This window comes from Osmerus eperlanus, chromosome 2 (assembly GCF_963692335.1).
Source record: "Osmerus eperlanus chromosome 2, fOsmEpe2.1, whole genome shotgun sequence".
Taxonomy (NCBI): Eukaryota; Metazoa; Chordata; class Actinopteri; order Osmeriformes; family Osmeridae; genus Osmerus; species Osmerus eperlanus.
This window is the reverse complement of record NC_085019.1, coordinates 15,451,643-16,028,358: the sequence shown is the minus strand read 5'-3', so window position 1 is coordinate 16,028,358 and position 576,716 is coordinate 15,451,643. Positions and strand designations below refer to the sequence as shown.

Below are 576,716 nucleotides of genomic sequence, written 5' to 3'. Positions count from 1 at the left end.
TGGCTGAATCTGAGCAGATAATATTGCCAGAAACACTTCAGAATTCATCCTACTGCTTTTGTCAGCAGTCACATCATCGATAAATACAAGGGAACCAGTTCCATTGGCAGCCACACATGCCCACGCCATAACACTACCTCCACCATGCTTCACTGATGAGGTGGTATGCTTTAGATCATGAGCAGTTCCTTCCCTTCTCCATACTCTTCTCTTCCCATCATTCAGGTACAAGTTGATCTTGGTCTCATCTGTCCATAGGATGTTGTTCCAGAACTGTACAGGGTCTTTTAGATGTTTTTTGGCAAACTCTAATCTGGTCTTCCTGTTTTTGAGACTCACCAATGGTTTACATCTTGTGGTGAACCCTCTGTATTTACTCTGGTGAAGTCTTCTCTTAATTTTTGACTTTGACACAGATACGCCTACCTCCTGGAGAGTGTTCTTGATCTGGCCAACTGTTGTGAAGGGGTTTTTCTTCACCAGGGAAAGAATTCTTCTGTCATCCACCACAGTTGTTTTCCGTGGTCTTCCGGGTCTTTTGGTGTTGCTGAGCTCACCAGTGCGTTCTTTCTTTTTAAGAATGTACCAAACAGTTGATTTGGCCACACCTAATGTTTTTGCTATCTCTCTGATAGGTTTGTTTTGATTTTTCAGCCTAACGATGGCTTGCTTCACTGATGGTGACAGCTCTTTGGACTTCATATTGAGAGTTGACAGCAACAGATTCCAAACACAAATACCATACTTGAAATGAACTCTAGACCTTTTATCTGCTCCTTGTCAATGAAATAACGAACTCCCTTTATGAGGGAATAACATACATGGCCATGGAACAGCTGAGCAGCCAATTGTCCAATTACTTTTGGTCCCTTAAAAAAGGGGGGGCCACATATAAAATGTGTTGTAATTCCTACACCGTTCACCTGATTTGGATGTAAATACCCTGAAATTAAAGCTGAAAGTCTGCACTTAAAGCACATCTTGATTGTTTCATTTCAAATCCATTGTGGTGGTATACAGAGCCAAAATGATGAAAATTGTGTCAATGTCCAAATATTTATGGACCTAACTGTAAATGATAGTGTGATAATAAATGACCAAATCATACAAACTGTCATGATACATTATTTTAATGCAGGAATTTCTTTTAAAATAGTATCTGCTGATGCACATGTCATGCACTAACCTACATGAGAATATGATGCGTGTTTGCAGTGGACGGATACTATTATTATCATTATTTTTCATTTTTATTTTGATCCCCGGACAATACAAAGAAACCATTTTTTTCTTATCAGGAAGAGAACCAATATGACTTTGTTGCTCAAGGGAAAAGGAACTTTGCTTCTAGCGAAGAGGGAGCCCCTACAGGATGTAGGGCTATTACTCCATGACTACTTGATTGAACAATATGAGAGGTTGATAGGGTATAGTAACACCCTGAGGTTGGAAGTCAACGTTGCACTTGTTCTAGAGGTGCCTTTTGGTTATATCTGTTGTTATTGTTATTATTGTTGTTATTGTTTTGTCGGCATATTCGATCTTAATTGTGATGATGGGCTATAGCAGCTTTAGAGCAGCCTCTTGGAATGTGAATGGTTTAAATAACCCAGTTAAGAGGAGTAAAGTAATGGCTAAGATAAAGAAGGGGAAAAATCAAATAATTTTTTTACAGGAAACTCATTTATCTCAAAGTGAGCATTAAAAACTAAGGAAGTTTGGGTACAGGAACATGTTTTATAGTTCGTTTAAAAAAAGCCACAGAAGAGGTGTTGCGATATTATTACATAACTCCATACATTTTGAATTAATCAAAGAAATAAGGGACAGCGAAGGCAGATATATTCTAGTGCAAGGTAAAATAGAAGGTCAAATGACTACCCTTTTTTTCAGTTTATCTTCCTCCACAGAGTGACCCAAAACTTTTCAAGAAAGTTCTGGAGCTCATCGCTTCAGAATCACAAGGTACATTAATCTGTGCAGGAGATTTTAACACGGTAATAAATAGATTGGATACATCAAACAATAAGAGGATGATATCACCTCAAACTAAAATACTAAGAAGGGGTCGAGATTGGCTTACTGGACGTGTGGAGAGACCTACACCCAACGGAGAAAACCTACACGTACTTTTCTGCGCCCCACACAGTGTACTCGAGACATAGGGTTCAGTCCTGCGATATTGGAACTAGGGATATATCGGATCATTCTCCAATATACCTGACATTGTGTTTAGACGGTAGACCCAAGAAAACAAACTGGAGACTCAATACAAGCCTTCTTAATAACGAGACGGTGGTACAGCAGGTAAAAGCTGAAATCCAGGACTTTCTCAGAATAAATGATAATGGGGAAGTAAACCCAAATATTCTCTGGGACACTTTACATTTACATTTAGTAATTTAGCAGACGCTCTTATCCAGAGCGACTTACAGTAAGTACAGGGACATTCCCCCGAGGCAAGTAGGGTGAAGTGCCTTGCCCAAGGACACAACGTCAGTTGGCATGACCGGGAATCTAACTGGCAACCTTCGGATTACTAGCCCAACTCCCTCACCGCTCAGCCACCTGACTTGTCAGGGGCAAACTGATATCTCTTAGCGCAGCTATGAAGAAGGCAAAAGAAAATAAACTTAATCAACTTGAAAAAAAACTGGGTGAACTAGAAAAAATGCACAGTGAGAATCAGAACGAACAGACAATGTGTGAAATTAAAGAAATCAGAAATCATATATCAAATTGCTATAAAGACAAGTTAGACAAAAAACATAAATACTTAAAACAGTCATATAATGAAGTAGGTCCCAGAGCTACAAAGTTATTGGCAAAGAGAATACGGAAAAAAACAGATTTCACAATCAGTTTATAAAATTTTGGACACAGGAACAGGACAAACATATAACAATTTGGATGAAATTGATGCTGCATTCCAAACATACTACAGGAAGCTGTACTCCCAAACAAAACAAGATTGTAAAGAGAATATAAAAAAAATGTTTAACTCATTGGAACTGCCCTCAATCGGTGACTATCAAAATGGCTGTTTAACCTCAGTGATCTCAAGGAAAGAACTAGAGGATGCGCTGCATAAATTAAAAAATAATAAAAGCCCAGGGACGGACGGTCTACCCACGGAATGGTACAAAACATTTGGAGAACACCTGATTCCAGTTCTCTTAAGATCTTTCAACTGGACTCTTGAGGAAGGCTTGATCCCCCCTTCATGGAATGAGGCAATTATTTCTGTCATCCCAAAAGAGGGAAAGGATAAAATGTTGTGTAGCTCCTACAGACCAATCTCAATTCGAAATCAGGATTATAAACTTTATTAATCTATTATATCGAAGAGATTAGATTCCTTTATTCCTGATCTGATTGACAATGACCAAACAGGATTTGTTAGGGGGCGCCAAACGCAAGATAATATCAGGCGATCACTTCATATAATACACAATATTAGAGAAAGTAAAGTGGGTGCAGCTTTAACGAGTCTTGATGCCGAGAAAGCTTTTGATTGTGTCAGTTGGGAATATCTGTTTTTGGTCCTGGAAAGGTTTGGCTTCACTAAAAATTCAATTGATAATTTTAGAACTTTATATTCTGCCCCAACAGCAAGAGTTAAAATAAACGGTCGATTAACCAATCGCATCAATCTGGAAAGGTCTACACGTCAGGGATGCCCTCTTTCCCCAACCCTTTTTGCGCTTTACACTACATTGAATTGATGTAAACGGGAAAGAGCATAAAATAGCATTATATGCCGATGATATTTTGTTGTATGTGGCGGGTCCAGATGGGTCTCTCCACGCACTTTTGGATCTCCTTGAGACCTTTGGCAATCTTTCAGGCTATAAACTTAACATACAAAAAACACAAATATTAGTATTTAACTACAGACCATCAGTAGATCTTGAACAGAGGCTTACCATTGATTGGTCCCAAAAAGCAATTAAATATTTGGGGGTTTGGTTAACCCATTGCCCTAAAGACCTGTATAAAAGAAACTATGAAGAAGTGAGCAAGAAAATTAAGGATGATCTTAACCACTGGTCAACATTTTTGATAAGCTTCAGTTCAAGAATTGAGACCATCAAAATGGTTGTTATGCCTAAATTGTTATACTTATTCATGTCACTGCCAGTTAAAATTCCAACCTGTCAATTTAATGAATGGAACAAGCAAATATCTAGATTTATATGGAACGTAAAGAAACCAAGGATTAGATTTAATACATTAACCATTGATAAGGCTAGAGGTGGAATGTCACTGCCAAATCTCAGGGATTATTACTTGGCGGCACAGATAAAACCTGTCATTCTTTGGTGTGACAGTGGATATGACGCAGGATGGAAGGAGATGGAGAGGAAGTGTGGTGATATCCCAATACAAGCAATGATTGGTGACCGAAAATTAGCAACAACTCATCAGGAGGACTTGAACCCTTTAGTCTCCTTTACCCTGTCCATATGGTTTGATGTTATCAAACAATTAAATCTATCCACACAGATAAAAAAAACTGAGATGGGTCGCATATGACACAGATTTTGTTCCAAACAGTATGGACTCCAGGTTGAAATTTTGGATGAATAGAGGAATCACAGCTTTTTGCAGGTTGATACAGGACAATAGACTACACAGTTTTCAGACAATAAGAGAAAAATACAATTTAGAAAAACAAGATTTTTTCAGATATTTACAGCTACGCCAATACTTTTTAAAAGAAATGGGTAAAAAATAAGCAAATACTATGCCGAATGACATAATACAGTTGATCACACAGACTTACACCATTGGCTCTAAGTCAGTGATTTCAAGACTCTACCAGGGAATAGTTAAGGGAAGAGGCAGTTCCACAAATTACATAAGAGAGAAATGGGAAAAAGAAATAAAGGAAAGAATATCCCCCCAACAATGGGAAAATATATGTGAAAATATGTCTTCAACTACCTGCTCATCTTATTGGCGTGAATTTTGTTGGAAAAACCTTGTCCGTTTTTTTATCACACCTAAACTAAAATCACATCAAACATCATGACACATACATGTTGGAGGGGTTGCGGGGAAGTGGATGCAAATCACTACCACATTTTTTGGGCCTGCCCGAAGATTGATAAGTTCTGGGAGAGGGTTTGGGAAACTATACAACATATTTTAGATTGACCAATTCCAGGATTGTGTCTATCACTTTATTTGGGCGATATGCCAGAAGAACTTACTAGAAATTATAAATACCTGTTGAGAATATTTACGGCAGCAGCAAAGAAAGCAATCACACGTAAATGGTTACAGACCGACTCACCTACTGTGGATAATTGGTTGGATATTATTAGGGAGATCCATGAGATCGAAATACTAACCTTTCTACTGCGTTTGAGAAATGACTTGTATATCGGAAGATGGACAAAATGGAATCTGTATAAGTTTAAGTAGGGTTGTGATTATTGATTGACTTTTGATGTGCCATTTCATTTTCCTTTCTGCTGCTGTATATTATGTCAATATATGTATGGGAATGCTGTAGTGCATGTCACAATAATATGATGTACAAAATGAATGTTGTCGTGCCGACACTTAACCTTGTACTTGTCTGGTTGTTCAGTACCATTGTCTTTCACAGAAAAACTCAATAAAATCTAAGTAACAAATCTAAATATGTAAATAAATAAAATGTTATTTGAAGTGTACTCAGTGTATTACATATAGTGCTGTTATATTGTTGTTATGAATATATACTGCTGTTATGTGAGTTAAGAATTGTATGAATATGTGAATTATATATTGCTGCAATGTGATTTATGAAAAGAAAAAAAAAGGAATACTACTTGTGTCTCAGGTAATGTTTACCTAAGTTCACCCTTACAATGTTGAGGTAAATCTTTTATTGTAATGGACTATTCAAGTAATTTGTTCCAGAAAATTACAATGATAGGATAATAATATTTTTATAATAATAAAATGTGAGGGGACATTTTTGTGATCTGCACACGCCCTATTGAAAAAAAAAATTGAAGGGAGATGTAATGTTGAGTACTGATAGAATCAGGACTCCTATTTTGAAATGATCTGTAAACCGGAAACCAGTGGAAATGTACCTGACGGTTGATGAAAGTTGAATAAAAAACTCAAGAACTCGCGGACGTTGTATATATCGGGTAATACTTGATAGGATAAAGTACAAGACAGTACAGTAGACGCGTTTATTGAGTAATCGCATAACTAATTACACATGTAAACGGAGTAATCGTATTATTGGCATAAACCGACAATTGCTAGTAATCGGGTTTCTCATGGTCAAGTAAACACACTCAGTGGCGTAAATAATAGAATAAAACAGTTCCATTAGCAATAGTAGTAAAAGAGATATTAGCAGCACTTTGCAGAGTCACCTCTTGTAAATTGTATTAGGTTGAAATACTATCAAACTCTGTCTTGTGACTCCACTAATCAGCTAATACCAATAACCTGTGTGAGAGACTGAGTGGTGCGTGTCTGTCGTTGCCACGGTGATGGTGCAGCTATGATTGCTAACGCGCTGAGGGCAGAGAATAACAGAAATGTAGCTAGAATCCACACCTCAAACAAGTTGACCTAGACGCAAAACTATACGTCCAATCCCAAAAATAAGGATATTTTCCGAGACCCAAGACTCTGCCGAAACCAGCGATGTCCTTTATATGTCTGTGCGGTCAGAAATACGATTCTACCGGCAGTTTCAAAATCTTGTTCTTTTTGCTTTCTCTGACGATTTTGTCACCAGATTTGCATTGGTCTCTATGGGGCGAGAGTTGGACTTTGTCTCGCTTTCGTGGGGCTCTGAACAAATGTGTACGTCTGTTGGATTCAACAGACAACTGTCTACGACCAGCACAAAATTAGCTATCTATTGATCCAAAAACAAAGCATGAAGAGCGAAAATTGTGGCAATGCTGGCAAACTAGAAATATTTTTTCAACGACATCCGAAGCTCAGGCCTCCACTCTAAGCGTTTCAGTCTGCACTCTAGGGTTTCACGTACACACCCATGTAAATCTGAGAAACGGCTTGAAAAAGTCATGAAACATAATCAGTGATATTGAAAAAAGTTGAATAGATATCAAAAAGCTGAATTATTTAAAAATAGTTTAGGGTTTTGTCAACATTTTAAAGTTTAAATGGTGGCTCTAGCTGAAATATTGAGGAAGAAGAAGGATTTGGAAGTTGAAGAAGTTTAAAGAAGTTTGAGAGGATTTGAAAGAAAACTCCATTGGAAACCCATGTAAAAAATATTATGAATATTGATTTATTGGGTGTGCTCAAGCCTTCGGCGAGAGCACAACCTTTGTTCTCTCACATATATATTATTATTATTTCTTTTTGCCCCCCTAAAACTCAGTCAATATTTGGCCTACATAGACAACGTAGGTGTCAAAAGTTTCGTCTTGGTAGCGATTGAGTTGCTTCTATTGGAATTTACGTTCCGTTGCATGGTTTAGGCTGAAGTTAAGTTTTTGTGGCGAAAAGTGAAGCTAACGGTGGCTAATTTGCTAGCCACAGTCACTGACGTTACTAACGTCACTACGTCACTAACGTCACGAAAACACGCGTGACTACCTTTGGCAGAACATTCGTTTCGCATCTGTTAACTTGGGGGATAGCTAGGCTAACTATAGCTTTACTGCAAGGCAGCTGCAGAAACGCCACAAGCAAAGAGGCCAGGGTGATAACTATTTACTCATTTTACTTTGTGATATGACACACAATTGTGATGTGTAATGTACAGTATAAGCTGATATTATTAAGGAAGTACATCTACTTTCGGAAACAGTAGTCTACTATTTCACTGAAGTATTAGCATCATGACATTAGCCTGTGTTGCCCGGGCAACACATACTACAGTGGTCTATGATGTAGCGTTATCTGTTTTCAATCGTTAAAATAAACATTCCTCACATATACATTTTCGTTGTAGGATTTATTCTGACATTAGTAAACGATTTGTTGGTGAAATTACCATTACCTGTGGTTTCAAACCAGTGTAGCTCACTGCAACGCTGTAGCTTACGCGAGACACACGACAAAAACATCTAACTTACACAGCTGTTTAGGAAGTCAAACGGCGACAGAACATGTTCGGCACTCCCCTTACTTAAATCAAAAGTCTATCTAACTACTAACCTGAACTTCATTGCCACAGCCTAAACGTTGTCAATCTGTTCATGAAAATAATTAATTTCAGCTTAAACCGTACAACGGAACGTTAAATCCAATTCAACCAACGCAATCGCTACCAAGACGAACACAGCAGTAGTCTAGTACTGTACCGTAGTAGTACAATTTACCAGGGCAGCTTCTCCACACAGGGCTATATCGCATTTTGCGTTGTTACTGACAATGATCGCTACCAGTGAGCTTTTTATGAATGAGCGATTTTCCACTAAATGAATGTCAAGCTTATTTACGTTTTGGGGGGCATATTTTCAGTTAGAAGATGGTACTGTTTGAATTGCGATTCCATCTTCTACTGCCGGGTAACGTCGTAGAATAATCTTCAAAGGGGGTTCTTTATTAATGAATGAATGCAATGAGTAGGCTAAATGCCTGAAAATATCATGAGAAGGGAAAAACTTAAAATGACGTTTAAGTCATAGAGATTAGGTCAATTTTACACCGGTCTGCCAAATGTATTCGTTTTGATTCAACGTTGAGGCTGCCTCTTGCAGGGGAAATGAGAAGACATCTATTTCATTCTACACTTCACTCGTATTTTCAGTTGTAAATGAGCAGCAAAAAAAAATGCTTTTAAATCTATGTAATCTTTATAAATAATAAGTATGCATTTTTATATAAAATATACAGAAATATCAGTTGTAAAAATGTCATTCAAAAACGGACCCCTGTGCAACCGACGCAAGCAAGCACACCCTACAATTTCCCCAGAAATTGTACCCTCTCTAGTATTAATGCTATGTTATATTATATTAATGCTGAAGCAGCATTCCAACAATAAAGAGAAACAGGAAAACAATAGTGAGAATGCTAAACAGCATTCTCACAATAAGTTGAATAAAGATTCAAAGAACAATACTTGGAATGCTGAAGCAGCATTCCGACAATAAAGAGAAACAGGAAAACAATAGTGAGAATGCTTAACGGCATTCTCACAATAAGTATGCAGAATAACAATAGTGTTTTTGCTTGCAGCAAACACACTAAAAATAATAAGTATGCAGAATAACAATAGTGTTTTTGCTTGCAGCAAACACACAAAAAAATAATAAGTATGCAGAATAACAATAGTGTTTTTGCTTGCAGCAAACACACTAATAAATATATATGTGAGAGAACAATGGTTGTGCTCGTCGAAGGCGTGAGCACACCCAATAATACATATTTTTGATGCATTTACCCACCCGTAGTGAAGTCCACGTTCTCTTAGCGTCACGTGTCGTTGCCGGTATCAAAGCATGCAAGACAACAATGGCTTCGCATGAAGGTGATGTCCAACGAGTTTTACCTGCTTCGCCAAATTTACTTCAACGATTTGATTTGTGACTTTGCCTTCAAAAAAGTAGACGAGTGGACTTAAACTAGTCCCACACTGATTATCTAGCCTATGTTCTTTTCAATAGGCGGCCACAGCCTGATAATTAAATTGTTCAATCGAGTTGTTTGTATATATGTGTTCGCTGGGCTGTGTGTGTGCACGCTAGACCGCATGTTCCAATTTATTTGACATGGCTGGCGAGGGGTGCGTGTTACAATGTATTACAATCAGTGTCGATTTCTTTAAGACTGCAAGGGAAGCTCAGCGTCCCCTAAAATTTCAAAAAATTGATGGTCAAATATTTACTATTGTGTTAACATTTTAAATGCGTTAGAACACGTTCATATCGATGACGATAGTGATGTGTCATTCGTGAACGATTTGTTCATTTTGAACGAATCCTTACAAGGACTCGGGAGTAACGAGTCCTCTCAAAGAGTGATTCGTTCATTTACTCGTGGCCGCGCATCGGGACTGTTGCATAGGCTCGTCCAAGTAAACAGAAATGATTTGTTCATTTCCCGACTCGGTCTTCGGGTACGAGTATTTGGATCATTTTTCACGTGACCTGCATAGGCTCTGTAGTGGTAGCTAGAGGAAACGCTAGAGGGAACGATTCGTTCATTTCCCGACTCGGTCTTTCTACAAGTCTTTGGATCATTTTTCACGTGACCTGCATAGGCTCTGTAGTGGTAGCTAGAGGAAACGAACGATTCGTTCATTTCCCGACTCGGTCTTTCTACGAGTCTTTGGATCATTTTTCACGTGACCTGCATAGGCTCTGTAGTGGTAGCTAGAGGAAATGAACGATTCGTTCATTTCCCGACTCGGTCTTTCTGAGAGTCTTTGGATCATTTTTCATGTGACCCGCATTGTATTTTTTAGTAGAGGAAACAGTTTCCTCATTCCCTTTCGCGTGGCCGCTGTTTTAGTAAGACGTGAATGATATTCGCTCCAGTCATCATACTGACTGGTTTTGTTATTTTCACTTTACATTTACACTTACAGTTTAGTGCAGTGTAATTGTTTGCCGTGATAATTAAATGCTAGTGTGATAATAAATGACCAAATCGTACAAACTGTCATGATACATTATTTTAATGCAGGAATTTTTTTTTAAATAGTATCTGCTGGTGCACTTGTCATGCACTAACCTACATGAGAATATGATACGTGTTTGCAGTGGACGGATACCCCCCCCCCCCCCCCCCCGTTGAAATGAACGAATGACTCAAAAAAAGATTAGTGCATTTTACTGAACGAGAATCAAAGAACCGAATCAGTAAAATGATCCGAACTTCCCATCACTAGAAGACGAGTTCTTTCAGAATCAGTTACATATATTAGCAGGTCGACTGACTGATTTCCTTCTCATACATTCCCGTAGCGTCACAGTGCATTTCCCTGTTGAAGCTCAGCTTCCATGGACTTCAATGGGGCTGCTTTTAACAGTTTTTTTCAGTGCTTCGATACGGTCATTGGATGAATGCTGAGATTATGTCCTGCCTCGGACGCTCAGCGTCTCTGGGGGTGAATGGAGGAGTGGACTGGCCTGGACACTGAGCGTGATGATTGGAGGGTCTGTCGAAAGACTGCATCTACTTTTGATTGACAGTAATTTTGTACTACAAAAAGTCACCGAAGCTGCAGCAACCTATTTCTTGGTATTTGCTTGGCAAAATTGCTAACCAATTTTCATCATACAATTATACACCACGTTCCTTGTTTCAGTTGAACCTAATTTCCACATTTCCTCCTTGATTAATATTGTTTTGTTAGATCGTTCGTTCATTCATTCAGTAGGCTAGTGTCGTAGGGGTGAACTAGCCAGTGAATAGCCAAATAAAAACATTTTAGGATGTAGGCCGAAAATGAGCTTCCCCTCTTTGAAAGACCAGCAGCTGCCACTGATTACAATGTATCACATACTGATATTTTTGTCTGTCATAATTTAATTACCAATCCCTCTCTCTCTCTAATAATATATATTGATAAAAATCATAGTAATAATAATATATATATATTTAGAAATATTTTGCATGGGGGGGGGCCTCGGGGAGGCTTCTGCCACGGGCCCCAGATGACCTTAACCTGGCCCTGAGTGTAAGGGAAAGTCATCCTGCAGGTTCAGTGCAGGTTCAAAAGAAACAGGTTCCTGTTTGTTAAAATTTTCTATTTCTAAAGTTTCTATCATATCATTGCTGTGAATTGGATACAGATAAACACCATCATTGCACTATATGAATCATTATGGTACCTGAGATATCATGTGAAATATGAATACAGGGTGTGCCAGAAAGAATGTAAAATGAGTGGCTCCCACAGAAGCAAGATTTTGTTAAGAGTTCTTATAATAAGTTCACAAATTTAGTGTGTGAAAGGCTGTCTCTCTTTAATTGCAGTTGTAGCCGGTACATTTTCTCTAACAAATATTTGGTGTTGTAAGAGATTGTCAGAATCAGAATCAGAATGGGATTTATTCGCCATGAAAGTTTGCACAGACAAGGAAATGTGCTAAGGGATTCAAAGCCGGTGGTGTTACAGGGATGCCAGTGTACCTGTGTGGCAGGTACAGCCTTGTGCAGTCATGTGGCAGCGCTACTGTACCAGACGGCACACTACTCCCAGCTGAGGCTTGCATCAGTTCCCCCAGTGTTCAGCTGCACAGAAACTGAACAAAAGTGGCACAAACCAAGGACCATGGTAGCAAGCCTTTTAATTACTCTTTCATTTTATGTATGGATATCTCTTGAATGTTTCTCAAACATGTTTTGATTATGATTTTATTTAGATGCAGGGTATTAAACCTGGTCCAGTTAATGACATGGTAATCATATCAGCCAGACCAAGAGAGAGGAGACTTGCAGAAGGAATCAGGTATATTTTGTTGTCTATACTACACACACACACAAACACACCAAATCCATTTGCACACATAAATTTACCCACACTCTAACCCTAACCCACCAACAGGGCTATGTTTGGAAGTACACTGGAGTATCACTTTCACCCTTGTGCTGCCTTCGGGTCACATGACCCAAAGGTTCATAACGAACCATTGTGTGTTTACCCAATTTTACCCAATACAAAAACAAATAACAATTATTTTCTTTTAACCTTTGCAATGTGGGGGGTCTGAGACAGCCCAACGGTTAAAAGAAAATGCTTCACTTTGTTTTTGTATGCGGTAAATTTGTTGCAATACGACGGTGGGTCACAATGACTGATGGGTCAGTGGATGTACGCACACACACTCCCTCCTTCATACAAGCAACCCACGAGTGTGCGCACACACTGTCACACGCACAAAACTCATTTAGTTACATTCAGTACATACACTATGCACATGCCTTTGCACATGTACTTCTTAATTATAACACATCTGTTTGTCTTTTTTTCACAGAAGCAACTTGTATAAAGGAGTTAGCTGCCCTCTGCCAGACATTTCCACTCTGAAAGTCCAGGAGGCGTACCATGGACTTAGTGCAGCCGAAGCTCCAATGATCACAGCAATGGCTATCTCCAGTGATGTACCTCTGGTTGAGTCCATGTTTGGTTCGGTGCAGAAGGGAAGTGTGCTGTCCTATCAGCTACCAGTAAGGACAGTCCCCAGTACCCGTCCACACACAGATGCCCCTTCTCCCCCACAGCTGCCACTCTCTTATTACAGACTGGGACCCTCTACCTGTGCATTTGTCTTGTCTGAACATCAGCACCATCATCTGGCATCCCTTGCAACATCTTTTGAGACAGCACACAAAATCAAAAACAGCACACGAGAGCAGAGTTCCTGCGTTGAGTGGCACCAACTAAGAAGGTGCCGCATTACTTCTACCAAATTCAAAGAAGTTTGCCACACCAGGGGGGAAAGCTCTGCTGAAAACCTTGCAAAAAGGCTTCTGGGACCTTGCCATCAGACTGCTGACATGCGGCGGGGTCTTGCCTTGGAGCCTATAGCAGTAGAGGAGTACTGCAAGGTAAAGGAGGTCAACCACTACCCATGTGGGTTCCTGATCCACCCTGAGGCACCACGGATGGGGTCAACACCTGATGGGATTGTGTACGATCCTGAGGGGCAGCCAGTGTTTGGCCTGTTAGAAATTAAATTCCCAAATGTAAGTAGCAATGTTGACTGCCCTTACGTTATGATAAAGGAGGGTACACATACACTGAGGCAATCCCATCCTTATTACTGGCAGGTCCAGGGACAAATGTTTATGTCTGGGTGTGACTGGTGTGACTTTGTCATTTACACAGAAGATGACATGTTCATTCAGAGAATTCCCCGTGACATGGAAGTCATACAAACCATTCAAGAAAAAGTTGACTATTTCTTCTTTTATTTCTATCTCAATGCCTTCTTGGCCAATTAATGACTTGATTGCAGTGTAAATATTTGAAGTTACTGTGTAGGAAATACATTACAACCTCATCAGTGAAATGTTGCTGCATTTGTGTTTTTGATAGTGATGTAATGTTTAGGGAAGTAATAAATGTAAGTAATAAGTAATAAATGACTTGGATCTAAGTATTTCGGTGTTTTGTACGGCTTAAGTTTAGTTTTAAAAGGTAAGAGACAGGAATTTAAAATGAGAGACCAAATAAGGCCAATTAATGACTTGATTGCAGTGTAAATGTTTTTGAAGTTACTGTGTAGGAAATAAATTACAACCTCATCAGTGAAATGTTGCTGCATTGTGTTTTTGATTGTGATGTCATGTTTAGGGTAAATAAGTAATAAATGACTTGGATCTAAGCATTTCGGTGTTTTGTACGGCTTAAGTTTAGTTTAAAAGGTAAGAGACAGAAATAAAAAATTAGACCAAACAAAAGCAGATTACTACTTGAATTGACCAAAAAAGTATTTTAACAAGGTAGCATTCAAAGGCCTAAACTGTATACAAACATATTTCAAACAAATATAAACTAAACTAACCCTAACCAAAGCGAATAAAAAAAACTGTAACTGTTGTGCAAATGTAAATAGTGATGTGAGAAATGCACCAAAGCGACTGAGAAAAACGGTATTATGTAAATGTGAGTAATGTAAGTGTATTGCCTAATGTGAAACTGTGTAATCTGTCTTTTACATAGTACTGGAACATATTAATTTCAGCACTTCTAAGGCCGATTTGAAACATGTATCTTGCATTGTTTGCTGTTGGATGAACTGATTGTTAAAAGTACTAAACTGAAAGAAGATCATACTGTTGTGTTTCGGTGATTAAACCAAATGTTCCCATTACATATTACAATAATCTTGTGTTTGAAACAATGATTATGTGGACTGGAAACATGTGCAACTGACTGAAAGCATTCCATCAGGTTTTGAAAGAATGACTAGCTGCGTTACAAGTGTGATCAGTTTGGATTTTTGTACTAAGAGTTTTGAAAATGTACACCTTACTTGTGAAAATAGTACCAAAGCGAATAAAAAAAACTGTAATGCAGTTCTCAAAACAATTAGTACAAACTGCAAAACCTAGTTGATAACCTGCAAAAGCGTGTCACTTGCTCAAAATGGATAGCTCATTCCTCAAAAGCAAGTATTCATGTCAATGAAAGTGTCAGTGTCATCAAGATGAAAAGTCCTGACACCATTGTTTATGAACAAGATAGTCAAATGGCTTTGTCATGTTTTCATTATGACAGTTTACTCTGTAAATGTTTTCCAATGCAAAAAAGTCAGATCTTGGTGACACTACCTGAAAATGCTCAAGACAGCACTATATACTATTTGCACAGCCATTTGAAAAATACAGTAAAGTTACACATTACTGTATTTAGGGAGGTAAATGAGTACAAGACACTGAATATGTATGTTTCACATTTTTACTGCATATGCTCTTTGCAATTCTAATTTGTTCACAGCATTGTGCAAACGAAAAAATACACCCTTATTTATAAGAAACATAAACTCCCTTTGGGTACAGCTGTGCACAACGGTAAACAATATTGCAGTAAAACATGCAACATCAGGGATCCGCCTATGTACTTGGCCTCTTCTTCCTCTTCCCCTGTTTTGTCCCCTTCCTCCCCGCACCCTCACCCCTCTTCCTCGAGGCTGACCTTCCATTTCTGTGTCACAGTATTGTAGAAATGGTACACACCATGTCCTGCTTGGTTCATATGTGCTTGTAAAGTGGGGGTTTATGGGACTCAGCTCTGACAGTGATTGTAGAGAAGTGGCTTATCATTGGCTGCAACTGATGCTTCACACACCTTCTCATCAGTGAAAGCTGAGATTCACCTGAGAGAAATTGTTCAATTTAGGAGACATTTTCAGGAAAAAATTTGTTTAATTTTTTTTTTAACTTTGTAAAATTTGCTTGACAGATTTTGACAACTAGTTCAACATTTTTGTATATAATGACTCAAACAATGAAATGAGGACTATTCGTTTTATATAGAATGACTATTCAGCATTCACAAGTATAGTTAATTTTGACTGACATGACATGAGCAAATGATAATGTTATAAAACAGCAGAGAGTTGTATGAAAGCAATTGATGCATGTCCAAACGCATTTGCAATTTGTTGGAAGGAATGAGAAACTGCTACTATAATGTGCACAAATTACTAAATGTTGTGGAGGTTGAACCAACTGTTGTGCAAATGTAAATAGTGATGTGAGAAATGCACCAAAGCGACTGAGAACAACTGTAAATAATAATTTCCAAAATATCCATCCTATGTGTAATCAAGTGAAGGATCAATGAAGACATCGTCTACAATCATTTGGGCAAATTACGTAGTTTTTACAATTTTTCAGATATAATTGTAACATAGGTATACTTTCTATTATGTAACTAAATGAGAACAAACCATAACATTTAGAGGCCCCATGCCCACCTCTCTGTTGGTGCCCATGTCTACCTCTCTGACCTCTCTGTTGGTGCCCATGCCCACCTCTCAGACTTCTCTTTTGGTGCCCATGCCCACCTCTCTGACCTCTCTGTTGGTGCCCATGCCCACCTCTCGGTTGGTGCCCATGCCCACCTCTCTGACGGATCGCTTGTCCACGAGCTCTTCCTATTCCTTGCTGTCTATCCTGCTATGTTGAAAGAAATTGCCAGGGTTTACGCCCCCACTTTTACGTATGTCTAATGATCAATTGTGGTTACCCCAATCTGAAATCAAAGAGCAATAACGAGTATTCTTCATGTGTGGTTAATTTATATGTTCGTACAAAAACACATTTTATTTCTGTAGTTCTCAAAATCAATATAATGTTTATTGCTGAAATGAAAATATATAGGTTTACCAAACGGTTAAGTGATTAACCATTAAGATCAGTTGGATTAAGTGTTGGTCAAATGTATTTACGCAAATTAGATGAGAAGCATATCAAAAGTATTGTGAGCATTGCATTGTGAAAGACAATTACTTCATATGAAAGGTATTTCTTTGATGACACACTGATTAGGTGTCGTGAAAGAGTGATTGTGTATTTTGTGCATTGTACTTTGTCAAATGAACATGTGATTACATGTTTTAAAAAACAGACTTTTTAATGATCTGCTTTGAGTTTTGTACTAACAGTTGTGAGGTTTTACCACATACTTGTGAAAATAGTACCAAAGCAAATAAAAAAAACTGTAAGAGGACAAAAGATAATGAAGTACTTAGCTCCGCCCATGACACAAACAGTAATTGCCAGGGCCAACTTTATTTATCAGGACCATAGCCATACACATACACAAACGTGAAGTTTCTGTGTATTAAAAAGGCCAAACATGGATAAATGGAATATGACTAAACAGAAAGAAGTAGACTGGATTTTACAGCGCCTTCAGTAAGTATCAGAGCAACAGAATCCTATTTGTGAACAGAAAGGAAAATGTATAAATGGCTAAATGAAATTATGCACGTCTACTGTTAAATCAACAGACATATTAAACAAACAAATTGAGTGAACAAGATGAACTTACCCATCGTCTCACAGTAGAAATAAAACGGAATGTTTTTGTATGAAAAGTACAGTAACCGATCCACACCAAACAATATATACTGTAAAAATGTCAGCATGTTTATATATTCTGTTGAACAGCCAGTTTGCCATTATAACTGGAACACTGTCAGCCCTCCTCCTGCCTCCACAAGATGAAATATTTAAATTGTCCACCAGTGATATCATCAGAACACAGAGATAACTTCTGGTCTCACCCTTAATATCCCATGTGTCCTGATGATATCACTGATGGACAATTCATCACATTCCCATATTCTATCCAGGATTTTCTTTTCAAAGTTACGCCCCGATTCCTTACAAAATCTCTTATGTTTTGGATAGAGCGACCAGCCAGAGCAAGATCTTCAGCCTTCTTGCATTGCTGGCATTCAATCATAGTGGCCAGTTTCCCTTTTTTGATGTGTTCGCCAAAATGTCTCATGACTGCGGCAACCTCCATGGGAGACCATAGATGCTTTTTTGCTCTCCTGGCACTTTCCAGAGATACTAGAAAAAAGACAAATAAATCATTAATGAAAACCAACTCCACTTTAAACATTTTTTAAATAAGGAAATTTATGTTTGGTTTATCATTTGTTGTAACAATGTTTCTTGGCTATAAATTATGTACTGATGTAATGCCGGTTTATTCCCCTTTTAAAATGTGCATTCATAAAGAACATACATTAGTGGGACAAGCTACAGAAATGAGCATGTGGGTTGCACAGATGAAAATTAATTTCTGCCAATGCCAAACAGCTTATTCTGCCGTTGATTATATGATTGAATTCTGAAGAAAAGACATTTTCGTAATTTAAAAATTGTATTTGTTTGACAAACAGGCTTTAGCAGCCAAAATCCTTCTCCCCTCCTTCTCATGCTGGTCCCGAGTCTTGTTTCCCAGTGAAAGAGATCCCACTCAGTACCATCTTACTGACTTCACCAAGTCATTTCTCTACAGGTGCAGCATCGGCCCAATGGTTGAGAACCCTGGTTTACTAAATCTAACTTAATAACCAAATTAGAAAATATATATTCCCATTGCTTTGCTTATTACAGTTTTTTGGTGCTTTGCTATTTTGAAAAAATATAACTGAGAATGCATTACGGATTAAAATTGGCATAGAGAAAGTAGTATACACAGTATCCTGCAGAAAGAAGAGTGGTCATCATATTTCCTTTGGGTGGTATGGATAATTTCTTTTTACCATTCTTCAGTTGTACTTAAGTAACTTGGTGTTTAGTGACTTGAGTATGTGTTTTCGCATTTACAAGGATGTTTCTTTGTGTTCTTTTTTCTGCTGGGCTCTTTGTCCTTATTTTCTGTTGGGTTCTTCCCCCTTAGCATCTGTGTGTTTACTTTGTGCTGAAAGACAGAAAGAAATACAGAAAGAAAAGATTAAACAACAACAAAATAACAATGGATGAGCATTTATTTGTTGTAGGTAGGTTTCTTAAATACGGTGAAGTCCAAGATGCTCCTTTATGGGGTTAAGCAACTGATGGATAAATAATAAATAAATAAATAAATTCACTGTAGAGCACTTAGGCTGGAACAACTTTTTGGAATTGCTGGAACATTATTTGCTTATAAGTTGATTTGTCATTGTGAATGATATGATAAGTGCTTTTATTTTGAAGTGCAAGCCAAGGCTCTGTAGTTGCTGTCGTGCGTACTGAAAAGCAGCAGCCAGGCCTATATGTTCATTGTTGCAGTGTAACGTATTCAATGAGTAAATTGTTAGATTGAAAAGAATGTCCTGGTCATCAGTTAAAGCTACTACTTCTGTAATCTACATTCACATCACTTGAAATTTAGCTTACATGCCTCCCATTTATCTGAACTGTTGCCGAGACAACAAAATTGAAAAGAGTGAAGGTCTGAATCCACAATGCATTATTTCATAGCCTAAAAGCAATCAAAGAAGGTGACATGTTCGTAGACTGAGGATAAGGGCTAACCTTGTGATAATGGCGCAGACATGCCTGGAGGTTCTTCGACAGGTTGCCCGGCCATCAACAGTCCTGCACAACCTGTAATAAAATATAATATACTTCATTACATACAGTCAGGTCCATAAATATTTGGACATTGACACAACATTTTGGCTCTGTATACCACCACAATGGATTTGAAATGAATCAAGATGTGCTTTAAGTGCAGACTTTCAGCTTTAATTTCAGGGTATTTACATCCAAATCAGGTGAACGGTGTAGGAATTACAACACATTTTATATGTGCCCCCCCCCCCCTTTTTAAGGGACCAAAAATAATTGGACAAACTAACATAATCATAAATCTAATTGTCACTTTTAATACTTGGTTGCAAATCCTTTGCAGTCAATGACAGCCTGAAGTCTGGAACCCATAGACATCAGACGCTGGGTTTCGTCCCTGGTGATGCTCTGCCAGGCCTCTACTGCAACTGTCTTCAGTTCCTGCTTGTTCTTGGAGCATTTTCCCTTCAGTTTTGTCTTTAGCAAGTGAAATGCATGCTCAATTGGATTTAGGTCAGGTGATTGACTTGGCCATTGCAGAACATTCCACTTCTTTGCCTTAAAAAACTCTTTGGTTGCTTTCGCAGTATGCTTCGGGTCATTGTCCATCTGCACTGTGAAGCGCCGTCCTATGAGTTCTGAAGCATTTGGCTGAATCTGAGCAGATAATATTGCCCGAAACACTTCAGAATTCATCCTACTGCTTTTGTCAGCAGTCACATCATCGATAAATACAAGGGAACCAGTTCCATTGGCAGCCATACATGCCCACGCCATAACACTACCTCCACCATGCTTCACTGATGAGGTGGTATGCTTTGGATCATGAGCAGTTCCTTCCCTTCTCCATACCCTTCTCTTCCCATCATTCTGGTACAAGTTGATCTTGGTCTCATCTGTCCATAGGATGTTGTTCCAGAACTGTACAGGCTCTTTTAGATGTTTTTTGGCAAACTCTAATCTGGTCTTCCTGTTTTTGAGACTCACCAATGGTTTACATCTTGTGGTGAACCCTCTGTATTTACTCTGGTGAAGTCTTCTCTTAATTGTTGACTTTGACACAGATATGCCTACCTCCTGGAGAGTGTTCTTGATCTGGCCAACTGTTGTGAAGGGGTTTTTCTTCACCAGGGAAATAATTCTTCTGTCATCCACCACAGTTGTTTTCCGTGGTCTTCCGGGTCTTTTGGTGTTGCTGAGTTCACCAGTGCGTTCTTTCTTTTTAAGAATGTACCAAACAGTTGATTTGGCCACACCTAATGTTTTTGCTATCTCTCTGATAGGTTTGTTTTGATTTTTCAGCCTAACGATGGCTTGCTTCACTGATGGTGACAGCTCTTTGGACTTCATATTGAGAGTTGACAGCAACAGATTCCAAACACAAATACCATACTTGAAATGAACTCTAGACCTTTTATCTGCTCCTTGTCAATGAAATAACGAACTCCCTTTATGAGGGAATAACATACACCTGGCCATGGAACAGCTGAGCAGCCAATTGTCCAATTACTTTTGGTCCCTTAAAAAGGGGGGGGCCACATATCAAATGTGTTGTAATTCCTACACCGTTCACCTGATTTGGATGTAAATACCATGAAATTAAAGCTGAAAGTCTGCACTTAAAGCACATCTTGATTGTTTCATTTCAAATCCATTGTGGTGGTATACAGAGCCAAAATGATGAAAATTGTGTCAATGTACAAATATTTATGGACCTGACTGTACATAGAAATAACAAAGATGAGTATTACAGAGAAAGTTTGGTTAACTTGCCATGTGCAAAGGTAATGTTTACTCTTCTAATAATAATAATGAGATATCTTATCGTTATATGCCTTTTCCACTGACATTTTAATTCCTTGGGACTGAATTTCATTTGGCACATGCAGTCAAGTTTGGACAAAAGCAGACTTTCACAGAATAAACCAGGAAACGTTTAACAATCTAATTGGCATACGGCACCCTTTGCCATCTTTGTATGTGACTTCATAGAGGCCCACGAGTAGAACGCAAACCAACTGTGGATGTCTGTTTGCATGAGCACTCAATTGCTATCTGGGACATAAGTCATTCATGCCCTTACCATTTCCTAGTATTTCAGATACAAATTAACGCCCCCTTAATATATGTCTGAAATACTAGACAACAGTAAGAAATTTTGGTTACTGACTTGACAGTGAAATTAAAATTGGTTAGGAATACAACATAACATGTAGTTACACTGTTAAAAGTCTAACCATCTGGTGACAATAAATACATGCTAGGTTCCTCAACAGATTCCTTTGCTCTTTTAATTTCTGCAGAATCTGTAGTAAAGTTGAACATTATCATCACCATAAATAAAACAAATTAAAGAAAAAAAAAAAAAATATATATATATATCACACTGTCCTTACCAGTCTGTGGATATGTGAGATTTCCTTCATCGACCTCACCCTCAGCATCGACCTCACCCTCAGCATCGACCTCACTCTCAGCATCGACCTCACTCTCAGCATCGACCTCACTCTCAGCATCTGAATTGGTCAACTGTAGGTTGTCTAATAAAATAAATGATATTGCCTGAATGAATTATGAGGTTAAAGTGCTATAAATTGTCTACACACAATGTGTGTTACATTTTGCTACCATACATTTGCTAGAAACAGGTCAAATTTTTTATGTAAACAACTTTAAATGGCATTACCTTCAATTTCAATCTCGTCAAGTGTTTTGCCTTGAAGGTTTCTGAGAGACCCTTTCTCCATGGCAAGCAGCAGTTTGGATATTTTGGCAAGCTGGGTAGTAGCCTTTGTAATATTCACGATGAACGTGAATATCGTGGCCAAGGAAGTTAGCAACTTGGTCCAACTCGTGATTCTTGAGGTTCAAGATCTGAGACAAAGTTGCAACATGTTTGCGTAATTGTGTTGATCTGAGGAGCTCAGGGTTTTCGGCCCCACATTCACTGGCATAAAGCCTCAAACAGTCCTGTCCTCTGTAGGGAGTCAGACAATGATGTCTGGCAAAAAGGAACAGGTTTTCTGCCAGAACACCACAGTCTTTTCTTTTTTCTATTAGGCGTGTTATGGCATTCACCATGTCTGGTGAAAGTAACACTGCAACCTTGCGTCCTTTTTTACCTCTTAATTCAACACGACTGAAGTGTCGACAAAGGTGAAGTTCAAATTCTGTCAGTCCAAATGCGACGTCCTTATGCAGGGCACTTGTGTCTCTCTCCAGAAAGCCATTCATCGGCATCTTTGAAATTTCTCCCCCTCTTCTCCTGTTAAAAAGTATTACATTTGCCATGGTGGCTTTACACAGTTCACTATATGATTTTGATGAACTATGGTCTTCCAAGTCTTTCAATGCTTGTTCTGTAGTCGTTGAACATCTTCTGTTAAAGGAAGAGTGGAAGGCTTGTTAAACTTCCGCTCGTTCAGCGTAGTTAAAGCGGTGTGAGAGATGAGTTCAGACCACTTTGTAGCATAGAGAGTTTTCAAAACTCTGGGTTGACTTTATCAGCGTACTGTCTTCTGCCATGAGTGCTCTGCAATGTAAAATATCACTGACTTTCTGTAGTGAGTGACCTAACTTTAGAGCAAGGCTTGGAGTATGGTATTGGACTCATTCATAGAGGCCAAAGACAAAACTTTTTTTCTTCCAATGTCTGAAGTAGCTTCTACTGGTTTTGAATAACATTTTCGAACATGTCGCCACAGATCTCGCCGGAGATATAATGCCTGGCAGTACATGCAGTGAATGTAGTCTTTTGCATTGTACTTTTTCTTTGATGTGCATCTTAGTTTTAGTGATCCAACTCCACTCACCAAGACCTCTGAGTTATGACTGTGGTTTCCCTTGTTGCGAAGCTTTATAGGCATTTTCGTACGTCGTTTGGACCTCTTGGGAAGACTTAAAACTTGAGCAACATCTGCATGTGTTTTCTCATGAGTTTTTAAGAGACGTGTAAACTTTGTCTGCATCTTTCCACAAATGTAGCAATAAGTTCTATTTCTGAGCAAGGATGATGTGTTTGAGACATTTTCCGCTCTAGCATCAGCACCATCATCAACAATAATGCCTTTGGCATCAGCGTTTCCTACTTTGGCAGTAACTCTTGATACTTCAAGCTGAGTTGTGCTGATCATATCTTCAGGTAATGATTCTGCAGCTTTAGAAATGGACTCTCTGGGCCTCATGTACGTACATTCGCAAACATAGCGTTATTAGCGCCATGGCCAACCCGCAGATTGCGCACGCTGTGATACTTCGGTCAACACATTAGGCCATCGGGTAATCAGCGCCTTTTTCCGCCCACTATACCGTACATTGCGAGCATTTAAACGTGCAATTGAATGGGCCCCCTTCTCTCTTTCTATCATGGATCAGCCACCAAAGTCAAAACAGCGATGACTGTTTGAAATGATCCCGATGCCAATATTTGTAATGTAGTGAGGAGTTAAACAACTGCTAGAATGGAATGTGAACGCTGAGTCGGAGATTCGATGTAATCTTTGATTTCTTCCAGTAACTGTAATATTGCATGGCTGCTTAATCTGTAACACGTAATGATTTCGTGTTCACTCAACTCAATGTGAGATCCTTGTGGCAAAAAATACTTTGGCCTATGTCTCCTTCGTCTTGCTCGGGTTACGGTTGCCATTTCAACAGGAGGCATATGCGCATCCTGGTTTACGCCTGCTTTTATCAGGCGGAGAATTTTCACCGCAAAATAGAGGTGCGCTTTCACAGGCGGTTTTTGCACATACCGCGGAATACATAATTAGGCGCACTTTAGCATCCCTTCCCATCTCTTTATGGGAAACTCCCACTTTCCCATTGACCCTCCCGTGAATGCATATGCATGACACGGAAAAGCGCAATTTGCCATTTTCAGTTCCCGCGACAGGCAGTCTGCGCTTTTCCCTCAGTGCCGAATGTTTGTACATACCTCGCCATGCTTTTACGCGCAAATTGCGAAACAAATACGCCTGAAGTGGGCGCAAAAGCGTTAGTACATGAGGCCCTCTGTCTTTCTCTACAAAACTTCCTTGGTGGTGTCTTTTCTTTTTGGAAGCAGACTTGCTGGTGGAGACCTCACAATTCTGTACTTGTTTGTGACTGATTTCTAAAGGCTCTGATCTGTCATCCCACAAGCTGTTTGAATCATCTATGGAATCAGGAACATACTCCTCTTCTGATGATGCCACCTCACTTGAACTTTGTTCTGTACAGACCTGATAATGATTAAAAAACATTTATATTATGTATACTTGGAAAGCATTTCACCGAGAATAATTCTACTAAAAAGCTTACCACTTGCAGAAGTTCAGTGATTTTGTGACCTTGTGTTTCACATAACACTATTTATGCCAGGACTGATTGCAAACTAGACAGAGAAAATTAAGAATTTATAAAGGAAGGCAGCATGGGTAAGTACTTTAAGTCAGTGCAGCAGCAAATGGCTAATTTTGAACATATAGCACAGCTACACATGGAATAGTTTTTTGGAAAAGTGTTCCTGTGGAATCACGTTCAAAAGATACAAATGAATATCCCCTCTATTCTCAAAAAATTACCTTTACATCTCACACCACTCCATTTCAGAGGCGAAAAAGGTCCTCCACATGTAACACATTTTTCTAAACTTGACATTTCGACAGGGATGACATCATGATCACAGTCCTGTTGACAAAAAAAAGAAAAAAGTGTAATCGTAAGACGGGAATTTGCTCCTAACGAACACTTGTGTAGTGTAGAATATCAGAACCAATTAATCCTTTGTACTATTTTCCTATTTTAACATGAATTAAGGATGAAAGTGACATGATTTGTATGTGTTATTATCCCTGTTGTGAATGAAATTGTTTAGAAATGAATGTAACCAGGTGGAAAGTGGGGTAATATTCAAATAGTAAGACCGCCTATCAAAGGCTTACTTATAGCGATCCAATGTCACGCTGGCCCTTTAAGATACAGGCTTGCAAGTTACCGTTCTACCCAGGAGCGCCGCGAGAGGTCAGATGCCGTCAATGTACAGTGCAAGAAAGGTGGTGCTTAGGCAGAGTTGAAATACGATCATAAAAGTTTATAGAACTAAGAAATAATAGGAAATATAGCTTTGTAACGACATACAAAGCTGTGTATATCAGGTTGGTGACACGGATGACTCTGGGTATCAGAGGATAGCTCAGATTAGAGTGGAGGTACTTCTCCTCGTGGAGAGCTAATCATCACTGTTTCGCGAAGAGCGTAAGTCTTGTGAAAAGATAAATAACTAAAAGGATTAAACTCCTGTTTGTGCAAAATATTGAACTCCTGTTTGTGCAACATGATATATGTTATGATGTTAAAGTATATTTCTTTTTGTTGAATTAAGAGGGGAGAGAACGTGCTTGATAGGCCCTCCGTGTGTATTGTCGAGTTACGAGTAACAGTGGAACATCATCGTAAGTAATTTACTTTCATTTGTCATAAAAGGAGATTTGTTAATTTAAAAGGATTAATGTTCAGGTAACTTTTATGGTTGTGAAATGTTAAGGCAGGTTTTCTACTGAACACAATGGGTTCAACAAGTGCTTTGTGTAAATTGGTATCTGTGATGTGGAGCAGCAAGAGTAACTTGTTTCATTACTTTTGCATGTTTGTTCATTATGGTGAATGTTTAAGTTACAATGTGAATAGTGCTCAGGATGCATTAATCCGAACAGGACTGTGTTAATTGTGAAGAGAGATTTATCATTTATATTTGTGATTGAAATGAAGCAGCTGTGTTGTATGCTGAATATAAATGTTATATTTGTGTATGTTTCCTGTAGGAGGCTGCTACCGTTGTCTATGCTGCCATAGAAACTAATTTGTTGAATGTTTAAAGCCATCTCCGTAGACCCCGGATGTGGCACAATTAATGCAGCACAATTACGCAGTCTGGAATAAAACAACCCACATTTAATAATTTCAACCTGTGCCCCGTCGCAATTATTCATTCACTTTACCGGGCCACATTAACTTAAAACCTTAAATCTACATTAACTTTGTTAAAATTATACACCTGTAATAAAAAAAAATGATAAAAAAAACTCAACACAGCTTGTTCTTCAACAGAACAAACTAACTAACAAACTAAAACAGAACAAAAACATACTCACTGAGGAAAAGTTTGGACCCAACTTCTCATCCTCATTAAACTGAGAAGGTGGATCTAAACTTTTGACTGGTAGTGTACATCCTAATATACAGAGCTTTAGAAGATTGAAGTGGATTTATAGTCTTCATAATGTATTAACTTGTCAAATTTAAAATTACACAAAACCTGTGAATCTATACGCAGCTGAATGCAATTCTTATGAATTCATATTTAAAAAAAGTAAAAGTTAAAAAGTCTTAAAAGATGAAAATTACCTCTGGTGTGTTGCCTGACAAGGATCCGCATGCGTCCACATCCTCAGCCTGAGATGGCATCTCTTTGGAGATCTGAAATGTAAAGAACAATCACTGAATGCAAGTTTGTTTCTCATGTACAAAACTCAGTCCTCCTTATTCCTGCACCTTACATGTTGAGTATTACACAGGACCTGTGTGTCTGCACACTTCTAAATGTACTTTCATTCCTTTGTACGTGTAATTTCAAAATTCAGTCCTCCAAATTCCTGCACCTTACATATTAAGGTTACATCGTACCTGTGTGTCTGAATACTGCTGAATATCATTCTCATGACTTTATTTTAGACAATGAATATGCCTTAAAAGATAAAAATTACCTCTGGTGTGTTGCCTGAAAAGGATCCGCATGCATCCACATCCTCAGCCTGACATGGCATCTCTTTGGAGATCTGAAATGTAAAGAACAATCACTGAATGGGAGTTTGTTTCTCATGTACAAAACTCTGTCCTCCTTATTCCTGCACCTTACATGTTGAGTATTACACAGGACCTGTGTGTCTGCGCACTTCTAAATGTACTTTCATTCCTTTGTACGTGTAATTTCAAAACTCAGTCCTCCAAATTCCTGCACGTTACATGTTGAGTATTACACAGGACCTGTGTGTCTAGACACTCAAATATATCACATACCAGTTAATATTTATAAATATAAGATCAGCATAAATCTATCTACATGTGACAGTTTGTAACATTATAGTACTGAACAAGTTGAAATAGTGTAGTCTGATTAAGTCTTTCTGCAAAATTTGCTTTTTTAGGCACTATGCTCATCACTTCTTATATTTTTGACTATATTGACACTGTGTACTACAACTTGATATACCCTTCAAAATTGTGTTCAAAGCTGGTATAAGTATTTTAGACAGTATTGTTACAATTCTATATACCTTGCTTCTCCATGGCCAGTCAGAATCACAATAATTATAAGTGATTTCTTCCCCTGGACCAATATCTTTGAGTGCAAATAAAAAGAGATAGGGTCTTCCATCCACTCTTGTAACTTTCATTTTGCTGTTTGGATTCGCCTCATCATCATTTACCAGTCTCCCTAATGATCCATCCTCTCTGGCAGCATCAACACTGAAATATCAAGTATGCAATAAGAATAATTACACCACGTAAGGAAAATGATTTAGCATATTTAGTGTTAGCATGTCTGAAAAATATTCCTCCACCAACTCAAAATATTCATCTGGCACTGTATTTCATAACAGAAACTACTTTTACTGATGATGAGGCAGAAAATGTTGACATCACTGTGTTAAGATAAAAATTTAGAAAAAAAAAACACTTTAAAACAGTCACATACCATAACTGTTGTCCATTGAACTGGAAATGAAACATAAAAACCTTGAGTGCATCATGATAAACTTTCAATCGGTTTTCTTGTTCCTTTCTACTTATGACTTCCCCTCTGTACTCAATAAGGAAATCTCTGTTTTGAAAGCACCGGCAGCTGAACACACCCTGACCTGGAGGTACATATAATAAACAAAGTAGAATAATAAACTTTAAACAATGCAGAGATGTCAAATAGTAGCAATTGAGATTATTCACTTTTTCAAAATCAGTTAATTGATTTATTTGATGTCTTTCTGTGATTAGTTAAACTTTTTAAAATGTTAAAACTTTTCTAAAATGTTTCTGTGGATTAATCCATAAACAATTATTAAATAATAAAGTATCTATCTAGATATACAATTATCTTCCCAAGAAAAAACTAAATAACAGCTTCTATTTTGAGCAGTTGCTTGTCTCCTTTGAAATAAGAAAGATGTTCTGATCATAATGATCATAAAACAAGATCTATTCTCCTAATGTGCAGTTAAAAAATAGATTATAAGTGAAAAATTAAAAAAATCTTTGTGTAATAAACTCTGGAAACCTTTTCTAAATAAACTCACCTTTAAATGAATTAATATATTTTACATCAAACCCTTCCTTATCTTCATCTAAGGAGCAATAATAACTGGTATCATGTTTGGGATTTCTTTTTGCTCTCTGTGGCCTTGTTCCTGCCATCTCCTGCAAAGATCAGATGTTGTTAACTTGAGCAACAACACATTACTGTATACAATATGATTTAATGTTATTGTATGTGAAAAGTATGAATTAATAATGGTTAGTAATATTAGTAGTAATTAGTAATATCAGTAATCTTAGTAATATTTAGAACTCACGCATCTAAGGTCCTTTAGATGCGTGAATTCTAAATATTACCGACGCTTCCACCAGAGTTATTTTTCCAAAACGGAAGCTAGCTAGCTTTAGTTAGCTTCCTTCCGTTACCTAGCAACCTAGCATAATACTCGTAGCAATGCTACTACCTGCTAGAGTTACTTGTTAGGGATATGAAACATAACCATTAATCAATGTGCAAGCAGCTGCTCTGTTGAATTCATATATTTGTAAATCTGATTTCGAAAGAGTCAGTAGGCCTACGTGCCTCCCCAGCCACAAACCTCACCGCACGTCACTGGCCGCTTGCTAATAACTAGCTAAACTGTCGTAGATCAGATGCTTTGGTGCATCCAAACATCAAGTAACCTACACCATTCTGCATAATTACATAACAATATGTACCTAAATGTGTAAGGTATATTAAATGGGTCTTACCTCGTCCTCCACGCAAAGGAATGAAAGGTGTTCAATTAAAGAGTAATGGTTCGCGGCAGAACTCGACGGATTGTACCACGTTGATAGAAGAGGTGACAAAAGAAGAATTCCTTTTTTGTTTCTAAAGAGCATAATGTTTGATTTATTCAGGAGTAAGAAAACAAATTTACTTACATAATGTTTTGTTAATTTCATTCAATATTTCAAGATAAATGGTTTATTATACATTTTTCTTTTATCATATTGCCAACTCATCCCCTGTGTAAATAGCGACGTGAATTAGAAGGATAGTGTAGTAACTATCAGGACCTTCCTGCAGACAACCAATCAGCATAAGACACTGTGTGAATATTTATGAGGTCTTGCTAGTACACAACCTGCCATAGGGGGCGCTGTGGTGATACACAGATTGTCCCGCTTTGTGTTGTGTCGCACAGCATTTTCACCCCTTGTCCCGCACGTCCCATATTGAAAATGCTGTGCGATACAGCCCAAAGCGGGACAGGTGGTCACCAGGGATGGAAATTAGCACCCGCCACCAGCCAAATGCGGGTGATTTTGTGTTGTGGCGGGTAAACTTGCTTCACCTACGGGCCACCGTGGCGGGTAAATAAAAATAGCATACTGTTTCACCACGACGCTTTAGAGGCGGCGCACCTTCCAAAAAATGTGGCGTTACATCGCAGGCGTTAAGAGGTCCGCTGACAAAACATCTCAGGAGGAGCCAGTGGACAAAGACGCGAAAGTCCAAAAACATTTTTTTAAAGAACGATTGAGAAAAGCAGACAATGGGGAGTCCCGCGATTGGTTAGTTTACGACGAGACAAATCTGATAATGTACTGCTCTGTATTAGGCCGCAAGGTGAACCACAATAAGTCTTTTAGAAAATGATTCCCGCTCCACAGTCTGGCATCTACACAATCTTTAGCTCATAAAAAAGAACAAGTCGTGCTAAGCTACCAAAAAAAGTTTGTCGCTAAAATTCCCGTCGATTGTCATGCTTCTATCTTTTATGCAGAACTAGTTTCTTTAGAGCGTAATAGAATTTTGGTGGCACGGTTCGACACGTGATCGTTCTACACCAATAAGGTAGCTGCTTTTTGTCCACATGGATGGATATGGTAGGCAAATAGAGGATGGGACCTTGCACGTCACCTGGATGACCAGAAATTCGGCCCCTGACAGTGTTTTGCATGTGATACACTGCGGCTGCAAAAGTGCATGTGAGACAGGCAGATGTTCCTGTTTTTCGCTAGGACTGTTGCACAGACTTAAGTCGTTGTAGTAATTGTGCCAACACAGAAGAAACTGAGGAACTGGAAGATAACTGTCCTGACACTGACAGTGAGGACTGTGTGTCCTTAATCTGTTATTCCTTATTCTGTTTTGTATAGTTTTATATATCATATTTCATACTTTTCATAAAGATTGTTTTTATGGTTGATCAGTGTTGTTTTCATTCGTGGAAGAATTAATGAATTACATTTACATTTATGCATTTAGCAGACGCTTTTATCCAAAGCGACTTCCAAGAGAGAGTTTTACAAAAGTGCTTATAGGTCACTGATCATAACAATGAGATAGCCCCAAACATTGCGGGTAGCCAAACATGAAGCATACATTGTGAAACCAAATAAGTCCCAAAGGGAAGAACAATAAGAGCATGTAGTTAGACAAGTTACAATTGAGCAGCAAGAACCTCAAAAGTGCAAGAGTGTACCTGTGGAAAAAGCAAGCAACAATAATATGTTTCAGAGCGAGTAAAATAATTTTAAGACAGTTACAACAAACCAACAGGAGCAACAAGTCTCTCAATAAGAGTCATTGTGATCCTGGAGGAAACTAACATCAGGTCCAGCCAATCATTCCTAAGTGCCTTTGTACTCCCAAGTGAATTGAATGTTACAATAAGTCTGTGCGAGACAATCCTAGCGAAAAACAGGAACATCTGCCTGTCTCACAGGCACTTTTGCAGCCGCAGTGTATCACATGCAAAACACTGTCAGGGGCCGAATTTATGGTCATCCAGGTGACGTGCAAGGTCCCATCCTCTATTTACCAACCATATCCATCCATGTGGACTAAAAGCAGCTACCTTGTTGGTGTAGAACAATCATGTGTCGAACCGTGCCACCAAAATCCTATTACGCTCTGAACAAACTAGTTCTGCACATAGACATATATATATGTCTATGGTTCTGCATAAAACATAGACGCATCGACAATCGACTGGAATGTTAGCGACAAACTTTTTTTTGGTAGTTAAGCACAACTCGTTCTTTTTTATGAGCTAAAGATTGTGTAGATGCCAGACTGTGGAGCGGGATGAAACGATAATGGGGTTCACCTTACCATGCCAAAACTAATAGTTTCATTCATCACTCATTTAATGAAATGTATATCAGTTCGTGGTTTGTGTATGTATAAGAGAGAAAGAGAAAGTGTCAGTGTTTCATTGAGACTTGAGATTAAATAAACTGCTTTAGTATTGTAGATCTTGTAGTATACATTTTTACATGCAGTTACACATTATCGGTTAAAAACAAGAAAGTGGCTGGTAAAAACATTGAGTGGCTGGTAGATTTTGAAATCCACCAGCCACAGTGGCGGGTGGACAAAAAATGTCATTTCCATCCCTGGTGGTCACCCTACTTGACACACGCGCGAGCTTGGCGAGACACACACATCCTTTCTGGAAATTGTGTGCTGACCAACCCCCCACCCTCGGTTTTTAGCTCCTTTTTCATTTTGCTTCCAATCGCAGCTCGCCGTTACGAATATAAATTATTTTTCGGCGGCCATTGTTGTTTTAAACTGGAATAAGTCATATCACCTATTTTTACACATTTTAAGCTAGATTCAATGATTGGGTTCGTGAAAGTACACTACTCTTGAATTATGGTGAAGGTTTTCGCACTTTTAGACCTTTAGTTCGTGAGTCTGAAGTGACGGAAAACCGAACTCGAAAAGTAGCTACTGTAGCTCTAGCTTTTTTCCTCTGTGTTTTTAATTAGTGAATCATTTTGCATCTCCGCGATTCATCAAAAAGGTCGAGGAGGGCAGCCTACAGGAGAAAAAGCAATTCCCCACAGACCTGTCGGCTCAGAATTTTGATTTAGGGCGTGAAAGTCTTTGTAATAAGCCTATGCACCAGGGAGACCGAATCCCAGGTAGCCAAAATGGTTTGGCCCGATCATGACCCAGATCCGGTGTTGTAGCCCAACTGGTTTCCACGCTAACTGGTTCCCCCAGCTGTGCGTTCACATCTCTTCTCATATATGTCTTCCTCTATCACCTGATTCGTCACAAATTCACAAACATATTAATGGCAATTTTCAAGTCGCTGCGGCGAATATGAAAGTATGAAAGTATAGACCAATTATCACCCTACGTCAAGCATGCTCAACTGCACATGTCGGCTGCAAAAGACGAACTTCTCCCAGGTATAATACACTTGGAGTGTCAATCAGGTCATCATATATCTCTGGCCACTGGATTTCAGAGCTTGACATTAACTTTTTGAGGCACTTGTCCTTTGGACAAGTACATTAACGTTTCATTTGTCCATGCACAAAAGTCACTTGACCCCCGATACCTTTAAATAGCCTGACCAAGTGATAGGGCAAAACTAGCTTGGCTAACGGAGGTCACTTTCTCAGGCAAATGACGAATGAAACAGGCTCGGTTAAAGAAATCCGAGATGCAGGCTATCTTCAGCAGGCTTGTATCTACAAAAGGCAGTCCTCCCCGACGTTTATAGTGGAGAATGGAGTGAAATACAACATTGTGCACAGTGCCAGTGAGCAACCCGAGTCTGACTGAGGCTAACAACGTCAAAACAGTGTAACGGGGACGCAGTCTCACTCAGATTGCCAGTTTTACACAAATCACAAAAATAATCGGACCAGCTGGTTAAAGCAGAATTCCCATATCTCTTTAAAGCTGCCCTGCTTGACTTTTAAGGTGTATCATTGACTGTAAAACTGTAAAATTATGAACTTTGTGACGTGAAGACATAGCTGCCGCATAAGATGAGGTCTACCGGGCGACATTCTCACTCAAATTTCAAGACTTTCGTAACCCAAATAAAAATTCTGATGTGATAAATCAATGGGGAATCAACTTTTCTCTTAAAGGCTGTCGACCTTTTTGGTCTTTTTAAATCGAACTATTTGTATAATCCGTGTACTTCTCTAGCCATTATAAAGGCTATCCTTTCCCGGTTTTCTGCAGCCACATTGCGCGCGCATCCCAATGTTTACAAACAAATAATTGGTCTATAGACACAGCATGTGTTGCCTTCATTATAAGGCTAATATAAGGCTTTTAATTTTTTGCGGCTCCAGACAGATTTGTTTTTTGTTTTTTTTGGTCCAATATGGCTCTTTCAACATTTTGGGTTGCCGACCCCTGGCTTAGTAGGATGAGACGCAGGGTTGCGATGTGAAGGGTTGTGGGTTCTAATATAGTCAGAGCCCTAAACTTTTTCTTTTTTTTCTGACAGAAATTAGTTTCAAGTCTTCGGGTTAATCCCAGTGTAACTGTCAATTTTGCCATCTTGAAGGAGGAATCCGCCATTGCTGCTTGCAGCTATATTTAGGGTTCCTCCGGTAGGAGAACCCTATTGTTATTGGTGGTATTATTAGGATTCCTCCGTAAGGAGGAAACCTATTGTTATTGTTAGTTTTATTATTATTATTATTAGGGTTCCTCCGGTAGGAGGAAACCTATTGTTATTGGTGGTATTATTAGGATTCCTCCGTAAGGAGGAAACCTATTGTTATTGTTAGTTTTATTGGAGGAATCCGCCATTGCTGCTTGCAGCTATATTTAGGGTTCCTCCGGTAGGAGAACCCTATTGTTATTGGTGGTATTATTAGGATTCCTCCGTAAGGAGGAAACCTATTGTTATTGTTAGTTTTATTATTATTATTATTAGGGTTCCTCCGGTAGGAGGAAACCTATTGTTATTGGTGGTATTATTAGGATTCCTCCGTAAGGAGGAAACCTATTGTTATTGTTAGTTTTATTGGGTGTGCTCAAGCCTTCGGCGAGAGCACAACCTTTGTTCTCTCACATATATATTTATTTATTATTTATTTTCGCCCCCCTAAAACTCAGTCAATATTTGGCCTACATACACAACGGCGGTGTCAAAAGGTTCGTCTTGGTAGCGATTGCGTTGCTTCTATTGGAATTTACGTTCCGTTGCATGGTTTGGGCTTAAGTTAAGTTTTTGTGGCGAAAAGTGAAGCTAATGGTGGCTAATTTGCTAGCCACAGTCACTGACGTTACTAACGTCACTAACGTCACGAAAACACGTGTGACTACCTGTAGCAGAACATTTGTTTTGCATCTGTTAACTTGGGGGATAGCTAGGCTAACTATAGCTTTACTGCAAGGCAGCTGCAGGAACGCCACAAGCAAAGAGGCCAGGGTGATAACTATTTACTCATTTTACTTTGTGATATGACACACAATTGTGATGTGTAATGTACAATATTAGCTGATATCATTAAGGAAGTAAGCCCACATCTACTTTCGGAAACGGTAGTCTACTATTTCACTGAAATATTAGCATCATGACATTAGCCTCTGTTGCCCGGGCAACACATACTACAGTGGTCTATGATGTAGCGTTATCTGTTTTCAATCGTTAAAATAAACATTCCTCACATATACATTTTCGTTGTAGGATTTATTATGACATTAGATTACAAGTAAACGATTTGTGGGTGAAATTATCATTACCTGTGGTTTCAATCCAGTGTATCACTGCAACGCTGTAGCCTACGCGAGACACCCGACAAAAACATCTAACATACACAGCTGTTTAGGAAGACAAACGGCGACAGAACATGTTCGGCACTCCCCTTACTTAAATCAACAGTCTATCTAACTACTAACCTGAACTTCATTGCCACAGCCTAAACGTTGTCAATCTGTTCATGAAAATAATTAATTTCAGCTTAAACCGTACAACGGAACGTTAAATCCAATTCAACCAACGCAATCGCTACTGAGACGAACACAGCAGTAGTCTAGTACTGTACCGTAGTAGAATTTACCGGGGCAGCTTCTCCACACAGGGCTATATCGAATTTTGCGTTGTTACTGATAATGATCGCTACCAGTGAGCTTTTTATCAATGAGCGATTTTCCACTAAATAAATGTCAAGGTTATTTACGTTTTTGGGGGCATATTTTCAGTTAGCAGATGGTACTGTTTGAATCGCGATTCCATCTTCTACTGCCGGTAACGTCGTAGAATAATCTTCAAAGGGGGTTCTTTATTAATGAATGAATGCAATGAGTAGGCTAAATGCCTGAAAATATCACGAGAAGGGAAAACTTAAAAGGATGTTTAAATCATAGAGATTAGGTACATTTTTACATCGCTCTGCCAAATTTATTCGTTTTGATTCAGCTATGAGGCTGCCTCTTGCAGGGGAAATGAGAAGACATCTATTTCATTCTACACTTCACTCGTATTTTGAGTTGTAAATGAGCAGCAACAAATATATGCTTTTAAATCTATGTAATATTTATAAATAATAAGTATGCATTTTTATATAAAATATACAGAAATACGGGAGTCAGGTGGCAGAGCGGTTAGGGAAGCGGGCTTGTAATCAGAAGGTTGCCAGTTCGATTCCCGGCCGTGCCAGATGACGTTGTGTCCTTGGGCAAGGCACTTCACCCTACTTGCCTCGGGGGAATGTCCCTGTACTTACTGTAAGTCGCTCTGGATAAGAGCGTCTGCTAAATGACTAAATGTAAATGTAAATACGGACCCCTGTGCAACCGATGCAAGCAAGCACACCCTACAATTTCCCCAGAAATTGTACCCTCTCTAGTCTAGTTGGGTGTGCTCAAGCCTTCGGCGAGAGCACAACCTTTGTTCTCGCACATATATATTATTATTTTTTTTTTTATTTTTTTTTGCCCCCCTAAAACTCAGTCAATATTTGGCCTACATAGACAACGTAGGTGTCAAAAGTTTCGTCTTGGTAGCGATTGAGTTGCTTCTATTGGAATTTACGTTCCGTTGCATGGTTTAGGCTGAAGTTAAGTTTTTGTGGCGAAAAGTGAAGCTAACGGTGGCTAATTTGCTAGCCACAGTCACTGACGTTACTAAGGTCACTACGTCACTAACGTCACGAAAACACGCGTGACTACCTTTGGCAGAACATTCGTTTCGCATCTGTTAACTTGGGGGATAGCTAGGCTAACTATAGCTTTACTGCAAGGCAGCTGCAGAAACGCCACAAGCAAAGAGGCCAGGGTGATAACTATTTACTCATTTTACTTTGTGATATGACACACAATTGTGATGTGTAATGTACAGTATAAGCTGATATTATTAAGGAAGTACATCTACTTTCGGAAACAGTAGTCTACTATTTCACTGAAGTATTAGCATCATGACATTAGCCTGTGTTGCCCGGGCAACACATACTACAGTGGTCTATGATGTAGCGTTATCTGTTTTCAATCGTTAAAATAAACATTCCTCACATATACATTTTCGTTGTAGGATTTATTCTGACATTAGTAAACGATTTGTTGGTGAAATTACCATTACCTGTGGTTTCAAACCAGTGTAGCTCACTGCAACGCTGTAGCTTACGCGAGACACACGACAAAAACATCTAACTTACACAGCTGTTTAGGAAGTCAAACGGCGACAGAACATGTTCGGCACTCCCCTTACTTAAATCAAAAGTCTATCTAACTACTAACCTGAACTTCATTGCCACAGCCTAAACGTTGTCAATCTGTTCATGAAAATAATTAATTTCAGCTTAAACCGTACAACGGAACGTTAAATCCAATTCAACCAACGCAATCGCTACCAAGACGAACACAGCAGTAGTCTAGTACTGTACCGTAGTAGTACAATTTACCGGGGCAGCTTCTCCACACAGGGCTATATCGCATTTTGCGTTGTTACTGACAATGATCGCTACCAGTGAGCTTTTTATAAATGAGCGATTTTCCACTAAATAAATGTCAAGCTTATTTACGTTTTGGGGGGCATATTTTCAGTTAGCAGATGGTACTGTTTGAATCGCGATTCCATCTTCTACTGCCGGGTAACGTCGTAGAATAATCTTCAAAGGGGGTTCTTTATTAATGAATGAATGCAATGAGTAGGCTAAATGCCTGAAAATATCATGAGAAGGGAAAAACTTAAAATTACGTTTAAATCATAGAGATTAGGTCAATTTTTACACCGGTCTGCCAAATTTATTAGTTTTGATTCAACGATGAGGCTGCCTCTTGCAGGGGAAATGAGAAGACATCTATTTCATTCTACACTTCACTCGTATTTTCAGTTGTAAATGAGCAGCAAAAAAAATATGCTTTTAAATCTATGTAATCTTTATAAATAATAAGTATGCATTTTTATATAACATATACAGAAATATCAGTTGTAAAAATGTCATTCAAAAACGGACCCCTGTGCAACCGACGCAAGCAAGCACACCCTCCAATTTCCCCAGAAATTGTACCCTCTCTAGTTAGGATTCCTCCGTAAGGAGGAAACCTATTGTTATTGTTAGTTTTATTATTATTATTGGTGGCCAAGCCGCGAAGCGGCGAAGCCACTTAAGTGTTTCTACCTTTTCTTATTGGTGGCCAAGCCGCGAAGCGGCGAAGCCACTTAAGTGTTTCTACCTTTTCTTATTAGACTACACACGTAACTTTTGAACCGTATGACCGATTTTCAAAAATGAGGTACCATTGGATTCCCTGGGTCAAGTCGAGTTCAACACACCCTATGACGTCAATTTCCGGTTATATAGATTTTCCGCCATTTCCGGTTTTATCGAAAACCTTTGAAAGCCTACTCCTCCTACAATTTTTCTTTAATCTTCCCCAGAATTGGCACACATCATCGTCAGAGCAACCCTCACAGAAGTTATCCAAAGATTTTTGATTTTCAAAACCGTTTGTCCGGTACAGCCAATCAAAATCGGCAGCAAAGACACCAAACAGGAAGTTGGGTCATATCTCAGCCAATCCTTGAGAAATCAACACCAAACTTGGTATGATGACTCGGAACCCTCATCTGAGGATGTCCAAACAATTTGGTGTCATGTGATCACTGGGCGTGGCCGCAGGATGCAAAAATGTGTTTTGGCCAATAACTGTTGATTCGTTTGCCTTTATTAAGTGATTCCTTTGTCTCATGATATCTTGGGACATCCCGTGTGTGACACATGATAACTTGTGATAACAGCCGAATTGATGCGGCCGCCATTTTGAATTACTGAAAAAACGTTTTTTCTGTACTCCTCCTACAAATGTTATCCAATCTTCACCAAATTTGGCAGAGATCATCTTCAGACCAAGCCTCACAAAAGCCATCATATGTTTTTTGGATTTTCAAAACCGTTTGCCCGTTACGGCCAATCAAAATGTGCCGTTAAGCCAGCAAACAGGAAGTTGGGTCGTATCTCAGCAAATCTTTGATGGATTCGCACCAAACTTGTTGCGTGTACTCTTAACCCTCTTCTGAGGATGTAAAACATGTTTTATGGGTCATTCTATTGCTTGGCCACCTCATTGCTGCTTGCAGCTATATTTATTATTATTATTATACTTCTTAAGACTGGGTGTCTATGGCAGGCCCTAGAAGCGCTTGGTCGAAAGTTGTGAAATTTGGCACACTCATTAGGGACAGTCCCCTGGTCCAATTCACAAAGTTTCATGTCCCATACTTGGGCACTCTAGCGCCACCAATGGGTCAAAGTTGGACTTGTGTTTACACACGCAACTTTTGAACCGTATGACCCATTTTCAAAAATGAGGTACCATTGGATTCCCTGGACCAAGACGAGTTCAACGCACCCTATGGGGTCAATTTCCGGTTATATAGATTTTCCGCTATTTCCGGTTTTATCAAAAACCTTTGAAAGCCTACTCCTCCTACAATCTTTGTCAAATCTTCTTCAAAATTACCAGATATGCTCTTCAGACCAAGCCGCACAAAAGTTATGGTAGAGCATTTTGATACCCACAAACGTTTGTCCGTGACAGCCAATCAAAATCAGCAGAAAAGCCACCAAACAGGAAGTGAAGTCATATCTCAGCAGTTGTTTGAGGCAGTGAAACTAAATTTGGTACGCCGCCTCGGAACCTTATTCTGAGGATGTCCTCCAAAGATTGTGTCATGTGACTAAAAGGGGGCGTGGCCTGAAGCATAAACGTGTTTACGCTAATAACTGTTGAAGTGTTTACCTTAATAAAGTAATTTCTTTGTCTGTTGATGTCTTGTGAGATATCAAGCCTGACTATTAATAACTTTTCATAAAATTCGAACGGACGTGGCCGCCATTTTGGATTTCATGGAAAAGTGTAAAAACCTTTTGCACGCCACAATTTTTGTCCAATGTTTACCAAATTTGGCAAAGATGATCTTTAGACCCAGTTTCACAAAAGCAATCAGATGAATTTTCAATTTTCAAAAACGTTTGTTCGGTAGAGACGATCAAAAGCGGTGGCGAAGCCGCCAAACGAGGCGCAAGAGCATATCTCAGCAACCATTTGCGCGATTGTCACCAAACTTGGGTTTCATCGTTCCCATGAGGAGCAGAGGAGGCCTGCAGTGTTATACCAGAAAAATAACTTTGAACTCTCAGTACTCTTGAACACAAACATATATTTCAACCAAACTTGGTGTGTTGCATGAGTGCAACAGGTTGTTGTGACTTAATTGTTGCACAAGTGCTATGGAGGCCATGTCCTGCTCTGGACTGCTTGGCCCCTCCATTGCTGCTTGCAGCTATATTTAGGGGCCAAGCAGCGAAGCTGCGAGGCACCTATTGTTATTGTTAGTATTATTATTATTATTATTATTATTATACTTCTTAAGACTGGGTGTCTATGGCAGGCCTTAGAAGCGCTTGGTCGAAAGTTGTGAAATTTGGCACACTCATTGGGGACAGTCCCCTGGTCCAATTCACAAAGTTTCATGTCCCATACTCGGGCACTCTAGCGCCACCAATGGGTCAAAGTTGGACTTGTGTTTACACACGCAACTTTTGAACCGTATGACCCATTTTCAAAAATGAGGTACCATTGGATTCCCTGGACCAAGACGAGTTCAACGCACACTATGGGGTCAATTTCCGGTTATATAGATTTTCCGCTATTTCCGGTTTTATCAAAAACCTTTGAAAGCCTACTCCTCCTACAATCTTTGTCAAATCTTCTTCAAAATTACCAGATATGCTCTTCAGACCAAGCCGCACAAAAGTTATGGTAGAGCATTTTGATACCCACAAACGTTTGTCCGTGACAGCCAATCAAAATCAGCAGAAAAGCCACCAAACAGGAAGTGAAGTCATATCTCAGCAGTTGTTTGAGGCAGTGAAACTAAATTTGGTACGCCGCCTCGGAACCTTATTCTGAGGATGTCCTCCAAAGATTGTGTCATGTGACTAAAAGGGGGCGTGGCCTGAAGCATAAACGTGTTTACGCTAATAACTGTTGAAGTGTTTACCTTAATAAAGTAATTTCTTTGTCTGTTGATGTCTTGTGAGATATCAAGCCTGACTATTAATAACTTTTCATAAAATTCGAACGGACGTGGCCGCCATTTTGGATTTCATGGAAAAGTGTAAAAACCTTTTGCACGCCACAATTTTTGTCCAATGTTTACCAAATTTGGCAAAGATGATCTTTAGACCCAGTTTCACAAAAGCAATCAGATGAATTTTCAATTTTCAAAAACGTTTGTTCGGTAGAGACGATCAAAAGCGGTGGCGAAGCCGCCAAACGAGGCGCAAGAGCATATCTCAGCAACCATTTGCGCGATTGTCACCAAACTTGGGTTTCATCGTTCCCATGAGGAGCAGAGGAGGCCTGCAGTGTTATACCAGAAAAATAACTTTGAACTCTCAGTACTCTTGAACACAAACATATATTTCAACCAAACTTGGTGTGTTGCATGAGTGCAACAGGTTGTTGTGACTTAATTGTTGCACAAGTGCTATGGAGGCCATGTCCTGCTCTGGACTGCTTGGCCCCTCCATTGCTGCTTGCAGCTATATTTAGGGGCCAAGCAGCGAAGCTGCGAGGCACCTATTGTTATTGTTAGTATTATTATTATTATTATTATACTTCTTAAGACTGGGTGTCTATGGCAGGCCCTAGAAGCGCTTGGTCGAAAGTTGTGAAATTTGGCACACTCATTGGGGACAGTCCCCTGGTCCAATTCACAAAGTTTCATGTCCCATACTCGGGCACTCTAGCGCCACCAATGGGTCAAAGTTGGACTTGTGTTTACACACGCAACTTTTGAACCGTATGACCCATTTTCAAAAATGAGGTACCATTGGATTCCCTGGACCAAGACGAGTTCAACGCACACTATGGGGTCAATTTCCGGTTATATAGATTTTCCGCTATTTCCGGTTTTATCAAAAACCTTTGAAAGCCTACTCCTCCTACAATCTTTGTCAAATCTTCTTCAAAATTACCAGATATGCTCTTCAGACCAAGCCGCACAAAAGTTATGGTAGAGCATTTTGATACCCACAAACGTTTGTCCGTGACAGCCAATCAAAATCAGCAGAAAAGCCACCAAACAGGAAGTGAAGTCATATCTCAGCAGTTGTTTGAGGCAGTGAAACTAAATTTGGTACGCCGCCTCGGAACCTTATTCTGAGGATGTCCTCCAAAGATTGTGTCATGTGACTAAAAGGGGGCGTGGCCTGAAGCATAAACGTGTTTACGCTAATAACTGTTGAAGTGTTTACCTTAATAAAGTAGTTTCTTTGTCTGTTGATGTCTTGTGAGATATCAAGCCTGACTATTAATAACTTTTCATAAAATTCGAACGGACGTGGCCGCCATTTTGGATTTCATGGAAAAGTGTAAAAACCTTTTGCACGCCACAATTTTTGTCCAATGTTTACCAAATTTGGCAAAGATGATCTTTAGACCCAGTTTCACAAAAGCAATCAGATTAATTTTCAATTTTCAAAAACGTTTGTTCGGTAGAGACGATCAAAAGCGGTGGCGAAGCCGCCAAACGAGGCGCAAGAGCATATCTCAGCAACCATTTGCGCGATTGTCACCAAACTTGGGTTTCATCGTTCCCATGAGGAGCAGAGGAGGCCTGCAGTGTTATACCAGAAAAATAACTTTGAACTCTCAGTACTCTTGAACACAAACATATATTTCAACCAAACTTGGTGTGTTGCATGAGTGCAACAGGTTGTTGTGACTTAATTGTTGCACAAGTGCTATGGAGGCCATGTCCTGCTCTGGACTGCTTGGCCCCTCCATTGCTGCTTGCAGCTATATTTAGGGGCCAAGCAGCGAAGCTGCGAGGCACCTATTGTTATTGTTAGTATTATTATTATTATTATTATTATTATACTTCTTAAGACTGGGTGTCTATGGCAGGCCCTAGAAGCGCTTGGTCGAAAGTTGTGAAATTTGGCACACTCATTGGGGACAGTCCCCTGGTCCAATTCACAAAGTTTCATGTCCCATACTCGGGCACTCTAGCGCCACCAATGGGTCAAAGTTGGACTTGTGTTTACACACGCAACTTTTGAACCGTATGACCCATTTTCAAAAATGAGGTACCATTGGATTCCCTGGACCAAGACGAGTTCAACGCACCCTATGGGGTCAATTTCCGGTTATATAGATTTTCCGCTATTTCCGGTTTTATCAAAAACCTTTGAAAGCCTACTCCTCCTACAATCTTTGTCAAATCTTCTTCAAAATTACCAGATATGCTCTTCAGACCAAGCCGCACAAAAGTTATGGTAGAGCATTTTGATACCCACAAACGTTTGTCCGTGACAGCCAATCAAAATCAGCAGAAAAGCCACCAAACAGGAAGTGAAGTCATATCTCAGCAGTTGTTTGAGGCAGTGAAACTAAATTTGGTACGCCGCCTCGGAACCTTATTCTGAGGATGTCCTCCAAAGATTGTGTCATGTGACTAAAAGGGGGCGTGGCCTGAAGCATAAACGTGTTTACGCTAATAACTGTTGAAGTGTTTACCTTAATAAAGTAATTTCTTTGTCTGTTGATGTCTTGTGAGATATCAAGCCTGACTATTAATAACTTTTCATAAAATTCGAACGGACGTGGCCGCCATTTTGGATTTCATGGAAAAGTGTAAAAACCTTTTGCACGCCACAATTTTTGTCCAATGTTTACCAAATTTGGCAAAGATGATCTTTAGACCCAGTTTCACAAAAGCAATCAGATGAATTTTCAATTTTCAAAAACGTTTGTTCGGTAGAGACGATCAAAAGCGGTGGCGAAGCCGCCAAACGAGGCGCAAGAGCATATCTCAGCAACCATTTGCGCGATTGTCACCAAACTTGGGTTTCATCGTTCCCATGAGGAGCAGAGGAGGCCTGCAGTGTTATACCAGAAAAATAACTTTGAACTCTCAGTACTCTTGAACACAAACATATATTTCAACCAAACTTGGTGTGTTGCATGAGTGCAACAGGTTGTTGTGACTTAATTGTTGCACAAGTGCTATGGAGGCCATGTCCTGCTCTGGACTGCTTGGCCCCTCCATTGCTGCTTGCAGCTATATTTAGGGGCCAAGCAGCGAAGCTGCGAGGCACCTATTGTTATTGTTAGTATTATTATTATTATTATTATTATTATACTTCTTAAGACTGGGTGTCTATGGCAGGCCCTAGAAGCGCTTGGTCGAAAGTTGTGAAATTTGGCACACTCATTGGGGACAGTCCCCTGGTCCAATTCACAAAGTTTCATGTCCCATACTCGGGCACTCTAGCGCCACCAATGGGTCAAAGTTGGACTTGTGTTTACACACGCAACTTTTGAACCGTATGACCCATTTTCAAAAATGAGGTACCATTGGATTCCCTGGACCAAGACGAGTTCAACGCACCCTATGGGGTCAATTTCCGGTTATATAGATTTTCCGCTATTTCCGGTTTTATCAAAAACCTTTGAAAGCCTACTCCTCCTACAATCTTTGTCAAATCTTCTTCAAAATTACCAGATATGCTCTTCAGACCAAGCCGCACAAAAGTTATGGTAGAGCATTTTGATACCCACAAACGTTTGTCCGTGACAGCCAATCAAAATCAGCAGAAAAGCCACCAAACAGGAAGTGAAGTCATATCTCAGCAGTTGTTTGAGGCAGTGAAACTAAATTTGGTACGCCGCCTCGGAACCTTATTCTGAGGATGTCCTCCAAAGATTGTGTCATGTGACTAAAAGGGGGCGTGGCCTGAAGCATAAACGTGTTTACGCTAATAACTGTTGAAGTGTTTACCTTAATAAAGTAATTTCTTTGTCTGTTGATGTCTTGTGAGATATCAAGCCTGACTATTAATAACTTTTCATAAAATTCGAACGGACGTGGCCGCCATTTTGGATTTCATGGAAAAGTGTAAAAACCTTTTGCACGCCACAATTTTTGTCCAATGTTTACCAAATTTGGCAAAGATGATCTTTAGACCCAGTTTCACAAAAGCAATCAGATGAATTTTCAATTTTCAAAAACGTTTGTTCGGTAGAGACGATCAAAAGCGGTGGCGAAGCCGCCAAACGAGGCGCAAGAGCATATCTCAGCAACCATTTGCGCGATTGTCACCAAACTTGGGTTTCATCGTTCCCATGAGGAGCAGAGGAGGCCTGCAGTGTTATACCAGAAAAATAACTTTGAACTCTCAGTACTCTTGAACACAAACATATATTTCAACCAAACTTGGTGTGTTGCATGAGTGCAACAGGTTGTTGTGACTTAATTGTTGCACAAGTGCTATGGAGGCCATGTCCTGCTCTGGACTGCTTGGCCCCTCCATTGCTGCTTGCAGCTATATTTAGGGGCCAAGCAGCGAAGCTGCGAGGCACCTATTGTTATTGTTAGTATTATTATTATTATTATTATTATTATACTTCTTAAGACTGGGTGTCTATGGCAGGCCCTAGAAGCGCTTGGTCGAAAGTTGTGAAATTTGGCACACTCATTGGGGACAGTCCCCTGGTCCAATTCACAAAGTTTCATGTCCCATACTCGGGCACTCTAGCGCCACCAATGGGTCAAAGTTGGACTTGTGTTTACACACGCAACTTTTGAACCGTATGACCCATTTTCAAAAATGAGGTACCATTGGATTCCCTGGACCAAGACGAGTTCAACGCACCCTATGGGGTCAATTTCCGGTTATATAGATTTTCCGCTATTTCCGGTTTTATCAAAAACCTTTGAAAGCCTACTCCTCCTACAATCTTTGTCAAATCTTCTTCAAAATTACCAGATATGCTCTTCAGACCAAGCCGCACAAAAGTTATGGTAGAGCATTTTGATACCCACAAACGTTTGTCCGTGACAGCCAATCAAAATCAGCAGAAAAGCCACCAAACAGGAAGTGAAGTCATATCTCAGCAGTTGTTTGAGGCAGTGAAACTAAATTTGGTACGCCGCCTCGGAACCTTATTCTGAGGATGTCCTCCAAAGATTGTGTCATGTGACTAAAAGGGGGCGTGGCCTGAAGCATAAACGTGTTTACGCTAATAACTGTTGAAGTGTTTACCTTAATAAAGTAATTTCTTTGTCTGTTGATGTCTTGTGAGATATCAAGCCTGACTATTAATAACTTTTCATAAAATTCGAACGGACGTGGCCGCCATTTTGGATTTCATGGAAAAGTGTAAAAACCTTTTGCACGCCACAATTTTTGTCCAATGTTTACCAAATTTGGCAAAGATGATCTTTAGACCCAGTTTCACAAAAGCAATCAGATGAATTTTCAATTTTCAAAAACGTTTGTTCGGTAGAGACGATCAAAAGCGGTGGCGAAGCCGCCAAACGAGGCGCAAGAGCATATCTCAGCAACCATTTGCGCGATTGTCACCAAACTTGGGTTTCATCGTTCCCATGAGGAGCAGAGGAGGCCTGCAGTGTTATACCAGAAAAATAACTTTGAACTCTCAGTACTCTTGAACACAAACATATATTTCAACCAAACTTGGTGTGTTGCATGAGTGCAACAGGTTGTTGTGACTTAATTGTTGCACAAGTGCTATGGAGGCCATGTCCTGCTCTGGACTGCTTGGCCCCTCCATTGCTGCTTGCAGCTATATTTAGGGGCCAAGCAGCGAAGCTGCGAGGCACCTATTGTTATTGTTAGTATTATTATTATTATTATTATTATACTTCTTAAGACTGGGTGTCTATGGCAGGCCCTAGAAGCGCTTGGTCGAAAGTTGTGAAATTTGGCACACTCATTAGGGACAGTCCCCTGGTCCAATTCACAAAGTTTCATGTCCCATACTTGGGCACTCTAGCGCCACCAATGGGTCAAAGTTGGACTTGTGTTTACACACGCAACTTTTGAACCGTATGACCCATTTTCAAAAATGAGGTACCATTGGATTCCCTGGACCAAGACGAGTTCAACGCACCCTATGGGGTCAATTTCCGGTTATATAGATTTTCCGCTATTTCCGGTTTTATCAAAAACCTTTGAAAGCCTACTCCTCCTACAATCTTTGTCAAATCTTCTTCAAAATTACCAGATATGCTCTTCAGACCAAGCCGCACAAAAGTTATGGTAGAGCATTTTGATACCCACAAACGTTTGTCCGTGACAGCCAATCAAAATCAGCAGAAAAGCCACCAAACAGGAAGTGAAGTCATATCTCAGCAGTTGTTTGAGGCAGTGAAACTAAATTTGGTACGCCGCCTCGGAACCTTATTCTGAGGATGTCCTCCAAAGATTGTGTCATGTGACTAAAAGGGGGCGTGGCCTGAAGCATAAACGTGTTTACGCTAATAACTGTTGAAGTGTTTACCTTAATAAAGTAATTTCTTTGTCTGTTGATGTCTTGTGAGATATCAAGCCTGACTATTAATAACTTTTCATAAAATTCGAACGGACGTGGCCGCCATTTTGGATTTCATGGAAAAGTGTAAAAACCTTTTGCACGCCACAATTTTTGTCCAATGTTTACCAAATTTGGCAAAGATGATCTTTAGACCCAGTTTCACAAAAGCAATCAGATGAATTTTCAATTTTCAAAAACGTTTGTTCGGTAGAGACGATCAAAAGCGGTGGCGAAGCCGCCAAACGAGGCGCAAGAGCATATCTCAGCAACCATTTGCGCGATTGTCACCAAACTTGGGTTTCATCGTTCCCATGAGGAGCAGAGGAGGCCTGCAGTGTTATACCAGAAAAATAACTTTGAACTCTCAGTACTCTTGAACACAAACATATATTTCAACCAAACTTGGTGTGTTGCATGAGTGCAACAGGTTGTTGTGACTTAATTGTTGCACAAGTGCTATGGAGGCCATGTCCTGCTCTGGACTGCTTGGCCCCTCCATTGCTGCTTGCAGCTATATTTAGGGGCCAAGCAGCGAAGCTGCGAGGCACCTATTGTTATTGTTAGTATTATTATTATTATTATTATTATTATACTTCTTAAGACTGGGTGTCTATGGCAGGCCCTAGAAGCGCTTGGTCGAAAGTTGTGAAATTTGGCACACTCATTGGGGACAGTCCCCTGGTCCAATTCACAAAGTTTCATGTCCCATACTCGGGCACTCTAGCGCCACCAATGGGTCAAAGTTGGACTTGTGTTTACACACGCAACTTTTGAACCGTATGACCCATTTTCAAAAATGAGGTACCATTGGATTCCCTGGACCAAGACGAGTTCAACGCACCCTATGGGGTCAATTTCCGGTTATATAGATTTTCCGCTATTTCCGGTTTTATCAAAAACCTTTGAAAGCCTACTCCTCCTACAATCTTTGTCAAATCTTCTTCAAAATTACCAGATATGCTCTTCAGACCAAGCCGCACAAAAGTTATGGTAGAGCATTTTGATACCCACAAACGTTTGTCCGTGACAGCCAATCAAAATCAGCAGAAAAGCCACCAAACAGGAAGTGAAGTCATATCTCAGCAGTTGTTTGAGGCAGTGAAACTAAATTTGGTACGCCGCCTCGGAACCTTATTCTGAGGATGTCCTCCAAAGATTGTGTCATGTGACTAAAAGGGGGCGTGGCCTGAAGCATAAACGTGTTTACGCTAATAACTGTTGAAGTGTTTACCTTAATAAAGTAATTTCTTTGTCTGTTGATGTCTTGTGAGATATCAAGCCTGACTATTAATAACTTTTCATAAAATTCGAACGGACGTGGCCGCCATTTTGGATTTCATGGAAAAGTGTAAAAACCTTTTGCACGCCACAATTTTTGTCCAATGTTTACCAAATTTGGCAAAGATGATCTTTAGACCCAGTTTCACAAAAGCAATCAGATGAATTTTCAATTTTCAAAAACGTTTGTTCGGTAGAGACGATCAAAAGCGGTGGCGAAGCCGCCAAACGAGGCGCAAGAGCATATCTCAGCAACCATTTGCGCGATTGTCACCAAACTTGGGTTTCATCGTTCCCATGAGGAGCAGAGGAGGCCTGCAGTGTTATACCAGAAAAATAACTTTGAACTCTCAGTACTCTTGAACACAAACATATATTTCAACCAAACTTGGTGTGTTGCATGAGTGCAACAGGTTGTTGTGACTTAATTGTTGCACAAGTGCTATGGAGGCCATGTCCTGCTCTGGACTGCTTGGCCCCTCCATTGCTGCTTGCAGCTATATTTAGGGGCCAAGCAGCGAAGCTGCGAGGCACCTATTGTTATTGTTAGTATTATTATTATTATTATTATTATTATACTTCTTAAGACTGGGTGTCTATGGCAGGCCCTAGAAGCGCTTGGTCGAAAGTTGTGAAATTTGGCACACTCATTGGGGACAGTCCCCTGGTCCAATTCACAAAGTTTCATGTCCCATACTCGGGCACTCTAGCGCCACCAATGGGTCAAAGTTGGACTTGTGTTTACACACGCAACTTTTGAACCGTATGACCCATTTTCAAAAATGAGGTACCATTGGATTCCCTGGACCAAGACGAGTTCAACGCACACTATGGGGTCAATTTCCGGTTATATAGATTTTCCGCTATTTCCGGTTTTATCAAAAACCTTTGAAAGCCTACTCCTCCTACAATCTTTGTCAAATCTTCTTCAAAATTACCAGATATGCTCTTCAGACCAAGCCGCACAAAAGTTATGGTAGAGCATTTTGATACCCACAAACGTTTGTCCGTGACAGCCAATCAAAATCAGCAGAAAAGCCACCAAACAGGAAGTGAAGTCATATCTCAGCAGTTGTTTGAGGCAGTGAAACTAAATTTGGTACGCCGCCTCGGAACCTTATTCTGAGGATGTCCTCCAAAGATTGTGTCATGTGACTAAAAGGGGGCGTGGCCTGAAGCATAAACGTGTTTACGCTAATAACTGTTGAAGTGTTTACCTTAATAAAGTAATTTCTTTGTCTGTTGATGTCTTGTGAGATATCAAGCCTGACTATTAATAACTTTTCATAAAATTCGAACGGACGTGGCCGCCATTTTGGATTTCATGGAAAAGTGTAAAAACCTTTTGCACGCCACAATTTTTGTCCAATGTTTACCAAATTTGGCAAAGATGATCTTTAGACCCAGTTTCACAAAAGCAATCAGATGAATTTTCAATTTTCAAAAACGTTTGTTCGGTAGAGACGATCAAAAGCGGTGGCGAAGCCGCCAAACGAGGCGCAAGAGCATATCTCAGCAACCATTTGCGCGATTGTCACCAAACTTGGGTTTCATCGTTCCCATGAGGAGCAGAGGAGGCCTGCAGTGTTATACCAGAAAAATAACTTTGAACTCTCAGTACTCTTGAACACAAACATATATTTCAACCAAACTTGGTGTGTTGCATGAGTGCAACAGGTTGTTGTGACTTAATTGTTGCACAAGTGCTATGGAGGCCATGTCCTGCTCTGGACTGCTTGGCCCCTCCATTGCTGCTTGCAGCTATATTTAGGGGCCAAGCAGCGAAGCTGCGAGGCACCTATTGTTATTGTTAGTATTATTATTATTATTATTATTATACTTCTTAAGACTGGGTGTCTATGGCAGGCCCTAGAAGCGCTTGGTCGAAAGTTGTGAAATTTGGCACACTCATTAGGGACAGTCCCCTGGTCCAATTCACAAAGTTTCATGTCCCATACTTGGGCACTCTAGCGCCACCAATGGGTCAAAGTTGGACTTGTGTTTACACACGCAACTTTTGAACCGTATGACCCATTTTCAAAAATGAGGTACCATTGGATTCCCTGGACCAAGACGAGTTCAACGCACCCTATGGGGTCAATTTCCGGTTATATAGATTTTCCGCTATTTCCGGTTTTATCAAAAACCTTTGAAAGCCTACTCCTCCTACAATCTTTGTCAAATCTTCTTCAAAATTACCAGATATGCTCTTCAGACCAAGCCGCACAAAAGTTATGGTAGAGCATTTTGATACCCACAAACGTTTGTCCGTGACAGCCAATCAAAATCAGCAGAAAAGCCACCAAACAGGAAGTGAAGTCATATCTCAGCAGTTGTTTGAGGCAGTGAAACTAAATTTGGTACGCCGCCTCGGAACCTTATTCTGAGGATGTCCTCCAAAGATTGTGTCATGTGACTAAAAGGGGGCGTGGCCTGAAGCATAAACGTGTTTACGCTAATAACTGTTGAAGTGTTTACCTTAATAAAGTAATTTCTTTGTCTGTTGATGTCTTGTGAGATATCAAGCCTGACTATTAATAACTTTTCATAAAATTCGAACGGACGTGGCCGCCATTTTGGATTTCATGGAAAAGTGTAAAAACCTTTTGCACGCCACAATTTTTGTCCAATGTTTACCAAATTTGGCAAAGATGATCTTTAGACCCAGTTTCACAAAAGCAATCAGATGAATTTTCAATTTTCAAAAACGTTTGTTCGGTAGAGACGATCAAAAGCGGTGGCGAAGCCGCCAAACGAGGCGCAAGAGCATATCTCAGCAACCATTTGCGCGATTGTCACCAAACTTGGGTTTCATCGTTCCCATGAGGAGCAGAGGAGGCCTGCAGTGTTATACCAGAAAAATAACTTTGAACTCTCAGTACTCTTGAACACAAACATATATTTCAACCAAACTTGGTGTGTTGCATGAGTGCAACAGGTTGTTGTGACTTAATTGTTGCACAAGTGCTATGGAGGCCATGTCCTGCTCTGGACTGCTTGGCCCCTCCATTGCTGCTTGCAGCTATATTTAGGGGCCAAGCAGCGAAGCTGCGAGGCACCTATTGTTATTGTTAGTATTATTATTATTATTATTATTATTATACTTCTTAAGACTGGGTGTCTATGGCAGGCCCTAGAAGCGCTTGGTCGAAAGTTGTGAAATTTGGCACACTCATTGGGGACAGTCCCCTGGTCCAATTCACAAAGTTTCATGTCCCATACTCGGGCACTCTAGCGCCACCAATGGGTCAAAGTTGGACTTGTGTTTACACACGCAACTTTTGAACCGTATGACCCATTTTCAAAAATGAGGTACCATTGGATTCCCTGGACCAAGACGAGTTCAACGCACCCTATGGGGTCAATTTCCGGTTATATAGATTTTCCGCTATTTCCGGTTTTATCAAAAACCTTTGAAAGCCTACTCCTCCTACAATCTTTGTCAAATCTTCTTCAAAATTACCAGATATGCTCTTCAGACCAAGCCGCACAAAAGTTATGGTAGAGCATTTTGATACCCACAAACGTTTGTCCGTGACAGCCAATCAAAATCAGCAGAAAAGCCACCAAACAGGAAGTGAAGTCATATCTCAGCAGTTGTTTGAGGCAGTGAAACTAAATTTGGTACGCCGCCTCGGAACCTTATTCTGAGGATGTCCTCCAAAGATTGTGTCATGTGACTAAAAGGGGGCGTGGCCTGAAGCATAAACGTGTTTACGCTAATAACTGTTGAAGTGTTTACCTTAATAAAGTAATTTCTTTGTCTGTTGATGTCTTGTGAGATATCAAGCCTGACTATTAATAACTTTTCATAAAATTCGAACGGACGTGGCCGCCATTTTGGATTTCATGGAAAAGTGTAAAAACCTTTTGCACGCCACAATTTTTGTCCAATGTTTACCAAATTTGGCAAAGATGATCTTTAGACCCAGTTTCACAAAAGCAATCAGATGAATTTTCAATTTTCAAAAACGTTTGTTCGGTAGAGACGATCAAAAGCGGTGGCGAAGCCGCCAAACGAGGCGCAAGAGCATATCTCAGCAACCATTTGCGCGATTGTCACCAAACTTGGGTTTCATCGTTCCCATGAGGAGCAGAGGAGGCCTGCAGTGTTATACCAGAAAAATAACTTTGAACTCTCAGTACTCTTGAACACAAACATATATTTCAACCAAACTTGGTGTGTTGCATGAGTGCAACAGGTTGTTGTGACTTAATTGTTGCACAAGTGCTATGGAGGCCATGTCCTGCTCTGGACTGCTTGGCCCCTCCATTGCTGCTTGCAGCTATATTTAGGGGCCAAGCAGCGAAGCTGCGAGGCACCTATTGTTATTGTTAGTATTATTATTATTATTATTATTATACTTCTTAAGACTGGGTGTCTATGGCAGGCCCTAGAAGCGCTTGGTCGAAAGTTGTGAAATTTGGCACACTCATTAGGGACAGTCCCCTGGTCCAATTCACAAAGTTTCATGTCCCATACTTGGGCACTCTAGCGCCACCAATGGGTCAAAGTTGGACTTGTGTTTACACACGCAACTTTTGAACCGTATGACCCATTTTCAAAAATGAGGTACCATTGGATTCCCTGGACCAAGACGAGTTCAACGCACCCTATGGGGTCAATTTCCGGTTATATAGATTTTCCGCTATTTCCGGTTTTATCAAAAACCTTTGAAAGCCTACTCCTCCTACAATCTTTGTCAAATCTTCTTCAAAATTACCAGATATGCTCTTCAGACCAAGCCGCACAAAAGTTATGGTAGAGCATTTTGATACCCACAAACGTTTGTCCGTGACAGCCAATCAAAATCAGCAGAAAAGCCACCAAACAGGAAGTGAAGTCATATCTCAGCAGTTGTTTGAGGCAGTGAAACTAAATTTGGTACGCCGCCTCGGAACCTTATTCTGAGGATGTCCTCCAAAGATTGTGTCATGTGACTAAAAGGGGGCGTGGCCTGAAGCATAAACGTGTTTACGCTAATAACTGTTGAAGTGTTTACCTTAATAAAGTAATTTCTTTGTCTGTTGATGTCTTGTGAGATATCAAGCCTGACTATTAATAACTTTTCATAAAATTCGAACGGACGTGGCCGCCATTTTGGATTTCATGGAAAAGTGTAAAAACCTTTTGCACGCCACAATTTTTGTCCAATGTTTACCAAATTTGGCAAAGATGATCTTTAGACCCAGTTTCACAAAAGCAATCAGATGAATTTTCAATTTTCAAAAACGTTTGTTCGGTAGAGACGATCAAAAGCGGTGGCGAAGCCGCCAAACGAGGCGCAAGAGCATATCTCAGCAACCATTTGCGCGATTGTCACCAAACTTGGGTTTCATCGTTCCCATGAGGAGCAGAGGAGGCCTGCAGTGTTATACCAGAAAAATAACTTTGAACTCTCAGTACTCTTGAACACAAACATATATTTCAACCAAACTTGGTGTGTTGCATGAGTGCAACAGGTTGTTGTGACTTAATTGTTGCACAAGTGCTATGGAGGCCATGTCCTGCTCTGGACTGCTTGGCCCCTCCATTGCTGCTTGCAGCTATATTTAGGGGCCAAGCAGCGAAGCTGCGAGGAACTATTGTTATTGTTAGTATTATTATTATTATTATTATTATTATACTTCTTAAGACTGGGTGTCTATGGCAAGCCCTAGAAGCGCTTGGTCGAAAGTTGTGAAATTTGGCACACTCATTGGGGACAGTCCCCTGGTCCAATTCACAAAGTTTCATGTCCCATACTCGGGCACTCTAGCGCCACCAATGGGTCAAAGTTGGACTTGTGTTTACACACGCAACTTTTGAACCGTATGACCCATTTTCAAAAATGAGGTACCATTGGATTCCCTGGACCAAGACGAGTTCAACGCACACTATGGGGTCAATTTCCGGTTATATAGATTTTCCGCTATTTCCGGTTTTATCAAAAACCTTTGAAAGCCTACTCCTCCTACAATCTTTGTCAAATCTTCTTCAAAATTACCAGATATGCTCTTCAGACCAAGCCGCACAAAAGTTATGGTAGAGCATTTTGATACCCACAAACGTTTGTCCGTGACAGCCAATCAAAATCAGCAGAAAAGCCACCAAACAGGAAGTGAAGTCATATCTCAGCAGTTGTTTGAGGCAGTGAAACTAAATTTGGTACGCCGCCTCGGAACCTTATTCTGAGGATGTCCTCCAAAGATTGTGTCATGTGACTAAAAGGGGGCGTGGCCTGAAGCATAAACGTGTTTACGCTAATAACTGTTGAAGTGTTTACCTTAATAAAGTAATTTCTTTGTCTGTTGATGTCTTGTGAGATATCAAGCCTGACTATTAATAACTTTTCATAAAATTCGAACGGACGTGGCCGCCATTTTGGATTTCATGGAAAAGTGTAAAAACCTTTTGCACGCCACAATTTTTGTCCAATGTTTACCAAATTTGGCAAAGATGATCTTTAGACCCAGTTTCACAAAAGCAATCAGATGAATTTTCAATTTTCAAAAACGTTTGTTCGGTAGAGACGATCAAAAGCGGTGGCGAAGCCGCCAAACGAGGCGCAAGAGCATATCTCAGCAACCATTTGCGCGATTGTCACCAAACTTGGGTTTCATCGTTCCCATGAGGAGCAGAGGAGGCCTGCAGTGTTATACCAGAAAAATAACTTTGAACTCTCAGTACTCTTGAACACAAACATATATTTCAACCAAACTTGGTGTGTTGCATGAGTGCAACAGGTTGTTGTGACTTAATTGTTGCACAAGTGCTATGGAGGCCATGTCCTGCTCTGGACTGCTTGGCCCCTCCATTGCTGCTTGCAGCTATATTTAGGGGCCAAGCAGCGAAGCTGCGAGGCACCTATTGTTATTGTTAGTATTATTATTATTATTATTATTATTATACTTCTTAAGACTGGGTGTCTATGGCAGGCCCTAGAAGCGCTTGGTCGAAAGTTGTGAAATTTGGCACACTCATTGGGGACAGTCCCCTGGTCCAATTCACAAAGTTTCATGTCCCATACTCGGGCACTCTAGCGCCACCAATGGGTCAAAGTTGGACTTGTGTTTACACACGCAACTTTTGAACCGTATGACCCATTTTCAAAAATGAGGTACCATTGGATTCCCTGGACCAAGACGAGTTCAACGCACCCTATGGGGTCAATTTCCGGTTATATAGATTTTCCGCTATTTCCGGTTTTATCAAAAACCTTTGAAAGCCTACTCCTCCTACAATCTTTGTCAAATCTTCTTCAAAATTACCAGATATGCTCTTCAGACCAAGCCGCACAAAAGTTATGGTAGAGCATTTTGATACCCACAAACGTTTGTCCGTGACAGCCAATCAAAATCAGCAGAAAAGCCACCAAACAGGAAGTGAAGTCATATCTCAGCAGTTGTTTGAGGCAGTGAAACTAAATTTGGTACGCCGCCTCGGAACCTTATTCTGAGGATGTCCTCCAAAGATTGTGTCATGTGACTAAAAGGGGGCGTGGCCTGAAGCATAAACGTGTTTACGCTAATAACTGTTGAAGTGTTTACCTTAATAAAGTAATTTCTTTGTCTGTTGATGTCTTGTGAGATATCAAGCCTGACTATTAATAACTTTTCATAAAATTCGAACGGACGTGGCCGCCATTTTGGATTTCATGGAAAAGTGTAAAAACCTTTTGCACGCCACAATTTTTGTCCAATGTTTACCAAATTTGGCAAAGATGATCTTTAGACCCAGTTTCACAAAAGCAATCAGATGAATTTTCAATTTTCAAAAACGTTTGTTCGGTAGAGACGATCAAAAGCGGTGGCGAAGCCGCCAAACGAGGCGCAAGAGCATATCTCAGCAACCATTTGCGCGATTGTCACCAAACTTGGGTTTCATCGTTCCCATGAGGAGCAGAGGAGGCCTGCAGTGTTATACCAGAAAAATAACTTTGAACTCTCAGTACTCTTGAACACAAACATATATTTCAACCAAACTTGGTGTGTTGCATGAGTGCAACAGGTTGTTGTGACTTAATTGTTGCACAAGTGCTATGGAGGCCATGTCCTGCTCTGGACTGCTTGGCCCCTCCATTGCTGCTTGCAGCTATATTTAGGGGCCAAGCAGCGAAGCTGCGAGGCACCTATTGTTATTGTTAGTATTATTATTATTATTATTATTATACTTCTTAAGACTGGGTGTCTATGGCAGGCCCTAGAAGCGCTTGGTCGAAAGTTGTGAAATTTGGCACACTCATTAGGGACAGTCCCCTGGTCCAATTCACAAAGTTTCATGTCCCATACTTGGGCACTCTAGCGCCACCAATGGGTCAAAGTTGGACTTGTGTTTACACACGCAACTTTTGAACCGTATGACCCATTTTCAAAAATGAGGTACCATTGGATTCCCTGGACCAAGACGAGTTCAACGCACCCTATGGGGTCAATTTCCGGTTATATAGATTTTCCGCTATTTCCGGTTTTATCAAAAACCTTTGAAAGCCTACTCCTCCTACAATCTTTGTCAAATCTTCTTCAAAATTACCAGATATGCTCTTCAGACCAAGCCGCACAAAAGTTATGGTAGAGCATTTTGATACCCACAAACGTTTGTCCGTGACAGCCAATCAAAATCAGCAGAAAAGCCACCAAACAGGAAGTGAAGTCATATCTCAGCAGTTGTTTGAGGCAGTGAAACTAAATTTGGTACGCCGCCTCGGAACCTTATTCTGAGGATGTCCTCCAAAGATTGTGTCATGTGACTAAAAGGGGGCGTGGCCTGAAGCATAAACGTGTTTACGCTAATAACTGTTGAAGTGTTTACCTTAATAAAGTAATTTCTTTGTCTGTTGATGTCTTGTGAGATATCAAGCCTGACTATTAATAACTTTTCATAAAATTCGAACGGACGTGGCCGCCATTTTGGATTTCATGGAAAAGTGTAAAAACCTTTTGCACGCCACAATTTTTGTCCAATGTTTACCAAATTTGGCAAAGATGATCTTTAGACCCAGTTTCACAAAAGCAATCAGATGAATTTTCAATTTTCAAAAACGTTTGTTCGGTAGAGACGATCAAAAGCGGTGGCGAAGCCGCCAAACGAGGCGCAAGAGCATATCTCAGCAACCATTTGCGCGATTGTCACCAAACTTGGGTTTCATCGTTCCCATGAGGAGCAGAGGAGGCCTGCAGTGTTATACCAGAAAAATAACTTTGAACTCTCAGTACTCTTGAACACAAACATATATTTCAACCAAACTTGGTGTGTTGCATGAGTGCAACAGGTTGTTGTGACTTAATTGTTGCACAAGTGCTATGGAGGCCATGTCCTGCTCTGGACTGCTTGGCCCCTCCATTGCTGCTTGCAGCTATATTTAGGGGCCAAGCAGCGAAGCTGCGAGGCACCTATTGTTATTGTTAGTATTATTATTATTATTATTATTATTATACTTCTTAAGACTGGGTGTCTATGGCAGGCCCTAGAAGCGCTTGGTCGAAAGTTGTGAAATTTGGCACACTCATTAGGGACAGTCCCCTGGTCCAATTCACAAAGTTTCATGTCCCATACTTGGGCACTCTAGCGCCACCAATGGGTCAAAGTTGGACTTGTGTTTACACACGCAACTTTTGAACCGTATGACCCATTTTCAAAAATGAGGTACCATTGGATTCCCTGGACCAAGACGAGTTCAACGCACCCTATGGGGTCAATTTCCGGTTATATAGATTTTCCGCTATTTCCGGTTTTATCAAAAACCTTTGAAAGCCTACTCCTCCTACAATCTTTGTCAAATCTTCTTCAAAATTACCAGATATGCTCTTCAGACCAAGCCGCACAAAAGTTATGGTAGAGCATTTTGATACCCACAAACGTTTGTCCGTGACAGCCAATCAAAATCAGCAGAAAAGCCACCAAACAGGAAGTGAAGTCATATCTCAGCAGTTGTTTGAGGCAGTGAAACTAAATTTGGTACGCCGCCTCGGAACCTTATTCTGAGGATGTCCTCCAAATATTGTGTCATGTGACTAAAAGGGGGCGTGGCCGGAAGCATAAACGTGTTTACGCTAATAACTGTTGAAGTGTTTACCTTAATAAAGTAGTTTCTTTGTCTGTTGATGTCTGGTGAGATATCAAGCCTGACTATTAATAACTTTTCATAAAATTCGAACGGACGTGGCCGCCATTTTGGATTTCATGGAAAAGTGTAAAAACCTTTTGCACGCCACAATTTTTGTCCAATGTTTACCAAATTTGGCAAAGATGATCTTTAGACCCAGTTTCACAAAAGCAATCAGATGAATTTTCAAAAACGTTTGTTCGGTAGAGACGATCAAAAGCGGTGGCGAAGCCGCCAAACGAGGCGCAAGAGCATATCTCAGCAACCATTTGCGCGATTGTCACCAAACTTGGGTTCCATCGTTCCCATGAGGAGCAGAGGAGGCCTGCAGTGTTATACCAGAAAAATAACTTTGAGCTATCAGTACTCTTGAACACAAACATATATTTCAACCAAACTTGGTGTGTTGCATGAGTGCAACAGGTTGTTGTGACTTAATTGTTGCACAAGTGCTATGGAGGCCATGTCCTGCTCTGGACTGCTTGGCCCCTCCATTGCTGCTTGCAGCTATATTTAGGGGCCAAGCAGCGAAGCTGCGAGGCACCTATTGTTATTGTTAGTATTATTATTATTATTATTATTATTATACTTCTTAAGACTGGGTGTCTATGGCAGGCCCTAGAAGCGCTTGGTCGAAAGTTGTGAAATTTGGCACACTCATTGGGGACAGTCCCCTGGTCCAATTCACAAAGTTTCATGTCCCATACTCGGGCACTCTAGCGCCACCAATGGGTCAAAGTTGGACTTGTGTTTACACACGCAACTTTTGAACCGTATGACCCATTTTCAAAAATGAGGTACCATTGGATTCCCTGGACCAAGACGAGTTCAACGCACACTATGGGGTCAATTTCCGGTTATATAGATTTTCCGCTATTTCCGGTTTTATCAAAAACCTTTGAAAGCCTACTCCTCCTACAATCTTTGTCAAATCTTCTTCAAAATTACCAGATATGCTCTTCAGACCAAGCCGCACAAAAGTTATGGTAGAGCATTTTGATACCCACAAACGTTTGTCCGTGACAGCCAATCAAAATCAGCAGAAAAGCCACCAAACAGGAAGTGAAGTCATATCTCAGCAGTTGTTTGAGGCAGTGAAACTAAATTTGGTAGGCCGCCTCGGAACCTTATTCTGAGGATGTCCTCCAAAGATTGTGTCATGTGACTAAAAGGGGGCGTGGCCTGAAGCATAAACGTGTTTACGCTAATAACTGTTGAAGTGTTTACCTTAATAAAGTAATTTCTTTGTCTGTTGATGTCTTGTGAGATATCAAGCCTGACTATTAATAACTTTTCATAAAATTCGAACGGACGTGGCCGCCATTTTGGATTTCATGGAAAAGTGTAAAAACCTTTTGCACGCCACAATTTTTGTCCAATGTTTACCAAATTTGGCAAAGATGATCTTTAGACCCAGTTTCACAAAAGCAATCAGATGAATTTTCAAAAACGTTTGTTCGGTAGAGACGATCAAAAGCGGTGGCGAAGCCGCCAAACGAGGCGCAAGAGCATATCTCAGCAACCATTTGCGCGATTGTCACCAAACTTGGGTTCCATCGTTCCCATGAGGAGCAGAGGAGGCCTGCAGTGTTATACCAGAAAAATAACTTTGAGCTATCAGTACTCTTGAACACAAACATATATTTCAACCAAACTTGGTGTGTTGCATGAGTGCAACAGGTTGTTGTGACTTAATTGTTGCACAAGTGCTATGGAGGCCATGTCCTGCTCTGGACTGCTTGGCCCCTCCATTGCTGCTTGCAGCTATATTTAGGGGCCAAGCAGCGAAGCTGCGAGGCACCTATTATTATTGTTAGTATTATTATTATTATTATTATTATACTTCTTAAGACTGGGTGTCTATGGCAGGCCCTAGAAGCGCTTGGTCGAAAGTTGTGAAATTTGGCACACTCATTGGGGACAGTCCCCTGGTCCAATTCACAAAGTTTCATGTCCCATACTCGGGCACTCTAGCGCCACCAATGGGTCAAAGTTGGACTTGTGTTTACACACGCAACTTTTGAACCGTATGACCCATTTTCAAAAATGAGGTACCATTGGATTCCCTGGACCAAGACGAGTTCAACGCACACTATGGGGTCAATTTCCGGTTATATAGATTTTCCGCTATTTCCGGTTTTATCAAAAACCTTTGAAAGCCTACTCCTCCTACAATCTTTGTCAAATCTTCTTCAAAATTACCAGATATGCTCTTCAGACCAAGCCGCACAAAAGTTATGGTAGAGCATTTTGATACCCACAAACGTTTGTCCGTGACAGCCAATCAAAATCAGCAGAAAAGCCACCAAACAGGAAGTGAAGTCATATCTCAGCAGTTGTTTGAGGCAGTGAAACTAAATTTGGTACGCCGCCTCGGAACCTTATTCTGAGGATGTCCTCCAAAGATTGTGTCATGTGACTAAAAGGGGGCGTGGCCTGAAGCATAAACGTGTTTACGCTAATAACTGTTGAAGTGTTTACCTTAATAAAGTAGTTTCTTTGTCTGTTGATGTCTTGTGAGATATCAAGCCTGACTATTAATAACTTTTCATAAAATTCGAACGGACGTGGCCGCCATTTTGGATTTCATGGAAAAGTGTAAAAACCTTTTGCACGCCACAATTTTTGTCCAATGTTTACCAAATTTGGCAAAGATGATCTTTAGACCCAGTTTCACAAAAGCAATCAGATTAATTTTCAATTTTCAAAAACGTTTGTTCGGTAGAGACGATCAAAAGCGGTGGCGAAGCCGCCAAACGAGGCGCAAGAGCATATCTCAGCAACCATTTGCGCGATTGTCACCAAACTTGGGTTTCATCGTTCCCATGAGGAGCAGAGGAGGCCTGCAGTGTTATACCAGAAAAATAACTTTGAACTCTCAGTACTCTTGAACACAAACATATATTTCAACCAAACTTGGTGTGTTGCATGAGTGCAACAGGTTGTTGTGACTTAATTGTTGCACAAGTGCTATGGAGGCCATGTCCTGCTCTGGACTGCTTGGCCCCTCCATTGCTGCTTGCAGCTATATTTAGGGGCCAAGCAGCGAAGCTGCGAGGCACCTATTGTTATTGTTAGTATTATTATTATTATTATTATTATACTTCTTAAGACTGGGTGTCTATGGCAGGCCCTAGAAGCGCTTGGTCGAAAGTTGTGAAATTTGGCACACTCATTAGGGACAGTCCCCTGGTCCAATTCACAAAGTTTCATGTCCCATACTTGGGCACTCTAGCGCCACCAATGGGTCAAAGTTGGACTTGTGTTTACACACGCAACTTTTGAACCGTATGACCCATTTTCAAAAATGAGGTACCATTGGATTCCCTGGACCAAGACGAGTTCAACGCACCCTATGGGGTCAATTTCCGGTTATATAGATTTTCCGCTATTTCCGGTTTTATCAAAAACCTTTGAAAGCCTACTCCTCCTACAATCTTTGTCAAATCTTCTTCAAAATTACCAGATATGCTCTTCAGACCAAGCCGCACAAAAGTTATGGTAGAGCATTTTGATACCCACAAACGTTTGTCCGTGACAGCCAATCAAAATCAGCAGAAAAGCCACCAAACAGGAAGTGAAGTCATATCTCAGCAGTTGTTTGAGGCAGTGAAACTAAATTTGGTACGCCGCCTCGGAACCTTATTCTGAGGATGTCCTCCAAAGATTGTGTCATGTGACTAAAAGGGGGCGTGGCCTGAAGCATAAACGTGTTTACGCTAATAACTGTTGAAGTGTTTACCTTAATAAAGTAATTTCTTTGTCTGTTGATGTCTTGTGAGATATCAAGCCTGACTATTAATAACTTTTCATAAAATTCGAACGGACGTGGCCGCCATTTTGGATTTCATGGAAAAGTGTAAAAACCTTTTGCACGCCACAATTTTTGTCCAATGTTTACCAAATTTGGCAAAGATGATCTTTAGACCCAGTTTCACAAAAGCAATCAGATGAATTTTCAATTTTCAAAAACGTTTGTTCGGTAGAGACGATCAAAAGCGGTGGCGAAGCCGCCAAACGAGGCGCAAGAGCATATCTCAGCAACCATTTGCGCGATTGTCACCAAACTTGGGTTTCATCGTTCCCATGAGGAGCAGAGGAGGCCTGCAGTGTTATACCAGAAAAATAACTTTGAACTCTCAGTACTCTTGAACACAAACATATATTTCAACCAAACTTGGTGTGTTGCATGAGTGCAACAGGTTGTTGTGACTTAATTGTTGCACAAGTGCTATGGAGGCCATGTCCTGCTCTGGACTGCTTGGCCCCTCCATTGCTGCTTGCAGCTATATTTAGGGGCCAAGCAGCGAAGCTGCGAGGCACCTATTGTTATTGTTAGTATTATTATTATTATTATTATTATTATACTTCTTAAGACTGGGTGTCTATGGCAGGCCCTAGAAGCGCTTGGTCGAAAGTTGTGAAATTTGGCACACTCATTAGGGACAGTCCCCTGGTCCAATTCACAAAGTTTCATGTCCCATACTTGGGCACTCTAGCGCCACCAATGGGTCAAAGTTGGACTTGTGTTTACACACGCAACTTTTGAACCGTATGACCCATTTTCAAAAATGAGGTACCATTGGATTCCCTGGACCAAGACGAGTTCAACGCACCCTATGGGGTCAATTTCCGGTTATATAGATTTTCCGCTATTTCCGGTTTTATCAAAAACCTTTGAAAGCCTACTCCTCCTACAATCTTTGTTAAATCTTCTTCAAAATTACCAGATATGCTCTTCAGACCAAGCCGCACAAAAGTTATGGTAGAGCATTTTGATACCCACAAACGTTTGTCCGTGACAGCCAATCAAAATCAGCAGAAAAGCCACCAAACAGGAAGTGAAGTCATATCTCAGCAGTTGTTTGAGGCAGTGAAACTAAATTTGGTACGCCGCCTCGGAACCTTATTCTGAGGATGTCCTCCAAATATTGTGTCATGTGACTAAAAGGGGGCGTGGCCGGAAGCATAAACGTGTTTACGCTAATAACTGTTGAAGTGTTTACCTTAATAAAGTAGTTTCTTTGTCTGTTGATGTCTGGTGAGATATCAAGCCTGACTATTAATAACTTTTCATAAAATTCGAACGGACGTGGCCGCCATTTTGGATTTCATGGAAAAGTGTAAAAACCTTTTGCACGCCACAATTTTTGTCCAATGTTTACCAAATTTGGCAAAGATGATCTTTAGACCCAGTTTCACAAAAGCAATCAGATGAATTTTCAAAAACGTTTGTTCGGTAGAGACGATCAAAAGCGGTGGCGAAGCCGCCAAACGAGGCGCAAGAGCATATCTCAGCAACCATTTGCGCGATTGTCACCAAACTTGGGTTCCATCGTTCCCATGAGGAGCAGAGGAGGCCTGCGGTGTTATACCAGAAAAATAACTTTAAACTCTCAGTACTCTTGAACGCAAACATATATTTCAACCAAACTTGGTGTGTTGCATGAGTGCAACAGGTTGTTGTGACTTAATTGTTGCGCAAGTGCTATGGAGGCCATGTCCTGCTCTGGACTGCTTGGCCCCTCCATTGCTGCTTGCAGCTATATTTATTGTGAGAATGCTGTTAAGCATTCTCACTATTGTTTTCCTGTTTCTCTTTATTATTATTATTATTGTGAGAATGCTGTTAAGCATTCTCACTATTGTTTTCCTGTTTCTCTTTATTATTATTATTATTATATCAACTTCTTAGTTCTTCCGCCGTTTTTTGGCCTTTAACTCGTTCTGCATACTTTAACCGATTCCTACAACTTTTGTATCAAAACGTTCAGCTCCTTCAGGAGATGATGGCTATGACTTTTGGTATTTCTCACTTTTATACTTTTTAAGACATTAAGGTTTTTGTGCAAATTATTCTCCCATTAAAAGTAATGGTAAATCCTTTCAAATCATTAAAAAGCTTCCTCCTCTTTCAAACGTAACTACTTCAGCTTACTTTCAGATAGAGACACCATTCAACCTTTAAAATGTTCACAAGACATTCAGCTATTCCCAAATGATTCAGCTTTTTCAAATGTTCAGCCAATTTTGAATTATGACAGTTTGCTCCTTCTTGATTTTTATGAATGAGCAGCAAGCAGAGTGGCACACTGCTTTCTGGCTGCTCTTTTTCTGATATTCAACTAATTTGTCAAACAAATTCCTCTAACGTTCATATAGTTTAACTTACAGAACGTACCTTAAAATGTAGGAAAAATTGTCCTCTTTCAGCCAATGTAACTACTAAAGAGCTCACATTTACAGATTTTTAGCTATGAGCCTTGAAGCGAGAGCAGCCTTTCAAATTCTCTCACTAACTTCAATGGAGAGGTGAGTAAAATCAGTCAGAGAAAGCAAGAAGGAACAAGATTTTGAAACTGCCGATAGAGTCGTATTTCTGACCGCACAGACATATAAAGGACATCTCTGGTTTCGGCAGAGTCTTGGGTCTCGGAAAATATCCTTATATTTTGGATTGGATGTATAGTTTTGCGTCTAGGTCAACTTGTTTGAGGTGTGGATGCTAGGTAAATGTTCGTTTTTCTCTCTGCCTAGCTCGTTAGCTATCACAGCTGCGCCATCACCGTGGCAACCAAACAAACAAGCACCAGGAAAGCAAAAGGAACACGTTTTTGAAACTGCAGGTAGAGTCGTATTTCTGACTGCACAGACATATAAAGAATATCTCTGGTTTCGGCAGAGTCTTGGGTCTCGGAAAATATCCTTATATTTTGGATTGGACGTACAGTTTTGCGTCTAGGTTATCTTGTTTGAGGTGTGGATTCTAGCTACATTTCTCTTATTCTCTGCCCTCAGCGCGTTAGCAATCATAGCTGCTCCATCGCCGTGGCAACCAAACAAACACGCACCAGGAAAGCAGAAGGAACACGTTTTTGAAACTGCAGGTAGAGTCGTATTTCTGACTACACATACATATAAAGAATATCTCTGGTTTCGGCAGAGTCTTGGGTCTCGGAAAATATCATTAGATTTTGGATTGGACGTACAGTTTTGCGTCTAGGTTATCTTGTTTGAGGTGTGGATTCTAGCTACATTTCTCTTATTCTGTGCCCTCACCGCGTTAGCAATCATAGCTGCACCATCACCGTAACGACAGACACGCACCACTCAGTCTCTCACACAGGTGATTGGTACATTTACTTGACCATGAGAAACACGATTACTAGCAATTGTCGGTTTATACCAATAATACGATTACTCCGTTTACATGTGTAATTAGTTATGCGATTACTCAATAAACGCGTCTACATGATTCTTTTTTATTAATCGTTGTATGCTCCACGGACAAAACTTGCACCATCATCCTTCTGCAACAAAGTGTCACCGTGTCTTCCTGTATCGGCCCTACTGCTGTATGTTTCATTCCATCAACACATTGAATCCTACTAAGAAAGCCGAGTAAACGCACTCAATGGTAGGCTACATCTGCTACTGCTATTACTATCCCAACTATAATTTAATCTGTTATAACGATAATATTCTTGTTACGACTAGCTAGCCTACTTCTTCTTCTGTTTAACAGTTCAGCTTTCAGCTTCTCCCACATTGTAGGCTATTTTAGCTCTTAGCTTTGTTAAGATGATGCTTTTGTTAAGTTCAGCTTCCACACTGCCTCTTTTGTGTGACTCACACATTTTTGAAATTCATTTCAGCTTGCGGGTATTTTATCATTTCTCACTTTTATACTTTTTAAAATATTAAGGTTTTTGTGCAAATTATTCTCCCTTTAAAAGTAATGGTAAATCCTTTCAAATCATTGTTGGAATGCTGCTCCAGTCCCTTTCAAAAATACCTTTCGGTTGCTTTGAAGCTTCAGCTTATAACTTTCTACTAAATTTTCACTATTTTCAGCTTTTTTAGCATGGTCAGCTATCCCCATTCAGGTTTTCAGCATTCTCACTGCTGTTTCGCAGGAACAGCCGTTTCTAGTTATTATTCTAGTTCCATGGGAGTCAATGGCAGCCCCTAGAACCCTTGGATAACTTTTTGAGAAATTTGGCACACTCATTAAGGACAGTTCCTTCTATACCTACACCAAGTTTCATGTATCCCATTAGACCACTCTAGCGCCACCAATGGGTCAAAGTTGGACTTGTGTTTACACACGCAACTTTTGAACCGTATGACTGATTTTCAAAAATGAGGTACCAATGGATTCCCTGGATCAAGACGAGTTCAACGCACCCTATGACGTCAATTTCCGGTTATATAGATTTTCCGCCATTTCCGGTTTTAGCAAAAACCTTTGAAAGCCTACTCCTCCTACAATTTTTGTCATATCTTCTTCAAAATGACCAGAAATGATCTTCAGACCAAGCCTCACAAAAGTTATCCCATGGCGTTTTGATTTTCTAAACCGTTTGTCCGGCACAGCCAATCAAAATCAGCAAAAAAGCAACCAAACAGGAAGTTGGGTCGAGTTGAGATATCAACACGTAACTTGGTATGTCACAAGGAAGACACTACAACATGTTACCATGTGCAAAGGCTTTTTCATATCTCCAAAAATGGTTGATATAAAGCAAATCGAATTTATCGCTAACGCTAAAATAATGCTTTACACATCCACCGGTCAAAAACTGATACTTTGATTCAATCACAAGTTCATATGAAGACTCTTGAGAATGTTTAGTACACAAATCTGAGGAAAAGTTTACTGTAACATGAAAAGTCGATTTGTGGTGAATATTTGAAACATGCATGCTTGGCTAATTGCTAATGAAATTTCCAATGTAATATCTACCCCTGCTCCTCAGCGCGCGCGCTCCACATTCTCACACACTCAGCCTTTCCCTTGACACACGCGGAAGCTTGGCGAGACGCATACACAACATTTCAGGCAATTGTGGGCTGACTAAGCCCCCACTCATTCCTTGGCTTGAAGTGAAGGCCCTTGTGGATCTTGATGGTATTGCATTTCCGATTTTGTGTGCAATGGTAAAAAGTCTCAAAATCCTGAAACATTGATAGTATAGGCCAAGAGTAACTACCACACCACAAATGGCCCAATATCACCCATAGGTGACGCTACAGGCCACGCCCTGATACACAAAGATACAAGGCTTTCTGGAATGGGTAGGCTCACCAAGCCCCCTCCTTTCATTCCTTGGCTTGAGATAAAAGCCCTTGTGGATCTTGATGGTATTGCATTTCAGATTTGGTATCCCATTGGTAAGTATACAGCATGGATTTTTCTATACAGTGACAATTTGTGAAGAATATACATTTTTCAATGGTTCACAATGTTAGGAGGAATCCGCCATTGCTGCTTGCAGCTATATTTATTATTATTATTCTAGTTCCATGGGAGTCAATGGCAGCCCCTAGAACCCTTGGATATCTTTATGTGAAATTTGGCACACTCATTAAGGACAGTTCCATCTATACCTACACCAAGTTTCATGTATCCCATTAGACCACTCTAGCGCCACCAATGGGTCAAAGTTGGACTTGTGTTTACACACGCAACTTTTGAACCGTATGACTGATTTTCAAAAATGAGGTACCATTGGATTCCCTGGATCAAGACGAGTTCAACGCACCCTATGACGTCAATTTCCGGTTATATAGATTTTCCGCCATTTCCGGTTTTATCAAAAACCTTTGAAAGCCTACTCCTCCTACAATTTTTGTCATATCTTCTTCAAAATGACCAGAAATGATCTTCAGACCTAGCCTCACAAGTTATCCCATGGCGTTTTGATTTTCTAAACCGTTTGTCCGGCACAGCCAATCAAAATCAGCAAAAAAGCAACCAAACAGGAAGTTGGGTCGAGTTGAGATATCAACACGTAACTTGGTATGTCACAAGGAAGACACTACAACATGTTACCATGTGCAAAGGCTTTTTCATATCTCCAAAAATGGTTGATATAAAGCAAATCGAATTTATCGCTAACGCTAAAATAATGCTTTACACATCCACCGGTCAAAAACTGATACTTTGATTCAATCACAAGTTCATATGAAGACTCTTGAGAATGTTTAGTACACAAATCTGAGGAAAAGTTTACTGTAACATGAAAAGTCGATTTGTGGTGAATATTTGAAACATGCATGCTTGGCTAATTGCTAATGAAATTTCCAATGTAATATCTACCCCTGCTCCTCAGCGCGCGCGCTCCACATTCTCACACACTCAGCCTTTCCCTTGACACACGCGGAAGCTTGGCGAGACGCATACACAACATTTCAGGCAATTGTGGGCTGACTAAGCCCCCACTCATTCCTTGGCTTGAAGTGAAGGCCCTTGTGGATCTTGATGGTATTGCATTTCCGATTTTGTGTGCAATGGTAAAAAGTCTCAAAATCCTGAAACATTGATAGTATAGGCCAAGAGTAACTACCACACCACAAATGGCCCAATATCACCCATAGGTGACGCTACAGGCCACGCCCTGATACACAAAGATACAAGGCTTTCTGGAATGGGTAGGCTCACCAAGCCCCCTCCTTTCATTCCTTGGCTTGAGATAAAAGCCCTTGTGGATCTTGATGGTATTGCATTTCAGATTTGGTATCCCATTGGTAAGTATACAGCATGGATTTTTCTATACAGTGACAATTTGTGAAGAATATACATTTTTCAATGGTTCACAATGTTAGGAGGAATCCGCCATTGCTGCTTGCAGCTATATTTATTATTATTATTCTAGTTCCATGGGAGTCAATGGCAGCCCCTAGAACCCTTGGATATCTTTATGTGAAATTTGGCACACTCATTAAGGACAGTTCCATCTATACCTACACCAAGTTTCATGTATCCCATTATACCACTCTAGCGCCACCAATGGGTCAAAGTTGGACTTGTGTTTACACACGCAACTTTTGAACCGTATGACTGATTTTCAAAAATGAGGTACCATTGGATTCCCTGGATCAAGACGAGTTCAACGCACCCTATGACGTCAATTTCCGGTTATATAGATTTTCCGCCATTTCCGGTTTTATCAAAAACCTTTGAAAGCCTACTCCTCCTACAATTTTTGTCATATCTTCTTCAAAATGACCAGAAATGATCTTCAGACCTAGCCTCACAAGTTATCCCATGGCGTTTTGATTTTCTAAACCGTTTGTCCGGCACAGCCAATCAAAATCAGCAAAAAAGCAACCAAACAGGAAGTTGGGTCGAGTTGAGATATCAACACGTAACTTGGTATGTCACAAGGAAGACACTACAACATGTTACCATGTGCAAAGGCTTTTTCATATCTCCAAAAATGGTTGATATAAAGCAAATCGAATTTATCGCTAACGCTAAAATAATGCTTTACACATCCACCGGTCAAAAACTGATACTTTGATTCAATCACAAGTTCATATGAAGACTCTTGAGAATGTTTAGTACACAAATCTGAGGAAAAGTTTACTGTAACATGAAAAGTCGATTTGTGGTGAATATTTGAAACATGCATGCTTGGCTATTTGCTTACGAAATTTCCAATGAAATGTCTCCCCTGCTCTTCAGCGCGCGCATGCTCCACATTCTCACACACTCAGCCTTTCCCTTGACACACGCGCGGGCTTGGCGAGACGCATACACAACATTTCAGGCAATTGTGGGCTGACCAAGCCCCCACTCATTCCTTGGCTTGAAGTGAAGGCCCTTGTGGATCTTGATGGCAATGCATTTTAGAAAAAGTTCTCAAAATCCTGAAACATTGATAGTATAGGCCAGGAGTAACTACCACACCACAAATCACGCACCATTATCCATAGGTGGCGCTACGGCCAAGCCCCAATTGTCCATTTACAAAGTGATGCCATTCGCATCCCATTTGTCCCAAAATTCTGAAATTCATTAGATATGCCTTATTTCTCATGAGGAACAAAAAAGCCTCAATAACCTATAACGGCCGCCATATTGGATTTTTTTGTACAATAAAGATTTAGGAAACACGTTTTTTCGCTACTTCTCCTACAATTTTTGTCCAATCTTCCCCAGAATTGGCAGGTATCATCGTCAGAGCAACCCTCACTGAATTCTTCAACAGATTTTTGAATTTCAAAACCGGTTGTCCGGTACAGCCAATCAAAATCGTCAACAAAGCAACCAAACAGGAAGTTGGATCAAATCTCAGCAAATCTTTGAAATATCAACACCAAACTTGGTGTGTCACGTAAAAGACACTACATCATGTTCCCATGTGAGAAGGCAAATTAATATCTTCAAAATTGATTGAAATAAAGGAAATCTAATTTATTTTTTACGCTAAAATAATGCTTTACACATCCGCCAGTCAAAAAACTCTGATTCAATCAGAATTTCATGAAGACTCTTGAGAATGTTTAGTACACAAATCTCAGAAAAAGTTGACTGTAAGATGAAAAGTTGAATTTTGGTGAATATTTGAAAAATGCATGCTTGGCTAATTGTTAAGGACATTTCCAATGAAATGTCTCCCCTGCTCCTCAGCGCGCGCGCTCCACATTCTCACACACTCAGCCTTTCCCTTGACACACGCGCAAGCTTGGCGAGACGCATACACAACATTTCAGGCAATTGTGGGCTGACCAAGCCCCCACTCATTGCTTGGTCTGTAGCAAAGGCCCATGTGGATATTGATGGTATTGCATTTCCGATTTTGTATGCAATGGTAAAAAGTTCTCAAAATCCTGAAACATTGATAGTATAGGCCAAGAGTAACTACCCACCACAAATGGCCCAATATCACCCATAAGTGACGCTACAGGCCACGCCCTGATACACAAAGATACAAGGCTTTCTGGAATGGGTAGGCTCACCAAGCCCCCTCCCTTCACTCCTTGGCTTGAAATAAAAGCCCTTGTGGATCTTGATGGTATTGCATTTCAGATTTGTTATCCCATTGGTAAGTCTACAGCATGGATGTTTCTAGGCAGTGACAATTTGTGAAGAATATACATTTTTCAATGGTTCGCAATGTTAGGAGGAATCCGCCATTGCTGCTTGCAGCTATATTTGTTAGTTTTATTGGGTGTGCTCAAGCCTTTGGCGAGAGCACAACCTTTGTTCTCTCACATATATTTATTATTTCTATTATTATTTATTTTTGCCCCCCTAAAACTCAGTCAATATTTGGCCTACATAGACAACCTAGGTGTCAAAAGTTTCGTCTTGGTAGCAATTGAGTTGCTTTATTTTTATTTACACTCCTTTGCACAGTTTAGGAGGTTACAACGTTTTTGTGGCAAAAAGTGTCTTCTGTCAACGAAGGGTAGCAGTGCTAACCTACGTCACTACGTCAGCACACGTTAGCAACGACGCATGGATACAACGTGATAGAGACGCTCTAGCACGCAAATTGGAGCTTGGATTCTGAGTGAAAAATGCCAACCCCCAAAATTACCAACCATTGGGTTTTGTTGAGAAAGCAATTTCGAGTGGAACTGCCATCTCGGATTTTTTATTTAGGTCGTGAAAGTCTTTGTAATTTGAGCGAGTGCGGGTCACCCGTGAGACTGCCTAGGCGGCAGCCATGCAAGCGTCATTTTTATTTTTATTTTCGTAATTTTATAGTTCGGTCAATTCTACACCAAAAAACAGAAGGAGGGCAATGTTATGACGATATGACTATTGCGAAGACAGCCAGGTGGTGAGATTTTAATGTAGGTTGCTGTAAAAACTTTGGTTTGCTACGTGAGAGCCCCGTCAGCCTCCTTTGACGATTGCGTCAGCTGTTGTCGATGTCTGATTAGTATTTTCTTAATTTTGTACCAGGGTCAATTCTACATAAAAAATCAGAAGGAGGGCAGTGTTTTAAAGATATGGCGATTGCGAAGATAGCCTGAGCATATTTTTGTGATTTGTGTAAAACTTGGAATTTGAGTGACACCACGGCTTGTTTTGACATTAGCCTCAGTCAGACTCGGCTCGCCCACTGGCAGTGTGTCGTACTGTCTTCAAAGCCACAGCTAAACTTTATGTCAAAAGAAACATTCTCATTTCCGGCGCTTTCAAACAATCAGTGAAATGTGGAGCAACAGCAGCTAGCTTGCCTCTAGCAAATTTATTTTGAATTAGCCATTTCCCCCTACATTAATGTCAAACTTATTTACGTTTTGGGGGGCATATTTTCAGTTCAGTCAAGACACTCACGTGATTGATTTCACCATTTATTCATACACATGACAAATGGTTTAACATTGGCGGAATGGATGTACATGGGGAAGCGCTCCCTGCCTTCACTGCAGCATGCATGACATGAGGCAGGGAGCAACAAGTTAAATCCCCAAAACACAGACACTCCGCCAGTCTATACTATGTGTAGAGCGGAGCGTCGCGCCTCCTGAGCCTCAGGAGGACCACATGACATCCCACTGTTACTAGCAACAAAACTATGTGTGAGACAAATCAGCGGTGCATCCGCTGTTCCCAGGGCATCTGGACGGACGTAGCGCATCAGAGGACGTCTGCGGATCACCACGGCTGCATGGAGATCCGAAGAAACATACTACCATTGCAATGTATGAAGCCACCCAACCACAGGATACATGCGGACCACATTGGTCACCGGAGGTCTCAGACCCGCTCAGCTTGAGCGACCTGCTCAGCTTGAGCAACCTGCTCAGCCCGAGCGCCTTGCTCGGCTTCATCTTGAGCTCCTGCTCGGCTTCTTCTTGAGCTCCTGCTCGGCTGCTTCTTGAGCTCCTGCTCGGCTGCTTCTTGAGCTCCTGCTCGGCTGCTTCTTGAGCTCCTGCTCGGCTGCTTCTTGAGCTCCTGCTCGGCTGCTTCTTGAGCTCCTGCTCGGCTGCTTCTTGGGCTCCTGCTCGGCTTCTGCTTGGGCGCCTGCTCGGCTTCTGCTTGGGCGCCTGCTCGGTTTCCTGGGCGCCTGCTCAAGCCCCTGCTCGAGCGCCTGCTCGAGCGCCTGCTCGGTTTCCTGAGCGCCTGCTCGGTTTCCTGAGCGCCTGCTCGGTTTCCTGAGCGCCTGCTCGGCTTCCTGAGCTCCTGCTCAGCTTGGAGGCCTGCTCGGCTTCTTCTAGAGCGCCTGCTCGGCTTCTTCTAGAGCGCCTGCTCGAGCGCCTGCTCGGTTTCCTGAGCGCCTGCTCAGCTTGGAGGCCTGCTCAGCTTGAGCGCCTTCTCGAGCGCCTGCTCGGTTTCCTGAGCGCCTGCTCGGTTTCCTGAGCGCCTGCTCGGCTTCCTGAGCGCCTGCTCGGCTTCCTGAGCTCCTGCTCAGCTTGGAGGCCTGCTCGGCTTCTTCTAGAGCGCCTGCTCGGCTTCTTCTAGAGCGCCTGCTCAAGCGCCTGCTCGGTTTCCTGAGCGCCTGCTCAGCTTGGAGGCCTGCTCAGCTTGAGCGCCTTCTCGAGCGCCTGCTCGGTTTCCTGAGCGCCTGCTCGGTTTCCTGAGCGCCTGCTCGGCTTCCTGAGCGCCTGCTCGGCTTTCTGAGCGCCTGCTCGGCTTCCTGAGCTCCTGCTCATCTTGGAGGCCTGCTCGGCTTCTTCTAGAGCGCCTGCTCGGCTTCTTCTAGAGCGCCTGCTCGGCTTCTTCTAGAGCGCCTGCTCGGCTTCTTCTGGAGCGCCTGCTGGGCTTCTTCTTGAGCGCCTGCTGGGCTTCTTCTTGAGTGCCTGCTCGGCTTCTTCTTGAGCGCCTGCTCGGCTTCTTCCTGAGCGCCTGCTCGGCATCTTCTTGAGCGCCTGCTCAGCTGCTCGGCCTAGAGTAGATAGTCGCAGAGCATTATCCAATGCAAGCCTCTATTGTGCACCGGCTGCAAGCATCGCCCGACACAGTCCCGGTCTCTGTTCTCAAGCGCTCATGAGTTCTGCGCTTCCACGACGTCCAGCGCGGACGTGGACACCAGAAGCAGCCGCCCTGATCCGGAAGGAATACGCCGTATACGGCTCCGGGGACAGGCCATAGCACTCGCACAGAACTTAGTGGAGTTGCGTGAGCCACGATCTGGTCGTGGCCTTGCCGGCTGCGTCACTGGTAAACAGGGGCTTATCAGGTGTCGCCCGGGGCGGTACAGCAGGTACCGGCGCATGAAGGAGAGGGGACAAAAGGTAGTTAGTGTGGACCATCACAGTGGGGGTACCTTCACACCGCAGAACCCGAGAAACACTGTATCGAGCAGGGTGTCGACTTAGCACGAAGCACCCCTGTCTCAGTGGTAGTTTGTGCAGTAAAGGTGGAGTGTTAGGAAGACGTTTGTCTGCTTTCAGCCCGCTGCTTCCGTGCACCGCTCATTACAAGACGGAGAGACGGGCTCCCCAGAAGGCTGCATGATGAAGGATCCGCACACCGAACGTACAACCGGACACCTGCCACCAATGCTTTGATGGACACGGTTGCAGCTTGCGGGACTCGAAACGGTGCACCCTGCAAAGGGCACAGCACAGACATGTTTACAGGCAGAGGGCTCGCGGAGAACGCATCAAGGTATGTATAAGAATATCGAAGCTAGGCAGGGGTTGACGGTATTCACTTGCTCTTTGACGAGGGCACAGATCGGGGAAGCGTCCCTGCAGGCTACCTGCAGCATGCAGATACCTATTGCAATCAGTATAGCTGGCTTCATGCGGACCGTCTCACAAGCTTCTCGGTTCATCATTATCGTTACTAATTTTCTGACACATTGATTACATCAGACACACGTTCAGCATTGTCAGCACACATTGGTATATCTACAGGTGTAACCGGGCCAGGGTATTCTTCTCTGCCTCGAGAAAACAAAGCTCAATGCTCCAATTGAACATGTTCCTCTTATGATGTCGCAAGACAACATGCAGATAGGCTACAATATTAGGGGACCGCTACGGCCTGTATAAAGCATCCAAAACAGCATGTCATGGGACCATATATGTATCTCTAATAAGCAAGAGACATAACTAGTAGTATATGGAATTGCAGCAGGATTAGCATTGTGTATTCATTCCTTTACAGGACTCATCCTAGTAAACTATTCCTGCTATTAACCGACAACGTTTGCCGTCTCCATTGTTAGGCTACTTAAAATGTCACTAGGACGATGTACTCCAGTGCTTCCGCTGTATTCATAATACCGCTGCTCAGAATTGAAAGAACGTCATCAAACGCGAGCGAGTAGATTGGATCTGCTCCACGATTCTAACAACCAATTTAAATGGCGCGAATACAGCAAGCACTTCTGTTTCCGGCTCGGTCAAGCAGTGACAAACAGGGCAGCTTAGTAACAGTAACACTACTAATGGCCAGCAGCTACCTAGCGAACTCTGGCTGCTTCTTCGAATGCGGGCTTGTGCAGCAAAGCATTAATGCTCCTACTATTGTAGACTGAGAAGCGTGCACATTGCATTGTCCTTGCACGATACGCACTCGATCAGACGCCTGTCCAACAGGTCAGTGCACCGAGAAAACCTGAAGGTGATTCACGATGGTACCTGCAAATGTCGCTCCTCAGATATGCCGCGAGTGCTTGTGGTCGGCTCCTGAACGCGAGCCCCCTTTTGGACAGCACAACAGCAGCACGGGAAACGGAGCCGCCCTTCGCCGGAGCCTTCCCCGGGCAGCATGCAGGGGAGCGGATGGAACGGCCTCGCCGCACTCGAGGAACAAACAGCTAGTGGCCGAACCCCATGTTGTACAACGGACAGTCCTTTGTTGGCCGACAAGGCCAAACGGGAACTGCGCCTGACTCGGCGCCCCGAATTCCACTGACCCCATCGGTGCAGGGCTCCTCAGATGGAGAATCATCGGGAAGCAGCTCGAAACCTTCGTTCAGATCCCCAAAACACGCACACGCCGTCCGGGACCGAAGAGACGGACAGGGAAACGCGAACGACAGACAGGCCAACACAACACAGAGAATGGGGAGCGACCAGCAATGGCAGCAGCGCAGAACACAAGGGTAATCGAGGACGCGTGTGCGTGCGACTTTATAGCGCCGCCTATCAAGCTAAGCCTATGGGCTGAGAACACGGCGATGGGTGATATGGCGCGCGCTGCCCGAGTTCCATGCCTGAACTAGCTCCGCCCATTTAGCAGACAGTACTGTTTGAATCGCGATTCCACACTGCCAGTGACAACGTTGTTACAGTAGCTTGTTTCAAAGGGGGTTCGCAGCTGTTTCAAAGGGTGTTCTTAATGAAATATGCAATATGCAATATGAGTAGGCTAAATGCTTGAAAATATCACTACAGTAGAAGGGAAAAACTTAGAGGACGGACCCACCTGCAACCGACGCAAGCAAGCACACCCTACAATTTCCCCAGAAATTGTACCCTTTCTAGTTATTGGGTGTGCTTTGCCTTTGGCAAGGGCACAACCTTTGTTCTCTCACATATATATTATTATTCTTTTTGCCTCCCTAAAACTCAGTCAATATTTGGCCTACATAGACAACCTAGGTGTCAAAAGTTTCGTCTTGGTAGCGATTGAGTTGCTTCTATTGGGATTTACGTTCCGTTGCATGGGTTAATTAGAAATTAAGTTTTTGTGGCGAAAAGTGAAGCTAACGGTGGCTAACTTGCTAGCCACAGTCAATGACGCTACTTACGTCACTAACATCACGAAAACTCGCGTGACTACCTGTAGCAGAACATTCGTTTAGCAGCTCATTAACTTCTGGGAGATAGCTAAGCTAACTGCTTTACTGCAAGGCAGCTGCAGAAACGCCACAAGCAAAGAGGCCAGGGTGATAACTATTTACTAATTTTACTTTGTGATATGACACACAATTGCGATGTGTAATGTACAATATAAGCTGATATTATTAAGGAAGTACATCTACTTTCGGAAACAGTAGTCTACTATTTCACTGAAGTATTAGCATCATGACATTAACCTCTGTTGCCCGGGCAACACATAACAGTGATGCATCTGTTTTCAATCGTTAAAATAAACATTCCTCACAAATACGTTTTCGTTGTAGGATTTATTATGACATTAGATTACAAGTAAACGATTTGTGGGTGAAATTATCATTACCTGTGGTTTCAAACCAGTGTAGTTCACTGCAACGCTGTAACCTACGCGAGACACTACAAAAACATCTACACAGCTGTTTAGGAAGTCAAACGGCGACAGAACATGTTCGGCACTCCCCTTACTTAAATCAAAAGTCTATCTAACTACTAACCTGAACTTCATTGCCACAGCCTAAACTTTGTCAATCTGTTCATGAAAATAATTAATTTCAGCCTAAACCGACAACGGAACGTTAAATCCAATTCAACCAACGCAATCGCTACCAAGACGAACACAGCAGTAGTCTAGTACTGTACCGTAGTAGTATAATTTACCGGGGCAGCTTCTCGCATTTTGCGTTGTTACTGATGATGATCGCTACCAGTGAGCTTATTATGAATGAGCGATTTTCCACTAAATAAATGTCAAGCTTATTTACGTTTTGGGGGGCATATTTTCAGTTAGCAGATGGTACTGTTTGAATCGCGATTCTATCTTCTAATCTACACTACTGCCGGTAACGTCGTAGAATAATCTTCAAAGGGGGTTTTTTATTAATGAATGAATGCAATGAGTAGGCTAAATGCCTGAAAATATCACGAGAAGGGAAAAACTTGAAAGGACGTTTAAGTCATAGAGATTAGGTCAATTTTTATGTTCCCATATGAGAAGGCAACTTCATATCTCCAAAAATGATTGATATAAAGCAAATCGAATTTATCGCTGACGCTAAAATAATGCTTTACACATCCGCCAGTCAAAAACTGATACTCTGATTCAATCACAAGTTCATATGAAGACTCTGGAGAATTTTTAGTACACAAATCTGAGAAAAAGTTGACTGTGAGATGAAAAGTAGATTTTTGGTGAATATTTGAAACATGCATGCTTGGCTAATTGCTAAGGAAATTTCCAATGTTATGTCTCCCTCTGCTCCTCAGCGCGCGTGCTCCACATTCTCACACACTCAGCCTTTCCCTTGACACACGCGCAAGCTCGGCGAGACGCATACACAACATTTCAGGAGAGTGTGGGCTGACCAAGCCACGCAAGTTTTGAACCGTATGACTGATTTTCAAAAATGAAGGACCATTGGATTCCCTGGATCAACACGAGTTCAACACACCCTATGACGTCAGTTTCCGGTTATATAGATTTTCTGCCATTTCCGGTTTTATCAAAAACCTTTGAAAGCCTACTCCTCCTACAATCTTTTTCCAATCTTCCCCAGAATTGGAAACCATCATCGTCAGAGCAACCCTCACTCAGGTATTACTTTTATATTGGATTTTCAAAACCGTTTGTCCCGTACAGCCAATCAAAATTGGCAACAAAGCAACCAAAGAGGAATTTGGGTAATATCTCGGCAAATCTTTGAGATATCAACACTAAACTTGGTATATCGGTGGAAGACCCTACAACATGTTACCATGTGCAAAGGCAACTTCATATCTCCAAAAATGATTGCTATGAAGCAAATTGAATTTACCGCTAACGCTAAAATAATGCTTTACATATCCGCCAGCCAAAAACTGATACTCTGATTCAATCACAAGTTCATATGAAGACTCTTGAGAATGTTGAGTACACAAATCTGAGAAAAAGTTGACTGTAACATGAAAAGTCGATTTTTTGTGAATATTTGAAACATGCATGCTTGGCTAATTGCTAACGAAATTTCCAATGAAATGTCTCCCCTGCTCCTCAGCGCGCGCGCTCCACATTCTCACATACTCAGCCTTTCCCTTGCTTGGCAAGACGCATACACAATATTTCAGGAGAGTGTGGGCTGACCAAGCCCCCACTCATTCCTTGGCTTGAAGTGAAGGCCCTTGTGGATCTTGATGGTAATGCATTTTAGAAAAAGTTCTCAAAATCCTAAAACATTGATAGTATAGGCCAGGAGTAACTACCACACCACAAATGACGCACCATTATCCATAGGTGGCGCTACGGCCACGCCCCAATTGTCCATTTACCAAGTGATGCCATTTGCATCCCATTTGTCCCAAAATTCTGAAATTCTTTAGATATGCCTTATTTCTCATGAGGAACAAAAAAGCCTCAAGAACCTATAACAGCCGCCATATTGGATTTTTTTGTACAATAAAGATTTACGAAACACGTTTTTTCGCTACTTCTCCTACAATTTTTGTCCAATCTTCCCCAGAATTGGCAGGTATAATCGTCAGAGCAACCCTCACTGAATTCTTCAACAGATTTTTGAATTTCAAAACCGTTTGTCCCGTACAGCCAATCAAAATCGTCAACAAAGCAACCAAACAGGAAGTTTGATCAAATCTCAGCAAATCTTTGAAATATCAACACCAAACTTGGTGTGTCACGTGGAAGACACTACATCATGTTCCCATATGAGAAGGCAACTTCATATCTCCAAAAATGATTGATATAAAGCAAATCGAATTTATCGCTGACGCTAAAATAATGCTTTACACATCCGCCAGTCAAAAACTGATACTCTGATTCAATCACAAGTTCATATGAAGACTCTGGAGAATTTTTAGTACACAAATCTGAGAAAAAGTTGACTGTGAGATGAAAAGTAGATTTTTGGTGAATATTTGAAACATGCATGCTTGGCTAATTGCTAAGGAAATTTCCAATGTTATGTCTCCCTCTGCTCCTCAGCGCGCGTGCTCCACATTCTCACACACTCAGCCTTTCCCTTGACACACGCGCAAGCTCGGCGAGACGCATACACAACATTTCAGGAGAGTGTGGGCTGACCAAGCCACGCAAGTTTTGAACCGTATGACTGATTTTCAAAAATGAAGGACCATTGGATTCCCTGGATCAACACGAGTTCAACACACCCTATGACGTCAGTTTCCGGTTATATAGATTTTCTGCCATTTCCGGTTTTATCAAAAACCTTTGAAAGCCTACTCCTCCTACAATCTTTTTCCAATCTTCCCCAGAATTGGAAACCATCATCGTCAGAGCAACCCTCACTCAGGTATTACTTTTATATTGGATTTTCAAAACCGTTTGTCCCGTACAGCCAATCAAAATTGGCAACAAAGCAACCAAAGAGGAATTTGGGTAATATCTCGGCAAATCTTTGAGATATCAACACTAAACTTGGTATATCGGTGGAAGACCCTACAACATGTTACCATGTGCAAAGGCAACTTCATATCTCCAAAAATGATTGCTATGAAGCAAATTGAATTTACCGCTAACGCTAAAATAATGCTTTACATATCCGCCAGCCAAAAACTGATACTCTGATTCAATCACAAGTTCATATGAAGACTCTTGAGAATGTTGAGTACACAAATCTGAGAAAAAGTTGACTGTAACATGAAAAGTCGATTTTTTGTGAATATTTGAAACATGCATGCTTGGCTAATTGCTAACGAAATTTCCAATGAAATGTCTCCCCTGCTCCTCAGCGCGCGCGCTCCACATTCTCACATACTCAGCCTTTCCCTTGCTTGGCAAGACGCATACACAATATTTCAGGAGAGTGTGGGCTGACCAAGCCCCCACTCATTCCTTGGCTTGAAGTGAAGGCCCTTGTGGATCTTGATGGTAATGCATTTTAGAAAAAGTTCTCAAAATCCTAAAACATTGATAGTATAGGCCAGGAGTAACTACCACACCACAAATGACGCACCATTATCCATAGGTGGCGCTACGGCCACGCCCCAATTGTCCATTTACCAAGTGATGCCATTTGCATCCCATTTGTCCCAAAATTCTGAAATTCTTTAGATATGCCTTATTTCTCATGAGGAACAAAAAAGCCTCAAGAACCTATAACAGCCGCCATATTGGATTTTTTTGTACAATAAAGATTTACGAAACACGTTTTTTCGCTACTTCTCCTACAATTTTTGTCCAATCTTCCCCAGAATTGGCAGGTATAATCGTCAGAGCAACCCTCACTGAATTCTTCAACAGATTTTTGAATTTCAAAACCGTTTGTCCCGTACAGCCAATCAAAATCGTCAACAAAGCAACCAAACAGGAAGTTTGATCAAATCTCAGCAAATCTTTGAAATATCAACACCAAACTTGGTGTGTCACGTGGAAGACACTACATCATGTTCCCATATGAGAAGGCAACTTCATATCTCCAAAAATGATTGATATAAAGCAAATCGAATTTATCGCTGATGCTAAAATAATGCTTTACACATCCGCCAGTCAAAAAATGATACTCTGATTCAATCACAAGTTCATATGACGACTCTGGAGAATTTTTAGTACACAAATCTGAGAAAAAGTTGACTGTGAGATGAAAAGTAGATTTTTGGTGAATATTTGAAACATGCATGCTTGGCTAATTGCTAAGGAAATTTCCAATGTTATGTCTCCCTCTGCTCCTCAGCGCGCGTGCTCCACATTCTCACACACTCAGCCTTTCCCTTGACACACGCGCAAGCTCGGCGAGACGCATACACAACATTTCAGGAGAGTGTGGGCTGACCAAGCCCCCACTCATTCCTTGGCTTGATGTGAAGGCCCTTGTGGATCTTGATGGTAATGCATTTTAGAAAAAGTTCTCAAAATCCTGAAACATTGATAGTATAGGCCTTGAGAAACTACCACACCACAAATGACCCACCATAACCCATAGGTGGCGCTATGGCCACGCCCCAATTGTCCATTTTCAAAGTGATGGCATTCCACACCATCAGTCTAAAACGTCGGAAACTATACATACCTTATTTATAATGGGAAACTATACAGTGGTGACCCATACAGTCCACCATGTACGGTGAACATTTTGAAAACGTACAAATATCTTCTTATGAACCATGACTCCAATTGACTAGAAATATGGTTTGATGTGTAGGCCACACATAATTATGCTTGTTTGCGACCACAATAGCTATGGGAATAAGAGTGAATGCAATGAGGAGGATTTTGAAACGCAATACTCTGAGTTGGTGCATGTCAGTTTAGGCAGAGGTAGCCTTTTAAACCTCTACAGCCATGCCCCAATTTGCCTATATTCAAAGTGATTCCATTTGCATCCCATTTGTCCCAAAATTCTGAAATTCATTAGCTATGCCTTATTTCTCATGAGGAACAAAAAAGCCTCAAGAACCTATAACGGGCGCCATATTGGATTTTTCTGTACAATAAAGATTAAGGAAACACGTTTTTTCGCTACTCCTCCTTCAATTCTGGTGCAATCTTCCCCAGAATTGGCACACATCATCGTCAGAGCAACCCTCACTCATGTATTCAACAGATTTTTGATTTTCACAACCGTTTGTCTGGTACAGCTCCTCAGCGCGCGCTCCACATTCTCACACACTCAGCCTTTCCCTTGACACACGCGCAAGCTTGGCGAGACGCAAACACAACATTTCAGGAGAGTGTGGGCTGACCAAGCCCCCACTCATTGCTTGGTCTTTAGCAAAGGCCCATGTGGATCTTGATGGTATTGCATTTCCGATTTTTTATGCAATGGTAAAAAGTTCTCAAAACCCTAAAACATTGATAGTATAGGCCAAGAGTAACTACCACACCACAAATGGCCCAATATCACCAATAGTTGACGCTACAGGCCACACCCTGATGCACAAAGATACAAGGCTTTCTGGAATGGGTAGGCTCACCATAGACCCTGAAGCCGACGCCAAGTGCCACCAAGCGGTGCCATTTGAGTTTCAGCCAAAGCCAGCTAATATTTTGTAAGCCAAATTGAGCCACCATCTGATATTTTTGGGCTCAGCCAGCTGAAATTATTTGCGTCAAACAATAATTATATCTATCACATAGAGACATACACACACGAAAAATAAATGATAAACTAAATCAATTTTGCACACCGGATTCGCCACAGTCTTGTGCTCGTTGCTATGATACACAGGACTCACAGTGAATTGATGACCAATTAAAATTGTGCGTTTTCCGATAGTGATGATCATAGACATAGACAGTAAAAGAAGCAATGCGTTTTTCTCTCACGCTGAGCTGAAATGGCGGAAACAACTAGAAAAGTTAATTGTGTTGTTCTCACATACTTTCTTAATTTCTATGTTGCATACTCAGACGTTTGTTAGATCTTCAGTTTTTGGAAGTAAGAATGCCGTTTTTTCAGGACTAGTGTTTTATCGATATTTTTGTACTCTTTTAGAACTTGGAAATATTGAGATCTAGTAAATCAGTATAACATACACATCTGTAGACATGAAGTGGCAGCTTCAGGCATTTGTAACTATTAACATTTTGGCGGCTGCAGCAGCCATTTAGGTTTTGGCTGAGCTGGCTAGCCAGCCAATAACTTCATCAGCCAGCCATTATTCTCAAAACAAATGGCTTCGGGGTCTAGCTCACCAAGCCCCCTCCCTTCACTCCTTGGCTTGAAATAAAAGCCCTTGTGGATCTTGATGGTATTGCATTTCAGATTTGGTATCCCATTGGTAAGTCTACAGCATGGATTTTTCTATACAGTGACAATTTGTGAAGAATATACATTTTTCAATGGTTCGCAATCTTAGGAGGAATCCGCCATTGCTGCTTGCAGCTATATTTATTAGATGCCAAGCAGCAGCGAAGCTGCTGTGGCACCTATTGCTTTTGTTAGTTTTATTATTATTATTATCATGTGTCGTGAATTCAGAACAGCAGACAGATTTAAGATAGACTATTTTGTTTAAAAGTTATGACCACTGAAGTGATGAGTGCGATAACGCTATTCTAATCTAGCGCGATGGCTCTCCATAACTAAAAACGGTTCTACTTTTTTCCACAATCGACCAAATTGGCCAAACAAGGTATGTACATTGAACTTAAAGTGTACATAATCTAGCTAGATTATTTTTCTTTAAGAAAGTTTCACAGAAATCTGCAAAAATCGAGGCTCAACACTGTCGGAGCAGACTGTCACAAACAGCCAAACCGGGGTCACGAAAGGTTTACTGCAGCTGGCGTTACTACGAACAAAAGCTTTGTAACTGAAAAGTTTTTACTTTTAGTTGACGATATTGAACACAGACGTTAAGAAACTTGTCTTTACTCCGTTTTCAATTTGAAGCAGTAAATCTAACACAGTAGGAATTCTCCCACGACATCCGCTCGCTCCGCTTTGACAAATATGTTTTCTCAGTCCACCATACATTAGACAAGCTAATTTTCGAGCACTTTCAATACAAGATACAGGCCATGTTAGAGTTGATATATATACATAATTGTGTGGGCAATGTAGAACAGCAGACAGATTTGAAATATGATCTTTGTTTTAAAGTTATGGCCATTCTAGTGACGAGTGCTTACAACGCTAGCTACGACTGTCATCATACAGTACTGTAGCTGCCATAGAACGGCGAAACTAGCTTGTTTTTTGTTTGTAGGTAACGAACGATAGACGTCTATCGTTCCTTACCTACAAACAATGCTTCGTAACAGTATTTACTTTTTATCGGCGATATTGACAACAGAGGTTAAGGAACTTCAAAAAATCAAAATATCGTCTCCGTTTTCAATTTGAAGCAGTAGATCTAGCTTACGGTAGGAAATCTCCCATTGAATCCTCTCTCTAGCTTCGCCTCGGCCAAAGATGGACGACGATGATGACCATGCATGCATTATTCACGCCTACAGTACGGTGTTCTGTACAAATACCACTTTGACATACATGATCCGCTGGCTAGATGTAACATGATCTTATCTACTACCCACAATAGTTCAGCCTTTTTGCAGCAGCATTTGATCAGAGTTAGAGTAGCTTTTGCAGTTGCACAACAAAGTCACGTAATGTGACGAGATTGAATTTAAAAATATTTAAAAAACTCACCAGGGACAACGACAACATCGGCAAACCTGCACCATGGATTATTATATTTATGTCATCTTTAAATTCAGTGTCTGAACAGGACTGGGTGTGCAGGCACACATGATTAATTTCTCCTCCATCTTGATACTGAAACCTAGATTCTAGGTTCTAGGTTTGCTGACAATGACAACCGTTGCTACGTTACAAGAAACAAGGAACCAATCTGATTGGTCAACGCTCTTCATCACTACATTTAAGAGCTAGAAAAACTGTTCCACTGTTCAAACTGTATTTCTGTTTTTACATCTTTCAATGATTAATACTTTTCAGAATCAGAATGGCTTTTATTCGCCAAGAAACTTCAAACAGACGTGGAAGTAGAAGTGCACCATCATTGTCTTTGGCAGGTTGAATTTCTTCAGCTGTCGTAGGAAGTACATCCTCTGTTGTGCTTTCTTGGTGTGGGAGCTGATGTTCAGTTCCCAATCGCGGAAGGACTCCACAGTGTTGACAGGGGTTGCACAGGGTAATGGGGGTGACTGTCTTAAGAGCATTGAGCTCTAACATAACGCTTTAACATTTATGAAATTAAGATACCCTTTTCATTTCACTCTTTTTACTCCTTTGTCAACCGTAAGAAAATATTGCAATGCATAACAATGACAGATATACCTTTAACACTGTCTCACCATTCTGGTTTCAAAGCAACACTTTTTTCACCTTCATACTGCTGACATACTTTTGTCTGCTATGATATCGATAGAGCTACTAGTAACTGTTGTTATTTATGCAATATGGCAGCACAAAGCACTTAAAACATTAATAGGTTTAAATGTCACAAATGTACTTCCTTGCTGCTCACTACATGTTTAAGCTACCTACTCCATTCAAAAATCAATGTGTTGACCAGCTGTTTACAGCTGTAAACTAGTGATGGGCATTCCGGCTCTTTTTCGTGAGCCGGCTCGTATGGCTCAGCTCACTAAAAAGAGCCGGCTCTTTTGGCTCCCGAACGGCTCTTTAAAAAATACATGTTTTAACTATGAATTTGACTATGATAGGTGTGAAAACAATTTGAATTAAATTATTAAATGAAATTATACTCGACCGTAACCACATATCTTTAAAAATGCATTGATTTGTCACGACTCTCCTCCGAGTTTTGACTACTCTCTGACTGTGTGAGTTGGCTCGGCCCTCCCTCATGCAGGATTGACAGGAACAGAATGTGAGGATGATCGTGTGCGCCTTTAAGCCTACAAGTATTTTTTTGATGTTCTTTGAATTAGTCAATTATTTTAAATACAATCAAAATTCATTATTTATTAATCATTTAGTTTTTATAGGCTGTATTAATCTATTAAAAATAGTCGGCTCTTCAGATATGCGAGCCAGCTCCCGACGTTCACCTTCAAGAGCCGGCTCTTAGAGCCGGATCGTTCGCTCACGACCCATCACTACTTTAAACCCCTCATCTAATTTAGGGCACTAAATGAAGCGGACGTGACATGCACGCCTTCCAGTACCAAGCCGAATGAACGAGCAGCGAGCAAACGTCCCTCCCTACACCTCGTCAGGCCAAAGCAATCAAATCACATCTTTCCAGCTACCGAAACAATGGATTGTAGATATCTCCCGTACAGTCTATGATATCAACCAATAACTAAACTTGCAGAAACAATGAAATACAATGAAAAACTATTAACATTGTAAGTTCAGTGCACATTGTTTTTTTCATTATATCTACAGAGATAAAAATGTTTGATTATGCATTTAAATATCAGTCTTCTGGACACAGCTTGTGATAAGTATGATATGCTCTTGTGTGCTATGACATTGATTTTTACGATATGTGCCCAAAAATGCTTAAACAATTTATAGGTTTATTTTGCACAAACATATCCCTCCTGCACCCAACATTTTTACGCAATAAACTCTGTTCAAACATCAACCTGTTCAAGCTGACCATCTGTTTACAAACCCATTTATACTTCCAGTAGCATGCCGAATGAACGAGCAGCGAGCAAAACACCCCTCACTACACAATTTAAGTAAAGGAACAGTTTGAAAGTACCACAATGCAAAACAATGTCACTTTCCTACTGCATTCTCATTGTGTTGAAAAATATATTCTTAACCTTTTTTTATTTATTTTTTTACCTTCATCACTATTCAAAGCAAAATCGTGTTAACACACTTAAGCTAAAAACACTAATTGATAGAGACTTGTTTTAACTGTTATCACTACTCAGTTTTAAAATATGAAAGGCTGGGAAATCATTTTCTATTGTGATGTAATAAAAAAACTCAGAACTTTTTCTCACAATACTGTTTACATACTTTCACACTGTTTTTAAGCTATAAACACATTTTTTACAGTTTTTGCATACTTTTTCATCTGTAAAAACTATCGCAATGCATAACAAAGACTGCTTTCAGCAAACACATACATTTTCTTCAGGAAATGTACCTTTCTAGTTTTTTTTAGCACTTTAAACTTTAATACCTTAAAAACGTTAAAAGTTATCAATGAGAAAAGTAATAGCACACTAGAGCAGTTCAGACTTTATCAAATTAAGTTTGAATTGAATTGAACGGTGTTTCTATCTTAAACGGTGTGAAAGGAGTAGGCGACGGAAAAAAGTGGGAGGAAAAAAATAAATAACTAGAAAGGTACATTTCCTGAAGAAAATGTGTGTGTTTGCTGAAAGCAGTTGAAACGATTGTTTTGATGGCTTGAATAGTGAAGGTTTTACAAACATTTTAAAAGAGGTATGTGCTTTAAAAACAAAATGGTGAGAAAAAGTGTTAAAAGTATATCTGTCATTGTTAAGCATTGCAATATTTTCTTACTGTTGAAAATGGAGAAAAAACAGTGATGAAAAGAGTATCTTATTGACTTTAATACATTTTTAAGCATTAAAAGTATTAAAGAATGAAAGATTGAGAAACAGAAAAAAGTTTGAAGTTAGAAAAATGAGCAAATATAGTGATGAAGAGTATATTGCATAACAGTTATCAATATAGCAGACAAAAGTATGTCAGCAGTATGAAGGTGAAAATAAGTGTTGCTTTGAAACCAAAATGGTGAGACAGTGTTAAAAGTATATCTGTCATTGTTATGCATTGCAATATTTTCTCACGGTTGAAAAAGGAGAAAAAAGAGTGATGAAAAGGGTATCTTATTTAATTTCATAAATGTTAAAGCGTTATGTTAGAGCCATTTTATATTTTATTTCATTCTAAACCTTTTACATTTTTAAACCCTTAGTATTAGTTAGACTTGTACACTTCTTATTTAAGATTCTTATATGTTTAATGTGTGCACCTTCCTGCCACAGTAAATTCCTTGTCTGTGTGATGTTTCTTGGCGAATAAAACCCATTCTGAAAAGTATTAATAATTGAAAGATGTAGAAACAGAAAAAAGTTTTAACAGTGGAACAGTGAAGAGCGTTGGCCAATCGGATTGGTTCCTTGTTTCTTGTAACGTAGCAACTGTTGGTCATTGTCAACATTTCTAACCTAGAATCTAGGTTTTAGGTTCAAGATGAAGGAGAAACTAATCATGTGTGCCTGCACAACCAGTCCTGTTCAGACACTTAATTTAATAATAATCCATAGTGCAGGGTTGCCGATGTTGTTGTTGTCCCTGGTGAGTTTTTTAAATTCAATCTCGTCACATTATGTGACTTTGTTGTGCAACTGGAAAAGCTAGCTACTCTAACTCAGAATGCTGCTGCAAAAAAAGCAGAACTATTGTGGGTGGTAAATAAGATCATGCTACATCTAGCCAGCGGATCATTTCTTGCAAGTGTGTCAAAGTGGTATTTTTACAAACTGTATTAACACCGTAGGCGTGAATAATGCATGCATCGTCATTGTCGTCCATCTTTAGCCGAAGAAGCTCTAGAGAGGATGCAATGGGAGATTTCCTACAGTAAGCTAGATACTGCTTCAAATTGAAAAAAAATCTTTTGATTAAAGACAAGTTCCTTAACCTCTGTTGTCAATATCGCCGATAAAAAGTAAATACTGTTACGAAGCATTTGTTTGTAGGTAACGAACGATAGATGTAGCTAGTTTCGCCGTTCTATGGCAGCTACAGTACTGTATGATGACAGTCGTAGCTAGCGTTGTAAGCACTCGTCACTAGAATGGCCATAACTTTAAAACAAAGATCATATTTCAAATCTGTCTGCTGTTCTACATTGCCCACACAATTATGTATATATATCAACTCTAACATGGCCTGTATCTTGTATTGAAAGTGCTCGAAAATTAACTAGCTTGTCTAATGTATGGTGGACTGAGAAAACATATTTGTCAAAGCGGAGCGAGCGGATGTCGTGGGAGAATTCCTAATGTGTTAGATTTACTGCTTCAAATTCAAAACGGAGAATATATTTAGAGTAAAGACAAGTTTCTTAACGTCTGTGTTCAATATCGTCAACTAAAAGTAAAAACCTTTCAGTTACGAAGCTTTTGTTCGTAGTAACGCCAGCTGCAGTAAACCTTTCGTGACCCCGGTTTGGCTGTTCGTGACAGTCGGATATGACAGTGTTGAGCCTCGATTTTTGCAGATTTCTGTGAAACTTTCTTAAAGAAAACTAATCTAGCTAGATTATGTACACTTTAAATTCAATGTACATACCTTGTTTGGCCAATTTGGTCGATTGTGGAAAAAAGTAGAACCGTTTTTAGTTATGGAGAGCCATCGCGCTAGCTTGGAATTGCGTTATCCCACTCATCACTTCAGTGGTCATAACTTTTAAACAAAATAGTCTATCTTAAATCTGTCTGCTGTTCTGAATTCACGACAAAAGTACGCACGTTTCATACGCTAACTTATCCTCTATCTTGTAGTGAAAGTGGTTAAAAATTAGGTTTTCTAAAAAAGTAATGCAGACGGAGAAGATTTGTCAGAATGGCTCCGTGAAATCGTCTTGATAAAGGATGATTTGCCTAACATGATCATATAAATATTTACATCATTAGAAAGGCCTAAATCTTGTCTTCAAAATGGTATAAACAGTTCAGGTATATTATTTGAAAAAGTCTGCATATTCAGGCAGGAAAGTGTTAAACAGTGTCAAAAATTGACGCGGTGAGAAACAGTTCTGTCAGTGCATGACGTCACAATTGAATTTGACTTGAACATTCTGAACCATTGAAACCCATTCATTTTTTTTAGCACTTTAAACTTTAATACCTTAAAAACTTTAAAAGTTATCAATGAGAAACGTAATAGCACACTAGAGCAGTTCAGACTTTATCAAATGAAGTTTGAACAGTGTTTCTAGCTTAAACGGTGTGAAAGGAGTAGGCGACGGAAAAAAGTGGGAGGAAAAATAAAAAAAACTAGAGAGGGTACAATTTCTGGGGAAATTGTAGGTAAATGGACTGCATTTATATAGCGCTTTTCTACCTTAGCGGCACTCAAAGCGCTTTACAATGTTTGCCTCTCATTCACCCATTCATACTCTCACTCACACATACCGACGGCAGCGAGCTACCATGCAAGGCGCCGGCCTGCCAATCGGGAGCAACTTGGGGTTCAGAGTCTTGCTCAAGGATACTTCGGCAAATGACCTAGGAGGAGTCGGGGATCGAACCGCCAACCTTGCGATTAACAGACAACCCCTCTACCCCCTGAGCCACAGCCGCCCCAAGGGTGTAGGGTGTGCTTGCTTGCGTCGGTTGCACAGGGGTCCGTTTTTTAATGACATTTTTACAACTGATATTTCTGTATATTTTATATAAAAATGCATAGGGCCTACTTATTATTTATAAAGATTACATAGATTTAAAAGCATCTTTTTTTTGCTGCTCATTTACAACTCAAAATACGAGTTAAGTGTAGAATGAAATATGATGTCTTCTCATTTCCCCTGCAAGAGGCAGCCTCATAGCTGAATCAAAACGAATAAATTTGGCAGACCGGTGTAAAAATTGACCTAATCTCTATGACTTAAACGTTTCCTTCTCGTGATATTTTCAGGCATTTAGCCTACTCATATTGCATTCATTCATTAATAAAGAACCCCCTTTGAAGATTATTCTACGACGTTACCGGCAGTAGAAGATGGAATCGCGATTCACATTACCATCTGCTAACTGAAAAAATGCCCCCAAAAACGTAAATAAGCTTGACATTTATTTAGTGGAAAATCGCTCATTCATAAAAAGCTCACTGGTAGCGATCATTGTCAGTAACAACGCAAAATGCGATATAGCCCTGTGTGGAGAAGCTGCCCCGGTAAATTCTACTACTACAGTACAGTACTAGACTACTGCTGTGTTCGTCTTGGTAGCGATTGCGTTGGTTGAATTCGATTAAACGTTCCGTTGTACGGTTTAGGCTGAAATAATTATTTTCATGAACAGATTGACAACGTTTAGGCTGTGGCAATGAAGTTCAGGTTAGTAGTCAGATAGTTTCACCTATTGAAAGACTTTTGATTTAAGTAAGGGGAGTGCCGAACATGTTCTGTCGCCGTTTGACTTCCTAAACAGCTGTGTAAGTTAGATGTTTTTGTCGTGTCTCGCGTAGGCTACAGCGTTGCAATGAGCAACACTGGTTTGAAACCACAGGTAATGATAATTTCACCAACAAATCGTTTACTTGTAATGTAATGTCATAATAAATCCTACAACGAAAATGTATTTGTGAGGAATGTTTATTTTAACGATTGAAAACAGATGCATCATAGACCACTGTAGTAGCTATGTGTTGCCCGGGCAACAGAGGCTAATGTCATGCTAATGCTTCAGTGAAATAGTAGACTACCGTTTCCGAAAGTAGATGTGGGCCTACTTCCTTAATAATATCAGCTAATATTGTACATTACATTTCACAATTGTGTTTCACATCACAAAGTAAAATGAGTAAATAGTCAGCTGGCCTCTTTGCTTGTGGCGTTTCTGCAGCTGCCTTGCAGTAAAGCTATAGTTAGCCTAGCTATCCCCCAAGTTAACAGATGCGAAACGAATGTTCTGCTACAGGTAGTCACGCGTGTTTTCGTGACGTTAGTGATGTAGTGACGTTAGTAACGTCAGTGACTGTGGCTAGCAAATTAGCCACCGTTAGCTTCACTTTTCGCCACAAAAACTTAACTTGAGCCTAAACCATGCAACGGAACGTAAATAAAAATACAAGCAACTCAATCGCTACCAAGACGAAACTTTTGACACCTAGGTTGTCTATGTAGGCCAAATATTGACAAAGATTTAGGGGGGCAAAAATAAATAATTATTAAATAATAATTAAAAGTATGCAGAATAACAATAGTGTTTTTGCTTGCAGCAAAACACACTAATAATAATATATATGTGAGAGAACAAAGGTTGTGCCCTTGCCGAAGGCAAAGCACACCCAACTAGACTAGGGTATGCTTGCTTGCGTCGGTTGCACAGGGGTCCGTTTTTTAATGACATTTTTACAACTGATATTTCAGTATATTTTATATAAAAATGCATACTTATTATTTATAAAGATTACATAGATTTAAAAGCATATTTTTTTGCTGCTCATTTACAACTCAAAATATGAGTGAAGTATAGAATGAAGTCTTCTCATTTCCCCTGCAAGAGGCAGACTCATAGCTGAATCAAAACAAATAAATTTGTCAGACCGGTGTAAAAATTGACCTAATCTCTATGACTAATGACCAGGGTTCTAAATTAACACCCGCCAACCCGCCAAATGCGGGTTAAAATTCATTTTGGCAGGTTGATAAAAACTCACTAGCCAGTTTGGCCGGTGATGAGGCATTACATGAATGATACATAATGCTCTGTTCTCGACATGGTCTCGGTCATTTATCCCCTGGCAGTACTTCCTGCGTTTCCCATGAACACTGTGCCGTAATGCTACGTGATAACGTTTTATACGCCCATTGGCTGCGCGCAGTTTGAAGTGAAACCAACGCGAGAAACCATGGAAACGAACGGAGCGTCCACCAGAAAACTTAGGAGTTAATAAGAGCTAACTAGAGTAGTAGAGGAAAGTAAATAAGTTAACTAAATGCGTCGGTGGTTAGAACAATCTTCTGGGGGCGAGAAGAGGAAAGAGGCAGGGGATGAGGATATTGAAAGCACTAGCTCTAGAGAAACGAAGAAAAGAAAATGTAATGCCAAATGGCTGACGGGTCGGGAATGGCTTGTGTTTGACAATGAACATTTCGTCATGTTTTGTAAGGATTGCCGCATGTACGCTAAAGAAAAAAACAAAACGAACAATTTCGTGGTGGGAACAAATAATTTTAAAGTTGAGGCAGTAAAGGACCATGAGAGTGCCCAAAGTCATCAGGAGAGCCTAAGGATTAAAACTGCCAAGACAGGTCGTGTTGAAGAGAGCCTTGATGGAAAAAGCCTCGCTTTATTGAAGACTTCTGAGTTGGAGAAGATGCAGCTACTTTTTCGAAATGCCCACGCCATCGGAAAAAAGGGCAGACTCACAGACTTCGCATGGATGTGTGAGTAAGTAAATTAACGTTACTATTTACATGTTTCAGAAACAGTGCATTTAATATGATTCAGAGTGCTTCCATAGACCCAGATGAAACTTTAATTAACAAAAATTAATTTCAGAGTGGACAGGAAGAAAGGTGTGAAGATAGGAGAGACATATACAAATGACTACCAGGCAAAAGAGTTCATACACTACATAGCAGAGGATGAGAGAAGAAAGATGAGGGCAAGACTATCAGATGGCAAGTTCATCTCGGTCATGTCAGATGGATCCCTGGACAGTGCAGTGATGGAAGAAATGGTCTACGTCAGGAGTGCCAGTAAGGGGAAGGTCAAAGTTGATTTTGTCGGGGTAAAAGCTGTCTCAAAGCCAGATGCTACAAATATAGCTGAAGCAGTATGCAGTATAATGGAAAGTGGAGAAAAATAGGCAAGGATGGTGGAGTTCTCAGATTTTGCTGCCTTCTCCATGACACCATCTATCAACTGAGCAGCCTCTCCAAGTCACTGCAGAGGTCAGTGTCAACCCTGGCTTAAGCTCAGAGCTGCCTTTCCTCCACTCAGGCTGTCATAGAAAAGTACAAGTCAAGGTATGTATGATATGTCCTACAATTTAGGATTTGATTTTAGGTTGTGTTGGTGTGGTTTCACCTCAGTATAAACAAAAAGACGCCCATCCATCTATCTCTGCACAACTGTAGACCTGGGCCTAAGCTGAGAGCAGTGCTGGACACAGACACCTATGAGGGAGTCCTCCTGAAGCCTACTGATGCCGACCAACATGACAAGGCAAAGAATGAGCTAATCGATTCTCTGTGCCGGTGCATCACTGCTAGATTTAGTGATGTGAACAGTGGTGTCCTGCAGGCTATGCGGCTGACCAGTTTCCAGTGCTGGCCAGAGGCAGACACAAGTTCAGGTTGGCAATTTAAATGTAATGAACAAATCTTTACGCATTTTATGTTTTAAGACAACTGCTCAACCTTTTATTGTTTTCCCTTTTGTTTTCAGAATTTGGTGATGAAGAGGTAAACAAACTCATTAGTCACTTCCAACCTATTTTACTGTCTGCTGGAGTGGATGTGGAGTTGATCCCTGATCAATGGACAATTCTCAAGACTGAACTGTACACAGCAGGATTCAGCCAAGGTACTTGGAGAATGAAGTCTGAGAAAAAAAATATCATACTGATATAGTTTTTCAACAGCATTTTGTTTATCAAGAATCAGAGTAAATGTCATTTGTTAAAGGAACAATCCAAATTTGATGCCATCTTTTAATAACTTAAGACGCATTTGAAAATGTATAATGGTTTGCCAGTGCATAATGCATATTGTCTGCCTCACCCTGCTACAGGAACCTTTGAGAAGACTTGGCCTACTGTAAACAGAATGCTGCGCCATCGGTGTCCGGATGTCCTTGATCTTTTTGATGCTCTCCTCACCATCCCTGCAACTACAGCTGACTGTGAAAGAGGGTTCAGTGTAATGAAGCAGGTAAAGAGTGACTGGCGCTCACGCCTAAAAGGTGAGACCCTCTCTGACCTCCTTAAAACCCAGTTGTGCTCACCTGACATCAAAGACTTTGATCCAACCAAAGCCATTGACATCTGGCATGCTGACAGTTTGCGCTAACGCAGGCCTGACTTTCTGCGCAAACATGAAACAAAAGCAACAGAGAGTGGCTCAGGTTTTGATAGCACCTCTGAAGAAGAAGAGCTCTGAAGATTCAAATGATAGAAAGATCCCCAATGTTTGCACTTTCTGTGTATATTTTGTTGTATAACACTTTTGATTCTTTTCCTTCTTTTTGTTTGTTTGTTTTTACCTGCTAGTGACTTTACCCATTTCAGTACAAGCTCAAAATAACATTGAACCATCCACACAGGAAATGCAGGATTGTTGCATCCTGCATGTTGTATGATGACGTTAACGTGATCACTTTCAGGAGATTGATACCATGGATCATCAGTGGTAAACAGGACACGTCATAGAAATTATTGTTGTGATGGAATGTCAGCAGAAACGGTTGAGACGTTTGTTGGGACAAGCTAATGATTGTTGCCTAAATGGCATATTGTTGTTATTAGCCATTTACAATAAATCGTGTCCTTACTTAGTCACGTGTTGGTGATTTCACATACCCTTGCATCATACTTCTGTGCTTCATTTTATATGTGTTTTTCATGCCAACAATGTGAATACAATGATCAAATGCATCGAGTGAAACTCATAATTATTCGTATTTTTACAGGAACAAATTTGGCTAGTAGAAATTCTGATTGGCTGGTGATCAAAAAAGTTAATTTAGAACCCTGCTTATGACCGCAGTAGGCAGCTACTCAGTGCCAGCGAGACCCTACGAATAACACTACAAGCTGTAGATTTATGCACGCCGATCATGTCCCCCATGGTGTTTTTAAATGCACCGTTTGCATAAAACCTCAGTGCGATTAAAAGCTGTAACGTTGGCGTCAGGGCAGCATTTCGGTCTGACTGAAATTGCAAATCGTCGGACAGTTCGTCGACTAGAGAAAAAATCTCAACCCTACTGAAACGAAACCTTTGAATTAACTCCTCATCATTGTATATATCCAGCGGGTTAGTTCTGTCTCGCACTACTCTCTCACGCCTTAAAGCACGTTCATTATACAGTCTATAAATTAGACGCGCCATCGTTATACGTTATACATCGCCGTTTTAGCTGCACTCAACGGTTTTGTGAAAATTACTATAGAAACCATCCATCCATCATCTTCCGCTTATCCGGGGGTCGGGTCGCGGGGCAGCAACCTAATCAGGGAGGCCCAGACTTTCCTCTCCCCGGCCACTTCCACCAGCTCTTCCTGGGGGACCCGAGGCATTCCCAGGCCAGCCGAGAGACATTTGATTCAGCTATGAGTCTGCCTCTTGCAGGGGAAATGAGAAGACTTCATTCTACACTTCACTCATATTTTGAGTTGTAAATGAGCAGCAAAAAAATATGCTTTTAAATCTATGTAATCTTTATAAATAATAAGTATGCATTTTTATATAAAATATACTGAAATATCAGTTGTAAAAATGTCATTAAAAAACGGACCCCTGTGCAACCGAAGCAAGCAAGCATACCCTAGTCTAGTTGGGTGTGCTTTGCCTTCGGCAGGGGCACAACCTTTGTTCTCTCACATATATATTATTATTAGTGTGTTTTGCTGCAAGCAAAAACACTATTGTTATTCTGCATACTTTTAATTATTATTTAATAATTATTTATTTTTGCCCCCCTAAATCTTTGTCAATATTTGGCCTACATAGACAACCTAGGTGTCAAAAGTTTCGTCTTGGTAGCGATTGAGTTGCTTGTATTTTTATTTACGTTCCGTTGCATGGTTTAGGCTCAAGTTAAGTTTTTGTGGCGAAAAGTGAAGCTAACGGTGGCTAATTTTCTAGCCACAGTCACTGACGTTACTAACGTCACTACATCACTAACGTCACGAAAACACGCGTGACTACCTGTAGCAGAACATTCGTTTCGCATCTGTTAACTTGGGGGATAGCTAGGCTAACTATAGCTTTACTGCAAGGCAGCTGCAGAAACGCCACAAGCAAAGAGGCCAGCTGACTATTTACTCATTTTACTTTGTGATGTGAAACACAATTGTGAAATGTAATGTACAATATTAGCTGATATTATTAAGGAAGTAGGCCCACATCTACTTTCGGAAACGGTAGTCTACTATTTCACTGAAGCATTAGCATGACATTAGCCTCTGTTGCCCGGGCAACACATAGCTACTACAGTGGTCTATGATGCATCTGTTTTCAATCGTTAAAATAAACATTCCTCACAAATACATTTTCGTTGTAGGATTTATTATGACATTACATTACAAGTAAACGATTTGTTGGTGAAATTATCATTACCTGTGGTTTCAAACCAGTGTTGCTCATTGCAACGCTGTAGCCTACGCGAGACACGACAAAAACATCTAACTTACACAGCTGTTTAGGAAGTCAAACGGCGACAGAACATGTTCGGCACTCCCCTTACTTAAATCAAAAGTCTTTCAATAGGTGAAACTATCTGACTACTAACCTGAACTTCATTGCCACAGCCTAAACTTTGTCAATCTGTTCATGAAAATAATTATTTCAGCCTAAACCGTACAACGGAACGTTTAATCGAATTCAACCAACGCAATCGCTACCAAGACGAACACAGCAGTAGTCTAGTACTGTACTGTAGTAGTAGAATTTACCGGGGCAGCTTCTCCACACAGGGCTATATCGCATTTTGCGTTGTTACTGACAATGATCGCTACCAGTGAGCTTTTTATGAATGAGCGATTTTCCACTAAATAAATGTCAAGCTTATTTACGTTTTTGGGGGCATTTTTTCAGTTAGCAGATGGTAATGTGAATCGCGATTCCATCTTCTACTGCCGGTAACGTCGTAGAATAATCTTCAAAGGGGGTTCTTTATTAATGAATGAATGCAATATGAGTAGGCTAAATGCCTGAAAATATCACGAGAAGGAAACGTTTAAGTCATAGAGATTAGGTCAATTTTTACACCGGTCTGCCAAATTTATTCGTTTTGATTCAGCTATGAGGCTGCCTCTTGCAGGGGAAATGAGAAGACATCATATTTCATTCTACACTTAACTCGTATTTTGAGTTGTAAATGAGCAGCAAAAAAAAGATGCTTTTAAATCTATGTAATCTTTATAAATAATAAGTAGGCCCTATGCATTTTTATATAAAATATACAGAAATATCAGTTGTAAAAATGTCATTAAAAAACGGACCCCTGTGCAACCGACGCAAGCAAGCACACCCTACAATTTCCCCAGAAATTGTACCCTCTCTAGTTGGGTGTGCTCAAGCCTTCGGCGAGAGCACAACCTTTGTTCTCTCACATATATATTATTTATTATTGTTTATTTTCGCCCCCCTAAAACTCAGTCAATATTTGGCCTACATACACAACGGCGGTGTCAAAAGGTTCGTCTTGGTAGCGATTGCGTTGCTTCTATTGGAATTTACGTTCCGTTGCATGGTTTGGGCTTAAGTTAAGTTTTTGTGGCGAAAAGTGAAGCTAACGGTGGCTAATTTGCTAGCCACAGTCACTGACGTTACTAACGTCACTACGTCACTAACGTCACGAAAACACGCGTGACTACCTGTAGCAGAACATTCGTTTCGCATCTGTTAACTTGGGGGATAGCTAGGCTAACTATAGCTTTACTGCAAGGCAGCTGCAGAAACGCCACAAGCAAAGAGGCCAGGGTGATAACTATTTACTCATTTTACTTTGTGATATGACACACAATTGTGATGTGTAATGTACAATATAAGCTGATATTATTAAGGAAGTACATCTACTTTCGGAAACAGTAGTCTACTATTTCACTGAAATATTAGCATCATGACATTAGCCTGTGTTGCCCAGGCAACACATACTACAGTGGTCTATGATGTATCTGTTTTCAATCGTTAAAATAAACATTCCTCACATATACATTTTCGTTGTAGGATTTATTATGACATTAGATTACAAGTAAACGATTTGTGGGTGAAATTATCATTACCTGTGGTTTCAATCCAGTGTATCACTGCAACGCTGTAGCCTACGCGAGACACTACAAAAACATTTACACAGCTGTAGGAAGTCAAACGGCGACAGAACATGTTCGGCACTCCCCTTACTTAAATCAAAAGTCTATCTAACTACTAACCTGAACTTCATTGCCACAGCCTAAACTTTGTCAATCTGTTCATGAAAATAATTAATTTCAGCCTAAACCGTACAACGGAACGTTAAATCCAATTCAACCAACGCAATCGCTACCAAGACGAACACAGCAGTAGTCTAGTCTGTACTACTACTGTACCGTAGTAGTACAATTTACCGGGGCAGCTTCTCCACACAGGGCTATATCGCATTTTGCGTTGTTACTGACAATGATCGCTACCAGTGAGCTTTTTATGAATGAGCGATTTTCCACTAAATAAATGTCAAGCTTATTTACGTTTTGGGGGGCATATTTTCAGTTAGCAGATGGTACTGTTTGAATCGCGATTCCATCTTCTACTGCCGGGTAACGTCGTAGAATAATCTTCAAAGGGGGTTCTTTATTAATGAATGAATGCAATATGAGTAGGCTAAATGCCTGAAAATATCACGAGAAGGAAACGTTTAAGTCATAGAGATTAGGTCAATTTTTACACCGGTCTGCCAAATTTATTCGTTTTGATTCAGCTATGAGGCTGCCTCTTGCAGGGGAAATGAGAAGACATCATATTTCATTCTACACTTAACTCGTATTTTGAGTTGTAAATGAGCAGCAAAAAAAAGATGCTTTTAAATCTATGTAATCTTTATAAATAATAAGTAGGCCCTATGCATTTTTATATAAAATATACAGAAATATCAGTTGTAAAAATGTCATTAAAAAACGGACCCCTGTGCAACCGACGCAAGCAAGCACACCCTACAATTTCCCCAGAAATTGTACCCTCTCTAGTTGGGTGTGCTCAAGCCTTCGGCGAGAGCACAACCTTTGTTCTCTCACATATATATTATTTATTATTATTGTTTATTTTCGCCCCCCTTAAACTCAGTCAATATTTGGCCTACATACACAACGGCGGTGTCAAAAGGTTCGTCTTGGTAGCGATTGCGTTGCTTCTATTGGAATTTACGTTCCGTTGCATGGTTTGGGCTTAAGTTAAGTTTTTGTGGCGAAAAGTGAAGCTAACGGTGGCTAATTTGCTAGCCACAGTCACTGACGTTACTAACGTCACTACGTCACTAACGTCACGAAAACACGCGTGACTACCTGTAGCAGAACATTCGTTTCGCATCTGTTAACTTGGGGGATAGCTAGGCTAACTATAGCTTTACTGCAAGGCAGCTGCAGAAACGCCACAAGCAAAGAGGCCAGGGTGATAACTATTTACTCATTTTACTTTGTGATATGACACACAATTGTGATGTGTAATGTACAATATAAGCTGATATTATTAAGGAAGTACATCTACTTTCGGAAACAGTAGTCTACTATTTCACTGAAATATTAGCATCATGACATTAGCCTGTGTTGCCCAGGCAACACATACTACAGTGGTCTATGATGTATCTGTTTTCAATCGTTAAAATAAACATTCCTCACATATACATTTTCGTTGTAGGATTTATTATGACATTAGATTACAAGTAAACGATTTGTGGGTGAAATTATCATTACCTGTGGTTTCAATCCAGTGTATCACTGCAACGCTGTAGCCTACGCGAGACACTACAAAAACATTTACACAGCTGTAGGAAGTCAAACGGCGACAGAACATGTTCGGCACTCCCCTTACTTAAATCAAAAGTCTATCTAACTACTAACCTGAACTTCATTGCCACAGCCTAAACTTTGTCAATCTGTTCATGAAAATAATTAATTTCAGCCTAAACCGTACAACGGAACGTTAAATCCAATTCAACCAACGCAATCGCTACCAAGACGAACACAGCAGTAGTCTAGTCTGTACTACTACTGTACCGTAGTAGTACAATTTACCGGGGCAGCTTCTCCACACGGCTATATCGCATTTTGCGTTGTTACTGACAATGATCGCTACCAGTGAGCTTTTTATGAATGAGCGATTTTCCACTAAATAAATGTCAAGCTTATTTACGTTTTGGGGGGCATATTTTCAGTTAGCAGATGGTACTGTTTGAATCGCGATTCCATCTTCTACTGCCGGGTAACGTCGTAGAATAATCTTCAAAGGGGGTTCTTTATTAATGAATGAATGCAATGAGTAGGCTAAACGCATCATCTTTATAAATAATAAGTATGCATTTTTATATAAAATACAGAAATATCAGTTGTAAAAATGTCATTAAAAAACGGACCCCTGTCCAACCGACGCAAGCAAGCACACCCTACAATTTCCCCAGAAATTGTACCCTCTCTAGTTTTTTTTATTTTTCCTCCCACTTTTTTCCGTCGCCTACTCCTTTCACACCGTTTAAGCTAGAAACACCGTTCAAACTTCATTTGATAAAGTCTGAACTGCTCTAGTGTGCTGTTACTTTTCTTATTGAAGTCTGCATATTCAGCCAGGAAAGTGTTAAAGTGTCAAAAATTGACGCGGTGAGAAACAGTTCTGTCAGTGCATGACGTCACAATTGAATTTGACTTGAACATTCTGAACCATTGAAACCCATTCATTTTTTTTAGCACTTTAAACTTTAATACCTTAAAAACTTTAAAAGTTATAAACAAATACATTTGTCAGACCGGTGTAAAAGTTGACCTAATCTCTATGACTAATGACCAGGGTTCTAAATTAACACCCGCCAACCCGCCAAATGCGGGTTAAAATTCGTTTTGGCAGGTTGATAAAAACTCAATCAATTGGATAGGCCCTGTCAGAAAGGAAGGGGGGGGGTGAGACAGGTTGCAGGTGGGATCAAATCATCTATGAACTCAGTCTTAAGGGATTATAGTCATTGTACCAATAGTGATAGGTTGTTGCTGATCAAGGCCAGAATTAAGAGTGATAAGAGAGAAGGAAAGTCCTGTTATGTTGAGCTCCAAGGACATTAGCCCAGGACATCGGAGGGGGAGTAAGTAGAAGATGGGCTTTTCAGCTGTAGAGAAGTTCATCAACAACCTTATCAGCCAATACAATGTGCACGCAGGGTGGAGTGTGAGGAAGTCAGGTTAAGGGACAGAATACAACTTTCCGATATGATGCCGTCATTATATTGTACAGGGCGGGGGGATTATTCTCATTTAGTCTATAAAACATGAATGTTGGGGCAGCAAGAGTGGTCTTTTCCTGTATGTCTTTGTGAACGCACATCTGCCTTGCCGAAATAAACCATCAAGCTGCCTTTAGCCGTTGAAAGATATTTTGCCTTTGACTACTTTTTTCTACTACCTTCTACGGACGTCTGTTTTCTACAACACAGAGTCCATATCAGTAAATGTCTAGGGAGGTTCTGATAGTTGCTTTGACTTCTCTCATGCACTTGTATAGTTTAGGTAGGCCTACTTGTTAGTTTAATTGGGATAGTTTTGGCAAACAGTTATTTAAAACAACATGTTCAAACTGGTAATAATACGTACCATTGTTGTTGTTTTATTTTTATTTCTGTCAGAAATATTAATCTATCAAGCATTGCACAGTCAGTCGGTGAACAAGTTTAAGAAAGCTTTATTGCTTGTGGCCGGCCCACAAGGAGACAAAAACATCACACGCCATTGTGCTACAAAGTTTGTCTGGTTCACAAGTCTTCAGGTAAGACCATTTATTGGTGAGAAGTCTCCTCCCCTGCATATCAGCTGTCAATATGATCGATCCCAGAGACAGAGTGCGCGTGCACGTGGAAACTTACAGAGTTCTCCGACCCTAGGCTTGACCATATGATTCACTCCACACAGATAAGGTTTATTGCACCTCTAGTATGATAATGGTCAACCTAGGTCAGTTTGTTTACGTAAGCCTAGTGTCATCTATAGGTCATGTGGGGAGAGGGTTCTCTGCTGGCAAGGAATGCTAGCACCAGTATTTTCAGAATATAATGTTCCATTCTAAATTTCTCCGACAATTTCTACAGAATAAAAAATGTATTATACGATAGTCTTAATCTATCAAATAGTATTCAGGTATTGCTTTTTAGTAGTCCAAGTTACTGAAATGTGAGAGGGTTGCAGTAGGTGCAAATGTGAAAACAACACATGCTACATGACAAATTCTGTAACCTTTTTTTGCTGAACATTTTCTGATTATCAACCTTTCAACTAGAAAATAACTACCGGTAGTTAATTTTACGCTAATTAACATTTCCAACAACGACATGTTGAGTAGAACAGTCTTGTTTCTAAGACGTGCAGTGTATTGATCAGCATTCGGGTCGTCTTTGTTACCTCTATACATTTCATCTGCAACAGTCTACTGTTTACCCTTCTATATACTCTGCGCTCAGCTCATCACACCTGGGCAAAGTAACAATCACACAATGACTTTGATCTGGATTTTGTATTGCTTTCCATTGCCCAGGCATGACAACTAAATCAGTGAAGTAGTCAAGCTCATTTAAACTCTACTTTGGCCAGGTGTGGTGTGGCGTCTGAAGTTCAACTGAGTGGTCTCTTCGTGATGTCCTGCTCCGTCAGGTAGAAGTTGAGGTACCCTCCCAGTGCACCCACCGCCACGCCAGTCATGTGACTCGAGCAGCCGTCTGCAGGGGGATAGAGGAGGCCTCAAATAACTGTTACTCTGAATACTGATAAGTAGTAGTGTGGAGGTAACTGGGATTTCCTGTGCATTCATGAATTTCACTAATCAATCGAACTAGTCATTGGATACTAGTTACTATGTTCTCATGTGAGTTTGCTATTGATAAGAGTAGATTGTATATATTTGTCAGGTTGAATAGATGTTCAGGGTCAGAAGAAAGTACTGGGTAAACGTCTCTTGTGATGACAACGGGGAGAGCTCCACCTATGATTTCTTTCTGCTCTGAGTGGTCATGGGCTGGGAGCTGTGAAACTCTTTCTCTGTGACTCTTGTAACACCATTACTGCCTGACTGTCACTATCTATGTTTACTTTCTTGTGCCCTATAATAGATGGTCCTCCGGCCTTTAGAGCAGAGAGAGACATGATTGACACCTAAGCCTGTTGTTGTGTTGCCATTTATTGTCAGAGGTCTGTTTTATCTCCAAATCTGCAGATTGATAATAATTATAAACATCCAGAACTCAACTGAACTTTGTCACTCTGTTAATAAAGAGATGGACAAAACACTTTATTCATCAGTAGTTTTTATGTTAAAGTTTTAAGATCTTCATTCAACACGCACCTCTCAGTGTTTTCTCTCTCCTCTTCACTCTTCGTTGTGGTTGCAATGCCACCAGCAACTCCTCTCCAATTGTCTGGGAGGTCACTCTTTCTGGAGAGCAAGCCAGAGGAACACTTAATAAAACACACACACATCTGAAACCTATGCAATATTTGTATTTTGCTTGAACACTGTTATTTAAGATGTCTGTTGGATATTATGTAAAAGTATATGGCTTTTGACACATTTCCCCTACCACACGCACCAATATGATACTATGGCACAAGGACTGTTGATGGCTGTTAATTATGAAGGCAATATGGTCCCCTAACCCAGTGGTTCTCAAAGTGGGGGTCCCCCGGGGGGTCGCGAGACAACAAGGGGGGGTCGCGAGATGATGTCCAGAAATCAAGGAACATCGTAAAACAATTGGAAATAGCATGTTTGAGCCAAAAATTTTACAAGTTAAAAACAGTAGTTAAATTAATGCATGCAAATAAAAAAGCCATCAGCCTTTTGATTTTCCATTCACTGTAAGTACAGCAAACCATCGGACATCCAAGCAGGAGGACACATTAGTTGAACTGTCAAGCGACCGAACGTTAAAGACAGCGTTCTCAGCCAAGACACTGGCTGAGTTTTGGATTTCAGTGGAGAGGGAATACCCATGGCCGTGGGAACTAGGGGCGATGAGGGTACTGCAGCACCCCTTGATAGCACGAGAATTTAAAATAATATGACTTGAAAATCCACCACCACGGCACAGCCCTGCAGTTGCGGACTGGCCATCGGGAGCACCGGGAGAAGAATAACGATGGAAAACCAGGCTAAGAAACGTATGGGTGGGGCTGAAAAATTAAGACACAAAAATACACCACTTTCACTAGATAAGGTTTTACCAATTGAAAAACGTATATGGTGGGCCCTGGATCTGATCCAGACCGGCCCACCATATACGCCACCACCACAGCTAACCTGTTAATGCATGCAATGCTTGATGTGATGCTAGTTCAGGAGTTTGATAGTAAAGTCACTGGCACCATTATTTTAGGGGTCGTGGGCTGAAAAGTTTGAGAACCACTGCCCTAACCCAATCAGAAGGCAAGCTAAAGTCTACGTACAATATTGTGCTAAATACATCAGTCAAATCTATACAAAGCCGAACTAACATACTAACGTATGTCCTAAAAATTACAATTAAATTTCACATTTGTCAAGCTGCATTTACCATCTTTCCCAAAGCATCCCATTTCCTGGTCTTGGAAACTCAAAATATGCTTCAGCCAATCAGGTTTGTAGAAGTCAGAGAAGCCAGCCAATCCACACAGAAGTACTGGGAATAAAGATAAAAGAGAACACACTTTTAAGCATGGGAAATACACATGCAACACAACTATTTCCGCAGAATAGAATAGAATCTTCCTGAAAAGAAGTAGAACCACAGTTTTTCCTTCACTGCAAATTGTTCTGCTTGCCAAGATTTAAAATCTTAGTTCTGGAAATATAATATTTATTATTTTGTTAAAAAAAGTATTTACTAGTTTTCCATCTTTTAATTTGTGGTATATTCTTAAGCCTACTTATTTCTAGACTGGAACCAACTTATTTTAAGATATCTTGTCGATTAAAATGATCTGTCCATGCAGCAAGATAATTTCACTAGTATTAAGTCATTTTCTCTTACATTTAGTCATTTAGCAGACGCTCTTATCCAGAGCGACTTACAGTAAGTACAGGGACATTCCCCTGAGGCAAGTAGGGTGAAGTGCCTTGCCCAAAGACACGTCCTTCTGATTACCAGCCCGAATCCCTAACCGCTCAGCCATCTGACTCCTGACCTCCTCTTCAAATTTAGTGTTAATTTCTTGTATTTTAGCAGACCTTTTTGGCAGTGTTGGCATTTAACCCTTGTGTTATCTTCGGGTCATTCTGACCCATCAGTCATTGTGACCCACCGTCGTATTGCGACAACTTTACCGCATACAAAAACAAAGTGAAGCATTTTCTTTTAACCGTTGGGCTTTCTCAGACCCCCCACATTGCGAAGGTTAAAAGAAAATTATTTTTATTTGTTTTTGTATTGGGTAAAATTGGGTAAACACAACGATGGTTCGTTATGAACCTTTGGGTCATGTGACCCGAAGGCAGCACGAGGGTTAAACACAAACTATTCTCTTGCCTTTTTAGCATTTTCAAAACACTCACTGTTTTCGATAAAGATGTCCTGGCTTTGGCCGGTGAAGCCATTCTTGATAATGTCCTGATTGCTCTTCATCATGTTGGAGCAGAAGATCCTCTGGTAGTCTTGCTCTGTCAGGTTGGCACGTGACGCCCGCATATCTCCCTTCAACATGTTTGAGCAGCCTTTCTGAGGGAGCGAGAGGACTGTGAGTTCAAATAAAACATGTAGCTGGAACAAGTCCTTCAGCAGGACTACTGAAGCTGAATAACTTGATATGGGCTGGGCAAAATGTATCATCTTAACACATCATCATGAATCTCAACCACACAGTCTGTCTGACATTCTACTGTGTGTCTGAGACGTTAATGTGGGAAATTATAATTTGGAACAAATTCTAAAGTTTGCAAGATTCTAGTAGATTCAAGATTTTAGTGTGTGCATCTCACCATGGACCCAATCATGAAATAGAGGAGCTGGTGGGAGAGGGAGTAGTGAGGGCAACCAAAGCGTGTCATTGTATCTCGGCAAGACTTTGTCACAATGCAGGGAGTCCCGTTGTTTTTCCTGTCCACAAAAAACAAGATGCAAATCAGTCTGAGATAAGTCTTCTTGGGATAATGTTCCACTCTTTCTTGGCCCTTGTGAAAGTGGATGGCATTCGATGACATAGCTGTCTGAAGCTCCATTTGTACAATGTTCTTGGCATGAAGCAACATGTCGAACTTAGTCAGTTGATGCTATGTGTGTACAGGCTTGTGTGTGTAAGTGTGTTTGTAAATGTGTAGGAGAGAAGTGTTTAAATGTAAAAGAGACATATATGGGAGTGCTGTGTGTGTGTTTACCATGTGCCAAGGAGCAGTGTCATGCATTTGTCGCTGAGCTGCTCATTATAACACTCCATGGCCCTGGTGGAGTAGTAGGCCAAGGAGGCATCTGTGGAGCTCCACTCATGTGGCACTCCCCAGAAGGTCCAGGTCAGCAAGGGCTGAAACTCTGCATGGGGAACCAAGAGAATGGACAACTATAACCTAGCCCAGTGTTTCTCAACTGGTCTAACCTCAGGACCCACTTTTGAGAAACACTCCTAGCCAAATGAAATAACTATTGAATATTCAGTGTGAGAGAAATTACGTAGTTTATGATACATTTATCTGAAAAGTTATTTTAAGAGATTGACAAAAACAGTTCCAGCTCCCTGATGTAAAAGTCAAAACCTATTTCAGCATAATCGAAGAAGAAGGTTGTCATGTGTAGGCCTATTATTACCTCGGTAGTATTTTGGATCGTTTTCTGCTAGTGCCGAGACTGCCTTCTCGAGAGACTGATCCAGCCGCCTAACCAGTGCTACCGCTGAGGTGCGCTGAGCCCAGCTGACCGGGTCTGTGTGCGGCCATGTCCGGATTGCCTCCTTAAATTCAGCTACAGCGGGACGAGACAACATGGATTTACCGTAAAAGAGAAGGGAGTATTACCAAAATATGCAACACTGTTAAAAATAGACTGCGAATTTCATATAATAATAGGGCATAGCCTATATTGATATAATGTATATCATACAAATTATTTAATATTACCCTTAATTTTTTTTTTCTGCATATTTTTTTTATGCGGACAAGTTGACGCAACATTAAAATAAACAAAACTGTTCCTTCTAATTAATTAACATAGCCATTAAGGTAAACATCTGTAAATCGGACAGGATACAAGCAAATATGCGTCGTTGGCTAGCGCAGAGCCAACAATAGTCAAGCAATCCCATAATGAAATGAGAGAGATAGGCGTATGTTATAATACGATTGAGTAAGCATTGAAATATACCTTCTCAACAATATTTAACTTACCCTGTAATATCAAATAACCAACCACTCCGTCGAGATTTATATTTTGGTGCTCAATCTCCAGGAACAATGCGCCCTTGGCTAGATTGCTGAGGATGTCATCAATGACCTCTTCATGCGACACAGTGACTGAAAGAATAGCAAATACTGCGAAAAACCTAGTCGCAGTAACAAAATTCATCTTTTAACAAAATTCGATCATCGATATGGGAGTCTTGCCACTTCGAAAAATGGAATTTAAAATCAGACTTCTACAAGCCAAGTGTATGTCTGTGTGGGTTGGAATAAACCGTAGCCTGTCACGTGTGCTCGCATACACTGAGGGATGAATAACATTTAGCAGGTTTTAGAAATTAAAAATATCTTTGTAGGCTATATTGTAAATTTACTGTCAATTAGGATTGATTCATTCAGTGACTTCACACACTCGGTTCATGAAATTCGTGATGGTTGACAATAGTTTTAGGTAATATATACATTTAGCCAAATATTAGTTTCAAAATAACGTTAATTAGCTAGCTAAATTGCTCCATTTTAAAGGGGTATTACTGTCTTGCGTCAAGGCTCAGCCACTACAGTTTCTGACAAAAGTACCAAGCACCTTATTCTCGTGAGCTGGTCAAGTACCCAGGACATAAGTACTCGTTCATTCAACTTTCGACCTGTAATCCATGTTGAACATGCAAAAACTACAATAAAATCTGAGATTTCTCAACGACAATCAGGTGAAAGAGACTAATTTAGCCATTTAACTCCATAGACTCCCATTCATTCTGCACTCGACCACGATCACTCCCAGTGGAACTCTGGTGGAACTGCAACAAAATTCGGTACAATGGGGCTTAATGGGGAGTGGCCAGGCTCTCCTTAAACAGGCTCTGATTAACTCTAGGCTGTACACATATACTTTGCGACAACCAGTCGCTGGCATAGGTTTTATACCGAGGTGAAATCAGTTTCATATTCGAGATTCAACAGACATTCATATTCGTACCTCCGTTCAGGCTCCGCGTCATATTTAGGGACCGGGGTAAAAGAGTAGACAGTCAGAATGTTTCTTCAATATCTTTGTCAAAATCGACCATACAAACTTCAAACTTGTTGCACATTCTTCTACTACTGACTGACCAATTTGTACAACCTTTGGTTTGGTGATAAAGTTGATTATTGATTAACACATAGACGATAAATCAACAAAAACACCAATATTTCAGTATTTCCTCAATAACTTTGTCAAAAATGAACATAGAAACTTCAGACCAGTTTCACATTATTCTACTCCTAGCTGACCAAGTTGTACAAGATTTGGTTTGGTGATAGAGTTGATTATTGATTAATCCATAGCCAATAAATCAATAAAAACACCAATATTTCAGTATTTCCTCAATATCTTTGTCAAAAATGAACATAGAAACTTCAAACTTGTTGCACATTCTTCTAATACTAGCAGACCAAGTTGTCCAAGCTTTGGTTTGGTGATAAAGTTGATTATTGATTAACCTATAGCCAATAAATCAAGAAAAACACATTTTCCAATATTTCATCAATATCTTTGTCAACAATGATCACAGAAACTTCAAACTTGTTTCACATTCTTCTACTCATAGCTGACCAGCTTGTCCAAGCTTTGGTTTGGTGATAAAGTTGATTATTGGATAACCTATATTGCCAATAAATCAAGAAAAACACCAATATTTCAGTATTTCCTCAATAACTTTGTCAAAAATGACCATAGAAACTTCAGACCTGTTTCACATTCTTCTACTCCTAGCTGACCAAGTTGTCCAAGATTTGGTTTGGTGATAGAGTTGATTATTGATTAATCCATAGCCAATAAATCAATAAAAACACCAATATTTCAGTATTTCCTCAATATCTTTGTCAAAAATGAACAAAGTTTGAAGTTTCTGTGATCATTGTTGACAAAGATATTGATGAAATATTGGAAAATGTGTTTTTCTTGATTTATTGGCTATAGGTTAATCAATAATCAACTTTATCACCAAACCAAAGCTTGGACAACTTGGTCAGCTAGGAGTAGAAGAATGTGAAACAGGTCTGAAGTTTCTATGTTCATTTTTGACAAAGTTAATGAGGAAATACTGAAATATTGGTGTTTTTGTTGATTTATTGGCTATGTGTTAATCAATAATCAACTTTATCACCAAACCAAAGCTTGGACAACTTGGTCAGCTAGGAGTAGAAGAATGTGAAACAGGTCTGAAGTTTCTATGTTCATTTTTGACAAAGTTAATGAGGAAATACTGAAATATTGGTGTTTTTGTTGATTTATCGGCTATGTGTTAATCAATAATCAACTTTATCACCAAACCAAAGCTTGGACAACTTGGTCAGCTAGGAGTAAAAGAATGTGAAACAGGTCTGAAGTTTCTATGTTCATTTTTGACAAAGATATTGAGGAAATACTGAAATATTAGTGTTTTTGTTGATTTATTGGCTATGGGTTAATCAATAATAAACTTTATCACAAAACCAAAGCTTGGACAACTTGGTCAGCTAGGAGTAGAAGAATGTGAAACAGGTCTGAAGTTTCTATGTTCATTTTTGACAAAGATATTGAGGAAACACTGAAATATTGGTGTTTTTATTGATTTATTGGCTATGGGTTAATCAATAATAAACTTTATCACCAAACCAAAGCTTGGACAACTTGGTCAGCTAGGAGTAGAAGAATGTGAAACAGGTCTGAAGTTTCTATGTTCATTTTTGACAAAGATATTGAGGAAACACTGAAATATTGGTGTTTTTATTGATTTATTGGCTATGGGTTAATCAATAATCAACTTTATCACCAAACCAAAGCTTGGACAACTTGGTCAGCTAGTAGTAGAAGAATGTGCAACAAGTTTTAATTTTCTATGTTCATTTTTTACAAAGATATTGAGAAAATACAGAAATATTTGTGTTTTTATTGATTTATTGGCAATATAGGTTATCCAATAATCAACATTATCACCAAACCAAAGGTTGTACAAATTGGTCAGTCAGTAGTAGAAGAATGTGCAACAAGTTTGAAGTTTGTATGGTCGATTTTGACAAAGATATTGAAGAAACATTCTGACTGTCTACTCTTTTACCCCGGTCCCTAAATATGACGCGGAGCCTGAACGGAGGTACGAATATGAATGTCTGTTGAATCTCGAATATGAAATTGATTTCACCTCGGTTAGATACATATAGTTGCGAGCGTGTGAGCTAAGGCATTGCAGTGGCAGAATGGGGTACAAGTCCGATAAGAATCAGAGACATGATGCAAACTTTACGGAAATGTATGCTGTCACTGTATAGTATTCCTTTCACTTGGTTTTTAGAAATAGGCTAGGGCTAAATAGGCTATAGGGCTATTCTAGATGGAACTCATGACATATGTTGCTTTTTTTCTTTGTGATATGAGTATGATTTCCAACGCATTGTATCGGATTAAATAAACTGTTAACATGAACACTTAGCTCCGTTGTTGTTCTCGCCAGGCAAAGAAAGCTTAATAGTTATTTTTGTAACAGAAATCTTCCATAATGCAGACTTACCATAGCTTACTGTCAACTTTATATTCAAACGAAATGCCACGAAATTCACACTGCCTTCAATTTAACATCAGTGTAGAAATGTGGCCTGTGTTTATATGTTCAACCTACAAAACCAAACGCCTATTAATGGATATAACGTGATCTAACAAGACTTGGTAATAATGTAAGAAATTGAGAAGTGTGTCTAAAATATAGTCTACTTTTTTGAACATGTGCCTTTGAAAGGGGCATATTAACAGAACTATATACAAGACGTTTACATCAGATATAAGTGGGGGTGAAACAGTCACTGAGGACCTTCATTGTCCCACAAAAGCAGTCTGGCTTGATGACACGATCAAAAAAAGAATAATGAGTGTGTTTAACAAAAGCTTCTGAAGGCAAGACTAATATTATTTAAATATATATCATTTCCTATTGTGGTTATCAGTTAAAGTATTAATCTTCGTCTTTGCTCCAGATAGACATGTCAACAACCTATGCTCACGCTTAACATAATATAATATTTGCCATCATGTCATGAACGTTTTTACGAAAAATCAAATCTGTTTTAAAATAACGGGAATAAACTATATGAACAACAACAACAACAACAACAACATTTCATGTATGTGTGACAACCATTTGCTAAACTTGCTACAACAGGGCAGGCAACTCAAGCCATTTCTTTCAGCTCCAGGTAAATCGGCTATCGGCCAATGTGAACTTTTGTGCTCGTGCCCTGTTAGTATCCGCGAGCACATTTGCAGGCAACTTTTATTGAAGTAAGCAAATACATGGGGTGCTAGTTTACCCATTTCGGATTGGTTTCAAACTTAGCATAAATCAGGAAAAATTCTTATATGAAAAAGCTAGTAGTATGAGCCAGGTTCGAGAATCGAACAAAAATTATTGGGGGAGATAGTTTTGTAAATGTTGACTGGAGTTAATAGAATAAAAACGACCGGAAGAGCCGGAAGTCTAACAAGAAATGCAATACCACCTACATCCACCGGGGCCGTTGCTTCAAGCCGAGGGGCGAGGGCTTGGGTGGAGTGTGTATGATCGCGGAAACATGAGACGATTTCAAAGTGGCAGTGAAAAAATAAATAAGAAAAGGAGGGAGAAGTTAAGGGAGAAATTACCTAAACTAACGCAGTTTTTCCAATCAAAGAATGCGTCCGTGGAAGATGAAGACATTTCTGATAATATTTCAAGTGCTGCTGGGCCAAGTTTAGCTATTGCTAGCAGCAGTAGACAAACAGCCACTTCAACACCAACTACCGTATTTGAGGAAAATAAGCTGCGGCTTGTACTTCGGCTTTTTTACAGTTTCTTGTGCGGCTTATATTTCGAAGCGGCTTATAGTCCGGTTTTAGAACAAAAAAGTGGCTTTGTCACCGTCTCAAGACCGTACAGCTAATTTCATGCTCAACACTTGAACGGGGGCTAATTACTTGAAAGAGGAATTATTTACGGCTAGTAGAACATAACATTTCTTAATAATTTCGTTAATCAGCTGCAACAGCTGCAAGACCCAGTGAAATGTTATAGGCTAGCTAGCAAAATAACGCTAGCATCGCTAACAACATTACTAATTCAACTTTGGTAGTGTAACCAAGCTCTTTGTAATTTCGTTTTAGATATAATTGTATATGATCGTGTGGACAATAAGACACGGTCTCTTTTCATAACTTGTATTTTACCACTGCTCTTGACATCGCCATTCGAACAGCCCTCACTGATTTCACGTAATGCTTTCAGCATCAAGCCTACGGCTACTCCCGAGGGACAACACACCCATGTCCGTTGTCACATAGAAAGGTCTGCTACAGTAGGCCCGGATGCAGCCTGCTTTGACTGGGGGGGCAGTGAATATTTCTGGGGGGGCATCATTATTACGGACGGGGTCGTATCATTTTTTATATAACCATTATGTTATAATTTTTGAGTGTGCTTAACGATCCAAGTGTTAATCAGGCACGGAGCCAGCCGTTATACACATTCGGGGCTTAACCCAAACCCATGACATATCCTGGGTTTGATGTGATGCTGGATAGGATCCTCCACAGTGCGAGCGTGCGAGCGAAATTTTTGGGCATTCATCAGAATCAGAATGGGATTTATTCGCCATGAAAGTTTGCACAGACAAGGAATTTGCTTTGGAAGGAAGGTGCATACAATAAACATATAGGGACCTAAAATTTAAATATGTGGACTATCTATACTAAGGGTACATAAATTAGCAGTACTAAGTGGAATTAGAATTAAATAAAATATACAATAAAATAAAATATAAGTTGCCGTAATTTACAATATAAAAATACAAATATTACAAAAAATACAAATGTACAAGATACAATTTTGTAATACAATGCAAAAAGCAGTGTGTTTTAAGCAGGAAGTCATTAGAGTCAGTGTGGTCCCTTGGCCTTGTTGAAGAGGCCAACAGCAGAAGGGAAGAAACGGTTTTTGTGGCGTGAGGTATTGGTCCTGATGGACCGCAGCCTTCTGCCGGAGGGGAGTGACTGAAACAGGGAGTGTCCAGGGTGGGAGGAGTCGGCCACAATCTTCCTCGCTCGCCTCAGGGTCCTCGAGGTGTACAGGTCCTCGAGGGTAGGAAGATTGCAGCCAATCACCTTCTCAGCAGTGCGGATGATACGCTGCAGCCTGCTCTTTTCCTTGGCAGTGGCAGCAGCGTACCAGACGGTGATGGAGGAGGTGAGGATGGACTCAATGATGGCTGAGTAGAAGTGCACCATCATTGTCTTTGGCAGGTTGAACTTCTTCAGCTGCTGAAGGAAGTACATCCTTTGTTGTGCTTTCTTGATGAGGGAGCTGATGTTCAGTTCCCACTTGAGGTCCTGGGAGAGGATAGTGCCCAGGAAGCGGAAAGACTCCACAGTGTTGACTGGGGAGTCACACAGGGTGATGGGGGTGAGTGGGGCTGTGTTCTTCCTGAAGTCCACAACCATCTCCACTGTCTTAAGAGCATTGAGCTCTAAGTTGTTCTGGCTGCACCAGGTCACCAGGTTGGCCGCTTCCCACCTATAATCAGACTCGTCTCCACCAGAGATGAGCCCAATAAGGGTGGTGTCGTCCGCAAACTTCAGAAGTTTGACGGACGGATGACTGGAGGTGCAGCTGTTGGTGTACAGGGAGAAGAGCAGAGGAGAAAGGACGCAGCCCTGAGGTGATCCGGTGCTGATGGACTGGGATTCAGAGACTTGTGTTCCCAGCTTAACGCGCTGCTTCCTGTCAGACAGGAAGTCTGTGATCCACCTGCAGGTGGAATCAGGCACGTTCAGCTGGGAGAGCTTGTCCTGAAGCAGCGCGGGGATGATGGTATTGAAGGCAGAGCTGAAGTCCACAAACAGGATCCTGGCATAGGATGCTGGGGAGTCCAGGTGATGTAGGGTGAAGTGGAGGGCCATGTTAACTGCATTGTCCACAGACCTGTTGGCTCTGTAGGCAAACTGCAGGGGGTCCAGTAGAGGGTCTGTGATGGATTTAAGGTGTGCCAGCATCAGGCGCTGGAAAGACTTCATTACCACAGAGGTCAGGGCGACGGGTCTGTAGTCATTATGTCTTGTTGGCCTTGGCTTTTTGGGCACAGGGATTATGGTGGAGGACTTGAGACAGGCTGGCACATGGCATGTCTCAAGGGAGGTGTTAAAGATGTAGGTAAACACCGGAGACAGCTGGTCAGCGCAGTGCTTGAGGGTGGCTGGAGAGACAGAGTCCGGCCCAGCTGCTTTGCGGGGATTCTGCCTCTTGAAAATTCTGTTAACTTCACCCTCCTGAATGGAGAGAGTCGTCACTGTAGAGGGGGGGATGTGGGAGGCCTCCTGGGTGGGAAGGGGTAGTTCAGGACTGTCCAATTGTCTTTCAAATCTGCAGTAGAACTCATTCAGGTCGTTGGCCAGGCGGGAGTCGTTAGTGGAGTGGGGGGCTCTGGGTTTGTAGTTGGTAATCTGCCTGAGCCCTCTCCAGACAGAAGCAGAGTCGTTAGCAGAGAATTGGTGTTTAAAGGCCGAATTATACTTCTCCGACTCTGTTACGGAAGGACGGAGTCGGACGGATTGGTTGAATTTATAGTACTCCGAAGGCTGTGGGTGCTGAAAACAATTCACCGCCAGAAGAGTAGGTGGCGCAACGGTTTTTTGTAAGTTGTCGTCGAGTGTTTATTTACCTAGGTTATCGAGAAGTCGGAGCAAATGTACAAATGAGCCATTTCATCAATAAAATACGCACATTTTCAGCAACTACACTGCCCATTTCTCGTCACATTTTAATTCAGATGCTGATTTACATGTACTGTTTAGCTGAAATATTAATTGTAAAAACTTACAGCAACGGCGGTCAAAGGATTCTGTTCGTCCTGTTTATCACGGCAACCCCGCCCCTGACGCAAGCGGTTCTTAATACGGACCAATCACAGCCAAGGGGTATCCGTAAAATGACGGACGGACGGACAGACGGATAGTCAGGAAAATCAGGAGGTGCACGTAGAGCTCTCTGAGGGGCTCGGAGAGGGCACGGAGAGGGAATTCCTCGTCGGAGAGAGCGTTCCCTGTGTCCGTCTCCATAAAAACGGAGAAGTATAAATCGGCCTTTAGTCTCTCCGAGTACAGTCGTTTAGCCTCCCTCACCGCCTTGCTAAACCTGTTCTTCGACTCCTTGAAACTGTCTTTGTCCCCACTCCTGAACGCGGCCTCTTTCGCTGACCTCAACCTTCTGAGTTTAGTATACAGCAGTCCTCACATAAGCTGATGTATGATGTCACAGCCTCTGTGAGCTCATCCAGACTATTGGTAGCAGTCGTGAACATGTCCCAGTCAGTGCAGTCCAAGCACGCCCGCAGATCCTCCATAGCTTCACTGGTCCACTGTTTTGATGTCCTCACAGCAGGCTTACAGCGCTTTAGCTTCTGCCTGTATGCAGGAATCAGGTGGACCATGGCGTGGTCAGAGTGACCCAGTGCTGCTCGGGGGACCGCATGGTATGCTTTGCTGATTGTAGAGTAGCAGTGATCCAAGGTGTTTCCTTCTCTGGTAGGGCATTTGATGAATTGTCTATATTTTGGGAGTTCTTGAGTGAGATTGCCTTTGTTAAAGTCGCCTAGCACAATAACCAAGGAATCCGGATTTTCATGCTCCACACTCAGTATCTGGCTGGCGAGCACACGTTGAGCCTCGTTGACGCTAGCCTGCGGAGGCATGTAGACGCCAACCAGAATGAATGATGCAAACTCTCGTGGCGAGTAAAAAGATCTACAGTTAATAAAAAATGACTCCAGATCAGGAGAACAGTGCTGCAGAATCACTGTCACATCTTCACACCAGCCACTGTTAATGTAAAAACAAATACCATCGCCTTTCGTTTTGCCAGAGAGCACAGGGTCACGATCCGCTCTCAGCAGTTTGAAACCTGCTAGCTGTAGCGCAGTCTGGGATCAGTTCACTCAGCCATGTCTCCGTAAAGCACAAAACGGAAGATGAATGAAAGTCTCTGTTTTTCCACACCAGAAGCTGAAGTTCATCCAGTTTGTTGCTCAGTGAACGCACGTTGGAGAGAAATATCCCCGGTAACACTGTGCGTGCCCCACGCCGACGGAGTCGCACCAGAGCACCGGCTCGTTTGCTTCTCCTATGACGCTCCGCTGCTAGGACAAAGCCGAGGGTGGCTTTGACTATAATTCCCACTAATTCTGCCGCTGGAAGCAGAAAAGTAGGAAATAAATCCACAGGAGTTGTAGTCCTGATGTTTAGAAGTACTTCTCTTGTTAGAGAACCTCGGAAATCTTGGCAGAACACTGAATTAACAGACAAAACAAGACAAAAAAGAGCGCACCTAACGACCGAGGCAGCCTTCATCGGCGCCATCTTGAAACTCACAGAAAAGACAAAAAAACATCGAGCGCAAAATAGTTTTTTGAGCTCTATGTAAAATAAACCGCCGCCGTTTTCCAATTGGTAAAAACCTTGTCTATGAAGGTGATGGCTTTATCATTTCTGGCTCCAAATTGTCGACAGGGGAAGCAGAAACATGCATGTAGCTTGGCTGAGTTCTCTAACCAAGTTTGAGAGCGATGCCTAGGACCTTGGCTGAAAATGCGCATGGGGTACGTTTGCAGAACAGGCTGCATTGGATTGCTGTCATTCAAACCATGCTCGCCTTCACACACAGCAGCGGTAATGTTGGTACCGAGAGACAGGGAAGTGCTTCCACTAGAACCAGCACGCTCTGCCTGCTCTGGAGTATGAGTTTAATATCCCTTGTCGCATGGGCAGTAGTAGATGGTTTGGGAATCAGAAATGGATGCATGATAAAAGGTTTTTCTTTGTAGGTACAAACACGCACGCAAAGAACAATCGATGGCTAACAAAGCTAAAAGACTACTGTTAACGTCTTTAACCCGTGTATCTTCTATGAAAACAAACAAAGATTACAATTGAAACAGAAGAATGAAATTCCAGGGTCTAACATTAAACACCAATGCTACACTTTACTATTCGTCAAAAGCCCTCCACAAAAGACCGATATACAATAACTTCGAGAACAAGTGAGTGAGTGGCAAGAGATTTGAGGTTGATTTCACTTTTATCGGTAAACGTGGATGCGGAGCTCTAACCTACGTTGCCCATTATCAACCAGGCAATCACTGGGGAATCTTTTAAAAAGATTGGTTGAAAAAAAAGCATGTTACTGAAGGCACTAACAGACTTTTTCATAGCTTCAACATGTAACCATTTTGGCTGAAGTCAGAAGGATCTTGGGGGGGGGGGGGGGGCGCGGCATAAATCTGGGGGGGGCTGCCCCCCAGCCCCCCCCTAGATCCTGCCCTGAGGCTATTCTCAGGATTTGCAAGTTAGCTAAACTTATACTATATCTAAAATAATTTTGTAGACATAACAATGGATTCTGCCACTAAATGAGTGACTTGGCTTTATTTCTGGACATACTATCCACAACCGAAGTGTGTTACACAATGTGCATTGCTCTTGGTACCCAGAATGCCCTGCGGCAAGCTGAAAATCTACTAAGTTAAGGGCATTAGCTTAGTTAAATAAGCGTTGTTTGGAGTTCTATTGTTGTGTTCGTTCTGTTTTGATATGTGTAATGCTATGGTCTATAGTTTAGATAATTTGAGTGTTCACCTTGATTGGGAATGTTGTCTACTTAGATCGGTATCCAAGCTGTCCGCTACGACAGTGTGCCTGGGTAAGTAATCAATCGTGAGTATTGGTCTGCTCAACGTTAGCCGGCGCAACGGTGACGTTGTTTGCTTGAAAGTGCGATTTATACTCCGATTTACAAACAGAAAGTGCTTATTCTAGGGGGTGTGGCTTATGGGGGGCCTTAAAATTGTTCTTTGCCCAGGGCCTCCAATTAGCTAAAACCGCCCCTGCCTACCTCCTGGAGAGTGTTCTTCCTTGGCTGGATTTTGTGAAGGGTTTTTTCTTTACAATGGAAAGGATCCTGCGATCATCCACCACTGTTGTCTTCCTTGGATGTCCAGGCCTTTTTTTGTTGCCAAGCTCACCAGTTTGTTCTTTTTTTCACAGAATGTACCAAACCTTTGAGTTGGCCACTCCTAATGTCCCTGCTATCTGATGTTTTTTTTTTTCAGTCTAATGATGGCCTGTTTCACTTGCATTGACAGTTCCTTCGACTGAATGTTTTGAGTTCACAGAAACAGCTTCCAAATGCAAATGCCACATCTGGAACCATCTCCAGACCTTTTACCTGCTTAATGATGAAGAAATAACAAATAGCCCACACCTGTCCATGAAACAGCTTTTGAGTCAATTGTCATAACTTTTGGTCCCTTGAAAAAAAGTGGGCTACATATTATAGAGCTGTAGTCCCTAAACACTCCCTGCAATTTGGATTGCCTCAGATTGAAGCTGAGAGACTGTACTTTAACCCATATTTATTATTTAACTGTAACTTGAATGTTTTGGTAAACAGCCAAAATAACGAAACTTGTGTCAGTGTCCAATTATTTATGGACCTAACTGTATGTGACACCATAAAATTATTCCATTGTAAGATAGACAGCTTTTGAAAGGAGACAGAAGGAACTAAGGAACAATCTACCACCCGTTGATAATCGTTCGTAGATGCATAAGACATTTTTAGTCCATTAGGAATTATTATTATTATTAGGGTTCCTCCGGTAGGAGAACCCTATTGTTATTGGTGGTATTATTATTTATTTTTTTTACCCATGGGAGTCAATGGCAGCCCCTAGACCAGTACCGTAAAAAGTTGTGAAATTTGGCATGTTGAAACTGCAGACCATTAGTAACTACCATACCAAACATGGGCCATGTGAGACAATAGGTGGTGCTACAGGCCACGCCCCAATATGTCAATTTTCAAATTGATGTCATTTGCAGGCCAAAAGTCCCAAAATTCTGAAATTCATTACATATGCCTTATTTCTCATTAGGAACAAAAAAGCCTCTAGAAGCTATAACGGCCGCCTTATTGGATTTTTCTGTACGTAAAGATTAAGGAAACGCGTTTTTTCGCTACTCCTCCTACATTTTTTGTCTAATTTTCTTCAAAATTGCCATAGATGATCTCCGGACTGAGCCTCACAAAAGTTATCATAGGGATATCTGATTTTCAAAACCGTTTGTCCGGTAGAGCCAATCAAAATCTGCAACAAAGCAACCAAACAGGACGTTTGGTCAAATCTCAGCAAATCTTTGAGATATCAACACCAAAATTGGTATGTCACGTGGAAGACACTACAACATGTTACCATGTGCAAAGGCAACTTCATACCTCTAAAAATGATTGATATAAAGCAAATCGAATTTATCGCTAACGCTAAAATAATGCTTTACACATCCGCCGGCCAAAAACTGATACTCTGATCCAATCACAAGTTCATATGAAGACTCTTGAAAATGTTTAGTATACAAATCTGAGAAAAAGTTGACTGTAAGATGAAAAGTCGATTTTTAGTGAATATTTGAAACATGCATGCTTGGCTAATTGCTCCCCGCGCGTGCTCCAAATTCTCACACACTCCCCAGCTAACACACAACGTAACGGCAACGTTGTATGTTCGTACTTTTTGGTCGGTTTCTGACTTACCAGCTAGAGACGTTGTGGTTACGTCATTTGACGGTCATTTCATTACCAGGAGTTTTAAACCAGATCTTACCAATCCATGACGTTGTGGTTACGTCTCCCAATGGTAACTTTGTGACCAATTATCCGTTGGTCACAAAGTCACCACCTGGCAACTATAGCTAATACAGTTACGTTGCCCATACGTAACTAGGACGTAATTTGATGACCAAACCTTTGTCACCACAACATTACACACATATAACCCAATTCCTCTGAAATATTTTGTATGGAGAATGAAGATTAATAAAATGATCAATGTTTAAAACAGTTGTATGATTTTAATAAGTAGGCCTAGCTATATACAAGCACATTATAGCTTAAATGAATAATAGCCTGCATTATTACCTTTAAATAACTGTGAAATAGCCTACCATCTAAAACATTGGTGGCATCAAGGGTAAGACTGAGCATAACCATATTACCTATCAAGTCACAGATTAAAAACAGTGTCATCAGTTTCATTGTTTTACTCTGGCGTATTATGGTATTATTATTCTGAGAATTACATTTATTGAGTATGATTAGTCTATTTGTATTCACAGTAACTTCAAGCTGGAAGCTCAATTATCAATATGTCGGAGTCCTTTTGTGTCAATAAATCTGGAGGAGCATTATAGTATTGAAGCAGTATTTTTGTTCATACCAAACCCAACTACACTATGTTCGGCTACAATCAGTATTCTGGCTACAATCAGTGGACTGGCAAAAGTAAATGTATTAAAGGTTGTGGACACACTGCTGACAGCTGATGAGGGAAAGGCGAGGATGGCAGACGTGGAACTGTTGAGGTTGTGGCGTGGTTGGACAACAGGAGCGGTAGGCAGTCTGGTGTGACGTTCCTGAGGCAGAGGGAAAAATGACTGGCATAGGTGATCATTGACAGACACGCACATGCCACAGATGGTTTGAGTCAGAAAACATAATTTTGTATTGCAAACCAAAACTTTCAATGTAGAATAAGATGCAAATGTATACTTTTTGAAAGTGGTAAATGGCCTCAAGAGGTGAGTGTTCTTGGAGTTACATTTCAGGAGATGCAGCTCTTCCTTAGTGATCCTATTGCCATATGATGGGAAGTAATGTTATAATATATATCTCTTGGGTAATGTTATAATATAAATGTCTTAGTTAAGACAACTACTGAAGTGTAACACATTTCATTACCAATGTTTCACCTTTCTTGCACTGAGGTTTAAGGGACCAGGAGACGTCTTCAGAAATGTGGACACCGGGGAAATTGAAACGGGAGACAAAGATACGTTCTATGAGGGTAATATTCGTTTTACAGTAGTATCAAGTAGATCAACATCAATATATTAAAGATGATTGGTCACAAAGTTACTTTGACAGAATGCATGTCAGTTACATCAACAGTCCATGAGTGGAAAACATACTTGTACAAGTTTGTAACATGTTCCCAGTACTACTAACACAGTACTGGATTATACAACACGTATGGGACAAAATTCTGTATTACTTCAAGCTGGCTAAATAGAGCTAGACTGAGCTTGCGGGTCGGCACCTGCCTATGGTCGGAACGTCTCGTGGATGGTTCAGCAACATTCAAATTCTGCTAACGTTATTCTTCGCAGTTGTTGGTGGATTACAGAGAAACAAGACGTACAGTATAGACCTAGAGATAAGAGTTGGAGTTTAGCTAGTATTTATATAAGTTTTATTACAGTCGTTATTTAATCTTTTATATAGAGTAGCCTAATCGTTTTTGATAGTTGTTATTAGCGTTAGAGTGTATAGATTAGCTTTTTGTATTTTTTAGCGTAAGAATAGTTTAATATTATATGTAGTTTAATCCTTCGTTTTCGATTAGTGTTTTTAGTGTAATTTATTGTAGATATTTTGCTGTATATTGTAGTTAAATTAGTTTTAGCGTTAGAGATAGATAGCTACAGTAGCTACAGTTAGAGCTACAGTAGCTAGAGCTAAGTTTGTACGGTACGGTAGCTGACCAAGACCAACAATCAGGTGAGACTACACTGGTGTATGTAGTTGTACATGTAAATGTAAAGTATTTACGCGTTGATGGGGATGTGAAAGATTTAGTTATTAATCGGATTTTTCTTACGAATGAACAAGCTAGAGCTAGCGAGCTGGGTGTCAACGTTAGAGCTAACGTACTGATCAGCCTTACGTTACTGGCGGTAACCTTCAAATACACGACATCATGATATCTGATAAACGAATATTTATGTGACAATGGCACCATTAATCTACACCAAGCATATCCTTTTGTATGAAACAACTTACCTCTTAAAGAATGTATAATACATTATAACACATATTCTAGAACTGTAATCACCAGCTGCATATCAGGCACGGCACTAACTATAATCCCTGTTATTAATATGTGTGGCATTTTAATCACTGAATGCATCACGGGCACTGTGCACGAGTGAATATAACAACAGGATTTATGAAGGATGCATGTCTTAAAGTTATGTATTGTGCTTATTAAAGTTATGTCTTATGAAACTTAGAAGTGTGCTCAGGCTTAAACATAGGGTCTCACACTGAGTGTGGGAAGCAGGCTGTTCTTTGTGTCTCTATCTTTTCATTTTCAGAAACAACCTTGAATCTGGGTGGAGACGGCACCCGAGCAGGTGGGACGCGGAGGCAAGAACAACTCCCTGATGCACGAGAGAACAAGCTCAACCCTTTTTTGATACTTGTGTTTTCTATTGCATTGTATAATATATGCTGGGGCAGGGAAAGATAGCCAGTTGGACTTCGTGAACCAGCCCAAACTCTGTTGAGGGTAGGGAAACGTAGACAACCCCAGAGCTCTGTACTTGTTGATTTCCAACTGCTGCATTAAAGCTGATATTATCGGACCTCTGCGACTCCAGACCACTCTTTCTAGAACACAGATTTGTGTCATTGAATACCATCATTACATATTGGAATAGACACAAAGATTTTCAATCCTTCACTCTCCCGAGTGTTGTGGATGATTCCCCTCGTTCAAGTTCGTTCCTCAACTTGTTTGACGCCAAGTGGCCGGAACTTCTTTAAAGAGTGCCGTAAATAATTGTAAATTATAATTGTAAATGATTTACTGCATATTTAATAAATGATTTGTCTCTGCCAACACATACAACACATCGCAGCTCGCCGTTACGAATATAAATTCTTTTTCGGCGGCCATTGTTGTTTTCAACTGGAATCGCGTGATAGCCGTGTTGGAGGCAGCCACTTTCGGTAAGTCTTATTTTTACACATTTTAAGCTAGACTTAATGGTTGGGTTTGTGAAAGTACACTACTCTTGAATTATGGTGACGGTTTTAGCACTTTTAGACCTTTTAGATCGTGAGTCTGAAGTGACGGAAAACCAAACTCGTAAAAAGTAGCCAGCTCTAGCTTTTTTCCTCTGTGTTTTTAATGAGTGAATCATTTTGCATCTCGGCGAATTGTTCATCAAAAAGGTCGAGGGCAGCCTTTAGGAGAAAAAGCAATTCCCCACAGACCTGTCGGCTCAGAATTTTGATTTGGGGCGTGAAAGTCTTTGTAATAAGCCTATGCGCCAGGGAGACCGCATAGGAGCTTGCTTAGGCGGCAGCCATGTTTTGGTCGCGTCATGTTCATGAGTTCACCATTTTACAGTTAGGTCTACACGAAAAAGGTCGAGGAGGGCAGCCTTTAGGAGATGTGGGAATTGTGCTTTTAGCCAGATGCTCCGATTATTTTTGTCATTTGTGGACTTGCAATTGGAGTGATACTGCGTCCCGGGGGTACATTGTTTTGACGTTAGCCTCAGAGTCAGGCTCGGCTCGCCCACTGGCAGTGTGTAAACAATTTTGTATTTCACTCAATTCTACTCCAAAAACGTGAGGGAGGACTGCTTTTTGTAGACAAGGGCCTGCTAAAGATAGCCAGTGTATCTGATTTTCAAGGCGAGCCTGTTTCATTCGTCATATGCCCTGAGAAAGCGACCTACGTTAGCCAGGCTAGTTTTGCCAATTTCAGTAAGTCAGGCTATTTAAAGGTCTCTGACAGTCAGAATCACTGTTTACAGGCAAAGGTCGAGCTGGTCTTTTGTCAGATGTGTATATATTGACCAGTTTAGAGGTAAATACTCTTGCCAGAGCCTGGAATCGAACCCGTGTTTTGAGTGACTTTGCATGGGACATTTGACAACCTCAAGAAAAGGCTCTTGTCTTCATTTGCAATGCACCTAGACCATAAGGGGCAATGCTGGGGCCACTTGTAATGTTAGAAAGGCCAGTTACATTAAACATTATTGCTGTCATATACCATGTTCCTTTGATTAAACGCTGCAGCGTTTATTACACAATGATCATTTGTGGTGCAGCGTTTATTCGAGGGTGGCGTTTATTCAAGGGCAACGTTTAATTAGTAAGAGAGATTCAGTGAATTGTAGCTGCAGTGTGGCCATAGACAAACACAGAATAGACAAGGAGGTCAAACAAAAGCCCAGTGTAAAATGTATGCCGCGCGTGTGTCTACTTTGTGTACAAATCTGACGCAGCATGCCGAAACATTCTTACACTTTAGCTTTTAAACAGAAAGCTGTGCAGAAAGCACTCACCACCAGCAACAGATCTGTAGCATGCAAACTTGGTGTTGATGAAATGCACATTCAGGAATGGTTAAGTCAGCTACCTCGCTATATTGAACACAATATGTTTAACTATATCTATAGGCCTGAATGCAATTGTCGCAATTGCATTACAATAATGTATAATTTTTTTTCAAGTAATGTCTTAATTTTGAATTATATAATTGTATTCAGTATTATTACGTGACTTTATTTTGAAGGCCTTTTGGGACGCTCATGAGTGAGAGAGTCGACAACCTAACAGCAAGCGAAGCACAGACAATTTAATGCTCTGATAAAAGTTTCAAGTTTATTATCATAAACTCATAAACATAATTTATAAGTAATGAAATTATTTGTGCTCAATGTCCGTTCAACTTAGATAATAAAGAAATTAAATACTGGAGAATGGAGAAAAAGGGTAGAAAAAATAAGAAAAATTGTAGTGCAAAAAGATATTTCAAGGACAGTTCAGCATCCAGATGGCATGTGGGTAAAAACGATCCCTGTATCTGCTGGTACAAGTCCTTATGCTCTTCTATCGCCTTCCAGAAGGCAGGAGGGAGAAAAGACTGTGGCAGGGATGACTAGGGTCAAAAAATGATTCACTTGGCCTTTCTCCTGCAGTGCTGGCTGTAAAGGTCCTGAATGCAGTCCTTGTAATACGCTGTGCAGATTTGACCACTCTTGTATTGTCTTCCTGTCCTAGGCAGTGCTGTTGCCAAACCATGTTGTAATGCCACCAGTCAATATGCTCTCAATGGTCCAGTGGTAAAAATTGGTCAGTATAGTGCAGTCCGTGCCAAATTTCCGCTGTCACCGCTGAAAAAAGAGCCTCTGTTTCGCTGTCCTTGTAACCACACCAATATGGTGGTCCAGCTCAGGTCCTCGCTGAAGTTGATACCAAAAAATCTGAAACTTTTGACTCTCTCCACAGCTGTGCCCTCGATGTGAATGGGTGCATGTTCTCCCTGCAGCCGCCTGTAGTCCACTATCAACTCCTTGGTTTTTGCTACATTAAGCAACAGGCTGTTATGCTGACACCAGGATGTCATTGTTGCCACCTCTGCTCTGTAGGCAGACTCATCACCATTCTTGATGCAGCCGATAATGGTGGTGTCATCAACAAACTTAATGATGGTGTTGGAGCTGTTAGTGGCTGCACAATCATAGGTGAACAGAGAGTACAACAGTGGGCTTAACACACAACCCTGTGGGGCACCAGTGCTGAGTGTTAGACTGGTTGAGGTGATGTTACCTAGCCGTACTGCCTGTGCCCTGTCTGTTCAATATCCAGCTGCACATGGAAGGACTGATGTTCAGGTCCTGTAGTTTCATGATGAGCCTGGATGGTACTATGGTGTTGAAGGCGGAGCTGAAGTCGATGAAGAGCATCCGCACGTATATGTTGTTCTGATCCAGGTGAAAGAGAGCAGTGTTCAAGGCCAAAGCTACAGCATCATCTGTAGACCTGTTCGGCCTATATGCAAACTGGAGTAGGTCTAATGCAGGTGACAGGCAGGATGTAATGTGGTCTTTGACTAACCTCTCAAAGCATTGACAACAGAAGTGAGTACAACAGGGCGGTAATCATTGAGACAGCTCACTGATGGTTTCTTAGGGACTGGGATGATGGTGGCCCCCTTGAAGCTATTGGGGACGACATACTGCGACAGGGAGAGGTTAAAGATGTCAGTGAACACCCCTGCCAGATCAGGAGCACAGGCCTTGAGAACACAGCCAGGGATGTTGTCAGGTCCTGGAGCTTTATGCACATTCACTCTAAGTGATAAGTTTAAGGTTGTTATAGAGGTTGTTAGCAATCTAAGGAAACCTCTATTCCCTTGTGTACACTACAGCATCCAGCAAACAAAGTATGTTGTTTTGTGTCTGTATTTTACTTTGGTGAACGTTATTTACGTGCTGCACATGTCATTGTATGTTCATATTAAGCTAATGTGGTCTTTATTTTCTCATTACAGCGTGAGTTTAGTTTTAACGTTGGATTTGGAGAAGAAGCTTCAAATAAACCTGTAGCAAGTAAGACACTTGTGCCTGCCAGTGCTTCATGGGAATTATAGTACACTACACTTGTGAATTACTTGTGTAATAAATACTGTGTTTTAATTTAAACCAATTAAATAACCGTTTTCTGATTTTTGGGGGGAGGCGTTTAATCGAGGGTGCCATTTATTACATAATGTTCATTTTTGGTGCAGCGTTTATTCCAGGGCAACGTATAATCAAATAAAAACTGTAGTTTTCTTCCCAGCATTGCAAACACTAGCAGGCAAAAGCAGTGGTGCCCAGATATGTTTCATAGGACTGGCAAAAAAGAGAAGCACAAAGGTACAACATCCTCCCACTACCATTATCTCAAATTCACTCTCCTGAGTTTCCTCTATGTATATCCGTAACTGCTATAGTATGGGCCTATATGAAAGTTTCAAAGAAAAAGTGTAATAATGCAGAATACAGGAAAGGAACAGTGTGCTGGTGTGGAAAGTCCCCTCAAACTGCAGAATGGCCAGAAAATATTAGATTTTACATTAGATAGTATCAAGGCCCAATTGCAAAAGAGGTCCAAAGGATATTTACAATTGTAGTAGGCCATTAATATGTTCAGGGGTGTAATTTGTTGGATAAGAAGCCCCACCCCCAACTCCAGAGTTGATGTTATCTTTACATATAGATAGACATTAGCTCTACCGTGGTCCAGTTGCCCGCATGACTCTTGTCAGTTATCGAAGCCCATTACATGGTTTTTTAATTTTCAAAACCCTTTGCCCGGTACAGACAATCAAAATGTGCCGTTAAGCCAGCAAACAGGAAGTTGGGTCGTATCTCAGCAAATCTTTGATGGATTCACACCAAACTTGCTGCGTGTACTCGTTGCTCTCTTCTGAGGATGTCTAAAATGTTTTCTGGGTCATTTGACTGCTTGGCCACCTCATTGCTGCTTGCAGCTATATTTGGATTTGGTCAGATTTGGTATCCCATTGGTAAGTCTGCAGCATGGATTTTTCTATACAGTGACAATTTGTGAAGAATATACATTTTTCAATGGTTCGCAATGTTTTGGAGGAATCCGCCATTGCTGCTTGCAGCTATATTTAGGATTCCTCCGTAAGGAGGAAACCTATTGTTATTGTTAGTTTTATTAGGGGCCAAGCAGCGAAGCTGCGAGGCACCTATTGTAATTGGTAGTATTATTATTGGTGGCCAAGCCGCGAAGCGGCGAAGCCACTTAAGTGTTTCTACCTTTTCTTATTATTATTACACTTCTTCTGCCATTGGAGTCTATGGCAGCCCCTAGAACCGTATGGTAAAAAGTTGTGAAATTTGGCACACTTATTAAGCACAGTCCCCTCTTTATATTCACCAAGTTTCATGTCTCCCATTGGAGCACTCTAGCGCCACCAACGGGTCAAAGTTGGACTTGTGTTTACACACGTAACTTTTGAACCGTATGACCGATTTTCAAAAATGAGGTACCATTGGATTCCCTGGGTCAAGACGAGTTCAACACACCATATGACGACAATTTCCGGTTATATAGATTTTCCGCCATTTCCGGTTTTATCGAAAACCTTTGAAAGCCTACTCCTCCTACAATTTTTCTTTAATCTTCCCCAGAATTGGCACACATCATCGTCAGAGCAACCCTCACAGAAGTTATCCAAAGATTTTTGATTTTCAAAACCGTTTGTCCGGTACAGCCAATCAAAATCGGCAGCAAAGACACCAAACAGGAAGTTGGGTCATATCTCAGCCAATCCTTGAGAAATCAACACCAAACTTGGTATGATGACTCGGAACCCTCATCTGAGGATGTCCAAACAATTTGGTGTCATGTGATCACTGGGCGTGGCCGCAGGATGCAAAAATGTGTTTTGGCCAATAACTGTTGATTCGTTTGCCTTTATTAAGTGATTCCTTTGTCTCATGATATCTTAGGACATCCCGTGTGTGACACATGATAACTTGTGATAACAGCCGAATTGATGCGGCCGCCATTTTGAATTACTGAAAAAACTTTTTTCTGTACTCCTCCTACAATTGTTTTCCAATCTTCACCAAATTTGGCAGAGATCATTTTCAGACCAAGCCTCACAAAAGCCATCATATGTTTTTTGGATTTTCAAACCCGTTTGCCCGGTACGGCCAATCAAAATGTGCCGTTAAGCCAGCAAACAGGAAGTTGGGTCGTATCTCAGCAAATCTTTGATGGATTCGCACCAAACTTGTTGCGTGTACTCGTAACCCTCTTCTGAGGATGTACAACATGTTTTATGGGTCATTCGATTGCTTGGCCACCTCATTGCTGCTTGCAGCTATATTTTCAGTTAACTTTGTGATGTTTATGGATCAACAACATTATCAATGAAAAATGTATTGATGCAATTCCCTGCTAATATTAAGTAAACAATACATTTGAGTTGATGACATCGTTAACACTTTTATTTTGAAAAAGACTTTCATACCGTAGCCTAGAAACTGTACAATCAATAATTTAAAAACAAATGTTCATCTTATTTTCAGAACACATGCTTACTCCTCAATTAAGTTACTCAGCAGCATCAACCAAAGGAAAATTAGTGTTTACACCATCACATTTGCTTATAACACTTGTCCCTTATACAACTGAAAAGTTCTGTGGCCAGCCCGAAGGAGCCCTGACATAACATTGAGGTCACATAGCACATTCTTCAATCTGCATTAAATAAAAAATGTAATCCATAAAAGTCCCTTCGGGAAACAAAGCAATGTCAGACAGTATAATAAGTTCAACATCAAGAAAGGTGCTTTGGAAAAAAAACACGATAAATTATAAAAGTTTTAAATTAAAGGAAAAAATTGTTAAAAAAAGGTCGATCCAGAAGGCGTGTACTACACCTTATGATGTGCAACACCACAAATGGCACCTTCACCACCCCCTCCGCTTCACAGACTAAAATGGCTGACTGGGTGGCTCCCATCCAGGCAAAAGACAACACAACAACCTTTCCTATTAACACAGAAAAGTAGGCTTCTGGAGAGCAAAAGCTTATTTCAAAGGAAAAATAAGTGTCAGGCATTGTGAAAGTTATTTTCAGTTCATTCATACATTACAATACTGGAGGCAGTCAAGCAATCAAATGAGCACAAGCAGGCCAGTTGGCTATATATAGTAGCCTCTTAACCCTCGTGCTGCCTTCGGGTCACATGACCCAAAGGTTCACAACGAACCATCGTTGTGTTTACCCAATTTCACCCAATACAAAAACAAATAAAAATAATTTTCTTTTAACCATTGCAATGTGGGGGGTCTGAGACAGCCCGACAGTTAAAAGAAAATGCTTCACTTTGTTTTTGTATGAGGTAAATTTGTCGCAATACGACAGTGGGTCACAATGACTGATGGGTCAGAATGACCCGAAGATAACACAAGGGTTAAGACAAGTAAGAAAGTTAACTAAAATACAAGTTAAAACTAGTTCATCATCACACACGTACAGTATAGCGGGAAAGGGGTACACTTGCAGCCCTTGTAAGAGATAAAACAAAATGGCCTTTGTGTCAGAATCACCACTCGGCCTTATGGCCCAGATTATACAGGTTAAGATCCCCACCAACATAAGATTCAAAGTCACAAAGTGTAATCAGACATTGAAATCAATGGTTGGTAAATGGAAACGTGTTTCCTGGAGCCTGCAGGCTTCATTGGGTGATTCTGGAGTTTGAGGCAAGGGCCACTCCCTGAGATAACAGAGTGGGGGTTAACCTAGCAGAAGCCCAGGGTTCAGGCCCAACACAACACTCTGGACAATCTGTGGTTTACTGAACGGGGTATGACGTCACAGGGCACATGGGTTGGAGGTAGGAATCAAGAGAAGGAAGACGGGAAGGAGTAAACAACAAAGGACGAAGAAAAAAACACAAATATATTAGAGGACCGGCGGTTCCTGTGGTTGATGGAGGGGGAAACGAGCAGTCTGAGTGATCCAGTAGACAAATGCAGGATGGCGAGAAAGTAGCAGAAGGCTAGTTCGCTGATGCTGGAACAGAGGGGGAGGGAAGAGTGAGAGGGGGAGGGAAGAGTGAGAAAGAGAAGGGGGGAGTGGGTCTGACTGTATAAAAATATATATATAAAAGTAACTCCAGAGATCTATGAGAGAAACAAAAAAATGTATTACTCAGGAGCAATTAATAATGGGACAGTAGGGGAGTCAGTGCACAGATCTGAAGCAGAGGAGGAAAGAGAAAGAGTGCATAGGGAGAACAAAGTGACAAGGATGGAACGGAGGAGGCAAGAGGGGGAGGAAACCAGAGGTGAAGAAGGAAGGAGCAAAATGGATGGAGCAGAATAAGATGTAAAAGACTGTGCTTTGTTTATGCTAAATAGTACCTCAACATACCCTTCACTTGGGCACTCTCTCATTCCATATCACTGAAACAGAGCCTGTGCCATGGTTTAATCAAAGTTGAAGAAGCAGCCTCAAATATGACTTATTAAAATAAAAAAAACTTCCTCCACATGCTGTATATCTAACACTGGGTACATGTTTTGACCAGAGAGAAAGAACTAAAGAACAAACATTTGGAAATCTCATTAACTGTGGGGGATAATAAAAGCAAACCAAGAAAATAGTTTGGGGGATACTCAGAACTATAAACTAGACATGGCAATAGGAAACAAATAGGAATCCATGTTTACCTTCTAATTGTAAATCCAAACGATTTGCATTGTTGTGGTTGTCCATTGGCCAGGTTTGGCACAAGGAGGATATAGCCAGCAGTGATGTGGATATAGCTCATGTATGACTTGTGTATGTAAAGGTCTCTGAGGCTGTGGTGGTCCTAAGACATCCTGGGGAAAGAGCATTCTTGAGGGGTGGGATTCAACAACACACGTATGGCAGAGTGTAACAAGCAGGAACTGTGAGACATGAAATGTGAAATTCATCAAGTGCTCTGAGCAGGATTTCCCCAGAACGACATCCAGAGGAACGAGAGGAGGAAGAAGGAGAGAGAAAGAGAGGGAAGCAAGAGGGGAAGAAACTGAGTCAAATTAATCTCTGTCTGTGCCCAAATGCCTCCCTTTGGTGGCTGTGGGGAACGTGATGCGAATGGAAAGCTGGCTTGAACCCGTCTCTTACTACATCTCCCAGAGGCCTTCAGTCCAATACAGAAACTTACAGATGATTCCCCAGTGGTAGGTCTAAGAAGGTGTGAGAGAGCTCAAGCACCATACAATACAAGCCAGGATGGATTCCTACAGACTTGGAGTGAAAGGTGCTTGCTACTGAATCTACCAATTGGTCGAGTCAGAACACAGGGACACAGCCCATTAGACTCTGGGGGTCATGCCAAAGAGCCCTTATTTTGAAAAGCGCAATGGTTAGTGGAGTGGGCACCAGATGGTGCTAATGGACGTCTTCACAAGGGTTGTTATGTCATTAGTTCTATCATTGATATTATAGGTAGTGATTGTTGAATAATCAACTGTGTTACACAGGGGTTACACAATGCAACTAGCAACACAGGAAGAAGGGAAGACTTTGGAACTTGAATAAACGACAGTGGATGAGCAGAAAAAAAGCAACACTTTTTTTTACATCCTGACCCAACCGATTCCGTTTCCAAACTCACATAAAAAATACAGGACGATGTCAAGAGCTCCAAAAAAGACTCATAGATACACAGTGATGTACAGAGTGTCTGGTAAAGTTACATTCAAATTTAACTGAGAATGACACAGTGTTTTGATGCATTGGTTACATTTCTTTACAGGCAGGCAGCATGTGTCTTTCATTATATATATATTTTAATATATCTTGTTATTGTGTGTGTGTGTGTATGTGTAAGGGGGGGAGGGGGCTCTTTTTCAGGGTTCACAAGAAGGTCCATCGTTCAAAAAGTCTCCACATTTTCAAAGTTTTCCTAATGGTTGGGGGCGGTGTGGTGGGTTGGATCGGAGTAGATGTGGGGTCTTCAGGTAGGGTGGGGTTCCATTCTACTGGGAAGAGTGGCAGGGTGGGCAGCTGTTCCCAAGAGGCCCCCTTCATCTCTGACTCACCACCACCCCCTCCTCCCCCAGGGCTAAGACTATGAAATCTTGCAGTTGCTGCGTGTGCAGTTCTGGGGCGGGCTCTGGGGCGGTCGGATGGACTTGGAACGCTTCAGACTGTTGCCCTTGGAGCCACCAGCTGCGCTGGCCAGGGAGTAGGAGCGTCCGTGCATCATGACGGCGTTCATGCCATTGGCCATAGAGAAGGACTTGAGGTGGGACTTGATGGCCACGGGCAGCGGCAGCTTGTCGATGAGGTGGACGGGCGTGCAGGACACGATCGCCCGGCAACACAGATCCTGCAGGCTGAACACTAAGGATGGAGAGAGAGAGAGAGAGAGAGAGAGTGGGAGATGAGGATTAGCCATGAAAGAGTTGCTACAAAATGCTACAGAACATCGCACCACATCCTATGAGTTAGAACCCAACACTTGACCAGGCCCGGGAGTCTAATATTATTTTAATGTTGGTCGTCTTTCATCTAATAAATCACTAATTTCACAGGAAACGTTTTTTACCATACATTTCCAATCATAGTAAAGAGGAACAGGGAAGGATAGAAAGAGGTGTTTATAAACACTCTAGACCCGGAAATTTATGACGAATGGAACTCCAACAAGACTTAGAAATCCAACTTGACCAGTCAACAATCACGGCTTTGAACAAGCATCTGGGGAAACCGGTGCTAATTCTGTCAAGTCCACTAAATACGATAAATGTTGGTTAAAAGCATTATCTTTCCCCTCACACCAGAGGGGAACGTTCCATGCACGTTCTTGGCAAATTTTAAGTGATTTACTCACTTAAGCGAGCCTGGAATTAATTTGCTCAGGGCAAGCTGGGACATAGATAATGCAAGCAACTCTCCATCTGCCTCTCTTTTTCTTTCCCATTATAGATGGTTTGAACAAAGAAGTGATGACGGAGTAGGAGGAGAGCGGAAAATGAGCTGAACGCCGTCTGGACACCGTGGCTGCCATCTTGAAAGATGGCGGTGGTGTATTACTGCCTATTGGCGTGCTTTGGATCTTGCTGGCGGAATGGGCAGCATCACAAGAGAGGCAGCTGGTGCACTTGAGACACTGCTCCCAAACCCTCTTCCCTCAAAACAGGACAAGCCATTAAGGTTTGGAGAAGGGGGTGGGAGGGACCAGAGGGCAAAGGAGGAAAGGAAAGGTGGGTGGATGAAAGGAAAGGTGGGTGGATGAAAGAGCGGGAGGGAGGAGGAGAGGGCCAGGAGAAAGCAGGATGGAGTGTGTCAGCGGAAGACACTGCAGAGCCAAAAGGCAGGGAAGAGCAGCTGTGTGGACAAAGTCTTTAGCATAGACGACTTTGCCTCCATGCACACATACACACAGACACAAACAGATTATTCTGCAGCCATCCACACCTCGGTTGGGCTTCCAGAACTTTTCCATGCCGTGCCTCATGAGCACGATGCGTGACAGCTCCGTGAACGACTCAATGACGTTGAAGTTGCACAGGGGGCTGACCTCGAAGAAGGTCATGCCGTTCTTTTCGGCGTACGCCCTTGCCTGCTCGGTGGGCACCTGCCGTTTGAACGCCAGATGGAGCCGGTTGCCCACTAGGATCCTGGGTACGCCTGGTGCATGCTGGGAAATAGGGGGAGATTCTAAGATTAAGGTTTCAAAAATGTTATGGTTTTGTTACTTGTCCAGAGCACATACAGTGCTCAGCGTAAATGAGTACACCCCCTTTGAAAAGAAACATTTTAAACAATATCTCAATGAATACTAAAACAATTGTCCAAAATGTTGACAAGACTAAGTTTAATATAACATCTGTTTCACTTATAACATGAAAGTAAAGTTAAAGGGGTCATTGACTGCAAAACCGAGTTTACCTTGTCATAGTTGAATAACGACAGTTCGGTGGGTAAAATTGACATACAGTGAACCTCAACGTCCATTGACAACCTCCTATGCCGTCACAAAGTTGTCTCCACCTTTTTTGGCTCTGGTCTGTACCTTTGTCACGCCCCAAAATGTACATACAGACCAGCCCACTGGTGTTCTGGCCCAGGAACATAAATGGAGGTTGCGTAGATCTCAGACACTAGTTTAGCTGCGCACTGCTTTGTGTACTTCCACGGGAATTACAAAGAAGAAAGTTTGGAAGTTTTTTAAGGATATTGAAAATGGACCAAGGTCGTAATTGCAGTGTTCCAGGCTGTACAGGGAATGATGACACTTTTCATAATCTTCCCAAGGAAGATTATGCCAACGGGCATGGCTGATGTTTGTCTATGAGATGATCCCTGTGAAGTTAGACACTCAATTATTCATTTGCACGGACCATTTCACCAAAGACAGTTTTAAAAACCTTAGACAATTTAAAGAAGGATTTGCTAAGAAGCTGTTGCTGAAAAGAGGTACTGTTGACCGTATGCTCATCACAACAGCAAGCTGTAAGTATGATTTTGTCACTAACAGTTATTAGCAATGCTAACGTCTCCTGTATCTAGCATAGGTAGAATGTGTGATGATTTAGTTTATTGGCAATGGACGTTATTTCATTTTCATGACTGTGTTTCATTCGAATAAATAACCTGTGTTGTCATGTAAATCTACAATTCATGATGCATGTTTGGCTATGTTGCGTCTTTGCTCCGCAGCTTCGCTCGTTGTAAACCAACCAATCAGTGTGCAGCTCATCTAAGTATTCATGAGCATACCATAAAAGGGAGAAAACCTCTCGTTTGATTCTAGGGCTATTTCACAGGGTTGCATTAGGGCGCATAGAACAGCGCCCGGGCCATTTTCTGAATCAGAATCAGAATTCGGTTTATTCGCCATGTATGATATACAAACACGGAATTTACTGTGCCAGGGAGGTGCAAACACTAAACATATACAAATCTTAAATTAAGTAAAGGTACAGAAGTTTAACTATTCCTAAGAACTAAACAATCTAAGAATAAAACAATTTAAATATAAAATAAAATATATATAAAACTAAGAATAAGAATGAGCAGCATGAGTGGTGCAATAATGCAATCAGATACTGGGTTAAATAATGAATGAATGTCAATGGGAGTCCTTGGCCTTGTTGAAGAGGCCAGTAGCAGATGGAAAGAAACTGTTCTTATGGCGTGAGGTTTTGGTCCTGATGGACCGCAGCCTTCTGCTGGAGGGGAGTAGCTGGAACAGGGAGTGGCCAGGGTGGGAGGGGTCGGCCACAATCTTCCTCGGTCGCCTCAGTGTCCTCGAGGTGTGCATGTCTTCGAGGGTAGGCAGCTTGCAGCCGATCACCTTCTCAGAAGTGCGGATGATACGCTGCAGTCTGCTCTTGTCCTTGGCAGTGGCAGCAGCGTACCAGATGGTGATGGAAGAGGTGAGGCTGGACTCAATGATGGCTGTGTAGAAGTTCACCATCATTGTCTTTGGCAGGTTGAATTTCTTCAGCTGCCGTAGGAAGTACATCCTCTGTTGTGCTTTCTTGGTGAGGGAGCTGATGTTCAGTTCCCACTTGAGGTCCTGGGAGAGGATGGTGCCCAGGAAGCGGAAAGACTCCACAGTGTTGACTGGGGAGTTGCACAGGGTGATGGGGGTGAGTGGGGCTGTATTCTTCCTGAAGTCCACAACCATCTCCACTGTCTTAAGAGCATTGAGCTCTAAGTTGTTCTGGCTGCACCAAGTCACCAGGTTGTCAGCTTCCCACCTATAATCAGACTTGTCCCCGTCACAGATGAGCCCAATGAGGGTGGTGTCGTCCGCAAACTTCAGAAGTTTGACAGACGGATGACTGGGGGTGCAACTGTTGGTGTACAGGGAGAAGAGCAGAGGGGAAAGGACACAGCCCTGAGGAGATCCGGTGCTGATGGAGATCCGGTGCTGATGGACCGGGAGTCAGAGACTTGTGTTCCCAGCTTAACACACTGCTTCCTGTCAGACAGGAAGTCTGTGATCCACCTGCAGGTGGAGTCGGGCACATTCGGCTGGGAGAGCTTGTCCTGAAGCAGGGCGGGGATGATGGTGTTGAAGGCAGAGCTGAAATCCACAAACAGGATCCTGGCGTAGGATGTTGGGGAGTCCAGGTGCTGTAGGGTGAAGTGGAGGGCCATGTTAACGGCGTCATCCACCGACCTGTTGGCTCTGTAGGCAAACTGCAGTGGGTCCAGGAAAGGGTCGGTGATGGATTTGAGGTGTGCCAGCACAAGGTGCTCAAAAGACTTCATAACCACAGAGGTCAGGGCGACGGGTCTGTAGTCATTGAGTCCTGTTGGCCTTGGCTTTTTGGGCACAGGGATGATGGTGGAGGACTTGAGACAGGTTGGCACATGGCATGTCTCTAGGGAGGTGTTAAAGATGTTGGTAAACACCGGAGACAGCTGGTCAGCGGAGTGCTTGAGGGTGGCAGGAGAGACAGAGTACGGCCCAGCTGCTTTGCGGGGGTTTTGCCTCTTGAAAAGTCTGTTAACTTCACTCTCCTGAATGGAGAGTTGTCACTGTAGAGGGGGGGAGGGGGAGGCCTCTTGGGTTGGAGGGGGTAGATCAGGACAGTCCAATTGTCTTTCAAATCTACAGTAGAACTCGTTCAGGTCGTTGGCCAGGCGGGAGTCGTTAGTGGAGTGGGGGGCTCTGGGCTTGTAGTTGGTAATCTGCCTGAGCCCTCTCCAGACAGAAGCAGAGCCGTTAGCAGAGAACTGGTGCTTCAGTCTCTCTGAGTACAGTCGTTTAGCCTCTCTCACCGCCTTGCTAAACCTGTTCTTCGACTCCTTGAATCTGTCTCTATCCCCACTCCTAAATGCTTCCTCCTTCTCTGACCTCAACTTTCTGAGCTCTGCTGAGAACCAGGGCTTGTCGTTGTTGAAGTTCACCCTGGTGCGTGTTGGAATACAGCAGTCCTCACAGAAGCTGATGTATGATGTCACAGCCTCTGTGAGTTCATCCAGACCATTGGTAGCAGTCGTGAACATATCCCAGTCAGTACAGTCCAAGCACGCCCGCAGATCCTCCATAGCCTCACTGGTCCACTGTTTTGATGTCCTCACAACAGGTTTACAGAGCTTTAATTTCTGCCTGTATGCAGGAATCAGATGGACCATGGCATGGTCAGAGTGACCCAGTGCTGCACGAGGGACGGCGTGGTAGGCTCTACTGACTGTAGTGTAGCAGTGATCCAGAGTGTTCTCTTCTCTGGTTGGGCATTTGATGAATTGTCTGTATTTAGGGAGTTTGTGGCTGAGATTACCTTTGTTAAAGTCGCTGAGTACGATAACAAGGGAACCTGGGTTTGCTCGCTCCAAACTCAGAATCTGGTCGGCGAGCATGCGTTGGGCCTCTTTAACCTGTGGACCCGGCGCCATGTAGACTCCGACCAAAATGAGGGACGCAAATTCTCTTGGCAAGTAAAAAGGTTTGAAGTTTATAAAAAATGATTCCAGATCCGGAGAACAATGTTGCAGAATCACTGTCACATCTACACACCAGCCACTGTTGATGTAGAAACAAATACCACCGCCTTTGGTTTTGCCGGAGAGTGCAGTGTCCCGGTCAGCTCTCACGAGTTGAAAGCCTGCCATATGTAATGCGGTGTCCGGGATCAAATTGCACAGCCATATCTCCGTGAAGCACAAAACCGAAGATGAAAGAAAGTCTCTGTTTTTCACCATCAGTAGCTTAAGTTCGTCCATTTTATTGCACAGTGAATGTACGTTGGAGAGGAAAAAACTTGGAAGCACTGTTCGGATTCCACGTCTGCATAGCCGAACTAGCGCTCCCGCTCGCTTTCCCCTTCTTCGGCGTTTCACTGCATGGGCAAAGCCTAGCGCGGCACTGGCTAGAATTCCCACTAAATCTGCCACTGGAAGGGAAATAACTCACAGGACTTGTAGTCCTGATGTTTAGAAGTACTTCTCTTGTTAGAGAACCCCGGAAATCTTGGCAGAACACTGAATTAACAGACAAAACAAGACAATACAGAGCGCACCTAGCAACCGAGGCAGCCATCATCGGCGCCATCTTGGATCAGCCCTTCTCTGACCAACCAATGTTACATACCCTATTCGGAGACCTTAAGGAACAGTGTGAAATACCCTATAAAATCAGTCAATGACCCCTTTAATAATATAATTTAGGATACAAATGTTTTTTAGTTTAACTCAAATTAGGGTGATGCAAAAATGAGTACATCCAACCGAAAGTGTTTGGAGCAAAGCAACATTTTAGACTACAAATGTCTAATTTAACAGGAATTCAACAACAGGTGAGTCTAATTATTCATTACACAGGTGTCCAGCAGACAGTTGACTATAAAAGGGTGTTGGGCTACTTCCCATTTCATGCTATCAGCAATGGCACCGCATGGAAGAGAAATGTCACAAGACCTGAGAAAGAAAATAATTTCTCTACACCAGAAAGGTGAAGGCTACAAGAAGATCAGCAAAGCTTTACTTATCAGTCAGAATACTGTAGCAAAAGTGGTACAACAATTTAAAAAAGCTGGAACTGCAACCATCTCACAGAGACGTCCAGGTCGTCCACGGAAGTTACCACCTCTTCTGATGAGAAGGGTTGAAGAAAATCGGCATGCAAGTTCACTGCAGTTATCTAAAGAAGTAGCAAGCCAAACTGGGGTGACTATTTCCCGTGACACAATACGGCGTACACTGCAGAGGAATGGCATGCAAGGGTGCCGTCCATGAAAGAAGCCTCTCCTAAAGGCCAGGCACAAAAAAGCACGCCTACAGTTTGCCAGGGCCCATGCTGACAAAGATGAAGACTACTGGGACTCTATACTCTGGAGTGATGAGACAAAGATCAATGTTTTTGGAACTGATGGCTTCAAAACTGTATGGCGTCGCAAAGGTGAGGAATACAAAGAAAAATGCATGGTGCCTACAGTGAAACATGGTGGTGGCAGTATCCTTATGTGGGGCTGCATGAGTGCTGTTGGTGTCTGGGAGCTGCATTTCATTGATGGAATCATGAATTCACAGATGTACTGCTCTATACTGAAAGAGAAGATGCTACCATCACTCCGTGCCCTTGGTCGTCGTGCACTTTTCCAACTTCTCCATCCAGCATCCAATCTCTAAAATAGGTCATTCTTGAAGAATGGAAAAGATGGATGTTGCAAAATGTCGCATAATAAAAACAAGTTGTTGGGCACCCATGTTAGTTATTGAAGAGGGGTCCATTGCTCCCATTTCACATAAATTTGTGTCTTCAAACATGTGTTCCGACAGCCCTAAAGAACACTCTGTTAACATCCCATAGTCTAATATATCCTCTCCAGCTCCTTCTCTTTCTCCCTCCTTTCTCTCCTTCATTTTCCACACCTCCTCCATCGAACCCTACTTATTTCTTCCCTTAACCAGTCTTTTTTTTTTTGGTCTCTCTGCCTCTCTCTTTACCCGTCTGTCTGCCTGTGTTTGGCTCTCTCATATTCCAGCCTTCTCTCCCTCTCTTTAGGGTTTAGATCCAGCCGCAGACTGCTGTAGGGGTGGAGAAGGAAAGAAAAGTCTCCACCATATATACTTTAGCCAAAAATACTACCCCGACTCCTGTTTCACATGGCACACACACAGAGGACATCCTCTCTGCTTCTACAGAGCCAGCAGGAAGGACATGATGTAAGCAGAGAGTAAGGGCCAGAAACAAACCCCTAAAGTACCCATTAAGTGTCTCTGAGCCCTGTTAGTCAATATAGCCCATCTACTATGAAATAAGCTGTTGGGCAGTGGCTTGTTGCTAATGCTAAGGGCTAATGTTTGTCTGCCATGGGAGTCTGTGGAATTCTAGGAAGCATCTAGGAATGAGGCTCCAATACCGTGAGTCACTCCAAACTTAGTTGTACTTGGTACATTCAATGGCCTTGTCTCTTTCTTCATGGGTGTTACTGGAAAGTGGAGAACTTTTTAGATGCAGAATGTATTCCAAATTTTTTTGTTTTTAGGGTGTTTTGGTCAGTGCTATGACAGCATTGGTAATGCTTGGATTCTGCTTCCAGGCACTGTTAATGGTCACTGTTGTATATTATTGTGTGTGTTTCAGGATAGTCTGTGCTTGTGTGCACCAGGGGCATGTTCTGTTCCGCTGTTGTGTGCATTGAGGCGCGCGTCAGGCACAGAATGCCAAAGACAATCCTAGAGGGATGCTTCTTGTAAATCTCTCCGATGTTCAACCACCAGTCAGGGTGGTGCAGACCACAAACCACCTGGTACCAACGAATCTGGTTTCACTTCCAGGGGAATTCTTGAATTGGATTAGTAAGGCAGATATGGTAATCTACCTCTTAACAATTCACAGTAAATTACATTTACAAATATTACATTTACATTTAGTCATTTAGCAGACGCTCTTATCCAGAGCGACTTACAGTAAGTACAGGGACATTCCCCCGAGGCAAGTAGGGTGAAGTGCCTTTCCCAGGGACACAACATAATTTGGTACGGCCAGGGCAACCATCTGATTGGTAGCCCGATTCCCTAAGCCACATATGTCAGAGTCAAGGCCCGCGGGCCACATCCGGCCCGCGAGAAGGTTTTTTACGGCCCCTGGGATGATCTTGATTTATTATTAGAACCGGCCCGCAGACCGCAGCAAGCCGGCAGCCCGCAGATCTTTTACACGCACCAATACTACATTTCCCACAATGCAACGGTGACGCACCGAGCAGTAGGCTGCTTCATTTCAATATTTATTGGCACAGCAGTCGTCAGCATCACAGTAAAATTAACTTTCAGATACCCATCAAAAATGGCAAAACGGAAGGTGGACACTGAGAACCGGGGGTTTCAAACAAGGTGGGAGTCGGAGTATATGTTCACGGAGGTAGCTGGAAAACCTGTGTGTCTTCTGTGTGGAGAAAGTGTGGCGGTACTGAAAGAGTATAATCTGAGACGACATTATGAAACGAAACACGCGGACAAAAACAAGAATATGGACATGGAACAAAGGCTACAAAAGGCAGAGGAATTAAAACGAGGCCTCAAATCTCGACAGGCTCTGTTCAAAAAAGCCAAATCACAAGGCCAGGCTGCTGTCAAGGCCAGTTTTATTTTGGCAGAAGAGATCGCTAAATCAGCCCGGCCATTTACGGAGGGGGATTTCATCAAAAACTGCATGATTAAAGTTTGTGACGAAGTTTGCCCAGAAAAAAGGCAACTCTTTTTAAATGTGAGTCTGAGCAGAAACACCATTGCCGAGAGAGTAGACCAGTTGTCCATCAATCTAAAAGAGCAGCTTGTGAAAAAGGGAAAAGATTTCATTGCATATTCCTTGGCTGTGGATGAGAGCACCGACATTTCTGACATTGCCCAGTTGTCAATTTTCATCCGCGGAGTGGACTCCAGCCTAAGCGTGACAGAGGAGTTTTTGGCTTTACGTCCTATGCATGGCACAACTACGGGGCATGATTTGTATGAAGAGGTGTCAAGATGTGTAAATGAGATGGAGCTGCCTTGGGAAAAACTTGTGGGTTTGACAACCGACGGAGCACCTGCGATGTGTGGACACAGGAGCGGACTGGTGGCGAAGATACGGGAAAAGATGCAAGAGGAAAACGCGACAGGTGAGCTGACAGCTTATCATTGTATCATACACCAGGAAGCGTTGTGCGGTAAAGCCTTGAAAATGGAGCATGTAATGAGCATCATCACGCGCACAGTTAACTTTATCAGAGCCAAAGGTTTGAATCACCGCCAGTTCAAGGCATTTCTGACGGAGTTAGAAACGGAGCATGGTGATTTGCCTTATCACACAGAGGTGCGATGGCTAAGCCAGGGAAAGGTGCTTCAAAGATGTTTCGAGCTTCGTGAGGAGATTTGTCTGTTCTTGGACAGCAAAGGGAAAGACACAACACAACTCCGAGACGAAATGTTTCTGTGTGAAATGGCTTTTCTGTGTGACATTACGAGTCATCTGAATGCAATGAACTTGCAGCTGCAGGGTCGGGATCATGTCATCTCTGATATGTACAGTACAGTGAAGGCATTTAAAACCAAACTGACTCTGTGGGAGACGCAGATGCGGAAAGAAAATTTGAGCCACTTTCCCAGCTGCCAGACCATGAAAGAGAAGCTCTCTACCAGTGCGTTCCCGAGCGCACAGTTGGCTGATAAAATAGGTATGCTTGCCGCTGACTTTCGACGCCGATTTGCTGACTTTGAAGCACAAAAAAGCAGGTTGGAACTGCTCGGTAACCCATTTGCTGTTGACGTGGAAAGCTCACCACCAAACCTCCAAATGGAGTTGATTGACCTCCAATGCAATGATGCACTGAGGGCAAAATATGCGGCAGTGGGTGCTGCGGAGTTCGCCCGTTTCCTCCCCGACACAATGCCCCAGCTGCGCATCCAGGCTGCTCAAACGTTGTCTATGTTTGGCAGCACATACCTGTGTGAACAACTGTTTTCTTTGATGAACCTGAACAAAACATCACACAGAAGTCGACTTACTGCTGAACACCTCCACTCAATTCTGAGGATTTCCTCAGCTCACAGCCTTACCCCGAACATTGATGAACTTGTGGAAAAGATGGGACACCACCAAGTATCACCCTCAACCTCAAACAAGTGAACATTACTGTGCAATCACATATTTAGAGTTTTTACTCAGTTCAAGTTTAAAAGTTAAAGTTTAATATTTGTTTTCACTGCATGTTACTTCTCCTTAAACAAAGTGTTGTTTTTGATTAATAGATTTTTGCACTTTATTTTATTGTATTTCAATCCAATTATATTTAAAAAATATTTCAGTTGAGTGGATGATAGAAAATTGCTATTATTGTTTTTTTCTTTGAAGTAAATTTAGCCCACTTTTGCTAAAATAGAAAATATAGGCTACTGATGGTGCCTTGAATACCGGTTTCTTTCATTTAATGTTCATGTTATGGGGATTTTTATATAAAGGAAATTTGTCTTTTGTGTCTGTTGAAAATTAAAGATTACTGACAGAGCCATAAGAAAATATTGCTTTATTTATCTGATCATATTGGAATATATTTGTTAGGTTTTCAGTAGGTTCAATTAGGTTCACTAGACTATATGCGTCATTTAAAAAATTTTCAATGAACATTCGAACAGTCCGGCCCTCGGCTTGTAGCTAAATTTTTTATTTGGCCCTCCGTCCATTTGACTTTGACACCCCTGCCCTAAGCCATCTGACCACCATTACCATTAGACTCCAGTCTGTGCACATAGAGTGCACCAACCCGGTCCCAACACGAGCTCTTCTCCTGTCTGGCCCCCCAATGGTGGAATCAACTCCCCACCTCCATCAGGGACACTGACTATCTCTCCACCTTCAAGAAAAGGCTCAAGACGCACAAGACGTTCATTTGGAATAGACCAACCGGCCTGGGGGAAAGGGGGGCAGGACAACCTTGTTGCTCAATATTCTGGCGACATTTTTATTAGTAGTAAAAAAAAAGTATAGGGCCAGCGGCCCCGCGGCCCAAAAGTGCTTTGGCCCACGGGGAATTCTCCCGGTGCTCCCGATGCCCAGTCCGCTACTCAAAAGAATCAGAATGGGATTTATTTGAGCGAATAGTGTCTTACTGAGTGTACTTCGTGACTGCCATCTGACTGTAAGTAACCAGAGTTTGTTTCATTCATTTGTGTTTTGCTAAAACTTTGCCTCAAGGACAGAGGGTAAGGGTATAGCAGCTAAATTGGTCAATAAGTAGCTAGCTAGAGATCGAGTTTCAGGGTACTTGCCGCCGAGTGAGACCCTGGCTTTGTTTACATAATTAACCAACTGTCTAACTTTCTCTCTCAGAACAACCTGCTTGACCCCAACCAATCGGGCTTCAAGACTGGCCACTCCACAGAGACTGCCCTCCTTTCAGTCACCACTGCCCTCCAGTCTGCCAGAGCAGCTTCCAGGTCATCCGTCATCATTCTGCTGGACCTTTCTGCAGCGTTTGATACGGTTAACCACCAGATCCTGCTCGCCAGACTTTCTGAGATGGGCATCACTGGCACTGCACTCCAGTGGATCTCATCCTACCTGTCGGGAAGATCCTACCAGGTTTCCTGGGGAGGCAAACTGTCAGGCCCTCGCCAGCTCACCACTGGTGTCCCACAGGGCTCCGTCCTTGGACCCCTCCTCTTCTCTCTGTACACCACCTCACTTGGACCAATCATCACTTCCCATGGCTTCTCCTACCACTGCTACGCTGACGACACGCAGCTGTACCTGTCGTTCCCCCCGACCGATCCGGGGATCTCAGCTAGGATTGAGGCCTGCCTCACAGACATCTCCGCCTGGATGACCGAGCACCACCTCCTGCTGAACCTCGCCAAAACAGAACTCCTCATCATCCCGGCTAAACCCTCCATCTCCCACGATCTCTCAATCACCCTGGGATCTGCCAGGATCCCAGGAACCTTGGGGTTACCATGGACGACGAGCTCTCCCTCACGGCCCACATTGCTGCGGTCTCCCGGTCGTGTAGATTCACCCTCTACAACATCCGGAAGATCAGGAGATACCTGTCTGAGCACTCCACCCAGCTGCTAGTCCAAGCACTTGTCCTCTCCAAGTTGGACTATTGCAACCCGCCCTCTTCAGAGGATTCAGAACGCAGCGGCCTGCCTGGTCTACAATCTACCCAGACGCTCCCATGTTACCCCGCTCCTCATCTCTCTCCACTGGCTACCTATCATGGCCCGTATCAGATTCAAGACCCTGGTATTGACCTTCCGAGCAGTGAACGGGACTGCACCTGTCTACATCAAGTCTCTCCTGCAGCCTTACACCCCCACCCGTCACCTACGGTCTTCTTCAGACAACCGCCTGGTGGTCCCACCGCTCAAGACCGCCCGGTCCCAACACAAGCTCTTCTCCTGTCTGGCCCCTCAGTGGTGGAATCAACTCCCCACCTCCATCAGAGACACTGATTGTCTCTCCACCTTCAAGAAAAGGCTCAAGACGCACTTGTTCCGGGAGTACAACGGTATTTAGGAATGGTTCGCTTGACCCGATGTTAGTTTCCTCAAGGATCACAATGACTCTTGCTCAGAGACTTGTTGCTCTTGTGGTTAGTGGTAACTGATTTAAAATTGTTTGTACTCACTGTGATATATTGTTGTTTTTTATTATTGTTGCTTGTACACAAGGTACACTTGCACTTATAGCAGTTCATGTTGTTTAATTGTAACTTGTTTAACTACATGCTCTTATGGTTCTTCCCTTTGGGCACTTACTTTGGTTGTTCACAATGTGTGCTTCATGTTTTGGCTACTCACAATGTTTTGTGGCTATCTCGTTGTTATGATCAGTGACCTATGCACTTTGTAAAGCTCTCTCTTGGAAGTCGCTTTGGATAAAAGCGTCTGCTAAATGAATAAATGTAAAATGTAAATTTGCCATGAAAGTTTGCACAGACAAGGAATTTGCTTTGGCAGGAAGGTGCATACAATAAACATATAGGGACCTCAAATTTAAATATGTGGACTATCTGTACTAAGGGTACATAAACTAGCAGTACTAAGTGGAATTAGAATTCAATAAAATATACAATAAAATAAAATATAAGTTGCCGTAATTTACAATATAAAATTACAAAAATACAAATATTACAAAAAATACAAATGTACAAGATACAATTTTGTAATGCAGTGCAAAAAGCAGTGTGTTTTATTGCCCCTAGCCCAGCTCTGAAAAGGAGAGGGGCTGGCACAGAAACCTGGAGGAGGTACACCATTTCACAAACCTGCATTTTATGACCTGTTACGTCCCCCCCTCTCTGTCTGTTTCAGTGTGCCTTGAGCGTGTTGGTGTTCTCTGTGTTGTGTTCCTGTGTGTGTTCTGTTCTGTGTGTTCCGCAGGTGGTGCTGGTTCGCCCCTGGTTTTCCGCTCATCCATGCCTCCCTCCCTTCCGTGATGCCGTTCACCTGGGTCCAATCAGCAATCATCCCATCATGCACTCCTGTATAAATTGTGTTTGTTCTGTGTTTTGGGGGTCTTCTCTTGGTACAGAGTAGGCATCCACTCTGCGTTCTGGTCCGTGTGTTTGTGTTTTGGTGAGCATTACTGTTTCTGTGTTTGGCCAGGTTTGTTTTCCCTGGGGGAAGGGGACGCACTTGGGGAGTGTGTAGGCTAGAGCCGCCCGCGGGGCATACATCACCCGTAGGGAAAAGGTCTGTCTATACACACTAGGCTAGTTCTGGGCGGACCCCCCTTGTACTTTGGTTAGGGCACCTGATTAGTGTGCCAGGTTAGTTCTGTTTTGTGTGTGGTAGATTAGGACAGGTTAGGGGTGGGTACTTTGTGTTTGTTTCTTCGCTTTGGTACCGTCCAGCCCCTTTCCCCAAACATACCACCGCGTAGTAATGTTTGCTTACGCAGGCGAATAAAGCCCTGTTTGACCGTGGTTGCTGTTTGGCATTGTTATTGGTGTTTTGCTCACACACACATCTGGGGGTTCTTGGGCTGTGGGGTGTCGGGTCCCCCTCTTACGGGAGGTAGAATATAACATGACCCATCTGAGGACCCCAAGGGTATCACATTGAGTCTTGGTGAGAATAAGTGCACAACTTGCCTCTAAGTCAGGCCAGGGACCAATCCATCTAGACATGCCCCCTATCTCTGGCTCCAGTGCAGCTACTGCTTGTGGAGTACCCCACTACCAAGCCCAGTCTGCAAGTCTAGTCCTCTTCCCCCTCCCCCCACCTCACCTCGTCGATCTCCCGGATCCAGCGGTCGATGCCGTCAAAGGACCACCGGTTGGTGATGTCATACACCAGCAGGATGCCCTAAAGTCCAGAAAGTGCAGACAAATTAAACACTGTAGAGTAGATTAGATGCAGGTAGGGTGATCACCATCAAACAAACCAAATGTGGGACGATTACTAAGTTTGTGTGGGACAATGTGGGACATTGACATTACCAACACTAAAACATGAACCTGAAACCTGAAACTGTTATATAATGTCTATCTAACTTCATAAAAACATTTGTATTATGCTTTGTTATTTAGTACCTTCCAGAAAAGACCATTATATCACTATGTAACATAACATGACTTTATTTTACATGTCATTTAAATTCAACATCACCGAGCCCAAAGGCAGCAGGCATTATGTAGATGACTAGACTGCAAAACACTCTTTCGGTATCCCCTTCTATCGGCCTCACCCAGGTATATGTCCTAGCCCAGTCTTGATTGAGAGCCGTCACAACCTATAGTGACCGTGTTTACTCCTTTCTTTTCAACCATTGGATATAAAAAAACGGCTGTTGTATTTGTACTTCTGACGAAGTGCTGTTAAATATAGGTGAAAAAACGATGCCGCAAAAAGATTAAATATAATGCTTTCTTAAAAAGGCAAAAGAACGCATGTATGTTTTCTTAATATGATCATTACAAACCAACAAACTGATGAAAATGCGGGACATTTTCTCAATATGCGACGTGCGGGACAAGGGGTGAAAATGCTGTGCAGTACAACGCAAAGTGGGACGGGTGGTCACCCTAGATGCAGGTCCACATACAGGTGAGCGCACAACACATTATGTATATCACAACACACGCAGATATCACACACACACACTAGTAATTTTTCTCTCCACTTCCTGTTCAGAGGGCTAACCAGTGGACACTCTGTTGAGGGCTTACTTACTAATGTATACAGCTCTAAGAAGACAAGCAGCTAGATAACACAAGCATTATCTAGCATCCATTAGAATTGGCTTTCAGAAGTGTATTCAATTCAATGAACTTTATTCTTCCATAAGGAAACACAATTAGTCATAGAAAAAGTACTAAAAGGGGCATTAGCTAACCAAGCATCCATAATGAAGGTAGTTGTCATACCAAAAAGCCTGTTCATAATAGGTCAACTAGTAGTAGTAGTAGTAGATTCATAGGCTTGTATTAATTCCAGAAGCAGCTGTCCCTTGTACTATGTCTTTAGAGATGCCTTCCTGGTGGTTTTCCTCAAGAGGACAGGTGTTGGTGTGTGTGTAGTTATTTATGCATGTCTTCAAGTGTTCATCACCTGAGCACCTCTGGAGTACGACCTGAAGATGGTGCAGAAGCGGCCCTGGCCTGACGTGTCCCTGAGAGAGAGAGAGAGAGAGATAAAGTTAAAGACCATAAAAGCTCATCAACTTAACCACAACCAAAACCCTTTGAACAGAGAGAGATATGCGAAATGATAGAGAGGATTGTAGGGTTAACGCTACGGCTACACCAAGCGCGGAAATTCTGCTGTGCGGAAATAGAACGTTCACAGAGCGGATATTTTATTTAACCGGCTACACTGGACGCATTGAAAATAAATCCATTTTGCTGTCTTTGTTTATTTATTTTATAAACACTGTCAACTATCTTACTTACTATTTAACACTTGAATCTATCTATTTACTATCACTGTCGTATCTTCAAATAGAAAAGCAACGTTAAAATCGTGAGAAACGTTAAATCTCCATGGAATCGAGGGTTTGGGAAATAATCAGATTTATTGCTTCCTTCATTATTTACAGCTAAATATATAATAATTTTCATTACATTTCATATATTTATTACCAGACTATGTAAAAAGGGCCACGCAAACCTGGTGGTAAATAATAAAAATAGAAGCCAGTCTATTTCTCAATTTTCCACATGGAAATTGTCGGCGCGTACATTCAGTTTCCGCGTCTGGTGTAGACACACTCATTGCTTACAATGGATTAGAACTCCACACCGCGTCCGCAAGGCAGAATTTCCGCGCTTGCTGTAGCCACGGCATAAGAGAGAGGGGTTGAGTGCATTATATTGACCACTGAGTGAGAGGCAAAATTTATCCATCTGTCCCTAGTAGCCAGGTCTTGTCCAGCTCTACTTAGACCATTTCCGATAGCAGAGTAGTGCTCTCATGGTTGAGAGTGCAGATGCATTCTTCCTGTTCTATATTTAAACAAGACAGCCTTTTAACAGCACCATGTTAGAAGATCAGGTGATTTACTTCTGGGAATGGGAGGCTTTCTGTGTTTTGTAGGTTAAAGCTTGGTAATTCAATTGGATGAGTCTTTAGTCTACCTGTAATATCTTCTCTCTCCCTGTCTCTATTTTCATCCTTTTACCATCATATTTATCTATGCAGGTTTTCAAATAGTGCTTATGTTGACAGCAGAACCTTTATTTTTCATGAAACTGAAATAATTTTGGGCAAAACGTGTGTTTATTACAAAAACATCTCTATCTAATACTCGTCATAAGTTTTAGAGCATGAAGATTTATCCAATTTTCATTTAAATGGAGATCAGGTCCTGTGAATTACAAAAGGGGAAAATTGTTGTTTTGACTTTTTAGTTGTTACTAGGTACATCTCACAGTACTTGTTACACCTCTCCCTATAAGCTTGGCATTTATTTCAATACTGAAACTCTGTACAGTTTGCTGGTTTATGCTTAACATTAACAGTATGCATGGGAACAGCATTGCATACGGTACTTGTTGTTAAGTTACTGTATTGTGTTGGCAAGGCACAACCGATCTCATATATATTTTTTTATTATTATTTATTTTCCCACCCTTAAAACTCCGTACATTTTTGCACTACATAGACAATGTCGGTGTCAACATTTTCTTTTGTACACAATTGTGTTGCTTGTATCGGCTGGATGGTTGCCCAGTTTAGGCATCATTTACATTTTTGTGGAGAAAAGTGAAGCTAAAGAATTATACTTCTCCGACTCCGTTACGGACAGACGGACGGACGGAGTCGGACGGATTGGTTGAATTTATAGTACTCCGAAGGCTGTGGGTGCTGAAAACAATTCACCGCCAGAAGAGTAGGTGGCGCAACGTTTTTTTGTAAGTCGTCGTCGAGTGTTTATTTACCTAGGTTATCGAGAAGTCGGAGCGAATGTACAAATTAGCCCTTTCATCAATAAAATATGCACATTTTCAGAAACTACACTGCCCATTTCTCGTCACATTTTAATTCAGATGCTGATTTACGTGTACTGTTTAGCTGAAATATGAATTGTAAAAACTTACAGCAATGGTGGTCAAAGGATTCTGTTTGTCCTGTTTATCACGGCAACCCCGCCCCCGCCCCTGACGCAAGCGGTTCTTAATACGGACCAATCACAGCCAAGGAGTATCCGTAAAATGACGGACGGACAGACGGATAGTCAGGAAAATCAGGAGGTGCACGTAGACCTCTCCGAAGGGCTCGGAGAGGGCATGGAGAGGGAAATCCTCGTCGGAGAGGGCGTTCCCTGTGTCCGTCTCCATAAAAACGGAGAAGTATAAATCGGCCTTAACGGTGGATGACTAGCTAGCCAGTCACAAATGTCACAAACCCGCGCGTGATTACCTATAGTACACCATCAGTTTAGTAGCTCATTAACTTCTACTAAAAATGCAAGACATCTGCAGAAACGCCACTGGCAAAGGCCAGGGTGATAACATGTAACTAGCTATGTTTCCAGGCTGTGATATCAACAACCTGTATTTTGTACATCCTTCGTACTGGTTAGTACTGGTGCCCTGAGGTTGGTTGAGGGGCAGTTCTATGGGTGTATGTGAATCCCTCTGTGATATGCGTGTAAAAAGGGCTATACAAATAAATGTTGATTTGATTTCAATTCAATATATGTATTTGTCATTGTCATAGAAAAAAACGAAATTCTGTTTATAGCATTCAAACACTGCATAGTTTGACATAAAAAGTGCAATACAAAGTGCAATATCCCTCCAATAAACTTCCCATAAATAACCCCTGTGTAAACCTTAGCACAATCAATACACGTAACAGTAACAATATTCAGTATTAGCAGCATCGTGAAGGGCTTTTAACAACATGGACGACCTAACAGAAACATAACGAGGGCGGAACAGTCAAGATATGTGGAGTATTTTGTTATATGTGCAACAATGCAAAGTCCAGTTCATTGTTATTGTAATTGGTGGGTGTGGTTACTGTCCATGAGAGGGAGGCAGAAAGGGGGGATTTGGTTAGCTCCTGCAATCCCAAACAGTGGTAGTCTAGTTATATCAGCTGTACAACTTACTTACTGGTCCGGGGGTCAGGTCTGAATCTAGGAACAAAACGGAGCACAACCGGCTTCTCTGAGTGAGGAAAATTTGACATTATTCCTGCTTGGATGTGCTGTTCTGTAGCAGATAATCCAGTTCTCCAAAGCACTGGATGTAACCAGCTACAGTACTAGCTACCAACCAATTAGCTAATACTTCGTCAGCTTTGTTTTTGTATTTGTTTCTGTATTTGTACTGTTCAGCTAGTATTGTGGTGGGACTGATAGATTATTGTAGCAATTAACTACGAGAGGAGTATCAAATGATGCTCATAAGTAGTGTAGATCAGTGATTCTCAACTCTGGTCATCAGGGACCCCGTTCTGCATGTTTTAGATGTTTCCCTGTTCCAACACAACTGATTAAAATGAGTGGTCGTTACTAGGCTACTGCATAGCTAGATAATGACCCATTCATTTGAATCAGGTGTGTTGAAGCAGGGAAATATTTCAACTTTGTGAGACTGCCACATAGCCTATCACCATTCCCTCTGCACTAAGGGAAATGAGAAGTAAACCCTGTTTCATTCTACTCTTCACACTTTGTATTTTGAAGTGTAAATGAGCAGCAACAAATGTATGCTTTTTAATCAATGCAATCTTCATAAAAATATGATTTCAAATATACAGAAATATCCGTTTCTTAACACTAGAAGCGCAGAGAGGGGTCATTTGGGCGCAGTGGAAAATAAATAAATAGGTATCTTCACCTTCTATCAAATTCCAGGACCCTGCTTTCTTGACTTTTCTTAGATATGTGTGTTTTAGGGGTGGAACGGTACACTGAAGTCATGGTTCGGTCCATACCTCAGTTCAGACATCACGGTTCGGTACGAGTTTGGTACAACGGAGGGAAAAGCAAAACAAACCAGGTTCCTCTACGAGTGAATACGGCGCATTGAAGATGACATGTAAATTCCGATAGCGTCAGTCATTTTTTTGGCCCTATTTGTATGTGTATCTAATGGCTGGTTAAGCACTGTAGGGAGAAGTTGGAAAAACATTTTTTGTATCGTTCCAGTGATTGGCACACCTGGGTGATGGTGTCGGATATTTTTAGTTGTATACGTTAGCATGTTAACGTCACTGTGTCCAATCCCGACCGCCGTAAACTCCTATTGTCCAAACCTGAATGGGGTTTGGAAACTCAGTTGCTGGTCTTTTTGCCAGCATTTTCTTTTGCGATCGCCAGCAAAGTGTAAGTAGTATTATTTTAGGCATACCAAACTATCTACGTGTCAAATTTCATGAACATATATGGACGTTTACATGTCTAAATAATATAGGAAAGTTACTTTGGCTGAAAGACCACTCGGCAACACTCGGGCGATGCTTGGGCGACGATCTTTACTCTGACAAGTGTGTCTGTGTTGTCATCGTACTGCTACTATATGGGTTAGCATATGAGTGTATTTCAACGCTAGCTTAACACTACTTTGTCTAGCCAATGAAAATACACAATCATGTGTGACGTGATCTGTAGTCGAGGGGAGGAAGGGATGGGGGCTAGCAAACTTTGAGAAGAGTTCAACAAAACATCCAGCAGGTGGTGGTATACAGTCAAATTGAGATTTTATCGCATAGTTTGGAGATGTTGAAGCGTGATATCTTATTGTGGAGGACAAAACTACGTCCCCGGATATGTTGACAGCATTGATGGTCAGTTTGGTGACGCTGGATCAAGTTAATATCTCCGTAAAAACAGCAGCGGCGAGTGTTTACTACAAGGATAGAAGTGCGGTCGGGTTTGGACAAGTGTAGCGCACGGCTAATTTACCGGCGCCAGCGTCTTTTTACCGGCTCTAGTAAAGGCTAAGCTAACTGTAATTTTTTTTAACAATATTTAGCTCGAAAGGTAAGAAGTTAAAGGTTAACGTGAAATCAGTAAATCAGCTGAAAACGTGATACGATACATTTTTATCAATATTTGAAGTGGCATTTTATCTGAATGTTAGCTAAAAACCGGTCGGGATTGGACACAGTGACGTTAGATGTATTTCCACTCACATATCCAACTGCTGAACAACGCCGACACACAGTGCTTGTCTTATCCACCACTCTCTCGTCTGTACTACTGTAACTGAATGGGAAACCGAAGTTTTCCCAAACTTGCAATCTTAAAAAGGCCGGCGGGTCCTCTATCTCTCATGGGTCGCCACCACTCGCCATACTCGTCCTTAGTGCTGCTAGCTAGCCTATCTCTGACTCACGGAGGCGACAATCAGAGCTACAGATTAGATGTCCCTAAAGAACAGGAGTATCTCACAGTAGTTCCGCATTACATTAATTAATTTGCACGCGAGTTTGATTTATTTTTATACCGTGTATTCTCCGTGTAATTTCATGCACCGAACCGTGATGCCCGTACCGTACGGTTCGTACGGTACGGGCATAATACATGTACATGTACCGTTACGCCCCTAGTGTGTTTTATCACCCAGTATTTTTTTACTTTCAAAATCACATTGGGAAAAGCTCATTTGAGGCTATTTCACTCCTGTTTACTGTTAAATTGCAGAGGTCGCAAGGGCTCTCGTATATGAGTCTTCTGTTATTCAGACAAAGTTAATGTATAAAATATAGCTGCAAGCAGCAATGGGGTGGCCAAGCAGTCGAATGACCCATAAAACATGTTAGACATCCTCAGAAGAGGGTTAAGAGTACACAAGTTTGGTGCGAATCCATCAAAGATTTGCTGATATACGACCCAACTTCCTGTTTGCTGGCTTAACGGCACATTTTGATTGGCCGTAACGGGCAAACGGTTTTGAAAATCCAAAAATCATATCGTGGCTTTTGTGAGGCTTGGTCTGAAGATGATCTCTGCCAAATTTGGTGAAGATTGGAAAACATTTGTAGGAGGAGTACAGAAAAAACTTTTTTCAGTAATTCAAAATGGCGGCCGCATCAATTCGGTTGTTATCACAAGTTATCATGTGTCACACACGGGATGTCCCAAGATATCATGAGACAAAGGAATCACTTAATAAAGGCAAACGAATCAACAGTTATTGGCCAAAACACATTTTTGCATCCTGCGGCCACGCCCAGTGATCACATGACACCAAATTGTTTGGACATCCTCAGATGAGGGTTCCGAGTCATCATACCAAGTTTGGTGTTGATTTCTCAAGGATTGGCTGAGATATGACCCAACTTCCTGTTTGGCGTCTTTGCTGCCGATTTTGATTGGGTGTACCGGACAAACGGTTTTGAAAATCAAAAATCTTTGGATAAATTCTGTGAGGGTTGCTCTGGCGATGATGTGTTCCAATTCTGGGGAAGATTGAAGAAAAATTGTAGGAGGAGTAGGCTTTCAAAGGTTTTTGCTAAAACCGGATATGGCGGAAAATCTATATAACCGGAAATTGACGTCATAGGGTGTGTTGAATTCGTCTCGATCCAGGGAATCCAACGGTACCTCATTTTTGAAAATCGGTCATACGGTTCAAAAGTTACGTGTGTAAACACAAGTCCAACTTTGACCCGTTGGTGGCGCTAGAGTGCTCCAATGGGAGACATGAAACTTGGTGAATATAAAGAGGGGACTGTGCTTAATGAGTGTGCCAAATTTCACAACTTTTTACCATACGGTTCTAGGGGCTGCCATAGACTCCAATGGCAGAAGAAGTGTAATAATAATAAGAAAAGGTAGAAACACTTAAGTGGCTTCGCCGCTTCGCGGCTTGGCCACCAATAAGAAAAGGTAGAAACACTTAAGTGGCTTCGCCGCTTCGCGGCTTGGCCACCAAATATAGCTGCAAGCAGCAATGAGGTGGCCAAGCAATCAAATGACCCATAAAACATGTTGTACATCCTCAGAAAAGGGTTACGAGTACACGCAACAAGTTTGGTGCGAATCCATCAAAGATTTGCTGAGATACGACCCAACTTCCTGTTTGCTGGCTTAACGGCACATTTTGATTGGCCGTACCGGGCAAACGGTTTTGAAAATCCAAAAAACATATGATGGCTTTTGTGAGGCTTGGTCTGAAGATGATCTCTGCCAAATTTGGTGAAGATTGGAAAACATTTGTAGGAGGAGTACAGAAAAAACGTTTTTCAATTAATTCAAAATGGCAGCCGCATCAATTCGGCTTTTATCACAAGTTATCATGTGTCACACATGGGATGTCCCAAGATATCATGAGACAAAGGAATCACTTAATAAAGGCAAACAAATCAATAGTTATTGGCCAAAACACATTTTTGCTTCCTGCGGCCACGCCCAGTAATCACATGACACCAAATTGTGTAGACATCCTCAGAAGAGGGTTCCGAGTCATCATACCAAGTTTGGCGTTGATATCTCAAAGATTTGCTGAGATATGACTTCACTTCTTGTTTGGCGGCTTTTCTGCTGAATTTGATTGGCTGTACCGAACAAACGGTTGTGAGAATCAAAAATCTTTGGATAACTTCTGTGAGGGTTGCTCTGACGATGATGTGTGCCAATTCTGGGGAAGATTAAAGAAAAATTGTAGAAGGAGTAGGCTTTCAAAGGTTTTGGAAATTGACGTCATAGGGTGTGTTGAACTCGTCTTGACCCAGGGAATCCAATGGTACCTCATTTTTGAAAATCGGTCATACGGTTCAAAAGTTACGTGTGTAAACACAAGTCCAACTTTGACCCGTTGGTGGCGCTAGAGTGCTCCAATGGGAGACATGAAACTTGGTGTAGGTATAGAAGGAACTGTCCTTAATGAGTGTGCCAAATTTCTCAAAAAGTTATCCAAGGGTTCTAGGGGCTGCCATTGACTCCCATGGAACTAGAATAATAATAACTAGAGAGGGTACAATTTCTGGGGAAATTGTAGGGTGTGCTTGCTTTCGTCGGTTGCACAGGGGTCCGTTTTTGAATGACATTTTTACAACTGATATTTCTGTATATTTTATATAAAAATGCATACTTATTATTTATAAAGATTACATAGATTTAAAATCTTCTTTTTTGCTGCTCATTTACAACTGAAAATACGAGTGAAGTGTAGAATGAAATAGATGTCTTCTCATTTCCCCTGCAAGAGGCAGCCTCATCGTTGAATCAAAACGAATAAATATGGCAGACCGGTCTAAAAATTGACCTAATCTCTATGACTTAAACGTCATTTTAAGTTTATCCCTTCTCATGATATTTTCAGGCATTTAGCCTACTCATTGCATTCATTCATTAATAAAGAACCCCCTTTGAAGATTATTCTACGACGTTAACCGTCAGTATAAGATGGAATCGCGATTCAAACAGTACCATCTGCTAACTGAAAATATGCCCCCCAAAACGTAAATAAGCTTGACATTTATTTAGTGGAAAATCGCTCATTCATAAAAAGCTCACTGGTAGCGATCATTGTCAGTAACAACGCCAAGTGCGATATAGCCCTGTGTGGAGAAGCTGCCCCGGTAAATTGTACTACTACAGTACAGTACTAGACTACTGCTGTGTTCGTCTTGGTAGCGATTGCGTTGGTTGAATTGGATTTAACGTTCCGTTGTACGGTTTAGGCTGAAATTAATTATTTTCATGAACAGATGGACAACGTTTACAGTGCGTTCACACTGCAGCGTTTTTTAACGCTCTGCATCGCTTGCCTTCCCACAGTACACCACGCTCGGGGGCGTGTTAGACAAGTTAATACAGAGTTGTAGTTCTCTAAGGTCACTGTTGTAGTCATGGCCAAGCGTGCAGATTTGGGTTCATGTACTCACAATATCGATCAAAATACCACTTTTACACAACATTTATGTAAGTGCAAGATTTTACTAGTGCAAGATTACAGTAGAATACATGTTATGCCACCGGTCACTCAACCAGTCGTTTGTAGGCTGGGCTAGCGAGCTAGCAGTGGCACAGAACAGTCACGTAATGTGACGACTACATTTAAAAGTAGGCTATAAAAACACACTAGGAACAATGACGACATCGGCAACCATGCACCATGCATTATTAGTTTAATGTAATCTTTAAATTCAGGCTCGTCACATTAGTAACTTTGTTCTGAACAGAACTGGGTGTGCAGACACATACGAAAAGTTTCTCCTCCATCTTGAAATTGTCAAACCTAGAAATGTTTACCATGACGAACAGTTGCTACGTTACAAGAAACAAGAAACCAATCCGATTGGCCAACGCTAGCGTTTTCACGCTCCTCATTTACATAAAGTTGAGAAAATCCAACTTGCAACGCTCCGCTCCGCTCCGCTCGCCTTCCCACAATGCCCTACGCGAGCGTCAACGCCTGGTTTCATTGAAAATGAATTGGAAGCCGACGCCACGCGCCGCCCGCTCCGCTGCAGTGTGAACGCACTGTTAGGCTGTGGCAATGAAGTTCAGGTTAGTAGTTAGATAGACTTTTGATTTAAGTAAGGGGAGTGCCGAACATGTTCTGTTGCCGTTTGACTTTCTAAACAGCTGTGTAGATGTTTTTGTAGTGTCTCGCGTAGGCTACAGCGTTGCAGTGAGCTACACTGGTTTGAAACGACAGGTAATGATAATTTAACCCACAAATCGTTTACTTGTAATCTAATGTCATAATAAATTCTACAACGAAAACGTATTTGTGAGGAATGTTTATTTTAACGATTGAAAACAGATGCATCATAGACCACTGTTATGTGTTGCCCGGGCAACAGAGGCTAATGTCATGATGCTAATACTTCAGTGAAATAGTAAACTACTGTTTCCGAAAGTAGATGTACTTCCTTAATAATATCAGCTTATATTGTACATTACACATCACAATTGTGTGTCATATCACAAAGTAAAATTAGTAAATAGTTATCACCCTGGCCTCTTTGCTTGTGGCGTTTCTGCAGCTGCCTTGCAGTAAAGTAGTTAGCTTAGCTATCTCCCAGAAGTTAACGAGCTGCTAAACTAATGTTCTGCTAGAGGTAGTCACGCGAGTTTTCGTGACGTTAGTGACGTAGTGACGTTAGTAACGTCAGTGACTGTGGCTAGCAAATTAGCAATGGAGGGGCCAAGCAGTCCAGAGCAGGACATGGCCTCCATAGCACTTGTGCAACAATTAAGTCACAACAACCTGTTGCACTCATGCAACACACCAAGTTTGGTTGAAATATATGTTTGCGTTCAAGAGTACTGAGAGTTCAAAGTTATTTTTCTGGTATAACACTGCAGGCCTCCTCTGCTCCTCATGGGAACGATGAAACCCAAGTCTGGTGACAATCGCGCAAATGGTTGCTGAGATATGCTCTTGCGCCTCGTTTGGCGGCTTTGCCACCGCTTTTGATCGTCTCTACCGAACAAACGTTTTTGAAAATTGAAAATTCATCTGATTCCTTTTGTGAAACTAGGTCTAAAGATCATCTTTGCCAAATTTGGTAAACATTGGACAAAAATTGGGGCGTGCAAAAGGTTTTTACACTTTTCCATCAAATCCAAAATGGCGGCCACGTCCATTCGAAGTTTATGAAAAGTTATTAATAGTCAGGCTTGATATCTCACAAGACATCAACAGACAAAGAAATTACTTTATTAAGGTAAAAACTTAAACAGTTATTAGCCAAAACACGTTCTTGGAGGACATCCTCAGAATAAGGTTCCGAGGCAGTGTACCAAATTTAGTTTCACTGCCTCAAACAACTGCTGAGATATGACTTCACTTCCTGTTTGGTGGCTTTTGCTGTCACGGACAAACGTTTGTGGGTATCAAAATGCTCTACCATAACTTTTGTGCGGCTTGGTCTGAAGAGCATATCTGGTAATTTTGAAGAAGATTTGACAAAGATTGTAGGAGGAGTAGGCTTTCAAAGGTTTTTGATAAAACCGGAAATAGCGGAAAATCTATATAACCGGAAATTGACCCCATAGGGTGCGTTGAACTCGTCTTGGTCCAGGGAATCCATTGGTACCTCATTTTTGAAAATGGGTCATACGGTTCAAAAGTTGCGTGTGTAAACACAAGTCCAACTTTGACCCATTGGTGGCGCTAGAGTGCCCAAGTATGGGACATGAAACTTTGTGAATTGGACCAGGGGACTGTCCCTAATGAGTGTGCCAAATTTCACAACTTTCGACCAAGTACTTCTAGGGCCTGCCATAGACACCCAGTCTTAACCCTTTCACACGTAGGTTCTAAATTCCTTGACTGGTCCCCCAGAGTGAGTTTTTTATGCGCGTGAGTTTGGATCAATCTCAACGTTCCAGAAATTGATTATGACGCATTAAAATCGAATTGCTATACAATTTAAGTATTTATCGGTTCGCATTTTCCATTGACCTAGTTTGCACCCCGTATTAGTGACGAATACTCCATTCATTGGTTGTTTTGTTTATCCACCTTCTCGTTACGTATTTCTTCCGCTTCAGGGGACTGGCGGAAGCCTTCAAAGTAGATATTTTGGCTATTATTCTGGTGACTGAAGTATTTGTATAACTCAAATTATACCACCCATATAGTTTGCACGATACTGAGATGAAAGCATGAACTGTTGTATTTCACGAGGTGATGTTTTTACCAAACTAGCTAGCTCGTAATGTAGTAAAGAGTCAATCAACAAGTTAGCTGTTGCTAATTTACTAGGCTATGTTATGTTGTTTGTGTGGTCGGATTATAACGAATACAAAATAATTTGGATACATCCAGTCAGTCTAATTTGATTTCTATTCATCGTTTTGTTTTCTCTAGCTGGCTTCCATCTCGTAAACCTTCTGAGTTGGCAACGCAGCCAGTGTTCACAAAATAAGTTACTGGATGGAAGCCAGCTAAACGAAAACAAAACGATACATTACAATCCTAGTAATACGCTAGACTGACTAGATGCACTTGCATTACTTTGTTATAATCCTACTACACAAACTACGTAACATAGCCAAGTAAATTAGCAGCAACTGTTGATCGTCAACCAAATTGAGCTATACTGTAGGCGAGACTGGAACATGACTCCCAGACACCTTGGCGAAAGGCGATCAAGCTCATGCTGCTTGGATACCTTCAAACCTTTTTGGTTGGCTTCAATTTATCTGGGAAACTTTTCTGGTGAGTAGATTATTTATACCCACAAAATATACACATACCTGTGGCATGATATTGAGACGAAAGCATGACCTGTGGTTGTTTTCCACTATCTGATGTTTTTGCTAGCTAGCTCGTAGTAAAGGGTATTATTCAGGTAACTAGCGATTACTAACTTGCCATGTTTAGTCAAATTAAAGCAAACACAATAATTCAGACATCCATTCTATATTGATGGCTATGTTTTGTGATCTCTTGCTACCATCTACTGTCATTAATTTCCGTGGTGATAGAAAATGTATTCCTCATTTATTGTCAGGCCACAGTTCAAGCAAAAATGAGAGCCAAGTGTAATTTGTTTGGAAAATCTGGGCTAGGGCTAGTTGATGGACGACATGTAGAATAAACCAGACTTTATGCTTATTCAATCTAACAACCTATTGAAATGACAAGACGGCAATGTATGACTGTAATGTTTCATAGGGTAATGAAACGCACCACTTGTCATACCACTTGATTGCCTGCTGTTGACCGTTTTCTATATCTTGAACATCTCCCTATAATTTTACAGGTGAATGTTGGCCCGCACAGGCCCCGTTCCAAGAAACAGAACATGACAGCACTGCTGTACAAATTGTCCATGTATAGTACATGGCCTTCTCTCAGGTGTCGAGCAAGTACGGTCAGCACAAAGTGACCATTCCTTGCTGAACATCAACGAGACCGTCAAACACCTAATTCCTTGATGTACCAGCAGCATGTTTATTTTTTTGCAAAGGCTGAAAGCCCATCTCCCATCCCACACCCTCACCACATTGCATAGAGGGACTGTAGAGAGCATCCCAAGGAGCTGCATCACGGCCTGCAGAGGACAGTGAGGACAGCTGAGAAGATAGTCAGGATCTCTCTGCCCTCCCTCACAAACATCTATACCAAATGCTGCATCCCCAAACCCACACGCATTGTGGACAAACCCATGCACCCCACACGCTCCTGTACATCATCAAACTCAATATTTTTGCATATTGCTGCTACCTCAATAACTGATGTCCATGTATTATGGTATTAGTATGTTATGTTTACATTCAGTTTCCCTTGCACTAGCTTACTTGTTTACATTCACAGTATCCCCACTTCTTGGTGTTTTGAGGCATTTGTCACAAATTTCATCTTGTCTTATTGGACCAATTTTATTGACCTAATTCCACACAGTTGTTGTAGTTGTCTAGGTTATGTCTAGGTCCTGGAAGAACGTTGTTTTGTTTCATTGTGTACTGTAAGTATATGATGACAATAAATACCAGTTGACATGTCATGACAACAGATCCAGAAATCCCAAGCCCTTCATGATCCTGGATGTCCATAGTGGATCCTGTGTAAAGGATCATGTCCTAAACATAGCCAGTACATCACACAACTCAAACATGCTGTACCTTTTTGCCGATATGTTGACGGAAGCTTTGCCTACCCCTACACAGTGTCAAGGTTTTAAATAATTTTGATGTGATATTTTTTATAGCTGTGTGCTAATGATATCTATTGATATGTAACGTGACAATGACGAGATTGTACCCTTTCCTGGACATGTAATTAGCTACCTGAAATGAGTAAAAGGATACGTGTTAAAAATTAAGAAACGTGTTGGTGTGGGCTTTTTAACTTATTAAAATATTTATTAAAATAACTTAGTACTGTCATTACTGTTCCGATTTTTAAATATTCACACAGGTGAATCCACAGTGAATTGATATGATATATTATCGTAGTGTAGCTTTCGAGAAGCTAACTTGGCTAATGACGATAATGTAGGCTGACATGTTTTTTGTTTTGATCAGTACTCTGCATTGTGGGTGTCAAATGGTCAACGAGATGACCTACTCTTCTCACGAGAAAATACTGAGGTGTACGGGGTCAAGGGGTACATCATCAAGGGTCATATTTGTTGCCGGAAGACAAAAAAATCAAAGATGGCCTCTAGTAGCTTAAAACGAGACGAAAGACAGACGAATGTCAGATGTTTTAGATGCATATTTGTGAACGTATATCTATTATTTCGATCTCTGGTTGGTTGTACAATAGTAAAATCTGTTGAAAGCGATAGCCAAGTCAAGGAAAACGGATAATATTATGGTTTACTAGGTGGCGTGAGTAAAGCGTGAGTTATTTTTGGTTAGCTGTTAGCTAACATTAGCTAAACTAAATTGTTTGAACGTTTTCTTATGGATAATAAAGGTAAACTTTCTCAAAATATACAGTAAATTGAGATTCATGTTTATAACATACGCGTAGGCTAATGCTGAAGAGTTTATTGTTACGTAATAAGCCAAACCTCGCAGCTTCGCTGCTTGGCCCCTAATAAATATAGCTGCAAGCAGCAATGGCGGATTCCTCCAAACATTGCAAACCATTGAAAAATGTATATTCTTCACAAATTGTCACTGTATAGAAAAATTCATGCTGCAGACTTACCAATGGGATACCAAATCTGAAATGCAATACCATCAAGATCCACAAGGGCCTTCGCTTCAAGCCAAGGAATGAGTGGGGGCTTGGTCAGCCCACACTCTCCTGAAATGTTGTGTTTGCGTCTCGCCAAGCTTGCACGTGTGTCAAGGGAAAGGCTGAGTGTGTGAGAATGTGGAGAGCGCGTGCTGAGGAGCAAAGGGAGACTTTTCATTGGAAATATCCATAGCAATTAGCCAAGCATGCATGTTTCAAATATTCACAATAAATCTATATTTCATCTTACAGTCAACTTTTTCTGAGATTTGTGTACTAAACATTCTCAAGAGTCTTCATGAACTTGTGATTGAATCAGAGTTTTTTGACTGGCAGATGTGTAAAGCATTATTTTAGCGTTGGAAATAAATTAGATTTCCTTTATGATAAGATGTAAATTCTGGAGAAGGCAGGCCGGAAGGAGTCACGACAAAGGAAAGGAGTGGACTTGGGTTTATTAGTCGAGCGGCCCGGATCAAACAATCAGTTCAAGACGAGCTGATGGCATGAGTGAGAACTCTGTCTCTCAGTCGTGCTTAAATACATGAGTTGGACAGTACAGATATAGAATGCACAGAATTGCTTCCTTAACGGGTCTTCAGTGGTCAGTACACTGATACACTAGAACGTTCAGCAGGTGAAGTGGTCGTTAATCACATAAGCCCTATTTGTACATGATTTTCCTTACTGTCTCCCCACTGTCTGGACTGCATGCTATATTCTGCTCAGAGGGGGCCTCACTGCATGACCTCTTGACCTTACCGAGACACAAGCTGTACATGTACCCAGAAACTCTGCCTTACACTTTATTTCAATCATTTTTTAAGATATTAATTTGCCTTCTCACATGGGAACATGATGTAGTGTCTTTCACGTGACACACCAAGTTTGGTGTTGATATTTCAAAGATTTGCTGAGATTTGATCCAACTTTCTGTTTGGTTGCTTTGTTGACGATTTTGATTGGCTGTACCGGACAAACGGTTTTGAAATTCAAAAATCTGTTGAAGAATTCAGTGAGGGTTGCTCTGACGATGATACCTGCCAATTCTGGGGAAGATTGGACAACAATTGTAGGAGAAGTAGCGAAAAAACGTGTTTCCTAAATCTTTATTGTACAAAAAAATCCAATATGGCGGCCGTTATAGGTTATTGAGGCTTTTTTGTTCCTCATGAGAAATAAGGCATATCTAATGAATTTCAGAATTTTGGGACAAATGGGATGCGAATGGCATCACTTTGTAAATGGACAATTGGGGCTTGGCCGTAGCGCCACCAATGGATAATGGTGCGTCATTTGTGGTGTGGTAGTTACTCCTGGCCTATACTATCAATGTTTCAGGATTTTGAGAACTTTTTCTAAAATGCATTACCATCAAGATCCACAAGGGCCTTCACTTCAAGCCAAGGAATGAGTGGGGGCTTGGTCAGCCCACAATTGCCTGAAATGTTGTGTATGCGTCTCGCCAAGCCTGCGCGTGTGTCAAGGGAAAGGCTGAGTGTGTGAGAGTGTGGAGCACGCGCGCGCTGAAGAGCAGGGGAGACATTTCATTGGAAATTTCGTTAGCAATTAGCCAAGCATGCATGTTTCAAATATTCACCACAAATCGACTTTTCATGTTACAGTCAACTATTCCTCAGATTTGTGTACTAAAAATTCTCAAGAGTCTTCATATGAACTTGTGATTGAATCAAAGTATCAATTTTTGACCGGCGGATGTGTAAAGCATTATTTTAGCGTTAGCGATAAATTTGATTTGCTTTATATCAACCATTTTTGGAGATATGAAATAGCCTTTGCACATGGTAACATGTTGTAGTGTCTTCCTTGTGACATACCAAGTTACGTGTTGATATCTCAAAGATTTGCTGAGATTTGACCCAACTTCCTGTTTGGTTGCTTTTTTGCTGATTTTGATTGGCTGTGCCGGACAAACGGTTTAGAAAATCAAAACGCCATGGGATAACTTTTGTGAGGCTTGGTCTGAAGATCATCTCTGGTCATTTTGAAGAAGATTTGACAAAAATTGTAGGAGGAGTAGAGAAAAAACGTTTTTCAATTAATTCAAAATGGCGGCCGCATCAATTCGGCTTTTATCACAAGTTATCATGTGTCACACACGGGATGTCCCAAGATATCATGAGACAAAGGAATCACTTAATAAAGGCAAACAAATCAATAGTTATTGGCCAAAACACATTTTTGCTTCCTGCGGCCACGCCCAGTAATCACATGACACCAAATTGTGTAGACATCCTCAGAAGAGGGTTCCGAGTCATCATACCAAGTTTGGCGTTGATATCTCAAAGATTTGCTGAGATATGACTTCACTTCTTGTTTGGCGGCTTTTCTGCTGAATTTGATTGGCTGTACCGAACAAACGGTTGTGAGAATCAAAATTCTTTTCGATAACTTTTGTGAGGCTTGGTCTGAAGATCATCATTGGTAATTTTAAAGAAGATCTGACCAAAATTGTAGGAGGAGTAGGCTTTCAAAGGTTTTCGATAAAACCGGAAATGGAGGAAAATCTATATAACCGGAAATTGACGTTGACGTTGAACTCGTCTTGATCCAGGGAATCCAATGGTACCTCATTTTTGAAAATCAGTCATACGGTTCAAAAGTTGCGTGTGTAAACACAAGTCCAACTTTGACCCATTGGTGGCGCTAGAGTGGTCTAATAGGATACATGAAACTTGGTGTAGGTATAGAAGGAACTGTCCTTAATGAGTGTGCCAAATTTCTCAAAAAGTTATCCAAGGGTTCTAGGGGATGCCATTGACTCCCATGGAACTAGAATAATAATAATAATAATAAAACTAACAATAACAATAGGTTTCCTCCTTACGGAGGAATCCTAAATATAGCTGCAAGCAGCAATGGCGGATTCCTCCAAAACATTGCGAACCATTGAAAAATGTATATTCTTCACAAATTGTCACTGTATAGAAAAATCCATGCTGCAGACTTACCAATGGGATACCAAATCTGACCAAATCCAAATATAGCTGCAAGCAGCAATGAGGTGGCCAAGCAGTCAAATGACCCAGAAAACATTTTAGACATCCTCAGAAGAGAGCAACGAGTACACGCAGCAAGTTTGGTGTGAATCCATCAAAGATTTGCTGAGATACGACCCAACTTCCTGTTTGCTGGCTTAACGGCACATTTTGATTGTCTGTACCGGGCAAACGGTTTTGAAAATTAAAAAACCATGTAATGGGCTTCGATAACTGACAAGAGTCATGCGGGCAACTGGACCACGGTAGAGCTAATGTCTATCTATATGTAAAGATAACATCAACTCTGGAGTTGGGGGTGGGGCTTCTTATCCAACAAATTACACCCCTGAACATATTAATGGCCTACTACAATTGTAAATATCCTTTGGACCTCTTTTGCAAGTGGGCCTTGATACAATCTAATGTAAAATCTAATATTTTCTGGCCATTCTGCAGTTTGTGGGGACTTTCCACACCAGCACACTGTTCCCATTTCATATAGGCCCATACTATAGCAGTTACGGATATACATAGAGGAAACTCAGGAGAGTGAATTTGAGATAATGGTAGTGGGAGGATGTTGTACCTTTGTGCTTCTCTTTTTTGCCAGTCCTATGAAACATATCTGGGCACCACTGCTTTTGCCTGCTAGTGTTTGCAATGCTGGGAAGAAAACTACAGTTTTTATTTGATTATACGTTGCCCTGGAATAAACGCTGCACCAAAAATGATCATTATGTAATAAATGGCACCCTCGATTAAACGCCTCCCCCCAAAAATCAGAAAACGGTTATTTAATTGGTTTAAATTAAAACACAGTATTTATTACACAAGTAATTCACAAGTGTAGTGTACTATAATTCCCATGAAGCACTGGCAGGCACAAGTGTCTTACTTGCTACAGGTTTATTTGAAGCTTCTTCTCCAAATCCAACGTTAAAACTAAACTCACGCTGTAATGAGAAAATAAAGACCACATTAGCTTAATATGAACATACAATGACATGTGCAGCATGTAAATAACGTTCACCAAAGTAAAATACAGACACAAAACAACATACTTTGTTTGCTGGATGCTGTAGTGTACACAAGGGAATAGAGGTTTCCTTAGATTGCTAACAACCTCTATAACAACCTTAAACTTATCACTTAGAGTGAATGTGCATAAAGCTCCAGGACCTGACAACATCCCTGGCTGTGCTCTCAAGGCCTGTGCTCCTGATCTGGCAGGGGTGTTCACTGACATCTTTAACCTCTCCCTGTCGCAGTATGTCGTCCCCAATAGCTTCAAGGGGGCCACCATCATCCCAGTCCCTAAGAAACCATCAGTGAGCTGTCTCAATGATTACCACCCTGTTGTACTCACTTCTGTTGTCAATGCTTTGAGAGGTTAGTCAAAGACCACATTACATCCTGCCTGTCACCTGCATTAGACCTACTCCAGTTTGCATATAGGCCGAACAGGTCTACAGATGATGCTGTAGCTTTGGCCTTGAACACTGCTCTCTTTCACCTGGATCAGAACAACATATACGTGCGGATGCTCTTCATTGACTTCAGCTCCGCCTTCAACACCATAGTACCATCCAGGCTCATCGTGAAACTACAGGACCTGAACATCAGTCCTTCCATGTGCAGCTGGATATTGAACTTCCTGACAGACAGGCCACAGGCAGTACAGCTAGGTAACATCACCTCAACCAGTCTAACACTCAGCACTGGTGCCCCACAGGGTTGTGTGTTAAGCCCACTGTTGTACTCTCTGTTCACCTATGATTGTGCAGCCACTAACAGCTCCAACACCATCATTAAGTTTGCTGATGACACCACCATTATCGGCTGCATCAAGAATGGTGATGAGTCTGCCTACAGAGCAGAGGTGGCAACAATGACATCCTGGCGTCAGCATAACAGCCTGTTGCTCAATGTAGCAAAAACCAAGGAGTTGATAGTGGACTACAGGCGGCTGCAGGGAGAACATGCACCCATTCACATCGAGGGCACAGCTGTGGAGAGAGTCAAAAGTTTCTGATTTTTTGGTATCAACTTCAGCGAGGACCTGAGTTGGTCCACCATATTGGTGTGGTTACAAGGACAGCGAAACAGAGGCTCTTTTTTCTGCGGTGACAGCGGAAACTTGGCACGGATTGCACTATACTGACCAATTTTTACCACTGGACCATTGAGAGCATACTGACTGGTGGCATTACAACATGGTTTGGCAACAGCACTGCCTAGGACAGGAAGACACTACAAGAGTGGTCAAATCTGCACGGCGTATTACAAGGACTGCATTCAGGACCTTTACAGCCAGCACTGCAGGAGAAAGGCCAAGTGAATCCTTTTTTGACCCTAGTCATCCCTGCCACAGTCTTTTCTCCCTCCTGCCTTCTGGATGGCGATAGAAGAGCATAAGGACTTGTACCAGCAGATACAGGGATCGTTTTTACCCACATGCCATCTGGATGCTGAACTGTCCTTGAAATATCTTTTTGCACTACAATTTTTCTTATTTTTTTATTATCAAACGCTGCACCACAAATGATAATTGTGTAATAAACGCTGCAGCGTTTAATCAAAGGAACATGGTATATGACAGCAATAATGTTTAATGTAACTGGCCTTTCTAACGTTACAAGTGGCCCCAGCATTGCCCCTTATGGTCTAGGTGCATAGCAAATGAAGACAAGAGCCTTTTCTTGAGGTTGTCAAATGTCCCATGCAAAGTCACTCAAAACACGGGTTCGATTCCAGGCTCTGGCAAGAGTTTTTACCTCTAAACTGGTCAATATATACACATCTGACAAAAGACCAGCTCGACCTTTGCCTGTAAACAGTGATTCTGACTGTCAGAGACCTTTAAATAGCCTGACTTACTGAAATTGGCAAAACTAGCCTGGCTAACGTAGGTCGCTTTCTCAGGGCATATGACGAATGAAACAGGCTCGCCTTGAAAAATCAGATGTACTGGCTATCTTTAGCAGGCCCTCGTCTACAAAAAGATGTCCTCCCTGAGGTTTTTGGAGTAGAATTGAGTGAAATACAAAATTGTTTACACACTGCCAGTGGGCGAGCCGATCCTGACTCTGAGGCTAACGTCAAAACAATGTACAGTACCCCCGGTCCACAAATCACAAAAATAATCGGAGCATCTGGCTAAAAGCACAATTCCCACATCTCCTAACGGCTTCCCTCCTCGACCTTTTACGTGTACACGTAACTGTAAAAAGGTTGAACTTATGAACATGACGCGCCCAAGGAATGGCTGCCGCCTATGCGGTCTCCCTGCCGCATAGGCTTATTACAAAGACTTTCACGCCCCAAATCAAAATTATGAGCCGACAGGTCTGTGGGGAATTACTTTTTCTCCTAAAGGCTGCTCTCCTCGACCTTTTTGATGAACAATTCGCCGAGATTCAAAATGACTCACTAATTAAAAACACAGAGGAAAAAAGCTAGAGCTACAGTAGCTACTTTTCTAGTTCGGTTTTCTGTCACTTCAGAATCACGATCTAAAAGGTCTAAAAGTGCTAAACCTTCACCATAATTCAAGAGTAGTGTACTTTCACAAACCCAATCATTAATTCTAGCTTAAAATGTGTAAAAACAGGACTTACCGAAAGTGGCTGCCTCCAACACGGCTTTCACGGGACCCAGTTGAAAACAACAATGGCCGCCGAAAAAGAATTTATATTCGTAACAGCGAGCTGCGATTGGAAGCGAAATGAAACAGGGGCTAAAAAACGAGGGTGGGGGCTTGGTCAGCACACAATTTCAATAAAGCATGCGTGTGTCAAGGGGCTCTGGCCCATTGTGTGTGTGAGAATGTGGAGCACGCGCGCACAGGAGCAAAGGGAGAGAGGATTTGGGGAAACAGCCCTAGAAATTAGCCAAGCATGCATGTTTCAAATATTCACTAAAAATCGAGTTTTCATGTTACAGTCAACTTTTTCTCAGATTTGTGTACTCAACATTCTCAAGAGTCTTCATATGAACTAGTGATTGAATCAGAGTATCAGTTTTTGGCCGGCGGATGTGTAAAGCATTATTTTAGCATTAGCAATAAATTCAATTTGCTTTATATCAATCATTTTTAGAGGTATGAAGTTGCCTTTGTACATGGTAACATGTTGTAGTGTCTTCCACGTGACATACCAAGTTTGGTGTTGATATCTCAAAGATTTGCTGAGATTTGACCAAACGTCCTGTTTGGTTGCTTTGTTGCCGATTTTGATTGGCTGTGCCGGACAAACGGTTTAGAAAATCAAAACGCCATGGGATAACTTTTGTGAGGCTTGGTCTGAAGATCATCTGGCTAGAGTGCTCCAATGAGAGACATGAAACTTGGTGAATATAAAGAGGGGACTGTGCTTAATGAGTGTGCCAAAATTCACAACTTTTTACCATATGGTTCTAGGGGCTGCCATAGACTCCAATGGCAGAAGAAGTGTAATAATAATAAGAAAAGGTAGAAACACTTAAGTGGCTTCGCCGCTTCGCGGCTTGGCCACCAATAATCATAATAATAAAACTACCAATAACAATAGGTTTCCTCCTTACGGAGGAATCCTAATAAAACTAACAATAACAATAGGTTTCCTCCTTACGGAGGAATCCTAAATATAGCTGCAAGCAGCAATGGAGGGGCCAAGCAGTCCAGAGCAGGAAATGGCCTCCATAGCACTTGTGCACCAATTAAGTCACAACAACCTGTTGCACTCATGCAACACACCAAGTTTGGTTGAAATATATGTTTGCGTTCAAGAGTACTGAGAGTTCAAAGTTATTTTTCTGGTATAACACTGCAGGCCTCCTCTGCTCCTCATGGGAACGATGGAACCCAAGTCTGGTGACAATCGCGCAAATGGTTGCTGAGATATGCTCTTGCGCCTCGTTTGGCGGCTTTGCCACCGCTTTTGATCGTCTCTACCGAACAAACGTTTTTGAAAATTGAAAATTCATCTGATTGCTTTTGTGAAACTAGGTCTAAAGATCATCTTTGCCAAATTTGGTAAACATTGGACAAAAATTGGGGCGTGCAAAAGGTTTTTACACTTTTCCATAAAATCCAAAATGGCGGCCACGTCCATTCGAAGTTTATGAAAAGTTATTAATAGTCAGGCTTGATATCTCACAAGACATCAACAGACAAAGAAATTACTTTATTAAGGTAAAAACTTAAACAGTTATTAGCCAAAACACATTTATGCTTCCGGCCACTCCCCCTTTTAGTCACATGACACAATTCTTGGTGGACATCCTTAGAATATAGTTCAGAGTAGGCGTACCAACTTTGGTGTCACTGCCTCAAAGAACTGCTGAGATATGGTTTCACTTCCTGTTTGGCGGCTTTTCTGCAGAATTTGATTGGCTGTACCGGAAAAACGGTTGTGAGGATCAAAATTCTTTTCGATAACTTTTGTGAGGCTTGGTCTGAAGATCATATCTGGTAATTTTGAAGAAGATTTGACAACATTTCTAGGAGGAGTAGGCTTTCAAAGGTTTTTGATACAACCGGAAATAGCGGAAAATCTATATAACCGGAAATTGACGTCATAGGGTGAGTTAAACTCGGCTTGATCCAGGGAATCCAATGGTACCTCATTTTTGAAAATGGGTCATACGGTTCAAAAGTTGCGTGTGTAAACACAACTCCAACTGTGACCCATTGGTGGCGCTAGAGTGCCAAAGTATGGGACATACAGCTTCGCTGCTTGGCCCCTAATAATACTAACAATAACAATAGGTGCCTCGCAGCTTCGCTGCTTGGCCCCTAATAATAATAATAATAAGAAAAGGTAGAAACACTTAAGTGGCTTCGCGGCTTGGCCACCAAATATACCCAATATGTACAGTTCATATACAATTGTGTTCAAAATGATAAAATAATTTAACTGCATTTGTGTCACAAACATTTGTGTGTGGACAATGGTATAAGAGCAATTCTTATGTTGTTGACACACAAGCCATAGTCCAATTTATTGTTCAGGGAGCAAACACTTGAGAGCAGGATAAACGTCAGCAAGCAGAGATCGTAGCTTCTAGCTTAGAAGTTCCAAACTAATACACTTCTCTCATTTTTTGCAATACATGGACCGTACCCTGTCAATAAATGAAGAACAATAACTGGATCTATCAGACCCTTGAATGTTTATGATGTCACTGTGTGTAAATATATGCTACTGATCCGCTAACGCAAAACTCCCTTTGCTGGGTCCCTACACTACTTTTTACTGGAGACAACAAAGTGATCATTGTCAGCCAACAATATGTTGATATTGTCGGGCTACGCTTTTACAGACCAACTGCAGTCTAACCCGCAACTTGTGTAACATCCTTTATAATAAATTTAATTTTGCTAAAGGATTGAAGAGCTAGACAACAAACGTTCTAATGAAATAATCACAGACTAACAACACGAAAATTAAGGACAGAAAAGCGAAGGCAAATTGATTTTTCGACCTTGCCTTTAGCTCAGTGCTCAGTGAAGCGCCATCTGGTGACCATTACGTGTCAGTAACAACGTCCCTGTCTGTAGACTCTTTTTTAAGTTAAAAAAACTGACCCATCTGCAACCGATGCAAGCACACCTCACAATTTCCCCAGAAATTGTACCCTCTCTAGTTGTTTTGTACATTCCCTGTGTATTACCTGTGTCACCTGGGTGTCACCTGTGTTAACAGAGATGGGCACAAATACATAAAGTTTGTAAGTATCTTGTTACAAATTCCTCCCAATGTTTGCAAACCATTTTAAAATTGACATGGTAGAGACATGTACACAACATGTTTCCTTGCTAAATAACAAATAGGAAAACATGTATCCTACACATCTGTACAGAGTTTGAAGTCAATTTGAGCTACGGTTCATGAGAAGAATGTGCCAAAATGTGAAAGTGTTTTGTCACACTGTTGTTTACCTTGCATGTCTTTACAATTTGTTATCTTAACTGCACTGTTTTGTCAAACTGTTGCTTATCTTTTTTTTCTTCTTTTTGTTGTTGTTTACTATTATTTATTTTAATTATATAATTTTTCATTATTATTTCTTTCTTTTATTTCCGTATCTCTCTGTCATGCCCTGCCAAGGGACAACGGATGAAAACTAGCTAACCTAGCTAATTCCGGTGCATTTAAATGTTTATCAATGTACACTGTCCCTTTTCAAATAAACGCATATATATAAAAAAAAAATACCATTGGGATACCAAATTGGAAATGCAATACCACCTAGATCCTTCGGGGCCTTTGCTTCAAGCCAAGGAGCGCATGGTGTGGGCTTGGGAAAATGTGTCCAAACTTTTGACTGGTACTGTATGTGCGTGGCCCCAAGCTTGCGCATATGTCAAGGGCCTGGATGTGTCAGTGAGATGTTGGAGCATGAGCGCGGAAGGGAAGAGGGGAAGACTGCCATTTGCAGATAGATTTTTGTAGGTTTTCCCAAATTTTCACTGTACAGGAAACTTTTGGCTATGAGAATAAATAAATCAATAAAGGAAGAAAATGACTTTCCAGGATAACTGGATCTATCAGACCCTTGAAGCTCTTGCAACATCTGCTGAACGCGTTATTTTGAACGCGTTCATTGAACACGTTCATTTTTATGAGAACGATGAACTGAACGCAACTTATTGACAAATAATTAATTTGAACGGTGAACACGTTCATATTATTTGAGGTCTAGCTAAAACGTTACGGAATGTTTTCATTCTCCTGAGGAGAGACTTTGTCTAAATCGAATGCTTGCACCATGTCGTTGCTCAGTGCCCGTAACATTTTCGCTATGTAGCCTAACCTAAACCAACTCCACTTCGCACTACGTTACCCATGATTCATCGCACACACGTAGACCAAACAAGCAACATATTCCAAGACAACAGCTCTTGGCAAGTGAAAGCAGAGACGCCGACTCAGCGACAACATCTGATCTGATGCACCTTATTATTTTTGGCGGGATTTTTACACACAGTAAACACAAACCTTAAAACTATTAAATGAACTAAACTATGAACTAGTTCAGAATTTAAATGGTGAATTATGAACGTGAACGATTCATATTTACTTGTATGAACTGAACTTTGAACTAGTTCATGAGAGGTATGAAAATGCACAACACTGTACAAAACCAATTAAAATTCATCTTTAGATTCTTAACTTTTATGCAGATTTTAGATTTAGGTTAAAATTAGCCGTCAATTACTCCCTTTGCAAGACACCTGAGTGTAGACAACGTTACCCATGCAGTTGAATAATCACTCACGGACCCTCCCCCCTCACACACGTTGGCCAACTCTGGCAGACTCGCTCCCTCCTAGTCAACATGAGGAGAAAAATAAATTAAAAGTCAAATTTGCAGGTTGCACATGTGCAAGTAGTACTCGCACAGTCAAAAAAAAAATAATATCTTGTGTTAAGGGAGATAAGCATACTAAGAACACCAACAAAACCAATAGGTTTCCTCCTAACGGAGTAATCCTAATGATCTGTAACGCTATTTTAGGCATGTGGCACCAAAGTAGCTGCTTGGTGTCCCAGTTTTTATACTGGTCAGTCATGAGGAAAACAAAAAGTTTACAAGCACGCTGAACCCAACAGGATGTTTCATGTAATTTACTTGAATCTAGCCAAAAACGGTTATTGGCTATATTTAGTAATCCTATTAGGCCTGGTGATGACAGTTCTTGTCTTATTTTAAAATACAATTTTAATATTTGATTAATTATTTTAAATACACAAAATACAATCTCAAAGTACTTTGTTACAAATCACATTTGATTAGGCTATTTTTTGTCCCACAAAATACAAAAAAGTAATTAAATGCATATTTTCAATACATTTAATTAAAATACTGCTGATTGGTCAACGCGGCAGTCAGATACCAGGTGCATTGGGAAATTAGCTAAAAGTGATGGAGGCCCTCTATTAGGCATGACGTCTTTTAAATATGTGCAATTTCCCTCTTCTGACTCTGGGAAAAGTTGGATTAGGTGACTGGGAATGAAGGAAGAAAAGAGCAGGTGGGTGAAAATGAATGGAGATGAGGAGTTGGCAAAAGACAAAAAGAAGAAAACTAGGGAGAAGAAATAGGGTATTGTGCCGACGCCATACTCACCACAGCTCCAGCTTCACTCTCCTCCCATCTAGTAGAATGGTGGTGGTCTTGTAGTCAATTCCTAGATGGTGAGAAATAATGAGGAAGGGGAAACACTGAGTTCAAGGAGCCTGATTTGGTTCAAAGGAACACTCCTGGAAAAAAAACTTACTGCATGCTGCCATCTATTCCCCACAGAAAATTGCAACCTATTCTTTGTCTTCAACTCAGACTTCCTCAACCACACGTCTATAAACAGGCTTCTCGTGTATGTGAGTGTGGTGTGTCCCAGCTCTGTTGACTGTTCTTATTGTGACAGAGGCAGTTTCTTGATCATCAAGAGTTTGGCTTCAGGCACACCAATCTATGTTTCACCACAGTGTACTGACATATCTATTTAATCTGATTTGTGGCTAGGGCTTGTCATGACACGTATACACATGGCCTCTTAACAGTTAGTAGTTGTTCCGTAGTTTTCACACAGGTGTTAGGTTTAAGTCTTTCAACACACTATACGTGATATACGATTCTTCACCAATAAAGGTGGACCGACCTTTGGATACAGGCCTACAACCTGGTACTGCCATGGGCATCCTTAAGTTGTCACATGTTAAACACACAGCATTACAAAATTCCACAGAGGTGCTGAGCTCAGATGTAGCATAATATCTATATATTTTAGTTTAAGTTTATTTAAGTGTTTCAGTGAGTTAGAAGCCAAGCTTGGGTGTCCGGAGGAACCCTAAATATAGGAGCAAGCAGCGATGCGGGTTCCTCCGCAAAATGGCAAAATATTATAAACATGTACACTGTAGAAGATCAAGACTTGGACAACAAGAGAGCAAAACTACTTCATGTTTGGCCAACAACAATAGGCTGAATGGGGATTTGAACTCATCAGCGTAAGGTTACAAGTCAGTCTCTCTATCCTCTCTGCTACACACCAACTGTTGAGATTCTATGAATAGAAATGGCAAAATATTACCTTTGGTCAGCTTTGGGACAAAGGTTAAGAAACGGTTGACATTTCAATGTCAAATTGCATGAAAATGCACATGGTACTACTTCCGAATGATGTCATCTCGAAGCCAATAAGGTTTGAAAAACCATCAGTCAAAAGGATATTTGATTTATTGACACAAACATATTGAGGCAATGTGTACATTTACATAAATACACCCCTTTCAGCCATTTTGTATTGCATTTCTTATTCCATTTCACCCTATATAAAGACACATCTGCCCACACACAACTTCCATCCATGCCGTTTCCGTATCTCCCAGCGCAGGTCATGCCAAGGCAGAAATGCTGCGGCGGCCGCATGAGGTTTAGAGGTAGTTCAAAAACATGCCTCCCACAATTGACACATTTTAACCACAGTACTCTTTTCAAACTATCCCCAAGATGGCTGATTAACCACATATATTGTAACTCTTCTTGAGTTGATCTCTTTCAGTCAATGCACAATTAACAATAGTCATGTGGGCAACTGGGCTAGGGCAGAGCTCATGTTCAGCTCCTTGCGAGAATAGGCTATGGCAGTACAGCAGCCAACTCTCTGGTCCCATTAAAATACACAACATGCACAATCAGGGTGACCAACAAGATTATATTAACTGATAAACAATAACATTACAAACATCTAATTGAACAAACACAACAACTGAAATCCCTCGCAAGGCTGTTGTAACCGCACTATTTTCCACAAGTCTTTGCCTATTTGACATACCGCACTGCATGCTGGGTACCCAAGGGGCACTGACGCTGATTATCTAGCTGTGCTCCGACTGTGTGATTTGAGTATTAGCTTTGGTCAGCTTTGGGACAAAGGTTAAGAAACGGTTGACATTTCAAGGTGAAATTGCACATGGTATTTCAGAATGATGTCATCCTGTTTAACTAAACAGATAATCAAAATTATGACAGGCCAAAAGACTGTGGCTGGATTTAAAACCTGTGACCTTGCTCCTTGCAGTGCACTGTCTTAGCCTACTGAGCTATTCTCAGTGTTGAGAACCATTATGGTCAGTTACTGTATAGAAAAGTAAGCTATTTGTCCTGTGGTAAGCATTATAAGATGTGGATGAAGTTTAAACAGCTGTAATTCAGTGATCTTTTGAGATATCAAGGCAGGGGCAGGCAGGCAGGGCAGGCCAGCTGGATGAAGCTGTCTTGGGGGCAGGGCTGAAGAGAAGCTGTCCAGGTAGAGAGGGGTAGTCCAGCAAGGGGTCTGTGTTGCTCTCAGCATCCTCTGTCGCATCCTCTGTTACACTGAGCGTCCTCTGTTGTTGCTCTCAGCAAGCTCTGTTGCACTCTGTTGAGCAGCCCTCTGCATGACCTGTAAACGTGAAGAAAGGGTCCATGTCAGTAGTGAAATGAAGCTTTTTCCATCTACACTTGATACAGTCTTCAGTTATGACTGTGAAATGCAGTGGCACTACTTGAACTTGAATCCAAATGTGTTGGAGACCCATGCAAAGTCACTCAAAACACTGGTTCGATTCCAGGCTCTAGCAAGAGTATTTAGCTCTAAACTGGTCAATATACACATCTGACCAAAGACCAGTTCGACCTTTGCCTGTAAACAGTGATTCTGACTGTAAGAGACCTTTAAATAGCTTGACCTAGTGAAATTAGCAAAACTAGCTTAGCTAACGTAGGTCGTTTTCTCAGGGCACATGACGAATGAAACAGGCTCTTTAGCAGGCTCTTGTCTACAAAAAACAGTCCTCCCTGACGTTTTTGGAGTAGAATTGAGTGAAATACAAAATTGTTTACACACTGCCAGTGGGCGAGCTGAGTCTGACTCTGAGGCTAACGTCAAAACAATGTACAGTATCCCCGGGACGCAGTCTCACTCAACTTGCACGTTTTGCACAAATCACAAAAAAAACATCTGGCTAAAAGCACAATTCCCACATCTCTTGAAGGCTGCCCTGCTCGTCTTTTTTGGTGTAGACCGAACTGTAAAATGGTGAATTTATGAACATGACGCGACCAAAGCATGGCTGCCGCCTAAGCCTATGCAGTCTCCCTGGCATCCGAACTCACTCCAATTACAAAGACTTTCACGACCCAAATCACAATTCTGAGCCTGCAGGTCTGTGGGGAATCGCTTGTTCTCCTAAAAGCTGCCCTCCTCTACCTTTTTGATGAAGAATTCGCCGAGATGCTAAATGATTCACTAATTATAAACACAGAGGGAAAAGGCTATCTACTTTTCGAGTTCGGTTTTCCCTCACTTCAAACTCACGATCTAAAGGTCTCAAAGTGCCCAAACCTTCACCATAATTCAAGAGTAGTGTACTTTCACGAACCCAATCATTGATTCTAGCTTAAAATGTGTAAAAATAGGACTTACCAAACGTGGCTTCCTCCAACACGCTATCAGGCAATTCCAGTTGACAACAATGGCCGCCGAAAAATAATTTATCCTCCTACCGGAGGAACCCCAAATATAGGAGCAAGCAGCGATGCGGGTTCCTCCGCAAAATGGCAAAATATTATAAACATGTACACTGTTGAAGATGGAGAATTGGACAACAAGAGAGCAAAACTACTTCATGTTTGGCCAACAACAATAGGCTGAATGGGGATTTGAACTAATGAGCATAAGGTCACAAGTCAGTCTCTCTATCCTCTCTGCTACACACCAACTGTTGAGATTGTATGAGTAGAAAGGGCAGAGTATGAGCTTTGGTCAGCTTTGGGACAAAGGTTAAGAAACGGTTTACATTTCAAGGTAAAATTGCATAAATTTGCGCATGGTACATCAGAATGATGTCACCTTGAAGCCAATAAGGTTTGAAAAACCATCAGTCAAAATTATATTTGATTTATTGACACAAACATATTGAGGCAATGTGGACACTTACATAAATACACCCCTTTCAGCCTTTTTGTATTGCATTTCTCATTCCATTTCACCCTATATAAAGACACATCTGCCCGCACACTATCCCCATTCATGCTGTTTCCCTCTCTCCCAGCGCAGGTCATGCCAAAGCAGAAATGCTGCAGCAGCCGCATGAGGTTTAGATGTAGTCCAAAAATTACCTCCCACAATCAATACATATCAACCGCAACATTGTTTTCAAACAATGGGACGCAGTGGGATGCAGTCTCACTCCACTTGCACGTTTTGCACAAATCACAAAAAAAACATCTGGCTAAAAGCACAATTCCCACATCTCTTGAAGGCTGCCCTGCTCGTCTTTTTTGGTGTAGACCGAACTGTAAAATGGTGAATTTATGAACATGACGCGACCAAAGCATGGCTGCCGCCTAAGCCTATGCAGTCTCCCTGGCATCCGAACTCACTCCAATTACAAAGACTTTCACGACCCAAATCACAATTCTGAGCCTGCAGGTCTGTGGGGAACCGCTTGTTCTCCTAAAAGCTTCCCTCCTCTACCTTTTTGATGAAGAATTCGCCGAGATGCTAAATGATTCACTAATTATAAACACAGAGGGAAAAGGCTATCTACTTTTCGAGTTCGGTTTTCCCTCACTTCAAACTCACGATCTAAAGGTCTCAAAGTGCCCAAACCTTCACTATAATTCAAGAGTAGTGTACTTTCACGAACCCAATCATTGATTCTAGCTTAAAATGTGTAAAAATAGGACTTACCAAATGTGGCTTCCTCCAACACGCTATCAGGCAATTCCAGTTGACAACAATGGCCGCCGAAAAATAATTTATCCTCCTACCGGAGGAACCCTAAATATAGGAGCAAGCAGCGATGCGGGTTCCTCCGCAAAATGGCAAAATATTATAAACATGTACACTGTTGAAGATGGAGAATTGGACAACCAGAGAGCAAAACTACTTCATGTTTGGCCAACAACAATAGGCTGAATGGGGATTTGAACTAATGAGCATAAGGTCACAAGTCAGTCTCTCTATCCTCTCTGCTACACACCAACTGTTGAGATTGTATGAGTAGAAAGGGCAGAGTATGAGCTTTGGTCAGCTTTGGGACAAAGGTTAAGAAACGGTTGACATTTCAAGGTAAAATTGCATAAAATTGCGCATGGTACATCAGAATGATGTCACCTTGAAGCCAATAAGGTTTGAAAAACCATCAGTAAAAATTATATTTGATTTATTGACACAAACATATTGAGGCAATGTGGACACTTACATAAATACACCCCTTTCAGCCTTTTTGTATTGCATTTCTCATTCCATTTCACCCTATATAAAGACACATCTGCCCGCACACTATCCCCATTCATGCTGTTTTCCTCTCTCCCAGCGCAGGTCATGCCAAAGCAGAAATGCTGCAGCAGCCGCATGAGGTTTAGACGTAGTCCAAAAATTACCTCCCACAATCAATACATATCAACCGCAACATTGTTTTCAAACTTTCTCAAAGATCGCTTAAAAACCACGTATATTCACTTTCTCCTTGAGTAGATCACAAGAATAGCCTCATAGGCAATTGGCTAGGGTACAGCCCACATCCAGCTCCTTGCGAGTGTAGCCTCTGATAAAAAGTGGCCGACTCTTTGTTCCCATTAAACTACACGACATGCACACTCAGGGTGACCAACAAGATTATATTAACTAACAAACAATAACATTACAAACATCTAACTGAACGAACACAACAACTGAAATCCCTCGCATGGCCGTTGTAACCGAACTGTTTTCCACAAGTCTTTGCGTTTTTTTGACATGCCGCACTGCATGCTGGGTACTCAAGAGCGCTGACAGCTGATTATCTAGCTGTGCGCCGACTGCGTGATATGACGAGATGCTACTGACGTGCTAAGGTCTCTGAGTCTCCTGCATTAACAAGTTCTGCTCAATTAGCAAGCTATTTGTACTAATGTTTTGTTAGCTATTGAATGGTAATGCAAGCTAGCTAAAAACAATGTTAGTTAGCTTTGCTAAACTGGTTTTCATAGCAACAGAAATCAACAAATCAGATCAGTCGAACTTTATTCAGAAAGGGGGGGATCTGTATTTTTTACTCTACTCTTAACTCATGACTATGTTTAACCTGTTTACGCTCCTGTTTCGCCCGCGAGACAAAAATGCTGCCTCCCCCTTCCTCAGTTACGACGCACTAAATTCTAAAAAATATATTTTTTAGACGCTACACATGTTATACATCGTTGGAAAGCTACGATTCTTGTGCTTCCATTGAAATAAACCAATTCAAGATCAAGTCGCAATAGCAAGCAAAGTCAACGTCTTTTTCCGGTGAACATTCCTTCAACAATGCCAAAGAAAAAAGTTGTACTCACCCTAAGTTGTTCAAATAGGTCCAGGTGTGCAAATCATGCCATCAAAACTTGATCTGCGTAAGTCCCAAGGGTTCAAAGTATCTAACCATGTAAAGTAATTCGTCCAAATACAATGTTTTACGTTCATGAATAGCCATTATCCTTTGTTTCATTATGCAAGTTAGCCGACGGAAGAAACAACTTGTTCACATAAAAGTGTTATTTTCTCCGATTTATCAACGGAGTATTTACAAAATGAAGGTCTCAAAATGTCCGTTGAACCCTCCCCTTTTGATTGACACCTTGTTCGACCCAATAGGAGCTTCCATGCCCCGTTGACAGCCCTCTAAAGCCAACTAGGTCTGTGCGTCCTGCCCCCCCCCGCCCCCCCCCCCCACACTCGTTCTAAACAAATTTCTCGAACTGGCTTCGACTGGCTCTGAAATTAGCTCGTTAGCCTTGTAGCTGACAGCTAGCTGAAAATGCCAATACCTCATTTGTATGCGTCTGTGGAGCCTTCAAAATAACAGTCGATTGCGCAATATGGTTGACAGAATCAGTGTTCTTTGTGCGCCAATCCTTGGAATCAGATAAAGCACTCCAATGTGTTCATGCTTCAGTTTTTGTGTTTCAGTATTACTAATTAGGGATTTAGCTATTATATATGATATTTCTAAGTACCAGAGATGGGCCAGAGATAACAATTATGAAAAATAATACCTTTTTATTTGACCTTGACCTTGGTTACAAAGGGTCATTTTGGAGTCTCCAAAAGACCCTTTTAGAAAATTCCTGGATGTACTCTTATAAAAACATGTGTCAAATATGAATATATTGTGGTATTATGTTTGACTTTTGATTTGAATTGGGTAAGGCTTCAACCTGTGGTCCAATTTAGTCTTCCAGATAATACCTACCACCTCTAGGCCTCTTCAGGCCTCTGTTTTCAAAACAAAATCTAGGCGGAAATAGAAATTTTCACTTTCCTTGTGTTCAAGCTTCTATTACTCAACACTAGAAGGACTGACAGGGGTCCTGACAACAGGGGACATAACTTCAGAGTGTCAGCTTTCAAAAGAGATCATTTACATGCATGTACTCCAAATGGTTCAAGAACAGCTTCCAATTTACTTTGGGTATGCTGTTTAGGCGTTTTCAGGCAAATTTAACAGGAACATGAAAAGGTTAATGTCTGCACCTCTCTGTCACCAACTGTCTCTGGAGTGGAGGGTGGGGGCTTCATATCCAACCAATTACACCCCTGAACTTTTAAAACAGATCTAATGGCCTACTAGAATTGTAAATATCCTATGGCTTCTTCTCCAATTGGGCCTCGATACAATGTCATCTAATATTTTCTGCCCATTCTGTTTTTGGGGACTTTCCACACCAGCACCCTTTGCCCAGTCCCTCTATTCTGCCCTACTACATGTGTTTTCCAACACCAGTTACAATCAACCCTGGGCAGGGACGGCGCCAGAGAATTTTTAATACAGGTGCTGAGGAGATGCTAGATCATTGACAGGGGGAGCTGCGCAATTATATATACATAAATACTATTAATAAAGAAGCAGTACTTCTCTTGAGTGGTTTTTATTCAGATGAATAATCATTGGATTCAGGTCAAAAGTCTATCACTTGAACTGGTTTAATCACTTAAGACACTAAAAGTCAGCAGCTTGGCATACTGGGACATGGAAAGGATTAAACATTTAGACTTTAATCAAAGTAAAAAAATCTGTTTTTTCCTTTTTCATCAATGTCCTCAAAAAAGCAGTCTGCAGAGCTACTGTGTCTGTGGGATGACTGTCTGTCTCTGGAGGGCTGGCAGGCAGGGCTTTTTCCATCTACACTTGACATAAACTACAGTTTTGACTGTGAAATGCAGTGGCATTACTTGAACTTGAATCCAAATGTGTTGACCTGATGGAGACCCATGCAAAGTCACTCAAAACACGGGTTCGATTCCAGGCTCTGGCAAGAGTATTTAGCTCTAAACTGGTCAATATATACACATCTGACAAAAGACCAGCTCGACCTTTGCCTGTAAACAGTGATGCTGACTGTCGGAGACCTTTAAATAGCCTGACTTACTGAAATTGGCAAAACTAGCCTGGCTAACGTAGGTCGCTTTCTCAGGGCATATGACGAATGAAACAGGCTCGCCTTGAAAAATCAGATATACTGGCTATCTTTAGCAGGCCCTTGTCTACAAAAAGCAGTCCTCCCTGACGTTTTTGAAATAGAATTGAGTGAATTACAAAATTGTTTACACACTGCAAGTAGGCGAGCCGAGTCTGACTCTGAGGCTAATGTCAAAACAATGTACCCCTGGGACGCAGTATCACTCCAATTGCAAGTCCACAAATCACAAAAATAATCGGAGCATCTGGCTAAAAGCACAATTCCCACATCTCCTAAAGGCTGCCCTCCTCAACCTTTTTCGTGTAGACCTAACTGCAAAATGGTGAACTTATGAACATGACGCGACCAAAACATGGCTGCCGCCTAAGCCTATGCGGTCTCCCTGGCGCATAGACTTATTACAAAGACTTTCACGCCCCAAATCAAAATTCTGAGCCGACAAGTCTGTGGGGAATTGCTTTTTCTCTTAAAGGCTGCCCTCCTCGACCTTTTTGATGAATAATTCGCTGAGATGCAAAATGATTCACTAATTAAAAACACAGAGGAAAAAAGCTAGAGCTCACAATCTAAAGGTCTAAAAGTGCTCAAACCTTCACCATAATTCAAGAGTAGTGTACTTTCACAAACCCAATCATTGATTCTATCTTAAAATGTGTAAATAGGACTTACCGAACGTGGTTGCCTCCAACACGGCTATCAGGCGTCTCCAGTTGAAAACAACAAAGGCCGCCGAAAAATAATTTATATTCGTAATGGCGAGCTGCGATTGGAAGCAAAATGAAACAGGAGCTAAAAACCGAGGGTGGGGGCTTGGTCAGCACACAATTATCAGAAAGCATGTGTGTGTGTATAGCCATGCTCGCTCGTGTGTCAAGGGGCAGGATGAGTGTGCGCACGCTGTGGAGCCATTCAATTGAATTCAATCATATATTGACATATCAAGGTGAAATTGCGTATGGTACTTCAGAATGATGTCACCTTGAAGGCACAAAGGTTTGAAAAACCATCAGTCAAAATTATATTTGATTTATTAACACAAAGATATTGTGGCAATTTGGACATTTACATAAATACACTTCTTTCAGCCATTTTGTATTGCATTCCTTATTCAATTTCACCCTATAGAAAGACATGTATTCCACAAATCTGTAACAAATTTCAAGTCGATTGGATCTATGGTTCATGAGGAGAAGGGTTTTGAAGGTTGTACCAAATTGGGACAGTACAGCAAAATCTATCATGGCGGACCTTATGGGTCCTTGAGGCTTTTTTGTTCCCCATGAGAAATAAGGCAAGTATACCAATTTTCAGCCATTTTGGAGAAAGGGGGCGCTGGGGAAATCACGTAGACTTTTGGCGTGGCTTATAGCGCCACCTATGGGCGTAAATGGGCCACTAGCCGTCTGGGAGTAGTGAGTGACCTGTTGTATCATTGGGCCAAATTGGAAAAAATCGGGTCGAGGACTTTTTGAGCTATTGAGCCATTTAGCGGAGAAAAGGAAAAATAATAATGATAGGAATACTAACAAAAACAATAGGTTCTCTCCTACCAGAGGAACCCTAATAATAAGAATACTAACAAAAACAATATGTTTCCTCCAACCGGAGGAACCCTAATAAGAAGAATACTACCAAAAACAATAGGTTTCCTCCTACTGGAGGAACCCTAATAATAATAATACTAACAAAAACAATAGGTTTCCTCCTACCGGAGGAACCCTAAATATAGTTGCAGGCAGCAATGGCGGGTTCCTCATCAACATTGCAAACCATTTCAAAATTGACTTGACACAGACATGTATTTCCATAGCTCTTGTGGTTCCAAACTAGCATAACTGCATATGTGGCCTACACATACATACCGAATTTTTAGTCAATTGGAGTAATGGTTCATGAGAAGATATTAGTACGTTTTTCAAAATGTTCACCGTACATGCCGACTGTATGGGTCACCACTGTATGGTTTGCCCTGATAAATAAGCATGTATAGCAAGTTTTAGACATTTTAGACTGATGGGGTGGAAAAACCATCACTTTGAAAATGGACAATTGGGGCGTGGCCTGTAGCACCACATATGGGCAATGGTGGGCCATTTGTGGTATGGTAGTTACTCATGGCCTATACTATTAGAGTTTTAGGCTTTTTAGAACTTTTTACCATTGCATTCAAAATCGGAAATGCAATTACACCAAGGTCCACAAGGGTCTATGCTAGAAACCAAGGAGTCTGAGTGGGGGCATGGTCAGCCCATCCTTTTTCAGAAAAGCTTGGGTGTGTGCATCTTACCAAGCTTGCGCGTGTGTCAAGGGGCTCTGGCCCCTTGTGTGTGTGTGTGAATGTGGAGCGGGCGTGGAGGAGCAGAGGGAGAGAGGATTTGGGGAAACAGACCTAGCAAATAGCTAATATATCTACTTTTCATCTTACATTCAACTTTTTCTCAGATTTGTGTACTAAACATTCTCAAGAGTCTTCATATGAACTTGTGATTGTATCAGAGTATCAGTTTTGCACCGGCGAATGTGTAAAGCATTATTTTAACGTAGCAATAAAGAATATATTGTGCTTATTAAAGTTATGCATTGTGCTTATTAAAGTTATGAACTTAGAAGTGTGCTCAGGCTTAAACATTGGGTCTCACACTGGGTGTGGGAAGCAGGCTGTTCTTTGTGTCTCTATCTCTTCATTTTCAGAAACAACCTTGAATCTGGGTGGAGATGGCACCCGAGCAGGTGGGACGTGTAGGCAAGAACAACTCCCTGATGCACGAGAGAACAAGCTCAACCCTTTTTTAATACTTGTGTTTCAATTGCACTGTATAAATATATGCTGGGGAGGGAAAGATAGCCAGTTGGACTTCGTGAACCAGCCCAAACTCTGTTGCGGGTAGGGAAACTTAGACAACCCCAGAGCTCTGTACTTGTTGATTTCCAACTGCTGCATTAAAGCTGATATTATCGGACCTCTGCGACTCCAGACCACTCTTTCTAGAACACAGATTTGTGTCATTGAATTACCATCATTACATATTGGAATAGACACATAGAAAAAGAATCCTTCAACTGGTGACCCCGACGCTGAAAAGAGGGAGTCCAGAGGGTTCCGGCCCGACCGACGGATCGGGGGAGAGACCCATACACCGGTGCGAGGAGACAGACGTAATCGTCAGAGGCCTCAACATAAAAAAAGGTAAGCAGACACCTGTTAATTCAAAGTACTGCTATTCGGAACTGAGAACCAAATTTAGACGATTACTATGTTTCATCGTACCTAGTCAAACCAACAGTGGTGGGAAATCAACCGTTTTTGTGTTTTGTCCTTGTCCAAGGGGAGGTTCGAGTCCTTTCCAGGGGTTAGAGTCCCTAAACTCGTTGTCCTTGTCCAAGGGGAGGTTAGAGTCCTTTCCAGGGGTTAGAGTCCCTAAACTCGTTGTCCTTGTCCAAGGGGAGGTTCGAGTCCTTTCCAGGGGTTAGAGTCCCTAAACTCGTTGTCTTTGTCTTTTTCACTGTCTATTTGTGTGGAGTCAGATTGAGTTTAATAAAAATAGAGAGGAGTGTGGTGTGTCCTTTCTTTGTCCTCTCCGGTACAAGAGGGTTACAGAATTGAATTGATGTGAAAAAGTAATATTTGTGTGGAGTCGGGTTGAGCTGAACGGTATTTTAAACAGATCTGTTGTTCTTTAAAAAATAAAATAAAAAATAAAAAGATCCACTAGGTGTCCTCCAAGGACCATAATTGCCTTCGGTGCAAAGTCTAACAAGTTTTTAAATTGTGAAATCACTCACTTTTATCAATCTCGTGCTTTTTTCTTTGACCAAGAAGTTACAGAAATCCCGAGGAGAGTTGGAGAAAGGTGGGGGCTAAAAGAGTCCTGTTACTTGAGATCTTACAAAGGTGATCCCAGAGGGTATAGTTCTGCATAATTATGTGAGTATTAATGCTGATAGATGTGTTCGTTTAGATGAATCCCAAGTTTGGTGGTTAACAAATGCGTGATCAACATTTGTTATAATTCCTAGCCAAACAGGGAGGGTTTTTTTTTTTTAAGCCTTTCCGACCAGAACTTGGATTTATAGGCGGAAAATCTGTGATGTGTGACGGTATTCAGTAAAAATGCAGAAATTGAACCCCTGGTTTATAAATTGGTTCTAATACAATTGGAAGAGTTATACTAGAGCAAACCAGCTGTGTTGGTCAAAGAATGGTTTGAGGAAATGTATGTGAAAAATTATGAGGAAGCAATTGGAAAGTTACATAAAGGATTGGTTTAGAGAGGAACATGGAAGGTTATGAAATAAAACAAGAACGTTTTGTGGATGTGAAGAGATGATTGGTTTAAACACGATGTTTTGAAGAGGAAACTATGAATATACTTTGATGGTATATGGGATAACATTTTAAGTCAAAATAGTAAAATCTAGGGTTTTTAAGAGTTTTGATAAAGGTATTAGATGTAATTTGGTTGAAAATGAGAAAGAGAAAATAACTAAATGTACTTTTATTTGGAGTTTAATTGTAATTTGGTTTTAAGTTTTATTTGAGAGTTTTATCAAAGCCTGGCATACTGTTTGGGATAAACAGTTAGGCTGTGACAATGTTGTATTAATAAATGGTATTAGTGCATGAAGAGGATTATTATAACATTCAGTTCTGAAATAATTTGGGAACACTCATCAAGTCTGATAAATTGTGGTTATGATGGTTTGAGCTAATTGGCTCGTTTTGAACTGCAGCAAAACGAGTTATGAAGTTCTACCTATCTGACCTTTATAGAAAATATATTTGGGAAAAATGTTTCGTTAATAGCTACATTAAGAACATTATTTGGTCTATATTTCATTTAAGACGCATACAGATTCTGGTTTGGCATAAGGAAAATTGCTTTTATCATATCTTTGATAAAAAGAGCTGTGATTTGGTAAAATAGAGAATCTAAAACAATATTGGTCTTAAACTTAACTGTTTTAAAAGACAGAAAAGGTTTTTTGGAGTGAAAGAAATTAAACTAACAGTTGATTTTCTAAAGAAGGGAACAAAGAAACAGATTGTCATTTCTAGGCATGACTAATAGGAGTTGAATATGGGGGCTCGTTATTAGATGCTGTTACATGTGTTTGCTCAACAATAAGAAAACTGAAGGGAAAATACTGCCTGGTAATTATAGATACAGTATGTTTACTATGTGAATTGAAGTCTTTCCCAGTCCTATACCAGATGCATAACACCATTTGAATTGATTTATTGGAGATCATATGTAATACCACAACTTAAACCTTTCACATAGCATGATGAAGAGGCGAATCAAATGGTTAACCAATTTTATAAAAAATGCTAACTAGAAAAGAGATGTCTTCTGCTAAATTCTGTTCCAGGTGAAGCAGTAAACCAAAGAGTGGAGGAGTCAAACGAGGAGATTGGGTATTGATTAAAGTTATCAATGAAAGGAGGGATCTTATGAGAACTTTAAAATATCCTGTCTAATTTCTGGTTTTTCTATTTGTTTCGAATTTAGTTTATTTTACTACAATTCTAAAAGCTTGGCTAAAGTTGTATGTATGTGGTGAAGGGGGCCTGTGAGCATGTCCAGGTCTGCCGTGGATACATGGATGTCGAATGTCCACTCTGGAGTGACGGTGGGTTTTCCCCTATAACATCATTAGGGTTTTCCCACTGTGTCCACACCACTTGGCTATAACGCTGCATAGTCTCATCATTATTGTATGTCAACATTGTGTAATCGGTAACGGGATATTTTTTGAATTTGGGTTTGTTGTCACACCCTATAAGGGTGTGAAAGGAGGGATTTATTTGAACTTTAAAAATATCCACTTTAAATCCTGAAATGGGTTCTTGATTTCAATATCTGTGTTTAATCATTGGTGTTCGACTGTTCGCATCTCATTTGACTCAGTTACTGCTTGATCATGGGAGATAAGGTGATGCTGGGACTGTAACTCTTTTCTGCTTCAGGACGAGTCAGACCGGCGGGTCTACCTAACCCCTGTTCTAAGGCCCCATTCCCCTGGAGACCCTGCCCCATCTGCACCTATGCCCCATCAGACCTAGGAGTGGTCTGCCCCCCCCCCCCCTTCCCCTTGAAGACCCTGCCCCACCTGACCCACCTGCCCCAATACGTCATCAGATGTTCGGGGAAGCCTGTTGTACATTTATGGACAGGACCATTCAAGGTCATCGAGAGAACCTTGCACGCCCTAAGGGTGCTGGGGAAAGGAAGTACGTGGTACCACTGCAGCATGTGTTGTGCTGCTCCAGAATCCAGTCGTACGTTGCAGGAGTTGGTGGAGAAGGGCCAGTGAACCGTTTGCTATTGCTACGAATGTGAGAGTCCAGAAAAGAGGGTTACGACTAGGTCAAGAGTGATACTGCTTGACCACACTAGAATTGTACTGGACTAAGTAGGTTTCCGCTATTTTACTTAAGAGTGTGCTATATCAATATCAACATGATTGTTGCTGTATCCCATGTATCAGGTCCCTGTGTAACAGGATCATTGTCTCGGCTGAGGAGAACCAGACGAAGGGGTTCCAAATGCCGTTGCTGGGGCTGGCTGACCAGGACAAGGAGGCGGTGGTTGGTCCGGGCTATGTTGATTGATCTCTGGTGTTTTCAGAGATCAAAAGAGGGATTAAAGAATATATTGTGCTTATTAAAGTTATGCATTGTGCTTATTAAAGTTATGAACTTAGAAGTGTGCTCAGGCTTAAACATTGGGTCTCACACTGGGTGTGGGAAGCAGGCTGTTCTTTGTGTCTCTATCTCTTCATTTTCAGAAACAACCTTGAATCTGGGTGGAGATGGCACCCGAGCAGGTGGGACGCGTAGGCAAGAACAACTCCCTGATGCACGAGAGAACAAGCTCAACCCTTTTTTAATACTTGTGTTTCAATTGCACTGTATAAATATATGCTGGGGAGGGAAAGATAGCCAGTTGGACTTCGTGAACCAGCCCAAACTCTGTTGCGGGTAGGGAAACTTAGACAACCCCAGAGCTCTGTACTTGTTGATTTCCAACTGCTGCATTAAAGCTGATATTATCGGACCTCTGCGACTCCAGACCACTCTTTCTAGAACACAGATTTGTGTCATTGAATTACCATCATTACATATTGGAATAGACACATAGAAAAAGAATCCTTCAGCAATAAATTAGATTTTCCTTTATTTCAATCATTTTTGAAGATATGAAGTTGCCTTAGCACATGGGAACATGTTGTAGTGTCTTCTACGTGACATACCAAGTTTGGTGTTGATATCACAAAGATTTGCTGAGATTTGACCCAACTTCCTGTTTGGTTGCTTTGTTGCTGATTTTGATTGGCTGTACTGGACAAACGGTTTTGAAAAGCAAATCTGTTGAAGAATTGAGTGAGGGTTGCACTGACGATGATGTGTGCCAATTCTGGGGAAGATTGGACAAAAATGTAGGAGGAGTAGCGAAAAAACATGTTTCCTTAATCTTTATTGTACAGAAAAATCCAATATGGCAGCTGTTATAGGTTCTTGAGGCTTTTTTGTTCCTCATGAGAAATAAGGCACATGTAAAGAATTTCAGAATTTTGGGACTTATGGCCTGCAAATGGCATCACTTTGAAAATGGACATATTGGGGGGTGGCCTGTAGCCGCACCTACTGTCTCACATGGCCCATGTTTGGTATGGTAGTTACTAATGGTCTGCAGTTTCAACATGCCAAATTTCACAACTTTTTACGGTACTGGTCTAGGGGCTGCCATTGACTCCCATGGGTAAAAAATAATAATAATTAGAAAGGATACAATTTCCCCAGAAATTGTAGGGTGTGCTTGCTTGTGTCGGTTGCAGATGGGTCCATTTAATAAACAAGCTGAACCCCCCTTGAAACAAGCTATTCTAACCACGTTGTCACCGGCACTATTTTTTGGTCTCAGTCTAGAGCCCCGCCTGGAGAAGCTGAATTGTGCTACGAGCAAGCTACTGTAGCCTAGTGCTAGCTGCTGTTGCTTGCCAAACTACACTGAGGGGATTGTTTGAATGCGACGGAAATTAAAAACTTTCTTTTGACATAAAGTTTAGGCTGTGGCATTGAAGACAGCGACGCACCACACAAGCTTGAGTTTAAATACATTCTTTAATGTGACATTACTTACTGTACATGCAAGTCTTGAATTGCTTAAATGTATAATGCTGCTAGTACACCACGGCACGATACGATACTTGCTGTGCAACAGTCTATGCACGTCGTATCTAATGCATCGTTGCTAACGTGTGCCGACGTTGTGACGTAGGCTAGCACTGAGTACCCTTCGTTGACATAAGGCACTTTTTTGCCACAAAAACATAATTTAAACTTAAACCATGCAACGGAACGTAAATTAAAATACAAGCAACTCAAGACGAATCTTTTGACACCTACGCTGTCTATGTAGTCCAAATATTGACTGAGGCTTAGGGGTGGGAAAAGAAAGAATAAGAATATGTGAGAGAAAAAAGGTTGTGCCCTTGCCGAAGGCAAAGCACACCCAACTAGAGAGGGTACAATTTCTGGGGAAATTGTAGGGTGTGTTTGCTTGCATCGGTTGCAGATGGGTCCGTTTATTAACTGTAATTTTTACAACTGATATTTCTGTATATTTTATATAAAAATGCCTACTTATTATTTATGAAGATTGCATAGATTTAAAAGCATAGACTACATTTGTTGCTGCTCATGTACAATTCAAAATACAAAAAGTGAAGTGTAGCATGTTCCTGTACTTACTGTATGTCGCTCTGGATAAGGGCGTCTGCTAAATGACTAAATGTAGAATGAACCTAACCTATATGACTTAAACGTCACCTTAAGTTTTTCCCTTGTACAGTAGTGATATTCATTCATTAAGAACAACCTTTGAAACAAGCTATTCTAAGTAACAACGTTGTCACCGGCAGTATTAAATGGAATCGCGATTGAAACAGTACCATCTGCTAACTGAAAATATGCCCCCAAAAAACGTAAATAAGCTTGACATTTATTTAGGGGGAAATTGCTAATTCAAAAGAAGTTTGCTGGAAGCGATCATTGTCAGTAACAATGCCAAATACGACCATTTGATCTTAGACTAGAGTCCTGCACGGTGGAGAAGCTGACCTCGGTAAATTGTGCTACGAGCAAGCTAGCCTAGCTGCTGTTGCTAACCAAACTTAAGGGGATTGTTTGAATGCACCGGAAATGAAAAACGTTGACATAAGTTTAGGCTGTGGCATTGAAGACAGCGACACACCACACAGGCTTGAGTTTAAATACATGATTTAATGTGAAATTACTTACTGTACATGCAAGTCTTGAATTACTTAAACGTATGATGCAGTACTGTGCGCAACAGTCTTACTACATCTATGCACGTCGTAGTTATGCGTCGTTGCTAACGTGTGCTGACGTTGTGACGTTGGGCTTGCACTGATTCCCTTTGGCGACAAAAGGCACTTTTCGCCACAAAAACTTAATTTCAACTTAAACCGTGCAACGGAACTTAAATACAAATACAAGCAACGCAATCGCAAACAACACAAACCTTTTGACACTGACGTTGTCTATGTAGCGCAAATATTGAGGGATCGTTAGGGGTGGGAAAAAAATAAAAATAATAATAATATATATGTGAGAGAACAATGGTTGTGCTCGCCTAAGGCGTGAGCACACCCAATTACAACAATGAGTGACTTCAATAGCCTATTTCTTGCAACGTAACCTATATTTGGAAAATGTTACTTTTCAGAATTTACTTTGTCAATAAGCCCATGAAGAGTTATTTAATAGCTATCGCTATTTTTATAGCATAAAGTAGGCTATCGGACACCGTTAGCTCGCAATGTAGGCTACAATGTACATGATGCTGCTTTTAATGACACGCTTCAAAAATGATAGGTAGGTACAATGATGATGATAGACGCGTGAGTTCTAAATATTTCCGACGCTCCCACCACTCTTTTTCGAAACGGAAGCTAGAGCTTTAGTTAGCTTCCGTTACCTAGCAACCTAGCATAATACTCGTAGCACTGCTACTACCTGCTCGTGTTATTTGTTAGCTTCCTCATTGTACATTAGATCTAATATCAGCGTACACTTTTCACAATTGTGTTTCATGTTTACTTGTTATGTAATGTCATAATAAATCCAAAAACAAACATTTATTTGTGAGGAATGTTTATTTCATAGACCGTTGTAGTATGTGTTGCCCGGGCGGCTAATGTCATGATGCTAATGCTTCAGTGAAATAGTAGACTAACGCTACCGTTTCGGAAAGTAGATGTTGGCCTTCGTTAATAATATCAGCTAATATTGTACGTTACATTTCACAATTTTGTTTCATATCACAAAGTAAAATGAGTAAATAGTTATCACCCTGGCCTCTTTGCTTGTGGCGTTTCTGCAGCTTCCTTGCAGTAAGGCTATAGTTAGCCTAGCTATCCCCCAAGTTAATGAGATGCGAAACGAATGTTCTGCTACAGGTAGTCCCGCGTGTTTTCGTGACGTTCGTAATGTCAGTGACTGTGGCTAGCAAATTAGCCACCGTTAGCTTCACTTTTCGCCACAAAAACGTAATTTCAACCTAAACCAACCAACGGAACAAAATAAAAAAACAACCAACGCAATCGCTACCAAGACGAACCTTTTGACACCGACGTTGTCTATGTAGTCCAAATATTGAGGGATCCTTAGGGGTGCGAAAATAAACAATAAATAAATATATATGTGAGAGAACAAAGGTTGTGCCCTTGCCGAAGGCAAGCACTCCCAATAATGATACCACCAATAATAGGTTCCCTCCTACCGGAGGAACCCTAAATCGTTCATTTTTATGATTTCATACAACCTTCGCCAAGTAAACAAAACCTTAAATCATCATCTGTTAGGTTTTCATTGTAATTTGTCTCAGCAATTTAAGAAATACCCTACTTAAATAGTATTTGTTGAAAAGCTTATTCTCTCAATTATATGGCTAGCTAAATCATGTATTGCTATTTACTGTCATCGCAGTGAGGGGGGAACACAAAGCCAGAGAAAACCCGTTCTAACACTTCTAAATGTTTAACAGCAATTTTATCAAAATGACATCCAGCATGCATGCCAAGATACTCTTGGCTCATAATAGGTCAAGCCATAGAATTTAGCTAGCCATTTTCAGAGGGATTTTGTAATATCTTTTGTTATTTTCATTTTATGTGGTATTCTATTCAAATACATAGCCAAATAAAAATCTGGATTTTTGGGGGACTATTCACCTGTAGTCTCCCCTTAAAACTAAAAGTGCCAAGCCATTTTCCCCTACTTATAGCGCTTATACCCCTCATTTTACTCAAATTGCCCCGTGAGTCTACAGACAGGTACTTTCTTACTGACACGTAATGGTCGCTAGACGGCGCTTCTTGGACAGAGCTAAAGGGAAGGTCAAAAAACGAACTTGCCTTCGCTAATCTGTCCTTAATTTTCGTGTTGTTAGTCTGTAATTATTTCATTAGAACGTTTGTTCTAATGAAATAATAATTTGAATAAATAACAAATATTTAATAATTTGTTCCTCCAGTAGGAGGAAACCTATTGTTTTTGGTAGTATTCTTCTTATTAGGGTTCCTCCGGTTGGAGGAAACATATTGTTTTTGTTAGTATTCTTATTATTAGGGTTCCTCTGGTAGGAAAAGTAGTGTAGGGACCCGGCAAAGGGAGTTTTGGGTTAGTGGGTCAGCCTGTCAGTAGCATATATTTACATACAGGGACATCATAAACATTCAAGGGTCTGATAGATCCAGTTATCCTGGCAAAACCATTATTGTTCTTTATTTATTGACAAGTCACGGTCCAAGTATTGGGGGGGGGGGCAGATTGAACAATTCGCTGATGACCCTATAGTTCACAGAGTGCCTCCTTAGCGTTTGCACTGGGGAAATGTAGCCTCACAGAACAGTTGTAAATTCCAGAGGTACATAAAATAGTCTGAATCTAAGGGTGTGTTCACACTTGGCAGTTTGGTTTGATGAAAACAAACTTGCTGCGATTGCTCTGTTTGCGAACCAGGACTAAATGTAGGATATCATAAAATGAATTGATCCGGACCAAGCGATCCAAGAGAACCGAACTACAAGTGTGAACACGACAGTCATAAGCTCCACCAGCGACGAGCAGTAGCCTAATTAGAAAGTAGCTTAGAGTTTTGGCACCATTTCGTGTTGATGTAAACTCACAAGCCACAGTTCAATTTATTGTTCAGGGAGCAAACATTTGAGAGCAGGATAAACGGGAGAGCAAGCAGAGATAGTAGCTCTTAGAAGTACCAAACTAATACACATCATTTTTTAAATGCTTGGACCGTGCCCTGTCAATAAAAAAAGAACAATAACTATCAGTCCCTTGAATGTTTGAGATTTCAATTTCAAATTTCAATGGCTCCTTCAATAGACCTACTGATTGCAAACTATAGTTTGAGCATCCACTAATTCACCTGACACACATATCAGTTTGGTGACTTTATCGGCTAATGATTCAAGGTCACAATATTACCAAAGTGTATAATGCCATGCTACTTTGAACAAGGAAAATAGGAGGAGGGTCAAGGCCATTTCTAAGAGCCCTATCTTAACCCTTGTGTTCTCTTCGGGTCATTCTGACCCATCAGTCATTGTTACCCACCGTCGTATTGTGACAACTTTATCGCATACAAAAACAAAGTGAAGCATTTTCTTTTAACCGTCGGGCTGTCTCAGACCCTCCACATTGCGAAGGTTAAAAGAAAATGATTTTTATTTGTTTTTGTATTGGGTAAAATTGGGTAAACACAACGATGGTTCGTTATGAACCTTTGGGTCATGTGACCCGAAGGCAGCACAAGGGTTAAGACCTAAACAAAAGCTATCTAGCATGCAGTGCCCTTTTTCTGAGCTTGCGAAGGCTATGCTAATTGTCCCGTATCCTCCCATATTGTGATACTATTTAACTCCCTTGAGTTCCTATATTCATTGTCCAGTGTTCTGAGATGCTCAACGTGTAACAGACACCTGCACCTTATAGATCTATAATAAATACATTGATTTTGTCTTGAACTTGTACGTAGCTATTCACTTAATTGACTTGGTACTTTCACAGCAATTGGGTACTATCTAATACGTCTTCACAGGGAAACATCTAAAACATGCAGGATGGGGACGGTCAAGAAAGCAGAAATTCCTGAAATGTGATCGGGTGCGATTTTTTTTTCTCTTCACTAGGCCCAAATGACCCCTGCTTGGCGCTTCTAATGTTAAAGAGACGAGGAGCTGACAACAATAAATGGAAGGAGGAGAGGAAGGAACAAAACAGAGCCAGGAAAGAGAAGGAGAAAAAGAAAGATGGAGAGACAAAAGCCACGGTCCGCAGGCGGGCTGTAGGATTATTGGGTACTAAACTACGCAATGCACAAAACTGCTGTGCATATATTGTTGGAAAGCTAAGATTCTGTCACATGACAGAATCTTTCTGTCAAAGCTTTCTGTAACATGACAGAGCGCAGTGATTGTCGGCTAATATTAACTAAAATATTATTCGCTCAGCCCCTTCTTGTCCCGCTCGCGTTTTCTCTCTCTCACTACAACAGACCCGTCTGTGAACAGCCCCCTCTCTCCGTGCACACTCTGAATTATGAACGATTAATTGCATTGCATGTGACAAAACAAGATTTTGTAATCGCAAAGGCTGCGATTTTACTTTGGTGTACGTTACACTTTACCTTGACCTGTACGATGGCCTCAGGCTCGACATAACCTGACACTACAGACACTTTGCCAATTTTGCCTTTGAAAAAGTATGGTGCAAAACCTGCCTGGCTAACGTTGCTACCTCAATATGGAGGACCAAACCTGCCATATTTACAAATGAATGAATGAATAAATAAATGTCCACATACATGCATTTAGACAGAAATCAACGAATATATGTATTCATTAATGCACAATTGTCATTCAATAGTTACATATATTTTACAGTTATGTATGTATTTATTTTTGTATTCATTTATTTATTCATTTATTAATTGATTTATTGATTGATTTATATATTCATTTATTCATTTATTCATTTAATCATTTATTCATTCATTCATTGTTCCCAATATGATAATGAGAGGAGGCCAGTAGGCGTGGAAACTGACGTTCAGACATTGCAATCAATCCAGAGCCATAGATTCAATCTAGCTAACGCCTGGGACACACTGGCTGCGAAGCGCCCTGAAGCGCCACAATCTGCTCCGAATGGCGCGATGCTGTTCACACTAGACGCGCATTTCTCCACGCCGGTCACCAAGCCTTTCACCTTGTCTGAGCTTTCCTTTTATACATGTAAAGCTGACATGGTACATAAACATGGCATAGGCTACAGGCTAATTAGGCAACTTGTTGCTCCAACAACCGTCGCAACAGCATCCCATTCCCAACATAACGTGGCAACGTTTGGCTTTTGTTGCCGTAGTCTTTGTAAAATACGTGCTGTGGGGCATATCTCCCTGTAGGACTAAGCTACATTTCATCTTCGATGATTAACTTTGTGTCATCAATCTTCACAAATTTCTCTTCTGCTTGATTGGGGGCTATGACAGATCGTCTATCTTGCTCTTACACACAGGACAAAAATGTTGGTTTGACAATCAACAATCAGCATTTTTTATTTTTTAATGTTTACATTTTGAGAATTGATCGGATATCGTCAGTGTGTCCCAGGCGTTAGCTAGATTGAATCTATGGCTCTGGATTGATTGCAATGTCTGAATGTCAGTTTCCACGCCTACTGGCCTCCTCTCATTATCATATTGGGAACAATGAATAAATAAATGAATAAATAAATGAATAAATAAATGAATAAATAAATGAATAAATAAATGAATAAATAAATGAATAAATAAATGAATAAATAAATGAATATATAAATTAATCAATAAATCAATAAATCAATCAATCAATAAATGAATAAATAAATGAATACAAAAATAAATACATACATAAATGTAAAATATGGATGTGGACATTTATTTATTCATTCATTTGTAAATATGGCAGGTTTGGTCCTCCATACCTCAAGGGGCAACACCACCAACCTAATTCGGCCCTAAAAAAACACCACAAAGCTGATGCATAGCTAAAATGCTGAACACCAGTGTGTCAAATAAGCCAAATAACAGCCGACAGGATCACTGATCGAAATGTTTCAAAGCCTAACTCCATTCATGTACGAAATTACTCAAGCAGTAACAGCGTTCTTCACAAAATATATGATGCCCCTCGGTGATACACATACAGTAGGATCACTATGGCTGTCAGTACCATACTGTTGCTGTTAGGCTACTGACTGGATCAGAAATGTTCAGACAGTGTTTATTTTTCTTTTAAGATTTAACATTTAGATGCGTGAGTTCTAAATATTTCCGACGGCTCCCACAGCGCAAGTTTTTTCCCCAAAACAGTAGCTAGCTAGCTTTAGTTAAAAAAGTGCAACGCACATGTTATTAGCCTACGTTTAGCTTTGATTTACCAAAATATTTTCGAAGAGGTACAGGCGGTATGTTTTCCTGAACTTTGTGTTATGTTGCTGACTGGAGATCAGTAGTATATATCTATATTTATTAATAATAAATCATATAATAATCGCATGTAGCAGAGTCAAACCGCCAACACAGCCATTTCTGATCACCTCAGTAAGACACACCACTGACGACATCAGGACGACTGATTGCATTGTATGAGCCCCAAAGGAGCTGATACACCTTGCTATTAATTCTTCTTTTTTTTTACAAAAAACAAATCCTATGGTGTGACTGTCTCAAGCATGACAAAAAGAAAAGTATTCAAATGTTGATAAACACCCCAGGCATCATTATAAAGTGTCTATTTTAGTAAACGGCAATCGTTTTCTTCATCCACCTATTTGTTTTGGAACTTAATACAATTTGTCATTGAAAGCTATATGCCATATCCTGATTTTAAAATGGCCAATTCCACAGAATATTTTATTTAGTTGAAGGACCAGATTCAAGGTCATGTTACTGAAGAACCCTGTAAAGCCCCTGACATCTAACATTAAAAGTTTTTATTTCATAGTTGTTCAAATATGAACTTATGTCCACCTTTTTGACTGTCACACCGCAGGACGTGACGTTACACAAGAGGACAATGTCTCTTTAAGAAGCATTTTAAATCATTAATAAGGTTTTATTAACTACTTTATAAATAGACACATTAATAAAATGTAGGTTTTTGGTGATCAAAGTTTATTTTGCTGGTGAAAAGTGTTTTGGTTTTCTAAAAACATGGTATACATGATACTGTTTATTGTTAATACAAATTCAATATTCTTTATTATTCTGTAATAAGTTGTACTTCCTCTTAACCCTATAGTGTGACACACAAAAAAGGACAAAAAGGTGTTTTATCTCAGAATATAAAAATAAATAACAATGTTGAATGTTGCATTAGGTGAGATATAATTCAACTAATCTTAAATTGGTATAATTTTAAACAGTTTTGTAAGGATGACAGAAAAGTTTGACTTTTATTTTACATTTACATTACATTTATGTATTTAGCAGACGCTTTTATCCAAAGCGACTTCCAAGAGAGAGTTTTACAAACTTGCATAGGTCACTGATCATAACAACGAGATAGCCCCAAAAATTGCAGGTAGCCAAACATGAAGCATACATTGTGAAAACCAAATAAGTCCCAAAGGGAAGAACAATAAGAGCATGTAGTTAGACAAGTTACAATTAAACAGCAAGAACCTCAAAAGTGCAAGAGTGTACCTGTGGAAAAAAAGCAAGCAACAATAATATATTTCATGGCGAGTACAATCATTTTAAGACAGTTACAACAAACCAACAATTCATCCTGGAGGAAACTAACATCAGGTCCAGACAATCATTCCTAAGTGTCGTTGTACTCCCGGAACAAGTGCGTCTTGAGCCTTTTCTTGAAGGTGGGGAGACAGTCAGTGTCCCTGATGGAGGTGGGGAGTTGATTCCACCATTGGGGGGCCAGACAGGAGAAGAGGTTGTGTTGGGACCAGGTTTTATTTATTTATATTAGGGTTCTTCCGGTATGAGGAATTTTCAAAGTGATGGCATTTCCACCCCATTTCTCCAATTCTTCTGAAACTTGGTGTACATGCCTTATTTCTGATTAAGAACAAAAAAGCCTCAAGGACCCATTTGGTCCACTATGATAGATTTGGCTGTACAGTAAAAACTTGGGAAAACCTACACTCATGAACCATAGGTCAAATTGACTTAACTCAGGGTTTTTCATGTGTAGGGTACATGTCTTCATATAGGGTGATCAGGAATAAGGTATGAAATACAAAATGACTGCATAAAGTGTATTTATGTAAATGTCCACATTTCCTCAATATCTATGTGTCAATAAATCAAATGCTTTTGACTGATTATTTTACAAACCTAACAGACACTTTAACAGGACATTACTCTGAAGTACCATACGCAATTTCACTTTGGTATGTAAAAATATGATTGAACTAGAGAGGGTACAATTTCTGGGGAAATTATAGAGTGTGCTTGCTTGCGTCGGTTCCACTGGGGTCCGTTTTTTAATGAAATCTTTACAACTGATATTTCTGTATATTTTATATAAAAATGCATACTTACTATTTATAATGATTACATAGATTTAAAAGCATTTTTTTTTTGCTGCTCATTTACAACTCAAAATACGAGTGAAGTGTAGAATGAAATAGATGTCTTCTCATTTCCCCTGCAAGAGGCAGCATCATCGTTGAATCAAAACGAATAAATTTGGCAGACTGGTGTAAAAATTGACCTAATCTCTATGACTTAAACGTCCTTTTAAGTTTTCCCTTTTCGTGATATTTTCAGGCATTTAGCCTACTCACATTGCATTCATTCATTAATAAAGAACCCCCTTTGAAGATTATTCTACGACGTTACCGACAGTAGAAGATGGAATCGCGATTCAAACAGTACCAATCTGCTAACTGAAAATATGCCCCCAAAAACGTAAATAAGCTTTACATTTATTTAGTGGAAAATCGCTCATTCATAAAAAGCTCGCTGGTAGCGATCATTGTCAGTAACAATGCAAAATGCGATATAGCCTTGTGTGGAGAAGCTGCCCCGGTAAATTGTACTACTTACTGTACAGTACAGTACTAGACTACTGCTGTGTTCGTCTTGGTAGCGATTGCGTTGGTTGAATTCGATTTAACGTTCCTTTGTACGGTTTAGGCTGAAATTACTTATTTTCATGAACAGATTGACAAAGTTTAGGCTGTGGCAATGAAGTTCAGGTTAGTAGTCAGATAGACTTTTGAATTAAGTAAGGGGAGTGCCGAACATGTTCTGTCACCGTTTGACTTCCTAAACAGCTGTGTAGATGTTTTTGTAGTGTGTCTCGCGTAGGCTACAGCGTTGCAGTGAGCAACACTGATTTGAAACGTGATTATGTAATGATAATGATTATGTAATGATAATTTCACCAACAAATCGTTTACTTGTAATGTCATAATAAATTCTACAACGAAAATGTATTTGTGAGGAATGTTTATTTTAACGATTGAAAACAGATGCATCATAGACCAATGTAGTATGTGTTGCCCGGGCAACAGAGGCTAATGTCATGATGCTAATACTTCAGTGAAATAGTAGACTACTGTTTCCGAAAGTAGATGTACTTCCTTAATAATATCAGCTTATATTGTACATTACACATCACAATTGTGTGTCATATCACAAAGTAAAATTAGTAAATAGTTATCACCTTGGCCTCTTTGCTTGTGGCGTTTCTGCAGCTGCCTTGCAGTAAAGCAGTTAGCCTAGCTATCTCCCAGAAGTTAACGAGCTGATAAACTAATGTTCTGCTAGAGGTAGTCACGCAAGTTTTCGTGACGTTAGTGAAGTAAGTAGCGTCATTGACTGTGGCTAGCAAGTTAGCCACCGTTAGCTTCACTTTTCGCTACAAAAACTTAATTTCTACTTAAACCGTGCAACGGAACGTAAATAAAAATACAAGCAACTCAATCGCTACCAAGACGAACTTTTGACACCTAGGTTGTCTATGTAGTCCAAATATGGACTGAGGCTTAGGGGGGCAAAAAAAAAATATAATAACCCAGCTAACAAGGGACGTCCTGGGGACGTTCGGTGACGTTCCTATTTGGTCCCCTATAGGTTATACCGTGACGTTATCCTTCCTTAGGACGTTATTAAAGTTCCTAAAAGGTCACAATTTATTCAGTTATAGACATTTAATTTTAAATTTTCAGGGGACGTTCCAGGAACGTCCCTGGTTGGTTATGATACAACGTTATCTTAAAATTTTTCGGGGGACATTCGGGACGTTCCAGGAAGGTTATGATATGATAGGTTATGTTAATAACTTTCGAGGGACATTCGGGACGTTCCAGGAACGTCCCTGGTTGGTTATGATATGACATTATGTTAAAAACTTTCGGGGGTTCCACAAACGTCGATCGTTGGTCATAACGTAACAACCAAACGGATATTTTCGTTTGTGTCATTCTGTGATGTGACTTGCTCAATCTATCCTACTGTCACTATGGATACTGTACATTTGGCGGCATTATTACGTTGTGTTTATTAAATATACATTTAATTTGATTGTTTCATTCAAGCAATTGTGGTACCAATAACTTGCATTTGAGCGAGTAATAAAATCATTTTAGGGGGCTGCTGCCATTAGCTATTGGCTATGCATTCGCCTCTAACCCTAACGAGGTTGAGGGGGACGCGGAAGTAACGTTAAAAACAATGCCGCCGATCACTCCTGCGTTCCCAAATGTAATTCTTCAAAAAGAAACAAATCTTGTTGAGGTCAATCGTTTCCTTTAAGATCTTGTACTCTGCAGTGAATGCATTTGCGAAATAAGAGATCCTGGTCAACATTCTAAGGTAAGTAATTTGACGGCAAAGCTGTACTGACAGGCGGGCTTTAGCATAGAATATCTAGCCTAGCTAAAACGTACATAGTCTGAACGGCTTGATTAGTCCCGTAACCTGTTCTCTCGTTTTAACGTTAAAACGAAACTGATTCTGGGTTAACGTTAAACAAGTCGTACTGTAGCTCTTTAGACTAGCCTGGCTACAGTAGCTAATGTCCTGGCAGTAGCTAGCCTGGTCTAACAGAATGAAAAAGAGGGTTACCCGTTTGTGATTGACCCATCGCAACAGTAAGCAAGATAAGTTAATCACATAACTATAAAACTGTCAAATCTTTTATATCTAACGTTACAGATCACCCTGGACACAAGTGTGTTCAGAACACCTTAAAAAATTGTTTCTTAAGACCCAAGTTTGCATGCAAGAGTTGAAGGAGGGCCCTGTGCCAACTTGTCTGAATTGATATGCTGTGAGGCCTGGCAGAAGAGCTGTTGTTAGAGAAACTACAAGGTACTTTTCTGTGCAGTTAAAATCCAAGTCTGTAAAACATTTAGAATTGGCTGATTTTCATGTGAAGAGGAGTCTACTCTAATTCCCTACTCCTTTTACCATCAATATTATTTGAATGCTTTAGTTAAGTGTAATTCATTTGCTGGTACTTTTTAGTTCCTATTAATATTTTTTATTTTGTCTGCCATTCCTTCAGCCACTTCATGGAGGAGGACATCCAACCAGGCACATCATGAATGTTGGTGGTGGTCGGAGGGGCCGTAGGCACTTATTGGCAGCCACGTTTCTGTCAGTCTGCCCCAGGGCAGCTGTGGCTACAGTTGTAGCTTACCACCACCGGTGTGACTGTGTCTGAATGAATACTGGACTTTATAAAGCGACCTTGAGTACTTTGAGTTGTAGAAAGCACTATATAAGATCAATGATAATAACACATCAAGGTACCATATTTTCATGCATTGGAACCTATATTGACCACTATGGGGATTTATAGTCATCGCTCTTAAAAATAAATGAAATCATAAATCAGACCCAGGTTTAATTCTATACGGGGTTAGGGTTAAGATTAATCTTTTTTTTATTTATCTGAATGACCTCAGATTAGAGATCGACCACTAGTTTAAATTGTGCTCTCCTAAAAATGAGTCTCAATATTTTCTTTCCCCTTGCACTTCAGTGAAGAGATGGGAACTCCCAGATCATGCTGAACTGCCCCAGCCACTGAAGGATCAACTTGAGGAAGTCCACAAGACCATCAATGATCAATAATTAACAGAGCTTCAAGAGAACCAGTTCCTCCTTTCAAGATTGCAGGGTATCAATAAGAACATCATGTTTTACACAGGATTTCCAAAGCAGTGTTTACAGCCCACTGCAGAAAAGCTTTAGAGTAGAGTTAGGCACAGTAAAAAGGGGATGATGACATTATAAGGCAAGGGTTTCGCATCCTTAAACTGGCAACCATTGACCAATTTTTCCCTTTTCTTAATTGTTTGAAGCTGTACAAGACCTTACAGTTTGCTTCAATGTGTCAGTCAACTGTAAGCAGGGTCTGTATAACCTGGACAAACGTATTATTTTTCATGTTGGGTTCACTTTCAATTTTGATTTCAAGAGAAACTATAAACTAGCTTATGCCTCCTTGTTTCCAAAGTACTTTCCCACTTACACAAGTTTTATTGGGCTCACTGTATGGAGGCCTAGCTCAAAAGTTATTAACATTGAAATACTGACATGTATTCTCACCACAAAGGTAATAGCATACCACCTTTAAGGGCCTAATTGGCATCAGGCAAAGTAAAATTTGTCAGTGACCTGTATACAGGTCAGTCTGACAAAAGCTTTGTCATCAAGAACCGTCTATCTGAAATAAATGTTTCCCTTGTGATCACACTTTTTAGGCCTAAAATGTACATTTCAGCCCAGAAGAGGTGAGAGACACAAACTGACGACTGTGTGTGTCCTCTTAAGTAACTTCCAAGGGCCCCTTTTCAAAAAGAACAGGTCTTTGTAGACAGTTTTGAAGTTTAAAATGGGCAATTGCTTCCCCCCCTCCATGTTTTTACTTATGAATTTATATTGATTATAAATGTCACAAAACCTGTGAAAAATAAAGTTTTATTAATCAGTCCTGTTTCATTAATATATTATGTTTTTCATTTACCTTTGTTGCATAAGGCAGGCTGAAATTATGCATGTTTTGATTTAATGTTCTTCCAGGTAAAAGTAGAAACGCTCTTGGGCTGATACCTATGTCTTGGATGGAACATGCCAGGCTTGAGTTGGGGGGCCAGATGTGTACCCCATGTTAATATAGTGGGTGTTTATAGCAGTCCTATCAAGTGGTTGCACTGTCCCATGCCAGAGATGAAATGTTAGTTGCTTTGTTTTCGGGCTGTTCCTTAGATCACAGGGCACCCTGTCCTGCATATTTTAGATTCCCTGAGGACCCTGGTCTTCAGGGCACCCTGTCCTGCATGTTCTAGATGTTTCCCTGCTCCAACACACCTGATTCAAATTAAAGGGTCATTATCCAGCTCTGCAGAAGCCTGCTTATGAACATTCATTTGAATCAGGTGTGTTGGAGCAGGGAAACATCTATAACAGGCAGGGTGCCCTGAGGACCAGGGTTGGGAACCACTGCCATAGATGGTTTGTTGTCAAGTGAATGTCCTTATGTAAAAGATAATCCAATAAAAAAGTAATGTAGTATCACTGAAACTAAACATCTGCGCTGGATCCAGCCTATCCAAGCACCAGCTGCGTCTCTCAATGTTCCATACTAGCCTATTCCAGGACATCTCTCACGGACCTGCCTGGTTACTTGGTTGGGTCCCTGTCAACGCTCGTGAACCCTGTTGTTGAGTGAAGACGTCGTTGAGAGAGACAGCGAAACTTTTTGATCCCGCATCCTTCCTTTATATAATACCATTTCATAATCAATTTGTGTAAATATATCTAACTTAAGTTTTAGTGTTCATAGTATAGTTCTTTGTTATTGTGTTTTTAAAAGTGTTTTTTGTGTAGTTAGCTAGTTTAGACTGTAATTTAGCGCACTTCTGTGAAGGTGGGAAGGACAGACACCCGAAAGACAGAATTTGAGGTAAATATATTTTAATACAAACTTTAACTCTACTGTACCTGTATGTATGTAGAGCTATTTGTATGTTTATCCAACGTGAAAAAGCTAGGAATATCGAAAATGAATGTATATTAATTTCTGGCCAGTACTGGTACCAGGGTTTTTCCTGCATAGAGAAAATGTTGGCACGCGCCAAAGCCGTTTGGCCGAGCGCCAATGACAAGTCCTGAGCGCCAAAGGCAAAAAAAGGTCTGCGATGAAGAATAGAGAAAAAAAACGCGTGCATGCATGTCAGCGAATATGTTCTCAATAGTATGTTTCAAGTAGGCTACAGCCAAACCCTCTATCTGTTTTGATCAATAGTAGCTAAGTAATCGAGTTGATAAGCGTGTCTTCTTGTCTGATCAATACGCAACTGTGAGGTGCGCGAATGGACAGAGCGGCCAGTAAACTGTAATTCCGCTGCGAGGGCCATCCCGACATGCACGAATACACCTGTACAAATGCAAATTAAATTTCCACTCAAAATGCTGACAAAAGTTTGATTTACGATTTCCAACGCAGCCTCCATTGGTATTCTTAACCTGGAATGATAATATATAGTGCAGTGTTTCCTCTATGGCTACATTTCTGCCACCACGGTATCAGAAATCAGGCTGTACAAAATTTTAGGCCTTCTATCAGCAGTGATTGTTAGAGTGCATGTCGGAGAATTGCACGGACACGCGCTTCACACCGCAGTTGAGATTGCGTGTGTGCGTCCTTGAGAACTGTAAGTCGTATAACTTATGTTGTCAGTTCATTTAAGACTGTTATTGTATAAGTCTATAGTTCTTGCAAATTGAAATCAAGTTAACTGGTGATTTTCATTGTTTGTATTCTTCCCCTGCTAAATTGTGTGTTGATTCGATAGCGATTGCTGCCCTTGCTCAGGTTTGTATTTTAGGTGCATTATTATGCTGAAGTAGTTTTAATTAATAAAAAGTGGGTTTATTGTTATGATTTGCTACAGAATGCTTAGCCTATAAAGATCAAATGAAGCAGGCAGTGTACATGCTTCAGAGTGGCCTACCTTAATCGATAGGCTAGGCTGACCATTTACAATAAGTTGTTACGTCAATTATTAATTGGCAGCATTAATGCCATTTAGAACATACTTGATGAGTGTAAAGTGTCTTTAAGTAGCCTAACTTTATTGCTTTAGGGGAATATGTGCAATATTACATTAGCTATTAGACTATTACAATAACCTGTTCCGAAATATAGGTTTAGTTTCGGATGCAAAAATGTATTAGAAAAAAAAAAAAATATATATATATATATACAGTGAGGAAAATAAGTATTTGAACACCCTGCTATTTTGCAAGTTCTTCCACTTAGAAATCATGGAGGGGTCTGAAATTGTCATCGTAGGTGCATGTCCACTGTGAGAGACATAATCAAAAAAAAAATCCAGAAATCACAATGTATGATTTTTTAAACTATTTATTTGTATGATACAGCTGCAAATAAGTATTTGAACACCTGTCTATCAGCTAGAATTCTGACCCTCAAAGACCTGTTAGTCTGCCTTTAAAATGTCCATCTCCACTACATTTATTATCCTAAATTAGATGCACCTGTTTGAGGTCTTTAGCTGCATAAAGCCACCTGTCCACCCCATACAATCAGTAAGAATCCAACTACTAACATGGCCAAGACCAAAGAGCTGTCCAAAGACACTAGAGACAAAATTGTACACCTCCACAAGGCTGGAAAGGGCTACGGGGAAATTGCCAAGCAGCTTGGTGAGAAAAGGTCCACTGTTGGAGCAATCATTAGAAAATGGAAGAAGCTAAACATGACTGTCAATCTCCCTCGGACTGGGGCTCCATGCAAGATCTCACCTCGTGGGGTTTCAATGATCCTAAGGAAGGTGAGAAATCAGCCCAGAACTACACGGGAGGAGCTGGTCAATGACCTGAAAAGAGCTGGGACCACAGTTTCCAAGGTTACTGTTGGTAATACACTGAGACGTCATGGTTTGAAATCATGCATGGCACGGAAAGTTCCCCTGCTTAAACCAGCACATGTCCAGGCACGTCTTAAGTTTGCCAATGACCATTTGGATGATCCAGAGGAGTCATGGGAGAAAGTCATGTGGTCAGATGAGACCAAAATAGAACTTTGGGGTCATAATTCCACTAAACGTGTTTGGAGGAAGAAGAATGATGAGTACCATCCCAAGAACACCATCCCTACTGTGAAGCATGGGGGTGGTAGCATCATGCTTTGGGGGTGTTTTTCTGCACATGGGACAGGGCAACTGCACTGTATTAAGGAGAGGATGACCGGGGCCATGTATTGCGAGATTTTGGGGAACAACCTCCTTCCCTCAGTTAGAGCATTAAAGATGGGTCGAGGCTGGGTCTTCCAACATGACAATGACCCGAAGCACACAGCCAGGATAACCAAGGAGTGGCTCCGTAAGAAGCATATCAAGGTTCTGGCGTGGCCTAGCCAGTCTCCAGACCTAAACTCAATAGAGAATCTTTGGAGGGAGCTCAAACTCCGTGTTTCTCAGCGACAGGCCGGAAACCTGACTGATCTAGAGAAGATCTGTGTGGAGGAGTGGGCCAAAATCCCTCCTGCAGTGTGTGCAAACCTGGTAAAAAACTACAGGAAACGTTTGACCTCTGTAATTGCAAACAAAGGCTACTGTACCAAATATTAACATTGACTTTCTCAGGTGTTCAAATACTTATTTGCAGCTGTATCATACAAATAAATAGTAAAAAAAAATCATACATTGTGATTTCTGGATTTTTTTTTTTGATTATGTCTCTCACAGTGGACATGCACCTACGATGACAATTTCAGACCCCTCCATGATTTGTAAGTGGGAGAACTTGCAAAATAGCAGGGTGTTCAAATACTTATTTTCCTCACTGTATATATATATATATATATATATATATATATTTTTTTTTTGGAGCACCGAAGACCCATTTTGACGCAGGAAAAACCCTGGGTACTACTAGCTCCAACTGTGAAGGCGAAGTTGGCTAAATTGAGACGTCGTATCGTCTTAATTTGTATACAGTAACAATGTTATCAACAGCACTAAATAGGAATGCCTACACACTAGTGGTGTCGCCCCTTTAAGGATACAGAAAATACAAAACAGAAAAGTATCAGAATGACAGTTGCTGTCATTGCCATTTGACGTCATTGTTGTCCTGGTTACGGACGTGAGTATCCACGGATACGGACGCATAGACTGCGTTTATGGTTCTCCGTAGGCTGTGGGTGCTGAAAACAATTCACCGCCATTAGAGTAGGTGGCGCAACGGTTTTTTGTAAATCGTCGTGGAGTGTTTATTTACCTAGGTTATCGAGAAGTCGGAGCAAATTTACAAATTAGCCGTTTCATCAATAAAATACGCACATTTTCAGCAACTACACTGCCCATTTCTCGTCACATTTTAATTCAGATGCTGATTTACATGTACTGTTTAGCTGAAATATGAATTGTGAAAACTTACAGCAATGGCGGTCAAAGGATTCTGTTTGTCCCGTTTATCCCGGCAACCCCGCCCCCGCCCCTGACGCAAGCGATTCTTAATACTGACCAATCACAGCCAAGGGGGTCTCCGTAGCTCTCCGTCGCTCACGACGGATAGTTAGAAAATTCAGGAGGTGCACGTCGAGCTCTCCGGGGCTCTCCGAGGCTCTCCGAGGGCTGACGGAGACCTCGTAGAGGGCGTTCCTCGGAGAAGAGGGCGTTCCCATGTGTCCGTTTTTCGAAAAACGCAGAAGCATATATAAGCCTTTAGTTACTGTTGCTACGTTGTACAAATGGAGAGTGGAGCCGAGTGGAGAGCAGAGTGGAGCGCCAGTCGTTACGAGTTAGCTAGTTGCTCCTATTGTAATGCTGCCTGTAATAAAGATGTAATGGCATTTTTGTGATGAAAAGTGCACTGATATAATGTACGTTAGCCAAGTCATATGAATATTTTATACACTTATCCATACATACGTATGGATCAGTCAGCTGAAGGGGGTGAATTGGTGCAAATATATAGCAACATTGTAATGCATTTTGCTATTGCCATGCAACCGATTTTGTTTCGAATGTGTTAAAGTTAATGCAACAGTTGATGTTGATTAAGCAGAATATGGAAACCCCTTATTGCAAATTGGGTTATTTACAAAATTTAAGTAGGCTATAAGAGTCAATAAGATAACATTTATGTTATTATATTACAATTATACATTACATTATAATTCTCACTAGGTAAAAGCAGGTAAAATTGCTCTGTTGTCTAACTGTAGCTAATTTTTGCAGGTGTTGATTCCGGACGAACTGGTGGAGGACGAGGAAGAGGAGGATGGGGAGGAGGAGGGGGACGACAAAGTGGAGGAGGATGAGGGGGAGGAATAGGAGGAGAGGGAGGGGTAGGAGGAGGGGTTGACAATCAAAATATAAGAACTAATTCAGGCCTTAAAAATCAATTTAAATAAAGTGTTTGTTTATACTTTAAATTGTGTTTTTTCTTCTATAAGCATATACATAATAAGTTACAATACACAATACTTAGCAGCAGCCTGTTGTACTTTAAGTAGATTTATTTTAAATAAAGAGGTTAAATTACATTGTTGAGTTTAAGTGTACACATTCAGTTTAGTTTTTCACTATAGGCTACATTTTACTAGGTAATATGCATTTTACTTTGTATACAAAAAATATCCATTAAATGCATAAATGTGACTATAAATTAAGGTTGAGAAATTGATTCTGCATTTGGTATGCGAAAGTTGTCAGGACGTCGCAAGGGAACGTCCCCATGACGTCGCAGACAAACGTCCCCGGGACCTTCAGTGCACAATCATAATGGTAACATTGTTTCATTCTGAGGTAATTGGGTGTGCTTTGCCTACCTACAGTGGACGACATACTGCCACGGTTGGCAGAATCCTGTGTGTTCTCCCTGCTCAACGCTGAAAGCTGGTTTTGGCAGATCCCGCTGGAGCGCGATACAGCCAAATTGACCACATTCATCACCAGCACGGGGAGATACTTCTTTAAGCGACTCCCTTTTGGAATCTCCAGCGCACCGGAGATATTCCAGAGAGAAATGTCAACACTGTTCATAGGCTTGGAAGTCGTTGAAATGTACATGGATGACATCCTTGTTCATGGAAAGGATGAGAAGGAGCACGAGGAAAGGCTCCAAAACGTACTCCGGACCCTGGACAACGCAGGCTTAAAGCTAAACTACAAAAAGTGTCACATGCGTCAGAGGCAGTTAAACTACTTGGGTCATCTCATCGATAGAGACTGCGTCCGGCCCGACCCCGCAAAAGTAGGTGCCATCACAGACCTACAACCGCCAGAGGACGTGCCAGGTCTGAGAAGGTTGCTGGGCATGGTCCATTATCTGGGGAGATACCTGGCCAACCTGACAGATGCACTAAAACCCCTCAATGACCTACTAAAAGATGACACAACCTGGACCTGGGATGCTGCACAAGCAGACGGTTTAAAAGGGTAAAGCGACTTGTCACCACCGCACCAACTCTTGCTTTCTATGATGTACACAAGCCTACAATAGTGAGTTCAGACGCAAGTACCGTATTGTACGGTAAATAAGCCGCATTGTGTACAAGCCGCACCCCCCCAGGATGAGCATTTTGTGTTTGTAAATCAGAGTATAAGATGCACTGGAATACAAGCCGCACTTAATAAGCAAACAATGTTACCGTTGCGTGGACCAATGCTGACAAATGATCACTTGCACGTTCATGCTATGGCTGCAGACAGCTTGGATAGCGATCTAACTAGACAACATTCAGGGTGAACACAAATTATTTAAACTATAGACCATAGCATTACACATATAAAAATAGAACCAACACAAAAATAGAACTCCAAACAATGCTTATTTAACTAAGCTAATGCCCTTAACTTAGTAGCTTTTCAGCTTGCCGCAGGGCATTCTGGGTACCAAGAGCAATGCACGAGTATAGGCGATCTTACAGAATTGTGTAACACACTTTGTTTGTGGATAGTATGTCCAGAAATAAATCCAAGTCACTCATTTAGTGGCAGAATCCATTGTTATGTCTACAAAATTATTTAGATATATTATAAGTTTAGCTAGCTTGCAAATCCTGAGGATAGCCTACTGTAGCAGACCTTTCTATGTGACAACGGACAAGGGTGTTTTGTCCCTCGGGAGTTGCCGTAGGCTTGATGCTGAAAGCATTACGTGAAATCAGTGAGGGCTGTTCGAATGGCGATGTCAAGAAGAGCAGTGGTAAAATACAAGTTATGAAAAGAGACCGCGTCCGTGTCTTATTGTCCACACTCATATACAATTATATCTAAAACGAACTTACAAAGAGCTCGGTTAGACTACCAAAGTTGAATTAGTAATGTTGTTAGCGATGCTAGCGTTATTTTGCTAGCTAGCTTAGCCTATAACATTTCACTGGGTTTGCAGCTGTTTGATTAACTGAAATTATTATGAAATGTTATGTTCTACTAGCCATTTGCCTACTTTAGCAAGTCACTGTATTTCCAAGCCCTGATAGTGTAACTGAGAAAACAGTAAATAATTCCTCCATCAAGTAATAAGCCCCCGTTCAAGTGTTGAGCATAAAATTAGCTGCACGGTCAGTAGAGATCTTGAGAGAAGCCACTTTTTTGTTCTAAAACAAGACTATAAGCCGCTTGGAAATATAAGCCGCACAAGCACAAGAAAACTGTAAAATCGGAGTACAAGCCGCGGCTTATTTTCCGTAAAATACGGTAGCTATGGGCTGGGTAGTGTGCTACTGCAACGACACCGAGGGACTGAAACCAGTAACGTTCTGTTCTAGAGCACTGACTGATACAGAAAAGCACTACGCGCAGATAGAAAAAGAGACTCTGGCTGTAGTCTGGGCCTGTGAAAGGAGTCAGGAGTGTGGAGTCAGGTGGCTGAGCGGTTAGAGAATCGGGCTAGTAATCTCAAGGTTGCCAGTTCGATTCCCAGCCGTGTCAATTGACGTTGTGTCCTTGGGCAAGGCACTTCACCCTACTTGCCTCGGGGGGAATGTCCCTGTACTTACTGTAAGTCAGTCTGGATAAGAGCGTCTGCTAAATGTAATGAAAGATTTTCCACTTGGCCTAAATGAGTTCACAGTGCACACAGATCACAAACCGTTGGTTCCTCTAATAACAAAGACTTAGATGCAGTTCCCCTGAGGTGCCAATGCCTACTTATGTGCCTGATGAGGTACAACCCCACAGCAGAGTACCAGGGTTTTTCCTGCGTCAAAATGGGTCTTCGGTGCTCCAAATATATATATATGTACATATTATTTTTTTTATAATACATTTTGGCATCCGAAACTAAACCTATATTTCGGAAAAGGTTATTGTAATAGTCTAATAGCTAATGTAATATTGCACATATTCCCCTAAAGCAATAAAGTTAGGCTACTTAACCCTTGTGTTATCTTCGGGTCATTCTGACCCATAAGTCATTGTGACCCACCGTCGTATTGCGACAACTTTACCGCATACAAAAACAAAGTGAAGCATTTTCTTTTAACCGTGGGCTGTCTCAGACCCCCCACATTGCAAAGGTTAAAAGAAAATTATTTTTATTTGTTTTTGTATTGGGTGAAATTGGGTAAACACAACGATGGTTCGTTATGAACCTTTGGGTCATGTGACCCGAAGGCAGCACAAGGGTTAAAGACACTTTACACTCATAAAGTATGTTCTAAATGGCATAAATTCTGCCAATCAATAATTGACGTAACAACTTATTGTAAATGGTCAGCCTAGCCTATCGATTAAGGTAGGCCACTCTGAAGAATGTACACTGCCTGCTTCATTTGATCTTTATAGGCTAAGCATTCTGTAGCAAATAATAACAATAAACCCACTTTTTATTAATTAAAACTACTTCAGCATAATAATGCACCTAAAATACAAACCTGAGCAAGGGCAGCAATCGCTATCGAATCAACAGACAATTTAGCAGGGGAAGAATACAAACAATGAAAATCACCAGTTAACTTGATTTCAATTTGCAAGAACTATAGACTTGTACAATAACAGGCTTAAATGAACTGACAACATAAGTTATACGACTTACAGTTCTCAAGGACACACACACGCAATCTCAACTGCGGTGTGAAGCGCGTGTCCGTGCAATTCTCCGACATGCACTCTAACAATCACTGCTGATAGACGGCCTAAAATTTTGTACAGCCTGATTTCTGATACCGTGGTGGAAGAAATGTAGCCATAGAGGAAACACTGCACTATATATTATCATTCCAGGTTAAGAATACCAATGGAGGCTGCGTTGGAAATCGTAAATCAAACTTTTGTCAGCATTTTGAGTGGAAATTTCATTTGCATTTGTACAGGTGTATTCGTGCACGTCGGGCTTTAAAAAAAAGAGGCTGTCTAGTAACAAAAATACATGTACTAGTACTATCACTTTTCCTAAAACAGCTTACAGTCAACATGACAACCACTACCAAATAAAGCATTGCTAGGAAAATACTTCAATGCCTGTAGCTTGGAAATACATAGTTACAAAGCTGTCAAATAACAAACATGCCATGACTACTGGTATACCTCAACAAACTTATAGTAGACACGACTGCCGCGCAGCACAATTGCAGGTGCTGTGATATACCTGTAACCACGGAGTTGACACTGACACGACAGCAGAAGACTAAAGGTAAATTTCTTTTTTACTTTACTTGAGTTCGCAAATATAAAAAAGTAAATACCCTGGGGTTTTTATTTGACGATGAGAGGCTCGTTGTCTATAGGTTGTGACTGTCATGCTGGTGTGCTGAATGGGAACCGTTATGTGAGTGTACAGTAGCTAGAGCTAACATCAGAGCCATAATGAGGCTCTGGCTAACATTTACTAGCTTGCACTGACAACCTTCAGTTGGTAGCTAACGTCGTTAGCTAATGTAAGCTACTTGCCAGTAGCTAGCTAGCTAAGGTAGCTAAAGTTTTCACATCAAAGAGTTAAAATTTATCTTCCCTTCTGAAAAAAATGCATGGAATTTTCTAAAATTATGTCTCGATTTAAAATAAATAAACGTACCGTCCAAAATAAAAACGTACCGGGTGTATTTTTTGGGTAAAAAAAATAAACGTATCGGTACGTTTATTTGGGTGAAAAGAGTATGTTCCGGGGAAAACACTGACAGTAGCTGACACACTATCTAGACAGCCCCTACCCTTCATACACAGTGAAGTGTGTGAACTAATATGCAATGTCTCAGTATGAAGCATGTCCCGTGTCTCAGCTGAAGCTGGACAGGATCAAGCAGGAGACGAGCATGGACAGAGAACTGTGAGTGGTGAGCAGACAGGTGATCGAAGGTTGGCCAAAACATGTGAATAACATTCCAGCTCAAGCAAGAGCATACCACCAGTGGAGGAATAGACTGTCTGTGTCAGAAGGTCTTGTGCTTTATGGCGACTGTAGCGTCATCCCGCACAGCATGAGAAGTGACATATTGCAACGTTTGCACGATGGGCACCAGGGCATCACTAAATGTCACACATGAGCGTGTGGTGGCCTGGTCTGGAGAGCGAGATTCAGGACCTACTGACAACATGCCCAGAATGTATGGAGGTCAGACCAACACAGAGGAAGGAGCCTCTGATAACGACACCGCTGCAACAAAGGCCCTGGCAAAAGATTGGAGCGGACATCTGTGAGTATGCAAAGCAGAACTATCTGATCGTTATTGATTATTTCTCTCGCTATCTTGAAATAGCCCATCTGCCCAACATGACGAGTGACACCACCTGTGCTCGGCTGAAAAACATTTGCCAGGTGGGGGTGTCCAGATGAGCTACACACAGACAATGGAAGACAGTTTTCAAGTAAGGAGTTTAAACACTTTTCTGTGACTTATGACTTTAAACACATTACCTCCAGCCCCCACTACCTTCAGGCCAATGGGGAGGCTGAGAGGGCAGTGCAAACGGCGAAAAGGATTCTCTGGCAGGCTGACCTGTTCCTGGCTCTCATGAGCTAGAGCTACTCCGCTGCATGCCACGGGTTGCAGTCCTTCTCAGCTGATGATGGGCCGACAGATCAAAACAACAGTGCCTACAGTCAACAAAGTACTGTCTCCAAAATGGCCCGACGTCACAAAAGTGCGCCAAGCTGACTCCCAGCTACAGGCGTGCCTACAACAAACGCCACGGTGCCAAACAACTTCTACCTCTCAATCCGGGTGACAGTGAAACTTGATGGTGAGTCAGGCTGGACGACAACAGGGACAGTCCAAATGCCACACCCAACTCCGAGGTCCTACCTGATCCAAACGGACCATGGGACACTACATAGGGACAAGCGACACTTGCGCCTGACGTTCCTTCCTACACAAGACCCAGACACAACAGAGGACACGCAGGTGGCTGAACATTCCCCACCTTCACCTGTTAGACAGATTGTTCCACCGGGGCGGGGCCCGTGGTACAGACCACTGCTCAGGCTCCACGGGGGAGAATTATCCGTCCACCAGAGAGACTGAAAGACTTTGTGATTAACACATAGCTTGCCTATTGGAGCAGAATAATCTCCAGCAGCTATGGAGGTACATGAGTAGTCTACCTCATTACCTCAGGTTACCCCATTTCCTTAAGTACGAATTAGAAGAAAAAAAGGGAAGTGAAATGTGGAGAAACTAAAAGAAAAGACAGATGTTTATTGTTAACATTTTAAGGAGACATGTGGATGTTCATTGTTTAAAACACTTTTGATGTGGATATTGTTTAGTCATAGCATTTACAGAAGCTAATGTTAAGGCTTATAAAAGGTGTCTTATGAGTTATAACTTTCAACTCAACAGCTGAGAGCTTGAGTTTCAGTCACGTACTGTTAGATTTAATTTCCACTGTAAACTGTTCATTTTCTTAAAGATGCTGTAAAGCAAATTCCATGATTTGCTTCTCAGTACATTATATAAATGTGAAATTAGTTCCTGAAAGCATGTGCAAAGCGCGCAAACTTTGTCGCACTGAAATGTGGAGTTAGACCGTTGAACAGTTTCTCTCCCGTTTTCAGCTCAGGTTTTGTATAGGCGGGGCAAAAACCCGACGTTTTTTTTACGTCACAGCGACCCATCTACGTCAGATCACAGACGGTTGCATTGTTACTCAGCTGGTATCAGAATCAGAATGGGATTTATTCGCCATGAAAGTTTGCAAAGACAAGGAATTTGCTTTGGCAGGAAGGTGCATACAATAAACATATAGGGACCTAAAGTTTAAATATGTGGACTATCTATACTATGGGTACATAAACTAGCAGTACTAAGTGGAATTAGAATTAAATAAAATATACAATAAAATAAAATATATGCAAAGACAAAGTACGATTGTCAAACAATTGTCAAAGACAAAGTAATTAACACATAAAACACTCAGAGACTGCTTGTAGGTCTGTTCTGATATCTGCAATTGATTTAGCTAGTTGCTGTTGTTAACTTTAACTAGTTGCTGTTGTTGCTAAATTCAATAAATTCGAGGGGGCGGAGCTTCAGCTCCTTCAGGCAAAACGTCCCCCCAGTCTCAAGCAAAGAAGACGATTTCAAAGCCTAATTTAACATACTTCTCTGTGTTTTTTTCCCATTCGAATTTGGATGGGTAGTTCACAACACATTCTTCTGTGGTGTGATGAACTTAAAACTCATTTTCAATTCCACTTTACAGCATCTTTAAGAAGAGATGCTGCACTCCGTTAGCTCAATGCCGTTAATTAGCCTACAACTCAAAAGGAGGAAGATGTCATGTAACTGGATCTAGTTAATGGCGTAATGTTATGGGCATGGAGATGAGGCTACCACAAGGGGGCCGGAGAGCAAGGCAGTAGGATATAGCATGCGAGACCTTATATACCTGGCACACCACGAATAAAGAGAAGCCTCTCAAGTTATATCAAACGTGTCACAGAGCATTCATTCCGCAAGCAGAAGCTTGTACACCCCCATGTACAGGTCTTGTTCTGGGTCTGTGAAGTCAAAAACAGCTCTGCGCTGTAACGGCTTCTATATTGTTGAAATGTTGTATTATAGCCATCTACCACTCCAACTACAATGTCTAGTATTCATCAATAGCACAAACACAGACTCCTGTAGCTCCCAGTCATGAAAGATTCTCAGAATGTAAGTGTTTAACAGTGTTGAGTGCGCCTGGATTTAGTTGCAATTTGTCAGTAATGTGTTTGTATTAAAACAGCCTTAACATTCTGGAGAGGAGGAGCGCCAACTGTCAACATGCGGCCTACACGTGCAAATTGCTGGGGAGCAAAAAACATGTTTCTAAGTAGGGATGTGATTAGCTAGCTAGTGTATAGGCCTGGCTATGACAACATTGGAATGTTTAAGAAAATGTTGGTCTCACCACTACTGTAGGCATAGGGGGACTCCGCAGAGCCATCCTGCAGGCTGTCCAGTATCTCTCCTTTCCCGACATCACTGTCTCCCACCAGCAGAAACTTGAGAAGGTAGTCATAGCTCTTCACTGGGCTGCCCTGGGTGCCCATCTTCCCTCACCTCGGTGCCCCCCACAAAGTGGGAGGAGAGGGCAGAGAGGAAACGTACAGATGGGCCCCAGTGAGGAAAGCAGAGAATGTGGGGGTTCTTAAAAAAATATATCAGAAAATATATACGTTTCAGAACCGGAAGGAAGTTATGTCATGAACCTGTCTGGCGATGGCGTTTACTAGCAGGGAGGAGGAGTGTGTGGTAAACTTCTTATCCTCTGTATAGTTCCAGTAGAGTTGAATGTTGATCAGGGTGAAGTTATTTCAGCTCACAACAGGGCGTCATGTCATGAAAAAGGTAAACATAGCTAATGTGTCAAATGTACTTCCACTTAGAACAAGCTGGCCTTCGAGAATGGGGTGGAGGGGTTGAATAGCAAAACATCCTTCAAATAGGTCCGGAGGTAAAAATGAATAAATAGATAAATACGCTCCAACTTTAAGGAGTGATACACCAACTATATAACCAGCACAAAGCAAGTCACCTCATATTTTTTCAGCCAAAACTAGTTTTAAAACATTTAGCTAGACAATAAAGATAGATGGCTAACTGTTGTAGTCCTTATTAACAGACTGTAAGATAAAGTGTAATTTGGCAGTATCGACTCTCGAGAACAAAATGTACATATTTTTGTGATAATGTCAGACTGATGACCTGCTAGGTTACACGAATATGTAATTATCAAGATCGCATCACCGGCCAAAACTAGCTAGTAGGACACAGCTCCTGGGGTCCTGTTCGATCTCATTGTTCGAATGGCGTAAACCAGCTAACCTTCGTTAGCCAGATTCCTACTGCTACCAGTACTAGCTAGCTGTGCTTATATCCCCAAAACAGTTTAGCAAAGATAGACAGATATAGTCGATTCAACAAAAAACATTTCCCGTAACCGATAGCTGAAACATCTGGCTAGAAGCTAGTGTACCTGTCAAGACCGGAGGTGGTAGCTAGTACCACGAAATTCTAGCCAGTTAGCGGTACTAGTAGCCTAGCTAGCTACTGTACAGTACTTCGCCAGCTAACAAGTGCCAAGCCATACAATTCACAGGGAAGCTAGTCAGCAATACCAGGTTTTTGCCAGGCTAGAAAGTTAAATAAAATAGATGATTCAATGAATATGTTAACTCTTAAACTTCCATTTAAAAAATCTGATGATATGGTTACATTTGGTAGTTGTGTAGCCTATTGTTAGCTGTGAATAACTTGTGTTAAGATAGCTACTAAGCTAGTTAGCTTGCAACAAACCTAGCCGACCAAGCCAGAGAAGGAGGCAATAACTTCACCCGGACGAGATCTGAATTCAGGCCCCTTTCTTTCGTCCCGACAAATGTGGAACTTTTAAAAAAAATCTGTGGTTGTACCCAAAACTTGTTTGCTGTAATCTGCAGACAAATCTTGATACGGATATCATCAAGTCCTGACCGTACAGTAAAGGTCATTGCAAAAGTATTTTATAATCTCAGTCCGTGTTATCTTCCAATTTCTCTCCATGCTAAATCATATTCATGATAGCGATGCACAACAGTCCTGACATTCATCTACACACTGCGCTGTCAATGTCTGGCGCTCGCAATTCCCGCCCCCTTATCAAAGTCCTGCCCATTCGCCAAGCTCATTGGATATCTATTCACATGATTGATGTAGGTGTGTAGCCAAACTCCATCAAAATTACTGTCAACAATGCAAGACCAGGTTGAAAATTAAGGTGAAAGTCTTTTAATCAGCAAATGACAAACGGACCAAATAAATAAACCACACAGCCTATAATATAAGTCAAGTGGTTGAGCGGTTAGAGAATCGGGCTAGTAATCAGAAGGTTGCTGGTTCGATTCCTGGCCGTGTCAAATAATGTTGTGTCCTTGGGCAAGGCACTTCACCCTACTTACCTCAGGGGAATGTCCCTGTACTTACTGTAAGTCGCTCTGGATAAGAGCGTGTACTAAATGTACTGTAATATAACACACTTGGTTTGTTGTGTTGAATCAAGTATACAATTGTCTGATGGTCTGTATCAATGTGAAACTTCATGGCAGCCAGACAGTTTTCACAGGGCTTCACTTTATGGCACCACGTTGTTACAGCCTTATTCCAAAATTGTATAATTCTGGAATTCAATTTTTTTTCCACACACACACACACCAGTTTGTTTAATATTTAATAGATTTTCCAAAATTACGAACAAAAATATAACATGTATAAAGTGTTCAAGCACCTTTGGCAGCAATTACAGCCTCAAGTCTTTGAGTATGATGCTACAAGCTTGGCACACCTATTTTTGGTCAGTTTCTCCCATTCTTCTTTGCAGGGCCTCAAGCTCCATCAGGTTGGATGGGGAGCGTCGGTGCACAGCCATTTTCAGATCTCTCCAGAAATGTTCAATCGGGTTCAAGTTTGGGCTCTGTGAATGTCCTTGAGTGGCCCAGCCAGAGTTGTCCCGAAGCCACTCCTTTGTTATCTTGCCTGTGTGCTTAGGGTCGTTGTCCTGTTGGAAGATGAACATTTGCCCCAGTCTAAGGTCCAGAGCGCTCTGGAGCAGGTTATCAAAGATGTCTCTGTACATTGCTGCATTCAGCTTTCCTCGATCATGAATAGTCTCCCAGGTCCTGCTGCTGAAAAACATCCCTACAGCATGATACTGCCACCACCATGCTCCACTGTAGGGATGGTATTGGCCAGGTGATGAGCGGTGCCTGGTTTCCTACAGACATGACGCTTGGCATTCAGGTCAAAGAGTTCAATCTTTATTTCATCAGACCAGAGAATTATGTTTCTCATGGTCTGAGAGTCCTTCAGGTGCCCTTTGGCAAACTCCAGGCAGGCTGTCATGTGCCTTTTACTGAGGAGTAGCTTCCATCTGGCCACTCTACCGGCCTGATTGGTGGAGTGGTACAGAGACGGTTGTCCTTCTGGAAGGTTCTCCTCTCTTGGAGGAGAACATTCACTAGAGCTCTTGTCAGTGACCAATGGTTTCTTGGTCACCTCCCTGGCTAATGCTGGGTACACACAAAAATATTTTTTTAATCTTTTAAGATTTTCAAAATGTGAGAGACCACAAACTTGAGGACAAAAAAATCCGAAAAGAATTAACCGTTTTGCCCCTATAGTGTGTGGTGTTTGTCCTCGGGGTTCCCCCCAAACATCAGGATTTCTGATCTTACGATTCGCAATCGGGGCGGCTCCGATGTTCTTCCGAGCAAGTTCGGTCACTCTTAACACACCTCACACTAAGGGAAAATCTGATAAGATAATCAATAGATAATCGGGACATTACCTAGGATTGTCAGGACATTACCTAGGATTGTCGGAAGGGGGAAATTGGACGAAAATCTGCCCGATTATCTTGGTAATGTACCGTAAGGCTCTTCTCCCCCGATTGCTCAGTTTGAACGGGTGGCCAACTCTAGGAAGAGTCCTGGTGGTTCCAAACTTCTTCCATTTATGGATGATGGAGGCCACTGTGCTCATTGGGATCTTCAATGCTGCAGACATTTTTCTGTACGCTTCCCCAGATCTGTGCCTCGATACAATCCTGTCTCGGCGGTCTACAGACAATTCCTTGGACTTCGTGGCTTGGTTTGTGCTCTGACATGCACTGTTAACTGTGGGACCTTATATTGACAGGTGTTTGCCTTACAAATCATGTCCAATCAACTGAATTTACCACAGGTGGACTCAAATCAAGTTCAAGGATGATCAGTGGAAACAGGATGCACCTGAGCTCAATTTTGAGTTTCATGGCAAAGGCAGTGAATTTTGTGATTTTTCGTATTTTATCTGTAATAGATTTCCCAATCAGTTTTTAGAATTTTGAGGAAAAAATGCATTTAATCCGTTATGGAATATGTCTGTAACATAATGTGGAAAAAGTGAAGGGCTGTGAATACTTTCCGGATGCACTGTATCTCCCTTTGCAATGCTTTTTCCAGAGGAAAACCACCCCACACTCCGGCACCAAATACATAAAAATGTCCTTGGTTTAGAGCCAGTGGGTCAGCTCCATTAAGAGTCTATCCAAAATAATATACTGAAAACATTATAAAAAATAGTGAACACCAAATACAGTGAGGGGATTAAAAAATGTTGATCCCCTGCTGATTTTGTACGTTTGCCCACTGACAAAGAAAGGATCAGTCTATAATTCTAATGGTAGGTTTATTTGAACAGTGAGAGACAGAATAACAACAACAAAATCCAGAAAAACGCATGTCAAAATTGTTGTAAATTTATATTTTAATGAGTGAAATAAGTATTTGGCCCTTGTACAAAACATGACTTTGTAACCCTTGTTGGCGATCAGAGGTCAGACGCTTTTTGTAGTTGGCCACCAGGTTTGCACACATCTCAGGAGGGATCTTTTTCCCACTCCAATTTGCAGATCTTCTCCAATTAATTAAGGTTTCGAGGCTGACATTTGGCGGCTCGAACCTTCAGCTCCCTCCACAAATTTTCTATGGGATTAAGGTCTGGAGACTGGCTAGGCTACTCCAGGACCTTAATGTGCTTCTTCTTGAGCCACTCCTTTGTTGCCTTGGCCATTTGTTTTGGGTCATTGTCATGCTGGAATACCCATCCACGACCCATTTTTAAGCCCTGGCTGAGGGAAGGAGGTTCTCACCCAAGATTTGACCGTACATGATATCGGACTGGCCACCCCAGGTGCCACCCCAAAATGTAATTCGATATCCCTGGCAATTGGAAGCTGATTGACATTTAATTGGGTGTGCTTTGCCTTTGGCAAGGACACAACCTTTGTTCTACATTTACATTTACGCATTTAGCAGACGATTTTATCCAAAGCAACTTCCAAGAGAGAGCTTTACAAAAGAGCATAGGTCACTGATCATAACAACGAGATAGCCCCAAACATTGCGAGCAGCCAAAACATGAGGCATACATTGTGAAAAAACAAATAAGTGCCAAAGGGAAGAACCATAAGAGCATGCAGTTAAACAATTTACGATTAAACAACATGAAACTCAAAAAGTGCAAGAGTGTACCTGTAGAAAAACAATCAACAGTAAAATATTTCACAGCGAGTACAAGAATTTAAAACCGTTACAGCTAACTAACAAGAGCAAAAACATTGTTCTCTCACATATATCTTATTATTGGGTGTGCTTTGCCTTCGGCCTTTGTTCTCTCACATATATATTTCATGTTTCTTTTCGCACCCCTAAGGATCCCTCAATATTTGGACCACATAGAGAACGTCGGTGTCAAAAGTTTCGTCTTGGTAGCGATTGAGTGTTTGTATTTTTATTTACGTTCCATTGCATGGTTTCAGTAGGAATTACGTTTTTGTGGCAAAAAAGTGAAGCTAACGGTGGCTAACTTGCTAGCCACAGTTACTGACGTGACTAACGTCACTAACGTCACGAAAACACGCGTGACTACCTCTGGCAGAACATTCGTTTCGCAGGTCGTTAACTTCTGGGTAGTGATGGGAGGTTCGGATCATTTTACTGACTCGGTTCTTTGAATCTCGTTCAGTAAAATTAACAAATCTTTTTTCGAGTCATTCGTTCATTTCAATGGGGGGGGGGGGATTTTTAGCCAATTCCCTGGCTTTAATACGTCCACTGCAAACATTTATCACATTCTCATGTAAACCAGAAGATACTATTTTAAAAGAAATTCCTGGATTAAAATAATGCATCATGACAGTTTGTATGATTCAAAATGGTCATTTCACACTAACATTTAATTATCGCGGCAAACAATGACACTGCACTTACTGTAAGTAAAGTACAAAAAAGTCTAAATAACAAAACCTGTAATTATTACTTGTGAACGAATATCATTCACGTCTTACTGTTTCGTTCTTCTGACAACCGAGTCTTCGGATCAATGTTTCGTTCACTTCCCAACCGTGTCTTCGGATCAATGTTTCGTTCTTCTGCCAACCGAGTCTTCGGATCAATGATTCGTTCATCTGCCGGGTATGAGTCTTTGGATCATTTTTCACGTGACCTGCATAGGCTCAGTACTGCCTAGCTAGAGGAAACAGAAATGATTAGTTCATTTTGACTGGGTCTTCGGGTACGAGTCTTTGGATAATTTTTCACGTGACTTGCATAGGCTCAGAAGAGGAAACAGAAAGTAGGCTATTTGTTTACTTCTATCACTTTCGCCTTTAGTAAGACGTGAATGATATTCGTTCACAAGTGATAATTATAGGTTTTGTTATTGTAACTTTTTTTTTCGGCCACGAGAAACGAATCGCTCTCTGAGACTACTCGTTACTCCCGAGTCAATCATCCTAATGATTCGTTCAAAATGAACGAATCGTTCACGTACGACACTACTTCTGGGAGATAGATATAGGCTAACTATAGCTTTACTGCAAGGCAGCTGCAGAAACGCCTCAAGAAAAGAGGCCAGGGTGATAATTATTTACTCATTTTACTTGTGATACGAAACACAATTGTGAAGTGTAATGTACAATATAAGCTGATATTATTAACCCTTGTGCTGCCTTCGGGTCTCATGACCCAAAGGTTCATAACGAACCATCGTTGTGTTTACCCAATTTTACCCAATACAAAAACAAATAACAATTATTTTCTTTTAACCTTTGCAATGTGGGGGATCTGAGACAGCCCAACGGTTAAAAGAAAATGCTTCACTTTGTTTTTGTATGAGGTAAATTTGTCGCAATACGGCGGTGGGTCACAATGACTGATGGGTCAGAATGACCCGAAGATAACACAAGGGTTAAGGAAGTACATCTACTTTCGGAAACAGTAGTCTACTATAGGGATGGGCGATACCAATCATTTTCTTTTCGATCCGATACCAAGTACTTTCAAGACCAGTATCGTCGATATCAATACCGATACCGATACTTCTATGAAATATTTTTATTTGAGTAATTTTATAATGCATTCTTCAAGCCATCGTTATTAATATTAAATAAACCACAATTCATAGATGCCACCTACGTCACTTCCAAACAGATCGCCGCCATATGCCCTACCGATCTCGCCCAGTATGGCCGCCATAGAGTTAATATTACTAGAGGAAGCAACTTTTATCTTCCAAGATGGCGTCCCCATTCATTTCTATGAAAAGTGCTCAGTGGCGCGGTGAGGCAAGCGATAGCACGAAACTGGACCGCGCCATCTTTCCACTTCTTTCCACTTTTTTCCTTCTTTCTTTCCATGACTCTTCCGGTCTAGCTTTAAACAGTGGCTCTTTTTTTCCCTAGCTCAGAGACCTCGTGCACGCATGCAAATAGCTGTACACGTCATACTTTGCGACAACCAGTTGCGAGCATAGATTTATATGGTTGCGAGCGTGTGAGCTAAGGCATTGCAGTGGCAGAATGGGGTACAAGTCCGATAAGAATCAGAGACATGATGCAAACTTTACGGAAATGTATGCTGTCACTGTATAGTATTCCTTTCACTTGGTTTTTAGAAATAGGCTATAGGGCTAAATAGGCTATAGGGCTATTCTAGATGGAACTAGACTAACTCTTCCGGCTCTTCCGGTCGTTTTTATTCTATTAACTCCAGTCAACATTTACAAAACTATCTCCCCCAATAATTTTTGTTCGATTCTCGAACATGGCTCATACTACTAGCTTTTTCATAGAAGAATTTTTCCTGATTTTTGCTCAGTTTGAAACCAATCCGAAATGGGTAAACTAGCACCCCATGTATTTGCTTACGTCAATAAAAGTTGCCTGCAAATGTGCTCGCGGATACTAACAGGGCACGAGCACAAAAGTTCACATTGGCCGATAGCCGATTTACCTGGAGCTGAAAGAAATGGCTTCAGTTGCCTGCCCTGTTGTAGCAAGTTTAGCAAATGGTTGTCACACATACATGAAATGTTGTTAATATAGTTAATTCCCGTTATTTTAAAACAGATTTGATTTTTCGTAAAAACGTTCATGACATGATGGTTATTATATTATGTTAAGCGTGAGCATAGATTGTTGACATGTCTATCTGGAGCAAAGACGAAGATTAATACTTTAACTGATAACCACAATAGGAAATGATATATATTTAAATAATATTAGTCTTGCCTTCAGAAGCTTTTGTTAAACACACTCATTATCCTTTTTTTGATCGTGTCATCAAGCCAGACTGCTTTTGTGGGACAATGAAGGACCTCAGTGACTCTGTTTCACCCCCACTTATATCTGATCGAAACATCTTGTATATAGTTCTGTTAATATGCCCCTTTCAAAGGCACATGTTCAATAAAGTAGACTATATTTTAGACACACTTCTCAATTTATTACATTATTACCAAGTCTTGTTAGATCACGTTATATCCATTAATAGGCGTTTGGTTTTGTAGGTTGAACATATAAAACTCAGGCCACATTTCTACACTGATGTTAAATTGAAGGCAGTGTGAATTTCGTGGCATTTCGTTTGAATATAAAGTTGACAGTAAGCTATGGTAAGTCTGCATTATGGAAGATTTCTGTTACAAAAATAACTATTAAGCTTTCTTTGCCTGGCGAGAACAACGACGGAGCTAAGTGTTCATGTTAACAGTTTATTTAATCCGATACAATGCGTTGGAAATCATACTCATATCACAAAGAAGAAAAGCAACATATGTGATGAGTTCCATCTAGAATAGCCCTATAGCCTATTTAGCCCTATAGCCTATTTCTAAAAACCAAGTGAAAGGAATACTATACAGTGACAGCATACATTTCCGTAAAGTTTGCATCATGTCTCTGATTCTTATCGGACTTGTACCCCATTCTGCCACTGCAATGCCTTAGCTCACACGCTCGCAACCATATAAATCTATGCTCGCGACTGGTTGTTGCAAAGTGTGACGTGTACAGCTAGTTGCAAGCGTGCACGAGGTCTCGGAGCTAGGGAAAAAAAGAGCCACTGTTTAAAGCTAGACCGGAAGAGTCGGAAGTGGAAAGATGGCGCGGTCCAGTTTCGTGCTCTCGCTTGCCTCACTGCGCCACTGAGCACTTTTCATAGAAATGAATGGGGACGCCATCTTGGAAGACAAAAGTTGCTTTCTCTACATTTAGACATTTACATTTAGTCATTTAGCAGACGCTCTTATCCAGAGTGACTTACAGTAAGTACAGGGACATTCCCCCCGAGGCAAGTAGGGTGAAGTGCCTTGCCCAAGGACACAACGTCATCTGGCACTGCCGGGAATCGAACTGGCAACCTTCTGATTACAAGCCCGCTTCCCTAACCGCTCAGCCACCTGACTCCTGACTCTAGTAATATTAACTCTATGGCTGGTACTTGAAAATACAGGGAATAATCAAATCACACTAGCCCAGATAACTGCAGGAGGAGCTAGGGAAATTGTGGGCAGTGATTTGCATGTGGCGTTTATTTAACGCCTGCAATTGCACTTGTAAATATACAGGCGTTTATTTCAAGGAGACATGACATGCTGTTTTTGGATGCTTTTATATAGGCCTTAGCCCTAATACTGTATCAGAAGTCTCTTTCCCGAAATTCAGCCTTGGTGCAGAATTACAGCCACTACTAGCAGTCCCACAAGGACACAGAACGCGCTGTTTTGGTGTCTGTAGCTTTAAATGCTAATGAGGAGCGGAGGGGCGGCACCATGCGCTAATGTTTACAATGGATGTATCGCAATGGCTGTAGCCCCGTTGCTGTAAGATGCCTCAAATTTGCCCATTCTCATCTGATAACCCTGGTTTGCAGAAGTACACACTCAGTCATTTCAATGAGGGGAAAGGCGGATATCGCGTGCACCATAACACCAACAGCAGAACGGTTATCCAAATAACAAAGAAGTGTACAACACTCACGTTACAGCATGTGTATTCACACACGTACTTGATGCTATCTACTGTTATGGCAGTTTTTGACATAGTTACAATATCTATGTTTCTTTAAGCGGTAAAAAGTAAGTTCCTTTGTTATAGACAGACGAATGTAAGAAACTGAGGCTTTGTGGTGTGGTTTACTCTGTAGAATGGACACTCAGATTGTCTTAAGGTATTTATGGTGTTGTTTAATGATACCTAACTAAGAGCCAGTGGGTCTTAGTTAGGTCTGGGGGTTGGGGGAGATTGTTATCTCAGTTGAGCGAGCTGACCTAACCTTTTGGCCAAGGAGATTGTGTCCTGTTTGTGTATCATTAACCATCTCCTTCTTTAGAGAGGGAGCTGGGGCATCAAAGAACTGTGGGACACTTGATGTGGAGTCAAACTGTCACTGAGCAGTGCTGACCAATCACAGAGACCGCTATATTGATGGATTGACCATCAGAAGAACCATTTGTTCTAAGTTTATATAAGAGAGGGTTTTAGGGTTGTTCTTCACCACTCTCTCGGACGACCTGTAGGTTACATCTGCATGTATTTCGCTATGACCGGTCCAGAGTACTCTGTTAATTCTTAAATTGTACAAACTAAATAAATCATATTGAAACCGCCATCTCGACTATTCAGATCTACACAGTGCCACTTGAATTTCCACCATGACATTTGGTGGCCAGTACGGGGATCCTCGATTGGTCTACGGCGTTCAGCAGGCGGCTCCCCTCGGCGAATTGATCTTCCGGCAAAAAGCCGCCTTTCCTTCCGCCATGCGTGAGACAGCAGGGCCAGGGGGGGCGCCCGTTGGACGTTTTGTGGCTGACGCGGGATCTTCAAAGGAACCGGTGAGATATTCTTTTTGGACACTGTGTGATATTAAATTGTCTAAATGTGGTTTTTTTAGGCTATTGTCAATAATTCGGTTAAATTAGTAATTGGGCAGAGGTAAAACTGTGTCCTGTACGTGTAAAGTCGTACGAAATTAATAAGGTAAGGTTGATGAACCTATCTTTTATGTGGGAGTCGTAAAAAAAAGTCTGCAGAAGTGTGTCAACGGACACACATAGAGGTAGTGTGTTGACGAACACAAATAGAGGGAGATAAATTCACATGTTATTTCGTGTTATGTGTCTGTTTGAGACCCTATAGGATTAGAATATGTTGGGTTTGTGATAGTTTGAGAAATTGTATTGGCTTTGGTGGTCATAACAGTTCTTATTTATTAACGTGGCCTAAACGTGATTCTAAGTCCCGAGAGTAAAAGTATACTAGTGAGGTAATCAGCTGAGTGTTTACAAAGGGTTTGAGTCCCTGAAGGTGAAGAACAAAAAAAAAAAGAAAAAGTTAGGACGTATCCTGAGGGATTTTCAAAACAAAGGTTTGAGTTTTTACACGCGTGTTCACGTTTATTTTTGTTAATTGAAAGTTATGTTTTTTGAGATTAAAAGAAATAAGAGTAACTAATGGTGTCTACTATTCAAGCTATATACAAATTACAAAAATCAAAATTTTAATTATTTTTTGGTTTGAATATTTGTAATTTACGATTGTGCAGTTGGGGTATATTTTCATTGAAAAGTTGTGAAGTCGGAATTTGAAAGTTTCTTAGAAAAGAAAAGGGGTAATTGTGTCTTTATTTTTCTTTGTTGGTTATTGTTGGTTTATGGATTGTAATTCAAAAATTAATGGTCTGGAGGCAGAATTGACCTGTTCAAACATCGATTACATGAAACAAAAGTATGGTAACGATAGTTTTTTGCAAATGCAAATATGGATTGATAAATGTGGATTTTCGAGTGTGGGGTCGTTTTGTTTTAAGGACCTTATTGAATTGCGAAATAAGTTCGTGGAGAGAAATAGATACACAATTTTTTTTTAAGTGGAGAAAAGAATAGATTTTAGCCTGATTGGAGAGCTTTTTCTGATTGGATGGACATAGGTAGAGTTAGAGATAAAGAAATATTAGGACAGAATAGTGTGGGGAATTTTTCATCTATTTCCCCCACAGATTCACCAAAATCCCCAAAAAGGGCAATGTTGCCGCAATTAACCCTTGTGTTATCTTCGGGTCGTTCTGACCCATCATTCATTGTGACCCACCGTCGTATTGCGACAACTTTACCGCATACAAAAACAAAGTGAAGCATTTTCTTTTAACCGTTGGGCTGTCTCAGACCCCCCACATTGCGAAGGTTAAAAGAAAATTATTTTTATTTGTTTTTGTATTGGGTAAAATTGGGTAAACACAACGATGGTTCGTTATGAACCTTTGGGTCATGTGACCCGAAGGCAGCACGAGGGTTAACATGGCAAGGGAGACAACTTGTCAAACCATTACGACCGTTAAAATGCGTAAATTGTAGACCTACCAAATCTACATATATATATATGCATTTAGGCCTACTGATAATTAGCGTAATTTGATGAGCTGTCTGAAACCGTTCTGACAGGCTAGCCTATGGCCGATATTCAACAGGAGATTGAGAATAATAGCCCAAAAAAAAACGTGGCAGCAATTGAAAATTGTAGGATAAAATTCAAAACACTGAAGAAGGCCATGGTTAATTGCACTTGATGTGGGCTAATAATGTTTTTGTCTTCACATCTTGAACAAAATAAAAAATTACTTCAAAATAACTTTGACACACACATTTATTAACTGATAGGATAAATGCTGAGCTTTAAGATAAAAGGGAAAGATAACCATGACTTAAATGGGGATTCACTGAAATGACTAGTATTGCACAGATCCAGCACTGACTTTTTAGATCAGAAGGTGACCCAAACTGCACACTTTGTTTGGCAGAACAGTCATTTAAAATTGCTCAGCATGACTATCATTATTATATTACGAGTATTTCCAATTAACATAGTCTGCCTCCACAGATCCAGAGGGGGCTTGGACAGTGACAGACTGTGGCTGTGCCAAGTGTTGTCACAGCCTCACTTTGGGAAAGCATGCCCTACTGGGAACATTAGGGGAGACTGTTGGGCACAGAATCTAATTGTCTTCTTTGGAAAGGGCAACATTTGGGACACTGTCATGTAGGGGCAGCATAAAGGGCACTTCATAACAGCACCTTTTTCCATTGGAAGTAAGGGCATGGGAACAGTCCAATTTAGGCCATTGTAAGGGCACCTTATAGGGTACTGCATCACATTTTCTATACTATAAAGGAACTCATAAAGACATGTTTTTACATTTATAGAGGGCACACTGTCATTTATTGCATGGGGCATCCTGTGCACTCAAGCATATTTCACAATGTGAATGGCAGACAGTAGGGCACTTGGTCTAATTTTTGCCACTCTGGGCATTTTAGAAACACTTTCAACCATGGGGGCACCAGGCAGTCACCCCCTGAGTCTTCCAATGGGCCTGGATACACCCATGGGGACAGTATATTGCACCTATAATATTGGGGAAGCCAGAGGAGAGGTAATATAGAGGCTTGTCAACATATAGGCTACTTTAAACAATGAAAATACTTTATACAATTGAATAAAAAGTCTCCTTGATTCTTTGTGTTTCAAGATTACCTGAAAAACTGATGATAATATTCAGGTACTGCTTTGGAGCAAGGTATACCATATTTTCTGGCATAGTTGCCCGTTCAAGAATGTCCCACATGCAAAGACATAGACAGATGCAGACAGACTGAACAGTGTCAAGGCTTGGCTACAGTGGGTTTGCTTCCTTGTGTGTGATTCCAGCAGACTACATAGTCTAGGCCTACCTACATAGACTGCAGTCTACTACCCTCATTTCTACTATTATAGTCTACTCTCCTTTCTATTACTTTTTACAAAGGATGGTAGGCTGCTCTTATGTGTTCATTGCCATCCTTAAGAGTTGCTAAAGTGTTATTTCATATATATATATTTATGTATTCTTTTTTTTTTAAGAATGACAATTACATTTATCTAGATAAACTATGCTGGGCCTGCTGAACCTATACTTCTTCCACAGATACTGGTCAGGGAACCATTACTTCTGTCTCTGAAGACCCTTGGGGCTGGTGGGATAAACGCTCTTTGTATAATCTGAGCACCTTCATCCACCACAGGGTTGTCAAAGAACGGATCCGCCATAATTGATTGTAACTTGTCTAGACGCTCTGCTTAGTTTCTAAGTCCTTATTTTATGTCAATTAACCAATGGCTTTTGAAAACAAAAGTGACATTATTTCTTAACTTGTTTATTTAAATTAATATATTTTTTGGAGATGAAGTAAACATGGAGCTAAATCATTAATGTCTGCACTTCAAAAAGTCTGAATTTACATTTCCGAACACGGACTAAAGTGGTTTGCGTGCAGGAATTTACTCGACGGAACTGTCTTTTGAGATTCTGTTTCCGCCTGTTTGAAATGATTTGCAACACATTTTAATTTAGCTTGACTTTTAGCCTGACACGGATGAGGCTAGTTCCGAAGTATAAGTTACCTTGGTTATGTAGCTAGAACTAAAATAAGCCACCTTAATGGAACGGAACTCTCGCTAAAGTAAGTGAGACTTGGCGAGATAAGTCTAGCTTTTCCTTAATCGACGTTGATGGAACACCCCCCTCGTGACGTACAATGTTTACACACATACACAGATGACACACTTGGAGAGAATTTGTTATATTCTCTTCAGATTCTTATGGATGTTTATCGGTTATGACACTGTTGGCAGAGGAGAGACGATTGACTTGTTATATTGTTTTACAACTTTGTGTTAACCGTTATATATTTGATGTTAGACTTTACATCGGTCTGATTACCGCCAGAAGGCATTTGTTTTTGAAGACGGAGACAGTCTGTTTTGAAAATGCTAATGTTAATTATATGACTGAATTCTCCACTTGAGAAGAGGCGCATGCGCTTGAGCCTAGCGGAAGTTAAAGCTCATTCTGCGTGCAGTGGCCCACACCCGTCATGAGTACAAAAAAAAAAAAAAACTAATTTTAAAGAGAATTTGACGTTGAATTGAGAAATGTATTGGTTGGGAAACAGATGTGTGTTTCTGTTTCTTTGTCAAACTTAACCCTTGTGTTATCTTCGGGTCATTCTGACCCATCAGTCATTGTGACCCACTGTCGTATTGCGACAAATTTACCTCATACAAAAACAAAGTGAAGCATTTTCTTTTAACTGTCGGGCTGTCTCAGACCCCCCACATTGCAATGGTTAAAAGAAAATTATTTTTATTTGTTTTTGTATTGGGTGAAATTGGGTAAACACAACGATGGTTCGTTGTGAACCTTTGGGTCATGTGACCCGAAGGCAGCACGAGGGTTAAGAAAATATTGTGAGTTGCCATACTCTTGATTTGGAAATTATGTACAGACCGATTTTCTATATTGTGAGCTGATTCGATATTGAATAATGCGCTGGAAATGTCGTTTTTTGGGTAGGATAATTGGTAAAAGGCCAGTGGCAACAAAAGCGGTATTCATTTGAAGAATTACAATCCCGGAGGTTATTGAAACTTTTATAGAAAGTTATGTGTTCAAACGGAAATTTTATGTTGTTTAAGGAATATTTTTTGTTTACGTATTGAATTTATTTGGAAATGTTTCGGTTTTGTGTTATGAGAATGGGGTTACAATATCTACATTTGATTTCAACACATGTGCGTAGTGATATCGTTTGACATGGAAGCAATCGATGGTTTTTATTTTAATTTTGTGGGAGTTCACAGATGTTACTGTTGTTTAAAGAAATATGTAAAGGGTTATGAAGAAGTGATTAGAAAGATTGAGCCAGTCCAAGGGACTGAAGTGTATACAAGGGGAACTAGTTCGAGAGACTGAATTGCGATTGTTGTTAAGGGCAAAGGTACTACATATGTGTGTTTATTGCTGCTGAGATGATTTGTTGAAATGTGTTGGGTTTCGTGGTATTCATATTTACCTATTTAAATGGACTTGAAGTTGAAGCCTTGTCCAACCAGAATGCTAATACATGTGTAAACTGTCATTCTCTGACGAGTGAATTTTTATGTTGAAATTAAAATAGTACTAATATTTGATAGAATTGTAAATATCGAGGTTCTGTTGTAAATATAACTATGGGTAATTGTTTTACATGTTGTAAGAGGGTAGAATTGTCCCTAGAAAGAAATCCGAAGGCTGACATGATTCTAGCGAATTTGCCAGTCCGCTGTCTGTTGAACCAAGTCTTTTACAAATTGCTAGGATAGCTGGGATCTGAGAGGAAAAATCCAGGCTGTGACTTTGTTGGCTAATGGCTAATGGTGAAAACGTGGAGGAAGTGCATTCTGCTCTGTCCTGAGACAAAGGAGAGTCCAGGAAGTTGAATTTGCAACTATGGCAACGATATTTGTAGCTAACAAACTTACAGACAGACTCAACAGCGATGGCGGCGGGTAACAGGCTAGTAAAGGAATTGCAGCTTGACATTTGAGATCCAGGATGAGTAACCGCATGACGCATGCGCAGACGGAAATTTAGAAATTGACTAAGACGCAAATTTAGAGAAATAGATAAATTTGGAGCGAGGTGAAGTTAGTTTCATATTCAACATTCGTCTCACATTCGGAAAACGCTACTTTGCAGCGTCGAGTTAGGGACCGGGTGAAAATTACCCATACAATTTTGAAATCTGATTACTTTTATAATATTTTTATTGATATAAAAATCATATATATATATATGGTTATATATATATATATATATATAAAAACTGTCACCAGATTATTCTAATAATGTCTGGCCTACTTCCACACCCTTTATTTTTCCAATAAAGTTTTTAATAAAATTCCAATTAATCGCTAATCTATGAAAATAGCATGAAATCCTCGCTAATCTCAATATCTTTTTCAAACTTGTTTCAAAAAATCTCAAATACACACCAGATTATTCTAATAATGTCTGGCCTACTTCCACACCCTTTACTTTTTCAATTATGTTTTTAAAAGAATGATAGAAAATCGCTAATCTCTGAAAATAGCATGAAATCTTCACTAATCTCAATAACTTTTCCAGATTTGTGTCTAAAAATCTCAAATATACACCAGATTATTCTAATAATGTCTGGCCTACTTCCACACCCTTTACTTTTTCAATTATGTTTGTAAAAGAATGATAGAAAATCGCTAATCTCTGAAAATAGCATGAAATCCACGCTAAACATCATAACTCAAGTCTTTATTACTGTGGTATTAGTCATTTATTAAAACAAAGACATTATTTTTAGTGCAGGACATTTTCAGACTCTCCGTCTGTTGCAGGCAAGGCATTTCCAGTCTGTTTCTTTTCTTGCGGCATTGAACTCTCTGTGGGTCATGTCCAAGCACTCTGCATGATACCACCTCATGCATTCAGAGCATGCAATCTATATAATGTCAAGTACAAGAGTATTAATGAGAGTAGCAATTGTTGTTCATTCAGACGTCAAAGGATTATTCCAAACACTATTCACTGAATAAAAACTGTGTTTAAGACATAGCAAAACTGTTCATTACTATGGGATTAACATCATCCAATTTCAAAAGACTAGTTATACTTTCTCATTACAAGCTATGCAAGGGACTATGCAATTTGTAATACTGTAGTCTGACCTTCATGCCAGAGGGAGATATGTTGCCATTATCACTGTATGTTTAGCCTGGTCTTTATTGTTTTTAAAGTATGTAGAGACTCTCCAATCATCTGGTTGCTTTGTAGTTACACATTTTTAGACTAAACTGATAGTCATGCAGTTCCAGTGGAGACATACATTTAGTCATTTAGCAGACGCTCTTATCCAGAGCGACTTACAGTGAGTACAGGGACATTCCCCCGAGGCAAGTAGGGTGAAGTGCCTTGCCCAAGGACACAATGTCATTTGGCACAGCCGGGAATCGAACCAGCAACATTCTGATTACTAGCCCGATTCCCTAACCGCTCAGCCACTTGACTCCCTTGACAATTTCTTCCACACTCTTCTTTCATTGGCTCCCTTGCATAGACCTGGCGCACGTGTGTGTGTTTGCGTCATCAACCCTAGTTGAATCTCTGGTTCAGGTGTCGTAAAAACTCAACCATATAGGTGTCAAGCAAATAGTCACCAGAGTTTGCGTCACCATCTAGCCCTTGTCAAACAGTATCTCTTTAAAACAAACAAACCCCCCCTTAGTCCTCAGCCCCAAGATAAGGGTCTTGTGTGTGTTCAGAGTTCAGATTTGGGGGTAGGCCTCTCTTTGCACACAAGGAATGCTGAACATTTTATACAGAATAAAAAAGTTACAACTTCAATTTTTCTGACAGGCAGACACTCCATGTGATGGGGTGTGTCGAGGGGTTACATCAGAGTAATCTTACACATACACCTCTCTCTCTCTCTCTCTCTCTCTCTCTCTCTCTCTCTCTCTCTCTCTCTCAGTATTGACTGGATTCAAAATATTCCTTACATATAAAGTGTTTTACCTAAGACTTGACAGCTGTGACTGTCAATGGAACCGTTGTGGTGGATGTGATCCTGTCTTCTTGTATGAAATGATTACTCGTCTTCTATAAAATTAGCGAGGATTTCATGCTATTTTCATAGATTAGCGATTAATTGGAATTTTATTATTTTATTATTGAAAAAGTAAAGGGTGTGGAAGTAGGCCAGACATTATTAGAATAATCTGGTGTATATTTGAGATTTTTCGAAACAAGTTTGAAAAAGATATTGAGATTAGCAAGGATTTCATGCTATTTTCAGAGATTAGCGATTTTCTATCATTCTTTTAAAAACATTATTGAAAAAGTAAAGGGTGTGGAAGTAGGCCAGACATTATTAGAATAATCTGGTGTGTATTTGAGATTTTTTGAAACAAGTTTGAAAAAGATATTGAGATTAGCAAGGATTTCATGCTATTTTCAGAGATTAGCGATTTTCTATCATTCTTTTAAAAACATAATTGAAAAAGTAAAGGGTGTGGAAGTAGGCCAGACATTATTAGAATAATCTGGTGTATATTTGAGATTTTTTGACACAAATTTGAAAAATATATTGAGATTAGCAAGGATTTCATGCTATTTTCAGAGATTAGCGATTTTCTATCATTAAAAAAAAAAAATATTGAAAAAGTAAAGGGTGTGGAAGTAGGCCAGACATTTTTAGAATAATATGGTGTATATTTGAGATTTATTGACAGAAATTTGAAAAAGATATTGAGATTAGTGAAGATTTCATGCTATTTTCAGAGATTAGCGATTTTATATCATTCTTTTAAAAACATTACTGAAAAATTAAAGGCTGTGGAAGTATACCAGACATTGTTGGAATACTCTGCTGTTTGTTAGAGGTTTTATAGTCATAAAATCATTATAAAAGTCATAATTTTTCAAAATTGTATGGGTATTTTTCACCCGGTCCCTAACTCGACGCTGCAAAGTAGCGTCTTCTGAATGTGAGTCGATGTCGAATATGAAAGTAACTTCACCTCGGTTAAATTTGGAGTGAATTTTACATATTAATTTGGTTATTTTTTAAATATGTTGGGTGATGAGTATTTTGAGACATTTGCTAACAAGGTTTTTGTTTGTTTGAGGACATTTTAAATGAGTTTCAGAAATTCAGAGGAAAGGTGGGGCTACAAAAAAAAGAGTCCCGTTACGTTGAGTTTTACAAAGGTGATCCCAGAGGGTGTAATTCTGCATAATTACGTGAGTATTAATGGTGAAAGATGAGTCCGTTTAGATGAATTCGAAGTTTGGTGGTTAACAAATGCATGATTAACATTTGTTCTAATTCCTAGCCAAACAGGGAAGTAAAGCCTTTCAGACCAGAACTTGTATTTACGAGCGGAAAATCTGTGATGTGTGATGTTATTCCATAAAAATGCAGAAATTAGACCCCTGGTTCATAAATTAGTTCTAATTGGATTGGAAAAGTTATACTTTGGCAAAATTAAGTGAATAGACGGTAAACGCCAACCATCTGTGTTGTTCAGAGGAAAAAAAAAAGAGAAAAAAAAGGTTGAGAGTTTTTGCTTTGTTCCAGGGCGCGCTGTTTGTTTGATTCGAGTTTGAAACGCTCGCTGATAGATATTATCTGAGTTGATTCATTGAGTAAAAACTAAGAGTAATTGATAAATGAGAAGTGTTACATTAAATCATATACAAACTACTAAATATTCAAATTAAATATTTTCATTTTGGGTTAATTTAGTCCGCAAATTCGAGTTTTGAAGAATTGAGATGGCTGGTAAATATGGGAACATTCAAAGGTGTATTCTGTATTACATGCTTTGATAAGACTTTTGAGGCGTTAAAGAATAAGGTTTTGTTTTACGGGTTTATGTTACTCTTTTTGAATTGTGAATTTAAAGGTTTAAAAAAAAAAAAGGAAAAAGGGAGAATTTATATTTTCTTTTGTCTTAAGGGCATTGTTTGATTGATGTGATTGCGAGTCGTAGCGTAATTGGGTGTGCTTTGCCTTCGGCAAGGGCACAACCTTTGTTCTCTCACATATATATTATTATTATTCTTTTTATTCTTTTTGCCCCCCTAAAACTCAGTCAATATTTGGCCTACATAGACAACCTATGTGTCAAAAGTTTCGTCTTGGTAGCGATTGAGTTTCTTCTATTGGGATTTACGTTCCGTTGTATGGTTTAAGTGGAAATTAAGTTTTTGTGGTGAAAAGTGAAGCTAACGGTGGCTAACTTGCTAGCCACAGTCAATGACGCTACTTACGTCACTAACGTCACGAAAACTCGCGTGAGTACCTCTAGCAGAACATTAGTTTAGCAGCTCGTTAACTTCTGGGAGATAGCTAAGCTAACTGCTTTACTGCAAGGCAGCTGCAGAAACGCCACAAGCAAAGAGGCCAGGGTGATAACTATTTACAAATTTTACTCTGTGATATGACACACAATTGTGACGTGTAATGTACAATATAAGCTGATTTTATTAAGGAAGTACATCTACTTTCGGGTGAAATTTCGTGGGTGAAATTATCATTACCTGTGGTTTCAAACCAGTGTTGCTCACTGCAACGCTGTAGCCTACGCGAGACACTACAAAAACATTGACACAGCTGTAGGAAGTCAAACGGCGACAGAACATGTTCGGCACTCCCCTTACTTAAACCAAAAGTCTATGTAACTACTAACCTTAACTTCATTGCCACAGCCTAAACTTTGTCAATCTGTTCATGAAAATAATTAATTTCAGCCTAAACCGTACAACGGAACGTTGAATCCAATTCAACCAACGCAATCGCTACCAAGACGAACGAACACAGCAGTAGTCTAGTACTGTACCGTAGTAGTACAATTTACCGGGGAAGCTTCTCCACACAGGGCTATATCGCACTTGGCGTTGTTACTGACAATGATCGCTACCAGTGAGCTTTTTATGAAAGCGATTTTCCACTAAATAAATGTCAAGCTTATTTACTTTTTTGAGGGCATATTTTCAGTTAGCAGATGGTACTGTTTGAATCGCGATTCCATCTTCTACTGCCGGTACCGTCGTAGAATAATCTTCAAAGGGGGTTCTTTATTCATGAATGAATGCAATATGAGTAGGCTAAATTCCTTAAAATATCACGAGAAGGGAAAAACTTAAAAGGACGTTTAAGTCATAGAGATTAGGTCAATTTTTACACCGGTCTGCCAAATTTATTCGTTTTGATTCAACGATGAATCAAAACCACGCAGGGGAAATGAGAAGACATCTATTTCATTCTACACTTCACTCGTATTTTCAGTTGTAAATGAGCCGCAAAAAAATGCTTTTAAATCTATGTAATCTTTATAAATAATAAGTATGCATTTTTATATAAAATATACAGAAATATCAGTTGTAAAAATGTCATTCAAAAACGGACCCTTGTGCAACCGACGCAAGCAAGCACACCCTACAATTTCCCCAGAAATTGTACCCTCTCTAGTTCTAGCATGAATTACTTATTCTAAGAGCAGTTTTAAGTGTGCGAACATGGATTTAATGAAACAAGAGAACGTTTTGTGGATGTGAAGAGATGATTGGTTTAAACACTTCGATGTTCTGAAAAGGGAACTATGCATATGCTTTGAAGAGGTATATGGGCAAACATTTTAAGTCAAAATAGTAAAATCTAGAGGTTTTTAAGAGTTTTGATAAAGGTATTAGATGCAATGTGGTTATGAAATGAGAAAGAGAAAATAATTACAATGTACTTTGTTTGGAGTTTGACTGTAATTTGATTTTAAGTTTTCTTTGAGAGTTTTATCAGGGCCTGGTACAATGTTTTGGGATAAACAGTTAGGCTGTGATGAGGTTGTTTTTATTATGGTATTGGTTCATAAAGAGGGTTATTATAACTTGTGGTTTTGAAATAATTTGGGAAGACTCATTAAGTCTGATTGTGGTTGTGATGGTTGGAACTAAGTGGCTTGTTCTGGACTGCAGCCAAAGCAAGTTATGAAGTTCTACCTATCTAACCTATATAGAAATATAGATGGGGTATAAGTTTGGCTAATGGCTACATTGAGAACATTTTATGGTCTATGTTTCATTTTGGAATCATACAGATTAAATTCTGGTTTGAGGTAATGATGCTAGTTTTCCTCATGTCTTGGAAAAAGAGAGATTTGATTTGGTGAATTTAAATACTCAAAAAAAACAAATAAAAGGGAATCTGAAATATAAAGGTATTCATTTGAATACCGTTCAAATGAATACTAAAGGTTTTTTGAAGAAAAGATAATAAGAGACTAAAAGTTGAGGTTATTCGTAATTTGGTTGTTTTCTAAAATAGTTTTATTCTATACAAATTGGTTCAAAAGTTGGTTGCAGTGTAAGCTTGTTAATTCATAAAAGGAAAAAGAGTTAAAATATTTACTGATAGTAAAATTGACTGATGACTGACTGATCCAAACAGAAAGTGACTATGGGGGTTTTATGGTTTTGTGTCTTTAGCTTCAGTAGTTTGGCTTTGTGATAGGACTGTGAGGGTTTGATATGATACTGCTGAGTTGAAAATATTGGACGGTATTTAACACAGAGTGAGAATTTTGTTTTGTTTGAGTATATTTTACAAGAATTACAGAATACAGCGGACAGATGGAGAAAGGAATAGTGGAATGGAGATTCGAACTTGGACTAAAGAAAATGCGTTTTGGAAAAAGGAAGGATATGAGAATAAAAAATGGAGGTTGTATGGTCTGCATAAAACATTTATATTGAGATTTTGCTCAGTTAACACGTGGAAAGATCGTGCCTCTAAAGTTTGTATGATATCATGTATGCATCATGTTTCCATTATTTTAGCATACAAGAGGATTTGTAATGGATGGATAGTCATTTTGTTGGTGCTTCATATGTGGGACAAGTAATATGAGAAAAGGAGTTTAAACACGATAAGCTTCACAGTTAAGGTTAAAGAAACCATTTGAGTATTGATAGATGGATTTTGTAGTTACATTTTTGGAGAAGTGATACTGTTTAATGATTGTTGATAGTTGTTGGATGGGAAGAAGTTTTAGACTTCTCAGGGGCTCAGTGGTCAAGTTTTGTTAATTTAGATTATTCTTCGATGGGATTTTTTCTTTGAGGATATGTGATGATAATGGGTCACACTTGTTTATGGAAGTTATTTTGGTGTTGATAGGATTCAACATTGTGTTAATCACTTCAGTTGAATGAGAGAACAGAACCTTGAAGACTAAGTCAGACGACAAGAAGTCAGTTACCTTTAACTGACCTCTGTGAGAATGTGCTTGTTTATCACTGTGCAACCTTTTGGAGTCTACTTTGTGTGAGATTCACAGGCAGGTTAAGGAGGCTATTCCTCATCCGTTGACTGGACCGCTGCATGATTTGATACCAGGATGACTGGATCGTGGTGAAGGACCTGAAACGCCTGGTAAAACCCAAGGTGGACGGGGCCATACCAGATTCTCCTGACGACTAATCCGGCGGTTAAGATCAGAGGGAAGAGCAACGTGGGTACGCGCTAACCATTGTAAGCGTGCGCCCTGCCTGGAGACGGAAGGAGAGGATACGCATTCTGCATAGTACCAAGGAAAGCTCAGAGTCTGTGCGCATAGTGCAGTTCTTTGAAAGTTGCCCTGAAGCAATTTGATCGTCGTTTGCAATTGGTTCAATTAGGCTATCCTGCCTGAAAGAAGATTATCTACAGCCAACTGAAGATGGCATCCGTTCCAACAACCTGGACTTTGTGGTATACGGGGTACAATGGGTTTTGTCTTGGGAATGGCATTTCTTATTGTGTTTCCAAGGTTCTAATGATATTATGACGACAAATGTAATGACTTCAATTGTTTCACCAGTAATGATGCAGCTGTTAAAAAGAGATGTGCCTACGAAGTTTAAAGCTAGAAATCAGGTAGCTGCAGGATTAGAATAATGTTTTTGCGTACGGCTAGCAAAATGTGGATTGCATTAATTATACATATTATAATCAGCAACATTTTATTAATTACATGGTGGATACGATTTCTGGGTTAGAGAACAATGGCTAAGACTTTTTCAATTCAGATGGTGAACTATAGTCCTTTAGAGAATTCTGACTGGGTTTCAGGAAGAAGAGGTTAATGTGAATGATAGTATGAAATCAGATTTACAGATGAAGGTATTAATGTGTTTGCTACTTTGTTGAGGTTTGAGTCTTATTTGTCTTAATGGACTGTTTGGGTTTATGTTGTTTAAAAAAAAAAAATTGAGGAATGTTATGGCAGTTTTTGACATAGTTACAATATCTATGTTTCTTTAAGCGGTAAAAAGTAAGTTCCTTTGTTATAGACAGACGAATGTAAGAAACTGAGGCTCTGTGGTGTGGTTTACTCTGTAGAATGGACACTCAGATTGTCTTAAGGTATTTATGGTGTTGTTTTATGATACCAGGGTCTTAGTTAGGTCTGGGGGTTGGGGGAGATTGTTATCTCAGTTGAGCGAGCTGACCTAACCTTTTGGCCAAGGAGATTGTGTCCTGTGTCCTGTTTGTGTATCATTAACCATCTCCTTCTTTAGAGAGGGAGCTGGGGCATCAAAGAACTGTGGGACACTTGATGTGGAGTCAAACTGTCACTGAGCAGTGCTGACCAATCACAGAGACCGCTATATTGATGGATTGACCATCAGAAGAACCATTTGTTCTAAGTTTATATAAGGCAGGGTTTTAGGGTTGTTCTTCACCACTCTCTCGGACGACCTGTAGGTTACATCTGCATGTCTTTCGCTATGACCGGTCCAGAGTACTCTGTTAATTCTTAAATTGTACAAACTAAATAAATCATATTGAAACCGCCATCTTGACTATTCAGATCTACACAGTGCCACTTGAATTTCCACCATGACACTACCTTTAACCCTCGTGCTGCCTTCGGGTCACATGACCCAAAGGTTCATAACGAACCATCGTTGTGTTTACCCAATTTTACCCAATACAAAAACAAATTAAAATAATTTTCTTTTAACCTTTGCAATGTGGGGGGTCTGAGACAGCCCAACGGTTAAAAGAAAATGCTTCACTTTGTCTTTGTATGCGGTAAATCTGTCGCAATACGACGGTGGGTCACAATGACTGATGGGTCAGAATGACCCGAAGATAACACAAGGGTTAAATTAGCGACAGTAAGTCAGCTGTTAGCTGCAGAGCTAATGTTACAACCACATGGCCGGCAACGCGGACGAGACATCTACCCTTTATATATAGTATAGCTTGGAATGCTGAAGCAGCATTCCAAGCATAGATATATATAAAGGACAACTATAACGTGCATTTCATGCAGAAAATGCGTTGGAATGCTGAAAGCTGAAATTATTTTTTTTTAATTGCTGAAAATACAGAAATGAGAAAATACCCGCAAGCTGAAATGAATTAAAAAAATGTGTGAGTCACACAATAGAGGCAGTGTGGAAACTGAACTGCATCATCTAACAATGCTAAGAGCTGAAATACAATGCGGGAGAAGCTGAAAGCTGAACTGTTAAACTGTAGAAGTAGTAGAAGTAGAATATTCGTTTTAGTAGCTGAAATTATAGTGCTCTTAGTCTTTTAATGAGACGAGTTGACTGAATAGCTCTGTCTTGTGACTCCACTAATCAGTTAACCCTCGTGCTGCCTTCGGGTCACATGACCCAAAGGTTCATAATGAACCATCGTTGTGTTTACCCAATTTTACCCAATACAAAAACAAATTAAAATAATTTTCTTTTAACCTTTGCAATGTGGGGGGTCTGAGACAGCCTAGCTGTTAAAAGAAAATGCTTCACTTTGTCTTTGTATGCAGTAAATCTGTCGCAATACGACGGTGGGTCACAATGACTGATGGGTCAGAATGACCCGAAGATAACACAAGGGTTAATACCAATCACCTGTGTAAGAGACTGAGTGGTGTGTCTGTGTGGTTGCCACGGTGATGGTGCAGCTATGATTGCTAATATGGAACGCCGACAGGGTCAAATGTACTCGTAATTTAAACGCGTATTTTTGATTGGACACCCGTTTAGGAAGCGCCTGCATATGGAAGGCCTAGTGGGCAAGTATTAAGATGGCCCCATATGTCAACCACGCGTAATTAATGCCGACTTTGCATGCAAAGACGGCGTCCATTGCGCCGACTTCCATACAAAGTCGGCGTCTTTTTCGCCTCAAATCGAACCGTGTCACGTGACACGTTCAAAGCACGCGTCTAAATAAACGCATCTCCGATGGGAAATTATGACAACAATTGTAACAACTAATACGTAAGTAAAGTAGGTCTAAGGATGCTCGTGCGAGTTACTATCAAATACAATGTTGGTTAGCTAGTTAGCTATTAGTATGAAGTTGGTGGTCACAATTGCAATACTGTAGGATATAAAAAGGGGTGCAGACAAATAAATATATGTCCTATATATCCTTATATGTCATGTTATGCCAGGTTGCTTTGCGTTATCTTGTCCTAAGAATTTCAGTGCCCAGTCTGACCCTGTGTTGGTCTGTGCATCTTGAACTTGAAACTCAGTTTCGTTTTTATTATGTACAACCATATGTAATTGAAAATGACAATAAAATACACTTGACTTGAAGATTAGCCTAACAACAGTTGTATATTGCCACAAACTAAGTTTGCGCATTTGCCTCTTACATTAAGGGATGTTGGCAGTGAAACCAAATTGCGCACAATACTGAGGCAACGCAATCGCAGTGCAAGGGAAGTTCACAAAGCTCCAAGCCAGACAGCCAGCCAGCCTGATATTACTGCATTTATTTGTCTCTGCACCCCTTGTTATATCATAGAGTATTGCAATTGTGACCACCAACTTCATACTAATAGCTAACTAGCTAACCAACATTGTATTTGATAGTAGCACAGCTCGCACAAGCATCCTAAGACCTACTTTACTTACGTATTAGATGTTACAATTGTTGTCATAATTTCCCATCGGAGATTCAAGCAAGCAGACTTTAATTTTTAAAAACCAGACGCTGATTGAGCCAAACCAGGCATTAATTTCGTGTGGTTTGCTAGACATACTTTGCATACTTCCATACCTATCCGCCCCCCATACGTGGTTGACACACGGGGGCATCTTAATACTTGCCCACTAGGCCTTCCATACTTGCAGGCGTTAAAGGTGACATGACATGAAAACTTCACTTTAGGTTATTTAACATTAATATGAGTTCCCCTAGCCTGCCTTTGGTCCCCCAGTGGCTAGAATTTTCGATCGGTGTAAACCAAGCCCTGGGTGTTCTTCTCCGCCTTTCAGAAAATGAAAGCTCAATTGCTCTGTTTGAAAATCTCCTCTTTGTTACGTCACAAGGAGGAAGGTTACCTCCCCTCTCTCTGCTTTGCCCGCCCAGAGAATCTGGCCCGCCCATAAGAAACTCAGCTACGACCGTGCATGTGTTTTTATCCTAGAGAGACATCATGGCTTGCAAACGAACGAAGCATTATATTTGCTCAGTTTGGATGTACAAAGGAAAACAAAAATCTTTTTACAGTTCCTTCATCCGAGCCTCTGAAGACCCAGTATCTTAATTGTATTTTCTCTGCAAATGCGCCTACACAACTTCTGTTGTGTTTTGTATGTCTGCGCCAAACACTTCAGCCACGACTGTTTCCTCAACTTGAGCTAATACAAAACTGGCCTTGCTGAAATTAAATTCTGGATCAGTACTAACTCTCCTTCGTCCAGCTACTAACCTCGGACAAGTAAGTTAACTAACGCTATAACATTTTGTAGCTTTACTGTATATGGTTACCTAGCTTGCTACCCTTAGAATGTGGCTGTAACATTAGATCTGCAGCTAACAGCTGAGTTACTGTTGCTAATGTAAAGGTAGCATCAAGTATGTGTGTGAATACACATGCTGTAACGTGAGTGTTGTACACTTCTTTGTTATTTGGATAACCGTTCTGCTGTTGGTGTTATGGCGCGTGCGATATCCGCCTTTCCTCTCATTGAAATGACTGAGTGTGTACCTCTGCAAACCAGGGTTATCAGATGAGAATGGGCAAATTCGAGGCATCTTACAGCAACGGGGCTACAGCCATTGCGATACATCCATTGTAAACATTAGCGCATGGTGCCGCCCCTCCGCTCCTCATTAGCATTTAAAGCTACAGACACCAAAACAGCGCGTTCTGAGGAAAGCTCCTTGTGGGACTGCTAGTAGTGGCTGTAATTCTGCACCAAGGCTGAATTTCGGGAAAGAGACTTCTGATACAGTATTAGGGGACCACTAAGGCCTATATAAAAGCATCCAAAAACAGCAAGTCATGTCTCCTTTAAGCAATTCTTCATCCATAGGGCAATAAAAGGATCAATCACCCTTTGCTACTATGCAGTGTCTCCTCACACCTCAACAAATGAACAATACAAATACTTTTGTCACTGTGACTGGTAACTGGATTGTCTTGCTTTAACTTAGTCTCACAAAGCAAATGATGTCTCTAGACAGCCTAAAATAAACACTACAGCTAAATTATTGCCATTGAAAGCCATCACCTCCAGAAAATGTTTATGTCTGTGCAATGCACCAATATTCAATTTTTGTCAATGTATGATTTAATCATAACAATAATTATTTCTATAATATAAATGAGGCATTGCAGTTCATTAGCTATACGGCAACATTAAAAGTGTGTTTGAGGAAAGCAGAGGATGTTTAAAAACAGATTCCCTATGTATGAATATGGATGTATAAGAAACAAAAGACAAGGATACCTGTAATTGCTATCGTCATCTTTAAAAAATATATGACATTGTAACAAGGCACAAACAAAAACATTTCTCATCAAATTATTCTTTAGTAATCTTTCAGTTATCTCACCCAGTGAAAAACAATATTACACAGCATGACCAATGATTACAGCTACATTCCAACATGAAACAGGTCTGAAATTGAAAAATATTAAATACAATTGAAAAAATAGTATAAAGAAAGTAAAACCCACACATTTAAACTACAGTATCATTTGTTACCTAATTTGTATTGTGTTTTTTGAGTATTGTCAATCCGTGCAAACACTATTGAGCAGCATAACCAATGTTTTCAACTACATTCCAACATGAAACATATGAATTAAAAGGTTATAAGGCACAAATTAAACAACAGTATCATTAGTTGGCATATTATTTGTGTTTTCGTCTCTCAGTTAGCCCACCTATAAAAATGTTATATTCTGCAGCATTACTATGATGACAATTTTAATAAGTTCAACTTCAATAACAAACATTGCTGTGAAATGCAGAATACAACATGCTGCATGATTTGTAAACATAATGACAAAGGTCAGCATTTGAAGTCTTAAAATGTGACAAAACTCAATCTTAAACTAGAGAGGGTACAATTTCTGGGGAAATTGTAGGGTGTCCTTGCTTGCGTCGGTTGCACAGGGGTCCGTTTTTGAATGACATTTTTACAACTGATATTTCTGTATATGTTATATAAAAATGCATACTTATTATTTATAAAGATTACATAGATTTAAAAGCATATTTTTTTTGCTGCTCATTTACAACTGAAAATACGAGTGAAGTGTAGAATGAAATAGATGTCTTCTCATTTCCCCTGCAAGAGGCAGCCTCATCGTTGAATCAAAACTAATAAATTTGGCACACCGGTGTAAAAATTGACCTAATCTCTATGATTTAAACGTCATTAAGTTTTTCCCTTCCCATGATATTTTCAAGCATTTAGCCTACTCATTGCATTCATTCATTAATAAAGAACCCCCTTTGAAGATTATTCTACGACGTTACCCGGCAGTAGAAGATGGAATCGCGATTCAAACAGTACCATCTGCTAACTGAAAATATGCCCCCAAAACGTAAATAAGCTTGACATTTATTTAGTGGAAAATCGCTCATTGATAAAAAAAGCTCACTGGTAGCGATCATTGTCAGTAACAACGCAAAATGCGATATAGCCCTGTGTGGAGAAGCTGCCCCGGTAAATTGTACTACTACGGTACAGTACTAGACTACTGCTGTGTTCGTCTTGGTACTGTAGCGATTGCGTTGGTTGAATTGGATTTAACGTTCCGTTGTACGGTTTAAGATGAAATTAATTATTTTCATGAACAGATTGACAACGTTTAGGCTGTGGCAATGAAGTTCAGGTTAGTAGTTAGATAGACTTTTGATTTAAGTAAGGGGAGTGCCGAACATGTTCTGTCGCCGTTTGACTTCCTAAACAGCTGTGTAAGTTAGATGTTTTTGTCGTGTGTCTCGCGTAAGCTACAGCGTTGCAGTAAGCTACACTGGTTTGAAACCACAGGTAATGGTAATTTCACCAACAAATCGTTTACTAATGTCAGAATAAATCCTACAACGAAAATGTATATGTGAGGAATGTTTATTTTAACGATTGAAAACAGATAACGCTACATCATAGACCACTGTAGTATGTGTTGCCCGGGCAACACAGGCTAATGTCATGATGCTAATACTTCAGTGAAACAGTAGACTTCTGTTTCCGAAAGTAGATGTACTTCCTTAATAATATCAGCTTATACTGTACATTACACATCACAATTGTGTGTCATATCACAAAGTAAAATGAGTAAATAGTTATCACCCTGGCCTCTTTGCTTGTGGCGTTTCTGCAGCTGCCTTGCAGTAAAGCTATAGTTAGCCTAGCTATCCCCCAAGTTAACAGATGCGAAACGAATGTTCTGCCAAAGGTAGTCACGCGTGTTTTCGTGACGTAGTGATGTTAGTAACGTCAGTGACTGTGGCTAGCAAATTAGCCACCGTTAGCTTCACTTTTCGCCACAAAAACTTAACTTCAGCCTAAACCATGCAACGGAACGTAAATTCCAATAGAAGCAACTCAATCGCTACCAAGACGAAACTTTTGACACCTACGTTGTCTATGTAGGCCAAATATTGACTGAGTTTTAGGGGGGCAAAAAGAAATAAAATAAAAAATAATAATAATAATATATATGTGAGAGAACAAAGGTTGTGCTCTCGCCGAAGGCTTGAGCACACCCAAAAACAACAAAGTAAACATTCATTTACACATATTTATATATGGAAAAGAATGACATTGTTTAAACAAGTTTCCTTTCAAGGCTTTTAGTTTTGTTCAAAGAAGACATTTTGGTGTATAATCACAGTTTTCAGAAACCCTTCTACTTTTCACTTAAAGATCTTAAAAGATCCCAACTCTCAGCACTATTTGGTGAGGACATCATAGGTGAACCCATCGCCTGGGGGGTATTCGTCGTAGCTTGCTAAGTGGTTTAGCGAGCTAATTTTCAGGCTAAGATAAAAAAACGCCCCTCTTTTTGGTTTGTGGAAGCAACTTTCGATAAATCACCATAGTAACATATCAATTAGCACTAACCTGCTCCAGAGCAGGCTAACGTAAGTGTAGCTGGATAAGCTTGCCACACCCCCGGAAAATAACATGGCAGCTCCCTTTTTGAGAGACCCAGTTGACCAAGGAGCTATATTTTAGTTCGATTAGCTTTCCATACCAATAGAGTTCTTCGCGATTGCCAAGATCCTTTATTTCACACGGATGAGTTCTTGTTTGAGCGATATCGATTCAGCGGACAAGGACTCAATTATTTGCAAGACCTTCCCGGGCTGTACATTGCAAATATCACACGCCGCAGCAAGCTTTATGCTTTATTATGAGCTTATGGGTGATTCTTGGAATATGTGTACTTTTAGAGTCTCAGGTCATATTTTTAAAAATAATTGCAGTTTTGGACAAATACCTCTTTCTGTGTGAAAATGGTGATAAAAAACTCTTATAAAAAATTCACCACCTCTTAAATATAATTTTTTAATACTTTTCATCTACCTGAAAGTTGCAAAATCACTGTTTTTGCCTTGTCACACACCCAGAGTTTCAAACTTCAACAATGAAAAAAAAGGTTATAAGTATCACTTATATGACAACTGTTGATGCATTTGAATAAAGGAATACTAAAATAAATAACATATATTATAATATTTGATTTGAGTCCACAGTCAATATTACTTTTTATACAAAATATACCTGTCACACAGCATTGGCGTCATTTCCACCACAACGACTACTGTCCCTTTAAAAAAGGTTCTAGTGAAAAATTGTTAAGGTGGTTTCCATGGAAATGTACAGTGACATTAGAGAACATACAGGACATGGAGGCCAGATAAATATCCATCCACAACTTTTGAAGAAAATACAAGGTAAATATCGCTTGTTCAGGAAATATATTTATTGTATGTCATTTCCAAACATGCTGTAGTTCCATTGTTGTTTTGAAAAAGATTACAAATTTAACATGAAAGGCATTGTTTTGTGTACATGAACTGCTAGCTATCAATTCAGAGCTAATCAATGAAGCGACCATCCATTTTTTATCACAGAACTGTTGAAATGTCATTTCCACCACAGTCATTTCCACCACGCTTCCCACTGTGGTGGAAAAGACAGAACGTGGTGGAAATGACATTTAAGATTATATGAGTGGTATAGATTGTGAAAGTAAATATATTCCTTTAATAGGCTCTAGGCTGTTGTACTTTTATACTATATAGGCATATACTATAAATGTTTTACAATGTCTTTTAATAATATTAGCCTATTTTATCTGTTTTTAAGATGCCAAAGACAACAAAACAAAGATCCCAAGCAAAATAGACAAAAGACAAAATAAAGGCTGACCCGATAAAATATGAGGAGAAGCTGAAAAGAGACAGAGAAAGATATTTGAGGAAGAAAGAAAAAGGTGTGGTAAAGTCGATCACAGAGCTAACAAAGCGAAAGCAACGCAACAAGCGGAGAGAATGGAGAACATACCAACAAAACAGAAGAGAGAAAATAAATAAAACTCAAACCTTACAGACCTACCTCACCACCACCACCCCTCCAGTCTCCTGAACCTGCCATTCCACTTGGACAAGTTGTTGACCTGCAGCCCACTCCACAGTCTACGCTATCCCAAAAGGAGAGAGGTAGAAGAAAGGTGGCAAGGCATCGGATGAAGGTGTACACTGCATTATATGAGAGCAATGCAAAACTTGAGAAAGCCATCCAAAATGTGCATAAATACCGCCAGCGGTTTGAAAGGCTGAAGAAAAAAATGGAGCAGACGGACTCTCCAAATGCAAAGGCCAAGCGCCAAATGGATGCAGAACCACAAATTCTCAGAAAGACCTTGGTCTTCCACAACGCATTGTTGAGCGAGCTGAGACAAAAGTACAAACATCTCAAATTACATAAAGACAAACGCATGATCTCTGCCATAATGGCAGGAAAAGTCCTGAGAAAGTACAGGCTCCAAAAAAGGGCTCAAGCCGAGGTTGGCATTAGGGCAACGCAACATAATAAACAACACACAAGGAAGCACATAGGCAAAGGCAAGAAAATTCAAGCATTCCTGGAGAGGGACGAGAACAGCAGGTCATCCACAGGCAAAAGGGAGACACTGACAAGGAGAAAGATTAAACAACAAAAACGCTACATGTGTGAGCCTATGAAAAAGCTCCATAGCAAGTTTATCCAAGAGTATCCAAACACAGATATCTCATACAGTGAGTTCTGTAAGAATAGACCATTCTGGATCGTGAAGCCAACAGTGAGGGATAGAGATACCTGCATGTGCAAAACCCATGCAAATGCACAATGCAAGGCAGACAAGTTGCTCTACCTTAAGGTCATCAAAAGCAATAACATTGAGGATCTGGTAGAGTCCATATGCTGTTCCCCAAACCAGCAGTGCATGTACAGGGAATGTGCTGTTTGTGAGGAGAAAACCCTGGATGTCTCCACTTTTGACCCTGGTACCCACACGTCCTGGTTTGAGTGGAAGGGGAAAGCAGAGGAGAGAACGAAGAAGAAGAAAGATGGGACTGAAGAGAAATTCACTGTGCATTTAACTGTTAAAGAAAAGGTAGAGGGCACTCTGCATACCTTGCTGGAGGACTTTTCAAAAGAACTGAAAACAAAACTAAGGAAACATGTCTACAATATAAGACACCAGCACACTACCCTTCGGAGTTTGAAAGAAAAGCTGTGCGAAGATGAGGTTGTGCTACACATTGATTTTGCTGAGAATTTTCTCTGCAAATACGCCTCCGAAATACAGGCGGTACATTTCGGAGATTCACACAAGCAGGCTTCTTTGCACACTGGTGTAGCCTACACCAAAGATGGCATTGTGTCAGTGTGCTCAATCAGCCCCTCTTTCCTGCATGATCCCTGTGCAATTTGGGCGCATCTATGGAAAGTTCTCTCCTTCCTAAAAGAGAAGTGCCCTTCAGTTACAGTGCTGCACATTGTCAGTGACGGGCCAACCACACAGTACCGCTCAAAGAAGAATTTCTTCTTCTTCACCAACCTGCCATATCAGATGGGCTGGAAGAAACTGACATGGAATTTCCTGGAGGCTGGCCACGGCAAGGGCCCTGCAGATGGCATTGGAGCTGCGGTGAAGAGAAGAGCCGATGACCTCAACGCTGGAGGCAAGGATATTCAAAATGCACAAGTGCTCTTTAGTGAGCTTCAGCAGCAGACATCTGCTATACAACTTTTTTATGTTGAGCCAGAGGAGATTGACTCTATGGATATGCATTTACCATCGGAGCTGCAGACCATTCGGGGCACAATGAAAATCCATTGAAGAGAGACTCTCTATTGACTCTCAAAAAGAAATCATCATTTATTTTAAGTATTCTTGACAACCCACCAGTTTTGGGGTTATTTACAGCATGTACTGTTACAGTTCTGTGAGAGTTTGAAGATTTTGCCAAAAAGCCAGAAATTAGATGTTGGCTTATAGCAACACCAAAGTGAGTGGATGGTTTTCACATGGTGTTGTAAATGAAGTTGAATGATTTATGTTTTTTCTAATAAATATATCTATGTTTTCTCTAAGTGTTTAGCTTTTGTCATTTCCACAACACCTTGTCATTTCCACCACAGCTCGTCATTTCCATCACAGCACATATTTTTCACAAAATTCCCCAAAATTAGTCAGCTCATATTAAAATCATGTTTACATTTATTGATGGCTTGCATTACTTTATGTAAAAAAACAGATTATTAATTATTTACAAGGACCTACCCAAAGTAATATTGAATTTCACACTGTGAAAAGTGTACAGTTCAGCATTTGATCCTTAGGACAGTTAAAATAAGGTAATTAAAAAATGAATTATTGTTATAAATAGTAGTTACTGGTACAACTAGTTAAGCTAATGGTCCTAGAAAATTCTAGGATGTTTAAATTATTACACTGTTTATTTATAGGTGTTAAATGAAATGTGGTGGAAATGACATTTGTTTACTCAGGGTCAGATAAAATGTGAAAAATAACCATTAGTCTTGTAAATTTAGTTTGAAGTCTAATGGATATCCATACTACACTAGTTATTTAAACATATGGAGCTGTGTGAGTTGAATTTGTATAATGTTTTTTCACTCCACTTCACAAGGCCAAAAGTACACATAATCTAAGAATCGCCCTTATGCTGCTGTATGTGAATATGTAACGCTATGTTTTAGGAAATGTCTTGTCTTATCGGTGCCTGTGCTTTTTATATGTTTCACTGTGGGAGAGTGGGAAACGTCATATCGATTCCTTTTTATGTCTTGACATGTGAAGAAATTGACAATAAACTTTAACTGTGCTTCAGACTCTGCATAGCCTTGAGGTTTTTTGCGTCAGGTATAGGCTAAATTTTTATACAGTATAGGCGATGCAGAAAACATTGGCAAAGCCGCAGCATGCGTTGCTGTAAGAAAAGTGTACTTGGCGCTTAACCAGCTGATGAATCAATTCATCATATTCCCTGGCCATGTCCCAGTCAATGAAATCAAAGAGGGATTTACACATAGGCCTATTTACACATAGGCCTACATGCATATACACATATATAGTACATGATATAAGCTCAGTAGCCTACATATATCCTCATAAGTGTCTATGAATTCGTATCAATTAGATACTCTTTGGCCTTGTTTTTATCTAGCCTACTTATTCTGAAAGAGTTGAGATCATTATTTTCGCTTGCAAGATCTCATTCGATTATTAATTTCCATTAAGCCTACTGCCAGCAGGCACATTTAAAGAAATGTGATCTGATTGGGGTAATGAGGCACTTAAGATGAGCCTATACATTTCCCCAAAACTTTCGCATTTATAGCTTATCGGCAATTTTTTGCCAAGCTGCTTGTCTTGCTCTGGCAGCGGTGTTTGACTTAGCCATGATAATATGCTTATTGTCTTCGCAGAGACAGACTCATTATAATAGTTTGCTCGGATGGCGAGAATAGCCTATCACCGCTCTCTCTTTCGTCTTTTCCGCCATCATACCGTTAGAAAATCACGGTTTTGGTGATCGACCTTTACTGCCTTTTGAAGTAGGACGTGCACGTGCAATTTCCCTGATAAGTTTAGCCTGGTTGAAATTAACCACATGATTTGTATGCGGATCAGCCGTTGACGAACCGATATTTGCTGTTCTCACTCATCTCGCTAATGTTAACGGGCTAAAGGGACAATTGATTAACTTAGCTTCAACCCTTACGACGAACAGGGCCCTGGTGTAGTTCACATACTTGTTGTGTTGTCTCCTTTTCTGCCTCAGTACTGGTACCTGGCTTTGTCTCATCGTCACAAAAGAATACAGCAATGGCACGTTTGCCTCGAGCTGTAATATCAATTCTGTCATGCTGCATGATGTTCTGCACAATGTGGTCACGTTGATTTAAAACATGGTTGTCAATTTGTACTAAGGAGCGAATCAATTTGTCGTCTAAGATGAATTCAACATGTTTTTTTTCTTCATCTTCCAAAACAATTGTCCCCCTCATCAAACTGGTCAATTTAGTGTTCTTGCAGTATTTACTGCACTTCTCACACCTTGTCATTAAGGTGGCAGTGTTGACATCAAAAAGAGCATGGCGCTGTGGACACAAGTAAGTGGATGTCACTTCCACATATACAATTTCTCCAACTGTATGTTTTGCGTCATTTCTTACCGCTGGTGATGCTGCCCCTGCATCTTCAGCAATGTTGAAAGTGCTTTGTGGTGTGGTTGTCAGCACGACTTTGCTATTGAAAAAACGGACAGACACATCTGTAAAAGTGTACCACTTGTCTATAACCAGCACATAATTTCCCCACACAGTGAGCATGATGGAGGCAGTCTTGTCAGACACAGCATACACTGTCTTGTCCATCACTTTGTGGGTCCTAGTTGTGATTTTCTCCTTTTCTCTCTGCTCCAAGACTTTCACCAGCACATTTACCTGCACACACAGGAAACATTTAAACAACATGTTATTTACATCAACACACTGTAAAACACCTATGTGAATCCAGATTACTGCAAAGTTTCACAGGAAATCTGTATAGGACATTAGTAGTGCCATTTAGAAAAAGTAAAATGGCAAGTTCCTTGGAATGATGTGCTATCATATGACACTGAAACAGATGCATAATTAAGATCTATAATAAAAGGATAGCACTCTTATGTTTTTAACATGGTAAATCATTCAAATGTACTCACTATTTGATGCTCCCTGGGATCAGAAAGGATGTCACTTATTGATCTGGTCTGCTGATCCTTTGGAGCCAACTCATCGAAACAGAAGCCCAAGTTCCGCACACATGTCAGTTGGGCTCGCTCATTTATCAAAATATCATCCTCTCCTTGATTTTGCCGTGATGGAGTCAGCGTTATGTTTCCGACTTTGACTGGGCTCCTTCAAAAAAAAAGAGAAATAAGTTGAAAGTGTGAGTACAATAAAACAAACATGTTCAGCAACACCATACTTAGTCCAAAAATCAGTGTAATAGTTAATTTGGAATTGCATTCAGCAATACTAAAGTACTTGCCTGTCTTTTTCAGCACACACAAACCAATTGTGTTTCTGTGGGGTGAAGATGACCAATTTAGTGTTTTTGGTCGCTTCCTGAGGTACAGCAGTGAAATATTTCTTGTACTTTCCTTGTTTCACGTCAGAAACCAGGTGAATAAACCCTTCTGCTTCGATTTTCATTTGCTTAGGTGACGTCATGATTGAATCTACAGACAAATTACACACAATTTGTTACAAAATTTGAAACTGATTAAGACATTGCAACAGGTAACATTCAAGACATTTGTGGATGTGTATGTGTAAAAACGCAGTCAGCAGTTGAAAAATCTATGCCGTTGAACCAAAAACACAAACATACATGCCCGTAGAACTTAGTTTTCGACACACATTTCAAAATTGAGATAGGTTAAAACACACAAAACTGAAGACAATCTCTCAATAATATGCCAACCGATCATCGTAATTTGACTAAATAATAACTAGGCCTACATGTGTCCAACGTATTATATCAGTCTACTTAAGCTTTAAAAACAGCATTTGCGGTACAATGGTTGCAAAAGAAATGGTCACTTAAGCTTAAGATCTTCTTTGTAAATTTGATTTCAAACTTCCATCTTTAAACTGTACAAATAATGAATACATGCCTTTCCCAAGTAGAGCTCTGTGTCTTCAAACGCTGCCTATGTACTTTGACCATATTAGCTCTAGCTATAAATTCAAAAACAAGCTTGAGAAGTCCATTATTAGCCGTAAAAGTAAACATTGACACAGTTTAACACATGCTTCAGGGCAAAACCGAAGTGTTAAAGTTTTTTCCACCAAGTAAAAAAATGCATGTAGTAGCGGCCAGTTTTAGTACATTGGCTAATTAGTGGGGTCAAGATAGAAAACGAGTAGGCTAGTCCTTTTTAAAGCGTAATCTACGTTTTTTTCAAGCTTACTGTAGCCTATGTTATAAACTGCAGCTACTCAAAAGTAGGCTATCTAACTTGCACATTTTTACAGCGTTTATCGTTAATTCAAACAATTGTTTAACTTTTAGTATAACTGCGGAAAATACACAAACACATTAATATACACTTGAAAATCTACCTTTGAAAGTTCTTCGACGACCAGTAGTTTCTCTTGCAGTCGTGTCAATGAAATAGCTTAACTATAGACAAGTTTACGTGCCAAATCCCAGGGGGCCGCCATAACTCTACACAAATGCACTTCATTTCCGCCGGAAGTGGTTTGCAAAGCGTCTGCTGGTGTAAACACAGCAATGTCGATGCTAGCTTGGGATCACGGTTCTACTACTTTGACATACTTGTCCTTTGACATTTACTACTGGATAAGTTGCCAACGTCGTCGCCATACTTTTAAGTACATTTTAGAGTAGATTTATAGTTATAAAGCTTTTGCCAGTCCATTATTTTGGAGCTTTTAACATGGAGCAAAGGCAATGTCAGAAGATGACTTTAGTCGGTGATTCATTAGAACATTTGTTGTCTAGCTCTTCAATCTCTCAGCAAAATGTAGGCTAATTATTTGGCTAAAGGATGCCACACGTATCAGACAGAAGTTGTTCTATAAATTCGTAGCCCGACATTAAAAACATTTATAGTCGGTTGACTGATCGCGTTGTTGTACCCAGTCAAAGGAATAAACACACACGAACATCATGAACATTCAATGGTCTTGCCAGTTATCCTGGCAAAACATGTAGCATAATGTTCTTTATTTATTGCCAGGACACGGTCCAAGTAGCCTAGGCATACATAACATTGGAAGCTAATTCGTTTGGAATTTCTAGGCTATTGATGTTACATGTTGATGTGCAGCCTATTCAATTTAACAACTTCAGAAGGACAAGACAGGCAGTACACTGTTATCCTTATTTATTTAAGTGGCTTGTCACTGCCTTAAGTGCCTACTTATCTATCTATTCTTCCTATGAACCCGGTTATGACTGCTTTAAACAAGCACCGGTTGGCTACACACCTCATGCCGGTGTTGTGTCCCTACTGGTTTCCGAACTAACTGGTTTCCCAGCGGTGCGTGCACCTATCAGTGCGTGCACCTATTTTGTCTCAATAAATGGAGACAAAATAAAACATTTGCAGGCTCGCATGAAGTGGGATTCGATCGCACTAGAGCAAAACACGTAATACACCAAAGACCATGCTTTACACCACGAGCTATTCTAGCTCATGGAAATTACTTAAATCAGTTACATACTTACTAACCACCTTGGCCTTCAGGTAACATTTTGATTTGGCTTCTTCTGGAACAACTGGTTACCATAGACACTACCCGAATGTAGTTTACTAATCACGTATTTGGGGTTTGTTCCGAGGCAATAGCCGTATTTACCCCGACATCAAAGCTCCTTCTGACACCACATATTAAAAATTCATACTAACGTCGCTGCTATCCCAGACAATACGATCAAAATACGCGTAACACAACATGGAAACTATGCGATTTTGTGTAGCCTATGGCTGAGTGTTTCTTCGCTATATCTTTTGAAATCAATTCATTTCATAATTTTATATTCTGAACAAATGTAACGATTACTACATTACAGCCATTCACACCATAATAAATGGAAGCTAAGAAAATAAAAGATTCGAGAGGGATTCGATCCCACGAGCAGAAACACATCCATCGTTGCAATCCTTTGCATTACATCGCGAGCTACTGAAGCACATGGGTATGGAAGAAATGCAGTCACGAATTTATTAACTATGTTGGCCTTCAGGCAACATGTTGTTTTGGTTCTTCTGAATCAACTAGTTACCGTAGACACTACCCGAATGTCGGGGTAAATACGGCTATTGCCTCGGAACAAACCCCAAATACGTGATTAGTAGCCTACATTCGGGTAGTGTCTATGGTAACCAGTTGTTCCAGAAGAAGCCAAATCAAAATGTTACCTGAAGGCCAAGGTGGTTAGTAAGTACGTAACTGATTTGAGTAATTTCCATTAGCTAGAATAGCTCGTGGTGTAAAGCCATGGCTTTTGGTGTATTACGTGTTTTGCTCTAGTGCAATCGAATCCCACTTCATGCGAGCCTGCAAATGTTTTATTTTGTCTCCATTTATTTTGTCGTTAATGGTAATGTAGTGCGTACGCAGCTTATACTTTCATATTCGCCGCAGCAAATATGAGATCCGACTTGAAAATAGCCAGTAATATGTTTGTGCATTTGTGACGAATCTGGTGATAGAGGCAGACTGATAGGTGCATGCACTGCTGGGAAACCAGTTAGTTCGGAAACCAGTAGGGACACAACACCGGGCTTTTACAGATGTGTGTATTGGCATTTTGAAAGGTTTGAATTATTATATCCACATATCAATGTATAATTATTAAATCCACTGCAACAATAGGACAAAGGAACACCAACAAAATGTGAATAGCCTACAAACAATAAGCATACTTGATAAGATGAGATCTCTCAGCAGGCAGGCCGGAAGGAGTCACGACAATTATGAAAAGGGTTGACTCGGTTTTATTAGCTCGACGTCGGATCATGCCACCAATCCACAACAGAGTGGCTAGCATGAGTGAGAACTCAGTCTCTCAGTTGTGCTTAACCCTCGTGCTGCCTTCGGGTCACATGACCCAAAGGTTCATAACGAACCATCGTTGTGTTTACCCAATTTTACCCAATACAAAAACAAATAAAAATAATTTTCTTTTAACCTTCGCAATGTGGGGGGTCTGAGACAGCCCAACGGTTAAAAGAAAATGCTTCACTTTGTTTTTGTATGCGGTAAAGTTGTCGCAATACGACGGTGGGTCACAATGACTGATGGGTCAGAATGACCCGAAGATAACACAAGGGTTAAATACATGAGTTGGACATGTTCAAACATAGAATGCACAGAATCGCTTCCTTAACGGGTCTTCAGTGGTCAGTACACTGATACACTAGAACGTTCAGCAAGTGAAGTGGTCGTTAATCACATAAGCCTTATTTGTACATGATTTTCCTCACTGTCTCCCCACTGTCTGGACTGCATGCTATATTCTGCTCAGAGGGAGCCTCGCTGTATGACCTCTTGACCTTACAGAGACACACGCTGTACATGTACCCAGAAACTCTGCCTTACAATACTACTGTAGTATAACTGTAACAGGCTAGAGGCGATTCTAGGTTTTAAAACTGGTGGTCGTAGCACTCTATCTAACCACTCGTTCAGGTGCTTTCTCGAGTTTTTGCAACCAACTACCGCACACGTCGTTCCCGAACCACTTTTCTTCATGTTGTAAATTGTATATCCTCTTTGTCACTGCGATATCAGTGCTTTGTCGGCACAACGGAGCTAGCTAGCAAAACAAACCCAGCCCGCCAGAACGGAAGTGGATTGCATCGAAGGGAGGAGTTTAGGAAGTAGAGCGGAAACGGCTCAAAAACTTGTCTATAGCCTACTGTACAAACATGCACAGGTAAGGGCCATAGTTGCCCTGGCAACGCCTTCTTTGCCCTGATTGGCTGATCTGCCCTTCTGGAGAAAGAGCCCATAAACATTTTTTGTTTGTTATGTAGTTGTATCAATACGATAATCTAATAATTTGTAAAGTAAATACAATTAAATTGCAATATCATCCAGTTCTGGAATAATTTATTTTGCAACTATAACGTCAGCGTTGCCCTGTGAATGATAAACCTACCTACCTACGCTACCTTGCCTTGTATTGATGTTGCCTTTTAACCAAAGCTAAGTAGCTAATACCCTATGTAGAAGCAGCAAACTAACTCTAGCTCTACGTTATGTCCAGTCTCTTAAAATTATTGTGCACTCATTGAGATTGAGAAAGAATTGATGGATTTACAATGTAATATAACTGCCCTGTACAAAATAACGGTATAATGCCGTAAATAATAGGCCTATACGAGTAAAACATTTGTGCTTTTTGGAGTTTGTATGAAAAAGAAAGTGACTGCGAGGGGGGGGGGATCCGTGTTAGAGCCCCTCCAACTGTCTCGCACGTCCCTGATAATTGCCTACATGCAGTGTGCCCTCACACCTCAACAAATAACCATTTCAAAGAAACAAAGGAAAGGCGCCATGAAAACAAGTATTTACTTTGCATAACCTTTACCTGCAATGAAGAAGACAACGACAGGAAATGAAAAAAAGACACAGAAAGGGAAGATATAAAAATTGACATAATGATATAACTGTATTGTACCATATAGGCTACCTGAAATAATATTGTAAATACATTTAGGATAACAAATGTTGAGCGCTTTTTTGTACTTGTATAAGAAAGAAAGTGACTGTGGAAGGGGGGGCGCTTTTCCCATTGGTGAACAATAGCACCTCCAGTGTGCCCGCACACCTCGATAAACAACCATTAAAAAGAAAACAAAAGAAAGGCGACAAGAAAACAAGTATCCACTTTGCATTCATGATTGGTAACCTTTCTGTCTAGCAGAGCTTAGGGTCGGCTCCAGATCGGCATTGACGGACAATGCTGTGCCATTTTGAGGGGAACATTTCCATAGTAGCTATATATTTTTTTTTAAACTGTGGAACCCAAATGCCCCCACCATCTGATTCATCCAGGAACCAAACCTCAAAACACCGCGGTGCCACAGTCTGCTATGAATAGCCTAGTTTTTACAAACTTTTTTCATTCATTTTCTATGGCTAGTCTTAAAGATCCTGTAAAGTGGACCTGGAAACGAGTTTTTAGTTCGCCACACCACAGAATAATGTGTTATTAACTACCCATCCAAATTCGAATGAAAAAATAACACCGACAAGTATGTTCAATTAGGCTTTGAAATCGTGAAAAAATCAGCAGTCTTCTCTGCTTGAGACTGGGGGGGCGTGTCGCCTGAAGGAGCTGAAGCTCCGCCCCTCGCTGCCTAGTGCCTACCTCCGACCCAGATAATGGACGCTATGTCAAGCCGAACAAAACCGTATAGAATTAGAATGTATTTGTTCAATGAGTGAAACAGACAGATGCATATAAATGAAATGTTCCCCTGAGCTGTAACAGTAAAAATGGACACCAGAGACAGCAGACAGTGAGCTCTCCAACTAGGCTACTTCTAACACATTAGCTACCATTTCACCAAAATACCATCATTCTACACCGAGTAGCCTAATATCAATTTAGCGGTTTGCACTAACTCATAGCAGAGATACCTCTGGAAAAGTTATCTAGTATAATTATAACAAGCACACAGAACTGAGTGATGAACTGCTGGCGGCGGTGGATGGTCCAGGTGCGACCGAAGGAGGAACGGCCGGAGGGGCGATGCTCGGTACGGCACCGCGCTGCAAGAGAAGCCGTGTGTTGGTGAACCCCGTCTATGGCAAGCCTTTTTAACATTTAACAGCTAGACTGGATATGTGTTGCAGATATCTGTAATTCAGTTTTGCCTAGTCAAAAAGAACATTTCAGATATCCGCAATTACATTCTTCCTATCCATAATTGTCATTTCAGATATCCACAAAGACATTCTTCCTAGGACAAATGACGTCACTTTTGACATTCATTTGTATGGGGTTTATCATTACAGATATCTACAATTCAGTTGCGGATATCCACTATGTGAATTACGGATATCCGCAACTGAATTGTAGATATCTGTAATTCCAGTTTGAGATATCTACAATTTGATTCTGACTAGTGATAACTCCAGTTCAAGATATCTTTAATTCACCTCAATTCAAGATATCTACATGTTCATTTTGAGATATCTTAAATTAAGTTTTGACTAGGCGAAATTACGTTGTAGATATCTGTAACTGGAGTTATGACTAGTCAAAATGACGTTGTAGATATCTTTAACTGCAGTTAGGGATAGTCATAATTTAATTGTAGATATCTATTATCAAGTTATAGATATCTTGAAATTAATTTTGATTAGAGATATCTGAAATTTGAGATATCTGTAACTTTCATTCTGCCCAGTCAAAATGTAATTACAGATATCTTGAATTAGAGTTTTGACTAGGCGAAATGACGTTGCAGATATCTGTATGTGTATGCAAATCATTGTTAGGCCCGCATCCCACTTTAGGCGGAGCACCTGTTAACTTTTAATTATCACTGATTAGCACCATGTCGGAGCAGCCAGAGGCCGAAGGAGTTTTTAATCGTCTTTTTAATGCTGCAACCCGTGCAAGACTGGAGCTGGCAGCGAGAAATAATGATTCAACGTTACTTTCCACAACAAGACGACTATTTCGCCGGCAAGTTCATCGAGTTCGGGGTAAGTTTTATTTTTTAACATCAGAATTGCTAATGTGCTTGCAGAAGTTCGGGGTTGGGGTTAGGGTTAGGGTTAGGACAATAATTTGCACTAGTCATAATGACGTTTGAGATATCTTTAACTTTCATTCTGTCTAGTCAAAACTGAATTACAGATATCCGCAATTGTCATTTAAGATGTGTGACGAGTTGAATGTCGTTTCCAATGACGTCATTGCAGATATCTGTAATTCAGTTTTGCCTAGTCAAAACTGAATTACAGATATCTCTAACTGTAGTTTCGACTAGTCACAATTACGTTACAGATATCTTGAATGACAATTCCAACTATCCAAAATGTAATTACGACTAGTCAGAAAGACGTTGTTGATATCTACAATGTTAATTCCGGATAGTCAAACTTAGCTTTTAAATGTTAAAAAGGCTTGCCATTTAACAGCTAGACTGGATATGTGTTGCAGATATCTGTAATTCAGTTTTGCCTAGTCAAAAAGAACATTTCAGATATCCGCAATTACATTCTTCCTATCCATAATTGTCATTTCAGATATCCACAAAGACATTCTTCCTAGGACAAATGACGTCACTTTTGACATTCATTTGTATGGGGTTTATCATTACAGATATCTACAATTCAGTTGCGGATATCCACTATGTGAATTACGGATATCCGCAACTGAATTGTAGATATCTGTAATTCCAGTTTGAGATATCTACAATTTGATTCTGACTAGTCATAACTCCAGTTCAAGATATCTTTAATTCACCTCAATTCAAGATATCTACATGTTCATTTTGAGATATCTTAAATTAAGTTTTGACTAGGCGAAATTACGTTGTAGATATCTGTAACTGGAATTATGACTAGTCAAAATGACGTTGTAGATATCTTTAACTGCAGTTAGGGATAGTCATAATTTAATTGTAGATATCTATTATCAAGTTATAGATATCTTGAAATTAATTTTGATTAGAGATATCTGAAATTTGAGATATCTGTAACTTTCATTCTGCCTAGTCAAAATGTAATTACAGATATCTTGAATTAGAGTTTTGACTAGGCGAAATGACGTTGCAGATATCTGTATGTGTATGCAAATCATTGTTAGGCCCGCATCCCACTTTAGGCGGGAGCACCTGTTAACTTTTAATTATCATTGATTAGCACCATGTCGGAGCAGCCAGAGGCCGAAGGAGTTTTTAATCGTCTTTTTAATGCTGCAACCCGTGCAAGACTGGAGCTGGCAGCGAGAAATAATGATTCAACGTTACTTTCCACAACAAGACGACTATTTCGCCGGCAAGTTCATCGAGTTCGGGGTAAGTTTTATTTTTTAACATCAGAATTGCTAATGTGCTTGCAGAAGTTCGGGGTATCTGTTTAATAATATGCTAACTTAAAGCAAAACCGTTGCCAAAATGCATTCTAGGGTCTTTGTGAATGTACTCGAGTCAAACGTCTGTTTAAAGTTATACTTAACTACGACAAAAACTGCACTTTTTAAGATTGAAGGTTGTTTAGTTTTAGGGTCAACGCTAGGGGCACTATAGCACCAAAATCGCTATTTTTAAAATACTAACTAGCTAGATGTCTAGCTAAGACCACTCGACACAACATAACACTTTGCTTGTATATTATAAGGGTCCCTACACATGAACACTAGCATTGAGAACATTGTTCGTGTGCGAAGAGTTTGCTTAAAAGACGTTTTTGATAGCAGGACCTAGGACTTAGCTAGCTACCTCACGTTGTCTTCCGGTTGCTGCCATATGTAGCTAGCTTGCGAAGTTCCAGCGTTAAAAACGTCGTTTTAAGTAAACTCCTTGTACACGAACAATGCTCTAGTTCAAGTGCAGCTTTTGTCGTCAATACCCTTTTTAAACGAACGTTTGACTCGTGTACATTAACAAAAAGACCCTAGGTTGTATTTTGGCCACGGTTTTTGCTTTCCCAGCATGTTTTGCTGGGTTTACTTATCTTGCTTTCTTACTGTAAAGTTATTTGTAGCATAATTTACTGGCCTGATGTACCAGCCTCATAAAAATGTACGCTTAACGCTCAAAAATCATTTTAGCCAAGAATGACTGCTGACAGTTATGTATTTGTGTTTACAGGAGGATCTGGTGGACGCAGGGAAAGCCCTATTTGGCAAGCAAAACTTTTCCTCCTTCCAGGGCCAGATAATGGTTTTCTGCCTCCCACAAAAGAACTTGAGGAACTGGCTAAACTTGGATTAGGTAAATGTGAGATTGAAGCACATAATAGAGTGTTATTTACTTTTACACCTTATCTAACCTTGCTAAGGAAGCTATGGAATGAGCTGCTTTGAATTGTGTTGGCTTGACCCTGTCTGGTCCCATTTGTTATACTGTCTCTATATTCGGAAACATTTGACTGTTAAAATACATTTAGCATTTGTTTTAAAGAAATATTATAGAGCAGTTTACTCTTTGATGATTTTCATAAATTTCCATGTAGCTGTTTTTAATAGTTAACACCTATGCAACACTTTCTCATGCCAAGGCATCACTTTAAAAGTGTCCAGGAATACCTTCCAATGAATCATTTTGCATCAACATTCTGAAGTTACTCAATGGTGGTTATGGTTAATGTGTGAGGATTTGGGTGGTGCATTCAGAGGCTAAGCTACACCATATATCGTATGTTTATGTTCTTTCACATTATGCTCAAATGTCTGATGTCCTTGTGAGTGAGACCAGGCTCTTTCTTCTCAGTCATAGGCAATTTTCTTAAGAGTGTAGGGTTTGTTTAGTTTTAAAGCTGTAAACTTATTAGAAACACAAATTATCTTAGATTAACTGTGGTAGTCGTACAGGTCTACTTTTGGGGTTTGGCAACACTACGATTATGTCTGAAAACAGTTTGGATTCCTTGATTGGTGAAATTTATTGTCTTTGAAACTGGCTACTTGAACATTATAGGAGTCAGTGCAAGATCTCTCAGGACTGCTAGGAGTCCTGAAAGATCTTGTGTATATAGCAACTAATCAATGTTACTTTGCCACTAGGAACAGATTATACTGATGTTTACATTTCCATTTTTAGGAAAACCTCTGCATGAGTCAACAGAGCCCGGACGCACAAACTCAAAGATTGGGTTAAACTGGAGTTTATCTGAATTGAACAACTTTGTTTGCCAAAGCTACCCTCGCGTCAGTTTAAATTTGGTAGGCTTTGAATTGGCAAGGACAGGCAAAGGACGCAAGATCCAGAAATTACAAGTTAGTTCTGTGAAGGAATTAAAAGCACTTGTTGGCAAAAGCAGACTTTACATCGTGCCACGAGCCACTGTCTTGCAGGTATGGAATTGTATACCCAGGGATTTATATCATACTACAATCACACATGTTCTCTGTAACATATGTGCCTATAACTGAAGTTACCGTCTCTACCCTCAGGTAACATCACCACCCTCTGACATGTCCCAGAATACATTCCCACCACTCGCAGTTCCACCAGTAGATGAGACCTCACCTCAAGTGGTTTCAGATCAGGTCCATATTAAAATGATTGCACATTTAATGTTTTATGTCCACTATGCACTTTGTTAGGGCTGTCCTCAACTAAAGAAATTCTTAGTCGACTAACACTTATACAATTTTGTCGACTAATCGATTAGTTGATTTAATTGACAAGAGCTGTGCGCTTTGAGAGGTGGTTAAGACTAGAAAAGCGCAATATAAATGTAGTTAATTAACCATCTGTAAAACTGAGTTTCTCCACAATTAATCCTGCAAAAGCACCACTTTAAATCTTGTGTTTCCCATAAATGTGCTTATAAGTTTCTTGGAAATGAGTTTTTAAGCATAAAAAATGACTAATCGACTAAAGAAATCTTAGTCGACTAAGACCAAAATGACCGATTAGTCGACTAAGAGGTGGCAGCCCTACACTTTGTAGTGACATCTTAACACATTAGAAAAAGACAATTATGTATACATACACACACACTGTGTTTTTATTGTCTTTTCTAATGTGTTAAGATGTATGTATTCTGTCTGAGTAGTTACATTCCCTAGGATAACAGTTTTTGTAATTTTTTTACCTATGTATATTTTCTAATGTATTTTGTTTCCACTATGAGCGAGTGTGTTCTCTTGCTGAAGGAGAAATCATTTGGATTTTCTGTGTACTACCAGGTGGCATCCACATCCTCTGCCATATCCATTAATTCATTCCCATCGCTCTCAATTGCTCTAGTACAAGATGAGACTGTGGCTGAGAGTACCCAAGCTCAAAGTGTGGTTGCAAATCAGGTACTCAATTTTGACAATGTATAGAATCTATTTTTTTTAAGTATTTATTCATTTTGTGTGTACTATTTTGATGGTGATTTGTTTTTAATTTAGGCTCTTCAAGAATGGCGAGCAATACGTTCTCAGCAAGACCAGGAGTATAATACAAGTTTGTTGGTGGATCAGGAGATGGTAATACTTAAGTTCTATTTATGATTTACATTCTCTTAAAGAATGCATACATTTTAATGTAGTCTTCTTTTAATAGGAGAGGAAGAAACTAGCCTATCAGGCCTGTGAGGAAAGACGTCAAAAGGTTTGTTTATAATATATTAGTTTGATAAACTAGCTGAAGGTTATTTTTTTTTTTTTTTAATTTAAATGAGAGAAATCACATTTCAGGCTATTGAGGCAAGACGTCAGCGACTGTCTGCATGTGAGGAACCCTCAGATGGGGCCTTGATCAAATTTAAATATCCAAATGGACACATCAATGGGAGGAAATTCAGCTTGTCAGAGCCAATCCAGGTGATGTGTGTTCAGCTTGAGAAATATCAAGTGTCTTTCAGTGGGTTGTAAAACTGGACTGGTGTAACACTGTTTCACATCTTTTTAGATCTTGTTTGACTTTGTGGGACAAGATGATATTGCCAGTGAAATCTTTGTAGTGCAAGAAGCCACATCCTCAAGATCAATTGAGAGCAGTTCATCCGGGTCGATAATGGATCATGGCATAAAAGCATCCTCAACTCTATATGTACTTTGGTATTCAAATCAGGATGTACAGGTAAATGTGTGTTGAATTTTATTTCCTGTCTCAAATGAAAACGGAATGTGTTTTGGTTTGTGCAAGCTCATGTATTATGCATGTTTTTCAGGAAATTCTCTCGGATCAACAAAATGATGGAGCTCATGCCCTAGACGATACATCTCATGGTCAGTCATTGCTGGCTGAGACCTCCTCCCAGCCAAGTCTCTCTGTGCCCTCTCTCCAGCCACTGCTGTGTGAGACCACCCAGCCAAGTCTCTCTGTGCCCTCTCTCCAGCCACTGCTTTGTGAGACCTCCACCCAGCCAACTCTCTCTGTGCCCTCTCTCCAGCCACTGCTGTGTGAGACCTCCACCCAGCCAAGTCTCTCTTTGCCCTCTCTCCATCCACTGCTGTGTGAGACCTCCACCCAGTCAAGTCTCTCTGTGCCCTCTCTCCAGCCACTGCTGTGTGAGACATCCACCCGCTCACTGCTGTCTGAGCCCTCCTCCCAGCCACCACTGACTCTTATCACAACCACAAGAAATCCTGACTCTTCATGACGAACCATCACTCCCTCCATCTGCCCAGGAACCAATCATTATTCTTGATGAACAAGATGAGACAGTTACACAAAATCAGTCTCATGTATCAACACATCACCTCAGAGGACCTGTGGATGAGTATGCTTTTCTCTTGACCTAATATTTTTGTTTATGTACATTTTTCATTTTCTATATCCTGTTACATTTAATCAGGTGGTTAAAACTTATAAAATATGGTACATATTTGGCTTATTAATAAAATGCATGAACTTCTTTGGTTGCAGGATTGATCTACAAACCATATTGAAAAAAATGGTCAGCAAAGTTGACGGAAGCTTCTGTCCAACAAGCAACCAAATAAATGTGTGCAGGGATAATGTTTTACTGTGTAGCCTGCGGGCGTTCAAGCGTAGGTTCTTCAACCCTGAAGCAAAATTGGATGTTGTGTTTGTGGATGAAGATGACAATGGTGAAGGGGCAGTTGACGAAGGCGGCCCAACAAGAGAGTACCTAAGGCTGTTAATGAGGGCTGTCCACCAGTCCAATATCTTTGAGGGCCATGAGAAAGACCGGCAGTTGTCTCTTGATACTCAAGGTAGGGAAGCCCAAATTCTTAAAAATTCTTCAACTGGCAGAATTTTAGAAGTGTATACACAGAAACCCATTTAAAAATGATTGCTCCCTTATTTCTCTGGTCTGATTTATTGTGTTCTGTTTTTTTGTGTTAGGCATTTTGCCTTGATTTGTTAATTCTCAGGATTTTTCCATGATTCTTCATTTCTTTGTCTTTTTGTACTTGATGTTTCGAAAGGTGCAATACTTATTATTCGTTGTAGCACTAATATTAATCAGAGCATTTTAAGGTATTGCATTTTTAAGAAGCATTACAACAGAGCAATATTTTACGGTTATGTCTTTAATTTTAGCTTTGCAGACTAAGCTTTACACATGGGTGGCAAAAATGATTGCTGTGTGTGTCGTCCATGGAGGAGTCGGTCCACACTTCTTTTCCGAAAGGCTTTTCCATCAAATCTGTGGGATACCAACACCCCCCGCCACAGTGGATGAAGTTGGTGACCATACTTTCAGGGAACAGTTAATAAAAGTAAACAGGAGAAAAGGTTATACATTGAATGTACAGTACTGTGACACAGCCCTGTTATTTTCTATTTATGAATCTCTTCAAACATGTTCAGATGCAAGTGGAACTGCTGTAAAAAAGCAATATAGCACTTGTTTTCATGAGAATGTTTGGAGATCCTCATGAACACGAGCGCTATATTGCTTAAACATCTCATTTTATAAAGGGAAGGTATCCTTGCACGCCAATTTTGGACTGACTAACTCACTCTTTCATTGTCTTCCATTCTGTCTTTTTCTGTATTTCTTTCGCTTTCTTTTTAGATACAGGAAGCAACAACAGTCCGAGAGGCGAACACTGCAATTGCAGAGGCAGCAGATAGTCTCAGCATTATAGGTTCCTTAAGACATGTTTCCAGCCTGAAGGAGAAGGACTCCCTTGTACAGTCAGCTGCAGACTTCTTTGTCAATGGAAGATTGGTGACTGCCCTGGACCAGTAAGTGCCTCAACTGTCTTAATCTTTCCGAAAAATGAACCTGTCATTGGCCCAGGACGACTCACACATTACGTCCCATGTTTTTATAGGTTTGCTGAGGGGTTAAAAACCCTTGGTTTACTGGAGGAGCTGAGGAAAAATCCAGCAGTGTTCTACAACATGTTTGTCAGTGAGGAGATTCCACTACAGGCGAAGGACCTATGCACTTTATTTGACGTGGACTTCTCTGTGCAGGGCAGCAACAGGAGAGACCGAGAAAACCAGACAATATGCTTTTGGCGTGACTGGTTAATTGAAATTGAAGGTATACTATTTATTGTACAAGTTATAACATGGACTTCATAAGTACAATTAATTAGTGGTTATTTTGTTGTCCTGGTTGGCAGGAAAATTAATGCTGTAGTTGAAGTGACATTGAAGTCTGGCTGTGTGAACATGGGTAGCTCCCTTAAACTTGTTCATATTGTGTTGTAATATTTTACCAAAGAAGTACTTGACTGAGGCTTTTGTGGTTGATATTCACCACAAAAAGTCCTGTCGGTATGCAACTTCCAAAGTAACACATACAAAAGACTAGGGCTGGGCAAAAAATAAAATCAACCTTAATGTGTTTAAGGGACCTAAATTACTATTTCTCTCCACTTTCTTGTGTTACAGAAGGAGAATGCAGTCCAGTCACCCTGGAGAAGGTATTGGAGTTTACAACTGGAGCCTCAACAGTGCCTCCGCTGGGATTTCCACACCGTCCACAAATTCAGTTCCTTCATGAGGGCAACAGAATCTTCCCAGAAGCAAATACTTGTGCTCTTCTACTCCGCGTGCCGCTGCACTCTTCCTATGAAGCCTTCAAACAATACATGATGGAAGGAATTTTGCAAGCTCCAACCTTTGGACTTGCATGATGTCACTGTGTAAAATTTGTTGATGGAAATTCAGTTTTCACTTGAGCTATATTTATGCTTAGAAGTTAGTTGATAGACTGCTGTGTTGAAGCAAGTCACAGGTTCAGATGGTAATTTTTTCTTTTTTTCTTTTTTTTTTAGATTTAGTAATTTTGTTTATTTTGCTTTAGTAACAGTTAACTTCAGTTTATAGGTTATTCAATATTGAGTTTTTCAGTTAACTCAAGTGTATTTTCTTTTTTTTTTTTTGCTTTTTCTTTCAAAAATATTTTTATATATTTTTGAAGATCTAAATTGACATGATTTTCACAACAATGGCACACAAATGTGAATTAAATACTGCCTAAAGACCACCAATTACATCATTTCCAGAATTAGGATATTGGCTCTGAAGTTGCCTCACATGTTGTTCTAGTTCACCATCATCTATTGCAGACAGCATACTTCTAACAGGTATACCCATCAACTTTGACTTCTTGTACAGAAATGATGAGGAGCATCCCAGTATTTCAGCAGTTTTTGCAATTGTATGGCCTTGCTTCAGCAGAAATTCAATGTGTTCTCTGGTAACATCAAGGGCTGGTCGGCCTCTTCTCACTACAAAAAAGTGTTTAAGCAGCATTGTACTGTTTATTTTTTGTATATATCAGCGTAGCAATTCACATGCCTGCATTGGAATTGCGTATTGTTAATGAATAGGCAGGTTCAGATGGAGTTTTTTTTTTTTTAGACTCAGTAATTCTGTTCATTTTGCATGAGTAACAGTTCACTTAAGTTGATAGGTTATTCAATATTGAGTTTTTCAGTTAACTCAAATGTATTGTGTATTTTCTTTATATTTTGAATGTTTTTTAAAAATATTTTAATTTTTACAAGACATTTATTGGGCTTGTAGTTCATGGTTACTATGGTGACACTGTTGTGGTTGTCTAATGAAATACTCCTTTATAAGCCTACTGTAAGGATTGATTGGGTTTGTAATTCAATGAATTTGATCAAATCACACATAACTGCCAATATGTTTGGCTTATGTAGATGTTGACGAATACAGAGTGAATACAGACAAGGCAAACAAAGTCAGGCTGGTTGTAGTTCCGTCAGAGCTGGAAGCTGCTACCTGACCAGAGGAGGTTTGAGGTAAAGGAGGATGACTTGAAGAGTCTGGACAGACACTGAAGGGACATAAGTCAGTACAAGCAAATATATATATAGTATATAGATATAGTAAACTGTATAACATGGTGAAAAATGAAACTCTTACTGCGGTTTGTTTTATAAACAGTTTGTTCATTGTATCACATTCAGTTATACTGACTTCTGTCCCTCCAGCGTCTGTCAGACTCCTCTGGTCATCAACCTCAACAGCTTACCGTTGTAACCTGTCCCTATCATGACTCGGTCTCTGTTCTGATTGATTGATGTTAAGGTATTTAAGGTATTTTTGGCTGTTAAACCTCTCTCCTTAACTGTTAATCTAAAATCCCCATTCAAGCCATTAAACATTCCATGTTTTTTCATACATTACCAGCTTGTTCATTTTTTTATTCATCTTTTCAATCCCATTCATAAATATTTAGATCCTTCTCCACTTTTCCAAGTATTCATGGGTCAATGACGAATAAGGATGAAAAAGACTCAAAAACTTTGAAAAAGCTTTTTTAAAGGCATTGAGTTTCATTAAAATGTATATTTTGTGTTATTGTACATTTTATTTCATTTGAAATAGGATTTTCACCCTTTTTTTTAACAGGTAGGACCAAATGGACCTAAAATGTCAAGTGGTGTAACCACAAAGGAATGATTAATATTTAATATTTCATCCACTACATTGTGAGTGCACTCATACAAATTAACTCCTATTTCCAAATTTCAGCCAAAAATAGATTTTATTAGTCTTACTTCTAAATTTAAATTATATTTGTTATTGCAATATCAAGTGGTAGACGTGCTGGAAACATTTGTTTTCTAAATAATCTTCGACAAATTGTGTAAAAAGTCTTAAATTCTTTCTACAGTGGAGTAGAGTATTACATTTTATCAAACATTAATTTCCCTGCACATCATTTTTTCAAGAAAAATTTGAATTGAACTTAGCGTTTAATTTAATTTCAATGACAAATATTTAAATATATTATAACTCATTAGATTAAATTAAACAACTAACATCTTAAAAAATTGTGTGTGTATGTGTGAACAGTATTTGTGTGTGAGAAAGAGGTAGATAGATCGGTAAAAGAGAGAGGGAGAAGCAAGTCTGTTTAGGGTTGTGCATGTCCTTTAACATGTTTACAGGTAAAGAGCTCATGGTTTTTGGGATGTCATAGGTTTACAAAGTGAAAAAGCCCAAAGTCCCCCCCAAAGGGACTTACCATCTCCAACAGAAAACACTGTTCACAAACTGCTCCAAACAGCTCTGTTGTAGTCCAGCCTTTACTTCAGAGACAAACGTGGTCACTTTGGAACACACGTTATAATGCTCGCCTAGCTGCTAGCATGGCACGCCTCATACTCTGCTTCTGACTGGCTAGTAGTCCTTACCTAGGTACTGTCAGGACCTCATACTCTGCTTCTGACTGGCTAGTAGTCCTTACCTAGGTACTGTCAGGGCACGCCCTCATACTCTGCTTCTGACTGGCTAGTAGTCCTTACCTAGGTACTGTCAGGACACGCCCTCATACTCTGCTTCTGACTGGCTAGTAGTCCTTACCTAGGTACTGTCAGGACACGCCCTCATACTCTGCTTCTGACTGGCTAGTAGTCCTTACCTAGCTACTGTCAGGACACCTCCTCATACTCTGCTTCTGACTGGCTAGTAGTCCTTACCTAGGTACTGAGCATGTGTGACTCCCAACAAAGATGGAACAGAAGTGAGATGTCTCACTCTGTACCTAAAACAGAGTGCTAAACACACAGGGTGAAAAGAGGAGCTGCAGCAATGTGCAGTACAACAAAAAATAATGGTGTTTTTTTTGAAAATTAAACCATGTAAAACTATTCTGGTACAACCTCTAAACGCAATTATTAACCTGAAAATGAGCATAATATGAGCTCTTTAACTTATTCTGGTGCATTTATCTGAATTCAATTTGATAAACTGCATTTTGTTCAATGGCATTTTTAATATTTAAGTAACATTTTATACTTCAATTAAATAATCCTTGAATGTTTTAGGTATTTCAAAGCTGCTGTTCTTGTAATACATTAGGGGTCACAGTTCAACTGGCTCCTTCTATGTTGTTAAATTGTTAAGAAATTATTGTAACATTGCAAAGGAATGATATGGAAATTGTAATTTAAGGGTAAAACCTTTTTTAAACACTAAGGCCTTGCACTATAATGATTTAGCCTAGCCTAGCTAAATAAGCTATCTTAATTAAGTGTTGGATAAATTACTTCCACTTTTAAAAGATTCAAACAGTGAACACATACAAATAGTTCTAAATAGTAATTAAGTTCATATAACCTCTGGGACCAGTAACTGAACTAGTTATATTTGAAAAGATTGGCCAAAAATTGAGAGGCTTGTAATAGGAGTCAAATGGTGTAACCGGTTACACCATTTGACATTTCAATGTAAAATCAAATTGGTCAGGCATTATAATGGACACATATCAGCATATGGCCTTGGTGTAAATAATCAAACATAATTTTTACACTAAATACACATTTTCATTCAAAAGAATGTTTTTCAATGTTTTACTTGGGTCATACCATTTGACATGTGAACCAAAGAACTGAACTTAACCTAAAAATGTCTTATTAACTTATATTTATCAGTTATTAATCTTGTGACGCAGCAGTTATGCTGATCAGGGGTCCTTTTCTCTGATGTAACTTTCTGTCATGTGGTCGTCTTGCTGATTTTAACAAAATGGCACCTTAAATGGTGGTTACACCTTAGGTTACACCCACCACTTGACATTTCAGGAAGCTAGCATGACTGACAGGATTCCCAAAATTATAAAAATAAATATAAGCATAATTATAAAATATATTGTAAATATGTATAATAACCTTTAATTTAGGTTAATGCCCAAGTAGTTAATGAGATCTTTTATTAAGAAATTTGACCTTTTTAAGCAAGATAAAAATGTTGGTACAAAGTTTTGACGGTTAGACCACTTAGACATTTTTGCCCTTAATCGCCAATTATTCTCTTAAAATGAATTAAAACCAAACTCTTTAAAATATGGCCTCTAAAAAAAGTATGTATTAATGTAATTTGTTTGTCTGTTTTTTAAATGAAATGTATTTAAATTTAATTTCACCTTATAGACACAAAAAAATGGGCGTCACGTCATTATTGAATACATTTTTTTTATGCATTTTCAAATCTTGTCTATAGATTCATATTACATTTAAACCTTAAGATGTTTTACATTTTTCATACATTAAAGAGTTTTATTCAACATTTAAATCTCATTCATACTAATTAGACACTTTTTCTACAAATCATAACAATGGAAGTAGAAAAGAACTATAAAAATATTGTCAGCTAACAACACTATAAATAAAGAAACAACACAACACCAACAGTGCTGTTAGCTACTGCCAATGTCTGGACTGGCACCCACAAATCTAGCACACCTGGCATTAGCTCCATCAGCTGCAGCTGCACCACCCATACCGCCTTATTTTAAACTCTGAGGGCAAAAGATGCACTGGCATGTCCGAGTGATGTTTAACAAAACTCCTACTCAAAAGGATATTACAGAATGTAATGTAAGACATTTACCATTTTATTCATATATAATGCTATTGTGAACCCAAGACTTTTAAAAAACTAATTTCAAGCACCAAAACAATTAAGTTTAGGTTTGCTTCACAAGAGATTTGAGAAATATTTCCGCTTTACGACAAATTATCTCTTCACACAATCTGGAACAATTTTGGGCATCACTATGCATAAAGCTGAGTTTATTCTGAATATTTTGATATGAAACACATGGGGTCTACGGAGCCCCGGAAGTGACATTGAGGGAAAAAAAACCCAATAAAAACGAAGAAGAAAAAAAAACATGTAAAGTACGTTTTTTTTTTTCTTCCTCCATGTCACCTGTAGGTAGGCTCTGTAGGTATCAGTTATATATGCAAATACCCTTAAAAGACGAATTCATGAAGATATATAGAAATGCCCTCAGTCCTCAGAGGATTAAAGCTGATGAAACTAAAAATGTCTTTCCGTCCTGGATAATATATGCAGCCAAGAAACTTTTGTCTCTGGGCTTGGAATTGGACTATACCTGAGTTTGCAAAATACTGACAATTGCAGTACAACAAGCCTGATATTTCATCTTTAGATCAGAAATGTGTTGGATTGCATTGTGTACAGATGTCTGTTGTTGCTGAGTGAGGATGAGTTGAGGTGGCTCTACATTAACAGCTGGGAACTCTTCCTCATCAAGTGAAGGCAGTGTTTGAATTCCATACTGCGCTAGGATGGCATCAATGTTTTGGTCGCTGTAGGGATTTTCCCCAAACACATTGTTGACAGCTGTGCTGTCTGTTGCAATGTTTTTGAGCATGCCCTCAGTCCAGAGTTGAGTTGGTGTGCAATTATTTTCAGTTCGCAACGGATGGAGGTTCCAGGCCTGTCTAAACTGCTCCAGTCTTTTTTGAATCTCAGGAAGATAAACAATATGCAGTGAAAGTCTGTGGACATCATCATCTGGGTTTAGAACCTCTGAATCCTCTAAGGAGTAGAACATAAGATAAAAGTGCTGCAACACATGCAAAAATACATCACGCCAAAGGCGTTCAATTCTCTGATTGTGAACGGATTGTCCGGTTATGAAACCTTTGTGTTCAAGTCCTTGAACTAGATGCATGAATAAAGCCACAAGGATGTTTTCACCACCATGGTCAGATCTGACTCTTGACGGTAGGGCATAGAGGCATGTTGCTTTCAAAAACTGAGAAAGCACTGTTGTGGCACGATTGTCTGTGCTGCAGTTGAGGTAAGTAATCAGACGGGAGTATCCATCAATTGCACCATGAATCACAAAGCCCCATCTAGAAAGGTTGAAAAACAAATATTACTTTAAAATGATAATACTATTGACAGTAGTCTGGAAACAATATAGCTGTAAAGTCCAGTTTTTCACTTGCTGAAGGTCTTTTCAAAATATAAAAAGTATGACTGGTAATAATAACCTGATCAGACGCATGTTCCCATCAATGTGCCACAAACTATTGGGGTAAGGTACATGATAAACACGTCTTGCAACTGTCTGGCTCCATCTCCTTGCAGTAGCAGTAGGATTTACCCATGTCAACATCTCACGCACTCTGGACCGTGTAACAAGCACACCCTGTGCGCGCAACAGAGCTCTTATCATCTGAAACAGATTTTTGAATAGATCTAAATTGACATGATTTTCACAAAACAATGGCACACAAATGTGAATTAAATACTGCCTAAAGACCACCAATTACCTCATTTCCAGAATTAGGATATTGGCTCTGAAGTTGCCTCACATGTTGTTCTAGTTTACCATCATCTATTGCAGACAGCATACTTCTAACAGGTATACCCATCAACTTTTACTTCTTGTACAGAAATGATGAGGAGCATCCCAGTATTTCAGCAGTTTTTGCAATTGTATGGCCTTGCTTCAGCAGAAATTCAATGTGTTCTCTGGTAACATCAAGGGCTGGTCGGCCTCTTCTCCCTAAAAAAAGAAAGATAGGTTTACACGGCATCTGGACAGTCTCGGAAACCAGTAGGTGGAAAAACCAGAAGGCACATAACACCGGCTAGGTCGGATCATTTCCCCATACGTTAATGCATATAATAATGCATGAATGCAGTGATAGAGAGACTCACCTGAACTAATGCACCTGACAGAGAAACGTCGGTCTTCCCCAGCACGGAAATTTGCGTCTATTAGAGTTTTCAGTTGAGCCAAACTGCTTTTGAGTTCGTTGTTTGTGTCTGGTGACAGCAAATGCTCAATTCTTCCGAGATTTCTTTCACAGTTTTCAATAGAACGACGTTCTCTCTCTCCACAAATCCCCTGTGTGAGGGCTCGTTCAATTTCATGCCATTTTCTGGTGGTTTTTTCGATTACAGCCAACGCCATGACTGCTCGTTTATCCATTCACTTTGATTATGGCGGGGAGGGGGAATTACGTATTTATGGATATCTAAAATAGAGCAACGTCATGCACAATAATTTGCACTAGTCATAATGACGTTTGAGATATCTTTAACTTTCATTCTGTCTAGTCAAAACTGAATTACAGATATCCGCAATTGTCATTTAAGATGTGTGACGAGTTGAATGTCGTTTCCAATGACGTCATTGCAGATATCTGTAATTCAGTTTTGCCTAGTCAAAACTGAATTACAGATATCTCTAACTGTAGTTTCGACTAGTCACAATTACGTTACAGATATCTTGAATGACAATTCCAACTATCCAAAATGTAATTACGACTAGTCAGAAAGACGTTGTTGATATCTACAATGTTAATTCCGGATAGTCAAACTTAGCTTTTAAATGTTAAAAAGGCTTGCCATAATTTTCTGGTGTTTTTTTCGATTACAGCCAACGCCATGACTGCTCGTTTATCCATTCACTTTGATTATGGCGGGGAGGGGGAATTACGTATTTATGGATATCTAAAATAGAGCAACGTCATGCACAATAATTTGCACTAGTCATAATGACGTTTGAGATATCTTTAACTTTCATTCTGTCTAGTCAAAACTGAATTACAGATATCCGCAATTGTCATTTAAGATGTGTGACGAGTTGAATGTCGTTTCCAATGACGTCATTGCAGATATCTGTAATTCAGTTTTGCCTAGTCAAAACTGAATTACAGATATCTCTAACTGTAGTTTCGACTAGTCACAATTACGTTACAGATATCTTGAATGACAATTCCAACTATCCAAAATGTAATTACGACTAGTCAGAAAGACGTTGTTGATATCTACAATGTTAATTCCGGATAGTCAAACTTAGCTTTTAAATGTTAAAAAGGCTTGCCATACGTCTGTCTCTGGTCCATGTTAAAACTGTCCGCCGTGAAATGGTCAGTGCAGAGGCGGCTGTTGGAGTTTATCCGAAGCTTTCCATGAGCGTGGCTCTTCACAAAATCTATCCACCTATTTTTCCTTTCATTATCAACAGCGAACTTAAATGGCGTTGCAGCGCAGCTGGAGTTCTTGCATCAAGGGAAGATGCAGTTGCGGGTGGTGGGAGACATCCTGAAGCTAGCTAGCTAGCTGATGTAGGCTACAATAACAGTACAGCAGGAGGAGCCATTCAGTGATCTGACGTAGATAGGGCGAAATGAGTAAATAGGGCATATTTTGGCCCCGCCCATTAAAACCTGATCTGAAAACGGAAGAGAAACTGTTCTTCGGTTTAACTCCACATTTCAGTGTGACAAAGTTTTAGCGCTTTGCACATGCTTTCAGGAACTAATTTCACACGTATATAATGTACTTAGAAGGAAAACATGGAATTTACTTTACAGGATCTTTAACCTTATCGAATTGTACCATTCGTGGCCTCTGTGAAGATTTAGGATGCGCTGTTTTGGCGTTTTCTTATGCAATTGAGAGAAGCGTCTTTTTTAAACACGTCTCTGCTATCAAGTAAAAATGTGCAGATCTGGATAGATCTTAAGCCCACTACCTAAATCATATAGGCTATAACATTTTACGAATTCATCACTGTGAAAACACAAAATTAAGCAAACTATGGCTTTTTTTTCTTTCTTGTCTAATGTTTATGGTGTTCTGCTATTAAAACGATGTAAATGCAGAAATTTACATTGAAACTATGTACATGGAAGTGTTTTAAAGCTCTGCTAGACAAAAAGGTTACCAATCATGAATGCAAAGTAAATACTTGTTTTCAGGTCGCCTTTGTTTTCTTTGATATGGTTATTTGTTGAAGTGTGCGGACACACTGCATGTAGGCAATTATCAAGCAACATGATCTCCCACCCCGCAGTCACTTTCTTTTTCATACAAGCTCCAAATAGCGATCAACATTTTTACTCCTATATTTATTTCAGTATTATAGGTACCACAGTTACTAAAATAACCTAGTTCACAAATTCACGTAAAAGTGGAAGGGTTTTCCCTAGCTCAACAGTGCACTGACGTAAAAAAACAACAATGTTATGTACCTGGAGGCAGAGGGCAACGCTGATGTTAAAGTGGCAAAATAAATTATTCCAGAACTACATGATATTGCGATTACATTTTATTTAACTTAACTAATAATGGGCTTATCGTATTAATGCAGCCACAAAACAAACAACACAAGTTGATAGGCTCTTTCTTTCTCCATCAGCCAATCAGGGCAAACAAGCTGTTCCCAGGGCAACAATGGTCATTACCTATGCACGTTTGTACAGTATCATAATTTAATTCACACGACTGCAAGGGAAACTACAGGTCATCCAAGAACTTTAAAAGGTAGATTTTCAATTGTATCATAATCTAATATGTTTCTGTATTTTCCGATGTTATACTAAAGGTTAACCGATTGTTTTAATCAACGATAAACGTCAAAATGTACAAGTTAGCTATACTTTTGAGTAATAGCTTATAGACGTAGCTCTAGGCTAGCTTCAATTTAGCACAATAAACTTGAAACAAACGCTTTTAAAAAGACGGTACTTTTATTCTATCTGGACCCCACTAATATGCTTGTTTACTAAAACTATGCCGCTACTATATGCATTTTGTAACTCGGTGCAAAACACTATAACACTTCTGTTTTGCCCTGAACATGTCTTAAGCTGCAGTTTCAATGTTAACTTTTACGGCTAATGGACTGAAACTTGTTAATTTATAGCTAATATGGTCAAAATACATTGGCAGTGTTTAAAGACAAAGAGCTCAACTTGGGAAAGGCATTTATTCATTTTTCGTACAGTTTAAAGATGTAGTTGCAACGTCAAATCAGTTTCAAATTTTAAACAAACTGTCGATAGATTCAATCATGACGTCACCTAAGAAAATGCACATCGAAGCAGAAGGGTATATTCACCAGGTTTCTGAGGTGAAACAAGGAACAGACATTTAAGACATACTTCACTGCTGTACTTCAGGAAGCCACACTCACAGAAATATTTAAGCCTAATCTTTTAGATTTATGTAATTTAATTGCATATAGAATTTCCATTCATTTACATTACATAATTAGAATTAAACAAAACATATAACCGTAATATGATTTGTGTATGTCAATATAATAAAACGTATTAGTTTGAAATGCATAAAAGCAGGTTCATGTTAATAAAGACTATTTGTTTGAAATGCATTATAGGCAGGTTAACCTAATAAATTATATTTATTGAAAATAGATAATATGTATGCACTTTTTATTAATACCCAAAATGCATTATAGGCAGGTTAACCTAACAAATTATATTTATTCAAAATATATAATGTACTTTTTATTAATACCCAAAGGATTTTAAACATATGTTTAAATGTTTCCATCCACCCACAATAACTATAGAAAAATAAATCAGACACTTGTTGAATTGATCAATTTATTGTCATCAATGAGTAACAGATTACCAGATATTTGCATCTTTAGTTCGAATTACACAATTTTCCAAAATTATATTGATATTATGTTGATAAATCCTGTCTGGACATGGTGTCCACCAATGGAAACATATCAAAAACAAATATCGTTAAGTATTTCACTTCCCAGTTATTTAGTCTACGGAGCCCTTTAAAAAAAAAATAGAGGTGGGAAGATTTCTCATTTATTTTTCAAAAAACATTTGACTTCTACAAATAGTTCTAATTAAACAATTTTTCAAAATTATATTGATATGTCAATAAATCCTCTCTGGTCATGCAGTGTACACTAATGAAAACATATCAAAAACAGATATCGTAAAGTATTTCACTTCTTCCCAGTTATTTAGTCTACGGAGCCCCTTAAGGGACATGGGTGAAAAAAATTTGAGGTGGGAAGATTTCTCATTTATTTAGCAACTGATGTTCTGTTTAAACCAACAAAAATACATCTCCAACAAAAGAGTGTTATAAGAGTGTTTTTTTGTTATGAGCTGTTTTTATCACTTAAGCAACTTAACTTTAAGTCCTTGGACTTTTGGTGACAACTTCGTTGGGTCCAGTTCCATAATGATTTTCTGATAAAATTCAAATGTGGACTTCAGGTCCTTGGGGTAGCTCAAGTTAAGGCTGTAGATAAGTCCAAAAAGCATGGTGACACTTGGGAGGTTAGGAATAACCGTCACGCCTTCAAGAACCACGCAAGCAAAACACCCATTTCCCAGACTGGCACTCTGAACAGTGTAGATGCCCATGGTCATCTGCGCCAACTGCCTCACTGGAATCGATAGAAAAACAGAAAAGAGCTGTCAGTCACCTCGACGTTTGACCTCAAATCTAATCAGCTCATTTTTCAGGCGAGCTTTCATTTGAATAAATTCCCATAAGGTGTTCCAGAGATATTACATTCACAAGAATGGAATGGACATGGTCATAGTGACTTCAAACTTTATCCTTTGACCAACTCCAAAAAGCCTGAAAAAAATAAAATAAAAGTTACCATCTCTGCACTACTGGAAGTAGAAAATTGACAACTGAAGGTAGAAGGCTAACTCCTACCTCAGACCAGAGCTCAGGCTGCCAATAACTAAGTTTAGTGAGATTTTTAAAAATGTATGCATCAAACTTAAGCCAGGCAGTGCAGTCAGTCAATTACATGTTCATAGTTCCCCACTCCTTGGAGTTCAGGGGGAAGCGTGAGGGTCTCTCCATGGAGACGCAAGGACTTGCGAGGAGGCAGCACATCTCTCACAGCAGCCTTTGACCTGCTAAAATGTGTCTTTTCAGTATATATTTATCTATAAAACTTTTTGCACACTAATGTGGGACCCAACATTGTTGTTCCCCATGACTGTTAATACATTAACTTATTAAAACTGTACATATTTTATTCAATAGATCCATTTATCATGTACATTCTATCATAATCAATATAATCATGTACAATTGTGTACTTTTACCATATCAATGTACTTTTTACATACTAATGAGCCAAATATTTATCTCCCATATAAACTGCATTTAAGCTTCTACAAACATACCTACCTCATGAGACCCCGCTGAGATAGCTTGGGTCGTACTGACTGTTTCAGATCCTCAACTGCATAACGACAGAAAAGCAATAATTACCCCCCATTGTATCTATTTATGAACAGCAAAGCTTAAGACACAGAGGCACCATGGAGGACTAAGAGGTGGATGGCATAGTCTTTGTTAATACTTTGAGGATTAAGCCTAAACGATTTACCCTGAATTGCACAAACCAGATTTCCCTGGATTTGTGGAAAAATGAATCCCATGCTTTATGTCTACCTACTTGCAATAACTTTAGGGAAGACAGGAAGTCGTCTTTCTGTCTAATGTTCTCCATGCGCTTCAGTTCATAGGCAGACAGTCCTCCATATACATTCTAGTAAAAGCCAAAACAAGATTCATAACTTCAAACTTAATTGGCATGTACACTATATTTTCCAATGCCTATGCTTTGACAGACAGGTTTCTACAAAATTCTCAAATGTCATTTTCAGAATTTTGGCTCAGGCTGGAAAGGTTTAAATGGCCATGACAAACTATGCAAGGTTGTAAAGCTTACAGATGTATGCTCCACATCACTCTTTTCATCAGAGGAGACCTCCTGGTGTCCCAGTATCTAAACAAATATTAAAAACAAATGTAAATTCCGTAATATACCCAGGTAAAAAAAAAGTATACTTTAGTGTATTTCAAACATATTCACATTTGCAATAATACATTTTAAATATACTTTAAAAAAGTGTATTATCTGTGAATATATAAAAAGTATACTACCATCATGCTTTTTCCAATTTTAACGTTAATACTTTGAACACACTTTAAAAAAATTGTACTACAGTACACTTTTAGTAAATATATTATATAAAAATGTACTTTAAATAAAATGTATATGTAATTTCTAAAGTTTACTACTGGAACTTTTTTAGAAAACATATTATTTGTATATTTTAAAATGCATGCTAAAAATAATCTTTGTAACAATGCACTTAAAGCTTACTTTAAAAATAAACATTTTAATATGCTGACATTTTAAGATATTTTAAGTTACTTTCGAGTGTAATTATTAAGTTAACTTATTCATGCTTGTATTTCAGTACATTATTTGTACATTTTGTTTGGTAAGTGTTAACATGTTTTAATGCAGAAATGAACTGAAAGCCCATTCATTAAATTTTTCAAAAAAGTAAAGTACACAAATAGCTACTCTTACAATGTAATGTTTAATAAGTTGATATGGCAAATAAGTATCATGTCACAATACATCTTACACATAGGGGTGGGCGATATGAGCTAAAATTCATATCACGATATTTTCCACTGTCCAGACGATATCGATATGATATCACGATATATGACGTAAAAAAATATGAATCACATTTTAATATCCCTTCTTGGTTAAATTATATTAGTTAAGGAAAAATATGTATTTGAACCTTATATAACCAGAAAGAGTGAGGCATTGGACCGTATGGACCTGAAAAGTTTTTATTTGTATTGTGCAAACATGCATTCCGTAAACATGAGGTAGGTAGGCCTATATATATATATATATAAATTAGATATTAAGTAAAATTAAATAAAAAATAACAGGAGATAAAGAAAATAAGGTAATTACAAATTCAAATACGTGTGTTTGTTTTGGCTACGGTCCGTAGATATGTAAAAAACTAACCGTTTGAAACTAAACCTTTCAAGCCTCAACCATCAATTATCAACAATATCAACAAATCTTCACTAGAACTTTCTTCACAAGTTCCGTGCCAGGAATACCAGCATGTTGACTGTTTCTGGCTTTAGTGCTGCCCTGTGACATGTCACCACATTGCCCCCAGTGCTGAATGCCCTCTCAGAGGGGGCACTTGTGGCAGGGATGCATAAGTATTTCTTTGCCAGACAACTCACACGTGGAAAATTAGATCCGTGAAATCGCCACCACTCCAAAGGATCAGACTCGCTGTCTGCTGCCGTTGCCAGAATGTAGCTATTCAGCTCTTGCTCAATGATCTGCCTCTCTGAACATGAGGCAGGTGCACTGCTGGTCTGCTTAAAGAAGCTCCCAAGGCTCTTCTAGGGCTTCTTGCCTGATTGATGAGCAGTGGAAGCTTCTTTCTCCCTGTCAGTGTGATCCTCTGCAAGAGACAATTTTCCCAGGGCTGTGTTCTCCACCAGGAGGGCTTCGGTCTCTGAGGCAGCTCTCACCTTAAAAAATGAAAATAATTAAACTTTATTTGTATAGCACCTTTCATACATAAAATGCAGCCCAAAGTGCTTTACATTTGAAGCAATAAAACAAGAACAAATGAATAAATACCTTAATGTCCTCCAGTTTCTCAGCGGACATGTACCTGGTCTTGAACCTTGGATCTAGAAAGGTAGCCATGGAGAGCAGCTCATCTGTTGCAGGGTCAGTGTACTTGTTATTCAAGTAATCAAGAACCTTGATCTTGATCTCTTTGGTCAGTTCTGTATCGTCCTTGCTCAGAATTAGAACCTCTGCATTTAACAGATTGATGACAGGCTTCAAATAGGACACGCTCACATACGCTTCTCCTGACAGGGCATCTGTAAAGTCCTGGAGTGGCTTCAGTGCTGCTGTGACTGATTCCAAGACCTGGATGTCTTGCCAGGTAGGTACAAGGTGCCGTGTCTTTTTGTCCCCTGCCAGGACCTGTGTAATGGCCTTTTCCTGCTCCAGGACTCTTTCCATCATTTTCAGACGAGATCCCCACCTTGTCGGAGATTCTGTGATGAGCTTGTGCAGGGGCAGGCTTAGTTCATTCTGTGCTGTCATCAGGGCCTTCTGCTTTTTCCAGCTGTATGAGAACGTGCTAACCACCTTTTTGCAAACCCCTGTGGCCCGGGAAATCGCACACCCCTGTGGCCCGGGAGCGTTTTGGACACTCCTCTCTGGAAATTGGGAATAAGAAATCAAAATAATAGGGTGAAAAATAATCGAATCACAATACAATAATAATTAATAATAATGCATTTTTATATAGAAATCACAATACAATATAACTTTTAATCTTTGTTTGAGGATTTACGGCATTTACATTCAACTGTTACACATTTTACAAATCTGATGTGCTTAGATTTAGCCTACGGTACATGGCTGATGTGAGCTGTATTTTTTCTTAATAATAAGCATCATACAGGGTAGGCCTAGGCTAGTCCTGAAACTTACCAATAGCATTGTGCAGCCTGTGTCCGAAACATCCAAGGTTTGCCCACTTGTTCAGCTGCAATGCCTTGATCATGTTCGATCCGCTGTCGGTCGTCATACAAACTTGACGCGACTCTTTTAATCCCCAGGACGACAGTATGTCCCTCAGCCCACCTGCAATTATTTCCCCGGTGTGGTCGTCTGGGAAATAAGACGTCTGTAGGCACTTACTTTTCAGTTTCCAGTCACCGTCTATGTAATGGATTGTGAGGCTTATATAAGGTTCTGTGGTACGACTTGACCATAGATCGGCAGTAGTGGAGAAGAATGGAATGTTATTTATCTCACTGTAAACTCTGTCCCAGCATTCTGTGTAAAGCTGTGGCAGGCATTTTTGGCTAAAATATTTGCGGCTCGGGATCTCATATCTTGGGTCCAGAGTTTGAATCAACTTTCTGAACCCCTCTTTCTCCACAGTTTGAATCGGTACCATGTCCTTCGCTATGTGATTTGTAATCGCAGCTGTGATGTCTATCCATTTTTTGCTCGTCTTCTCATAGCAAGTACCGGCAGCAAATGATGATATAATTGATTGTTGAGTGGGAGTCTGGCTTGTCTTCGGGCGAGCTCCTGGGCTTACTGTCTCACGCATTCTGGTGCATTGTTCATACTCACGGACATGTATGTTTTTTAAGTGATTGAACAGGTTGGTCGTGTTTCCACCTTTTGCTAAGACAACACGACGACACAACTTGCATAGGGTAGTGTTTTGGTCGGGGTCGGAGATTTTAAAGCCAAACCAGTTCCAAACAACAGAGGTGCCCCCTTTCTTCTTAACCAATTTATCCTCCTGCTCTTGAGCAACATCAATTTCTGTGTTTTCGCTCATCCTGGATTGTAAAGTTTTCCCCCAATAGTTAACCTGCCTCCTAACTGCAGCTGCCTGCACACTTCTTTGTTGCTAGCACTACATGCGTGCAACAAGTGCATGCGACGTGCGCTCATAAAAATAGGTCAACATATTAACATACATTCTTTTATTCGTAAGAACCAAGAAAGGTTGGATAAAAAAATTTAAAAAAAGATGTAGCTACTTAGTACTATCACTCAGTTGAAATTTGGAACAAAAAAATATTGATGCAAAATTCGAATTTATGAATTCTGAATAAATCGCGGTATCCATGATATTGCTAAATCCATATCATGGCGCGGCACAATACCGGTTTTTACTATCAAACCGGTATATCGCCCACTCCTACTTACACACTAACGCCATGTCAAACAAAACACTGAAAGCACACATCAAAAGTACGGGTGCACACAATAAATTCTGAGTGTTCTGCTGAACAGTAAGTTGTTCAAAGTTGGTGCAGCCACTACATAGTGATTGTTCAGGTGGCATCCCTCACACTACATTAGAAAACAAAATGGTGGATTCTCAATGGATTCTCTCTTCTCCTGCTCTCTGTTCTTGTCCACTTCCATCCTCTTCCACTCTTCCTTCTTGTTGTACATTTCCATCCCCTTCCTCTCTGTTCTCTTGTCTACCTCCATCCTCTTCCATTCCTTCTTCTTCTTGTCCACCTCCATCCTCTTCCTCTCTGTCCTCTTGTCCACTTCCATCTTCTTCCTCTCCTTCTTCTTGTCCACATCCATCCTCTTCCTGTCCTTCTTGTCCACATCCATCCTCTTCCTCTCTGTCCTCTTGTCTACTTCCATCTTCTTCCTCTCCTTCTTCTTGTCCACATCCATCCTCTTCCTCTCTGTACTCTTGTCCACTTTCATCCTCTTCCTCTCCTCTTTCTTCTTGTCTACCTCCATCAGCTTCCGCTCTGTCCTCTTGTCCATTTCCATAATCTGCTTCACTTTCATGTTGTCTCTCCTCAAAACTTCTCTCTTTTCCTGATGTCACATCTTGTCTCCATGTCACCATGTCTCGCTGTTCATTTTTATCACTATCTTGCTCCACTTCTGGGTAAGTATCTGCATTACTATGATCTGAGAGACCAATCTTTCTTGAACATACCTTTTTTAAAACGTTTCTTCTGTAAGCAGATGTTCTAGGAATGGCTGATGTAAAGAGATATTTCTTGTAGATGTTTTTATTCTGTCTCTGCAGATACAGTACAAACAAAATTGAAAATAGACAGTGCTAGCTAAACTCTAGCAAAGTCCATATATATGGATATATAAGGATATATAATGGATATATATATATAATATATATATAATATATATAAATAAAGTCTCTGGCACCAGTGATAATGTTTCATTATTAACCTTTTTAACTTACAGAGGGCTTGAGCCAAGGTTTTAGGAATCCTATGTAAATAGGGTTCTGTCTGGCCAAGAAGTTATATGATATTATCAAATCAAATGGAGATTTATAATATTGAGTGAAATTATCTCTTACAAAATCATATCCATCAAAGGCCTATATCTGTGGCCTTATAATAACCTAAAAAAAGAGGTGAGTTTTTATGTAGAGGGAATATAACTTGATATATATATTTTTTTTGTGTAACTTTATGGAGTCTGTAAGTATGAAAGTAGCTACTGCTGCCATGTTATTATAAGAAGTTAATCGTTATAAACTACATATATTCAGATGTTTATGTTTACAACATTCAAACTGATTACCTAATAAAAAGTAACACGTTAATAATGTAATATTTATCTAAATGTGAAACATTTCACGTTATAACCATTGACTGTATAACTAACGTGATACTGATGCCTTTTATATTTTTCTGGCGAATGGTAAAACTATTCATATTATATTAGCCCACAGCATTTCACCAGTTATGTTTTAGTTTACCTTTTTTTCTTGAAGTTTTCTGTACTTTGTTGTTCTTGGCGTCTCAGGTTGAGTCTCATCGGAATTCAAATGTCCTTTAAGTTTTCGTTTTGATGTCATGATTATTTTGAATCACAGACTGTAGCTATAAAACTCTTTTTACAGTACAAAACAGTCTGTTCTATGTTTTGAATATCGGCGCCCAGTCTCTGACCAATCAAGCGTAGCAGTTTTGGCGCTCACTTCCAGCCAATCTGAGATGCAGACGGTACTCGTTCATTGCCAGCGTTGCCAGGTCCGCGGTTTTCCCGCGGAATTGGGCTACTTTCGAAGTGATGCCGGGTTGAATTTTTTGTCCGCTGGTTCGGGTAGACCTATTTTGCATGCAAATTACATGAATATCTTTAAATAAAAATCTATATTTTAACTCCATATCAGCACATACACACATGGACATGGGGCACGCACACATACACACACGCACTGTGCGTGTGCACATGTGCCTAATGCTCTCAGTCTCCTGAGAAAATCTCCTAAAAAAATGCATTTAATGCTGGCATAATAAACATTTGGTTTTACTTTGTAGATATTACAATACATTTGTTTGGCAATGAAAGCAATGCTGTTGGACTTAAAAAGCAGTGTATACGGTTTGGCAGGTGCATATTTTGAGTTTTGATATTGGGCTGGTTTTGTCACACAGACTTGGCAACCCTGATTGCATCATTGGTTACTCACGTGGATGCAGGTTAGCAGCACACAATGTCGTTCCAATACGCCATTTATTATTTATTTAATAAAACACTTAAAGTGGAAAGTACATCGATCATTGTTGGTAATTCCGACCAATTCAGCCAAGTGACATCCCAGCCTGACCTGGAAGAAGATACATGGATTGAAATAAAATGTCCAACAAAGAAAGATCCGGAGAAGACAGTGGCTGCTAAAGTCCTACTATTTGGAGGTAAGTTTGGAGTTTACCAATTAACATTCGCTACTTCCCCATTTTTTGTTGTTGCAGCTATTAGCTAATGTTAACTGTATTTGTGTCATTTGAAGGAAGAAGCTTATCTTGAAACTTTTTTTTACTGCTTTTTATATCAGATTCATACAAAGAACTCATCGCAAAGAAGAATTTATTCATTCTGGGCAATGATATATGGGGCAAGGAGGAAAGCAGGGGTGTGCGCATGCAAAAAAATGCGGGAGACCGACAATGAGGTGGCTAAAAAGCCTGTGCTGGTGAGTCGTTTTAGCTCTCTACATTTGAACGGTAGCCTAACGCATGCTGTCATGCTAGCTCTAATATTAACGTTAGCTAGTTAGCTCTAAACGTCCAGCTGCTTTTGTAAGGCAGAGGGCTTGATATGCCCTACATGAAAAATCGTACTCAAGTAAAATACATAAGTAGGGCCTACTATCTGCAAATTGTTGTTAAAGTAGCTATTAAAGTAGCTAATGTAGAAAGTCAGGGGTCCCGTTATCGTCCATCCAACCACTTTCAATGGAGTGGAGAAATGTCAAGTTTGACGCTGCGGAAGGCAGATGCTGCGGTTTGAGAGCGTATTTAAATACTCATATCTCAAAGTAAGAAGCTGAAATATGGTGTGTGACTATATAAGGTATGTACTGTACAGTACATATCGATAAGTTATATCTTTTGTTGCGGCTGCATATCTACTTTAAGATCTTCTGGAACGTTGGCAAGTTTAATGGAAGATAATGGAACCGCTTACTCTACATTGTTTGGTTACACACTTATAACAGGGTTTCCCGCAGCACTTTGCAGTTCAGGCGTCCGCCTTAAAAACACAGGCTTGCCGCCTTGACTACGTTGTTTTTTAATCAAGGTTATTCGCCGTATTTCCGCCAGTTTTCTCACCCAAATCTCAACCTACCACCATGACTAACACATTTTCTGCGTGAAACCCTGAATATCATGTATATATGAAAATATTAGACGTTTACTGTATTACTGAAGCATCACTGTGTAAGCCACATGTTACTGTTGTTGCTGTTGAAGGTGGAGTTAGTTGGACTACTTTTATATAAAGTTGTAACACACATTTGGGCAGGCAAAGCAAACCAAGATTAACCCTTGTGTTCTCCTCGGGTCGTTCTGACCCATCAGTCATTGTGACCCACCGTCGTATTGCGACAACTTTACCGCATACAAAAACAAAGTGAAGCATTTTATTTTAACCGTCGGGCTGTCTCAGACCCCCCACATTGCGAAGGTTAAAAGAAAAGTATTTTTATTTGTTTTTGTATTGGGTAAAATTGGGTAAACACAATGATGGTTCGTTATGAACCTTTGGGTCATGTGACCCGAAGGCAGCACGAGGGTTAAAGAGGCAGCCAGGGACCAGGTATTACAAAACCTAAAGACTGCCCTGTCTCAGAAGAGGGCCCTAGCCATACAAGATCACCACACCAGTTCTGAGGATGAATCTCCACAACGTTTTCATAGTGTAAGGCATGCTTTTTTTCCTAAGCAGCTGGCTACATTGCTACACAACACCAAAAACCTGTGGTATTTCCAAAACTACAAAGTGCTTAATTAACATGTCTTGATTTGAAAGTAATAGGACAATCTACATTTTACTCATTGTTAGTTATTAGGGTAGTTTGTCCCCCTTAATTCTTTAAACCGGTCAACCACAGTTCATAATAGTTAATGACAACATCAACTGATGTGACACGTACTTGTTTATTATAAATATTGTCTAGTACCACTCAAATTTCAGAATTTTTTGGATATTGCTAACTTTTTCTACTGTTACCATATACACGTCCAGGCAAAGCATGCAAAGAAGACAGCCAGACGTGTTGTGTTACCTCAGGCATCCAATCCAAATCATCTCACCAGTTCTGATGACTCCACATACATAGGGAGTCCACAACGTCTTAACTTTGTAAGTCATGCTTTTATCTTTGCTGTTTGTATCTCTGACACAAATTCTTTCTCTTTTTAATTGCTTTAATGTTCTATTCTTTTTTACTTCTTTTAATGTTTCAGGGCAACGACTTGGAGTTCGGTTCATCCTCCACTCAGAAAATGGTGAGTTCATTCATTACATAAAATGACACAATTGTCACAATCACAAAAGTACTTCACTCAAGCCATAATTCAACCTCACCTGTTGTCTCCAATGTAATGTTGTCACTCTTACAGAATTTAGATTATTTTCATTGGAAAGATTTGCATCACTTTTACAATGCAACTTTTATAATGCAATTTTACAACCTTGAAGATGTTATGTTGAAAACATCTTATGAATCATCAGTCCTACGGTAGGAATCATGTTTTAAATGACAATGTAAATGTTTGTTAATGCGACTAATCAAATATTTTTGTCCAAAATGCCTGATATTACATTCTTCATTGTAGCAGCTGATGGATGATAATAGTCATGGCGTGGCACCCCGAGTGGATGAAATCATGGCATCCCTTCGTGGTAGGTGTTCAGATTGGGATTGAAGGGGTTGACATTTCAAAACACTGTTCATTAAACTAAGATTCATGGTGTTTCCGTATAAGGCATGATTGCACTGTACTGAACCTAAGTATCATTATCCATCTACTACTGGCCAGCTTTTATATTTAATCCATTTGTTCTGTTTTTCAAATTATCATCACATTCACCTAGACCTCCCGGAAATGATCAAATTAATGGAGTGTGTGGAGTGTGTCAAGGCATTAATGCCCTTGGCCGGGGGCACCCCTTCATCTGCGATGTCATCGTCATCTCTTTCTGTGGAAAGTGACATTGAAATGGTATGTTACAATTAAGGGATGAATGTATATGTTTATTACTTAACAGCCATAGTTCATTCATGGATGTTTCGAATGCAAAATTTGCACAAAGTAACTTTTGTCTAGAGTTTTTGGTAAAATGTGTCAGTAATGAATGATAAATTTAAAAGGTTACATGTGTTATACAATTATCTTGCTGTAAGTGGGAACCTTCAAACCACTGGTCAAATCACTCGATAGTGGGATATACAGACTACCAAGTGTTTTCCAAAGTAAAGATTGATTTAAGCACATTATTATTTGTATAATTATTTGTATAATGTTTATTCATTTCTTAAGGGTATCTCCCAACTATATATTCATTTGTTCAATTGATTCTCTCTTTCCCCCTCCCTCTCTTTCATACAGCACCACTTGGCTGGCAGCACAGTGACAGTTTCAAAGAGGGCCTTCCTGCGGCTAAGCCAAACTCGCATGACCATTTTTGCCCAGGAGCTGGCTGTCCTGGTGTTCACAAAAGAGGTCCTTGCACAGTCCACTCTGACTGGGAAGTCTGGGAAAGGGGGGGCGCCAAAAGGACAATGTATGTAAATGACCTGTTAAGAAAATCTTTCTCAAAAAGTGCACAAAGTCGTGGGGTTCAGTTTTGTGATGGAGAGTTTATTAAACATTTCCAAAGTTTGTAGTTCCGGAGCTGGTCTGATCTCAGTAACACAAGACCTAAAATTAAGAATCGGCCACGTACATTCTCGGTCCGTGGCTTTTATACACAGTCAGACAGGCTTCAAGTTTCTTCATAAGACAATACAAGATGCCACCCATCACACCTCGCGCATCCGTTCATCAGATAACAGGATGCTGTTGTTAGTATAACTTTAGGCATGGGGGGTTGTAGACCCTGTTCTTATCTAAACACAATCCAGAGAAGTGTCAAAAATCCAAATCTCGTGACAATATGCTCCCCCCTAAATAACCTAAACAGAGAAGCCCTACAACGTTTATGGCTTTACCCCTAGAATGACGTGTAAAAGCAAGTAATCTAAACTTTCTCATGAGGCTATCATCCTGTTAGTTTCTACTCTGTCAATCTTGTCTTTGACTTACAAAGTTTAATATAAAGTAACATGAATGGGTTCTTAATAGAAGAAAATATTCTATTTAACAGAATTCAAAACAGTCCTCTTTTTTTAGCTTGTATAACAGACATATTACCAACTTTTCTTGAGTATTGCATGAGTATACATATAGTCTACTGACAAAGCTTCTGTGATATTTTTTTAAGCAGCAGCAAGTTTTTGTAGCAAACCACCAGTAATTGTTAAATATATGTTTTGCTATGTACTGGTGGCAATATTTGCATGCCATACTGATACAATTACTCACTGCAAGACAGTCTAATGTAGTAAAAATATAAGAAAATGTTGACCTTACCTCTTGTCTGTTTTGCAGATGCTGTTCTTCTGGAGTTTCCTCAGACTAGTGCCTCTGATGTGCGGGCGGCCATCAGACGCAAGTGTAATAATGAGCAGTTCAGCCCAAAAAAAGAAAAGTAAAATGTAGTACCTGTTTCTTACGTTGCGTGTCTACTACAGTGGAGCGGGCGATGCATTGGCGTTGGCTTCCAATTCATTTTCAATGAAATCGGGCGTTGACGCTCGCGTAGAGCATTGTGGGAGCGTCAACGCCCGGTTTAATTGAAAAATAATTAGAAGCCAACGCATCGCCCACTCCGCTGTAGTGGACACGCAGGGTGGTACAATGAACAGGAATGTTGTTATTTTATTGTGTTTCTCACTGTTATAAGGAATGAGAAATGTCAGTTTGTGTCAAATATGTTAAAAGCTGTATTGTGAAAATTGTTAAAAAGGAAAATGTTCATAAACTTTTCATATATTTAAGGATATAGTACAATTCATTGTTAATGTATTTGCAATGTAGCCTACTATTGAAAATGTTAATACATTTGAAATAAAAAGTTTTTTTCACCTGGAAAGTGCATTCAGCATAGGAATGTCCCTTCATTTATTCACCCAGGAAAGAAAAAAAATGCATCGTATACTAAATTTTAGCATACTTGAGTATACTTTAAGATTTAGTAATCATCGGTATACTTCAAGTTATTGCATGATTAGTTCATTTGAAGTGTGCTATTTTGGAACAACTAAATTTGTATTTAATATATTTTAGTAGAAATGAAATTGTACTTGAGCACAATTTAGTGTATTAAGTGTACTTTTATATACTAAAGTGGAACAACTTATAGTATACTTAGTACACTAAGTATATGGCTATGTGCATATACTTAAAGTATACTAGAAGTTGATCCACTTTAGTATATAAAAGTACACTTAATACACTAAATTGTGCTTAAGTACAATTTAATTACAACTTCAAGTATACTTAATACACTTAAAGTATATGGCTATGTGCATATACTTGAAGTATACTTGAAGTTGTTCCACTTCAGTGCATAATAGTGCACTTAATATACTTTAAATTGTGCTTAAGTACAATTTAATTACAGCTTCAAGTATACTTAATACACTTTAAGTATATGGCTATGTGCATATACTTAAAGTTTACTAAGTATACTTGAAGTTGTTCCACTTTAGCACGTAAAAGTGCACTTAATATACTTTAAATTGTGCTTTAGTACAATTTAATTACAACTTAAATATATTAAGTACAAAATAAGTTGTTCCAAAATAGCACACTTCAAATTAACTTATCATTCAATAACTTGAAGTATACTGATGATTAATCACTCTTCAAGTATACTTAAGTATGCTAAGATTTAGTATACTTAGTATATATTTTTTTTACCTGGGTACCTACTGCTTTGATGTGAACTACAGTTAGTGTTTTTTGCCTCCTCACCTTACTGTTCATGGACGACTTTTCATCATAGGTGAGGCATTTAGGTGCCACTACCCGGCATACCCTCCTTATCCCAGGCTCCTCAGGCCCAGGGGGGTTTACTTCCTACAAAGGACAACACTTGCACTTGTCTTGAAGGAATTTCTTATTTGGGTCAAACGGCCACTTGGACTTAAAATTTGCTAGTCAAAGGTCAAGGTAACTGTGACTTCATGTCCATCCCACTCATGAACACAATCCCAGGAATGCCTGAAGGGAATTTCATCACACCTGGCACAAAGGAGAGTAGACTAATGTACACTTACCACGTATTCTTTGACAAGCTTCTCCATGTCTTCATTGAGGTAGACGCTAAGGCTCCTCAGAACACAGTCACGCTTGATGTTTATGTCTTCATTCTGAAGTAAGCATATCAAGATCCAAAATAGAATACATTAGTCAATGCATTGTTTAACAGTGTAAGTAATACATAATTTTAGGAACAGCCAGTGCTGCTGGATCCCTCCCTAAAGGAATCAGAAGGTGGTGAATGTTAGATAACTATAATTCACAAATCCTTTTTTGCAACATGATATGACTGTCAGCCTGCAAATCTGTTGCAGGCTGTTGCATCTTGTTCTTAACCCCTGCCTCGTCCTTGTTCTTTTTTACCTCAATCATTAGAGCAACCCTTTGAACCTCTAGGCTTTCTGTAGTTTCGCCTTTTGGGAGGCACGGACAGAAATTAACCTCCGCCTTCCGGGGCTTCTTGATGTTTGCAGCTGGTTTCCCCTGACCTTGACGTTTGTTTTTAAGTGAGTTGACAGTGACTTCTGGGTGTCCAGCTCGGCTGAGCTTGGTGCGAAAGTTCATCATCTTTACCTTCAAGTAGTGTTTCCAGCCACAATACCCAGTGCGAGTTCCTTTCTCGAGTAAACATGGGTGCGTCTGGATCAAGGCCTCAGCAACTCTTTCATAATGATCATCCCTCGGATATGCTGTGTACCTTATCATTTCTTCAGCAAGGCCTTCAAGTATATCAGATCGGATTTTTGGTGTAAGAGAAAGTAAAGTTCCGTTGGCATTGAAATCTGCGTTACCCGTCTGGAGCATCATCTCAGCACAATATGAAAAGCGCGGCACAACAAAGGATTCAGGCCAAGAGCAGGACCGAGACTCAGGAGAGGACAATAAGATGGTATCATTGCTGCTATATGACTGGACAGACGCTGAGTCACTAGGCTCTGGAGATGAGCTGGCCGATGCACAGAGGGGAGTCCCTGGGATTGTGGAGCAGGTACGTTTAGGGGTTGAAGCTAAGATTTCAGAGCGGGTAGTCTCACAAGTCAAGTACACAACTTTCACAGTACTTTTATCTTGGATCTCTGAAGTTGACGAAAGGTTCATAAATTGATTGTTGAAGTCTTCATCTTTGTACTGAAGCCTGAACTGCTCTGTCACGCCAAAGAAAGTAGTTATTTCAAGAGCCAATTCATCCACAGTTGTTGGTATTCCGGATTAAATGGTTAGTTTCCTTGCATCATCTTCACCTCCAAAAAGGACTCTGATGGTAACACGTCCTGCCATCCTGCTTGGATAATCTATAGAGCAGATACAAACACACCAAAAGGACTGGTATTAGGGATATTACAAAGTTATGACTAGGTAGCCAATTATAAATATGAACATTATTACAAGCGGCTCAGACAACATCACCATGTTTTGCATCTGAGAAGAGTTATATAAATGTACATGCTATTAAGTTGAAGTAGCTAATGCTTTTGTTGAACGGCTGAACAGTAAGCTATAGCAAGCCATTTGAACAGCACTCCCTGGTCACAGTTTTCAAAAGGTCGTCACCAATTTTCACCACAACGTCACCACAACACCAAATTTGCGTTCATGGCATAAGCTGCTAGCTCATCTATTCTTTGGGTGTGCTCAACAGGGCCGGATCCAGGGGGTACAGAGTATTAATGTTTTTTCCTGTGGTCATCCAAAATCAAACCTTTGATGACAATGTGCCTCTTCAGTGTTACCATACGTTTGGATCCAACAGTGTAGGCTGAAAGTGGGTAGCAATCAGTCAGCTCCTCAAGCTGAACCAGGGCAACCTCTCTACCTGGTGACGAAGTCAACTGAAAGGCCCTAAAATGATCTCTATACTGTGACGCAGCCTGACTGAGCTTTGTCAACAAACGAGGGATGACCAAAATAATAGGTATTTATTATAACACTAAGTTAACGAATAGCGGAAGTCAATATCCCAGTGAAAAACAGCCGTCTGCAACCGGGAAGGGATCTCCCCCGAACTGGAAGAGTAGTCTTGATATAACCAGACCGGCCACAGGTGTGGCTCATCAGGCCTGATGACCCATCACTCCAACAGGACACCTGAAAGACAACCAGCAATAAAGAGAGAAGACACCTAGTGGAGGGGAGGGTTGTCACAATACCAAGCACAAAATAAACGAACAATAAAACTCAACTCATCTCCCATTATGCACATTTGGAGAATTTCGGCAAATTCAGGCATTCCAGCAGTTGAACCACATGCAACTACCATTCCATTTCTGTAATTTATTCCTCTAGTGGTGACATTTTTTGCAAGATTAACTTGACTGATACCTGGATACTTTTGCCTGAGAGCCAACACAACTTCCTTACTCAAAACATCAACCTGGATTGTGGAGATATTTGCAACTTCCAAATTTGATGTCCTAAGACTGGATGAATGGATGTGATAACTGATGAATTGTTGGTGTTTTGCTGCCAGTGAGAGTGCAATATTTCTGAAATTATTTGTGTGTTGGGCAACTTACTTAAAAAAAAGCTATGTTTTGCTTCGAATCGAATCGTCCATACACCTACAAGTGGACCAAAGCACCTAATCAAGTGTGGATAATGCTCAAGATAGTGGTGTTTAGGTTTCACTGTTACACCTGGGTCAAGTTCAAGTAGTCTCTGTCTGTGCTCAGACACTTTGACATCAAGATAGGCAATTGTCTCATCAGAATGAACAGGTGCCACAGCTAACTCTACAATTTCCTTCAGATCTAGTATAACTTTCCAAGCAAGCTCATTCTCTGGTATCAAGTCTCCTATTAGAAATGGAAGCAAACGTATTAAGCTCCAATTCTCATGAGCATTGCCACCTATTGTCTTTTTTAAAGAATAGCTTTGTGGTATTATGTGAGAACGTTTTTTTTTGTCACCCCACTTGTAAGGAAAGTTGAGGATTAGCTTGTTAAGACATTCAAAACTAAAATACTTTTTAGAGATCAAAATCCTCAAACACAGAGCCAGTTCAAATGGGACAATACCCTCAAATAAATCATGCACTAGATCTGGGGGATACCCTGTGTTAACATGAAAGTGGTGAAGATGTTCAGTTAAAACACACGCTCTCTTCACTCCAAAGCAGTTAGTTTCAGTTTCCTGTGCAGACTTAACATGTGCTTCATGTATTTCTTTGGTTCGAAGCAAAAAAGTACCTGACTGAACGTCCTTTGATCTAATATCTTCTTTCTGAGACGTACAAAATCGACAAATATATTTCCCAGAGAAGCTCTCAAAGAAACCAGCTAATCCGTGTGCTCCCAAATTATCAGCTATTACACTATGGACTGTTCCTTTGACAAACTTTCCAAGTTTTGAGATGAACACACTATGCTCTTCTAGAGTGACAAGGTCTTGTAAAAGTGGCTGTAATATTTTACCATATCCATATACTTTTACATCGTCACTCTTGCACAAAACTGCCAAATAAATTGAGTTGAGTGCTGAATGAGAGCCCGGTGGCAAGTTATTCAGAACCCAGTATACACTACACAATTTATGCTTCTTTCGCGATGTGCCCAGGGGATTGCACAATTAAAAATCATCAATGTACAAGGTTAAACAAATTTTCAACTCATCACCTGACAGGAAAGGGTTTTCCTTTAAGTACACACCATCTCTTAGAGAGCGATACAGCTGGTTCTCAAGCTACTCTGTATTACCTTGTGTTTTGTGGCTATTTATAACACTATTTAACACGTCAGTACTAAGCAACTGCTGCAAAGACCGCAATAATGGAATATATTGAAAGCTCCTGCTCTTTGTTTTGTCCAAAATAAACTCCACTGGCTCAACAACATTAAACACTTCCTTAAAATACTCCTTTCTCTTGTAAACTGTAGCAAGGGGGCCACCTGGCCCTATTGCTTTCACCAAAGGATTAGAATGAATTAGAAGTTTTTGTTTTTGAAAAATTCTTAAAGACTTATAATTTACAGGCACAGACACAGTACTTAACAGATAGTGTAGCTCATCAAGCAATTGGTCAATTGCTGTTGACGGAACATGAAAAATGTTTTCCAACTTCAATAAAATTGAGCCTATTTTTTGTTCTATAACGTTTGGAAGGTCATCTGAAGTATCAACATCACTATCTGCATCTGACGTACCAAAATCTATGTCTGAAGATGAGGGTCTGTCATCTACAGGAGTGCCAGATTGCTTCACTTGAGCAGTGACTTTAACCACACCTGCTTTAAAGTCTTTTAGGGTGGGGGATTATGTTTTCTATGTTTGTGCGAGTTAAACGTACCATATATGTTTGTCTGATACACACATCCCTCAAACATACAAGTTATGGTTTCATACTGCCTAAGATGTTGATTTACATGAGTAAAGTACTCCTTCTCAGTTGAAAGTTCCTTACATCCGCACGTCTGACATGAGAAAGTAGTTAACTGAACATCTGCTGTTTCTAGCTTCCTGTGTGTTTGATATGTGTGACTCGAAAGGTTCTTCCAAGTTGTAAATGTACATGGACAATCTGCATAGACAAGGATAGCGGCAATGTGCGGCCGTAGTGAAAATGTCTCAGCCTAAAATGTTTTAACAATCCATACCTTGTAGGTAATGAGATGTCACATACTTTACATGGCCACATTCACACAGCATCTGTAAATACAAACAAATAAGTGTATTAGTTGTGTGTCAGTAACATTTATATTTTGAAAAGGCACAAATGTGTTTACAGCCCACATCCTTACTTGATTATAGAGGTTGCCCTTCAAAGAAATTGTGGAGAAAGTGGAGAAACTCGAGAGAAAAGCACGTCTGTAAAAGACAAACGATAGTTAGAAACAACATTTTGGGTTGACCAAATATTACCTAATATTTTTCACACCTGTATCCAGATGATGCTGTTCTGAAAAATGTACCTCGGTTAAAAAAAAAAAAATCGGCAAAATCTCTCAGAGAAATAACGTTGCTGATGTGCAAGCTGGCACTGTCTGGATACAGGTTCGAAAAATGTCTTTAATGTGCAAATTAATCGCAGGAAAAAAACAGCGGCAAGATCACTAATTACTTTTAATAACAGCGCCTGATATACAAGGTAGACTAGCAAAGTCAACTCATTATGTTGCACACAAATGCAACAAAAAATTACATTTGCACACACTGTAAAACAATTAACAAAAAATATAGAACACGTTGTCTAACGCACTTGAGAAAAGCATGCTTGCTAGCTAGCTACTTGACTATCCATTCCTGCACAAAAACAGCATTCGCATGCACGCTGACCCACAGCAGAGTTAATGGTTAATCCTAAATTTGGAGCAGGGAATAACCTGCAAATTTGTATATATAATTTTAACAGCACTCGCTATAAATATTTTGCTGTTGGTAATATACTCTATATGTTCCTATTTCACTGACACCAGCCGCAAATTAGCCACCCTAGCTGATGGTTCTAGCATGAACCATGTGGTTCTAGCATCAACCATGTGATACTTAGAGCTAGCTATCAAACCAGACAAAAATGTTTGCAATCATGACGGATTTACTGGATTTGATTGCTAATATATTTATATCAGTGTGATAGGCATTAACTGCACTAGTAAAAACATAAGTACGCAGACAGATTACTAGCAGAAAAGTTGGATGGCTTCAGATAGCTTACCGTTACAAAGCAAAGGTTACGATCCTCCTGGCAGACAGCGCTGAGGTGAAATGGTGGAAAGGAGAAACGGTCGGGAAAGAGCGAAATCTGACGTAATTTCCACCTCAAAACGGTTTCACTTCCTGAAAATTGCATGTAAACCCATCTCATACGTTTTAACCAATTGAATCTTGCTTGTTTCACAGCTAGCCCTATTTAAAACATGTTAGTATGTTTTAATTGATTAAGAGTAATATATTTCAGAATTAATAGACTTATGCTCATTCAAAGACATTTTTATAAATACATTTTGAGAAAATGACTATTTAAATAAAATCAAATAGATGTAAATACTTAATGATAAAATATGCCATGATTCATTTTTGTGAGTGCACCAAAACACAAAAATGGTCATCTTCACCCCACAGAAACACAATTGGTTTGTGTGTGCTGAAAAAGATAGGCACGTACTTTACTAATGTTAAATACAATTTCAAAGTATGCTGTTATTTAACATGTTTGTTTCAACTTCTTTCTCTTTTTCTTTGAAGGAACTGTCGAAGTACAATAATCCAAGTTTTTTAACCAGTATCCAAGTTCTAAAACAGCACAAAAACGGCAGCAAAGTATGATGCAAAGTGTTTATTCGAATCCAACACAAAGGATTGATTCCAACAAACGTGAGTAGACCCCGGAGTCTGACTGGCCTTTTTCTCCGGACATTTGCCTATATATCTACTTTCCATTATTTTAAGATCTTTTGTCATTGGTACATTATCTCTGGTCACAGATGCATTTATGTATTTTACACCCGGTTGGTCAATCGTCACAAAATTTACATTGCCAGTACTTTTCCTCTACTTTCTCTTTCCAAGGCCCACGTGGGGCCATGCCGCCCAGCTGCACAGGGACACTGAGTCTAAGGACATAAATCTGTCCCCTGACATCAGGCGGTTGTAGTTCTCAATATCTGGGCTATGTAGTCCTTCATGGGAGAGGCCTACACACATTCTTTTCTCTCTGGCACTCAATCTCTATCTAATCTCTATCTCAAACTATCTATCTGGTCTTCTACATTTGGCCTTTGTTTCTTCTATGTTTTAGTGGCAATTCTAATCAATCAACAGCTTTGCATCTGGTTTTCAATAATATAGCATATCAAAGTAAAAAAGGTGATTAAGTGGTTCTATATCAATCATATAAACCATGATCATTTCTCCATTGTCATAATTACAGCAGTGTGATGTTTTTTCTACAACAGAACCCAGTCAAAGTTGGAGACATAATGCTGACCCCATCACGCCAAAATCAAGGACAGAATGATATTTTCATCAATGAGCAATCCCAGCTGACGTGTGCAAAACTTGGCCTTTGTTTCGATGAGTTGCTTCCAAACAACCAGCAGACCAGATCAATAACTGACATCGTTTCTGATCCCAGAAAACATCAAATAGTGAGTCACTTTGAATGATTTACCATGTTAAAAAATAAGAGTGCTATCCTAATATTATACATATTAATTATGCATCTGTTTCAGTGTCATATAATAGCAAATAATGCCAAGGAACTTGCCATTTTGCTTTTTCTAATGTAATCATATTAATGTGCTATACAGATTTCACATGAAACCTTGCAGTAATCTGGATGCATATAGGTGTTTTACAGTGTGTTGATTTAATAACATGTTGTTTAAATGTTTCCTGTGTGTGCAGGTAAATGTGCTGGTAAAAGTCTTGGAGCAGAGAGAAAGGGAGAAAATCACGACTAGGACCCACAAAGTGATGGACAAGACAGTGTATGCTGTGTCTGACAAGACTGCCTCCATCATGCTCACTGTGTGGGGAAATGATGTGCTGGTTATAGACAAATGGTACACTTTTACAGATGTGTCTGTCCGTTTTTTCAATAGCAAAGCCCTGCTGACAACCACACCACAAAGCACTTTCAACGTTGCTGAAGATTCAGGAGCAGCATCACCAGCAGAACGAAACTAAAAACCTTAAAATGCTACTTGTTCAAGCAATGTCATTGTTTTCCATTATCAATATGTTTACATTACTGTTTACTTTGTCGTTCTGTTTACGCTCCTGTTTCGCCCGCGTGACAAAAATGCTGCCTCCCCCTCCCTCAGTTACGACGCACTAAATTCTAACAAATATATTTTTTAGACGCTACACATGTTATACATCGTTGGAAAGCTACGATTCTTGTGCTTCCATTGAAATAAACCAATTCAAGATCAAGTCGCAATAGCAAGCAAAGTCAACGTCTTTTTCCGGTGAACATTCCTTCAACAATGCCAAAGAAAAAAGTTGTACTCACCCTAAGTGGTTCAAATAGGTCCAGGTGTGCAAATCATGCCATCAAAACTTGATCTGCGTAAGTCCCAAGGGTTCAAAGTATCTAACCATGTAAAGTAATTCGTCCAAATACAATGTTTTACGTTCATGAATAGCCATTATCCTTTGTTTCATTATGCAAGTTAGCCGACGGAAGAAACAACTTGTTCACATAAAAGTGTTTTTTTCTCCGGTTAGCAACGGAATATTTACAATATGAAGGCATCAAAATGTCCGTTGAACCCTCCCCTTTTGATTGACACCTTGTTTGACCCAATAGGAGCTTCCATGCCCCGTTGACAGCCCTCTAAAGCCAACTAGGTCTGTGCGTCCTGCCCCCCCCCCCCCGCCCCCGCCTCCCCCCCCCACACTCGTTCCAAACAAATTTCTCGAACTGGCTTCGACTGGCTCTGAAATTAGCTCGTTAGCCTTGTAGCTGACAGCTAGCTGAAAATGCCAATACCTCATTTGTATGCGTCTGTGGAGCCTTCAAAATAACAGTCGATTGCGCAATATGGTTGACAGAATCAGTGTTCTTTGTGCGCCAATCCTTGGAATCAGATAAAGCACTCCAATGTGTTCATGCTTCAGTTTTTGTGTTTCAGTAATACTAATTAGGGATTTAGCTATTATATATGATAGTTCTAAGTACCACCTTTCATTAGAGATAACAATTATGAAAAATAATACCTTTTTATTTGACCTTGACCTTGGTTACAAAGGGTCATTTTGGAGTCTCCAAAAGACCCTTTTAGAAAATTCCTGGATGTACTCTTATAAAAACATGTGTCAAATATGAATATATTGTGGTATTATGTTTGACTTTTGAATTAGGTAAGGCTTCAACCTGTGGTCCAATTTAGTCTTCCAGCTAATACCTACCACCTCTAGGCCTCTTTAGGCCTCTGTTTTCAAAACAAAATCTAGGCGCAAATAGAAATTTTCACTTTCCTTGTGTTCAAGCTTCTATTACTCAACACTAGTAGGACTGACAGGGGTCCTGACAACAGGGGACATAACTTCAGAGTGTCAGCTTTCAAAAGAGATCATTTACATGCATGTACTCCAAATGGTTCAAGAACAGCTTCCAATTTACTTTGGGTATGCTGTTTAGGCGTTTTTAGGCACATTTAACAGGATGCTTGAGTTTTGTGACATTTACACTTTACATGCTGACCTTTGTCATTATATGTTTCAGAATCATGCCGCATGTTGTATTGTGCACTTCACAGCAAAGTTTCTTATTAGGGTTCCTCCGGTAGGAGGAAACCTATTGTTTTTGTTAGTATTCCTATTATTAGGGTTCCTCCGGTAGGAGGGAACCTATTATTTTTGTTAGTATTCCTATTATTATTATATTTCTCCGTTAAACGGCTCAATAGCTCAAAAAGTCCTTGACCCGATTTTTTCAAATTTGGCCCAATGATACAACAGGTCACTCACTACTCGCAGACCGCTAATGGCCCATGTACGCCCATCGGTGGCGCTATAAGTCACGCCCAAAGTCTACGTGATTTCCCCAGTGCCCCATTTTTCCAAAATGCCTGAAAATTGGTATACATGCCTTATTTCTCATGGGGAACAAAAAAGCCTCAATAACCCATAAGGTCCGCCATGATTTATTTTGCTGTACTGTCCAAATTTGGTACAACCTTCAAAACCCTTCTCCTCATGAACCATAGATCCAATCGACTTGGAAATTGTTACAGATTTGTAGAATACATGTCTTTCTATATGGTGAAATTTAATAAGAAATGCAATACAAAATGGCTGAAATAAATGTATTTATGTAAATGTCCACATTGCCACAATATCTTTGTGTTAATAAATCAAATATAATTTTGACTGATGGTTTTTATAACCTTTGTGCCTTCAAGATGACATCATTCTGAAGTACCATACGCAATTTCACCTTGATATGTCAATATATGATTGAATTCAATTGAATTGCTCCACAGCGCGCGTGCTCCAAATTCTCAGACTCATCCTGCCCCTTGACACTAGGGTGACCACCTGTCGCGCTTTGCGTTGTGTCGCACAGCATTTTCACCCCTTGTCCCCAAGGCAGGATTAACCATTAGGGCAATTGGGCACTTGCCCAGGGGCACATGACATCTAAGGGGCCCTGGACAATGTCAACTAAAATGTTATATCACTTTATGAACGCAGTCCTAACTTTCCTTAATGTGAGTACTTTATTGCAACTCGTTCGATCAAAATATTATGTTAAATCAAGTCAAAAACAGTGTTTGTGTAGTCTAGTAGCCAGTGCCGCCGCTCCCATAACGCGCACTACGCGCTGTGCCTAGGGGGCACCAAAAATTAGCCAACTGAAAAATCATCATAGTTATAATACTTATAATGTCGATACTATATTTTAGTATAGAAATATTAGGCACGTATATTACAAAACAGGCAGAACAAGAGATATAGCCTATTTAAATGCTCAAAAAAAGTTAAGATGGTGCCCCCCCCCCCCAAAAAAAAACAAATACACACTCAACTTCCCAAGCTCGCTGTGGGTGCCCTTCCCTATCTCAGTGGCCAACCCGTTTTCATTCCCAAGTCGTCAAATACCGACGCTTTGTCACGGCCCTAGGCGTCGGATGCGGACGCAAAGGGTACCCATTCGCGTCAGTATGAGACGTACTGGGGTTTCAACTGACTCCAATGTAAACCCATTCGCGGCAATATTGGACGCTTTGAGCATCATTCCCATTGGACCCTTTCGCGTCAGTATGAGACGTACTGGGGTTTCAACTGACTCCAATGTAAACCCATTCGCGGCAATATTGGACACTTTGAGCATAATTCCCATTGGATAAAAGAAGGTGGATGCAGTTGTATACGGAAGAATTTTATTATATCCTTCCTTTTAAAAATTCTGCATCGATTCTGAAAAAAAAAGAAAAAAGTTTCTAATTTGTAGCGGAAAATCTTCAGTCACCGTGGCTAGACGATCTATGATTTATGTATTTATTAAATAGGATTTCCTTGTATTTATTTATACTTGTACACTGTTGATATGAAGAATTTGTATCTCAAAATGAACGTGAACCTGACCGGAAGGTGAAGAAAATAGTCTTAATAGCTTATTATAATTATACAATTTTCTGTTTTAATCTTGCGCTTTGTGCATGGACTGTACAGCACCGGAGAGAGATTAGTTGTAATAAGTATATAATTAATAGTTATGGGGAAATGCACTTAATTAGCGAAGATGGGGACGCACAGGGTACCCTTTCGCGTCAGTATGAGACGTACTGGGGTTTCAACTGACTCCAATAAACCCATTCGCGGCAATATTGGACGCTTTGAGCATAATTCCCATTGGATAAAAGAAGGTGGATGCAGTTGTATACGGAAGAATTTTATTATATCCTTAAATATTGTTCAACCCCAAAACACGAAAGTATCATTGATAATTCACCAATAAGATGGGTTAATGTTATGTCCATCCAGTTTTTAGAAATTCTGCATCGATTCTGAAAAAAAATGAAAAAAGTTTCGAATTTGTAGCGGAAAATCTTCAGTCACCGTGGCTAGACAATCTATGATTTACGTATTTATTAAATAGGATTTCCTTGTATTTATTTATACTTGTACACTGTTGATATAAAGAATTTGTATCTCAAAATGAACGTGAACCTGACCGGAAGGTGAAAAAAATAGTCTTACTAGCTTATTATAATTATACAATTTTATGTTTTAATCTTGCGCTTTGTGCATGCACTGTACAGCACCGGAGAGAGATTAGTTGTAGTAAGTATATAATTAATAGTTATGGGGAAATGCACTTAATTAGCTAAGTATTAAAAAAGGTAGGACAAGGACATGATAAAGGATCAACGCATTCGTATTGGAACAACCCCCAGAGGCTGCCCTGTGAATTTTACCACGATAATTCTTCAGTGCGTTTTCATCCCTCTCCCGGTAAGTTAACACAAATTTCTTGCTCTGATTCTGGCATGCAAAATTGTGTTTTGAGGAACGTGCATGTTTTATCTTTAATATTAAAAGGGACAGTGAGTGTTTGACAATGTTAAGATTATTCGCATTTATGTATTTTTATTTACAATACAAATGGGATATTAGCTAGTGGTAGCTAGTCTAGATAGTTTGTCAGTTTTCCCTTTCTAGCTTCTTTGAGCGGGCTAATCTCCTCCTGAGCGGGCTAATCTCCTCCTGGAATATACAATAGTAGGCAATCTCGAATTGCAGATCCAGGCTAGGATTTACCTTCCTATCCAATACTATTGTATCTTACTCGCAAATCAGTAATGGGACTAATAGATTTTAAATCAATTGAATCAGTGAAGAACATCTTAAGGTCTGATCTTTAGGTTAGTTATAACCATGCAACACACTTAATTGTAATCACTTTATCTTTATTTGCAGCTCCAGTACACTTACCTTGTCCCTTCACCTCAACCAACCTTTGACCTCCCATACATAACCCAGCGGCTCTTTTAAGAGCCAAACATCTCATCTTTCTCATCGTTTTGAGTGAGTCTGGCCCAGGTTTTTATTTATTATTGCAGTAGTCTAAACAATTCATTTTCTGAAGTTCCCTTTACCTGGCTTAAAGGACTAATAATAATACAAAAAAACATCTACATGCATGCATGCTGTCCCATGTTACAATGCTGTAATATTTCACATAATTTGACTGTTAGCCTTTTGAGTTATTGACAATAGGCATTTATTATAAGAAATATATCCCATGTGTATGGGTTAGTAGAGGCCTACTAAAGCTACTATTAGGTTCCGAGGGCTTTTATCACCCATTTTGGCTAACAAATGTTGGTATAGCCCTTTGAAGCAGCGGGGTGAGGAGACACCCTTTTGAATCACCCAGAAAATACTTGTTTTCTGATGATGACCCCGCTTCTTACATGGCTACTTCCAAATGTATCATGTGATACACTAAGTGAAAGCGGACCTCTCAAATGAGGTCCACTACAAAATGTCAACCAAATGAATATCAATTATGTATAATGTATACTCAACTTAATGCATTTTACAAATACAATTACACAACTGGCTATGTGAATTTTATGCACACACAAAATGACACATTATTGGGTTATTTCGTTGCCTAGAAATTGATATTCTAATCACTTAAAAGAAATAGACTAGAAATAATCCCTACGTTAATTTTCTTTTGCAGAAATGACAAATCCAAAGACCAAGTTGTGCCCTTACTGCCAGGCTCCAAACCATGCAAACAGGAAGACCTGCAGTGCATGCCTGTGCTGCCTGCAGATCAAGCAGGACTTCCAGCAAAAATCTGAAAAACTTATAAATAGTAATTGGGCATCTTCAAAAAAAAAAAAAAAAATTCCAGCAGGGTACTGAACTCTGCCCAGCTGTCTGTAAGTTTTCATTATTCTAATTTAACTAGAGGTTGACTTAATAGACAATTATATTATAAGCACAGTTGTCTGTGTTCACGTGTACATCATTACGTCAAAGATACCAAGGCAGGTATACAGTAGCAGTCAAAAGTTAGGAAACTTCACATCTCTCTAAACTCTAAAACAAAATAGATAAAATAATTACAACAAAATAAATGATCAAACTATAAATAAACTGCAACTCTTCTTCTGATTACTTTTTTAAGACAGGAATCTCTGTGCGTGAGCTGTGTCTCGATGCTCTGGAACCTTTTAGGGACAATCGTTAGAATCAACTTCTTACAAAGGGTTTTCTTTATGGATGCAATGCTGGCTATCTGACAAGACAATACGTATTTGTTATGTTAATTAATTAATGTGTTTACTGGTAGTCCATGTAGATGCTGTGGGAACCAGGGAGCTCACTCTGGTTTTGACCTTGTATGACCTCAAGATAACCGCACAACCAAGGTCAGGTTTAGCCTAAGAAAGGCATTTATTTAGCTAAAAAAAAATATATATACTTAATCAAAGGTTATTTCTCAATAGAAGGAAATAGTCCTCAAGCTCCAGGGTTGCCACAATGCACATCAATCTCTTCAAACAGTAAAAAAAATTGACAGATGGTCAGGACAAACTTATTTAGTGGGCAGCAGAACAGACTGTAGTTGTTCTGGGTAGTATTGTATGTGTCTGCATGTGTCTTAACATATGCAAGTAAGGGCATTTTTGCAAAAGACTTACCTGAAAAAGTTCAACTTAATTTTAGAATAGAATTCTAAAGCTGAAAACATCCATATTTACTACATTAACCTGTCAAAGAAAAAAAAAAAAACAAACTTTTTCTGCAAGTGAAACTACCCACTGCTGTTTCACCATCCATGATTTCTATCATTGAGACGATTATACATTGAAAGATTGTGACCAAATGCCCATCACGATTTCTCAAAGCCTTACTTGAAGTTGTTAAATTGCTTGTTTTGTTTGACAAAAATCTAAATCCCAAAGGTAACATGTTTGCAAGGATGTAAAACAAAGAGATGTTTCAAATAATCACAATGGAAGAGTGGTAACTAATGAATGTGCTTGACAAATCACTAAATGAAATAATTGTTCAATAATGAAAATAATCGCTGATTGCATTGAAGTAAAGCTTTAAAAAAAATATATGCCTTTAGGTTTGAAAACAACTATTTTAGGATTGCATCAAACATGTTTGTTCATGATCTGTTAATTCCTGAGAAACACATGTCAGATACAATTCTTAGCCTTTGACATGTGCAAAGCTAAGTAAACAATTAGCCTAATGTATCATTAGTTGTCAAATAAGTTATGTTATAGCTCTTGCGTTGGGGCTGTTAACTTGGCTTATACACCTGTCATATAGCCTACTGTGCCATCATCTCCTGTAATGCAAATTTGTCAAACCAGATTGTGACTGCATATATTTTCCCCATTGTTTTTTTTTGAAGGTTTTAAAACTAAATGCTTTGGGGTGCAAGCCCATCCTTTTTCTGGCCCATCAAGATCGAAAGAACCAGATCATTGGGGACATGATCCATCATGTTGAGCCAGCAGAAGGTGTTGTCCAGGAAATCCTTTCCAAGATGAGGAAGCTTTATGAGCACCTACTGAGAAGTAAGATGTCTGTTGTTTAACATGAATATGGTGTTACGATACAACATTATTTTTGTCAATTTAGGGAGCTGTGTCTTGGGCTCAGTGTCACTGCATTTATAAAAATGTATTTGTACATACAGAGTATGTGAACATGACACAGTCAACCATATTCTGGTATTCATATGTAAATACATTTAAGTGCCGTTAATAAAAACTGTTAACAACTTATTGCACAACCCTCCATCTAACATTAATAATGAAAGGGTTGACACTCAGCAGCATCAGTGCCACTCGTCTGTAGGCATATTGGAAAGCATCAAACAATATATTTGTACCTGCTTTAAGTAAAGAAACTGTATTTTTCCTATCATTTCATCACAATTGAAGTTCAAGTTATCTCTCTATAATGGTATTCATTCATTTCATGCTCACGGATAATGTAGCTCTAGTTTTAAGTGCCTGCAACTATGTTGTCATGGTGTATTGAAATTAATAAAACAAGTTGTTTCCAACATAGGGAGAAACTATTTAAACATAAAAAAAACAAAGCTATATTTATAAAAGTGGCTGACATTAATGTAAAGGAGGCAAGGGCAATTTGTACTTTATCATGTGCTGTAATATTCTAAATATTGCAGAATTAGCTACCAGTGAAAAGGAGACAGCAGCAGGACCGGTCCCAGTGGTGGAGGGAGACCCAATGGCTGAAGAACAATTTCTACTTAATCTCATCCCTGTGTCAACTTCTTCCCCCTCTCTACCTCCTACTTCCCCCTCTCTACCTCCTCCTTCTCTCTCTCTCTACCTACCTCTCTCTCTCTACCTTCTGCTCCCTCCTCTCTACCTCCTCCTTCTCTCTCTACCTACTTCTCTCTACCTACCTTCTGCTCCCTCCTCTCTACCTCCTCCTTCTCTCTCTCTACCTACTTCTCTCTACCTACCTTCTGCTCCCTCCTCTCTACCTCCTTCTCTCTCTCTACCTACTTCTCTCTACCTACCTTCTGCTCCCTCCTCTCTACCTCCTCCTTCTCTCTCTCTACCTACTTCTCTCTCTCTACCTTCTGCTCCCTCCTCTCTACCTCCTTCTCTCTCTCTACCTACTTCTCTCTCTCTACCTTCTGCTCCCTCCTCTCTACCTCCTCCTTCTCTCTCTCTACCTACTTCTCTCTCTCTACCTTCTGCTCCCTCCTCTCTACCTCCTTCTCTCTCTCTACCTACTTCCCTCTCTCTACCTTCTGCTCCCTCCTCTCTACCTCCTCCTTCTCTCTCTCTTCCTCCTACTTCTTCCTCTGTTTTTGTCTCTCTACCATCAAAAAAAAGTAAAATTAAAGGTTAGTTTTCCACTATAGTACATAATTGACATTATGAATAAACAAAACAACAGAAATTAACAAACACATAGCCTAGTAACAACAATAGTAGGCTACATTAGAGGAGGGGGGGGGGGGCGTGCAGACTACCCCAAACTCACTGTGGGTCCCACACTTAAATAAATGAATTAATTATATAATTAAATGCTAATTGACATTCAAAATGTATGAATTACAAAACACTTTATTTCATAATGGTCACCACACGTCACAACGCGTGGTGAAGTAACATGAATGAGACGCATCTGTCACTCCCTGCATTGAATGATTATGGTAGGCGCGATTTATTGAATACGGCCTTTGGCCTAGATGAGGCAGTGCCCGAATCTGGGATGCAGCTGGTAAATATAATGTTGGTTGGTTAATTTGGTGTTCGTTTATTTGGAGTTTGTGCACATTTGCAATGTGCAGTGTTTGCATCAGGCTCACCCGTTCTCATTCTCAAGTCGTCAAATACCAACGCTTTGTCACGGCCCTAGGCGTCGGATGCGGACGCACAGGGTACCGTTTGGCGTCAGTATGAGACAGGGTAATTAGGGTTAGGGTTTTGAGTTCCTTTTATGGTAGGCCTACATGGCCTGGTACAGTGAAACATTGGGGTTAGTTAAACACAATTGTTCAATATCATAACCCTAGTACCAACAGGGGATCAACGGCGCCACCTAGAATACCACATTTTGGGGTAAAAGTCCACGATCAGATGTCAATATTTCACATCAGGAACCAAGTAGAGCCATCAGACTGGCATTGTGTTACTCTCCTAATCAAAACCTATCCAATGATATATTTGGTTTGGTCCTATGACAAATTCTAATTTTCACCCTGCTGGACTTAGACCTTGTGTCCAGCATACATTTCAAAGAGACAGGGAAAGATCAAATGCAAAAAAAATGATTTTGTGTATATAGTGGCCAAATTCCTTAATGATATTATTTGTTTAACTTACTATTATTGTTAAGGGTTTAACATGGGGCCAAATACAACTTTTACACAAACGTACAATACAAATACGGGGTTGCAGTTACATATGCAGTTTTGGTCCAAAATTAGAGTTAAGGTTTTCAGTTCCTTTTATGGTACATAGTCATGGCTTGGTACAGTGAATAATTGGGGTTAGTTATACACAATCGTTCAATATCACGACCCTAGTCCCAACATGGGATCAACAGCGCCACCTAGAATAGTTAATTTCTTAAAATTAAATTCGACTTTTTATTTAATCTGAAGCTGTTATCCGCCTGGGATTTTGTATTCAGACTCAAAAGGGCTTTCTTTAAGTATAATGTCGGAACCACGTTAAAAAGTTGTAAAATAATGATGTTATATAATGTTAAGTAAAAGTAACATATTAAGACAGTTACATTTTAACTAATTGATAACTGATAAATTATGACTTTTCAAAGAGACTGATGTAAGTAAATATTACATAATAAGCGAATCTGGTACTACTTTAGGACGAAGAAAGTATAAAATTAATATGAACATACAGAACTACAATTCCCAGAGCTCCACCAGAGTGTTTTGACGACAAACATGCGCCATATTTGTAGTCCGCTTATATTCGCATTTGTGCTACTTGCTACTGCTAGACTCCATGACATTGAACTATTAAATAAAATTAATTTTGTGTACCCACCTCCCAGTATTGTTAATGATTTAACATATGGACAAATGGAACTTATACACAAATATAAGATTCAAATGGGAATGCTACAAGTTTGTCCCTACGGTTTTACTTCCGGCTTTGTTGCCATCGCTTATGATAGGCCTCGTCTTACCAGGATGATCATGTCCGAATTTCCACCGTGGGAGACCGAAAATGTACTCTTGAATACTTGCAATGTGTGCAGAAACAACCATTGCGTTTCCAGCTATGTTGTACAAAAAAAGTTACCCTTATGGAGCTTTCTAGAAAAGATTGACTTTCTCATTGCTATGACAGGCTTAGTTACCGTAGCCTAGGCCTACTGAGATTGTCTTCATATCAGACAGCCACAAACGTCAAAACGACAGCTTTGACAACGACCATTTTAACAATTGCATGTCAGGCCAAAAATATTTATTAGTTTATATAAATACAGTATATATTTTTTTTTTTAAACATTTGTTAAAGTAATCCCAGTTCAAATTGAATTTAGATAACACATTTCATAACAACAGGCTACATAAGTACTATATCATAAGAAGCATAACACATTATAACAACATTTTACCATGACTGGTAGGTTTATATGCGTGCATTATGACAATATACATTACAAAACACATTAAGCATTTAAAGGTAAGTTACTGGAAAATATTTGATTAACAAGAGGCCTATTACTTTAGACACCATAGGACACACACAAACTGTACAGAACACAATACACATTTAAGCAAACTTGTGAAGCTACTTAAACTAAAAGCTGCCTCTCCATGTCTCTTTGTCCTGGCTTTTGGAACTGTTAAAAGTACAGTGCCACAGGAACGTCCTTACGGATCTACTGGGTATGTATCTTGAGAGCAGTCCTAAAATATATTTAAGTGCATGACTATGGAGTGATTTATTAACTATTAAAATAATCTGAAAATATATGTCAGCCAGAGAGAGAAAAGGTTCCACCGTAGAAATAATTCTTAAGTGATAGAAAGATGTTTTAGTCATATTTTTGATACAGGTTTCAACATTAAGATGAGCTCATATTATGTACAAAATTACACAAAGTTAAACATTGCATATGAAAATATTGCATATGTCAAAGGTCAAATTATGAAGTAGTATGTCAAAACTGCAGTATCAAAGCAGACAGTCTTAACATTGGAAACAGAAAAAAAAAAAATAATCTAATCAGATACACAACTAATCAAGAAGAGCATAGGTGTGACCTACAGGTGAAATTGGCAACATAACTAGACACACTTAGTCCTCGTCAGAAGTGCTGAAATCACTGTCAGCTGCATCATTTTCTTCTGGCATCTCCTCCTCCTCCGAGTCTATGTCCAGGAGCGGTTGGTGGCTGAGGATTCTGCTGTAGTAGTCCTTCACTTTCAGCATTTGTGCTTTCAGCTCTGTTTGCTTTTTAAGCACCAGACACCGTAGTCCCTTCTGTGCATCCTCAGACATGTCAGCAAAAGAAGCTGTAAAAATGATTACATTTCATAATATTATTAACATGCAATTCTAAAAGTTGATAATGAAACAACAAATGAAGTTCAATAAAGTTCAAACATACTCAAAAGGGAAAGGACAGCGTTAGTCGCAGACCAGTCTGGCAGCAAACCAAATATGGATGCAAGTGGTTGTAGCTAAAATAGTTACGTAAAAAAAGAGATGTACTTACAGTTGGAGGAGATAGTTCCCAGCTTCAAATGTTGTGCCTTCATCACTGTCCAATGCTGCTGCATTTCTTTGCAAAGGAGCATTTCCTCCTCCTTCAGGCGCCTCACAGCCATCACCTTCTCAAACACCTTCCTTTTGGTCTGAAGGTCTGCAGCAACTGCAAATTCAATTCATCGACATCAGAAGGGAAGATATTATAGTTGTAACAACTTGAAAAGCTATGGTCCTGATATGCCACTACTTCATAGAGATAATGAGTATTTGTTAAAACAGCATAGCCTACATTATAAGTAAAAAATAAATAATAGAAAACTAATTTTCACGTCTTATGTTCTGCCAAGGCCACGTGTCAGTCTGGAGGATGGCATCAAGTGACACAATCTGTAAAGGTGGTTCAGCCAGCTTGTTGTAGTCATCAACGGCAGTTGACAAGCGTTTCTTCTCATCCAAAATGACTTTTCGAATTTTGTGGCGTCTCTTGTTGCTATCTAAAAAACATCATAAAGAATGGCACATTTCAGTCACTGTCTGTCACTTCACTATGTACTGTATACATTTAGACTAGAATTCCTATTGTGACACTTTTTGCAGTGTTTAATTGGGTTGCAACAATAAGCATCACATCCTGCTTAAGTTAATCTGGATAAGATTTAATTCTGTTTGCTGAACTCTGTTACATACCAAATAAGTTTTCTTAATGTTAAAGTGTGAAAGTGCATATTTCAAGGAAACTGACGTACCAGTTTGTCTGTAGAGATTTTGGCTTCGCACTTTGATGATCACAGCAAGCTCCTCTATTCGTGCCTGTAATGCCCCAAGGCTGCCATCACTCTGATGAGTTTCTAAATGAGAGTCACAGTATACATACAACTAAAATCACTCAATTCAGCAACCTGTTTGTTTTAAGCAGTTCTTATCTAGGGATTAGTACACTGACCCTTTCAAAAGGACAATAATATTCACAATCACATAAATATTAGGGTGTGTATTTCTGTATGTCCCCTTAAGTTGGTGGGGCCATGTAACTCCATGGCCCTTTCCAGGGACCTTGATGACATGCACACAGCTGTACTGTGTGTGCTATATAACATCATTTATATATAACATAATTCAACATCAACCTATAAAGTAAGCCATATAGCCTTTCATTAAGACAACTCACCTTCAGCCCATTGCTGCACATCACACACCCATGACTGCATTGTGCTGTCATCTACGCCCAGCTCATCTTTGGTATCATCCAGGCTCTCAACTTGTTCCTTAAGCATCCTTACAGTCTAATAATTACATTAATAAAGTCAATCCCTTGCCTTTGTATGTCTTTACATTACTAGTGTTTTTCTCATTATGATATCAATATCAAGGTTCAAATTAACCTTAAGGTATCTCTGGCTCAAAGTGCGGCCCATGTTCTCCACTTTCCTTTTATTCCACCCCCAAGCCAGGAGGGTCAGCATGTCTGTTCGACCTAAATTCAAGGCCAGTGTGTAAAAATAGTTATTATTTAACAGGAGATTGGATGGAACACATACACACACATACCTGCTTTAGACATGTACTTGGTTGTGATGGCTGCTCTGGACAGGAAACTGTTCACTTGCTCAACCTCTTCTCCAATTGTTGAGCCTGCACCTTCCTGAAAAGCGCCTCCCCATTTAATCTGTAAAGAAGTGAACACATAGTTACTGCTAAATTCACTCCATCTTACCAGAAAAAGGTCTCAAACTAACACTAAATTTGTAATTAAAGCTACCATATACCTCGCATTTCCCAGTGTGTGCCTTTGCATGCATGACCGAAAGCCCCTCCTCATCCAGTTTGCTGGTGGACTTCCTGGATAACTCCTTAGCTGCTGTCCAAGCTGAAGATCCACAAGCCCCTTTTTCTGACACCTATACATTCAAATTAAAACATAAATGACATCCAGTATGACTGATCAAACCGTATCAGGGTTGTTACTGGCAACATCTACTAATAGTGACAGGTCTAGACTGTGTTCTGTTTACAGAACAATAAATAACTTTGATTTATGACTGCAAAAATTATTTATAATTACACTAAAATAGTAACATGTCAGCAATGATACAAAAATAATTCTACGTACATGACTTGTCCGTCTGTGGACGTGGCTTACAAAGTCAGCAACCTCCTCATCTTTTAAAATGAAGATGTCTTCAAAGTTGCTGTGCTCTGAAGTGCTGACACAATACAGTGGTTTTCAAAGAAATGTTTTACATATTCATATTTGATAAACTGTTCATCAGGACTATGTTAGGGTTATATTAATCCATACATGTCATACGTAATGTAGAGTACCTTGCATTTGATTTAAAGCGATAAAGCTTGCGGTTTCCATCAACGGAGACGGCAAGCATTTCTGGAGTGCAGGCAGGGTGTAGAAGATATGTCTCCTGACATATCTTCTCCACCTGAAACCTTACAGCAACCCACTCCGAGAAGCTTTTGCTGAAGGTATCAGCTGATATTTTGCCAGTCTTGTAGGTTTAAGGAAAACACAGCAAAGATTTTAATCAAAATATATTTGTATATGTTAGAGTCACCATTAAAACTGATGTTGCAAAAAACATTTATACGTACTCTTCCAAAGTGCACTGTTCTCTTGTCAAGCATATGGACATATGCCTTAAGTAAGAAAGACTGAAAGACATCAGTGGCAAAGAGGGTGCAGAAATTAACTGTGCCAGGCCAGTATCCACCATCATGGATGTCCTTAATGGTGGGGGACCATGTCGCGCCACAGCTGGTGCAACTCACCACTGGCAATGCAAGGTTATAGCGACCTGTACGGAGGATAAATGAGTCAGTGAATTAAGTAATTCTTTAATTTATCTTACCTTCTGTATGCTTTAGACCAGAAGCAGGCAACAGCTGTTTACAGTTTTATCATTTTTAAATAATACGTGCTGGCCACAAAATTACAAATTCAGCCATGGGTTCAGAAAGACATGCATTATTTCCATGTTGCTTACAACCCTCCAGTAAATCCAAATCATTAGACATAAGGGCACATTTTTGGAAAGTGCCCACACTGTACCCAGCATAATTACAAACAAGATAGCAATGTGCAACATGCACTAAAATCATTTAACATGCATTGTGTGTATATTACAATGTAATACACAACGTGTGTATTGTGTGTGACAAAATGTCCACTTACCATTTATGGTTATAAGAGCCACATTTCTGCCATGTGAAACATGACTTTCGCCTGTTGAACAGCCACAGACGCGATCTGGCCTCTGTATCGGTAACAGCCGCACTAACAATGAAAAACAAATGGTAAAAATTGAACATGTTAATTGTTTAAATAAACAATAACAGCATACACCCCCAATCCACAAAATGTATACCCGCAGTTGACTGGAAAGATATAGATGTGTGCATTTTTCTTATGAATTCATTAACAAGACATCAGGGACAGTGCCTCTGGACTGGCAGACCGGGGTGGTGGTTCCCCTCTTTAAAAAGGGGGACCGGAGGGTGTGCTCCAACTTTAGGGGGATCACACTCCTCAGCCTCCCTGGGAAAGTCTATTCAGGGGTGCTGGAGAGAAGGGTCCATCGGATTGTCGAACCTTGGATTCAGGAGGAGCAATGTGGTTTTCGTCCTGGCCGTGGAACTGTGGACCAGCTCTATACCCTCGGCAGGGTTCTGGAGGGTGCATGGGAGTTCGCCCAACCAGTCTACACATGTTTTGTGGATTTGGAAAAGGCGTTCGACCGTGTCCCTCGGGGGCTCATGTGGGGGGTGCTCCGGGAGTACGGGGTACCGGACTCCCTGATCGGGGCTGTTCGGTCCCTGTACGACCGGTGCCAGAGTTTGGTCCGCATTGCCGGTAGTAAGTCGAACTTGTTCCCGGTGAGGGTTGGACTCCGCCAGGGCTGCCCTTTGTCACCGATTCTGTTCATAACTTATATGGACAGAATTTCTAGGTGCAGCCAGGGCGTTGAGGGGGTCCGGTTTGGGGACCTCAGGATCGGGTCGCTGCTTTTTGCGGATGATGTGGTCCTGTTGGCTTCATCGGGCCGTGACCTCCAGCTCTCACTGGAGCGGTTCGCAACCGAATGCGAAGCGGCTGGGATGGGAATCAGCACCTCCAAATCTGAGGCCATGGTTATCGACCGGAAAAAGGTGGAGTGCAATTTCCGGGTCGGGGAGGAGATCTTGTCCCAAGCGGAGGAGTTCAAGTATCTCGGGGTCTTGTTCACGAGTGAGGGAAGGATGGAGCGCGAGATCGACAGGCGGATCGGTGCGGCGTCCGCAGTGATGCGGGCTCTGCATCGGTCCGTTGTGGTGAAGAAGGAGCTGAGTCGAAAGGCGAAGCTCTCTATTTACCAGTCGATCTACGTTCCTACTCTCACCTATGGTCACGAACTGTGGGTAGTGACCGAAAGAACGATATCGCGAATACAAGCGGCCAAAATGAGTTTTCTCCGCAGGGTGTCCGGGCTCTCCCTTAGAGATAGGGTGAGAAGCTCGGTCATCCGGGAGGGGCTCAGAGTAGAACCGCTGCTCCTCCGCGTCGAGAGGGGCCAGTTGAGGTGGCTCGGGCATCTGATAAGGATGCCTCCTGGACGCCTCCCTGGTGAGGTGTTCTGGGCACGTCCCACTGGGAAGAGGCCCCGGGGAAGACCCAGGACACGCTGGAGGGACTATGTCTCTCGGCTGGCCTGGGAACGCCTCGGGGTCCCCCAGGAAGAGCTGGTGGAAGTGGCCGGGGAGAGGAAAGTCTGGGCCTCCCTGCTTAGGTTGCTGCCCCCGCGACCCGACCCCCGGACAAGCGGAAGATGATGGATGGATGGATTCATTAACAAGAATAGCATATTTTTAATACATAGTATGAAAAGCATAGGACTTAAAAACGGTACCTATTTGCTGCTGAAACTCTGACAAAGGATGAAAAAACCCTCCAGTTACTGCCTCTCTGTTGTGCAGGACAAAGCGTGTGTGAACAGCAACATCACAGTCCTCACAAAGGAATGGGAGAGACAGGCAGTCCAGGCACCTCACACTGGCTTGTTTGCCACATTGGCACCTGCTGTTTGGAAGTGGATCCTGACTAGCCAGCATATTTTCAATAAGAAAAGGCCTGGCCTCTTTCCACTTTTGTGAGCACACAGTGTTTCTGATCTCCCAATCAGTAGCATAAGCAGCTGGCTCAAGAGACGCCTCACAAGTCACTACTTGGTCCTCAACTCCATCCACCAGCAGCTCAAGGAGCTCTTGACGAAGCACCTCAGTTTCAGACACTGACAGGAAAGAATTTATAAATATATAAACTATGCCAGAAAGTGAACCAAACATTGTTGGTTGTATGACTTCTGGCTGCAGAAATGACACCTCAACAAATTAAAAGCAAAATATATCCAGGCAATTACAATACACATTTCATACAAGTAAGTACCTTTTGTTGGGTTGACATTGGCAACACTCACATCTGGTGGCTCACATCTGGAGTGTTCTGTGTTAATAAAGTAAGTAATGACATTATCCTTAAAGAAAATACAAAAACTAAAAAGGCAAAAACTTGAATCAAACATTTAAAATTAGAAATATGAGTGAGACTACTGACTAGGTGGCATGCAACTGGTCTTCCTACTGGATGGCGGCCTTTGAGGAATAACAAGCCCTTGTCTGTTGCGCTTCTTCCACCGGATAGGCTTTGGGTCAGAGGAATTGTTGTGCTCCTCCTGTGCCTCATTCTATGTATTCTATGTATTCTATCAACGAGACACAAAGATGAAACACTCAAAATACAGTCCATTAATTCATTTAACATAACTCTAATTAATGGTGCAAAATTAGACATAATAGAACAGAAATAATATTTGTATCTATTAGTAATACATTACTGGGGGCTTGCTGTTGAAAAACTCTAATAGAGGTATTGCAGTAAACTTTCACTACCTAAAATAGTCAAGTGGCTTGTTGATTTACTATTTCCCTGCAATCTAGCTGTAAAAAATGAAACTAACATAATGAATTATAATCAACACAGACAACACATTTTCTTGAATGATTATGACACAATAATGCAAACATTTAAGAACAATACCTCCAAATCCTGAAGGAGGTTATTGGCATCCTGAAGCTCTTCCTCCAACCCCAAAGTATCAGGATCTGATTCCAAATAACTCATTTTAGACACAGAGATAGACAGATACAGATAGGTAGATAGATAGGTAGGTAGGTAGGTAGGTAGGTAGGTAGGTAGGTAGATAGGTAGGTAGGTAGGTAGGTAGGTAGGTAGATAGATAGATAGGTAGGTAGATAGGTAGGTAGATAGGTAGATAGGTAGATAGGTAGGTAGGTAGGTAGATAGATAAGTAGATAGGTAGGTAGACAGATAGATGTTGGCTCTTAAAAGAGCCGTTGGGTTATGTATGGGAGGTCAAAGGTTGGTTGAGGTGAAGGGACAAGGTAAGTGTACTGGAGCTGCAAAGAAAGATAAAGACAAGTGATTACAATTAAGTGTGTTGCATGGTTATAACTAACCTAAAGATCAGACCTTGAGATGTTCTTCACTGATTCAATTGATTTAAAATCTATTAGTCCCATTATTGATTTGCGAGTAAGATACAATAGTATTGGATAGGAAGGTAAACCCTAGCCTGGATCTGCAATTCGAGATTGCCTACTATTGTATATTCCAGGAGGAGATTAGCCCGTTCAGGAGGAAATCAGCCCGCTCAAAGAAACTAGAAAGGGAAAACTGACAAGCTAGCTAGACTAGCTACCACTAGCTAATATCCCATTTGTATTGTAAATAAAAATTCATAAATGCGAATAATCTTAACATTGTCAAACACTCACTGTCCCTTTTAATATTAAAGATAAAACATCCTCAAAATACAACTTTGCATGCCAGAATCAGAGCAAGAAATTTGTGTTAACTTACCGGAAGAGGGATGAAAACGCACTGAAGAATTACCGCGGTAAAATTCACAGGGCAGCCTCTGGGGGTTGTTCCAATACGAATGCGTTGATCCTTTCTCATGTCTTTGTCCTACCTTTTTTAATATTTCGCTAATTAAGTGCATTTTCCCATAACTATTAATTATATACTTACTACAACTAATCTCTCTCCGGTGCTGTACAGTGCATGCACAAAGCGCAAGATTAAAACATAAAATTGTATAATTATAATAAGATAGTAAGACTATTTTCTTCACCTTCCGGTCAGGTTCACGTTCATTTTGAGATACAAATTCTTCATATCAACAGTGTACAAGTATAAAGGAAATCCTATTTAATAAATACATAAATCATAGATCGTCTAGACACGGTGACTGAAGATTTTCCGCTACAAATTCGAAACTTTTTTCATTTTTTTTCAGAATCGATGCAGAATTTCTAAAAACTGGATGGACATAACATTAACCCATCTTATTGGTGAATTATCAATGATACTTTCGTGTTTTGGGGTTGAACAATATTTAAGGATATAATAAAATTATTCCGTATACAACTGCAGCCCACCCTTCTTTTATCCAATGGGAATGATGCTCAAAGCGTCCAATATTGCCGTGAATGGGTTTATATTGGAGTCAGTTGAAACCCCAGTACGTCTCATACTGACGCGAATGGTCCAATAGGAATGATGCTCAAAGCGTCCAATATTGCCGCGAATGGGTTTACATTGGAGTCAGTTGAAACCCCAGTACGTCTCATACTGACGCGAAAGGGTACCCTGTGCGTCCGCATCTTCGCTAATTAAGTGTGTTTCCCCATAACTATTAATTATATACTTATTACAACTAATCTCTCTCCGGTGCTGTACAGTGCATGCACAAAGCGCAAGATTAAAACAGAAAATCGTATAATTATAATAAGCTAGTAAGACTATTTTCTTCACCTTCCGGTCAGGTTCACGTTCATTTTGAGATACAAATTCTTCATATCAACAGTGTACAAGTATAAATAAATACAAGGAAATCCTATTTAATAAATACATAAATCATAGATCTTCTAGCCACGGTGACTGAAGATTTTCCGCTACAAATTTGAAACTTTTTTCATTTTTTTTTCATAATCGATGCAGAATTTCTAAAAACTGCATGGACAATTAAAATGCATTTCCAGAAATGCATTTTCATTTTAAGAACGTGGCTGCAAAATCGTGACCACAATTCAACTTCAAATGCATTTCCAGAAATGCATTTTCATTTTAAGAACGTGGCTGCAAAATCGTGACCACAATTCAAATTCAAATGCATTTGCAGAAATGCAAAATGAACGAAAAAGCATTCTGAGCGGCGCAGCAGAGTGACGTCAGTAGCCGCTCTTCTTCAGCTCCCTGCTGACCGAGCTACCCATCTTGTTCGGTAGGGGGCGGTGTGCACATCTGCATTGCATTACATTGCAAATGTGCCAGGAAATTGATTGAATTGCCGGGTCTTTAGAGGACGCATCACAGACTGAGCAACTTGATGTCAAACAATGACTAAAACAGTGGCAGAGCTACTATTAATGTGTAAATCTGTGACGGCAGAGTATACAGCCAAGCTCTCTATGACTTGTTCTACTCGGTCACGGGCATCAGACTCAGATATATTATTAGATTATATCTGCTCAGCTAATTCTAACAGTGTTTGCACAATTTGAGGGAGCGCCATGATCTGTGATGCGTCCTCTAAAGCAGCGGTCCCCAACCTTTTTTGCGCCACGGACTGCTTTCATGTAAGACATATTTTCACGGACCGGCAGGGACGGACTGGGAGGAAAGATAGGCCCTGGACAGCTGCGCTGCTAATGCATGCACATTATGGGTTTGATGTGATCCTAGTTAGTGACTTCCACACCTAATGCGAGCGCGCGGAGTGCGCGAGAAAAATAGTTTAGCTGATTTGAGCGAAAAATAGTTTTGGGAGTTTTATGTAAAATAAACAGCCGTTTTTTCAATTGACAAAACTATGTCTAGTGAATGTGATGTATTTTTGTCTCTTAATTTTTCAGCCCCATCTTTAAGTTTCTTAGCCTGGTTTTCCATCGTTATATTGTTACTAGCTAGCTTTCGATGTGTCATTCCCACTGTTGTGTGTGACTATAAGCTACGACAGTGACACCCGAAGTGCGTTCCTTATATACAGTTTAGGCCTATTCCATAATTTTGTTTGATTGCTGTCACGGCAGAAAATCCCGCTTGATGTTGGAAATGGAAGCAGGGTTTTCAGTGCTTTAGTGGCGATCTCAGGATAGCCTTCATCCAACACCAATAGAGTTGTTGTCTCAAACAGGCTTCATTGAGTGGTAACTATCACTTGTCATGTGTCAGGAGGAAGAGACGCGCATGATACCGCTCAATAAAGCCCACAAACTTGCTAAAGAATGAGTAAACACACGTCTTTGCAGAGATTTTTTGCTCAGGGGAAAAGGCCCGTGGAGAAGGAGAGAATCAGGAGATCATTTTTCAGAATAAAACGTCTTTCAGACTCTGATAATCAATTAAAAGGAAATAATGTTATTAATTATTTTTTGTGCGGCCCGGTACGAAATGATCCACGGACCGGTACCGGTCCACGGACCGGTGGGCACCGGTTGGGGAACGCTGCTCTAAAGACCCGGCAATTCAATCAATTTCCCGGCACATTTGCAATGTAATGCAATGCAGATGTGCACACCGCCCCCTACCGAACAAGATGGGTAGCTCGGTCAGCAGGGAGCTGAAGAAGAGCGGCTACTGACGTCACTCTGCTGCGCCGCTCAGAATGCTTTTTCGCTCATTTTGCATTTCTGCAAATGCATTTGAATTTGAATTGTGGTCACGATTTTGCAGCCACGTTCTTAAAATGAAAATGCATTTCTGGAAATGCGTTTGAATTTGAATTGTGGTCACGATTTTTCAGCCATGTTCTTAAAATGCAAATGCATTTCTGTAAATGCATTTGAATTTTGGTAACGATTTGCTTCCATAATATCGAAGACGAGTTCTTTCAGAATCAGCTACACATATTAGCAGGTCGACTGACTGATTTCCTTCTCATACATTCCCGTAGCGTCACAGTGCATTTCCCTGTTGAAGTTCAGCTTCCATGGACTTCAATGGGGCTGCTTTTAACAGTTTTTTTCAGTGTTTCGATACGGTCATTGGATGAATGCTGAGATTATGTCCCGCCTCGGACGCTCAGCGTCTCTGGGGGTGAATGGAGGAGTGGGCTGGCCTGGACGCTGAGCTTCTGCGTGATGATTGGAGGGTCTGTCGAAAGACTGCATCTCCTTTTGATTGACAGTCATTTTGTACTACAAAAAGTCACCGAAGCTGCAGCAACCTATTTCTTGGTATTTGCTTGGAGAAATTGCTAACCAATTTTCATCATACATTTCATACAATTATACACCACGTTCCTTGTTTCAGTTGAACCTAATTTCCACATTTCCTCCTTGATTAATATTGTTTTGTTAGATCGTTCGTTCATTCATTCAGTAGGCTAGGCTAGTGTCGTAGGGGTGAACTAGCCAGTGAATAGCCAAATAAATGTAAAAAAATTAGGATGTAGGCCGAAAATGAGCTTCCCCTCTTTGAAAGACCAGCAGCTGCCACTGATTACAATGTATCACATACTGATATTTTAATATATAATGAATAATTACCAATCCCTCTCTCTCTCTCTAATATATATTGATAAAAATCATAGTAATAATAATATATATATATATTTAGAAATATTTTGCATGGGGGGGGGGGGGGGCTCGGGGAGGCTTCTGCCCCGGACCCCAGAAGACCTCAACCTGGCCCTGTACATAGGTGTATAGAGGCCCATTTCCAGCAACTATTACTGTATGTGTTCGAATGGTACATTGTGTTTGCTAATTGCCTTAGAAGACTAATGGATGATTAGAAGGATTAGAATTAGAATGCCAAAGGTCTGCAATGTTGTAATTGCTGCAAATGGAGCATTATTTTACGAAAGCAAAGTTTGAAGAACAAAATTTATATTAAAAAAATATATATATATTTCTAATAATAATAATTAACCTTGTAAATGTCTTGACTATATTTTCTATTCATTTTGAAAGTTATTTGATAAATAAAAGTGTGAGTTTTCATGGAAAACACGAAATTGTCTTGGTGACCCCAAACTTTTGAACGGTAGTGTATGTATTTATTCATGTACAAAAGCTTTGGTCAAGCATAGAAATTCAATTCAATGTTAATCCACAGCAAATGAACCGTGAACAAACTGTGAGAACACAAAAAGAGATTTGAGGGTGTAACTTTAATTGTAATTTATTTTTTATTGATTATCTACTCTAAACAATGGATGGAATTCAAAGACATGTTGGGTTCATACTCTGACCCTCACATTCAAGTTGGAATGTTATTAATGTTGAATGTTGTTTGGGTACACTGCCTTTTATTTCAAATGTGGGTCAAGCCTTTATTTTCTATTGGCTTCTTCCAAAGATGCTGCATCATCAGGAAATGTAAAATAATACCAAATAAAATAAAAATAGCATGTTTGAACATGCCAATGAAATGAACAACATCATCAATTTGGAAAGAAATTGCAGGAATAGTAGTCTATACACAATGAAAAGTTAATGAAAAGTCTCAATAGGTAACAGTGAGATAAAATTAATCATCACAAATCTGAATTACATCGAAAGTTTATCTTACTGTACTTTGTACATAGGACCCTATGTGTGTGACATACATTTGTAAGCCTTCAGTAGGGTGTCTGACATTTGTGTAAATATTCCTAGATATTTTTCAATCTTAATTACGTGACAGTGAGTTACAATACATATATTCAGGAGCCTTTCATAAGGTGAACTACAAAATCTAACAATACTTGTATTACGTCATTGACATATGTTATCTCTTCCACAGAGGTCAAGGGCTCCATGGAATATAACCTGCATTGCTGTATTTACGCAAGTAATTAAAATTTATTATCAAAAAGAAACTTGCAAGGTTACTAAAAACCTTGCATTTCTCCTAAAGCAGATGTCTCCAGTTTTCAAAACAGTGTGGCAAGCCTTTGGTAAGTATATACTACATAGACTAGCAAAGATTGGCTTTGCAGAGTAAAAACTTTCGAAACACTTTCACATATCGCTCTACGTCGACATCACTCTAACACTATCATGTTTCAGAGTTCACTTTTTGTATTCTCTTTGTGTGTTGTAGCCCTCCTTCCGGGGAATATGTGATAGTGATGTTGTTCATGAACGATTCGTTTATTTTGAACGAATCACTAGTATAACTCGGGAGTAACGAGTAGTCTCAGAGAGTGATTTGTTCATTTTCTCGTGGCTGAGAAAAAAAGGTAAAAATAACAAAACCTGTAATTATCACTTGTGAACAAATTTCACGTCTTACTATACTAAACCTACCAGTCACGCGAAAGTGAATGAGGTAAACAAATCCTTTCTGTTTCCTCTTCTGAGCCTATGCAGATCACGGAAAAAAATGATCCAAAGACTTGTACCCGAACACACGGTCGGCAGATGAACGAATCATTGATCCGAAAACTCGGTTTGCAGAAAAACAAAACATTGATACAAAGACGGGAGTAAATGATTCGTTCCTTCTTTCGGGTATCAGTCTTTGGATCATTTTTCCAAATGACCTGCATCGTTCACAAGTAATAATTACAGGTTTTGTTATTTTAACTTTTTTGTACTTTACTTACAGTTCTATTCGGGGGGATCAGATGGCTGAGCGGTTAGGGAGTCGGGCTATTAATCAGAAGGCACTTCACCCTCCTTGTACTTACTGTAAGTCGCTCAGGATAAGAGCGTCTGCTAAATGACTAAGTGTAAATGTTCTATGGAGCCCCTAAAGGGACATGGGGAAGAAAAAAAAATTCTGGTGCGCACGAGAAACTTTCTGCTGCTCACCAGAAACGTTCTCGTTACCACGCTAAAGTATCTGGTGCGCACCAGATACCGCATGCACAGAAGCGTGCATTATATCTGCTGTTTTAATGCGTGGAAATTACAGAAAGAGGCTTAGTTGAGCTGTATTTCCACCTTGGACTTACTTATAAGGACATTAAAAGTTAGCTTGCGAGTCGTCACCACTATATTATTTTGGAAAGACATTTAAACGAATTTCGAAGTTGTGTCGTCTGTTTTGGCGCAAAGGATACACCCGTCTGGACTAGGGGGGTGTTCCATCAACGTCGCTAACGCAAGTTGCGCTAACACGAATAAGTCTCACTTGGGTAAACGTCAACTTAGACTTAAGCCTCAAGCCATTCAACGCTAATTCAAGCTAGACCTCAATAAGTTTAGACTGTGCAGCCCAGATCAGGCGATCGTCGAAAAGAGGAGTTATGTTGCAAAAAGCAAAGCGTAAACCAGCAGAGTGGTGTTGTTTCAGCAGCATTTTGATTTGTTGAGTTTTTTTGGAGTTGTCCCCAAAAAGGGCAATGTTGCCGCAATTAACATGGCAAGGGAGACAACTTGTCAAACCATTACGACTGTTAAAATGCGTAAATTGTAGACCTACCAAATCTACTTAACACATGCATTTAGGCCTACTGATAATTAGCGTAATTTGATGATCTGTCTGAAACCGTTCTGCCAGTAGGCTAGCCTATGGCCGATATTCTCAACAGGAGATTGAGAATAATAGCCCAAAAAAGAACGTGGCAGCAATTGAAAATTGTAGGATAAAATGCAAAACACTGAAGAAGGACATGGTTAATTGCACTTGATGAGGGCTAATAATGTTTTTGTCTTCACATCTTTAACAAAATTAATAAATGACTTCAAAATAACTTTGCCACACGCATTTATTAACTGATAGGCTAAATGCTGAGCTTTAAGATAAAAGGGAAAGATAACCATGACTAAAATGGGGATTCACTGAAATAACTAGTATTGCACAGATCCAGCACCGACTTCAGATCAGAAGGTGACCAAAACTGTAGCACACTTTACTTGGCAGAACAGTCATTTCAAATTGCTCAGCATGACTAAGAATATATAATTATTATATTACGCGTGCATATTCAATCCAAATACAATTATTACTATTCTGGCTGACAGTGTATGGACAGCTTCTGCAAACCGCTCTCACAAGTAAGTGAGACTTGAAGAAATAAGTCTTGCTTTTCCTTAATCGACGTTGATGGAACACCCCCCAGGGGTCTCATTTATAAACTTGGCTTACGCACAAAACAGGGCTGAAAATGTGCGTACGCCACTTCCCACGCAAAGGTTGTGATTTATAAAAAACAAACTTGACGGGAGAATGTGCGGCCCTCCACGCAAAATCTGATGATCACATTTTGGAAACGGTGGGAATTGGCGATACAGATGACCGTACTGTAGTCAGACTGCAGAAAGTAAATGTGGGAAGAACGATTACTCATAATATTTATATATTTTGTTTTCCTCACGCATGTTTTTTTCACTCCATATCATCATTATCATGAAGATTAAATCCAGCAGTGTTACATGCGCTTGTACTGAGTAATAATTGTCCATAAACACCTTGTAAAATCTAACTCAAATCTTAAATCAAAATTCAGCGCTGTCTCAGCATCACATTGTCCACTGGGTGCAGGAGGAGATGCCCTGACTGCATGGAATACAGGATAACATAATATATCCAACCTTTAGATAACTGCAGAACACAGTGTATAACTAAATATATTTATATCATCATTGTCAAAAACTGGAAATACAGCCGTGAAGCTCCCGCACAATCGCTACACTATGTCCTCGTTATCAGTCCAAACTTATATACCGTTATAATACCGTTCATAACAAAACGCTTTTGTTTTCAAATTGTATCTCGACTCGGGGTCTCACTGGCACAGTCGATGGCAGCAGCAATATGCTGCAACTCGCACAGTTTTTTTTTATTGGTGATCCACCAACCACCAAATATATGACACGGTCCAGTCAAAAAAGGGGACGTTGTCGGTATCCCGTATTGTCCGCTACAGTTTTCATTTTCTTGAATATTACAAAAGTTAAGTGTTGAATTAGGATGACCAGACGTACTCTTTTACCCGGTACTCTTTTACTCGAGACCTAAAAAAAGCGAACAACAAACCTTAACAATCAGCTTGGAAATAGATCACCAATAAAATTAACAGTGGATTTGTGCGATCACGGACAACTAAACAAGACCTCTCCGGGGCTCTCCGAGGGCTGACGGAGAGCTCGTAGAGGGCGTTCCACGGAGACGAGGGCGTTCCCATGTGTCCGTTTTTCCCTGTAAGTTTTCACAATTCATATTTCAGCTAAACAGTACATGTAAATCAGCATCTGAATTAAAATGTGAGAAATGGGCAGTGTAGTTGCTGAAAATGTGTGTATTTTATTGATGAAACGGCTCATTTGTAAATTTGCTCCGATTTCTAGATAACCTAGGTAAACAAACACTCCACGACGATTTACAAAAAAACGTTGCGCCACCAACTCTTGAATTGTTTTCAGCACCCACAGCCTACGGAGAACCATAAACGCAGTCTATCCGTCCGTATCCATGCGTATCCGTGCGCCCGCCCGTCCGTAAACGGAGACGCAGAAGCATATTGCAGCCTTAACGCTACGTCCGACGTAGAACTGAAAGTTAAGGCCGATTTATACTTCTCCGTTTTTAGGGAGACGGACACAGGGAACGCCCTCTCCGACAAGGAATTTCCTCTCGGAGAGCTCTACGTGCACCTCCTGATTTTCCTGACTATCCGTCTGTCCGTCCGTCATTTTACGGATACCCCTTGGCTGTGATTGGTCCATATTAAGAACCGCTTGCGTCAGGGGCGGGGGCGGGGTTGCCGTGATAAACAGGATGAACAGAATCCTTTGACCGCCATTGCTGTAAGTTTTTACAATTCATATTTCAGCTAAACAGTACATGTAAATCAGCATCTGAATTCAAATGTGACGAGAAATGGGCAGTGTAGTTGCTGAAAATGTGCGTATTTTATTGATGAAACGGCTAATTTGTAAATTTGCTCCGACTTCTCGATAACCTAGGTAAATAAACACTCCACGACGACTTACAAAAAAACGCTGCGCCACCTACTCTTCTGGCGGTGAATTGTTTTCAGCACCCACAGCCTACGGAGAACCTTAAACGAAGTCTATCCGTGCGTATCCGTGCGCCCGCCCATCCGTAAACGGAGACGCAGAAGCATATTTCGGCCTTTACACCCAGGCGTACGCCCAGCTGGTGCACTCGGCTCCAGTTGAGTTGTGGGCGCGTCATGCGTGATGTGATTTGCATCACGATGCAGACGGTTTTTCCCTGGGCTACTTGTGCTAGCACGGTGGTATTAGCTGTAATGTTTCGTATGTAAGCTGTGTTTGTTTGTACAAAGTACAATCTCATCCCTCATCATTTGGTCTGGAGTCAAGATCAAATTCTTAAATATAATGTTTCACAAGTAGTTGTGTCAACTTTCAAGCATGCCTTCTGCGTGTTCGCCGTACATTTTTGTCATACGTTCATTTTAGCCTACATCCACGGACTAAATATAATTAATTGGCTATTTTCGGGCATTGCATTGTACACAGGATTTTTTTTTTACCCGGTAAACCGTGAATAGGCTACATCTTTCAGGCTGTTTTCAGAATATGCGATTTGCACCAACAACTTAACACATAACTTGAACCATAATCAGACCAGGTACAGTGCAATGTAGTCCGTGCAAAAATACTGGGTGATAAAACACGTATCTAGGATCGAATGCGAATATTGTTTTATTTTTCTTCACTGGTGCTCGATGCATGAGACATAATAATTTGAAAGCTTACAATCTGCACTTTCACAATTTGTACAAAACGGAGAAATGACCTAGACGACAACATCCCCTTTTGACTGGACCGTGTCACAAAAATACTTATTCTACAGAAAATGCAATTCACATAATGTCTTTAGTAAAACCTTTAACTAAGATTTTTGGTTAATTCCCAACCCAGGTCACAAAAAAACTAAACAAACATCTTTCCTTATTTGGGGTAAAAAAAGATTCCTTACTCGTAAATTCTCTATTATTTTGATAAGGGGTCAGAGTGGAGAGAAATAGAGATTGTTTCCTTTGATAGTTACAGTGAAAAGCGGAGTTACAAAAAAAGCTGTGAGCAGGAAGGTGCACACGCAACACGCATTCCTGTCCTCCCATCCTCTCAGAGGTGGCTCTCCGTGTCGCTCGTTCCGTTCTCGAGCGGGAAGGAGGAAAGTCCCAGTGCACTGACGTTCATGTTGCTCTCGTTCAGCCTCCGCACCCTGTATGTCTCGTAATGGATGTAATGGGTGACGCCCTTCAGGTCTTGCAGGTGAGATCTTGGGGGAAAGAACATAATCAAAACCTTTTCAAAACCCACCAGATCAGACATAATTATAAATCTACACTACCGTTCAAAAGTTTGGGGTCAACCAGACAATTTCGTGTTTTCCATGAAAACTCACACTTTTATTTATCAAATAACTTTCAAAATGAATAGAAAATATAGTCAAGACATTTACAAGGTTAATTATTATTATTAGAAATAATTATTTTTATTTGAAATATACATTTTGTTCTTCAAACTTTGCTTTCGTCAAATAATGCTCCATTTGCAGCAATTACAACATTGCAGACCTTTGGCATTCTAATTCTAATCCTTCTAATCATCCATTAGTCTTCTAAGGCAATTAGCAAACACAATGTACCATTCGAACACATACAGTAATAATTGCTGGAAATGGGCCTCTATACACCTATGTAGATATTTCATTAAAAAACAGACGTTTCCACCTAGAATAGTCATTTACCATAATTAACAATGTATAGTGTATTTCTGATTAATTTAACGTTATCTTCATTGAAAAAAACTGTGCTTTTCTTTGAAAAATAAGGACATTTTTAAGTGACCCCAAACTTTTGAACGGTAGTGTATATGTGTTCGGCTAACAAGCATAGGAACTGAAACAAACTAACACATTAATTTGACATGACCCACATGTAATGTTCCCTAATCAGAGCCAAGGATTCTGTGATTTCTCAGTGCTGTTCTTTCATTCAGTTGTCAGCAAAGAAGCTTTTTCTTTATTTTATCATATCTATAGGCTTGACTTTTTGCTTTTAACCAGGTCAAACCAGACCTGACCAAAGTTTAGAAGTGCATGTGACGCGAGTGACAAGAGAAAGCTCCTCTACCCTCACACAAGAAATGCATTGCATGTGAGTGTTTCTCTTTCTCTTTTTTTTGGATTGCTTCATGTTCGGGTGCTCATTACCAAGAGAAGCCAGTTACCCAAAATCAAACTAAAACTATTTAATGGGATTTTATTAATAAACGTAAGTATGTCTATGCACCCCCCGACCTACTCCAACACATGCAAGCAGAACTCACCTGATTAGCAGGTCTCGCAAGTTGGAAAACTCGCAATGTGCCACATTTTCCACTGCAAAGAAATACAAAATTACGATGATGAGTTTTAGTATCTGGTTCAACAAAAAGTTCACAAACATTTTGGAAAGTTCACAGACGTCTATAGTCAGTATGATCAGTGGCAGCAACCTGCTGTTCATTCAAACCACTAGGTGGCAATGCAGGTTAATCTGATAGCGTTTAGGTGCTTTAGCACCATGATTTGTACAAACTTATGAATTTTAATATGCAAATGAGCTATACACTGGTAATCGAATATGCCCAAAATACACCCAAATAGGCTTAATTTTTTCCTTTACTCCTACCACAATAAAACTTTACATGAAAAGTAACTTTTTTTGTAATGCCCCAATTGGGCCTTGATGCAATGCCATCTAATATTTTCTGCTGTTTCTGCCACGTTTTTGGGGTCTAACCAGGGACCAAACCAGTACCTTGTGCCCAGTTCCTCTATTCTGCCCTACTACATGTGTTTTCCAACACCAGTTGCAATCAACCCTGGGTTATAGCCCTTCACCATTGCATGGTGCCATTAATTCTTCACAGGTCACACCCATCAAGTCAAAGCGAATAGGAACTGGTCCAACTCCATGTCCAAGCCCATGGTATCTGTGGAGGAATACAGTCATCACACTTGTCAAACCCTCCCCACACAAGTCCAATGACTTAATAACTTTCGTGTAGGGAGTCAGGTGGCTGAGCGGTTAAGGAATCAGGCTAGTATTCTGAAGGTTACATTTACATTTAGTCATTTAGCAGACGCTCTTATCCAGAGCGACTTACAGTAAGTACAGGGACATTCCCCCCGAGGCAAGTAGGGTGAAGTGCCTTGCCCAAGGACACAACGTCATAGACACGGCCGGGAATCGAACCAGCGACCTTCTGACTACTAGCCCGATTCTCTAACCGCTCAGCCACCTGACTCCTGAGGTTGCCAGCTTCCCTGCCAGCTTCCCGGCTTCCCGGCTGTGCCAAATGATGTTGTGTCCTTGGGCAAGGCACTTCACCCTACTTGCCTCGGGGAGAATGTCGCTGTACTTACTGTAAGTCGTTCTGGATAAGAGCGTCTGCTAAATGACTAAATGTAAATGTGTAGGCCCATACTATAGAAGTTTGCAGACATACAACACAGATGAGACTCAGGAGAGTGAATTCGAGATAATGGTAATGGGAGGGTGTTGCACTTTTCTGCTTCTCCTTTCTCCACTCACTTCTTTACCTTCTCACGCTTTCCAATTGTTTAAACAAGTCTCTATACTCTGTTCTCTCTGTATCCTGCACAAAAGATGACTGTGTACTGTATATAAAACATTCCGGCATATAAATCCACGTATCTCCACATCTAATGTTTAATGTAACTGGCCCCTCTAACAGAACCTCTGGCCCCAATGTAACTGCCGCCCCCCCCCCCCGCCCCCCCCGCACTCATGGAATGCCTCCTGTCCAATTAAAGTAGACCTACTTGGTTGGAACTAACTGTTGCGTACATATTTATATGCAAATTATAAACAAACAACAAGAAACATTGTATGTAGACACAGCCACCCCTCTAATTGCATTCACTCTCCTTCCCATAGCTATGGTGGTCTCAAGCTAGTATACTAACTTTAAGCACAAAAGTGTAGGCTGACATACAAATCGTCACAAGCAGAACAGCAATTTTCTTTTAAAGGACATGTTTAAATTGTGTGTAACAGGGTATGAATGCATTGATGTAGGCTAAAACGTGTTGTACATTGATGGATGTAAGGACAACAATTGTATTGTCACTACAATGGCCTTTTGCAAAATTGAATAGATTTAAATGTAATGTTTTGGGTCAAGTTAACTCTACATTTAATCCAAACTGAATAAAAGTTACATGAGAAAATAATATTAAGTTTTTTATAAATAAAAAGGGAAGATTTGCTCAATTGCCTCAATGCACTTCATTAAAGTTCAGGGGTGTAATTTGTTTGATATAAAAGGTGCAGCACAGACAAAGGAAATCAGATTTTCCTGGGAACCCTCTCGTTGCTGCTCCGTGCTGTTTTTGGACTTTGAAGAAGTTAAATTTGGACATAGAATTTGATCAGAACTTAAGAAAAAAAGAAAGAAAGAAAAAAAAAAGTATCCACAACAGTGCATCTGTCAGTTGTGTTTCTATGTAAACTGCAAAGGTACCCACATGACCTCAACTTGCTCACTATGATTGCCTCAATGCACTTCATTAAAACGTACAACAGAGCTGAAAGCAGTAATTTAGGTGGGGGAAGGGAGGGTTTGGCGCACGGGTGTGATTGTCTTTTTCAACTGATACCGTCTAGCACTTTTGGCCTTGTTTGAACACACACTGGAGCCCCGTTTTGTAATGTTTCTAATATATATTAAAGAAACTAGGGTTCATCAAAGATTTATTAATTAAGTATCAACTAGCAAACTCCGTCAACATGTGCCTCCAGTTTGGTGTGTGTGTCTTCTACTAAAGAACCTGCTGCTATGTCGTCAAGATTGTAGGCCTACAGATCACAGGATTTTTTTTTTTTTTTAAAGCTAGTCGTTGCTGCCCTCTGGTGTTCGGAAGTAATAACACCCCCAATCGTTTCACATCTCTCCCCCTCTCTCTCTTTTTCACTTGTGCCAGTATGCATAATACGGCCGATCAAACTAATGAGTAAATGGCTCGTTATACCGTTTGTGTTATATGGATATTCCGTAATTCCAAAATGAAACAAAACAACGGAAACCAAGCCTTTCCCCATAATCCGGTTCTGACATCCGAAATGGACAAAACGATATTACGAGCCTATTTTTCATTTTTTGCAGATACCAGCATAAAGGATATGGAATAATCAAAACAACGATTAATGGCTAGTTATACAGTTATTTCATTATATATATATATAAAAAAAGAAACAACCAAAAACAAGCCGTTATACTTAAATGTGTGTTCGACTTACTAAAGTGAAAAAACTATATTACGGGCCTATTTTGCGTTTGTCAACACGGGTTGCAAACTAGAAAAACCAATGGCCACAAGGTACACGGACCTTCCAAGAGAGAGCTTTACAAAAGTGCATAGGTCACTGATCATAACAACGAGATCGCCCCAAACATTGCGGGTCGCCAAAACATGAAGCATACATTTTGAAAAGTCCCAAAGGGAAGAACCATAAGAACATGTAGTTAGACAAGTTACAATTAAACAATCTCAGAGATGCACCTGTGGAAAAAGCCAGCAACAATAATATATTTCACAGCAAGTACAATAATTTTAAGTCAGTTACAACTAACCAACAAGAGCAACAAGTCTCTCAATAAGAGTCATTGTGATCCTGGAGGAAACTAACATCAGGTCCAGCCAATTATTCCTAAGTACTGGAACAAGTGCGTCTTGAGCCTTTTCTTGAACGTGGGGAGACAGTCAGTGTCACTGATGGAGGTGGGGAGTTGATTCCACCACTGGGGGGCCAGACAGGAGAAGAGCTTGTGTTAGGACCGGGCGCTCTTGAGAGGTGGGACCACCAGACGGTTGTCAGAAGAAGACCGCAGGTGGCGGGTGGGGGTGTAAGGCTGGAGGAGAGACTTGATGTACTCGGGTGCAGTCCCGTTCACCGCTTAGAAGGTCAGTACCAGGGACTTGAATCTGATATGGGCCGTGATGGGAAGCCAGTGGAGGGAGATGAGGAGCGGGGTAACATGTCTGTGGTCCAAGTGAGGTGGTGTACAGGGAGAAGAGGAGGGGTCCAAGGACAGAGCCCTGTGGGACACCAGTGGAGAGCTGGCAGGGTCCTGACACTTTGCCTCCCCAGGAGACCTGGTAGGATCTTCCCGACAGGTAGGATGAGATCCACTGAAGTGCAGTGCCAGAGTTTGAGGTTCCACTGGAGATTGTTGCTACCTTGTCGTGGTGGGGAGGCTTGTGTGCCTCCGTGACCCTGAAGACTATACCGGCGGGGGTTATACCCCTGGCAGGTACTACCAAGCCAGGCAGTTTTCAGGTTAGAGGCCAGTCTAAAAGCAGCATTGCCATCACCCATTGGCAGTAGGATGATTGGATGAAGATTGGGCCGATGTATTTGTCATACATATGAATGGTGTTTCTGCCAATGCAAATTAGGACATATTCAATAAGTGTGGCGCTCATGTGCATATTCAATCTAATTTCAAAAGAAACTTACTTTTACTATGTAAAGTTTTATTGTGGTAGGAGTAAAGGAAAAAATTAAGCCTATTTGGGTGTATTTTGGGCATATTCGATTAGTGTATAGCTCATTTGCATATTACAATTCATTTTCAAAGAAACTTGTAATAGAAAAAATTGTACTTTACATGGGTAGTTTCATTGTGTAAAGTTTCATTTTGATAGGAGTAAAGGGAGAAAAAAAGCCCCATTGGGGTGTAATGTTGCCTGGCCTTATTGGCACACATCTCGGATTGATGAGAATTACAATAGTGAGAATGCTGTTCAGCATTCTAACTATTGTTTTTCCAACTTCTTAGTACTTCCGCCGTTTTTTGTCTATTAACTAGTCCTGCATACTTTCACCGATTCCTACAATTTTTGTATCAAAACGTTCAGCTCCTTCAGGAGATGTGTGCTATGTCTTTTGGTATTTCTCACTTTTATACTTTTTAAGATATTAAGGTTTTTGTGCAAATTATTCTCCCATTAAAAGTAATGGTAAATCCTTTCAAATCATTAAAACGCTTCCTCCTCTTTCAAACGTAAACTTCAGCATACTTTCACCTAGAGACACCATTCAACCTTTAAAATGTTCACAAGACATTCAGCTATTCCCAAATGATTCATCTTTTTCAAATATTCAGCCAATTTTGAATTATGACAGTTTCAAATACATTAAAATGTTTGCTCCTTCTTGATTTTTATGAATGAGCAGCAAGCAGAGTGGCACACTCTGCTGCCTGCTCTTTTTCTGATATTCAACTAAATTGTCAAACAAATTCCTCTAACTTTCATATAGTTTAACTTACAGAAACAAGTTATACCTTAAAATGTAGGAAATTGTCCTCTTTCAGCCAATGTAACTACTAAAGAGCTCACATTTACAGATTTTCAGCCATGAGCCTTGAAGCAAGAGCAGCCTTTCAAATTCTCTCACTAACTTCAATGGAGAGGTGGGTAAAATACGTCAGAGAAAGCAAGAAGGAAGACGATTTCGAAACTGCCGGTAGAGACATATTTCTGTAAAATATAAAATATCCTCATTTTATTGATTGGACGTGTAGTTTTGCGTCTAGGTCAACTTGTTTGAGGTGTGGATGCTAGGTAAATGTTTTTCTCTCTGCCTAGCTCGTTTGCTATCACAGCTGCGCCATCACCGTGGCAACCAAACAGACACGCACCATGAACGTTTTTGAAACTTCCAAAGGAGTTGTATTTCTGACCGCACAGACACATAAAGGATATGTATCATAGACATGTCTATGCTATGTATGGTTTCGGCAGTGTCTTGGAATGAAATATACGTAATTATAATACGGGTGGATGAAATCAAGCATTCTGATTGGTTGAGAGGGAGTTCTGGGGTGTGCATTATTGAGCGATAAAGTACTGTGCGCCTTTTTACATTTACCTTAAAAGGGAATCGTTCCATATTAGTGCGCACTCAAAAAGTAACTGTACACCTGTTTACAATTAAGCTGAGGAGCGTTCCATATTGGTGCGTTATCAAAATTCTATTTCAAAGTGGTATTACAGACTGTATTCCCAGCTAACACAGTTACGTTGCCCTTACGTTGCCGCAACGTCACTCGATGACCAAACATACGTTGCCTATTTCTGCCTATAAATTCTATTTCTACGGCACTGTGCGCAATGGAAATCCAATCAATATAACCAAATCTTAACAACAGCCTTATTCTATCGAGTAACTCGTAAATATAGTATAGCCTATACCCAGTGCCTACATTTGAATGATTTAGAATGTTTAGGCCTAATGTTTAAATTAAATATTATTTTATTGAAAGTGTCCCATTGTCATTGTTGTTATTTTAAAGGCAACTTTTATAAAATGAGCATTGAGAATGAATGAGATGGTGCGAGATCTAGATAGGTTAACAAACGTGAAGTTCACAATGCTGTTTGTCCGTTGCATACCAACAGCCACACGTACGGGACTATTTTCTCTCGGCTACTGAAATGGATACACAACGTTTGTTGGCTATAACTATTTTGTGCTGAAAGACAGCTTACTATTTATTTACTATTTATAATTTCGCTGGTAAGTTCACTGGTCATCAATTTTCTCATATGCAGGAACATAGCTTTAATAAGTAAAAGACTGAATTTGGAATATAATTTAGTCTTTCATTCTTTACTATAAACATGTACAAAAGCAATCAATGTGTGATGTGTAACATGATTAAGCAAACATTCTTTGTACAGCACACCAAAGCTGTATGACACACAATGCAAATGTGTGCTCCAATAATTTTGTAATACAAAATTGTTAAATGTGACCAAAAGGTAAGCGACTCTTAAGAGTTTCATTTCCAAAGACAAGTCATCACAGAATATTACAATTCTTCCTTAGCAAACCTGCCCCTCAGTCTGACCCACTTTGCGCATGCCCATTTCAACGCATCGCTGAAACTGGGGTTTCAGAAGAAACTTTGCAGGGGTTCAACCGTCTTGTAGGACTAACGCTACGCATTGGATTTCAACTGGAAATTAGCTACTTCAAAGGTGAGTTTCTTTACAGAAATAGTTTTAAATATATAAACGTATTTTCAGAAATTAGATGGGGCATGCTATTACGTATAGGTTTGAGGCTATTTAGCCTGGTTATCTGCTATCAGATTCACATTGTTTACGTTAGGATTTCGCTAGCTAGATCTAGGTACTACCTCGAGGTAATAGGTTAAACCCTCCAGAAAGTTATGTTGAAATACTGAAAATGCATACATGAAAGTTTAGCGTCTCACAAATCACCCACAAAAGAATCAGTGAAAATAAATGTTCAGAACTGTTAGAAAAAACCTTGTCCCAAAATAGTTTATTTACTAGTAGCCCTGAATTTTCAAAGACTGCGGAGCTAGCGTGGCTGATCACGTTTTGATCACAGTCGGTCATGGCATGCACAGCAATGGCGTCTATAAAAGTATCATGACACTAATTTTTCCAATTTGTACATGACATCTGTTTTTGGATAAGTTTATTCGTTTTAACCTTTAGATGCGTGAGTTCTAAATATTTCCGACGCTTCCACCAGTTATTTTTCGAAAAACGGCAGCTAGGTAGCTTTAATTAGCTTCCGTTACCTAGCAACCTAGCATAATACTCGTAGCAATGCTACTACCTGCTAGTGTTACTTGTTAGCCTACTAATTGTAAATTTTGAAGCCATACTATAGCGTTTGTCATATAGTTTTTGTCTATCAGAAAATCGTCGGTTGGAATGGTAGCGTAGCGTCACACATGTGCGACGCTACGCTGTGGGGCCCTGCTTTCGAACGATCACATATGTGCAATGCTACTCCTTTAATATCAATATGCTAAAACTATGTACATTTCTGTACAGATTATCCTACCACCGTCACACGGCCTAGCACTGTGTCCCTGGGAAATGATGGTAAAGTAATGAATGACCGTTTATAACAGTGACAATAATTGTATGAGCCATGGCAACCCTAAAGGCTATGTTTTGAAGCAAAAGCATGACTTAAAACTTTTGCATCACCAGATGCCATACCCCTAGATGTCAACTCTGGTCTGGTGGAGGTGAACCCATTGGGGGCCCAGGAAAACAGCTGGCAGCCAGGCAAGTGCAAATATAAGACACTCAAAGCTTCTCAATAGCATTGCCAACTCATTGTAAGGCATACCTAAGTTGTTCTGATCGTGGCGGGGGGGATACATATTTGTCAAAACAACAAATTTTGTCATATTAATGCTTTGTATACAACCATTCAAGGTAACATTTGTTATTTACATCAATGTTACAGCTAATCTAGAAGAACCACAGTGTATGCCAATCATGCTAACTCTTGTAAACTTGTTTTACTTGTCTTTAATGACAGACACATTACAGGTTATGCTCCGGAAGATGGAGACATTGGAGGAGAACCAGCGAGAGGCTCTCCTATTCAGGTGACTACAGGGCAGACACACTGAAGAGGTGCCAGTGATGGACCTACAGGTGGCCAAACACAGGCTGAACTCCAAGACCTTGAGGAGCGCCTTAAGATGCTGGAGTTGCGAAAGAGACTGGTAAGTGTTTGGAGATGCCTTGAACTATGGCTTACACGCAGCGTTCAACGTTCACATTGGTGCTGACAATAAGTTCATGACTTCCAGACGCTGTGATGAAGTGGAAGACGGGACTGGGAGAGAAAGCTGTGGAGCTCCTCATAGAGGAGACACTCAAACACACCCCGGCAGCCCATTCAAAACAAGCCAGGTGAATGAATCATGATTGCAGCTTCCATATCCAACCTTTCACATGGCTATGTGACAAAAATCTAGAATCACATATTTTTTTGATGATGTATATTATTTTAGATGTGATTTTTTAATGACTTGTATAGCCCCTTTTTACACGTGCAATTATGTTGATAGAACACTAACTTATTTTGTGCTTCATTGTCAGGGCCAACAGACAGGACCTGTAGCGGGGACTGGCCGAAGATTTTAATTCACTGTTTGGCGCTTTGTTTGAAATAAAATGACAATGTTACATGGAAATGCAGCCTTGTTTATGATTAGCTGGAGTTAGGCTACACATCACACAAACATAGTCCTCCTAAAGTTGGCTACCATGTAGCCTATTATACAAGAACAAGTAGCTTTTTGGGCAAATGAGGTCTGCATATGAACCGGCCCAATATAAGCAGTAGAATTTAGAAATATAGGTTACTTAGTTAACGTTGCAGTTATGGACTGGCAACGTCACAAAATTACGTTGCTAGGAGGTTGCGGTTACGGACTGGCAACGTCGGAAAATGACGTTGCTAGGAGGTCGCGGTTACAGACTGGCAATGTCGGAAAATAACGTTGCCACGACGTCGCGGTTACGGACTGGCAACGTCACAAGATTACGTTGCGGTTACCTTCTGGCGTCCCACAGATGCACGGTCCCGCAACGTCACCAAAGACGTTGCGGCAACGTATGTTTGGTCATCGAGTGACGTTGCGGCAACGTAACTGTGTTAGCTGGGAATACAGTCTGTAATACCACTTTGACACACTTGCAAGAAATGATCCACTGGTTAGATGTAGCATGATCTTATTATTTAAGTATAAAAAAACTCACCAGGGACAACGACAACATTGGCAACCCTGCACTATGAATTATTATTTTGATGTCATCTTAAATTACGTGTCTGAACAGGACTGGGTGTGCAGGCACACATGATTAGTTTCTCCTCCGTCTTGAACCTGAAACCTAGATTCTAAGTTAGAAATGTTGCCAGTCTGTTGACCAGTCTGTTGACCAGTCTTCAATGACCAACGGTTGCTACGTTTTTCCAGCAAGTTTAAGTCATTCCAGTGTTGTCCTTTTACCTTCAAATTCGTTCAACCCAGACTTCAGCAACTGGTTTTCTGCTAAATTTTCACATTTTCCTGCAGCCCATCTTTCTGAATTTTTCCCCTTATTGTTTTGCATTTTTCTTCTTCTTTTCTTCTCTTTTCTTCTGTTTTCTGCCTTCATCTTGCTCCGTGTCCTTTCAAAAATACCTTTCACAGCAGTACCTTCCAACTGCCAGTACTTTGGCATTTTTCTTCTCTTTTCTGTACTTTTCTGCCTTCATCTTGCTGCAGGTCCTTTCTAACATACATTTCAGGCCTTTTGAAACTCCAGCAAATTATTTTCTGCTAAATTTTTCAGAATTATTTATCTTTTTGCATTTTTCTTCTCTTTTCTGTAGTTTTATACCTTCGTCCAGCTCCAGCCCCTTTTAAAAATACCTTTCAGGCGCTTCAGCATATAACTTTCTACTAAATTTTCACAATTTTCCGCTTTTTTCGCATGGTCAGCTATCCCCATTCAGGGTTTCAGCATTCTCACTGCTGTTTCGCAGGAACAGCCGTTTCTAGTTATTATTTATTATTTATTACTCAGTCAATATTTGGCCTATATAGACAACCTAGGTGTCAAAAGGTTTGTCTTGGTAGCGTTTGAGTTACTTGTATTTTTATTTGCGTTCTGTTGCACGGTATAAGTAGAAATTGGGTTTTTGTGACAAAAAGTGCCTTCTGTCAACGAAGGGTACTCAGTGCTAGCCTACGTCACTACGTCAGCACACATTAGCAACGACGCATGGATACAACGTGATAGAGACGTTCTAGCACGCAAGTTGGAGCTTGGATTATGAGTGAAAAATGCCAATACCCAAAATTACCAACCATTGGGCTTTGTTGAGAAAGTAATTTCGAGTGTAACTGCCATCTTGGATTTTTGATTTAGGTCGTGAAAGTCTTTGTAATTTGAGCGAGTGCGGGTCGCCCGTGAGACTGCCTAGGCGGCAGCCATGCAAGCGTCATAGTAGTGTAATGACCAGCCTAGGTCCGAAAGCACCAGGCATCCAATGACGTTACAGGATCTGAATAGTTTATTCACGGTAACACAGGATACTGTTTGGCCATAGCCTACGCAAAATCAACTAACAGAATGGTACTAGCACACACAGAACAATCACGACCAGCTCTTGAAACCCAGGCGTAAGAGAGAGCGCTAAAAGGGTCAAACCTGGTCCTAACAATGCCCCATCCCTTCAGCCCAACCCCCCCCCCCATGCCCCTCCACCAACCACCAGGATGCCCTGCAACCGAACATTCCGTGCATTCCTGTGATTGGCAGATGGCAGGTTGATCGGCATGTCAGACCCCGCGAACACTGAACAATGGCCACAAAACACAACAGCCCAACATGCCACACACATCTGTCTGTGTGGGTCGCTACAGTAGTCTAGTATTTTCGTATTTTTATAGTTCGGTCAATTCTACACCAAAAAACAGAAGGAGGGCAATGTTATGACGATATGACTATTGTGAAGACAGCCATATGGTGAGATTTTAATGTAGGTTCCTGTAAAAACTTTGATTGGTTTGCTACGTGAGAGCCCCGTCAGCCTCCGTTGACGATTGCGTCAGCTGTCGATCTCTGATGAGTATTTTCTTAATTTCGTAGCAGGGTCAATTCTACATCAAAAATCAGAAGGAGGGCAGTGTTTTAAAGATATGGAGATTGCGAAGACAGCATATTTTTGTGATTTGTGTAAAACTTGGAATTTGAGTGACACCGCGGCTTGTTTTGACGTTAGCCTCAGTCAGACTCGGCTTGCCCACTGGCAGTGTGTAGTACTGTCTTCAATGCCACAGCTAAATTTTATGTCAAAAGAAACATTCTCATTTCCGGCGCTTTCAAACAATCAGTGAAATGTGGAGCAACAGCAGCTAGCTTGCCTCTAGCAAACTTATTTTGAATTAGCCATTTCCCCCTACATTAATGTCAAACTTATTATTTACGTTTTGGTGGGCATATTTTCAGTAGCAGACGGTACTGTTTGAATCGCGATTCCATCTGAAATATACTGCCAGTGACAACGTTGTTACAGTAGCTTGTTTCAAAGGGGGTTAGCAGCTGTTTCAAAGGGTGTTCTTAATGAAATATGCAATGGGCTAAATGCTTGAAAATATCACTAGAAGGGAAAATTTAGAGGACGGACCCACCTGCAACCGACGCAAGCAAGCACACCCTACAATTTCCCCAGAAATTGTACCCTCTCTAGTTTTGCCTGGACTACTTTGCTTTCCTTCATGTCTACCTTAAATTTGAACATAACCATGACCTTAATCTTATTGTCAGACACTATCGTCCACTGAGTGTCAATCATTGTCATTCAGGATCATCATGACAGAAATCATAAATTATCATCATAATTATGAACATCACTATCAGCTATGTTGTGGAATCATGAATCTTCATAATCATCACTCTGATCATAACCCGCATAACCCCCCCTTGATCCTGATTGTTCTTCTCATACAGTGTCCTCATGACCACTGCGTTAACCTATTCGATTATCGTGAGATAATGCCACCAAAAAGTACTGTCTTTCGGTAGTAGAGATTAAGCGTCTGTTGAACACTCACCCTCTATGATCCCCCATTTTGTTTTTCTACCCAGGACCTTGTTCCCATTCACCTGGTGCTCCTTGTCCGTCCCCACCACTGCAAACGGAATGCTTTCCTGCAAGTGGGACATTAAGACACGAGAGTGACGTCAATAGCAGACACATAACTAAAAACACTGCAAAGGGTGTTGATTTCAACCATTACTCTAAGACGCTTACTTGCACAGCTTGTCTCCCTCCCTCCGAAATGTAACTAAAGGACAAGGTGAACGTGGCCTATACATACTGTATAGTAATGTACAAGACCTGCAGAATGTGTCATTACATGGTATCATTGAATATATTGAACACTTTAACCGAAGATGGAGTTGATGTCCTTTCAAATACATTTACCCGAATCTTATTGTTGAGTATTCTATCCTCTGTGTCCTCGTCATACTCCTTCTCAGGGTACACACGTATTCCATGAGTCTGCAGGTCCTGCCTTATCTGTCAGGGTTCAAAAGTCAACAGGAAAGTAAAGACGGAGAAAGAAAGAGAGCAAAATAAGTGTTTTGTTTACACAGTGGTACCATTATTTATGAAGGCGCTGCTCGTGTAAAGATTCCGCAGTAGTATACTGTAGGATCACATTTCAAAGAAAACGTCGGCCTGCAAGCAACACTATCTCATGTACACAAACAAAGTATGTAGTATTGTACAAACAGACAGTATTGCTGGTGTGTGGAGAGGTATTCTTGAGGAGTTAGGATGGGTACTGTACCAAAGCCTAGCTTTTCTCTCACTCCCATTGGAGGCTGAGTGTAAGAAAGGAATAAGAGACAGATATTTACAGTTGGAAGACAGAAATAGAAGAGAGTAGGAGAGAGAGGTGAAGGTGAGATACATAGGAGGAGAGAGAGGAGGGAAATGGGTCGAGGAGGACGGAAGAAAAGATACGGCAAATACAGAAATGTTAACAAAATGGCAGAGTGGGTAAAGATAGGTGAGAGGTGAGAGAGATTAATAGATTGTATACAAAGAACAAGGATGAATAGATTATATCAGATGAAGAGTAGGCACTTTTTTTCTTCAAAAATTGAAGATGTAACACATTTATCCTGTATAAGAATGATTCTGTGTTGAGCATTTCTTGGGTGCAAAGAGGCCTACCCCCAAATCTGAACTCTGGGTAAACATACAATACCCTTATCTTGGGGCTGAGGACTTAGAAGAGGGGGTTGTGGTTGTTTTAAGATACTGTGTGACAAGGACTATAGGTGGAGACGCAAGGTCTGGTGACCATTTGTTGACACTTATGTGAAGGAGCTTTTACGACCCCAGGACCGGAGATCCTGTTGTTGTGTTTCAATCAGGGTTGATGTCGTAAACACGCACGCACACACGCGCGCCAAGTCTATGCAAGGAGCCAATGAAGAAGAGCCATGGGACATTTGCATGCCTTTGTTTTAACCAATGACTGTCAAGAGCGGTTCTGTTTAAATAGGTAGCTAGCACAACATGCTAGCAGACAAACTTTGTAGCACAATGGAGTGTGATGTTTTTGTCTCCTTGTGGGCCGGCCGCAAGCAATAAAGCTTTCTTAAACTTGTTCACCGACTGACTGTGCAATGCTTGATAGATTAATATTTATGACAACTTGAGAGTATATTTTAAAACTCGTCTCTGTAAGGTTGATAATCTGCATAGTGTGTCTTCTCCTCACCCTCTGTTTGAACCCCAGTCTCTCCTCGATTGTGAGTGTGTCTGCTTTGGCGATGACTGGTACAATGCTCACTATCTTCCCCAACCTCTTCATGAACTCCACGTCTATGGGGCGTAACCTAGACAAACAGATAATAACATTTATTATTATTATAATATAACATTTATGTTGTTTCACCTGCTGGTGAAATGGTGTTACATAACTAAACCTTCCATCATAAACCTTTTCACAAGCATAATGCTACATAATGCATTATTTCTTGTGTGTGTGTGTGTGGAGGTAACAATTCTTCCTCCCTCGTGACTGTTTTTAGGTGTCATCAACCAGACTGCACCGGGGTCCAGAGTTCAATGGCTGAGATGTTGGTACTAGCTAGTTGGTACTATACTATCAGATTTGATTCAGATGTCAGTCTAGATATCTGACATCGTATATACGTTCTGGTCGGTATCCACTCTGGTCACAGTTCACTTATAGACAGTATTTGTCCGTTTTACAGCTGTTAAAGTGTGTTTCTGTGTGTAGCACCAAGTGCCTGTGCGGCATGACATTTTATTACTCTGTATAGATGTATTGTACTTTATACAGCTAAATGAAAGCAAATTTGAACTTGTGTGTTGCTTGAATTTGTGTTACACTGTAGGTATGTGCACTAATTATGGTGAAATGACAAATAAAGCGAACCTGAACTTGTGTGTTAGTCTGTGTATAACATGCTTGTCAAGGTGTGTAACTGTGTTGCATGGCCTTGGGGCAGGTTGTTCCTATATATAGCTTGTTTCCCTGTTTCAGACTGGGAGGCTGACACTGTGTTGGTGTTTAAGGTTACATAAAAAACTGAACTGCTGCACAAGTTCACACTTAACTGTGGGACCTCCCCCTCACGGCTGTATTCTTTCTAATTTTGCCCTAAAAGCATTCATTGTGAGTCATAGAGGAAGTTACAATATTGTAGCAAAGTTCTCAATAAGTCTGGAGGAAAATTGGGTGAGAGTTTATAAATGTTGATAAACTATATCTTTAGATATGTTTAATTTGGGTATATGTCAAATGGTAAGAGTTTCATAACAAAATAATTACATAAACACTTGTTATACAAAACATAGTATGGTGTAGATCAATTAATCCTCATTGGAATTTAATGTATTTAATTTGAATTCAAACAGGAAACAAAGTCACAAGAATGCTAACCAGTGTCCGGTGGCAGGCAGGAAGTAGATGCAGCAGTGGACACGCGTGTCAGGGATCCGTCTCTTCCTGTTGATGTGGAGCTCCTCCTTGAGGTACTTCTCATATTGCTCGTTGACATACTTTACTATAGGCTCCCAGCTGTGGACAAAGCAGGGACACCTGATTTCACCAACCTGCCCTATTTAGAATGCTTCATGATTTAACAAACACATTTATAATGTGTTTTGGATGAACTATCTTATTTAGAACGCTTATGATTTTACAACCAGTGTTGTATGTACAGCAATCAGCAATCACATTATGATCACTGACAGGTGAAGTGAATAACACTGATTATCTCATTATCATGATACCTATCAGTGGGTGGGATATATTAGGAATGAAAGTGAAAATGCTGTCCTTAAAGTTGATGTGTTAGAAGTAGGAAAAATAGGCAAGCGTAAGGATTTGAGTAACTTTGACAACGGCCAAATTGTGATGGCTAGACGACTGGGTCAGAGCATGTCCAAAACTGCAGCTCTTGTGGGGTATTCCCGGTCTGCAGTGCTCAATACCTATCAAAAGTGGTCCAAGGAAGGAAAAGCGGTGAACTAGCAACAGTGTCATGGGTCATTGATGCAAGTGGGGAGCAAAGGCTGGCCTGTATGGTTCGATCCAACAGACGAGCTGCTGATAGAAATGCTGGTTCTGATAGAAAGATGTCAGAACACACAGTGCATCGCACTTTGTTGCATATAGGGCTGCGTAGCCTCAGACTAGTCAGGGTGCCCATGCTGACCCCTGTCCACTGCTGAAAACGACTACAATGGGTACGTGAGCATCAGAACTGGAGCACGGAGCAATTGAAGAAGGTGGCCTGATCTGATGAATCACATTTTACATCACGTGGATGGCCGTGTGTGTGTGTGTCGCTTACTTGGGGAACACATGGCACCCCAGGACACACTATGGGGAGAAAGCAAGCCAGCGGAGGCTGTGTGATCCTTTGGGTAATGTTTTGCAATTTTGGCCTCCAAATTCCCCAGATCTCAATCCAATTGAGCATCTGTGGGATGTGCTAGGCAAACAAGTCTGATCCATGGAGGCAACTTCGCAACTTACAGGACTTAAAGGATAACACCTTCAGGTGTGCTGTGTATCTGGCCTAGTGGAGGTATAGTGGAGTCCATGTCTTGACAGGTCAGGGCTGTTTTGGCAGCAAAAGGGGAACCTACACAATGTTAGGCAGGTGGTCATAATGTTATAGTCTAGTAGCCAGCCCACACTGTAATTTTCTTTTTTTTAATTACCACACTTTTTCTGTAAATTATACGTGTTTTTTTCTGTAATTCTGAATTATAGGAAATACAGATAGAAAGACAATGGCAAACTGTAAATGTATATTTTTACATAAAAAGTACAGCCAAATGTTGTTACTTAAAAATACACAAAAATGTCAGTTTCAAATATTAATAACATTTTCACCAAAATGTTCTGTTAAAACACATAATTTCATAATAATATCATTTTCATCAAAATGTGCTGTTAAAACACATAATTTCAAAACTAGCTATTTTAACAGTTATTTAGCAGATATTTACTTTCATCCCACGGACAAATAACTTCTTAATAACATAATTTTTGGTTTAGAATTGAGCTCGGGTAGTTGACGTCATGCAATCCCAGCATGCACCAGTCAATATCAAAGACTACAAAAGCCTGCAAAAGCCATTTTGGGGCTATCTCGTTGTTTATGATCATTGACCAATGCACTTTTAGTAAAGCTCTCTCTTGGAAGTCGCTTTGGATAAAAGTGTCTGCTAAATGAATAAATGTAAAGAGTATTTACTTTTGTAAATATCTGGATACTGATTACAGCATCCGGATGCTATATGTTGTGCACACGACTTGTTTGGAATGAACATGTTAATCGAAGCCCTCTGTGACATGCTTGCGTGTAAAAAGGGCTATACAAATACATTTGATTTGAAATTTGATTTGATTTGTTATATCTTGTTTTGGCTTTATTGAATATTTTATTTATTGAAAATGCTGTATTTTTACATTGAAGAAAACGTGTCATAACATGGGTTTATACGGAGCCCCTAAAGGGACATGAAGAAGAAAAAAAAAAATCTGGTGCGCACGAGACACTTTCTTGTGCTCACAAGAAACTTTCTGGTGAGCACGAGAAACTTTCTGGTGCGCACGAGAAACTTTCTGGTGAGCACGAGAAACTTTCTGGTGCGCACGAGAAACTTTCTGGTGCGCATGAGAAACTTTCTGGTAACAGAGGGTCAAGTCGTGGGGGCAGCAACCTAAGCAGGGAGGCCCAGACTTTCCTCTCCCCGGCCACTTCCACCAGCTCTTCCTGGGGGACCCCGAGGCATTCCCAGGCCAGCCGAGAGACATAGTCCCTTCAGCGTGTCCTGGGTCTTCCCCGGGGCCTCTTCCCAGTGGGACGTGCCCAGAACACCTCACCAGGGAGGCATCCAGAGGCATCCTGATCAGATGCCCGAGCCACCTCAGCTGGCTCCTCTCGACGCGGAGGAGCAGCGGTTCTACTCTGAACCCCTCCCGGATGACCGAGATTCTCGGTCATCCGGTCTCTAAGAGAGAGCCCGGACACCCTGCGGAGTAAGCTCATTTCGGCCGCTTGTATTCGCGATCTCATTCTTTCGGTCACTACCCACAGTTCGTGACCATAGGTGAGGGTTGGAACCTAGATCGACTGGTAAATAGAGAGCTTCGCCTTTCAACTCAGCTCCTTCTTCACCACGATGGACCGATGCAGAGCCCGCATCACTGCGGACGCCGCACCGATCCGCCTGTCGATCTCGCGCTCCATTCTTCCCTCACTCGTGAACAAGACCCCGAGATACTTGAACTCCTCCGCTTGGGTCAAGATCTCCTCCCCGAACCGGAGATTGCACTCCACCCTTTACCGGTCGACAACCATGGCCTCAGATTTGGAGGTGCTGATTCGCATCCCAGCCGCTTCGCATTCGGTTGCGAACTGCTCCAGTGAGAGCTGAAGGTCGCGGCCCCTGAGGGACACGGTCGAACGCATTTTCCAAATCCACAAAACATGTGTATACTGGTTGGGCTAACTCCCATGTACCCTCCAGGACTCGAGGGTATAGAGCTGGTCCACTGTTCCACGGCCAGGACGAAAACCACATTGCTCCTCCTGAATCCGAGGTTCGACAATCCGACGGACCCTCCTCTCCAGGACTCCTGAATAGACTTTCCCAGGGAGGCTGAGGAGTGTGATCCCCCTAAAGTTGGAGCACACCCTCTGGTCCCCCTTTTTAACCTTTTAAGGAGTGAGTTCTAAATATTACCGACGCTTCCACCAGAGTGAGTTATTTTTCCAAAACGGAAACTAGCTAGTTTTAGTTAGCTTCCGTTACCTAGCAACCTAGCATAATACTCGTAGCAATGCTACTACCTGCTAGTGTTACTTGTTAGCCTCCTAATTGTAAATTTTGAAGCCATACTATAGCGTTTTTCATATAGTTTTTGTCTATCGGAAAATAGTCGGTTGGAATGTTCAGAATCACACGTGTGACGGTACTCTGTGGGGCCCGCTTTCGAACAATCACATATGTGTGACGTTACTTAACGGGTTAAAGAGGGGAACCACCACCCCGGTCTGCCAGTCCAGAGGCACTGTCCCTGATGTCCACGCGATGTTGCAGAGTCGTGTCAACCAAGACAGCCCTACAACATCCAGAGCCTTAAGGAACTCCGGGCGGACCTCATCCACCCCAGGGGCCCTGCCACCACGGAGCTTTTCAACCACCTCGGCGACCTCAGCCCCAGACATAGAAGGGCCCCCCCCGATGTCCCCAGACTCTGCCTCCACGTCGGAAAGCGTGTTGGTGGAATTAAGGAGGTCTTCGAAGTATTCCTTATCATAGTACACATTTAAAATTAGAAATGCTGTTTTTTACAAAGAAGTTCAATTAATAAAAGTAATATTTACCGGCAAAGAACAGCTTGTAATGTAATATTCTGGGGTCAGGTGGCTGAGCGGTTAGGGAATTGGGCTAGTAATCAGAAGGTTGCCGGTTCGATTCCCCGGCTGTGCAACAACGTTGTGTCCTTGGGCAAGGCACTTCACCCTACTTGCCTCGGGGGAATGTCCCTGTACTTACTGTAAGTCGCTCTTGATAAGAGCGTCTACTAAATGTAAATGTAAATATTACAGATATATCTTGTAAATTTGGTACAGGAAAATTACAATTATTTTACGGTTAATTCATGTTAATATATATATATATTTTTTTACTGTAATTTAATGGGTTTAATCTGGCGTCCCAGCTGCCAGATTGTTTTTTTTTTGCAGTGCATAGAGCCCCATTGTGAACCCGGAAATGTTGAGTACACCAAGGTTTTATTGCAGAAATGTGAAGTATGGGTCCCCAGCATACAGGAACTGCCGGATGCTAACTTTCATATGTTGAGCAATTTGCATAATTTGCATAATTAGCTGAATCGTCCAGAATAACAACAGATTTGGCACTGTGTGACCAATTTCTACAATATTGGAGTCTTTTTAGAGGTTTTAGAGGATGCTGAATTCAATTCTGGCACGTTCAGACATCAAAATGGTAATTGTATAACAATTTTGGATACATTTAGACACGTTTTTAATAAATTTCGGATGAAATTGAAGGTTATTTTCATGATGAACACAATAAACTCACATTGTGAATGTTGATAACCTAAATTTGTTAAAGGTTTTGAGGTACGGTCATGTTTTAATGCAAATAAGCTGTTGCAGCTAGCTGTTGTAATAAGCATGTTGTAAAGCAAAGGAGCATAGTCTAGTTTTATGTCAATCATTCATGACAATGGATGCCTCCGAAAGGGCAATAAATCAGTGCTTGTCCAGCAGCTCGGAATTCCAGTTTGCAATCCCCAGCCACCAGATGTTGTCATTGTGGATGCATCTCAGCTCATTTATCACGTGGTTGGCTATCGTCTGGGATAGTGGCAGATCTTGCAGCCAGCATGGGACATCGGCTTAGTTGTTACAACACCCAAACATTTGTCATCTTTGACAAATATTTGCAGGTGTCTGCCAAGGACCATGAGAGACAAAGAAGAGCAGGGGAGAGCTCCACAGAGTACAAGCTCTCATTGACTACACCTCTACCTAGTCGAGACAAAGTTTTGAAAAACAAGGACAACAAGCAAAGGCTGAGCGAACTCCTGTGTACTTTCAATGTAGGAAGTAAGATCGTGATGGTCAGTAAAGCTGACAGCATTGACACTCATTATTAGGCTGATATATCAGTTATATCTTACATGTTAGATGCTGTCAGACATGGGGCTTCAACTGTTCGCATTCTTAGTGATGACACAGATGTCTTTGTGCTTATGGTTTATTGGTGTAGGAAGGTTGGTATCACAACTATCCTACAGAAAAAATGGAATGGCACTGTTCTCAGCATAAATGCAACTGCAAAGAACTTGGGTGACCATTGTTGTTCCATTTTGGCCATGCATGCTCTTTCAGGATGTGATACCACCTCATATCCTGTTGGGAAGGGGAAGGTATCTGCACTCAATGCCATGAGAGTTGTACCTGGCAAGCTTCTCCACTGTATTGGAGAGGCAGAAGCCACAGATTTACAGATCACCAAAGCAACAAGGACTTTATTTCTGGTTCTGTACAATCAGAGGAACTCTGTGACCTTGGATGCAGCTCGGTATGACATTTACCGAAAGCGCAAAAGGCCCCCAGCACTGAAAACACTACCCCTACAGAGCGTAATATGCACCTTCATGGAAGACGTGCCCACCTACAGGTGCTCTTATGGAAAGCAGCAGACCAGGCTGATCCACCGGCTGTGGATATAACTTTGTTTGAATGGGACAAGAAGATGGGCCTAAAGGAAGGAGGAGGAACTGATTATGCCCACCCAGGATTCAAGTCCAGTTGCTCCTCCGGCTTTGTTAGATGTTGTCAGCTGTGGTTGCAAAGCCGGGTTGAAACCTTGCGCATCAGCAAAGTGTAGCTGTGCAGCTGCAGGTCTGGCCTGTTCAAGTTATTGTTCCTGCAAAGGCAATGATGTGATATGCTGCAACATACTCAACAGCAAGAACACAAAGAGAGTGATGAAGGATCTGGAGAAAATGATGACAGAACAGATGTGGATAGTGAAGATGAGGAGGCTGCCTTTTGTTGATTAATTGTGAGGCATAGCCGTTTGCCTGAAGGTGGTAGCCAGTGTGTGCTTTTTGTGGTGCAGAGGTGAGGCCCTCTTGGTTAGTCTTGCGTCTGGCGGTCTGACCCGGGTTGCCCAGACTCAGTTTAAACTTTTGCGTCTGGCGGTGTTTTAACTGGATCCTCGTTGGATCTTGCAACTTGCGGAACAACCTGGGCAGCCTTTCTGCCTTTAGGGCATGACCCTAGCGACTTGCGGGGCCTGTCTTGTATGGCATGTATATTTGTACATAGTTCGTTGATCGCACATGGGGGACATTCAACAGTGTTACGTTACATACCGGTTCGTCATGTGGTTGGTGGTTACGATGCCCAACAGCTTTTGAGGTAGTTTAACCGCATTTAGTGGGTGTGCCAGAGGTGATACCCAATCACCATCAAAGTGTTTACATTGTGACTCTGGTGACATCTGTTCACCCTAGCCACCTCACAAGCAGACTGGCCTTCTCAGCTTCACCGCTCACATGAGGCAACAGGGTGTTTAACCCCAAGGAGATTATTGGAATCGCAATGCTTTTTCCTCCAGAAATGCAAATTTGAATCAAGTATCAGGAGGGGATTCAGCTTCACTACACCCTGAAAAAAATGCTTTAACATTCACAAGAGCACTCATGATTCTGAAATGTAAGATTATTGTGTTTAGCATGAAAATAACCTTAGATTTTGTCCAACATTTATAACAAATGTGTCTAAATGTATCCAAATTTGTTATTCAATTACCATTTTAAAGTATGAAAGTGCCAGAATTGAATCAAGCATCCTCTAAAAAGACTCTAATATTGTAGGAATTGGCCATACAGTGCAAAATATGTGGTAAAATTGAACGATTAAGCTAATAATGCTAATTGTGCTAATTGCTCAACATATGCAAATTAGCATCCAGCAGTTTATGTATACTGGGGTATACAGAAACTTTGGTGTACTCAACATTTCTGGGTTCACCTAGTTGGCTACTAGACTATTATGGCTGATGTGTCTTGACTGTTGTATTCAGACTTAACTACCATATTTATAATGCAGAAGTAAAACATATTCTAAACATTTTAAATGTGAGTGTTAGACCATATTTTAACATAACTGTCAGAGTGTTTACATGCACACTAATACGCTGATCATAACCCGATAATGGCAATAATGCGATTATTAAACTGATCATGTAAACGCCTTTATCTGATTATCTGAAGTCGGGTTAAGGTCTTAATTGCCGTATTCATACCCCAATAAAAACACCTGGATTTTTGCCCAATCATTCGATTCTTTATAAACTGTTTTTGAAAACTGCGCATGTCTGCCACTTGTTTTGAAGTCACAGCGCGTATGATTTAATTTAATTTTGCCTATCTAAATAAACAACAACCGTCTCGTGCAACAAAGTTGCTATAATGTTTCAACGGTTATTTTGTAACGGTGAGCATCAACAGTTTAGTTCAACCAGGCTGTTAGAGTTAAGTCACAGCACTTTTGGTCTGAAGAGGAGACTAAATATATGCTAGTTCAGTTAAAATAGTTAAATATACTCAAATTCATAGACGGACGGAAACATCGTAATGCGGAATTGTACAAACTGGTGGGACAAAAAATGAAGGATGCAGGCTTTATTCGCTCAATTGAGCAAATTCGATGCCGGTGGAAGAGTTTAAAGCAGGCATACTTCAAAACAAAGAGCCACAATAACACTAGTGGAAGTGATCATGAGACTTGTTGTTTTTATGACGAGTTGAGCGATTTGTTGTGGAGTAGACATCGGTCTTGATGAGCTGAACCCAGCACAGGACGAGCAGGTGACAGTTACAAGTTCGGTACAACGGAGGGAAAAGCAAAACAAACCAGGTTCCTCTATGAGTGAATACGGCGCATTGAAGATGACATGTAAATTCCGATTGCGTCAGTAATTTTTTTGGCCCTATTTGTATGTGTATCTAATGGCTGGTTAAGCACTGTAGGGAGAAGTTGAAAAAAAATGTTTGTCTCGTTTCAGTGATTGGCACACCCGGGTGATGGCGTCGGATATTTTAAGTCATTTAGCACACGCCAGATGCGTTATATGCGTTAGCATGATATATGTATTTCCATTCACATACCCCATAACCAGTGACGTGGGGTGATGTCAGTAAGAGGCGAGGCACTTGAATGGGAAAATGTGTAAATAAAAATGTTTACGTTTGAATTTTGGCAGGGTAGGCAGTGCCTAGCTTGCCTACCCAGACTGCACGTCACTGCCCACAACTGCTGAACAACGCCGACACACAGTGCTTGTCTTATCCACCACTCTCTCGTCTGTACTACTGTAACTGAATGGGAAACCGAAGTTTTCACAAACTTGCAATCTTAAAAAGGCCGGCGGATCCTCTTTCTCTCATGGGTCGCCACCACTCGCCATACTCGTCTTAGTGCTGCTAGCTAGCTCTGACTCACAGCGGCGCCAATCAGAGCTTCAGATTAGATGTCCCTAAAGAACACGACTATCTAACAGTAGTTCCGGATTACATGAATTAATTTGCACGCGAGTTTCATTTATATATTTTCAGATTCATTCATATCATTTCATATTTTTATAGCGTGTATTCTCCGTGTTATTTCATGCACCGAACCATGACGCCCGTACCGTACAGTTCGGTACGAATACATGTACCGTTCCACCCCTACTGGCAACACAACTGGCTGAGAGCCATAACAGAGAAGAAAGAATGATTTCGGCAGTTGTGGAGGCAAGTTCTCAGTCCACAGAGCGGATTGTCAGCCTTCTACTAGACGGCCTGCGAAACACCATGCCCCAACCCATGTTTCCTCCCTACCTATTTCAAGGATTTCATCAATCACATCCCCCTACACAACAAGTCTTTTCCGATTATGATTTAGAGCAATCAGCCACTGAAAATAAGGGCAGAGAATACAAAAACTTGTAAATGTAATTGTTTTATTGTTATCAATAATAATTTAAACATATTTTGATTGAGTTATGAGTTATAATTGGGTGTGCTTTGCCTTCGGCAAGGGCACAACCTTTGTTCTCTCACATATATTATTATTATTGTTTATTTTTGCCCCCCTAAGCCTCAGTCAATATTTGGACTACATAGACAACCTAGGTGTCAAAAGTTTTGTCTTGGTAGCGATTGAGTTGCTTGTATTTTTATTTACGTTCCGTTGCACGGTTTAAGTAGAAATTATGTTTTTGTGGCGAAAAAGTTAAGCTAACGGTGGCTAACTTGCTAGCCACAGTCACTGACGCTACTAACGTCACTAACGTCACGAAAACTCGCGTGAATATCTCTAGCAGAACTTTAGTTTAGCAGCTCGTTAACTTCTGGCAGCTGCCTTGCTTTACTGCAAGGCAGCTGCAGAAACGCCACAAGCAAAGAGGCCTGGGTGATAACTATTTGCTCATTTTACTTAGTGATATGACACACAATTGTGATGTGTAATGAACAATATAAGATGATATTATTAAGTAAGTACATCTACTTTCGGAAACAGTAGTCTACTATTTCACTGAAGCATTAGCATCATGACATTAGCCTCTGTTGCCCGGGCAACACATACTACAGCGGTCTATGATGCATCTGTTTTCAATCGTTAAAATAAACATTCCTCACAAATACATTTTCGTTGTAGGATTTATTATGAAATTAGATTACAATTAACGATTTGTGGGTGAAATTATCATTACCTGTGGTTTCAAACCAGTGTAGCTCACTGCAACGCTGTAGGCTACAGCCTGTAGCCTATGCGAGACACTAGTAGCTAGTTAACAAAAACATCTCCACAGCTGTTTACAGTAGGAAGTCAAACAGCGACAGAACATGTTCAGCACTACCCTTACTTAAATCAAAAGTCTTTCAATAGGTGAAACTATCTGACTAGTGACTACTAACCTGAACTCCATTGCCACAGCCTAAACTTTGTCCATCTGTCCATTTGTTATCTGTCCATAATTAATTTTAGCCTAAACCGTACAACGGAACGTTAAATTGAATTCAACCAACGCAATCGCTACCAAGATGAACACAGTCTAGTACTGTAGTAGTACAATTTACCGGGGCAGCTTCTCCACACAGGGCTAAATCGCATTTTGCGTTGTTACTGACAATGATTGCTACCACTGAGCTTTTTATGAATGAGGGATTTTCCCCTTAATAAATGTCAAGCTTATTTAAGTTTTTGGGGGCATATTTTCAGTTAGCAGATGGTACTATTTGAAACGCGATTCCATCTGAGATAGCTACTGCCGGTAACGTTGTTGATAGAATAAGCTTCAAAGGGGGTTCTTTATTAATGAATGAATGCATTCTATAGGCTAAATGCCTGAAAATATCACCAGAAGGGAAAAACTTAAAATGACGTTTAAGTCATAGAGATTAGGTCAATTTTTACACCGGTCTGCCAAATGTATTCATTTTGATTCAACTATGAGGCTGCTGATCACCATTCCCTCTTGCAGGGGAAATGAGAAGACAACTATTTCATTCTACTCTTCACTCTTAGTATTTTTAGTTGTGAATGAGCAGAAAAAATTATGCTTTTAAATCTATGTAATCTTTACAAATAATAAGTAGGCTATGCATTTTTGATATAAAATATACAGAAATATCAGTTGTAAAAATGTCATTAAAAAACGGACCCCTCTGCAACCGACGCAAGCAAGCACACCCTACAATTTCCCCAGAAATTGTACCCTCTCTAGTTAGTTTTGTTTAAACCTCTTTTTACTGAGAAATATAGGCTAGATTATAAACAGAGACACATCAGTACATGTACATGAATTTTCCTTTTTCTTACACACAAAACACCCCCCTCCAGGCCCACCCCATCCTACCTCAAAATCTGAGTATCCATCAGTCAAGTGCCAAAACAGGAATGGGTGTGCCATCAATGCATCCTACTATTTGAGTAATATAGAATGCTTCTTCAAATCTTTTTGCAGTTGCACAGGCCTCTTCCACTGAGTGGACTTTAATTAGTTGCCTGACGACCGACGACATCATACTCTTACAAAATATGTACAAGCATTTCTGCACAGTGCATTTAGCGACCCCAAAGTGGTTGGCCACTAATCTGTATTCACAGCAGCTTCCCAGTTTATACAGACAAATTGCTACTCGCATCTGTAGGGGTAGGGGGGCACGTACAGTCTCCTGTTGAGGGCTCATGACCTCTGTCATCAGTCCACATAGCCTCATGAATGAGCCACGGAAGTTCTCCTTCCATTCGGTATCGGTGAATTCATTTAGGACTATCTGCTCCCACCAGTCTTTACTTCTGACACGCATCCAGCATCCACGCCTTCTTGTCGGAAAGCAGGTTATCTGTCCATTTGTGATGGATAGAGTGTAGAGCGTAGATGCCTGAATCATAAGATTACGACGTTGTCTACTTTCCGTCACTATTAAAAGTAACATGAACGCTGTTGTCATTTGATTTTGCATCAGCAACAAAGTAACAACTGCGTAGCGAATACATTTTCTAAAATCCATGGTTGATTGAAATGATAAATAAATTGCTAACACAGAGAGGACAACTGTTTAACGTTTTTTTTTTGGGTGCTCGCACAACAAAGTTAACTTAGTTGTTACTTGTTGTTACTTAGTAACAACTATAGAAGCTACACGCCGAGCAGAAGTGTGTAATATGTAGCTAGCTAGTCTAGTAGGACTCAATGTGTTGACACAGGAAGACACTTTGTTGCAGAAGGATGATGGTGGTGCAAGTTTTGTCCGTGGAGCATACAACGATTAATAAAGAGAATCATGTAGACGCGTTTCTTGAGTTAACACATGTAAACGGATTTTTGGCATAAACCGACAATTGCTAGTAATCGGGTTTCTCATGGTCATGTAAACGCACTCATATTTAGAATCTATTATGGCTTAACACACTTCAAATGTGGTTGGATTTAGTTGTTTAAAATACATTGTGACGTCACTATCACCTTTAGATTGCATTATGACCTATCACATTTACAATTCATAATAACTTATCAACTACCTTTGTAACGTGTTGTGACATTCCTCCTTATTGTAGAACTATACTGTAAACTTACATCATAATACCTAGACAGGTGTACATTTTGAATGTATAATGCTTAATGAATTGTTCAAATTTCTTTTTTTTATTAAAACATACTGACTTTACCCACACTCTTTATCCACACGTGCCTTTTGTCTGTCCCTCTCTTTTGCTCACTCACCAGTTCTCATTGTTTATCTGGTCTCCAAAGCCTGGGGTGTCAATCACCGTCAGCTTCATCTTGACTCCGTTCTCCTCGATCACTACACAAACACAGAGAAATACAGACAGCCAGACAGAGAAAGAAAGCGCATTTATTTTTAAAGATAGTTTTTTCTTCTAAAAGTCACCAGAGAGTAAAGGTTGGTCAATACACATTTGTGGTAAACTCCCAAAGAGAACAAGAGTTTGGAAGGACAGAGATACAGGAGCACATAACAGCATTCACTTTTTATGAAGCAGTGAAGCATGTTTAACAGCAGATGCTTTCCAGCAAAACAACCAACACCTAGACACTTTATGGCAATATTTGTAATTGAGACAAAGAAAAAGAGTGTATGGGCAACAGAGAGTATGTGTATTTTGCAGCAGAAAAGTGGAGCAATACAAGAACGCAAAACACCTGAGAGATATACATTTAGCCTGAATGAATGGGTGTGCACAAGTGTGTGTTGTTTATGTAGACATGTGCATGTTCTGCATCCAAAACACTATAATTTGAGGATCTTCAGGTGTAGATACCAGGAATATTCTGAGAGCGGAAATGTGACAGCCAATGTAACCAGCAAAGTACAGAGGCACAGTGACTGGGAGAGCAGATTTGGAGAGTCTTTTTTACAGACTTTTAATAGTTTGTAACTACATTTTCAGTGCTTGACAGTAACTGACGGGGACAGGAGGTTGCAACCATCTCACTCTTCCGCTGAAGGCCTAAAGTTTGCAGAAAGAGGAATAAGAAAAAGCCCCATCCCCAACTTTTCCCATCTCAAATGCCAAAGTAGGTTAGACTTAATGGGGGGCAAAGGAGAAGGGGGTTGAGAGTTTCTATTCTATTTCTGTCAGCAGCAAAGTACATACCATAGAGGGTGGTCGTCAGCAAGGTCTGATGGGAATAGTGGGTCAGAAAATCGTATTAGTTGTCTATTGCTATATGTATAGCCCTCATATTAAGAAAGTGTTGAAGAAGTCACTCAATATAATAACATTTTAGCATCACCAAATACTCATACTTTGTAAGCAAAGTCGGCATGTTTTGTAGAGTTTTGGCGGCGTGATTAGTATATTTCATAGTTTTGTTGGCTATTGTCACTTAGTTTCAGACAAGCCAAAGATCTGTGATTGTATGTATGTTTACTGTTACTAATCATTTACAACCATTGGTATTAACAAATACATCGCTGCTGGTGAAACAATCTACAGTTGAAATCTAATAGATTTGTTCATGTTGTATGTAACTGTAGGATGGCTGACTTTGCGGCAGTGAAAAAAAGGCTTGGAGGCAGTGTTTCAAAGATTTAGGACAAATACAAAAAGTTTTACTAGCCAGTGGCAGCAGGCACACATCCCAGTATGGAGAAAAACATTGAAAAGAAAAAAACTCCAAACAATAATTTCCAATAACAAAATAACAAAGACACTTTCAATAATTAATTGAACTAACTCTGGCCATTTCACCATGTAAGTTTCGACTCAACTGTAAGAGGTGTTGTCTGTTGTTCACCTTAGACCCATCTGCCCTCAACCTGCTCTGCTCTGGAATTTTATTTGTGCAGCCTAACCCATTATACCTATCCTAAATCAATTATCCTTACAATACTACCTATTCCGCCTAACTATCAAATACATTCACTATAATAATACAGATAGGTTAATACAAATACAATCATGTTATATAAATATAGCTGCAAGCAGCAATGAGGTGGCCAAGCAATCGAATGACCCATAAAACAAGTTGTACATCCTCAGAAGAGGGTTACGAGTACACGCAACAAGTTTGGTGCGAATCCATCAAAGATTTGCTGAGATACGACCCAACTTCCTGTTTGCTGGCTTAACGGCACATTTTGATTGGCCGTACCGGGCAAACGGTTTTGAAAATCCAAAAAACATATGATGGCTTTTGTGAGGCTTGGTCTGAAGATGATCTCTGCCAAATTTGGTGAAGATTGGAAAACATTTGTAGGAGGAGTACAGAAAAAACGTTTTTTCAGTAATTCAAAATGGCGGCCGCATCAATTCGGCTGTTATCACAAGTTATCATGTGTCACACACGGGATGTCCCAAGATATCATGAGACAAAGGAATCACTTAATAAAGGCAAACGAATCAACAGTTATTGGCCAAAACACATTTTTGCATCCTGCGGCCACGCCCAGTGATCACATGACACCAAATTGTTTGGACATCCTCAGATGAGGGTTCCGAGTCATCGTACTAAGTTTGGTGTTGATTTCTCACGGATTGGCTGAGATATGACCCAACTTCCTGTTTGGTGTCTTTGCTGCCGATTTTGATTGGCTGTACCGGACAAACGGTTTTGAAAATCAAAAATCTTTGGATAACTTCTGCGAGGGTTGCTCTGACGATGATGTGTGCCAATTCTGGGGAAGATTAAAGAAAAATTGTAGGAGGAGTAGGCTTTCAAAGGTTTTCGATAAAACCGGAAATGGCGGAAATTCTATATAACCGGAAATTGACGTCATAGGGTGTGTTGAACTCGTCTTGACCCAGGGAATCCAATGGTACCTCATTTTTGAAAATCGGTCATACGGTTCAAAAGTTACGTGTGTAAACACAAGTCCAACTTTGACCCGTTGGTGGCGCTAGAGTGCTCCAATGAGAGACATGAAACTTGGTGAATATAAAGAGGGGACTGTGCTTAATGAGTGTGCCAAAATTCACAACTTTTTACCATATGGTTCTAGGGGCTGCCATAGACTCCAATGGCAGAAGAAGTGTAATAATAATAAGAAAAGGTAGAAACACTTAAGTGGCTTCGCCGCTTCGCGGCTTGGCCACCAATAAGAAAAGGTAGAAACACTTAAGTGGCTTCGCCGCTTCGCGGCTTGGCCACCAATTATTTAGCCCTCTAAATAGCTCCCCAGTGATCACATAATACAAACACCCCTATCATCCCACCAACAACGTCTTACGTTCCGTGTACCAACGTTCAAAAGACCCTCCCGACTTTACGTCGGGTCTTTCCTCTGTCCTGACGCAGGACGTCAAACGTGCCACCGCACGGTAAGAAGTTCGACACTGTTTAGCTCTGTACAATGTTCGTCATGCGATGTATGGATGGCTCTTCTGTGACGGTATTGTATGTTTTTGTCTCACCGATGCAGTGATTGTGGTGGAATATAGTTGTTGTGTTTGTGCAAAATAAACATTGTTCTTGTATCTTGGTCTGGCTACTCCATTTGTCTTGTTCAGGTATAATGTTAGCGGTAACAGGCAGCTGCACCGTTACAGTAACCCTGTAAATATTTTGTATAGTTATAAATGAGATACGTGATAGTAATAAGTGAGTTTAAAATGTTATATTTTAAAGGGGTGATTGACTGGGTTTTTGGGGTATTTCACATTGTTCCTTAAGGTCTCCGAATAGGGTATGTAACATTGGTTGGGCTGAAAATGGCCCGGGTGCTGTTCTATGCCCCCTGATACATCCAGTGAAATTTTCCCAGGAAAAAACGCTAAGTTTTCTCCTTTTATTGTATGCTCATGAATATATAGATGAGCTGCGCACTGATTAGTTGGTTTACAACGAGTGAAGCTGCGGAGCAAAGACGCAACACGGCCAACAGCACTCACTGAAACAAAGAAGGTGGAGACTTGAAATAAAAACGAACAAATAAATATAGTGTCTACACAACACTGTTTTCCACTGTTGTCGAAGCAAACAGGATCGCCTTAGGTGGGTAACGTTAGCACTACAGCTTAGCAAACAAACTCAGTTAGCTCTAGCTATCTTGCTGAAAAATAGATCTGGACAAACATGCATCTTGAATTGTAGATTTACATGACAACGCAGGTTAATTATTTGAATGAAACACAGTCAAAAACATAAAATAACGTTAGCCCCATTGCCAATAAACTAGGCTAAATCATCACACATTCTACTTATGGTCTTGCGTTAGCAAGCTAAACTAGTTTAAATGCCTACAGTCTAGGTGTTTTCGCTATCTAGCTGTTCTTGCATTCCTTGCAAATTAGCGTTAATAAATAGGGATATTCCCATAGATAAACATCAACCATGCCTGTATTGTTCTTTGGGAAGATGGTGAAAAGTGTCAGGATTCCCGGTAAAGCCTGGAACACTGCATTTACGGCACTCCGTTTTCAATATGTTGAAAACTTATTGACTTTCTTATTTGTAATTCGTGTGGAAGTACAGAGCAGCGCGCAGCTAACTAAAAAAAGTGTCGGAGATCATCCTCCGTTTATGTTCCTGGACCAGAAAACCAGATGGCGGGTAAATGTAAATTTTGGGGCGTGACAAAGTTGATGCTGCAACTTGTGACGTCACAAGTAAAGAATATATTGTGCATATTAAAGTTATGCATTGTGCTTATTAAAGTTATGAACTTAGAAGTGTGCTCAGGCTTAAACATTGGGTCTCACACTGGGTGTGGGAAGCAGGCTGTTCTTTGTGTCTCTATCTCTTCATTTTCAGAAACAACCTTGAAACCGGGTAGAGATGGCACCCAAGCAGGTGGGACGCGTAGGCAAGAACAACTCCCTGATGCACGAGAGAACAAGCTCAACCCTATTTTCATCTTTCTGTTTTAATTGCACTGTATAATATATGCTGGGGCAGGGAAAGATAGCCAGTTGGACTTCGTGAACCAGCCCAAACTCTGTTGCGGGTAGGGAAACGTAGACAACCCCAGAGCTCTGGACGTGTTGATTTCTAACTGCTGCATTAAAGCTGATGTTATCGGACCTCTGTGACTCCAGACCACTCTTTCTAGAACACAGACTTGTGTCATTGAATACCATAATTACATATTGGAATAGACACAAAGAATTTCAATCCTTCACAAGTTGCAGTTTCAAAATAGTATTGAGAAGTGAAATTTTGATACGAAAGAGGTTTCAGTGGACTTTGAGGTTCACTGTATGTCTATTTTACACACCAAACTGTCATTTTTCAACTATGACAAGGTAAAAATAATGATAATAAGTAGGAAAAAATAATGAAGGGATGCGAGAGGAAAGAATGGCGGAAAGTTTTTTGTAGTCCGCGTGTACGATAATAGAATTTGAGATTAAAGATCCTATAAAGTGGAATTAAAAATGAGTTTTAAGTTCATCACACCACAGAAGAATGTGTTGTTAACTACCCATCCAAATTCGAATGAAAAAAAAGTATGTTAAATTAGGCTTTGAAATCGTGAGAAAATCACCAGTCTTCTCTGCTTGAGACTGGGGGTGTGTATCACCTGAAGGAGCTGAAGCTCCGCCCCCTCGAATTTATTGAATTTAGCAACAGAAGGAACACTAGCTAAATCAATTGCAGATATCAGAACAGACCTACCTGCAGTCTCTGAGTGTTTTATGTGTTAATTACTTTGTCTTTGCATCCTACCAGCTGAGTAACAGAATGCAACCGTCTGTGATCTGACGTAGATAGGTCGCTGTGACGTAGATCGGTCGGGTTTTGTCTCCGCCTATACAAAACGGAAGCTGAAAACGGAAGAGAAACTGTTCAACGGTTTAACTCCACATTTCAGTGCGACCAAGTTTTCGCGCTTTGCACATGCTTTCAGGAACTCATTTCACACGTCAATAATGTACTGAGAAGCAAATCATGGAATTTGCTTTAGAGGGTCTTTCAGAGATCGCGAATACAAGCGGCCGAAATGAGTTTTCTCCGCAGGGTGTCCGGGTTCTCCCTTAGAGATAGGGTGAGAAGCTCGCTCATCCGGGAGGGGCTCAGAGTAGAACCGCTGCTCCGCGTCGAGAGGGGCCAGTTGAGGTGGCTCGGGCATCTGATAAGGATGCCTCCTGGACGCCTCCCTGGTGAGGTGTTCTGGGCACGTCCCACTGGGAAGAGGCCCCGGGGAAGACCCAGGACACGCTGGAGGGACTATGTCTCTCGGCTGGCCTGGGAACGCCTCGGGGTCCCCCAGGAAGAGCTGGTGGAAGTGGCCGGGGAGAGGAAAGTCTGGGCCTCCCTGCTTAGGTTGCTGCCCCCGCGACCCAACCCCCGGACAAGCGGAAGATGATGGATGGATGGGTCTTTCAGAGTCTATTGTTTGTTTATATTATTATCGACAAGATAGTTTAATGTACAGGGGGGTATTCGTCGTAGCTCGCTAAGCGGTTTAGCAAAAACGCCCCTTTTTTTGGTTCGTGGAAGCAAATTTCGATAAATCACCATAATAACATATCAATTAGCACTAACCTGCTCCAGAGCAGGCTAACGTAAATGTAGCTGGATAAGCATGCCACACCCCCGGAAAATAACATGGCAGCTCCCTTTTTGAGAGACCCAGTTGACCAAGGAGCTATATTCTAGTTCGATTACATTTCCATACCAATAGAGTTCTTCGCGATCGCCAAGATCCTTTATTTCACACGGATGAGTTGTTGTTTGAGCGATATCGATTCAGCCGACAAGGACTCATTTATTTGCAAGACCTTCTCGGGCCGTACATTGCAAATATCACACGGCGCAGCAAGCTTTATGCTTTATTATGAGCTTATGCTGCTGTATGTGAATATGTAACGCTATGTTTTAGGAAAGGTCTTGTCTTATCTGTTGTGCCTGTGCTTTTTATGTTTCACTATGGGAGAGTGGGAAACGTCATATCGATTCCTTTTTATGTCATGACATGTGAAGAAATTGACAATAAAGCTACTTGAAACTTAAACTGTGCTTCAGACTCTCTGCATAGCCTTGAGGTTTTTTGCGTCAGGTACATTTTTATACAGTATAGGCGATGCAGAAAACATTGGCAAAGCCGGAGCATGCGTTGCTGTAAGAAAAGTGTACTTGGCGCTTAACCAGCTGATGAATCAATTCATCATATTCCCTGCCATGTTCCAGTCAATGAAATCAAAGAGGGATTTACACATAGGCCTACATGCATATACACATATATAGTACATGATATAAACGCTTTCAGTACATATATCCTCATAAGTGTCTATGAATTCGTATCAATTAGATACCCTTTGGCCTTGTTTTTATCTACTTATTCTGAAAAAGTTGGGATCATTATTTTCGCTAGCAAGATCTCATTCGATTATTAATTTCCATTAAGCCTACTGCCAGCAGGCACATTTAAAGAAATGTGATCTGATTGATTGGGGTAATGGCACTTAAGATGAGCCTATAAATTTTCCCAAAACTTACGCATTTAGCTTATCGTAAATTTTTTGCCAAGCTGCTTGTCTTGCTCTGGCAGCGGTGGCAGTGTTTGACTTAGCCATGATAATATGCTTATTGTCTTCGTAGAGACTCATTCTAATAGTTTGCTCGGATGGCGAGAATATCACCGCTCTCTCTTTCGTCTTTTCCGCAATCATACCGTTAGAAAATCACGGTTTTGGTGATCGACCTTTCCTGCCTTTTGAAGTAGGACGTGCACGTGCAATTTCCCTGATAAGTTTAGCCTGGTTGAAATTAACCACATGATTTGTATGCGGATTAGCCGTTGACGAACCAATATTTTCTGTTCTCAATCAGCTCGCTAATGTTAACGGGCAAAAGGGACAATTGATTAACTTAGCTTCAACCCTTACGACGAACGGGGCCCAGATATTCCTTCTACTTGCAAGAAGCAAAAGAGATCATATCTGCTCAATTTATAGTCTAGCTACTCGTGTGTAAGTTACTAGCTATCTCGTTAGCCGCGGAGTGCCTTTCACTAACACAGTGAATGAACTAGTACTGTTTAACCAACACGGTTTAATACACTGTAAAAAAAAAGAGATGAAATTACCGCACTTTTTCTGTAAATTATACGTGCTCAGATAAAAAGACAATGGCAAACTGTACATTTATAATTTTACATAAACATTGCAGCCAAATGTTGTTACTTAAAAATACACTAAAATTTCAGTTTAAAAAAAATAATATTAATAACATTTTCACAAATGTTCTGTTGAAACACTTAATTTCACTTGATCAAAACTAGCTAATTTAACAGTTATTTTGCAGATATTTACTTTCATCCCACGGACAAATAACTTAATAAGATAATTTTTGGTTTAGACATAGGAACCTTGAATTGTGAACTGAGCTCGGGTAGTTGACGTCATGAAATCCCAGCATGCACCAGTCAACATCAAAAGGTGCGTTCGACATGAACTGACTTCATGCAGCGCTGCAGCTGGCTGCAGGTGGCTGACTTGAAACAGTGAATTCTGGTTAGACTTTTTGTCCGACTTGAGACGGCGCCGAGGCTAGGTCACTGTGACGTAGCCATCAAAGTACCGTGAGATCGATTCGAGAACTGCCGACTGTGTAGCCGAGGGCATTTTCTCAAGAGCAACTGCAAGGGTTCTAATTACGACACATCTATTTCATGAATGGCCAGACTCACACACGACAACTTTGACGCGTGTTTTGTAATTATTCTGACACCTTCAGTTTCGCCAACGCTCAAATCCGGACCAAACTGTTTAATTGAATTAAAAATGTGTTGAAGAAAGGGTTTTAGTCCGCCTCTTCACTAACGGAAAGACTAAATTTAATTATAAATAAAGTAAAGAAAGCAAATAGCGCTTGATCGGCCATGACTGACGTCAACGCAGCAAACCACGAGAAGCTGGATTGTCCGACTTTACAGAGCCGTTTTCAACTCCTCCCCGACTGCAAGCGGCTACTCTCGCCGGTCGTTTCATGCAGCCGCAGTCCATGTCGAACGCACCTAATGACTACAAAAGCCTGCAAAATCCTTTTTGGGGCTATCTCGTTGGTTATGATCATTGACCAATGCACTTTTAGTAAAGCTCTCTCTTGGAAGTCGCTTTGGATAAAAGCGGCTGCTAAATGAATAAATGTAAAGACTCCAGAGTAGGACGAAGGAAAGTTGATTAGATAGTTGTGTAGCGGCAACGCTCCTGTTACCCAGAATGCCCCGCGGCAAGCTGAAAAGCTACAGAGTTAAAGGTTTAAGCTTAGTTAGATAAGCATTGTTTGGAGTTTTGTTGTTGTGTTCGTTCTGTTTTGATATGTGTAATGTGATGGTCTGTAGTTTGGATACATTAAGTGTTCACCCTGAGTGTAAATGTTGTCCAGTTAGATCGCGATCTAACCTGTCTAATAAGCTTAACGTGCGGTGAGCAATATTCCTCTCCAATTCGCACAGCTAATCGGTGCTACAGTTGTAATCTAAAGCACCGGTAATATCTGTAGTCTCTGGATGCTGATTACTGTGGATGCTGATTGTTGTGCACACGACTTGTTTTGAATGAACATGTTAAATCGTTATATCTCGTTTTGGCTCTATTTAATATTTTTATTTATTGAAAATGCTGTTTTTTTACAGAGAAGTTCAATTAATAGAAGTCATATTTACCGGCAAAGAACAGCCTGTAATGTAATATTACAGATATATCTTGTAAATTTGATACAGGAAAATGACAATTATTTTACGGTTAATTAATGTTAATGATTTTTTTTTAACTGTAATTGAATGGGTTTAATCTGGCGTCACAGCTGCCAGATTGTTCCTGTTTTTTTACAATGTTACTTTTTACAGTGTATAGTAGGTTTAGTTTTATATGTTGCCAACGCGGGGACAACTGCACAAGAGTTTCATCAAACAGAGAAACCAGATAGCGCCGTGAGATTCTCGGACATCGCTCATGGTTCCTCTAGCCATGCTGGATGAAAGACGCTGACATCAACGCTCGACATTGCATTGGACATATTCTTCGTTATCCTGCTATCCACGGAGATATATTACTGACAGACACAGACACACATCATTGCACAAGGTACTGTTGTTTGTTTGGCTCATATGAGTGAAGTGACCATTGTTTTAGGGTCTCACCGCACCCTAGCATCAGATTAGGCCTGCAACAAGTTTTATTTTGGGATTATTCGTTATTTGGCGGCTTGGGTGTGAATGTGTGGTGTGTATTTAGCCTACAAAGTGATGTATGGTCTATGCGTTGTTTTTTACATACACTAAAGATGTACGTAAAGTAAACTTACCAGAGCGTGTAATTCCTTTTACTGTTAATGTGTATGTGACCGTCGAGGTAATAGTTATACTTAATAGTTAAATATAGGAACTCAAAATCCATAAGGCAAATAGCTAACTTAAACAAATTCAGGGCCCTTTGTTAGACCATTAGGGAACAGAAGGGCTACATGTAGAACATGCACGATGGGAATGAACCAATGTAGGCCTACACGATTCACAACACCTCAGTTGACGTGAATTGGCTAAACTCACTCCTCAAGTATGTATACGGACCACCCACACCAACAAATCGCTAGCTTTTCATTCGCATAGCTGGTAGTGGTCGCACTTGCAGAGTTGGAGGTGCCGAGTTTGAGCACAGGTGCGGTCAAGATCGGCCGTGTGTGACTGCAGATGACTAGCGCAAATACGTCTGTTGCACTTGGGTAAGTTTAATATCCATCTATCTGTCCTGTTTAGGGGCTGAGTGATCATCTTATGTGTAGGCAAGAATGTTCGTGTTTTTCTGTTACTGTTATGTACCGAACATGCAGAGAAGTGACAGTCATGCCAAGTTAGCTAGGTAGCACAGTTGAAATGCCGATGTCCATATACAGTAGTTGGGGGTGGATCTGCCACTGCCACTGGCCTCTTCAACAAGGCCAAGGGTTCACACAGACTTTAAACCACAGACTTTAAACATTGCCATATATTGCACCCTTGCCATTTTTACACCCATGTCATATTTGCACTAAGCACCCTATTTGTATTATTATTATTTTTATATTGTACATTATAGCTATTTTACACTTTATATTTATTTTATTCTACATACCTGTCCCCTTAGTATTAATTAGTATTAGTTAATTAGACTTTTCACCTTGTGTATAGTATAGTTAGACTTGTCTAAACTTACACCACTTATTTAAAGGTCCCATGACATGAAAACTTCCCTTTAGGAGGTTATTTAACAATAATATGAGTTCCCCTAGCCTGCATTTCGTCCCCCAGTGGCTAGAAATTTCGATAGGTGTAAACCAAGCCCTGGGTATTGTTCTCCGCCTTTGAGAAAATGAGAGCTCAAATGCTCGGTTTTGAAAATCTTCTCCTTATGTCGTCATAAGAGGGAAGGTTACCTCCCCTTTCTCTGCTTTGCCCGCCCAGAGAATCTGGCCCACCAATGAGAAAATGAGCTACGACCGTGCGAGCGCGATATTGTTTTTTCCTCAAGACATCATGGCTTCCAAATGACCAAAGCATGGCAGTTAGCCCCACCTCTTTCTTCCTCATAACATTTAAAGCTACAGACACAGAAACAGCACGTCCTGAGGAATGCTCATTGTGGGACTGCTCGTAGTGGCTGTAATTCTGCACCAAGGCTGAATTTCGGGAAAGTCACGTCAGATACAGTATTAGGGGACCACTAAGGCCTATAGGGGGGGGGGGGGGGGGTGATCAATCTTGCCTAGGGCGCCAAATGTGCTAGGACCGGTAGTGTATGCACCCTCCTGCCAAAGTAAATTCCTTGTCTGTGCAAACTTTCATGGTGATTAAAACCCTTTCTGATTCAGAGTTAAGCAGCAACCAGTTCCCACCCATTATCTGCCTGTGAGAAGTGTGAAAAAGTTTGTAACCGTTCAAGAGGATTTTATCCGCTAGTTGATTTAATGGGTACAAATATTCAAATAACCATATATTCTTCAAATATTTGCAGATTTCCATATATGAGTAAAAAAAAACATGATCTAAATTTGGACAAAAATACCAACACCTGTTTTCATGGTTTCATTTCATGTCTAGACAGTGCACTTGTAAGCCTCGATTGTTACATTTTACAGCTGGAGGAACACAGAGTAAGGTGACAGGTAGGGATGGGTATCGAGAACCGGTTCCCAGTGAATCGATTCCTTGGAATCGTTAGCAAAATTCCTTAATGATTCTGTTAACGATTCTTTGTGCCGTTGCGCATGCGCAAACTTTTATAGTTTATTCAGACAGACTGCAGCAAACATGGCAACTAGGAAGAAGCGTTCTAAAGTTTGGTTGTATTTCACACGACAAAATGACAACAACGCCACTTGTAACGCATGTAAAAAGTCTATTTCGTCGAAGGGAGGAAATACTACAAATATGAAGAAGCATTTGAACACACAGCATGGAATGAAGTTACAGCATGGAATGAAGTTACTGGAGCGTCATGTGTTCGATGCATGCAGCAGCGCAGCTAACGTTCGCGCTTCATCTCTAACTATCTAAGGTAGAGCTAAACTGCTCAAAAGTGATCACAACCACTTGTTACTGTGTGAAGCAATTTGCCTTTATTGTGTGTAGTCGATCTAGTTATCTTCTGTCCCGTTGTTTGAAGCATACATTTTAGCTCCGGCATTCGTCTCCCATTAGTATTGATCTTATTGATCATTTCACGTTATCGGGGCAGCGTGTGTTATCAGCAAACGTTCGCGTGTCCCATTATTAAACTGAGCATATCAATTTTTAATCCATTATTAAACTTAGCATTTTAATTGTTTAATTTCCATAAATTTTATTTTATATAATTTTCTATAATGCTACACACCATATACAGTATGTATACATACACATTTATATTTTGTCGTTGCTCTTCTTCTACACTTCTATTTGACCTTGGCTGAAAATGGAAGATTCTATAGCTAAGCTATGTCAGTTATAGCTACGCTAGCTTAGCTATAGAATCTTCAATTTTCAGCCAAGGTCAAATCATATCATATGACAGTGTCGCTCAGTTGAGCTAATATTGGGTTAACACGACAACGCGAACGTTTGCTGATAACACACGCCCTCCGATAATTAACGTGAAGTGATCAATAAGGGGAGACGAATGTCGGAGCAAAAAGTTATGCTTCAAACGACGGGACAGAAGATAACTTGATCGACTACACACAATAAAGGCAAATTGCTTCACACAGTAACAAGTGGTTGTGATCACTTTTGAGCAGTTTAGCTCTACCTTAGATAGTTAGAGATGAAGCGCGAACGTTAGCTGCGCTGCTGCATGCATCGAACACATGACATTCCAGTAACTTCATTCCATGCTGTGTGTTCAAATGCTTCTTCTTATTTGTAGTATTTCCTCCCTTCGACGAAATAGACTTTTTACACGCGTTACAAGTGCCGTTGTTGTCATTTTGTTGTGTGAAATACAACCAAACTTTAGAACGCTTCTGCCTAGTTGCCATGTTTGCTGCAGTCTGAATAAACTATAAAAGTTTGCGCATGCGCAACGGCACAGAGAACCGTTAGCAGAATCGTTAAAGAATTTGGCTGATGATTCCAAGGAATCGGTTCACTGGGAACAGTTCTAAACAGGAACCGGTTCTCGATACCCAGGGGCACCGTATAGGGGGGAAAAGTTAGGACGATTCTAAGGGCCCCTGACTGACAGGGGCCCCAAAGAATAGGCAAAAAGTAATATAAAATTATATTATATAAACCATCATCGAGTATATAATACATTTAAAATATAATAATACAATGAATGATCTCTTTGTTTTTACTTGTGTTTGGCAATAAAGGTTAAATATCCCTATTGACCAAAAAGTAAACATCCATATTGACCGACCATCCCCCTGTATCTGCATGAAATGGTTTGATCCTGCCTTAGCGCACTTATCGGTGACGGTGTTTAGTTGCAGTTAGTAGATGCACTAGTCGCTAATGTCGGGCCGTAAACACAAATCAGGGTTTCAGAAAAGATCAGAGAAAAAAGAAAGAGAGGATAGACAAAAGAGAGGGTTTGTTTGTTTGTTTATTAGCATTTATACAATGATTAAAACAATATAAAGATACAAAAGAAGAGAGAAAAAAGGGGTGGGGCCAGAAACCTATGTGGTTTTTCGTGGGCCCCACCCCAACAACTTAATAGTCAATATTATACATTAATCAAACTAAACAACATTTTCCAAGATAAACAAATAAAATAAGTCGAAATTTTACCATCAATTATCTATATGAATTATAAGTTAATTTCACATGTGAAACAAAATTAAAACAAAGAGAATCGTTTACATTTTAACAGAAAATACATAACGAAACTCATTTTATATCATTGAACATAATAAATACGCGATCGATACGAAATATATTTAACAAATTGCAAAAGAAATGAGTCGAAATTATGCATAGAAGTGTTTACATGTATATCAGGGTGTCAAATATCAAAGAAAAGAAAAACAGAAAAACAGAAAACCAAAACAAGGAAAGCAAACCAGAAAACAACAAATCAGGTGAAAGTAGTGCTTGGATGTTCTATGAAATCTTTTTTTAGAAGTTTTTTGAAAATGGGGAATGACAAGCAAGATTGTTGCAGTTGGGTTAGATTATTCCATATGGTGGGGCCTCTAAACATTATTGTATGTTGTTTTAGACTACATTTTGTCATGATTGGTCTTAAAAAATTCTGGTGTCTTGTATAGTGGTGGTGAATATCTGAGTTGAAGTTAAAAAAACTTTTGTAATGTTGAGGTAGGTAAGTGCTATTATGAACAGTCTTATGGACAAATAAGGCCATTTGAAATGTATTAATATCAAATACATTCATAACATTTAAATCATGGAACAGAGCTGCTGTGTGTGCTGTGAAAGAAGCATTTCCAGCAATTCGTACAAAGCGCTTTTGTAGAAGGTAAAGAGGTTTGATGGATGTTGTGTACGTGCTAGCCCATATTATATTGCAGTAAGTTAGATAAGGATAAATCAAACTGTAATAAAGAATCATGAATATATTTCATGATAGCAAGGTTTTGACTTTCCTTATGATGCCAATGTTTTTGGATATTTTTTACAAACAAAATCAATTTGGTTTTTCCAAGAAATTTTCTCGTCTATTATTATGCCTAAGAAGCAGGTGTGACTTACCTGATTGATAGCTTTGTTATTACTATAGATCTTAGCTTTTTCTTTATCATATTTCTTGTTTCTGCCTGCAAAGATAATGAAGTTGTTGTTTTTTTTACATTGAGAGATAATTGATTTGCCTTGAACCATTGATTTACCTTATACAATTCATTATTCATAGATGTCACTAAAGTGTCAACATTTTCGTGGGACATAAATAAATTGGTATCATCTGCAAATAACGGCAATTTTTTTTTTTGATACGGACGCCAAATCATTAACATAAATTAAGAATAAGAGGGGGCCAAGAATGGATCCTTGTGGTACACCACATGTTAATACATTTTCAGAGGAAGTATTATTTTGATTGGAGACGAACTGTTTTCTGTTAGTCAAATAGTCTTTTAGCCAACGTAGGGTGGAGTCGGTAAATCCATATTTGAATAGTTTCTTGAGAAGTATGTTATGATCTACTGTATCAAATGCTTTGGAAAGGTCAAGAAATATTCCTATAGTATATTCGTTATTTCCCGTAATCCCTACATCTGGAGATGTAGGGATTTTATCAACAAGTTGTAAGAGCGCCATGTATGTCGAGTATTTTTTTCGAAATCCATATTGATGTGTGTATAATATATTATTAACTTCTAGGTGATTCACAATCCGTTTATAAACTACCTTTTCCATGATTTTTGAGAAGACCGGTAAGATTGATATTGGACGATAATTAGTAAAGACACAGATCTCCAGTTTTGTACAGTGGTATAACTTTAGCTCTCTTTAGGTCTGCTGGCACTATTCCGTTTCTCAGAGAAGTCTTAAAAACATGTGTTATTGGCTCTAGAATTTCGGGAACAATTTGTCTTAAGAGAAAGGCGCTTATTTCGTCTTGACCAGGGGCTGCGTTTTTTTAATTCATAATGATATCTTGAATTTCTATTGAGGTGGGTTCTTCAAAAGAGCTTATAGGAGGGAAAGAGTTTTGAAGGTATGACGCAGAACATCTATCTGTTTTATCTATTTATTTTGCCAGAGATGGACCAATGTTTTGATTTGTGGTTTTGGTTGTCAATGTTTTGACGATTTGTATCTATGTAATGTTATTGGTGGTTTCAATCAGTAACCCAGTTTTTTACCAAGAAAGGTGGGTAGCCAATCTGTGAGTGGTATTAACCTGTTGGTTTAATGTCCATATAAGCTATCTAGCTAACCAGCTAACAAGGGACGTCCTTGGGACGTCATTTTGGTAGCTGGGTACAGTGTTAGCCTACATTTCATCAACATTTAATCAGTGCAGGAAAACATTTAGCAAGATATTCAGATTAAATCATTGTCCCGACTCCCTGCCCCTTTTAACAGACTTAACAACAGATGAGTCAGCAGCACCCCAGTCTCCCCATTGCTATCGAACTCCAAGAAGCAATCCATTAATGAACCCTCCCGCACTACCAGCAGAGGACGCCAACCACGACACGTCATATGTCCGATTTGCGCCGCGGGGGTGGGGCGTTTGAATTTTTGCCATGGGGCCCGAAATTCCTGGCGGCGCCCCTGTCGATACCCATCCCTAACTGATATCAAACGAAATTTGCTGCTAATGGAGTTTAGTTAAAACTGTAGAGATGCATGGATTCCATTCAAGGCTAATCAGAGAAATGCGGGACTGTTGTGCAAATCAGCAATGTAACGTTAGCGTAGCAAACTACCGATTTCAATTAAGAACATGGTTGCAAATACATATGTACAAGACAGTGTAGAGCACAGAACAAGATTGTCATAATTTTTTTATCAATTATTCAAGCCGAAAATAATACATTTATGGGACTCTGGATGATCTGTCCGCCATTGTTGCAGGTAGCGCAGTATTCACTAGTGATGGGAAGTTTGGATCATTTTATGGACTCAGTTCTTTGAATCTCGTTCATTAAAATGAACAATTTTTTTTTTAGTCATTCGTTCATTTCAACGGGCGGGGGGTTAAATACAAAGGATCATGACACTTTGTATGATTTGAAATTATTCATGATCACACTAGAATTTAATTATCACCCCACACAATTACACTGTACTGAACTGTAAGTAAAGTTAAACAAAAGTTGCAAAAATTATCAAAATAACAAAACTTGTAATCAAATCAAAGATTGATGTCACCTGTAATCAAAGAACGAATATCATTCACGTCTTACTGCTAAACCTAGCAGTCACGCGAAAGTGAATGACAAAACAAATCCTTTCTGTTTTCTTTTCTGAGCGTGTGTATTCAGATCACGTGAAAAATTATCCGAAGACACAGTCGTGGTTTCTTAGGTTTCGGTTTTCACTACCAGGGGTGAGCCTATGCAGGTCACGTGAAAAATTATCCAAAGACTAGTACCCGAACAAAGGAATCGTTCCCCTTCCAACCGTGTCTTCAGGTTAAAGATTCTTTCCTCTGCCAACCGAGTCTTCGGGTTAAAGATTCGTTCCTCTGCCTCCCGTGAGTCCGGGTTAAAGATTCGTTCATCTGCCGACCGTGAATCCGGGTACGAGTCTTTGGATCGTTTTTCACATGCATAGGGTTAGGGTTATTTTCCTTCCTTTCCTCTACTAAACCAATGCAGGTCATGTGAAAAAGGATCTGATGACTTGTACCCGAAGACTCAGTTGGGAAATGAACTAATAACTTCTGTTTCCTCGACTGAGCCTATGCAACTGTCCCGATGCACGGCCATGAGAAAAAGGAACAAATCACTATTTGAGAGGACTCGCTCCCGAGTCCTTGTAAGGATTCGTTCATTTTGAACAAATCGTTCATGAACGACACATCACTACATTTACATTTATGCATTTAGCAGATGCTTTTATCCAAAGCGACTTCCAAGAGAGAGCTTTGCTTTAGCGCAAAACTAAGGGCTAGGGTTAAGGGGTAGGGGTAAGACAGAGTATTGGGATTTGGCCTTACTCTCACAACACATGGATTTGAAAGTTTTAAAAACGTTCATATTGGTTTTGGTACATGTAGCTGTAAGTGTATCTTCAGAAACATACAGTTCAAATCACTGACCAACACTCTAAACATAGAAAAAAAGACAGATGCAGAAAATGAATATATACGAATATTATCCTAATTCCATAAATATACAGTATTTACGGTTGTCTATGGTTGTACTGTAGCATAAGCAATCTGTAGCCTGTAGACAGATCCATCCAACATTTATCCTGATCTCATAGTAGTTAGTACATACTGTCCATTACTTGTCAAGACGCACTATAGGGGCATGGAGGGTGGGTGAGATTAGCTCCAAAGACAAAAGGGTAATTTGTTCATGATATACAATCACCAACAAACGTGGCATTGTCTGGTGCTTGAGTAGCAAGCGTATATTTATGTCATCACGGCTTGTGTTACCAATACTGTAGCCGATGCATATATTTTAATTTTATGAGAGAATCTGTTCTGCTCTGTGTGCGCTTCCATGCTGACTATTGTGGGCCTATGCTGTGTGTGTGTGTGTTATATGTGTGTGTGTGTTTTAGGGGCTGGGGGGAGGGGGGAGGGACCTGGTGAGGTTTTCTAATTCTCACAAATTCTCCTTTTGGTAGACATTTAGAGTCTAAATCTAGATACATTTTAGACTGCTCCTACTTGGAGGTCTTAGAAACTCCAAAACAAATGCGAATGGACCGGCTTGCGGTCATATCTATCACCACTTTTCATCTAACTTTCACCATTACAGAGAAAGAGAGGTGGAGAGAGGGAAAGGGGGAGAGAGAGACTGTGCCACATGAGGTAAAGTCACCAGGCCATCTCTTGGGCATCATATTAATAAAATGCAAAGGAGGAGTGAGAACATGTACTGTGTGTGAGGACAAAGCCTTCCAGAGAGAGAAAAAGAGAGAGAGAGAAATGAGCACCACTCCATCCTTTTGACAGTGGGACTCCAGGTCAACCTGGCACTTTCACAGACAGCTCTCTCTATTACCACGCATTAGTCTCTCTCAGCATGAGCTCTGTATGCTAGCTATCTATACTGTACACACGCACACACAAGAACCAAAAGCTGGCAGCACTGTAGCAGCATTGTAGCAGCATTAAAACAGGACAGGCACAGTTCAGTATCATCAGGAAAGGCAAAGCTGCTTGGTAATGGAGAGTGTGTGCGAGGTGTATGTGCAAGGGTTGTTTCACCGTGGTTGAAACAACCATGCTCCTGGCATTCTCTGTCCCTCCTCCACACATCCCCTGTGGTGTGGGGGGTTTGAGCTGTCAGCGTCTGCGTGGCCGTGGGTCGGTCAACGCTGTAACTGGTCGCAAGTGGATGTCGATCTGTGACAGTCTGCCAAAGCTGGAGCTAGTCCCCCGGCCTGTGATGCTGCGCCGATCACAGTCCCCAGCCCTGTGGCTACCTCTACCCAAGTTGAACACTGGATTTTGGTGTTTCAACACCCATTGACACTTCCCTGCTGTATGACTATGTTAAGCCTGTGTTCTGCATCTCTGTTTCACCAACCGTCTCTGGAGGAGGGGATCCATCACTGAATTGCTCCTCCCAAGGCTTCTTCAATTTCTTCTCCTCTAGTAAATTTTTCTGAGAGTTTTTCCTTGTCTTCCTTGAGGGTTTATGTTGGTGTAGTTCTATTGGCGTATGTGAAGCCCTCTTTGACATTGCTTGTAAAACGGGCAATACAAATACATTTTTATTTGATTTGGTTGGCACTGTCTGTTTTAGCGTCCCTGTGTGTGAGTATATATGTGTGTATATAGTGACTGAATGTGTGTGTGTTTTGCTTTGTGAAAAGTCTGAACATGTATGTGTGTGTTTGTTCATCTGAATATGTTTGTGTGAAAGTAGAATTGTGTGCATGTGCATATAGGGAGTCAGGTGGCTGAGCAGTTAGAGAATCGGGCTAGTAATCAGAAGGTCACTGGTTCAATTCCCGGGCCGTGCAAAATGACGTTGTGTCCTTGGGCAAGGCACTTCACCCTACTTGCCTTGGGGGAATGTCCCTGTACTTACTGTAAGTCGCTCTGGATAAGAGCGTCTGCTAAATGTAAATGTAAATATACTCACCATGGCTGACTGATTGCAGTTTCACAGTTTTATATATCTTTTCTTCGTAGTTGGGAGTGCAGGACTTGCGGCTGACTTTGGACTTAAACAGTGTGTTAACAAGAGTGGACTTTCCTAGACCACTTTGACCTACAGAAAGAACAAGGAATGGATTAATAAAGAATGGCTGATATATAGTCCTACACACGGTGACAGGCATACAGTGAGGGAAAACATTTTTTGATCCCCTGTTGATTTCGTATGTTTGACCACTGACAAAGAAAGTATCAGTCTATAATTTTAATGGTAGGTTTATTTGAACAGTGAGAGACAGAATAAATGTAAAAATCCAGGAAAACACATGTCAAAATTTGTAGATATTGATTTGCATTTTAATGAATGAAATAAGAATTTGACCCCTCTGCAAAATATGACTTAGTACTTGGTGTTTTTTTGTAGTTGGCTACCAGGTTTGTCCCACTCCTCTTTGCAGATCTTCTCCAAGTCATTAAGGTTTCGAGGCTGACGTTTAGCAACTCGAACCTTCAGCTCCCTCCACAGATTTTCTATGGGATTAAGATCTGGAGACTGGCTAGGCCACTCCAGGATCTTAATGTGCTTCTTCTTGCCACTTCTCTGGCTACTCCTTTGTTGCCTTGGCCGTGTGTTTTGGGTCATTGTCATGCTGGAATACCCATCCACGACCTATTTTCAATGACCTGGCTGAGGGAAGGAGGTTCTCACCCAAGATTTGACGGTACATGGCCCGGTCCATCGTCCCTTTGATGCAGTGAAGTTGTCCTGTCCCTTTAGCAGAAAACACCCCCAAAGCATAATGTTTCAACCTCTGTGTTTGACGGTGGGGATGGTGTTCTTGGAGTCATCGGCAGCATTCCTCCTCCTCCAAACACGGCGAGTTGAGTTGATGCCAAATAGCTCGATTTTGGTCTCATCTGACCACAACACTTTCACCCAGTTCTCCTCGGAATCATTCAGATGTTCATTGGCAAACTTCAAACGGGCCTGTACACATGCTTTCTTGAGCAGGGGGACCTTGCGGGTGCTGCAGGATTTCAGTCCTTCACGGCATAGTGTTACCATTTGTTTTCTTGGTTACCATGGTCCCAGCTGCCTTGAGATCATTGACAAGATCCTCCTGTGTAGTTCTGGGCTGATCCCTCACCCTTTTCATGATCATTGCAAGTCCACGAGGTGAGATCTTGCATGTAGCGCCAGACCGAGAGAGATACAGTTCTTTTGTGTTTTTTCCATTTGCGAATAATCGCACCAACTGTTGTCACCTTCTCACCAAGCTGCTTGGCAATGGTCTTTTAGCCCATTCCAGCCTTGTGTAGGTCTACAATATTGTCCCTGACAATCCTGGACAGCTCTTTGGTCTTGGCCATAGTGGAGAGTTTGGAATCTGATTGATTAATTGCTTCTGTTGACAAGTGTCTTTTATACAGTTAACTAGCTGAGATTAAGAGCACACTCTTAAAGGGAGTGCTCCTAATCTCAGTTTGTTACCTGTGTAAAAGACACCTGGGAGCCAGAAATCTTTCTGATTGAGAAAGATCAAATACGTATTTCACTCATTAAAATGCAAATCAATTTATAACAATTTATTTTGACATGCGTTTTTCTGGATTGTTTCATTGTTATTCTGTCTCTCACTGTTCAAATAAACCTACCATTAAAATTATAGACTGATTATTTCTTTGTCAGTGTGCAATGTACAAAATCAGCAGGGGATCGCCAAAAAAAATCCCTCCCTGTACATAACATCCTATATCGTTTTTTTAGTTGAGAGAGAGCTTATATTATGCAGCTGGGATCTTTTTCTAGCTTTCATTCACAAAAGTACAAATCATTTACAACATATGAGGCTAACAGGACTTTGCTTCTTTCTCAGCCACACATGGCATCATTCACTCAATTACCCTGGGTTCAGTCAAAGCCACAATTCCATAAGATTTGACATGTGGAATCTGGAAAACTCAACTTTGAGAATGTTCCACATTCCAAATAGTCTAAGGGCCTCATGTACTAACGCTTGTGCGGCCACTTCAGGCGTATTTGTTTCTTTGATTTGATAAGAGCATTAAAATGAGAAACAATTATGGGACAAAAAGAAATCAAGGGACATTTAGAATAGATAAAAACGTGCGATTAATTGCGAGTTAACTATGACATTACAGTTGTTTACAGTCGCTAGGACACATTTCTCAATACTTATGTCACTTTTTCAAAACTCTTCACACAGTTCTCCTAACCAACTTTCAGCTCGGCCCAGCAGTTAATTTCCCATTCAAAATGCACTAAAACTACCAAATCACTTCATACATGTCTCAAATCAACTAATTCTTCCATAACACTAGCAAAGGTTGACAGCCAACAAACATACTTTGTCACCCACAAAACAATGACTTAAAAATCACGAACAACAGGTACCATTATACAATGTTTTCTTATGTAAAACAAGGACACCTCTCTACTGTTTAGAATTCACTGCAATATATGTTACTGGAATGAATCAGACATGATGCAGTATGCTTCAATATGTTGTATATCTTTTTTTCTCACTAATTCCAGAATACAAGAATTTGTATACACACCATCCACTGATACAGATACAATAGGCATGCTACTGTAATCTTCTGCATTTGGCCATAGGTTCTCATCCACATCACATCTTATGTCATCTAGGGCAAAACACCTAGGAAAGAATCTTCTGGCATGCCTGATCCATCCCTGGCAATGTCCAAGAATCCAGCATTCATTGCGTCCAGGAGGGACATTTGATCATGTGGATGGTGGTCATACAGTGACATACTGACACCTCCATGAGGAAAATAATTGGTGGCCAAGCAGCGAAGCGGCGCAGCCACCTCAAGTGTTTCTACCTTTTCTTATAATTATTGGTGGCCAAGCCGCGAAGCGGCGCAGCCACCTCAAGTCTTTCTACCTTTTCTTATAATTATTAGGGTTCCTCCGGTAGGAGGAAACCTATTGTTATTGGTGGTATTATTAGGATTCCTCCGTAAGGAGGAAACCTATTGTTATTGTTAGTTTTATTAGGATTCCTCCGTAAGGAGGAAACCTATTGTTATTGTTAGTTTTATTAGGATTCCTCCGTAAGGAGGAAACCTATTGTTATTGTTAGTTTTATTATTAGGATTCCTCCGTAAGGAGGAAACCTATTGTTATTGTTAGTTTTATTATTAGGATTCCTCCGTAAGGAGGAAACCTATTGTTATTGTTAGTTTTATTATTATTAGGATTCCTCCGTAAGGAGGAAACCTATTGTTATTGTTAGTTTTATTATTAGGGTTCCTCCGGTAGGAGGAAAAAGGAATTCTTTTTCGGCGGCCATTGTTGTTTTCAACTGGAATCGCGTGATAGCCGTGTTGGAGGCAGCCACTTTCGGTAAGTCTTATTTTTACACATTTTAAGCTAGAATTAATGGTTGGGTTTGTGAAAGTACACTACTCTTGAATTATGGTGACGGTTTTAGCACTTTTAGACCTTTTAGATTGTGAGTCTGAAGTGACGGAAAACCGAACTCGAAAAGTAGCCAGATCTAGCTTTTTTCCTCTGTGTTTTTAATGAGTGAATCATTTTGCATCTCGGCGAATTGTTCATCAAAAAGGTCGAGGAGGGCAGCCTTTAGGAGAAAAAGCAATTCCCCACAGACCTGTCGGCTCAGAATTTTGATTTGGGGCGTGAAAGTCTTTGTAATAAGCCTATGCGCCAGGGAGACCGCATAGGAGCTTGCTTAGGCGGCAGCCATGTTTTGGTCGCGTCATGTTCATGAGTTCACCATTTTACAGTTAGGTCTACACGAAAAAGGTCGAGGAGGGCAGCCTTTAGGAGATGTGGGAATTGTGCTTTTAGCCAGATGCTCCGATTATTTTTGTCATTTGTGGACTTGCAATTGGAGTGATACTGCGTCCCGGGGGTACATTGTTTTGACGTTAGCCTCAGAGTCAGGCTCGGCTCGCCCACTGGCAGTGTGTAAACAATTTTGTATTTCACTCAATTCTACTCCAAAAACGTGAGGGAGGACTGCTTTTTGTAGACAAGGGCCTGCTAAAGATAGCCAGTGTATCTGATTTTTCAAGGCGAGCCTGTTTCATTCGTCATATGCCCTGAGAAAGCGACCTACGTTAGCCAGGCTAGTTTTGCCAATTTCAGTAAGTCAGGCTATTTAAAGGTCTCTGACAGTCAGAATCACTGTTTACAGGCAAAGGTTGAGCTGGTCTTTTGTCAGATGTGTATATATTGACCAGTTTAGAGGTAAATACTCTTGCCAGAGCCTGGAATCGAACCCGTGTTTTGAGTGACTTTGCATGGGACATTTGACAACCTCAAGAAAAGGCTCTTGTCTTCATTTGCAATGCACCTAGACCATAAGGGGCAATGCTGGGGCCACTTGTAATGTTAGAAAGGCCAGTTACATTAAACATTATTGCTGTCATATACCATGTTCCTTTGATTAAACGCTGCAGCGTTTATTACACAATGATCATTTGTGGTGCAGCGTTTATTCGAGGGTGGCTTATTCAAGGGCAACGTTTAATTAGTAAGAGAGATTCAGTGAATTGTAGCTGCAGTGCGGCCATAGACAAACACAGAATAGACAAGGAGGTCAAACAAAAGCCCAGTGTAAAATGTATGCCGCGCGTGTGTCTACTTTGTGTACACATCTGACGCAGCATGCCGAAACATTCTTACACCTTAGCTTTTAAACAGAAAGATGTGCAGAAAGCACTCACCACCAGCAACAGATCTGTAGTACGCAAACTTGGTGTTGATGAAATGCACATTCAGGAATGGTTAAGTCAGCTACCTCGCTATATTGTACACAATATGTTTAACTATATCTATAGGCCTGAATGCAATTGTCGCAATTGCATTACAATAATGTATAATTTTTTTTCAAGTAATGTCTTAAATTTGAATTATATAATTGTATTCAGTATTATTACGTGACTTTATTTTGAAGGCCTTTTGGGACGCTCATGAGTCAGAGAGTCGACAACCTAACAGCAAGCGAAGCACAGACAATTTAATGCTCTGATAAAAGTTTCAAGTTTATTATCATAAACTCATGAACATCATTTATAAGTAATGAAATTCTTTGTGCTCAATGTCCGTTCAACTTAGATAATAAAAAAATTAAATACTGGAGAATGGAGAAAAAGGGTAGAAAAAATAAGAAAAATTGTAGTGCAAAAAGATATTTCAAGGACAGTTCAGCATCCAGATGGCATGTGGGTAAAAGCGATCCCTGTATCTGCTGGTACAAGTCCTTATGCTCTTCTATCGCCATCCAGAAGGCAGGAGGGAGAAAAGACTGTGGCAGGGATGACTAGGGTCAAAAAATGATTCACTTGGCCTTTCTCCTGCAGATCTGGCTGTAAAGGTCCTGAATGCAGTCCTTGTAATACGCTGTGCAGATTTGACCACTCTTGTAGTGTCTTCCTGTCCTGGGCAGTGCTGTTGCCAAACCATGTTGTAATGCCACCAGTCAGTATGCTCTCAATGGTCCAGTGGTAAAAATTGGTCAGTGTAGTGCAATCCGTGCCAAGTTTCCGCTGTCACCGCAGAAAAAAGAGCCTCTGTTTCGCTGTCCTTGTAACCACACCAATATGGTGGTCCAACTCAGGTCCTCGCTGAAGTTGATACCAAAAAATCAGAAACTTTTGACTCTCTCCACAGCTGTGCCCTCGATGTGAATGGGTGCATGTTCTCCCTGCAGCCGCCTGTAGTCCACTATCAACTCCTTGGTTTTTGCTACATTGAGCAACAGGCTGTTATGCTGACACCAGGATGTCATTGTTGCCACCTCTGCTCTGTAGGCAGACTCGTCACCATTCTTGATGCAGCCGATAATGGGGGTGTCATCAGAAAACTTAATGATGGTGTTGGAGCTGTTAGTGGCTGCACAATCATAGGTGAACAGAGAGTACAACAGTGGGCTTAACACACAACCCTGTGGGGCACCAGTGCTGAGTGTTAGACTGGTTGAGGTGATGTTACCTAGCCGTACTGCCTGTGGCCTGTCTGTCAGGAAGTTCAATATCCAGCTGCACATGGAAGGACTGATGTTCAGGTCCTGTAGTTTCACGATGAGCCTGGATGGTACTATGGTGTTGAAGGCGGAGCTGAAGTCAATGAAGAGCATCCGCACGTATATGTTGTTCTGATCCAGGTGAAAGAGAGCAGTGTTCAAGGCCAAAGCTACAGCATCATCTGTAGACCTGTTCGGCCTATATGCAAACTGGAGTAGGTCTAATGCAGGTGACAGGCAGGATGTAATGTGGTGTTTGACTAACCTCTCAAAGCATTGACAACAGAAGTGAGTACAACAGGGCGGTAATCATTGAGACAGCTCACTGATGGTTTCTTAGGGACTGGGATGATGGTGGCCCCCTTGAAGCTATTGGGGACGACATACTGCGACAGGGAGAGGTTAAAGATGTCAGTGAACACCCCTGCCAGATCAGGAGCACAGGCCTTGAGAACACAGCCAGGGATGTTGTCAGGTCCTGGAGCTTTATGCACATTCACTCTAAGTGATAAGTTTAAGGTTGTTATAGAGGTTGTTAGCAATCTAAGGAAACCTCTATTCCCTTGTGTACACTACAGCATCCAGCAAACAAAGTATGTTGTTTTGTGTCTGTATTTTACTTTGGTTAACGTTATTTACATGCTGCACATGTCATTGTATGTTCATATTAAGCTAATGTGGTCTTTATTTTCTCATTACAGCGTGAGTTTAGTTTTAACGTTGGATTTGGAGAAGAAGCTTCAAATAAACCTGTAGCAAGTAAGACACTTGTGCCTGCCAGTGCTTCATGGGAATTATAGTACACTACACTTGTGAATTACTTGTGTAATAAATACTGTGTTTTAATTTAAACCAATTAAATAACCGTTTTCTGATTTTTGGGGGGAGGCGTTTAATCGAGGGTGCCATTTATTACATAATGTTCATTTTTGGTGCAGCGTTTATTCCAGGGCAACGTATAATCAAATAAAAACTGTAGTTTTCTTCCCAGCATTGCAAACACTAGCAGGCAAAAGCAGTGGTGCCCAGATATGTTTCATAGGACTGGCAAAAAAGAGAAGCACAAAGGTACAACATCCTCCCACTACCATTATCTCAAATTCACTCTCCTGAGTTTCCTCTATGTATATCCGTAACTGCTATAGTATGGGCCTATATGAAAGTTTCAAAGAAAAAGTGTAATAATGCAGAATACAGGAAAGGAACAGTGTGCTGGTGTGGAAAGTCCCCACAAACTGCAGAATGGCCAGAAAATATTAGATTTTACATTAGATAGTATCAAGGCCCAATTGCAAAAAAGGTCCAAAGGATATTTACAATTGTAGTAGGGCATTAATATGTTCAGGGGTGTAATTTGTTGGATAAGAAGCCCCACCCCCAACTCCAGAGTTGATGTTATCTTTACATATAGATAGACATTAGCTCTACCGTGGTCCAGTTGCCCGCATGACTCTTGTCAGTTATCGAAGCCCATTACATGGTTTTTTAATTTTCAAAACCCTTTGCCCGGTACAGACAATCAAAATGTGCCGTTAAGCCAGCAAACAGGAAGTTGGGTCGTATCTCAGCAAATCTTTGATGGATTCACACCAAACTTGCTGCGTGTACTCGTTGCTCTCTTCTGAGGATGTCTAAAATGTTTTCTGGGTCATTTGACTGCTGGATTTGGTCAGATTTGGTATCCCATTGGTAAGTCTGCAGCATGGATTTTTCTATACAGTGACAATTTGTGAAGAATATACATTTTTCAATGGTTCGCAATGTTTTGGAGGAATCCGCCATTGCTGCTTGCAGCTATATTTAGGATTCCTCCGTAAGGAGGAAACCTATTGTTATTGTTAGTTTTATTATTATTAGGGGCCAAGCAGCGAAGCTGCGATGCACCTATTGTTATTGTTAGTATTATTATTATTAGGATTCCTCTGTAAGGAGGAAACCTATTGTTATTGTTAGTTTTATTATTATTATTATTATTATTATTCTAGTTCCATGGGAGTCAATGGCAGCCCCTAGAACCCTTCGATAACTTTTTGTTAAACTTGGCACACTCATTAAGGACAGTTCCGTCATTACCTACACCAAGTTTCATGTATCCCATTAGACCACTCTAGCGCCACCAATGGGTCAAAGTTGGACTTGTGTGTACACACGCAACTTTTGAACCGTATGACTTATTTTCAAAAATGAGGTACCGTTGGATTCCCTGGATCACGACGAGTTCAACGCACCCTATGACGTCAATTTCCGGTTATATAGATTTTTCGCCATTTCCGGTTTTATCAAAAACCTTTGAAAGCCTACTCCTCCTACAATTTTTGTCATATCTTCTTCAAAATGACCAGAGATGATCTTCAGACCAAGCCTCACAAAAGTTATCCCATGGCGTTTTGATTTTCTAAACCGTTTGTCCGGCACAGCCAATCAAAATCAGCAAAAAAGCAACCAAACAGGAAGTTGGGTCAAATCTCAGCAAATCTTTGAGATATCAACACCAAACTTGGTATGATGACTCGGAACCCTCTTCTGAGGATGTCTACACAATTTGGTGTCATGTGATCACTGGGCGTGGCCGCAGGAAGCAAAAATGTGTTTTGGCCAATAACTATTGATTTGTTTGTCTTTATTAAGTGATTCCTTTGTCTCATGATATCTTGGGACATCCCGTGTGTGACACATGATAACTTGTGATAAAAGCCGAATTGATGCGGCCGCCATTTTGAATTAATTGAAAAACGTTTTTTCTCTACTCCTCCTACAATTTTTGTCATATCTTCTTCAAAATTACCAGAGATGATCTTCAGACCAAGCCTCACAAAACTTATCCCATGGCGTTTTGACTTTCTAAACCGTTTGGCCGGTACAGCCCATCAAAATCAGCAACAAAGCAACCAAACAGGAAGTTGGGTCAAATCTCAGCAAATCTTTGAGATATCAACACCAAACTTGGTATGTCACAAGGAATACACTACATGATGTTAACATGTGCAAAGGCAACTTCATATCTCCAAAAATGGTTGATATAAAGCAAATCGAATTTATCGCTAACGCTAAAATAATACTTTACAAATCCGCCAGTCAAAACTGATACTCTGATTCAATCACAAGTTCCTATGAAGACTCTTGAGAATGTTTAGTACACAAATCTGAGAAAAAAGTTGACTGTGAGATGAAAAGTCGATTTGTGGTGAATATTTGAAACATGAATGCTTGGCTAATTGCTAATGAAATTTCCAATGTAATGTCTCCCTCTGCTCCTCAGCGCGCGCGCTCCACATTCTCACACACTCAGCCTTTCCCTTGACACACGCGGAAGCTTGGCGAGACGCATACACAACATTTCAGGCAATTGTGGGCTGACTAAGCCCCCACACATTCCTTGGCTTGAAGTGAAGGCCCTTGTGGATCTTGATGGTATTGCATTTCCGATTTTGTGTGCAATGGTAAAAAGTTCTCAAAATCCTGAAACATTGATAGTATAGGCCAAGAGTAACTACCACACCACAAATGGCCCAATATCACCCATAGGTGACGCTACAGGCCACGCCCTGATACACAAAGACACAAGGCTTTCTGGAATGGGTAGGCTCACCAAGCCCCCTCCTTTCATTCCTTGGCTTGAGATAAAAGCCCTTGTGGATCTTGATGGTATTGCATTTCAGATTTGGTATCCCATTGGTAAGTATACAGCATGGATTTTTCTATACAGTGACAATTTGTGAAGAATATACATTTTTCAATGGTTCACAATGTTAGGAGGAATCCGCCATTGCTGCTTGCAGCTATATTTATTGGTGGCCAAGCCGCGAAGCGGCGAAGCCACTTAAGTGTTTCTACCTTTTCTTATTATTATTACACTTCTTCTGCCATTGGAGTCTATGGCAGCCCCTAGAACCGTATGGTAAAAAGTTTTGAAATTTGGCACACTCATTAAGCACAGTCCCCTCTTTATATTCACAAAGTTTCATGTCTCCCATTGGAGCACTCTAGCGCCACCAACGGGTCAAAGTTGGACTTGTGTTTACACACGTAACTTTTGAACCGTATGACCGATTTTCAAAAATGAGGTACCATTGGATTCCCTGGGTCAAGACGAGTTCAACACACCCTATGGCGTCAATTTCCGGTTATATAGATTTTCCGCTATTTCCGGTTTTATCGAAAACCTTTGAAAGCCTACTCCTCCTACAATTCTTCTTTAATCTTCCCCAAAATTGGCACACATCATCGTCAGAGCAACCCTCACAGAAGTTATCCAAAGATTTTTGATTTTCAAAACCGTTTGTCCGGTAGAGCCAATCAAAATCGGCAGCAAAGACACCAAACAGGAAGTTGGGTCATATCTCAGCCAATCCTTGAGAAATCAACACCAAACTTGGTATGATGACTCGGAACCCTCATCTGAGGATGTCCAAACAATTTGGTGTCATGTGATCACTGGGCGTGGCCGCAGGATGCAAAAATGTGTTTTGGCCAATAACTGTTGATTCGTTTGCCTTTATTAAGTGATTCCTTTGTCTCATGATATCTTGGGACATCCCGTGTGTGACACATGATAACTTGTGATAACAGCCGAATGGATGCGGCCGCCATTTTGAATTACTGAAAAAACGTTTTTTCTGTACTCCTCCTACAAATGTTTTCCAATCTTCACCAAATTTGGCAGAGATCATCTTCAGACCAAGCCTCACAAAAGCCATCATATGTCTTTTGGATTTTCAAAACCGTTTGCCCGGTACGGCCAATCAAAATGTGCCGTTAAGCCAGCAAACAGGAAGTTGGGTCGTATCTCAGCAAATCTTTGATGGATTCGCACCAAACTTGTTGCGTGTACTCGTAACCCTCTTCTGAGGATGTACAACATGTTTTATGGGTCATTCGATTGCTTGGCCACCTCATTGCTGCTTGCAGCTATATTTATTATTATTATACTTCTTAAGACTGGGTGTCTATGGCAGGCCCTAGAAGCGCTTGGTCGAAAGTTGTGAAATTTGGCACACTCATTAGGGACAGTCCCCTGGTCCAATTCACAAAGTTTCATGTCCCATACTTGGGCACTCTAGCGCCACCAATGGGTCAAAGTTGGACTTGTGTTTACACACGCAACTTTTGAACCGTATGACCCATTTTCAAAAATGAGGTACCATTGGATTCCCTGGACCAAGACGAGTTCAACGCACCCTATGGGGTCAATTTCCGGTTATAAAGATTTTCCGCTATTTCCGGTTTTATCAAAAACCTTTGAAAGCCTACTCCTCCTACAATCTTTGTCAAATCTTCTTCAAAATTACCAGATATGCTCTTCAGACCAAGCCGCACAAAAGTTATGGTAGAGAATTTTGATACCCACAAACGTTTGTCCGTGACAGCCAATCAAAATCAGCAGAAAAGCCACCAAACAGGAAGTGAAGTCATATCTCAGCAGTTGTTTGAGGCAGTGAAACTAAATTTGGTAGGCCGCCTCGGAAACTTATTCTGAGGATGTCCTCCAAAGATTGTGTCATGTGACTAAAAGGGGGCGTGGCCGGAAGCATAAACGTGTTTACGCTAATAACTGTTGAAGTAATTACCTTAATAAAGTAATTTCTTTGTCTGTTGATGTCTTGTGAGATATCAAGCCTGACTATTAATAACTTTTCATAAAATTCGAACGGACGTGGCCGCCATTTTGGATTTCATGGAAAAGTGTAAAAACCTTTTGCACGCCACAATTTTTGTCCAATGTTTACCAAATTTGGCAAAGATGATCTTTAGACCCAGTTTCACAAAAGCAATCAGATGAATTTTCAATTTTCAAAAACGTTTGTTCGGTAGAGACGATCAAAAGCGGTGGCGAAGCCGCCAAACGAGGCGCAAGAGCATATCTCAGCAACCATTTGCGCGATTGTCACCAAACTTGGGTTTCATCGTTCCCATGAGGAGCAGAGGAGGCCTGCGGTGTTATACCAGAAAAATAACTTTGAACTCTCAGTACTCTTGAACACAAACATATATTTCAACCAAACTTGGTGTGTTGCATGAGTGCAACAGGTTGTTGTGACTTAATTGTTGCACAAGTGCTATGGAGGCCATGTCCTGCTCTGGACTGCTTGGCCCCTCCATTTCTGCTTGCAGCTATATTTATTATTATTATTATTATTATTATTATACTTCTTAAGACTGGGTGTCTATGGCAGGCCCTAGAAGCGCTTGGTCGAAAGTTGTGAAATTTGGCACACTCATTGGGGTCAGTCCCCTGGTCCAATTCACAAAGTTTCATGTCCCATACTCGGGCACTCTAGCGCCACCAATGGGTCAAAGTTGGACTTGTGTTTACACACGCAACTTTTGAACCGTATGACCCATTTTAAAAAATGAGGTACCATTGGATTCCTTGGACCAAGACGAGTTCAACACACCCTATAGGGTCAATTTCCGGTTATATAGATTTTCCGCTATTTCCGGTTTTATCAAAAACCTTTAAAAGCCTACTCCTCCTACAATCTTTGTCAAATCTTCTTCAAAATTACCAGATATGCTCTTCAGACCAAGCCGCACAAAAGTTATGGTAGAGCATTTTGATACTCACAACCGTTTGTCCGTGACAGCCAATCAAAATAAGCAGAAAAGCCGCCAAACAGGAAGTGAAGTCATATCTCAGCAGTTGTTTGAGGCAGTGAAACTAAATTTGGTACGCCGCCTCGGAACCTTATTCTGAGGATGTCCTCCAAAAATTGTGTCATGTGACTAAAAGGGGGCGTGGCCGGAAGCATAAACGCGTTTTGGCTAATAACGGTTGAAGTGTTTACCTTAAAAAGTAATTTCTTTGTCTGTTGATGTCTTGTGAGATATAAAGCCTGACTATTAATAACTTTTCATAAAATTCGAATGGACGTGGCATTTTGGATTTCATGGAAAAGTGTAAAAACCTTTTGCACGCCACAATTTTTGTCCAATGTTTACCAAATTTGGCAAAGATGATCTTTAGACCCAGTTTCACAAAAGCAATCATATGAATTTTAAATTTTCAAAAACGTTTGTTCGGTAGAGACGATCAAAAGCGGTGGCGAAGTCGCCAAACGAGGCGCAAGAGCATATCTCAGCAACCATTTGCGCGATTGTCACCAAACTTGGGTTCCATCGTTCCCATGAGGAGCAGAGGAGGCCTGCAGTGTTATACCAGAAAAATAACTTTGAACTATCAGTACTCTTGAACGCAAACATATATTTCAACCAAACTTGGTGTGTTGCATGAGTGCAACAGGTTGTTGTGACTTAATTGTTGCACAAGTGCTATGGAAGCCATGTCCTGCTCTGGACTGCTTGGCCCCTCCATTGCTGCTTGATCGGCAACAAAGCAACCAAACAGGACGTTTGGTCAAATCTCAGCAAATCTTTGAGATATCAACACCAAACTTGGTATGTCACGTGGAAGACACTACAACATGTTACCATGTGCAAAGGCAACTTCATACCTCTAAAAATGATTGATATAAAGCAAATTGAATTTATTGCTAATGCTAAAATAATGCTTTACACATCCGCCGGCCAAAAACTGATACTCTGATTCAATCACTAGTTCATATGAAGACTCTTGAGAATGTTGAGTACACAAATCTGAGAAAAAGTTGACTGTAACATGAAAACTCGATTTTTAGTGAATATTTGAAACATGCATGCTTGGCTAATTTCTAGGGCTGTTTCCCCAAATCCTCTCTCCCTTTGCTCCTGTGCGCGCGTGCTCCACATTCTCACACACACAAGGGGCCAGAGCCCCTTGACACACGCATGCTTTATTGAAATTGTGTGCTGACCAAGCCCCCACCCTCGTTTTTTAGCCCCTGTTTCATTTCGCTTCCAATCGCAGCTCGCCGTTACGCATATAAATTCTTTTTCGGCGGCCATTGTTGTTTTCAACTGGGTCCCGTGAAAGCCGTGTTGGGGGAAGCCACTTTCGGTAAGTCCGGTTTTTACACATTTTAAGCTAGAATTAATGATTGGGTTTGTGAAAGTACACTACTCTTGAATTATGGTGAAGGTTTAGCACTTTTAGACCTTTTAGATCGTGATTCTGAAGTGACAGAAAACCGAACTAGAAAAGTAGCTACTGTAGCTCTACTGTAGCTTTTTTCCTCTGTGTTTTCAATTAGTGAGTCATTTTGAATCTCGGCGAATTGTTCATCAAAAAGGTCGAGGAGAGCAGCCTTTAGGAGAAAAAGTAATTCCCCACAGACCTGTCGGCTCATAATTTTGATTTGGGGCGTGAAAGTCATTGTAATAAGCCTATGCGGCAGGGAGACCGCATAGGCGGCAGCCATTCCTTGGGCGCGTCATGTTCATAAGTTCAACCTTTTTACAGTTACGTGTACACGTAAAAGGTCGAGGAGGGAAGCCGTTAGGAGATGTGGGAATTGTGCTTTTAGCCAGATGCTCCGATTATTTTTGTGATTTGTGGACCGGGGGTACTGTACATTGTTTTGACGTTAGCCTCAGAGTCAGGATCGGCTCGCCCACTGGCAGTGTGTAAACAATTTTGTATTTCACTCAATTCTACTCCAAAAACCTCAGGGAGGACATCTTTTTGTAGACGAGGGCCTGCTAAAGATAGCCAGTACATCTGATTTTTCAAGGCGAGCCTGTTTCATTCGTCATATGCCCTGAGAAAGCGACCTACGTTAGCCAGGCTAGTTTTGCCAATTTCAGTAAGTCAGGCTATTTAAAGGTCTCTGACAGTCAGAATCACTGTTTACAGGCAAAGGTCGAGCTGGTCTTTTGTCAGATGTGTATATATTGACCAGTTTAGAGGTAAAAACTCTTGCCAGAGCCTGGAATCGAACCCGTGTTTTGAGTGACTTTGCATGGGACATTTGACAACCTCAAGAAAAGGCTCTTGTCTTCATTTGCAATGCACCTAGACCATAAGGGGCAATGCTGGGGCCACTTGTAACGTTAGAAAGGCCAGTTACATTAAACATTATTGCTGTCATATACCATGTTCCTTTGATTAAACGCTGCAGCGTTTATTACACAATTATCATTTGTGGTGCAGCGTTTGATAATAAAAAAATAAGAAAAATTGTAGTGCAAAAAAATATTTCAAGGACAGTTCAGCATCCAGATGGCATGTGGGTAAAAACGATCCCTGTATCTGCTTGTACAAGTCCTTATGCTCTTCTATCGCCATCCAGAAGGCAGGAGGGAGAAAAGACTGTGGCAGGGATGACTAGGGTCAAAAAATGATTCACTTGGCCTTTCTCCTGCAGTGCTGGCTGTAAAGGTCCTGAATGCAGTCCTTGTAATACGCCGTGCAGATTTTACCACTCTTGTAGTGTCTTCCTGTCCTAGGCAGTGCTGTTGCCAAACCATGTTGTAATGCCAGAAGTCAGTATGCTCTCAATGGTCCAGTGGTAAAAATTGGTCAGTATAGTGCAATCCGTGCCAAGTTTCCGCTGTCACCGCAGAAAAAAGAGCCTCTGTTTCGCTGTCCTTGTAACCACACCAATATGGTGGACCAACTCAGGTCCTCGCTGAAGTTGATACCAAAAAATCAGAAACTTTTGACTCTCTCCACAGCTGTGCCCTCGATGTGAATGGGTGCATGTTCTCCCTGCAGCCGCCTGTAGTCCACTATCAACTCCTTGGTTTTTGCTACATTGAGCAACAGGCTGTTATGCTGACGCCAGGATGTCATTGTTGCCACCTCTGCTCTGTAGGCAGACTCATCACCATTCTTGATGCAGCCGATAATGGGGGTGTCATCAGCAAACTTAATGATGGTGTTGGAGCTGTTAGTGGCTGCACAATCATAGGTGAACAGAGAGTACAACAGTGGGCTTAACACACAACCCTGTGGGGCACCAGTGCTGAGTGTTAGACTGGTTGAGGTGATGTTACCTAGCCGTACTGCCTGTGGCCTGTCTGTCAGGAAGTTCAATATCCAGCTGCACATGGAAGGACTGATGTTCAGGTCCTGTAGTTTCACGATGAGCCTGGATGGTACTATGGTGTTGAAGGCGGAGCTGAAGTCAATGAAGAGCATCCGCACGTATATGTTGTTCTGATCCAGGTGAAAGAGAGCAGTGTTCAAGGCCAAAGCTACAGCATCATCTGTAGACCTGTTCGGCCTATATGCAAACTGGAGTAGGTCTAATGCAGGTGACAGGCAGGATGTAATGTGGTCTTTGACTAACCTCTCAAAGCATTGACAACAGAAGTGAGTACAACAGGGCGGTAATCATTGAGACAGCTCACTGATGGTTTCTTAGGGACTGGGATGATGGTGGCCCCCTTGAAGCTATTGGGGACGACATACTGCGACAGGGAGAGGTTAAAGATGTCAGTGAACACCCCTGCCAGATCAGGAGCACAGGCCTTGAGAACACAGCCAGGGATGTTGTCAGGTCCTGGAGCTTTATGCACATTCACGCTAAGTGATAAGTTTAAGGTTGTTATAGAGGTTGTTAGCAATCTAAGGAAACCTCTATTCCCTTGTGTACACTACAGCATCCAGCAAACAAAGTATGTTGTTTTGTGTCTGTATTTTACTTTGGTGAACGTTATTTACATGCTGCACATGTCATTGTATGTTCATATTAAGCTAATGTGGTCTTTATTTTCTCATTACAGCGTGAGTTTAGTTTTAACGTTGGATTTGGAGAAGAAGCTTCAAATAAACCTGTAGCAAGTAAGACACTTGTGCCTGCCAGTGCTTCATGGGAATTATAGTACACTACACTTGTGAATTACTTGTGTAATAAATACTGTGTTTTAATTTAAACCAATTAAATAACCGTTTTCTGATTTTTGGGGGGAGGCGTTTAATCGAGGGTGCCATTTATTACATAATGTTCATTTTTGGTGCAGCGTTTATTCCAGGGCAACGTATAATCAAATAAAAACTGTAGTTTTCTTCCCAGCATTGCAAACACTAGCAGGCAAAAGCAGTGGTGCCCAGATATGTTTCATAGGACTGGCAAAAAAGAGAAGCACAAAGGTACAACATCCTCCCACTACCGTTATCTCAAATTCACTCTCCTGAGTTTCCTCTATGTATATCCGTAACTGCTATAGTATGGGCCTATATGAAAGTTTCAAAGAAAAAGTGTAATAATGCAGAATACAGGAAAGGAACAGTGTGCTGGTGTGGAAAGTCCCCACAAACTGCAGAATGGCCAGAAAATATTAGATTTTACATTAGATAGTATCAAGGCCCAATTGCAAAAGAGGTCCAAAGGATATTTACAATTGTAGTAGGCCATTAATATGTTCAGGGGTGTAATTTGTTGGATAAGAAGCCCCACCCCCAACTCCAGAGTTGATGTTATCTTTACATATAGATAGACATTAGCTCTACCGTGGTCCAGTTGCCCGCATGACTCTTGTCAGTTATCGAAGCCCATTACATGGTTTTTTAATTTTCAAAACCCTTTGCCCGGTACAGACAATCAAAATGTGCCGTTAAGCCAGCAAACAGGAAGTTGGGTCGTATCTCAGCAAATCTTTGATGGATTCACACCAAACTTGCTGTGTGTACTCGTTGCTCTCTTCTGAGGATGTCTAAAATGTTTTCTGGGTCATTTGACTGCTTGGACACCTCATTGCTGCTTGCAGCTATATTTGGATTTGGTCAGATTTGGTATCCCATTGGTAAGTCTGCAGCATGGATTTTTCTATACAGTGACAATTTGTGAAGAATATACATTTTTCAATGGTTCGCAATGTTTTGGAGGAATCCGCCATTGCTGCTTGCAGCTATATTTAGGATTCCTCCGTAAGGAGGAAACCTATTGTTATTGTTAGTTTTATTATTATTATTATTATTATTATTATTCTAGTTCCATGGGAGTCAATGGCAGCCCCTAGAACCCTTGGATAACTTTTTGTGAAATTTGGCACACTCATTAAGGACAGTTCCTTATATACCTACACCAAGTTTCATGTATCCCATTAGACCACTCTAGCGCCACCAATGGGTCAAAGTTGGACTTGTGTTTACACACGTAACTTTTGAACCGTATGACCGATTTTCAAAAATGAGGTATCTTAATAATTTTAATTAATCTTCTTCAAAATGACCAGAGATGATCTTCAGACCAAGCCTCACAAAAGTTATCCCATGGCGTTTTGATTTTATAAACCGTTTGTCCGGCACAGCCAATCAAAATCAGCAAAAAAGCAACCAAACAGGAAGTTGGGTCAAATCTCAGCAAATCTTTGAGATATCAACACGTAACTTGGTATGTCACAAGGAAGACACTACAACATGTTACCATGTGCAAAGGCTATTTCATATCTCCAAAAATGGAATCCGCCATTGCTGCTTGCAGCTATATTTAGGTTCCTCCGGTAGGAGGGAACCTATTGTTATTGTTGGTATTCTTATTATTAGGTTCCTCCGGTAGGAGGGAACCTATTGTTATTGTTGGTATTCTTATTCTTATTCTTATTTTTCTTCTCCTTGCGCCCCAATATCTCAAAAAGTCCCTGGTCATAAATTTTCTAATTTGGCACATTGATACTACATCCAAGTGGGTACCCCGACACCAAATATGGGCCACATCGGACCATAGGGGGCGCCACAGGCCACGCCCAAAAGTCCGATTTTCAAAGTGATGGCATTTCCACCCCATTGCTCCAATTCTTCTGAAACTTGGTGTGCATGCCTCATTTTTCATGAGGAACAAAAAAGCCTCAAGGACCCATAAGGTCCGCCATGATGGATTTTCCTGTACTGTGATAATTTGTGAAAACCTTCAAAATTCCTCTTCTCTTGAACCAAAGGTGAAATTGACTTGAAATTGACATATTTAAAAACGTTACTTAAGGCAATTGAATCAAGTACAAAATGGCTGAAATGGGTGTATTTATGTAAATGTCCACATTGCCTCAATACGTTTGTGTCACTAAATCAAATGTATTTTTGAAGGATGGTTCAAACTTAATAGGCTTTAAGGTGAGATGCCCCTGAAGTACCATGCAAAGTTTCACCTTGATATGTCGAAATATGACTGAATTACAGCTGTTTGAACTTCGACCAAATCTGACAATGCTCGCCATTGGAGAAACAGCTTTTTTTATTATCCAGTTTTGTGTATTCCATGCCTGGGAATGGCTCAATTGGCTGAGATGTTGTGCTGGTAATCAAGGTTCAATACCAGTCAGAGGCATAGTTTTTAATGTTTTATTCTGACCAAACGGTTTCTAGTGTCCCGATAAATCCTCCGGTTGTAAAACATAGCAATGCGTGTTTATTTGAGCCCATTACAACACTCCGATCATCTGTTTAGCGAGACTGTGTAAACCACTGCAAAACAAGCCAGGCTCACCACAGTAGCTAGCTACTTGTAGTCTACGCATGGTAGAGATAACTCTAATGGTTTTCTCTAATGAAGTAAATTGATTGTTCAGGTGGATCCCTTGCCTGTTGCACAAATTCATTTCAGTAACCTAAGCCAGGACACATCCCCACTGATGCTAGGCATGATTTGAAATTCCCTTCCATGACAAGTTATGGCACTCCAAACAACCTTTAAAAAAAACTATGAGTAAGTTATTCTTTACAGCAGCAGCCCAGTCATCCTGTTGTCCCGTCTTTATAGCAAATGTACAAGCAGTTTCAACTTTGGCTGAATCTAACGCTTACCACAGGAGAAACACCTTACTTTTTTATACAGTAACTGAACATGACAATATTCAACACTGAGAATAGCTCAATGGGCTGGCATGGTGACCTGTAAAGCATGAGGAAGTTGGTTGGAATCCAGCCATTATCTTTTGGCCTGTCATAATTTTGATTATCTGTTTAGTTAAACAGGATGACATCATTCTGAAATACCATGCACAATTTCATGCAATTTCACCTTGAAATGTCAACCGTTTCTTAACCTTTGTCCCAAAGCTGACTAAAGCTAATACTCTGCCCACTCTATTCATACAATCTCAACAGTTGGTGTGTAGCAGAGAGGATAGAGAGACTGACTTGTAACCTTATGCTCGTGAGTTCAAATCCCCATTCAGCCTGTTGTTGGCCAAACATGAAGTAGTTTTGCTCCCTTGTAGTCCAACTCTCGATCTTCTACAGTGTACATGTTTATAATATTTTGCCATTTTGCGGAGGAACCCGCATCGCTGCTTGCAGATATATTTATTATTATTATTCTAGTTCCAAGGGAGTCAATGGCAGCCCCTAGAACCCTTGGATAACTTTTTGTGAAATTTGGCACACTCATTAAGGACAGTTCCTTCTATACCTACACCAAGTTTCATGTATCCCATTAGACCACTCTAGCGCCACCAATGGGTCAAAGTTGGACTTGTGTTTACACACGCAACTTTTGAACCGTATGACTGATTTTCAAAAAATGAGGTACCATTGGATTCCCTGGATCAAGACGAGTTCAACGCACCCTATGACGTCAATTTCCGGTTATATAGATTTTCCGCTATTTCCGGTTGTATCAAAAACCTTTGAAAGCTTGCTCCTCCTTCAATTTTTGTCATATCTTCTTCAAAATGACCAGAGATGATCTTCAGAACAAGCCTCACAAAAGTTATCCCATGGCGTTTTGATTTTCTAAACCGTTTGTCCGGCACAGCCAATCAAAATCAGAAAAAAAATCAAAAAAGCAACCAAACAGGAAGTTGGGTCAAATCTCAGCAAATCTTTGAGATATAAACACGTAACTTGGTATGTCACAAGGAAGACACTACAACATGTTACCATGTGCAAAGGCTATTTCATATCTCCAAAAATGGTTGATGTAAAGCAAATCGAATTTATCGCTAACGCTAAAATAATGCTTTAAACATCCGCCGGTCAAAAACTGATACTTTGATTCAATCACAAGTTCATATGAAGACTCTTGAGAATGTTTAGTACACAAATCTGAGGAAAAGTTGACTGTAAAATGAAAAGTCGATTTGTGGTGAATATTTGAAACATGCATGCTTGGCTAATTGCTCTGTGCTCCAAATTCTCACACACTCAGGCTCAGGCTTCCCTTTACACACACATGCTTTCTTGAAAATGTGTGCTGACCAAGCCCCCACCCGCGTTTTTTAGCCCCTGTTTCATTTAGATTCCAATCGCAGCTCACCGTTACGAATATAAATTCTTTTTCGGCGGCCATTGTTGTTTTCAACTGGAATCGGGTGATAGCCGTGTTGGAGGCAGCCACTTTCGGTAAGTCCTATTTTTACAAATTTTAAGCTAGAATTAATGATTGGGTTTGTGAAAGTACACTACTCATGAATTATGGTGAACGTTTTAGCACTTTTATACCTTTTAGATCGTGATTCTGAAGTGACGGAAAACCAAACTCGAAAAGTAGCTACTGTAGCTCTAGATTTTTTCCTCTGTGTTTTTAATTAGTGAGTCATTTTGCATCTCGGCGAATTGTTCATCAAAAAGGTCGAGGAGAGCAGCCTTTAGGAGAAAAAGCAATTCCCCACAGACCTGTCGGCTCATAATTTTGATTTGGGGCGTGAAAGTCTTTGTAATAAGCCTATGCGGCAGGGAGACCGCATAGGCGCTTAGGCGGCAGCCATTCCTTGGGCGCGTCATGTTCATAAGTTCAACCTTTTTACAATTACGTCTACACGAAAAAGGTCGAGGAGGGAAGCTTTTAGGAGATGTGGTAATTGTGCTTTTAGCCAGATGCTCCGATTATTTTTGTGATTTGTGGACTTGCAATTGGAGTTATACTGCACCCCGGGGGTACATTGTTTTGACGTTAGCCTCAGAGTCAGGATCGGCTCGACCACTGGCAGTGTGTAAACAATTTTGTATTTCACTCAATTCTACTCCAAAAACGTCAGGGAGGACTGCTTTTTGTAGACAAGGGCCTGCTAAAGATAGCCAGTATATCTGATTTTTCAAGGCGAGCCTGTTTCATTCGTCATATGCCCTGAGAAAGCGACCTACGTTAGCCAGGCTAGTTTAGCCAATTTCAGTAAGTCAGGCTATTTAAAGGTCTCTGACAGTCAGAATCACTGTTTACAGGCAAAGGTCGAGCTGGTCTTTTGTCAGATGTGTATATATTGACCAGTTTAGAGGTAAATACTCTTGCCAGAGCCTGGAATCGAACCCGTGTTTTGAGTGACTGCATGGGACATTTGACAACCTCAAGAAAAGGCGAGAGGCAGTTAGAACCGAAACTGTACTTTATTGTAGCTAGTGGTACGTGCCAGTGGAGCGAGTGGTACGTGACAGTGGCTAGTGGTACATGCCAGTGGAGCTAGTGGTACGTGACAGTAGCTAGTGGTACATGCCAGTGCCTCCGCTGGTACATGACAGTAGCTAGTGGTATGTGACAGCGCCTCCACTGGTACATGACAGTTACTGTTCTGTTGATAGTGGTATGCAAGTGTGTCGTGGCAGTTGCATTGGGTGTCTTGCTACTTTTGCTTACTGTCGTGTAACTGCCCCGCGGCCATTTTAGAATAGAATTGTTTAAGTATGTGTGGCGGCCTGCATAATTTGTAATCATAATGAACTGATCAAAGAAGCTTACTCTGATATTTATAGTCCGCTCAGCCTAGACACAAGCTTACCTTTGGCTGAGCTATTGCTAGCCAGAAAGCTAGCTCTAACGTTATGCTAGCAAGATTTAAAGGAAATAACATTGTGTACGGTTGACAAACTGTTAATTGTTTTTGACAGTATGTTTGACAATACGACTAGCTACTGTAGTGCTAGCTCTAGCTCTATCTAGCTGGCCAGCTATGTCATTGTCCTCAAATCAATAGCTTATTAAGATGTTCACAAACAAAATAATCGGCCAAGATAAGTGGTTACGTGACACTGACACAGTAAATTCAGAAAAGTTACATTTTCCAAATAGGTTAAAAGAAATATTGAAGTTACCCATCATTGTAACTACAGCTTGTTATAGTCTTTCAAAATTGTAAACGGAGACTTTGACTGTGTCCCTGTTGTTATGGTTACTTATTTCAGACATGCATTTCCTACAGGCTCATATGTAGCCAGCGCAATACTTTAGAACGGTGAACAGACAGTTTTACTGGAACTACTTAATCCATTATTACCTGATAACTGACACCCCTGCAACCAATAAGAATCGAGTATTCGCCCAGACCATTGTAAATACTGAGGTATTACACGCAATCCGATCACTTGGCTTTCGAGGCTATCTGCTTTGCAAGCCTTGACAAATCAAACGGCTTGTCCATTGCGATTTCCCCAACGCTTTTATCTTCACGTTCCTGATCGTCAGTGCTGTCACATATTTTGCCAACTGTTCGCTTTTCAATCGTCAGTCACAAGGTAAGACATTACAATATATAGACTAGGTTTACTACGTCAAAAATACTGTAGAGCTACATCTGACAGGAAAATGAAACTAGGTATCGCTAGCTAGCATTGTGATCGGTAGTGCAAATCGAAAGAAACCAGACCAGAGCCGTTTTTTATGGCTCAGAATGTATCTAGTCAAGCCGTAGCCAGTTAGAGCTAGCTAATTTACCTCAGACAGTTTGCATTGTTCGCTTATATCTAGAGCCAGCACCTGTAGCCACTCGGCTAGGCTAGCATTGTGATCGGTAACAGTTAGCGCAAACCGAATGAAACCAAACCAGAGACGTTTTTCTATGGCTCAGAATGAATCTAGTCTAGCCGTAGCCAGTTAGAGCTAGCTAATTTACCTCAGACAGTTTGCGTTGTTCGTTTATATCTAGAGCCAGCACCTGTAGCCACTCGGCTAGGATCAGAATGAATCTAGTTTGTATATACGTTGCCTATCAACTGGAAGAAAGGTTGGTTGTATGGTTTATTACAAGTTTACAAAATTACATGTCAACTAATGGTTGCTCTCAAGGAATTATAATCCTAGTAACCAGATAACGGGACGAGTTGACCAACAACCTACACACATTTTCTTTGCTGTCTAAAACCAATGTAAAAACACACTGAATGGTTGATAACAGTAAACACCAGGAGACTATGGGCAGCTGGGGCAGCCGCAAGCACACCCTCACAATTTCCCCAGAAATGGTATCCTCTAGTTATTATTATTACACATCTTCCATGGGAGTCTATGGCAACCCCTAGAACTGTATTGTCATAAGTTGTGAAATTTGGCACACTCTTTGGGGCCAATCCCCTCATCAATTTCACCAAGTTTCATGTCTCCATTTCAAACCCTCTAGCGCCACCAATGGGTCAAAGTTGAAGGTGTGTTTACTATGGGTGGAATGGTACATGTATTCGTACCGAACCGTACGGGCGTCACGGTCCGGTGCATGAAATTACACGGAGAATACATGGTATAAAAATAAATAAAACTCTTGTGCAAATTAATTAATGTAATGCAGAACTACTGTTAGATACTCGTGTTCTTTCGGGACATCTAATCTGTAGCTCTGAAGCTCTGATTGGCGCCGCCGTGAGTCAGAGATAGCAAGCTAGCAGCACTAAGGACGAGTATGGCGAGTGGTGGCGACCCACGAGAGATAGAGGACCCGCCGGCCTTTTTAAGATTGCAAGTTTGGGAAAACTTCGGTTTCCCATTCAGTTACAGTAGTACTGTACTACTGTAACTGGTAGTACTACTACAGTAGTACAGGTTAATAAACTTGTATTTGTATTTTTACTGTTTATTCTTGTGATTTATATATGCAATATGTGTGTTATTGCAATTGTTTAGACGTTACGATGACTAATGTAGCAGTTACGCATAATCAAATACAAAAAAAATTGTAGAATAAGCAGTGCTTTTACTGTCCATTCACTGTGGACGACAAGCGAAAAACTCACTTGCGCACTTCGATCCTGTATTCTTCAACATGTAGGCTACAGTACCAGTCAAAAGTTTGGACACATCTTCCCATTTAAGTACCTAGCCTCTTACTGACGTCACTGGTTGTGGGGTATGTGACTGGAAATACATCTAACATGCTAACGCATATAACGCATATGGTGTGTGCTATATGACTAAAAATATCCGACGCCATCACCCAGGTGTGCCAATCACTGGAACGAGACAAAAACAAAAAGTTCAACTTCTCCCTACAGTGCTTAACCAGCCATTAGGTACACATACAAATAGGGCCAAATAAATTACTGACGCGCCGTATTCACTCGTAGAGGAACCTGGTTTGTTTTGCTTTTCCCTCCGTTGTACCAAACTCGTACCGAACCGTGATGTCTGAACCGCGGTATGAACCGAACCGTGACTTCAGTGTACCGTTCCACCCCTAGTGTGTACACGCGTTACTTTTGAACCACGTCTCATTTTCCAAAATGAGGTATCGTTGTATTCCCTGGATCAAGACGAGTCCAACGCACTCTGACATCATACCCAGTTATATAGATTCTCCGCCATTTTGAATGTTAAGGAAAAGCGTTTTTTCGCTACGACTCCTACAATTCTTGTCGAATCTTCTTCAAAATTGCCACAAATGATCTTCAGACCAAGCCTCACAAAAGTTATCATATGGATTTTCGAAATCGTTTGTTAGTTACAGCCAATCAAATTGATCTGGCTGAATTGATGTGGCCACCATTTTGATTGAATGACTAACGTTTTTTCGCTAACTCTCCTATAAAGTTTGTCCAATCTTCACCAAATTTGGCACAGATCATCTTCAGACCAAGCCTCACAAAAGACATCACATGGCGTTTTGATTTTCGCAACCGTTTGTTAGTTACAGCCAATCAAATTTAGCAAGTGATCCGGACTTATTTAAGTGATTCCTTTGTCTCGTGATATCTTAGTAGATCCCGTGTCTGACACATGTTAACTTGTGATACCAGCTGAATTGATGTGGCCGCCATTTTGAATGAATATAACAATTCTTCGCTACCTGTCCTATAAAGTTGTCCAATCTTCACCAAATTTGGCACAGATCATCTTCAGACCAAGCCTCACAAAAGACATCACGTTTTTTTGATTTTCTAAATTTTTGGACTGGAACAGCCAATCAAAGTCGTCAACCAAGCCACCATAAAAGAAGTGAGGTTATATCTCAGCACCTCTTTACTGCATTGACACCAAATTTGGTATAAGGACTAGGGACCCTGTTCTAAAGAGGTCCAATAGGTCATGCCATTTCACCTCTAGGTGGCGCTGCAATAAGCAAAAATTTGAAACCAATTATCTTCAGATCAAGCCTCACAAACGTTTTCACAAGGTTTTTGATTTTCAAAACTGTTTTTCCGGTAAAGCTGATCAAAGTCGGCGATGAAGCCACCAAAACAGGAAGTGAGATCATATCTCAGGAAATATTTGCTGAATTGACATCAAACTTGGTACAGGTGCTCGGAACCCTGTTCCAAAGAGGTCCACAAAAGGTTGTGTCATCTAACCGCTAGGGGGCGATCCCGTTGACACATGTTAACTTGTGATACCAGATGAATTGATGCGGCCGCCATTTTACGTTTTATAAAAAGTTTTTTCCCTATTCCTCCAACAAAATGTTCCAATATTCACCAAATGTGGTACAGATTATTTTCAGACCACAATCACATTGACATGTCAAAATAGGACTGAATTACAGCTGTTTAAACTTGGGCCAAATCTGACTACTGCTTGCCAGTTGAAAAACTGCTTATATTTTTACACAGTAACTGAACACAGTAATTTCCAGCACTGAGAATAGCTCACTAGGATAAATTGGTGTCCTGGCAAGGGCAACGTAAGAAGTTCAAATCCAGCCAAAGCCAACGAGCCTGCCATGTCACTGGTTTTCTGTTTAGCGAGACTGTAAGCCACTGCAAAGGAAGCCAGGTACAACTAGTGATGGGTATCATGAACCGATTCCTTGGAATCATCAGCCACAGCATGGAATGAAGTTACTGGAATGTCATGTGTTCGATGCATGCAGCAGCGCAGCTAACGTTCGCGCTTCATCTCTAACTATCCAAGGTAGAGCTAAACTCCTCAAAAGTAATCAGAACCACTTGTCACTGTGTGAAGCAATTTGCCTTTATTGTGTGTAGTCGATCAAGTTATCTTCTGTCCCGTCGTTTGAAGCATAACTTTTTGCTCCGACATTCGTCTCCCATTATTGATCACTTTACGATAATTATCGGAGGGCATATGTTATCAGCAAACGTTCGCATTGTCGTGTTAACCCAATATTAAACTGAGCGACACTGTCATATTATTTGATTTGACCTTGGCTGAAAATGGAAGATTCTATAGCTAAGCTAGCGTAGCTATAACTGACATATCTTAGCTATAGAATCTTCCATTTTCAGCCAAGGTCAAATAGAAATGTAGAAGAAGAGCAACGACAAAATGTAAATGTGTATGTTTACATACTGTATATGGTGTGTAGCATTATAGAAAATTATTTGAAAGAAAATTAATATAAAACAGCAAATGCTTGGTCGCCTCAATTTGTTAAAACGATTTGTTTGTAAACCTCGACTTACGGTCTCAGTTAACAAACGTTTTAACAAATCTCGGTTTACAAAGGCACTTGCAGACCTGTCGAGGAGTAAACATTTGGTTTATTGTATACTACAACAATACGTGGGAAGATCCCAAATCAAACACGTCAAATCTGGAGCAAACGCCATGTTGTCAGAGCAATCAGCTGCACTTGCACTGGTGACGTCACTACATCTCCAACGCAACATATCAACAACATCAATTCGTCTTCTGTCTGCTTCAGATGCTTCTTTAAAACGGGAAGCAATTGCGGGGCGTTTGTGGACCTGTGCAAAAACCGTATTTGGTTGTTTTAGGCTTTTTTAAGGCTTTTTAGGCTACTTTGTTGCCGAGCAGATGCAACGTTGTTAAGGTCAATGGCTACATCTCCAAGGCAACCGCTTGTTGCTAGCCCAGCTAACACATGACGTTGCGGCAACGTTGCCAGTAAGTGCTCAGTTGGTAACCCGCGACGTTACCTTCTGGCAACGTCGTGGCAACGTCGTAGCAACATTATAAAGGGAATGTTGCCAGTTGGTCCCATGGACAACGTTGCCACGACGTCGTACCTTGGTCGGCTGGTTACGTTATTTTTAGACCCGTGGACAACGTTGCCGCGACGTCGTACCTTGGTCGGCTGGTTACGTTATTTTTTGGTCCCCTGGACAACGTTGCCGCGACGTTGTACCTTGGTCGGCTGGTTACGTTATTTTTTGGTCCCCTGGACAACGTTGCCGCGACGTTGTACCTTGGTCGGCTGGTTACGTTATTTTTAGACCCGTGGGCAACGTTGCCGCGACGTTGTACCATGGTCGGCTGGTTACGTTATTTTTTGGTCCCATGGACAACGTTGCCGCGACGTTGTACATTGGTCGGCTAATTACCTTATTTTTAGACCCGTGGACAACGTTGCCGCGACGTCGTACCTTGGTCGGCTGGTTACGTTATTTTTGGTCCCGTGGACAACGTTGCCGTGACGTTGTACCTTGGTCGGCTGGATACATTCATTTTGGTACCATGGGTAAGTTGCGGCTAAGTCGCTCTTTGGTCGCAGGACAACGGATCTCGAGTGCATATAGTGGTTTATCCAGAGATGGAGAGATCACACTGGACTGCTCTCAGTTCTGACACTTTTGCAATGTACCCATAGTCTACATGAATTTCAATCACACACAATATTAAATGTTGCACCCAGCACGTATAAATGTAGACAATGCATGTAATTCATGTGCAGCTCAGCCCCAGCATGTCATTGGTCATAAATTTTCTCATATGCAGAAACATAGCTTTAATAAATAAGACTGAATCTGGAATATAATTTAGTCTTTCATTCTTTACTATAAACATGTACAAAAGCAATCAATGTGTGATGTGTAACATGATTAAGCAAACATTCTTTGTATAGCACACCAAAGCTGTATGACACACAATGCAAATTTGTGCTCCAATAATTTTTGTGATACAAAATTGTTAAATGTGACCAAAAGGTAAGCGACTCTTAAGAGGTTCATTTCCAAAAACAAGTCATCACAGAATATTACAATTCTTCCTTAGCAAACCTGCCCCTCAGTCTGCCCCTGAGCAATAACTTTGCGCATGCCCATTTCAACGCATCGCTCAAATTGGGGTTTCAGAAGAGATTTTGCAGGGGTTCAACACCGTCTTGTACGCATTGGATTTCAACTGGAAATTAGCTACTTCAAAGGTGAGTTTCTTTACAGAAATATATAAACATATTTTAAGAAATTTGATGGGGCATGCTTATACGTATATGTTTGAAATGTAGGCCATTTAGCCTGTTTATGTGCTATCAGATTCACATTGTTTACGTTAGGATTTCGATAGCTACAGTACAGTAGAGGTTAAACCCTCCAGAAAGTTATGTTGAAATACTGAAAATGCATAGGCCTACATGTTATCAAAGTTTAGCGTCTCACAAATCACCCACAAAAGAATCTGTGAAAATAAACGTTCAGAACTGTTAAAAAACCTTGTCCCAAAATAGTTTATTTAGCCCGGAATTTTCAAAGACTGGAGCTAGCGTGGCTGATCACGTTTTAATCACAGCAATGGCGTCTATAAAAGTATCATGTCACTAATTTTTCCAATTTGTACATGACATCTTTTTTTGGATAAGTTTATTCGTTTTAACCTTTTAGATGAGTGAGTTTTAAATATTTCCGACGCTTCCACCAGTTATTTTTCCAAAACGGCAGCTAGGTTGCTTTAATTAGCTTCCGTTACCTAGCAACCTAGCATAATACTCGTAGCAATGCTACTACCTGCTAGTGTTACTTGTTAGCCTACTAATTGTAAATTTTGAAGCCATACTATAGCGTTTGTCATAGTTTTTGTCTATCGGAAAACAGTCGGTTGGAATGTTCAGAATCACACATGTGCGACGCTACGATGTGGGGCCCTGCTTTCGAACGATCACATATGTGCAATGCTACTCCTTTTATATCAATATGCTATAACTATGTACATAAACTACATTCCATTTTCATTTCTGTACAGATTATCCTACCACCGTCACACGGCCTAGCACTGTGTCCCTGGGAAATGATGGTAAAGTAATGAATGACCGTTTAAAACAGTGACAATAATTGTATGAGCCATGGCAACCTAAAGGCTATGTTTTGAAGCAAAAGCATGACTTAAAACTTTTGCATCACCAGATTCCATACCCCTAGATGTCAACTCTGGTCTGGTGGAGGTGAACCAATTGGGGGCCCAGGAAAACAGCTGGCAGCCAGGCAAGTGCAAATATAAGACACTCAAAAAAATATATGCTTTGTATACAACCATTCAAGGTAACATTTGTTATTTACATAAATGTTACAGCTAATCTAGAAGAACCACAGTGTGTGCCAATCATGCTAACTCTTGCAAACTTGTTTTACTTGTCTTTAATGACAGACACATTACAGGTTATGCTCCGGAAGATGGAGACATTGGAGGAGAACCAGCGAGAGGCTCTCCTATTCAGGCGACTACATGGCAGACACACTGAAGAGGTGCCAGTGATGGACCTACAGGTGGCCCAAACACAGGCTGAACTCCAAGACGCCTTAAGCGAGGAGCGCATTAAGGTGCTGGAGTTGCGAAAGAGAGTGGTAAGTGTTTGGAGATGCCATGAACTATGGCTTACACGCAGCGTTCAACGTTCACATTGGTGCTGACAATAAGTTCATGACTTCTGAATGAATTCCAGACGCTGTGATGAAGTGGAAGACGGGACTGGGAGAGAAAGCTGTGGAGCTCCTCATAGAGGAGACACTCAAACACAACCCGGCAGCCCGTTCAAAACAAGCCAGGTGAATGAATCATGATTGCAGCTTCCATATCCAACCTTTCACATGGCTATGTGACACAAATCTAGAATCACATGTTTTTTTGATGATGTATATTATTTTAGATGTGATTTTTTTATGACTTGTATAGCGCCTTTTTACACGTGTTGATAGAACACTAACTTATTTTGTGCTTCATTGTCAGGGCCAACAGACAGGACCTGTAGCGGGGACTGGCAGAAGATTTTAATTCACTGTTTGGCACTTTGTTTGAAATAAAATGACAATGTTACATGGAAATGCTGCCTTGTTTATGATTAGCTGGAGTTAGGCTACACATCACACAAACCTCCTAAAGTTGGCTACCATGTAGCCTATTATACAAGAACAAGTAGCATTTTGGGCAAATGAGGTCTGCATAAGCAGTAGAATTGAGAAATATAGGTTACTTAGTTAACGTTGCAGTTACGGACTGGCAACGTCACAAAATGACGTTGCTAGGAGGTCGCGGTTACGGACTGGCAACGTCGGAAAATGACGTTGCTAGGAGGTCGTGGTTACGGACTGGCAACGTCGGAAAATGACGTTGCTAGGAGGTCGTGGTTACGGACTGGCAACGTCGGAAAATGACGTTGCTAGGAGGTCGCGGTTACAGACTGGCAACGTCGGAAAAATAACGTTGCCACGACGTCGCGGTTACGGACTGGCAACGTCACAAGATTACGTTGCGGTTACGTTCTGGCGTCCCACAGATGCACGGTCCCGCAACGTCGCCAAAGACGTTGCGGCAACGTATGTTTGGTCATCGAGTGACGTTGCGGCAACGTAAGGGCAACGTAACTGTGTTAGCTGGGAGGTCCGTAAAACGTTTATTTACCTCTGCGAACTTTCAGGAGGTATATAAATGGATTTATTAACTTTTGAGAACGTCTTCTAGACCAATAGGAACAGCGTATTGGTCCAATTATTACACTAGTATATAAGAAACCTGTTTGTGCTCCCCCCCCCCCCTTGCACAATAAGAATCGATAAGAGAATCGATAAACAGGAATTGATAAGGAATCCGAATTGTTAAAATCTTATCAATACTCATCCCTAGGTACAACGCAGTCGCTAGCTACCTGTAGTGTAGCTGTATATAGTCATGGCAATCCTCACACAAACTATCAAAATTATTTTTGGATTTTCGAAACGGTTTGATCGGTACAGCCAATCAAAATCTGTGGCAAAGCCGGCAAACAGGAAGTTGGGTCGTATCTCAGCAAATCTTTGATGGATTAAAAGCTGCATTCACTCAGAACCCTGTTCTGAGGATGTCTAAAATGTTTTTTGTTCATTTTACCTGCTTTACCGGTTTGGCCACCTCATTGCTGCTTGCAGCTATATTTGATATTGTGTGTGTTTTGAATAGACTACACATAAAGCTAACGCCCGTTTACCACTAGACATTCCTGTATGACTCACAAGGGCTGGCCAGTGATTGTATCAGGGTGGCTGTGGCCCTTTGGCGCGCCACTATCCCACACACACCAAGACACAAATGGACTTGATAACCATTGGGTGAAGTTCAGTGATTGCTCAGAATGACAGTCAAGTCACTGTGAGGAGCCTGTCAGCTTGAGAAGGTTCAAAAACTGAGTGAGAGATAGAGAGGTGACGGAGTGATAGAGAGAAAGAGAGTGAAAGAGAGAGAGCAAGTGTGTGTGTGTTGATGAGGGGATCAGAGGTAATTTTGCTCCACTAAAAGAACACAATCTCAGCAGGTAGAGTGGAGTGTGTGTGTGGTATTTTGCTCCCATGCTAAAACAGTAGACGGACCAAACAAAGAAAGCACCACTGCACTAGCATGACCAGATACTAGAGAATAACTTCATACTACTGTTTAGGCTTTGGTAACAGGGTTGTCGCTAAACCCTTTTTACTGGGGCTCATGCCCCAGTGTAAATCTGTGTCCCAGTAAAATCTCAAGTTCGAGTTTCAAGAATTCACTTTATTAGTCAGTGCATTCATTTAGATTGATACTCCCAGAAAAAAGAACACAAACTGATGTGTCTGCAAGATTGAATTTCTCGAACACTAGGAAATAAAATTTGTTGACAGACTATTGTATAATGGATAATAGTTTGTGTTGGCTAACATTAAATGCCTAACTGTAAGTGTAAACTGTATGGTGCTTCTGACTAAACTTAGCACTTAGCTCTTAGCTAAGGTGGCTGGATTTTGAGCCATGCCCATGATGAGGCTCACTCGCCCACTGAATTGCATAGTAAACAAACAAGACATGTAACAAACTTAAACAGAATAACAATACAAGTCCAACATATTATAAATCTCCAAAAAGTATTTGCGCTCAAATTATTGCTAAATAAATCGGCTTGCGCTTGCATTAACTATTGATGTCCCTGCCAAAGCAGATATCAGATATCAAACTTGCGTCTCAGAACTGTACGTACAATGGATTAAACAAGGGAAGTTTGTTTAGTGCATTGTGTTGCACACTTTTTGCACGCAGCAAGCTTGGAAGAAAGGACTACACCCCCCAAACAGGAAAAAAAAGGAATATTTCACCTTTGCATCAGATAAGTTCAAAACACACACAAATGATATACACTCATACAGACACAAACACACTTTGCCACTAGGCTCTTTCCTGTTCACCTGCTTTGACTTTCTGTGGGTAACCCCTATGGCTGTCCTCAGGTGTGTGTGTTGTAGGAAAAGATGTTGCATGCTCAGTTCAACTCTAATGAAACACCATATGTAGGGTACAGTTCTTTAGATCTACTTAGTTATTATGTAATATTGGATGTGTGTTTTAGAAAATGTGTCCTGCGTATGTTAGCATGAGCTAATCACTGTTTATGTACGTGTGTGTTTGAGTATGAGTGGGATGTGTCAGAAAGCATGAGAAAGGGAAACAAATAGAAATAATATATTCAAGAATATGTTGAGTATAACTGAGTGAAACATGTACAGTATATGCATATCTCAATGTCAGAATGTGTATGTGTGTATCCCAACTTACCCACAACCATGACATTGAACTCAAAGCCTGCCTTCATTGTCTTCCGTCTCATCTGGTCCAGCACGGCCTCAATGCCCACGTATCCAAACAGGTCGCTGCCTTTAATGCTACCCTGTAGACCCGACCCGACTGTGGAACAGGGGGGCAACATCCCCTCCATCTCCACCGCCTTCTTTCTCTCTTCTCCCTCCTCCAGCCCTATCTTCTCCATTCCTCTGTCCTCGTCCACATTCTCGTCCTCTGCTGTTTCATCCGCTCTTTTGTCCCCAGATATTTTCTTCCCCTCCTTCCCCTCTAACCCTGCATCCGGCCCCATCTCTTCCGCCTGCCTGTCCTCCATCGGGGTGGTGAATGTCTCTGTCTCCAGCTCCTTTGTCTTATCTGGTGGGGGAGAAAGAGAGGCTGGAATCAGTGCACACACGACACACACTCAGGTACACACACACAGGTCAGGGTTTGTATTTTATCACTGACACTCAAATTGATTTAATTAAATCAAGTGTGTGAGTTAACTGAAAGCTCCCTTATAATTTCTCTCCTACCACTGTTTCTCAACTGTCTCTCTACTCTCTCCTCCCTACCCACCCCCCTCTCACAAACCCTTTGATCCTCATACCTTACTTGAGGATAAGTAAGGTATATTTAATTATCTTAAATACTACTCGTTCTTAAGACTTCTCTATTATGTGGTCTCATTGGGTGTGCTTTGCCTTCGGCAAGGGCACAACCTTTGTTCTCTATCATATATATTTCTTATTGTTTCTTTTCGCCCCCCTAAGGATCAGTCAATATTTGGACTACATAGACAACCTATGTGTCAAAAGTTTCGTCTTGGTAGCGATTGAGTTGCTTGTATTTTTATTTGCGTTCCGTTGCACGGTTTAAGTAGAAATTGGGTTTTAGTGCCAAAAAGTGTCTTCTGTCAACGAAGGGTACTGAGTGCTAGCATACGTCACTACGTCAGCACACGTTAGCAATGACGCATGGATTCAACGTGATAGAGACATTCTAGCACGCAAATTGGAGCTTGGATTATGAGTGAAAAATGCCAACCCCCAAAATTACCAACCATTGGGCTTTGTTGAGAAAACAATTTCGAGTGGAACTGCCATCTCAGATTTTTGATTAAGGTCGTGAAAGTCTTTGTAATTTGAGCAAGTGCGGGTCGCCGGTGAGACTGCCTAGGCGGCAGCCATGCAAGCATCATAGTAGTCTAGTATTTTCGTAATTTTATAGTTCAGTCAATTCTACACCAAAAAATAGGAGGGCAATGTTATGACGATATGACTATATTGAAGACAGCCAGATGGTGAGATTTTAATGTAGGTTGCTGTAAAAACTTTGATTGGTTTGTTACTTGAGAGCCCCGTCAGCCTCCGTTGACGATTGCGTCAGCTGTTGTCGATCTCTGATGAGTATTTTCTTACTTTCGTACCGGGTTCAATTCTACATCAAAAATCAGAAGGAGGGGCAGTGTTTTAACCTTTTAAGGAGTGAGTTATTTTTCCAAAACGGAAGCTTGCTAGTTTTAGTTAGCTTCCGTTACCTAGCAACCTAGCATAATACTTGTAGCAATGCTACTACCTGTTAGTTTTACTTGTTAGCCTCCTAATTGTAAATTTTGAAGCCATATTATAGCGTTTGTCATATAGTTTTTGTCTATCGGAAAATAGTCGGTTGGAATGTTCAGAATCACATATGTGTGACGCTACTCCTTAACGGGTTAAAGATATGGCGATTGCGAAGACAGACAGCGGGTTAACATATTTTGTGATTTTTGTAAAACTTGGAATTTGAGTGACACCGCGGCTTGTTTTGACGTTAGCCTCAGTCAAACTCGGCTCGCCCACTGGCAGTGTGTAGTACTGTCTTCAATGCCACAGCTAAACTTTATGTCAAAAGAAACATTCTCATTTCCGGCACTTTCAAACAATCAGTGAAATGTGGAGCAACAGCAGCTAGCTTGCCTCTAGCAAACTTATATTGAATTAGCCATTTCCCCCTACATTAATGTCAAACTTATTTACGTTTTGGGGGGCATATTTTCAGTTAGCAGACGGTACTGTTTGAATCGCGATTCCATCTGAAATATACTGCCAGTGACAACTTTGTTACAGTAGCTTGTTTCAAAGGGGGTTCGCAGCTGTTTCAAAGGGTGTTCTTAATTAAATATGCAATATGAGTAGGCTAAATGCTTGAAAATATCACTAGAAGAGAAAAACTTACAGGACGGACCCACCTGCAACCGACGCAAGCAAGCACACCCTACAATTTCCCCAGAAATGGTACCCTCTCTAGTTGTTGGAATGCTGCTTCAGCATTCCAAGTATTGTTCTTTGAATCTTTATTGTTGGAATGCTGCTTCAGCATTCCAACAATTCAGCAGTTTCAGGCCATGGGTGCTATGACTTTTCAGCTTTGTACCTCTTATGCTTGAATTAATATAAATCAATATTCATAATATTTTTAACATGGGTTTCCAATGGAGTTTTCTTTCAAATCCTCTCAAACTTCTTTAAACTTCTTCAACTTCCAAATCCTTCTTCTTCCTCAATCTTTCAGCTAGAGCCACCATTTCAACTTTAAAATGTTGACAAAACCCTAAACTATTTTTAAATAATTCAGCTTTTTGATATCTATTCAACTTTTTTCAATATCACTGATTATGTTTCATGACTTTTTCAAGCCGTTTCTGAGATTTACATGGGTGTTTACGTGAAACCCTAGAGTGCAGACTGAAACGCTTAGAGTGGAGGGCAGCTTCGGATGTCGTTGAAAAAATATTTCTAGTTTGCCAGCATTGCCACAATTTTCGCTCTTCATGCTTCGTTTTTGGATCAATAGATAGCTAATTTTGTGCTGGTCGTAGACAGTTGTCTGTTGAATCCAACAGACGTACACATTTGTTCAGAGCCCCACGAAAGCGAGACAAAGTCCAACTCTCGCCCCATAGAGACCAATGCAAATCTGGTGACAAAATCGCCAGAGAAAGCAAAAAGAACAAGATTTTGAAACTGCCGGTAGAGTCGTATTTCTGACCGCACAGAAATATAAAGGACATCTCTGGTTTCGGCAGAGTCTTGGGTCTCGGAAAATATCCTTATTTTTTTGGATTGGACGTATAGTTTTGCGTCTAGGTCAACTTGTTTGAGGTGTGGATGCTAGGTAAATGTTCGTTTTTCTCTCTGCCTAGCTCGTTAGCCGTCACAGCTGCGCCATCACCGTGACAACCAAACAAATACGCACCAGGAAAGCAAAAGGGACACGTTTTCGAAACTGCAGGTAGAGTCGTATTTCTGACCGCACAGACATATATAGAATATCTCTGGTTTCGGCAGAGTCTTGGGTCTCGGAAAATATCCTTATTTTTTGGATTGGACGTATAGTTTTGCGTCTAGGTTAAATTGTTTGAGGTGTGGATGCTAGGTAAATGTTCGTTTTTCTCTCTGCCTAGCTCGTTAGCCGTCACAGCTGCGCCATCACCGTGACAACCAAACAAACACGCACCAGGAAAGCAAAAGGGACACGTTTTCGAAACTGCAGTTAGAGTCGTACTTCTGACTGCACAGACATATAAAGAATATCTCTGGTTTAGGCAGAGTCTTGGGTCTCGGAAAATATCCTTATTTTTTGGATTGGACGTATAGTTTTGCGTCTAGGTTAACTTGTTTGAGGTGTGGATTCTAGCTACATTAGTTATTCTCTCTGCCCAGCTCGTTAGCGATCACAGCTGCTCCATCGCCGTGGCAACCAAACAAACACGCACCAGGAAAGCAGAAGGAACACGTTTTTGAAACTGCAGGTAGAGTCTATTTCTGACTGCACAGACATATAAAGAATATCTCCGGTTTCGGCAGAGTCTTGGGTCTCGGAAAATATCCTTAGATTTTGGACTGGACGTACAGTTTTGCGTCTAGGTTATCTTGTTTGAGGTGTGGATTCTAGCTACATTTCTCTTATTCTCTGCCCTCAGCGCGTTAGCAATCATAGCTGCACCATCACCGTAACGACAGACACGCACCACTCAGTCTCTCACACAGGTGATTGGTACGTTTACTTGACCATGAGAAACCCGATTACTAGCAATTGTCGGTTTATGCCAATAATACGATTACTCCGTTTACATGTGTAATTAGTTATGCGATTACTCAATAAACGCGTCTACATGATTCTTTTTTATTAATCGTTGTATGCTCCACAGACAAAACTTGCACCATCATCCTTCTGCAACAAAGTGTCGCCGTGTCTTCCTGTATCGGCCCTACTGCTGTATGTTTCATTCCATCAACACATTGAATCCTACTAAGAAAGCCGAGTAAACGCACTCAATGCATACATCTGCTACTGCTATTACTATCCCAACTCTAATTTCAGCTGATAAGACAATAATATTCTTTTTATGACTAGCTAGCCTAGGCCTACTTCTTCTTCTGTTTAACCCTTGTGTTATCTTCGGGTCATTCTGACCCATCAGTCATTGTGACCCATCGTTGTATTGCGACAACTTTACCGCATACAAAAACAAAGTGAAGCATTTTCTTTTAACCGGTGGGCTGTCTCAGACCCCCCACATTGCGAAGGTTAAAAGAAAATTATTTTTATTTGTTTTTGTATTGGGTAAAATTGGGTAAACACAACGATGGTTCGTTATGAACCTTTGGGTCATGTGACCCGAAGGCAGCACAAGGGTTAACAGTTCAGCTTTCAGCTTCTCCCGCATTGTATTTCAGCTCTTAGCGTTGTTAGATGATGCAGTTCAGTTTCCACACTGCCTCTTTAGTGTGACTCACACATTTCAGCTTGCGGGTATTTTCTCATTTCTGTATTTTCAGCCATTTAAAAAAAAAAATTTCAGATTTCAGCATTCCAACGCATTTTCAGCAGGAAATGCCTTTTCTAGTTGTTGGAATGCTGCTTCAGCATTCCAAGTATTGTTCTTTGAATCTTTATTCAACTTATTATTATTTATCTTCTATTTCTTCCGTGGCACCTTTCAGCGCCTTCAAATCTTCAGCTTTTAAAACCGTTCAGCTATCAAAAAATTCAGCAGTTTCAGGCCATGGGTGCTATGACTTTTCAGCTTTGTACCTCTTATGCTTGAATTAATATAAATCAATATTCATAATATTTTTAACATGGGTTTCCAATGGAGTTTTCTTTCAAATCCTCTCAAACTTCTTTAAACTTCTTCAACTTCCAAATCCTTCTTCTTCCTCAATCTTTCAGCTAGAGCCACCATTTAAACTTTAAAATGTTGACAAAACCCTAAACAATTTTTTAAATAATTCAGCTTTTTGATATCTATTCAACTTTTTTCAATATCACTGATTATGTTTCATGACTTTTTCAAGCCGTTTCTGAGATTTACATGGGTGTTTACGTGAAACCCTAGAGTGCAGACTGAAACGCTTAGAGTGGAGGGCAGCTTCGGATGTCGTTGAAAAAATATTTCTAGTTTGCCAGCATTGCCACAATTTTCGCTCTTCATGCTTCGTTTTTGGATCAATAGATAGCTAATTTTGTGCTGGTCGTAGACAGTTGTCTGTTGAATCCAACAGACGTACACATTTGTTCAGAGCCCCACGAAAGCGAGACAAAGTCCAACTCTCGCCCCATAGAGACCAATGCAAATCTGGTGACAAAATCGCCAGAGAAAGCAAAAAGAACAAGATTTTGAAACTGCCGGTAGAGTCGTATTTCTGACCGCACAGAAATATAAAGGACATCTCTGGTTTCGGCAGAGTCTTGGGTCTCGGAAAATATCCTTATTTTTTTGGATTGGACGTATAGTTTTGCGTCTAGGTCAACTTGTTTGAGGTGTGGATGCTAGGTAAATGTTCGTTTTTCTCTCTGCCTAGCTCGTTAGCCGTCACAGCTGCGCCATCACCGTGACAACCAAACAAATACGCACCAGGAAAGCAAAAGGGACACGTTTTCGAAACTGCAGGTAGAGTCGTATTTCTGACCGCACAGACATATATAGAATATCTCTGGTTTCGGCAGAGTCTTGGGTCTCGGAAAATATCCTTATTTTTTGGATTGGACGTATAGTTTTGCGTCTAGGTTAAATTGTTTGAGGTGTGGATGCTAGGTAAATGTTCGTTTTTCTCTCTGCCTAGCTCGTTAGCCGTCACAGCTGCGCCATCACCGTGACAACCAAACAAACACGTACCAGGAAAGCAAAAGGGACACGTTTTCGAAACTGCAGTTAGAGTCGTACTTCTGACTGCACAGACATATAAAGGACATCTCTGGTTTCGGCAGAGTCTTGGGTCTCGGAAAATATCCTTATTTTTTGGATTGGACGTATAGTTTTGCGTCTAGGTTAACTTGTTTGAGGTGTGGATTCTAGCTACATTAGTTATTCTCTCTGCCCAGCTCGTTAGCCATCACAGCTGCGCCATCACCGTGGCACCCAAACAAACACGCACCAGGAAAGCAAAAGGAACACGTTTTCGAAACTGCAGGTAGAGTCGTATTTCTGACTGCACAGACATATAAAGAATATCTCTGGTTTCGGCAGAGTCTTGGGTCTCGGAAAATATCCTTAGATTTTGGATTGGACGTACAGTTTTGCGTCTAGGTTATCATGTTTGAGGTGTGGATTCTAGCTACATTTCTCTTATTCTCTGCCCTCAGCGCGTTAGCAATCATAGCTGCACCATCACCGTAACGACAGACACGCACCACTCAGTCTCTCACACAGGTGATTGGTACGTTTACTTGACCATGAGAAACCCGATTACTAGCAATTGTCGGTTTATGCCAATAATACGATTACTCCGTTTACATGTGTAATTAGTTATGCGATTACTCAATAAACGCGTCTACATGATTCTTTTTTATTAATCGTTGTATGCTCCACAGACAAAACTTGCACCATCATCCTTCTGCAACAAAGTGTCGCCGTGTCTTCCTGTATCGGCCCTACTGCTGTATGTTTCATTCCATCAACACATTGAATCCTACTAAGAAAGCCGAGTAAACACACTCAATGCATACATCTGCTACTGCTATTACTATCCCAACTCTAATTTCAGCTGATAAGACAATAATATTCTTTTTATGACTAGCTAGCCTAGGCCTACTTCTTCTTCTGTTTAACCCTTGTGTTATCTTCGGGTCATTCTGACCCATCAGTCATTGTGACCCACCGTTGTATTGCGACAACTTTACCGCATACAAAAACAAAGTGAAGCATTTTCTTTTAACCGGTGGGCTGTCTCAGACCCCCCACATTGCGAAGGTTAAAAGAAAATTATTTTTATTTGTTTTTGTATTGGGTAAAATTGGGTAAACACAACGATGGTTCGTTATGAACCTTTGGGTCATGTGACCCGAAGGCAGCACAAGGGTTAACAGTTCAGCTTTCAGCTTCTCCCGCATTGTATTTCAGCTCTTAGCGTTGTTAGATGATGCAGTTCAGTTTCCACACTGCCTCTTTAGTGTGACTCACACATTTCAGCTTGCGGGTATTTTCTCATTTCTGTATTTTCAGCCATTTAAAAAAAATAATTTCAGATTTCAGCATTCCAACGCATTTTCAGCAGGAAATGCCTTTTCTAGTTGTTGGAATGCTGCTTCAGCATTCCAAGTATTGTTCTTTGAATCTTTATTCAACTTATTATTATTTATCTTCTATTTCTTCCGTGGCACCTTTCAGCGCCTTCAAATCTTCAGCTATTAAAACCGTTCAGCTATCAAAAAATTCAGCAGTTTCAGGCCATGGGTGCTATGACTTTTCAGCTTTGTACCTCTTATGCTTGAATTAATATAAATCAATATTCATAATATTTTTAACATGGGTTTCCAATGGAGTTTTCTTTCAAATCCTCTCAAACTTCTTTAAACTTCTTCAACTTCCAAATCCTTCTTCTTCCTCAATCTTTCAGCTAGAGCCACCATTTAAACTTTAAAATGTTGACAAAACCCTAAACTATTTTTTAAATAATTCAGCTTTTTGATATCTATTCAACTTTTTTCAATATCACTGATTATGTTTCATGACTTTTTCAAGCCGTTTCTGAGATTTACATGGGTGTTTACGTGAAACCCTAGAGTGCAGACTGAAACGCTTAGAGTGGAGGGCAGCTTCGGATGTCGTTGAAAAAATATTTCTAGTTTGCCAGCATTGCCACAATTTTCGCTCTTCATGCTTCGTTTTTGGATCAATAGATAGCTAATTTTGTGCTGGTCGTAGACAGTTGTCTGTTGAATCCAACAGACGTACACATTTGTTCAGAGCCCCACGAAAGCGAGACAAAGTCCAACTCTCGCCCCATAGAGACCAATGCAAATCTGGTGACAAAATCGCCAGAGAAAGCAAAAAGAACAAGATTTTGAAACTGCCGGTAGAGTCGTATTTCTGACCGCACAGAAATATAAAGGACATCTCTGGTTTCGGCAGAGTCTTGGGTCTCGGAAAATATCCTTATTTTTTTGGATTGGACGTATAGTTTTGCGTCTAGGTCAACTTGTTTGAGGTGTGGATGCTAGGTAAATGTTCGTTTTTCTCTGCCTAGCTCGTTAGCCGTCACAGCTGCGCCATCACCGTGACAACCAAACAAATACGCACCAGGAAAGCAAAAGGGACACGTTTTCGAAACTGCAGGTAGAGTCGTATTTCTGACCGCACAGACATATATAGAATATCTCTGGTTTCGGCAGAGTCTTGGGTCTCGGAAAATATCCTTATTTTTTGGATTGGACGTATAGTTTTGCGTCTAGGTTAAATTGTTTGAGGTGTGGATGCTAGGTAAATGTTCGTTTTTCTCTCTGCCTAGCTCGTTAGCCGTCACAGCTGCGCCATCACCGTGACAACCAAACAAACACGCACCAGGAAAGCAAAAGGGACACGTTTTCGAAACTGCAGTTAGAGTCGTACTTCTGACTGCACAGACATATAAAGAATATCTCTGGTTTAGGCAGAGTCTTGGGTCTCGGAAAATATCCTTATTTTTTGGATTGGACGTATAGTTTTGCGTCTAGGTTAACTTGTTTGAGGTGTGGATTCTAGCTACATTAGTTATTCTCTCTGCCCAGCTCGTTAGCGATCACAGCTGCTCCATCGCCGTGGCAACCAAACAAACACGCACCAGGAAAGCAGAAGGAACACGTTTTTGAAACTGCAGGTAGAGTCTATTTCTGACTGCACAGACATATAAAGAATATCTCCGGTTTCGGCAGAGTCTTGGGTCTCGGAAAATATCCTTAGATTTTGGACTGGACGTACAGTTTTGCGTCTAGGTTATCTTGTTTGAGGTGTGGATTCTAGCTACATTTCTCTTATTCTCTGCCCTCAGCGCGTTAGCAATCATAGCTGCACCATCACCGTAACGACAGACACGCACCACTCAGTCTCTCACACAGGTGATTGGTACGTTTACTTGACCATGAGAAACCCGATTACTAGCAATTGTCGGTTTATGCCAATAATACGATTACTCCGTTTACATGTGTAATTAGTTATGCGATTACTCAATAAACGCGTCTACATGATTCTTTTTTATTAATCGTTGTATGCTCCACAGACAACTTGCACCATCATCCTTCTGCAACAAAGTGTCGCCGTGTCTTCCTGTATCGGCCCTACTGCTGTATGTTTCATTCCATCAACACATTGAATCCTACTAAGAAAGCCGAGTAAACGCACTCAATGCATACATCTGCTACTGCTATTACTATCCCAACTCTAATTTCAGCTGATAAGACAATAATATTCTTTTTATGACTAGCTAGCCTAGGCCTACTTCTTCTTCTGTTTAACCCTTGTGTTATCTTCGGGTCATTCTGACCCATCAGTCATTGTGACCCACCGTTGTATTGCGACAACTTTACCGCATACAAAAACAAAGTGAAGCATTTTCTTTTAACCGGTGGGCTGTCTCAGACCCCCCACATTGCGAAGGTTAAAAGAAAATTATTTTTATTTGTTTTTGTATTGGGTAAAATTGGGTAAACACAACGATGGTTCGTTATGAACCTTTGGGTCATGTGACCCGAAGGCAGCACAAGGGTTAACAGTTCAGCTTTCAGCTTCTCCCGCATTGTATTTCAGCTCTTAGCGTTGTTAGATGATGCAGTTCAGTTTCCACACTGCCTCTTTAGTGTGACTCACACATTTCAGCTTGCGGGTATTTTCTCATTTCTGTATTTTCAGCCATTTAAAAAAAATAATTTCAGATTTCAGCATTCCAACGCATTTTCAGCAGGAAATGCCTTTTCTAGTTGTTGGAATGCTGCTTCAGCATTCCAAGTATTGTTCTTTGAATCTTTATTCAACTTATTATTATTTATCTTCTATTTCTTCCGTGGCACCTTTCAGCGCCTTCAAATCTTCAGCTATTAAAACCGTTCAGCTATCAAAAAATTCAGCAGTTTCAGGCCATGGGTGCTATGACTTTTCAGCTTTGTACCTCTTATGCTTGAATTAATATAAATCAATATTCATAATATTTTTAACATGGGTTTCCAATGGAGTTTTCTTTCAAATCCTCTCAAACTTCTTTAAACTTCTTCAACTTCCAAATCCTTCTTCTTCCTCAATCTTTCAGCTAGAGCCACCATTTAAACTTTAAAATGTTGACAAAACCCTAAACTATTTTTTAAATAATTCAGCTTTTTGATATCTATTCAACTTTTTTCAATATCACTGATTATGTTTCATGACTTTTTCAAGCCGTTTCTGAGATTTACATGGGTGTTTACGTGAAACCCTAGAGTGCAGACTGAAACGCTTAGAGTGGAGGGCAGCTTCGGATGTCGTTGAAAAAATATTTCTAGTTTGCCAGCATTGCCACAATTTTCGCTCTTCATGCTTCGTTTTTGGATCAATAGATAGCTAATTTTGTGCTGGTCGTAGACAGTTGTCTGTTGAATCCAACAGACGTACACATTTGTTCAGAGCCCCACGAAAGCGAGACAAAGTCCAACTCTCGCCCCATAGAGACCAATGCAAATCTGGTGACAAAATCGCCAGAGAAAGCAAAAAGAACAAGATTTTGAAACTGCCGGTAGAGTCGTATTTCTGACCGCACAGAAATATAAAGGACATCTCTGGTTTCGGCAGAGTCTTGGGTCTCGGAAAATATCCTTATTTTTTTGGATTGGACGTATAGTTTTGCGTCTAGGTCAACTTGTTTGAGGTGTGGATGCTAGGTAAATGTTCGTTTTTCTCTCTGCCTAGCTCGTTAGCCGTCACAGCTGCGCCATCACCGTGACAACCAAACAAATACGCACCAGGAAAGCAAAAGGGACACGTTTTCGAAACTGCAGGTAGAGTCGTATTTCTGACCGCACAGACATATATAGAATATCTCTGGTTTCGGCAGAGTCTTGGGTCTCGGAAAATATCCTTATTTTTTGGATTGGACGTATAGTTTTGCGTCTAGGTTAAATTGTTTGAGGTGTGGATGCTAGGTAAATGTTCGTTTTTCTCTCTGCCTAGCTCGTTAGCCGTCACAGCTGCGCCATCACCGTGACAACCAAACAAACACGCACCAGGAAAGCAAAAGGGACACGTTTTCGAAACTGCAGTTAGAGTCGTACTTCTGACTGCACAGACATATAAAGAATATCTCTGGTTTAGGCAGAGTCTTGGGTCTCGGAAAATATCCTTATTTTTTGGATTGGACGTATAGTTTTGCGTCTAGGTTAACTTGTTTGAGGTGTGGATTCTAGCTACATTAGTTATTCTCTCTGCCCAGCTCGTTAGCGATCACAGCTGCTCCATCGCCGTGGCAACCAAACAAACACGCACCAGGAAAGCAGAAGGAACACGTTTTTGAAACTGCAGGTAGAGTCTATTTCTGACTGCACAGACATATAAAGAATATCTCCGGTTTCGGCAGAGTCTTGGGTCTCGGAAAATATCCTTAGATTTTGGACTGGACGTACAGTTTTGCGTCTAGGTTATCTTGTTTGAGGTGTGGATTCTAGCTACATTTCTCTTATTCTCTGCCCTCAGCGCGTTAGCAATCATAGCTGCACCATCACCGTAACGACAGACACGCACCACTCAGTCTCTCACACAGGTGATTGGTACGTTTACTTGACCATGAGAAACCCGATTACTAGCAATTGTCGGTTTATGCCAATAATACGATTACTCCGTTTACATGTGTAATTAGTTATGCGATTACTCAATAAACGCGTCTACATGATTCTTTTTTATTAATCGTTGTATGCTCCACAGACAAAACTTGCACCATCATCCTTCTGCAACAAAGTGTCGCCGTGTCTTCCTGTATCGGCCCTACTGCTGTATGTTTCATTCCATCAACACATTGAATCCTACTAAGAAAGCCGAGTAAACGCACTCAATGCATACATCTGCTACTGCTATTACTATCCCAACTCTAATTTCAGCTGATAAGACAATAATATTCTTTTTATGACTAGCTAGCCTAGGCCTACTTCTTCTTCTGTTTAACCCTTGTGTTATCTTCGGGTCATTCTGACCCATCAGTCATTGTGACCCACCGTTGTATTGCGACAACTTTACCGCATACAAAAACAAAGTGAAGCATTTTCTTTTAACCGGTGGGCTGTCTCAGACCCCCCACATTGCGAAGGTTAAAAGAAAATTATTTTTATTTGTTTTTGTATTGGGTAAAATTGGGTAAACACAACGATGGTTCGTTATGAACCTTTGGGTCATGTGACCCGAAGGCAGCACGAGGGTTAAATAATAAGATCATGCTACATCTAACCAGCGGATCATTTCTTGCAAGTGTGTCAAAGTTGTATTTTTTACAGACTGTATTAACACCGTAGGCTTGAATAATAACCGAAGGCGTGAAGCTAGAGAGGATGCAATGGAAAGTGTCCTACATAAACTAGATCTACTGCTTCAAATTGAAAACGGAAACCATCTTTTGATTAAAGACAAGTTCCTTAACCTCTGTTGTCAATATCGCCAATAAAAAGTAAATACTCTTCAGTTACGAAGCATTTGTTTGTAGCTAGGTAATGAATGATAGTTATTAGACTGTATGTGACCTGGTTTCGCCGTTCTATTAGCAGCCATGATGACAGTAGCGTCACTAGAATGGCCATAACTAACAAAAGATCAAATATCGAATCTGTCCGCTGTTCTACATTGCCCACATAATTACGTATATTTCATTCCAAGACTCTGCCGAAACCATAGATATCCTTTGTGTGTCTGTGCGGTCAGAAATACAACTCCTTTGGCAGTTTCAAAAACGTTCATGGTGCGTGTCTGTTTGGTTGCCACGGTGATGGCGCAGCTGTGATAGCTAACGAGCTAGGCAGAGAGAAAAACGAACATTTACCTAGCATCCACACCTCAAACAAGTTGACCTAGACGCAAAACTACACGTCCAATCAATAAAATGAGGATATTTTCCGAGACCCAAGACTCTGCCGAAACTAGAGATGTCCTTTATATGTCTGTGCAGAAATACAGTGAGGAAAATAAGTATTTGAACACCCTGCTATTTTGCAAGTTCTCCCACTTAGAAATCATGGAGGGGTCTGAAATTGTCATCGTAGGTGCATGTCCACTGTGAGAGACATAATCAACAACAAAAAATCCAGAAATCACAATGTATGATTTTTTTAACTATTTATTTGTATGATACAGCTGCAAATAAGTATTTGAACACCTGAGAAAGTCAATGTTAATATTTGGTACAGTAGCCTTTGTTTGCAATTACAGAGGTCAAACGTTTCCTGTAGTTTTTTACCAGGTTTGCACACACTGCAGGAGGGATTTTGGCCCACTCCTCCACACAGATCTTCTCTAGATCAGTCAGGTTTCCGGCCTGTCGCTGAGAAACACGGAGTTTGAGCTCCCTCCAAAGATTCTCTATTGGGTTTAGGTCTGGAGACTGGCTAGGCCACGCCAGAACCTTGATATGCTTCTTACGGAGCCACTCCTTGGTTATCCTGGCTGTGTGCTTCGGGTCATTGTCATGTTGGAAGACCCAGCCTCGACCCATCTTTAATGCTCTAACTGAGGGAAGGAGGTTGTTCCCCAAAATCTCGCAATACATGGCCCCGGTCATCCTCTCCTTAATACAGTGCAGTTGCCCTGTCCCATGTGCAGAAAAACACCCCCAAAGCATGATGCTACCACCCCCATGCTTCACAGTAGGGATGGTGTTCTTAGGATGGTACTCATCATTCTTCTTCCTCCAAACACGTTTAGTGGAATTATGACCCCAAAGTTCTATTTTGGTCTCATCTGACCACATGACTTTCTCCCATGACTCCTCTGGATCATCCAAATGGTCATTGGCAAACTTAAGACGTGCCTGGACATGTGCTGGTTTAAGCAGGGGAACCTTCCGTGCCATGCATGATTTCAAACCATGACGTCTCAGTGTATTACCAACAGTAACCTTGGAAACTGTGGTCCCAGCTCTTTTCAGGTCATTGACCAGCTCCTCCCGTGTAGTTCTGGGCTGATTTCTCACCTTCCTTAGGATCATTGAAACCCCACGAGGTGAGAAATTGCATGGAGCCCCAGTCCGAGGGAGATTGACAGTCATGTTTAGCTTCTTCCATTTTCTAATTATTGCTCCAACAGTGGACCTTTTCTCACCAAGCTGCTTGGCAATTTCCCCGTAGCCCTTTCCAGCCTTGTGGAGGTGTACAATTTTGTCTCTAGTGTCTTTGGACAGCTCTTTGGTCTTGGCCATGTTAGTAGTTGGATTCTTACTGATTGTATGGGGTGGACAGGTGGCTTTATGCAGCTAAAGACCTCAAACAGGTGCATCTAATTTAGGATAATAAATGTAGTGGAGGTGGACATTTTAAAGGCAGACTAACAGGTCTTTGAGGGTCAGAATTCTAGCTGATAGACAGGTGTTCAAATACTTATTTGCAGCTGTATCATACAAATAAATAGTGAAAAAATCATACATTGTGATTTCAGGATTTTTTTTTTTAGATTATGTCTCTCACAGTGGACATGCACCTACGATGACAATTTCAGACCCCTCCATGATTTCTAAGTGGAAGAACTTGCAAAATAGCAGGGTGTTCAAATACTTATTTTCCTCACTGTATGTCTCTACTGGAAGTTTAGAAATCGTCTTCCTTCTTGCTTTCTCTGACGGATTTTACCCACCTCTCCATTGAAGTTAGTGAGAAAATTTGAAAGGCTGCTCTCGCTTCAAGGCTCATAGCTAAAAATCTGTACATGTGAGCTCTTTAGTAGTTACATTAGCTGAAAGAGGACCATTTTTCCTACAGTTTAAGGTATAACTTGTTTCTGTAAGTTAAACTATATGAACGTTAGAAGAATTTGTTTGACAATTTAGTTGAATATCAGAAAAAGAGCAGGCAGCAGTGTGCCACTCTGCTTGCTGCTCATTCATAAAAATCAAGAAGGAGCAAACATTTTAATGTATTTGAAACTGTCATAATTCAAAATTGGCTGAATATTTGAAAAAGCTGAATCATTTGGGTATAGCTGAATGTCTTGTAAACATTTTAAAGGTTGAATGGTGTCTCTAGCTGAAAGTATGCTGAAGTAGTTACGTTTGAAAGAGGAGGAAGCTTTTTAATGATTTGAAAGGATTTACCATTACTTTTAATGGGAGAATAATTTGCACAAAAACCTTAATATCTTAAAAAGTATAAAAGTGAGAAATACCAAAAGACATAGCACACATCTCCTGAAGGAGCTGAACCTTTTGATACCAAAATTGTAGGAATCGGTGAAAGTATGCAGGACTAATTAAAGGACAAAAAACGGTGGAAGAACTAAGAAGTTGGAAAAACAATATATATGTGAGAGAACAAAGGTTGTGCTTTCGCCGAAGGCTTGAGCACACCCAATTAATGATATACTGTATATTCAGTTAATAGTTACAAAGAAAGCACTTACTAGAACTAAAACAAGAACAACATGGGAGTGGGAGAATTTTGGTTCAGTTGAACAAATAACCCACCTGAAACTCCAGTCATTCCCCAATTGAAGGGAAGTCATTACATGTGATCTGTATGGAGGTATGAATGACCTCACTAAATATGGATGGTTTGACTGTGTGTGTTTGTGGGTGTGTGTGAGGGGGGTGGGAGGTCAATAGCCAAATCATTTGATAAGTATAACAATTGCTATTGTGACATAGCATCAAGGATTGCTATGTCGGTTGCATCAACATGAAACTCTTCTGACACATACAGGAAAAGAGTTTCTGACCTGTGTTCTGCTTCTGCAGAAATACTGTGGTGAAAAGAGGAAGTGGATTGAACTGGTCTCTTGACATTGTACTTTTCATTTTGTAACATTTCTGCAGTGACAACTGTGACAGTTGACAGCTTTATTTTATAGAAATTAAATTGAATGGATATATGACCCGCCAGTATGCATTGGCACAACACTGTGACAAACTGGTTTTGTTGGTTATGTTTTGTTTTCACTTGAAACGGTCAATGTTTTACTCAAGTCTAAACAATCTTTTGCTAAAATGGTATTCAGCATGAAAAGGAAAAGATAGCCCACAATGTTTCACACATCTTGAGATTCAGTTTTACAAAATCCAAAACTGCTGCTTGTTTTGTCCAATAGGAGGCACTGGAAGCTACAATCTTAGTTTAATTATATAGACTTTTGCCTTTCTTAGCTATTCATTCTTTAGAGTTGCAGCTCATGTGTAACTGCACAACACTGCAGTTACATGTATTGGAACAATCCTGTCAGGCTTCATTGTTTGAGAAGTGGATTGAATGCTGCTCATAAAGACACAGGGGTGGGTATGAAAAAAGCAACATTCTTACCTTCTTTCATTCACAAAACCTTTCTCAACATACTGGTTCACAGTTACACAGTTGGCCTTATAGCAGGCCTGTCCCAAAGGCAATAGAAAAGTTATTCTTTCTCTCTTAACAGTTCATCCTCTCGTCTGTTTTCCTCAGCGCCAGAAAGGTGGTGGAGCTGATGTATCTGTCCTTCCCCTCTTCTCCTCCTCTTGCACTCAGTTGCTTTCCATCTCTTTCTCTGACTGCCTCTCTCTCTCTAACTCTGTCTTTCTCCCTCCCTGTGCAACAGCTAAAAGCAGCTCACAGGCCATTTAGATGCAGATTGACCAAGGAGCTTCCACTAATCCCAAGAGAAGGCTTCAACTCCTCCTCCCCCCATCCCTCTTTATCTCCACCCCTCCCAAGACTCATTTACACACGAGTGGATGTGCCGTCAGTGCTCCTAACTCAAGATGGAGGGATATCCCACTGACTGCATTCGAACGCAAGTAATTGACCTATATAATCAATTAGTAGGAAAAAACGCAGTGGCTCTTTGAAGAGGGAAGCAACTAAATACCTCACCTCCTTTTCTTCCCCCATCTCTCTTTCTCATCTAACTCTTTTTCTCAATCACTGCATCTCTCATATCATCTCCCTGAATCTCTCTCATGTTCTCCTTCTCCCTCTCTCATTTACACTTATTTTCTCTCCCCCCTTACTCTCCTTTTCTCCCTCTCTATATTCCTACAGGAAGAAAAGGGAAGAAAACAAAAGCTTGTACCATTATTTCAGCTCACTTAATGAACTGGCAGTCTTGATGTACAAAACAAAGAGTTAGAACTCTTTTTCTCTCTATGTCTCGTTTAAGCTTTAAACTGAGCCGAATAAATGTCTCCTGTTAAGATCATCCCGATGTGTGTGTATGTCATCCACCGAGTACTTGGGTATTATGGTATAGACCAACTGAGCCCTTCCTGAGATTTTTCTGTTGAATTTGTTATTAAAAAAACAAAATGTAAATGGACTCCCCCATGGCACACATCTTCCTGTACCATTTGAATCATTCTGCATCCAACGTCCAAAAATAAATCATGAAGTTAAAATGTCAAACTAATTTACATATATTCTAACTCAACTTTACAAACCCATGTCTTGTTTTGATTAGATGTTTTTTTTTTCCCTGATAGATATAAGGAGAAAAATCTTCCGTAACATATCTTTAAGGTCATATTGAATATGTTCAAATCAAAATGTATTTGTATAGCCCTTTTTACACGCAAGCATGTCACAGAGGGCTTCACATATGCCCATAGAACTGTATATGTTAAGTTAAATGGGAAGTTTGATTAAGTGCGCAGGGATGTTCTCTAGTTGTCTTTTACTAGAATGTGCATTTTCTCATTGATTCAGTGAGATGGTGTCATAACAATCAGGCTAAGAGGGGTACAAAATTAAATAAGAGAGGGCAAGAGTGAGGGAGAAATAGAAAAACAGAAAGAAAGAGAAGGTGGGAGTAAGAGAGAGGGAAAGAAAGAGGAAGGGTGGAAGTGACAGTTAGAGAGAGAGGGAGGTGGGAGTAAGGAAGAGTGAGAAAGAGTGGGAGAAAGAGAGTGATGGAGAGGGTTAAAGTCTCCAGCAGCCGCCCACTGAGTCTCTATGGAGATGCATGTCATTGTTGGAGGGATAAAGAGAGCCTTTTGCTCCTTACACTCACCTACATTCACAATTTTTCCACTGACTTCCACTGGGCTACCACAAGTGCATGTACACACACACATACGCACAACCTTCAGATCAATCTACCACTCTACACAGTAATGTGTTATTTACTAAAAAAACAAAATAATGTGTCCAGCAAAGGTTGACCTAGAGTATATATACCAGAACACAAAATCAAATAGTGATATAAACAATACTGCCAATGTTGGGATACAACAATAATAACGCCAAAAAAGTTTGTTAGGTTATCTACCAAATGAGTTAGTGTTGACAGCCCTATTCGTTTTTTTTACCTCTAGTTGAGACTGGAGAAGTCAGAGGACTGCATTCACTGGCGTTCAACTGATATAGAAGTATTCAGGATGTCAGTAAGCAGACAGGCGTGTGTGTGTGGATGTGACGGGCTGTGTGTCAGAGGATGATGCATTTCCTGGCCCATGGGGCATGAACTGGTTTTTAACGAGCTACAGTACAATCCAATCTTTCACTCTCTACCTCCCTCTTGCTGCTCCCCTACCCTCACTTTCACACACACACTAGACCTTGTTCTGTCTCTCTTCTCCCACTCATTTTCTTTCTGTCCTTTTGCTGTCTCTCCCTTTCTGACACAGATCCTCTGAGGAGGGCAGGAGAGCTTGACAAAGTTCTGGTTGCCAAACCTATGCCTGTGTGTGTGTGTCTTTGCGCGTGTGTTTGCATGTTTTCCGCCCAACAAGCAGTGTCCTGGACAACTCCCTGTTTCGCAAAGACAATCATTAGCATGGCACCTCAACAAAGTTTCTGGCATAGAGGTACATAAGTTTAAAATGGGGCAGTTCCACTTTCAATTGTTTGGAATACAACACAAATTCTTGTGAAGGACTGTTAGTACGTCAAATATAGGCAAATCCACAGGTTTTACTCAAACCTATTGGTTCTTTTAGCATAACAACTTTAAGGTTTATTAAACAGAAATTAAATTAATAATAGTCACTTTAGAACATCATGTAATTCTGGGATTGTTTTAATCTGTAACATACTTTCTGTAACATAAGTCTGTAACATACTTTCACACACACACACGAGAGATGCACACACGCAGACAGTTGCTCTTATACTTCTTCTAAACACACACAGGCACACACACATACACAAATAACCTCTGAGGGATATCATATCCTACATTTAATCTTTTGTCCATATACTGTCCTATTTCAATCCATAGTCTAAAGTTACTGATGAAATTCAGTGAAAAAGGTGAACACAGAAATGGCTGAGATCCTCTCACGTTTTTGGTATCAGTGAGGATAACAACTGTGATCCCCATTAAGACTTATATGCATTTAATCCACCTCAAATCACCTCTGGAGTTATTGAGGCACAAGCTTGGTTGCAGGGCCGGAGTGGGACCACTTTTCAGCCCAGGAGTTCCAGGCCCAAGACCGGCCCACTTTTTTTTGTATACCAAACAGGGCCGGATGCAGCCTGCTTTGACTGGGGGTGAACTTTTCTGGGGGGGGATCATGATTACAGAAAGGGATCGTATGTTTTATATGATACCAATTTTGAGGCTGATTAACGAGCCGAGTGTTAATCAGGCACGGAGCCAGACGGTGTAAACATTCGGGGCTCAGCCCAAACCAACAACGTATTCTGGGTTTGATCTGATGCTAGAAAGGGAATTCCACACTTAATGCGAGCGCGCATGGCGCGCAATAGTTTTTGAGCTTTATGTTTTATGTAAAACAAACATAGCCGTTTTTCAATTGGTAAAACCTTGTCTAGTGATGCCATCACTCCGGCCCTGCTCCCATCCATCCTCCCTGACGCGTATTGTTACGGTAGGGTCGCCCGGCCCAGCTATCGGTAGGCTATCTGAGAAAACTTTTTGGAAAAGACGGGCTATGGACCCAACCAACTCTATTTGAGAGGGGAGAACTCCCTCACATGGTACAACCCATGCAGAGGCTGCGATGTCAGAATGCAGAACGCGTGTAGCCTATTTTAAGAGAAGATAGACTAACGTGGCAAATGTCAACAACAAAAAAATCCTCGACCGGCCCAAAAGTGAAGCGGCCCACTGGCCCAAAAGTGAAGCGGCCCACCGGGAACTCTCCCGATTCTCCCGATTACCCACCCCGGGTTTGCTTGGTTGTAATGTATTAATTGTAGGGCTGTCCCCAACTAAGATTTTCTTTGGTCCACCAAGACTCGACTAAACACTTGTGAAAATCGAATAATCGAAATTTGCAACGTTTTTTTTCTTCTATAAATGTCACTGTTTTTCATCAAACCATTTATTTTGTGTGATGTTTTACCTCACTGTTTTAAGAGATAATCTGAAAGAAATACACACGTATGAAGGGAGATTGACAACTAGACAAACATAAATGTACAAACATTTTCCCGATCTGACTCAATGTAGTTGCTGGACATTAGATTCAGCTGCTATCAAATTTGCTATTAGGCTACTAATAATAAGCCTCGTGTCACCAGTCCTGTTGTTACCGAATGCCGATATAATAAAAAATGCCTGATTGTAAGAGATAATAAATAATAACCATTGTACTACATATTTAAAATATTGTTTGTTTAACATGCAAATCACCAGAGCGCACTAATCACTGCCTGAAAGTGCAGCATGCGAATTTACGTGTGGGGAACGGTGCAACAGAGAAAGATTTTGTTGTTGGAGAAGATAATGTCATTACGATTTGGATGTGATATCTTTAACCTAGATTATTCAAATTGTAAACTTCAGTTTAGTAAATAAACCTGCAATCTTGCTTCATGTATTTGATTATACACACTTATATACAGAACTAATTTAGCTATTTGACTAGTAACAGTCTAACAATTTAGCGTGCGGTCTCTCAAATCGAAAACTAGGCTGTTGTTCAGAATTAAATGCAGATAGACCCACAGTAGCACAGCATAAGCAGACAACTTCATTCCCGAAACATAAAAATCCTAAGCCTTAATGCTACACACTGTAAAAATAATGATCCGATGGCCAATTTACGGTTTTCAAGTAGTAGGCTACATTCGACGTCGAACTATGGAATATAAACCGTTGTTGGCGGAGAGTTCACTCAACATGTTTTGAGTCACCCGGTACTTTGATAAAAATTCTTCCAATACCACAGATTTCTTTGCCATTTTGCCTAAACGATTAATAACACCAATTGTAGACAAAGTATGGTAGAGTTTAAGCTATAGCTACAATTCCCTTATGAAAAAGAAGTATACTTTAGGTATAATTTGTAAGTATACTTAAGTATAAAAAGTATATGTAACCCTTATTGATAAGTTACACAAGCTTCCAAGCATGTGTGGTGTATTTATCAGGACCAGATTGAACAGAAGTCTAAGTTCGGCTATGGAGTCTAGCATAGACAAACAATACCCAGAATCACCAAACCAAGAATTTCCCTTTGGGAATCACAATCCCTTTTATTATTTAGAACATGGAAATAAAAAGTAAAAATATACTCCTTTTTGTCCAATTATTGATTATCAGTTTCTTATTAACTGTTTAGTTTTATGTATTAATTATTAAGCTATTTGTTTTTATATATTTATTTATTTAACTATTGCTTATTATTAGTGCTGTCAGTTAAACGCGTTATTAACGGTGTTAACGCAAACCCATTTTAACTGCGTCAATTTTATTATCGCCAGATTAACGTTCTTTTTGTCGTTTTTTTCACATGCTGTTGCAACAACTACTGACATTAGAAAAACTACAGCACCACACCGGATCTAGCTAGACCGGAAACAAAACAACAGGCACGCAGCACACACTTGTTTGGGCTTGCGAGCCGGCTAAAGAGTAGCAGGCTAAAGTAACGTTTTGAGTGGATGGCGAGCGCGAGACGCCGAAATAGATGCCAATAAGATTCTGAATGGAAAGTTTACTTTAAAAATGTTGCCAAATGATTCCATTGACAAGACCAAAGTGATCTGTGTGTTTTGTCGTTGTGAACTGAGCTATCATAGCAGCACGTCCAGTCTGAAATATCACTTGATGGCCAAGCACACAGCTGATGTTAATTCTCCGCCCCTCGTCAAAGACAGGCGTTTGCAGTGTTGTTTTAAAAAAAAAAAAAACATTTGCACCAAGCAATCCGATCCACTTTTCCATGTTGATAAGAGCATTAAAATAATGGGACAAAAAGAAATCAAGGGACATTTAGAATAGATAAAAATGTGCGATTAATTGCGAGTTAACTATAACATTAATACGATTAAATATTGTAATCGTTTGACAGCACTACTTCAAACATTAAAAGAAAGGGTGAGATAGCAGACTTCTTCAAAAAGCTGAGCAAACAGGATCAGGTGGAAATAGACCCCAGTCCTTCCACCACCCCAAGACCTCAGAGCAGCTCCCTCCCCGAGACTACAGGCACCAGGTCAGAGCATAGGCAGTCAGTCACATGCCAAGTTTAGCTTGTGTTTGTAGGCCACATATGTAAGCCTACACAAAAGTTTTTTTTTTTCCGATTAAGCCTCACTTTAACCCTTGTGTTATCTTCGGGTCATTCTGACCCATCAGTCATTGTGACCCACCGTCGTATTGCGACAGATTTACCGCATACAAAGACAAAGTGAAGCATTTTCTTTTAACAGCTAGGCTGTCTCAGACCCCCCACATTGCAAAGGTTAAAAGAAAATTATTTTAATTTGTTTTTGTATTGGGTAAAATTGGGTAAACACAACGATGGTTTGTTATGAACCTTTGGGTCATGTGACCCGAAGGCAGCACGAGGGTTAAAATGTTGGTTGTTGATTCATGAGTGTTCTTGTTTTAATGGCTGTGGCATTTTTTGTGTGAGTATACCCTAATAGTTTTAATGTAAAAGATTCATCAAAGGATCTAACTTCTAACCTGGTTAGACCCAGATTATATATTCATGAAAACAGAGTGACCAAAGTCTCTCCAGTTTGTGAGTACAGTAAAGTGTGTGTAAGAAAGAAATTAGTTGCAATTCAGATGTAGAGACAGTCTATTCATAATAAATGTCGAATTTGATCAAAGTAACCCTTGTGGACCATACTAGGGCTTGAGTACATTTTAATTTCTATTTCTCATCAGGAATCATAAGAATAATTTACACTGCTTAGATGCCAGGCTAAGGTTACACACACATTTTCAGTCTGGGATCCCCTGAAGTAGCCCTGGCCACCCCTTGGCCACCCCATATATAAAAGTCTGGTTCCGTCATTGCTACACAGCCGGCTGTTCTCGAATCGATCTCACTGCATGAAGTCGAACACACCTATTGATTGATGTGAATCAAAGGATTGGTCTCAACAATTCCTTTTCCACGTAGCTTACTCAAATCCAGTTACCCATCATTCCAAGCATTCCATTCTGATACTTACAGCTCAAGAATACATTTAATTTTGCCTAGCTGATTGTTACGTTCGAACACTCTTTGTACTAAATATGGGCATTCATAAAATTTCAAATTTCAGTGCACTGGTTCGTGCATGTTCTAATGCGAAAACAATTAAATTCGCAAACATGCAGTTCTTCAGCGATAAAGTAAGCAAACAGCGCTTGATCGGCCCTGACTGACGTCAACGCAGCAAACCACGAGAAGTAGGAATGTCCGACTTTAAGGAGGCATTTTTTTAACTCCTCCCCGACTGCAGATGGCAACTGTCGCCGGTCGTTTCATGCAGCCGAAGTCGATGTCGAACGCACCTATTAGAAGGGGGGATGGGATATTGTTCCTTTCAAACAGCCTGAAAGATTCATCCACAGCAACAACAAAAAAAGAAGAAATCCTGTGCAGGGCTGGACTGGCCATCTGGCATACCGGGCATTTGCCCGGTGGGCCGACGCACTTTTGGGCCGAATCGGCAATATAATTTATAGGCTTTTTTTTCATACTTTTTTTTTGTTGGTCAGGCCGGCCCATAATGAACTGACAGCGGCCCATTGGTTAATTTTTTTTAGGTCGGGCCGGCCCATAGAAAACTGACGGCGGCCCATTGGTTCATTTTCTTTATTGGCACTGGCCTGTCTCAGGGCAGGCCCTGAGACACGAGCTGTTGGCTAATACGTATGCTGGTTTAGCATCGGTAAAGTTTAGCATCGCTAAAATGGAGAAACGACCACAAAAGCGCAATGGAGGCGCTGAAATGTTGAGGGAGAAAAATATAAAAAATCTACAGGCGAATGCCACAAAATGTGCAAAAAATTCGGACAAGTTTGGGGGGGGCTTTAGCTGCTTCAACATCAGCATACCTGTAGAGGAAGGAGGGAGGTGGCTGGCTCAGAGAGGAAGAAACATACTGACAGGGTCAGGGAAGAAGCCGAGGAGGAGGAGAGTGACCATGACAGGGCCATGGGAGCGAGTGAGGAAAAGATGGCAAATTAGAGTAGGCGAATTAACAGGGACTCTCAGGAAGGGAGGCTGTGTGTGTGTTATGTGCGCCTTACGTCGTAACTGCAAAATCCAATAACATGAATAATACTGAATGAAGTAGCCTACTGAAGGGGAAGATTATGGACATATACCACGCTCACACAACTGAGGACACAGTATCAGAATCAGAATTCGGTTTATTCGCCATGTATGTTATACAAACACGGAATTTACTGTGGCAGGGAGGTGCAAAACACTAAACATATACGAATCTTAAATTAAGTAAAAGTACAAAAGTTTAACTATTTCTAAGAACTAAACAATCTATGAATACAACAATTTAAATATAAAATATATATAAAAATAACAATAAGAATGAGCAACGTGAGTGGTCAACATAGTGCAAACGGATACTGAGGTAAGGTGGCTTGTGCATACCGTAATTGCCATTAGATGGACTTGTAATAGTTATATAAGTGAATGAATGTCAATGGGAGTCCTTGGCCTTGTTGAAGAGGCCAGTAGCAGATGGAAAGAAACTGTTCTTATGGCGTGAGGTTTTGGTCCTGATGGACCGCAGCCTTCTGCCAGAGGGGAGTAGCTGGAACAGGGAGTGACCAGGGTGGGAGGGGTCGGCCACAATCTTCCTCGCACGCCTCAGGGTCCTCGAGGTGTGCAGGTCCTCGAGGGTAGGCAGATTGCAGCCGATCACCTTCTCAGCAGTGCAGATGATACGCTGCAGTCTGCTCTTGTCCTTGGCAGTGGCAGCAGCGTACCAGATGGTGATGGAAGAGGTGAGGATGGACTCAATGATGGCTGTGTAGAAGTGCACCATCATTGTCTTTGGCAGGTTGAATTTCTTCAGCTGCCGTAGGAAGTACATCCTCTGTTGTGCTTTTTTGGTGAGGGAGCTGATGTTCAGTTCCCACTTGAGGTCCTGGGAGAGGATGGTGCCCAGGAAGCGGAAGGACTCAACAGTGTTGACTGGGGAGTCGCACAGGGTGATGGGGGTGAGTGGGGCTGTATTCTTCCTGAAGTCCACAACCATCTCCACTGTCTTAAGAGCATTCACCAGGTCACCAGGTTGTCAGCTTCCCACCTATAGTCAGACTCATCCCCGTCAGAGATGAGCCCAATGAGGGTGGTGTCGTCCGCAAACTTCAGAAGTTTGACAGACGGATGACTGGAGGTGCAGCTGTTGGTGTACAGGGAGAGGAGCAGAGGGGAAAGGACGCAGCCCTGAGGAGATCCGGTGCTGATGGACCGGGAGTCAGAGACTTGTGTTCCCAGCTTAACGCACTGCTTCCTGTCAGACAGGAAGTCTGTGATCCATCTGCAGGTGGAGTCAGGCACGTTCAGCAGGGAGAGCTTGTCCTGAAGCAGGGCAGGGATGATGGTGTTGAAGGCAGAGCTGAAGTCCACAAACAGTATCCTGGCATAGGATGCTGGGGAGTCCAGGTGCTGTAGGGTGAAGTGGAGGGCCATGTTAACGGCGTCATCCACAGATCTGTTGGCTCTGTAGGCAAACTGCAGTAGGTCCAGGAAAGGGTCTGTGATGGCTTTGAGGTGTGCCAGCACAAGGCGCTCAAAAGACTTCATTACCACAGAGGTCAGGGCGAAGGGTCTGTAGTCATTATGTCCTGTTGGCCTTGGCTTTTTGGGCACAGGGATGATGGTGGAAGACTTGAGACAGGCTGGCACATGGCATGTCTCCAGGGAGGTGTTAAAGATGTAGGTGAACACCGGAGACAGCTGGTCAGCGCAGTGCTTGAGGGTGGCAGGAGAGACACAGTCCGGCCCAGCTGCTTTGCGGGGGTTCTGCCTCTTGAAAAGTCTGTTAACTTCACTTTAATCCAGTGTTGTTCAGAGGGCCATGCAGCTTTCCACTGTTACTTGCACTTGAGCATGGACATTGTGTACTATATGGCCTCCAAATCGTCAAAAAAAGGGAGTGAGTACACTGCTTCTCTTGTATTGATGCTCTTTTAATTTTATATTACATTGTATAGCTCTGCCAGTTGTTTATTTTATTTTGTTGTACATTCTCTACATTTTCTTTGTTAAATTAAGTAAATTCCTTGTTTGTGACTACTTGCTTGGTGATTAAAGGCCATATGGCAGGTTAAACACTACTGTTCATTAATGGGTACATGAAGCACTCAAGATATGTATATCATTTAAAATATCTCCAAATGGTGTCTCCAAATGGTGTTAAAGACCAGTTGTTTTCGTTTTTGGTGTTAGCATTAGCATATTAGCGCAATTAGGCGATGACGTCACGTTGGGGAGTCGTGGAGGAGAGTAGCCTCCATAGAGTTAATATTACTAGAGGAAGCAACTTTTGTCTTCCAAGATGGCGTCCCCATTCATTTCTATGAAAAGTGCTCAGTGGCGCAGTGTGGCAAGCGAGAGCACGAAACCGGACCGTGCCATCTTTCCACTTCCGACTCTTCCGGTCTAGCTTTAAACAGTGGCTCACTTTTTTCTTAGCTCCGAGACTCGTTCACGCTTGCAACTAGCTGTACACGTCATACTTTGCGACAACCAGTCGCGAGCATAGACTTATATGGTCGCCAGCGTGTGAGCTAAGGCAGTGCAGTGGCAGAATGGGGTACAAGTCCGATAAGAGACATGATGCAAACTTTACGGAATTGTATGCTGTCACTGTATAGTATTCCTTTCACTTGGTTTTTAGAAATAGGCTATAGGGCTAAATATAGGGCTATTCTATATGGAACTCATCACATATGTTGCTTTTTTTCTTGTGATTTGAGTTTGATTTCCAAGGTATTGTATCGGATTAAATAAACTGTTAACATGAACACCTAGCTCCGTCGTTGTTCTCGCCAGGCAAAGAAAGCTTAATAGTTATTTTGGTAACAGAAATCTTCCATAATGCAGGCTTACCATAGCTTACTGTCAACTGTATATTCAAACGAAATGCCACGAAATTCACACTGCCTTCAATTTACATATCAGTGTAGAAATGTGGCCTGTGTATTATATGTTCAACCTACAAAACCAAACGCCTATTAATGGATATAACGTGATCTAATAAGACTTGGAAATAATGTAATAAATAAAAGTTTGAGAAGTGTGTCTAAAATATAGGCTACTTTATTTAACATTTGCCTTTGAAAGGGGCATATAAACAGAACTAGGCCTATATACAAGACGTTTCCATCAGATATAAGTGGGGGTGAAACATAGTCACTGAGGACCTTCATTGTCCCACAAAAGCAGTCTGGCTTGATGACACGATTAAAAAAAAGAATAATGGGTGTGTTTAACAAAAGCTTCTGAAGGCAAGACTAATCATATTTATATCATTTCTTATTGTGGTTATCAGTTAAAGTATTAATCTTCGTCTTTGCTCCAGATAGACATGTCAACAATCTATGCTCACGCTTAACATAATATAATATTTGCCATCATGTCATGAACGTAAAAACGTTCTTGACAGAAAAATCAAATCTGTTTTAAAATAAAGGGAATAAACTACATTAACATTTCATGTATGTGTGAAAACCATTTGCTGAACTTGCTACAACAGGGCAGGCAACTCAAGCCATTTCTCCCTGTGCTCATTCAATATGGCTCATTCGGCTCAAGTCCCCACCCCTCGCCCCTCGGCTTGAAGCAACGGCCCCGGTGGATGTAGGTGGTATTGGATTTTGTGTTTGACTTCCGACTCTTCCGGTCGTTTTTATTCTATTAACTCCAGTCAACATTTACAAAACTATCTCCCCCAATAATTTTTGTTCGATTCTCGAACCTGGCTCATACTACTAGCTTTTTCATAGAATAATTTTTCCTGATTTTTGCTAAGTTTGAAACCAATCCGAAATGGGTAAACTAGCACCCCATTTATTTGCTTACGTCAATAAAAGTTGCCTGCAAATGTGCTCGCGGATACTAACAGGGCACGAGCACAAAAGTTCACATTGGCCGATAGCCGATTTATCTGGAGCTGAAAGAAATGGCTTGAGTTGCCTGCCCTGTTGTAGCAAGTTTAGCAAATGGTTGTCACACATACATGAAATGTTGTTAAGTTTATTCCCATCCATCCATCATCTTCCGCTTGTCCGGGGGTCGGGTCGCGGGGGCAGCAACCTAAGCAGGGAGGCCCAGACTTTCCTCTCCCCGGCCACTTCCACCAGCTCTTCCTGGGGGACCCCGAGGCGTTCCCAGGCCAGCCGAGAGACATAGTCCCTCCAGCGTGTCCTGGGTCTTCCCCGGGGCCTCTTCCCAGTGGGACGTGCCCAGAACACCTCACCAGGGAGGCGTCCAGGAGGCATCCTTATCAGATGCCCGAGCCACCTCAACTGGCCCCTCTCGACGCGGAGGAGCAGCGGTTCTACTCTGAGCCCCTCCCGGATGACCGAGCTTCTCACCCTATCTCTAAGGGAGAGCCCGGACACCCTGCGGAGAAAACTCATTTCGGCCGCTTGTATTCGCGATCTCGTTCTTTCGGTCACTACCCACAGTTCTTGACCATAGGTGAGGGTAGGAACATAGATCGACTGGTAAATAGAGAGCTTCGCCTTTCGACTCAGCTCCTTCTTCACCACAACGGACCGATGCAGAGCCCGCATCACTGCGGACGCCGCACCGATCCGCCTGTCGATCTCGCGCTCCATCCTTCCCTCACTCGTGAACAAGACCCCGAGATACTTGAACTCCTCCGCTTGGGACAAGATCTCCTCCCCGACCCGGAGATTGCACTCCACCTTTTTCCGGTCGATAACCATGGCCTCAGATTTGGAGGTGCTGATTCCCATCCCAGCCGCTTCGCATTCGGTTGCGAACCGCTCCAGTGAGAGCTGGAGGTCACGGCCCGATGAAGCCAACAGGACCACATCATCCGCAAAAAGCAGCGACCCGATCCTGAGGTCCCCAAACCGGACCCCCTCAACGCCCTGGCTGCGCCTAGAAATTCTGTCCATATAAGTTATGAACAGAATCGGTGACAAAGGGCAGCCCTGGCGGAGTCCAACCCTCACCGGGAACAAGTTCGACTTACTACCGGCAATGCGGACCAAACTCTGGCACCGGTCGTACAGGGACCGAACAGCCCCGATCAGGGAGTCCGGTACCCCGTACTCCCGGAGCACCCCCCACATGAGCCCCCGAGGGACACGGTCGAACGCCTTTTCCAAATCCACAAAACATGTGTAGACTGGTTGGGCGAACTCCCATGCACCCTCCAGAACCCTGCCGAGGGTATAGAGCTGGTCCACAGTTCCACGGCCAGGACGAAAACCACATTGCTCCTCCTGAATCCAAGGTTCGACAATCCGACGGACCCTCCTCTCCAGCACCCCTGAATAGACTTTCCCAGGGAGGCTGAGGAGTGTGATCCCCCTAAAGTTGGAGCACACCCTCCGGTCCCCCTTTTTAAAGAGGGGAACCACCACCCCGGTCTGCCAGTCCAGAGGCACTGTCCCTGATGTCCACGCGATGTTGCAGAGTCGTGCCAACCAAGACAGCCCTACAACATCCAGAGCCTTAAGGAACTCCAGGCGGACCTCATCCACCCCAGGGGCCCTGCCACCGCGGAGCTTTTCAACCACCTCGGCGACCTCAGCCCCAGAGATAGAAGGGCCCCCCCCAATGTCCCCAGACTCTGCCTCCACGTCGGAACGCGTGTTGGTGGGATTAAGGAGGTCTTCAAAGTATTCCTTCCACCGATCCAGGACGTCCCCCATCGAGGTCAGCAGCGCACCATCCCCACCATATACAGCGTTGACAGTGCACTGCTTCCCCCTCCTGAGTCGCCGGATGGTGGTCCAGAACCTTTTCGAAGCCGTTCGGAAGTCATTCTCCATGGCCTCGCCGAACTCCTCCCACGCCCGGGTTTTTGCCTCCGCGACCGCCAAAGCCGCATTCCACTTGGCCTGCCGGTACACATCAGCTGCCTCTGGAGTCCTACCAGCCAACAAAGTCCGATAGGCCTCCTTCTTCAGCTTGACGGCTTCCCTCACCTCCGGCGTCCACCACCGAGTCCGAGGGTTACCGCCGCGACATGCACCGACCGCCTTGCGTCCGCAGCTCCGGTCAGCCGCCTCAACAATGGAGGCCCGGAACATGGCCCATTCGGACTCAATGTCCCCGGCCTCCCCCGAGACATGGTCGAAGCTCTCCCGGAGGTGGGAGTTGAAGCTCCTTCTGACAGGGGATTCTGCCAGCCGTTCCCAGCAGACCCTCACATTACGTTTGGGCCTGCCAGGCCTGACCGGCGTCTTCCCCCACCATCGTAGCCAACTCACCACCAGGTGGTGATCAGTTGACAGCTCCGCCCCTCTCCTCACCCGAGTGTCCAAGACATTTGGCCTCAGATCCGACGACACGACTACAAAGTCTATCATCGAACTGAGACCTCGGGTGTCCTGGTGCCAAGTGCACATATGGACACCCTTATGCTTGAACATGGTGTTCGTTATGGACAAGCCGTGTCTAGCACAGAAGTCCAACAACAAAACACCGCTCGGGTTCAGATTGGGGGGGCCGTTCCTCCCAATCACGCCCCTCCAGGTCTCACTGTCATTGCCCACATGAGCATTGAAGTCCCCCAGGAGGACGAGGGAATCTCCGGGAGGAGCGCTTTCCAGCACCCCTCCCAGAGACTCCAAAAAGGGTGGGTACTCTGCACTGCCATTTGGTGCATAAGCACAAACAACAGTGAGGACCCGTCCCCCCACCCGAAGGCGGAGGGAGGCTACCCTCTCGTCCACCGGGGTGAACCCCAACGTACAGGCGCCGAACCGAGGGGAAACAAGTATTCCCACCCCAGCTCGACGCCTCTCACCGAGGGCAACTCCAGAGTGGAAGAGAGTCCAGCCCCTCTCAAGGAGACTGGTTCCGGAGCCGATAAGTTTATTCCCGTTATTTTAAAATAGATTAGATTTTTCGTAAAAACGTTCATGACATGATGGCAAATATTATATTATGTTAAGTGTGAGCATAGATTGTTGACATGTCTATCTGGAGCAAAGACAAAGATTAATAGTACTTTAACTGATAACCACAATAGGAAATTATATATATATTTAAATAATATTAGTCTTGCCTTCAAAAGCTTTTGTTAAACACACTCATTATTCTTTTTTTGATCGTGTCAAAGCCAGACTGCTTTTGTGGGACAATGAAGGTCCTCAGTGACTGTTTCATCCCCACTTATATCTGATGGAAACGTCTTGTATATAGTTCTGTTAATATGCCCCTTTCAAAGGCACGTTCAATAAAGTAGATTATATTTTAGACACACTTCTCAATTTATTACATTATTACCAAGTCTTGTTAGATCACGTTATATCCATTAATAGGCGTTTGGGTTAGGGTTAACCCTACTTGGTTTTGTAGGTTGAACATATAAAACACAAGCCACATTTCTACACTGATGTTAAATTGAAGGCAGTGTGATTTTCGTGGCATTTCGTTTGAATATAAAGTTGACAGTAAGCTATGGTAAGTCTGCATTATGGAAGATTTCTGTTACAAAAATAACTATTAAGCTTTCTTTGCCTGGCGAGAACAACGACGGAGCTAAGTGTTCATGTTAACAGTTTATTTAATCCGATACAATGCGTTGGAAATCATACTCAAATCACGAAGAAAAAAAACAACATATGTGATGAGTTCCATCTAGAATAGCCCTATATTTAGCCCTATAGCCTATTTCTAAAAAACAAGTGAAAGGAATACTATACAGTGACAGCATACATTTCCGTAAAGTTTGCATCATGTCTCTGATTCTTATTGGACTTGTACCCCATTCTGCCACTGCAATGCCTTAGCTCACACGCTCGCAACCATATAAATCTATGCTCGCGACTGGTTGTCGCAAAGTATGACGTGTACAGCTAGTTGCAAGCGTGCACAAGGTCTCTGAGCTAGGGAAAAAAAGAGCCACTGTTTAAAGCTAGACCGGAAGAGTCGGAAGTGGAAAGATGGCGCGGTCCAGTTTCGTACTCTCGCTTGCCTCACTGCGCCACTGAGCACTTTTCATAGAAATGAATGGGGACGCCATCTTGGAAGACAAAAGTTGCTTCCTCTAGTTATATTAACTCTATGATTCGGCTCCAGGTAAATCGGCTATCGGCCAATGTGAACTTTTGTGCTCGTGCCCTGTCAGTATCCGCAAGCACATTTGCAGGCAACTTTTATTGACGTAAGCAAATAAATGGGGTGCTACAGTTTACCCATTTCGGATTGGTTTCAAACTTAGCAAAAATCAGGAAAAAATCTTATATGAAAAAGCTAGTAGTATGAGCCAGGTTCGAGAATCGAACAAAAATTATTGGGGGAGATAGTTTTGTAAATGTTGACTGGAGTTAATAGAATAAAAACGACCGGAAGAGCCGGAAGTCTAACAAGAAATGCAATACCACCTACATCCACCGGGGCCGTTGCTTCAAGCCGAGGGGTGGGGGCTTGGTAGCCTCAGCCTATTACTAGAACTGTGGCGACTGACTGGGATGAAGAGGTGGCAAAAAACACTTATACGTCCATCATACACATACACGTGTATGATGGACCGCAGCCGTATAATTTTGAACCAAGTAGACATGAGAGGGCAAATGAGGAATTGCCGAGACCTGATGGCCGTCAAAGCCAATTAAATGGATGGTCCAAGGAGAATGAGGGGAGAGTTGGTGAAGTGTCCTGGTGAGTTGCTATCATTTAGCAATGCAGCAACGAGCTCTGGAGCTAGTCTACGAACAGCAGTGTACATATACAAAAACATTTTTTACTGTCAGTGAATAGCACCGAGTGAAAGTCAACGTTTTCTTTATATCTAGTGACAGTGATCATTCAGGGCATTATTCAGGGCATGACATTAACTTTTTGAGGCACTTGTCCTTTGGACAAGTAGCCTACATTTACACAATTTCTGCAGAATGAAACACTTTCTGTTATGTACTGTATTGCAGCTTGGTCCCAATATCTCTACAGACCGTGCAGCTAATTTAATGCTCAACACTTGAACGGGGGCTTACTTGAAAGAGGAATTATTTACTGCGTCTTCTCAGTTACACTATCAGGGCTTGGAAATACTGTGACTTGCTAAAGTAGGCAAATGGGTTGTAGAACATAACATTTCATAATAATTTCAGTCAATCAAACAGCTGCAAGACCCAGTGAAATGTTATATACAGCTAGCAAACTAACGTTAGCTAGCATCGCTAACGACATTGGCTAACTCAACTTCGGTAGGCTATCCTCAGTATTTGAAAGCTGGCCAGTGCAAGTAACATGGCATTTTATTTAGTTTGAGTTTAAACTTGTCCAGTGGGGCAGGTACATTTCTCTTCCACGTGCCCTACAAAAAAAATCCACTTGTCCAGGACAATCATGTCGTAGCTGTGGTTCAGATAAGTAGACTAGTACTACCGGTAAACTTATCTAGATCTAGAATACATCATGCTAGCTATGGGTTAGCTATGGGCTAACTTGCCAGTCCCACCTGTAAAATCCCAAGATCATCCCTAATTAAATATTTTCCCCGACGTTGTACACATTTCCGATTAGATGTCCCACGTTTTGATGGTACTAGCAGAGACCATATTAGACATTCTCTGGTACTAGCCTAGTGTTTATTTCTAATCGATTTCAATGGTCTCTAACATTGCGTTTACAGTGCGTGTCCACTGCAGCGACGCGAATCGCTGGCCATCGCTCGCCTTCCCACAGTTCACCACGCTCGGGGGCGTTTCAAACAGATTAATGTAGAATGTAGTTCTCTAAAGTCACTGTTGTAGTTGTCATGGCCAAGTGTGCAGACTTGGGTTTACGTACTCGCAACATCGATCAAAATACAACTTGTATACAAAATACAAAACAGTTTAATAGACATACACGTTGACATGTGTAAAAAACGTTTATTATATTACTCAAAGTCTCTGCTAATCTGTCGATACGATAGGGAGTTCCAGCCGGGCTAGCTAGTTAGTTACCACAGAACGAAGTTACGTAATGTGACTAGACTGAATTTGAAAGTACAAGCACCAACAACTTCGGCAACCTTGCGCCATGCATCGTTTTTTATTATCATCTCTGTACGAATACAGCTATGTATCGTACAGGACTGGGTAAGCAGCCACACAAACGATTAGTTTCTCCTCCACCTTGAAACCTAGAAAGCTAGAAATGTTCACCATGGTTGCTACGTTACGAGAAACAAGAAAACACTCCGCATCGCGTCGCTGCAGCGGGCGGCGCGGGGCGTCGGCTTCCAATTCATTTTCAATGAAACCAGGCGTTGACGCTCGCGTAGGGCATTGTGGGAAGGCTAGCGGAGCGGAGCGTTGCAAGTTGGATTTTCTCAACTTTATGTAAATGAGGAGCGTGAAAACGCTAGCGTTGGCCAATCGGATTGGTTTCTTGTTTCTTGTAAACAGAGCCATAGAAAAAGAGAGTTGCGACACGCTTTGATCTCGCCGACACGTGATCACGTGGTTCATGTAGCTCGCTGTAGTTCCAAAAAAAACCACTGCTGTCAACCGGTTTGAATGGTTTTCAATGAAGCTGGCCAACGGAAGTCGCTTTCTCAGGCAAATGATGAATGAAACAGGCTCGGTTAAAGAAATCCGATATTCTGGCTATCTTCAGCAGACTCGTATCTACAAAAGGCAGTCCTCCCTGACGTGTTTGGTGTAGAATGGAGTGAAATACAACATTGTGAACACTCACTGCCAGTGAAACACAGGAAAAAAGCTAGAGCTTTTTTGTCACGTGGTTCCGGTAGCTCCCTGTAGTTAAACAAAACCCCCACTGCTGTCAACCTGTTTGAATGGTTTTCGGCGGGACAGACAGCAGCACCATCTCGATTCACGGACATTTTTGGTATATTAACACATAATGTCAATTGGTTACTGGTGTGTTGTATCATGTATGTCTGATACTTTATTAACATGTATGTATTACATGAACTTATACATAACGCAATATTGTGAAGCAGAGCTAGAAATGGCTATGCTAGCTACCATACTGTACAAACGGTACTGTACCATACTGTACATACCAAACAGTAGCCTAATGAGGACTATATTGTTCCACTTAACGTTTAAACTTAGACGGTTGAAGTAAATGGGTCTTGTTAAACGTTTTTTTTATTCATCAGCCCACTTACAATTTAGCCTACCACATTAACAACACTTATATTTGTAGTACTTGATGCAAGTTGAATCTAACCATTATCACCAGCAACTGCTCAATTTAAGACAAGAAAGGAGTTTGGTAAATACAACAGAATAAACAAGGCAACCAACTGCATTCAATAAAACATTTTATTGTACAATATGTCCTGTGTTCTTCCACTCCTTTTGTTTGTAGTGATCCGGTGATCTTCTGGCTATGATACATGTACAGCTAGCTAGAGTAAAAGTGTTGCTTACGTAGACCTACAGTCTAGCTCCAACTGCATTTAGAATCTAACAAGCTTACGATAAACTTTAACTAAAGCTGGCTATATAAAATACTACTAATAACAATTGATATGTGGTGGTCGAAATATGAAAAAATGCAGGATTTTCGTGAATTTACCAGCTAACTTGCCACTTGACCACTTAATTTGCAATTCATTGTTGCTAGCTCTACTAACTAGGCTAATAAGAGCTATATATAGAAGACTTACTTTGTATGCCAACGAACACCAATAATTAGAACTAATTTGACAGACTATAAGCCAACTGACTTCTGGTTATGATACACGTGCTCTCTAGTTAGCTTCAGTAAAAGTGTTGCTTATGTTAGATACTAGCTAGACCGTCTAGCTCTAACTGCGTTTCGAATCAAACAGATATAATCTTACGATAAACTTTATCTAAAGCTAGCTATATGAAATACTACTAATAACAATTGATATATGGTGGTAAAAATATGAAAAAATGAAGGATTTTCATCAATTTACCAGCTAACTTGCTTCGGAGACACTGAAAATGAATGGGGTTGAACGGTGGAAAATGCAATGTTTGGAACTACAGGTCGCATGTGACACGCTTTACTTCCGCATTCCTCGATAACAATGGGAGTCTATGGAAGTGTCGCAACTCTCTTTTTCTATGGCTCTGCTTGTAACGTGTTCGTCATGGTAAACATTTCTAGGTTTGACAATTTCAAGATGGAGGAGAAACTTTTCGTATGTGTCTGCACACCCAGTTCTGTTCAGAAACAAGTTACTAATGTGACGAGCCTGAATTTAAAGAATACATTAAACTAATAATGCATGGTGCATGGTTGCCGATCATTGTTCCTAGTGTGTTTTTATAGCCTACTTTTAAATTGAGTCTCGTCACATTATGTGACTGTTCTGTGCCACTGCTAGCTCGCTAGCCCAGCCTACAAACGACTGGTTGAGTGACCGGTGGCGTAACATGTATTCTACTGTAATCTTGCACTAGTAAAATCTTGCACTTACATAAATGTTGTGTAAAAGTGGTATTTTGATCGATATTGTGAGTACATGAGCCCAAATCTGCACGCTTGGCCATGACTACAACAGTGACCTTCGAGAACTACAACTCTGTATTAACTTGTCTAACACGCCCCCGAGCGTGGTGTACTGTGGGAAGGCAAGCGATGCAGTCTGCGTGAACGCAGCGTTACGCTGCGTTCACACTGCAGCGTGTGTGTACTCACAATATATTCAAGATGGAGGAGAAACTTTTCGTATGTGTCTGCACACCCAGTTCTGTTCAGAACAAAGTTACTAATGTGACGAGCCTGAATTTAAAGAATACATTAAACTAATAATGCATGGTGCATGGTTGCCGATGTCGTCATTGTTCCTAGTGTGTTTTTATAGCCTACTTTTAAATTTAGTCTCGTCACATTACGTGACTGTTCTGTGCCACTGCTAGCTCGCTAGCCCAGCCTACAAACGACTGGTTGAGTGACCGGTGGCGTAACATGTATTCTACTGTAATCTTGCACTAGTAAAATCTTGCACTTACATAAATGTTGTGTAAAAGTGGTATTTTGATCGATATTGTGAGTACATGAACCCAAATCTGCACGCTTGGCCATGACTACAACAGTGACCTTCGAGAACTACAACTCTGTATTAACTTGTCTAACACGCCCCCGAGCGTGGTGTACTGTGGGAAGGCAAGCGATGCAGTCTGCGTGAACGCAGCGTTACGCTGCGTTCACACTGCAGCGTGTGTGTACTCACAATATATGGCACAGAACTGTCACGTAATGTGACGAGAAATTTAAAAGTAGGCTATAAAAACACACTAGGAACAATGACGATATCGGCCACCATGCATTATTAGTTTAATGTATTCTTTAAATTCAGGCTCGTCACATTAGTAACTTTGTTCTGAACAGAACTGGGTGTGCAGACACATACGAAAAGTTTCTCCTCCATCTTGAAATTGTCAAACCTAGAAATGTTTACCATGACGAACACGTTACAAGAAACAAGAAACCAATCTGATTGGCCAACGCTAGCGTTTTCACGCTCCTCATTTACATAAAGTTGAGAAAATCCAACTTGCAACGCTCCGCTCGCCTTCCCACAATGCCCTACGCGAGCGTCAACGCCTGGTTTCATTGAAAATGAATTGGAAGCCGACGCGCCGCCCGCTCCGCTGCAGTGTGAACGCAGCGTTACGGTGCGTGTCCACTGCAGCGACGCGATGCGAGCGACATGTTTTCCATTAATTTTCTATGGAGCCAGGCGAATCGCTTGGAAGGCGAGCGATGGCAAGCGATTCGCGTCACTGCACGCTCGCCTTCCCACAGTGCACCACGCTCGGGGGCGTGTCAGACAGATTAATGCAGAGTTGTAGTTCTCTCTCTCCCCTCCCTGAGTCACCACCTTACCGCGGTGGAGGGGTTTGCGTGTCCTAATGATCCTGGAAGCTATGTTGTCGGGGGCTTTATGCCCCTGGTAGGGTCACCCAAGGCAAACAGGTTCCAGGCGAAGGATCAGACAAAGCGTGGCTCAAAAACTACCATGAAGAAAAATAACAATGGTTCTCAGTTGCCCCTGCCCGGAAGCGGGTCACCGGGGCCCCCCCTGGAGCCAGGCCCGGGGGTGGGGCTCGATGGCGAGCGCCTGGTGGCCGGGCCTTTTCCCATGGGGCCCGGTCGGGCACAGCCCGAAGAGACAACGTGGGACCCCCTTCCAGTGGGCTCACCATCCGCAGGAGGGGTCATGGGGGTCGGGTGCAGTGCGAGACGGGCGGCGGCCGAAGGAGGGGGCCTTGGCGGTCCGATCCTCGGCTGCAGAAGCTAGCTCTAGGGACGTGGAACGTCACCTCGCTGGCGGGAAAGGAGCCGGAGCTGGTGCGCGAGGTAGAGAAGATATAGTCGGCCTCGCCTCGACGCACAGCATCGGCTCCGGAACCAGTCTCCTTGAGAGGGGCTGGACTCTCTTCCACTCTGGAGTTGCCCTCGGTGAGAGGCGTCGAGCTGGGGTGGGAATACTTGTTTCCCCTCGGTTCGGCGCCTGTACGTTGGGGTTCACCCCGGTGGACGAGAGGGTAGCCTCCCTCCGCCTTCGGGTGGGGGGACGGGTCCTCACTGTTGTTTGTGCTTATGCACCAAATGGCAGTGCAGAGTACCCACCCTTTTTGGAGTCTCTGGGAGGGGTGCTGGAAAGCGCTCCTCCCGGAGATTCCCTCGTCCTCCTGGGGGACTTCAATGCTCATGTGGGCAATGACAGTGAGACCTGGAGGGGCGTGATTGGGAGGAACGGCCCCCCCAATCTGAACCCGAGCGGTGTTTTGTTGTTGGACTTCTGTGCTAGACACGGCTTGTCCATAACGAACACCATGTTCAAGCATAAGGGTGTTCATATGTGCACTTGGCACCAGGACACCCGAGGTCTCAGTTCGATGATAGACTTTGTAGTCGTGTCGTCGGATCTGAGGCCAAATGTCTTGGACACTCGGGTGAGGAGAGGGGCGGAGCTGTCAACTGATCACCACCTGGTGGTGAGTTGGCTACGATGGTGGGGGAAGACGCCGGTCAGGCCTGGCAGGCCCAAACGTAATGTGAGGGTCTGCTGGGAACGGCTGGCAGAATCCCCTGTCAGAAGGAGCTTCAACTCCCACCTCCGGGAGAGCTTCGACCATGTCTCGGGGGAGGCCGGGGACATTGAGTCCGAATGGGCCATGTTCCGGGCCTCCATTGTTGAGGCGGCTGACCGGAGCTGCGGACGCAAGGCGGTCGGTGCATGTCGCGGCGGTAACCCTCGGACTCGGTGGTGGACGCCGGAGGTGAGGGAAGCCGTCAAGCTGAAGAAGGAGGCCTATCGGACTTTGTTGGCTGGTAGGACTCCAGAGGCAGCTGATGTGTACCGGCAGGCCAAATGGAATGCGGCTTTGGCGGTCGCGGAGGCAAAAACCCGGGCGTGGGAGGAGTTCGGCGAGGCCATGGAGAATGACTTCCGAACGGCTTCGAAAAGGTTCTGGACCACCATCCGGCGACTCAGGAGGGGGAAGCAGTGCACTGTCAACGCTGTATATGGTGGGGATGGTGCGCTGCTGACCTCGATGGGGGACGTCCTGGATCGGTGGAAGGAATACTTTGAAGACCTCCTTAATCCCACCAACACGCGTTCCGACGTGGAGGCAGAGTCTGGGGACATTGGGGGGGGCCCTTCTATCTCTGGGGCTGAGGTCGCCGAGGTGGTTGAAAAGCTCCGCGGTGGCAGGGCCCCTGGGGTGGATGAGGTCCGCCTGGAGTTCCTTAAGGCTCTGGATGTTGTAGGGCTGTCTTGGTTGGCACGACTCTGCAACATCGCGTGGACATCAGGGACAGTGCCTCTGGACTGGCAGACCGGGGTGGTGGTTCCCCTCTTTAAAAAGGGGGACCGGAGGGTGTGCTCCAACTTTAGGGGGATCACACTCCTCAGCCTCCCTGGGAAAGTCTATTCAGGGGTGCTGGAGAGGAGGGTCCGTCGGATTGTCGAACCTTGGATTCAGGAGGAGCAATGTGGTTTTCGTCCTGGCCGTGGAACTGTGGACCAGCTCTATACCCTCGGCAGGGTTCTGGAGGGTGCATGGGAGTTCGCCCAACCAGTCTACACATGTTTTGTGGGTTTGGAAAAGGCGTTCGACCGTGTCCCTCGGGGGCTCATGTGGGGGGTGCTCCGGGAGTACGGGGTACCGGACTCCCTGATCGGGGCTGTTCGGTCCCTGTACGACCGGTGCCAGAGTTTGGTCCGCATTGCCGGTAGTAAGTCGAACTTGTTCCCGGTGAGGGTTGGACTCCGCCAGGGCTGCCCTTTGTCACCGATTCTGTTCATAACTTATATGGACAGAATTTCTAGGCGCAGCCAGGACGTTGAGGGGGTCCGGTTTGGGGACCTCAGGATCGGGTCGCTGCTTTTTGCGGATGATGTGGTCCTGTTGGCTTCATCGGGCCGTGACCTCCAGCTCTCACTGGAGCGGTTCGCAACCGAATGCGAAGCGGCTGGGATGGGAATCAGCACCTCCAAATCTGAGGCCATGGTTATCGACCGGAAAAAGGTGAAGTGCAATCTCCGGGTCGGGGAGGAGATCTTGTCCCAAGCGGAGGAGTTCAAGTATCTCGGGGTCTTGTTCACGAGTGAGGGAAGGATGGAGCGTGAGATCGACAGGCGGATCGGTGCGGCGTCCGCAGTGATGCGGGCTCTGCATCGGTCCGTTGTGGTGAAGAAGGAGCTGAGTCGAAAGGCGAAGCTCTCTATTTACCAGTCGATCTACGTTCCTACCCTCACCAATGGTCACGAACTGTGGGTAGTGACCGAAAGAACGAGATCGCAAATACAAGCGGCCGAAATGAGTTTTCTCCGCAGGGTGTCCGGGCTAGGGTGAGAAGCTCGGTCATCCGGGAGGGGCTCAGAGTAGAACCGCTGCTCCTCCGCGTCGAGAGGGGCCAGTTGAGGCTGATAAGGATGCCTCCTGGACGCCTCCCTGGTGAGGTGTTCTGGGCACGTCCCACTGGGAAGAGGCCCCGGAGAAGACCCAGGACACGCTGGAGGGACTATGTCTCTCGGCTGGCCTGGGAACGCCTCGGGGTCCCCCAGGAAGAGCTGGTGGAAGTGGCCGGGGAGAGGAAAGTCTGGGCCTCCCTGCTTAGGTTGCTGACCCCGCGACCCGACCCCCGGACAAGCGGAAGATGATGGATGGATGGATGTAGTTCTCTCTGTCACTGCTGTAGTTCGTATAATGTCATGGCAAAGTGTGCAGACAAAATAAAACTTTTACACACATTAAGCAAAAATCCGATACTCTTTCTAGATCTGACATGATCTTATCTATTGCACACAATAGGTTATTTTTTTCCCACTTTTTTTAGACCGAGTGAAAGATTAAATGCCATCCGCACTCTATGTAACAGGTTTTGTGCCGGCTGGAATACAGAGTTGTCTATGGTCCATGTTGTATAATGTTGTATTTATAGTGTTTAGCTCATTTTTATTATTAATGTATTGAAATAGTTACAATTTCTGCAAGCTAGCTAGCACTTTAACAAGGTTTTCAGTAACATTGTAAATAACTGTATAGGCCTAGCTGGATTTTGATAGATAACCACACCTTGTATTCAGAACCAACAAATTAAATTCCCTCCCGCTATTTATATATTTTTGGAGGGGAATACATTGGTATAAATACAGGTGCTCTCCATCAATATTCTATCATTCATCATGAATAACGTCCAGAGGAATGCTCTCATCGCCCTGCTCTACTACCGGAGAAGACCCCGCAATTACAAGGGGACATTCTCCATCGTTCTCCTTGCTGTTGTGGACGCCGACAACATGTTCCGGGTCATCGATGTCGGTGGCTATGGACGGAACAGTGACGGTGGGACCCTGGGGAACTCTGCGTTTGGTGAGGCCCTGAAAGATGGAACCCTGGACCTCCCAGAGAACTGCAACCTCCCTGGAGCAGAGCCACGTGGACCACTGCCACACGTCTTCGTGGGTGATGAGGCCTTTCCTCTGCGGAGCAACCTCATGCCCTGGGACAAACCTCGCCTGGGAGAAGATGTTCAATTACCGCCTCAGCCGTGCCAGGTTGACAGTCGAGTGTGCGTTGGGTATTCTCTCCAGCCAGTGGAGAATGTATCGTTGTGTCATTTGTGTCAACCCGGCAATAGCGGAGGTGTGTGTGAAGGCCACCTGCATCCTCCACAACTTCATCCGGAGGTCCAGGAGAGGGGCCAGTGGATGTCCAGAAGCCAGACCTGGCCAGGAGGAGTTGGCAGGTCTCCAGGAGGCTCCACGACTGAGCAGCAACAATGCTGCACGTGCAGCAATTCACGTGAGGGATGCATTCACTGCATATTTCAATGCAGAAGGTGCAGTGCCCTGGCAGCAATCAGTTGTATAGCCAATGTCATCGAGAAACAAAGGCTCTTTTAAGAGCCATCCACATTAATCACAAAAAGGAAAACAGTTCCAGAATGTTCTTTTCATAAAATATGAGCTTAAATCATTATGCGGTCATGTTGTTTTTCTTATCATTATTAATTTTCACTACCAACCATTCATAATAAATAATAGTATCTTAATACCTAACAGCCCAATTCAATAAAAGGAACACAAAGTTCTGTCAGTGACAATTTTTGGTTTATTACACATCACTGAGTGGCCTGCATCTCTGCCTCAAAAAACAAGCGGTGAATATAAAAATGTTATTCTGACCGCTTAGCTGGTGGCAGTCTTTTCAGGGCAGGGGAAAAAAAGCTCAGCCTCGTCCTCTGCTTGAGGTGGTGGAAGAGGAGCAGGTGTCTGTGCCATCTCCAAAGCACCAATCATCCTCTCCTCAAATGCCGACAGCCTCTCTTTGCGCACCATCTTTCGGCCAGAGGATGCTGGGGGCTGGCTAGTGGTTGCTGCTGCCTAACTAGCAGGGGAAGCTCTGGCCTCACTGGCAGGGGTTCCTGGCTCGCTGTCTGGCTGTGTGGCTGTCTGCTCTATTTCATCCTCACGGACCTGGCTGACTGAGGATGTGGTGGCAGGCCTCTGGAAGTTGCTGCTGGAGTCCCTGTACTCCATAAATGGAGCCAGGAACCCCATCACAGCAGCATACTTCCAAGGTTTGTGATTTGAAAGGCCTGCTCCACTCCTGCCCAACTCTTTCTCCTTGTTATTTTCCCTCTTGTAGCTGTCCCTTAAATGTTTCCTTTTTTTTTTGCAATCCTCAGCTGGAAAGACATTATTTGAAAACTGTTTAATAGACATACACTTTGACGTGTAAACACGTTGTATTATATTACTCAAAGTCAGTAGCGGAGGGGGGTGGGGGCGCTGTAAACCCCGGGCCCTTCTCCCGAGGGGGCCCCGCGATATATGATTTTGTTTCTTTTTTCATAATTTCTCTTTGGCAACAAAACGTTGATTGTATCCATGGCATGGCATGACATGCCATGGCATCCATTCCATGACAATTTTACAAAATATAGTTTTTCCATATAGTTGTGTGCAATGTCTTAGCAAATATATCAGATTCCTTCATTGTAGGTGAGATTATTATTGTGGCGCAGTGTTCCTGGGCTAGTATGAACAAGGATTATCGTGATCATCAAGTGGTTTTAGTGTCTCATTCATTCCTGTTACTCAATCAAGCATGGGGATTAACTAAAAGACAATTTTACTAAATATATATAAATTTTCAATTTGTTTACATGACGTAGAGACGTAGTAGACAGGATAGACGTTGAGTAAACTTTCGCAGTTTGCTTTGCTGATTTCAGGAGAATGGCTGAGAAATTTGCTGTGATGAACCCGAATTCTTTTTGTCATCCTGATGCTGCTCGGAAAGTTAGAGCGCTTGCGGAGTTCTATTCGGAATATCTGTCTAAGGCCGATTATGTGGTTGATGAATTTGTTACACTTCGTACTATGTACCGTGAGCTGAGCATGGAAAATAATGAACTAAACACACACAGCATCCTACCATTTCTCATTGACAACATGGACCGTGCTTTCCCCAACCTTGCCATTCTTTATCGCATTTAGGTACTTGACAATTCCGATAAACAGTGCTAAGGCAGAGGACTTTCAGCCGTCTGAAATTTATAAATAATGTGTTTGACCTGTGTGTAGGCTATGAGTTTGCTGGTTTTGAGAGATGCACAATACATGTCAGTTCAGAAAAGAAAATGATTATAGTGGAGTCAGAGGAGTCAGGTGGCTGAGCGGTGAGGGAATCGGGCTAGTAATCCGAAGGTTGCCAGTTTGATTCCCGGTCATGCTGTTGTGTCCTTGGGCAAGGCACTTCACCCTACTTGCCTTGGGGGGAATGTCCCTGTACTTACTGTAAGTCTCTCTGGATAAGAGCGTCTGCTCAATGTAAATGTATAGTCTAGTGGAATTTTAGTTCAATCGTAGCATGCCAGTAGGTGGTCAACTGCAGTGCGCGTCACGCGTGTGAGTTGCACACTAATTTTTTTTTCATGGGGGCTTGGTTTCGCGTATAGCTTGCCCAAATTGTTGCTGAAAGAATTGTTATATAGGCCTATGTTTGTTTATTATTAGTTGTCACTAAGGGTGGAACGGTACATGTATTCGTACGGGCGTCACGGTTCGGTGCATGAAATTACACAGAGAATACACGGTATAAAAATAAATAAAACTCGCGTGCAAATTAATTAATGTAATGCGGAACTACTGTTAGATGCTTGTGTTCTTTAGGGACATCTAATCTGTAGCTCTGAAACTCTGATTGGCGCCACCGTGAGTCAGAGATAGGCTAGCTAGCAGCACTAAGGAGGAGTATGGCGAGTGGTGGTGGCACATGAGAGATAGAGGACCCGCTGGCCTTTTTAAGATTGCAAGTTTGGGAAAACTTCGGTTTCCCATTTAGTTACAGTAGTACAGGCGAGAAAGTGGTGGATAAGACAAGCACTGTGTGTCGGCGTTGTTCAGCAGTTGTGGGCAGTGACGCGCAGTCTGGGTACGCAAGGTAGGCACTGCCTACCCTGCCAAACGTAAAAATGTTTATTAAATCATTTTATTTAATAATCTTGTATTTGTATTTTTACTGTTTATGCAATATGTGTGTTATTCCAATTGTTTAGACGTTACGATGACAAATGTAGCAGTTACGCATAATCAAATAGGCTACAAAAAAATTGTAGAATAAGCCTTTACTGTCCATTCACTGCGGACGACAAGCACTTCGATCCTGTATTCTTCAACATGTACGTTGAAAAGCACTCTGCTCTGCCTTTGCACGTAAATATGTTATGCCAGTAATCACCTACGTTATGTATCAAACATGAACCAATTAAAATCGAGATACTACTGGACATTTGCGCAGCTAACGTCATTACACCAGCTACATTGTAAGCGTAATCCCCGCAAAATTCAAGTCAAAATGACAGCAGCGGTGTCTGCCGATATCACGGAGTTGAGGAATTTCTCACAGCTCGATTTTCTTCAAAACATTAGGTAATCTGTCTTTCATAACTTGTGGGGTATATGAGTGGAAATACATCTAACATGCTAACGCATATAACGCATCTGGCGTGTGCTAAATGACTAAAAATATCCGAGGCCATCACCCAGGTGTGCCAATCACTGGAACGAGACAAAAAAAACTGTCCAACTTCTCCTCCCTACAGTGCTTAACCAGCCATTAGATACACATACACATAGGGCCAAAAAAATTACTGACGCAATTGGAATTTACATGTCATCTTCAATGCGCCCGTATTCACTCGTAGAGGAACCTAGTTTGTTTTGCTTTTCCCTCCGTTGTACCGAACTCGTACTGAACCGTGATGTCTGAACCGCGGTATGAACCGAACCGGGCTAACTAGCTAGCTCTAGTTACCACAGAATGAAGTTACGTAATGTGACTAGACTGAATTTGAAAGTACAAACCAGGAGCACCGACAATTTCGGCAACCTTGCGCTATGCATCATTTTTTATATTAACATATCTGTACGAATACAGAGACGTGTCATACAGTACTGGGTACCCAGCCACTCAAACAAGCAGTTTCTCCTCCATCTTGAAACCTAGAAAGCTAGAAATGGTCACCATGGTGGCTACGTTACGAGAAACAAGAAAACACTCAGATTGGCCATCGCTAGCGAAAATCGCTTTTCATTTGCATAAAGTTGAGAAAATCTCAACTCGATCGCGTGGCTACCCACAATGCACCACGCAAGCGATTTGCCTGGCTCCATTGAAAATGAATGGAAAACATGTTGTCGCTCACATCGCGTCGCTGCAGTGTAAACGCACCGTAAGCGGGCTTTGGTCTGTCGTCTCCCCAACGTGACGTCATGCATGCATTGTGGGGGAAAGAAAATCATTGCAAAAAGTAGCGACGTTTTCGTATTCCGTTTTGTGAAACCCAACAATATATCAAATACAATGGATAACAGTTTAAATGTTTATTACCAACAAGCAAATTGTGCAAATTCGTTGGAAAAATAAACCTGCCATATGGCCTTTAAACTCAATTCTTATTCTGATTTCCAGGTCATATACTACCCTCAGCTTTATTGTAGCTTTTGGGAAGGGAGTAACTTAACTATAGTAGCCCATGTACAGAAACACCAGAGCAAAAAAAAAGAGATGTAGGCTACTGGTCTAATTTTATGTCAATCAAGCTTGTGGGCAGGTATTTGCCAGAGCCGTTGGTAATCAAGCAATGATGTTACTGGATAACTGTTGAAGATTAAGGACTATGATGACAAAATGATCTTGTGGTCGACTGCCAAGCCCTCCGCGATCGACACCCCTGTTCTAGTTAGTTAAATTAGAAAGTCAAAACAATGGATCTGGGCCACACATCTAATCCCCAACAAACCCAAAGAGAACTGCAAGCAAATCCTCAGTTAACTGCCTGCAAATCCTGAGCCAACATCATATACCTTGCGGATCAATGCTCCGAGGCTTCACCAACCAAAGCAAACTTTAGATTAGCTGTTGGCCAATAGAGAAAGAGCCTGTGACTCAGCACAAAAGCATGACACACAGTTGGTCAGGTTTGGGGTTCATACACATGCACACAAACACACATACCAGACTGGACTCACTTTCTGATAGAAAATCCAAGAAAACACACACATGATTGGTAGAAAAATTCCACTCATGCTGAAATGCTGATAGAATAACTGGACTTTTCTCCCCTTGTATGTTTGCATGTGTGAGAGAAGACAGGGACAGAAGAAAGGGAATTGTGTGTGTGTGGAGGGATATTGTGGTGTCAAAAGTTCACCCCCCCATGATAAATAAAGTCAACTATCCTTCAAATAAATAAGAAGACCTCTAGCCCCCTAGAAGCATTATGATGATAAGTTAATGCATGCATTGCTTGTTGTACTCCCTATGGAAAAAGCATTATTCAATGTAATATAAAATTTACTAAATTTGAGCTTAGTACATTTAATTAAATTGATGAATAAATTGACACAGATTTTCTGCACAACTCGACGTATACATTTTAAAATCCAGATTTGTATATTCACATACTTATGGACAACTTTCATATATGTAAGTGTGCTTGTACTTCCAGTTTGTAAGTATACATATAAGGTGTGATATTTTTTTCGCTTGGGCTTGCTTGCAGTGTTGACGGAATGGACGTTTGAATGGTGGTGAAACCTTGACGCTGGGAGCTAACTTTTTAAGGGCCTCAGCTAGAGAAAATAATACTGAACTTTAGACAGTCAATGAGACAAGGGTCTCGATGGTGGCTTTGCAAAGACTCTCCGAAGTGAGAGCTTCTTTATAGATAGAGAAGGTTTCAGAACAAAAATGAACAAGTAAATATGATGTCAGGCCACCAAGAACATTATCAAGGCAGGGCTGCAGCACAGGGCTACAGCACACATTAAAGCTACAGATTAAAGAGGAAAAGTATCTTCATGAGAAGTGATCACATCCAGATACCTTACCAATAACTTAACAATCCCTTTCCTCACAGTAAGTCTGAAATAGCAATTGTGACATGTGACCGATTATGAAAGACTGCATAATGTATTTCATCAGAACTGGACTTCTGGAGTCATGTCTGTGATGGAACTGAGGGACGTGTTAAAATGGCGACAATTTATGATGTTCTAAAAAACTACCGCCCTCGAATAAACGCCGCACCAAAAATGAACATGAACAAAAAAAAACTGAAAACAGTTATTTAATTGGTTAAATTAAAACACTATTTATTACACAAGTAAATCACAAGTGTACTATAATTCCCTCAAAGCACTTCAGCGGCTTCAATTTTACACTAGGCTTTGTGTTTGACCTCCTTGTCTATTCTTTGTTCGTCTATGGCCGCACTGCAGCTGCAATTCACTAAATCTCTTACTAATTAAACGCCGCTCTCGAATAAACTGCACCAAAAATGATCATTGTGTAATAAACGCTGCAGCGTTTAATCGAAGAAATACGGTAGTAAAACCATGTCAGTGTTGATATTCCTCAGGACTATTTTGTCATTGGAGGACATGAGAGCTTGGAAAAAGATGTCTGTTAAAGCCTGGCTGTTAAAGCATCCTATTCATGGCGGTAGGCATCCTCCATTGAAGGTAGAAGGGAGGTTTGCCAGATTGCAAGTACACACCTATACTATGTGAACAGTGGCACGTGCATGTGTGCATGCGCACACACACACACACAAGCTCCTATTCTATTTTATGCCTGGAGAATGTCCTACCCCGTGACAGGAAATATTTCAAAAGCAGGGATTTAATTAATCCCATCAAATCATCCCATTTCCTTCTCCCTCAATCTACCATCATTCTCTCTCTTTCTCCAGAAAAGGGGGATTAGAGAGAATATCGGGCCCCCAGGGTTAAAGTCTCCTATTACCAGGACCTGCCTATGCACATCCTCGTCTTATGACTCCTCATACCTTACTATTTCCTACTATGTCTTTTATCTTCTCTCTCCCTCCTTAACTTTGACACAAGATACAGTCAATCTATGCCTTAGCTCCACCAATGCATAGAATACACTTGTCGGACAATTTTGGACTCACACAAACACTGACACAAACCCACATCAAAACACAGTACAAACAACAGCAACACAACCCTACACACACACAAACTTGCATAACAAAATTAATGATATAACTGCCATGTGAGAGTTTGTTTTTCTATCCTAGTGGGGCCTGACCATTCAATCTCATTCAAAATTGTGTTCTCTCTACCCACTTATCCCTAACCTTAACCCTTAATTCTGACAATAGCACAAATTCTAACCCCTAAATCCCTCTGGAAAAAGCATTTCATAAACTTGACCTTGTGTCACAATGTCAAGTTTTTTATGTTTCACTAAGGAAATTTGTTCCCCGCAAGGTTAGATAAACAAGGCCTCACACACGCACACAGGTATGTACAGTACTGTGCAAAAGTGTTGCACATTTGTATTCATTTGTATGCAACACACATGCACATACAATTTCCCAATGCACACACCCACAAATACGCATATACTGTACTGAGTGTACAGTGCACTGTCATTTCAGCCAGCACATTGCACACCCAAAAATCTTACACAGACATCTGTAAACAGTAGGGAGTCAGGTGGCTGAGCGGTGAGGGAATCGGGCTAGTAATCCGAAGGTTGCCAGTATGATTCCCGGTCATGCCAACTGACGTGTCCTTGGGCAAGGCACTTCACCCTACTTGCCTCGGGGGAATGTCCCTGTACTTACTGTAAGTCGCTCTGGATAAGAGCGTCTGCTAAATGACTAAAATATAAATGTAATCTGGCTTTTGCACATTTTCTCATGAACATCTCATCACATTATTTGTGTGTAGTGGCACTGGCTTGCTATAAGAATGCGCAGAGATAAAAGTTAGAATAGCATAGGATATCTTGAGGATAGAAAAAAGGGAGCAAGACAGAAAGACAAAAAGAGAGACCCATCCGCCACTCTTTGTGCATAACAGACACATAAATACCCTCTCTTTCACACATGATAGCACAAGTGAAATGAGCAGGCCCTGTTTTTCTGACCCGAAGTCTGGAACATTCTCCAAGGTGTCAAAGAGGCCGTTGTAACATGTACAAACCAGCTTCTCTGGCAAAGCAATAAGAGCACAGCGAATATTTGTGAAACACGACTCATAAGCCCTCAAACAGTTTTCCATGAAGAGCAGAACTGGTAAAAGGCATTTAGGAGTGGAAAATTAGGAACAGTGTGAGACAGTACAAATCTTATCTGATCAATCATACTAGGGCTGTCCCCGACTAAGATTTTCTTTGGTCGACCAAGACTCGACTAAACACTTCTGAAAATCGACTAATCGAAATTTGAAACGTTTTTTTTCTTTTCTATAAATGTCACAATGTTTTTGATCAAACCCTTTTGTGTGATGTTTTACCTCACTGTTTTAAGAGATAATATCAAAGAAATACATAGCTTACGTAAGAATGGAGATTGACAACTAGACAAACATAAATGTACAAACATTTTCCCGATCTGACTCAATGTAGCTGCTGGACATTCCAGATTCAGCCGCTATAAAATAAGCTAATTACTAAGTCTCGTGTCACCAGTCCTGTTGTTACCGAATGCCGATATAATACAAAATGCCTGATTGGTTATTATGTATTATCTCTTACAGTGTACTACAAATTAAATATATATTGTTTGTTTAACATGCAAATCATCAGAGCGCGCTGATCACTGCCTGAAAACGTGCAGCATGCGAACTTACTAGAAGCCGAGTGGGGAACGGTGCAACAGAGAAATATTGTGTTGTCTTGGCCGGAGAAGATAATGTCATTCGAATTGGATGTGATTTTTATAATAGCCATATTCATTTTTCAACCCAGCGCGTTAGCATGAGCGAAGTAGAGCACGGCTCTAGTAGAGCACAACTTACGTTTTTCAGGTGGTAGGCTACATCATGTTCGACGTCTAACTGACAAATAAACCACTGTTGGCAGAGTTTGCATTCAACTTTTTCGAGTCACCCGGTACTTTGTAAATGTACTTTAACCCTCGTGCTGCCTTCGGGTCACATGACCCAAAGGTTCATAACGAACCATCGTTGTGTTTACCCAATTTTACCCAATACAAAAACAAATTAAAATAATTTTCTTTTAACCATCGCAATGTGGGGGGTCTGAGACAGCCTAGCTGTTAAAAGAAAATGCTTCACTTTGTCTTTGTATGCGGTAAATTTGTCGCAATACGACGGTGGGTCACAATGACTGATGGGTCAGAATGACCCGAAGATAACACAAGGGTTAATGAAATGCTGCCATACCACAGATTTGTTTGCCATTTTGACTAATAACACCGACAAAGTAGGTTATGGCAGAGTTTGTAGTTCGGCAGTGCTCGTGCCGTGTGCAAAAAAAACCAAAACAAAGCGCAGATTAACGAAAGGGAAAACAGTAACACTTTTTCTTTTAAATTATATATTTTTAGAGTTGCTTTATTTGTCTTAAATAATATAATATACAATTTCTGTTAGCAACCCCTTGGTGGAAGCACGAGGAGGCAGAGGGTTCTCACTGATGTCTTTATTAGCTATCGCCGTTCGACGTTGATTTCTTTGCATCATGATACATCGTACACGTAGACACCGTAAAACTATACAAAAGAATACACAAATACAACAATGTCAATACACACAGGTTATAGCACAAAGGAATTAACGTTACTGTGTCCAATCCCGACCGGTTTTTAGCTAACATTCTGATAAAATGCCACTTCAAATATTGATAAAAATGATCGTATCACGTTTTCAGCTGATTTACTGATTTCACGTTAAGCTTTAACTTCTTACCTTTCGAGCTAAATATTATTAATTAAATAAAATTAGAGTTAGCTTAGCCTTTACTAGAGCCGGTAAAAAGACGCTGGCGCCGGTAAATTAGCCGTGCGCTACCCTTGTCCAAACTAGACCGCACTTCTATCCTCGTAGTAAACACTCGCCGCTGCTGTTTTTATGGGGATATTAACTTGATCCAGGGTCACCAAACTGACCATCAATGCTGTCAACATATCCGGGGACGTAGTTATGTCCTCCACAATAAGATATCACGCTTCAACATTTCCAAACTATGCGATAAAATCTCAATTTGACTGTATACCACCACCTGCTGGATGTTTTGTTGAACTCTTCTCAAAGTTTGCTAGCCCCCATCCCTTCCTCCCCTCGACTACAGATCATGTCACACATGATCGTGTATTTTCATTGGCTAGACAAAGTAGTGTTAAGCTAGCATTGAAATACACTCATATGCTAACCCATATAGTAGCAGTACAATGACAACACAGACACACTTGTCAGAGTAAAGATCGTCGCCCAAGTGTCGCCCGAGTGTCGCCGAGTGGTCTTTCGACCAAAGTAACTTTCCTATATTATTTAGACATGTAAACGTCCATATATGTTCATGAAATTTGACACGTAGATTGTTTGGTATGCCTAAAATAATACTACTTACACTTTGCTGGCGATCGCAAAAGAAAATGCTGGCAAAAAGACCGGAAACTGAGTGTCCAAACCCCGTTCGGGTTTGGACAATAGGAGTTTACGGCGGTCGGGATTGGACACAGTGACGTTATGTCTCGAACGTGTGCTGCTAGCAATTACATATATAGCACGTGCGGAGGTAAAATATTACAAAGAAATAAGAATAAGACAAGTTTGACAAGTTCAACACATACATATATTTACATTTAGTCATTTAGCAGACGCTCTTATCCAGAGCGACTTACAGTAAGTACAGGGACATTCTCCCCGAGGCAAGTAGGGTGAAGTGCCTTGCCCAAGGACACAACGTCATTTGGCACAGCCGGGAATCGAACTGGCAACCTTCAGATTACTAGCCCGCTTTCCTAACCGCTCAGCCACCTGACTCCCTGACATATTACCTCGCTCTGCTTTCCAAAGGGAAACCAAATGTAGAATTATTTTGTTCACCAAACACGATTATTTAGAAACTAAATGCTGCTCCTTTTCATAACATCTGCATTGAACTTCTTTCCATTCAAGTTGTTTAGCATTTCACAGCTGCACGCACCTACGTGATGACGTAAACAGCCCACAAACATCAAAACAAAAAAAACGGTCATTACAATTTCTGTAGAAAATTTATTTATTTCAGCAATGGTGACACAAGCGGGAATCAGATCTCACACTGCCATATGGCAGCTCGACTAAAAAAATCTTAGTCGACCAAGAGCGTATTGACCAGAAGAAGTTGGAATGCATGGTGCTAGCAAGTCAAGTAAGTTAATTAATTTGTTATTAGGGTTCCTCCGGTAGGAGAACCCTATTGTTATTGGTGGTATTATTATTTTTTACCCATGGGAGTCAATGGCAGCCCCTAGACCAGTACCGTAAAAAGTTGTGAAATTTGGCATGTTGAAACTGCAGACCATTAGTAACTACCATACCAAACATGGGCCGTGTGAGACAATAGGTGGCGCTACAGGCCACGCCCCAATATGTCAATTTTCAAATTGATGCCATTTGCAGGCCATAAGTCCCAAAATTCTGAAATTCATTACATATGCCTTATTTCTCATGAGGAATAAAAAAGCCTCAAGAAGCTATAACGGCCGCCATATTGGATTTTTCTGTACAATAAAGATTAAGGAAACGCGTTTTTTCCCTACTCCTCCTACATTTTTGGTCGAATTTTCTTCAAAATTGCCATAGATGATATCCAGACTGAGCCTCACAAAAGTTATCGTAGGGATTTCTGATTTTCAAAACCGTTTGTCCGGTAGAGCCAATCAAAATCTGCAACAAAGCAACCAAACAGGACGTTTGGTCAAATCTCAGCAAATCTTTGAGATATCAACACCAAACTTGGTATGTCACGTGGAAGACACTACAACATGTTACCATGTGCAAAGGCAACTTCATACCTCAAAAAATGATTGATATAAAGCAAATTGAATTTATTGCTAATGCTAAAATAATGCTTTACACATCCGCCGGCCAAAAACTGATACTCTGATTCAATCACTAGTTCATATGAAGACTCTTGAGAATGTTGAGTACACAAATCTGAGAAAAAGTTGACTGTAACATGAAAACTCGATTTTTAGTGAATATTTGAAACATGCATGCTTGGCTAATTTCTAGGGCTGTTTCCCCAAATCCTCTCTCCCTTTGCTCCTGTGCGCGCGTGCTCCACATTCTCACACACAAAAGGGGCCAGAGCCCCTTGACACACGCGCGAGCTTGGTACGACGCACAAGAAGAAGGCCATTTTATAGTTGGAGAAGACTTGAAGACAACGACTGACGAGACTCCTGCAGCCCTCAGAGATTTTCATTGTTACATTTGACAGTGAGTAATAAGAGCCTACAACGGCAGTACAAAACATGTATTTTAGCGTTTGTATTCGTATGATAACTTGAAGACTTTTATACTGTTGTAAACAGGATAGCAGCTAATCTATCTAGGCTAGCTGAGCTAAGGATTTCTCTTTGTACAGGCAGTATTACAGGCTAGCAAGCCGTACAATCTTTAACATTATACTTGCTTCTGTGAGACGCGTTTGAAATTTGTATACTGTGCGTAACTATGCGGTTGGGTTGTTCTATTTCTACGGTCTTCACATCGTAAGTTATTCTTTTCCAAACTGTAGCTAGGTAGCCTAGTTTGCTGCACAGATAGAGCTACCTAGCATTAAACAAGTAGCAATGGTACCATGGTTGTTTTGCTTGCTAGCTTTGTTTGGGTTCATGGTTTGATCGTTTAGGAGTTCCATTGAAAGCCTATAGAGCTACAATACGTTTGTAATCGGCATGTTGTACTATGCTGCACGATTTCCCATCTCTTGATAACATTTTATATTTGTATCAATTTTATACACTAAATTGCCAAAGTATTCGCTCGGTTGCCTTTACACGCTCATGAACGTGAGTGACATCTCATTCTTAAACCATAGGATATGATGTCGGACCACCCTTTGTAGCTATAATAGTTTCAACTCGTCTAGGAAGGCTTTCCACAAGGTTTAAGAGGTTTATGGAAATGTTTTACCATTCTTCCAGAAGTGCATTTGTGAGGTCCAACATTGATGTGGAACAAGAAGGTTTGGCTCGCAGTCCCTGCTCTAATTCATCCCAAAGGTGTTGTATTGGGTTGAGGTCAGGACTGTGTGCAGGCCACTCAAGTTCGTCCACACCAATCTCGCTCATCCATGTGTTTATGGGCCTTGCTTTGTGCACTGTTGCACAGTCATGTTAGAACAGGAAGGGGCCATCTCCAAACTGTTCCCACAAAGTTTGGAGCATGAAATTGTCAAAATGTTGGTGAATTATTGCATTTCAGGAAATTAACTTATGGGTAGGAAATATTTAATGGATTGGGCTCGGCGGGGTATTTTGTCATCCATCCATTCCTACTCCATGCTCTTGATTATGTAATTGACCTACAGGTACATCTTCTAGGCTATGTTTATTTGTTTTAATTTTCTAATGTGAGTCAGTGGCTTGGCAGTATTTTAACAGTAAGGTTTGGTTATTTGTGTTAAACTGTGATGATTCTTTTGGTGAAACATGAATTTAAAGTAAAAACCATTTGCAAGATAAATTGTTCTCAATTGGTCTTAATTTGTATTTATAGTCGAGTCCGTTTCTCTATGTTTACATTTTACAGACTTAAATTTGAATGTAGACAGTGTAAATTGAATAAAGGTAAATAATGGATGTCTAAATATTTTTTTTAAGTACAGAGATTGGTGTTTTGAGAATCCTAACCCTTTCAATATTTTCTTAAAGGTCTGTATACTAGAACTGTTGAGTATGAAGTTATGATAATGTAAGACTATGAAATTGTTAAGCAGTAGTGTGGTATGTTACATTTCATAGTTTTTGATGGTTTTTCTATGTGTTTTTTAGATGCCATGTTCCAGCAAGAGATCCAGGGACCAAGGATCCACTGTTGAGGTTAGACTTCCTTGTGGGAAAAAATGCTAAACCAGTGTGTTTAAGTGATAAGATTAATTGAGAAAAATGAATGTGAATGAGCATTTTTAACAACGTCTTTGTTACGGACCCATGTTTAAAATGTCCTAATTCAGTCTGTATAGTTGTGGTTGTGTGTTTTTTCTTTTCTCCCCTCTTTCTTTCTATTCGCTGCATGCAGGTATGGTCTAGTCAGCGTTTGTTGGCGGTTGGCTATCAGTCTCCCTATCTCGTGATTGGCAATCAGCCGCGCACTTCCAATCAGCGGTTTCAGAGATTGCTTTGGAAAGTTGCTTGTTTAGAGAGTTGTCAAGTCAGAGAGACTTCTTGTTGAAATCATTGTAAATGTTTTTATTATTTTGTTAGAATGGTTTGCTTCATAGTGAACCCTTTTAATAGAGCAGTTAGTGGTGCAGCGTTTATTCGAGGGTGGCGTTCATTCAAGGGCAACGTTTAATTGGTAAGAGAGATTCAGTGAATTGTAGCTGCAGTGCAGCCATAGACAAACACAGAATAGACAAGGAAGTCAAACAAAAGCCCAGTGTAAAATGTATGCCGCGCGTGTCTCTACTTTGTGTACAAATCTGACGCAGCATGCTGTAACATTCTTACACTTTAGCTTTCAAACAGAAACCTGTGCAGAAAGCACTCACCACCAGCAACAGATCTATAGCACGCAAACTTGGTGTTGATGAAAAGCACATTCAGGAATGGTTAAGTCAGCTACCTCGCCATATTGTATACAATATGTATAACTATCTATAGGCCTGAATGCAATTGTCGCAATTGCATTATAATAATGTATAATTTTTTTTCAAGCAATGTCTTAATTTAGAATTATATAATTGTATTCAGAATTATTACGTGACTTTATTTTGAAGGCCTTTTGGGACGCTCATGAGTGAGAGAGTCGACAACCTAACAGCAAGCGAAGCAGACAATTTAAAGCTCTGATAAGTTTCAAGTTCAAGTTTATTATCATATACTCATAAACAGCATTTATAAGTAATGAAATTCTTTGTGCTCAATGTCCGTTCAACTTGCAGAATAAAAAAATTCAATACTAAAGAATGGGGAAAAAGGGTAGAAAAAATAAGAAAAATTGTAGTGCAAAAAGATATTTCAAGGACAGTTCAGCATCCTGATGGCATGTGTGAGAAAACTATCCCTGTATCTGCTGGTACAGGACCTTATACTCTTGTATCGCCTTCCAGAAGGCAGGAGGGAGAAAAGACTGTGGCAGGGATGACTAGGGTCAGAAATTATCCACTTGGCCTTTCTCCTGCACCGCTGGCTGTAAAGGTCCTGAATGGATGGTAATGCAGTCCTTGTAATACGCTGTGCAGATTTGACCACTCTTTGTAGTGTCTTCCTGTCCTGGGCAGTGCTGTTGCCAAACCATGTTGTAATGCCACCAGTCAGTATGCTCTCAATGGTGCACCGGTAAAAATTGGTCAGTATAGTGCAGTCCATGCCAAATTTCCACAGTCGCCGCTGAAAAAAGAGCCTCTGTTTCGCTGTCCTTGTAACCACACCAATATGGTGGTCCAGCTCAGATCCTCACTGATGTTGATACCAAAAAATCTGAAACTTTTGACTCTCCACAGCTGTGCCCGCGATGTGAATGGGTGCATGTTCTCCCTGCAGCCGCCTGTAGTCCACTATCAACTCCTTGGTTTTTGCTACATTAAGCAACAGGCTGTTATGCTGACACCAGGATGTCATTGTTGCCACCTCTGCTCTGTAGGCAGACTCATCACCATTCTTGATGCAGCCGATAATGGTGGTGTCATCAGCAAACATAATGATAGTGTTGGACCTTTTTGTGGCTGCACAACCATAGGTGAACAGAGAGTACAACAGTGGGCTTAACACACAACTCTGTGGGGCACCAGTGCTGAGTGTTAGACTGGTGGGGTGATGTTACCTAGCCGTACTGCCTGTGTCCTGTCCAGCTGCACATGGAAGGACTGATGTTCCGGTCCTGTAGTTTTATGATGAGCCTGGATGGTACTATGGTGTTGAAAACGGAGCTGAAGTCGATGAAGAGCATCCGCACGTATATGTTGTTCTGATCCAAGTGAAAGAGAGCAGTGTTCAAGGCCAAAGCTACAACATCATCTGTAGACCTGTTCGGCCTATATGCAAACTGGAGTGGGTCTAATGCAGGTGACAGGCAGCATGTAATGTGGTCTTTGACTAACGTCTCAAAGCATTTCATCACAACAGGGCAACAGGGCGGTAATCATTGAGACAGCTCACTGATGGTTTCTTAGAGACTGGGATGATGGTGGCCCCCTTGAACCTATTGGGGACGACAGACTGCGACAGGGAGAGGTTAAAGATGTCAGTGAACACCTCTGCCAGTTCAGGAGCACAGGCCTTGAGAACACAGCCAGGGATGTTGTCAGGTCCTGGAGCTTTATGCACATTCACTCTAAGTGATAAGTTTAAGGTTGTTATAGAGGTTGTTAGCAATCTAAGGAAACCTCTATTCCCTTGTGTAGGCTACAGCATGCAGCCAACAAAGTATGTTGTTTTGTGTCTGTATTTGACTTTGGTGAATGTTATTTACATGCTGCGCATGTCATTGCATGTTCATATTAAGCTAATGTGGTCTTTATTTTCTCATTACAGCGTGAGTTTAGTTTTAACGGTGGATTTGGAGAAAAAGCTTCAAATAAATCTGTAGCAAGAAAGACACTTGTGCCTGCCAGTGTTTCATGGGATAATAGTATGCTACACTTGTAAATTACTTGTGTAATAAATACTGTGTTTTAATTTAACCAATTAAATAACCGTTTTCTGATTTTTTGGGGGAGGCGTTTAATCGAAGGTGCCATTTATTACACAATGTTCATTTTTGGTGCAGCGTTTATTCAAGGTCAACGTTTAATCAAAGAAAAACTGGAGTTTTCTTCCCAGCATGGGAAGGCCAAAGGATGTTTACAATTGTAGTAGGCCATTGATATGTTTTAAAAGTTCAGGGATGTAATTTGTTGGATAAGAAGCCCCCATCCCCCACTCCAGAGACAATTGATGACAGAGAGGTGCTGACATTAAGTTAAACATAGTCATGCGTTAAAGAGTAGAGTAAATAATAGAGACAAAATGTGTACATGGATGTTGAAACTCAGTGCTCTGAGTTTGTGCATGTCAGTTTAACGTAGCCTTTTCAACCTCTAGGTTTAATTCTCTCTTTTATACATTTAAAGTTGGATTTGACATTTAACATACATTTAATCATTTAGCAAGTTGTTTGACTCAAAAACCATAACGAAGTACATATGGTGTAAAAAATCTGCAGTCAAATTTGGCGAAATTGCTAGCTTGGATGTTATCTTTACATATAGATGGGTTGGTGGTTACAAACAATGAGGATGCGCACGCAGCTTCAAGGCAGAACAATGCCTACCATTTCACCTCTAGTTTATATGTTCCCCCCCCCCCCCCCCCTTCTGAATAAAGTTAGATAGATCTGATTTGTTGATATCTGTTGCTATGAAAACCATTTTAGCCAAGCTAACTAACATTGTTTTTAGCTAGCTGACATTACCATTCAATCACTAACAAAACACGAATAGAAATACTTTGCTAACAGTCCTCACGTGTAATCAAAAGCTTGTAGTGAGATCACATGCATGACCCCCCGAGACAAGCTTTCATGTTTGCATCGCTAGCATCTCGTCATATTACACAGCCGGAAGACATCTAGATAATAAATATTGTAGCGTCAGCGCCCTTGGGTACCCAGCATGCAGTGCACACCAAAAACGCAAATAGCTGTGGAAAATAGTTTGGTTACAACAGCTGTGCAAGGGATTTCAGTTGTTGTGTTCGTTCACTTAAATGTGTGTAATGTTATTGTTTTTTACTTAAGATAATACTGTTGGTCACCCTGATTGTGCATGTTGTGTAGTTTAATGGGATCAGAGAGTCTGACCATGACAAAGTATTGTTAAGCTGCTGTACCATCACAAGGTACACTTGCTAACAGCTGGACATTAGCTATACCTTGGTCCAGTTCCCTACATGACTCTTGACAGTTGTTTGACTGAGACTCTAGAGAGAGCTCAATTCAGGTAGAGTTCTAATAGCCATGGTCTTGTAACCAGTTTCAGTTTTGAAAACAGTGTGACTGTGTATGGTATGTTTTTTTGGGCTACTTCTAATACTCATACGGCTGCCGCATTTATGCCTTGGCATGACCTGCGCTGGGATAGAGGGAAACCGCATGGATGGGGAAAGTGTGTGGGCAGAGCAAGCAGTAGTAGTACATAACCTACACACTTCCTTTAGTGAAGTGTATCCTCACTTTCATAAAGTTATTGTTGTAATCAAAGCTTTTAAAGAATGGATCTCTGCATGATGGGCCTGACCAGAGCACAGGTGGCCTGACACAACACGCTTCAAAGTTGTCACTTTCAAAAGGGTGGCATTTTAACCCTGTCAGTCCAACATGTCTAAAAGTTGGTACGCATGCCTTATTGCCAATGGGGAACAAATAAGTCTCAAGAACCCATAATGTCGGCAGCATGGATATTTCTCTACAGTGACACTTTGTGAAGAATTTCAAAAAATGACTTCAAATCAGCCATTGATCCAATTGTCTTGAAATGTTGTGTACATGTATGAAATACATGTCTGTGTCATGTCAATTTTGTAATGGTTTGCAATGCTGAGGAGGAACCCGCCATTGCTGCCTGCAGCTATATTTGGTGGTATTATTATGTTTTACCCATGGGAGTCAATGGCAGCCCCTAGACCAGTACCGTAAAAAGTTGTGAAATTTGGCATGTTGAAACTGCAGACCATTAGTAACTACCATACCAAACATGGGCCATGTGAGACAATAGGTGGCGCTACAGGCCACGCCCCAATATGTCAATTTTCAAATTGATGCCATTTGCAGGCCATAAGTCCAAAAATTCTGAAATTCATTACATATGCCTTATTTCTCATGAGGAATAAAAAAGCCTCAAGAAGCTATAACGGCCGCCATATTGAATTTGTCTGTACAATAAAGATTAAGGAAACGCGTTTTTTCCCTACTCCTCCTACATTTTTGGTCGAATTTTCTTCAAAATTGCCATAGATGATATCCAGACTGAGCCTCACAAAAGTTATCGTAGGGATTTCTGATTTTCAAAACCGTTTGTCCGGTAGAGCCAATCAAAATCTGCAACAAAGCAACCAAACAGGACGTTTGGTCAAATCTCAGCAAATCTTTGAGATATCAACACCAAACTTGGTATGTCACGTGGAAGACACTACAACATGTTACCATGTGTAAAGGCAACTTCATACCTCTAAAAATGATTGATATAAAGCAAATTGAATTTATTGCTAATGCTAAAATAATGCTTTACACATCCGCCGGCCAAAAAATGATACTCTGATTCAATCACTAGTTCATATGAAGACTCTTGAGAATGTTGAGTACACAAATCTGAGAAAAAGTTGACTCTAACATGAAAACTCGATTTTTAGTGAATATTTGAAACATGCATGCTTGGCTAATTTCTAGGGCTGTTTCCCCAAATCCTCTCTCCCTTTGCTCCTGTGCGCGCGTGCTCCACATTCTCACACACAAGGGGCCAGAGCCCCTTGACACACGCGCGAGCTTGGTACACGCACAAGAAGACGACCATTTTATTTTATCGTTGGAGAACTCCTGCAGCCCTCAGAGATTTTCATTGTTACATTTGACAGTGAGTAATAAGATCCTACAATGGCAGTACAAAACATGTATTTTAGCGTTTGTATTCGTATGATAACTTGAAGACTTTTATATTGTCGTAAACAGGATAGCAGCTAATCTATCTACTGTAGGCTAGCTGAGCTAAGAATATCTCTTTGTACAGACAGTATTACAGGCTAGCAAGTCGTAAAATCTTTAACATTATACTTGCTTCTGTGAGACGCGTTTGAAATTTGTATACTGTGCGTGACTATGCGGTTGGGTTGTTCTATTTTTACATGTCATTGTTGATGTAATTTAAATTAGTACGGTGAGTTCCAAATGTGTCTTTCGATTAAACACTGCAGCGTGTATTACACAATGATCATTTGTGGTGCGGCTTTTATTCGAAGGCAACGTTTAATTAGTAAGACAGATTCAGTGAATTGTAGTTGCAGTGCGGCCATACACAAACAAATAGACAAGGTCAGATAAATGCCGAGCAAGCTATAACCCTTAAGGCTAGTTTTTGCTTTTGTGGACGGCGTTTCAAATTTATGTACTGTACCTACCTACGGTTGGGTTATTCTATCTTTAGCTACATGTCATTGTTGATGTAATTTTGTTTGTTCGTTCCAAGTTTTTCTGACGGTCTTCACATTGTAAGTTATTCTTTTTGAAACTGTAGCTAGGTAGCCTAGTTTGCTGCACAGTTAGAGCTACCTAGCATAAGCAAGTAGCAATGGTACCATGGTTGTTTTGCTTGCTAGCTTTGTTTGGGTTCATGGTTTGATCGTTTAGGAGTTCCATTGAAAGCCTATAGACCTACAATACGTTTGTAATCGGCATTTTGTACCATGCTGCACGATTTCCTATCTCTTGATAACATTTTATATTTGTATCAATTTTATACACTAAATTGCCAAAGTATTCGCTCGGTTGCCTTTACACGCTCATGAACGTGAGTGACATCTCATTCTTAAACCATAGGATATGATGTCGGACCACCCTTTGTAGCTATAATAGTTTCAACTCGTCTAGGAAGGCTTTCCAAAAGGTTTAAGAGGTTTATGGAAATGTTTTACCATTCTTCCAGAAGTGCATTTGTGAGGTCCAACATTGATGTGGAACAAGAAGGTTTGGCTCGCAGTCCCTGCTCTAATTCATCCCAAAGGTGTTGTATTGGGTTGAGGTCAGGACTGTGTGCAGGCCACTCAAGTTCGTCCACACCAATCTCGCTCATCCATGTGTTTATGGGCCTTGCTTTGTGCACTGTTGCACAGTCATGTTAGAACAGGAAGGGGCCATCTCCAAACTGTTCCCACAAAGTTTGGAGCATGAAATTGTCAAAATGTTGGTGAATTATTGCATTTCAGGAAATTAACTTATGGGTAGGAAATATTTAATGGATTGGGCTCGGCGGGGTATTTTGTCATCCATCCATTCCTACTCCATGCTCTTGATTATGTAATTGACCTACAGGTACATCTTCTAGGCTATGTTTATTTGTTTTAATTTTCTAATGTGAGTCAGTGGCTTGGCAGTATTTTAACAGTAAGGTTTGGTTATTTGTGTTAAACTGTGATGATTCTTTTGGTGAAACATGAATTTAAAGTAAAAACCATTTGCAAGATAAATTGTTCTCAATTGGTCTTAATTTGTATTTATAGTCGAGTCCGTTTCTCTGTTTACATTTTACAGACTTAAATTTGAATGTAGACAGTGTAAATTGAATAAAGGTAAATAATGGATGTCTAAATATTTTTTTTAAGTACAGAGATTGGTGTTTTGAGAATCCTAACCATTTCAATATTTTCTTAAAGGTCTGTATACTACAACTGTTGAGTATGAAGTTATGATAATGTAAGACTATGAAATTGTTAAGCAGTAGTGTGGTATGTTACATTTCATAGTTTTTGATGGTTTTTCTATGTGTTTTTTAGATGCCATGTTCCAGCAAGAGATCCAGGGACCAAGGATCCACTGTTGAGGTTAGACTTCCTTGTGGGAAAAAATGCTAAACCAGTGTGTTTAAGTGATAAGATTAATTGAGAAAAATGAATGTGAATGAGCATTTTTAACAATGTCTTTGTTACGGACCCATGTTTAAAATGTCCTAATTCAGTCTGTATAGTTGTGGTTGTGTGTTTTTTCTTTTCTCCCTTCTTTCTTTCTATTCGCTGCATGCAGGTATGGTCTAGTCAGCGTTTGTTGGCGGTTGGCTATCAGTCTCCCTATCTCGTGATTGGCAATCAGCTGCGCACTTCCAATCAGCGGTTTAGTTGTCAACATAAAATTACCACACTGGTCAGAGATTGCTTTTTGCTTTGGAAAGTTGCTTGTTTAGAGAGTTGTCAAGTCAGAGAGACTTCTTGTTGAAATCATTGTAAATGTTGTTATTATTTTGTTAGAATGGTTTGCTTCATAGTGAACCCTTTTAATAGAGCAGTTAGTGGTGCAGCGTTTATTCGAGGGTGGCGTTCATTCAAGGGCAACGTTTAATTGGTAAGAGAGATTCAGTGAATTGTAGCTGCAGTGCAGCCATAGACAAACACAGAATAGACAAGGAAGTCAAACAAAAGCCCAGTGTAAAATGTATGCCGCGCGTGTCTCTACTTTGTGTACAAATCTGACGCAGCATGCCGTAACATTCTTACAGCTTTCAAACAGAAACCTGTGCAGAAAGCACTCACCACCAGCAACAGATCTATAGCACGCAAACTTGGTGTTGATGAAAAGCACATTCAGGAATGGTTAAGTCAGCTACCTCGCCATATTGTATACAATATGTATAACTATCTATAGGCCTGAATGCAATTGTCGCAATTGCATTATAATAATGTATAATTTTTTTTCAAGCAATGTCTTAATTTAGAATTATATAATTGTATTCAGAATTATTACGTGACTTTATTTTGAAGGCCTTTTGGGACGCTCATGAGTGAGAGAGTCGACAACAGCAAGCGAAGCACAGACAATTTAAAGCTCTGATAAAAGTTTCAAGTTCAAGTTTATTATCATATACTCATAAACAGCATTTATAAGTAATGAAATTCTTTGTGCTCAATGTCCGTTCAACTTGCAGAATAAAAAAATTTAATACTAAAGAATGGAGAAAAAGGGTAGAAAAAATAAGAAAAATTGTAGTGCAAAAAGATATTTCAAGGACAGTTCAGCATCCTGATGGCATGTGTGAGAAAACTATCCCTGTATCTGCTGGTACAGGACCTTATACTCTTGTATCGCCTTCCAGAAGGCAGGAGGGAGAAAAGACTGTGGCAGGGATGACTAGGGTCAGAAATGATCCACTTGGCCTTTCTCCTGCACCGCTGGCTGTAAAGGTCCTGAATGGATGGTAATGCAGTCCTTGTAATACGCTGTGCAGATTTGACCACTCTTTGTAGTGTCTTCCTGTCCTGGGCAGTGCTGTTGCCAAACCATGTTGTAATGCCACCAGTCAGTATGCTCTCAATGGTGCACCGGTAAAAATTGGTCAGTATAGTGCAGTCCATGCCAAATTTCCACAGTCGCCGCTGAAAAAAGAGCCTCTGTTTCGCTGTCCTTGTAACCACACCAATATGGTGGTCCAGCTCAGATCCTCACTGATGTTGATACCAAAAAATCTGAAACTTTTGACTCTCCACAGCTGTGCCCGCGATGTGAATGGGTGCATGTTCTCCCTGCAGCCGCCAGTAGTCCACTATCAACTCCTTGGTTTTTGCTACATTAAGCAACAGGCTGTTATGCTGACACCAGGATGTCATTGTTGCCAACTCTGCTCTGTAGGCAGACTCATCACCATTCTTGATGCAGCCGATAATGGTGGTGTCATCAGCAAACATAATGATAGTGTTGGACCTTTTTGTGGCTGCACAACCATAGGTGAACAGAGAGTACAACAGTGGGCTTAACACACAACTCTGTGGGGCACCAGTGCTGAGTGTTAGACTGGTGGGGTGATGTTACCTAGCCGTACTGCCTGTGTCCTGTCCAGCTGCACATGGAAGGACTGATGTTCGGTCCTGTAGTTTTATGATGAGCCTGGATGGTACTATGGTGTTGAAAACGGAGCTGAAGTCGATGAAGAGCATCCGCACGTATATGTTGTTCTGATCCAAGTGAAAGAGAGCAGTGTTCAAGGCCAAAGCTACAACATCATCTGTAGACCTGTTCGGCCTATATGCAAACTGGAGTGGGTCTAATGCAGGTGACAGGCAGGATGTAATGTGGTCTTTGACTAAAGTCTCAAAGCATTTAATCACAACAGGGCAACAGGGCGGTAATCATTGAGACAGCTCACTGATGGTTTCTTAGAGACTGGGATGATGGTGGCCCCCTTGAACCTATTGGGGACGACAGACTGCGACAGGGAGAGGTTAAAGATGTCAGTGAACACCTCTGCCAGTTCAGGAGCACAGGCCTTGAGAACACAGCCAGGGATGTTGTCAGGTCCTGGAGCTTTATGCACATTCACTCTAAGTGATAAGTTTAAGGTTGTTATAGAGGTTGTTAGCAATCTAAGGAAACCTCTATTCCCTTGTGTAGGCTACAGCATGCAGCCAACAAAGTATGTTGTTTTGTGTCTGTATTTGACTTTGGTGAATGTTATTTACATGCTGCGCATGTCATTGCATGTTCATATTAAGCTAAAGTGGTCTTTATTTTCTCATTACAACGTGAGTTTAGTTTTAACGGTGGATTTGGAGAAAAATCTTCAAATAAATCTGTAGCAAGAAAGACACTTGTGCCTGCCAGTGTTTCATGGGATAATAGTATGCTACACTTGTAAATTACTTGTGTAATAAATACTGTGTTTTAACCAATTAAATAACCGTTTTCTGATTTTTTGGGGGAGGCGTTTAATCGAAGGTGCCATTTATTACACAATGTTCATTTTTGGTGCAGCGTTTATTCAAGGTCAACGTTTAATCAAAGAAAAACTGTAGTTTTCTTCCCAGCATGGGAAGGCCAAAGGATGTTTACAATTGTAGTAGGCCATTGATATGTTTTAAAAGTTCAGGGATGTAATTTGTTGGATAAGAAGCCCCCATCCCCCACTCCAGAGACAATTGATGACAGAGAGGTGCTGACATTAAGTTAAACATAGTCATGCGTTAAAGAGTAGAGTAAAAAATAGAGACAAAATGTGTACATGGATGTTGAAACTCAGTGCTCTGAGTTTGTGCATGTCAGTTTAGACAAACGTAGCCTTTTCAACCTCTAGGTTTAATTCTCTCTTTTATACATTTAAAGTTGGATTTGACATTTAACAGACATTTAATCATTTAGCAAGTTGTTTGACTCAAAAACCATAACGAAGTACATATGGTGTAAAAAATCTGCAGTCAAATTTGGCGAAATTTCTAGCTTGGATGTTATCTTTACATATAGATGGGTTGGTGGTTACAAACAATGAGGATGCGCACGCAGCTTCAAGGCAGAACAATGCCTACCATTTCACCTCTAGTTTATATGTTCCCACCCCCCCCCCCCCTTCTGAATAAAGTTAGATAGATCTGATTTGTTGATATCTGTTGCTATGAAAACCATTTTAGCCAAGCTAACTAACATTGTTTTTAGCTAGCTGACATTACCATTCAATCACTAACAAAACACGAATAGAAATACTTTGCTAACAGTCCTCACGTGTAATCAAAAGCTTGTAGTGAGATCACATGCATGACCCCCCGAGACAAGCTTTCATGTTTGCATCGCTAGCATCTCGTCATATTACACAGCCGGAAGACAGCTAGATAATAAATATTGTAGCGTCAGCGCCCTTGGGTACCCAGCATGCAGTGCACACCAAAAACGCAAATAGCTGTGGAAACGCAAATAGCTTGGTTACAACAGCTGTGCAAGGGATTTCAGTTGTTGTGTTCGTTCACTTAAATGTGTGTAATGTTATTGTTTTTTACTTAAGATAATACTGTTGGTCACCCTGATTGTGCATGTTGTGTAGTTTAATGGGATCAGAGAGTCTGACCATGACAAAGTATTGTTAAGCTGCTGTACCATCACAAGGTACACTTGCTAACAGCTGGACATTAGCTATACCTTGGTCCAGTTCCCTACATGACTCTTGACAGTTGTTTGACTGAGACTCTAGAGAGAGCTCAATTCAGGTAGAGTTCTAATAGCCATGGTCTTGTAACCAGTTTCAGTTTTGAAAACAGTGTGACTGTGTATGGTATGTTTTTTGGGCTACTTCTAATACTCATACGGCTGCCGCATTTATGCCTTGGCATGACCTGCGCTGGGATAGAGGGAAACCGCATGGATGGGGAAAGTGTGTGGGCAGAGCAAGCAGTAGTAGTACATAACCTACACACTTCCTTTAGTGAAGTGTATCCTCACTTTCATAAAGTTATTGTTGTAATCAAAGCTTTTAACCCTTGTGCTGCCTTCGGGTCACATGACCCAAAGGTTCATAACGAACCATCGTTGTGTTTACCCAATTTTACCCAATACAAAAACAAATAAAAATAATTTTCTTTTAACCATCGCAATGTGGGGGGTCTGAGACAGCCCAACGGTTAAAAGAAAATGATTCACTTTGTTTTGGTATGCGGTAAAGTTGTCGCAATACGACGGTGGGTCACAATGACTGATGGGTCAGAATGACCCGAAGATAACACAAGGGTTAAAGAATGGATCTCTGCATGATGGGCCTGACCAGAGCACAGGTGGCCTGACACAACACGCTTCAAAGTTGTCACTTTCAAAAGGGTGGCATTTTAACCCTGTCAGTCCAACATGTCTAAAAGTTGGTACGCATGCCTTATTGCCAATGGGGAACAAATAAGTCTCAAGAACCCATAATGTCGGCAGCATGGATATTTCTCTACAGTGACAATTTGTGAAGAATTTCAAAAAATGACTTCAAATCAGCCATTGATCCAATTGTCTTGAAATGTTGTGTACATGTATGAAATACATGTCTGTGTCATGTCAATTTTGTAATGGTTTGCAATGCTGAGGAGGAACCCGCCATTGCTGCCTGCAGCTATATTTACAAACTGTAATAGGAAGTTTACGTCGCAAACATTTTAACATCTAAGATTTAAGAATAAACCTTGTGCTGAACTGCTTGAATACTTCAAGCACTGAATACCAGAAGCTGCATGGTATTCCTACCAGGGTGGGATCAACACGGGAAGTGTTTTTTTGTAGGAAACCATCCTGACAGGATGGGAGCACTGTCCTTCAGAGATCAACAATCTTAATTAGCAGGAGGGTCATTCAAACGCAGCTTGTCGGACTGTGCACATTAGGATATAATTATTGGGATATAGATTTGAGCAAAGAAATTCACAGACATTCTTAACAGTATTTGTAACAGTAAAATAAACCATTCTATGTTGACGATGGATACCTAGAAAGGGTGACTATTGACCCTTTTTGGGTCCATAAGATTATTTTGTAAGCTTCTTCAGGATCCTGATAAATGATTTATGACATACAGAGTTAAGTGTTCTGAAAAGTAATATACAGACATGAAAAGGGTTCTACAGTGTGTGGTTCTTTTTCCACATTCCACCTGTTTTTCTATTGTTCCTAATGGTTCAAAAAAACTACAAACATTGTTCAAATGATAGTTTTAAGAAGATGCCGATTCTCTTCCTGACTAAATGAAAGAGTGAGTAGAAAACAAATCCTTGGTCACTATCTTTATCCTACAAACTATAGGCCTACTTTTATGCACAGGCTGTCACACTCCCCTCATCACACAGGTCTTGTTGATTACGTCTTTAGAGGGGAGGGGGGGGGAGAGTGAAAGACTATAAGGAAAACAATCAGGCATGCAAACAGGTCAGGGGTAAAAAAGGTGAGAAGGATATGGCGAATCCCCGACCCCGGGGGTCTGGGGGCATGCTCCTCCAGAAGAAAATGTATAACATTTTAAAATTAAACGCATCAATCTGGTGCACAATGAGAGCAAAGTTAAGAGGCTAGATCTATGTAGAATCTGTGCTCTTGTAAACAATGTAATGTTCTTTTAACCATAAAAACATTGTTTGTATAGCATACATCATAAAAAACAATTAAACAAATGGGGTTACCTGTGTAAGTCAAAAGCATTACTGACTGTAAAGCTAACACACATCCAATAGAAATCCTTTTTTATATTGTATTAAAATTGTTTTTACTAGATCAGTGATTCTTAACCATAGGGCCGCGGCCCAAACTTGGGCCGCCAGCGCCCCCCTAGAGAAAAAAACTTTCAGTTTTGCACCTGTGGGCCGCAAGGGCCGCGAGACTGCGTGCAGCTTTCGACCATGTGGAGGCAGTAATGCAATCAGTTGTTTGTTTAAAAAGCGCCAATACACAGAGAAGAAATGGAGAAGTTTTTAAAAAGAAAAAATGAAGACGAACGTCCTGCCGACACCCCCACCCAAAAGACAAAGTTTTTGCGTAAAATACAATCTCGACTTCATTAAATACGGTTTCGTAAATGGAGGAACAGAGGCAGTGCCAAAAGCCCAGTGTGTGGAGTGTGGCCCTCAAAACTACAGCGGCATCTAGAGACCAAGCACCCGATGCTCGTGGGAAAGCCGGTGGAATATTTTAAGAGGAAGGAAAGTGGGCTGCAGATGCAGAAAAGGTCTGTCGTGTCACTGACAAGCAACTCTAAATGTGCATTGAAAGCCAGCTACCTCGTAGCCAGACGTGTAGCACAGAGTAAGAAAGCATTCACCATAGCGGAGGAGTTGGTTCTGCCTGCCGCTGTTGATATGTGCCGTGAGCTAATCGGAGAGGCCGCTGCAAAAAAGCTGCTGACCATCCAACTCTCAAACGACACTGTGAGTCACCGTATCGCGGACATGGCCTCAGACATACAGCATCAACTTACAGAAAGAATAAAAAGTAGCCCTTTTTTTTCTTTGCAATTAGACGAGTCCACGGATGTCACAATGCATTTATTTTATCACCCCGTTTTTATTGATTGAATGATTTATATATAATTTATTTTTTATTAATTTAAAGTAAAATCCTACTATTGGTCTTTTTTATTATTATTAAAAAGCCTGACTTGATCCTTGAAATGTTTTTCTTGTCACAGCTTGATTTGGTCCATGAATTATCAGCCTGTTCGGTGTCTTGATACAGTATGGATACAGCAGGTTTACATAAACGTTTAATAAAAGTCTTTGTGATGATCCCATTTTATCATGTAATTTTATTTGACAAGGTTTTTGCTTGTTAAACAGTAAGTGGATTTGGTTTATTATTGAATACAAATCAAACCAAGAGTGAAGTCAATTAAACCTATACATAGTTAATATTTAATGGGCCCCGGGCCACTTTGTACTATAAAAATTGGGCCTCAAGGTCAAAAAGGTTAAGAACCCATGTACTAGATGATGTAAGATGGGTCTGTACACCTCTCCCCACTCTGCCTCTGATTGGCTGTGAGGTTTTGGCATTAGGAGTAGGGATGCACCAAATCCAGGATTCGGTTTCGGACAAAATCTTTTTTTTACTAACCGAACCCTACGCTTGCGCTAAGCTGGTCGACGTAATGATGCCGCCGTTGATTACGGGAAGGTGTTTACGTAGGTTGACCGTTCAATGCAGTAGGCTGAAAGAAAATGAAAATGGAACTTGTGAGCAGAAAAAGTGTTGTTTGGCAGTACTTTCAGTCAAAGAAGGCGATTCAAGTCGGGCTATATGTTAAATTTTCAATGCCGATATGTTAACATTAACATGTCTCGTGGTGGCAAGGACCACCACGAGACATGTTATTTTTTTTTCGTATGAAACATCTGAAAGAAATTCAAGAAATCTAAAAGGCTAATATTTTGGACATTGATTGGATTTTGAGATATAGGGTATATGAGGCATATGGTAATTGTCAAAATAGTTTTTCCCACTTGTCTTCCTGGCATAATGTTGCCTATTCTTTTTTTTACAGTAAAAAAAAAATACAATGAAAAATACAATGCTGTGGACGTTGTTTATTTCATTAATGTGTTTACTGTGTTAATGGACTGAGGATGGGTGTAGGATTCGGTATTCGGATTCGGCAGAATCTTAACCAGTGGATTCGGTTGACTCGATTCGATTGAGTCTCACCTAAAGGTAAGGAGTTTGCATGCCCGAACAATAAGTAGATTGAAGCTGCAAGCAGCATTGAGCCGGGTTCCAAGCAGTCAGAGACCTGGGGCCAAATGTACGAAAGGGCATACGCAACAAAATAGGCGCAGAAACTTGTATGGGTGTTTCAGATTCATGAAAAAACAAGGTGGCATGAAAATCTGCGTACCTCTGCACACTTTAGAAGCCATGCATAGGCTTATGCTATTTTTGTATTTTTTTATATGGTGACAGAGTTACCGAAAGGTGGAGAGAAAATGCATGCATTACAAATTACAGTTTTACTTCATCTACAATGGGAGTAAATTGTATAGGCTATCTATAAATTATGCCAATTATCTTGCTTTAGCCTATTTATCCAGAAAGAAAACTTGTGAATTTGGGCCACACATGAGTTATGCCAATGACTTTCCAACCCTCTTACCGGGTGTGGACAACAAGCTAGTTCACATGCGCTCAACTCCCATAATTTACCTTACATGGTTGTTGAAACGCCAACATTTTGTCAGGTTTCTCAAAAAACTTCTCAATTTACCCACTGTAAACAATGGTAATGGTTAAGGCAACTAAAACAACTGTGAAAAAGAAACTTCACTGAATGTGAAATGGAGATCTTAATTAGCGAAATGGGATGAGCATCTTGTGCATTGGTTTTCGCTGCAAATTACGCTTTAATGTTGGCCTGGTCAACCGCAGTGTGAGGGAATCCAATGCAGTGTTTCCTCTATGTTGATTTTGCCGGCCCGCCACGGCTACATTTCTGCCGTATCAGAAATACGGCTGTACAAAATTTTAGGCCGTCTATCAGCAGTGATTGTTAGAGTGCATGTCGGAGAATAGCACGGACACACGCTTCACACCGCAGTTGAGATTGCGTGTGTGCGTCCTTGATAACTGTAGCGTAAATCGTATAACTTATGTTGTCAGTTCATTTAAGCCTTTTATTGTATTAGTCTATAGTTCTTGCTAATTTAAATTAAGTTAACTGGTGATTTTCATTGTTTGTATTCTTCCCCTGCTAGCTACAGTAAATTGCACGTCTGTTGATTCGATAGCGATTGCTGCCTTTGCTCACGTTTCTATTTTAGGTGCAAAAAGCAGATTTTTGGTGGGCATTACAACACAGGGCCCAGTTCACTCAGTACAAAGACCCAAAAGAATGGCTGTCAGATAACGATTTATCAACCAGTCATCATTGTGGGCCAAGAAATCTGCACAATCCCTGAACTGCCTTAATCTTCCATTGGCGAGGTCCTCCAAAAGAGCTAAATCATGGCGCACCGATAGTATATGACAAATATATACTCACTGGCCACTTTATTAGGTACACCTCGCTATCCCGGGTTGGACCCCCTTTTGCCTTTAGAACTGACTTAATTATTTGTGGCATACTTTCAACAAGGTGTTGGAAACATTCCTCAGAGATTTTGATCCATATTGACATGATAGCATCACACTGTTGCTGCAGATTTGTCTGCTGCACATCCATGATGCGAATCTCCCGTTCGACCACATCCAAAAGGTGCTCTATTGGATTGAGATCTGGTGAGTGTGGAGGCCATTGGAGTACAGTGAACTCATTGTCATGTTCAATAATTTGAGCTTTGTGACATGATGCATTATCCTGCTGGAAGTAGCCATCAGAAGATGGGTACACTGTGGTCATAAAGGGATGGACATGGTCAGCAACAATACTCAGGTAGGCTGTTGCGTTTAAACGATGCTCAATTGGCCCCCCAAACCATTACACCACCAGCAGCCTGAACCGTTGATACAAGGCAGGATGGATCCATGCTTTTATGTTGTTTACACCAAATTCTGACCCTACCATCTGAATGTCGTAGCCAGTGGCGTTTTTATATGTAGAAAATTGGTGGGGCACAAAACATTTCAAAATATAGGATGCTTTATGTTACAAAACTCCCTCTTGCTACTGTGGAAGAAATTGGGATTTCCTGTGGGCTTACATTATTCACTAATCAATAGAGCTAGTCATTGGATACTAGTTAGTACGTTCTCATGTAAGCTTGCTATTAATAAGAGTATATTGTGTCTATGTGTCAGGGTTAATAGATCAGGAGAAAGTACTGGCTAAACGTTCCTTGTCATGACTACAAGGAGAGCTCCAACTATGAACTCTGTAGTCTGAGAGTTGTCATGTGTTGGGAGCAGTGAATCTCTTTCTCTGAGACTGTTGAAACGTCATTACTGCCTGACTGTCACAATCTATGTTTACATTCTTGTGCCCTATAAAAGATGGTCCTCCGGCTTTCAGAGCTGGGAGAGACATGATTGAGACCTAAGCCTGGTGTTGTGTTGTCATTTTATTGTCAGGGGTCTGGTTTTCTCTTCCAATCTGCAGATTGATAATACTTATTAAAATCCAGAACTCAACTGAACTTAGTCACTCCGTTTATGAAGAGACGGACAAAACACTTTCTTCATCACTACTGATGTGTTTATTTAACACATCAACAAACAGCGTGGCTTCACAAAACACTTTAAACGACTTGCGGCTTGCAAGTCAACACCAGGTGTTGTAGTACACATACTTGAGAGAGAGACCTTCTTGTGTAATTGCTCTCCTTCTCTCTCACACACGTAAAATTACCACTGTCACATTTACAAACCTAAATTAGGAATGCAACCAAGCTCAGAACCAATGTGCCTACAGGGCCACACGCGAACAGCAATGAGCTCAACACCACTGAAGGCCACAACAAAGAGGAAAGACAACTTTATAGGGATACAGATCCATTCTATGACAACAACCTTAATTGATAAGCATGGACACACTGACACTCGTCACCATCGATATCAATCGATCCAGCACAAAAATATGACCAATGCACGGACCAGCACCACAAAGGCAGGATGATAAAATGAGTTTTCAGTCACCAAGGCTGAGGGCTCACTTGAAGAAAAAGGTGGCACTGCGGTTCTTCCTCTGGGCAAACTTTTCGATGACTTCGGGAATTAAGTCATGTAGCTGCTGAATCGGCTGGCTTCGATGGACAACATGGCCAATGCGTTAGTGATGTGTCGTTCGTGAACGATTCATTCCTTTTGAACGAATCCTTACAAGGACTCGGGAGTAACGAGTCCTCTCCAAGAGTGATTCGTTCATTTTATCGTGGCCGCGCATCCGGACTGTTGCATATGCTCGTCCAAGTAAACAGAAATGATTCGTTAATTTCCCGACTCGGTCTTCGGGTACGAGTCTTTGGATCATTTTTCACGTGACCTGCATAGACTCTGTACTGGTAGCTAGAGGAAACGAACGATTCGTTCATTTCCCGACTCGGTCTTTCTACAAGTCTTTGGATCATTTTTCACGTGACCTGCATAGGCTCTGTACTGGTAGCTAGAGGAAACAACAGATTTTTTCATTTCCTGACTCGGTCTTTCTACGAGTCTTTGGATCCTTTTTTCACGTGACCTGCATTGTATTTTTTTGTAGAGGAAACAGTTTCCTCAGTCACTTTCGCGTGGCCGCTGTTTTAGTAAGACGTGAATGATATTCGCTCAAGTCATCATACTGACTGGTTTTGTTATTTTCACTTTACATTTACACTTACGTGCAGTGTAATTGTTTGCCGTGATAATTAAATGCTAGTGTGATAATAAATGACCAAATCATACAAACTGTCATGATACATTATTTTAATGCAGGAATTTCTTTTAAAATAGTATCTTCTGGTGCACATGTCATGCACTAACCTACATGAGAATATGATACGTGTTTGCAGTGGACGGATAGCCCCCCCCCCCCCCGAAGCGAACAAATGACTCGAAAAAAGATTCGTTCATTTTACTGAACGAGATTCAAAGAACCGAATCAGTAAAATGATCCGAACTTCCCATCACTAATCTACACAGCTGTTTAGGAAGTCAAACGGCGACAGAACATGTTCGGCACTCCCCTTACTTAAATCAAAGTTTCAATAGGTGAAACTATCTGACTACTAACCTGAACTTCATTGCCACAGCCAAAACTTTGTCAATCTGTTCATGAAAATAATTAATATCAGCCTAAACCGTACAACAGAACGTTAAATCCAATTCAACCAACGCAATCGCTACCAAGACGAACACAGCAGTAGTCTAGTACTGTAATGTAGTAGTAGAATTTACCGGGGCAGCTTCTCCACACGGCTATATCGCATTTTGCGTTGTTACTGACAATGATCGCTACCAGTGAGCTTTTTATGAATGAGCGATTTTCCACTAAATAAATGTCAAGCTTATTTACGTTTTTGGGGGCATATTTTCAGTTAGCAGATGGTAGGCTACTGTTTGAATCGCGATTACATCTTCTACTGCAGGTAACGTCGTAGAATAATCTTCAAAGGGGGTTCTTTATTAATGAATGCAATATAAGTAGGCTAAATGCCTGAAAATATCACGAGAAGGGAAAGGAAATTTAAGTCATAGAGATTAGGTCAATTTTCACACCGGTCTGCCAAATGTCAGGGACAATGACAATGACAGGGAGTCAGGTGGCTGAGCGGTTAGGGAAGCGGGCTAGTAATCTGAAGGTTGCCAGTTCGATTCCCGGCTGTGCCAAATGACGTTGTGTCCTTGGGCAAGGCACTTCACCCTACTTGCCTCGGGGAGAATGTCCCTGTACTTACTGTAAGTCGCTCTGGATAAGAGCGTCTGCTAAATGACTAAATGTAAATGTATTCGTTTTGATTCAGCTATGAGGCTGCCTCTTGCAGGGGAAATGAGAAGACATCTATTTCATTCTACACTTCACTCGTATTTTCAGTTGTAAATGAGCAGCAAAAAAAAGATGCTTTTAAATCTATGTAATCTTTATAAATAATAAGAATGCATTTTTATATAAAATATACAGAAATATCAGTTGTAAAAATGTCATTAAATAACGGACCCCTGTGAAAACGACGCAAGCAAGCACACCCTACAATTTCCCCAGAAATTGTACCCTCTCTAGTCTAATCTTATAATGTGAAAGAAGTTCAAGGGGGTGTTGAATCTATAACCACTATCAGTTCGCTAACCATAAAGCAACACCACCACACCAATAGGCCAATAAAAATGATAATTGCTGTGATCTTATAATGGGGGAGTCAGGTAGCTGAGCGGTGAGGGAATCGGGCTAGTAATCCGAAGGTTGCCAGTTCGATTCCCGGTCATGCAAACTGACGTTGTGTCCTTGGGCAAGGCACTTCACCCTACTTGCCTCGGGGGAATGTCCCTGTACTTACTGTAAGTCGCTCTGGATAAGAGCGTCTGCTAAATGACTAAATGTAAATGTAATGTAAATATTACTAATACAAATATAAATGGAAAAACATGACTACAGCATCTTTGCATTAGTTTATTTATAAATATCAGTAGGGCCTACATCAATTATGAAAAATTAGATGCATTGAATGAAGTTGGAAGGGCGAACTCCGAAGTCAATAAAGAGTAATTGGCGAGTTTATAAACTTGAATAAAATGTTCTATATTAGGCTAATCGAGTTAGAAGGGGGAAACTTTTACTTTGAAGGAACAGGTAGTGCTGACTATACATTTGGCCAATGACAGGCATTTCACATTTAGCTCCACCCACGTGAGAAAAATCAAAGTTGTGTTATGGTTTGTGTAAAAAAAACAAGAAAACAAATTATAGAGTCAAAATCCGTTTTTGCAAAAAATGAAAAAACGGATTCACATACGTTTTTGTTGTTCCTGCTTGTTCCGTTTTGACGGGATAAGGAATTATACTTGTGTACATGGACTGACGACACATGGGCTGTTTATCAATCCAAGTTTTTTTCAGTTTTTGTGTCCTTGCAAACTCGTTTGACGTCATCTTTTATTGCCCGAGTATGGTTCCAATCCAAAGAACACAAGTCACCAAGAACGCCAAAAATACCCGGAAGTGTTGATCCGCCCCTTTTATCGAGGATGCATCGGTTGGTGACCTGGCCAGTGAGAACACATCTGATTTCCCAGAAGTCATAGCAAGATAATAGCCAAGAACACACGTATCTAAAATTGTTCTCTGTCCTCGGAGTTTTGCAAGATGTTCTCGCAAGGACGCTTGGCAAGAACGTTCTTCTCAAGAACGCAAGTATGTTCTTAGCGTTCTTCGAACTGATAAACAGCCATGGTCGATTACTTTGTTTGTGAAAATCTTGATATTGATTTGGGGACAATGACATGGCTTGATAGCTGGCTAGTCTTGTAGTTAAACATACTGTCAAATTATATTTACTGTTTGGAGAATGTCAACTTTGATGCGATCACCTCACATCTATCGCTATTCAAATCGCTACACCAGTTTCCATCACGAAACTGGTGGTGAATTATCATCCACAATGTTCACCTGTATTATGTACAACTGCGTCTCACACTATCTCGTTAAACTTTTTTAGAAGGCTCAGATGTTTTAATGTTGCCACCAATTTAATGAGAATGTTTAATTGAGTCTGTTTTAACCTTCTCTTTTATTTGCTGGTTTGGGTCACTTACCCTGAAACACATGAACAGGTCAGAAGGTATTGTTAAAATGTGCAGTAAAATTGCAGGCACAAACCTAAAAGACCTCTCCCAACTGTATAAAGTCAGAGCCAGAAAGAAGGCCCAGTCAATACTTGCTGACCATAGTCACCCCCAGTTCAGTGAGTTCAGGTTAATCCCATCTGGTCGCGGATATAATCTGCCAAAATGCAGGACAAACAGACTGTAAACTATATATTTTTTGCTGTTGGCCTTTTAAATTACAATATGTGATTTAAAAGTCGGAATAATATGTTTTCTTTGTTGTGTCTTTGTCTGTCTGTATGTATTTACACAAACATTTCACACAAATATCCCACACTTGTGATTACAGCCATGTTGGCTAAAGGGACGTTTTGCTGCTCTCATAACCAGTGGCAGGCTTTCTTCAATGTGATAATGAAAGCTAATTGGTTTACGAATGGGAGATCAGTGCTTATTGGTTATTTATGCAGAAGGAGCCACAATTCAATTTAGGCAGAAGGTTGCACAATAAAAATGTCTCTTTTTTGGAAGTTTTTGATGGAAACAAATGACGTTGCGTATTTGAACATCCATTCTGATTGGTCTATTTTGTAACGTGAGAAGCCATTATACTTTCAGCTTTCTCTGGCACTGCCGGAGTACTACTTAGCAATACAATCAATGGATGTGGGCGTATGGTATCCAGTGTTTCCCACACATAGACTAATTTGTGGCAGTGCGCCACAGAATCAACACCGGCCGCCACATATTGCGTTTCAATATTCTTTTTTTTTTAACGCTATTTAAAACATGCAGCGTATTCGTTCAGCTGCATTTCCTTTCCCTGCTCTCCCTCCGTCTCTCTGTCACTCACGCGTCTCTCTCACATACACGCACACAGAACACACACACACAGCCCCTCCCCTCCGTGCACACCGCGTCTGTATCCATGAAAACGAAATCATCCCTGGAAGCGTGGCCTGTTTGGTGCAGAGAAGACGACTGGCGAAATCGGTCTTTGTCAGTCACGTGGGTTTGTTGTGTGTGACGTCACCACGCCACCATTTTCCAGATACAGCTAACCTGCAGTCGATGAGAACGGATGAGAATTCACTCAAGATAATATGCCAATAAATCGCAAAAATGGAGAAGCACAAGAAAACGGAGAAAAGCCCATACTGCGACAAACTCAACCAAAATGCCAGGGACCGTTATGTCGAATAATTGGCATCGATTCAAGACACAGATCCATACAAGCTGACTGCAGTAAGTTGGAGTGCTGACCCCGCATTGCTACCTATATCCTCATACATGGATATAGTGAACTATCTTGTTCATGGTATAAGTGCGTATACCAGTGAACAATTTAAAAACCATAAACCACACATTTCTGATTTTTTTTTCAGACATTCTTTATTGTTTATGCAAGGCTGGTCCAGCAGGATAAAGCATCATCACAATATTAATTCTTACAATAGTTGAAAGGAGTAGAAACAAAGTTGCATAAATTGAGTTTCACTTTGTACGTCAGACACATCACCACAGAACACATGTACATTTTGTTCAGTTTATGGAGCTCTCTCTACACTACGCTCTCTCTGTTCTACACTACAGTTGGACATTGGTTTGTCAGCGCGCCACAGACAGTGACAATCTTATCTAAAAATGTGATATCCTCACCTTCACATGGGAGGACCATGCTGATGGGTATGGTTCCTGTTAAAATGTTATACTTTTGAGAAACATTTCCGATCACTCTTTCAACATGGATTCTTAGGTGAGCGGTTTTTATTGTCTCTTCCACATCTCTTGCAACTAGCTGACAGTAACCCTTTGTAAAGGATGGGAGTTTGACCTCTGCACACAACATGCCAACACTGTGTGTGACCCAGATGGAGGGAGGGTGCCCAGTCTGGGTCAGTCTCCATCATCTCATATGCTGGTTGACCTGCAATAACATGAAAACGGTTTTAGTTTCATTACATGGGACCAGAAGTGTTACTATTAATTAGAAATTATACTAAAGTAAGAGTACATATATGTTACAGCCCTTTATAAGACGATTGCATGACATAATAAAAGACTTGAACATAATCAACCATGCATTGTTTTGATTTATCTCCTGTGCCACGCCTAATTCGTCCAAAACGACACGTGGATGTAACGTTAGATACTTCACATTTGTCAAGCTCAGTTAAATATCTTACCTTTATGAAAATGTCAACCGCAGACATACATAGAACGTGATATGTTGGCAAAGGTGATGTTTTGGCGCCGGACCGCTGCAACCCAGGCGATCCGACGCCTCTTTGTTAAGTCCGCTACATGCTGTCCCTGTACTTTCTTCGATGTGGGAAAGGAAAAAAACCTATCCCCGATGTTAAGTATGTGACCTTTGCTGTCGTGAGATCTTCTATTGCAGCCGATCACGCAACAAGAACGTCCAATTTTTTTCCAAATTAAATGAATCTCACTGCAAACGTACTGAACACCACTGCACGCGTACCTGGAAAATGGTGGATACTCCCATAATGCCCTTCGGTTTTCACAACTGTGACGTCACCTGACAAAGACCGATTCACAAGTTCACGAAAGGTTGCTAACTCGTGAACACCTTTACACAATCCCACATTTAAAAAGTGCTAGAAAAAATATTTTATATTCTGAATACAATGTTGTCAGTGTGTTAATGTTGGAGTCCTGACCCGACCCTTAGCAAACAAGCGATTGTGCCTTCTTTAGAAAGTTAACTAGTCGCAAGTTTGCGGTAAAATGCGAGTTGGGTTGTCGAGGTCAAAACACTATACAGTTAGGTCCATAAGTATTTGGACATTGCCACAATTTTAATCATTTTGGCTCTGTATACCACCACAATGGATTTGAAATGAAACAATCAAGATGTGCTTTAAGTGCAGACTTTCAGCTTTAATTTCAGGGTATTTACATCCAAATCAGGTGAACGGTGTAGGAATTACAACACATTTTATATGTGCCCCCCCTTTTTAAGGGACCAAAAGTTATTGGACAAACTAACAGAATCATAAATCTAATTGTCACTTTTAATACTTGGTTGCAAATCCTTTGCAGTCAATGACAGCCTGAAGTCTGGAACCCATAGACATCACCAGACACTGGGTTTCGTCCCTGGTGATGCTCTGCCAGGCCTCTACTGCAACTGTCTTCAGTTCCTGCTTGTTCTTGGGGCATTTCCCTTCAGTTTTGTCTTTAGCAAGTGAAATGCATGCTCAATTGGATTTAGGTCAGGTGATTGACTTGGCCATTGCAGAACATTCCACTTCTTTGCCTTAAAAAACTCTTTGGTTGCTTTCGCAGTATGCTTCGGGTCATTGTCCATCTGCACTGTGAAGCGCCGTCCTATGAGTTCTGAAGCATTTGGCTGAATCTGAGCAGATAATATTGCCAGAAACACTTCAGAATTCATCCTACTGCTTTTGTCAGCAGTCACATCATCGATAAATACAAGGGAACCAGTTCCATTGGCAGCCATACATGCCCACGCCATAACACTACCTCCACCATGCTTCACTGATGAGGTGGTATGCTTTGGATCATGAGCAGTTCCTTCCCTTCTCCATACTCTTCTCTTCCCATCATTCTGGTACAAGTTGATCTTGGTCTCATCTGTCCATAGGATGTTGTTCCAGAACTGTACAGGCTCTTTTAGATGTTTTTTGGCAAACTAATCTGGTCTTCCTGTTTTTGAGACTCACCAATGGTTTACATCTTGTGGTGAACCCTCTGTATTTACTCTGGTGAAGTCTTCTCTTAATTGTTGACTTTGACACAGATACGCCTACCTCCTGGAGAGTGTTCTTGATCTGGCCAACTGTTGTGAAGGGGTTTTTCTTCACCAGGGAAAGAATTCTTCTGTCATCCACCACAGTTGTTTTCCGTGGTCTTCCGGGTCTTTTGGTGTTGCTGAGCTCACCAGTGCGTTCTTTCTTTTTAAGAATGTACCAAACAGTTGATTTGGCCACACCTAATGTTTTTGCTATCTCTCTGAAAGGTTTGTTTTGATTTTTCAGCCTAACAATGGCTTGCTTCACTGATGGTGACAGCTCTTTGGACATATTGAGAGTTGACAGCAACAGATTCCAAACACAAATACCATACTTGAAATGAACTCTAGACCTTTTATCTGCTCCTTGTCAATGAAATAACGAACTCCCTTTATGAGGGAATAACATACACCTGGCCATGGAACAGCTGAGCAGCCAATTGTCCAATTACTTTTGGTCCCTTAAAAAGGGGGGGCCACATATAAAACGTATTGTAATTCCTACACCGTTCACCTGATTTGGATGTAAATACCCTGAAATTAAAGCTGAAAGTCTGCACTTAAAGCACATCTTGATTGTTTCATTTCAAATCCATTGTGGTGGTATACAGAGCCAAAATGATGAAAATTGTGTCAATGTCCAAATACTTATGGACCTAACTGTATGTAGAAGCTGTGATTCAAATAAACATATTATAAATAATGTTATGTCATTTTTTTACTCTGTTTGCTGTTTCAATCCAGATGAGTATTGAAAAGTATTTTCCGCGACTGAAAAGGGCACGTGTTGAGGATGAGGACCATGTCTCGCTCTCTTATACCCCATTCATTTTTCAACCCAGCGCGTTAGCATGAGCGAAGTAGGGCTAGGCCAACTTACGTTATTCAGGTGGTAGGCTACATCATATTCGACGTTGAACTATGAAAAATAAACCGTTGTTGGCAGGGTTTGCATTCAATGTTTTTCGAGTCACCCCGTACTTTGTAATTGTAAATGTACTTTAATGAAATGCTGCCATACCACAGTTTTCTTTGCCATTTTGACTAATAACACAGACAAAGTAGGCTATGGCAGAGTTTGTAGTTCGGCAGCCAATTGTGCTTGTGCCGTGTGCAACATACCAAACCAAAACAAAGCGCAGATTAACGAAAGGGAAAACAGTAACACCTTTTCTTTTAAATTATATATATTTTGAGTTGCTTTATTTGTCTTAAATAATATAATCTACAATTTCTATAGAACATTTCGTTAATTCATCAATGATGACACAAGCGGGAATCAGATCTCACACTGCCATACGGCAGCTCGACTAAAAAAATCTTAGTCGACCAAGAGCATATCGACCAGTAAATCGACTAGTCGACTGAGTGGGGACAGCCCTAGTGCTATCAGTGGACTGGACATGAGTTTGAATTTTTTGTTTCTAAAAGTCTGTCAGGGTTTCCAGTAATGAACTTTTGGAATACAGCATTTGTGTATATCGGGACAGCAAAGACAATATACAGCACGACTGCTTTTAATGGAGACAGGCAGGCATGAAGTTTGTGGACGACACCACCCTTATTAGGTTAATCTCAGGTGAGGATGAGTCTGACTATAGGTGGGAAGCTGACCACCTGGTGTAGCCAGAACAACTTAGAGCTCAATGCTCTTAAGACAGTGGAGATGCTTGTGGACTTGGACTGGAGGAAGAATACAGCCCCACTCACCCCCATCACCCTGTGCGACTCCCCAGTCAACACTGTGGAGTCCTTCCGCGTCCTGGGCACTATCCTCTCCCAGGACCTCAAGTGGGAACTGAACATCAGCTCCCTCATCAAGAAAGCACAACAGAGGATGTACATCCTTCGGCAGCTGAAGAAGTTCAGCCTGCCAAAGACAATTATGGTGCACTTCTACTCAGCCATCATTGAGTCCATCCTCACCTCCTCCATCACCGTCTGGTACGCTGCTGCCACTGCCAAGGACAAGAGCAGGCTGCAGCGTATCATCCGCACTGCTGAGAAGGTGATCGGCTGCAATCTGCCTACCCTCGAGGACCTGCACACCTCGAGGACCCTGAGGCGAGCGAGGAAGATTGTGGCCGACTCCTCCCACCCGGGACACTCCCTGTTTCAATCACCCCCCTCCGGCAGAAGGTTGCGGTCCATCAGGACCAATACCTCACGCCACAAAAACAGTTTCTTCCCTTCTGCTGTTGGCCTCTTCAACAAGGCCAAGGGACCACACTGACTCTAATGACTTCCTGATTAAAACACACTGCTTTTTGCACTGCATTACAAAATTGTATCTTTACATGTGTATTTTTTTTAATATTTGTATTTTTGTATTTTTATATTGTAAATGACGGCAACTTTATATTTTATTTTATTGTATATTTTATTTAATTCTAATTCCACTTAGTACTTCTAGTCTATGTACCCTTAGTATAGATAGTCCACATATTTACATTTTAGGTCCCTATATGTTTATTGTATGCACCTTCCTGCCAAAGCAAATTCCTTGTCTGTGCAAACCTTCATGGTGAATAAATCCCATTCTGATTCTGATTCTTTTCTCTATCTCTTCATTTCTGTCTCCTTCTCACTGTCAATCTTCATTTCAGTATGTACACTGTCCTCTTACCTTGCTCTCTCTTCGGTCCCTGTATCTGCAATGGTACCAAAGCGGGCATAGGGATGGGCACGCATTCCTGGTACATCAACATGGGCGATGTTGTCCCCTTCCTTTTTACCCCGTTGCTTAGGATTCTGCGCTGCGGCAACGCAGTGGCGGGAGCAGCATCGGGACTGGAAAAGGAAGCAATTCTCTGTAGGATGGAGCCCACGCTCTCCCTAACCTCTTGACTGGTCTGGTTCACGTCCATCTCCACTAGGGTGGGGCTAGGTCTGGCGGTGGCTACCTGCGACCGGGAGAGCAGGTCGAGGGTCCGAGGAGTCTGGGCCGGGGAGAAGGGCACCGGGGAGCGGCTCACATCTGGAACAGGGAACGAGCCTGGGGGATAGGAGGGGGGGCTGTGGGGGGAGGAGCGAAGAGGGGTAGTGTTAGCACTGTCCAGGCTGCTGAGGGAGGCCAAGGGACTTGTGGGGCCGGAGGGAGGGCCACTGGGGCACTGGAGAGGGATAGGGAGGCTCCGAGGAGGTTGTACAGGGGGGCTGGCAGGGGTTGGACCCATAGAGCTGCCGCTGGTGCCCACCAGGTTGTCCAGGTCCAGGGGGAACTTGTTCAGGCGCTGGGTCTCCTTGGGCTTGGCTGAGTCCTGGGCTTGGATATGGAACTGGTTGTGGCCAGCCGGGGTAGAGTAATAGCCATCCTTCCCGAAGAGGCTGGGGTTGTGCTGGCGCATGTGGGCAGAGCCCGTCCCACTCCAATTCCAGCCAGCGTTGGCATATTTTGTCCCAGGCGACATCCTTCCTCCACCCCCAACACTGCTGCTCCCAACTCTGCGCATCTCTGCCACCCTGCCGCCTGCGTCCACCATCTGGAGTTCCAGGCTTGGCATGGATCCGTGGCTGACCCCATGGGGCTCCGGAGCCCTCAGCTCCAAGGGCCCTTCAAGGTTGGAGTGGAACACGTTCCCGTGGGAGGAGAACTTCTTAAGGGCTGGACTCCCTAGAGCCACCTCCCCTCCACCCAGACACTGGGGCTGCTGGGGGTACTGAGGCCTGCCATACTCCCCAAGTGGCAGGGGGATGGAATAGTGGCTGCAGCTACCACCCCCAAGCTTGTGAAGAGGGGAGAGAGGGGCTCCACCTCCCCCTCCCTGGACAGAGTAGTCCAAGCTGGACGAGGAGCTGTGAAGGCTGTCGTAGTCGCTCCCAGGCCCGGACATGAAAGAGGATGAGAACCCATTTGGGTTGAACCGGCTCTGGAAGGAAGCTGCACGGGCGATGCCGCCATTCCCACCCCCTCCTCCATCAATGTTGTTGTTGACAGCAACGGCGGACCGGTTGGCAGTGCCGCGGTTGAAGGAGAAGCTGGACACCATGCGGCTCTTCAGAACAGGGCTCTGGGAAAGGCTGGGGGAGGAGCCCAGGCTGATGCGCTGTCGGTAGGATGGTGATGAGACACTAATGTTGTGGGAGGGGGGCAGGAGGCCCCGCCCCTCATTGCTCTTATTGAGGAGATGGGTGGACGGGGAGATGGGGGAGGGGATGGGGGAGGTGGGAGAGAAGGCGGGGATGTCGTCCACATCCTCAATGTCGAATGATCGCTTCAGGGCTACAGGGAGGGGGAGGAGGGAGAGAAGGATCAGTGGAACAGGAAGGATGTAGAGAAACATCTATGATGCCATGGCAAACCTTTTTACCTTCAAGTGTCTATCAAAACTGCATTAGTTATAAGCAGTGCATTACAACTTGTTTAGCATATGAACAGCAGCATAATTAAGTTCAGCACCCTCCTATTAATATATATGTTATAAAACAAATGCCTAAGCATGTTTATCCTGTTATTTAAGATTTAAGGCCTATTCTGTAGTCTAGATTAGAAAAATCAGTGTTTTGGAGGACGATGAATTCGTCTCATATGTTTCAATGTTTCAATACTTTTTTTTGATACAGTAACTGACCTTGCAAATTCTCAACACTGAGAATAGTTCAATGGTCTGGAATGGTGTCCTACAAAGTGTAAGGTCAAAGGTTCAAGTCCAGCCACAATCTTTTGGCAGGTCATAATTTTGATTATCGGTTTAATTAAACAGGATTACATCATTCAGAAGTACCATACACAATTTCACCTTGATATGTCAACATATGTTGGAATTAAAGCTGTTTATACACTTTGGCTGAATCCAACAACAATGGTCTGAGATGGTGACTGGAAAGTGCAAGGTCATAGGTTCAAATCCAGCCTCAATTTATGATTGTCATAATTTGGATTATCTGTTTAGTTAAACAGGATGACATCATTCTGAAGTACCATACACAATTTCATCTTGATATGTCAAAAGATGACTGAATTACAGCTGCTTAAACTTTGTCCCAAAGCTGACGAAAGCTATTACTCTGCCTTTTCTATTCATCCAAATGCAACAGTTGATGTGTAGCAGAGGACAGAGAGGCTGACTTGCAACCACATGCTCTTGAGTTCAAATCTCCATACAGCTTGTTGTTGTTTGCCAAACATGAAGTACTTTTGCTCTCTTGTTGTCCAACTCTTGACCTTCTACAATGTACATTTTTATAATATTTTGCCATTTTGCGGAGGAACCCGCATCACTGCTTGCAACTATATTTATTATTATTTTTCCCCTTCTCCATGAAATGGCTCAATATCTCAAAAAGTCCTCGACCCGATTTTGTAAAATTTGGTCCAATGATATAACAGGTCACTCACTACTCCCAGACTGCTAATGGCCCACATACGCCCTTAAGTGGCGCTATAAGCCACGCCCAAAGTCATGATTTCCCATGATTTCCCGTGCGCCCAGTTACTCCAAAATGCCAATAGATCAATGGGGTGGGATTGTGTCCTACAAAGTGTAAGGTCAGGTTCAAATACAGCCAGTCTGTGGGCCTGTCATAATTTTGATTATCTGTTTAGTTAAACAGGATGACATAATTCTGAAGTACCATACGCAATTTCACCTTCATATGTCAAAATATGATTGGATTACAGCTGTTTCAAACTTTGGCCAAATCTAACAATGCTTGCCACAGGAGAAATGGCTTACTTTTTTAAATACAGTAACTGACCGCATTCATTCCCAACATTGAGAATAGCTCAATGGGCTGAGACGGTGTCCTGCAATGTGTAAGGTCACAGGTTTGAATCCAGCCACAGCCTTTGAGCATAATGTTGATTATCTGTTTAGTTAAACAAGATGACATCATTCTGAAATACCATGCGCAATTTCATGCAATTTCACCTTGAAATGTCAACCGTTTCTTCACCTTTGTCTCAAAGCTAATACTCTGCCCTTTCTATTCATAACATCCTAACAGTTGGTGTGTAGCAGAGAGGATAGAGAGACTGACTTGTAACCTTATGCTCATGAGTTCAAATCCCCATTCAGCCTATGGTTGTTGGCCAAACATGAAGTAGTTTTGCTCTCTTGATCTGCTACAATGTACATTTTTATAATATTTTGCCATTTTGCGGAGGAACCCACATCGCTGCTTGCAGCTATATTTATTATTCTTGTGACATTGAAGTCAATGGCATCCCCTAGACCAGTAATTGAAAAAGTTGTGAAATTTGGCATGTTGAAACTGCAGCACATTAGTAACTATCATACAAAACATGGGCCACTTTAGACAGAAGGTAGTGCTACAGGCCACGCCTCAATTTGCCTAATTTGAAAGTGAAGCTATTTGCACCCATTTGTCCCAAAATTCTGAAATGTATTACATATGCCTTATTTCTCATGAGGAAGCCTCAAGAACCTATAACAGCTGCCATATTGGATTTTTCTGTACAATAAAGATTTGTCCAAAACGACAAAATTCTTCTCCTCATGAACCGTAGCTCCGATTGACTTGAAACACGAAAATGATTTGTAAGACATATCTCTTTGTATATTGTGATAGGCAATGTGTAATATATTGCAAAATTGTCAAATTATTAACATAAGGTTGAATTTGCACCTGTGGCACATATTTCATGTGTCCATAAATAAGTGCCACATTGCCCTAGGGACTTGATCTGTTCCACACATGAGGAAGACACTACAACATGTTACCATGTGCATGTGCCTTTGCACAACTTCATATCTCCAAAAATGAGTAAATTAAAGGAAATCTAATTTATCGCTAACGCTAAAATAATTCTTTACACACCCGCCGGTCAAAAACTGATACTCTGATTCAATCACAAGTTCATATGAAGGCTCTTGACAATGTTTAGTACACAAATCTGAGAAAAAGTTGGATGTAAGATGAAAAGTAGATTTATTGTGAATATTTGAAATATGCATGCTTGGCTAATTGCTAGGGCTTCATTTTCCAAAATGAGGTATCGTTGGATTCCCTTGATCAAGACGAGTTCAACACACTATGACATCATACCCAGTTATATAGATTCTCCGCCATTTTGAATGTTAAGGAAAAGTGTTTTTTCGCTACGCCTCCTACAATTCTTGTCAAATCTTCTTCAAAATTGCCACAGATGATCTTCAGACTAAGCCTCACAAACCGTTTGTTAGTTACAGCGAATCAAATTCAGGAACTTATCCGGCAAAAGGGAAGTGAGGTCATATCTTAGCCAATCTTTGATGCAATGACTCCAAACTTGGTGTATGGAGTCAGGACCCTGTTATTAAGAGAAAAAGGTAGTGTCATTTGAGCTCTAGGGGGTGCTACAATAGGCAAAAATTTGTTTTGACCAATAACTGTTGATTCATTTGTCTTATTTAAGTGATTCCTTTGTCTCGTGATATCTTAGGAGATCCCGTGTCTGACACATTTTAATTTGTGATACCAGCCGAATTGATGCGGCCGCCATTTTGAATGAATGAATATAAAGTTTTTTTCACTACTTCTCCTATAAAGTTTGTCCAATCTTCACCAAATTTGGCACAGATCTTCAGACCAAGCCTCACAAGAGATATCACATGGTTTTTAGATTTTCTAAACCGTTTGACTGGTACAGCCAATCAAAGACGTCAACCAAGCCACCATAAAAGAAGTGAGGTCATATCTCAGCACATCTTTACTGCATTGACACCCAATTTGGTATAGGGACTAGGGACCCTGTTCTAAAGAGGTCCAAAACAGGTCATGCCATTTCACCTTAGGTGGCGCTGCAATAAGCAACACTTTGGCATCAATTATCTTCAGATCAAGCCTCACAAAAGTTTTCACATGGTTTTTGATTTTCAAAACCGTTTTTCCGGTATAGCCGATCAAAGTCGCGATGAAGCCGCCAAAACAGGGTGTGAGATCATATCTCAGGAAATATTTGCAGAATTAACATCAAACTTGATACAGGTGCTCAGGGCCTTGTTCGAAAGAGGTCCACAAAAGGTTGTGTCATCTAACCTCTAGGGGGCGATCCCGTGTCTGACACATGTTAACTTGTGATACCAGCCGAATTGATGCGGCCGTCATTTTGAATGAATAAATAAAACGTTTTTTTGCCTACTCCTACAAAATGTATCCAATATTCACCTAATTTGGATCACAGACCCCCATCACTTTGACATGTCAAAATAGGACTGTATTACAGCTGTTTAAACTTGGGCCAAATCTGACAACAGCTTGCCACAGGAAAAACTGCTTATATTTTTACACAGTAACTGAACACATTATTTTCCAGCACTGAGAATAGCTCACTAGGATAAGTTGGTGTCCTGGCAAGGGCACCGTGTGAGGTTTGCCAAAGACGACGAGCCTGTCATGTCACCAATTAACTGTTTAGCGAGACTGTAAGCCACTGCAAAGGAAGCCAGGTACACCACAGTCGCTAGCTACCAGTAGTCTAGCTGTATAGAGTCAAAGAAATTCCAGACATCCCAAGTCTCCCGGATGTTCCGGGAGTCTCCCACATTTCCATAGTGCCTCCCTGCAAATGCTATACAATCTCCCAGAAATCAGGGATTTTGTATTTAGAGCGAGCGAGAGACTGTCCAATGGTAGAGACAGGTGCATATCGCGCCCGGGGGGGGGGGGGGTTGGGATGTCTGCAGTTCTCACACAAATTATCAAAATAATTTAAGATTAAAAAAAAAAATTGTACCGTCTGGTACAGCCAATCGAAATCTCCAAACAGAAAGTTGTGTCGTATCTCAGCAAATCTTTGATGGATTCACACCAAACTTGCTGCGTGTACTCGGAACCCTCTTCTGAGGATGTCTAAAGTTTCTTCTGGGTCATCTGACCTGCTTGGCCACCCCATTGCTGCTTGCAGCTATATTTATTATTATTATTAGCTATATAAGCATACAATTGATGTATGGTCAATGTGTTTCTTTCTAAAAGTACACTAAAGGTGCATGTAGAGTAAACATACCTGAGTGTGTATTTCCTTTTACTTTGAAAGTGTGTGTGCTCATCGAGTGTAATAGTTAATATAAGTTAAATATAGGAACTCAAACTAATGTTGAAGATGATAGAAGTTAAAATAACTCAGAGCCCTTTCTTTAGGGAACAGAAAGGCTACACATTTTTTGCCTCTCATTCACCCATTCACACTCACACTCATACACTGACGGCAGCAGAGCTGCCATGCAAGGCACTAGCCTGCCCATCGGGAGCAACTTGGGGGTTCACCGTCTTGTTCAAGGACACTTAGGCGCATGTTCTGGAGGAGTCGGGGATCGAACTGCCAACCTTGCGGATAACAGACGACCCTCTCTACCCCCTGACCCCATTATGTGTATTAAGACACAGATCTAATGTGTAGAGGCAGGTCTACAGACAGGTCTACAGGTCTAGAGAAAGGTATAATGGTGCAAAGCAGGTCTAAACAAGTGTTTCTCTATGGAGGTGGTACCACCAGGGGGTGTTCAGAGAATGTCATGGAGCGTTGGAAGCAATATTTTTGAAAGTATGGTGTTGAGGTCTTCTTGGATTTGTGTGCGTCTGTTTCTTAATGCCAGTTAAGTCCTAGTATTGAAGCCAAGTTTTCAACATTTTACTATTAGACTTGCATTTGCCACTGTCATTTGAAGCTTTTTCAAGAAGGCTTTCCATGTTAAAGCTTTTTTCTGATTCACACAGATTTTCCTTTTTCTTTGAAAAGGCGTGAGCTAGGCCTATTACAATTATATTATAGAACCTCAATTAACTTTCTACCTCGATTTCTTTTCAACATGTCTACAGGTCTAGAGGCAGGTCTAATGGTGTAGAGGCAGGTCTACAGGTCTAGAGGCAGGTCTATGGATAATCATGGTCTACTCTAGATGTTTACAGCCTAGGTCAGCCTGTGCAACAGTATGAACATCCTAACAAGTCAGACAGAGGGCCGTTAGGGGGAGACTGGCAGGGGTAATTACAGGCCTTGTTGTTTGATCTTCCTTTGAGGCTGAGATGACATCACCATGTAAAGACCAGGACCCTCATTCCTACTGCCACTCTTGTGTTGAGTGTGTGTGTGTGTGTGCGCGCGTTTGTCTGTGTCTGTGTGAATATATGTGGTATCACCAAGACACCTAAACTACAGTGTTTTATTTACCAGTCTGGGGAAAGTGCAGTGTAATTCATAGGTTTGGATCTCGACATAGCAGAGAGAAATAAATGTCAATTCACAGTGTGTGTATATCACCCCAAAAAAATTGCCCCTGTGTCTGTGCACATACTGTATTATGCCGTATGTCTAGGCAGTACAGCTTGGTGTTGAAAAGCAGAAGTAAAATCTCAACAGGTTTTCTCTGCTGTCCAGTCAAACTGACAGCTCAATGAAATCAGAATCAGAATTCATTATGATGCAATAACACACTGATTTTCAGTTACATGTTCCACTTTTCAGACATCCAAGGTGTGTTGCACACACAGGGCATGCCAAGGACCACTTTCAATCTGCAGTACTAGTGCACAGTGCCCATGATGCAGTCGGTGATTAAGATGTCAGTGAAACACACAAATACAGATTCCTTGAAGTATAGATAGTGCATAGTGCCCGTGATAAAAATTGGTGGAACACACACAGATTTCTGGAATTATAGATATAGTGCAGTGCCTGTGATGCAGCCTGTGATGACATTTCTCCTCATTGGTTTTGGTACCTATATTTCTCAGATCACAAATACAATTCTCTGTCATCTCTGAAGTACTTGTTCAAGCTCCACATCTATTCTAGTCAAATTGCTAATGCTGTGGTAGCCTACATTCATGCAAATGATTATATAGCCTTCATTTGTCAGCTGTTTCCTAAGTTATAAATTGCTTATGTTATGTTGATCAAAATGTACTATATTGGTTCTCTGTTCATTTGTCTTAACAGCACAAGAGAAAGCATCACTCCTGTACTGGCCTCTCTCCACTGGCTACCTTTTAAATATAGGATTGATTTTAAGGTTCTTTTATTTGTTTTTGATGCCCAAAATGGATCGGCACCCTCCTATATTTCAGACCTCCTTAGCCAGCCCTCTTCCTCAATGACCCTTAGGTCGTCCAACAAACTGCTTTTGTGCGTTCCACGGTCTAGTTTGAAGTTTAAAGGAGATCGTGCCTTTTCTGTAGCTGCTCCATAATTGTGGAACAGCCTACCTTTATACATTAGGTCCTCTACTAGTAGCAATGTTTTTAAACCCCACCTTAAGACCTATCTTTTTTCTTTAGCATTTGAGTCTGCAATTGGGTAGGAATTTTTGTTTGTTTGTCATGTCCTATAAATATGTCTAGCTGGTTATATATTTTGACTGTACAGCACTTTGGTCGACATAAGTTGTTTTTAAATGTGCTTTATAAATACATTTGACTTGACTTAACATCTAAACATTTAGTTCATAACAGAAGTCATTACATGCACAATGGTTGTCATGAGCCAGTTGTCATAATTGTATGCCTAATTCACCATACAGCGCTTGTACATTTGCAATGTGCTGGCAGTTTTGAAATCAGTAAACACATAAATTTATATAACAATTCACTGATATATCTGAAAGTATATCCACTTGATATTGTCATTCTGTTCGCTAGCCAGCCCCTTTGAAAGCAGCTGAATATCAGTTGTAAAAGCAAATTTCCCTATAGGCCTATTCCTTGCTTAGTTTCATTTAATTGTGAATGCCTTTGTTAATCGCATTAGCTAAATCGCGGTAGGCTTTCACATCAGTAAATACATTTATGTAACAAAATTCACTGATACTGAAAGTATCCACTTTATGTTCTTGTTCTGTTCGCTAGCTATGGAACGCTGTGTTACTCAAAATTAAATAAATAGATAGGTAAATAAATACATAAATATGTCTATGAAATAAACACTGAAATAAAAAACAGATGGCAATAAATATAGCATCATATAATTATATAGCTGAATCCATTTACCTACATCAATAAATAAATACATTTACCTATTTCAAAATGACGTTTTTTTAAAGACTACATTTATTACGGATAAGTGCTCTACAAAACATAAACTATTTAATGTAATTTAATTTGATGTAGCTACAGGTAGTATGGGGGTGATTAGTGTCAGGTAATGTTAACTAAAAAAGCTAGCAACCGTCGCTACGCCTAAGGAAGACAATCACTTCCACCGCTACGTCGCTAGTTTGCCATTATGTTGATAGCTAGGTCGATAAGAAGGCAGCTAGCTACAACTATCTAGCCTCACCATTATGCCATGCCGGTGTCGTACCATTTAGTGAGACCTGAAGTGAAGCCAGACCATTCAAGACATTACCCATACCTTTGGATTTACTGTTTCAAATTGAAAAGTGAGGCGATCGTTCGATTAAAGTCAAGTTTCTTAACGCGTTGTCAATATTGGCAATGAAAGGTTGCAACTAACCAAGACGTTTCCAGACCAAGACCCATTCAACACGGTACATAACACCCAAACCCAGATATTATAATTTATGTAATTCTTCAATATTATATCAAACCACTAGGCTACCACTGGACTCGTTTAAAAAAAAGTATTTTCTTTTTATTCAACAATAAGAATACCAATACAACAAGTCATCAACAACATCGACAACCATAAATTAAAAATTAAAAACCTGCTGTCATGTCAAGTCTGTGTCAACTGCCATAGAGTTGTAGTGAGGTCCACAAGACCACACGGAGCCAACATCTTGCCACACCTGAAGAGTGATTCAATCACATCAGAATCAGCCCTTGTGACACCCTCAGTATGCTGATTACCCACCAAACGCCGATGCAAAGGAACCATAGAATGGGGGGGGGGGCCTCCCCAATCTACCTAATCAGCCCTCCTGCTAGCTTGCAAACTTCCAAGTGCCTGATTTAGACAACACGTCTCCAGCGACCATTTGCTATCCGTTTCGGCGGCGATTTGAACAAAGAACATACCTTGATCAGAACTTTTGAGGAAAGTCTTGAGACTTCACCTTTACCACAAGAGTACAAGGTGGAGAATTATGAGAGGGATATTTGTGTTATGTTTGTTACTTTGTTTTAATGTTGTGTTCACTGAAATCTTGATTCTAGTAACAACTCCTTCTTCCTGAAAGATAACCACGTCATTCTTGGTATCTACACGAAGCTATCATAATAAAACAATCATTCAACTATATTTTGTAACTGTACCAAGATGTCCAGAACAATATTTGAACCATCGAATGAACCAGCCAAAGATCAGATCACACCTTTGGTAGGTGTGAAGGAAGGAGGGGGGAGTTGAGAACCCAGCTTCCCCCAATCCACATCTGACCCCAGACGGGTCCTCCCTCGAACTGTATAAAGCCCTAAGATGACCATCAATCTCTGACTCCAGCGAAACCGACCATGGCATGAACGCCATCAGGATTGGCGTTCCAAGGACGTCGCCAAGCTTCTCCTGAGATTCAACTTTATAGTGAACGCGTCACTATCTGGACGTTTCAACAGGAGAACCAAAAACGCAATTCCAAATGCGACTTCACTGAGATCCCGCAGACTCAGTCACATGACCCAGCGCAGCCGCGCTGTGACTTCAGATTCTTCAAATGGACCTTTGGCGCAAACCGCCCTCAACATCATTGATCAACCCCTGATCAAACGTAACTATGGCTAACGCTCTTTCCTCCTCGACATGGCATTGGCGTGAGCTCTGTTTATGATTTGTAAGGATGTAATCACTGACTGTACAATTTCTGCCTTTCTTTAAGTTAGACCATTTCATTCTGTTCATTGAAACCAATCTCTCATATCAAACCCATAATCCAACTTTTCATAAGATCTGTTTACCTTACTTGAATAAATTCATTGTAAAGATTTTGACGTGCGTGTTCACTGATGTTACGATTGGCTCTACTCTTAGAACGAATTCATTCCTTAAGATTAGACTGATTATTACGAAGGCTATTATTTAAATATTATTCAATAAGGTTTCCTCTATCCCTTTAACAATAAGAGGTGGTGCCCCAAGAACTACATACTTTATTATAAATTAAGTATTGCTAATCTTAAACGAGCAAACCCCGCTACAGAGTCCACTTCCTCCATTTACTGTACATCTGTGATCCATCTGTGATCCGGTCAGCCGTAGCCTGTGTGCCAGTCTTTCCATAATATGTATTTCCTCTACTGTGTCCACCCAATGGGTCTGAGTGGGTAGATCTTCGGTCCTCCATTTCCTTGTAATGGCCTTTTTACCTGCAACCATGAGTATCTTGAATAGATCTCTGTGTAAATACACAGATACATCATCTCATGATTCATAAGAAATTCGTATCCCAGAATCTCTTGTGTTATCCTATGGATCATTCCCCAAAACCCTATTATTTTGTGACAATTCCAGAATATATGTGCATGGTTAGCCTCAGATGACCCACAATTCCTCAAACATGACTTTCTTGTTTCAGAATAGTTATTTGATATTTTAGGTGTGATTAAGAACCGTACCAGATGTTTCCAGGAAAACTCTGGAGTCAGGTGGCTGAGCGGTGAGGGAATCGGGCCTGTAATCATAAGGTTGCCAGTTCGATTCCTGGCTGTGAAAAATGACGTTGTGTCCTTGGGCAAGGCACTTCACCCTACTTGTCTTGGGGGGAATGTCCCTATACTTACTGTAAGTCGCTCTGGATAAGAGCGTCTGCTAAATGACTAAATGTAAATGTAAACTCTCCAGGCTTGCGAACAGGTTGTTGTCTTATGTTTTTCCCCCATCTTATTCCATTCATCGTCAGATATTTCCATGTCAAATTATTTTTCCCATTTTTCTTTTATATACCTTGTTGTGCTTTTGCCATCCATCAATGCCTTATATAATGTAGTTGTAGTCCTGACCCGATTCCCTTTATATGTATCAATCATTACTTGTATCACCTTGTTCACTTCTAGAGAGAGCCCCTGTCCAATCCGTTTCCCATAATAATCCCATATCTGTAAATATTTGTAAAATTCCCGCCAATCCAGGCCATATGTCATTTTCAAGTCTTGAAAATCTTCCCCTTTTCCACCAGCGTGCACCATGCCATAATGCCCTTATCCACCCACTCTCCGAATCCCCAACTCCATCCAGCTGATTTAAAACTGCTATCAAAAGCCACCCATTTCAATACATTTGCGCCCTTCTCCGCCTTATTATGTCTAAGTAATTTGAACCATAATTCCAAGGTAAATTTTGTGATCGAATCTATTTGATTTCTAACCTTCTTAAATGTTTCCCTATCTCCTATAATACTCTGTATCGGACACATTCCAAATGATTTTTCAATTCCTTTCCCTTTTGCTTCATAATCCAGTTTACACCAACAATGAACATATCTCAGCTGGGCCGCGTGGAAGTATTCTTTCAGGTTCGGCAGACTCAGGCCCCCCTATGAATCTGGATATCATCCTGTCCCATGATATGAATTGTGTTCAGTATCTCTATTGGTAATGCTTGGAACAAATATAAAAGCCTGGGTAATACATTCATTCTTATTAATTCAATTATTCAATCCTTGAGCTAAAATCCAATGTTAGGGTGGTCCATCTATGTATATCTTTTAATAATTCTCGGTTAATCCAATCATAATTTGCCCTATATAGTCCTGATAAGTTTCTCGTCACTTCTACCCCTAAATAATAAATTTTCTTTAGATTCCAATTTAAATTGAATTTTTCCATGATCTCCTTTGGTGGTGTATAATTGATGGTGAGTACTTGGATTTTAGTAATATTTATCTTGTATCCTGATAGCTCTCCATATGTGTTCAAGAGTCTAGCAATTCAGGCAACGATTTACTAGGCCGCTCAAGGAATGCAATGATTTCCCATTTTTTTATCTGTTTATTGCCTCCACTACCTACTCTATTGAAATATCCCTCGTTAGGGTATCGTTCTGCGTCTGTCCTATCTTTGGTAGGTCTAGTGTGTTTAAAAAAGATTCAATCTCCTCTCTTTGTGCAGACTCTGGCTGCGTATATAACTCCTCATAATATCTCTGGAATGTTCTTTCCATATCCTCTGGCTCTGTTATCAATTGGTTCGTAAGGGGGTCCCTAATTTTATGGATTTGGCTAGTTGCGAGTTGCTTATGGGTCCGTTTCGCCAATAATTTAGTGGCTCTCGGGCCTATCTCATAATAACTTTGCTTATAGAACAGAATCTTCCGTTCTATCTCCTCTGTTAGATGTCTATCTATCTCTATTTTTACAAGATTAATTTTCTTTTTTGTGTCCAAGTCAGCCGGATTCTGGTAGTCTCTTTCCAATTCTCTCAGTTTTCTATATTTTTCATATACGTTTCTAATTTAATTTAAATTAAATCTGCCTCTCATAACTGCCTTCAAGGTGTCCCAAACCATCATTGGCTCCACCATCTCATTGTCGTTTTCCATAACATAGTTTTGTATTTCCAATTTGATTTTCTCCTTCCTTTGTTCATTATTCAGTAGACCCACATTCAGTCTCCAATTGGTTATTATTTTCCGGTTACTGATGCCTCTGTCACATCTGCACCTCCTATATGGCATTCATTAACCCTGTCCTGAATCCACAATAAAAAATAGTCTATTCTAGAATGTACTTTATGCACCGCCGAATAGTGTGTGAAGTCCTTCTCTAGCGGATGTAGATTCCTCCATATATCGACTAATCCCATCTCCTCCAATAATGTATTTACGTATTTTGATATCTGTATTTTCAATTTTTTGAGGCTTGTTGTGTCCATGTTATAATTTAAAACTACATTCAAATCCCCCCCACAAATTAGAATACCCTCTGTTTCCGCTGCAATAACATCGAATAGCAATCTAAAAAAATTTTTATCACAGTCTGGAGGCGCATACACATTCACCAGAGTAACCTTCACATTGTCGAGCTTCCCGTTCACAATAATATATCTTCCCTCCCCATCTCTTATCTCTTTTTCGTATTCGAATTGTAACTGATTTGATATCATAATCGTCACACCTCTTCTGGGACCTCCCTTAAACGAACTACTGTACAGATTTCTATAACCGTATCTCTTTAGCTTGTCATGTCCTACTTTGTTAAGGTGAGTCTCCTGCAGATATATAATTTGGTCTCTGTCCTTCAATTTCGTCATAACCCTGTCCCCTCTTCTTGGGGGTATTCAATCCATTAAGTGACACCAGTCTAACAGTCGTACCCATCTAGTCCTAGATCAATAACCCTATTAAGCTACCTGAACAGCAGTAGGTTGAGTAGACAAGGAACATTTAACATTGCATAACGTGCAATAAAACATAACATGAAATTATAATATGCAATAAAACAAAACACAAACTTCTTCCAAAAAAGGGGATGTTGTCTCCCCAAAGTCCTGTTGGTAGGTTGAGGGGGTATCCTTCCTCTCAGAAAGAGCCCCTCCCTAGAACCGAAATCAAACCCATTCCGTAGGGTTCCCCTCCGTCTAGTTATTTCCAACTCTCTCATTTCAGTCTCTCTCAATCGGCATCAGTTACGTTGGATTTAATAGAGGTCCGTTAACATACCTTGTAGGCCATCAGACTTGGTTCCATGCCCCTTAAAACATCCATTCAGACAGACTCATTTCCCCCTTTGAAAACCCCTCAGCTTCACACTGGCAGCAACCGCTGCCATCCTACCCGTCTTGCTTCGAGTCGTCTGTTGCCATTCTGCCCGGTCTCGTATCTTCTCCCTCCCTGCAGTCGCGGTGCCTTCTCCCAGGAGACCCCCCTCGTATCCTCTCTCCTCCATGTCTCTCGTCACGTCCTCTGTGACGTCGTAGATCTCGACTCCGCTTGCCCAGTGAATGCGCATCTTCGCTAGCGGGGTCTGGAAGCGGATCTGTTCTTCCTTCAGTATTTTCTTTATGGCCCCGTATGTCTTTTTCTTCTGGACCACTTCAGTTGCATTGTCATGGTCGAAAAAAATCCTCTTCTCTCCCACGTGAATTTTCCTCTTCCCATGCATGACTGAGCACCATTTCCTTGGTCTCGAATTTTAGGAAGTTTATTACCATTGATCTGGGAGGTGCGTTCGGAGGTGGTTTCTGTGCCAGGGCCCTGTGTGCTCTCTGTATCTGGAGTGGGGTGTCTCTAGGCAATTCGAGTTCGGTGGTTAGTAAGCGCTCCAGGTACTTGTCTGTCGAATTCTCCTCCGTGCCCTCCGGTATGCCAAAAATGCGGATGTTATTCCTCCTCGACCTCCCCTCGAGGTCCGTCATTTTCTACTGCATCCTTTGGGTTTGGGCCGTCATAGTTAGAATCTCCCTCTTAGCTTCCGTCTGCCATCCAGTTCAACTATGCGCATTTGGGCCTCCTCCATGTTGTCATGCTGCGTTTTCATGTCGGCATTAATCCATTCAAATTTCAGTTTCTCTACGGAACCAGTCGAATTCTTCCTTCACCTCTCTCCTCACATCGTTTATCCATTGTTTTACTTCTTTTTCCTCCTTTTTCACCTCATCCAGTTGTTTGCCTATGGGTGCTAGCAAGTCAACCAGTTGATTTAGGCTAGCTGGCTCTGCACCCGCCCTGTTCTTCTCACCCCGCGTGTCATTGTCAGAATTTGAATCAATATTCTTCCTTTTCTATCACCTATCTTTATTAGTTCCCTTCTATATTATATTGAATTTATTTGTTTGAATTATGATTTGAGGGTTTATCGTCGCAGAGTTGAGAGAGCTCAAAACTACGTGACTGCTCACTCCGACATCTTACCGGAAGTCTCCACTCGACTCGTTTTAATGACCAGTCAGTGACAAAACGGGTTTGGCTGCTCAGGTCTCTGCTAATACAGCCCAACACTAGCTAACTGAAATAGCCACACTGATTATGTATTATTTCCCCCCCCCCCATGTCACCCCCCATAACGGTAGCCCCCTGTAGCACAGGTGCTGGACGCCTGGTGTTATCGCCCTGGTTTCCAGACTACCTGGTTTCCGTAAGCATGCAAGCTCTGCGTTCACCTGCGTTCAGCAGCTGCCGTTGGCCTGTATCATCATATTTGTCACAAATTCACAAACATTGGCGATTTTCAAGTTGCATCTCATATTTGCTGCTGTAGGCTAAGAAAATAAAACATTTGCAAGCTTGCATGAAGTGGGATTCGATCGCACTAGAGCAAAAACACAAATGATTGATGGTCTATTGCTATACAATACGAGCTATTCATGCTCATGGAGCAAATGAGCTTTCAGTCACGTATTTATTAAGCAAACTACTTTGGCATTCAGGCAACATTTTTTGGGGGGTTCATCAAAAACAACTGGTTACCGTGGGCACACCAGACAATACACAAATGTAGGCTAATTACGTATTTGGTGTTGTCTCGAGGCAATAGCCATATTTACCACGATACCACAGCCCCTTATGAAACTACATCTTACAAATTAATACTTACATCGTTGCTGTTAACCCAGACAATACGATCAAAATACACTTAACCCTTTACATTTAGTCATTTAGCAGACGCTCTTATCCAGAGCGACTTACAGTAAGTACAGGGACATTCCCCCGAGGCAAGTGGGGTGAAGTGCCTTGCCCAAGGACACAACGTCAGTTGGCATGACCGGGAATAGATCTGGCAACCTTTGGATTACTAGTCCGATTCCCTCACCGCTCAGCCACCCGACTCCCTTTGATACACAGCAGTAAAATGAAGAATCTTTTTAGCCCCATGGTGGCTTTCTACACTTGCCGTCTTGCACAGGAAACGGTGCTTGATAAGTCTCAAACTATTTAAGACTTTGTGATCAATTTCTATGTTCTGTAGACAATGTTGGGGACTAACCCTAACCCTATCCATGTATCGGCGCTGTGTATTCAGAATACAAATTATGAGTAACTGTATTCCGTTACAGTTACAATTTAAATAGTTGGTATTTAGAATCAGAATCAGAATGGGTTTTATTCTCCATGAAAGTTTGCACAGGCAAGGAATTTGCTTTGGTAGGAAGGTGCATACATAAAACAGTTACATTGTTGAAATCCATGGATTACATTACGATCCTACATTTACATTTAGTCATTTAGAAGACGCTCTTATCCAGAGCGACTTACAGTAAGTACAGGGACATTCCCCCGAGGCAAGTAGGGTGAAGTGCCTTGCCCAAGGACACAACGTCAGTTGGCATGACCAGGAATCGAACTGGCAACCTTCGGATTACTAGCCCGATTCCCTCACCGCTCAGCCACCTGATTCCCCTGTCCCACTGTCTGTTTCACGAGTTTACTCACTCTCTAAATAAATTAAGGCAACTCCATGCATTTCCCAGAACTTCTATCTTCTGGTTTCTACACTGTACGAACACAACTACATCTATCGCTCCCATGTCATTGCCTCTCGTTCTTTCCTTCTGCAATGCTGTTGGCTAAGCCAACGCATGGACGTCACATGCACAGGGGATGCAAACTCATGTACCATGGTTGGTCAAAGCATGCCTCTCATCCACTCTCAAGTAGTTCTTAAGAGACACGTACAGGGGTTCTCCTTACGAGCATGTTCGGGAAACGCACGTAAGAAATAACGATGGTTCGTTATTTTGCTAGTAACCCTCGTAACAACTAAGATCCATCGTTATCGGGAAACGCAGTTTAGTAAGCAGGATTTGATGGCCGCATTCCTGCACTTATAAAATGCAATTCAATGTGGAAGTAATCCAAGTTATCCAAGTATTCAGAATACGTTACGGAATATGTTACAAAATACATTTTTGGGCATGTATTCTGTAACGGAATACGTTTTGAAAGTATCCTTCCCAACACTGTCTGTAGAGCACTTATCCGCCCAAGTACCTTTACAAAATCTTCAATATGTGCCAAAATGATATCCCCTGACAAGCCATGCTGATCAATTTGATCTACTAAGGCCAGCATGCCATCTCTAGCACTACTTATGTCTTGCATCATCTCTCCAATCTAGGTGTCCCTATCTGCCTTCGATCTTGTGCAGCTGCTTTGGTCTGAAGATAACCACACCCCTCTTGTTTGCATGTTGGATTGGAAATAAATACAGCACAGAAATAAATGTGGTGTTCGGAAATATATGTAGCGTTATAAATATAAGTCTCAAAAAATTAATAAATGTGGAATTAGGAAATAAAAGTCCCATGAAATAAATAAATGTTGTCTTTACAAAAACGTCATTTTTAAATAACTAAATGTATTTATTTATTGATGTAGTTAAATGGATTCAGCTATAAAATTATATGATGCTATATTTATATATTTATTGCCATCTGTTTTTAATTTCAGGGTTTATTTCATAGCCATATTTATTTATGTATTTATTTACTTTTGAAAGCAGCTGATTATCAGTTGTACCTAAAGGCAAATTCGCGAAACAGAATTTCCCCATTTTCCTTACTACACTTAATGCCAGTTTAGTCCTAGTTCATTGCGAATGCTCATTGCAAAATGTAATTTCTTTGCGAATGCCTTTGTTAATCGCATTAGTTCAATCGCGGTAGCCTTCTGCACTCTGTTGAATTACAAAAAGGACACTTGCAAAATATTAACTTTGCATAATGCCCGGTTCTCGAGTCGACATTTTCCTAGGAATCTCGCTGTAAACTAGAGCAGTGTTTTACAACCTTTTTTCAGTCATGGCACCCTTAGAAAAGTTTCAAAATGTTGTGCCCCGCCCCCCCAAAAAATGAAAAGGAATTCACTTTACATATCTGAATTCTCCTGATTGAGGAACGTTTTTAACTCTTCCCTCAGTTCGTAGAGTCATGCCAAAACCTTGCTGCATGATAGCCATCGAACGGCCGTATGTAATAACAAGCTCTGATGTTCCGCTCCCATTTCCTGGCATAAAATCGAAAATAGACGGCTCTTCAGTGGGCGTGCCTTGATGAAATTAACTAGGCCGATATCTACTGCTCTGTCCAGTACATCAGAGTTCCTTCGGGAGCATCTTTGCTACCAGTGCCTCCCTATGTAAAAAGCAGTGAGTGGCTTTCACATTTTTGCGCTCTGACTCATGGCAGCGGCCCCATCAGTACATAAACTGTGACAGTCCTTCCAATTCAACCCCCACTGTTCAACATACTTTGTTGTCACACGATATATTTCTTCTCCCGTTGTTTTGTCAGGCATTGATTTACAAAATAAAAAGGTTTCTCGAATGCTGTTGCCATCTACGAATCGAACATTTGCCAGGAGCTGAGCGTGCGTGCCCACTAATGTCAGTCCACTCATCCAGCTACAAGGAAAATTCGTTGAAGGCAGGGACGGACTGGGAGTAAAGGGTTAAAAGTCCCTGGACTTTTATCCAGACTGGCCCACCAGAACCGGCCCCTGTATACGCCACCACATTCTGTGTTTGATGTAATGCAAGTTAGGGAGTTTCACAGTTCATGCGACCGTGCACGGCACGCAAGTGAAATTATTTGGCCTTTATTTGAGCGCAAAATAGTTTTTGAGCTTTATGTAAAATAAACATAGCCGTTTTTCAATTGGTAAAACGTTGTCTCGTGAAGATGATGTATTTTTGTCTCTTATTTTTCAGCCCCTTACGTTTATTAGCCTGGTTTTCGATCGTTATATAGTCTCTACTAGCTAGCTTTCGATCTCAGTGTCACTGTCGAGTGTACGCCTGGGACACACTGGCTGCGAAGCGCCTGGACGCGCCGCACAGCGCCACGATCGGCTACTATCGGCTACGACTGAGCAAAAGCTGTTCACACCAGACACGCATTTCTCCGTGCCGGTCACCAAGCCTTTCTGCTACTCTGAGCTTTCCTTTACGCTGACATGGTACATAAACATGGCATTGGCTATATCCCAGCATTGATCCTAAATTAAAAATAAAATTGTTGCTGGGGGTCATACAACTCTGTGCTTTTCAACTTCGAGAATTCATTTGATGCTGGTTTTAGAAATCGACTTGGGGGTTCTTTCTCGATAGGCTATGTCTGCACGTGTGTGTGTTGTGTGCAACGCGTGACAACTCGTTTCTCTCAAACAAACAAAACAACTATGGGCATGCTAAGCTCAACAGATCAATCCGTTTATTTTCATTCGTTTTCATCAGGGTAACCACATGTAAAGGCCGTTCGTTACCAACATTGTGTAATTATAAAGTCTAGAACTTTACAAATGTTCACCGTAGTCTACAATTAATGGAGTAAAATCTTAATAACATGTTTTTTTATTCAAATATATCAACTAATATGGTGTATTTCATCATCCTGCAGCCAATTTCGCAAGCGTCTCGCGAGAAAATTCGACCAGCTGCCGAAACGATCACTGCCAGTGTGGTCGGTCCCATTAGATAACATGGGCGCCGAAAGAAAAAAGGCTGCACTTCCAGGCGCGTCGCTGCAGATCGCAGGCAGTGTGTCCCAGGCGTTAAGCGAGACAAAGGCAAATAGACCAATTTGGAATAGACCAACCGGCCTTGGGGAAATGGGGGACGGCCAACTGTGTTGCTCAATCTTCTGCCGACATTTTATTAGTAGTTCATGTAAATTATAAGGCAAGCGGCCCTCCGGCCCAGACGTGTCTCGGCCCACCGGGAATTCTCCCGGTGCTCCCGATGGCCAGTCCGCTACTGGTTGAAGGACTTTTACACGGCACCCCTGCTCTCATCAGACGGCACTCCAGGGTGCCGCGGCACCCCGGTTGGGAAACACTGCACTAGAGGACCAATCAGAGTGAAGGGGCTGTGACGCGGAGAGCAAGCCAAACTGCTGCAAAGTATTTTTTCATTATTTCATGTCTAAATGCTTATCCGAACAACGTGGGAAACTAATCCCATTCTAATTTGTACACACACATACATATATTTCTGTCATTATTAGAGAGATGTATACTGCAATCATGTTCCCTTCTTTATAAGATCATGTTACTTAGTATATTTTGTGTTATGTATGGTTTGTGTTTTGTCTGTCAGTGTGGCTGTAACAATGCAATTTCAACCTATGGATTAAAAAATATATATATATCAACCACAGAGAAAAGGGAATGTACACTTGTCAGTATTAGTTTCAAACACTTACAACATTATAATTGCACAACGTATTACAAAAACACAAATGGAAGTCCCTAATGTGTAATAAATATGGTAGATTCGCCAGTCCTGAGTTATTCTGCTGAAAGACTCCAAAATGTAATATTGATGCCTTCCAACTGTCAAGGTAAAATCAAGGAAAGTGGGAGGGAAAATGATGGACCCTGACCCCAGTGAACTGGCATGGTTTCTTGCACCCTTGCACTCTCTTTTTCTTTCTTTCGGTCACCAGCACCACAAGCACAATCTCTGCATCATCCTACCTTTGCCTTGCCTTGTGAGCCACACACACTCACACATACAGCATCCCTTCCTACTGGAGACACAAAGGGTGGATTGAAGGCCAGAGTCAGAGCCCACAGGGCTTGGGTTACAACAAACTTCGATGCGGCCAAGATTTCCTTTCACTGGAAACAATGGGGTTAGGGGAAGGCAGAGACCTGTCTGATGGGTCCTGCCCCTAACAGGAAACTAGAGGGGTGACAGGAACAACCCCACCCCTACACTCTGACATACACACACACACACATACAAGGATAATTTCAGAGCCAGCTGCCCAAGGTCGTAAATTGAACATGGCCCAGTTCTACATATTGTAGCGGGGTTTGCTCGTTTAAGATTAGCAATACTTAATTTATAATAAAGTATATCTAGTTCTTGGGGGCACCACCTCTTATTTGTTAAAGGGACAGAGGAAACCTTATTGAATAATAGCCTTTGTAATAATCAGTCTAATCTTAAGTAGTGAATTCTATGAAAGTAGAGCAGATCAGATAACGTGAGGGATAACGCGAGTATTATAAACAATGATTTATTAAGGAAATTTAATTATAATGAACAAATACCAGAGAAGTTATAGGTTAGTTGAGAGTGAGTTGAGTTGAACTGTATACAGTAGGTCCTAAACTATGATGAGGGTAATACAAGATGGTAGGTTGAGAGCGCGTGGGGAGGGGGAAGGGAGAGAGATAGGCTTCTGGAGAACAATGGGAGAGTATGTTAACTAATCCTAACGAAAGTTAGGTTAAATAATTTGCAAACTAAAATCAAACGTAACAAATTAAATCACAATATGCCAATGTTCACAAGTAAGAAATGTAGCAATATCGCAGTTACTGTTGTCAGTTTGAAGAAGAAGAGTCAAAGTTCCGTTCGTCGTTGTCAAACGGTTAGAGCAAAGGAATATTTCGTTAAGTTCCTGGTGGTCCAGTGAGTTGCTGATTGAGAAAGATAGGTCAGATGTGTCGCGAACACTTCCGGTGAATCCTAGCGAAAAAGCAAGGTTTGCTTGTACGTCAGGGTTTTATAATCCTTGCAAAAGGGGGGTATCCCTTAGGAGGTGAACTCTTTGATTGTTCAGTTACTCCCACCTGGGCGTCATCCTGAGATTGATGTATGGGTGTGAAGTAGTTGATAACTTGAGTTCAGCTATTTCAAATGTCCATGTATTGCTTATACTTCAAAATATAACAATACAACATTAATAAATGGTTTAGTTAGTAGATTAAAATAATTTTGGTATCAAGATTGACTGATTTATCATAACAGGAAAGGAAGTTACATTAAAACATCAAATTACATCAACACAGCATTAAAGGGAAAGCATACATTATAACACATCAACTACTGTCATTGAAATAGTGTCCATGAGCCATGTAGTCCTTGAGAATATGTTTGGAAATCCAGAAAAGTTAGTTCTTCCTTAAAATCTTTTGTCTCTACTGTAAGACCATTTTGGTCTACCTTCTGACCCCATGCTGGGCCAGAAGCTTTGAAGCTCCTGCTCTGGGAGATAAGGACAAGGGGGGAACCTCCTTTCTCCTTGTCGGGGGTAGGGGAAAGGTTTGATGGCACGTGGTTTGTCAGTGACTATGCTACAATATAAACCCAAAAAATTAAAGCACTCAATGTGGGACTTTTTTTAAGTGTAAACTTTAAAATGTTCACACACCTACAGACCTACCAAACAAAAGTACATGCTAAAAATGTATTTATAAATCAAAACCTGGATTTGAAAATGATTCGGACCAGCAAAAGTGATAGTGTTGAAACACGCTGAATATGTTAAACTATCACTTTCATGCCAAAACGGATTACATTTAGCAGAAAAGAGTAACAGTTACATTGTTGAAATCCATGGATTACATTACGATCCTACATTTAGCAGACGCTCTTATCCAGAGCGACTTACAGTAAGTACAGGGACATTCTCCCCGAGGCAAGTAGGGTGAAGTGCCTTGCCCAAGGACACAACGTAATTTTGCACAACCGGGAATCGAACCAGTAACCTTCAGATTACTATCCCGACTTCCTAACCGCTCAGCCATCTGACCCCCGTTTATGGAACTATTATCACTCAGTACAAGCGCAAACAACACTGCTTGATGTAATCTTCATGATAATGATGAAATGGAGTGAAAAAACCGTGTGTGAGGAAAACAAAATATATAAATATTACGAGTAATCGTTCTTCCCACATTTACTTTCTGCAGTCTGACTACAGTACGGTCATCTGCGTTGCCAATTCCCACTGTCTCCAAAATGTGCGTAGGCCTACGGATGGCTCAGAGTTTGCGTGTAGGACCACACATTCTCCTGTCAAGTTCGTTTTTTATAAATCACAGTCTTTGCGTGGAAAGTGGGGTACGCACATTTTCAGCCTCGTTTTATAAATGAGACCCCAGAACGGTAGATATTTAATTGTTAGAGGTTTACTGAACGAAATAACAGTAACACTGATTAATGTGTATGGCCCTAACTTCGATGACCCTGGTTTCTTCTTAGCCCTTTTTAGGGTTATACCCAATCTCTCTGGGTCTAAGTTGATTATAGCGGGTGATTTTAACTGTGTAATGGACCCATTGACAGACAGGCAACGACCACAGTTATATAAAGTAGCTTGACTCTCAACAGCTTAATGCAGGGCTACAACCTTGTAGATGTCTGCCGATTGCTTAATCCCTAAAAAAAACTCATTTTTCTCATCAGTACACAAATCTTATTCAAGGATAGATTATTTTCTTTTAGATTCCATCTTACTCTACACTGTCTCTGGCTCTCGTTATTACAACATTGTTATATCCGATCATTCCCCTGTTTCAGTCGACCTTCAACTTAACTCAGAGAAGGGGAACTATAATTGGCGGCTAAATAATTATCTTTTAAAGGATCAGGGTTTCTGCAAATACATTACTGAGAAAATGTCAGTATACATTAATACAAATGACAATGGTGATGTTAAGGACTCAACTCTATGGGAAGCCCTGAAGGCGGTTATTAGGGGGGGACGTAATATCATATGAGACTGCTGAAAGAAAGCGTACAAGAAGTAAGTTAGTGGAAATGGGACAGTCTCACAAATCTAGAAAACAGTTACAAGATTGCCCCCGACGCTGAATTGCTAAACAGGATTGTGGCTCTAAGAGATTAGTATAATGACCCGCTTTCAAAAGATGTTATCAAGTTACTGACACACATGAGACAGAAACACTTTAAACTGGGGGAGAAACCACACAACTTACTTGCCCGGCAACTAAGACAAATGCAGTCCTCCAAGGCTATATTTCAAATTAAAACTAGCTCAGGTTGTATACTAACTAACCCCAAACACCCTTACTGTTACGTATGTTTAACCACTCTAAGGAAGCTACAGTACTTCCACCTATTTTATATAACGCAGGCATCACTGTTATTCCAAAATCTTGTCGTGATCACCTACAGTTAGGTCCATAAGTATTTGGACATTGACACAATTTTCATCATGTTGGCTCTGTATACCACCACAATGGATTTGAAATGAAACAATCAAGATGTGCTTTAAGTGCAGACTTTCAGATTTAATTTCAGGGTATTTACATCCAAATCAGGTGAACGGTGTAGGAATTACAACACATTTTATATGTGGCCCCCCCCTTTTTAAGGGACCAAAAATAATTGGACAAACTAACATAATCATAAATCTAATTGTCACTTTTAATACTTGGTTGCAAATCCTTTGCAGTCAATGACAGCCTGAAGTCTGGAACCCATAGACATCACCAGACGCTGGGTTTCGTCCCTGGTGATGCTCTGCCAGGCCTCTACTGCAACTGTCTTCAGTTCCTGCTTGTTCTTGGGGCATTTTCCCTTCAGTTTTGTCTTTAGCAAGTGAAATGCATGCTCAATTGGATTTAGGTCAGGTGATTGACTTGGCCATTGCAGAACATTCCACTTCTTTGCCTTAAAAAACTCTTTGGTTGCTTTCGCAGTATGCTTCGGGTCATTGTCCATCTGCACTGTGAAGCGCCGTCCTATGAGTTCTGAAGCATTTGGCTGAATCTGAGCAGATAATATTGCCAGAAACACTTCAGAATTCATCCTACTGCTTTTGTCAGCAGTCACATCATCGATAAATACAAGGGAACCAGTTCCATTGGCAGCCATACATGCCCACGCCATAACACTACCTCCACCATGCTTCACTGATGAGGTGGTATGCTTTGGATCATGAGCAGTTCCTTCCCTTCTCCATACTCTTCTCTTCCCATCATTCTGGTACAAGTTGATCTTGGTCTCATCTGTCCATAGGATGTTGTTCCAGAACTGTACAGGCTCTTTTAGATGTTTTTTGGCAAACTCTAATCTGGTCTTCCTGTTTTTGAGACTCACCAATGGTTTACATCTTGTGGTGAACCCTCTGTATTTACTCTGGTGAAGTCTTCTCTTAATTTTTGACTTTGACACAGATACGCCTACCTCCTGGAGAGTGTTCTTGATCTGGCCAACTGTTGTGAAGGGGTTTTTCTTCACCAGGGAAAGAATTCTTCTGTCATCCACCACAGTTGTTTTCCGTGGTCTTCCGGGTCTTTTGGTGTTGCTGAGCTCACCAGTGCGTTCTTTCTTTTTAAGAATGTACCAAACAGTTGATTGAGCCACACCTAATGTTTTTGCTATCTCTCTGATAGGTTTGTTTTGATTTTTCAGCCTAACGATGGCTTGCTTCACTGATGGTGACAGCTCTTTGGACTTCATATTGAGAGTTGACAGCAACAGATTCCAAACACAAATACCATACTTGAAATGAACTCTAGACCTTTTATCTGCTCCTTGTCAATGAAATAACGAACTCCCATGAGGGAATAACATACACATTGCCATGGAACAGCTGAGCAGCCAATTGTCCAATTACTTTTGGTCCCTTAAAAAGGGGGGGGGCCACATATAAAATGTATTGTAATTCCTACACCGTTCACCTGATTTGGATGTAAATACCCTGAAATTAAAGCTGAAAGTCTGCACTTAAAACACATTTTGATTGTTTCATTTCAAATCCATTGTGGTGGTATACAGAGCCAAAATGATGAAAATTGTGTCAATGTCCAAATACTTATGGACCTAACTGTATTAGCTTCCTCCTAAAGTCCAATCTCACTGTTACCATCGGAAACTAAGATCATAGGGAAGATTCTTGCACACAGGTTGAAGAAATATATATGTAGTGTCGTGCACCCAGATCAGACTGGATTTATGCCAGGGAGACAACTGCATTTTAATTTGCGCCGCCTTTTCAATATCTTGTATAGTGCAGAGGCAGTTATTATTTCCTTAGATGCACAGCATGCATTTGACCAAGTTGAGTGGCCTTACATGCAGGAGGCACTAGAACAATTTGGGTTTGGGTCTCCGTTCAGGCAATGGTTGAAGATAATATATGCTCAACCCACAGCCTCTGTCATAACCAACCGAACAGCTTCCCCACCTCTCCAAATTTATAGGGGAACCCGACAGGGCTGCCCCCTGTCACCATTCCTCTTTGCCATTCTCATAGAGCCGCTAGCTATCATAATTAGACAAAGTGCCACTATTTGTCCTATAGCTGTCAATGGAACTACACACCATCTTTCCCTGTATGCAGATGATATGCTTTTGTATATCTCTTCGCCACATATGTCAATTCCACCACTCTTGCAGTTAATAGAATGGTTTGGGTCTCTCTCTGGATTTACTGTGAACCTTGATAAAAGTGAAGTGATGCCCATCAAAGATAAATACAGTAAAGAGTTCCTTGAAAGCATACCCTTCAAAAAAGCTTATACCTGTTTCACATATCTTGGTATTAATGTGACAAAGAATCCAAATTACCTGTTAAAAACAAACTGGCAAAAGCGGATTGACAAACTTAAACAAAATATTGACTTCTGGAAATCCCTCCCTATCTCTTTGGTTGGGAGGATCAATGCAATTAAGATGGTGGCGCTGCCTCAATTTATTTTTCTTTTCCAAGGAATCCCATTCTATATACCTCAATCATACTTTAAGCAGTTAGATTCAATAAAAATCCCCTTCATATGGAGCTATAAAACAGTGCGTATAGCAAAAACACATCTGTGTCAGCCAAAAATGGAGGGAGGCTTTGGTCTTCCTCTTTTCAAACTCTATCACTGGGCCACTCAACTGTCCATCATAGCTTGGTGGAAGAAAAGGCCTCCAGCTGACTCAGATGATTGTCCAGCTTGATTAACACTGGAACGCTCTTTATGCAGGAGCACTTCACTCCCAGCCCTGTTGAATAGCCCCACCAAAGTAGACAAAACAGGCTACAGTGGCAGCTCTATCATAGCCAGCACTCTGAAAATATGGAGTCATATCAAATGGTACATAAAAGCACATGGTACTTATTTGGATAGCCCAATATGCAATAATCATGCCTTTACCCCTGGCATGAACAACTTTGTTTTTGTGATGTGGCAAGAGAGAGGGATATGTGACTTAAATTCACTATACACAGCTTCCAATCTGTTCAGATACTTTCAAATGTGAATTCACTAAAAAACACATACCCAGTTATCAAAACAAACCCTGCCATGAAATTCTAAATTTAACCAACAGATTTGACCCCCTCTGGAAAGGGGCGGTCTCATATTTTTATCAAACTTTGCTTGACCGTACACAGTAGCGGAGCCACAGGGGTGTCCGGGGTGGCACTGGACACCCTTGACATCTGATTGGCCACCCCGGGTGCCACCCCAAAATTTAATTTGCTACTGGAAATGTGATGCTGATTAACATCTCATTTGACCTCTTGTTGAAAGAAGCATTTATTTTGCTGCGTTGCGGTGCATTATTCAAATCGAAGAGACGTTTGTTGCGAGATACAGAAGAAAAGACAGCAGAATAGAGAATATTTCCACAGCTCCACAAGCTCTTTTCGCAATTGAAAAAGGCATAATATTTGAAGTAAGTTTTAAGGTTTGGCTCGTCCAAGTAAACAGAAATTATTAGTTCATTTCCCGACTCGGTCTTCGGGTACGAGTCTTTGGATCATTTTTCACGTGACCTGCATAGGCTCTGTACTGGTAGCTAGAGGAAACAAAAGATTTGTTCATTTCCCGACTAAGTCTTTCTACGAGTCTTTGGATCCTTTTTTCACGTGACCCGCATTGTATTTTTTAGTAGAGGAAACAGTTTCCTCATTCACTTTCGCGTGGCCGCTGTTTTAGTAAGATGTGAATGATATTCGCTCAAGTCATCATACTGACTGGTTTTGTTATTTTCACTTTACATTTACACTTACAGTTTAGTGCATTGAAATGTGTTTGCCGAGATAATTAAATGCTAGTGTGATAATAAATGACCAAATCATACAAACTGTCATGATACATTATTTTAATGCAGGAATTTCTTTTAAAATAGTATCTGCTGGTGCACATGTCATGCACTAACCTACATGAGAATATGATACGTGTTTGCAGTGGACGGATCTCTACGGAACTCTATCTCTTCATTTTCAGAAACAACCTTTAAACCGGGTGGAGACGGCACCCGAGCAGGTGGGACGCGTAGGCAAGAACAACTCCCTGATGCACGAGAGAACAAGCTCAACCCTCTTTTCATCTTTCTGTTTTAATTGCACTGTATAAATATATGCTGGGGAGCGACAGATAGCCAGTTGGACTTCGTGAACCAACCCAAACTCTGTTGCCGGTAGGGAAACATAGACAACCCCAGAGCTCTGGACGTGTTGATTTCTAACTGCTGCATTAAAGCTGATACTATCGGACCTCTGCGACTCCAGACCACTCTTTCTAGAACACAGATTTGTGTCATTGAATACCATCATTACATATTGGAATAGACACAAAGAATTTCAGTCCTTCACCAGCTGGTCCCATTATTTTTGTGATTTGTGTAAAACTGGAAATCTGAGTGAGACTGTGTCCCTGTTACACTGTTTTGACGTTGTTAGCCTCAGTCAGACTTGGGTCGCTCACTGGCAGTGTGCACAATGTTGTATTTCACTGCATTCTACACTATAAACGTCAGGGAGGACTGCCTTTTGTAGATACAAGCCTGCTGAAGATAGCCAGCATCTCGGATTTCTTTAACCAAGCCTGTTTCATTCATTTGCCTGAGAAAGCGACCTTCGTTAGCCAGGCTAGTTTTGCCCGAGCCAGCCTAGTTTTGCCCGTTCACTCCATTCTACACTAAAGAAAAACCTCAAGGAGGACGGCCTTTTGTAGATGAGCCTGCTGAAGATAGCCAGCATCTCGGATTTCTTTAACCGAGCCTGTTTCATTCATCATTTGCCTGAGAAAGTGACCTCCGTTAGCCAGGCTAGTTTTGCCCTATCACTTGGTCAGGCTATTTAAAGGTATCGGGGGTCAAGTGACTTTTGTGCATGGACAAATGAAACGTAAATGTACTTGTCCAAAGGACAAGTGCCTCAAAAAGTTAATGTCAAGCTCTGAAATCCAGTGGCCAGAGATATATGATGACCTGATCGACACTCCAAGTGTATTATACCTGGGAGAATTTCGTCTTTAGCAGCCGACATGCGCAGTTGAGCATGCTTGACAGTGGTGTGACGTAGGGTGATAATTGGTCTATACTCGTGCATTGCTCTTGGTACCCAGAATGCCCGGCAAGCTGAAAAGTTAAGGGCATTAGCAATAAGCATTGTTTGGAGTTCTATAATTGTGTTTGTTCTGTTTTGAAATGTGTGATGCTATGGTCTTTAGATAATTTGAGTGTTCACCCTGATTGGGAATGTTGTCTAGTTAGATGGCAAGTAATCAATCGTGAGCAGTGGTCCGCTCAACGTTAACTGGCGCAACGGTAACGTTGTTTTCTTTCAAAGTGCGTCTTATATTCCAGTGCGGTTTATACTCCGATTTACAAACACAAAGTGCTCATTCTTGGGGGGTGCGCCTTACGCTGCGTTCACACTGCAGCGACGCGAATCGCTTGCCATCGCTCGCCTTCCCACAGTTCACCACGCTCGGGGGCGTTTCAAACAGATTAATGTAGAATGTAGTTCTCTAAAGTCACTGTTGTAGTTGTCATGACCAAGTGTGCAGACTTGGGTTTACGTACTCACAACATCGATCAAAATAGAACTTGTATACAAAATACAAAACTGTTTAAGGATTTAGAGAAAGAGAGACAGAGCGAGAGAGACAAAATTCAAGAAGAAAGCACAATACTTTTCACACTGTGCCGCAAGGGAGATGAGATTCCATTATTTTAGGTTTGTCCTCTATTTTTCACTAATGCAGGTATTTCTGTAGAGAATATTAACTTAACACTCAGGTACAGTGTTGCCTCTAAAGATTTCTAATGGAATTGCCGTAATAGACATACACGTTGACATGTCAGGGCTCAACATTAACATTTTTTGGCACTGGCCCCACCGGGCCAGTGGGTTTGAAACTTACTGGCCCCAAGACAATTTTTACTGGCCCCCCCTCCAAAAGTTGTAATTGGGTGTGCTTTGCCTTCGGCAAGAGCACAACCTTTGTTCTCTCACATATATATAATTATTATTTCTTTTTGCCCCCCTAAAACTCGTTGGCCTATTTGGCCTACATAGACAACCTAGGTGTCAAAAGTTTCATCTTGGTAGCGATTGAGTTGCTTCTATTGGGATTTACGTTCCGTTGCATGGTTTAAGTGGAAATTAAGTTTTTGTGGCGAAAAGTGAAGCTAACGGTGGCTAACTTGCTAGCCACAGTCAATGACGCTACTTACGTAACTAACGTCACAAAAACTCGCGTGACTACCTCTAGAAGAACATTAGTTTAGCAGCTCGTTAACTTCTGGGAGATAGCTAAGCTAACTGCTTTACTGCAAGGGAGCTGCAGAAACGCCACAAGCAAAGAGGCCAGGGTGATAACTATTTACTAATTTTACTTTGTGATATGACACACAATTGTGACGTGTAATGTACAATATAACCTGATTTTCTTAAGGAAATACATCTACTTTCGGAAACAGTAGTCTACTATGTCACTGACGCATTAGCATCATGACATTAGCCTCTGTTGGCCGGGCAACACATACTACAGTGGTCTATGATGCATCTGTTTTCAATCGTTAAAATAAACATTCCTCACAAATACATTTTCGTTGTAGGATTTATTATGACATTACATTACAAGTAAACGATTTGTGGGTGAAATTATCATTACCTGTGGTTTCAAACCAGTGTTGCTCACTGCAACGCTGTAGCCTAAGCGAGACACTACAAAAACATCTACACAGCTGTAGGAAGTCAAACGGCGACAGAACATGTTCGGCACTCCCCTTACTTAAATCAAAAGTCTATCTAACTACTAACCTTAACTTCATTGCCACAGCCTAAACTTTGTCAATCTGTTCATGAAAATAATTAATTTCAGCCTAAACCGTACAACGGAACGTTAAATCAAATTCAACCAATGCAATCGCTACCAAGACGAACACAGCAGTAGTGTACTGTACTGTACTGTACAATTTACCGGGGAAGCTTCTCCACACAGGGCTATATCGCACTTGGCGTTGTTACTGACAATGAACGCTACCAGTGAGCTTTTTATGAAAGCGATTTTCCACTAAATAAATGTCAAGCTTATTTACGTTTTTGGGGGCATATTTTCAGTTAGCAGATGGTACTGTTTGAATCGCGATTTGTGATGGCATTTTTTGATATAGTTACTAAGAATGTATTTTTAATAGACTGAGGTTGTGTTTAAACAAATGGATGTTGCAGTTGGTCTTAAGGTATTTATGGTGTTGGGTTATGATGCCTGATTGAGAAGCTAGGGGCACGGAGGTTGGGGGATGTTTGAGTTCTGTGGCCTAAAGGGAGATGGGTCAGTTGATCTAGCAGCCCTGACCTTTTGGCCGAGGAGATTGTGTCCTGTGTCCTGTTTATGTTTCATTAAGGGTATCTTTACTGTCCTCATTTAGAGAAAGAGCCGTGACATCAAAAGACTTTGGTCACTTGACCTGGGGGGTTATATTGTCTTAACTGTCACTGAGCAGTGCTGACCAATCACAGAGTTCAGAAAAACCATTTGATCTAAAGTTTATATAAGGCAGGGTTTTGGGGTTGTTCTGTATCACTCTGGCGAACGACCTGTGGCTAGCACCTCCTTCGTTATGACTGATCACAAAGTACTTTGTTAAATCATGATCTGTATAAGCAAAATACATTTATTGTAACCGCCATCTCTTGACTATTCAAATCTACACAGTGCCGCTTGAATTTCTGCCATTACACTTGGTGGCCAGTAGGGGGATCCTCATTGGTCTACGGCGTTCAGCAGGCGGCTCCCCTCGGCGAATTGATCTTCCGGCAAAAAAACGCCTTTCCTTCCGCCATGCGTGAGACGGCAGGGCCAGGGGGGGCGCCCGTTGGACGTTTTGTGGCTGACGCGGGGTCTTCAAAAGAACCGGTGAGATATTCTTTTGGTTACTGTGTGATATTGAGTTGTCTAAATGTGTGTTTTTTAGGCTATTGTCAATAATTCGGTTAAGTAAGTAATTGGGCAGAGGTAAAACTGTCCTGTACGTGTAAAGTCGTACGAATTAATAAGGTAAGGTTGTTGAACCTACCTTTTACGTGAAAGTCGTAAAAAAAAAATTCTGCAGAAGTGTGTCGACGGACACACACAGAGGTAGTGTTGTTGACGAACAAACACATAGAGGGAGATAAATTCACATGTTATATCGTGTTATGTGTCTTTTTGAGACCCTAAGGATTAGAATATGTTGGGTTAGTGATAGTTTGAGAAATTGTATTGGCATTGGTGCAGTTCTTATTTATTAACGACCTAAACGTGATTCTAAGTCCCGAGAGAAAAGTATACTTGTGAGGAAATCAGCTGTGTGAGTGAGTGTTTAGAAAGGGTTTGAGTCCCTGAAGGTGGAGAACAAAAGTTAGGAAGTATAGGCCTGTGAAATTTCAAAGTAGAGGTTTTGAGTTTTTTACACACGTGTTCATTTTTGTTTTATATGTTTTTTGAGGTTAAAAGAAGTATGAGTAACTAATGGTGTCTATTATTCAAGCTATATACAAATTACAAAAATCAAAATTTTAATTACTTTTCGAAATTTTAATTATTTTTTCGGTTTGAATATTTGTAATTTATGATTGTGCAGTTATTTTCATTGAAAGTTGGGAAGTCGGAATTTAATTGTTTTTAGAAACGAAAAGGAGTAATTGTGTCTTTATTTTCCGTCGTTGGTTATCGTTTATGGATTGTAATTCTGAAAATGAATGGTCTGGAGGCAGAATTGACATGTCCAAACATCGATTACATGAAGCAAAAGTATGGTAACGATAGTTTATTGCAAATGCAAATATGGATTGATAAATGTGGATTTTCGAGTGTGGAGTCGTTTTGTTTTAAGGACCTTATTGTATTGCGAAATGGGTTCGTGGAGAGAAATAGATACACGATTTTTTTTGAAGTGGAGAAAAGAATAGATTTTAGCCTGATTGGAGAGCTTTTTTTTCTGATTGGATGGAGATAGGAAGAGGGATAAAGAAATATTAGGACAGAATAGTGTGGGGAATTTTTCATCTATTTCCCCACAGATTCACGATTGAGATTTTCTGGCTGTTCCGCAAACAAATTTCGCCTCATCCGCAGCCAGGGGTGTTGCGGCAGGATGCGCGGGCGCATGAGGGTTTGCGGGAATGCGAGAACAGAATACGAAGAGGTCAGACATTTGCCATTTCTTCTGACAGCCGGTTATATCTAGGAAAAGTCAAGAAAGTAGGATCCTGGAATGTTTTTTTTATAGATTTGCTTTGGATTCCCGCAAAGATTGAAGCTTTTGCCTTGACTTGCAATTGCCATTGTGTTTCCAAGAAGGAAAGGTTAAAGTCCTCTCCGGAACAAAGGGTTTGAGTCCCTGTTGTGTTTGGAATAATCGTGTTGTGGGCTATGGTCAAAGCTGATGCAGAGCGTGTTGACATGCTGTTGAAAACATGTAGGCCAACACGAATTGCTAGGTATGGTCAATCCAAAATGCGTGCTTTAACTGTGGGAATTTGAGCAAAATGTACGTGAATGTCCGGAGATGTGTCATCACTGTTGAAAGTTTTTTTTTTGGAAATTGTGAGCGAACTCTCAAATCAGAGGGGTTCGTGTCCGGAAGTTGAGTTCCGAACTGGTGACGTACAATGTTTATCGGTTATGACACTGTTGGTAGAGGAGAGACGATTGACTTGTTATATTGTTTTACAACTCTGTGTTAACCGTTATATATTTGATGTTAGACTTTACATCGGTCTGATTACCGCCAGAAGGCATTTGTTTTTGAAGACGGAGACATTCTGTTTTGAAAATGCTAATGTTAATTCTTTGACTGAATTCTCCACTTGAAAAGAGGCGCATGCGCTTGAGCCTAGCGGAAGTTGATTCTTTCAGTGAAGTTCATTCTGCGTGCAGTGCCCACACATGAGTGCAAAAAATCAAAAACAAAAACAAACACTCATTTTATTGAGAATTTGACGTTGAATTGAGAAGTATATTGGTTGGGAAAACAGATGTGTGTTTCTGTTTCTTTGTCGAACTTAAGAAAATATTGTGTGTTGCCATACTCTTGATTTGGAAATTATGTACAGACCGATTTTCTATATTATGAGCTTGATTCGTTATTGAATAACGCGCTGGAAATTTAGTGTTTGGGTAGGATAATTGGTAAAAGGCCAGTTTTGGCAATAAAAGCGGTATTCATTTGAAGAATTACAATCCCGGGGTTATTGAAACTTTTATAGAAAGTTATGTGTTCAAACGGAAATGCTATGTTGTTTAAGGAAAACATTTTGTTTGTCTGGAAATGTTCGATGGTTTTATTTTTAATTTTGTGGAAGTTCACAGATGTTACTGTTGTTTAAAGAAATATGTAAAGGGTTATGAAGAAGTGATTAGAAAGATTGAGCCAGTCCGAGGGACTTAAGTGTATACAAGGGGAACTAGTTAGAGAGACTGAATTGCGATTGTTGTCAAGGGCAAAGGTACTACATATGTGTGTTTATTGCTGCTGAGATGATTTGTTGAAATGTGTTGGGTTTGGTGGTATTCATATTTACCTATTTAAATGGACTTGAAGTTGAAGCTTTGTCCAACCAGAATGCTAATACATGGGTAAACTGTCGTCCTCTGACGAGTGATATTAGGTGCATATGTAGATTTCGGAGCCTAATTTTTATGTTGAAATTAAAATAGTACTAATGGTTGACAGACTTGAAAAGAAAATCTAGGCTGTGACTGTTGGTTAATGGCTAATGGTGAAAACGTGGAGGAAGTGCATTTTGCTCTGTCCTGAGACAAAGGAGAGTCCAGGAAGTTGAATTTGCAACTATGGCAACGACATTGGCTAACAAACTAGCACACCGACAGGCGGGTACAGGCTAGTAAAGGAATTGCAGCTTGATATTTGAGATCCAGGATGAGTAACCGCATGACGCATGCGCAGATGGAAATTGAGAAATTGACCAAGACGAAAATTTAGAGAAATAGATAAATTTGAAGCGAATTTACATATTAATTTGGTTATTTTTGAAATATGTTGGGTGATGAGTATTTTGAGACATTTGCTAACAAGGTTTTTGTTTGTTTGAGGACATTTTAAATGAGTTTCAGAAATTCCGAGGAAAGGTGGGGGCTACAAAAAAAAAAAAGTCCCGTTACGATGAGTTTTACAAAGGTGATCCCAGAGGGTGTAATTCTGCATACTTATGTGAGTATTAATGGTGAAAGATGTGTCCGTTTAGATGAATTCGAAGTTTGGTGGTTTACGAATGTATGATTTAACATTTGTTCTAAATCCTAGCCAAACAGGGAGGTAGAAGCCTTTCAGACCAGGACTTGTATTTACGAGCGGAAAATCTGTGATGTGTGATGGTATCCATAAAAATGCAGAAATTAGACCCTGGTTCATAAATTAGTTCTAATTGGATTGGAAAAGTTATACTTTAGCAAAATTAAGTGAATAGCTGGTAAACGCCAACCATCTGTGTTGTTTAAAAGAAATGAAAAAAGGTTGAGAGTTTTTGCTTTGTTCCAGAGCGCGCTGTTTGATGCGAGTTTGAAATGCGCGATTGTTTATTTGAGTTGATTCACTAACAAAGAGTAATTGAGATAGCTGGTAAATATAGGAATATTCAAAGGTGTATACATTAAATGCTTTGATAAAACTTTTGAGGAGTTAAAGAATAAGGTTTTGTTTACGGGTTTATGTTAAATTGTGAATTTAAAGGTTTAAAAAAAAAAAGAAAAAGGAGAGTTTATATTTTCTTTTGTCTTAAGGGCATGGTACAATGTTTTGGGATAAACAGTTAGGCTGTGATGAGGTTGTATCATTATGGTATTGGTTCATAAAGAGGGTTATGATAATTTGGTTTTGAAATAATTTGGGAAGACTCATGAAGTCTGATAAATTGTGGTGTGATGGTTGTGCTAAGTAGCTTGTTCTGGACTGCAGCCAAAGCAAGTTATGAAGTTCTACCTATCTAACCTATATAGAAATATAGATGGGGTATAAGTTTGGTTAATGGTTACATTAAGAACATTTTATGGTCTATGTTTTATTTTGGAATCATACAGATTAAATTCTGGTTTAGGGTAGTGATGCTAGTTTTCTACAATGTCTTGGAAAAAGAGAGATTTGATTTGGTGAATTTAAATACAAAAAATTAAAAGGGAATCTGAAATATAAAGGTATTCATTTGAACTGTTCCTAAAGGTTTTTTGAAGAAAAGATAATAAGAGACTAAAAGTTGAGGTTATTCGTAATTTGGCTGTTTTCTAAAATAGTTTTATTTTATACAAATTGGTTCAAAAGTTGGTTGCTTCAGTGTAAGCTTGTTAATTCATAAAAGGGAAAAGAGTTAAAATATTTTTACTGATAGTTAAATACATCATTGGTGTTACATATGATTTTGGGAAAGGTATGGAAACAGGAAATTTCTTAGTTTGATCTGGGACACAACTTGCTGTATGCAAATGTGGAATTCACTCTAACAATTATGATTATTCCACAGGGAAAATGCTAGTGCTGATACTAGCTGGAGCAGTTTCTAGATTGCCTGAATGCATTGATGAACTAACTAGAATATGTTTTTGATGTTGATATGTTTACAGGAAGTGATGAGATGATGTTGCTATGTCCGGATGAGCCTAACTTGACAAATTTGGGCTTACAGGACTCTTTTGAGGAAAATTGTTGTGTGACCTTGATACAACATTTGTTATGGATTCGTTAAGGGATGCGCAGGCTTCTTAGAGAGGAAGAGATGGCGTTTAGGAATTTATGACTGACTGATGACTGATCTAAACAGAGAGTGACTATGGGGGTTTTATGGTTTTATGAATTTAGCTTCAGTAGTTTGGATTTGTGATAGGATTGTGAGGGTTTGATATGATATTGCTGAGTTGAAAATATTGGACTGTATTTAACCCAGAGTGAGAATTTTGTTTTGTTTGAGTATATTTGATAAGAATTACAGAATACAGCGGACAGATGGAGAAAGGAATGGTGGAATGGAGATTCGAACTTGGACAAATCCACAAGAAAATGCGTTTTGGAAAAAGGAAGGATATGAGAATAAAAAATGGAGGTTGTATGGTCTGCATAAAACATTTATCTTGAGATTTTGCTAAGTTAACACATGGAAAGATCATGCCTCTACAGTTTGTGTGATATCAAGAAGAATGCATTATTTTAGCATACAAGAGGATTTGTAATGGATGCATGGTCATTTTGTTAATACTTCATATGTGGGACAAGTATTATGAGAAAAGGAATTTAAACACGATAAGCTTCACAGTTAAGGTTAGAGAAACTATTTGGGTATTGATAGATGGATTTTGTAGAGTTCAATTTTTGGAGAAGTGATACTGTTTAATGATTGTTGATGGGAAGAAGTTTTAGACTTCTCAGGGGCTCAGTGATCAAGCTTTTGTTAATTTAGATTATTTTCGATGGGATTTTTCTTTGAGGTTATGTAATGATAATGGGTCACACTTGTTTATGGAAGTTATTTTGGTGTTGATAGGATTCAACATTGTGTTAAACACTTCGGTTGAATGAGAGAACAGAACTTTGAAGACTAAGTCAGACGACAAGAAGTCAGTTACCTTTAACTGACCTCTGTGAGAATGTGCTTATCACTGTGCAACCTTTTTGGAGTCTATTTTGTGTGAGATTCACAGGCAGGTGAAGGAGGCTATTCCTATGACTGGACCGCTGCATGATTTGATACCAGATGACTGGATCGTGGTGAAGGACCTGAAACGCCTGGAGGAACCCAAGGTGGACGGGGCCATACCAGATTCTCCTGACGACTAATCCGGTGGTTAAGATCGGAGAGGAGAGCAACGTGGATACACGCTAACCATTGCAAGCGTGCACCTTGTCTGGAGACGGAAGCAGAGGATACGCGTTCTGCGTAGTACCAAGGAAATTTCCGAGCTGTACGCGAAGTGCAGTGTCGTTGAAAGTTTCCCTGAGCAATTTGATCGTCGTTTGCAATCGATTCGCCTAGACTACACCGCCTGACAGAAGTTTGCCTACATTCAACTGAAGATGGCCACTACGGATGCACGACCATGGCATCAGTTCCGACAACCTGGACTTTGTGGTATACGGGGTGCAGTGGGTTTTGTCTTGGGAATGGCATTTCTTATTGCTCTTAATGTATTTTCGCTTTTGTATTTTAATAAAAGTATGCATAATTCTGATGATACTATGACAATAGATCCAATGACTTCAACTGTTTCACTTGCAACGTTCCAGATGTTGAAAAGTGATGAGAGAGAGGTTGTAGATGAAATTGAATCGGAGATGGAGTTTGATTCTTGGTATAAGTTAGCAACATATTCAGTAAAACAAGTTTTAGGCGAAGAACACCCACCATGTGTATTGCCACCATTTAAGGATGAAGAGGCTACTGTGAGTGATATGTAATTCTCTTGTTATTTTTGGGGTTATGTTTTGATTAAAGGGGGTTACTTTATTTTCTTGCCTCCATATCTGTATGGATGTTTTATATTTTTGTATGCTTATGCTTTTGTATGCCTTTGTTGTTTAAAAAGAAAAAGTAAGGAATGTGATGGCATTTTTTGATATAGTTACTAAGAATGTATTTTTAATAGACTGAGGTTGTGTTTAAACAAATGGATGTTGCAGTTGGTCTTAAGGTATTTATGGTGTTGGGTTATGATGCCTGATTGAGAAGCTAGGGGCACGGAGGTTGGGGGATGTTTGAGTTCTGTGGCCTAAAGGGAGATGGGTCAGTTGATCTAGCAGCCCTGACCTTTTGGCCGAGGAGATTGTGTCCTGTGTCCTGTTTATGTTTCATTAAGGGTATCTTTACTGTCCTCATTTAGAGAAAGAGCCGTGACATCAAAAGACTTTGGTCACTTGACCTGGGGGGTTATATTGTCTTAACTGTCACTGAGCAGTGCTGACCAATCACAGAGTTCAGAAAAACCATTTGATCTAAAGTTTATATAAGGCAGGGTTTTGGGGTTGTTCTGTATCACTCTGGCGAACAACCTGTGGCTAGCACCTCCTTCGTTATGACTGATCACAAAGTACTTTGTTAAATCATGATCTGTATAAGCAAAATACATTTATTGTAACCGCCATCTCTTGACTATTCAAATCTACACAGTGCCGCTTGAATTTCTGCCATTACAGATTCCATCTTCTACTGCCGGTAACGTCGTAGAATAATCTTCAAAGGGGGTTCTTTATTCATGAATGAATGCAATATGAGTAGGGTAAATGCCTTAAAATATCACGAGAAGGGAAAAACTTAAAAGGACGTTTAAGTCATAGAGATTAGGTCAATTTTTACACCGGTCTGCCAAATTTATTCGTTTTGATTCAACGATGAGGCTGCCTCTTGCAGGGGAAATGAGAAGACATCTATTTCATTCTACACTTCACTCGTATTTTCAGTTGTAAATGAGCAGCAAAAAAAATCTTTTAAATCTATGTCATCTTTATGAATAATAAGTATGCATTTTTATATAAAATATACAGAAATATCAGTTGTAAAAATGTCATCCAAAAACGGACCCCTGTGCAACCGACGCAAGCAAGCACACCCTACAATTTCCCCAGAAATTGTACCCTCTCTAGTTTATCATTGTTACAACAAAACCAAAGACTTATAAGTTGTGTTATTCTGTTAACATGTTTAACCATTTATTAAACACGTCCTGGATATAAAAAGAACAAAAATGAAATCACATTTCTAGTGATAAAAAAATAAAAAGGTAATAGTCAGCAAAACAATTGACTTTTAACCTCAAACATGACGTGCTCTCTTCCCTGCTGACAGCCATCTCTGCACAACTCTGTCTGGCTGAAACTGAAACCTCTGGTCCCTCAATGCTAATATATAAAAGCTTCCATAGCATTTCATCAGTATGATACTAAGTACCCAAGTCGACACCATTCTTCTGCTGCAGTTCAATAGCCTGGGGGAACGAGGCGAACGAACGGCTGGCCCGTCTTAATTACGTGATATGCCGTTGTTATAAATCGTGCAATAACACGATGGGCATCTACATTTAAATTCCTGACCAGCATGGTCAACGGCCTCGAAGATGGATTGTCAACCATCCGCTTAGCTGTCACGCAAACCAGGTGCTGTCTGCTAGCATGGCTGGTCAGGTATTGTTTCAAGGACACAACGTCATTTGGCAGAGCCGGGGATCGAACCAACAACCTTCTGATTACGAGCCCGATTCCTTAAACGCTCAGCCACCTGACTCCTGACTTTCTTCAAAGTGGGAAAGCTAAAAAAAACTAGAGAGGGTACAATTTCCGGGGAAATTGTAGGGTGTGCTTGCTTGCGCAGGTGGGTCCGTTTTCCCTTCTAGTGATATTTTCAAGCATTTAGCCTCCTCATATTGCATAATTCATTAAGAACACCCTTTGAAACAAGCGAACCCCCTTTGAAACAAGCAAACCCCCTTTGAAACAAGCAAACCCCCTTTGAAACAAGCTACTGTAACAACGTTGTCACTGGCAGTACTTCAGATGGAATTGCGATTCAAACAGTACCGTCTGCTAACTGAAAATATGCCCCCCAAAACGTAAACAAGTTTGACATTAATTTAGGGGGACATGGCTAATTCAAAAGAAGTTTGCTAGAGGCAAGCTAGCTGCTGTTGCTAGCCACACTTCACTGATGGTTTGAAAGCGCCGGAAATGAGAATGTTTCTTTTGACATAATAAAGTTTAGCCATAGCTGTGGCATTGAAGACAGTACTACACACTGCCAGTGGGCGAGCCGAGTCTGACTCTGACAGTGCGTTCACACTGCAGCGACGCGAATCGCTTGCCATCGCTCGCATTCCCACAGTTCACCACACTCGGGGGCGTTTCTTACAGATTAATGTAGAATGTAGTTCTCTAAAGTCACTGTTGTAGTTGTCATGGCCAAGTGTGCAGACTTGGGTTTACGTACTCGCAACATCGATCAAAATACAACTTGTATACAAAATACAAAACTGTTTAACCCGTTAAGGAGTAGCGTCACACATATGTGATCGTTCGAAAGCGGGCCCCACAGAGTACCGTCACACGTGTGATTCTGAACATTCCAACCAACTATTTTCCGATAGACAAAAACTATATGAAAAACGCTATAGTATGGCTTCAAAATTTACAATTAGGAGGCTAACAAGTAACACTAGCAGGTAGTAGCATTGCTACGAGTATTATGCTAGGTTGCTAGGTAACGGAAGCTAACTAAAACTAGCTAGCTTCCGTTTTGGAAAAATAACTCACTCTGTTGGAAGCGTCGGTAATATTTAGAACTCACTCCTTAAAAGGTTAATAGACATACACGTTGACATGTGTAAAAAACTTTTTATTATATTACCCGAAGTCTCTGCTAATCTGTCGATACGATACAGTAGGGAGTTCCAGCCGGGCTAGCTAGCTAGTTACCACAGAACAAAGTTACATAATGTGACTAAACTGAATTTGAAAGTACAAGCACCAACAACTTCGGCAACCTTGCTCCATGCATCGTTTAAAAAAAATTAACATCTCTGTACAAATACAGCTATGTATCGTACAGGACTGGGTAAGCAGCCACATAAACGATTAGTTTCTTCTCCACCTAAAAAACCTAGAAAGCCAGAAATGTTCACCATGGTTGCTACGTTACGATAAACAAGAAAACACTCCGATTGGCCATCGCTAGCGAAAATCGCTGTTCATTTGCATAAAGTTGAGAAAATCTCAACTCGGTCGCGTCGCTACCCACAATGCACCACGCAAGCGATTCGCCTGGTTCCATAGAAAATGAATGGAAAACATGTTGTCGCTCGCATCGCGTCGCTGCAGTGTGAACGCACTGTTATACACGATGCGACTTATTTTCCGAAAAATACGGTAATCAGATAGACGAGAGATCGGTTCCCAATTTAGCCTAACATTGTGTTTATATCTGTGTTAGTAGGTATAATAAATAATTCCTGCACTGTGTACTAGCTTGTACACTGACATTCAAAAATTTTACATCCAAAGGGTTTCTTATCACACAGATTTAATTTGGTCTTGTTTAGGCCAATTCCAAAACTTTTCTTTGCTATTAGTTAACATAATATATATGAACATAAATATTATACTGTAAATTTGTAATGTGGTTGGGCACCAAGTTATTTATATTTTTCAAGTCCATTTCTGCTTGATTACTGCTACCTGTCAAGTCAAATTGCAGTGTTTTTTTGGGTGTGTAATTTCACTTTGTTTTATAAATAAACTATGTACTGTGTTATTTATGTAACACAGAAATGCTATTATAAGTCCCTGGTGCTTGAGCTTTTTTTGCTAAAAATATTTTGGATGTTCCAACACTTATAAACCCAGATTATACTGTATATATTAATGAAAACAGTGACCCAAGACTCTGGACTATGGACCCCCTGAAGTAGCCTTGGCCACCCCTTGGCCACCCCATGTATAAAACTCTAGTTCCGCCACTGAGCGTACACCTACAGATTCCTCTGCTCACAGACAGGCATGGGCCAGTGAGTTAAATGAGGAGATAGGCGAGGGGTTCTGGGAACAATGTCTGGCAAATATAAGTGATTGTTCAGTTAATGTCCGACATAACTTGATACAGTTTAAGACATTACACCGGTTGTACTATTGCAGGACCAAGATACATAAGTTTGACCCATCGACATCCCCACTTTGTAACAGATGTAATATTTCTGAAGGAACACTTGCTCATACTCTTTGGTCTTGTACTAAGTTGTCATCTTACTGGTTTGATATTTTCCAATGCTTCTCTAAAGCCTTTAAGAAGAATTTGAAACCAGATCCATTGGTTGCGATCTTAGGAGGGACAGGGGCTCTACTTTTGGCTAATACATATGAGGCTCAAGCTGTTTCTTTAGGTATGGTTGTGGCAAAAAAAAATGATTGTGCTTATGTGGAAAAGTGACTCAGTATCAAGTTTTGAGATGTGGCTAAGAGAAATGGGTAATGTACTTAGCCTTGAAAAGATCAGATATCACAACAATGATAAACAAAACAAAAATAAAAAAAATATATACATAAAAAAAAACATACGGCGTGTTGTTTGAAGCAATAATCCTACAAGCAACCTAATGCAAATTTACTATATAACTGGGGTAATGTAACACATCTGAAGATGATCCCCTTTTTCCATACCTCTAAGTAGAAAATATGATATGATCATACTGTATAGCCTATCGATCATATTACATAACAGGTAGGTTTAGTCATTCTGGAGGAGAAAATTGCTTGCTCTCGTACACGCCGCTAGCTAATGTCACAATACTCATGATGGCAAGGCGAATTGAATAAATTACAGTAACTGAACACAAAAATGAATTTCTAAAACTAAGAAAACGAATTAAATACTTCCTCAGTCTCGATTTTTAATCAAACTTCGATTGAATATATGCTTACATTTGATTCCAGTTTAGTGTTCCTTGTTTTCTATATGACTGTGATAGGCTGTTAAGTATTGAAGAAAAAAATCACAATGCATCAAAACCTTGAAATTTATAGTTTTTCTTGCAGTTTAGTAAACTCATTGTTATACAAAAAAAAATACTTTTTGGAAATTTGTGAATCAATATGAATCCCAAGAAGACTGAATCGCGATTATTCAAATGCAAATCGATTTTCCCCCCTCCCCTATTAAATAATATTACTAAAAGGCTCAACTATCCCTTTCTGTCTCTATCCAACGAACATCACGAAAGACCAGAGCTGTTGAAGAGTCTTTGCCCCCAAATAATGCTCTCTGGATACTTGGATACTTTTTATGATTGGATGAACAGCATGTCAGTTCATACTGCAAAAGCTTTGATGACTTTCCAATTCAGTGTGTGTGTACGTACTTATTTTCTTACATAATGAGTTTCATTCATTTCCTATTGACTACAAACTACCCTGTACAATACAACCATTAAAAACCATGTCATCAAAACGTTAAGGTTGTAATGTTTAGACTAAGTACAGTAGATAGTTTACTTTGGTTTATGGCTTATTTGTAGTTATTTTAGTGATGGCTTAGATTTCATCATAGATGAAAATCCGCAGCTATGACAATCCAAACTGACTAGCTAGCTCTAATATCCTGTTGAAGCCATTTAATATGGCTACGCAGCCGTGTGCATGAGCAGATTAAGCAGAATAGTTTAGCCTTTATCAGAATCAGAATTTGTTTTTATCCGCCATGTAAGTTTACACAAACACGGAATTTACTGTGGCCGGAAGGTGCAAACAATAAACATAAACTGTTACGTTTCTACACTTAACAAACGAATAACCATGCAGGAGAATATAGTTCACAAACTCTTTACTGATACTTTCGGTTATATAGAGGATCACTCACAAGCATCACTGTAAACGGTATCAATACACGGCTCAGTTATTTAAATTGTTGTATTTTATTTAAATTGTTGTATTCTTAGATTGTTTAGTTCTTAGAAATAGTTAAACTTTTGTACTTTTACTTAATTTAAGATCTGTATATGTTTAGTGTTTTGCACCTCCCTGCCACAGTAAATTCTGTGTTCTGTGGCATGTTATACACATTCTGTGTATAACATACATGGCGAATAAACCGAATTCTGATTCTGATTCTCTATAGTAAAACATATATGGTAGTTTGTGATTTCAAAGGCTCATGAAAAGAAGATTTCACACTTAGATTAGCCCTGCACAAATGGCTTCTTTAGTTAATTGGGTAATTTGGGTAATTGTGGTTGAATATTCACAATTATGGGGCCGGTGTGTAGGAGCCATTTCTATCCACCTTTTAGTTAGGTTTATTTAGTATTACTTATTTTAGCCACTTGGGGTAGTATTGCACTGGGTGTGGCATGTCACTGGGAATTGGGTATATCTACAGGTGTGATTAATCAATTATGGAAAGGTGTGGATGGCGGGGAACACACGGTTCTTACCGTAGCCGTGAAACCCACTTCACCGACAGAATCTTGTTTATTAAGCAAACAGCACTGGGTGAAAAGACCAATTTTATGTACACATTTCTACCTTTATAATAAACAGGAACACCACCCAAAGAGAGCTCATGTCTGGACCAAGGATTATTTGCTACGCGTTGGGAACACTTTGCCGTCCACACTGAGGCTTATAGGATAGCCTCCACAAATATAAATAAAATATATATATGAATATGAATGGGCAATAGTGCAAATAAGGTGGCTTGTGCGTAGTGCAACAGGTGTCGGAAGGACTAATAATTGATAATAGTTAAATGTCAGTGGGAGTCCTTGGCCTTGTTGAAGAGGCCGGGAGTCAGAGACGTGTGTTCCCAGCTTAACGCACTGCTTCCTGTCAGACAGGAAGTCTGTTATCCACCTGCAGGTGGAGTCGGGCACGTTCAGCTGGGAGAGCTTGTCCTGAAGCAGGGCGGGGATGATGGCGTTGAAGGCAGAGCTGAAGTCCACAAACAGGATCCCGGCGTAGGATGCTGGGGTGTCCAGGTGCTGTAGGGTGAAGTGGAGGGCCATGTTAACTGCGTCGTCCACAGACCTGTTGGCTCTGTAGGCAAACTGCAGGGGGTCTAGGAGGGGGTCTGTGATGGCTTTGAGGTGTGCCAGCACCAGGCGCTCAAAAGACTTCATTACCACAGAGGTCAGGGCGACGGGTCTGTAGTCATTATGTCCTGTTGGCCTTGGCTTTTTGGGCACAGGGATGATGGTGGAGGACTTGAGACAGGCAGGCACATGGCATGTCTCCAAGAAGGTGTTGAAGATGGTGGTGAACACCGGGGACAGCTGGTCAGCGCAGTGCTTGAGGGTGGCTGGAGAGACAGAGTACGGCCCAGCTGCTTTGCGGAGGTTCTGCCTCTTGAAAAGTCTGTTAACTTCTCTCTCCTGAATGGAGAGAGTCGTGGTGGGGGGGGAGGCCTAGTTCAGGACAGTCCAATTGTCTTTCTAATCTGCAGTAGAACTCGTTCAGGTCGTTTGCCAGTCAGGAGTCTGCCTGAGCCCTCTCCAGACAGAAGCAGAGTCGTTAGCAGAGAATTTGTGTTTTAGTCTCTCTGAGTACAGCCGTTTAGCCCCTCTCACCGCCTTGCTAAACCTGTTCGTCGACTCCTTGAATCTGTCTCTATCCCCACTCCTAAACGCTTGCTCCTTCACCAACCTCAACTCTGAGTTTTGCAGAGAACCAGGGCTTGTCATTGTTGAAGTTCACCCTGGTGCGTGTTGGAATACAGCAGTCCTCACAGAAGCTGATGTACAACGTCACAGTCTCTGTGAGTTCATAAAGACTATTGGTAGCAATCATCAACATATCCCAGTCAGTAGAGTCCAAGCATGCCCGCAGATCCTCCATAGCCTCGCTGGTCCACTGTTTGGATGTGCAATTATCACTATCATAAGATAACACGAACGACAAGTCACTCACTGCATTTGCTTGGAAAGCAGAGGCCACTGGTTAAGGGTTGTAGGGCTTCAGGAGTCAGGCAGAAAGGGAGGGCAGGACTTGGCCAGGCTGGGCTGGGCTGCGTGTGTGAACCTGCCCTAGACTAGTTGGAGGTAAAGAGGAGCTGGTATCAGGTAATTGCTGGCACCCTGTCAAACACAGGGGAAATAATCATGGTGGTAGTTGAGCGCCCTGTCTCCGCTTGGCTCTCTCTTAGTGTGTCTATGTGTGCGTGTATTATGGCTCCACTACCTCAAGGTTTCACAGTGGTATAGACCCTAATCATTTTCTCTGACACAATGCCTGCTGTATCTGATAAAAACAGGAAACCCTGAGAAACTACACATACGTACTGACACACAAAGCATTCACCGATTTGGGAAGGATTTTTTTTCTGGGAATGAGTGTGTGTAAAGTTAGTGCTTGTTCTAGTTTTAGTTGTGAGAACAATTAGTTTTTTGGATGTCAGACCGTGTGTGTGTCCCCGCTGTTTTGGTGGAACTTGAAGAAAGTAAGTAGCTTTCTTGTCTCTTTCCTAATTTGTTGTTCAGTTTGTGGGAAACAGGCCGCCCCCCTTCAGGTGAGGATAGCACTTTTCCTGGAGTTCACCCTGTTGACATACTCCTCTTTAGGGGGTCACATCTCCTCTAATGCGAAAACAACATTAAAGTCATTAAACTGTGTTTTTCTTGCCAGCATTCACCATGGGAGATAATTTCTGTGTTATCAACCTATCAAAGCACAATGTCCCTATTCACTTTTAACTGGAAAATGTTATTAGATAGATGCTAGTTTGTGTGTGTGTGCGTTACGCAATACATTCAGTACAGTAACAGGGAATATAGTTAGCCCCATGAGATACTGCAGGTTTGGCAGCCAGCCTGAAAGACACTGCCGACGTTGCAAGGAGAGCACTGGATCTGAGGCCTGTTCCATAAAGACTGCTCCCAAACCTGACTTGAATTAGCTTAACAAGTCAAGCAGGGCTAAAGCAGTTCCATTAATGCCAATTTCAGCTCACGCAATCCTACTAATTCAAGTCAGATTTAAGTAGTCAAGCTAATTGCGCGTGAGGTAGAACATGGATTATATAGATCCACCACGGCAAAAAGCAATGCACAAGACCACGTAACTTCTTCCGTAAAGGACGTTCCCTTTAAGCAGCTCCCTCATCCTTCATCAAAATAAAATGACACGCCATGATTGACGTGAACGATAGGCTACGTAGGTCGAGGTCCTTTTTTATAGACTTTACTTCATTGATGAAAAATACATACACCCTCACACATTCAATTAAATTGACTTTTTTACATTGTTTTATAAATAGCCTACTATTAATCAATACATTATCCAGTAGCCTAACTTTTTAACATGGTTTTTGTGTCTGGAAAGTGAAGGATAGATGTATGGATTGAGGTTTGTTTTGCAATGGTAGGCTACTGATAACAGATATGTAGCTATGATAATTATACTGGGATAATTTAGATTGAAATATAGGCCTATGCCTGATGCCTAAACATTTGAAATCACAAACTACCATATAACCATATGTTTAACATGGGCTATGTAGGTTTGTATCATTCTGAAATCATTGTTCATCATTGTTTAATGCATTAGGCTAGAAGTTGTAGCCTATGTATTTAAGTTGATTTTCTATCGTAGCCTACATATTGAAGTGATGAGAATGAAAAAATGAGAATGTCCGTGGTAAATCATCGTTTTCCCATTGGATCAGTGTTACAGGAACATCTGGTTAAGCAACAACACAGGCTAAACCTGACAGTTAGTCTGCCCCGGACCAGGCTAGTTTCGAAGCATAAGTTGCCATAGTAACTGAGTTCGAACTACGTTGAGCTGGCTTTAACTTTAAATGAGTCTGACTAACTGACATAAGCCTGGTCTATTCGGTAAACTCACTTTATGGAACAGGCCTCCGGAATATAAGAGACCCCTGGTTGGTTGGTAGAGTCGGTGGTGGTTGGGATGAAATTCCCCAATTTATCCAATAAAAGCAGATTCATTCTGACTGCTTGAAGAAGTCAATTTGTGACATGTAATGTTCTCCAGTGTAGTGTGTCTGTCTTTCAATGAGTAGGTGTGTGTGTGTACGTGTTTGTGTGTCTTTACTTCTTTCAATGGAATAGTTATGATTGTGTGTGTCTTTACAGTATGTTTTTTAACCAAAGAGTAGGGGTGAGTGTGGGTGTGTGCGCGTGCGTATCTGTCTTCCTTTGCAGACAGGATTCTGTTCAGTGTGCTGGCAGCAGGTATATGCACTTACTACCTAATAGAAACACACAGGGTTTAGTCTGCCATGACAAGGCTTAGCCTAGGGGCTACTATGAAAGACAGAAAATCAAAAGAGGAATCTTTGGCACATGAGGAAGTACCGCCCCAGCCAGAGTAAAACAGACGCACCCAAACATGCCCCATTACACACACACACACTCTCCTGTAGGTCATGAGGGTAACAAATAGTTAAGATGTGGGGACTGTGTGTGTGTCAGTCACTGAGACCCCAACTCAGCTTGCGCCCAAGGCAGTCAAGGAGGGAGGGCTTTTGGAGCAGCCAGAGTGAGAGTGGAGCCCCAGACCATCTGGTTTGTACACACTCTCCTCAAACCCCCATTCTACCACACCCCTCACACACAAGCGCATACACACAGAGAAACACTAACTAATCCACCTCTAATTGTGAGTCCAGAGTCTAGAGGTAAATGTATCTTTGTATATAACCTTAAAGATGTTGATAAATTATCTCTCTGGGTATAAAGGCCTTCAGAGTAACCTATTTAGGGAAAAAGTAGTCTCAAGCCATCTTGTCTTTGAAAATATATTTATTCAAGTGACGTTATTGTAAACTCTATCACCAAATGTAACTAAAACAACTTTTTTACTCTGTGAAAGTTATTACTGACACTATTTCAAAGAATATACATAAAAACAAGTGAAAAAATAAGTAGATATATTTTCTGAAAAAAACGTTTAAATTACTTTTAACCCCCACGTTATGTTTCAGAGTAAAATACATAAAAAATATTTGGAATACTTTTCGGAGCATAAAAAAAAGAAGGTAAAAACAAGTGAAAATCACACGTACACCATGATCTGTAATATTTATTAAATTGATAGTAATTGATCTGAACATAATATTTAGGGCTATAAATACATTTTTTACAACTTCTGGATGGTTAAACAGGCCCCGGGTCAATTTGACCCCGGAATACTATTGCTGTTCCTTAAAGTTGAAATATCCATTTACATTTATGCATTTAGCAGACGCTTTTATCCAAAGCGACTTCCAAGATAGAGCTTTACAACAGTGCATGCATAGGTCACTGATCATAACAACAAGATAGCCCCAAACATTGTGAGCAGCCAAAACATGAAGCATATATTGTGAAAAACCAAATAAGTGCCAAAGGGAAGAACCATAAGGGCATGCAGTTAAACAAGTTACAATTAAACAACATGAAACTCAAAAAGTGCAAAAGTGTACCTGTAGAAAAACATCCATCGACTCTATACAATTCTAAAATGGCAATTTGTAGAACATAGCTTTGAAGGAATATAAATAAAGTTTGGTAAGAATTTGAATATGGAGAGTTACAGGAAAATAGTTATGCTGGAGGACCAGGCCTTCCAAAGGCAGCACTGGCCTGTGGACATCTATGCAAGGAGAGACACGCCCGGGCCTGTCAGGTACTTGCTCCCTTCTCTTCCTCCACATTCCACACAGAAAGTCTCTGACCATTCCAATAAAGGCGAGCACCCAAGTGCCCCTACACATTCACACACACACAATACCAGGGAGACCCATGGTTATTTTCCCACATGCAGATCTTGACGCACTTCTTAACAGGAAAATGCTAATTATGTGTTGAAGAACCACCGTTTATGTGTGGGGGACAGTGTTGGGGTAGTTACTCAAAAAAAGTAATAGATTACACATTACTAGTTACTTTTTTTTAAAGTAATGCTTTACTTTACTAGATTACTCACTAGTAGTTACACTAACTAGTTACATTACTTTTGGATTACTCCGTAACATCACCTGAGATGCACTTGCCAAATAACAATATATATGCCCAAATCAACTCAAATTCTTATTATAATGAGGACAGATCTCTCTTTTATGCTTTTCAATACTGCAAAGCTGACAAAAAAGTTGTGAACATCAACCTAAAAGTTGTCAAGCATTACAAGTCAAGTCAAGTGATGAGTGTTAAGCAAACACACGTAGCCTACTGTAAAGGGAAGTTTGATTTGTTGTTTTTTTCTCCTCCCGATTTGCAGATTGCAGTAATGCAAGTAACGCAAGTAACGCAAGATCAGGGGCTCTCCGAGGGCACTCGGAGAGCTCGGAGAGGGCGTTCCCCGTAGAGGAGGGCGTTCCCATGTGTCTGTTTTTTGGAAAACGGAGAAGCATATATCGGCCTTTAGGATGTGTCTACAGTTTGAGAGTCTAGCTTCTATCTTTACAGCAACTGTGGAATGCCGTGACACCACCTAGAATGTGAGGGGTGTATATGTAAGGTATTTGTGTGTATGTGGGGGAGGGGGCAAGCAATACTCTTCATATTTATAGATGGCCACTTATCAGCATGACCGAAGAGCCAAGGACTATTGGCTGAGGGCCTTTGTATATGTGTGAGTGAGTGTGTGTCACTGGGTCAGAGAGTCAAGACTTTCTCTGATCAATTTGGGGGCTGAGCCCTTTTTTTGATGGCAGTACCAGGATGTGACAGGCAGACCCCCTCCCCCTTAACCTCTGCACATGCTCGAATCCGTCAAACTGGGACGTCACACATTACTCACATTCAAATAACCACAACTGGTCTCACTATGTTTTCACTTCTTTCTGATTTAATTCAAGGACAATATACAGAGCAAGTATGAACCTAGATTCATCATGTCTAGACAAAAAACGTCTTTATTGTCAAAGGAATACTAACAGACTTTCATCTCAGCCCTATAGGTTAAAAATAGAACATCAGTTAATTCGACTTTTTGTTTAGCTTCTCATTCAAGTTTTATACCTGCCTTTGCATACTTTACTAATCATATCACATGAGCACATCAAAACACATGCACACACACACTCATCAACCCAAGGACCATATAACTCACTTTACTAAACTCTATCTGCAGCTGTAACCCCTGCTGTTTTTTTTATTTATTCAAAGAGCCCGGTTGTGGCCCTACTATACCATATCCCCAAAGCACATGTCCTGTAAGTCCAGTTTCCATAAATCTGATTTACCAGGAACTCTGATCATTTCAGAACACTCTCCCCCCCATTCCCCCACCCAGACGGTCGGCCAACAGCCATAGCCGTCAGCGGCGGGAATCAATCCCCTGTGAGCAGTTTGAATTAAGAGGCTGTCACATGAGAGCAGCTACCTATGCAAATGGTTGGCACTGACCCATGTGGAGTTGAGTAAGGAGTGTTTGTGCTGGTTTGGAAGACACATAGTTGTGTTTTATACCAAAACAGTTGCTTGTCTCTTTTCATTCATGCTGCCCATGGAAGAGGCTAACATGTGTCAGATTTTAAAAACCAAAAGAGGCTCATTTACACTCTCTGGATTAAGTCATTGAATGCTTCCAAGCAGAGGCGGTTTTAGCTTGTATGGCTCCCCGGGCAAACAACCCGCCAGCGCCCGCCCCCAAAAAACTGTATTTTGTGCTCAAATTCATGCATATTTTCTGTGTACGCTCACATTCTCTGTTGACATCCCTACCCTAGGTTAAAAAAAAAGCCTAGTCAAGGCCCGATGTTAGGTGTGTGCTAAGCCAAAAATTTTAACAACCAGAAAAGAAAAAAAAAATCTGTCTGTGCAACTGTCAGCCTATATTCACAGTATTAGGAATTAGTGCTGTCAAATTATTAAAATATTTAATAGCGATTAATCGCATTAATGTCATAGTTAACTCGCGATTAATCGCAATTAATCGCACATTTTTATCTATTCTAAATGTCCCTTGATTTCTTTTTGTCCCATTATTTTTTCTCATTTTAATGCTCTTATCAACATGGAAAAGTGGATTGGATTGCTTAGTTAGTGCAAATGTTTTTTTTATATTGAAAACAACATTGCAACATTGCCTGGCTTTGACGAGGGGGCGGAGAATTCGCATCAGCTGTGTGTTGGCCATCAAGTGGTATTTCAGACTGGACGTGCTGCGACGATAGCGCAGTTCACAACGACAAAACACACAAATCAATTTGGTCTTGTCAATGGAACCATTTGGCAACTTTTTAAAAGTAACCTTTCCATTCAGAATCTTATTGGCATCCATTTCGGCGTCTCGCGCTCGCTATCCACTCAAAACATAACGTTAGCCTACTACTCTTTAGCCGGCTCGCAAGCCCAAACAAGTGTGTGCAGCGTGCCTGTTGTTTTGTTTCCGGTCTAGCTAGATCCGGTGTGGTGTTGTAGTTTTTCTAACGTCAGTAGTCGTTGCAACAGCATTTGGAAAAAAAAATACAAAGTTTGCTAGGCCCAAAAGAACGTTAATCGTGTGATAAAAAAATTAACGCCGTAAAAAAATCTGTATTCTGTAGTAATGTATTCATATTTTGTGGTCCAACACTGTTTTTCCCCTCATACAAGAGTAATGTGCGAGGAATTAGGATTCCCGCAACTAGATTTGACAAAGTTGTAAACTACCCTGACAGACCCACCTAAAGGAGAAAAAATATGTTGCAACACTGACGTGATGTTTTTGAGGTGGGGAAAAAAAGTCCTTTCAGGCACACAAATGCAATAATGACCGCTGTTTATGTGGCTAGAGCCACGGATAATTTGTTTAGTGCCACAGATCAACACCTGTCTAAACACTGGGATGCAGAGAGAAAGAGGGAGAAAGAGAGAAGAACAAAGAGGGAGAGTGAGGGGCAGCTATTGTTCTATTGTCCCTGCAGGGTCCCTAGTCATGACAGATCACTATGGGAAGAAAAGAAGGCCTCTCTTTCATATTCTTTCTTGAGTTATGGATTGATAGTTGTATGAAATGAATCATTAGCCAATAAAATGAAAATGTACAATATATGTATGTAAGGCGAATTAGTGGATACTCAATCTACAGTTTGCGATCAGTAGGTCTACAGAAGGAGCTATTGAAATAGTCTCATAAACATTCAAGGGTCTGATAGATCCAGTTATCCTGGCAAAACAGTTATTGTTCTTTTTTTATTGACAGGGCACGATCCAAGTTTTGCAAAAATGAGAGAAGTATATGTTTGGAACTTTGAAGCCAGAAGCTACGATCTCTGCTTGCTCTCCCGTTTATCTTGCTCTCAAATGTTTGCTCTCTGAACAATAAATTGTTGTGACTGTGACTTGTGTGTTTATATCAACACGAAATTGTGAAAAAACTCTATGCTAGTTTCTAATTAGGGTGCTCATCGCTGGTGGACCTTATGACTGTCGTGTTCACACTTGTAGTTCGGTTCTCTTGGATCTCTTGGTCCGGACCCCAAAATTGTATTATAGCCTATACTCCTGGTTCGCTAACAGAGCAATCGCATCAAAGTTTGTTTTTTCTTTTATCAAACCAAACCTAGCTGCCAAGTGTGAACACACCCTTAGATGCACACTATTTTATTTACCACTGCTCTAATCTGCCCCTAGCCTGGTCCTAACCAGACTCTCATACATTGCATTTGTACAGAGAGTCTGGCCTCCCTCCATTGACAAGCGTTGACTTCCTTGTAGGCGGGTACTCTGTTGAAGTTTAAAACTATTGGATCTGCCCAGAGCCACTCTAATCTGCCATAACCAATCGCTAGCGTTCGCCTTAGCCAATTCCTTCACCACTACTGTAACAGAGCTAGCTGCCGTAGCAGGAAAATCAAACTGTTCCCGAACCCCGTGGGGAGGAGGGCCACAACATCATGGCCACCAACAAAACTCAGCAAAACTTGTTCTTGCTTCGGCTTTAGCTGTTGGATATTCGGCAGCGTTGCCACAACGGACCGAATGGCTTTGCTCGCATCTTTCTCCGCCGCCATTACGGAACTACAACACAAACTAGCGCACGACATCAACGTCATCGTTCTCAGCCACTCCCTCTGTTCGCTGATTCGCCGGTAGAAAATCAACCTGAAAAATCTGACTTACGTACCTCATGGCCAGACCTATGTACAGAAGCAAAAATAAAATTGAGCGGAAGTACGTAGGAGGGCAGAGCCAGGCTAATCTGCCCCCACCTCGGCTACTAAAACCAAATCTCTCTTATGCTTTTCCCTGCATACAGTAAGCTAAATTATATTTATTCTTGAGCTGTAAGTAGGCCTATCAGAATGGAATGCTTGGAATGTTGGGTAACTGGATTTGAGTAAGCTATACCATTGAAAGGAACTGTTGAGACCAAATGCATTGATTAACTATGCAATCGATCATTAGGGGGGATCGCATCTTTCAAACAGCCTGGAAGATGCATCCACGGGTTACCAGCTCAACAAAAAAAAAAAATCCTGTGAAAAAATGCAGTACCCAAGATTAGCCTATTTATTTTATTTAGTCCATAGATGTAAAGGGAAAAAACTTAGGCTATTTGTATTAGATGTTGTAGCTGTTTACTTGATTTTTCAAATGCAACTTTAGTTCTACATGCGCTACTGCCCTTACGTAACCCACCATCTACACTTGAAACTGGAGTCCCAATGTTACAGTAATACAATAGCCTACATAAAACCAAATTGATATTATTTCGACATATTATCCACTGTGTCTTGTCATTCCAAAATTTGTTAAATTGAATAGGCTAAGCATCAACGAGCTAACATCAAGTATGTAAGTAAACCCTATAGCCTAGAATTTCCTAACAATTATACGTCGCTCATACGTCTCATTTTTGCAATACTTGGACCGTGTTCTGACAACAAATGGAGAACATTACATGTTTTGCCAGTATAACTGGATCTAATTAGACCATTGAATGTTTATGATGTCCCTGTGTGTTTGTTTATACCTTTGACTGGGGACAGCGCAATCTTGTCAGCCGACTATAAAATGTTGATATGTCGGGCTACTATAGACCATGCATTCTAGCCTAACCCACAACATGTTTGACACTCTTTAGCCGATAAATGAAATTTTGCTGAATGACAACAAACGATCTAATGAAATAATCACCAACTAACAACACGGAAATAAATGACAGATTGACAAAGGCACGTTCATTTTAAGACCATGTACAACAAACGCCATCTACCGATCATTACCTATCAGTAACAACGCCCCTGTCTGTAGACTCATGGGTCAATTTGACCCCTAACAGCGCTATAAGTAAAAAATGGCTTGGTGCTTCTAGTTTTAACAGAGAACCAAAATACTACATTTTGATTATATTCTAGTTATTAATTACGTTGGAAACAGCAGACAAATGAAGGCTACATAATCATTTGCATGAAAGTAGGCTACCACAGCATTGGCATGTAACACAGCGCCAACAGACAAAACATGGTACTACACACCCTTCTCCTACCCGCGACAAGAGGAAGGGGTTTCCCCCTTTTCTTATTTTCAGGAGAAGCTTCAAAGCTTCTGGTCCAACATGGGGTCAGAAGGTAGGCCACACAAGCCACACATAATTCAGACAAAGGAATCTGAGGAAAACTAACTTTTCATGGATTTATAAACATTATCCCAAGGACGACGCGATTCATGGACACTATTTCAATGACAGTAGTTGATGTGTTGTAATGTGTGCTTTTCTTATTATTGTGAATGTTGTTTGAATTGATGTTACGTTAGTCAATTTTAGATCCAAATAATTGTATCATACGAACAAAACCATTTATGAATGTTGTATTGTTATATTTTGAAGTATAAGCATTCCATGAACATTTGAAATACTGAACTCAAAGGTTATCAACCACTTCACACCTATACGCGAATCTCAGGATGACGCCCAGGTGGGGAGTAACTGACCAATGAAAGAATTCACCTTCACAAGGATACCCCCCCTTTCTTTTGGATTATAAAAACCTACAACACACAGTCACGCCCGCTTTTTCGTAAGGATTCACCTGAAAGTGTTCGCGACAAGTCTAACCTATTCTTCTCAATCAGCAACTCAATAGACCACCAGGAACTTTGACGAAAGATTTCCTTTGTTCTACACTACGGATCGTTTGAGGACAACAAACGGAACTTTGACCCTTCTTCTTCAAACCAACAAAAGTAACAGCGATATTGCTACATTTCTTACTTGTGACATTGGCATGTTGTGATTTAATTTGTCTGTTTGATTTAGTTTGCAAATGGTTTAACCTAACTTTCTTTAGGTTTAGAGTTACTCATAGACTGTCCACCATTGTTCTAAAGAGGCCTATCTCTCTCTCTCCCTTCCCCCTCCCCACGCGCTCTCCACATAGCCATTGTGTATCTCGCTCTCATTATAGTATAGGCTAGGCCCTACTGTACTGTTCAACTCAAGACTAACCCATAACTTCTCTGGTATTTGTTCATAATAATTACATTTTCTTAAATAAATCATTGTGTATAATACTCGTGTTATCCCATATGCTCTACTTTCATAGAATTCATTACTTAAAGATCCTGTAAAGTGGACCTGGAAACGAGTTTTAAGTTCGCCACATCACAGAATAATGTGTTATTAACTACCCATCCAAATTCGAATGAAAAAATAAGAACCGACAAGTATGTTAAATTAGGCTTTGAAATCGTGAAAAAATCTGCAGTCTTCTCTCCTTGAGACTGGGGGGACGTGTCGCCTGAAGGAGCTGAAGCTACGCCCCTCGCTGCCTAGTGCCTACCTCCGACACAGATAATGGACGCTATGTCAAGCCGAACAAAACCGTATAGAATTAGTATTTATTTGTTCAATGAGTGAAACATACAGATGCATATAAATGAAATGTTCCCCTGAGCTGTAACAGTAAAAATGGACACCAGAGACAGCAGACAGTGAGCTCTCCAACTAGGCTACTTCTAACACATTAGCTACCATTTCACCAAAATACCATCATTCTACACCGAGTAGCCTAATATCAATTTAGCGGTTTGCACTAACTCATAGCAGAGATACCTCTGGAAAAGTTATCTAGTATAATTATAACAAGCACACAGAACTGAGTGATGAACTGCTGGCGGCGGTGGATGGTCCAGGTGCGACCGGAGGATGAACGGCCGGTGGGGCGATGCTCGGTACGGCTCCGCGCTGCAAGAGAAGCTGTGTGTTGGTGAACCCCGTCTGTCTCTGGTCCATGTTAAAACTGTCCGCTGTGAAATGGTCAGTGCAGAGGCGGCTGTTGGAGTTTATCCGAAGCTTTCCATGAGCGTGTCTCTTCACAAAATCTATCCACCTATTTTTCCTTTCATTAGCAATAGTGAACTTAAATGGCGTTGCAGCGCAGCTGTAGTTCTTGCATCCAGGGAAGATGCAGTTGCGGGTGGTGGGAGACATCCTGAAGCTAGCTAGCTAGCTGATGTAGGCTACAATAACAGTACAGCAGGAGGAGCCATTCAGTGATCTGACGTAGATAGGGCGAAATGACGTAGATAGGGCATTTTTTGGCTCCGCCCATTAAAAGCTGATCTGAAAACGGAAGAGAAACTGTTCTTCGATTTAACTCCACATTTCAGTGTGACAAAGTTTTAGCGCTTTGCACATGCTTTCAGGAACTCATTTCACACATATATAATGTACTTAGAAGCAAAACATGGAATTTACTTTACAGGATCTTTAAGATTAGACTATCATTACAAAGGCCATTATTAAATATTATTAAATAAGGTTTCCTCAGTCCCTTTAAACAAATTATGAGGTGGTCCCCCCAGAACTAGATACTTTGTTATAAATTAAGTATTGCTAATCTTAAACGAGCAAACCCTGCTACAGGAAATTTGACTAGAATAGATGATGTGGAGGTTGAACAAGTACTTCAAGAGAATTTCAATTGTGATCTAAGAAATATAGCAGTGGCGGCTGGTAACAAATTTGGGGGGGGAAGACAGAAAAAAACATTTGGGGTCTAAGCGTTTTTTCCCCAGAAGCTTGAATCTTATGTCGGCATTGATATGCTCCCTGCTTTTGTGTTGCCGATGTTCCTAAGGTAGCAGTACAATACTATGGAAGCAAATTGTGACCAAAATTTAAATTACAATGCATTTGCAGAAATGGTTTTTCATTTTAAGAATGTGGCTGCATTATCTGACTCATAAATGAAATTAGGAATCAATCATCCTATTTGCATTTAAATTTTCTTCTTCAAGAGTGCTCAATCTTTCACTTAATTAAAATGAAAAATAAATAGACATTTGAGATTTAATTTTCAAAATATGCCCCAGCAAATAGATACCAAAATTCAATTTGAAATGTAAAATGTTAAAATTAAAATGCATTTGCAGAAATGCTTTTTCATTTTAAGAATGTGGCTGCATTATTGGACTCATAAATACAATTAGTAATCAATCATTCTATTTGCATTTTCTTCTTCAAGACTGCACATTTTATGCCATAATCAAAAAGAAAACAGAGCGGACATTGCTTTTTCGTTTTCGTGGTCTGCCCGCAAAGTACTGCCTATAATTCGAAAACGAAAAAGCAATCTGAGCGGCGCAGCAGAGTGACGTCAGTAGCCGCTCTTCTTCAGCTCCCTGCTAACCGAGCTACCCATCTTGTTCGATAGGGGGCGGTGTGCACATCTGCATTGCATTACATTGCAAATGTGCCGGGAAATTGATGGAATTGCCGGGTCTTTAGAGGACGCATCACAGATCATTGCGCTCCCTCAAATTGTGCAAACACTGTTAGAATTAGCTGAGCAGGTAGAATCTAATAATATATTTGAGTCTGATGCCTTTGACCGAGTAGAACAAGTCATAGAGAGCTGCCGTCACAGATTTACACATTAATGAGGTTGCCATAGTAAACCTCTGTTCAGTCCTGGAACGGCTGGATGCTGTGGAGCCTCAAATGGGACGAGGACGACCAACCATCAACATCCCGTTTTTTTCAATTTGAGGGAGCGCCATGATCTCTGATGCGTCCTCTAAAGCAGTGGTTCTCAAAGTGGGGTCCCCGGACCCCTAGGGTCCGCGAGCCATAGCCAGGGGTCCGCAAAATAATTTGCCATAAATTGTAGAATTGTGCTGTATCATTAAAAAGTGAACAAAAATATAATAATCTACAGATGGGTGACCATTTGCACCAATAAAATAAGCATATTGTGTCCATTTAAGAGGACAAAGGCAGGGCTCTACAGTGCACCCATTTAAATATGTGTGCATGGAAAAGTACTTGGGCACACGGGTGCGAGCGAGTTATGTTTTTAACCTATTGCAGCTGTCAGTTATGTGAAAAGAAATGATAGAACCCGAAACATTTATTCCTTTTTTCTGAGATTTCAACTACTAATAATCGCGACTCGGATAAACGTCATAGGCTGCGTCCTGCGATAACCTGCTGAATCTGTTCTGCGTTGTGACAGCCTGGCTAGCGATCTTCCTAGCTAACCTTCACCCTCAGTGTGAACAATCAAACTAACCAAACTAACATCCAACACTACACATATCAAACAAGTTCAACAATACAAACTTAACCCCCCAACTGAGTCCCCTTCTGTCCTGCAGCAAGCCATGCCGAAAACCAAGAGCGCAGTTGCTACCCTACATGAACACCGGTGCGAATAGCTACAACATAAAAACGAAATTTCCCATAATGAGTATTTTTAATCCATCCACCACCGAGGACCTCATTCGGATAAGTACAGTGGGGCCCTCCATGGACATGTTTGATGCCTCTAAATGTGCTGAAAACTGAATGAATGAATACAAAAAAGTAATAAATGAATATGTAATGAATAAATAAGTAAAAACTCCTGTTTCTGGTCAATTTTGTGTAATTCATTCAATAGTCTAATAATGATGCAATGTTAAAAGTTTTTTGTTTTGGTGGTGGTGGGGGGGGTCCTTGGAAAATGTTCTCCCCTGTAAGGAGTCCCTGGCCCCAAAAAGTTTGAGAAGCCCTGCTCTAAAGACCCAGCAATTCAATCAATTTCCCGGCACATTTGCAATGTAATGCAATGCAGATGTGCACACCGCCCCCTACCAAACAATATGGGTAGCTCGGTCAGCAGGGAGCTGAAGAAGAGCGGCTACTGACGTCACTCTGCTGCGCCGCTCAGATTGCTTTTTCGTTTTCGAATTATGGGAAGTACTTTATGGAAGCAAATCGTTACCAAAATTCAAATGCAAATGCATTTCCAGAAAGACATTTGCATTTTAAGTGGCTAAGAATGTGTTTTTAAGAATGTGGCTGCATTATTTGACTCATAAATGAAATTAGTAATCAATCATCCTATTTGCATTTTAATTTTCTTCTTCAAGAGTGCTCAATCTTTCACTTAATTAAAATGAAAAAGAAATAGACATTTGAGATTTAATTTTCAAAACATGCCCCAGAAAATAGATACCAAAATTCAATTTGAAATGTAAAATTTGAAAATTAAAATGCATTTCCAGAAATGCATTTTCATTTTAAGAACGTGGCTGCAAAATAGTGACCACAATTCAAATTCAAATGCATTTCCAGAAATGCATTTTCATTTTAAGAACGTGGCTGCAAAATCGTGACCACAATTCAAATTCAAATGCATTTGCAGAAATGCTAAATGAACGAAAAAGCATTCTGAGCGGCGCAGCAGAGTGACGTCAGTAGCTGCTCTTCTTCAGCTCCCTGCTGACCGAGCTACCCATCTTGTTCGGTAGGGGGCGGTGTGCACATCTGCATTGCATTACATTGCAAATGTGCCGGGAAATTGATTGAATTGCCGGGTCTTTAGAGGACGCATCACAGACTGAGCAACTTGATGTCAAACAATGACTAAAACAGTGGCAGAGCTACTATTAATGTGTAAATCTGTGACGGCAGAGTATGCAGCCAAGCTCTCTATGACTTGTTCTACTCGGTCACGGGCATCAGACTCAGATATATTATTAGATTCTACCTGCTCAGCTAATTCTAACAGTGTTTGCACAATTTGAGGGAAGGCCATGATCTGTGATGCGTCCTCTAAAGCAGCGGTCCCCAACCTTTTTTGCGCCACGGACCGCTTTCATGTAAGACATATTTTGACGGACCGGCAGGGACGGACTGGGAGGAAAGATAGGCCCTGGACAGCTGCGCTGCTAATGCATGCACATTCTGGGTTTGATGTGATCCTAGTTAGTGACTTCCAAACCTAATGCGAGTGCGCGGAGCGCACGAGAAAAATAGTTTAGCTGATTTGAGCAAAAAATAGTTTTGGGAGTTTTATGTAAAATAAACAGCCGTTTTTTCAATTGACAAAACAATGTCTAGTGAATGTGATGTATTTTTGTCTCTTAATTTTTCAGCCCCATCTAAGTTTCTTAGCCTGGTTTTCCATCGTTATATTGTTACTAGCTAGCTTTCGATGTGTCAGTCAGTCCCACTGTTGTGTGTGATTATAAGCTACGACAGTGACACCCGAAGTGCGTTCCTTATATCCAGTTTAGGCCTATTCCATAATTTTGTTTGATTGCTGTCACGGCAGAAAATCCCGCTTGATGTTAAATGGAAGCAGGGTTTTCAGTGCTTTAGTGGCGATCTCAGGATAGCCTTCATCCAAAACACCGATAGAGTTGTTGTCTCAAACAGGCTTCATTGAGTGGTAACTATCACTTGTCATGTGTCAAGAGGAAGAGACGCGCATGATACCGCTCAATAAAGCCCACAAACTTGCTAAAAAATGAGTAAACACACGTCTTTGCAGAGCTTTTTTGCTCAGGGGAAAAGGCCCGCGGAGGAGGAGAGAATCAGGTCATTTTTCAGAATAAAACGTCTTTCAGACTCTGATAATCAATTAAAAGGAAATAATGTTATTAATCCTTTTTTGTGCGGCCCGGTACGAAATGACCCACGGACCGGTACCAGTCCGCGGACCGGTGGGCACCGGTTGGGGAACGCTGCTCTAAAGACCAGGCAATTCAATCAATTTCCCGGCACATTTCCAATGCAATGCAGATGTGCACACCGCCCCCTACCGAACAAGATGGGTAGCTCGGTCAGCAGGGAGCGGCTACTGACGTCACTCTGCTGCGCCGCTCAGAATGCTTTTTTGTTCATTTTGCATTTCTGCAAATGCATTTAAATTTGAATTGTGGTCACGATTTTGCAGCCACCTTCTTAAAATGAAAATGCATTTCTGGAAATGCATTTGAATTTGAATTGTGGTCACGATTTTGCAGCCACGTTCTTAAAATGAAAATGCATTTCTGGAAATGCATTTGAATTTGAATTGTGGTCACGATTTTGCAGCCACGTTCTTAAAATGAAAATGCATTTCTGGAAATTTTAATTTTAAAATTTTACATTTCAAATTGAATTTTGGTATCTATTTGCTGGGGCATGTTTTGAAAATTAAATCTCAAATGTCTTTTTCATTTTAATTAAGTGAAAGATTGAGCACTCGAAGAAGAAAATTAAAATGCAAATAGGATGATTGATTACTAATTTCATTTATGAGTCAAATAATGCAGCCACATTCTTAAAATGCAAATGCATTTCTGGAAATGCATTTGCATTTGAATTTTGGTAACGATTTGCTTCCATAGTACTTTGCGGGCAGACCACGAAAACGAAAAAGCAATGTCCGCTCTGTTTTCTTTTTGATTATGGCATAAAATGTGCAGTCTTGAAGAAGAGAATGCAAATATAATGATTGATTACTAATTGTATTTATGAGTCGAATAATGTAGCCGCATTCTTAAAATGAAAAAGCATTTCTGCAAATGCATTTTAATTTTGGTCACGATTTGCTTCCATACAATACCACTTGAACCTTCGTACTTATAACACTCATAGTCTAAAGGTCTCACCCATTCCGTGTAGCCCAGAAACGAAAGGAGTTCTACATTTAAAAATCCAATACATTTTCGTTAGGGTTTGTCACTCTGGAGAAGAAAAGTGCTTGCTCTCGCATAGCTACTACTGATGATGGCAATGCACATTTAATACAGTACCTGAACACAAATACAAATGTCCAAAACCATTTACAATGCCTATAAAAAGTATTCACCCCCTTGGATGTTTTCCCTTTTTGTTACTTTTATACATTAAATCATGGTACATATAATTACCCTTTTACAAGAATTTGCAAAAAAAGATTATTTCATGGAGATCACCTGAGTGCAGTTGATGTGTGTCAAGTGATTGTAGTATAAAAACATCTGTGTCTGGGCGGTCCAGTCTCTGGTTCATCAGTATTCCTACTACAATTGCAACATGAAGAAAAAAGAACACTCAAAGCAACTCAGAGAAAAGATAATTGAAAAGTATAAGTCAGGAGATGGCTACAAAAAGATTTCCAACTCAATGGACATCCCACGGAGTTCAGTTAAATCCATCATTAAGAAATGGAAGGAGTATGGCACTTGTTTAAATCTGCCTAGAGCTGGCCGTCCTCACAAACTGAGTGACCGGGCAAGAAGAAAACTGGTGAGGGAGGCTTCAGTCTTCAGTGGCTCAGATAGGAGAGACTGTACATACAACAACTGCTGCCCGGGTTATTCACCAGTCGAAGCTGTATGGGAGAGGGGCAAAGAGAAAGCCACTGTTGAAAAAAGCTCATATGAAATCTCGCCTGAAATTTGCCCAAAGGCATGTGGAAGACTCCAAAGTCAATTAGAATACGGTTCTTTGGTCTGATGAGACAAAAATTGAGCTTTTAGGCCATCAGACTAGACACTATCTTTGGCAAACACCAAACACTGCACATCACCACAAACACACCATCTCCATCGTGAAACATGGTGGTGACAAGACAACTACCCCAAGCATTCAGCAAAAGCTACACAGAAATGGTTCGAAGACAAGGTGAATGTTCTGGAGTGGCCAAGTCAAAGCCCAGATCTCAGTCCAATCGAGAATTTGTGGCTGGACTTGAAAAGAGCTGTTCACGCCCGATCCCGAGCAACCTGACAGAGCTTGAGCTGTTTTGCAAGGAAGAATGGAGAAAAATCCATATGTGCCAGTCTGATTGAGACATATCCACACAGACTCAGTGCTGTGATTGCAGCCAAAGGTTCATCTACTAAATACTAACCTGAAGGGGTGAATATTTATGCAATCATCTACTTTACCATATATATTTTTTATTGACATTTTGTAAAAAATCTGTTTTCACTTTGATATTCAATTTTTTTTTTTTGGCAAATTCAAAAGTGTATAGTGACCATGATTTCATGTATAAAAGCAACAAAAGGGTGAAACATCATATCACTCTCTCAGTTTCTATGAAACAACAAATGTCTCAAATGTTCTCAACACATAGAGAATACCCAGAGATGCTGAAGAGTATTTCACCCCCAATAATGTTCTCCGGATTGGCTGAACAGCATGTCAGTTCATACTGCAAAAGCTTTGATTTGGTGGGACGACGTCCTCCAAAAGTAGTATTAAACACCATGCATGTCTATGGATGGGTGGTTCGGCCACCAGCCGCTAGGTTTTGTATTGAAGTCAATGCAGCCAGAGGAGGACAAAGGCTAGCTGTCCTCCGGAGGTACCATAGTTCTTTCACAGACATTGCTGTTGAGTTACTGTAGACCTTCAGTTCAATATTGTGTATTTGTATACATTTTTGGGTGATATATTTAGTATAGATTTATCTAAGCTGTGTAATTTTATGAAATGTTATGAAATTTTACTGAGGAGGATGATCCTCTTCTTCTTTCACTAAAATATAGGTACCAAAACCACTGAGAAGAACTGTCATCACCAGCGGCATCAAGGGAACTCCAGACATCTGTGTGTGTCACCGACATAATCGCCGGCATTGTGCCCTATCTATAATTCCAGGTATCTGTGTGTGTGTGCCACCAATCACGGGCACTATGCACAATCTATACTTCAAGTAATCTGTATGTGTATCTGCATTATGCACTAGTTCCCCTAAATCCCTCAACCATAGACCATTGTATAGCTTTGGCACAGTGTAGAAAGGACAAATTATTTTACTACATCAACATGTTGGGTAGCCGTGTTTTTGTTTGGGCCTTGTACGACAGTCAAGAGTGAAGGACATTTTGCGTCCTGATCTGGGTCAATAACATTACACTCGCTTCTGAATTTACTGTGCTGTTTAGTACATTCTGCAGCACCTAATTAGACGTTACTAATATGGCAGATTTCCTTACTATGACGTTATCCAAGCCATGTTTCACAAAATGACATTCAAATTGAAGCTTCTCTTGATGTAGCGCGCATTTAATTCAAAGGTTGTGTCATCTTACGTACCTTCAAAATCTGATAATATCCCCTCCAGGTGGTCATTCACTGAAATTTCAGACATCATGACTGCACAGAAACGCCTGCTGGCTGCTGGAAAACACTGAGAAAAAGTTGCAGTTCAACACCAAGCTGTATTCCTTATCAATAAAAAGCCTATGCAATGCCCTAACAAAATACGGTTTTGTCTGAAAGGTTTCTGCTGCAACAAAAGAGTTGCGTTTTTCTTGTTTTTCGACTCGCATCCGAGTGCACGCTGCATTAACTTATGCTCGCCGTCTGTCTTCTAGTGAGTTTGAGCGGTTCTGGGCCAATGCGCCTCCCTCTCGACTCCCCCGCAAACAGTCCTGCCCCTTGCAGATGATAGGTATGTGAAGAAAAAACCCTTCAATTTACATAGCACCCACAGGCAGAACTTAGAACCGAGATACGATCTCCCTTTGCTTTCTGTCCCCAAATGATCGCCCCCTCCCCAGACAAACTTTCGAAAACAAGCGAGATGAAGAACAGGCATCCGAAAGTTTTAAAGGCTATGAGGCTTGTTCACCGCGTTTTTTTCTGGCAGAATAGAGCTGGCGGGGTGCTGGGGAACACTTCATACCAGCGGTTCATCAGCGTTGACCTTCAGCTACAGCTTAAAGATCCTGTAAAGTGGAATTTAAAACGAGTTTTAAGTTCACCACACCACAGAAGAATGTGTTATTAACTACCCATCCAAATTCGAATGAAAAAAAAAACACAGACAAGTATGTTAAATTAGACTTTGAATCGTGAGAAAATCAGCACTCTTCTCTGCTTGAGACTGGGGGGGGGGGGGGGGGGCGGGGGGGTGTCGCCTGAAGGAGCTGAAGCTCCGCTCCTCGCTGCCTACCTACGACCCAGATAATCAGACATCCCAACCTGCAGAGACTCATTTCCGGGAGGTAGCTCACCCCCCCCCCCCCCCCCCCGGGACGCAATCCGGACGCAGTCAGAATCACAGTTTACAGGCAAAGGTCGAGCTGGTCTTTGGTCAGATGTGTATATATTGACCAGTTTAGAGCTAAATACTCTTGCCAGAGCCTGGAATCGAACCAGTGTTTTGAGTGACTTTGCATGGGTCTCCAACGCATTTGGATTCAAGTTCAAGTATTGTCACTGCATTTCACAGTCAAACGGTAGTTTATATCAAGTGTAGATGAAAAAAAGCTTCATTTTTCACTACTGACATGGACCCTTTCTTCACTTTTACAGGTCTGGAGGGTCATGCAGAGGCCTGCTCAACAGAGTACAACAGAGCATGCTGAGAGCAACAACAGAGGATGCTGAGTGTAACAGAGGATGCAACAGAGGATGCTGAGAGCAAAACAGATCCATTGCTGGACTACCCCTCTCTAGCTGGACTTTGTACAATTTTGCTGGATTTGTTTTGATGAAAATCAAATTTTTGATTTTTCTTTGATGAAAATCTAAAAGTTTAATCCTTTCCATGTCCCAGCATGCCAAGCTGCTGATTTTTACTGTCTTAAGTGATGAAACCAGTTCAAGTGATAGACTTTTGACCTGAATCCAATGATTATTCATCTGAATAAAAACCACTCAAGAGAAGTACTGCTTCTTTATTAATAGTATTTATGTATAATATACAGTTAGGTCCATAAATATTTGGACATTGACACAATTTTCATCATTTTGTCTCTGTATACCACCGCAATGGATTTGAAATGAAACAATCAAGATGTGCTTTAAGTGCAGACTTTCAGCTTTAATTTCAGGGTATTTACATCCAAATCAGGTGAACGGTGTAGGAATTACAACACATTTTATATGTCCCCCCCCCCCTTTTTAAGGGACCAAAAATAATTGGACAAACTAACATAATCATAAATCTAATTGTCGCTTTTAATACTTGGTTGCAAATCCTTTGCAGTCAATGACAGCCTGAAGTCTGGAACCCATAGACATCACCAGACGCTGGGTTTCGTCCCTGGTGATGCTCTGCCAGGCCTCTACTGCAACTGTCTTCAGTTCCTGCTTGTTCTTGGGGCATTTTCCCTTCAGTTTTGTCTTTAGCAAGTGAAATGCATGCTCAATTGGATTTAGGTCAGGTGATTGACTTGGCCATTGCAGAACATTCCACTTCTTTGCCTTAAAAAACTCTTTGGTTGCTTTCGCAGTATGCTTCGGGTCATTGTCCATCTGCACTGTGAAGCGCCGTCCTATGAGTTCTGAAGCATTTGGCTGAATCTGAGCAGATAATATTGCCAGAAACACTTCAGAATTCATCCTACTGCTTTTGTCAGCAGTCACATCATCGATAAATACAAGGGAACCAGTTCCATTGGCAGCCATACATGCCCACGCCATAACACTACCTCCACCATGCTTCACTGATGAGGTGGTATGCTTTGGATCATGAGCAGTTCCTTCCCTTCTCCATACTCTTCTCTTCCCATCATTCTGGTACAAGTTGATCTTGGTCTCATCTGTCCATAGGATGTTGTTCCAGAACTGTACAGGCTCTTTTAGATGTTTTTTGGCAAACTCTAATCTGGTCTTCCTGTTTTTGAGACTCACCAATGGTTTACATCTTGTGGTGAACCCTCTGTATTTACTCTGGTGAAGTCCTCTCTTAATTTTTGACTTTGACACAGATACGCCTACCTCCTGGAGAGTGTTCTTGATCTGGCCAACTGTTGTGAAGGGGTTTTTCTTCACCAGGGAAATAATTCTTCTGTCATCCACCACAGTTGTTTTCCGTGGTCTTCCGGGTCTTTTGGTGTTGCTGAGCTCACCAGTGCGTTCTTTCTTTTTAAGAATGTACCAAACAGTTGATTGAGCCACACCTAATGTTTTTGCTATCTCTCTGATAGGTTTGTTTTGATTTTTCAGCCTAACGATGGCTTGCTTCACTGATGGTGACAGCTCTTTGGACTTCATATTGAGAGTTGACAGCAACAGATTCCAAACACAAATACCATACTTGAAATGAACTCTAGACCTTTTATCTGCTCCTTGTCAATGAAATAACGAACTCCCATGAGGGAATAACATACACCTGGCCATGGAACAGCTGAGCAGCCAATTGTCCAATTACTTTTGGTCCCTTAAAAAGGGGGGGGCCACATATAAAATGTATTGTAATTCCTACACCGTTCACCTGATTTGGATGTAAATACCCTGAAATTAAAGCTGAAAGTATGCACTTAAAGCACATCTTGATTGTTTCATTTCAAATCCATTGTGGTGGTATACAGAGCCAAAATGATGAAAATTGTCCAAATATTTATGGACCTAACTGTAGATGGGTCAAAATGACGTAGATGGGCAATTTTCTGGCTCCGCCCATTAAAACCTGATCTGAAAACGGAAGAGAAACTGTTCTACGGTCTAACTCCACATTTCAGTGCGACAAAGTTTTCGCGCTTTAGATATGCTTTCAGGAACTAATTTCACACGTATATAATGTACTGAGAAGCAAATCATGGAATTTGCTTTACAGGATCTTTAAACTATATTGTTGTGTATTATCGACTAATTTAATCTATTAGCTCATCGTTATTGAGCTCTATGCCTGCTGAGTGGTTAGCTATGATTATGGAAGTATATTAGAGTCTTTATTCAAATGGAAATGCATTTTTCAAATGGCAATTCAAAGTGCAAAGTGGCAATGCAATCCACAATTCAAATGGAAAAGCAGTTGTCAAATGGCAATTCAATGTGCAAATGACAATGCAATCCGCAATTCAGTTTGTATTATTTTGAATACAATTTTGAATGAACGCTTATTGCATTGCATTTCATATTGACAATGTTTTTTCGACTCTATTCAAATGATAATGCATTTGTCAAATGGCAATTCAATGTGCAAAGTGGCAATGCAATCCGCAATTCAAATGGAAAAGCAGTTGTCAAATGACAATTCAATATGCAAAATGCAATCCACAATTCAGTGAGTATTATTTTGATTAACATTTTGAATGAAAGCCTATTGCATATCATATTGGCAAGATTTTTTAGACTCTTTATTCAAATGGAATTCAATGTGGTAGCAAAACAGCGCCCCCAGTCATTCGCATCTACAGTTTCTTCCCTTCCACTGTTGGCCTCTTCAACAAGGCCAAGGGTTCACACTGACTTTTATGACTTAATGTCCTTAAAACACATTGCTTTTTGCACTGCATCACACAATTGTGTCTTGTAACATTAGTATTTCCTGTAAATATTTGTATTATTTGTATTTTTGTATTTTCATATTGTAAATTACGGCAACTTATATTTAATTTTATATTCTATTGTATATTTTACTTTAATTCTAATTCCACTTAGTATTGCTAGTTATGTACCCTTAGTATAGTATTTAAATGTAAGATTCCTATATGTTTTATGTATGCACCTTCCTGCCAAAGCAAATTCCTTGTCTGTGCGAACTTTCATGGCGAATAAAACCCATTCTGATTCTGATCACACTCTTTTTGGTGCAAAATTCAAATGGGAATGCAATCTGTCAGTCCTCCCATCAAGGAGGGTCCCCACCAGTATTCAGGGGAAGACCCATCCCTACTCTGCTTCTGATTGGCTACCTCTAAAACTGAAAACCCAGTCATAGAGAGAAATGCTGCCAAAACTTAACCTAGCCAACGAAGGTAACTAGTACCAGCCAATCAGAGGCAGAGTAGTCTTTTGGGGGGGGAAACAGACTCAACTTCGTTGCTAACAACATTATGGCGAAAGAAGAACTTGTTGCAACTGAAGTGGAATAATATCACACTGCTGTAATTATGAAAGATGGAGAATGAGTATGGAATATATTATTGAAGTATGCCTTTTAATCACCTTTGTACTTTTATACTTTTATATCTTACACTACTGGAAAAAGCCTGATGCAAAGCCACTTTGATTGTTTAGTATTTCCCCTAAGATATAGAAGGAAAATTAAGCCCCAAAAGTGTTATTTTTGATGATTGGAGCTGGGTGTGAAAGAAGGCTACAAGATTAGGTTCCCACCATAGTAAACAACAAGACGCCCAGTGTGTCTGGCCATCAAGGTCAGAGCAAGTCTAAAAAAAATAGGGGATTTCTCTTTGCACCTGTAACTTGAAGCCTCTAGAGAGAGAGACCAATAGAATGTAAAATTAATTATGCATTTGTGATAAACAACATTGTACCAATAGCAAATATACAGAACTGATAAGGTTTTGATATAAAAGGTAATGTCTGGAGAATATTTCTCAGTCTGATTCTGCAGAATTTGGCTCACGTTTGAAAGGAATCACCCTGTTTGTATTGGATTCTGATTAAACACGTTGCATCAAACACTGGAAGTTTTTGTGCTGTTTTCAAACTTAGAAAAATTAACCCAAGGACTTAGTACTTTGATTTTCTTCATCACAACGCTCACTGCCTTAGCACAGTGGTTCCCAAAGTGGGGGTTGTGACCCCTCGGTGGGTCGCGAGATGATCTCAGGGGGTCGCGAGATGATTTCCAGAAATTAAGGAACATTTAAAAACAATTAGAAATAGCATATTTTAGCCAACATTTTTACAAGTGAAAAATTGTTAAATTAATGCATGCAAATAAAAAAGCCACCAGCCTTTTGATTGTCCATTCTCTGTAAGTACGGCAAACCATGTGACATCCGACCAGGAGGACGCATTAGTTGAACTGTCAAGCGACCGAACGTTAAAGGCAGCGTTCTCAGCCAAGACACTGGCTGAGTTTTGGATGTCAGTGGAGAGGGAATACCCATGGCCGTGGGAACAATGGATGCTGAGAGTGCTGCAGCACCCCCTGACAGCAAGAGAATTTAAAATAATATGACTTGAAAATCCACCACCGCGGACACAGCCCCGCAGAGGCGGACTGGCCATCGGGAGCACCGGGAGAAGAATAATGATGGAAAACCAGGCTTAGAAACGTAAGGGTGGGGCTGAAAAAGGAGACAAAAAGATCTTCACTAGACAAGGTTTTACCAATTGAAAAACGGCTATGTTTATGTTACACAAAAAGCTCTAAAACTCTTTTGCGCTCAAACAAAGGCAAACTTTTTTGCATTCGCATTAACTATCGAGCTCCAGCATCACATCAAACACAGAATGTGCATTCATTAACAGGTTAGCTGTGGTGGCGTATACGGGGGCCGGTTCTGGTGGGCCGGTCTGTATCAAAGTCCAGGGCCTATTTTATACGTATACATAAACATATTTTATATACATTTTATACGTATACGTGGTTTACGTATACGTAAACCACCTCCGTGGATGCGGGGGGTCGCGAGTCACTGGCAGCATTATTTTAGGGGTCGTGGGCTGAAAAGTTTGGGAATCCCTGCCTTAGCAGATGATGTACATGGAAATCCAGTGTCATTAACTGATGTTTTTGATAGGGTGCAAATGATCTCCCAGAGGGTGGAAGAACTTTCTGCCCTAACAGGCCTCGACACCACAGGTGGCACAGAGACATTGCAGCCCTGTACGGAGTCAGTATAACTACAATCCATCGTAGAATGCAGCAAAATGGGCTGAGGTAACGTATTTTTTTCCATTATGTTTATTCTACCCTGTTTGTACAATTAACTTGATGTTTATAGCCTACTGTCAAAATCAACTGTATTAGGCAAGTGTGCTAATTCATACAATAAATTTGACAGTAGCTAGGTTTATAATAGCTTTTTTAGGAATAGTAAATAGGATACTGGATATAAGTATGCATGCACAAGATATGTCAGGGTGATGTAGG

General features: G+C 40.8%; 6 protein-coding genes and 5 long non-coding RNA genes across 18 annotated transcripts; 5 read left to right on the top strand and 6 right to left on the bottom strand.

Annotated features, from left to right (window-relative positions):
* The first annotated feature begins 12,043 nt into the window (after positions 1–12,043).
* LOC134037079 (uncharacterized) lies at positions 12,044–21,993 on the top strand. Its single transcript, XM_062482383.1, has 4 exons — positions 12,044–12,226; positions 12,321–12,400; positions 12,927–13,757; positions 21,915–21,993. Exons 1-4 carry the CDS (start codon positions 12,224–12,226, stop codon positions 21,991–21,993), a joined length of 993 nt encoding a protein of 330 aa, XP_062338367.1. The 5' UTR covers positions 12,044–12,223.
* Positions 21,994–25,475: 3,482 nt separating this feature from the next.
* LOC134037991 (uncharacterized) lies at positions 25,476–27,212 on the top strand. Its single transcript, XR_009932628.1, has 3 exons — positions 25,476–25,710; positions 25,838–25,907; positions 26,277–27,212. It is a non-coding gene; the product is annotated as an uncharacterized LOC134037991 (long non-coding RNA).
* A 66,549-nt stretch (positions 27,213–93,761) lies between these two features.
* On the top strand, positions 93,762–95,983 carry LOC134037071 (zinc finger protein 862-like). Its single transcript, XM_062482371.1, has 6 exons — positions 93,762–93,835; positions 93,947–94,178; positions 94,391–94,416; positions 94,528–94,745; positions 94,838–94,975; positions 95,183–95,983. Exons 1-6 carry the CDS (start codon positions 93,762–93,764, stop codon positions 95,458–95,460), a joined length of 966 nt encoding a protein of 321 aa, XP_062338355.1. The 3' UTR covers positions 95,461–95,983.
* Positions 95,984–103,010: 7,027 nt separating this feature from the next.
* On the bottom strand, positions 103,011–108,973 carry c2h16orf89 (chromosome 2 C16orf89 homolog). The gene is made up of 8 exons (XM_062453766.1): positions 108,679–108,973; positions 108,104–108,256; positions 107,680–107,830; positions 107,284–107,401; positions 106,861–107,023; positions 105,884–105,988; positions 104,677–104,766; positions 103,011–104,053 (listed from the first exon to the last, which is right to left on the bottom strand). Exons 1-8 carry the CDS (start codon positions 108,854–108,856, stop codon positions 103,950–103,952), a joined length of 1,062 nt encoding a protein of 353 aa, XP_062309750.1. The 5' UTR covers positions 108,857–108,973; the 3' UTR covers positions 103,011–103,949.
* On the top strand, positions 105,412–314,632 carry LOC134014332 (uncharacterized). Of its 3 annotated transcripts, none has more exons than XR_009929035.1 (3): positions 105,412–105,491; positions 313,610–313,775; positions 314,396–314,631. It is a non-coding gene; the product is annotated as an uncharacterized LOC134014332 (long non-coding RNA). The 3 variants fall into 3 exon arrangements; XR_009929037.1 differs by lacking the exon at positions 105,412–105,491 and adding an exon at positions 311,199–311,247 and having other exon boundaries at positions 314,396–314,632; XR_009929036.1 differs by lacking the exon at positions 105,412–105,491 and adding an exon at positions 312,033–312,116 and having other exon boundaries at positions 314,396–314,632.
* Positions 130,369–222,002, bottom strand: LOC134014038 (ras-related protein Rab-40C). Of its 3 annotated transcripts, none has more exons than XM_062453871.1 (7): positions 220,681–222,002; positions 220,359–220,597; positions 176,564–176,624; positions 149,950–150,010; positions 148,627–148,704; positions 135,370–135,592; positions 130,369–134,292 (listed from the first exon to the last, which is right to left on the bottom strand). In XM_062453871.1, the coding sequence occupies exons 2-7, from the start codon at positions 220,498–220,500 to the stop codon at positions 134,018–134,020; spliced, it is 840 nt and encodes a 279-aa protein (XP_062309855.1). In that variant the 5' UTR covers positions 220,501–220,597; positions 220,681–222,002; the 3' UTR covers positions 130,369–134,017. The 3 variants fall into 3 exon arrangements, with proteins under 3 accessions (XP_062309855.1, XP_062309864.1, XP_062309874.1); XM_062453880.1 differs by having other exon boundaries at positions 220,359–220,718; positions 221,747–222,002; XM_062453890.1 differs by having other exon boundaries at positions 220,359–220,718; positions 221,863–221,976.
* Positions 300,843–304,450, bottom strand: LOC134038171 (uncharacterized). The gene is made up of 4 exons (XR_009932655.1): positions 304,424–304,450; positions 303,510–303,576; positions 303,366–303,417; positions 300,843–300,861 (listed from the first exon to the last, which is right to left on the bottom strand). It is a non-coding gene; the product is annotated as an uncharacterized LOC134038171 (long non-coding RNA).
* A 2,549-nt stretch (positions 314,633–317,181) lies between the features above and the next one.
* LOC134037063 (uncharacterized) lies at positions 317,182–320,821 on the bottom strand. The gene is made up of 10 exons (XM_062482359.1): positions 320,763–320,821; positions 320,551–320,644; positions 320,207–320,338; positions 319,989–320,106; positions 319,823–319,914; positions 319,609–319,723; positions 319,187–319,288; positions 318,770–318,934; positions 318,448–318,603; positions 317,182–318,244 (listed from the first exon to the last, which is right to left on the bottom strand). The coding sequence occupies exons 1-10, from the start codon at positions 320,819–320,821 to the stop codon at positions 318,027–318,029; spliced, it is 1,251 nt and encodes a 416-aa protein (XP_062338343.1). The 3' UTR covers positions 317,182–318,026.
* A 2,815-nt stretch (positions 320,822–323,636) lies between these two features.
* Positions 323,637–324,164, bottom strand: LOC134038193 (uncharacterized). The gene is made up of 3 exons (XR_009932657.1): positions 324,040–324,164; positions 323,872–323,928; positions 323,637–323,716 (listed from the first exon to the last, which is right to left on the bottom strand). It is a non-coding gene; the product is annotated as an uncharacterized LOC134038193 (long non-coding RNA).
* Positions 324,165–329,664: 5,500 nt separating this feature from the next.
* Positions 329,665–570,293, bottom strand: septin12 (septin 12). Of its 4 annotated transcripts, XM_062453420.1 has the most exons (12): positions 570,008–570,292; positions 503,146–504,741; positions 417,812–418,192; positions 384,074–384,202; positions 364,187–364,268; positions 351,783–351,920; positions 350,592–350,709; positions 349,280–349,375; positions 348,906–349,002; positions 336,771–336,822; positions 332,555–335,718; positions 329,665–331,567 (listed from the first exon to the last, which is right to left on the bottom strand). In XM_062453420.1, exons 1-11 carry the CDS (start codon positions 570,063–570,065, stop codon positions 335,562–335,564), a joined length of 2,904 nt encoding a protein of 967 aa, XP_062309404.1. In that variant the 5' UTR covers positions 570,066–570,292; the 3' UTR covers positions 329,665–331,567; positions 332,555–335,561. The 4 variants fall into 4 exon arrangements, with proteins under 4 accessions (XP_062309404.1, XP_062309413.1, XP_062309430.1 ...); XM_062453429.1 differs by lacking the exon at positions 417,812–418,192 and having other exon boundaries at positions 570,008–570,293; XM_062453446.1 differs by lacking the exons at positions 503,146–504,741; positions 570,008–570,292 and adding an exon at positions 436,540–436,621.
* Positions 343,459–344,574, top strand: LOC134037980 (uncharacterized). Its single transcript, XR_009932625.1, has 3 exons — positions 343,459–343,497; positions 344,332–344,382; positions 344,494–344,574. It is a non-coding gene; the product is annotated as an uncharacterized LOC134037980 (long non-coding RNA).
* Positions 570,294–576,716: the final 6,423 nt, after the last annotated feature.

What these genes read in the sequence shown, in the direction of transcription:
- LOC134037079 (XM_062482383.1), top strand. An exon ending in AGACTTGCAGAAGGAATCAG is followed by an intron (nt 12,401 to 12,926) that starts GTATATTTTGTT and finishes TTTTTTTCACAG; the next exon opens with AAGCAACTTGTATAAAGGAG. An exon ending in TTTATGTCTGGGTGTGACTG is followed by an intron (nt 13,758 to 21,914) that starts GTGTGACTTTGT and finishes CCTCACCCTCAG; the next exon opens with CATCGACCTCACCCTCAGCA.
- c2h16orf89 (XM_062453766.1), bottom strand. Translation starts at nt 108,856, where the DNA reads ATGAATTTTGTTACTGCGACTAGGTTTTTCGCAGTATTTGCTATTCTT. An exon ending in TGGTTATTTGATATTACAGG is followed by an intron (nt 108,257 to 108,678) that starts GTAAGTTAAATA and finishes GTCCCGCTGTAG; the next exon opens with CTGAATTTAAGGAGGCAATC. An exon ending in ACACTGCTCCTTGGCACATG is followed by an intron (nt 107,402 to 107,679) that starts GTAAACACACAC and finishes TTTTGTGGACAG; the next exon opens with GAAAAACAACGGGACTCCCT.
- LOC134037063 (XM_062482359.1), bottom strand. Translation starts at nt 320,821, where the DNA reads ATGCTTGCCGTCTCCGTTGATGGAAACCGCAAGCTTTATCGCTTTAAA. An exon ending in CGCTTTAAATCAAATGCAAG is followed by an intron (nt 320,645 to 320,762) that starts GTACTCTACATT and finishes GTATTGTGTCAG; the next exon opens with CACTTCAGAGCACAGCAACT. An exon ending in GCCTTGGCAGAACATAAGAC is followed by an intron (nt 318,604 to 318,769) that starts GTGAAAATTAGT and finishes TTGAATTTGCAG; the next exon opens with TTGCTGCAGACCTTCAGACC.
- LOC134014038 (XM_062453871.1), bottom strand. Translation starts at nt 220,500, where the DNA reads ATGGGCACCCAGGGCAGCCCAGTGAAGAGCTATGACTACCTTCTCAAG. An exon ending in AGAGTGAAGCTGGAGCTGTG is followed by an intron (nt 150,011 to 176,563) that starts GTGAGTATGGCG and finishes TCTCTCTCTCAG; the next exon opens with GGACACGTCAGGCCAGGGCC. An exon ending in GGATCCGGGAGATCGACGAG is followed by an intron (nt 135,593 to 148,626) that starts GTGAGGTGGGGG and finishes CCTATTTCCCAG; the next exon opens with CATGCACCAGGCGTACCCAG.
- septin12 (XM_062453420.1), bottom strand. Translation starts at nt 570,065, where the DNA reads ATGATGTCTGAAATTTCAGTGAATGACCACCTGGAGGGGATATTATCA. An exon ending in ACTGCAATCAGTCAGCCATG is followed by an intron (nt 364,269 to 384,073) that starts GTGAGTATATTT and finishes GTGTTTGTGTAG; the next exon opens with TGATCGAGGAGAACGGAGTC. An exon ending in CAGATAAACAATGAGAACTG is followed by an intron (nt 351,921 to 364,186) that starts GTGAGTGAGCAA and finishes CTTTGTCCACAG; the next exon opens with CTGGGAGCCTATAGTAAAGT.
- LOC134037071 (XM_062482371.1), top strand. Translation starts at nt 93,762, where the DNA reads ATGCAGCTACTTTTTCGAAATGCCCACGCCATCGGAAAAAAGGGCAGA. An exon ending in GACTTCGCATGGATGTGTGA is followed by an intron (nt 93,836 to 93,946) that starts GTAAGTAAATTA and finishes AATTAATTTCAG; the next exon opens with AGTGGACAGGAAGAAAGGTG. An exon ending in ATAGAAAAGTACAAGTCAAG is followed by an intron (nt 94,417 to 94,527) that starts GTATGTATGATA and finishes GCACAACTGTAG; the next exon opens with ACCTGGGCCTAAGCTGAGAG.